The sequence below is a fragment of the Argiope bruennichi genome, chromosome 8, assembly GCF_947563725.1.
Source record: "Argiope bruennichi chromosome 8, qqArgBrue1.1, whole genome shotgun sequence".
Classification (NCBI taxonomy): Eukaryota; Metazoa; Arthropoda; class Arachnida; order Araneae; family Araneidae; genus Argiope; species Argiope bruennichi.
Genome location: NC_079158.1, coordinates 67,495,264 through 68,071,979, shown reverse-complemented (window position 1 = coordinate 68,071,979; position 576,716 = coordinate 67,495,264). Strand labels below are relative to the sequence as shown.

General features: G+C 27.8%; 6 protein-coding genes across 20 annotated transcripts; 3 read left to right on the top strand and 3 right to left on the bottom strand.

Moving 5' to 3' along the window:
• Positions 1-10,437: 10,437 nt before the first annotated feature.
• LOC129981576 (transmembrane protein 117-like) lies at positions 10,438-35,168 on the bottom strand. 2 transcript variants are annotated; one of them, XM_056092477.1, is made up of 9 exons: positions 35,022-35,168; positions 29,054-30,005; positions 26,283-26,542; positions 24,607-24,842; positions 21,988-22,248; positions 17,752-17,878; positions 16,125-16,280; positions 11,178-11,522; positions 10,438-10,530 (listed from the first exon to the last, which is right to left on the bottom strand). In XM_056092477.1, the coding sequence occupies exons 2-9, from the start codon at positions 29,833-29,835 to the stop codon at positions 10,487-10,489; spliced, it is 2,211 nt and encodes a 736-aa protein (XP_055948452.1). In that variant the 5' UTR covers positions 29,836-30,005; positions 35,022-35,168; the 3' UTR covers positions 10,438-10,486. The 2 variants fall into 2 exon arrangements, with proteins under 2 accessions (XP_055948452.1, XP_055948451.1); XM_056092476.1 differs by lacking the exon at positions 10,438-10,530 and having other exon boundaries at positions 10,854-11,522.
• A 16,431-nt stretch (positions 35,169-51,599) lies between these two features.
• LOC129981221 (endoplasmic reticulum-Golgi intermediate compartment protein 2-like) lies at positions 51,600-68,633 on the bottom strand. Of its 2 annotated transcripts, none has more exons than XM_056091970.1 (11): positions 68,572-68,633; positions 67,257-67,350; positions 65,409-65,517; positions 65,260-65,306; positions 62,229-62,445; positions 61,453-61,548; positions 59,465-59,520; positions 58,327-58,425; positions 56,961-57,058; positions 54,685-54,847; positions 51,600-51,830 (listed from the first exon to the last, which is right to left on the bottom strand). In XM_056091970.1, the coding sequence occupies exons 1-11, from the start codon at positions 68,602-68,604 to the stop codon at positions 51,670-51,672; spliced, it is 1,173 nt and encodes a 390-aa protein (XP_055947945.1). In that variant the 5' UTR covers positions 68,605-68,633; the 3' UTR covers positions 51,600-51,669. The 2 variants fall into 2 exon arrangements, with proteins under 2 accessions (XP_055947945.1, XP_055947946.1); XM_056091971.1 differs by lacking the exon at positions 68,572-68,633 and adding an exon at positions 68,341-68,556.
• A 187-nt stretch (positions 68,634-68,820) lies between these two features.
• LOC129981695 (uncharacterized) lies at positions 68,821-83,304 on the top strand. 2 transcript variants are annotated; one of them, XM_056092632.1, is made up of 6 exons: positions 68,821-68,972; positions 71,224-71,281; positions 74,280-77,718; positions 77,858-77,929; positions 80,385-80,476; positions 82,980-83,301. In XM_056092632.1, the coding sequence occupies exons 2-5, from the start codon at positions 71,241-71,243 to the stop codon at positions 80,469-80,471; spliced, it is 3,639 nt and encodes a 1,212-aa protein (XP_055948607.1). In that variant the 5' UTR covers positions 68,821-68,972; positions 71,224-71,240; the 3' UTR covers positions 80,472-80,476; positions 82,980-83,301. The 2 variants fall into 2 exon arrangements, with proteins under 2 accessions (XP_055948607.1, XP_055948608.1); XM_056092633.1 differs by lacking the exon at positions 77,858-77,929 and having other exon boundaries at positions 82,980-83,304.
• Positions 83,305-116,775: 33,471 nt separating this feature from the next.
• Positions 116,776-486,669, top strand: LOC129980900 (potassium voltage-gated channel subfamily H member 2-like). 10 transcript variants are annotated; one of them, XM_056091363.1, is made up of 21 exons: positions 116,776-116,953; positions 300,741-300,971; positions 307,997-308,140; positions 312,208-312,318; positions 315,698-315,988; positions 317,876-317,896; positions 320,734-320,811; positions 326,491-326,696; positions 454,890-455,312; positions 461,933-462,326; positions 463,465-463,664; positions 464,777-465,029; positions 468,694-468,887; positions 471,934-472,009; positions 472,710-472,988; positions 475,839-475,901; positions 479,304-479,522; positions 480,582-480,939; positions 481,870-482,178; positions 483,648-483,798; positions 484,633-486,669. In XM_056091363.1, the coding sequence occupies exons 1-21, from the start codon at positions 116,878-116,880 to the stop codon at positions 484,912-484,914; spliced, it is 4,359 nt and encodes a 1,452-aa protein (XP_055947338.1). In that variant the 5' UTR covers positions 116,776-116,877; the 3' UTR covers positions 484,915-486,669. The 10 variants fall into 10 exon arrangements, with proteins under 10 accessions (XP_055947338.1, XP_055947340.1, XP_055947337.1 ...); XM_056091365.1 differs by having other exon boundaries at positions 479,301-479,483; XM_056091362.1 differs by having other exon boundaries at positions 479,301-479,522.
• Positions 486,670-502,811: 16,142 nt separating this feature from the next.
• On the top strand, positions 502,812-527,616 carry LOC129980826 (coiled-coil domain-containing protein 93-like). 2 transcript variants are annotated; one of them, XM_056091229.1, is made up of 22 exons: positions 502,815-503,160; positions 506,313-506,426; positions 508,089-508,183; positions 509,793-509,904; positions 510,485-510,583; positions 510,685-510,741; positions 511,692-511,789; positions 514,282-514,315; positions 517,148-517,201; positions 517,367-517,417; positions 519,676-519,762; positions 519,895-520,014; positions 520,113-520,175; positions 520,284-520,357; positions 521,717-521,873; positions 522,864-522,935; positions 523,418-523,526; positions 523,840-523,922; positions 525,254-525,291; positions 525,388-525,472; positions 526,468-526,581; positions 527,378-527,616. In XM_056091229.1, exons 1-22 carry the CDS (start codon positions 503,065-503,067, stop codon positions 527,435-527,437), a joined length of 1,872 nt encoding a protein of 623 aa, XP_055947204.1. In that variant the 5' UTR covers positions 502,815-503,064; the 3' UTR covers positions 527,438-527,616. The 2 variants fall into 2 exon arrangements, with proteins under 2 accessions (XP_055947206.1, XP_055947204.1); XM_056091231.1 differs by lacking the exon at positions 517,367-517,417 and having other exon boundaries at positions 502,812-503,160.
• Positions 527,617-527,659: 43 nt separating this feature from the next.
• On the bottom strand, positions 527,660-576,309 carry LOC129980825 (uncharacterized). 2 transcript variants are annotated; one of them, XM_056091227.1, is made up of 17 exons: positions 576,005-576,309; positions 554,254-554,472; positions 541,382-541,474; positions 538,916-539,050; positions 538,698-538,811; positions 538,525-538,607; positions 538,302-538,410; positions 537,834-537,891; positions 537,352-537,446; positions 535,402-535,554; positions 534,799-534,907; positions 533,829-534,657; positions 533,086-533,306; positions 532,344-532,460; positions 530,191-531,849; positions 529,547-529,596; positions 527,660-529,144 (listed from the first exon to the last, which is right to left on the bottom strand). In XM_056091227.1, exons 2-17 carry the CDS (start codon positions 554,410-554,412, stop codon positions 528,164-528,166), a joined length of 4,965 nt encoding a protein of 1,654 aa, XP_055947202.1. In that variant the 5' UTR covers positions 554,413-554,472; positions 576,005-576,309; the 3' UTR covers positions 527,660-528,163. The 2 variants fall into 2 exon arrangements, with proteins under 2 accessions (XP_055947202.1, XP_055947203.1); XM_056091228.1 differs by lacking the exon at positions 576,005-576,309 and adding an exon at positions 561,658-561,869.
• Between the last annotated feature and the right edge of the window lie 407 nt (positions 576,310-576,716).

Sequence of the window (576,716 nt, the reverse complement as noted above, 5' to 3'; positions counted from 1 at the left end):
TAAATAAAAGATTTTTTTACTCATTATGTAATTTGACAAAAATTGCATTTGATTGTGTTAAAATTATGGAACATGAAAAATTATATTGTTATTCAGAACATTAAAAAGGTTAGCTCTTTGGGTACCCATTTATTTAAAAAAGTTTTTGCATGAAGAGCAAAGTTAATTTTGGGGGACATAAGATTTTATGCTAGTATTAATTTCATATTATTCATGATATATATTCCTACATCTATTGAAATCATTTTTTTGCTATATAATACATATTAAAAAAATGAAACAAATGAATTTAAATAAATGCATGTTGCTCTGATATTTCAAATATACCCAAAGAATTGATGACTTTCTGACTTCATTTATTTTAGAAAAATGGAAGAACAAATCTTCGATTGTTATTATAAACACATTTATTAGATATCCATTTCTTTATAAAGTCATTTATGGCAAAATTTATTCTATGTATTAAACACTTTTTCAAAAATAACTGTAGATTACTTTTTTTTTTCTTATGAAACTCAGATTATTTTAAGGTTGATTGAAAAGCCTTCAAAAGCATGTAAGTATAGTCTCACAAAAGATGAGTATCTTTTATAATGAATCATCTTTTGTTAAAGTGTATCTACTGGCCGTAGGTTAAAAATTTCTAAGTATTAATATTTAGCATAATCAATGCCACTGAACAAGAAAATACTAAGATTCTGAAGAAAGAAAAAAATTCAATTACATTAAATAAAAATATTTATTCACTTTGCACAACAATGCGAACTATAAAGCTCACAACTTACTTTAAGTAATGAACAATCAGTTATTGTGAACAATGTGAAATTCAAAGTTTATGAAACACATTTATTTTAGGCATGTTAATGTATATTATGGAGAAAATATTTAGAAAATTTTAAATTTGAATCAACAAGTGAAAATTCATTCTATGTATCAATTCACTTAGAAAAGCATGGTTGTTGATGATACAAATCTTTACATGTGTCATATATTTACAAATTCTGATTCAGAAAAATTTGCTACATTAGAAAAAAGCATGCATGCAGTTAAAAATTTAGATTTTAGTTTTTATACATTTTTATGGCAGTACAATATATAGGTGCAGATGTCAATTCTTTTTACATCCATATTCTATTTATCTAATCATCATTTGAGGAAGTTGACAATTAGTATATAATCTATATACACTTCAAGAAAATGCACAGTTTCAAAATACTGTGATAGTTGAAATACTAAAAAACTATGTTCTATAAGTAATTTCTCTATTTTGCTAAAATTCACAAAACATGTATTTGGAATAATGTTGGGTAAAAAAAACTATTCTAAAGTATATATAATTAATGATTCGCTATCATAAAACCAATGATTAAAAAAAAAACTTTGAAGCATTTCTGCTTAAACAAATGTAAAATAAAATGTTACATAAATATAATTTTTATAGTTTATTTGAAAATGCATAATATTTCTAAATATTGGAATTAAAAAGTACTTTTAATGTCTTCACCTTTGAAACAAAGATCTATATGTATATAAATAATTAACATAACAAAATTATTTTCTAGGTCACAATTTTATAAAATTTGACCACAACAAATCTGCAGTACAAAAATTTGACAAAGAGACTTTTTTCCTCCTGTCGGACCCTTAATTATTTCATATCAGCATTCAAAACATTTTAAAATGCAAGAATGATGCATAATCTACTCTTACACCTCTAAATAACAAAGTATGTGCGTTATAAATAAATTGTAAAATAATAAGGGAGAACAAGATTTTGATTAAAAAGCCACTTAATAATCTTCATTAAAACAGTTTCAACAGTCAGATATTAAAACAAATATTTACAATGAATTTCTTTACATAGTTTTAATGAATAAAAGGGTTATAATATTATATCTCAAAATGACCTAATTGTTGCAAAACTGTGATAATTGTTTGGATTTTTTTTAATATGCAAAATAAATTTTATTTAATGGCCATTCTATTTTAAAAACAAAGACATTTTATTTATATATTATATATACTACTTCAATGATATCAGACGAAGTAAAATTTCGTGTGCCATTTCTATTGATGTGGCATTTTTTCCCCATTAAACTACTTGAAGTTTTAATAAAGCTAGTAAAAAAAAAGAGGAGGGGTATTTGTAAGAAACATAACAATAAAAGAAAAGTAAAATGTAAATTTTGCTTTAATTATCAAAATATTTTCTTAATAAAAATCTCAAGCATGCTTGTTGCTCATATTAAGTTATATTTTGTCGTTTAATTTGAAAGAGAAAAGAAATATGTGTGCATTGCTCAATTTAAAGACCATTTACTGGTGCTATTATTTTTGTACATATTTTATGGTGATGTAATCAATACAAAAGATTCAAAATATTAGCTTAACACATGACAAACAATGATTCAATAAGAAAGAAAAAAAATCCTTCAAAAAATAACTGAATTAAAAAGCATAGCATTTAAAATGTCTGTAGGTATTGGAATAACAAAAAATGCATAAACTCAAAAACACAATAACAAATAAATAAACACTGACAGACAGATCATAAAAAAATTATGAACTTAAGTTTTAATTGTAACAGGGTCCACAGGAGTTTTAAGATCAAATATTAAAAATCATTGGCTATATGTATATAATCAAGATGTTTGTGGTATAATATTACAATTTTTTGTGTGAACAGAATTTCACCTAATACATAGAATTTTCAGTAATGATTTAAGAATTTCTAATGTTTAGTAGATTATCAGAGTAAATTTGTTTAAATAGTAGTTAACCTATTGCTACATATTAAATAATGTTTGCTATTTTCTAATACAATGAAAAAGTTTTTTTTTGTTTGTTTTTGTTTTGAAATGAGCCAATAATGAATTATTATTTCATTCATCAAATAAAAATGCAGAACTCATCAAATTTTTTAACTAAAAATTGATTGCATCTTTGTCTGATATTTATTCAGGCATTAAAAAAAATAACTATTGTTCAAAGAAAAATAATGAACGAATCAGACAATTCACAAAGCAATACAATATAATAAACACTAATATTAATAATGATCTGTTAGTAATTGCATTTTGACAATACTGTTTCCAGACTTAACATTTAATCATTCCAGATTTATCATTTAATCAATTAATAATTAATTTCGATTCAAGCAAAATATACTTTTGTTATAACAAAATAAATATAATTTTTTTTACCAAATGTTTTAACAAAAATTTTATTTCAGTTCTTTATGTAAACAAATTTCTTTTAACTAGTAGAATTCATTTCAATACTTACTTTTAGAATGTAAAAGGAGGCATATTAAATTATTTAATTGTTACTAAAATTAACCTTTATTAATTAATTAAATATTCCTCAAGGCAATAACAAAATAAATACAGCTTTAGGAAACAAAACAAAAAAAGACACAATACAAATATAATAATAAATATACAAATATATTTCATAAAAAATTTTAATGTTTAAGATAAGGGAGAGGGAAAAAGTACTCGTTTCTCTCTCTCTCTCTCAAAAAAAAAAAAAAAAAATCCTATTTTAGAACATTTTAATAAAAATATTATTCAACTGATTTACAATAATAATAATAATAATAATTTTTCCATGTGTAAAATATTTATAAAAAATGAACTTATTACTTAATTATGAATAAAAAAGAAAGATGTTTTAATTACTTTGACTTTATTGCAATAAACAAATGCCATTTATACTTTTAAAGCAAATGAAAATGAAATAAATAAAAATTAAGTAGTGGAAGCTCAATGGTTTGGCTAAGAATGAAATGAAATTTTAATGCTTTTACACAGATGCTTAAAAAAAACGGGAAAGTTATAACATGATTGACTCGACTAGAATAAATAAGATAAACACATATAAGTATGGCAAAATATCTCAGAGAAGACTCCATTTTACGACACTCATTATATACAATTCAGAAATGCTATGAAAATACTTTATTATAGAAACATATCAATAATGCAGGACATTTTAAAAAGTAAACCATATATCTGCAGATAAAATACATTATGTATATATTAATCATTATATGCATATCACTCTTCTTCAAAGATCACCATGATAACATTTATAGATCATATTAGCACAAAGATGTCTTTGCCATTTATAGGCTATTACCACATGGACAAAAACAGACGGCTGTTTCAAAAGAAATGGAAAAGTAATGTTCTGCTTGGGTACCAATACAAATGTCATTTGAGTCATCAAAATTCAATGATTATTTGGGGGATGGGGTTGAGAAACGAATAGAAATGAATACCAAAATAAGGATTTTTGTCAACAAAGGAGGGTAAAAAAAAAATCAAAATTTTTTTGTAATTTAAATATTTCAACCATTTTGATCTTTACAAATTAAGTAATTACTCAATTACTGATAAAGTTACTTAATTACTAGATATTACTTAAGGTATAGATATAATAGGTCCCCCATACCTATACCTTAATTTACTTAATTATAAGTATTTAAGTAATTACGAGGTTCATAATATTTTTTAAATAGTGAAAATTTTAAAATTGTTCGAATACTATATGAAGATCTTAAAATACTTCTTTTCTTGGGAATTGTTTGTGAATGAAAAAATTTCAATACAGGAATGCCAAATACCTGGTCATTTTATCATTGAATATAAATAGAATAACATAAAGATCATTTACCATTATTTGCAAATGATTCTTTAATTTACCTCTGAATTTCAAATCTAATATATAACATGTGGATACAAATAAAACATTCTATTTTCCCATTTTTAAGCAAATTGTTGATACCTTATTATGCCTAAGAAATATCAATTTTTTAAAAAAATCCTTTTTTAATGCTATCCTTACTTAATGCAGACATGACACAGGTTTGGAACAAGAAAAGAGGAGCTCCATAAAAAAAAATGAATTGTGCAAAAAATAAACAATGAAAAGTATGATTAATTGAACAATAAAATGAAGAAGTTTATAGAAAAAATGCTTAAAACATAAAAAATACTGCAGAATTATTTCATAAGAGAAAACTAATTGATCTCAAAAATGTTAAAATTCAATTCCGAAAACACTGAAATCTGCATTTCTGCAGAAATATGTCATGTCTATTAATGCATTATAATATAAATCAGTTTTTTTATATGCTTATATTTAATTAAAATGAAATGAAGTGAATTTAAAGTTTTTGCTTTTATATATTAGAATTATAAATTTAACAATCATATGTGTGTGGTTAACCGTATAGATATAGAAAAGTAAAATTACATGGATCAATGTACATTTTGATAAGAAGGACTTTTTTGAAACTGATTCTATGTGTATGTCATATGCTGAAAATAAATACAAACTTTGTTTTTGACCTCATTTATAGGATATGGTAATAATGTTACTTATGTTAGCATAATAAAATAGATTTAAAATACAAGCATTAAATACAAACCTTTTCTTACTTAAATCTTTTGAAACATTTTAATTGATAAAAACAAACTAATGTACATATACAATAGCTTAATTAAAATTAGAATTTCGAAGAAAATAAAAACAACTTTGTTGTTTGTTTGTCTTTTGAGTGAATTTTGTTTTTCAGTCTTCCTGCAGGTTTCAATTGTACTGTGTCATTACCATCAGCCAGAGTACTGCATTGTCTTTAAACCCTAGTGAAATAACTTTCTTTGTCTTTCAATAACACTGCCATTATATTTTTATGAAATGGTGTAAATAGTGTGCTAGTGATTAACCTTAATGTTCGTATTAAAAACTTAAGGTCTCTGAAGTACATGCTGTTAAACAATTCTATATAGCTTTCAGTCCTGTGGTTACCCAGAAACAAGAATAAGAGAGAAATATGAAGATAATTCAGATTTAAGTTTCTATGCAATTATTACTATTAAGAATTATAGAGATGAAGAGCTTTCATAGTTCATTTCAATAAATTAGTTTTATATGAAGTGAAGATAAAATAATAATGTCTAGTATGATTAAAGATTCATAAATGACATCACTTTCACTAATAATCATATTTTTGTGTATAATCCATTCTTTTCTTCTCCAGCGATACTTGTTGACTATTGGAAGGGCATTTTGTGCAGTCCACCACTTTCTCTTGTGTACCAAAAGAAAGTTCCTTTGTGTACTAAGATTTTTTGCATATATATTATCTGTAAAACTTAACTTTTTTCATAGTCACAGCTACAATATCTCACTTTTCTTTCATTCATTAGGTGACTTCCTGTGTAAAAATAGATGATCTTTTATATCTAATAATCTTCATTTCTCTTTTTATGTGACCTAGTTGAGATAGCTTAGTCCTTAAACTTTTGAATATTTCATAATTTTTCTACACTGAACATTAAAAAGTAGAATTACAAAGGAAAACTATCTTCATAATTGAAACCAGCCCACCAAATATAATCGAAATCAATTTTTAAAAATTCCCAGTAGTATACACAGCATTTTTTGTAGTTATTGTTAGTCTATATTATAACTGCATTATTAGAATACATACATGTGCAAGGTTAAAGTTCTGAAATGAAATAAAAATTATGCTTCTGCACCAAATTTGTCAAATTATACTCAGACAGAAAACATATCTTGGTACTATCACAAGGGAATAGCCAATACTACCAAAACGAATATATTATTTTATCTGTAACTCAGAAGGTGGTTGGAAATAGCTTTTTTCAATCCATAGGAATAATTAGTTACTCTAGTTTCATTTTCAATTTAAAACGATCGTATATATGGTTGGTATGTTCTTTAATAGACTTAGTAGAATTATGCAAAAGGACTACATCTTCATGTAATATTTCATCCATCTTATCTATATCCACCAACATAACTGAATTTTTAAAAATAAGTAGATTGTAAAAAAAAAAAAATTATTTAATACTTATTACTAATTTTTTTATAGTGTACTTATATGATTTATTTATAATATTTTTAATCTTGAATATCAGATGTATGTAATTATAACTTTATAAAAGTCTAATTTAAAAATTGATTTATACTAGAAAAAATAATATGTTCCTCTTGTGAACAACCATTATTTTTAACATGATAATGTTCATAATCTGGCAAACTATCTGTAAATTACATCATAAAACATGCATGAAACAACATGAATGCAGAGGTGTACTTACATAAAATGGCACCCCTAGCAAATACCAAAGCAGAGTCCTCCTATATTTTTAAAACTATAATCCGCATGTTGTTCCCTCACCAGATTGCCCACTAAACATTATGATAGATGGCCGGGGAGTTGAAATTAAAATTAAACAATTATATATAAAATCATTTTAAACAATATACCCTAGTAGCCAATCAAAACATAAAATTTACACAACAAATTAATTAAATAGTATAAGAATAAAATAATATAGCAATTATAAAAGTAATTGTAAAAAAAAATATAGTTAAAATAAATAAAAGCATTTGAAGTTATGTTTTCAAATATGAAATGTGCTTGATGCGAGATGATTTTCATAGAAATAACTATTCAAATTTCTCATTCAAATCCATTTTAAGTGCTTTAAAGATTTATATATCAAACTTTTCCTAAGCAAATTTAATAAAATTTATTAAAAAATTTTTGAAACAATTTTAAAAACATTTAAAATTATTATGGCAGCTTTCAGATGAAAGAGCCGCCCTATTTAATATATATTAAGCAGTTATCTTTACGAACACTAAATACAGAGATTTAAATGACTGTGATTTAAATTTCAAACCATTTGATTTAAATTTATCAACATTGATTGACATATGCTTTGGATGTTGGGAAGTTGCTTCTCAAAGTGATTTTTTGAAACTTAAATTAATTTTATTAAATCAAAAATTAAACAATATTTTACTAGTTTTAGTGATAACTTCTGAACTTACCATTATACAAAAGTACTTTTTACACCATCTTAAAATTTTAAAAAATCATCTTTTTAATGGCATATATAGATATGCAATTTTAATCTTCACTGTTGGAATTTAAATCAGACAAATTCCTCCTTTCATTATGAAATTAGTACAATTACTATAATGTGAACTAGTTGTAATTTTAAAATTTATATATACAATTTATGTTTATAAATGTTTAAGCAAATACTATAATTTATATTAGCTTACAATAGCATTGATTTATTTCATTTGAGTCATGAAAAGTCATATTATGGCTGTTCCTCTTTGCAATTTGTCTGTATTAGCTTTCTCTGAATTTTTTACAGACCATTATTAAATACTGGAAAAGTAATTACTAAACAATGATTTCTGGATGATTTCTAAAGGAACAGCGTGGCCAATCCTTAAAAAAAAAATCTAATATCATGACTATTTCTTAATCAATTTTACAAAAAATATGCCAATTTAATCCCAGAAACTTATATAAAAAAATAGATATATTTGCTGCAAACCAAAACTGAGAAAATCTTTATAATTCTTTACTTTCCAAAAAGTAAAACTAAGAATTCATTACTAAATTTTACATGAAAATATTTTGTAAAATTTGGTAAATTTATGAAATACAATTCTGCTTTGAAGTTCAATGAAATCACATCCTGAACTTATCTTACTTATCTAATTATTTCAAATATTGTGCAGTGACTTAATGATTATAGGCTATAAGAATTTGTAACACTGGATTAGTTTATGAAACAGGAATGTAATAACAATGAATAATTTGTTTTCAAGACCAGCACTATCTTATAAAACTGCTAAGACTTCTTTCATTGTTCTTTCAGCAAGTTTACAACAAGATACATTCATTCTAGCCTCAAAAATATCACAATTATTAGATTAATAGTTCGTTATTCCTTTTATGCCATTTTTCATAGTATAGTTCTTACATCTTATAATTTCTACACCCGTATACTATTATTATTAATGTAGTTTATTTCCATTCTTCTGATTAAATTTAGTTTATAGCTATTCTAGACAATCTATTAACTATTTAAAATACTAATATCTATTTTGCTGATAGATAGAAGTTTTTGGTGAATAGAAATACGATTTTTTGAGCCTATTTACAATAAATCAGATTTCATATTAATCTTATTTTATCAAATACTACTTTTACAATTCATTTATATTACAATAATATATCTGCTTTTTTTTTACATTAACAAAAAAAAAATACCTTCTACATCTGATTGTAAATGTCAGAAAAGAAATTAGTGCATGAAATTTAAGCAGTAATTTAAACTTGGGAAATTTTGAGATTATTTACTATATCAAGATATTTTTTAAAATTTTTAGGTTTGTGAAATAAAAGCAAAAAAGTGCTTTTTTTAATGCAATTAATTTACTCCACAATTTTGCACCTCTTGGTTTTGTTGCCCTGGGTACCTGCTCTATCTCTCTCATTGTTTATGCCAGTGCATGAATGGCGAAAAAATTAATCAAAATACTCTCTACCAGACAGATTTTTAGACTTATAGCTATTAAAATTTGCAGATAGTTACTAATCAGGTATACAAAAAAAATCAACATTTTAATTAGATTTACAAATAAAAAAATCATCAAAATTCTAATGCTTTTCTTCCATAATTCAGCACATATCATTACACACATTAAAAAAAGAGAAAACCCTTTTTTTAATCACTTTAATATTTAAAAACAAGCTTTTCAGATGTAAAAGTTTAATTTTTTAATAATTTTTTCTGTTTTTAAACACATTTTTATAAATACTTTAAATTTATTTCACAACAAACTTTTTATTGCTTTAATTACTGAATTTATACTGATATCTATTGTTAGGATACATTAAAACCATGTAATTTTGTATACATATATTTAGTATTATATAATTAACTGTAAATTTTTAAAATAATATAAAGATAGATAAATTCAGTCTAAAACATTATCATGTAGATATTTCAGACTAGATGTATGAATCTCCTTCAAAAAAAAAAAAAGTGTCCCTCCCCCTTTATTATTCAATTTTTTGAAATAAAGAAAACATGCAAGTTAACTGTCATGTTATCAATGTCGTAGGAATACTCTTCCCTTAAAACAATTTTTTTTTTTTTTTTCGCCAAAGGATATATTTTTAAGAACATATTTTTACTTCATTTATAAAAATGCAGCCTCAGAAATTAAGTTTCCCATACTATACTCTAGGAAAAGTAGGTTTAAAAATAACAAATGAAAGAACACAGTTAAAAAAATCTTTAAAAAGAAGTTACTTAGAGATTGCTTATTTTAATCTAAAAATTAAACAATAATCAAAAAATTAAAATAACCATAAAATTAAAAAAAGAATCTGAAGCTCACAGTAATATATTTCAACCATTGATAAATTTCTATAGTTATGAAGAATGATATAATGAATATAATGAAGAATGAGCAAAACAGATAATTTTGTTACAGATGAAAATTCATTCTAAAACTTTACATATTAATACTTAAATATGCAAAGATTTTAAAATTACTTACTCTTCCAAAATCATTTTATTGAAACGATGTAGAAGACTTTGTATGTTGGAGAATCTTTGAACTTTTCATGGATTCATGCATTATTTTGAATCATATGATTTAATGCATCATCTATTTCTAATGAAGATATTAAAAACATGACTATTTATAAAAATTAAATCAAAATCACATATGAGATACATTGTGAGACACACTGTGCAAAACAAAATAAATAAAATAATAATAAATAAATAAAATAATTCTGAGACATCAAATTAAGAGAAAATTTTTTTTAAAAAAAAGGGCATGATTTGCATGCTAAAAATATATTAATACAAGAAAAACCAGAAATGCATTACAATGTAAATAGAAGCCCATTTATATAAAAAGAGTAAATAAAATAATAAATAAATAAAAATTAAATTAGTCAAAATTTAAAAAGCATAGCACCACATAAATTTACATAAGTTATAAAAATATTGTATTTTTAAAGAATTTTATTTTGTATTCTAACATCCTAATTAAAATAATAATAAATTGGTTAATGTAAATTAATTCTTATCGTTGTCAAATAAACAATGTGTGGATTATTTTAGGGACATCTAGTTGATACCCAAGCAGCCTATCAAGGATTGAAATCCAATGATCAGACAATACTGCAGCATACTATTAAGCTAGCTAAAAGTAATAACAATTCAACTATGTATGTCATAATGGCTTTTCACATTGCTTTGTAGGGCCTACATTTTCTTCCCATGCTACAATTAACTCAGTGAGTTGATTACCTTTCTTTTTTTCTTCAGGATATTTTTCTTTATTATGAATAAGGTAATGAGTGCAACGATTTCCACGTTCACGTCTCCAACTACTACGAGGCACTTCTCTTTTCCGCTTCCTGTGGCGTCCATAAACCAATCGTTCTGTAGGTGGCGGGAAGCGTCCATATAGATACGTTAGAATTCCAAACATTGCAAAACCAATTAGGGAAGGCATGAAAGCCATTCCCTTTACAGACAGAGGATAACCTAAATATCGAGAATTCATGGAAATGTCACCTTCTAGCAGTGTTTTGTTAGTATTGGGATCAATTACAGTGCTCCGTATTTCATAAGTCCAAAGAGTTTTGTTATCTACAAAAAATAAGTAAAAAATTAAATTTATATGAACATAAAAATTGAATTTATATGTTAAAAATATGAACTTATTAGTTTAAAAACCATTGATATCGAAACAAAGAAAATGACTGTAATAAAGCATTACTCAATGCATAAAATATATTCCAAAATTCTAAAAATAAATAAATAAATTTTTAAAAAGTAGAAGATTAAATGATTCATAAATAATCAGTTAAGATAATAATAAATATTTTTGTTTTACACTGTAACATGTATCATGAATTTAGTATTACAACAATTATAGATACTTTTATATATAATATCAATTTTTATTCATAAAAAATCAGTAATATTGTAGCAATTTATATTTGTAATAAGCAAAATTTTTCCTGCTACCACACAATTTTGTAAAGAAATGAAGGTGTTAGGGTGGTGCTGAGTAAGGTCGATTTTGTCTTGCTTAGCGGTTGGTCGTTCGAAACAGCCGGCGCTTTTGAATTTTCAATAGTTTTGTACTGTTATTTTTGAAACAAAAAGAGTTTGCTCTTATTTCCTTTGTTTTATTAGAAGTTCCATTTTCAACTGGTGGTTGTCATTGAGCATTGAAATCAGGCGAGCCCTGTTCACTTTTCTCCTTTTTTTCATTACCGTTTTTGAAAATTAGTAAAGCTGAGCCATTCAAAGGTTATTGTAATGGAAGAAAATGATAGTTTCTATTCTGAAAGCATCCTGCAATCCTCAATGTCCGAAAAATTCTTCAAGTATGGATAATCCACAAACGAACTGGTTTTATGTTTTGGACAGAATGAATATAAAGAAATAGATATTGTAATGACAAATGCGGATTCTAAATCAAGAATTCCCCAAATAGACCCGTTTACGTTACTAACTTTTATAAAAGAGAAAATTTACCCGCAAGGGGAAAATCATGTTTCATGACAAGATCCTATGTTTACAACATAGGATCCTGTCTGTGCAGTCCAGCTACTTAGGAACATGCTTAACTAACTAACTAGGAACACGCTTGTCGGTGGATATTAACATTTGATTTACAAATCAAAGGTACAACTTTTCATTGATAATCCACTGCAACGTACAAATTGTTACAGTTTCATGCACCCTTCAAGGATATATGAAAGGCAAAAGATTTGTCATCTGTATGGCGACACTCATGCGGGCATCTGTCAATCACAACAAAAATGCGAACAGAAGATTAACAAAGCATCTGCTATTCCAATGTAATTGGATGCAGGTGCTTTTGGTTAGTTCTTGGACTCTCTCATTCCCCTTTTTTGTCCTCCCTCCCTCCCTCTTGTGTGTCTTTAAACTTTTTCGTTTTCCCATAACTCCATTGGGATTGGTTTTCCGTAAATTTTTGTTGGTTTCTTTTTTACAATGATCTAAATAGACCTCTACAGTGGAATTGTAGATGTCTTAAAATAAAATTTAAAAAAAATTGGCTCAAAGTTCCTCCTTTCTCTACATCCGAATTCTAGATTTTCCAAGAGACATTCTTCAAGCAAGAAGATCACTTCCTGTGTTCAACTAAAAATTTGTTTTATTTAGACAGGCAAGCACGGCCTGGAGGTGTTTAATTACCGGCATTCAGAAAAACGCGTCTGGTAGAATTATCCCAATTAGTGCTACATACAACAAAACCTTGAAATACTTGCAGTTGAATTTTCCCATAAATGTTTAAATTTTATTATCATTAACTTATATACCTCCCAAGGACTCAATATAGAAAATGTAAAGAGGGTTTTTTTTATTCTTTCTCCAACTCTTTTTTTATATTCGGTGACTTTAATCTCCATAACCCTCTTTAGGGATCAAATAAATCATCTCCTCTGAGAAATGAGTTCGTAGAATGGCTTCAAAATTCCAGTTTTGTCCTTCTTAATACTTCGAACCCTACATATGCCACTTGTACTAGATCAGCATAGCTGCTAGATCCGCTCTGCATCTATCTCTCATAGCGTTAATTGTTATGTTTCGTATTCATCTTTTGAAAGTGATCATTGCCCGGTCAAAATTACCTGGTCAAATTTAGAGCCTAGTGCAAGATATATAAAAACAATAGTTTGGAATCAGACTATGGAGCAATAGGCAAAAGTAGCGGCCACAAAAACTAATCTAAATGCATTGATACGCAGGATTTTGGAAAACAAAAAATTAATACCATTGCCGGCTAATAATTATCCTCTCTGGTAGAACCTATCTTGTCACAGATTTCAAAAATTCAAAACTCTGTTTCAAAAAAGAACCCTTCGTTTCATCTCTGAACCAGACTGGATAAAGCATACAAATTATGCAGCTAGACTTCGTTTTCATATTAAAAAGGCTAATCGGAATTATTAGGACAAAATTTGCAATATTTTTACAAGTTCTAGAATGTTTTACTAGTTACTCCACAAGTTTTACAATCATTCAAACCAAGTGTTGAATGTCTCAAATCTCATTCAACATACAATCGTTTTATCGGAAATCCATCTCAGCAAAGCAATCTTTCTGCTGACAGTAGTTTCGAGCATGAGCCAATTCCCTTTGTTTATAGCGAAGACTACACTTCTTGTCTTAATACCCCTATTCACCTACAGGAAATCAGATACACTATAAAAAAGCACGGAATTCCATACCTGGTGCTGATAGTATTACAGCTAATTTAGAAATCTTAGCATCACAAATCTAATAAACATTACATCCGTCTTTCAAGAGGCTCTTGCAACATCTTTTATTCAAGAGGACTGAAAACATTCAATCATTGTCCCATTTCCTAAACCTAATAAGGCCAAAATAAAAATCACTTCTTATAACCCAATAGCTCTCACCTCTGTTTCCTCAAAAACTTTTGAAAGAATTTTGATTCAGTGTATTATCCATCATTTAATAATTGAGAGAAAAATTCCTCCTTTTGTGAATGGTTTCCTTCCCCCCAGGGCAAGCAGATTATCGTATCCACAAATCCACACTGCCATTACAGAAGCCCACAATCTAAAGAAATATTTTGTCGGAATTAGTTTAGATTTTAAAAATGCATATGTCTCGGTTTGCATTGATGGTCTTATGCTGAAGTGCCTTCAGCTTGGTATCAAAGTCAATGTTGCAAATGTCATGCACAACTTTCTCTAAAGTCGAACTTTTCAATTTCGTTGGAGAACCGAAGTCGCACCCATTGCTTGAATGGATTGTATCAGAAAATTTAATTTCTCATTATCAGGGAATCTCACTACAAAAAACGAATCATATTTTTTAAAATAGCAAATATCAAGAAGCTATTTTCGATGTTCCTACCATATTTTCCCTAAATCCTTGCTCAAAAATAGAAGAGATAATAACTGCACGTCTTTTAACCGGGATGATTATAACTCCAGCCCTGTTGAATAGATTTGGACTACGCACTTATCCTCACAGTCAAACGTTTATTCAAAAAGCTGTTTCTAATAGCAGTATTTCTGGATTCTTCTCCAATCTCTGAATTTTTTAACATCTATTGAATGAACTCTTTTGGAATTAGAGGATAACGGTCTTTGCTGCCAAAAATCCCATTCTCATCCCATTTCAATCAATCAATCAATTTCTGACCATATTAAAGTTCATACAGAAATTTCAATGCACCAGATTCATAAAATTTAATTTTTTTTTCTTTTTCTTTTGTTTATGAGCAAGAGAATAATATAAAAAAAATATGAGTAAATGAAAAATATGGAATTCAAAAGTAAATTATTTTATAGCAAAACAGCATTAGGAGGTTTTCATTGTTTCCTTTTTATGATTGCTGGCTTTAAAAATTGTTTTAATAAAATGAACTTTTCAAATTATATACAGAAACATATATTTTATAGAGATTTATATCTCAAATTCATCTAATTTTGATTATGAAATGACTTCTACTGATTATATATATTATTTATCATAAGAAAGTTTGTCCTTTTCTTGGTTTCTACTAAAAAAATAAAATCTTTGCAAACTAACAATTACTTCTCTTTTTTTTTATCATTTCAAAAAACAAAAGGCTTAGAGTTATTTTCAATGAACTTTATTCTTACAAAAATACTAAAATTCTTGATTAATAAAAAATATGTAAAAATAAAAGAAATTCAAAATCACGATTTTTTTTTTTTACCATAGTTTATATTTTAATACTTTGTATTAGAAAAATAAATAAATAAATAAAACTTTCTTTATTGTTTTAAGGTGTTTTTTTTTTTTTTTTTTTTTTTTTGTCTATATTTAGAATAGATTCTCAATCAATCGAACGGCTTTTCGATGATAAAATAGTTGTTATGTGAAAAAAACATCAAAATTTTCTTTTTCCAATTCATGAATGTAAATTTTGTTTTATTTATACTTTAAGATATTTATACAGTATTACATAAATATTATATTAGTAATATATTTAGAAATTAATTAATTTCTTAAATTTAGAGAACTATTTATTGATCATGACTCTTAAGTAGCAACAGCTTTTTAAATTCAATTTAGTCAAATGCCAAGAATCAAGAAAAGCACCTTTATAAAAGAAATAAAGTATTTGAAAAGCATTTAGAAATAAAAGAAAAAAATTTACAAAATAAAATTATTAAAATTCAAGTTTAAAAAATTGGTTAAATAACTTACTTGCTACTACAAGGCCTGTATCTGGAATTGAAAAAACTTTATTTTTTGGTCCAGTATACTGTCCATATTCATTAGGAATGTAAAATATTTGATTTTTCCACATGTTTAAATCCAGTATCATCACAAATACAATTATGCTATAATTAAACCATTTACCTATAAGAAATTTGAGTAAAAATTAAATTGTAAATAAAACAAAATTAGCAATAAATAAATAAAGACATTAAATATTAAAAAAAATGAGTTAAAATTAAGAGAAAAATGACATTAAATATTTGCTTTGTGATTATAAATAATGACACAACAGATTTTTTTAAAAAATGAGAAAAGGCTCGATTATCTCCAAAACAAAATAATATTTATTTCATGAGGAAATATTAATCTTTTTACCAACATATTGGGAGGAAAAATGGGATTATTAAGAATAATAAAAAAAAATGAATTAGCAGTCTCTAACACATAAAGATGATTAGAGTTTGTAATATAAAGATTCTATAATATAAAATTTAAAGCCAAATGACAAATAACAATTTCAATAATTTTTTACTGTTTATTTTTCTGTCATTACAACATAACAAAAAGTCAACATTAAAACTTAGGACTTAATAAATAAAATCCCAATATTTGTGATTAATAATAATAACAAAAGATTAAGGAACAATGACCTCCTTTTAATAATATATTAAGTAAATAAAATTTTAATCATCATTTTTAAAAAAGTGGCAAGGAATTAAAAAAAAATAAAGCTGATCTCAAAATTAAACTGTGTAACACCTTCTCTACTAATCAAATCAAAGCAAATATTTTGTCATGAGAATTCATTGCCATTTTTTATTTAATTCAGACAATAACAAAGATATTCCTTTATGGATTTCACAACAATTTGCCCTGAATAAAAAAATTTATAAATGACTTTATTTTAGTTTCTAAAGTTGAATATAATAATTTGATATTCAAGTCCTGATCAATGAATTTTTCAAAGTTATTTGGAAATTTCTGACTAGCAAAGAATAATAAAATCTGAGTAGTTAAATATTTTTAATCATAATAGTTAAGTAAACAGTTTCTATTACACTTAAGCATTATAAGATATACATTTCTCAGCTAACAATTTTTTTTCGTGTGAAAAGCACTTACCAACCTTAAAATTTATGCAAATGAAAATCAATAGTCTCATGCTTTTTAGAACAGTTTTCTGACAGGAAAACGTGAGAAAGAAAATAAATAGTAATGTATAGATAACAAATTTGCCATTACATAACTTAAGTAAAATTATAACATCCCAACTCTTTTCAACTTGTCAATGCATGCCATTCTTTTTATAAAAACTATATTTTCAATGACGATTAAGAACTAGATAAATTTAAATGATTAAAATTAAATACAAAATATAAAAACAATAAACAAAACAAAGATATTTAATCAGTGGAACAGATTTATAAGAATAATCACATATAAAAATGGCATTCTTAGCATGAACTTTAACTATTAGCTAAACAACACTGGCTTTCTGACTTTTTTAAAATTTCTATTTTAATATTTGACAGATCTTGTTATCAAAAACGAAATAAGTATTTTTACTACCTAATTTATTTTTAAAAAAGGCACAAATTAAGATAACACTTACCAGTAACATGAATACTGACATCAGGTAGATTGACGTATTTCTGGAATAAATCAAATTTAAATGAAGCAGCATGCATCCCTGGAAGTTTTATGTCCAAATCACAAACAAAATGAGGAAAGTCCCAATCCTGCGTAACATAATAATAATAAAAGCAACAAAATAATCAGTAAATACTTTATCTTAAAATACCAGTAGTTTTTAATTTTAACATATTAATTTACTAATAAACTAACACATTATGCCATGTAAACATATAATTATATTTCTTCTTGTAATGCGAGATGTTTTTTCACCCAATAATTAATTCTATATGTGATATTTTAATTGAAAGGTAAGCAAAGAAAAAACATACATACATTGAAAAAAATATTTACCCAGGGTGCGTAGTGATAGACTGCTGCAAAAATTAAGTACTTTTAAGCACCTTAGCCTTAAAAATTAAGCACCTTTTATAAGTATGCATATGTAAACTGCGTATTTACTAAGCATAGTATTTTTTTTTCTTCTATTTTACAATAATGCATATTTTTTATTGAAAATTTTTTTAAAATGCTTATTTTTTAAATTTTAATATTTATTTCTGTATTTGCACATATTCTATAGTAAAATTATACCTTTTGGGATTTGCGAAAAACATAGAAATAATCATAAAAATTGAAAAAAAAAAAAAACTATAAATACCCCAAAAAAATTAAGTCAATTTTATAAGATTAACAATAAAAATCTGTGAGCTTTTTCAACATTTCTTAAAAATAAAATATCAGATAGAAACATTTCTGAAAATGCTGTTTAAGATGTAGAAGCTCAGCATGACCACAAATTTTGTATTTGATTTTTATATAAGCAACAATTAAGATCCAATATAGCTGGAATGGAATGAGTATTAAATAATCATTTTAAGTAGTACTCATTCTATTAAATAATTTTGTTTGCAATTTTATAAAGCTAAAAACTAAAGCATTTCTATGGCTATCATCATACAACCGACCAAAATGCCATGAAACTGGTGATAGAACAATGCCATGTTCTAAATAAGAGTTTTAAATAATTTTATAATAGAAAATAATGGCAGTGTTCAAAAATGATCAGACTAAAAAGAAATTGTCTTATCGCTTCTTATTTCTAAAGTGCAATGAAAGTCTTTTTTTTAACGTTTAACATTCCTAAAATTTAATGAAAGCCTGCTTTTTAATCTATAAACAAAAATTCTTACTTAAGAAAATATTGCAGAAGAAACGATATACATAGTTTTCAAAGAAATGAAACTGCTTTGACAAGTCCTAGTTTTCATAAATAACGAAAACACGTTAAAAAAAAAAATCAACTCTGTAGTTACAAGTAAAACAGAAATAAATCAGCCAGCGCATCTCTTCAAAACTTCCTCGCATATTGCCAGAAAATGCCTCGTGTGGCATTGGATAGTAGTTACGGAATGTTAACACTAGGCGTGAATTAAATTTTTTTTTACTGACTCTATCATGTGATCGTTGGCAAATGTTTTGGGATTAATCTCTGGCATGAGGTTGAAAGTATCCAAAAAGAGAATTTGTGCTCTAGACGCATTCTTCTTAATTGATTAAAAGAAAAATTTGACTCAAAACTACACTTATATTCACAAAATTACATACCAAATTTGCTATATTTAAGTCGCTATATTTTTGAGTTATCACGTTCACATATTTCTGAAAGGACAGACAGACATGTGGCAGACCCTTTGTTGGATTTGGCCCAAAATTTGACAGATGATTATACAATAGATGCTAAATCTCTATACTAAATTTTAAGTATCTAGCTCTCTTTGTTTTGTAGTTATCATGCTAACTTATATTCAAACAATCAGACGGACAAACAGAATTCCTCTAAACGAATACTGTTGAAAATTCGATCGGAATCCACAAGTCCGTATACCAAATTTCATCCATCTAGCTCAAAGTGTTTTTCTATTATTTTTATCACAGACAGAGATTTTCCAAAAATGTGTTTTCAAATGCAAAGAGGTATGAAACATGGAGATTCATTAAAATCTCGAGTTCGAATTTTTGGATGATTGCAATATTTTCTCTAAATTTTGTATAGGAGAAAGTCAAAATGCCAATTGAAGTATGTTTTAAAACAGTCATTCTTGAAGCCAAAGTGAGACAATATATCACATTGTTTCAAAATTTAACAAAACTTATCAAATGTAGAACTTTATTCAATAAACAAGCTTTACAATTTTTTTAAAGTTTAAATAAAAGCAAAGAAAGCATTTTTTTTTTTTTCTTTTTCTACAATTTTAACAGGTGCAGAATAATGTGATTCAACGATTTGAGGAAACATTATCATGTTGAATTTCATTATAATAAAAATCGTTGTTATAAACTGTGTTTAAAACTAATTTTTCAGAAATTATTTTTTAAAAATTACATTGAACCAAACAAATTTTTTTTATTCAAAAGCTATTCTATTTTAACCTTTAAAACGGCGATAATATAGTTTTAATGCGATAAAATGTTTTGATGTAATGATGAAAACACATTAAAATTCTATTTTTTTTAATTAAACTTCAAATTAAAAGTTTGAGAATTCCGTTCTTAGTGTGCCTCTAATGCCCAAAAAATAACTTCCCCAATTTCATGCTCCTAACTTTAATGGTTTAATGCTGGGCATTGCTCAGGACAAGACTTTATATACAGAGATTTTACTGGGAAAAAATTTCTATATGAGTTATAAAAAGGAAAAAAAAAATCATTATAAAATGATAAAACCTAAATTCTGAAAAAAAAATTCTAAAAAAAACATTTTTTTTTTTTTTCATTTCTTTTAAAATATTTAAGTACCAAATACAGCAGTTCCTTTTTTTTTTCCTTAGTCAAAAAAAAGTTGGCAAGATTAGCCTAACAAATAAAAATGTTCAAATGGATCAGGACATTCAAAAAATGCTGCGAAAGATATTACAATCATTGAAAATTAAAGGCTTCAAGTTAAAATTGCATTATACTAGATTTTAAGGGATTGACTAATGTAATTACATACTGCAATTAATAATAATTCAATATAGTACAGTTGAATACCTGTAGTAGGTCGTTCAAGCGAAGTATGGCATAGTATGCATTTCGCACTGCCCCTTCTGGATAATTATTCCAGCATTTTAATAAATGGCAATGCACATTGTTGAAGAAAAAGAGAGGGGAAAAAAACGAAAAAAGAGGTGGGTGAGAAAGGAAGAGGGAAAAAAGAATCTAGAAAGAATCTAGGAAAGTGCTAGAACCCTTGGAATAAATTTTAGAATTCTTCCCTTTTGTTTTTGTTTTTTTTGTTTTTTTGATACATACTGTGAACAAGTTTTTATGACCATGATTTCGAATTATCATATTCAACTTGTGGGGAAACAAAACAAAACAAAAAGCTTTCTTCACTTTACGAGAAAATTAAACAGTTTTAAAGACCTTTTTTAAAAATTAAGCACTATAAAGTGCTTAAAAATTCAAATTTAAGCACTTTTCATGATGCTACACACCCTGTACACAACAGCAGTTATTCAATGAATAATAGCAAAATAATACTCTTTAACAACTATAAAAATTAGATCAGATAACATAATAACCATAATAATTAATGCAACAAAACATTTAATCTTTAAGCAATGCACATTTACAATATCCATTATTATTTTAATATGCAGTCACAATAAGATTCTAGTTATCAAATTACAGGGATTCATTTACAGCTACCATATTTCTGCAGAGAGAAGTTTGAGACATATTTCAATAATTTGTATGGAAGGGTATTTACGAAAATGAGATTTGTAATTTCCAGAAACATATATTTTGTTATTGAGGCTCTGAATGCATGCAAGGTGTACACAAATATTTAAAGCACAAATATATCTTATAAATTTCATTTTCTTTCTCAGCCACAAACCTTTAATCAATTTAAGGAGTAAAAAAGTTTTGGTAGATGGAAAAATAATTAAGATTATGGACAAATGTACACACACTGAAATGATACATGAGCTAATTAACAAATACAATTTGTTCATCAAATTGAAAATAAAACTGAATTAAAGATTATTTAATGTTATTTTACATATATATATATTGGAAATTTTATTTTTTATTATATGTGATAAAATTCTGAAACAAAAATCTAATACTGTAAATAATATTATAACCAGAAACAATTTATAACCGTAGCTACTAATACAGTAGAAAGTAATATACATACCAATAAATACATTCACAAAAGAAATCTTACCTGCATAACTATAAGCAAGTCCATAACAAGTATAAAAGATGCCAAAAAAGCTCTAGAAAGCTCAGTTGTAGCAACAAAATCTCGATTCAAATTATCCCAACTAATCAAGTCACTGACAATAAGAGTAACAACCAAAGTAGTCATCGTAATAGAGCCCAACCAAAAGATCACAATTCGGATACGGCCATGAGAACGCCAAAATTCTCTGTATGGTCTCGCCCAATTTGGATACAAATTGTCTTGGAGCATCATGTCAGTCACCTAAAAATATAAGTAAATTTCATGCAGTATATATATATATATATATACATAAAATGAAATTTAGTTAATAGTTAATACACTAACATTTTTCAGTAAAATGATATTCATATTGATAAGCATTTAAACATAAAAGGTCAAAATAACATAAATATATGTATCCCTGAATTTGAAAAATATTTAAATACTAAAAATGTTTAAAAATTCTTCTTATTCAGAGCAAGTTTTCACAAAATATTATATATATATATATATATATATATATATATATATATATATATGTAGCACCACAAAGATTTGGCAAATTTAATTTTTTTTTTAAAGCATCATTCTGTTAATTTAATATTGGACAGATTAAATATTTGAGCAAAATAAATCATGACAAAAAAAACACATGTATTTGGAATTATTTCAGTGTTTTTCACCTAAACTGTGTTTTATGCATTAATTTTGTTTTAAAATTATATATTTTGTTAAAATTTTGACATGGATTGAAAATTAGTCATAAATTAAAATATTTAAAGTCATAAATATAAATATTAATATTTTGTTTGATTTAATCGTGCATAGACAAAAATGAATTTCTTAAATAAATCCCATTTTTTAATAATGAAAGCATTTAATGACAAAAAGAGAGGAAAAAAAATAGCATATACTTTGTAAGTACAAACTATGATTTTTTTTAATCACAAGAACAAGCATAACTTGAAATTGGGATCCACAATTCAAAATTAAAAAAATGTTTCAATGTACATATTATTACATAGCCCTCTGTGCTATGTTAGTTCTTATAATATGAAATAAATATTTTTAATGGATGACAAGGTCACAATACTCATTTTGATGACTATTTGACAATAAAAATTCATATTTTGGAAAATATAAAAATTATTGCTCTATATCTATTCAGAACCTAAATCTGAAGATTCTACTAGAGAATTCCATGTACATCATAAAACTAAATCCATTCAAGATGGTAAGATATGTTTATCTCTCCTTCTCTGAAGTTAATTTCACAGAACAAGATGTTAAGCTTTTGCACTGTACTTTTCTGCTGTTATGTAATTAGTGGTTTATTTAATTTAATTAATGCCTTTTTAATGATTATTTCATGCTTTTGTTGTTAATTTTTGTAAGTGATTTTTTTTTTTTTTTGCATATATATCATGCTTTATTACTTATGCTTCCTGTTTTCTGAATTACTTGCAAAATAAAACAGTGTTGACCAACATCCGAATCATTCGACAATATTCACTGTGCACTCATTAGATAAGTTTCATAATAATATATAGTCTATATTTTTCATTTCACTCCATTATTTATATACTTAAGATATATATAACAGGTAATTTGCTTTCTTTTCTATTCCAGTTCATAAATATTCTTCTATGAGCGTGCAATAATATGGACAGCAGTCACTATTTTTTGAAAAAATCAGATTACAACATTTTGCTCAATTCTTTTTGTGATATATACTGGTAAAAGATTTATTCACAGTGTTTTTTTTTTCTTTCAATATATCATCATGTGAATTAATTTATGACATAAGATATCAAAAGGCAGTGAATAAAAATGTCAATTTTCATTACATTTCTAGAGAATTTACATTTGCTTCACAAAAGTGAAATATCAATTCATTTGAAAGAAATAACTACACTTAGATCATAAGTTTGTTAATCAGAATATATAATGGGAAAAATACACATATTGTAGTTCTTGTGCAATAATTCTTTGTTAATGACTGAAAAGAGAAAAATATTCTATGAAATTCTTTCAATAAAATTAACCTTTTTTATATTCTTTCACTGAATTTTTTTCCTTGACAAAGCAGTTCTGCAAGTAATGAGAATGGCAAATGCTTTTATCAGAAAATCTATGAAATAGCAAAATGTTACTAAAGGAAATGGAATCTGTCAATATTAAGTATCTAATGCTAGAATATCATAAACGAATCGCCTGTAAATTCATAAAAAGAAAAAAAGAAAAAAATGTTGGACAGGCAATTAATATTCCAGATTATGTTATGCCAACATGTTTTTAGGTAATTGTACTTTTAATAATTAGAAGAAGACTCAGACTGTCCCTTTGCCACAAATAATATTGACACTTTATTTTAATAAAGTTTAATATATCTCATAAATCCAAGTGAATAAAAGGTTTTCACTTTCTTTTTCGAGTTCAGCAAGTCAAAGTCATGTCAAACTTTATTTGAAAGGTAAACAAAAAGTTGAAATTGTAAATTTTCTTTGTAATAAGCATTCTGTAATTCAATGGATCATAATGACAATTTGAATTACTGGATAAATGGTCCAGCTCACTAAAGTGTATGTTCAGAAAACAATTTGATGATAATTAACTTACCATCCAGGCAGTTACAAAATCACCAATCCAAGTTCCACAAGCCGCAGCTTTCATAAAATTTGCATTGGTGATACCCATATGAGAATTAATGTGAAATAAGTCATACTGGGGATATCCAAATTGCAGGAACCAGTTATAGACTTTAGAGAACATGAAGATGAACATCAATGATGTGAGAAACATAATCATCCAGGTGCCCTGCTCATCTCGGAACATTTTAAGACGGAAAAAGCTACCTATACGAAGTTTTAAAAAAAAAATCAGTATAAAATCATCTGAAGGGGGGAAAAAAAGATTTCACTGCAATAAAATAAAGTGAAAATTGAAACAAGTATCATGCTAATTCTATTGGCAACAGTTATGTAAATTAAAATATATAAAAACTGTTATATATTATAAATAAATTAATATATATAAAAAATTCAAAAATATATAAAAATATTATTTTTATATAGAAATACAAAATATAGTTATTTCCAAATTTTTTATATGTTAAATTCATGTTATAAAATTGAAATATATAGATTTTTATTTATAACAGACAAATCAATTGCACATTAATATTATGAGATCAATTTAAGATAAAAGGTTGAAAAACCTCCAGTAAAATTAAACAAGATGGGAGAAGATGATAATTTTAAAAGGAAGTAAATTTTAAAAATATGTTTTATTTAACTATTTTAAAATTATTTTTACTCAAAAAAATCAATTTGTGCAAAAAACTTATGCATGTTTTTCTTTAAAAAACATTTCATTAAACACATTTTCAAAATATGAAAGGCATAAAATTTCCCAGTTTCTCCTTTCAGCACAGCATTTTAATTTTACGATCAAAGACAGATAAACCCGTCTAATCTATAATGGATAAGCAGGTATTTTACAAACAATCAAGCAAAATAAATAAAAATATAAAGCCACATAAAAATAAATATATCAGATTTAGCAAAGGCTTTCAATTTTGCCATACCTTATAGCTTCTACCAGTATTGATAAAATATAAAGTCAAATTTACATATAATAAGTGAGGATCTAAAAAGCATGAAATCTATAATTAAATCAAAATTTAAAAAAATATAAAATGCATGAAAGTGAGGCTTAAAGAATAAAAAAAAAATGGAAATAGTAATTTAAAATGCAAAAAAATAAAAAATAAGATATAAAATAATAACAGTATAAATAAGAAAAATATATAAATGTAAATATAAAAAGGATCATACAATAAAAGTAAAAAATAACAGTAGAAATAAGACAATCAAAATATTATTAATTAAAATAAAAGAGAAATAATGTACATTTTATATATTTAGCAGTACATAACACAGTTCGAAATCTTAATATATTAACTATAACTGTTATCCTAATTTTAATAAATTTGAAAAAAATTAAAGCAATCTTAAACTAAAAACTTTTAAAAGAAGAAAAATACAATCAAATATGCAAAAAGCTGCTTTTTTTTTTTTTTTTTTTCCTCCAAAACACAGTTTGAAATTTTTTTAAAATTAAAAGATTGTTATACAAAAAAAAAAAAAAAAAAAAACCATATAAATTCCATGTACAGTTAAAAAAAAAACATTCCCCTTTTATAAAATTTGAAAATATTGGTTAATAAAAATATATAATTAACACTGATCAAATGCATTTACATATATATATATATTATTGCCCAAAGTACTTACTTAGTAATAAGTGATGGATCAAATATTTGCCAAAAAAACAACCACTTATGATTGCAATAACCCAAAGAATGACTTTTAAAATGCACCAACTCCACTGAGGAGGATATTTTGTAGCAACAAATGAAAACACATGACCAACAAATGGAATTTCACTTTCAGTATGGCTATGAGAAACAGGATCTTCAGCAAACACCAAGAAGTTGCAAAATATCACAAAATAAGAAACAAACAGACGAGAATATGGATGTTGGAAATAATATCTGAAAACAATTTTCAAAAATTTATTAGTCATCTAATATTTTAAAACAAAATAGTAAAATGCATAAAATAATAAATAAGTCATTGAAATTATTGAGTAATCTTTTAGAAAATTATGCAAAATTTTCTACTTTTAACATTGGAACTACCTTTTCTACTCTTAAGATTAGAACTAAAAAAATCCGTCAAAATGAATAGTTGAACTCTGGCAATTCTAATGTTAATAATATAATGAAATATGAATAATTAAATTAAATTGTTATGCAAAATATGCAATTTTATATGTCTATGACTGAAATGCATATTTTCATAAATATATCCAATCAATTATATATTTCAATAAACTTATTTTTTTAACAGATAAATTTTCACTTTTCAGCTTTTATTCAGTTTTTCTAATCAAACACGACTTTTAATCTCAAATTATTAAGCCATGCAAAAGAAATTTGGACTAAGAGAAAAAAAGCGACATTTATATCTAATAATCAACCTTCCAAGATAATTGTTTGCATTTTTAAACCTAAGAGTTTTTAAAATGTATAAACCAATTTTTTTTAAACATACAGCTAAAATTTTGTAATCTTAACATCTTATTACCAGGAGAATTGTAAGAAAATACAAATACTAATATGAGTTAGAGCTAGACAAGCTGAATGGAAAAGCAAGTTTATAGAGTTAAAGCTGCAATTAGTATTACAACAATTTTCTAGTCATAATTATCTATTTTTAATTATAAATTTTCATATGGATGTGAAGATTTCCTAAATTGAAGGCATTTAAGGACATTAATTAGCCTAAACACTATTATTTTCAAATATAAATTTTCTGATGGATATGACATTTTATAAACTGATGTACTGCATTTACTCTGTGTCATCTAACTATATAAGCTATCCAAAACTAAATAACTGCTTAGATTTATAGTCTTTAATAGGATATAAGAAGAACTTGCTTTTTCAAATATAATCAGTTAACATATTAAGTAATCAGTATGCAATTTGGAGAGCACTCTATTTCACCAAACATCATTTGATATTATTTAATTCTCATTATAATCTTCGAAGCATATTTTATACCCATAGTTAAAAAAATCAATTTTATATAATTTTTTTAAAATTTTTACTCACTGACAATTATTGATTTATAATTATGAGAAAAAAGAAATTTTACATGTAAATATTGGAAATATAACCTCCAATCATTCGTTGTCCATTTATCATCAATCTGCACTATAACTATATACATGCATATTCATTAAGAGAAAGTGATATAAAAAGAGATTACATGAAAGATTTAATATTTTCATTTCAATTAATGACTACATTTATACTTAAAAATAAAATTGCTTGTGAAAATTATTTTCATTTCCATCATACATATTTTTTAATTATATTAAAGTGTAGAAACTTGAAGCATAATTATTCCATTTACTAAAATACAAAACCGTATCAAGAGTAAATGCTGAAGTTTATTTGAATTTTCTTTATTTTAATATCTTCTATTTTTATAATATGTTTTTTTCTATTAACCAACAATACTTGCTTTCTGAGTGAAATCAATATATACAATCACTGTAAAACTAATACTTTATGTTTGCAAGTAATTCCGAAGCAGATACTTAATTTTAAAGTTTCATCATAACACTCCATGAATTTCATGTACTTCAGTTCATCATTCTAGATGACTAATAGTTAATACTTTTTTATGAAACATATCCAAAGTCCCTATTCTTCAATAATAATAATATTTCATCTGAAGAGTTTCTTAACAACTATGAAGATACAAAATTTACAAATTCGTCTCAATTTAGTGAAAAGGATTTTGATGTGCATGCAGTGTTATAATGGATAGATTAAAATGCATGGATATCCAAATGGAGGTTTAAAAATTCTTTGGAATTATAGTTAATTAAACATATTCTATTTTAAATTTTTATGACAGCAACTTTGTGACAGAGCTTGCTATTCTTAACTGTAGTCAAATGAAAAAAGTGATACCCAAGATCACTATATTCAAACATTCTACACTACATCAATGGGGAGCTTTTCAATTTAAATGGATCAAATACATAAATATATTAATATACATATATAGGAGAGAGGTATTTATGGGTGTGACAAAAAAAGAAAGATAATATTTTTTAAAGCTACTTGCATACATTTAATTAAAGAATAAGCCAATGTAGGACATAAGTATAAATTATTGAATTTATAATAGATAAATTTTTATTTCATAAAGAAATTATTATTACAATAAAATATTTAAATGAAGTAGAAATTAATGGCAAATAAAACAGAAACTTATAGATAATAACTTTGTTGATTATTTTTCAATAGGAAATTTTAAAAATGTGACAAACATAATGTAAGAACTTTTGTGTCTCAATTTTGGACGAATATTTAATTGAAGAAACTTTGACATAAAAATATGTATATCAAAATAGTACATGAAAATTTATATATTTTTATTCTCAGTAAAATAATAATAATAATAAATATTTATCTCATTCATACCTAAAATCTTTATCTATGTAAAGATTTTGAGTAATTTGATGTTCCGAATCTCCAATGGAATTTCGAGAATAATAATCAGCTTCAGAATGTCCACCATCTTTCTCTTGCTTTGATTTCTCCGATGGCAAAGGACTAACTACAAGCCTCGTTTCATGTCTGTATTTAGGAGTATATAAATGGTGATTTGGAGGAAGGCGAGGAGATGTATAATGTCTATTCCAGCTTTCTGCAAGTTGCTCATTTTTTGAGCTAATAAAAGCTTGGCAATAACGCTCTTCAAGGACAGAGGCACAAGATCGCGCCTGCTGTTGCTGGGGGGACTGAGGGCAACAAGCAATGGGTGGCTGTTGTAGCACTGGAGCTGGGGCTGGAGCAGGAGCTTCAGTTAAGCTTGTTGATAAAGAGCTTTTGGCACTGTCATCAATGTACTTAATGTCTTCTAAATGATTTTCTACTGAAGTTTCTGAAGGACCAGTCTGACCTTCCTCGGTCACAGACCCAGGTTTTCCTATATCTATTGGAGCAGTTTTGTTACCTTCACTGTCATATTTGACTTTACATCCTGCATCGGATTTAAGGTGGCATTTCTTAGAAGGTTTTTGACCAGTCCATGGTCTTGTAAATTCACTCTGGGCTCCAAATTGAGTGGCAGAGCCTTCATATTCATTTTCTTTTCTCAAACAGCGCTCTTCAATGCTTTGAATCACTTTTGCAGTGGTTTCTTCCCAAGCATTTTTATCAATGTTTAGCAAGGATTCCGACGAGTTGTCCTCTCCATCCATTGAATACAAGACACATGTTATCTGAATTCCTTACTAAATGCCTTTGTTATAAGACATATAGTTATTTTGCTTTGCTTACAAATGCATATACAGATTGGAAGTGCAATAGAGCCCATTTTCTTACTCCAAAGAGATAATGGGATTTGAAGGCCATATCTTCTTTTTACTGCCTGAAAAGAATTTGAGAAATAAACTCATAATTCAAATAAACAAAAATAGAAATCTTGAGGATACTTGAAATTCTTTTTGTGCATATTCCTAATTGCAATATACTTAATATGTAGAGATACACATAAATGTAAATTTAATCACAAGCAGTAAATTTTACTTGAAATGACAAGAATAAGTATTTTTAAGTCAAAATTTTAAGTACTTATTACCAGTGATTAAAAGTTATCTTACTTATTATCATGCTTATTAAAAAATAAAGCATAAATTCCATTAAAAAGTAATTTTTCATTTAATGAGCAACAATTCAATTTTCAAATTTCTTAGAGATCTAAGAAACCAAATACTGAATTTCAAAAAAAAAAAATGTATTAACAAACAAAACGGATAGATAAGGAAGGCATTTAATTATAATATTTAGAAAAAGTGTCACAAGGAAAAATAACCAGATACTTTTAATATTCAGCACATAAGATTTTATTATAGGAATATTTGGAAAACATAGCTAATCTAAATGGAAAAGAATGAATTTGAATGCACAAATAAATAAAAATATAAATAATTGTCAGATACTTTAATGATGGATTTAAAAGCATTGTACTGAGAATAAACCAACAAAAAATCAAAATGGATTTTTTTTTTTTTTTGTTTATTGAAAGGAATACGATATTGCCATCTTATTTTTCTAGAACCACCAAATTCTTGTATTTATTGGTGAAAAGAAATATATGTACTTATTAGGAGAAAAAGAATCAAAGAACCATAAATTTGCAAGAATTAGAGTAATGATTATTACCTTAAAACAAATATAAAGACTATTAGTTGAGCATGTCAATAAGGGAGATATCAGACTACCATAGAGTAAATAATAATAATAATAAAAATGTGTAGAAAGGAGTTAAACTATGATGCATAGTTATATTTCTGCATATTTTTACAGATCCAAAAAGTAAAATAAATAAATAAAAAAAAGCTCTTCTAAGACTGGATTGTAATAATCATAACACAATAACATGAAATAAAAAAAATGCTAAGGATACAATAATGAAATAGCTTTTGTATCAGTTTCACAACATGAAGTTTTTGAAGAGAATTATTTAATTTTTTAAGCATGCAATAATTATATGAGTTCATACAGAGGATGTTCTAAGATTTCTTAACTACAGCAATCACCTTGTGTATAGTGATCATGAGTCAATAAAGATCACTTTATTGGACTGATAAAAAAAAAAATGTGGAATACATTTTGTATATCCAAATGTACAGAAAATCTACTAATTCTAGCAATCAACATTTTATTACAAGTAATCAAATTCAATGATCAAATATAAAACCAAGGCCAGAGAAAGAGTCAAATGTCACAAAACCTATTTTCTCTTGATTATCTCTATTGAGCCCCATCTTTCTCATAACCCTCTACAGTGTTCCATTTTCCATTCAGTGATCTATTGAAAATAGTTTCACAAGAAGCAAATATCAAATATTGTGCTGGAACAAAAAAATGAAATCTTATAAAAAAAAGTATGATCAACTCCTCAGAATAAGCTAACGGGGATCAACCCACATGTTGAACCTCAATCATTGTTGAAATGTAGAGGTGATAAATCTGGTGTCCAAAAGAAGGGTAATTTAATGTTCAAATGAAATACAATAAAGGAAGGATGATAACATGGCAGGCACACTGAAGGAGTAGTTTTTCAAAGAGATAAAAAAGGGTGTTCACATTAGTGGACCATTGCTTTATCAGAAGGATGAAGATTTAATGAAACAAAATAGGCAAATATGATTTTGAAGCTTCAAAGAGATGAGTTTGCAAGTAAATTACTTTTGTGAAACCATATGCTGATCAAGGAATCCACAGAATGAAGAATGGCAAAGTTTGATTTCTGAATATTCAACATTATAAATCAAACTTTATCACAGAGTTCAACCTGACCACACATAGATTTTCAAAGCAAAAAATAAATTAATTAATTAAATAAACAAAGGACATTAAAACATGTAAAGACCACATAATTGCTTTATGCAGCATATGTAAAACTAGTGAGAAAACAAAATTGCTGATCATCAGTAAATGAGAAACTCTACTGTTTTAAAAGGATAAAGTTCTTACCAGTCAAGTACAAAGCAAATTCCAGTGCAAGGATGGCTAAAGAAAAGTTTACAGACTGGCTCACAAAATGGGGCCAACAGTTAAAAAGGGACATTTTGTTGCTTATAGACAACTGCACTGCTCATCCAATTAATATAAATTTAAAGTAAAGTCAGTTCTGACAAATTTTAAAGCAAACTTAAAAGATTAAATATGTATTAATCTTTTTTCAAATCTATATCATTTTTTGTTTTTAATTAAAATGAATAAATGAGATACTTAATGCCTTCTATGGTCTATTTTCTGTTATCTTTATATATCCATAGACTTGCACTATTATTTTGGTTTGGATCAAATGTGATCACTAAAAGCAAAATCCACTGCATTAACATATTATTCATTACTTAAATTCCTAGACAATAAAGCACTTTTCCCTACAAAAAACCACGAGGATATCCCACAGTTCTTTCACCCCACTCCCCCTTAATAGTTCATTTACTTCAGGTGATATTAATCTACAAAATGAATATGCAAATCTATGTAATCAAGTAATATACTATTTTAGTTATAGAAAAAAAGCTATAAATTAGAAATTTATTATCAAGCCATATATTAATTAATTATATTCTATAAAGTAATGAAATAAAAATCATAGTTCTATAAATGAAACATTTAACATGTTCTCCTTTTGATTTTTCACCTGTCATCTTTTGATTTTCATCTTTCATCTTAGTAAAAATCCATACATAAAAGGAAAAACAAGATTTTATGCCACAGAAATACAATACAAAACAGAAATACATACAATACAGAAATGCAATACAAAACAGAAATGCAATACAAAACAGAAATACATACAATACAGAAATACAAGTACAATAGAGCTATATTAAACACATACAAATATATACAAATAATAAGGAATGAACTAACTTATTAAAAACTTTTAAAAATGTTTAATGATTATAGTTGATTCCACAGAATTTTAATAATGAAGAGATTAAATAAAATTCAATTACCAAGAAACAAAAACAATTTCAAATTCAAAAGTATAGGGACATCTTTCTTAAATTTTTCAAAAATTAATACAACACATTATCTGGGCTAAAAAAGTTTATTTCGGTGAATACAGGATATGAATACTTCTTTTACAAAACAACTCAAGAAGATATTATACATTTATCAAATAAAAATTCTAATAATGATTATATGAGATAAATTTAATTTTTTTTTTGGATAAATACTCATACTCTGTTTTGAAACCTTCAAAGAATAAAACCTCAAAGATTAAAAGAATAACATCTAATTATATAATTGTATATATAATTCTTATATATATATATATATATATATATATATATATATATATATATATATATATATATATATATATATATATATATATATATATATATATTTACTAAAAGTGAGCCAACCTAGATGAGCTGTTATCCTATTAACAATGCCTCAGACATAAAGGGTACAGATTAATTAATGCAAATTGCAGCAGAAAATCTCATTCACATTAACAAAGTGCCTCGCATTTGTATTTACAATACACTTGCAGTTTCCTCTATTGAAGGTGGTTGATCGACCTGTACAACAATACAGCTTTAGAATAAAACTGGATTAAATAAATTAGAATAAAATTAATTTAAAATCCAGTCACTAATTTTTATTCATACTTAGATATATTTACACACAAATTAATCAGCTATTTTAGACATAAAAAAAAATTCTTTCAATTACACAAATCATAACAGAAATTGGGATTTGTACATCTGCTAATCAAGTTGACCAAAGAAATGGAGATAATTTTGACTCCACCCAGCCTTACATATTTTGATGCTTTTTTTTATCATAGATGTCTTCATAACATTTTATTTATCTTAATACAAACATGATAAAGCTTAGGATCTATAAAAAAATTGCATGAAATGTTTGCTACATTATTTATAAATACTGTGACCTATATAGATTTTGCTTATTTAAAATTAAATAATTACTATTTTTACATTAAAATTAATAATTGCAACTCCAATGAAAATTATGTAATTTTGACATATGACTTTTAATGACAATTTCTTCTTCCAAATTTGGAATACACTTTCCAGTTTGGTATTCACAGAAATTAAAAGGATAATAAATCATAAAAATGAAATAAATTATCATATTTCAGCTGTAATATATTGTTAATTGTTACTAATCAATTACTTTAATATTGTATAAACCTGGAACATTGATATAGTAACTAGATTACTATAATTATTATTACTAATAGAAACAAACTTATTTTAAATTTTACTTATATTTCTTAAAATTTTATTTTCTGTAAATTTAAATAAAGTCAAATTAATTTAACTTCAAAAAGTTTTTTTATTAAAACTTGAAAATAGTCTTCAATATAAAAACAATATTTTTAAAATATTAACTTAATAATAAATTATTTTACAAATTCGGTATATAAGAGAGTACAGTAATGAAACAGCAGCAAACTTTATACAGAAATAAAGAGAATAATATAGCTTTCAATAAATATATTATGATAATTATCTTATTTATATTTTTTGTTCGAAATTATATATTAACAAAGCATGTCATCAGATTACATTTTTATTAAAAAGACAAATTAAAAAAGTTAAAAAAGATTAAACAGTATTTTTAATAGCTTTGGTCAAATTATTGTAAAACAAATTGAATACATATCTAAAAGAATAAGACTTTAAATTATTTCAATCCAACTATTCCAAAACAAATTACTCGTTTAATTTATCATCCGAAATTTAAATTAACAGGAAAATAAACGAATAAAAATTAGGAATCGAAATGAAAAACATACTCTGCAAAACATCACATTTCGGCTTAATTTTAAAATATCAATAAAATAACTAAGAAATAAATACAAATATACAAAAAAAATAAATACCGGCATAATGACGACCTTTCTGCATTTTCAGGAAATGAAAATAGATATCTAAGGAAAATATTATGCAGTTGTAGAACGAGATGTTCCATTCCGAGTAAAACCAACATCTGCTCACCAAAAAAACATAAATACACGAATTTTTCTGCTTCTGAAAGTTTTCTTCACTGCAAAAATTCTTCGCACATTCCTCGAACTTTCACTTTCATAACAAAAGACTGCATTGCCAAATACTAAATGCTAAGCAATATCGAAAATAAATTATCAAGGCATAAGTGCAGCATAATTAAATTCAATTATTCGGCATTTTTCGAATACTTTTCATAAATTTATTTCTAATGTTGAAACTATCCATAGTTTTTTTAATTCATTTTCAACTTTATTTTCATTTTTCAACTCAGAAGTCTCTAGTCCCATTTTCAATTCAGAAGTCTCTAGATTTTGTCTATATATAGCTTGCTATCATGATTTCATCGAAGTTCTTTAGGATTTTCGAAATTGTTGTTTTTGTTTCTTATGGCACTTGCCACTGACAAGCCCGCTGTTACAAAGACAGTAATTTTAAGCCGAAGGTGGAGCGTCTCTTGTTTTTATAGTAGCTCCAACTAGGGCCAAGAGTACCACTTTGCTACTCACGCAACACTCATTCGCTTTCACAACCCCTTTTTACAGGAGGGCACATTCACACATCTCACAGATAGAACAGTGGAAGAACAACCATGCCCAAACCAGGACTCGAACCCGGGACGCCCAGATCACGGAGAAGACGCGCTACCCCTATGCCAGGACGCCGGCCAGGATTTTCGAAATAGTTACCTACATTGTTTGTATGAAATATAGATTTATTTGAGTTGTATAGATAACAAAGCTTTGAAATCACGATTTCATCCTGTCATCAGATTCCACCACTGGTCTGACACTTCGTGAATGTTCTTCAAATTCTCCATTTCTTCGAAATCGTGTATTAAATTCAGGTAATTGGACTTTCATTCACTTTGATTCCTTTCGCCCTGTGAAACTTTCGCAATGTTTTAGTCGTGGATCCACCGTTCTTATAGAAAAGTTTAACCGTTAATGCTCGATCGGGTAACTATAGTATGATGCTGGCATCGAACTGTGGATCCGTCTTGATGGTTGGGTTGACGGGGCGCCTAGCCCCGGCAGGGGCTTATCCCCGGTAAAGAGGGACTTCACAGTGCTTTGCTGTCTATACTTTGCCGTGGCCGTCTTCGACGAAATTTGGAGATGACGAGTGTCAGGACTCATTGTGATTGTCTGATATTAGGGTAGGGGGGGGGGGTACGCTGCCGTTGGGCTTAGTAAGTTTTTACTGCTTGTGAGCTAGAATTGGCTATTGAGATACAGTATAATTTGAGTTTGAAAAAATAAAAGTTAGGAAGAAAAACTAAGGGACTGAGATAAATTAAAGTAGTATATTACGGGGTCTTCTAGAGTTTGTAGATGGTTTATATTTAGGGATTTTAGCTATTGCTTCATTTTCATTCTTATCCATGTTTTTAAAGAAGTTAGTGGCTAGATTTTTAATGAATTTTTTAAGAGGGGGATAGTCTAGGCATAAGTACATATTTGTATTGGGCATGTAGTATTTCATATTGCAGAAATTTCTAATTAAGTTATTTTGCTGGCGTTCAATAAGTCTAAGATTAGTCTTGGCAGCATATCCCCACACAGGGCAGGCATAAGTTAATACTGGACGCAAGTAGGCAGAGTAAATAAGCATTTTATTTTGTCTACTCATTTTGGAGTTTCGAGAAATTAAGGGATAAAATTTACGAGTTAGGTCTCGAAACTTTTTAGCTGTGTAAATAAAGTGGGGTTTCCAAGTTAATTTACTATCTAGAATAACACCTAAATATTTGCATTCCTTAGACCACGGGACAGTTTGATTTTTAATTTTAACTGGGGAGAAATTCTTTTTACAGTTATTTTTATTAAAAACTATAGCTTCAGTTTTACTAGCATTCATTTCAATTTTCCATTCGATGAACCAATCCTCAAGAGATTTAATATGTCGGTTTAAAGCTATGGTAATGAAATTTTGATTTTTGTTTCTAGCTAGTATTGCAGTGTCATCAGCGTACATGCACAACATAGTGTTAAATTGCTTGGGGATATCATTAATAAACAAGGAAAATAAAATTGGCCCTAGTTTAGATCCTTGAGGTACACCTGCAAGAATAGGTTTTACTTCCGAAAATTCATTGTTTATCTTGATCTGTAACTGAGGTAAGAAATTATAATTTTGATAAGGTGTGGGGGTATGTTGTAATTAATTAGCTTGTATATAAGACCATCTTGCCAAACTCTGTCAAAAGCTTTCTGAATGTCAAGGAAAACCGCTGCAGTTTTTTGTTTATTTTCAAAACCTTCCTCAATGAATTCTACTGCTCTAATTAATTGGTGGATTGTAGATAGGTTACGGCGAAATCCAAATTGTTCAGGTGTTAGTATATTATGTTCTTCTAGGTAATTATTTAATCTATTGAGAATTATCTGTTCAGCAATTTTGCTGACAGAAGAGAGTAGGGATATGGGTCTATAACTGCAGGGATCAGTTGGGTCTTTTCCTGGTTTTAATATGGGGATAACTGCAGCTGTTTTCCATGACATGGGAAAATATCCTAATTTGAGAATGCTATGAATTATATTAATTAAAAATTTTAGGTAATTGTCCGGAAGTGTTTTTAACATTTTGTTGTTAATACTGTCAAGGCCAGGGGCTTTTTTGATATTAAGTTTTTTAATATGATCCTTTAATTCATCAGTTGAGGGAGGGGGAATATCAATAAATTTTTGTGGCAATGAGTCGAGAAAGCCTTTGACTGTATTATTTACATTATGTTCTGTGGTGAAATTGCTCAATTCATTAAGTTGAAATTGTTTCTCAAGGCTAGCCGCCAGGCAGTTTGCTTTTTCTTTATCAGTTATTGCAATACTAGCAGGGCCTTTAAGGGCCAGAATTTTTTGTTTTTTACTTTTAAAAGTTTTGACAAGTTTCCAGATTGATCCGTCTTCTGTGTTAACACTAATTAATTTGTGTATAAATTCATTGCTTTGGATTTTATTGTTAAGTTTTTCAATTTCCTTATTAATTTGGTTCATTAGTCTCTTGAAGACTGGGTCTCTGGTTTTTTGAAAATTTTTCCTGGCAAAGTTCCTGTCCCTGATTAGGTCTCTAATTTTAGGGTCAATAAAATTTTGACTATTTATAATGGGGGTGGAGGCTAGATTTTTTGCATTAATAATTTGCGATTCGAAGATGTTTACAAAATGGTCAAGTTTATCTAGGTTTGTAAAGTCATCAATGTTTGGGGTTTCTGATTGACTGAGGGTTAATTTAAAATTATTCCAGTTTGTTTTAAATTTATTAAGATTATTGGGCAGGCAATATTTAAAGAAAAAATTTAATAAGATGGGATTATGGTCAGAGCTAAGTTCAGGTAAGGAGTGAATTTCATATGGGTACAGGAAGTCTTTAATTAAGGTGAGGTCTATTGTATTGGCTGACTGAGGCCCAAATCTAGTGGAGGTAGACGGTGCTATAATGTCTAATCCGGCCTGAAGGGCGAATGATTTTAGGTAATTACCTTTTGTGCAGTTACGCTTACAATCCCAGCTAAAGTGGTGAGCGTTAAAGTCTCCGCAAATTATTTGATTAGGTCCTGTTTGCATCAGGTTTTCGATGTCGAAAATAAAATTGGAATTATCTGCACTAGGGGGATATAAATAGAGATTAAGGTTATTGGATCTTGATTTTTAAAATTTAATTTTACCACGCTAGCTTCTTCTACATGTTGTAGTAAAGTTGGGGGGACCTCACTGTGAGGTAAACCATTTTTAATTAAAATTGCAGTACCGCCGCCAGCCTGGTTAGCTCTGTAACTGTAATATGAGAAATAGTTTGCCAGGAAAATTTTTCTTTGTGGTCTAAGGTGGGTTTCTTGCAGTAGGATTACATCGGGGTTATACTTATTTACAAAATTACGAAGGTCAATTATTTTATTGTTAATGCCATTTGCGTTCCAATAGACTATGCGAAGGCTATTGCAGGAGAAAACTAGTTAGTGACAGGTAGACTTGGGTTATCGAATGCCTTCATGAGTATATCCAGTTTTTCCATAACAGTGTTTGCGGTTTTTAGTTTTTTAAGCTGTGAAAAGAGTAAAGGGTACTCGGTCGTTAGCTTTTTCAGTTCTTTCATTGCTTCTATAATGTCAGCGAAATCATTGCCTTCTAAAACGGTGTTGTTGGCTTGTTTGTGACCATAGGTTTGTGGCGCCAGCTCTGGTGGGCTTGTGTGGTAAGAGTGTAATGGAGGCGCTATCTCACGATGGCTTGTGTTTTTAAAAAGACCTGCAAAACTGACATTTGGCCTGATCAGAGCTTGGTTTTTGTGAAAATAGGTGTCCCTATTTTTTCTCGCAGACTGAATTTTTGGGAAGGCCTCGCAGCCGCGGTAAGATGCTATGTGCCCTTGTTTGCCGCAATTGATGCAAGTTGGCGTTTCAATTTTTTCTTTTATCACGCAAGCATTAGTTTCGTGGCTTTCGCCACACTTCAGACATCTGGGCTTTATGTTGCAGTTATTCGCTGCATGGTGAAAAAAGTTGCAACGATAACATTGCGAGACTAGGTTGCGACCTCTGTAGGGCTCTACTGTGATACTAAGGTAATCCAGATGTTCTATTTTAAAGATTTCCTCGGCTTTTTCAGTTTTATTAAGTTCAACCATATAAAATGGAAGAGGTCTCTTAGTTCTTAGCTGGGTAAGTTGAACAACCCTAGTCACTGGGAAACCACTATCAACTAGGTTTTGAGCTATTATTTTTGTGTCGTATTCATGGGGGAGCCCTTTGATGACTGCTTTTAATGGTCTTTTGTTTTGGGGGGTTATGATATAATAATCATAACCCTTCTGCCTGCAGAAATTTTGAATGGCTTTGTGTTGATCAGCCGATTCTGGGAATATTTTTATGAACCCTTTATTCAGTTTGTTGACAGTTTTGCCGCAGGTTTTGGCAATTTGGGATAAAATTTCATTAAAGTTATCTGCATATTTCAACATTATTGGTGGTATTTTATGTTCTGCAGTGTTGGGAGTTTCATTTTCAACTGGAATATTATTGAGGACTTGAAATTTATTGCTTATGTTAATTACATTTTTAGGGGGTTCCGGTTTATTTCTGGCAAGTTTCCTCTTTGTTGGAGAGACGAAATTATCATTACTCAGGTTCAGGGAGGGTTCCTTAGAGTGTTCACATTTCGAGTCCTGACAAGAACTAACAAGGTTCATCTTACCCAGAAGGGTCTCCATCTCCTGAATCGCTTGTTTTCTTCTAGACTCCATGGCTGCAAGATGCGGGTGAGCATAATCAATCTGCTCCCTCTTGGCATGCCTTGTGGCTTGGTTGATACCTTCAATTTCAAGTCTTAGGACTTTTACCGCATCGCGGATCATCAATCTTTCCTTGCAATGGATGCAAGTGTATTTCTCTTTAGTTTGAGGCAGATCACTATGATTGCCATCAATGATCATTTCTTCATTCGTCTCCGCGCATCTGCGCTTTCCACCTTCTTCGCAAACGCTACCGTTCATGACGGAAGCTAACACGAGAATGACTTCAAACAAAATCAAGTGAAAATCACAGCCTGCTTTTATGCACACAAGTGAATACACAGCAAATTCCGACTTCACGACTTCTCTTGAAGACCTCGAACTGTGGATCCATTTCAATCTCGTGCTTTTATAACTATCCGGATTTTTTCATCAACCGAATCGGTTTGTCGTGCGGGAGCAATCTATTGCCATTTTTAGAATCCTTTTTTATTCTGAAAAAAATTCAGAGATTTTTTGAACATATTCCCGCAAACCGCATTTATTTACGACCATTACTTTTTTTATTATAATTTTTTGAAGTTTTCTCGAATTTACGTATTTCTGTATTAAATTTATTTTCAGATCAGAATATTTTAATCTATAAGATTGTTCTCTTTTTTAAACAAAAATGAATGTTTTTTTTTTTTCATTCAGACGATATAAATTTGATTGCAAATCAGACTAACTGTAGGAATGTTTAATTAATTATTATTTTTTACTTGCAGTTATTTTTTCAAGTAAAAGAAATAGAGATCCAAAGAAATCCATAGCATTTCAACCATTCAGTAAATTAATTAACATGAAAATTAGTGTATTTATATACTATTATTTATACTCAATGGCTTAATGTTGAGCACTCATTCATATATTTCTTTAATTAGGTAGAGATTATTTTTAATCAGAGGCGGCATTAGCAGGGGGGAAAGGGGGCAATTGCCCCTGGAGAGGTTCGATAATGATGACGGACCTTTTTTGTATTTTAAAGACTTTATTGTTTCTCCGCTTTCGGGAGTTGGATTGAGCCTTGCCTTTCGGCGTTGCTGCTTCGTCGATGATGTTACAAAGACTGATGGTTTTTTACATATACCGCTAGAGGGCGTTACAAGTGAGAGGCGGGGCAACATGCTTACGTAACATACTCCCGCCTTGAAATTGCACAATTTCAATATTCAGACACTATATGTATTTCACACATAACAATAAATTCGACAGAATTATTACAAAAAATGAATAAATGTAAAAACAAATTTAAAAAATACTGAAATAATTCTTAAATATAAATTTACACAAAATAGTACTGAAATGATTCTTATATATACAAATTTAGACAAATGAGTTAAAGTCTCTATATATTATTTACAATCATATACACATATAAATCCAATTAATTTTTTGGAAGTAAACATATTTGACTAATGCCTCCTTTAATAACACCATTCAAAACTCTTATTACAACAACTCTGACTAAACCATCTGAACCTTTTATTAATTCTTGAATTCTACCCAGTCTCCATTTATATGGAGGCAAATCTGGATCTTTGATTACAACCATATCATTAAGATTTACATTATTCTTAGCAAACTGCCATTTGTTTCTAAGATGTAAATTATTCAAATAATCACGTTTCCAATTTTTCCAAACTTGTTGTACTAATTTAGTTAATTTTTGCCATTTTGACAAATAATTATCTGATTTTTCAATTAATTGTGGTTCAGTAATTGAAGTTATTGGACGGCCAATTAAGAAATGTCCCGGAGTCAAAGCTGTATAATCATTAGGATCCGTAGATAAAGGTACAATAGGTCTACTATTTAGAATACCTTCGATTTCTGCAGTTAATGTTAAAAATTCTTCAAATGTCAGTTTTATAGAACCTACTGCTCTCTTTAAATGAAATTTAAAAGATTTGACACCTGATTCCCACAAGCCTCCAAAGTTAGGAGACCTTGGGGGAATAAATTTCCAATCAATACTTTCTGTAGTTAGATAATTATTTAAAGTATCATCAGGATTACTCATTAATTTTTTCAATCTTTTTAATTCTGAATTTGTTCCAACAAAATTTCCTGCGTTATCCGAATATATACATGCACATTTACCGCGTCGGGCAAAGAAGCGTTTTAAAGTTGCAATTAAAGCATTAGACGTTAGATCGGTAACTAATTCCAAATGTATGGCTTTAGTTGAGAAACAAATGAAAACTGCAATATAAATCTTTTGAAAAATACCTTTTCGTTGGCCTTTATATTTAATTAAGAATGGTCCACAAAAATCGATACCACAATTTAAAAATGGTGGGCTAGGAGTTACTCTTTCCGCTGGCAGATTTACGAATAATTGATTGCAACTTACTGGTTTATTTTTGAAGCAAACAATGCATTCATTTACTATTTTTCTAGCCAAATTTCTTCCTCCAACTGGCCAAAATTCCTGTCTGACAAGATGGAGTAAGGTTTGGGGACCTACATGTAAATACCGTTTGTGAAAAGATTCCATAATTATTTTTGTAAGTCTATGATGAGCAGGAAGAAGCTTAGGATGCTTTTCATTTTGAGTTAATGTAGATTTTTGCAAACGACCACCTACACGAAGAATATTATCCTCATCTAGAAATGGTGCTAAATTTTTAATCTTACTTTGTTTAATATGAATACCCTTTGACAAATCTTTAATTTCCTCTGAAAATTCAGAAGATTGCACCTTGCTTACCATGAAGTTGGATGCTGCTTGAATTTCCTTTATTGTTATCTTACCCTTTTTGCGTTCAGCAGAACACTTCAAATTATTAATAAATCTGAAAAGATAACTTAAAATTCGGCAAATTTTAGTATAGTTGTTACTTAAATTTAAAATATCACAAATGAAATCATTTGAAATATTAGTTAGTAAAATCAATTCACAATGAGTTTTAACTTCTTTCAGAAAATCATTATTTGCATTACAATTTACAGCATCCCTTTTATGGGGAATTTCAGACTGTAGAAATTGGGGTCCATTGAACCAAATTTGACTGTTTATCAAATTTGTTGCAGACGTTCCCCTGGAGATTAAGTCTGCTGGATTGTCTATAGATTTAATATGTCTCCAGTCATAATCTGGACACAAACTGTTAATTTTTCTAACACGATTGGAAACAAATGGTTTCAATTTTTCTGGGGGAGTTTTTATCCAGGCTAAGGTGATTGTGGAATCTGACCACATATAGACGTGATTTAATGTCACTGGTAAGATCGAAATTACCTTTGATGCAAGTCGTGCCAAAAGTAGTGCTGCTGACAGCTCCAGACGAGGTATTGTTGATTCCTTGATTGGACACACTCGCGATTTGCTGCACAAAAGACTTGTTTTTACTTCACCGGATTTATTTTTTGAGCACACATAGATGACTGCACCGTAGGCCTTATTTGAGGCATCACAGAAGCAATGTAGGTCTATGGTGGTGGGATTCTCGATTATAACACATCTTTGAATTTTTAACTGGTTCACTGCCGGTAAGTCTTTTAAGAATTTTAACCAGTCATTCAAATCGTTTTGTGGAATTGTGTCATTCCAATTTAGCCTTTGTTGCCAAAGTCTCTGAAGAAATATCTTGGCGCTGGTTATAATTGGGCTGATAAGACCCAAAGGATCAAACAGTCTTGCTATGACTGAAAGGACTTCCCGCTTTGAGTAATTGTTGTTCAAACTGACAGTCACTTCAAACGTGAAAATGTCTGATGTGGGACGCCACTGCATTCCGAGCGTTTTAACTGTTAAGTCTGGAAATTCAAAATTTAAGTTTTGATTGTTCCCTAATAATTCAGGATGGTTTGAAACCCATTTGTGAAGTTGCATGCCTCCTTTACTTAAAAGTTCTATTAACTGCTGTTGTAAAGCCTTGGTTTCTGATAAGTTATTTGAACCAGTTAAAATGTCGTCAACATAAACATCAGTAAGAAGTGCTGCAGATGCTTGAGGAAATTCACTTTTTTCTTTCTCAGCTAATGCCTTGAGTGTTCTGGTGGCTAAAAATGGAGCACATTTTGTTCCATATGTCACAGTCCGTAGTCTGTATGTTTCCACAGGAGCAAATTTATTAGGTTTCCACAGAATTTTTTGCAGGTCTCTATCTGCTTCTGCGACCAAAATTTGGCGATACATTTTCTTTATATCTGCACTAAATGCAAATTGATATGTTCGGAATCTCAAGATGATGCAAAATAGCTCCTGTTGAATTGTTCCGCCGTTCAATAAAATGGAATTAAGTGAAACTCCACTGCTAGAATTTGCAGATGCATCAAAAACGACACGCAGGGGTGTTGATGTGCTTTCTGGGCGAAACACAGCATGATGAGGAATATAATATTCACTGTTGGTAATTTCAGGAGAATCTAAAATTTTTTCCATATGATTCAACTGGAAATATTCATCCATGAAAGCCTTGTATTGTATTGCCATTGTTTTATTTTTATCTAATCTTTTCCAAAGTAAATTTAAACGTCTTTCCGCCATTTCTCTTGAATCGCCTAGTGTAGAACGTTTTTCTTCAACTATTGGTAATTTAACAACATACCTTCCGGTACTATCCCTCTTATGAGTGGAAAGAAAATGTTCCTCACTGTAAGTTTGTTCATATGTTTTTGATTCGACTGAATCATCTGTATTATCACCAGGAAAAGATTCTAAGTTAAAGAAATTTTTAACAGAATTCTCCAGATTATCATTTTTAAAAATTAATCCAGAAAAGAAATGAGAATTTCTGCCGTTGATTGTTCCAGTTACTAAATATCCGAAAACACTATTTTGTAACAAGAGTGAATTATCATATGATCTAAATTTTTCTGCCTTCAATAAATCAAAGAACAACTCGCATCCGAGTAATGCATTAATTTCACTAGGAATATGAAAAGTCTCATCCGCAAGTTTTATCTCACTTGGGAAGTTAACTTTTGAGATATCAATTTCATTAGAAGGAGTTAAATGCGTTATTTTAGGCATAATTAAAAATGCTACAGTTCTGGAAAAATCATTGTCTTCATTAAAAATGGTAGTGGTTAATTTATTTTTAACGAAGAATTCTCCTCCGTTAATACCAGAGATGGATGCATTAACCTTTTCCCGCTTCAAATCTAAAGAATTGGCCAAATCTGCAGTTATTATGTTTACCGAACTCCCTGAATCCAACAGGGCTTTTATTTTTATTTTTTGACCAAATGCGTCTTCAATAAATAACTGCGCCGTGCATAGAAGGTTTGAAGATAGTTTCGAGTTACTTGCAAGCGCTGACTCCGCCTCAGGGGTCAGTTTTTGGGGGAACCTCGACGAGCCAGACGGTTCATTGTTTACATAAAGTTGCTCCCCCGCGTCTGGGGGCGTTACCTCTGCAAGGCGCGTACTTTTAGGATCCAGATGTATCAAAGAATTATGGCCTGATTTTTGACAGCTTCGGCAGCTGAATGTGGATTTGCAGGGTGGCTTATGCAATTTCAAACAGTTCTTACAAATGTTATATTTTTCTAAAAGCTCGATTCTTTTAGAAACACTCAGTTTTAAAAATTCAGAGCATCTTTGTAAAGGATGTTCAAATTTACATAAAATACATGGCTTTGCATTACTTAGTTTATTCGCATTAAGAAGAAAGTTGTTTGGCTTATTTATTGCGCCTTGAAATTCCTTGTGGAATTTGTTACTTGTGGGGTATTTCCCTAATTGATCGAGTACCATCGCTCTTGATTCTAAAAATTGCAAGAGCTCCTTCAATGAAGGTATTTGTTTTGATTGTATGGACATTTCATATGCCTTTCTACTCTCTTTGTCAAGTCTTTCTAATATTATATTTACTAATATAGCATTTGTTAAGTCATTACATTCTAAATTCAAACCTTTTAAACCTCTTAGACTTTTATTTATTGTGTCTGTGATATTTCGTAAGCCTTTTGCGGACTCAAAATTTAATTTTTCTAGTTTTAGCATATTTCGAATGTGAATATGAACAATTGCTCGCTTATTTTCAAAGCGTTCTTCGAGAGCAGCAAACAGTGACTCAAATGTATCGTCACTTATTTCTATAAATTTAGCTTCACCACGGAGGGCAGCTTTTAAATAAAATAACTTTTGATCATTCGTTAATTCGGTATTATCGTTTATTAGACACATAAATTGATTTTTGAAATTACTGAATTCTTCCATTTTTCCGTAAAATAGCGGTAAGGGAATTTCCGGAAGTTTCGTTTTTAATTGAATATGATTCATATAAGCTTTCAAATTTGAATTTTGATCATTCATATTACGCATTACATTTTCCTTAACATTACAATTAGAGAGTAAGCATTTCAAACTTACCTCTAATTCGTTTCTTTCTTCTTCGATATCTAATATTTCTTGATCGCACTTCTGGCTAAGTGTTTCATCTTCGTCGATTTCTAAATAATCCTTGAATAAAATTTCTAATTCTTGTTTTATTTCTTCCACAATTGCCAGCTTTTGTCGACAGCTTAATATGAATTTATTTTCTTCTTCAACCGTTGAACTACTTTCAACAAACTTTTTAACACTTGTTAGTTTCGCCTTTATCCTTCCACGGATTCTATTTAACTCTTTGGCTTTTTGAGTTTTATTTTTCTCCATAGTTTCGCTAATTCGTCTCCGGATCGCTAGGACCAGAATGGAGAGGTTCGATAATGATGACGGACCTTTTTTGTATTTTAAAGACTTTATTGTTTCTCCGCTTTCGGGAGTTGGATTGAGCCTTGCCTTTCGGCGTTGCTGCTTCGTCGATGATGTTACAAAGACTGATGGTTTTTTACATATACCGCTAGAGGGCGTTACAAGTGAGAGGCGGGGCAACATGCTTACGTAACAGCCCCCCTGTCGGCAACCGCTTGCTCCCCCGTCGGTGAGGGATTGAGAGATTAGTCGGCAAAAATCTTCACTATTTCAGGATGGTTGTGAAAAGCTGTATATTCTCGAATGTAATTTTTTTTTAAATTTAAAGTTAATATGTCGAAATATTCAAGTAACGTTTAAAGCAGTTTGACTATATTTAAAAAATAATCGATTGGGTGGTAGGTCAGTAAAATACCACATTTTGTGGACAATTTTTGATCGGCCGACTATGAACGCAATATGATGAATGTCGAAGAAGTTAAATCCGCAGATTTTTAGGCTTTGATTGAAATATCGTTCATCAAGCTTATGATTGGCTTTACTTTTGGCAGTATATCCGACATGGTGAATAAAATATCGCATTCTGCCGACAATTTCTGGAAGGCCGATTATGAACTAAATCCGATGTAAGTCAGCAGATTTTAGACATCTGATTCAAATATCGTTCATTCGTTTTATAATTTGTGCTATGTTTTGTAATATACCGATAAGGCGACAGATGAATGAGATATCGCATTTTGCCAAACATTTCTGATCGGTTGACTAAGAACTCAATGCGATGGATGCCGACTATATTAAATCCGCAGATATCAGATTTAAATGTTTATTATCCAGCTTATAATTTGCTCTATATTTAGCAGAATAATTAATAAGCTGACAAGTGAATGCCTACTAATCTTTGTCTTTCGGCTAAGGTATTATTATAGCTTAAGAGAAGAAAAAAAATTATTTTCATCAAGTATTTCGATTACCTGCAAGTGGAGTTATATATTATACATGGATAGGACGATAGAGTTCTTTTCCCTAATTCAGAATTCAATGTATAACCGTGTGGAAGATTGTGATGAGCGAGGATAGAACCTGGGACCTTGTAGTTTTCTGCCGGGTAATATGACTACAATACAAAAGCGTAGCTGTTAACTGGCTTATAAGCTATTCACTACAGCAGTTCTAAAATTAATCGTATTTTTTTTATCTATCTGTTACAACCTCGGAAGGAATTTGGTAAATTTATTTTATTTATTTCATTGTGAGAATTCTCCGACTAAAATCTAGCTAATGGTTAAGCTAAATTTAATAAAACTCTCGTTTCTCTAACACTGTTGTGCAATATGCATGCTAAGAAGAGTTACATTGCTGTAGCCATATTGTGTGAATTCATGTTAATCACTGGAATAAGTAAATTGTATAACTATGAATTAAATTTATTTAATGTTAAAAATCTGTTTTTAGCAATCTAATTTACAGGCTGCAATTATTATTCTATAGAAATATTACTGACTTCAATTGACGACAAAAAATAAATATGTTTGGTATAGAAGTTTTTCAGCTACACTAAAAGAACTTATCCAAGTGTGCACTAAATTTATTAAATAAATGACTACTTAAATTCTTCAGATTCTGCATTCAGTATTAAAACTATGTTATCGGAAAACGCATTTAAAAATTTTTTCTTTTTCTTTCAATTACACATCGTGGGAAAATCTATATAATTTCAGATCTTCTAAATTTTTAATAGACTTTGGATAAAAATGATGAGTAAAACAGTTATTCATAGATTGTTTACAGATTACACATTAACCTCTTCGCATACGAATTTACTTAATTTCCGAATTAGATGGCATATCTTATTTGGGACAAATCGGGAGTTCATATTTAAGATCTATTTGTATTTTTAGTAAAATGCATTGATTTTTATTTTCTCGTATTCGTATAGGAAAAGTATAGTAATCGTCAAAAATTTTGAACTCGAGATTTTGACGAATCCCTGAATTCGAAAAGCATATTTTTAAAAAATACCTGTATATCTTTTTGTGTCAAAGATAACTGAAAAACACTGAGCTAGACGGTAGAAATTTGGTATGCCGTCTTTACACCAAATTTGCAGATTTCTATCAAATTTTGAGTAAGCTTTGCTCAGAGGAAGTCCGTTTGTACAGCTGTTCGAATATAAGTTAACACGATAATTACAAAACGAAGAGTGCTAAATCGATAAAATCCGGCACACAAATTTAACATCTTTAGTATAAATTCCTGTCAAATTATGAGCCAAATCGAATTACGTATTGACGGTCTATCGGTCTATTTTCAGAAACATGCAAGCTCGAGAATTCAAATGACTTAAATATATCGAATTTACTATGTGATTTTGTGACCTCACGTGCAGTTTTGTTTCAAATTTTGTTTTCTGTTAATTGAGAAAAACGTGCCTAAAACACAAATTCGATTTTTGGATAGTATTAGCGCATACTAGGGATCAACCGCTAAATAACTCCCCAAGGATGACACAACAAATTCTGTAAAAATGGTAAATTCACGCCAAAGTAGTAAATTTCGTAACTATTGTACGCAAATACCATTTAAGGCGTTCTCTGGCGTGACAAGCTTATTAGAGAGTGTACAAGAAAGTTTAGAACGAAAACTCCAGCTGGTTTTAATCTTAAATATACATTGAAAAACAAATACATGGGGGAATATAACTATATGTTTTTCCAAAATTAGATCTTAGGGCGAATAAATCTCAAGAATCTCATTAAAAAAAGACTCAAATATTAACAATCTTTTAATGGTCAATAAAAAAACCCGTGAAAAATTGAAATTTCCAAACATATTTTTCAAATATGTTTGTAAATTTTTAAAAATGAAAGAAAGGGCCAATATATGAGTAAAAAAAGAAGCTAAATAATACTTCTTTTAATTAAATGTAAAAATTAACTATTATAAGTTATTGTGAAGCCAAATTAGAGAAATTGTGCGTGCCCCCCTGTCGGATTTGTCTTGCCACCCCCGTCGGCAAATCTCTCCCCCCCCCTGTTTTCAATATATGCGTTAAGTGATTTCCTTAGAATTACTTAATATTCTACATTTTGCACAACATTCCGTTCAGGAAAAAACATAGTTTCGAGCCTCTAGTCCGAGAAACTGTAGCATGGTAATACATTTGGCTCAATTCGTTTGCATTTATTTGCTTTGATTGTATCGCACATTGAGAAAAAACTAATCTTTTTCTTATATTTCAATGAAGCGGTTTTTGCTCATCATGCTGTTTCGTGCAGCTTTATAATCCGATGAGTGAAATTTCGTTTAGCTAATTAACTTCCATTCCGGTAATATTTTCATAATTTAAAATTTTATTAACTGGTAAATCTTTAAATATTTAACATTTGCTTAGAGCATGAAATAAATAAAGCATTGTTTAACTGTATATAAAAATCATATGTGCGCAATATTTTTACTTTCTCGTATACGAAGTTGTGGGAAAATATTTTTATAAAATATTGTATTATAAAAAAAATTCGAACTCGAGTGATTAACTCCGCATTTTAGACTTCCACAGAAAAAAAAAAAAAAACATTTTTGGAAAATATCTGTCTGTTGGCGACAAAGATTACTTAAAAATTCTTTCAGCTTGACGGATGAAATTTGGTATACCATCTTTATTCTAAATTTGTAATTTCTATCAAATTTTCATCAAAATCGGTTTAGAGGAAGTCTGTCCGAATTTCAGCAAACACGATAACTACAAAACGAAAAGAGCTAGATTAATGAAATTCGGTACACAGATTTAAGGTTTATATTATAGACACTTAAAAAGTGAGAACTAAATCTAATATGAAGCTGACCGTCTGTCGTTCTGTATTTTCAGAAACGTGTAATTGTGATAACTCAAAAACGCAATAACTTAAACATATCAAATTATGTTAATAAGTGTGGGATTTTGTGACTACAAGTGCAGTTCTGCGACAAATTTTTGTTTAATCGGGTAAAAACAACGCATCTAAAACACAAATTCAATTCTCGGATACTATTAACCGCATTCTAATCATGATATTGTTGAAACCTTCCATTTTTTAATTGGAAGTGCGAAATGAAGTGAAAAATTATCGGTGTTGAATCACTGAAATTGAAGTTTATCAGCAAACTGAAAATCAGAATTTATCATATTTATAATTTTATACTGATCATGTGATTTTTTTTAAATCATGCAAATTTTATTATACATAGCTTTGATATATTAAGAAGACAAATGTAAGATTTGAGATTTAACATAAGCAAGAATTAGAACTGAATTTGAAGGAAATAATAACAATGTTATTAATTACTTCAACAAAAATATAAAAGGAATAATTTAGAGCAATAAATAATCATAAACAAATACAAAATTAGTTACTTTAAACTAATAAATAATGGATAATTTTATTTAAGATAATACCATATCATACTGATGTAATGTGAAATGCGAACTTAAATTTCTTTAAACACATTATTAAGCTGAAATTATTTTTCTCGCTCAAAATACATAAAAACGGATAAAACAGAAACAAAATAAAAAATAATTTATTATAAAACTTAAATTACATGATATTTATAAATTATGTATAGATTTTTTATAATTGCACAGTTGTATTGGGTTCCTTAATTATGTCATCACATAGAATTTGGACTGCTGCTAGGTTTACAGATGAAAGTGAGCTTCCCTTGTTCGGTGTTCCCTTTCTCTTTTTATTGACAAAGTCTATAAGTAATTTTACAAGACCATTCACTATTCCTAAAAATAAAAAACAAAGATATTAAGCTGGTAAAAAACAACAGCCATTGTTATTATTCAAAAATAAAAAAATACTTTTTACATATTTTTAACTGTTATTGTACTTGCAATTCTAAATTTAATCATAATCAAAGTTTTCTATGATTATTATATTTTCTATAAAATTTCCTGTTTATCAAGAGCTATTTTGCAAGTTTTTAAAATAATACAAATCAAAGCTTTCTATCAAATTTTTTTCAAAGAATCCAAGTATTGAAAAGATGTATTACTGCAAATGCAAGAAGTTAATCATCAATATTTTTTGAATATTTATCATGAGATATTGCATTATCATTGCTGTTAATTAATAAGTAAATAACATTTCAACATCTTGCAGAACTGATAAATGATGATTGTCCACAACAGCAAGGTTTCTTTAAAAGATCTATGGAAAAACAAATTTCACTTGCATTTAAAAATATATCTCTTTCATCAGAAAGTTGGGCAGTGTACCATGCATACCTTATCTTATTAAAAATTGGTGATGACAATTGATGGTGTACAATTTTACACTATCTTTGCAAGAATTTATTTCTTGATCATATTCGATAAAATAAGAATTTTGTATATGCTTTGAATCATCTGCCTATGCATTCAATAAATTAACACCTGCTTTTTACTATTTCTTTTGATTACTACAGTTGGGGATGTTTGCTTAAATATTTAACAAATATCAGCTGTTCTCTTCAATTTTTGATATAAATACAGCTTCATTGAGTTAGAATTGATAATTTATTATCATTAAAATAAGAATTTGAAAGTTAATTGTTTGAAAATGATGGAAGCAGGTTCAATTATCTGTAGCCATTAATGTTATGTTTTTAATTATTTTTCCTTTAAACATTAAATTATAATTTGAGTGTAAAAAGAATAAACATTTATCCTTGCATAAAAATAAGTAGCATATTAATTAAAACTATCTGTAAATAGTTGATTAAATTTAAATAATTTTATTTTGTTTAAAAAGTGCATCTGTATTTATAATTTTTTTAAATTTAAATGTTATTATTATGTATTTCAATAATAAATATTTATTTTGGATGAAAAAAATTAAAAACATATTAATTAAGAGTATTTGTAAATTTTTTATTGAATAAAAGTTATTAAAAAAGAAAAAAAAAATTCCAGCCAGGTTCGAACCCTGACCTTCCACAAACGAGACGGTTACCTAGACAACCATGCCATCGGGATGGGAGTCAAGTTATCAGTATATAAGCTTTACCAAAAGTTTGAGGATCATTTTCTCGAAATTGACTGGCCATTGTGTTAATATTTTCATGAATGAACATTCTAAATGTATACTGTCATTATACTGTATCTCATCTCGGTCTTAGATTTTAACCCCGTGCCCTCCCCTTGTCAGAGGAGTTTCAGCAAGTGCCTATGGAGCCTTAATTGATGAGACTGTGTCTAGTCAAGATTATGAGGCTGAGGTGGACAGCAATGACATTGATGAGCAGGTGGAAGAACAAAGCCAGAACTACTAAAGAACCTATGAAACTACATTCTGTGCTACAGCAAAATCAGCAGAGAAGATGTTGTCAGGTTTAGTTTAGTTATATTAAAGTCCCGTTTTAAAGCAACACTACGGCTATTTAAGGACAGACTTCTTAATTTTGAACCGCAGTCAGATGAAGAGGACGACATCTGAGCTGGTATCCTCCTATCCACACTACACCATACAAATGGGAAAGATTTGATCAGGATAGGAGGAAATGATAGATTTAATAGTGCAACAATTTTCCAATGAAATAAGACAGATGCTAAAAGTATGGAAAATTATTGCATAGAACATTGGAGCATCAGCCTACTAAGGCAGCATACAACACATTTTTTTAAAAATTACAATGCTATCTCTCTCTCTTTTTTTTATGCCAAATTTTGAAGTGTAGCCACAGACAACCATCTAGTAAAACAACATGCATTATAAATAATAATCTATATTATTATAAATTTGTCTGAGTATTTTTCAGAATGTAACACATTTTTCTATATCATATGGTTTCTCAAAGAGAAATTGTTTCAGACAAAAAGTAAGATTTGGGAATCAATTATACCCATTAAGTGAGGTTCCACTGTAATTGCAGAGATTTGCATATCATCCTTTTTACTGTTACTATTTAATCTAAAAAAGAAAAAATAATGCCATAACTATAGGATGACAAAAAGTCTAGGACATCTGATCTAAGAAGTAATAATTATATAGGAACACAATACTCTGTCTTCTAGGACTGAAAGGTCTTTTACTGAAAAATCTAGGTCTTTTATTTAAAAATTTAACAGAAGCCTCATAATATTTGGTATGAAGCTCAGCATAACAGTGGAAATTTCAGCTATTTTGAGTAGCAGAATCAGTTCCTCTCCCATTTTCAACTCAATTTTAATATTCAACTCAAATGCATGTTATTAATGCATAAATAAATTAAAATGCATGGATAAAGTATTATTACATTTTCAGAAAAATGATTAAAAAAATTTAATACATTCTTTTTTAACCTAAAAGCTATTAAATACAAATAATTAATGCTTGGAGGGTTAAATTACTCATCTTTAAAACCAAAGTATTATCTGAATTAAAAATAGATTTTATTCAATTATCATTATTAAGCAATGGACTAAATACTTTCATTAACTCAAGAATCAATGAAGAATTTCATGGTTATAAATGCACAATATTTGACTATTATTTTAGTATCTTTAATAGTACTTGCTTTCCAGTGTATTAAAACTGTAAAATTATAGGAAGATTATACACACAATTTGATTATTAGTAATGTCAGAAAAATTACTAAATAGAATGAAGAAAGCAAATTACCAGAAGTTGCAAATACTCCTCCAATAATACCACACAAACGAACAAGAAATCTCCAAGTTGAGTGTTTATCCACAGTAACTTTTACTTTGACAAAAGACATGTCGTATTTGAAATAAATTCCAGGTACTCCATGACTTCCAGAGTGGTGATTTATAGGACGAGACTATCAATGAACAAACAATGATATAAATTAAATAACTGAAATAGGGGAGATTTGACAATTACTCATATAAACTATGAAATATAATTTTTAACACATAAAAAAATATTTTCGAAATAAACTTGCTAAGCCAAATTTTATAAAAAAACCTGCTGAGAGAAAAATCAAATACCAGGGACCCAGACTCCAAAGTGACCCAGTAATCCTTTCTTATTCTGTTGCAGAATAAGAAGGGATTACTGAGAAAGTGGTAGGAGTGAAAGGCATCCAGACTTTTGCCTACTAGCTTAGATCAGTATGGACCAGCTTATATAGCAGAAAATTTAAAATCAAAATTTACTAATATAGGGTAGGTAAGTTAATTTAATAATGTATAAATTATCTTCTAATGCAACATAGGAACAAAATTTATGCATTCATTTTTGATATTAGAATACTAGATGTGGCACATTTCAATAAAATTAATCCATTTAATTCTTATCCTTTTTACTAAAGATAAAGCAGAATACATGTCTGCTAGTGATGTACAGGATAAACTATTTGATCTAAAGCATCCAAATATGGCATAAACATATTTTGAAAGACAAAAATGTGCAACTCATGAGTAATTTTTTAGAATTTTTAATTAGAATTTAATTTCAATTAATGAAAAATTAAATATGACTTTGATGTTTTATTATGATAACTTATGAAAATATTATTTTTACAATATTTTAGAAAAAAAAATTTCTTTCTAATGCTATCAATTTTATTGATTTTCCTAAATTATGACAATTTTTTAAAACATAAGGTAATCTAAATATGCATATATTTACAACAAATATTTTACATTGTTGAAATGAATTTTAAAAGTTTTCACTGTTTCACCAAATTTTCTTCTTCTTTTGCTAAAAACTAAAGAAGAAGGATTCTATTTAATATCTGTAGATAGAAATAAGAAGATGAAATGCTAGACAGATTTATTTTTAATGACATGGGACTTAATTCGTTTGAAAGACTCATGTATGTAATAAACAGAACAGATTGAAAGTTTATTAAAATGAAATAGCTGCAATGTTTATCACAATTTGATAAGTAAAAATACTTAGTTTAAAAAATCGTGAGCATCAAGTTATGGACAAAAGTATAACTTGATATTAAATACAATCAATACTACTAGTGAATTAGCTCATCATAGGTGGCTAATAAGATATAATTAAACAAAACCAGATACTAACAAACCAAAGTTCTTTGCTCTTCTAATACTTCTACTGAAAATTTGCACAAAAATAATGGAATAAAGGTATTTCCCCCTTATTATCAATATTATATATAGTACTGTGCTTTAAAACTTTCACAACTATTTTTGAATTTGTTTACTTTAAAAAAAAATAAAAAATAACATAAATGAAGGAAAATAATCAGTAGTATTTAAAAATCATATAGCAGTGAGAAATTTTAAAACAAATGACTAATCTTGTTTGATAATATATACATAAAAAAATGTTTTTTAAATAATGAAGCAAGCTCATTTTAATATAGATTTTGACGCTGTTAATATGTTATGTAAATCTGAAGCAAAAATAACTTGAAGACAAGGAAATAAAAACCAAACAATATTTTTCAAAATTAAAAATAAATAGCTGAAAGTCCAAATATTTCAACAGATACCTCTCTCCCAAGTAAGAGCAACACATCTTATATTATCTTCAACTTGAAATTTCACAAAAATAGTTATTCCTTTTTTTATTTATGTAAACCATTACAAGGCTTATGTTTTTAAATTAATGGTCAACATTTAATTGTCATAGACTTATATCATAAATTATCACAAAATTCCTGAAAAGTTGATTGAAAATATTATATTTGGATTATGAAAATATACTCTGCTATTCAGAGTATATTAATCATAATTAATTAATATCAACTACTAATTTTATCCCATTATGTGCAAAGCACATATTTAAATTCAATAGAAATCCCTAAATCAATTATTCTGAAAAGGAGTTAGCAATGTGCCTTATATTACCCCCACAACACAATCCTCTTCCTTCTCCCCAGAAAAGATTAAGACGAATGGAAGAACTACAAACAAATGATAATAAATCATTTCAACAAATAATAAAATAATCTATACCTGTTCGGTTACTGAATACTGATAAGTACTCTGTTTCCTGTTATTGTGGATAATTTCAGTTGGAACAACTTTTAAATAGTATTGGTACATATGGAAATCTAAAATCAAACATGAGACATTAGAAAACTTTGATAAAAAAATAGATGAATATAATAAAATAATAAGCAGAACATTTTTCAGTGTAATCAAGTGCAATTTTAAAAAAGTTAATACATCTTGGGTATCTAATTAGGACAAATCTGGTGATAAGACAGATACCTTTAATAAATTCAGATGATTTTCCAATTTCAACTTCACTCCAGAAAATAATAGAAAAATATTAAAAACTTAGTCTAGTCTTTATTATGAATATGGAAAGAATTAAAATTTATTTTATAATCTAACCGTTTTTCACGACCAGCTTATTTACCCAAAGTTTTACTTTTCAGGTTGTTAATGAAAAATATGGAATGAATAATTGAAACACATCAATTCGATTAAATCAGTTTATTGCAAATTAAAATGTGAATATATTACAAAATAAAAGTGGAAGTGAAAATTCTACTATGGAGTTAAAAGTATGCAGGTGTATGTCTCAATGAATGCATTTTAATTCCAAAATAATATTTAAAGATAATGTTTAGATAGAGTAATACATTGAATTAAAAAAAAATATTATTAAGGGCAAAACTGCATGGAAATAAAATTGATATCATTAAAAAGGTAATTTTTTGAGCCTTATGATAATATTAACAGTTTTGTAAGATAATTGTCTTAGAAGATATGAATAGCAATTTCCATAAGCAAGTCATAATGATAACAAACAGACGGTGGTTAAGCCTATTTTTGTGGCCAATTAAACTTTTTGCTTGAAGCTTCTTTCTTTTACTTTTATATCTTCTTCCCTCTTGGCTAAATAGAATTTTTGATGACATGGCAAACACTTTCCAGAACATTTCTAATAATATTTTGGAGCTCCATTAAATAGCTAAGTGAAATGCTCAATTTAATGCAGTTGTAAAAACATTCAATTAAACAGTCTGAAATTTGTATGATAGTTTGTTTGCATTTGAAAATAAACAATAAAAATGACTTCTTTGCAATGTCTGTTAGAGTTATATATATATATTGATATGCACAATGATTAACAAGTTATAATGAACTGAATAACCAATTTATAGGAAAGAAATAAACATCAGTTATTTAATATAAATATACAATGATATAAGTATAAATATATATAAGTATAAATTTCAAATTAAGTAATATGGCAGAAAAAAATAAAAAAATTTTAAAAGCAAAAATTTTATTTCACAGAAATGTCAAGTTACATTAAAAATTCAAATAATGAAAATTGTAACATTATAAAAATATTGAAAAAACTCACTAGTAGGAGCAATTTTTTCATCTCCTTCTAGAGGATCAAATACTCCTGCTGTTGGTTCACCGAAGGAAAATCTTTCAATTCTATGGGAAAAATTATAATCTGAAAGTAAATTTGTAATGTAATATTCCATATGCATGCAATGAAAAAAAAAAAGAAAAAAAAAGAATAAAAATACTAAATATACAGAGCATAATAACTTGGATGTTTAAACAAATAATATCTATAAAGTCAAATTATTGTAACATATTGTTTGATATAGATAACACAATTGTATTCAATCGAGGCTTATGCGATATAAGTAGTGATTGATTATGATGCGATTGTGAGTGTGTGTATGAGTAAAGAGTTCTGTAGCTTTTAATCCTTAATAGCACAATCATCTATATTTTTTGCATCACTTTTAACCACTCAAATCATTAAAATCACATACAAAGTACTCCAATTTATAGTACACTGCAGAATATGTTTTACTCTTTTTAATTTTTAAAATAAGAGTTTAGTCATTTGTGTTGTTACAGAAATAGCCAAGATTGGGAACAATTAATTTATTATATTAAATCTATCTATAGCTGTGCTAGATATTTTTAAAATAAGAATATAATTATAGATTTTTTAGTTCAACCAGATTTTTCAACTGTAATAAATTATCAAAAAAAAAAAAATAGTATTAAATTATTAGTAAGTACAATAAAGAAGGATTTTCAATTAATTTTTATTTACCCTCAATTATCTTTCACTTCTTAATTGCAGAGGCAATTTTTTTTCCAAGGAAAAAAGTTAAAATTTTGATGTTTTTGATACTGCACTTCAATCATTTTAAAAATGTGGAGAAAGGGGAGGGGGGGGGGGGAGAGAAAGGAACTTAATTTTCTGCTTTAGTATTTTCTGGTGTTTGTCTTGAAGTTTGAAAATGTTAAATGGTAAATATGTTAAACTATTGCTGATTTAATAATTAGAGATTTCTCTATCTTACAAGCTGACATCTCTTAGCTGCAGTTTCCCAATGTCAGAATATTAGCCACCAACATTTTATAATATTCAGATAATGCATACAACAATGCTTTTTTTTTAAACATGGCTTTTGTATTTATATTTAGATTTAATTTATTAAAAAATATCAGCAATGGTATATAATTACCCGAATCTTTTAAGAAAGCTGAAATATGTGCATGTCCAGCAGGATGAGGAATATGCCTGAAATAATAAAATTACAGAAGAGCCGCATTTGAATTCTAATCACATGTAAACATATAAAACAAGAAAAATTCAAAGGAATAACAAAGAATGTTTTTAGGACAGTATTTATTATACTTTAAATATTATTAAATCTTAGTAATTTAAAGGTCATTCCTACATATTAATTTAAAGTTTTGATCATTATTTCTTCTGTTAGGAATGCAATATGATCTATCAAAATCTGAAATATCCATTTTAATTTTTATATTAATATAGATATTTCAGGATATACATTAAACAACAATATTATGGATATTATATTAAACAACTTAATAATAACTTTGGAGCATTAACCTCAGCAATTAAACATATTAATAATTACCAATTCGAAAATAAAAACAAATTTTATTTCAAAAACTAAATATATGCAAAACATAATAAATTCATAATATAAATAGTTTGATGTGGAACATTTTTTAAAAATCATTTTTTACTATTAAGAACATTTTTATGAAAATTCAAAAACTAATCTACATATTCAATAGCATGAGGAACCCAGGTAATTTTTTTGGGGGGCGGGGCTTATCAGTATTAAAAAAAAAAAGAAAAAAAAAAAAAAAAAAAGAACATATTAAATTTTTTTTAAAATTCCCATTATTACTGGAAATACAAATGGCAGCACACTGAAATGAATTTTTCATTATGATATTAATTTTATACTTAAAATAGCCAGATTTTTTTTTATTTGAATCTGAAATTTTAAAAAAATTCTCAGATAACTATTCTGACACAATCAATTGATCATATTCTACCAATATTATTAAATTCTATCATGATATTTATAATTTTACATAAAATTCAAATTCTTTTCTAAACATATCGAAATGGATGCCTGTGTGGGTGCTTCAATGGCAATACCATTTACATATTAATATCTCTGAATGAAAAGTGCAATTTAGTGCAAAAAGCATGTTTAATGAATCAAATATACAAAATCTCTTTATGTGAGAAGCACATGGTATTGTTTCGAGTTTTATGAAATTTCATTTGAAATAATGAGGTATTTTTTTTATTTGATAATCAATGTTTTAATTCTTAGTTAATATTTGCATAAAATGGTGCATATTTTTTTAAAAATTAGAAAGTATTACATTTAGTTTAGAATAATTTTAGGGCAATATATAAAATCATGTATTTTTAAAATATTTTATATTTTTTTGGAAATAAACAAAAATAATTATGCACCAAAAATATTCATATTATTGTTATTGTCGAAAGAAAAATTACATAATCATCTCCTAAAATTTTCTTAAAACTGATTGTTCCAGATAGGTAGCGTCCCTAAATGGGAGCTATTTTAATTTTTAACCTTTTCCTGTGTATGGAAAGTGTTAAAAGTCTCCACAACAAAATACTTTCTAAAATATAATTCAGATGTCAAATTAGCACTACTTAAAAATTAATGGTAACTTTGAAAAAAAAAAAAATCTAACATGTAATATATTTAGCCTTTTAAAATTATTTTTAAAAATAGATAATCGTAAATTTTTCAATTTTGATTTTAAACTATTAGTTAACTTTTTCTATTTAAACATGTAAATAAAAAAAGACTTATTTTTATTAGAAAACACACACACACACACACACACACACACACACACACACACACACACACACACACACACACACACACACACACACACACACACACACACACACACACACACACACAATTTAAACTTTTTTTGAATTTTATTAATGCAATATGAATATTAAGTTCAAAAACCATAATATAAATCATTTTATACAAACATACAAAAATTTTAAATGAAATAAAGCTAATATTTAAAAAAATTTTATAAATCATTTTTTAAACAAGAATATGTAGATTCATTTTTAAAGATTACTTTTAAAGAAATATTAGAATAAGAGAAATTAAAACTGAATTACTTTCCAGCAGTTATATGGAAGTTTCCAGAAACTTTATTTACAATTAAGGATCCACGCAGCCTGCAAGCATCAGGTTTCCCAACAGGAACATCATTTCTATATAATATTAAAATTTTTAATTTAACCTTATATTAAATTCAAATAATTCATTTTAATAATTCAAAACCAACATTTAAATGGTTAATTTTTTGAACATTTAACAAAAGAATAATTTATCATGAAAAGTATAAATAAAATATAATTTAAATCTTATTAAATTACTAATATAAATTTGTTTTTTAAATAATTTAGATCAATAATTTAAAAAAAAAAGGGAAAAGTTTAGGAATGATTTTTATCAATTAAAAGTAGTTAAATGTTTTTCGTACAAGCCAGAATTCAATGAGATATTTTAAACATTCTAGTTTAGTTACTATCTCTTTTAAATATTAACAATATATTTTCTATATTTCTCTTTTAAATGCTTACCATGTTAAATGCTAAAATTAAAAAAAAAAAAAAAAAAGTGAGTACAGTCTGTTTTTTTCTTGAAAAAGCAATCAGTGACATTAAAAAGTATTTACTGAAAATTGATAGGACATCATTTACCGATTGAAAATTATTTTCACTAAACTAAAAAAGAAAGCTGATCATTGCTGGCAGATTTAAAAAAATAATTCATATATTTATAAAATATATTTTAATACATTCAAAATAATATAAATACATACGTATTATTATTGCTTCATATGTCATAAAATTATATATATATAAAGGCATGTAAATTCAACACCTACCCTGTAGGTAAGCCTTTTAAAATATTTGAATATCCTTCTTTCCATATTAAATCTTGAATAGCATGATATTCTTCTCTGATGTACAAATTTATTTTTTGCATTGTATCCCACTGTGCTCGATGAGGTGGTGATAACTCAAAATGAGTTAATTCTTCTTCAAGTTCTCCAAAAGACTGTGTATTTTGATTAGTAACATCCAGTATATCTGCACCAATTTCTAAAATATTAAGAGCAAACAATTAATCAAACAGATATAATACAAAACTGTTCAACACAGGAAAGCAAATACGCACAATACAGGCTCACCGAAGATCTTACATTCACACATTCTTTACCATTTTCAGATGATTCCTAAGAAGTACTTAACCTATTATAATGATTGGTTCAACTTCAGAAAATTTCTTTTTCATATTTTCTGAAATCCCAATCATCCTTTGTTTAAACATTTATATACATATATAGATATGTTTATGTATGCACAGCATTTTTCATTTGCTATTTAGTAATATGCAAATTATAGTGTAAATCTAGTAAATTCATACAAGGTTGGTAGAAATTTGTATTTCCACATCAATTCTTTACAGATGAAGACAGAAAGATACTTTAAATTTAGATAAAAAATTGTCTCATTAAAATGAAAGACCTTAATATTGAAAGTTTTTCAATAACTGGAATTTTACAGAAGTCAGGAGTTTGAAAATCATTTTTCAATCCCTAATTTCTATTACTTTTTAAACACAGCCTGACACCTCTTTGAAAAGCTGTGACCAGTTGCATTTTTTCCTGTCATCATAATCCGCACCCTTTTTAAATAAGAGGAGAAAATAAATCAGAGGAATCTTTTTCTAATAACTGGAAAAAAGGAATCAACCTAAATTTCTAGCTTATTAATAGGAGCTGTTTTTAAATCACAATCTTTGTATTTTGTAATTGTATTGTATAACAACAACAAAAAATTAATGAGAAATAATATACTGTTCCTAATTTTCATCAAAAATTTATGATATAAAAAAAAAATTCTCATCAAAGCTTTTACAAGAACTTAAAAACATATATTACTTGAAATATAAACTTAAAAACATAATTCTTTTTGATAAAAAGAAAACACACACACATGATATCATAATTTCTTTTTGACATTATGAGAAAAACATTTAAAAATTTACCACAAGAGTTGTAATCTAAAAAGATCAATGCCAGGATTTGACAAGTTTAGAAATCAGAGTTTCAAATAAATGAAAAATAATTTTCTAATAAATAAAAAAAATCTTACCCTGGATTTCTTGTTAAATCTTTGAACAAAAATTATTATAAAAACATGATGAATTTAATAAGAAATTGAAAAAATGAATTATTATATTTATAATACACTACACTAAATGTTTATGTTTTATGGAATACAAATACTATTATTCACAACATTTTATAATCAATATCTCACATTACACAGTGATATAAAGGCTAAACTTGTAATTTCCAAGCTGTAGTCATTTTTTAAAAAAATCCTAAATTCCTGATAATAATTATATTGTATTACGTATTGATATGTCACAAAATCTATCCTTAGAAAGTTTAATCTAAAATTTGAAATGGATTTAAAATTTTAGAGCAAAGACTATTTGCTAAATTTCATTAATCAAACTCAATACTTTTTTAAAATTATGGTGTTAACATAAGCATGGACAAATACAAACTCATTCTAAAAATAATTTTTTTCCCACTCAGGAAAATCTACAGCATTCTAACACATTTTGCATATCAGAGTTTAAAAGTAATTTATTGTTGTCTTATAATTTTTCAATAATTCTTATAAATGAAAACACCATATATTTTAAAAACTTTTAAATGATACTTGAGTTGCAATTACAAGATAGATATAACAACAGATTTCATGCAAAAATTCATTGGACTTAGTTAATAAATCTGTAATATTTTTTTTTTTTTTTTTGCAAAGTCAGGGATTGCATAAAACTCATGTTAAAACACTGTATTGAATTTAATATATCACTCCTTTTAAAAAATTCAATTAAAGGTTAAAAAAAAAGATCTGAAAATGCAATTTGTTTACAAAATAAATTAAGATAAGAATAATTAAACAACTGCCGATTAGACTTGCAATTTTAATATTTTCATTATTTTCTTACTACAGCATTAATTTGAACACATAATTTAAACTGATGCATTTCATAAATACTTAAAACTAAAATAACATAAAATAGTTAAAAATCTAAATAGCTCCCATTCTACCGCACATGGAAGCATTCTTATAAATTTAAATAAAAAATATTTTTGATAAGAATTGAAATAAAAATCTACTGAATACTAAAGCTACATATAGTAGATGATCAGTTAATAAGCAATTCAGTGAGAAAATAAATCCATTAAATACTTTGTTAAAAAAATAATTCTGTTTTAGGTAGTGAATAATATCTTGCAGCACAAACACAAAAGAAGCAGCCCTACAAGTTAAAACTGTATTACTACTTTTTATTGTTATGATGAGAGATGAACAATGAAAATGAGATGATAAACAAGGCTGTCAGGAGAAGAAAATAAAAAGTACCAAATGGGGAAAAAAAAAAAAAAAAAAAATGCAAACAGTGAAATGAATGAATGAATAAATAAAAGATATGTGAATTTTTAATACACTATTGAATGGTTTCCTGAATAAAATATGACAAACAAGATTTTCTATAGTATTCAGTTGGTTCATGTACTCAGAAATTTTAAATGTCTTTTGTTATTCTCATAATATACACATGGATGGCAATTATTTTATATAAATAAATGCAAGTAGTTATATAATTTCAAATTTAGTTTTTAAAAATGCAATTAAGGTGATGATCAATCAATAGGCACATATATAATGAATATTGTTTATAAAATTATTTTGTTTATTAACAATTAGTTACTGAATAAAATAAAAATTTTATACATGAATCTCTTTTTTACATTTAAATTTCTTTTTTAAAAATATTCAATGTATTTGGTTTTATAAGATAAAAAATTCTTCAATTATAAACATACTTACTAGAGCAAGGCATGGCCACTGTAAGATCTACATTTATTTTCAGCTTACTAGAAAAGCAAAAAATTAAATTAGTTTATTTAGACTAAAAACACTGCAAAATTGTAAAAGATTAACATTGAATTTAATTCCTTTTTCTTTAAAACACTTACCTATCAATATCATGATCAACACTATATTCAAATTTAAGCTGACTTGAACTGTAATAACGAATTTCTGTGTAAACAAGTATTATGATGACAATAAAGCTCAAAATTGATACTGTAAAAAAAAAGATTGCAGCAATTAAATATTAATCAATATATTTTTATTCGAGGATATGACACAAAATAAATAAAACTCAAATGTTAAAAAAAAAAAAAAATTAGAAGTTAATAACATTATACAGTTACTTTTGGACTAAGGAATTTTAGGCAGCAACACACAGTATTCATACACAGAACAAAATTCTGAAGACCAACAACATATATTATAGCAACATACCTTGCTAAGTTAGATTTAAGTTCTTGAAACATATAAGAAGACTCTTTTCAATAAGTTAATAAATATTAGAATTATAAAGGAAATTATATAATGTATCATGCTCATGATTAATTTATAATCTTTCCATAACAGAAATGAACACACTGTTAATTACCAGAAAATATTAAATTTAGGAATATTCTTCTTGAAATAAAAATGGCCTATTTGGCTCCTTCATATATATATATATATATATATATATATATATATATATATATATATATATATATATATATATATATATATATATATATATATATAGTTGCTTTTCACATGAAATGAAGGGGAAAAAAATAAATAAGATTTCAATTTCTTTATTTCAGTTTCCCAGAGTTAAACATATATTTTCTTTCTGCATCTCAGCCATATTAGTCATGGTATAAAATTGTCTAAACATTACATTAAAGCAATTATTTGATTTATTTTCACATCCTGTGATAAAAATGCATAATTAATAATTAGCCATTAAATTACAAATATTTTTATCTTTTTCTTTTCGTAGGTACAGTTCTACCTGGAACCATAACAAGACTTAATCTTGTTCCATATTAACCAATATTAAATGTGCACAAATTGAATGATAGTATTCAGATCTCACACACATACAAAAAGGAAACATTTTATCTTGCAAAAACAAACAGTTGCTTGGGAACTTAGAGAGTCTTGTGCAATCATATCTTTTGTAGACCTCCCCTCACAAGTCAATTCTGATGACAAAGATAAAATTTAAGTTTGAAAGAAGGATAGTGGAGAAGAACATTGATTTAATCAGATATTAATTTTTTTATCTGAAATTTAGAATGTATTAAAAATTCTGACTGATTGAGCTGAAAGGAAAATTCAATATATATGTGTGTGTGCATGCCCCCTGTGTATTAATTTTAAAGTAGTTATGATGTAAAAATAATTCCCTAGTCACTCCATCCTCACTGAAACTTTGGAGTTGCCCAGTCTTTTAATTTTCCTATGGAATCAAAACATCGATGCTTGAACATTCTTTCTAAAACTATACAGGATCAATGCTCTTTCTTTCATTTTTTCTGCTTAACTACTAGGGTTGCCACTCTACTTCCACTATGGTTTGGTAAAAAAGTCTTGACAAAAGTTGAAAACATGAGTATATGTATAAAATTCTAAAGAATAAAAAGTGTTAAAATCAATGACTATTCCTCCAATCCACATTTTTCAAATATATATATTCCTTTCCTATGGGAATATAAAATGAATTTGCAAAACCTTATTGATGAAATGATGAAATCTCATGATAAATGAATTAAATTTATTTAAATAATTTTTTACAGCAGATACATGATTATCCTGATATCTATTTTAACATAAATTATAAGCATTTCTAATAATTTTAGCTTAATTTCTGAAGCAGAATTGGATAATTTTTGTAAGTTAAAAAAAACAGAAAATAGGTCTTTAAAACTAAATTAGTTTAATATTTTCCTTGATATTCAATTTTAAATAAATACCTGTTCCACCAGAAGTAGTTGGTTGGGTATATTCTTCTTGGACTTTAGGAAAAATATCTAGATTTTCAACATGCTTTAATCTGCGCCGCATTTTCTATCAATGAAGAAATAAATAATAGTTTTGTTTAAATGGCAAATGCTGTAAAACAAACTAAACATTTTTAGAGATTTATCAGATGATTTAGCATAAAGACATATAAACTTAAAATTACTGAAAAACTCAATTTAGATGTGAAGTAGAATATGTATTTAAAATAATAATAATAATAATAATAATAAACATTTATGAATATTCCAATCTATTAAATTAATGATTCAACTTTTTATCATAAAATTGCGTCTCTGATTCAACAATCATGAAAACATACAAACATCATTTTGATGTTTATAATCAATTTTGAAGAGATAATTACAAAGAAACAGAAAACCAATGAAGTAAATTTGGAATAACAATTAAACCTGCGTCTAAAAGCATTTTGAAAAACAAATACAAAGGGTATAAATTAACCATTATAATTAATAAAGGATAATTATTAAGTGCATAAAAATATTGTTATAAAAAATTCAATCATTATCAACATTATTGCAGAAAGATTATTAACAACATCACATATACAAAATTAGTATTACATTAGAAAACTTTGAAAATGAAAATAGAAAGTCAGCAGGGATTTTCTGAAGAAATTTTTCTAAAACCAACTAATATTACCAAAGAATCCTTCAACTGCACGTAAATTATAGCCTAAACAAATAGAGAAAAATTTTCAAACAAAGGGATGTAAGAAATTATTTTCTGTCCAAGTAATTTTATTTTTGTATTAAATATTTGCTTAATCAATTCAGTTTTCGGCAAATTAAATTAATTTTTTATAGATAAGTAATAATGCAGGTGATATTATTTAATGTTAATAATAAATAGTATTATTAACACTCGAAGTAAATATTTTCTGGAATTGTGCGTTCTTATCATTAATTATTTTTTAAACAATATTTTAAATATTATATTAGGATTGATATATTAAAGTAAAGTCAGTCAAAGTCACATTAATAAATCATAAAGAGAAAATTATGTTAAAAACTTACTTTGATTTTATTCCTTAAAAGCTCTAATTTCGAAACTAACTACTTTAAAATAAAATGACTACTTAAAATATTTCATAATTTTATTTAACAGACCAAGTTTATGCTTTTACTTTTTTAAAAGAAAAAATATTTTTCTATAAGCCACAATATTATATTTATGAAAACTCATCAAAAATTTCATCTTTCAAAACCTTTCAGTTTTGAAATGCCGATGAAACGAATACAATCTTACCTTCATTTCAATTACTTTTACGAATAAAATCATTCGCAGAAGAATTACCGCATGAGATTCCCGAAAGAATGCCAATCATAATCAGGATTTGTAAAGATTTTATATAAAGTATTTTATCAAAAAAAGAAAATAATTTCATAAAAGTTACCAAGTTAAGAGAATTTATCCATAAATACAATGATTTTAGAATAATATTTGATTTTTGTGGCAACTGACATTTTCTTTCAAATCATAACAAACGCAGTTTAAAAATAAAAAGAGCGGCAGCTATGTCGTCGTTTGTTTCTGTTTGAGCTTGTCTGTTATCTGTTGTTTGGACTTATCATTTAATTTTAATAAGAAATTTTATTTTACATAAATAAATAATTCGTCTATAAAAGTTACTGCTGGTTTTCCTAATTGTGAGTAATTCTGTGATATCATAATTTTTGATATGCAGTATTGTGAACAGATTCAACCGATATGTCTGATATGATCATCACATTTAAAAGATAAAAATATTGCTTAGGAAAATGCATCATTCGATAAAGAAAATTATATTCATATCTCAAAGTATTTGTATGATTTTTTGAAGCATTGAAATTGTCATACATACTATAACATTGATTTTATTATCTATTAAAATTAGTCACCTTTTATATTTTAATTTTTGCCATAATTTGTAATGAAAAATTAATGTATATGATTGAAGTTTGATTATAAAGTCTTTTTCATTAACTTCTTGATTTTTATGAATGTTTATTAGATGTTTTTGAAATTAATTTGATTTCTTTAGGAATAATTGTTTTGATGTCTGATCTTTCAGCTTAATGCTTTAAAAACTCAGAGACGTAGCAAATTAACCGAACGAAAATTTTATTTTTAACAATATTCATATCTTCTAACGTGTAATTTCAAAATATTTTCGATTTTTTTATTGAAAAAAACTAGTATTTTGAGATTAATATTAATTCTAGATGTAATAAAGTGGTCTGTAATATTATTTAATTAAAAGCAATCATCACAATCAGTAAATTCTGTAAACGAAAGGCAGTTAGTGTATTTTATTTATTGCCATTCATTTGTAATATGTTGACATATATATTATTATTAAATTAATGAAATTTTTTGTATTTTTTAATTAGTAGATAATCATGTTTTAAATTTTAATTAATCAAAATATTAACTATAAAATTAATATAAGTTGAGAATGTGCATTTTTTTTATTTTTTGTGATCATACAATAAAAAAAAATGAGTCATTTTCTTAAAATTTTGAAAACTTATTACATATTGAGTGCACTAAATGCTTTAAACTGCTTTGATTCCTTTAATAATGAAGTCATGAAGTTTTTAAGGTGTCTTGAATGGTTGTTGTAAAACTAAAGAACATAGCACAGCTTTTTTTTGCGTATTTGTGCAAAACAGTAGAAAACTCATCAAATATTAAGTGAATACTAGATATGATAATTAATACAATTAATTATCATATCTAGTAATCTTTTGTGTTAAAAATTAGTTTTGCATTTCTATCTTTAGTTTAGTCGAAAAATGAATAATCCTTAACAACATAAAAAAAAAGAGATTGAAAGGATGTAACACTTAGTATAAGAGAAAGCATTAAATTTATATAATTGCAGTGTGCATTTTTAAAAGTATTTCCCTAAATGTTTTTGAGCTAACTATTTTAAAAATATGTTTATTACTTTCTTTAACATACAGATGATTTATTAATTTTATTTAGCTTCCTTGTATCACAATCTTTGTTATTAATTGCTTTCTTCATATTTTATTTATAGGATATTCTAAAAATAATTTTAAATATTTTAACATTTATATGATAATTTTATTAATTATATTTTAATATCTAAAAGATAATGTTTTACAGTGAAGTGTATTTATCTAAGCATCCTATATATTATTTCTGTTATCAATATCTCTTTTAGTTGATTAATAAATCCTTATAGCAATGAATAATACGTAGTTTTTTTGGTACTTTTCCATTGTACCGGTGCAGGCGATAAAGTCGCCAATAATGATGCAACCAACACCGAATTGAATATCGCTGCTGGTAACCTTTTACTTGTGGTGTGATTTGTTCCAGAGACTGTGTGCTGTCCCAAAAAGTCTGCTTGGTGAGATTTGTGCCAGTATAATGAAAAAGTACCCTTTTTTTTCTTTTTTTTTTTAGTGACTTCTGATACAGCATACTTAGTTTACTTATAATATATTATTTAGGAAAATAAAAGCATTGTCAATTAAATTATGCCTCAATATCAATGAGTTTATCAATACAATTTTTGGAGGGAGCATATGACAATTTTACATGTATTTTCGTGTGCCATATGTATTTATCACAATTTATTATATTGCTATAACAATAAATTTTATCATTTAAATAAAGGTTCAACCAATTTATGCTTCTAATGTAATTTCTATTTTAATGTAGATGAAAGTTTGAGGTTGCTTGCTATTTAATAAAACGCAATTTCTTATTTTTACTCTATTTGAAGGAACTTTAAATTACTGTTATAAAATATTTGCTTGATTTCAGTTAATGAAACAAACCATATACTTTATACTACAAGTATCTTGTATTAAGTGTACATTTCTCTCATATAAAATTACTTTTTTTTTTTTTTTTTGCTGCTATTTATTTATTTTACTCTTTCAGTGGGAATTGTTTGCAACATGTTGGAAGATGGGCCTGTTGAAGATTCTGAGGATTTTGGGTTTGTATTTTTAATCGTTAGAATTTCTGTATTCTTGGAAAATTTATTTTTTCTTATTTCTATTGTATTTCTTTTAATCAAATTTCATAAGATATTAAAAACCCTTATCATTTTTTAAATGCAAAAATAGTTAATTTAACATAACCAGTACTTCACCATCATTCTGCATGTAGAGAAAAATAAAAGAAATGTGAAGAATACAGTAATTAGAATAGATGAAATATTCTTTATGTCGATCCAATGGTTGTGCTCAGATTTAATCATAATGTAATTGTTGATATTTTACATTGGTTGTAGAAAGTCTGCTTGATCGGGAATGTTCAGGGGCTTCCAGAACATTAGGAGAAATCAAAAAAATTTATTCTAAAATGGAATTTTAATTTTATTATTCCTACCAAGTTCAACAATTTGCTGATCTTTATATATATATATATATATATATATATATATATATATATATATATATATATATATATATATATATAATCATGTGTAGCAACATATATATATAATCATATGTAGCAATGAAAATTAGTCTTTTTTTTTTATTTAATTAGAGACACCCACATTTCTGCCTATATTTTAGATGATGAGATATTTATTTCTTTAAATTTTTTGGTTATGTAGGATTTTCAGCACTGCATTTGACAAGTTCCATCAATTTTGAAGTATAGTTGCCATGATCTAGTTAATAATATTTACTTTAAATCGACTTAATAGTTCATTTACGTGTCTTATTTTTATATTATATATGCTTATCCATATATTCTTGATTCATTGTTTTTTGATAAAGTTGTAACTGAGGTCTAGTTTAGCATTCATGCTCCTAGTCAAAATAATTTAGTTGAGGCTGTTATATTATCATTCGGAATGAGTAAAGATTAATCATCATATCTAATTTATTGCAAGTATGTGTATATAATTTTTCTTGAAAGTTTTTGCTTGCTTTTTTTTTCAGAGCATTACATCAATCAACATAATAAGTAAAATAGTTTTGAATTTGTGTCCATAGGGAAAAGACAACTTAAAATTATAAGGGCAAATTTTCATCACTATTATGATTTATTCAAAAAGAAGAAAAATGACCATTTTATTTAGTTTTTGAATGTCAAGCACCACATGTTATGAAATGAAAGTATGAATAATGTATTATTAATATTCAAAGACATTTTAAATTGGGTAATAATATTATAATCCAGGATTAATTTATTATAAATGAATATTAACTTAAATTGATTTATTTTTCCACTTCTTGTCAATATATCTTTTTGTTGAATGATAAAATATCTAACATAATTGCTATTATTTTTTAAACTTTTTTTAAATCTTGTGTATGCTTTTTTTTCTCTCTAAATTTTGGGAAACCTAATGAGTACAGATCTTTGCTAAATTATGGAATTTCCAAATGTCATATGTACAGGATTTTTTTTTTTTTTAATAAAGCAATAATATAAAGGGAAAATAAAACAGCAGAAATGACATCCACCTTGGACTGCATTAAATAACTCAGTCCTAAATTGGATCAAGATTTGAATAATGAAAAATATTGTGCAAATAAAAATTCACAAAAGGATTTTAAGTTATTTCATGTCTTATGAGTTTCCTGATCTTTTTCAGAGATTTTATAAGTTTTTGTATTTTATATATATATTTTTTACTATAATTTGTATGAAAATGCAAAATGCCTTATACTCTAATTAAATTAATAAAGTTAGTTCAGCTAGCCTAATATGATTTTTTTTTTTAAATTTTAAGCCTTAGTTTAAAAATTAGCTTCTTCCTGAAACTTAACAGAATAAGTTACTTATTCAGAAATTACATTACTTTCATGATATGCAGTGTGAACACATGCACACACACTTCAATAAAGCTTAATGACAGCATTTCATAAAATGAAATAAAGTTAACAAAGCCGTTTTATTTGGAATTGTTGAATTTTATCTTTGTTCTGAGAAATGGTAGATTTGTTTTTAACTTTAAAAATACATTTTTTTTTTTTAAATTTTGAAGTTTTTTCATATTTGAAAAGTTTTGAAGCTGTTTCTTATATATAATCATGAATAATGTTTATATATTTGTATACATATATGTAATGATATCTCTTAATTTAATTTAAATCCTAATTAATTTTTTAATTTTTATATTAAATTAGCCCATATTAGCTCATTCTAAAATTTTCTCTTAGTTCCCAACTCAAATCTTACTTTTTCATTTAATTATTTCTAAGATGCACTCTAAAAAATAGCTTACCAATTCAGTCTCACATTCAGAGTAAAAGGATAAGAGCTGCTGAAAGAATAAAAACCTTGGTACTGCCACCTTCCTTCAAAGTACCTCTCTTTCCTAAGTGAACATGTTTCAAGAAATCTCTTAGTAAAATCACTAAAGTGAAAAATTTGACACTTTGCTCTTGTCTTGTGGTATGAAGGGACACAGTACAGCTTCATCCCTATGTACAAATTATGTCTCTTATGGTTAAATAAATTGAAGTTGATTTCAATTTAATAATTATTTTAGAGTTTCGTCCTTTTGATCATGCAACTACAAAAATTATGTTACATACATACTTAAATATGCATGCATGCACATGCACACATATATATATATAAATAAAATGGAAATTTAACTTTTTTTTTTTTGCTTTTGAATTTTGGACTTGATAAATGACAAATTTAACTAGTTTAAAAGATTTTTCTTTCCTTGTGTTTCATCATGTTTTCTGTTTTTCAATTTATAAATTATATGCATGAAGTTTTTTTTTTTTTTTTTTTTTTTTTTTAAAGCATATAATGCTTGAATTTTTTAGGTGTTCTTTTGTCTTTTTTTATTTTTATTATTTTTAATGATTATTCTTTAACTTAAGAAATTTTTTTCTTCAGATATTTATTTTTCACATATAATTATAAAGCAATTTTTTTAGATGTTTGTTAAGAACTATATATATATATATATATTTTGTTAATTAACCACAAAGTAATAGATAATATTATTGTTTTAGCACAGAGGAACCAGTATGCATCGATGGTGTTATTTTCTATGGCCCTATTACAGATAGAGAAAGGATAGTCAAAGAAAGATTTGAAAGAAGACAAAAAGAAAGACTTAAGCCTCAATTTTTGCCAGCATCTTCAAATAAAGAATTTTCAGGATCAATGACAATGGCATCAGAGGAAAGCAAAAATGATATAAATGATGTTTCTATTTATGAAAGCTTTTCCATTGATGAAAGCAAATATGAAAGTTTCAATGACAGCTTAGATGAAAGAAAATTCCTTAACCCTAATGAAATAAATGTTTCCAAGTTTTCATCCGAGAACATAAATTTTAATAAACGGAAGTTTCAGGGAAAACAAATGCTTAAGGGTTCAATATGTGATAGTTTGGAAGATATACATTCTCTTGTATCAAATGTTGAGAAACTGAGTATTTCAGAAGAAATAGAGAACATTAATATCTATGAAAAGAATCATATATATGATGATTCTTTGAGAAATGATGTTTGCTTAGAAAACAAAAAAATTAATTCAGTTGATCAGAATTATGATGATGATTCTTTGGCAATTCTTGATTTTGAGAAAACTTTTGATGACAGTTTAGAAGAAGCTGACATTCTTTCATTTTCTCATATGGACAACGTTGTAATTCTGAGAAATGGAGAAAATGCTGAAATTTCTGTTGAAAATTTAGCTAAAGAAAATGCTGTTACAAAAAATCTTTTTGAAACATCTGTTGAAGTTATTTTTGAAAATGCAGGATATTTTGAAAATTCAGAAGAAGGCAATGCAGAGATTCCTAAACAGTTAAGTTTTACTGCTGATTCTCTATCATTATCTGAGAATATGTCTAAAGACAGTTTAGATGGTTTACCAGTCAATCCAAAATATTTAAAACAGAAGACTTCCAAAAAGAGTTTATCTTCATTGAATAGGGATGCATCTAGAAATTCCCTTGAATTGGAATATTGTGATAATATGCCAACTATGAATGATATGGATTCAAATTGTGTATCTAAGCAGAATTTATCTCATAATTTTAATGAACATGCCAAAGAACAATTTACTGATATTAAAAGAAATATCTTTGATTCAAATGATACAATTATTATTGAAGATTCTTTTATTAAGTCGCCTGAGGTTACAACTTCTATCAAAAAAGAAAATCCAATAAAAGATACATTTTCGGTAAATCAACAAGTGAAAGATTTTTCTTTTCAGAAAAAGGATTCTTGGTGTAAAAATGATTGTATTAAGTCCTATTCAGATTCAGCTTCAGCTTCAAATACTCATTCTGCTGTGATAAAAAATGATATAAAAATTTCTGATGAAAGCATTAACAAGATAGATATTCATCCAAATGATACTATTTGCATTGATGACTCATTTATTATGCCTCAAAATACTTCTTTAATCAAGGATGAATCACATCTTATTAATACAGAAAATCAAAAAAATAATCAAGAAAATGTCGCTACTGAGTATCCAAATGATATAATTTATGTTGCTAATTTTGTCCAACCAAGATTAAATATAAAAAGTGAAAAATGTATACCTAATGAAAAAGTTTCTAAAAAGCATATCAATTCTAAATTCTGTACACAAAACCCTATTAAACAGGAGCCTGAGAATTTGAAAATAGAAAGTCATCCAAATGATACTATCTGTATTGATGATTCCTTTAATTTGCCTCAAAATAATTCTTTGAATCAGGATGAATTATATTCCTTTGAAACTCAACAATTTGAAAACCAAAAAGATACCAAACATATACTCTCTAGTAAAATCAAAAGTCCTCCTAAACCAAAACTAAGCGATGATTCTTTTATTGCATCCTCTCCACCCATGCTAAATAAAAACAGTGGGAAGAATTCATCTAGTCTTAAGAAAAAGAAAGAAAAATTCATCCAGGGAGAAGATTTTAAAAGCTGCTTTCAGTCTCCTGTTAAACATCATTTAAGACATTTGGAAAAGAATGATGAAAGAAATTTTACAGCAAATGATACCATCTGTATCGACAATTCACCTATTGAACCCTTGAGCATAAAGATGGAAAAGAAGAATCCATCCTTAAATAATAGTTCTAAAAAGAGTAGGAAAAGTCCACACCAAGATAAAAATACTGATTCTAAAATTCATATTAAGTCGCCTATTAAGCACCATGTAAGACATGTGGAAAAGAATGACAAAATAAGAATTTCCAATTCAAATGATACTGTGTATATTGACAATTCATGTGCTGAATCCTTAAGAGTTAAAACTGAGAAAAAAAGTCTTCCTTCAAATAAAGATACTAAAGCCCCTGAATTTAAAAAGGATTTATTAAATAAAAGACAGTTTGCTGCTCATCAGATTGCTAAGGCATTTGATTCTTCCTCTGAAGAATTTACTAAGAGTAGTATTTCAAATAATACTTTAAAAGATTCAAAGAATGTGATTGATTATTTTAAAGATGCACTTGTGCTTCCCAAGGATTTACCTAAAGACAGTAACTTAAAATTACAACTTGAAGTGGTGTTTGATGAAAATCAGGGTCTTAATATAGTTTCTGTATCAACTATTGATCAGTGTGCTAGAAACATTTCACCTTCAATTACTAAGGTGGATTCTAGAAGGGAAATTGTAGGAATAACTAACCAAAGTCCAGATTTAATTGATAAAAATCAAGCTATTGCTGAGCCAAAAGTTATTGAAAAGATTAGTGAAAACAGCATTGCATCTGATAAGATTATTTGTAAAGGCTGTTCTCCTGATATACCTGAAGTGAAACCTTTTGTTACAAAAAACTGTCTGGAGAAAAACAAAACTGACAGCATATTTGCTAGTGATGCACAAAATGGAGCAAATGAGCATAATGCCCATTTATTAGAAGCTCTAGATTTGCATGACACTTCATGCAGTTTTATTGATAATGGATTTTTACAGTCCAGAGATTCAATCATGCCATTAAATTTATGCATCAGAAATAGATCAAATGAAAATATTTACCAATATATTTCAAAAAGTGAAAGCAAAGAAAACATTCCATTTTTAGATAAAGAACTAGTCGCTTCAGATCATTCTAAAAGCAAGAAAAGATCTTCAACAAAAGTTTCAAATAAAACTCCGAGTCAAATGAACTGTATTACAGATGTTAAAAAATCGGGAAGTAAAGCAAATTCTACTACGAAGATTCCTATTCGTAAAATAGATAATCCATTTTTTACTCCTGTTCATCAGAAAGTATCAAAGGATGTTAAATCTGGTTCATCGACTGAGAAAATTTTCAAAAATCCTCTTGTGAAGTCTGTATCTGCAACAGATAATTTGACTTCTGCAAAACCCCAGGAAACTCCTAGAAAGCATCATTTTTGTTCAGTACGCAATTCCATATCTAGGGTTCCTAAATCGACGCCTAGGTCAATACCAAAGAAATTTCAAAACATTGAAAGTCCTATTGCTAAGGTATGAATTTCATTTATTATATTTGTGTAATTTGATGTTTTTATTTTAATACTTTTGATTTTATGTTTTAAAATTTGCTTATAAAGCTTTTTAAATATTTTATTTAGTTATTTTATTTTATGATTTTCAAAACTTTTAGTATATTGGAAAACCACAAATCTATACGCCTCTGAAAACAACTCATCGTTTTGATGGAAACTTAATTGTGGGAGTAAGTTTATGTTTTAGTTTACCTTTTATTCAGTTTATTGGTTCTTTTATTCTTTTTTTTAGATTTTCATTATTATTTTAAAAATTATGTTTCAATAAATCATTTCCTGCATAGTATTACTGAAAAATTTTTTAAAAATATTGCATTCAGATTTTTATTTATTTGGAAAATAGAAAAAGAAAAAATACTCTTTATGATTTTAAGCACAATTAAATTCAGATTTTATATTTTAATTGGAATTGTTTCTCCTTAGAAATGACTTTATATTAAAATCTCATGAAATTGAAATTACCACTGCATCATCATAATATTTTGAAAACATTGGAAGAGCTTTTTTACGAATGCTATGCAAAAAGCTGCTGTTGGATAACTGAAATTTTTTTTTTCAGAATGGGCCAAAATTACATGAATCTTAAAAAAATACATTTTTTATGTTTCAATTTGTTTAGACTAATGACATAAAATTATATATTAATAGGAAAATAAATTTTTAACAAAAAATGTAATGTAGTGATTTTGTGAAAGAATTTTTATCATAGCAAGTATATGAGGATGGAAAGTAAAACAGGAATTTCTGAAATGTTTCATTATTTAGTTAATATTTAATTTGAAAATCTTTAATATCAGTTATATTATTACTAAAATTACCATTAACCACTATTGTTATTACTGAAATTACCACTTACAGATTAAGCTATATATATTAAAAAAATTTTTTTTTTTTTATTCTGGAAATGTTGTGATATCAAAATTTAATTATATATTCATAAATTTAAAGCTGTTTCTGATTAAAAAAGTTTCTTCAGAAACCTTTTTTTTGTGTGCGCTAAATGTAAATCATGATGTGCATCTAAAACTTATTAGAACATAAAAATTTTCTATGCAGGGAAAAAAAAAAAAAAAAAAAAAAAGGCTTAGGCTCTAAAATATCATTGTTATAATTTGAAGTTTTTACATTTACAATTGTGCAAATTCTGCCCTTGTCTTTTGATGTTTACAGTCCTAAATTATGATGATGAGTAAGGAACAGTAGGTGTATTGTAGTTTGAATGCACATTTTTTCTGATGATTCAACTTTTTCTACCGTCATAATTAAAATAGAAATTATTAATCTGTATCAATTCAGTATCAACCTTTTATTGTCGTATTACTACTATTTAACATTAGAAAACATTTGCAATGTGACATATAACATTGAAGCAAGTAATATTTTAATCTTTTTCACTTTTGTTTGAGACATTTTTTTGCGCTATTCTGTGATTTGAGTTCAGTTGCTGACCACACTATAGTTTCCTGGTGCTCAACTTCATATTATTATTATTATTTTCATTTTCTTTTGCATACATCTAGTTTCTTATTAAATGATAGCCTGTCAGTTGTTTGATAATTATTTGCTATTGACACAGTTTGTTTTGTCTATACTGGACTATTTTCTTTATGATCCAATCACTTTATACCATTTTAAAAGTTTATATGCCATTTTGGTGTAGTTACTATATTTAAAGTTTTTTAAAAATAAAATTAACCCTTTTATCTTAATGGTACTAATCTCCTCATATCCTGGATGACCAGTGAATTTTTTTCATGATTCACATATTTTGTTTGGTTGCTTTAGCCTTCTAAACAAAGGGACACTAAAAAAATGGCAGCTTAATAGTAATTTTATAATTCACAGACAATTTTCTTCTTATAAGTTCTGATATATAATGACAATAGGTTAAATAAGTCAGAACAAATTGATGCAATATTTGTTTCCTAAGTTTTCATGCTTATTGACAATATGTAAAAGAAAGGTTATTTCATGTCATCTTCAGCTAGTTGTACCTTACTTTATCAGGTTAATGAACTATGCTTTCAAATACATAGATACAGGTAACTGAATAACCTTAATGGCATTATATCTTTGAATACATTCTTTTTATATTCAAATGTAATGTTATCTTCTTAAGACAAATGTTTAGAGCCATCAAAGCTCAATAAAGCAATTTCAAAAATATATTACAATTTCAACCATTAATGTAAGTAGAAATTAATTAATATGTGTTAATTAATTTTTTTAAGTAGTATAAAATTGTGAAGGATATATGCTATACAATATCTTTAAATTTTTATATTAATTGAAAAAAAAACCCCACTTTTTTTTTAATGATATTGCCTACAATGATACAGATTCCATAATAATTGTTCAAGTAACCAGCATTTAAGAGTTAAGCATTACTTGCAATCTGTATCTTAATTTATATAATTTTACAACAAATCGACTATTTATTCATTAGGATTATTTGTTAAAATTATTTTTAGCATGATTTTTTTTACTTCAGCAATTACACATAACTGCAATTAAAGAGTATGCTAATCTTTCTGGAGTAAGAAATTTTATATTTCAGATTAAAAAAACAAATGCTAAAATTAAAAAAAATATATTTGTGCTCATAATTTTCTTTTATTATGATAGAATACAGAGAAAACAAACAAGAATGGCATAAAAACTCCCAATTCTGCATGCAAAGGATCACCTCAGTGTTCTACTGGAAAGCTGTAAAAAAGGTATTTTTTCTGTTCTTAATCTTATTTTCTATAGTTTTAAATTTTGTTCTTTTAAAGTTTTTTTAAATATAGTTCTAACCTTTTGATCGCAATTTATTTAGACTTAATGCTACCACAATTACTAATATGATATCTAAATACTGAGAAATAACCATTATATTAAATTCATCTTATATATTCGACTTGATCTTAAGTATCAAAAATATAGCAAGATATATATATATATATATATATATATATATATATATATATATATATATATATATATATATATATATATGAATATGAATATTTGTGTGTGTGTGGGGGGGGGCTAGTTATAACAATTTTTGAAAAAAAAAAGAAATGCTTTTTTTTTTAATTTATTTGTAATTCCTTGATTAACATTTTTTTTATGGCTCAACTATTCATTCATAATATGCATTAAAAAACATTCAACAATTTTGTTTATTTTAGCACCAAAAGTTTTTTTTTTTTTTTTTAATTTGAGAATTCTTATAACTTGCACCAAATATGTGGTAAGTTATAAGCATGAAAACAAAAATATTTAAAATTATTTTCTCTTTAGCATTCTTTTATTAATTAAAGTACATAAGGCATTTGACATGGTGGTATATTTTATCTTTTGATTTACAGCAAAATAAAGATAAAATTATTTAATTAATCAACACAAAAGTTAACTCTGCATCAGAATTCAATTAATGAAAGCAAATGATAGACTGTTTCCTATGGCATGCAATTCATACCCACATTTTGCAAATTAAGCACTAATCCATTCTCCTTCATCAGAATTGTGAACTATGGCTGCCAATTTATTATGTATTGGCTTTGAAACCAGAGTGTTCCTGGCTCGAAACCCACTTTTGCTGAAAAATTGCATTATAAGTAGGCTTTGTATACACTAGAATTGTATACATAGAAGATTTTAGAATTCTAATGATATAACATAATATATCATTAGTATTTCTATATTTCAGCAAGTTGGAACAAAACTATTCTTGTACAGAATCTGTTTGTTGGTTCAAAATCCTCTTCTTCACTTTTTCTCCTTTTCTAGATTTTTTCCCTCTTGAAACTTTTGCTTTTTATTCTCCTTTCTTCTTGTATTCATTTCTTGTTAATTATGTTCTCATATTCCTCCCCCCCCCCCATCTTTTCTTTATCAGTTGAAAGAGTTAGCAATTTATTAAGTGAACCTCTGTTGGACTGTTTCAGAGGGTAAGATTTAATCTTTGTGGGTGCATGTTAATATTTAAAATAGAAATTCTAGCTACAGGAATGAAATTCAAATTAAGATAAATCTTACAAATTGTAATGTTACTACATGCCCTATTACATAGTTTTGGATATTTTTGTAAATTAAAAAGAAAATTGGAATCTGTAAAAAATAATAATTAAAGCAGCTTTTTAGAACTTAACTCATAGACAAGGTGAAAAAAGCAAATATAAATTCTGCTAGCTGCATCTACCAGATGCCAGGTGCTGTTGAAAATAATTCAGTCTACAACCAATAAATTAAAGCATATTTATTCAGAACAACTGCCGAGCATACACTTGTGACTGTTTCACTCTATTTGTATGTACATAATGATGTCATGCAGCAACATCACAGTTACAGTTATATAAATGTGGTGGCATGCAGCGCCACCCATTTACAAAAAGCATTTTTCTTCTCAACAGACAAAGTAAGTAAGAAAAAACATTTTCAGCTAACTTATCTTGCAAACTAACAAAATTTAAAAAGACATTTTCAACTAACGTATCATACAAACTAACAAAATTTAAAAAGAATTTTCAATTAACAAAATCAGATGTAACAAAATCAAAAATATAAATGTACAATATATATATTTTTTCCATTTAAATCAGCATGTGCTCGCAACTTCTCCCTACCCATTTCTGTTGGGCATTGATTGTCATGATGTATTAGTGCTTGCCATAGAAGTCATGTTTAACAAAAATTCTGAACAGAAAAATCTGAAAGCACAGTGTACAATATAAACTACAACTTGTCCCTGTAGTAGTTTATATTGTATTCCGTACAGTAGTTTATATTGTCCCTCCTGGATCCCCTATGTATTAATTTATTTTTAAGTTAAGCCATGTAACCATATCTTTATTTATGATCCACTTATATTTTGTTATGCTTTTTATCAAAATCTAGATTCATCCTATATTTTAAATTAGTGTTATAAAGCAAAAATGAGAATTTTTTCATTGGGAATTATAAATCTATATGTGGTTTCAAATAAATTTCCTACTAAACTTTTTAGTTTAGAGTTTCTTTGAAGATATGTCTGTAGTTAAAAGAAAAAGAAAAATCTTATCAAATGTTTAAGTTACAGAAGTATGTCATAGTATTGGTTTTAAGTGCATGAATAAATCTTTTCTAAAGCTGGAATTAAAATTATTGAAATTTTGTGAAATATTAGAATTAACAACTGATTTAAATGTTCTACTTCTTTTATAATACTAATAGGCATATCATATGTTATTTTTATAGGCTTATACTTCTGTGCAGTTATTTGTCAGTATTCGTCCGTATGCTACTTGCAAGGTTGCATGTGCTCAAAGCTTTTTTAAAATGTATCAATTTGAAGCATGTAAAATATGCTACATAATTATATTTTTAATGTGAACTTTGTTATATCCTATTGTTTTATTTCTATTTATGTGATTTAATTATAAAATACTTAGCTGCTGTGATGTAAAAATTTTCATTCTGCAATTGTATTTATATACATCTAGATATTGTTTATGACTTTCAGTATAAATATATGCTTTTGTAGATATATGTCTATTTCCATTTAGTAGCTTTAAATATATTGACTTTAATATCAATTCTTCCATTTTGGATACATTCATGGTACAAATATGAATGTTCGTATTGTTTTAGATGTTTATAATAGTCTTTCATAAGATTATCTGTTATTCATGATAGATTCTTTCATTTTGAATGTGATGTAAATTGATGTTTATGTGTATTAAATAAACTATTTTCATGGGGAAATATTATTTCTTGAATTGTTGAATGTTTACAGAATCAGTTGTTACAAAAATTATATTTAAATTTGTCTGTTTTATAGCAGATCACAATAAAGATTTTGTAAGGAAATTTTTATTTTAAAATGTTAAGTTTTGTCTGTTCTTAACCATAATAGTTGGTTAAATCTTGAAAAGAATAATATTAAGCATATTCATGAAGGATTTAAAATAAGCCCTGTTAAATGTGCTTTATCAAAATGTTGATATCCAAGTACTTCCATGTACAGTATATAAAAGGAAAACACCCATTATTTTTATATAATCACATTATTCATTTGGTATGAATTATAATTCATTATGTGTCATTTTTTTACATTAAGTTAAAAAACAAACTATATGAAATAGCATTTGAGAGATTTTAAAATAAATCTCTGGATTCTTATATTTATATGCGAGTTCAGAGGAAAGTTTATATATTGGGAAATTATTATATAATTTTTTTAATGCAATTATTCTACAATATTTATGCTACTCAAGTATTCTCTGTATACATTTATTCATTTCATTGTTTGATTAATCTTGCTTATTTTACTTCTCAATGTTTATTTTTGGCACAATTCATTATTTTATAAAATTCAACTTTATTTAAAAGAGGGATTTTTTTTAAGAGCTTCAAAATTAATTTTTCTACAATAACATTTTCAGAAAAGGGCAAAATTCAGTTTATTAAAATATCAACGAAAAATTGCTCTGATTTGCACATTTGCTATCTCCAAGGTATATATGTGCCTAATTTGGTAGCTGTAAAGTATGGGCAGCCTTTGTTTAGATCCGACTCAAATTTTGATAATTATTTACACTATAGACATTAAACATGTCTATAGTGTAAACACATGTCTATAGTGTAAACAACAGACATGTGAACTGAATTCCATCCATTTAGCTCTCTTTGTTTTGTAGTTACCATGTTAATTTATATTCAAACACTCGGACAGATGGAATTCCTCTGAATTAATTTTGCTCAAAATTTGATAAAATCTACAAATTTGATATAGAGACTATATAGTAAATTTCCTTTGTTTAGCCGAAACGTCTTTGAGTTATTTTGTTCATAGACAAACCAATACAATAGTAGATATTTGCTTCCTTATCTCAGCGAGGTCTAAAATGTGGAGATTTGTCGAATTCTCGACTTTGAATTTTTTGACGATTACAATACTTTCTCTGTACTTCTTTTATGAGAAAGTAAAAAGCATACGTTGAAAGGGGAATAAATTCAGTATCAAAAAATTTAACCTAATTGCTTTTAAATTTATAGTAGGCTTGATGATATTATAAAGGCAACATACCATTGAATTACATTTGCATTTCATCTTACTAAAATATTGAGATTTGATATTGAACAGTAATTTTTTATTTTACATGGCATATATACTTGTCGACCACACTAAAATGCAAGTGCAGTTAAATGGTTAATAGCACTATGATAGAAGGCTGTCTCCACTAGAAAGATTCACATTAATAAACAAAGCTTAATTAATGCAATTAAATTAACAGGTTTTAATGTTGGAATTTTGGACATGAAATTATGTCTAAAAGTTTTAAATGACATCAAATATAACTATTAACTCTGACGAACCAGCAGGTTGTCACAGGTGACTAATAATAAATAATAAGTTTTATTTTTAATGAGGATGAATGCGAAGTTTGAATTTGTTTAAGCATATGCCTTTATCTTCAGTAGTTTCACTCATTTATCAGGTTCAAGTTCCAATTGTACTTTACATTATTTTTTATTAATAAGCAGTAAATCCAATTTCTCAAAGATATGATTTTTAATCTTTTTGTTGGAAATACATCCATATTTTCTTTTTTCCCCAAAAAATTACACAACTTATATTTTTTGAGTTCATTCTTGATATTTCTGTCACATGAGATACCTTAAACTGATCCTTTCATGAATTGAAACATTATCTAGCATATACTATCACAGTAAATGGCCAGCATTGCCACTGCCATTAGAAAGAAAAAAGTATATATGCATCTGAATAATGAAATAAAAACCAAAATGTTAAAAGAGTAATTCATTTTGAATATTTATCAAATTTTTTATTTGAAAATTTTACTATCAAAAATAATTTAATATAGTAATACTACTAGTAATGTAAGCAACATTAGTGTTAATACATGCATAACATAGATTGAGAATTGATACTATCAATTGTGCAAAGGGAAAAGCAAAATCATGTCTGTGTGCATGTGAAATTGAGTTACTTTGTTATAATAAAGATATAGCTTTTAGGATAAGTGTTAATCAGGCTAAGATATTAAATCAAATTCCTAGTGTAACACATATATCATTTTTTCTTTTGTATTAGAATAATGGCTTTCAGAGATATGCACATTCATAATCTGTATAAGAGAAGTTAAACTGTAATAAAATTCGAAATTAATTTAGAAGTATAATATGAATTGTTTTTGGATCTTGGCTCAGTAATCGAAAAATGTCATATTTTAATTATCGCTTAGTGACATTTTGCGAGTTGAGGCAATCAATGTGAATATAATATTTACTTTTATTTAAATTGTTACATGGACTATGTCATTTCCTGTGGAAATATGATGATATTTGCATAGAAAGTAGTTTTAGTCACTTGACTTAAATGTATCTAAATACATTTGGGGACATATGGTAGCCAAAAAGCAATTGTATTTCTTAAAATTCTTTAAAAATACATTTTTATCGTGCACTTTGAAAACATCAAATGTTGGAAGCTCATGTTTAATGAGCTTCCAATGAATTCAAACACTCAAGTTTAAATATTTTTTTAATAATGAATTTGCACCCGACTCACGGCAGAAATCAAATTAATTAAAACAATGTCAAAGAAAGCAAAAAAAAAAAAAAAAAAGAAAGTATTTTTTATAATTTTTTTGGAATATTAATTGTATTGAAATGTAAAATTAAAACCAATGGGGGTAGTCTTTTCGAAATTTTTTCTGTTACTTCCTATTAAAATGCTATTTACTCCACCCACATAAAAATTGCAAACTTTAAGCAACACCATGAGGGCTTAGTTTTTATTTCAAGAATCCCAAATATGAATGTTTTATATTTATATATATATAACTTAAATTAGGATTTTGAAAGCCTTTCTCCTCAACCAATTAAGTAACCAGTTAATTATTTTCAATGAATTCCGTAAGTTTGAGACAGAACCAGAATTTAATTACTAAGATCACATTCTAAATTTCATTAATTCTACATCTTTGCGATATTGAGTTATCGTGCTAATGCATGCAAGCATACAAATCGACAGATGGTCTATTTTTTGGAGGATGAATTCAAAATTTGATACGGAATTTCATTTCAGATGCTAAAAGTGTATCCCAAATTTTATCCATCTAATTCTTTATGTTTAGAAGTTATTATTTCATTCTTTCAGGCAGACAGATAAACTTCCTATTGAAAAATTTTTGTCCAAAATTCAATAGATACTGATTAATTTTGCGTAAAGCCATATGCCAGATTTCATCCAACTAGTTCAAAATGTTTTTGAGTAATCGAGTTCACAGATAGGCATAGTTACAAAACGTGTTTTTTGGATTCAGAAAGGTCTGAAGCGTGGAGATTCGTCTTCGTCAAATTCTCTCCGAATTTTTTGACGATTACAATACTTTTCTTTAGTGTACTTTTTATATGAGAATGTGCAACTGTAAATTATTATCAAAACAGATCAAAGTCACACTTTTTTTTTTTGTAATAGTATAAACTGAATGTTTTGTTACAACAATATAAACCGCTGATCTTAAATTAATAAGATAATTGAAAAGTGAATGATAATGAAAGAGCTTTAGGAATTAATTCTATCACAAAAATAATTAGTAATGGAAAGATGTAGATTTTTTTTTATAGTCATGTTTCAAAGATCTTTTCGAATTTATAAATATATACTTTTATATATAGATATATATTTCCATAAAACTAAAGTATATAATATTGATTTTTTACCAATCTGCCAAATCCCCCTGGTCAATAGAAAACTCGGCAAATAACTAAAGAATACAGTTAGGTTACCATGTTTAGTAATTTATCGCCTTTAAAAAATTAGTTTGGCAATTGTATCGTATTCTTTAGTTTAATTTAATTTTTAACAGAATTTTGTACTTGGCTGCATTATGATTTCTATTCAATTTTCGATCAAAGGAATTGTTTTTACTGCTTATCTCGTTCCGTAGTGTGAAATAAGAATTGAATTTATTTTAAATTTACTCGTTCAAAAATAATTTTAGCTTTAATGCTTCTTCCTCATACAGAAATTAATTAGATGCTTCGCCGGTTAAATATATTTTTAAAAAAACCCACAACAACGGAATTATTTTTATTAGCAGACAAAATTAGTAATTTTAATCGCAGTAAAAGTCTGCCTATATCATGAGAAAAAAAAATTGTATAAAATATGTCAATTATGCCTAAAATATGCATACAACTCAATATACCCATTTTGCTTTGGAGTGCTAAAGATTAATGATAGAATGTTGCAATAATATGCGTATTCTTACTAGAAGATTACGATGGAAAGTAATTTAAAGGAAATTCGAAACTTTAATCAGGAAACACCGTAGCATGATAATATCTATCATTATTTATTAAAACTAGTCACCTTAGGCGATCATCTAGTTCGCTGAGGATATTGGTCATATTTGATTTCATTTAAATCATTTAGATATAACTTCATGTCCATGAAGAAAATCCATACATCATAGCGCAATTAAAAATCTACCATCTAATTGTCGTAGTACTGTAATTTCATTTTTTGATTCTTCTCGTAAACTATACAGATATTAAACAGGGTCATTCTTCCTTAGATTTTAACTGTGGAAGAAAATCACGCGATTAAGTATTTGATGAAGCAATAAAAATGAATTGGATTTCAGGGTAACAATATAATTTATTGTAGGAAATCAAACAAAAAAATTTATTTAAAAAATTGGAGAAATTCATCAAAACTTTGCTGACTATTAAATTAGCATCGATAGTTATTAAAATTTTGAAAAGGAGAAAAATTTATTTGATCATTAAAAAGGTATTTTTTTAAAAAAAATTTGAAACAATACGAAATTTATTTCGGGAAATATTGCCCGGAACCGCCAAAATTCAGCTTAATTTTTTATTGATTAAAATTCTATTTTAACTTTTAAACGCGCGCACACACACACACAGAGAGAGAGAGACGTTCATCTTTATTATTAACTAGCTGCCTTTGGCGACCAGCCGGTTCGCCAATTTTAATGTTCGTTTAAATTTTAATAATTAAATAGGTTGAACCGGAGTTTAAACCCCTTCTTATGCAATCCCCACTTTAATAGATTCTTCAGCAAAATGTTTTAAAACTTCAAATTTTGATAATCATATAATTCACTCATAATATTATGAAGGCCTTCAGTCATAACGTGATATGTATCTCTCTCATTTTCTGTTACCCCTCGTAGAATTTATGCTTTAAATTAAAGTGTAAATGATTAATCTGCAATTAATATAATAATATTTTTTACTGAAACAAAGCATTTTTTTAAATAATATGATTACTGATAATAGAGTCACTGAGCGTTTAAACTTTATGGGCACTAAAGAATATCTTTCTTAATTTATGTAATATCTCAAGAATTTGTCAACAAAATTTTCTCATTCATCATGAACAGATCGATTCATTAACAATGTTTCATTTGAAATGCATCAAACACTAAGCAAAAAAAAAAAAAAATGAATCGTTTAAAATAATCGGTCGAAAACAGGTTTAAAAAAACTGCTTAAAAAACGATGTACTTAAAACTATAAGCATATACAAAAAATATATAACTAACATAAATACAATTTACTTACAAAAGCATGCAACTAACCTAAAAATAATTTAAATCATCCGTTGATAACCGTTGTCATGGCAACAATCAGAACACAGTGCGTATGCGTGAATTTTCTTCGCCAGTTACGTTGACGCAAATGCGTGAATTTTTCTACGACAGTTGGGGTAACGCTATGTAGATTATACATTTTTAATTTCCTTTATTCTGTGTTATTTTAATTCAAAAGTACTTCAGAATGAATCTGAAACATGGATTAATTAACAATGTTTAATTTTAAATGCATCAAACATTAAGAAAATAAACAGAATCGTTTGAAATAATCCGCCGAAACATTTAACCCTAGCCTCATTACTGTTGGGAGAAAAAAAAAAAAATTGAAGCCTTACTCATTTGGCGGTGGGGAAAATGGAAGATTATTTTGGCGGAAAAGTTGACGGTGGGGAAAATGGAAGATTTTTTTGGCGGGAAAGTTAGTTTTTAATCAATAATTAAAATTTCAAAAAAAGGAACCCCAGGTGCACATTCCCGAGCTCTAAGTTATACATGTACCAAATTTGGTAGCTGTATGTCAAATGACCTGGCCTGTAGAGCGCCAACACACACACATTGAGCTTTATTATAAGTATAGATAGAGATTTCTTCTTAATGATATAACAGCAATAACATGTGCATAAAAAATTTCATTTAAAATCTTCGAAACTCCACGTGCGTATAAATTCAGAAACAAACAAACAAAAAAAAAATGAATAAAAATATTGTAAAATATAAATTCTTTTAAAAAACTTTATTGAAATCAGAGAAAAATTGCACACAAATAAAATTAATATTATTAGAAAGCTTATTTTTTTAAATTTTAAAATGTTGTAAAAAGGAACATTTTTATACCATAAATAATTGTAACATTCCGATTAATTTTTTAATAAAATTAAAAAAAAAATCTTCCCTTAAAAACACTTATTACTCAAGAAGTAAAACTATGTATCGAATTCGGTAATTATAAATCCAAAGATCTGGCTTTAGATAATTTCAAGCCATTTTTTAAAATCAAATAGCAGTTTCTAAATTATATGCCAGCTTATAAATTTCATCATATTAAAACATGCAACAAACAGCACCTTTTTCTTTATCGGAAGAATTCTTAAATATATATTTAAAACATCCATATATTAACCAGACTGAAATAAAAAAGACGCAATGGCACCATCATCACTTTAAAATGATTGATTCATTGATTCAGCGTCAACCTTCAGGTGCAAGAAGCTGATAGCACTAATGCGTATATAATTATAATTTTTTTTTTTTTTTTTTAGATACATGAAAAGACAATAAATTTAATTATAATCATTAAAGAATATAGAATTAAAAACTATTAAATTTTTTTTATCTTTAAATGCTTAATTATTGTCTTGAATACTGAAACCTTTTTGAATACTTTCTTGGATACTGAAAATTCATTTGACTCTTTTTCTTTTTTTCATGCTTATCTTATGATTTAGTTAGTAATGTAACAATCACCGTACCAAATTTAATATCATACCAAAGTGCGAGTTACCTTTGTCGCAGACAGACAGACTGATGGATCCAAAAATGTGTTTTTCGAACTCTAATTCTAATTTCGAATTTTAAAATGTGGAGATTCATCAAAATCTCGAGTTCGAATTTTTTGGTGTTCACGATACTTTCCCTATACTAGAAAGTAAAAACTAACAACAATAGAAACATGAAGGAAGATGGGAAATAAAATAAACAAGCAGGAGAAATGCAGATCGAGGCTAATCGTCAGCAACCTACGAAAGCCCGATTAATGACCGATGCACAAACAATTAATTGACCGATTTGAAGACTACAACTAACCTTTCCTCCCTTTGAATTCAACTCCTGGAACTCCAGTTCTTCCAGATAAGGCTTAATGCGCGGGAAACTGATTCCTTTCTTTCCCTCTCATGTAAAGTTTGTTTTCGTTCGCTCTGTTTTTTTTTTCCTTTGTTCACTTTTTTTTCATGCTTTCTCTCATTGGCTGTTTATGAAAATCAGTTTCAATTCTTGTTATTTCAAAAGAAACTAATTTGGTTTATTTATCAATATTATATATATATACTAGCCGCCTTTGGCGACCAGCCGGTTCGCCAATCTTAATGTTCGTTTAAATTTTAATAATTAAATAGGTTTAACCGGAGTTTAACCCCCTTCTTCGCCAAGTTGCGATAACGCACCAAAGCTGGCAATCTTTATTATGCACTATAATTGAACATCTGCTTCTTTGCTTTTGAACATTTCGCAAGGCCGTTGTTTGCGATTTTTAAAAATTTCGCCAAGCAGGGGATAAAACTTCGGTCGTACCATTAAACATTTTACGCAATTCCAACTTTAATAGATTCTTCAGCAAAATATTTTAAAACTTCAAATTTTGATAGTCATATAATTCACTCATAATATTATAAAGGCCTTCAGTTATTGCGTGATATATATCTCTCTAATTTTCTGTTACCCCTCGTAGAAATTATGCTTTAAATTACAGTGTAAATGATTAATCTGCAATTAATATAATATTTTTTACTGAAACAAAGCATTTTTTTTAATAATATGATTACTGATAATAGAGTCACTGCGCGTTTAAACTTTATGGTCACTAAAGAATATCTTTCTTAATTTATGTAATATCTCAAGAATTTGTCAACAAAAATTTCTCAGATTCATCATGAACAGATCGATTCATTAACAATGTTTAATTTTAAATGCATCAAACACTAAGAAAATAAAATGAATCGTTTAAAATAATCGGTCGAAAACAGGTTTAAAAAAATCTACTTAAAAAACGATGTACTTAAAACTATAAGCATATACAAAAAATATATAACTAACATAAATACATTTTACTTACAAAAGCATGCAACTAACCTAAAAATAATTTAAATCGTCCGTTGGTTGTCATGCCAAGAATCAGAACAATGCGCATGCGTGGATTTTCTTCGCCAGTTACGTCAACGCAAATGCGTAAATTTTTCTACGCCAGTTCGGGTAACGCTATGCAGATTAGACATTTTTAATTTCCTTTATTCTGTGTTATTTTAATTCAAAAGTACTTCAGAATGAATGTGAAACATGGATTAATTAACAATGTTTAATTTTAAATGCATAAAACATTAAGAAAATAAACAGAATCGTTTGAAATAATCCGTCGAAAAATGTTAACCCTAGCCTAATTACTGTTGGGAGAAAAAAACAACTGATGCCTTACTTATTTGGCGATGGGGAAAATGGAAGATTTTTTTGGCGGAAAAGTTGGCGTTGGGAAAAATGAAAGATTTTTTTGGCGGGAAAGTTAGTTTTTAATTAATAATGGACTACCCCTAACATTTAGGGGGATGAAAAATAGATGTTGGCCGATTCTCATAGATACCGGATAAGCACAAAAAATTTCATCAAAATCGGTCAAGCCGTTACGGAGGAGTATGGCAACGAAAACTGTGACACGAGAATTTTATATATTAGATATATATATATATATATATATATATATATATACTGATCTATACTATATATGAATTAATTATTATATGTAGAAAACGACGAATATTGCAGAGCTCCAGAAAATTGTATTTTCGCGGTTTTCACTGAGCAAAAGAAAAGAATGTAGATAATGTAAGTCGCTCTATGCCGGATTTGAACATTGTTCAAAAGTTTCCTAGAGAAAATCTATTATGAGTGAAAATTTCGATGTCAAATTTAATCTAAACATAATTTGTTATACAATTATAATATAAGAAATGCTCTATATTGTTTTTCATGTTTTCTTTATAGTAGAGATGATGCATGGACTGTTGATGGTGTAAATGATTGACGTCATCTTCCTTAAAAAATAATGATAATAAAATACCCCACAGAATTTCTAAAAAAAAATTTGAGGAATGTCATAGATTTAGAAACATTTAGTAACCACAAATTGACTACTCCGGCCCACACTGAGGTACACGGGAAAATCTAAATAACCGGATAGCCGCAACAGCATTGGCAAGAACTAAGGTTAAGTCTTAAGGTCATCACCGGCCACGGTACAACTCCTCCTGTAGGTGGCATATCCCGTCAGCGGTAGAAGTAGCTAGCCCCACATTATTTTTGTACCACCAGGTGGTGAGAACCATCCATCATATCGGAAGCTTCTTATCTCCATGTCTGAGGTAAAGACATGATTTATTACCACTGATCTTATACTCCAGGTGGGATAGCGACGCTTGGTAAGAACAAATTTCATACCTATGATGAAATTTTAAAAAAATTGCTATTTGTAAGCGAAGTAGCCTTAAAAAAATGCAATTTCTTAACACATATTTTTTCAGCACTGTTGATTTCTAAGATGACGATCCACCATTACGAGAAAATTTCGGAGAGAACCACTTCCACTGGTTTTAGTATTTCATTAAATGACACATTCTATTTCGAAAAACACTCTCTTACAACCTTTGGAGCTATTATCTTTTTTGGGAATGTAAACTAAGAATTCATTGAATGAGAGAAGTGTTTGATGATATGTATTGTTTATATTGAATTATAACATCTTAATTGAATTATTTAATTTCAGTTTCTAAGTTTGTGATGTATGTATTCGATACCCATATGAAGCACAGGCACTATTAAAAGGTTGAAAATGACATAATACGTAGATGCAAGCAAAAATTTAAGGTGTAAGATTGTAGCTTCATTGATTAGTTTTTTATTTGAACTTTAAACTTCAATACTCAATTCAATATTCAATTAAGAACAATCAGATCATTGCACTTTCACATACTTCATTGATTTTGGATAAAAAAAAATAATAATTGTCCGGCGGTTTAATATTTTTTTTTCTTTTCTCGTATTTTCGTGTCCATTGGGGCTTAACCAAGCGGATCCTTTATTTTAATAAATAATACACTGCACACAGTTATTCAGTTGCATGCGATCGAACTGTCAAAGGTATGATGAATATTTTGCTATATATAGTTTTCAAAATCCAGACAATCAATGAGACATTTTTACACGGTATCTCTACCTTAGCAACAATGTTGCAATTTTGTACATGCATTTTATAGTATTATATGGATCCATTCTATTACTTATCTATATCTATCTATCTATATATGTATATAAAATGCCAACGTTCTTGGCACAGACTATTATTTACTATTCAGCTTCTAACAACCAGCTGGTTCGCCAGGGTTAATGGTGGCTAAATTTTTTAATTAAATATTTTATCTAACCTAATTTTAATAGCTTCTTCAGAAAAATATTTTTAAGCTTCAAATTTTAATTGATATATGAATTAAGTACTTTTGCCATTCTATTCATTTCACTATGTATTTCTCACTCTTTTTATTCCATTAAAATTAGTAAAAAATAGATATATTTTGATATTTTTCTAGCCTTTTACAAAATGATCTAATTTCTAACTTAATATAAAATTTGGCATTTTTCTTCATACTAATATTATTTTAAATATGATTTTTGCTGTTAAATCCGCCGAATTGATAAAATATATTGCTTTCTTTCTTTAAATATGCTTTGCCAAAAATTTGTGTAAAGGACTGGGCAGAAATTCGCACTGTAAAACCTAAAAGAAAAGATATCTACAAATCCAATAATTGCTGAATCTACAATAATTGCTGAAATCCAATAATTGCAATATCTACAAATTGAATAATTGCAATTTTTCCAGAATTCTTATATTCTTGTATAATGATTCGAGTGCGTTTAATATTTTTTTCATAATTCTTACGATTCTTATTGGAAAATGTGCTTTAAATATATATTTTTTAAAAAATGGATTAAACGTAGAAAAAGTATTTATACAGCAAAACACTGTTATAATTGAAAAGATAATTTTTTAAATAATAATTTGATGTAAGAAACATTTTTGTACTAGAGTAATTTTGGAAGTTATTGCGGAAAAACTACAGAAATTTGTTTAATTTTTTATTTAAAAATGAATATTTCAGAAAAATCGTTTCGAACTGCTTGCATTTCTATTCTTCAAAGTACATATGTGCCAAGTTTAGTAATTCTGTCAGACCATTTGGATTGTAAAATGGCAACAACCAGACACGTACACACACACATAAACACACCTTCATCTTTATTGTTAGAAGATATCGCCCCTGGAGACCACCAGCTGGCTCGCCGAAATTATTGATTGTATCTAATTTCAAATAAATCTTTTATATATAACCTCACGTTCATGATTTCGCCAAATTGTCAGGTATTAAATCGTGTAACTTTAGTTGTCTTACTTAAATTCTGTTTATTGTGTACCTGCATCTTTCTAATGGAGACCAGTCTCATAACAACATAAATATAAATTTATCTTTTAATCGTCTGTTATCTAATTTTCACTGTATTATAACTTCACTTTTTTATCCGTCTTGTAAACTATACAAATATTAAACAAGATCCTCCTCCTTTAGCTCTCAAAAATGGAGGAAAATCACGTGATTAATTATTTGATGAAACAATGAAAACGCTTTGAATTTCATGGTAAAAATTTATCTATTTTTGTAGGTATCTATTTTTGAAAATTAAACGAAAAATAGTTTTAAAAATTGCTAAAATTCAGGAAATATTTATAAGATAATTAAAAGGGTACCGTTTTGAATTTTAAGATGATGTAAAATTATTTTTATGCTGTGATATTTTCGAAAGTTATCGTGGAAAAACGCAAAAATTTCGCTTAATTTTTAATTGATTAAAATTTAAAAAAAAAACTCTCTTCGAGGTGCACATTTCTACCATGCCAGGAATTATATGAAAAATAATTCTTTGCATATAATAATTATATTATATATGCAAAGTAATATTAAATTAATATATTATAATAATTAAATTAATTTCATATAATAATTATATTATATATGCAATTAATTATATTAATTTTGGCATATAATAATTATATTATATGCCAAATGGGATAACTATAGATTTTACGATCTGGCCTATAGAGAACTGCACCCCCACATATATCTCCCACCCACCTAAATAAATAAATCAAATTTAAAAAGTAAGAAAATTTAATTTTTAAAAATAAATAAACTTATAAACTTTAAATGATGAAAAAAATTATTACACTATTGTTTATGGTATAAAAATTAAATTATGAACTATAGTACAATTAATATTAGACATGTTATTAAAAGAAGACGAAGTTACACTGTTAATAACTGAAATGTATGAAAAATTCATTTTCAGATTCGATTAAAATATGTACGTTAGAGGTATGATGGAAGAAAAGAAAAGGTTTCATTGAAATCGCTTACAGGAACCATCATTCAATAAGGCCGAATAAATTAACAACTTAATTAAATAATAACAATAAATTAATTAATAAGGCCAATTAAATTATTTCAAATAAAACAAATTTCGCATTGAAATACCGCATACCAACTGCTTTTTTTTTCTTAATTTCACGTATAGATCCGAGTGAAATTTCATACCATGATTCCGAAAGTTCAGCAGATTTAAGTTTTGCGAATATACGTCATAACGCATCATATTATTGAAACCATAATGCTGTGGAATGAAATCAATTCATGCTCGTATGATGCACATTAAGCATATCTAATTTTGGAATCCTTTGTTCATCTTGAAAGACGAAAAAAGATTCAACCTCGCATCACAATGTAAGGCAATAAGCAGAAAGGTATCAGATTACATTCACTGCTTCTTTTGTTGACTCTGACAAATACGAGCTCGTTAGAATGAAAGTGGTATAAGTGCTCCTATCTATGTTTTAAATAGTTAAAGGTTTTCTGATAGTAAACTGCTTCAAGTAATGGATTTATGTTTAAACTTAAACCCTATTTTTATTTTGGATTAATTTTGTTAAAAAGTATCTGTTGGTTGTTTTGAACGTTAACTATAAATGACTTATACCACTGTAATTACATCTTGATAATGGACTCACTGAAGGAGAGTCTAGGTTTATGTTGAAAATATATTATTATTATTTTTCTTAAAAATTGTTGTTATTAGATTATTGGAAAATTAAACGTTAGATTTAAACTTGATACTTCCACTAGATCTTTTCTGATTACTTTCCATTAGATACCTCCTAGAGAAATGGGAGAATATCTATGTTGCCATAAGCGTTTGTAGAGTTCAAATTATTGAAAAACTCATACTATATAGATGATATGAATCATGATAAATCTATCATGTTTTTATCTATCAACATTGATCTTAGTATGGATAAAAACATTTCCTTTCATAGATTGTTAAAGTTTTAAAGAGTTTTTTTTTCTTTGCGTTTAATACCGCAAGCGATAATTTTTTCAAGACTTATTCAATGTATTTTAAGACAATTTACTTTTAATTTCCACTAAATTCTTTCTTCCTAGCTAATATACTTATCCAAATTATTTGTAGAGTAAAAGTCTCTAGGATTTCTTTGGCAGACAATAAATCTTTTGGTGTGACGACATGTCTTCATAATATTATACCAATGGTCAAGTCGATACACAATTTTGCCTTTCATAACTATGCCACGGAGACAAAACTGAAGTCATTGGAATGAAAAGTATGGCTCGATATAAAAAAATGTTCAACGACTCCAATGTCAGTTTCTTCACTTTGAACGATTCTCATTTAGGCAAGGGCTGTGTTTATCCTACGGTTTTGCTCTGTGTCACTGTAAATAGTTATTTTTTTCAGCGAGCATTTAATTTTAAAAGCTTGATAACATAAATGTAAATCCTTACGTATCCTGTAGATTCTATTGTTTTGCCCTAAACGTATGAGTATCCGAGATCATTTCCCAAGTCATCGATACCGAACAGCAATTCCTTTTCTAATTGGAAACAAGAGAGGTTTTTGTAGATTCATCGAATAAACATAAATTTCTAGAATACTTTTTGCAGGTCTCTAAATTTACTTTTCTTAAATGCAAATCATGATTAGCTTTGAAATTAGCTTTTTCAGTATCATTTAACTCAGAATTAGAATATTTAAGCTTAAAAATGTCAAAATTGTATAAAAATGAATTTAGTCTTTAGCATTTATATTTTTGACGAGAAATCAGGAGAATCACATCTTTCTTTTTAAAGTTTATACATTCTTGTTAAATTTATGGCATCAATTTTTTGTATGGACTATTTTTCTGTGATTAATGGCTTTCGCAATATAGGAATGATCTAATAAAAATTAGTTACCATCATATTCTTACAAATCTATGATGCTGCTTCCCAGCATGGTTGGTTTAATCACTGGAAAGACCGTTTTACGATCAGCTACGTTGGATGCTGATCGGATGCAGAATCAGTAATCTCAGGGCTTGATGACAAACTTGGCGGCCATTTGGCGACTTTGGCAATAAAATAGATATTACTGGAAACTTCGAGAATTTTAGCGATTCAGCCAATTGGAACCAAGTTGCGAATGACTGGTCCAGAAACTTCTCGACCCACTTCCGGAAACTATAAAAGGCCGGTAGTCTCAAGCCGAAATCAATCGTGTAAAGAGTCTACGGTGATTAGTTGGATCAGGCCAGCGAAGAGCTCAAATGATTGCGAATTGTGCTGTGTGCCGAGTCTTGTTGTTCATTGTAGAAACATAATTGTGTCGTGTGTGGAGTAGCCAGTCGTGCAGTAATGAGACGGCAGTTGGATACAGCTAAAGTGAGGAGACAGTGGAGATTTGCAAACGTTTGGAGATTTCGTAGAGTGAAGCTATGTGAATTCCCTTCTTCTGCTGAATTCTATCTGGCCACTTTGTGTGCTGTGGTTGCTATTGCTACCGATTACTACTTGTGGACTACTGATTATTGTAATGTGCTATCCTATGTTCGTCTCGGCTGTACATAGTTGTCGTCTTTGTGTTAGTGTCTTTGCGTTCAATAAAGGTCGTCGTTGTTTTCTACTGAGGACTGTTCATTTCATCGACCAACAAATCAAAAAGAACCCCGACGGAAAAGTAAATCTGTAATAATTTTATTCTTGGTAGACAGCCTTTATTACTGATATTGCTTTTCTTCTCCCTTAATAATTTAAATAAAGAAAACGGAATATTTAACATGGAGCGGTGGTTCGTGATTATACATGTGAATATTGTGGCGAAAATTATGCACTAATTAGCGTCTCTCAGTAAAGGCAGTATTTTTTACGATAATCTAAGAATAACGGTTCAAAGCAAGCGAATAAAAATTAAAACGAATTAAATTCGCGTGCCCCATTGTGGAAACAACATGAGGACTTTTAAGGTAACACAGTTTTGGACGCAGATCAGATGATGAAGAAAAGATACCATTCAGCAACGTCATATACAACACCTTCATCAAGCTTACATAAATATTTGATGAGTTTTAATTCACAAGAGTTGACTAAGTCGATGGATTTTAAGTTAAATCGAGACATAGCCATTAGGCAGCCACGGATTTTCAAAATTTAAAGATAAAATGCAGGAAAAACTTAAAAACTATGTTTTTAGTACTTAACATTCTAATGTTTTGTTATCTTTATCTCTACTAATAATAAAGATGAATGTATGCACTCTACAGGCTAGACAATTTATCATGGAGCTTCCAAATAACCCATGTATACTTTTAAAGCTGGAAATGTACACATCAGAGCAATTTTTTTAAAAAAAATAATTGGAATTTTAATTAGTTAAAGATTAAACTAAATTTTGGAATTTTTCCACGATAACACAGAATAATATAACAAGACAAAAATGATTTTTGTGTTATTTTAAAATTTGAAAAATTATCCTTATAACGATACGAATTTTTTGCAGTTTAATAATTTTCTATTTTTAATTAATTTTAAAAACACTTTAAGCGTGTTTTTGCTACTATCTATTTAATTATTGAAGTGAAATTCAAACTATTTTTATTGTTGTTACTAATGCTTCTTCCTCAACTTTTTTCCCCATTGCTACCTATCAAGATATGATCTTTGCATGCTGAAAATGTAGGTTTTATTAGGTGTACTTTTAATAAAAAGTTTGAAATTTTATTGTACTTGCAATAGTTTTAAATTCAGAACCAAGTAATGGCGAAACAATTTCAGAATTTACTCATTTTCAAGTATTTTTTCTCGTGATATAATTGAATGTATGACGATGTAGACAAAAATTAAAGAAATGCATGTTACAATGAACAGAAAAGTATAAGAGATCTAAAATAGCATAAACCATATGTCTACAGAAATGGATTTTAACGACAAAGCCCTTAAATTCACGTTGCACAAAAATTTGCTATTAAATTTTTTTTCAGCCTCTTATCCCGGCGATTTAACTAGTCATCAAAGGCGGCCAACAATTAATATGCATATAGCGAAACATTGGCGGTTAGATATAAGAGCCCGATTTTACGAATCACGGGGAAAGATGCTATTCCCATAATAAATCTAACAAAAACACCGGAGTTATTGTACTACAGTCAAGCTAGAATTGGAAAGAGACGCTAGTGTTTCTCCTCTCTTGGAGTAGATTTATTTTGACCCAAAAGGCAATAAATATATCTAACAATTGCGCGCTCTCTATCGTAAATAACAGACAAAGTGAAACAGAGTTACGGTCCATTGATAACAATGCTTTTATAATAAAAATGTTTTTGGAGCTTTAGTTTCCAGTGTTCACTTATGGAACAGTTTCCAAAAAACAATATTTTGATTACTTTATCAATGTATTATTAATCATAAAAAAACGAAAGTTTTATTGGAAGTAAGAGCGTTTTTTTTTGTCCTGATTTTTTGGGTATATGCTTTATGGCTAAAGTAATTGTATTATTACATTTACAAGTTTTATCACGAAACCAATGTCCCACAGATATTGAAGAACTGCAGATCATAATTTTGTATATCTTTTTTTGTATGCTTTTGTTTATGTTGTAATAAACACGAGTACAGATAGAAAAAAAAAGATAATTATTTATATATTTGTAAAATGGTTGAAATATATTTATTTGTAAAATATTTAAAATCATTTGTAAACCTTAACAATCTTTTCATTTCTTAATATATTAAATATATTGTATATATGTGAAATAAATAAAATATATATTAAACGCTTTTGGAAATATATAAAAATTTATATTAATCGCTTTTGGAAATATATCAAAATACATATTTATCGCTATATATAATGAAATATATATTAAGCGCTTTTGTATGTATTAATTTTCTGTAAAATCGTTTTGAATATGCCCATGGTACTCTTGAATGGGTGAACATTAAAGTTGTGTTATTTTAACCGTTTTACATATGTTCTGTTCACTATGTACATGAACCTTTTTAATGGTAGACTAATTCCCATGACATCACAGTACTATTAAGTATATAAATATCAGGTACATCTATTTTCTAAATTTCATAATATTGTAACTTTACCTTTTTATTTGTCTTGCAAACTACTCAAATACTAAACAGAATCCTTCGTCTTTAGCTTTCAACAAGGAAAGAAAATCGATGAAAAATGATGAAATATTGAAATTTGTTTCAATTTTTGACAAAAAATATTTTTAAAAATTTTCCAAAATTCAGAAAAAGTTTGCATGAGTATTAAATTGGTATCATTAAAAAGGCATTTTTTAAAAGTTTTGAAACGTTAAAAATTTTATTTTTGTGCATTAATGCTTTTGTAAGTTATCGGGGAAAACTCAGTTTAATTTTTAATTAATTAAAAAATTAATTAAAAATTAAAAAACATCAATATCAATACACATTCCCCTCCCTTCAATACACACACACACACACACACACACACACACACACACACACACACACAGTTTCGTAACAAACGGTCTTGCCTATAAAGTGTCAATACTCATAAAATCTTTATTATTAGCAGATATGTTAAGCTCCATAACAAGCCGCATTATTTGTAAGGGGATTAATTTTCCATTTTGTACAATAATTCATTAATTTTCAAGATTTAATCCTGTTTTTTTGTCTTCTAAAAGTCAAATTCAGATTCGCAATGGAATTGAACTGAATAAAAATCCCGAAACATTGATTTGAAATCAAAATCAGGGAAAGTATTCTCTCTGAAACTTTTTAGCATATTCTTTAATAAAATTTTTATCTCCTGTCCCCGGCATAAAATTTGTAAATCTTCATTGAAGTCATGAGCACCACGAATGTTCAGATTCATGGTTATGAGTATTTTCATTTTTAACATAGGGAAGAAAACTATTTATATTTTGGATTTAAATCTGATCGATACCAAATTTTGAGACAGAATTACAATTTTAGTAACAATATCACATGGCTAATTTCAAAATATCACATGGCTAATTTCAATTATACATGTGTATTATGGATTTTAATTGTGCAATTTTGAGTTATATGCATGCAATATTGCGTTTCAGCAATATTGCGTTTATATGCATACATACAGACGGACAGAGGATCATCTATTTTACGGACTTGATCTTTTTTATATATCTTTATGACTATATCTTTTTAAGTCATAGTTTATATAAGAGAATTTACTTTAGATGCTAAATCTATTCATCAAATTTTATTCCTGTAACTCTTTATGATTTGTAGTTATCTTGTTCATTTGCATTCAAATAGAAAGACAAACATATTGTGAATAGATTTCGTTCAAAATTTATAAACACATTTAATGTTAAGACTACATGCCAAATTTCATCCTGCTTGCTCAAAATGTCTTTGGACTATCATTCTATGAACGACACATAATTCAAAAATGTATCTTTCGTTCTCAGATAGATCTGAAATCTGATCTGAAGCTCACATTTTTTGGCGATAACAATATTTTCTTTTACATTATTTTCTCTTACTAAATTTTTGTTTTCTTTCTTCTTATATAATAGGTTATAATATATAATAGATTTCTGTTTAATAGATTTCCTATAATAATATATAATAGATTCCTTCCTGTATAATAGAATTCTTCCTATATAATAGATATTTCTTACTATATAATAGATAGAAAATAATAGATTATAAATTCTGGCAGATATCTTTAATTATAAAGAATTCATTTAGATAAATTTCGTTAATTATAGATAAAATCTAGCAAAGATCTTTAATTAATTTTATTATATTTTAGCAATCTTTTGTTTTAATCATCAGATTTGTGACAAAAATCACCTTCATGTTTTTGGATATAAATAAAAACGTGCTTTTCAAAACGTTTATTTTTTCACTATTTAATAGATGTTGCATAACAGATGGACGCTTTTATTTATCTTCAAATGAGGGTTCATGTTAGAGACGGTGGCCCCTCGGGTCAATATCTAATTCAAACATTCCTCCCTCTCTAGTTGGCAAGAAGACGACAGAAACTCACAGCTTATTGACAGAGTCATTGACATGTAGTTTTAGTCTCACACTACTGGAGAAAAGCAGCTTTCCTACTAGCATAGGATCTGTAATTGGATTATCCAGTGTTGTCACTCGTTGCTTCATTCTGACAGAAAGGTTATATATATGTATTAATCTTGGGAATCCTACAACCAATAACAACTGGTATGCAGAATACATTTTCCATCTTTTCAAAATTGGTTTCATTATGGGAAGGGGAAGGAGGTGTCAAATAACATGGTGAGTGGAGTTTAGAAGTTCTCAAACTTACCAAATAGCGATAGTTTCTTTTTTTTTATGTAGAAATATTGCATTTATATAATTTTTCAGAAAATGATGCCTCATTTTTTTTTTTACGAAGGAAATATTTATTTAGTCATCCTGATGCACTTTCGTACATATTTGTTTAAAATTTATTTAATACTAGCCGCCTTTGGCGACCAGCCGGTTCGCCAATCTTAATGTTCGTTAAAATTTTAATAATTAAATATTTTATGCAATTCCAACTTTAATAGATTCTTCGGCAAAATATTTTAAAACTTCAAATTTTGATAATCATATAATTCACTCATAATATTATAAAGGCCTTCAGTCATAACGTGATATGTATCTCTCTAATTTTCTGTTACCCCTCGTAGAATTTATGCTTTAAATTAAAGTGTAAAGGATTAATCTGCAATTAATATAATAATATTTTTTACTGAAACAAAGCATTTTTTTTAATAATATGATTACTGATAATAGAGTCACTGAGGGTTTAAACTATGGGCACTAAAGAATATCTTTCTTAATTTATATAATATCTCAAGAATTTGTCAACAAAATTTTCTCAGATTCATCATGAACGGATCGATTCATTAACAATGTTTCATTTTAAATGCATCAAACACTAAGAAAATAAAGTGAATCGTTTAAAATAATCGGTCGAAAACAGGTTTAAAAAAACTACTTAAAAAACTATGTACTTAAAACTATAAGCATATATGAAAAAATATATAACTAACATAAATACAATTTACTTACAAAAGCAAACAACTAACCTAAAAGTAATTTAAATCGTCCGTTGATAATGGTTGCCATGCCAACAATCAGAACACAGTGCGCATGCGTGAATTTTCTTCGCCACTTACGGTAACGCAAATGCGTGAATTTTTCTACTCCAGTTGGGGTAACGCTATGTAGATTATACATTTTTAATTTCCTTTATTCTATGTTATTTTAATTCAAAAGTACTTCAGAATGAATCTGAAACCTGGATTAATTAACAATGTTTAATTTTAAATGCATAAAACATTAAGAAAATAAACAGAATCGTTTGAAATAATCCGCCGAAAAATCTTAACCCTAGCCTCATTACTGTTGGGAGAAAAAAAGAACTAAAGCCTAAATCATTTGGCGTTGGGGAAAATGGAAGATTATTTTGGCGGAAAAGTTGGCGGTGGGGAAAAATGGAAGATTTTTTTGGCGGGAAAGTTAGTTTTTAATTAATAATTAAAATTCTAATTAAAATTTCAAAAAAAGGGACCCCAGGTGCACATTCCCGACCTCTAAGGTATACATGTACCAAATTTGGTAGCTGTATGTCAAATGACCTGGCCTGTAGAGCGCCAACACACACACACACACACACACACACACACACACACACACACACACACACACACACACACACACACACACACACACACACACACACACACACACACATTCAGCTTTATTATAAGTATAGATATAGATTATTCTACACCGTTTAGGATAAAGAATTAATTGGTATGGTTAATATTATATTTCATTTAAAATAAGCCCAAATGAACAGGAGATTTTAGCTATAGCGCCGTTGTATCAAATCATAGTGAGTTAGTGTATTATCCGATAGATGGCCTGAGAGTATTTTCAATTGTGTAGTTAACGGCTTCGCATCAATTTCCTCATTTCTGGAGAGTTGTTTCCGCAGTTCGTTGTATAATGGATTCTTCCAGTTGAGCACAAAGAGCAGTTATCAGATTTTTTCGTTCAGAAGGGATGCATGCTTTAAAAATTCATTGCAGGATTAAAGAAATGTACGAAGAGCAGTGTCTAGCATAATTCGCAACATTCCGATGGTATGGGGGGGAAGTTAGGAAAGGGGTGAGGCCAGCTCAGGTGTCGTCCTCGTCATCTGACAACGTTTTAGAATTAAGAGATACATCCCAAAATAACCATAGTGTTGCTTTAAAACGGGGCGTTAATATAACTGAACTGAACTGAACTGAACCGGTGGTGTCAGCTTTATGAAACGTGGCGAGCGAATAGCAAGGACTTGCCATGCCCTAGCCAGGTGCTCTTCGTCATCAAGAGCGTCACAATTTCGGATGTAAAGAAGCTCATACGGTAGAGTCGTCGTATCATCAGGTATGAGATTGTTGTTGAATTGTTAATAAACAAATGAACTCTGATTCACATAATCAACAAAAAGCTTGGTTATGGCTAAGTGGAAAAAGGACACCGTGAAAAACTGGATCCATCAGCAACCTAGAAGTTTCTACACCGAAGATATTCACTTCCTTCCGATGCGCTGGTATCAATGTTTCAATGCCAATTATTTATAGTTGTACTGTCCTATAAAAATTTTCATTATGATACTGTTTTTAAAATTTTTGTAATTATAGCAGTAGTTTCCTTTTTAATTGGACATACTTTATATATATTATATATTTTAAAAGTATAATATATAGTTTGAAGTATTTTTTAAAGGATTGATGATGATGGTTCCGCGTTACCACGGGGAGGGGTTGCAGCAGCTTCTGAGGGTAAAGACCCCTGAGCACCCGAGGGCAGAAGTCTGACTTCTAGCTCATATGAAGATGACACACACACATCCGCTTGCACAATCCCTTTTTACAGGGGGGCACATTCATACACCTCACAGATAGAACACAGATGAAGAACAACCATGCCCGAACCGGGATTCGAACCCGGGACGCCCAGATCACGGGGAAGATGCGCCATCCCTATGCCAGAATTAGTTTTCCATTTTACTCTGCTGTTAATTTAGTTCCAGCAATAAATTCTGTTTTGCATCTCCTGTAACTGTATTTCAATGTTTCCTGGAAGTCAAGAAATTTTCAAATTTATTCTAATATGATGATGACATTTTAGCCCCTTTAAAAGATTTATTAGTTTTACTTTGAGGTAATTCATTCATAATCTGAGATCATTCGATAGTAATTAAATACGTTAGAATAAAAAGATTTTTATGTAGTCTAAAACATATTTCTTTTAATGATCTTTATGCGACAGTTTTTGTCTTCCATATAAAAAGGGAGGGGGGTGATGAAGGGAGGGGGAAGCAGGGCAAAGGATGACTCAGGGAATTTTCCAGATCAAATTTGTTGCCATAGCAATACTATTTTTTTATAATATTTTCTCTTTATATATGAGAAAAGATTATGATTAAATAGGATTAAAATTTTCATTTCTGTCAACGTATCATGCATTTACGATTTTGTTTTGTAAATAAAATCTTAATCACTGTATATTATATATTATAAATAAACTTTTAAAGACATGTAAAAATGATAGAATAGTTTTTTAGATACAGATATATATATTACCTAAAGCCTTTAAAGTCGCATTTAGCTACAAAATTAATACATTTTCTACATGTGAATAGAGTATGATAATGATTTTATGGATCTATTCTATACTATCATTCAAGCTTTTAATCAATTCTTCCTGCATACGATTATTAACGAAGTCATTTGGCATGCAAATTCCGCAACAGAATATCTCTGAATCCTGTTATGTTCCTGTTTTCTGGTAATAATAATAAAAAGAAATTAGTTATCGAAAATTTTTGTGAATTGTTAGAATTTTCTTCATGTTCAATTACTTTATACTATTTTCAGCAATAAGAAGAAGAAAAAAAAATGAAACCAACTGAAGCAAGTGTTTCAATATTTGCAGAAAGACCGTAAAAGGTTACTTTGCTTTCAGAAGAAAATCAGTCACAGCACATAAATTATTAAAAAGAATAATAATAGAAAATAAACGAAAATTCATTATTAAAATATAAACACATTGTTATTGAGAAATATTCATTAACATTATTTATCACACACTGACCTACAATGCTATTATGGAAATTTTAACCCGAAAATCAATAACAAATAAATAAGATTTATCACACACACACACACACACACACACACACACACACACACACACACACACACACACACACACACACACACACACACACACACACACACACACACACACACACACACACACACACACACACACACACACACATTCTAAATGTTATATGAATATACACTTCAGACGATAAATGTGTATGAAATTTTATCTATCGAGCTTTTTCAGTTTTAAAATTATCTCTTCACTTGTATTCGGACAGCCAAACAGGCAAATTGTCTGTGAATGGAATTTCGTTTAAAATTTGATATATTATAAAATAATGTAAAGCAATGGCAAATTGCAGCCATCTAGCTCAAAGCGTTTATGAGTTATCCCATTCACAGACAGACAGACATATCTAAAATGTATTTTTCCAATTGAGGAAGGTCTGAAACATGGAGATTCGTCTAAATCTCGAATTCGAATATTTAAATTATTACAATACTTTCTCTTTGTATATTTCTTGTAACGGAAAGTAAAATTTGTACGATTTCTAATGGAAGATAACTTTCCAAATGTGTGAAATTGAACGTTTTCTCTTACATTAAAAAGATACTTCCATTTCAAAGTCCCTCATGGGTTTGTTAATATGACTGAACACAAATGACTCTCGTATCATTTATCAATATCAGAAGAGTAAAACATTAGAATGCTTTTGCATCCGAATTCTTTGAATAACTAAATGAATTCATGTACTGCTTTCCACTAAATTTTTCCAACTGGTTTTCAGATCATTTTGGAAATGGTCCAGAACGACTGCATTGCAGTTCTTTCAGCTGGGTTTAACTATTTGTCAGAATTTCTGACTCGAAATTCTTCCCCAGTTTCACTGTTTCATTAATGAATCGATTTTCTCTTTGTTATTTTTCATCTCTTTGTATATGCTGGTTTTTTTTGTCAAGATTGACATATGACTTTTTTGTCAAGATTTTATAATTCATAAAGCTGTGTAGAATAACAAAATATTTTCCAGATTAATATGAAGTGAAGAAAAGTAGTATGTGAAGAAAAAGCTATCTCTAGAAATAGAAAATTCATTGAAATGAGAATATGAAAATTGTCCTATTCCTTAAAATTAAAATCGATGTGGTAATTTTGTTTCTAAATGCTGCTGTTTTAGACTATTTTAACGTGAAAAAAAAATCAAAGTAGCTTAAAAGTCGGATGTAGTTTTGTAATTTGAAGCTAATTACTCAAAATAATTTTGAAATAGAGAGATACAGATTTCCTATTTATTCCACACTCAGAATAAAACAAGATTATTTTAAAGCGGTTTTAACAAAGCAATGCTTTTGCAAAATCTGTTGTTTTATTTTTTACTAGCCACCTTTGGCGACCAGCCGGTTCACCAATCTTAATGTTAGTTAAAATTTTAATAATTAAGTATTTTATGCAATTCCTACTTTAATAACTTCTTCATCAAAATATTTTAAAACTTCAAATTTTGATAGTCATATAATTCACTCATAATATTATAAAGGCCTTCAGTCATAACGTAATATGTATCTCTCTAAGTTTCTGTTAGCTCCCGTAGAATTTATGCTTTAAATTAAAGTGGAAAGGTTGGATCTGCAATTAATATAATAATATTTTTTACTGAAACAAAGCATTTTTTTATAATATGATTACTGAAAACAGAGTCACTGAGCGTTTAAACTTTGTGGGCACTAAAGAATATATATCTTAATTTATGTAATATCTCAAGAATTTGTCAACAAAATTTTCTCAGATTCACCATGAACGGATCGATTCATTAACAATGTTTAATTTTAAAGGCATCAAACACTAAGCAAATAAAATGAATCGTTTAAAATAATCGGTCGAAAACAGGTTTAAAAAAAACTACTTAAAAAATGATGTACTTCAAACTATAAGCATATACAAAAAATATATAACTAACATAAATACAATTTAATTACAAAAGCACACAACTTACCCAAAAATTATTTAAATCAAGTCCGAATCCGTTGAAACTCCGTTGTTATTTTTTATAAACTCATTATTGCATCAGGAAAAAACTTTTGAACGATGCAAACGAGTTGTTTAAATTTTGTATAGCAAACTACATGCATCTGAATATCAATGCTGCTACGGAAAATTTAAAATCCGTTCAATAGCTGTTTGGAAAAAAGAATCCAACACGGATGGATAAAGTGGATGAAGACATTTTATTTCACACGAAAAAACGAATTTACAGTAACAAAACAAAGACGAAGCATGCACAAAACAGCATTTTCAGTAAACAGTAACATACAAGCAGAAAATTAGTAATAAATAACCGTAACAGCACAAAGTGATCAGAGGAAATTCGCTCAACTGCTAGCTTGAGCCAGCTCAATTGACTCAATATTGGCTGAATCTCAGATTTATCTCTCGATATTTTACAGTTTTCATGTCAAGGCAAATAATTTTCTCAAAAGATGTCGCAACTTCTCTCCTAATCTATATCAAATTCTACTAATTTTAGGAGCTTCTGTTTTTGGCGCCGAAGTCGCCAAATACGTCCTAAGTCACCAAATGATATCCAAGCCTGGATTTCATTGGCATCCATTCAGTATTTGTTAGAACTATCTATAAAATTTTCTTTTTTACGATGAAAGTTAATGAGTAGGAAAGCAATATTATAAATGCTTAGCAATATATTTAAAACAATCTGGAAACAAAACGCCAATTGCCCTTATCAATAACTGATCAGATTTCCTCAATTTTTATTTCACATAGAAGGGTATGAGCTCTTGATCATCAGTGATCAAGAGCTCATACCCTTCTGTTCTGGACCAGCCCCCAATTTCGAGAAAAATTGCAAAAACATTATTTCGCCGCATTTTCTCTATAGGGAAAAAATCTCATTATATAGCTCCCCCACCCTTCCAGCCATTACTCAGATTTTGTTACTTTTTATTTCATATGAAAGTCCATGACCTTTTAATTTTGAGAAGTTTTAAAATAAAACCTGAAGCTAGCCCCCAGCCCTAACAAATGGATCGATTTAGCTAATTTTATCTATAATTAATTTTACCACTTTTTATGCTTATATTTTTACGCAACTTTCTTTTGTAGTGATACTCTGTATCTCATTTATAAAAGTTGGTTTTCGTAATTATCATTATTATAATATATTGTTACAAATATGTAATTTTGCTACCCGGTACGAATAGTGTCATCCTGGGAAAAACCGTTAAAACCCTTTGTAAGATCTGTCCTGTGTGTCAATGACCTGAGAGCTTGGCGGCCATTTGGCGACGATTTTGGCGACAAAATCCATCATACTGGAAAGTTCTAGAAGTTTCACGATCCATCCAGTAGGAACGGAGATACATCCAGAGACGCCCTGATTGGTCAGAAGATTCTAGCTCCGGAACTATAAAAGACGGGCACTCTGAAGCTGCAGAGAGGTCGTGTGTATCGTCAGAAGTGGTGTGTGAGAGTAGTCGGAATCGCCGACACTTAGAGAAACTGGAGGATTAGACAACAACAAAGCTGCTGAACTAACAATTAAATGTACTGCGTCATTACGATTTATTGGCGGTATTTGTAAGAGAAAATTTTTTGTAACAATATATACATAGCGGGCGGAAAGCTTTTTCTACGACAGCTGCAAGAAATTTTTGACAGTGGACTGTAAATTCAAAAAATGTTTAAAGTTTAGATTTTTGAATGCATTATTGTGTTCTATTTGTGTGATCCTTTAAATTTCTTTACGTCAAAACTTTTATTTGAGAAAATAACGTATTTTAAAAATATTTTTTTATTTAAAAATATTTCAAAAATGAACCTTTAGAATGAGATATTTTAGAATGACCTTTTTTTTTAAGTATCTCTATTGCTATATTAAAGTTATGTTTATTATTTTTAGTCTATTTATTTCTTCTCCAGTATGTTTTTTTTGTTTGATATATTTTTCTATCTCTGCAACGTGCTATTCACGAAGCAGATAAATTTTATTTTATACAAACTGTTTGATGTTTGATAATAAATAGTCATTGATATGGATTAATGTCAGAAAAACTAAAATTTGTTCATGAAATTTTCCAAAAAGAATTCATATAAATCTTGAATTTTTAAGAAATTAGAAAATAACCCACGAAAGAATGACTGTGAGTACTCCCAGATCCATGAAAGACGACTCAGATTTTCATCTGGTTGGATTTATGAAGAAGTTCCTCGGTAGTCAGAAGTTAAGTTAGACTCTGATGCGATCTCGATTTATGAAATCCGGATTATCAACTAAAAATGTTTTTTTTTTCGTTTCATATTATTATTTATTGCATTTTTTATTACGGTGCTGAAAATTCTGTACATTAGTAATTGATATCTCCACGTAATTCAATATGATAATTTCTAAAACTATTTAATTTAATTACAAAGTAATAAAATAACTTTACGGCAAATTATTTTAAAAAATATTTTTTTTTTTTCATTTCGTCGTTCGTTTACTTGTTTTAGAAAAAAACTAAATGCTGTACTAAGCATTATATAACAATGAAATATTCAAAAACTAATAGAATATAACTTTAAACTGAAATATGTTTTAAACATTCGAAAACATTCAGTTAATTCAAATTAAATGTATCAATACAGAACTTTCGCATTGTTTCTGAGATCTTGACCACTTTTTGATAAAAAAAAAAAAAAAAAAAAAAAAAACAACAAAAAAAAAAACTGCTGGTTCAAATATTTTGGTAGAAACTGATCTATTTAAATAGATTACATGATCGACTCAATAAATCTGCTTTTTTCTGCTATTTATCTTGTGGGCTTCGAATTTTCATATGATTTGTCATCGTGCCTGCTAATGATTTCTGCTGAATTTTGCTAGTTTTTGATTATTCTGAATAATATTTTGCGCTTTAAATGACATATTTACCAATATTTAAGAAAAATAATTTATTTTCACATTAACAAAAGGCAACCTTATTTTCAACGCCTTTATAAATTATCTCTAATTTTTCTCATATTTTTGTTCAACTTTTTGTTGTTTAATGCCACATATTTAGAATCTCTTAATTTTTGTTTATAATAAACGAAGTGTCATTGAATTCCATTATATAAAAAATTGATAGACAGATTTAATCACGATAGTTTTCTTATTTATTTTAAATATTAAAATTAATAAGTCAAATGTAAAATAAACTTAATAGAAATAGTTTTTTTACAAACACAGTTTTAAAAATAGATATAAAATTATGTAACAGCTTAGATGAAGAATTTTGTATTCCAATTACTTTCATTTTCTTGTTTTTAATTTATAGTCCATTGTTAAATATAGTATGGAATCAGGAAGTCAATTCTTTATACATTTGGCTACCTGGTGGCACCACAAGCATGGAATAAAAATTTAATTATATTAATTTATAAATTGACAATTAGGATGTAAAAATATTAAAATATTGTATTGTTATTAATATTGTCATTGTCAGAATATTTATATAAATTTCTGTCTAATTAGTACTGTAAAGAAATAATGAAAAATAACAGTTTATTTCAAGCAAAGGAAATGCTGAAATAGTTTATTAAATTTTTTTCAACGTGCATCCAATGTTCTTTTGTTTTCTTTGAATTAAGACGCAATGAATAAAAAGAAAAATGAGATTTTCATAAGTTGACTTTATTTTTACTGACATCGTATTTTAAAAATGTATTATGGGAGATGAAGGGAGAATTCTCTTTAATATTCAAACACTGTGGATTTTAAGAAAAAAAAAGAAAGCTCCAAACTTAAAAATTTCAGAAATAAGTGAAATCAATAATTTTTACAAAATCAGATGCATGTGTAAATTTAAAAAACATCGTTAGGACACTTTCAATTGATAACGATAAATTAAATTCAGAATTTTTAGAATAAATAATCATGGAAACATTTTATAAATGATAAAATCTTATAATAATAATTTTATCTTTAAAGAATATTATGTTTTGTAGTTATTTAGGAATCAAAAACATTAACAAAAAAGAAAAGGTATGTAAATTTTTGCTAAATAACAACACTTTAAAATTAGAAGCATTAATTTAAAACGTAACATCAATTATTTTTTAAGACTATGCTAAAAATTACCAAGGTTAATTATCTAATTCCTCTTCAACACTATGGAACATGGACTTAAAAATCTTTATATGCGAATTCTAATTTTCGAGTATTTTTATTTTGAGCAGAATTTTTTAAAGGTTTATGTTATGAAATTAGTTTCCTGCAAAACATTTTCATAGTGTTATATTTAAAGATAATTTGTTTGTTTGATATTTCTGTCATTCAGTAAAATAAATACATCGTAAAATGAAGGCCAAATTATGGCATATCTGCAATGGGTGAAGTGAATATTCAACTTTGACTTTTTAATAAATGCCATTTCAAAAAAAAAAAAAAAAATCAATACATAAATAAATAAAAATAAAAATTGCGATATTTATTTCAAAATATTTCTATTTCAGCTATCTGATTTCATTTAAAAATTGCAATTGTCTTTGAAATAAGAAATTCTGAAACAGTTTTTGATCACTTTTCTTCTTTCACTAAACTTTTGATTTAATTAAAATTTCTATGATAAAACTGTGAAGTAATTATATAGAATACACAAAATGCTTATGAATTCCTTAGAATGTCTTAGATATATAAATGTCCAAAACTATGAGAATTTTATAGATTTACAATTTACTGCTAACTTTTCTTTTAAAAATAAATATTTGAGAATAAATTTTAATTTAAATAATTTTTAATAAAAATTTTTAATAAATTTTATATTTTATAAAAAATAAGAAATAAAAAAATTGAAATATAAGTAACTCTGGAAAAAATACCAGTGTTTATAAACATTATTATTATTAAAAGGTCATATATATATAAACACATAAAAGATATGCAATCATTTATTCTGATGTTTGTCTAAATATTAACTTGTTAACCCGTAATTAATTTATATTCAATTCATTTCTCATTGAAATAGTTCGTCATTCCTGCTTAACAGGTTAAGGTAAGTGATTACATAACAAAGCCAATTTTTTTACTTAACATTCTTTATTTCTGAATATTTTTCATTATAAAACAGTTTAAATTCCGTTTTCTACGTTCAATTTTGGGAAGTTACATTCATTTTTATACTTGCAGGACAATTTATGTTTTAATGCTATTTTATGCTTTTAAATATTTTTCTGAAATTTTAAATTTCGATAAAATTTTCTTACGAAAAATATCATAAATGAAAAGGTAATAATATTATTGATTCAAATTTGACAATAATAATTTCACAATATATTCTGAAATTTTTGAATTGTAGAATAAGAAAATTGTTCATATAAAAAGTTTTACAGTTGTTTTTATGTCAAAATGTTGTCATAAAATGTCAAAATATGTCTTTATAATGACAAGAAAGTTGAAAATTTTATATTTATAATCAATGTAACCTTGGACTTTAAAGATTGAATATAAGTAGAGTTTATTTCTTAGTTCAGGAACTAGGTTATTATATTTCTGAAGTTATTTGCATTTCATTTTGAAGAAAATATTTGATAAGCTACTAAACTAAGTCTTTGGTTTATATTTCTTTTTGGCGAAAAAATTCAAAACATAGATATTTTTTCAATCAGTTTCATGCAAAAATTTAAAAAAAATATAGGCAATTTGTAACTTTTTTTGAAAAATTCATCTTAGACGTAATCAAAAATCTTAAAAAAAAACCCAATTTTTTTTTTTTTTTTTTACAGTGGACTTAAATTTATTTATCGTCATTCAAAACATTATCTATTATTATAAAATTATTATAATGTAAAAATCCCCCGGAGGCTTTCAGAAATTGACTTAAAGCTTTCGTTTAAAATTTCTTAAATATGATAAAAAATTGTAGTTTAGGAATTAAAAAGTTAATTAAATTATTTTACTTTAAGAAAATTTTCAAATAAATATTCATAAAATGAAGTGTAATTACAGCGGAACTGGAATAGAGTTCGTTGCATATTAAAGACATTAACTTTTTTGATTCACGTTTTCAAACAGTTTTTAATCGATAAAGCAATGAATCAAGGCGCTTAATGTCAGACAAAATTAAAAAAGTAAAACTGTAATGAAAAGTTTAAAATGCTAGATGTCAAATAACATAAAAAAAATCTAAACCAATACTCACAGCAATAAGTTGTTTTTTCAACAATCTTGTTATTAGCTTCTTCTATTTTAACTTAATTTATCAATGAAAATATTTGCAACACACACACAAACAAACAAAGAAACAAACAAACAAAAACAAAAAACTTTAACTGAACTGAAACTTTATCGAACTGAACTTTAAAAATTAAATGAAGCATAAAAATGAAATTTTAAAAACAGTTTTCGACTTATTAAAATTAACAATACTTCAAAATAAAGATCCTTTGTTTAAACACATCCATACATATTGGTTGCACTAGCTATTTACATGCTGCTTATTTTGAAAAAAAAAATTACTATTATAAAACGAAATGAAAAATGTTTTAAGCAACAACATGAAACCGAAAATTCTTAAAAAAAAGAATATATTTAAAATTTTGAAAGAAAGTATCGATTTTTTAAATATTAATATTAAAATCAATATTCATAATAACGATTCATCAGTAAAGCGGAAACTGTATTAATCCATAACTCTTCATATTAATGAAGCTTACTACTTACCACCAATTATAACATTAAACCAAGCTCAAAATTTTTTAAAATAAAAGGAACAAACAAGCAAACAACTTGCGTTCGAAATTCCCCCAAACAGCTGTTAGATAATCTTTAAAACTATTCTAATCAATAATCGAAAGAACGATACTTTGATACAACGACACTTCATATTAACGGCGCCTGCCTCGCTTTTATTTGAAAGCAAGCTCATTGCACTTTGACCCATCTTTCGCGGGATCTTTCAGGCGAAGGGGGCCAATCTAATCCCCGGGCGCCCCCATAAGATGGCGCTGTCACTAGTATCAGTGGCAATGCATAGGCAGGGGCGGACCGTCAGTCCGTGGCCATCCGCAGATACCGATGGCTGTCCGCTCGAGACAGCGCCCGGGACTAAGGTTCCCGCGCCGCCCTAGGACTATGCTGGACCCCTTCTGATCGTAGGCGGCGGCACTATGCCAGTTCGGAGGGGCCATGTCGCCCCACAGACAACCTTCGTCGACAGCATCATTCGAAAGTTCGAAGGCCTCAGTAAGTACCATATCTCACTATTTTCCTCTCTCCACATAACGCCATGGATATTCGGCGGTGGTGCCAGTTTCCCATATCGATCTCTCAACATGGCGCGTGGTGTCGTTTTCCACCCTTCCTGCGTTAAAATCTCACCCCTGTAGATGTCGTGTTGCATTCCCCTTTTTTTCCATTCGTTTTTTTCCCTTCTTCGTTTCGAAGGATCCCCACTGGTGACTCCCGACAGTCAGGACACCAGCACCAGTGATGGGTTGTTCCGCGACAATTTCGTCGGTGGTTGTGACCACGTTTTCTGGTGAGGATTAGTGGTGGTGATGTGAGGCGGAGGGGGGATGGATGGAGATGATGAGGAGGGATCGGGAGGAGGGATTACGAGAGGCGGACTCCGAAAAGAACAGCAAGAGCAATGGCGGTTGGGAGCATCAGTGCCGGATGCAGCGGCGCGCATCGGGTGGAGAAAAGCGGTGGCAAGCGCATAGTTTGAGTGCACCACACAAAAATACTCCTCTAAAAATCGAAAGATGATCCATTGCGATTTGCATGCTTTTCAGTGTATTTACATAATGCAGGAGAATGTGTTATCGAGGGTATTTTTGGGGGGTTTTGTTGACAAGCAATTTTAGTGTTTTTACGTTAGATATTGGCACGCATTGGTTGAAAACAATGCCAACCATGTAAATTTCGCTGCGTCATTTGGGTATCAAGTTTTGGCATTATTCATTTGCAAATAAACAACATATTTTACAACATTATATTCGAATTACTTACAGATTGCTATCGATAACATTTTAGAATAACTCGTCTGTTACTAAACATATTCGTTAAAATCATATACATGTTGTTTACAAGAATTCTCCATGCGAATCAGAACGAGTCAATCAATATTAAGTTTTCGCGCCATTGATTTGCGAATAATTAACATATTTTACAACATTCTATTCAAATCACTAACAGGGGGGGGGGTTCTGATAAGATTTTGGATTAATTCTATGGTTACAAAATGCATTAGATGGTTACGTTGAAATTATATTCCTATTTTTGTTCTGGAGTTACATATATGGGTGATAAAGTCTGAAAAAAGGTTAGGCAAATGCAAGTTTAGTAAGGTAACCCTAAATGCCACTTTTATTGATAATTCAAAATTCTAGCTAGGATGAAAGTTATTTATTTTTTTGTAAATATGATTTTAATTTTGTTTTAATTTCTGTGTACATTGTATATACACATACGTTTCGAGTTTTTTAAAAGCTGTATTAGAAGTAAGCATTAAAATAGGAACAATCCAAAATCACAATAAAATAAATCGATGGCACTTGTTTAATACTTTACCTATACTTACATTTAATCATATATTTGTATTCGCATTATATCACATTTTGATTTTTTTAGAACATGGGAAACGGAAAATAATTTTTTGGTTATGGATAATTAATAATTTAAGAATGATCAATAATACTAAATACAACTAAGTTTATTACAGTACAATAAGTTACAATTTAATACCGTTTATATATTATTTACACTATGAAAATTTATTAAAGTGATGGCAATTATATAGTTAATATTATTTAAAGGTAGTTTAAAGAGCTTTCAATCCTGTTAAATAACCTAAATTATTCTTCCCTACCCTATGTGGAAGATTTTCCGCAATGCGCATATTAAGACATATTTGATTAAATAGTAGAAACTAAGCAGTAGTTTTTTTCTCCCTGTATTTGAAATCAGCTTGTGAAACTCCATAATTCATGCAACTAAAAATAATAAAAAGAGGTATATTAAAGTTGTGTCCATTAAATATTTCGCCATTGACATGTTAAATAATGGCCATATTCAGGATAATTTATTCATATTTTTACAATTCTGATTATTTGTTTTTTTTTTCAATTCAATTCATGATAATGAAATTTTTAGGAGGTATTTATCAAAACTGAGAGAAAGAAATAAATTTTGTAGAAATGCCTATGCCTTTAAAACAGCACGCTAAACTTTAATGAAACGTTTAAAAAATTCATGCAGACATTTATAAATCCCTTTAAACAGCGCTTAAAAAATACACACAATGATTTTATACGAAATTTTCTTTCTAAAATATCATTTAAAAGCAGAATAGAAACATTTAATTCTATTTTGAAATAAGCGTTGTATTCATTAATTAAATATATCATTATAAGAACATGTTTACTTATTCTTGAAATATTTTGGGACATACATATGATTATGATAGTTCTGAAAAAGCTTAAAATTATAAATTTTGTATTTTTCTATAGTTTTAAAGCAAAAGAAATGCCATTAACTCATCATTGATATGCATTGTACTTTTTCAATAATTTACACAGTTTTGAATTAATCGAAAATTTTTATAAATTATATCACAGATTTCACTAAGTAAAGATATATTTCTTAGAGATAGCCATGCTTTAAAAGTCTTAATATATTCAAATTAATTTATATGAATAAATATGAAGGGATTTTATGGAACATAGTGTTTATGCATTGATTTTTTTTAACAATAAAGAAAATCATTTCAAAAAGTGAAATAAATTACATTCAAGATGATTTTAAAAATAGTTCATAAAAAAATTCGAAATTATTTTATCAGAAATTAATAATATAGATTTGATAATGTATATTTTAAAAAATAAAGGTATCAGCTTTTAAATTTTTTTATTAATATGGTTAATTACAATTTTTGAAAGTTTTATTCAGCAGTTTCAAAAACCCATTCTTGTTTTAGTCGAGTTAATAATTTTTTAATTTAACTGAATTTGCTGTTAAAATATAACTCCAGAAATGGCTCAAGTCATTAAATATTTTTTCATGTGATTAGAATTTTATAATGTAAAAATTTTATTATTAAATAATTTAAACATTCTGGAGATTTTTATTTGAAATATTTCAAAAATCCTTTTACAATTTAAGTTTTCTGGTAGTAACTGAAATTTAATTTTTCAAGAATTCCAACGATAATGCAATTTTTTTTTGTTTAGAATTTTATTTATGCTCATTAGCCAGCAAAAACATTTAAATATAAATAAAAAGGCATTAACATTCACCATATATCATTAAAATAATCATAAGTGTATACAATTTTGTTCAGATTAAAATGTTTGGATTATGATTTGTATTTGGAAAATAGATTCATTATTGTGACATTTTGTTTGAAAAATCAGGAGATAAAATTTCATCCCATGTTGATTACGAGATTTTTATTTTAAATAAAAGCACTCGTTTATTATTCTTAAAATATTATAAAGAATAATTTGATAAATTCAACTTTTATTTTGATTTCTTTATTCAAATGCCTTTGGTATAAAGCTTTTTCAAAGAATCATTTCTAAATATAAAAGAAGAAATACTTCAAGATGCAATATTTTGCATTGCCTTGAGTATATTTAATGCGAATTTAAAACTGATATTGAAATGTAAAGAAATCCCGTGAAATGACCTTTAAAATTTAAAAACTCAAACATTGATTCCATTTCTATTTTGACAGATCTTTCCTCCATGTACATGAAGATTGATTTCATTTGTCCTTAAAGTTATTATCAATACATTTGATTAATTTTATGTTATTCGAGCAAAAATGTAAAATTGGTAAACTTAAAAAATTGCATTCTTGATTTACCAAATCAATGTAATTATCACACATCATATATTAATAGCTTTGTTTTCAGATATCAGGAAACTAAGAACTGAATTATTGAAAACGAAATGAAGTTTCTTTTTAAATTTGTCAACAGAACGACCAAAACAATGAAAAAAATTAAGATGATTTTAATTACTATTTGAAATCCTTCTATATAGCCGCTAATTAATTATCATTATCATCATAATATATTAAAATAGGTATGAATGGTATGAATTTGGTATGAAATTATAAAGCACATTTTATTTTATCCTGACTTAATTAAATGCATTTTATTTTATTCTAATGTAATAAAAGTCTAACAAGAGCAATAAGGATTTTATTTAAATTGAAAATCAATCTATAGTTTAAAAAAGTCTGAAAATGTAGATAAAATTAAAGTGAATTTTTATTAAACGAAATTATGAAATAAATTCTTAATTTTACCATACAGCAAAATCTACATAGATTTCAAAAGGGTATCAAAGTAGATTAGATTATTATTCATTAAAGTACTATACACAAACAGTATTTGAAAAGAAATGCGGAAACTATTTTATGCGACGATAAAACATATTTCTTTTTAATAAATAATTTTCAGAAATAGTAACTTTTATTTGAATACCTGAATACCTTTTTTTCATTAGTTTTTAATATATTTTTATCGATATTGATAGTGAAATTTAATTTTTTTTTTCGATTTGAAGTAAACATATTTGCTTTTTTTAAAAACTGTATTAATGGATTGTTCAATAATCATTAAGTATTTCTGATAGAGGAATACAATCAAAACCTCGATTATATATTGTTATTTATATGTTATAAAATAATTTTGAGAAAATCGATATATCCTATTAAAAGAGAAAATTAAATAATTTCCCTTTTATTGCAGTTATTTATAGTGCGTCTTTGATAATATTAATTTAATTATATATTTTGTTTTAAATTGAAAAAAAAATCTTTTTACAGTTTAGCAATATTTTTTTGTGAAAATATACTGACATGCTTTTTTTATTCTTTTATTTTTTTACATTAATGGTTTTGTTATATTAACTATATAATATAGATTTTATTTAATTAATTTAGCACGCTTTAAGATTACTTCATGAAGAAAACTGAATCATTATTTTTGAAATTTTGAAATATTTAAAAATCTTCCAAATATTGAAATAAAAATTATTTAATATTTAAAAATTAATATTATAAAGGAAAATCAGTAAATATAAAATATTATTGTGAATTTTTCAATGAATATTTATTGTTGATATTCATTTCATATATTGCTTTTTATATCATAAATAAAAAGTGTTTTAATCCCCAAATTTGAAAAAAAAAATGTTAGAAAAATATAAATAAGTTTTAAAGAGTTTTTGAAACAATAAAAAATGTATTGAGAAATATGGATCTTTAATAATTTTTCCTGAGTGTAAAATTTTATTATGTAAAAGCTACACAAAAAAACGTCTGTGTTAATGTTTCTTTGTGTAAAATATAAAATCAACTGTAACTCTTCTTATTTTTTTCCTTGTATATTTTGTTCAAAACTTAATTCTACGTACAAAATTATTACATAACATTATTTCTGCGGGAATTTGAAACTTCTCTGTATCTTGTTGGAAAATTGTAATTAAATATTCCATTTATTAATTTGCACGAAACATTAATAATTGTCACTTTAAGTTTACTACCGCTCGGTGAGAGTTTTGTAAGTGAAGTGTATTCAAAGAGCACTCATTAAAATTTGGAAAAATTAAAACAATTACTTTTTAATTAATTTTTAAAAATAACACAAACGAATATACTTTTTTAAAAAAATTTCTTTTATTTTCTTGATATTAGAAAAAAAAATACTTCTTAAAAATAGCGAAACCTTATTAATTATCTATAATCTGAATACTTTATTAAGTAGTTTGAACAATTTAATAAGTTGCAAAAATTGTTTTACTACTTCCAATAATATAAAAATATTTACAAATAATTAAAGAAAATATTTTTGAAAAACAAAAAAATGTTTCAGATGAGTCATGAAATTGTAATATTCATTAAATGAATTTAATGGACCAATTCCGATAGTGAGAGAAAAGAAAGGAATAAAAAATGTTATATATTTCTAATTTTGTTTATTAGATATATATTAGATGCATTAATAAAGGAAAAAAATGTTGCTTATTGCAATCTTTCGAAATTAATTAGAGCCAATCAAAGGCAAAGAATAGTTTTAAATACTAATTTCTTAAAAAATAAAAAAAGAAGTGCCATTGCCATTTTCCAAAAGGAGTTTCAACATATGTTTATATGAAAAAAGTCGTAACGAAGTTCTATTAAAATTTAAAACAATAAAAAAATTAAAAAACAATGCTTTCAATTACTGATATTAGTTTTTTGTATAATTAGTATTCATAAAAAAAACTTTATTAAGAATCTAAATAATGGAAGATAAAAAACGTTTTTAATATCTTTTTAAATACACATTTCTTAAAAAATTTATATTTCTGACTTAATAAATATACATTTAATCAAAATTAACGAAAAATTCGATACATTTTTGAGGTTTGAATTAAATAATTATAGCATTAAAATTATACACACGAACAGATTGTGTAATTAGATTTATTTATTTTTGCTTTGAGCTGCTGCTGTTATACGTAAAATAATTAAAATTCACCTTGAAAGTAACCTTTGATTGCAAACAGCCAACTCGGAAAATATTCTCTGGAAATTTTCATGGTAATATTTTTGATATCTATCTTTTATCTTAAATGCCAAAGCTAATTCAAATAAATTAATTCCTTAAAAATTTACAACTATCAACTATTAGTCCGTTAAAACATAATTGCATTAATATTGTGAAAATAATAAAGTGTACAAAATTCCAAATAAAATTTTAATGCTGGATATATGAATTATCTATAAAAAAAGAAATGTGTAAATACCTTGATTAGTATACAAATAAACTTCAACAATATATTTTAAAAATAAAATTATTAGAAATTGAGATTTCTAGTGTACTGAAAAAATATCGTGAATTCGATTGGTAAGTCAATCTGCATAAACCACAAAACCTTTGGTTTTCATAAACACTACTGTGCAAAAAATTTGATATACTTAAACAACAACAACAAAAACACCATAGACACGTCATGGTCTAATACCAAGAAAAGTCATACTTTGAGACACCGGAATTATTTTTAGATCTTAATGATAAATTTTCTGATGTTTGATAATAAATGATAAATAAAGCTGATGTTTGCGAGGCTGAAGCGTAATACTGATGATAGTTGATAGATCTTAACACGAAAAGATTCCCGGAATATTCGATGCTACCTTTTCAGAAGAAACATTGACCACCAACACATCACGAAAGTACGGTTCCTAGAAGTAAGTCGAGGCAATAGTTCTATTGGATAAAAATTATTGCATTCCATTCCATTTCTCGCTAAAAAAAATCCCGCAGCAACTACATTTGTAATTTTGTTGGTTTTATCGCTCTTGGTTCTATAGGATACTTACAAGCTTCATGATTGTTCATTAATGTTGAAAAAGGGAGCGAGTCATCCCTCGGGATTTCGTTTACAGTTTTAGAGAATGATGAATGAACTGAAAACTGTCAGATTTCAGCACAGATTACAGAAACTCGGAGTTCGAGAAGCGATAGTTTAACACATAAATTGAGCGTATACCGATACGAAATATATTTTTATCTTTTTAAAGCTTCTTTTTTTACTGAAGTGTGGAAAATTTTTCATGGGAAATATATTTCTAAAAAAAAAAAACTTTAATGGTGAATATCTTCTCTTACTGGAAAAAAATGAGAATGCCAGCATTTGTAGCATAGCTTATATTATTACAAAACTATATCATAGAAATTAAATGAAGTAGTAGTTATTCTTATTAAACATGCAATGCATGATTTTTTTTTTTGATGAAAGAAACAATTAGAGACAATCGGTATTTGAAGCAAAACTTAAATTGTTTTAAATAACTTAAATAATGACTCAATAAAGTAACATACTAAACCTACAAATAATATATTTTCTCTTATTTTTATTAAAATGATAGACATATTCTCTTAAAATGCATACTACATATCGAAGAAACAATGTAACAATATTTTTGATAAAATATTTTGGCATGTCGATTTTATGCTAAATTAGTCATTATGCTAAAAGACATTGCCTTTTTACTTTCTTGTATAAGTTGTATAGAGAAAGTATAGAAATCTCTAAAAAAATTTTAACTCGAAATTTTGAAGAATCTTGTGGTGAAAGCTTAGAGGCCAGCTAACAACTACACTACAGGAGCAATTGCTTTTGTACTGTGGTCATGTTACTGGGCTGCAAAGCACAAGATCTCAGGTTCTATCCTCGCTCATAGCACACTGCCACAATCTCCACGATTTAAAGCCCCCTGAGTTAAAAAAAAAACACATTTTTGGTAAATGTCCGTCTGTATGTGACAAAGATAACTCAAAAGCATTCAGCTAGACAGTTGAAATTTGGTATACGATCTTTACACCAAATTTGCCGATTTCTATCAAATTTTGAGTAAATCTGTTCAGAAGAAGTCCGTTCGTCGGGCTGTTCGACTATAAGTTAAAACAATAACTGCAAAACGAAGAGAACTAGATAGATAAGATTCGGTACACAGTTTTAACATCTATAGTGTAAGTACCTGTCAAATTTTGAGCGAAATCTAAGTACGGGTTGACTGTCTATCGGTATGTACTTTCAGAAACATGTAAACACGATAATTCAAGAACGTAATGATTTAAATATATCAAATTTGGTACGAGATTGTGTGACTACAAGTGCAGTTTTGTGTCGAACCTTTGCTTCAATCGGTTGAGGAAAACATGTCACAAATACACATTCGATTTTTGAATATTATTAATGTATTCCAGGGGTTAATTGCCAAACAACTCGCCAGGAATAACAAGATAGATTCAGTAAATATGCTAAATTCACGCCAAAATTTAATATTTCGTGACTATTGTACACCAATGCCATGTAAGACGTTCTATGGCATAACCAATAATTACAGAGTATACGTGAAAGTTTTGGGCAGATCACTCTCTCTAGTTTTCTGGTAATTTTTTAGAAATATCTCCATTATTAAACATTCGAAGCTCATTTCTTATTATTAAAATATGCAGAATATTAACCAAGAGTTTTTATATTCGTACTTAATTTGAAAACATATTACTATTAAAAACAACCCCATCCATCACTTTGAAAACTTGATGGCGGCTGGTAAGGTCTCAGCTTTGGTGCTTGGAGAGTTCCAAATTCACTCCATTCGTTTCTTTAAAGATTCCCTGTGTATGTGTTCTTAATTATTAATAACGTGTTGGCGTTTGGGTCAAATGGCTTCCTGCTGATGTGGCGGGTGGAAATTTAAAGAAAAGTTATTAGTTGTTAGTTATATCATCGTCGTCATCTCTAGAATCCATATAATCTTCGGGGGAAAAGTGTGATTTTTCACAAGTTAGTTCTCATGATATTTTGAAAACAGGTCTTAATATAACTACTTTAAAACATACATTATTTTAAGACCTCATTTAAGTGCTAAGCAAGAATTTAAAAGAATTTTTATCAAACATATTTCAAAGAGAATTCAAATTTATGAGCACTCTATTTAGTGTCGAATTATGCAATTCGACTCATTAAAGTTATAGTGTGCAATTGGGAGCAATAGTTATTTTCTGGATCTATTTCGTTATTGAAAATGGGTCATTATCACCCAGACTGAATATCTATTGTAATTTATGACATATATTATTAATTAAACTGCAATAATAAATTTTAGAAAAAGGCAGCATTAGATATTTTTTTTCTCTTAAAGCTTTGTGGTAGTAAATATATAACATTTTGGAATTGATTTTCCATATTATATAAATATATCTGAATAATAAGTTTCTGCCGGTTTTCAAGCTGATGTATAGTATACGAAATTTAAACAGTAAGTTATCATTGATTTGATTCAAAAATGGTTCTTTAAGGTGTTTGTTACATTATAACTTAATGAAATTGGAAATACAATTTAGAAATGTGACATAAAGAAAATAATTGCCGACAGAAATAAAAATGAAAAATTCCTAAGATGATTATTTTCTATATTTACTGCAAGACTTATTCAGACCACTATGTATACTTTTATTTACTGAGAATTACACCATTCGAAGGCAACTGGCAATTTTCCTTTAATTTCTGACAAAATGAAAAAAAATAGACTCAGTTTAATTTTAGATATAAATTTCGATACGTAGATGATGATTTTACCGGAAGTCAAATTGCAAATAATGGAAAATTAATTAAATATATGCAGCAATTTTTTTTATATTTGACGATAGCTGGATTTCATACTAAACATTCTGAATCAGGAAAGCATTTAATTATATTTCCATCTATTTCTTTTGATAAAAATGAAAATTTAATTACATTACACGAATTTGTCCAAAAAATCAATGATGCTATTAATAGAACCTATTTAAGTTAGAATGTAATTTTGTGAATAGATATCGAAATTAAATTTAAATTAATGTTCTAATTAAGAATGGATTCAAAAATGAGTTAAAAAGATGTAGTTAATAGCTTAAGAAATATTTTTATGCATTTCTAATCTAAATTTATAATTAAATTATAAAAACATTCTAATAAAATAAAATTAAGTTAAAAAAATTATATTATGGTTTAAAATCCTAAACCATCTAACTAAATCATTTTTATGTACGATATTTATCTTTAGACCCAGATTCATTAATGTTATTATTTAAATATTTCAGAAATTTTCATAAATGCTGTCCATGAATATTCATCAAAACGACAAGGATTATTTAAAAAATGTTATAGAGCAATTTGTTTTAAATGATCAATCAAATTTGAGAATTTGGAATTGTCCTTATATTATTTTTATTGCAATTGTCCTTATATTTAAACTGAAAATAATTAATATATTAATGATTTTATAAATAAAAAAGATTCAAATTTTACAGTTAAAATGTATCAGAAATTAAGTATAGGTACTATTTAGTAGTATTATATGTAATATTTAGCCTACATATGCTATTTCTGTATTTGGATAAATATATTAAAAGATTGTTTTATTGTTTTTCACAATGCTGAATTTGGAGTTTATGAGCTTATTGCGAATTTATAAAATTTATAGAAATAATTATAAACTGTTAATTTTTTTAAAAATATGGCTGAAACTTCAAAATGAAAAATTATGTATAAGATTATCGATTACTTTTATAATATGAAACAATTGATATTTTTATAAATTAAATTCTAATTTATTTTATTGGCATCCATGACATTTTTTATGTATTTTTATTTGAAACAATTTTATTAATTGTTATTTAAAAATGAAAATGAATATTTTACATTCCCCACGTAATTTTATTTAAAATCCTAGTAATCAATTATAATTTTAAAATTCATGAATATTTTTTGTTTTATTTAATATTAATCTCATGCTTAAAAACATTAATATAAATTCTTTGTAGTAATTAATTTTATTTATCAAAAAATTTCATTTCGTTGTTAAAAATACTATATGAAGTGAATTAAATAATAAAGTGAATTAAGAATAAAGTGAATAATAATGAAGTGAATATAAGTGAATTAACAGGCACAATGCTGAGCTGATATTTAATAATTTAACACTATTGATAGAGATTCTACATTTTGCTTTATTTTTTATTCGATAAAAATAACGTTTTCTTGCGGAATATGTAGTAATACAAATTAATTCGACTAGACAGTTAATTAAAGCAATAAAATTCAAATTTAAATCAAATGACTGATAAATCCCATGACTTAATTATCTTCTTATGTGGAAAACACTTTGCTAGGTAACGGAAAGGATAATTAACCAATTAATTCAAACCTTGAAAGTTAAAATTGAAATGACAATTGCGCCAGGTTTTCGCGTCATTTCGCAACTAAAAAGGTGTAAAGGTTTTCAGTGTACCTGTATCGGACAGGTACATTGAAAAACAAGTCGACCATCACATGAACTCATTAAGTGGTCCGAAAACTTCAGTTCCTAGCCCTATGCATTCCGGACTCCTATTACACAGAACGGCATGCCTTACGGTGGTTACCATAGTTACACAGTTAATTCATGGACTAGAGGACTACAGGACACTTTAACTTCTGCCTCTAGGTCACCTGATTTCGCTTTTCGACGAATTTTGATTAGTCTAAACGTATGGAATTTCTTCAGCGCGTTTTGTAAACTAAAACTAAATAAATTGGATTTACCTTTAAAAACAATCTAAGAACAATACTGAAAACTATGATATATATATATATATATATATATATATATGAATGTGTGTGTGTGTATAACCTCGTGACTGTGATTGAGTTTAGATTTTGAAATACTTTATTATTATAGAATTTTGAAATAGGAATTTTCACATTTTGTTTCACAGTTCAATTCTTTTTAAAAAGTGTCGCTCTTTCAATATAAATTTTATTTATAATCATTAACATTTAAATTTTTGGAAGTGCTTCATTGACTTTGTTGTTTTTATGGATCTGCATATGATATCCAAGATATTTACTAAAGAATCTGCTGCATGGGGCATCAAGATCTTAGTCAAAAGATGAATTCATCTAATCCAAAAGTTTTTTTTTCACAAAATTTTTTCTAAATGTTGAGAAGTTTTTTTTTAAAAAAATTGAAATATAGTTCAAAAGAATATAAAAAATTATGAATTATATGAATAATTTTTTTTTGCTTGAAATGAAACTATATAAAATTGTGCAATTGTAGGAAATTTGAAATATCTTTTGAAATCTTATTAAATCATTATTTCCGACATAATAGTTTTAATAAAACATTTTAAATTCCTTTAGCAGGCTGATAATAACAAATCATGATGACTGTCTTAAGAATTAATTGGAAAAGCACAGAACCAAATATTTTTTAATGATGGCAAAAACGATAATCTCCTACTAATCTATAACTTTTCTTATTTTATAAAAGAATATATCTTATGTTTATAATATTATAAATAAAAAATTCTTATGTTTATGATATTATATGAAAACATAGGTTAATGATGCGGTTTGTCATGAAATCAAAAAGTTTTTTCATTGAATCTACATTTATGATTATGATTAGCAATAAATAAAAAATTCAATTTTTCAGAATTGGCTGTTTGGTTCTAGCGATAATAAGTAGAAAAAATAATTTTATCGTTCTAGGAAGTAATTTATTAGAGTTCATGAAAAGAAATTAATATGATCATCAATACATTTAATTATAGTCATCTAAGTATAAGGAATACAATATCTCATTGTATCAAATACAAATAAAATAAATGTTATAAAAATAATTGAATACAACAGATTATAAGAAAGGAATAATAAAATATATCACTTTTCTTTTTTTATATCTTGATGGTGTTTATATACTAGAAATTTATCCATAATTTGCGATATATGTGAAAATTGTTCAAACCGCTTCACAGGGCATATTGTTCAATTCAAAATTGTCAATTTTCTAGCTACTTGCTAAAGAAGTAAATGTTCACGGAAAAACGATTCTTAAATTTTTAAATTAGATTTTAAATAAAAAATTAATGACAATTTTATAGTTTTCCTGAATAACTTCGGTGCATATTATCATACAAAAACCATTTTTACATTATTCAAAAATTAGACAAATAATTAATTAAATAATATGCTCTTCAGTATCTCTAGTTTTAATACGTTTCTCTCTAATTTTAATAGATTAAAAATATTTCTAAGCCTATTTTACAATAATTGTTATTCATTGCGTTATTTACTGAATTTATACTCACACGAATTACAACTATGTTAAATATAGTTTTTAGTATATGTTTTCAATGTTATATAACTAAAAATAGATTTTAAAAGTAAAATAATGATAGACGAACTAAGCCTAAAGCATTGTTATGCTACAATGCTTCAGACTAGAGATTCGATTATCGCTTAAATTGTATTCAGTAATACCGCAAATAGGAAGAATTTGCTCACAATATTGATTCCAATGTGAATTACAACTCAGTGGAATATTGCAAATTTTACGAAAATGCATGCCTCTCTTGCCATTCGCTTTAACTATTTCCACATCACTTAAAAATTTAAATAAATAAATAATTAAATTAAATGTTTTTTAAATGTCACTAGATTTAAAAAATTGTTCTCAAATTTTAATAAATAAAAAAAATAATTTCTAAGTATATTTTACAAGAATGTTTTTTTCATTGCATGATTTACTGCATTTATTTTCATGCGTGCTGAGACAATGCTAAATATAGTTTTCAGTGCACGTTATTAATGCTATATAACTATAAATAAATTTTTAAAATAATATAATGATAGACAAATCAAGCTACGATGTTTCACTTTAGGGATTCAATTTTCGTTTAAGTTATATTCAGAAGTGCCATCAGTATGAAGAATTTGTCCGTACTATTGATTCTAATGTGAATCACAGCGTAGTAAGGAAAATTTTACAAAGGTGCACGGCTCTCTAGTCATGCGCTTTAAAGCAAAGTATACATCCCACGACTTTTGTAAAGGTTAAAGCATCATAAAGTGTAAGTATTGCATAGTAATCTCCTCTTTGAATCATCGAATAATTAATTTCCTTACGTTCTTACCTTACCTAAAATATTTTCAACACCATCTATAAGCTTCTACCACTCCTTGTTTTTCCATAATGATATTACTGTGTCACAGCTTTTACTTATTTGCTAGAAATTAACTTCCGATATAATTTCCTTCCTGAGCCAGTCCTTACTTATCTTCTCTTTAATCGCAACTTTGTTAAGAAAGAAAGAAGTTATCTTTCTTATTCTCTGGTAATTTTTTCATGCACATGTGTTCATGAAAAAGGCGAACATTTTGCTCAGGAACTTTGGTAATGGCAATAATTTGGCACATATTTCGCTTATTAGGTAAATAATTATGTAGAAGTTATTTAAGTATTTTGTTTAAGTATTAACGAGAAGATTCGTAATTCTATTTTGCATTTTTTTTTGTTTTTAAGAACTCATCTCAAAATATGTGTTATCACTTGATATATTCTATGTATTAGCCTTCTTGATATAAAAAATTTGTGAATAATCAATGAATGACTAAAAGCATAGAATATTGTAATTATAATTATGAAAGGTTGTAGATAAACAGGAATGAGATTTTGATAGTTTTAATGGTACAAAAAATATAATTTCAGATTATTGTCTATTTTGAATATGAATATTTTTGATAAAAATCTGGGTAAAATATTTTAATTGCTTCTTAAAATATTTCTGTATAATCCATATTCTATATAATTTTGTATTCCAATTCGGATTCTGTATAATTCTATGAAAAATTCTTAAATAGTATAATTCATAAATCATAACGTGGGCCTTTTTGTGATGACAATGCAATTTACAGCATATTACTATCTTTTTAGCACATATTACTATACTAAAAACACATTAATTCTTTTTTAGCATTTTAGGTATATCATGATGATTGGAAGCGTTTATATGACTGCAATATAAATGCATTTATTTCTTAGCCTATTATATTTTGCATGATTTTTTAAAGAAATTATCTATCTATTAATTTTTTTGCGTTGAAAATAGAAATCATACATATTTTGTTTAAGTGTGAAAGTAATATAGAATTGATGCATGCAATTTTTTGATATATTTATTTTTTATTATTACATTTAAAATTCTTTACATTTAATAATGGGAGTAGAACAAATATTTATAGATTTTTATGTATTAATATTTTAAATAATGAAATCATGAACATCATTTATTGATGGAGGAGTTTTTTCTACTTTCTCATATGCGAAGTATAAACAGAGAAAATATTATAATTGTCAAAATCTTTGAACAGGAAATTTTGAAGAATCTCCATACTACAGACCTCTACAAGTCCGAGAAATACATTTTTGGAATTATGTCTGTCTGTGAGCATGAGTACTCAAAAACGTTTTGATCTAAACGCGTGAGATTTGGTATATGGTCCATATACAAAATTTCAAGGTTTTATCAAATTTTGAACGAAACGCATTCAAAGGAAGTTAACGTGACTAGTACAAAATGAAAATTGCTGATGGATAAAATAAGGTAAACAGATTTAACATTTAAATTACAGATTTGTATTAAACTTGGAACCAAATCCGTAAAAGTATTGATAGTCTATCAGTCTGAATGTAAACATGATAGCTCTTTTACAAGTACGTAAACATGATAACTCTAAAACTCAGTGATTTAAATATATGATATTTAGTTTAGTAAATATCCAAAATGCATATTTAGTTTTCTGTTTCTTGTTTATTAACCGCACTCCAGCAATGAATCGCTAAAAGAAAGCGTCGACGATCGCACGCTATTAAGCTTTTTCATAAAAATTGCTCGTCTATGGATGAAATTAACAATATATAAGCAGATTATATTGTTATGTACTTGTACATTAACAATATACAAATACATGAGATTACAATAGATAGTAGAAAATATTGCAGGAAATTTCGGGGAGTTCTTTCTCTCTCTGGTTTCCCTTTGATAATCATAGAAATGCCAAAATTCTTCTAACTGCAAACTGATTTCACTATGTGCCCGGGATACCAAATTTAAATATTAGCTACAGAATCTTAAATTTAGGATCCCATTTTCTTGACCCCTCCCTCTCCAAACTGTCCGATTAAGCAGGTGTCATAAATACTAAATGTATAACTTAAATGGATTCCTGAAGAGTTCTATATCTGAAATAAGAAATTACAATGCCTCCTCAAATCTCAATTCGGAGCGGCGACCCACATGTATCAAAACTGAGTATTTTGAATAGTTTTTAGGCAATATCCTAGGAATTTTTTTAAAATTTTCACACGTTTACTCCGAGTATCGAAGAAATATATGTGAACAGGTTTATATTAATATATTATTAGATGAAGTAAAAAATTCCAATCCAATCAACTTTTCAGTCACAAACACTCAAAATTGGGTTTTCTTTTCAAAAATAATTTTAGCTCGATTTTTCAGTTAGTACTAATAAAATATTGAGAAGGCAATAAAAATGTAAGTTAAAAAAGTACTTACGTTATAAGTATTTACAAATATATTATATATCAATTAGGCATTCTCTATAGTGTCACAAGAAAACATAAATATTAAAAGAGAGGATATTTCATCATTTCGAATAAGAGAGAAAAAAAAAATTTGGACGATGTAACTTTTGTGTTCAGTAATTTTAATATTAATTTTGTAATAATTAATAAATTAATTTTCAGACTCTAATATGCAGGATTATTATGATTTATTTGGATTTCTTACCTTCATGCAAGCATAGATAATCCGACCAATTTATTATTGCTAAAATTCTGCATAGTTCAATTCAGTTCAGTTATATTAACGTTCCTTTTTTAAGCAAAACTAGGACTATTTTTGGAGCAGGCCTCATGATTTTGAACTACGGTGAGATGTCGAGTAGGCACTCCTTCTCCAAAATTTAGCACCACACAAGCGGAAAAACGTTTGACCCCCACGGATTTAGAGTGCATCATGTCCTCTTATGGCCTTCTTGTCGCCAAAGGCCACCATGCTTTGGCGGTTCTCTGGGAGAAGGATTGGGTCTCGAACCTGAAACCCTCTGATTCCACTGCCAAAGCTTTATCACCAGGCCACCGCAGAATTAACGGCATATTAAGGAACTTTTGATAAGTATTTATTTTACTTCTTAAAATCGCAAATAATTAAGAACTTGAGGTTTAATCCATTATAAAAAAATTAAACTATTTTAAAGGTTAAAGTTTAAAAACTATTCTCGCAAGATCTTAAAAGAATCTCAATTAAAAAAAATCAATTTTTCGTTAAAGAACATTTTATTGATGCATTCATATTTAGAAATTATTATTAACATTTATATTTAGATTTAGAAAAAAGGAGTGATATTCAAAACATTTTATCACTTACGTTTAGATAAATGAATGAAGATAACCAAAACAATGTTAATGCCATTGAATAATTATAATACCCTCATGTTAACATTAACAAATAAATTAAGTTTTTATACTTTTTTTCTCGAAGTTATATAATACAAACGATATTCTTGGAAAAAGTATTTATTGATTTTCGGTAAAACGAAATGATAGCTTAATTTAGTGCTTAATTTCTGAATTTACAGAAGATAAATTTCTGTATTTATGTTATTCATTTTGATTTTAATAATTTAATTATGGAATTACTTGCATTCATTTAAAAGATTTCAACGCAAAGATGATATGATAATTATTGGCTTATATCTTAATCGATTAATCTATCCTTTATTCTTCAGTAAATATTAGAACTAGATTTATTTTAAGAAATAAAGAGATTTCAAGTTTCAACAACACTTTTTTTAAATTTTCAGTATTGGTAATTTATGCTTATAAGCTGATAAAATCCATTTTAAATATTAGAAAGAAAGAAGGAAAAAGGTTTTCATTAGTATTCTACGATGAATAAATCTTCAAAATGAATAAAAAGTATTTTATTAATATCTGAAATTTTCTATTATCCGTAAGCTCTTTATTTCAATCAATGATAAGATTTTCCTTAGCATTACTATTCAATATGACTGCAATATTGCAAATATCTGTGATATTTTATTTTTTAAAAATGTTTTCCATCTATAAATAATAAAAAGAAGGCTTTAATTTCTTCCCTCTTCAGATTTCCATAAAGGAAAGTAGAAACGGTTGCCAGGTTTTTCGTTATCTCAGGAAAATGATTTTATTTTGAATATTCTTTTGATAAACAGTTTTTCCGAAACATTTAGAATACGAATAATAAAAAAAGGAGCGAATATTAATTTTTGTCATTAAGTGCAAATGAGAAAAAGTCATTTCTTGTTTGAAAAAAATTAGATAGGAAATATTTCTGATAATTTCCTTCGCTTTTTTTGTTTTTTATTCCTTTTTGCTCTAGCGGGAAGAAATGAATATTTATGAATCATTTTTTTTTTGCTTAGTTAAAAGGCTTAAAAGGGAAAAAAATAAAAAAAATATCCGAGCATGATTCAGTGAATATTTAGTACTTGTGAAACAGAAAAATAAAGACATATCAAAACATTAAAAAAATAATACAGAAACCGTGGAATTGTGCATTATTTCCTTAAATGATGAGTTAAAGTTAAAAAGTAGTAAAAAATTTTTACATTGGATATAAATCCTTTTGTATTTTTTTAATAACAATTTACAAAAAAAAAAAAAAAAAAAAAAAAAAACAGTCGTGCGAAAGAGGAAGCCATTTAAAAAGACTATCTCACACTTAAATAGAAAACAGAGGTTTCAATAATATTTATGAAATCTTAGCATAAAAATGAATACAAATTCAAAATGTTTTTCTTAAAGACTATACAATTTCTCAGGATCTTTTCAAATGTCAAGTCTCTAAAATATTTCAAAAGGGTAATGGAGTTAATTGATGCATGTTAAATACACTACACCAATTTAATTTTGGAATCCACATTATTCAAAAGGGGGAAAAAAGACATTATGTCCCCTTGCAGAGTTAAATAACATGCATTTTGGACTATCAGACATGCGCAGTTAAAGTATGTGACTACGTTTGGGATGAATTTTTTTGGGAAAGGTTCGAAAATAATTATATTTTTGAACATTTGCTTACAAAAATTTGAAAAAAATTCGATGAAGCCTAAACATACCAGTTAAGGATCAAAAGTTTTTAAAAAAAGTGGAAAAAGGATTTTTTTTTTGTCAAGAAAGAGGTACAAAACAAAATGTTCTAGTTTAGAGATTTATCAAATGATTTGCTTAAAAATTTGCAGATTGCCTAAGAAATATATTATCTAGTTCCAGAACTAAAAAAATAAGCTTTGTATCTATCCATTCTTTAAATATTGGATTTGGTATTTTTTAAATATTGGTATAACACGAAATTTTCAATTTTTTGACATTCTGAAGCACTAAAACAACTATAAAATATTACTTATTCTCTAGTTCAGGAACGTCAAAACATGTTGAGAAATTGTTATATCAAATATGAACAAAAATATAAGTTATGTTTTAATTTATGATGCTTTAAGAATATTCTATCATATTCTATATTTGAGAAAATAGCATTAAACGTATGTAAATACAAATATAAAAATCAGCGTAACTTCCCAAAAAGATAGATTTAGAAATAAACTTCTAAAAATATTTTTAAGGAAAGCTATTTTAACATTAAAAATATTAAAAAAATTTTTCATAATGAATTTTTTTAAAAAAAAGTAGTTACCTATTTTAAGTTTTCATATAACTGTAACTGGATGTAAAGAGTTCTTGTTATTAATTTTAAAAGATGAAAGAAATGGAAATCTAACTGAGGAAAGGGCAAAGGTGAGAATTTTTGGAAGAACATCAAAGTTTAAATAATTTACAAAACAGTTATGAGTTTAGTACATCATAAAGACACTGAAATATACTGACTATTTCTTAAATTATTTTGATTAAAGCAATAAGAAATTTGATTTGATGTTGCTCTTTTTCCTTTTTCTTTTAATTGTCAAATTTGTCAAATTATATTTCTTGCATAATTTCACTACAAAGAAGTGAATGACCTTTAAGCGAAGTGGAAAAAATAGGCTTAGTGATCTGAGTATATTTAATTTCCTATTCACATGTAATAATAATGATTTTTTTAGCAACTTTCATATCAATCTTAGGAATCTTCAAACGTTTTCGGAATGATTTCTAGAATAATGATTTGTTCGTAGAAAATGTCCATGATGTATTATGTAATGATCGTGATCTGTTTATAAGTTACAAAGTTATACGTTTTCAGGTACTTACCTGAGAAAAAAATAATTTTAATACATAAAATATTCTGACTATTAAATATTTTATATCATAAAAGTGAAAATAATTTCATTATAATGAAATGATGACATATTATGCTCAATGCTTAACATAAAATCATATCCATTGCGCAACTGCTGCATTAAGCAACATTAAGGTAAACATTTTGATTTTTGAAAAATAAGGTTTTTTTTCTTACTTTATATTTTCTTTTATAATATAATTCTAGTTCTTGCCTAAGGTTTATAATTCGATATTTAATATATCATTAGTTTTATTTAAATTATTTATCAGATTACTTTTTATTTGTTAAAGTTAATTAAGAAATATATCCACCAGTGTATTAGAAAAATCTTTATGGTTAAAAAATTAATGAATTAATTTTACGAGATATTAATTATAAAATTAATGATATAATTTTTTAAGATGTTTTTTCAAATTCATATGTTTACAATCTATACTAGTTTTACTTTGGAATTGTTTTATAGTTATTGCTTATTGATGACCAGTAGGCTAATTTGGATCAATTCCAATAAACTCTGCTGTATGGGTTTTGAAAATGCGTTAGTGACGGGCTTAACATTTGTTGAAGTCATTAAATTTACAAATTTACTAGTCGTCATTGGCGATCAGCTGGTTCACCAGATATATTGGTCACATTTAATTTTAGATGAATCGTTTAGATATAATTTCACATCATGATTCTGTCAAATTATTAGATATTAAAGCTGGGCTATTTCGATGGTCTTACATATGCTCTCTTCCTTATGAATATGAACTTTTCTAACGGAGAACAGTGCTGTTACTTCTATATTTCGCAGTATTGTAGCTTCAATTATTAAACTTTTCTTGTAAACTATGCAGATATTAAACAGAATCTTTCTTCATTAATTTTCGACAATGGATAGAAATTCACGCCATTAAAAATTTTATAAAACAAAGAAAATATCTTGAATTTTAAAGGAACAATGTAATCTGTTGTTGGAAATTGAATAAGAAGCACTTTAAAAATGTCAAAATTCGAAAAAAGAATATTAATATCATTGGTATTATTAAAAAGACAGTTTTTTGAAGTTTTTAAATGGCGTAAAATTTACTTTTACGAAAATATTTTTGGAAGGTGTAGCGGAAAAACGTAAAAATTCAATTTAATTTTTATTTAATTACCATTCTAATCAAAATTTCAAAAAAAAAAAATCTTTCTGAGCTATACATTTTTACCCTCCAAGTTTTAGATGCTCCAAATTTGTTAGTTCTATGTTAAGCGGCTTAACTTATAGAGGCGGATTTGAGCATTTCTTATTGAAAATGAATCATCACAAAGTTAACTAATTAAAGACGAGAAGGAAAATTTTGTTTCCTTAACAATTAGAAAATTTGTTACGTATTTCTGAGTCTATAAACATATGTATATACTTTCATCTATAAACATACATCGATTTCAAAGATGATTCATCCGCAAAATATTCATAATTATATTATGTGTTAATTATATAATTGAAAATAATCCCAGAGAAAATTAAACTAGCTATCAGTATAAAGAATAGAGCTAGAAAATAGCTATCAGTATAAAGAGAAAATTTTTATTGAAAAAAAAATGTTATTTGTATCATAATCCCGTAAAAAATCCTGAAATAACAGATAACCGAAATTAATTTATTTGTCAAAGGAACCAGAAAAAAAAGCAAAATACGAAAGCTCATGTGAGTGATGATCACGTTAATCAAGTAATTATTATAATAGGTATTGCCTTTTTTATATTAATTTGGGCTGTTATACTTGACTATAAAACTAATGTAATACATGTATATTAATGTAATGCAAATTCATCGATCAATTTACTGGTGCATTTCAATAGATAATTAAATTAAATAAATCAATGTCCTATTATTAAGCAAAAAGAAAACAAGTTTCCTTTTAAATTAGATATTTATGAAAAATTACAATTTTCTTTACAGTTCTTGCACAGAACACGTTTTTATGCAATAAATGAATGAATGTATGTTTTGATTGTATGTTGCGATTGTATTTCGAATGTATGACTATAATATTATCCTACAAAAGTAAAGATTTTTTCCAGGAATGAAAAAAATTACAAATTTGAATCTTGATTTCTTTAAAAGTAGCATATAAATAAATATAAATGCTATTAAGGCCGGTTTACATAAAGTATTTTTAATAGTACACAAATTTCAATTTGGAAGTGAAAGATATTATCATAAAATCAGGTGTCATCCCTTCATGTAATAATGAATATAAAAATGTTTAGTAAATTTAATAAAAATAGCCACTTGAAAAAAAATTAAAATTGTTTGTCAAATAAATTAAACGTCCACCACTGTTCTAATCTGAGATTGACTCAATGTAAAGAAATTGGTCTTCATCCTACGTAACACAGTTTAAAATCGAAATTAACATAAAAATCTTAAATGCAAATGAAAATCTAAAATTTTTTTAAAGACAGGTATAAGTTAAGTTTGAAGTAATTTAATCTCGTTTTGAAATTTTATCGATAAAGTAAATGACACGGACTTGACATTAAATCACAAAATATATTATTCTATATAATCGCTGAAAGATATAAACTTTTCAGGAAACAGGGCTATATTTCGTCTAATTGAGAACTTAATTATAAGAAGTTCTGTGTTTTGAATGTGTTTTATTGCTCTAAATAGGACAAGTTAGAAGCTTTACTGCTTAGATAATGAATACCGTGATACAGTTTGGAAAAGAAACTTTTTCGATTAGTTCGGCAACATACATTTCTATTAGATAAAAGCACTGAAAGAAGGCAAGAACGTTTGTTGAATTCTTAAATACAACACGTACAGGGAAACTTCTAGATTGAGGTTGCATGAGGTGCAATTTTTTTTCTCACCAACTAAATAATCTAGCACATGTGTCCACGGGATTAAATATATATAAAAATGTTATAGAAAATAAAAAAATATAGTCAAAAAATAAAAAGTTATAATAAGTAGTTATTTATAAAAAGTTAATAACTATTAAAGAATATATTTCTCTTCAAACTGAGCACAGTTTAAAAAATTAAATGATACAATTATCGTTTATTTTATTTATATCATTGTAGATTTTTGAGAAACTTGAAGTTAATTTTTATTTTCTTTGGGTTGTTTCGTAAAAAAAGAAATTTTTTGAAATATTAGAAATCGAACATGTTTATTCTATAACACTTTTCCTATCAAATTAACTTATTTTTATGATTTAAAATTTGAATAGCTTTATTAAATTTTTAAACGCGAAATTTATTATCACTTTTTTTTCTTTCAGTTCATTATTTTATAACTGAGTAATTCTATTTACAACAGAAATTTTTCATTTCTAATAAAATTCATATGATGGACAAATGTTTGAGTTCGCATGTATAATTACGTTGGAATGTAAAATATTTCTCTGTTTGCAAACCACACTGAATGTGCAACAATATATAAGAAACCTTTACATCATTTTTTGAATTTAAATATTGGGCAACATACTATCTCTATAGTGTATAAGTTTCAAAATGATCTTTTTAGCCAAGAATATTGTTAAATTTTGGAAACAATCTATTTTTCAGGGTGTGTAAGGAAAAAAATAAACAGTTTTTTTTAGAATTATTATTTTAACTACAGATAAATAGTTCATAAATCTCTATTCTCTACAAATATAGAATAAAAGAATTTAGCTATGTTTGGTTTTACTGAAATATATTGCATAATTAATAATAAATGAGAATTGTTATTTTTTTTTCAGATATTTAAATTAGACTGTAATCATAATATTACCATACCAGTGTATATATGTTAATTGTTTGTATTATCGATTTTTTAAAAGATTTCTCATCTATAAGACTAAATTAGGCTGGTTTTCAAATCGAATAAATAAATCAAAAATAAAAACAAAACTACCCAATATGTCGAAATTTAATATATAAAATAAATTTAATAATTGAAATCCATTCTCCATAATAAAAATATGATTTATGGTTTGCTTTACGACAATTTGGGCAATAACTTGTTATTTTTAAAATACTAATCTATTATAATGAAGCTGTAAAATGGAGATTAAATTATTCCTATGTTATTAATATTAATTAAAACATGATTAAGTAATTTGTTGCTGGTCGCTTCAGCGAACGCAGCAGGACCAACAATTAATCACTTTTAATTTTGAATCTATTATCCAGATGCTCACTGCGAAAAAAATTATCTGATAGTAAAATTAAATCTGTTAAACAATTAAGGAAAAGCATCAATAAAATCCGGCAATGGATTAAAACAAATACAAAAGAAGATATTACGTGGCTTCTTTGTTTTAACTTACTGTTGAATTCATTTTTCTTTCAGATCGTGTTTTTTATTTTAGAGAAGCATTTAGTATTAGAGTAGTTTTTTTAAACACTTGTCTCACTGTATGTTTAGATCTATTTGCTTCTTACAAAAAGATTAAACAATATAGAGAATTATTGTCAAAATTCAAGGAATTAAGAAAAATAGAGGAAAATTCTAGAGATGAGTTTTGCTCTCAAAATTTTAATTTTTTTGCAATTTTAATTACTTGTTTTTAAAATACTGTTTCCATTTTTAAATCGAATATCAAAATAAATATAACGTATCAAAATAAATAGACGTATAGACGAATCAAAATAAATATCATAATAAATAAATTTTAAATCGAATATCAAAATAAATAGACAGTAATTTTCAGTATTCTCTAACTGGCTCCGAAATTGTTTCGTTTTTTTTATTTAGGTTTAATTTTTTTGCTCATTAGATGTTAATTATTTTATATAGATATACTGTATCTACTCTAATCGTGGCCCATAGCTGATTTCTAAATTGTTAGAGGTATGCATACGCAATTGGAAAAATATTTTACGACGTAAAGTATACATTGCTCCGATGAATAAATATATTGTTAAGGAATTACAAAATCTAAATTTTTGTACAACTTCCCTGAATTTTTAATCACATGTAGTAAATTATTCTTGATGCATTAGCATTTTAAACATAATAGGACTTCTGTGACTCAAACTGATTGAGCACTGTATATGTCTATATTGAACGATTTTAACAAATTTCATCGTTACTTAGCAGGGAAAGATTGTAAACAATTTCATCGGGGAATGTTTCACCATTACTTGACAGATTGACATTAAATTAACCTTGACATTCTGCCATTAAATGATTTAAAATAAAGAAATTTAAAAGCTTCATAAGTCAGTCTTAGAACTTCTTTTTTACTTCAAATGTTAGTGTGTCAAGAATATTTTATCAAATATTATTAATAAGGTCGTAAAACTATATAAAAATTCAGACTTCGTAATTTTTACTGGAATGCAGTTATTAAAATAGCATAAAATATAATTCTTTAAGTTACTTAATGCATCTTTATACATGGAACTATAAGCTCATGTTCTAATGATAAAGTAGATATCTTATATACGTATATCTATTATTATCTAGTATTATTCGTATACTGAAATACTTCATAATTGAAAAATACAATTGAAATCACGTGAAAAATACAAAATAAAACCAAGCAGCAATATTTAGATTTTTCGAAATATATCACATAATTCATAATAAATTAGAACTGTGATTTTTATAGATATTTAAATTAGACTGTAATCTTAATATTACCATACCAGTGTATCTATGCTAATTGTTTGTATCATTGAGTATTTATTTTTAGGTTTTTTTTTATCTATAAGGTAAAATTTGAATTTTCCGAATAGAATAAGTAAAATTGAAAATAGCAACAAAAATGCTTAATATGAGACTTAGATTATAAATTACTAATAGACGGAAATAATGTTTTATTAAAGTTTCAGATATATCGCACCAAAATGCTTTTTCTAATTCATAGAATTATTTAAATTATCTTATATAAAAACGAATAAATAAATAAATAACACTTCACTTTTTAAAGTTTAAGGCATTTGTTTAGTTTTATTAAAATCTGAAATCGAACTATTTAACAACTGCAGTATAGTTCTTTTAGCATTCAATATTCCAGATTCAATTAATGTCAGTGATATTTTATTATTTATCTAATATTTTATTCATCGGCAAAACTCCGATTAATTCTCCCATCCAAATCCAACATGGCGTCCAAACGATGCTCTGACGAGAAAAGTTTCCTTTAATTTCAGGAATGCAATGTTTGTCGTTTCTTGTCACGTTGGAGGTTGGGTCACAACCGATGCAGAGCAAATGTGACACACAGAGGTGAATGCTTGTGACGACCAACGGCATGCACATCTCAAAATCGATCGAATCCCCTACTGCTGTTGGCTGTTTTCCTCCCTTTGCAGTGTTTTTTTTTACTCTAAAAAGTGGCTTTCCATGGAAAAAAGAAGATATAAAAAAATGAAACGAAATCACATGGGAAAGTTGTCGCGGTCTTAGTGGATTAGGGTGTTTTCCCGCAGTACCTATACTTTTGTTATTTTAGAGTTTGTTTGCTGCCAAGATAAGGAAATAAATGTGCGCGAAGATTTTTCTAAGATTTATTTAGGCATTTGAGGTAGGCCATAAATCTTCCACAGTACTCATTTGCGATTTCCGCAGAAAAAAGAGTGCCATTGAGATAAGCATAATGGTGCATTATATATATGTATTCCTGGCATCAAATCTGCGTTTGAGTACAGGTTTCGTTTCACAAAATATACACTTTCTCATGTCTTTTCCCCATTTGTATATAAATAATGGTTATTTTATTGAAAATAACACGCGCTGGATCTTGAGCTGAGGATTCTTGGTTTTTAGAGCGGTTCGGTATTGTTATGATGATCTCCGAGTGAGTAATTTAAATGTTAATGTAACATATTTTTTTTTTGTTATTCTAAAATATATTTCAAGTTCTAAAATGATTTTTATTTGAAAGAAAAATGCCTTATTCATCAACATTCCTAGAAACTAGTGTTATATAGTAGGTAATGCTAACTAACTTATATTAGTAACTCATACTAGTAAATATTCTTTTCAAATAACCTTTCGTTTAATGAACATCTTCAGAGTGGTATGTATATTCAATGCGAAAAACAAATAAAAATTCAACGTATCATACAATTTACATGTGAAAGTAATAATTCAGAATTTTATTTATGTCTAGTTGCCTTTGATGACCAGCTGCTACCCAGGGGTGGTGGTTATATTTAATTTCACTTAAATCGTTATAGATATAACTTCATATCAAATTATCAGACGTAAAAACTGTGTTTTAATTGTCTTATATATGTTCCGTTATTCTGTATATGAAGCTTTCTAATGGATATTAGTCCAAAGACATCATAGCGCTATCAAAAATGTACATGTATGATTTATTTAATTTTCGAGGTATTGTAACTTCACTTTTTTATTCGTCTTGTAAACAGCACAGATATTAAAAAAATCCTTTTTTAAGTTTTCAGCAATGGAAGAAAATCATGTGATTAATATTTGATGGAATAATGAAAACAATTCGAATATCAGGGTAATAATTTAATTCTATGTTGGAAACTAGGAAAATAAATATTTTTAAAAAATTGCTTAGTTATTGAAATGGTACAGTTAAAAAATAATTTTTAAAGATTGAAACGATATAAAATTTATTTTTGTGCAATAATATTTAGGAAAGTTAACGCGGAAAATGACAAAATTAAACTTAGTTTCGAATTAATGAAAATTCTAGTCAAAATTTAAAACATTTAGCTCCGCGGTGCACATTTCTAACCTTCATGTTATACATGCGCCAAACTTGGTAGCATTAAGTCAAAAGGTCTGGCTTGTTGAGCGCAAGCACACACATTCATCTTTATGTGATATCTGAAAGATATATTAGTATTTGAATAAAAATGTTTTCTTAACAGTTATATTGCGGGAAAATTCTTTATTATTTTGACGAGCAACTTACAGAATTATCCCGATTTTTGAAATGCAATATTTGTATGTGTTTATTTTTCTATCGGAAATAATGATCAAAACACATACTTCGTCACTTCATGGCATTGAAAATTGAGGGAGAAACAAAAATGGAAAATTTCAGATGTTTTTGTTTCTTAATAGAAAAGTCATAAAGTATTTTTTATTTGTTTGTAAAAGTATATTGATTAATGTACTAAAGATGACTGTACGCATGAATATGGCAGGCATCTTTTATGTTATATTTTGAGTGAATGGACCAGAAAGAATTTATAAACAGATAAAAGAGTTCTTTTTCGGGAAGAATATCCGTTATTTTTTTGCTTGTTAATTGAAGTACTAGCCACCTTTGGGGATTAGTTGGTCTGCATTTAATAATGGCCGCTAAAATTTTCTATTAAATATCTTATATAGCTAAGACTTAATGGCTTCTACAGGAAAATACTTTTAAGATACAAATTCTGATAATTATATAACTCATAATAATATTATAGAAGTCTTACACCATTCTATTCATTGTACCATGCATATCTCTAATTTTTCGTCAGCTCCCATAAAATTTGATAATTAAATTAATGATGAGGAGAAGTAAATGCTTATGCTGAAATCAAACGTTTCTTAAAAATATAAATACAAAAAGCAGAATTGTTCAACAATGAAGTCTTATGCGCATTAAAGAATATTTTTTATAATTAATGCAATATTTCATAGAATTATTCAATAAAAATTCTCTGATTCATCAGCAATTCAGCATTAGCTTTCAAAAGGATTTAAGTGATTTAAATGATAATATTTTATCTTATTTCAACCAAAAAATGTAATTCTGGAAAAAATTATGAAGGCTAAATTTTATGCAGTCCTATGGCCCTAAAGAGCCATGCTCAGTTTAGTAATTTTGGCACTGCAACTTTTAATTCACAACAGCATTTATATATTTTATGACCAAATCGTAAGGGATTGTGAAACTTTGAATATCATCATTTTAGGACAACCAATAATTTCATTATTTAAAGCTAGTTAGATTTGAGTTAACTTCAGGCACTGATTGGTGTATCTTCTGTGAAAGGATCAGTTAAGTGATTTGAAATTGAGTGTTTCATAAAATTTTTACATTCAAATTTTCATAACTCACTGAGTATTAGTCTCAAAAGAACGGTTTTTTTACATGTTAGAATCTAAAGAATATTTTATGAAATATGATTCATAGGATTGAGTGAGAATTAACTCTATCTTTTAATTAGAACTTTTATCAACGTGTGACAATACCCTAAAAGAGTATACAGTCCAAATTTGGTAATTCTAGCTCAGATAATCTAACCCTTAGAGCATCAGTAACGCACGCGCGCGCACACACACACACACACACACACACACACACACACACACACACACACACACACACACACACACACACACACACACACACACAAAATAAAGACTACTTTGGTGACTAAACTTTCCATGGTTTTTTGTTTCTTTTTTTAGTTACTAGTTCTAGTTTTTAGTTTTTAGTTAGTTTAGTTTAGTTTAGTTTATCCAAGTATAGAAAAAGTACAGTAATCTTCAAAAAATTCGAATTCAAGGTTTCAACGGATTTCCACGTTTCAGACATTCATGTGGTTGAAAAATACTATTTTGGCATTATATCTGTCTATCTATCCGTTTGTCTGTTTGTGACAAAGTTAACTCAAAAAGGCTTTGAGCGAAAGGAATGAAATTTGATATATGGTTATTACACCAGATTTGTAGATTTCCAACAAATTTTGAGCGAAGTCCATTCTGAGGAGAGTCCGGCTGAATAAGAGTTAACGAAATATTTACAAAACAAATAGAGTTAGATGGATCAAATGTGCTACACAAATTTTATATTTAATGTGTAAATTCTGTTTGTAAATGATATTGCAAAATGTGTAAATGCGTAAATTGTGTTCGTAAATTATGTTGTAAAATGCATAAATAGGAAAATTGTGTGTTTCAAATTCTGTCAATGGGTTGACACTGTCACTCTGTGCTTTCGCAAGCATGTAAAAGTGTAAACTCAAATATGAAATTTCTTAAATATATCAATTTTGTTATATGATTTTGTGATTACAACTGTAGCTCTGTGAAAAAAATTTGGTATCAATCCTTTAAAAAAGTTTATAAAACACAAATTCGATTTTCGGATATTTAAATCACATGCCAGGGATTAATCGCAAAAAAAATCACTAAGGATTACACATAATACAAAATGTTATCATAGATTGTGTAAAAATACAAAATTAACACCAATCAATCAATAATTCCATATCAGTCTTTTTATAACTATTGTTCGCCAATACCATATAAGGCTTTGCGGTATTACCGAAAGTCCAAACTTTTATGCGGAATGAGGAGGTTAACACCTTTATTAAAAAGCATGGAAGAAAGTTTTGGCAGACAATTTTTACTGGTCCCTTTTCACTTTTGATTTCAGAAGCTTGTGAAACAGTATTTTTTCCTTGTACAAGAAGTAGTACATAAAATTGCCATCTTCATTATCAGAAATAAGTGTTATAAAAATAAATCTAGTATTGCTAATTGAATTGTTTTTGAGTTGGTTAAAATAGTTGGATTTTTCTGGGTGATTCTGACGGTAAAATTACAAATTTGAAGAGTCCCGCGAAATGCTCGCAAATTGCAAAAAATTGGCAAAAAAAAAAAAAAAAAATGTTTACAGCATTTGTCTCGCTTATTAAAAAAAAATTACAATTGTTTCTTTCAAAAATTGATTATCAGCATCATTATTGCTTGATGTGAAACTAAACTTCAATGACTTCACCAACTAAGCTTATATGATGGCAATTTTGTTGTAATTATAGAAAAAAAAACTAAAATAGTAATTTTAAAATTAAATCTATCATTTGCATATTTATTATTCGTTTCTATTATTTTATATTCTGCCCCACCCACAAAAAAAAACGAATAAATGTTTTTTTAAACAGCTCTTTCAGAGTCAAAGAAATTACTTAGAATAGAAACCTAAGAACTTTTGTCTAAAACAAATACATATTTTCAACATAGAAATAGTATCAGCAGATAGAATCATTAGCTCCCCCCCCCCCCTCCTTTTGAAATTATTAGAAGAACAGGTCTACTGCATTTTCCTTTACATTCACTATTGTATGAATTTTGTTTTCACACATTTTAAGGTAGAAAAGGATAGCGGTACAAAGTTACCGCAGAATAATTAAGGTAACTTATAATTTCTAATCAAGGACACTGAAATTTTAACATTTTCGCTGCATGCCGTTTATTTAAGCTTGCACGCAAAACCCCTTCTGGTACGATAACTGCATCATCAGTAAGGTGACCGTTAAAACCAATCGATTCTCCCAACAAAAAGAATAATTTTTAACAAAAAAAAAAAAAAAAAAAGGCATTCCACTCTGCAATGAATCCGCAGAGTTGATTATGTTGAATAATAATGCATAGATAGAACAAATCCTTAGCAATAAAGTTTACCATGGAAACGTACAACAAACGCAAATAACAACAAAAAAAGTTCTCATGTGCGACGAGCTTGTGAAGTTGGCATACAGAAAGAGGCTGTCTTCTGCAATGTATTTTTTTGATATAAAGGAAATATACGAGTCCTTGCAAAGTACTAGGTCGTGTGCAAAAACAAATCTCATGGAAGGGTATTTGAACCAATAAGGAACATAAAAAGACTAATCAATGCCACCATCAATAAATGTAAATTTTCAAAGCAACAACAAAAATTTAATTCTTAATTTGAAAATCCACCAACAATCTGCTAATGATATCTTTCAGTCACAAATAAACTTGAATCGGCCGAAGAATTTGAGGTATCTTTTTTTCTCATCGATATCGATGTTATGTGTAATGATTTGTTTACCGTGCTGATTGCTACCCCATTGTGGGAGTTTGTGAATCGTTGCTGACCGGATGCGCCATCGCTGTCTGCTGAGACGAGTGCGGCACTTATCGATCGCCTCTGGCTCGCCAACCTCATTCTTAAAAGTCCCTCGTTCTCGCACCCCAGTCCCATTCAGACAGAGGACCGGCGACTGGATAAGTGTCTAGCAGTTTCTACTGATTAGGGCAGATAGAGACCTAAAGACTGCAGAGGGAAAAAATAAATTTCTCTAAGTATATGACATATTGTTTTACAATAAATGCGCATAGAATATGTTGAGATTGTACTAAGCACTCATCAAAAACAAAATCAATGGGAGCAATCTCTAGGAAACTTTCTTGCATACTTTTTAATAAAGATGTTATCCCAGAGAATACTTTGCATGACAGTGACATACAATAGTTATGATATATTAAACTTTGGTATGAATTTAGCACTCTTTTTTGAGTGTTCCTTTCCGAGCTTTTTGTTTGGAAATGAATCTCTGGCATGTGGTTAATGGTGCAGGAAAATCGAATTCGTGTTTTAGACGCATTGTTTTTAAATTTGACATCTGACACAGAATTACATTTGTAGTCACAAAATAACATGCCAAATTGGACATACTGAAGTCAGTGCGTTTCCCAGTTATTGCTGTTACATGTTTTGGAAAGAGAAGACCGACAGATGATCAACTCCTCATTGGATTTGGTTTAAAATTTGGCTGGTGTCTACGCTACAGATGTTAAATATGAGTACGGACTTGCATCCATCCAGCTCACTTTGTTTTATAGTTATTGTGCTAATTTATATTCGAACAAGCGGACAGACAGACTTCCTCTGAATAGATTTTTTCTCAAAATTTGATAGGAATCTGAAAAAGTAGTGTAAAGACCCTATACCAAATTTGGTACTTTTCTGTTAGCCGGGCGCAAGCGAAAAATCGCCAAATAATGTAGAATTCCACCAAATTTCTTACACCAAATTTGCATTTGGCTCACAATTGACGGCGCCCGGCTAATCGAAAAATACTCCAAATTTCTTCCTTCTAGCTCACAAAGTTTTGAGTTATCTCTGTCACAGACAGACAGATAGACATTTTTTAAAATGTACTTTTCGAGGTCTGAAACGTGAAGATTTGCCACAATCTTGAGTTAGAATTTCTTGACGAGAAAAATACTTTCTTTATATTTAGTATGCGAGAAATTTAAAAGGCAGCGATTATATGTAATTATTTCAAAGCCGATGGATAGAAAATGTTGGTTTTCTGTCCTTATTTCCTGTTCTGTTATAAAATAGAAATAATTTGACCATGTCTCAATTAAATTAAATTTAGTTAGGTCAGGGTTCACCTTATTGTTCAGGTTTTTACTGAATATATCACGGGATCTTTAGCGACAAATTCCTAGCTTGCGGTTAATGCAGAAGTCCCCGAAAATCAAATATTCATTTAAATGCTTTTTTTCCTCGATATATTAAAATCAAAATTTTATATAGAATTACAATTGTAATCATAATTTCACATATCAGATTTCATATATTTAAATTATTGCATTTTTGAGTTATTAGATTTATATGCTTGATAAACAGTCAATTTTTTTGGCCGATTTGATTCAAAATTAGAAACGAATCTTCATTTTAGATTCTAAACCTGTGTAGTAATTTTTATTTATTTGGATCCTTACATATTGTTATTACCGAATTCGCTTGTACTCGGATAATCGGACAGATGGACTTCGTTCAAAATTTGAGAAATATCTAAAAATTTAGTTTAAAGATTATACATTAAATTTTATTCGTCTGGATTATATTTTTAGGTTAACCTGTTCGCAGACAAACATGATGCTAAAAATGTTTTTCGGACCAATGGAGGTCTAAAAAGTGGAGATTCATCGAAATCTCGATTTCGAATTTTTGACGATTGCAATATTTTGTCTGTATATATTTCGTATAAGAAAAAGTAAAAACACAAGGTAAAAATAATGGACAAATACAACATATGGATGAACTTTATTCAGCAAGAACCCCTCCGGTAGGGGGTGGCATCTCAGACATGGGAATGAGAAGTTCCAGAATAGTAGTAGGCTCTAGGCACTATGGTGGGCACAAAAATGGTGCGAGTATAATTATTCCCTACCAATGAAAGAACGTACCTCCTATGGGATGGGCTGTACCATGGCCGGTGATGGTCCTTAGTATTAAACCTTAATTCCTGCCACTACTGTGGCGGCAATCGGTCATTTAATTTTTCTATGAGCCTTCAAGGCTAATTGCTTATGATTATGCAGCAAAGAGAATGTAGGAAAGCGTGTGTGTAAACTATATTGCTATATTTGTTCTAGTGTTGAATCATTGCTAATAAACATTACAATGAGTGAAAGCATCTATCTAAAAGTGGAGTTTCCCATAAACTTTTCTTTTAAAAAGCTTCTTTATGGCATATAATATAACAGATACAGTTGAGGTACAATTTACTTTAAAAACACTGCTTTATTTCCTGATAAATTTCGTTGCGTTGCTGTTTTAATTACAAATGAGGAAAGTAAACAGTATTGTTGTTCAAGAACTATAGATCAGAAAATGAAAAAGAGATTTTTCTTTCTTACCGTACAAATCCTAATTTCTTGAATCTTACGCAAAAAAGAGAGGGAGAGAGAATTAATGCTTTTTTGCTATTACGAATTTTATTTAAATCTTTCTCTTAATTATTTGTCCAATAATTGTCTGTTCTTGTATTTATTATTTTTTTTATTTTTATTGAAAATCTCAAATCAACGTCTACACGACCAAAACATTCCTCTGTGCATTCTAGACTGCGTGTTTTTTTTATATATATTTCTATAAGTTGATGGGAATTCATTTTGTTTGAATGTGAATGGGTGTGAATGTGTCTCATTTTGTATAAAATGATTTACTCAGCACCAATTTCTCTGTTGTTTACGTCATTTATTTCGGTTTTGATTGCCATTGTATTTTACGACAATGGTTTTATTATTTAATTCGACAGGGCGAATGAATGCACTATTTTTTCATTTATTTCTAAATTGTTATTTTTCAGCACGTGAAAAGTTTTTCAACAAGGATTTGTTCGCGTGTTGTTAATTGCTTTCTTTCTTTTATTGTATTATTATTTTGCTTTTTACAACGTGACGATTACAATTTAAGACAACAACATTGTTGTTTGGAAACTGCAAAACAAGGAAAAAAAAACATGTTTACCCAGCATCGCAATGTGTTCTGCCTTTCCTTTTTTTTAAACTTTAACTAATTAATAGGGTGAATGGATTTTATTTAAAAACTGTTTTCAACTGTGTTAAGCATAATGCATGCATTACAGGAAAAAAAAAGAATTATTTTGAGTAATTTTAATTAGAATTTTCAAACCACAATATATTTTAATTTCAGTTTATTATGAAATAATTTTTTTTGTTTAAATTCATTAATATATTTGCTTTAAATCTACTTTTATTTGCCTCTACGCATCGCCAAAGGTGCCAGCTGTGCTAAATCGCCAAAATAGCAGGGACACAATTCAAAACAAACATTGTTAAACAAATCAGTAATAGGGCTGCCAGAAGGACTATTTCGCTTATTAGAAACAAACTGAAGAGGCACATTAAAGTTTATTTCAACCATTTATTGATATTGATTTTACTATTCGTTACATTTATTTAATTTCTAAACTTTTTTGTGATTTGTTATCTATGAAAACGTTACTATGCTTTTGAATATTGAGCAATAAACTTTAAATTTGAAAACTTTTTTCTAATAGTACTGTAGATAAGTTTAGAAAATTAATAAATCTGTATACAAATCTGATCTTAAATATATATAGCTCAGTTTGAAATCACCATATTCAGAAAGTAGACAAATCTTTCTTCATTTCTTGTACTATGAAGCATCATACCACTAAAACTACAACTATCGATCAGTTTTTCACTGAAATTATACTTAATTTGTCTTTCACCTTTCGTAATGGAACTAGAAATCGGGCAACTTAAGATATTTTTATCCGAATCTTTTCTAACTTCAAATGTATTGTTCCTAAGTTATTTTTTTCTGTGAAATATCTAATTTGGTGGCATCACAAAAGAAATTTAATTCAATCTGATCGATATCCTCTTTTGAAGTTACATCAAAACTGTTTGTAGATAAGTCTTGTAATTTCGCACCATGCTCAGATAACTAAGTTGATCCCTGAATCGAAATCCCTTCTTCAAACTTTTCCAGCACTCAAGTAGGAGGAGTTTCATAACTATGCATTTCCAGGGAATTAAGCCAGCGCATATGGTGAAATTTGTGACAGAATCAGTCTCGAACCAATATATTCGGGGGTCGTAATTCTTTATTCCAGACAACCAAGGAGTTTTTCTTACTTAATTCGAAGTTATTGGGAAAAAAATTATGTAGTATAGAATGAGCTAGGGATATAGTTTGTAACAAAGTGAGTAATTAGGAAATATGTAGATATTGGATTTCATAGTTAATATGTTCATAGACAAGATTTTTTATGGAATCAGCTCTAGAATGCCGTGAATTTTTTCAGGTAACCATGGTCTTCTTATAATATACGTAGATGATAGTTTGAGGATATGATTTAAGTTTAAACAACTGGAAAACAAATTTCAAAGCATTGGCTTTTATAATTACACGTTCACTGGCAATAGAAAGAACCCCGCTTTATGGAATCAGGCCTCGAGCATTTACCGGTGATCATGGATTTTCCGAGGTAACCCCGGTTTTCTTATTGAATTCGAAGTTATTAAAAGAGGATGCATGTAGATTAAGATGATCTCAAGATACGGTTTATAATAAGATGATTAGATGGCAAATATGTGACCACTAGATTTTATAGTTAATGCGTTCACGGCCAGAAATAAAAAAGCTGTTTTAGGCAATCAGGTTTCAAATGACTACCAAAATATCTGATAGTCGTGACTCTTTTTTTTAAGACAATCACAATCTTCTTATTGAATGCCAAGGTATTAGAGGAGGATGAATGTGGATTAAGATATCTTTAAGATGTATCTTATCACAGAGAAGCTAAATAACAAATATGAAAACATTGGCTTTTATAGTTATGGCAGTAGAAAAAATAATACTCAATGAAACAGTTGGGTATTACTTAAAAGAGCTTAATAAGCTTAAAAATTAAGACTATTAAGAATCGAATAAAGATAATATGGCTTATAAATATGAAGGTAATAGTATTCAGGCTGTTTCTTATTTCAATGAAAATGAAAATTCTTTTGCATTCTTGTCCACAAAGTGTTTAGAAACGTTTTTTTATTTCGAATTCTGTTCATTTATTTTCCTGCAAATAATATTCAGCCACTTCAATTCTCCTAAATATATAAATTACCTAAATTTGATTATGAAAGCTGAATTACCTGTGTAAATAGCTTCCTATTCAGTCGATTCTAATCACCGGCTGCCATTAAATTGCGATGTTAGATATCAATCAATACCAAGCTTTCATTTAATTTGCTTTTAATTGCCGGCAACTTGGTAGCAATTTATTTCTAAACTTTGGTGACAAGATCTAAAACAAAGATTCATTAAAAGTTAGCGACACATTTAAAGATCTAAATGACTTATAATTAGCCCAGCGTAGGCGGATGGCTTGTTAAACAAGATGTAGTGATTAAGGGCTTAAGAAGGATCTGAAGACTTCACAATAAGTCGTAATTATCTTGTCACTGATTAAAAGCAACTAAATGGTGGAAGAATAACTCGCGCCAACTTTCTCAAAAACAGAACACAATTTTTTTTGCAAGAACATTTAAAATTTCAAAACTTTTCTTCTTAAAGTACAAAATAGAAAACAATTGTTTTAGTAATTACTAAATAGACTAAGTCCTTTCGGTAAATAACGTCTATCTTTTAATGTAAGAGAGCAGTTTGGACAAAACATGACTATCGCGAAACTTAACCTCATAAATCATTTATTAAATTCAATAAAGAAAGTTTTTAATTGAAAGAATTTAACTACGAATTTCAACGTACAGTACACTCCCGATTATCCGTGGAATTGGGTGGCGCGGCCGCCGCGGATAACAAAACTCGCGGATAATCCGAAAAAAGCTAAAAACGGCTATAGCAAAAGAGAAAACAATCATTCCAACTTTGAAAAATCGTTTTATGTACAATAAAACGTAAAATAAACAGCAGGAAATGTTAAACTAACGCTTAATATTTTAGTGCATCACTCAAAACTAACCTAAAATGCATTTTGTTAAGGAAAACAGAAAAGTGCTTTGTACTTACGAGAGGCGTCAACGATACACAGAAAAATTAATACATATAATGTTTTAATACTGTAATTTATTATGTAATTACAAAAGCATAACTGTAAAACTGCATCTTTTTGAAGAAATCAGTCAAAAAAAAAAAAAAAAACTTTGTGCGGCAGGCGCGGATAATCGGGAGTCTACTGTATTAGACTGTTCTGAATGTAAAAAAAAGTTATGTTCGCATGTAAGTAAATATAACAATTAAAAAACCGCAACGATCTAAATCCAGGAAATTTGCCATGTCGCGGTTATTGCAGCAAAATTCTTGATCTACGTTCTATTTTGAAACATAAAGTTTGATAGAAAAAAGATTTTACCACAAATATTTTTGACTCTTCCTCTTTTGAACTTTGGAAATTAAACAAAAACTATTTTCAAAGATTCTTTAACATGCACATTCTTATTTTCGTTTTTTAAATGGCAATATTACATGCATTTTTATTCCCTATATTCGTTTACTTGAATATTGTCCTTCCGTACAGTAAAAAGGAATTAAATTATTTGTGTATTATAGTAGCAACAATTGAAAAATTAAAAAATGTGAAATTCATAATAAATGATCTTGGTTGACTTTATTGAAAAGTTGCTCCTGTAGCAGTTGTTTATTTTGATAATACGTTTTGATATCATTATTGATAGATATCAAGATATCAAAATGACAAACAATCAGTACATAAATAGTAATTTTTTGGACATTTCCAAAGGAATTTAATGATACCAACGAGCATGTTAGATTTCATGATGTAAAAATGAAAGTTTAATCCATAAGTAGAAAGTAAATGCCAGAATTCTTTTTCAAATTATTTGCTTTAATCGTACATTAAGGGCAAAATATTTAGCAGAGCTTTAGGATGTCGCTGCCCCTATAAATTTTGAGATATTGTTAGCAAAAGGCAAATAATTATTTCTGAAATTTAAAACTGTATTCAATATATGATTTCAGTTTTTTTTTTAATTATTTTTCAAACTCATTATTTGAAAGAAAAAGAAGTAGATTCATACTCTTTTTTTATTTATTATATATTTTTACATAATAAATATAAATTATAATTGCATATTTTTATTCGTCAATAAATGATGGTCTATAATGATTAGAATTAAACTTGTAGCGATTTTTTCATAATTTTCGAATTAATGTTAATATACATCATATTATCTACAATAATTTTCCAAACATTATATTTCAAGGTCTAAGGCAATATTGTTTAAAATACGTTCTTTTTAACATTTGTTTCGAGGGAAACACTATTATTAAATCAAAATATAGTAAAAATACTTTATAAAAGACAAATGTTTAAATTAAAATTTTTCGTCATCATTTAAATTATCGTCTGTTTATGATGTAATGTTTCTTCATTTCTGCTTTATGCTTCATAAGCAATAATAATATTTTTTAAACAGATGGCAAAAATATTTAACACGTGGTGTTTTTAATAAACGTTTTGTAATAAATTGAAACACTTCTTAGATAATTTCACATGAAGAAAAATACAATATTTAATTATTCAAATATTGAATAAAGTTTAGGCGAGAATTGAGATAAAATTTAAGACAAAAATTTTCATCCTATTTTTGAAAATTCTTAAAGTTTTTTTTCCTATTTCATTAATTTTATTAAGCACTAATATTTATTTATGAAAAGCAATTAATTTAAATAGTTCCACTTTTTACAACTAAACGAAACTCGCTAATACTTGTTTTTATATCACATGGATTTCGAAAATAATTTGTAATTTCATCTTTTCCGTAAAAAAAAAAGGTACAGCACATTTCGATGACTTTTTTTTATTAATTTTCCCAACTTTTATTGCAAATAAATTCATAAAAATTTCTAATAAAGGTGCAGCTGACTTTGAACCAAGCCTTCACTGAGATTTAGTTCAACTTGCCTTTTCCCCATTAACTTAATTGTTTGCTCGTAAGCAATTTGCTGCCATTAACATTAATTACTTCCGTTTCAGGTTTCTTACTTCAACCTTTAAATACAGTAACTGTAGGCGAGTGCGTTGCTTTCATTCCAAGAGTTTTTGCATCATCGTTTTCTTTTAGGAAATATTGTAAAGCAAATATGAAATAAAAGAGAAAGCGTTTTAGGGATACTGCATTGTAAACATATACGTAGAAGTGCATAAATGAGTAAAAATATGCACAATATAAAAAAAAAATGAAATTCATATTCAGTGCTTCGCAATTAATTTTCAAAGCGATGGATAAAAAGTATTGTTCAAACAGATTTAAGGTATTAAAAGTGATTTACAGTATCGTGTCGAAACCACTTAAAAAAAATTAAGAGGGATTTCGAACCTCTAGCTCGAAGTAATATTGCACGATAAAGTTTTAGATTTCATTTGTCTATCAATATATTATTTTTTAAATCCACTTTTAATTATATAATATTCACAACGTGCACGTAAAAAAGTACAAGTTTTAATATTGTAGCAATATTGTAAAAGGATGGAAAATGTTATAAAAATATAATTTTAAATGTTTTGAAAATTTTATTAAAAATAAAAAACAGATTGCAGCTATCATTATAAAGTTTATTATTTGAATGTTAACTTGCTGCAAAAAGGATTTTTGTGCAATAAAGTCTTCCAAAGTTATCGACGAAAAATTTAAAATTTCGATTAATTTTTATTTAAAAATATAACCAATTAAGATTTTGAAAAATTCCCTCTTAAAGAGCATTTACTATCCAAAATGTAATGACTTACCAGATTTGGTGTCTATATGTCAAGCGGCCTGTTTTGTATATCACTTTGGAAGAGCATATTTTTTCATAATGTATGTCATAGTTTATAGATAATAAGCAAGTCTATAAACATTATCGTGTTAAAATAAATATAAGTAAGAAAATACGGTGATTTTGACGGTGATAAATTTGATTCGATTTGATTAAAGGGATTGAATTTGAAAGAGAAGTGGATTAGCTAAAGATATTCATTTTTCATTTATGTGAAAATGTCAGATGTAAATTTAAAATAAAAACTGGAATAAAAATTTAAATGAAGTAAAAAGTGCGAATGTATTTTCATAATTTTTTTTTGATTTCATGATATAGAAACATTTAATTTGAGCTTCTGTATGATTAATTTTGTAAATATTTTATGTTAATTTTGTATGTTAACTTTATATTTTTTATGCTTTCGCAGCTAATGTTTTGAAAGAAAATTTTTTAACACTCTTTCTACTTGCTTATATGGGTATGATTTTAAAGTATTTTGCATATTTTTAAGCCATGGTTTTTAAAAAACTATTTTAAAAGTTATAAAAAAAAATTCCAAATTTTACTCAAGTTAGCTACATTTTAATTCAAAAATATGTCAGAGAAAATAAAATCATTTGAATGAAATAAATTCAGGGTGAAGGTAAATTTATTTAGCTAAAAATATCTTATCGTCATAAGACCTAAAATGAAACCATTAATTAGCATTTTAAAACTACGGATTTTCCTGGTTTTGGTCAGAGTTGATTTCAGTGCTCGAAGCGGAGAAATTAGATGTTAACTATTATTTGAATGTATAAAATGGAAAATCCGTTTAATTTTTTTTGCTTTTTCTACTTTTTAGCCTAATATTTATATAAAAAAATAAAATAAAAATACTTATAATAAAAACATTATTTATCCAATATTAAATTTAAAAAATTAAAATTAAAACAGTGGTATAGATTTTAAAATTTTGGAAAGTTAAAAGAAATTAAATAGGATTTTCAATTCTATTTAGTTATTAGTTTATATTTTATCAGTTTTAATTATTAGTTAGTTCTATATTTGCTAGTCTCTTACCTAGAAAGTTTTTTGCGTCTTTACAAGACATTACTTACTTTTTATAACAAGACATTGCTTTGTATCATCTAAGTTCACTATCTCATTTCTGATGTCTCTAAGCGTTTTGAAAAATTTTCATGAAACAAAATAAAGAGTTTTACTTTCAACAAGTAAGATATATTTTTACTAGTGGAAACGGAAATGCATTGGAATGAATCAGCACTTAAAAGGCCTTGGGAGAACCAAGTCGCTTGATCGGCAACAATTTTAGACAGTTGATTCCTCAAACTATTTGGAAACCACATTTTTTTAATCAAAAAATTATAATAATTGAATCATGGAGAAGATTTAATTATGCTTGGAATTAATTGTTTCAAAATTTTAAAAGTACGAAAGCAAGATTTACAAAGATTGTTGCAAGATTTACAAAAAAAAAAAAAAAAAAAAAATATTAAATAAAACTATAAACAAAAGTAGAAAGTTTTTCAGTTTTTAGAAATTAATTTATGTGAGATCAAAGTTTGTGTTACGAACCCAAAACCTTTATAAACAAGAAAAGTCACCCTACTTATAAAAAATGTGGTTTCTAAAAAATGATTTCACTTTCATTCTACGAAAAAAGGCAACCTCATTTTAAACAATATGATTAAATGCTTTTAATAAAGAGTTCGATATAAATGAACACACTTAAGCAAACAAGGAAAAAAAACATTTAACAAATTCAGTAATGCAAACTAAATATATATAAAAAAATTTCTATACAAAATTAAAGAAATTTCCTTTAGTCCTACAACTGACTGCATATAGAGCAATAATCAATCAGAATGAATTTGTGTGAAAGGGCAAATAAAGAGATATTTAAACAGAGATATGAAGAGATTAGAAGTTTTATTGAAATTTCTGAAATTAAGCATTAGCACATTTAATTCTGCTTCAGCATAACTATATAAGAATTTTGTGCTGTTAAGATATTAATATTCAGAATCATGTTATTCGTAAAAGACAGTAACTTTGATAAAAATAAAAAACTGTATCCAAAGAGATGTAAATCAGAATAATTCGAACTCTTTTGCGAATTTATTATTAGGAGGTTTAAAATGAAATTAAAGTTATATTATATCGTTGATGTTATTATCGTCATTATTGCATTTGCATAGACATATTTAGCAGTTTTTCTGAAGTTTTTTTCAATTCATGCTCATACATTTGCTGAATGCTGATGGTAATCATGGCATAAAACAAAAGGTTGTGAAAAATTTAAATATTCCATATGATAAAGTCTGAACTAGAGCCAATGAGTGCAAATAAAAATAATTTTAAGAGTTATCGTATGTTAGTAAACCATGATGCATGAGACTGAACCTTGAAATGCATTAAATTCACTTAATTATTATCTATCCCTCCAGCACCTCCATTCTCCTGCCCATTGCAGTTTTAGACAACTAAAGCGTAAGGTTATGTCGCAACAGATGGCAAACTATTAATTATCCCTACAACAACTATCAGCAAACAATTTAACAACCTCTATGGCAGGTAGTACCAGGGATCAATTTTATGATAAACAGCGCAAGTAAGTTTAATTTTACATGCATCAAATGGATTCCTTTTTGAATTCCAGTGGAACAGATTTCGATAGAAACTGAAATGTGGTTTAATATTAATTTCTGAATATTTTAACAACCTTTTATTGCTAGATTCTAAGCTTGTTGGCAAATTGTTTCAATAATGTTAAAATAAGACCAATACAGAAGGACTCATTGTATTTGTCCGCTTATAAAAGCTATTTCAGCATGAGATTGGAATAACATTTTGGTTTATTATGCGAAATTTTTTGATACATATGAATGGAATTTTCTAAATAAAGTTTGGTTTAGCAAACTTCTGAATTAAAAAAGGAACACTTAGCTGATAACTACCTTCAATTATAGGTAAAATGCGAGCTCAATTTACAAAATATTAGCAAGAATAAAAGAAAACATTCATTCAAAAGAAAAGATTATTTTTTTTAATTGAAAAATAAACACTCTGAATGCACACACTATTGCATTATTAATCTATATTATTTCTGTAGTGATTTAAAATTGTCGTATTAACAAGACATTATTTAAGTTATTTCCATTTGAGTAATTAATTTAAAATATCTCATAATTGTATAAAATTTTATGAATTTTTCACCCCCACGAGTTTAATGATTTCGTTTACATCAATAATAATGTTTATAATAAGTTAATTTAATTTTTCATATTTAAATATTACGATAGATACATGATAAATGTATACTAAAATAAATGGCAAAACGGATATTCAAGATTTTAATAAACTGTATGTTAATCACACAACTGTAATAGAAATTTCGTTATTAAAATTACAATCTGAAATTAAACAGAAAAGTACAGACATCCTATAAAGAAAAACAAAGATAGAGAAAGGAAAAACGACAGCAGGTTCAAATTATATTTAAAATAGTGCTAGTAAAAAATTTTTGAATTTCAGAATGAAAAAAAAAATAGATTTATGGAAAAATATTTTCAGTTTAGTTTACGATTAAAATTTATGTTCTAAAAATAATCAGAAATCCTCTTGATATTAATGGATTTGAAGAAATGATAGAATGCACGTGAATAATTAAAGAAAATATTTAAAGAAAAAATTACTTGATTATTGATTAAGTTAAAAAAATCTGGTTTTTAAGAGTTCATTAATTTAGACACTCAGCATTTTAAATGTGTCATTAAACAATTAAAAAAAAATATTGGATAATATCTCCATCATGAATATGGAAAATTTAAACACTTAATTTCTTCTATTCATATTTTAAAAATTCCTTAAAAGTATTCATTTAAACATAATTTTCTTTTAGTGTTTTTTAAGTATCTCTTGCACTTTAAATTAATTATTCTGACAAAAAACGTTACAATCATTTATCAGCCGTAATCTTAAAAAATAATCCTACAATGTCGGCTCTTATTTTGGATATAGAATTAAGCAGTGTATAATGGAAAACAATAAGATTGTATCTTGAATTTTTATTTGTGGTAGAAAAATTAAATTTCTGACGTCGAGTAAGGATTATATTTATTTGTTTTGAATATTTAATAAAAAGGAAAGAATATTAAAAATCGCATTCTTTAATTAGACAGATTCATCTTAAATTTTTTTTTAAATAGCTTTTTAATACATGAATTTAAAAATATCATTACAATCTTTGAATTTCTGATGGTGATAAAGGTAGTTATTCAACTAAATTAATATAGAAAACAACAAATGTGCATTGAAAGTCGAGTCGATTGTAGGAGTTAAGCTTTTCCCTTTGTATTCATAATTTAGTAAAAAGAGAAGATTTATTTTGCATGACATCTTATATATGTTTCTATTTATTAAACGCTTGCTAATATACCCGTCGTTGTTCCAGTTAATACATACAATTATTTTTATGTATTAACTCATAAAAAATATGTACAATACTTATTAACTGAATTAAAAGGGAGGATATCGTTCCGGATAATGATTCTTTTCCAGGTTAAGTCATGAATATCTATTATTATTTTATATCTCATTACAATATGTAATTCTGAACTTTTCCAGTATAAAAAGTATTTAAGATTCTCTTAGCAGGTTATACTTATGTTTTTCATCAAAACAAAAATAGCATTTTTTGTATGAATTGGTACATTAATATTGTTATTGAAAATCATTCGTGTCTGCAGGGTGAGAAGACCAACAGGTTCAATAATGCATAAACACAGACCATGGATAACACAAACACATGTAACAAAATACAGAAAAAAACGTACAGAAAACGATAATGCCGCAGACCAATAGCAATAAGTAGCAAATAGTTACTAAACAATCTTAACAGTGCAAAATGTATAGAGAGAACTCGCTGGAGATCAATACTTATTTCTCTTAGCTTTTTTTACAGTTTCCATTGATAGTACAAAGAAGATTCTAGAAGGATATCGTATCTAAACTCCTAATCAAAATATCGGTAAAATTCCAACAATTTCTGAAAATTTCCTTTTCACCATCAAAATCGAAATAATCAGCAAGGCTGCGGGTCACTGACCAGCAACTGTTAAGGCAATTTGTAAAATTATTTTCCTTATCATGAAACAAAACTGTGCAGGGAATTAATATTACAGATTCTTAAAGCAATTGAAAGATTCTTCTTTCAAAAACCTGAAGTCATCTTTTTTGTTTCTTGCTCCCTTTCCAAACTTTCCCTATAGTGCAATAGTTTCTGTCGATATTGCTACATTCAGTGGTGGCGGGGTGGTCGGTTGTACACAAGAAGAAGAAGTGCAATAGTTTATATATTTTTTGGACTTGGAATTTCAGAGGCACTTTGGATTACTGAGGTTTCAATTAATCGAATCCAGTTACTGAGTTCCTTTAATAGAGGTTTTATTGCATTTAATTTATTGTCACAATAATTTTCTTACATTTTTTCTCATTCTTTACTATTTGCAAACAAAATTTGAATTATTTACAACAAAATTAATATTTATAGTAAGGTTAAAGGTTAAAATTATCACTTAACTATTTGGTTGTTGAAACTTATGTAATCTAAATGTCATATGTGAAAAATGCAAAATTTTTTTCGTTATAATACCTCAATTTAAAATTCTTCTGTCACCCACAGCATTGTTAATTCAAATAGGAAAATCTGTTGCATCAAAGAATTTTAAAATCTTTTACATTCTCGAAAGATTATAGATTTTTAAATACGAAGAAATTTTTTTTTTCTGATTTATAAATAATTTTTGCAGAATGGTACAAAGTTTAACCAAACATTGTGAGTTGAAATTTATATATGTGTTTACAGAAAGGAATAGGAGAGCGATTATTTTTAACAGGAAATTCAAATATTGCCATTGACTAGCATGATAATTGAAATTATGGTGCATGATAGTTGAAATCAAGAATAATTTGAGCTAAAGCCCGAGTACAAGTTTCAAAAACGGTCTTCATCATCATCACAATTCACAATTAAAAGCAAGCATATAATCTTTAAATTAATTTTTAAATAACTCATAATTTCAAAAGAACTTTGAAATTAAACAGGAAAATTTTCAGTTTCAATAAAGTTGAAAAAAATCTTATATATGCCAAATTTTCATATTTTGGAAATTTTAAATTCCATTTTCTAAATTAATCTTGGATCTGGCTACGCTGTTTCCTTACACAACATTGCTCAAATGCAATGAAAAGAAATTAAAGTTTTAATTAGTGTCCTGAAATCTTCATTAAAACCTTCCTTATGCTTAGCAATATTTATTCGAAGAAACTCTAATAAGTAATTCAGAATTTCTATAGGGTGCAGAAATTGACGTTTAAGTTTTTATTTGTAAAGATTGAATGCATACATTAAATATTTTTCTATGTAAAAATATGTGATAATTTTGATCTTTGTGATCTAAAAATATGTGATAATTGTGCGCGTCTTTATTGTGTGCGTTTCTTTTAAGAATTATTAGAAAAAAAAAGCGTTTAAGCTTTATTTATATATATTTAATACATACATTCTTATAAGAATACATGCCTTAAATCTACTTACGAATTAAATAAATTGTTCTAAAAGTATGTGATAATATTGAGGATAAATCAATAAAAGTCTATTGAGAGGACAATTTTCTTTTGTGTGGGTTTCTTTAAGGAATTCTTAGAAAAAAAATAGGCATTTAAGCTTTATTTATATATATTTAATATATGTATTCTTATAAGAATACATGCATTAAATCTACTCACGGATTAAATATTTCCTCTTAAAGTATGTGATAATATTGATGTTAAATCAATAAAAGTTTATTGAAAGGAAAGTCTTTTTTGTGTGGGCGTCTTAGAGGAATTACTAGACAAAAAAAGCATTTCAGATTTATTTATACAGATTTAATATCTGTATTAAATATTTTCCACTAAAAATGCTTGATAATATTTATGTTAAATATGTAAAGGGTTCTTAAACCTGAATCATTATCGCTGGTGTTGACTTCTTAGAGAAATTATAATAAAAACATTGGAATTTTAGCTTCATTTACAAAGAATTGATACATTTGTTAAATATTTTCCTCTAAACGTATGTGATAATAGTGATGTTAAACTGATAAAAGTCATTGAGATTCGCATCGATTGGTTTTCTTAAAGGAATTATTAACAGCGATGGAATGATAAGACATGAAAATTAAGAGCAAAAAAGGAAACCGCCACAAAAGCTTCAGATTGATATTAAAAATAAGGAAAGATTAAGTTCTGAATTTAATATAAATTATAATTTCTAAAAACACTATAATCGCTTAATATACTTTTAATTCGTACTTATAGAAATGAATCCTTAATATTTCAAAGTTATTATGTCTTTCACTAAATGATAAGAAGGACTTTAATATAATTACAATAAACTCACTAAATGATAAAAAGGACTTTGATATAATTACAATAAACTCACTAAATGATAAAAATGACTTTAATGTAATATCACTAAATGATAAAGAGGACTTTAATATGATTACAGTAAATCCTTTAAATGATTTCGCAGTACTTCCTGTATAATTGATGATTCAGATATATTTTTACAACCTTTTTCATGCATTCTGCCATCATAATAGTGACTTCATTTATCGAACTTATTATGTTGAGCATAATTGAACTAATTTATAAATTTTCGTTGTAAAATACCAATTTAAAAGTTAGATCACAATTTAAATCTTATTCTTTCATATTTCTGTCAGTTAGGTGCTTAGAAAAGTATTTTATGTTTTAACCTGATGAAACAAGACAATTTATTCCCAAATAGAGAGATAATATGGCCCTAAAGATTTCCAACGCTACCAACGAGATATCTCGTCTTTCAGATACTTCCATGGACATTTGATATTTGTTTTTTCATGGAATTTTTATCTAATTCATCCTTCGAGATGAATGTGTTAAGATTCAAAAAATAATCTTTTTAATGGCACCAATTTAATTTCCAATTTTTTCCAATTTAATTGGAAGTATCTGAAAGGCGAGATATCTCGTCGGTAGCATTGAAAGTATTAAGCACTTAACGATATCTCAGAATGCAAATATATAAATATAATCCACAGAAAAAAAAGAATTCAATTCAAATCAGACACAGAATTAAATAATAACAAAATTGGCAATTAAAGAGCTGTATTGCAAGGCCCTAATTAATGAAATTCCTCTAAAAGGAAATCCTATTTAATGTCACTAATAAAAATCGAGATACTGATTAGATCTACTCATTCATTTAGAATCTAGAAATATAATTTATTTTAGCTGGCTAAACATATCATTTTGAAACAAAACGTGGACAGATTTGGGAGGTAGCTCATAATTTTGAAACTGCATTCCTATAACTTGATTTGCAAGTGAATCTACATCCCACTCTCCAAACTTTCACACCGTACGAGAGATGAAGTACATCAGAGCGAAGCATACACGTGATGAAGTGTATTTTTGGAATATGCTTAAGAAAAAAAAATACTTACAATAGAGATGCCCTTTGAAACTTCTCAAATTTCGTTGCCATTAAATTTTTAGAAAACCCATTCACGTGTTTTATGTGATACGTATATTATGTTTGCTGGTGGTTATTCCCAAAAGTTAACTTCGTGAAACTCAGAGAAGTGTAAAGAAACGGAAATTTAAAATAGAAATAAAGAAATAAGCTTTTAACTAAGCATATTATGATAGTTCTTAGTGAAAAAAATGAGTTTTACATTCCGATAACTGCCAACTTTAGTAAATACATTCCAAAATGTATTCTGTATAAGGCTATGTCTGTAGATCTCAATCAATGGACTGCGAAAATGAAAGTTCTAGGAGGTAAAAACAAGACAAAAGATAAAAAAAATATTGCAATCAAATTAAGAAAGTACATTTTCAGCTAATGTAAAAAAACTGCTTATTGGAAAAAGGGTATTTATTTTTTTAAATATTATTATATATTTTGTAAATTTAGTATGCTGAAACTCATGAGATTTAAGTACTAGAAAAAATGTTTTTCATTAATCTAAAAATATATAACAAGAAACAGAATTTGGTTGAACATTTCACATTTAAAATAAACTGAAATGATCATTGAAAAAAGAATGTCTGCATCATAAGCAATTCACTAAATGATGAGGAAATGAACTTTAATTTAGCAGTTTATTCCTTTAAAAATTTCTAAGATTTTGGGAAGTTGTTTTTTAAGATAGATATCAACTTTAAAGTAATTCAAAATATTCACAGAAAAAAAACAATGATTCTTAAGATAACTACAGGCGATAACGAAATGTCACTCTTTTCTAAAATATTTTTCTAACCATCTTTAGTGAAAAATAAGTAAATGTTTTAAAGTATTAGTATGATAAGCACTCACCAGGCTCATAATTATTTTTTTTAAAAGTGTTTTGTATCCACATTAAAATTTCAACTCATAATTCATTCTTTGCAATTAAAACATAATGATTGACACCTTGTTTGTTTCAATAAAGGAATAAGTTAATTCAAAAACATAATCGCATAAATTAAAAAAGTAAATGCACATTGTGTTATATTGTTTAGTGAGGCCAGGATTTTCATCCTATTGTAAAATAATCTACGAAATTAATTAGTTGCATCAATTTTTTTTCTATTGAGTAAAAATTAATTCTTTTGGTCTTTAATACATGAGTCGCTAGCTGTGACGTTTACTATGATAAGTGTAGATAAGGGGCTAACAATTAATGTTATTATCTTCATGATGTATGTATAATGATCTAATTAAAGATTATTCTATATTAATATCTTAATTAAATTTATTTATTAAAAACATTTTTTCATTATCTTGCATTAGACATATGGGATGTTTTTAAGTCTTGCATTAAAAGATTGTTTAAAAATTATACCATATATTAAAATTAGTCTATTTGTATAATACGTATAAAAAATACTTGTATCTATTTTTAAAAATCAAAAAACTCCCACTCTATCAAATCGTTTAATCATTTAAAAAGTCAAAATGTTGTGAATGAAGAACTTTGTGAGCAATAGAAGAGAAATGAAACTATGTATGCATTGATAATTACAAAACTAACATTCTGGTATAGAATGTGGGAAATAGGCATTGTACATGGTATAGTGAACATAGAGGTGGGTTTCTCCAAGAACAAGCTATAAGAACTTTGCTAAAAATTAAAAAAATATTTAATCAAGCGAATTTTTTTTTAACCTTTTTAAAGTTTCATTGAGTTTGCAATTTTTTCATAATTAAACCTATTAAAAATGCAATGTTTTAAATTCAATTAATTTAAGTTTTAAATTAATTCTTAACTGTGAATTGTTTGAGATGTTTATACTAGAACTTCGTAACTGTATTTTAAGAAAGAAATACTCTTTGTTGTAGATAGTATTGCTTAATGCTGCATTAGATATTAATAATTTATTATATTTCAATACTTTTAACATAATTTTAAAAATCAGATATTTTTTAAAACATACTTTTATTAATATATATTTTTTAAATCCAAAGATCAAAATGTTTGAAGTGTGAGGAAGAATAGAATTAATCTCCTTCCTTTTTTAAATAATAATTTAATTAAATTTATAATATATTATTTACTTTTATTTCATATTTAGAAATTTTCTATTTGCGGTTTTCATTGTAGGTTAATTTTTTTATAATATTCCTTTCATAGCCTCATGCTTTTTTGATCTCTTAATTTCTGATAAAATTTATTTTCTACATTTTGATATACTAATATAAATTCATTTATAACTTTATATTATTTTTTACTTTTAAATCTTAAATTTATTTCCGAATCCATTATTATAGATACTTATGATCAAAGATTTTTCGAAATTCATTACCAGATAACGCTTTAATCATAAATACAATTTTCACTAAATATTAATCGATTAACTTGGAATTAAGAAATGAGAATAATAAACAATTGCACAACATTTTAGAACTTCGTTAAATCAAAAGGGTGAAAACACGATTACAATCTTTGCAAACACGAAAAAATATAAGAAAAGTGTGTAATAACAATTAATTGAAGAATTAATTACTCAATTAATCCAACACTCTAGCATCAAGTATTCTTATAAAATGATGAAATCAATACAAATTAGCATTTTAAGAATATAGCTTGAAAGCGATAGTCATTCTGCAACAGAATATTTTGATATCTCTCCTAAATATCGGAACGAATTCGCCGTGTTATAAGAGAGCTACCTGTATCAATATTAATCTAACTTTTCATTCTTACTTTATTTTTAAATTAGTACTTAAAGTTATGTTCCATGAGAATTGGAAAATTGTTTTTATCCTTCTTATAGTATGGAATAAATTTATCGTGTTATAACAGCACTGATATATCCATTTTACCAAGGTATATCCCACTTTTTAAAAGTATCTCACTTTTCATTCATTATTTTATTCTTTAATTATTATTTAAAGTCTTGTTAAATGAGAATTGGAATCTTTCTTTTTACCATTCTTATGGCATAGAACGAATTTACCATGTTATAAGAACGCTGATGTATCAATATTACTAAGGCATCCACTTTTGTTTCTTTACTTTATTCTTTAATTAGTAATTAGCATCTCTGTCTCATACGAATAGAAAAATTGTTTTCATACCTATTACAGACAAAACGTATTCAACATGTTATAAGAAGGCTGGATATACCAATATTATCAAAGATTATCTCATTTTTCGTTCATTACTTCATTCTTTAATTAGTATTTAAAACCTCTGTCCCATACGAATAGAAAAATTGTTACTTTTCGACGGAGAGAAATACAAATAATGGAAAGAATTTTCCGTTAAATCATCCTTTCCCCGCCGGTCTAACACGTGACATCTCCCAAGATATAGCCGCGCTCTTGGAAAAGCTACTTTTCTTTAGCCCAAGAATTCCCATTACAAGCGAATGGCTCTGGAAACGTGAAGAAATCCCACCTGAAATATGAGACATATCATGCAGATGTCACATGATTTAGAATAGAAGCGATGGCACGCTCACTGCCATAGTAACCAAATTCAAAACACTTCCGTCGCCAAAAAAATAAAAAAAATCTATATCTTTCCAACCATGCTTGGTTTGCGAGGAAACCAGTGTTGCGAAGTATGGTTACATTTTGAAGCTCTTGATGAATTAAAAGAAAAGAAAGATAATAATTTGGCATGGTAGTGATGGAGTTCTGGCGCCAAATTCGAAGTGGCGTTTTGAATATCGGCCAAGAAAATTGTGGAGGGTTCATAGAAAAATGGTGCCAGAGGCTCATTAAGTTACACCAATAAAGAGAACAGGCATTTAATTATAATGAAAGATAATAATAGAATGGTTGGTTTTTGATATTGTACCAAATTAGCATCGGTTGATGGTGTTTCTGTTGGGTGTTTGTGACAAATTGACTGTCAAAATGTCGAACGTTTTTTTCAGTGCTTTATTTCGTTAAGAAGACACTGAAACTTTTGTTGAAAGTGAAATACCATTTCAATCCTAACTAATCTAAGTTTCAAGTTATTATTTCATAAAATTAAGCAGATATATTTTGAAAAAAAAAAACTGTTTATTTTCTGATTCTCCTCTTTATCGCAAACATTTAAAAATACTAATTAAATAAGAAACAAGTTCATGCTGTGACAATTAAGTTTTGTAGATATTAAAATATATATAAGGTTAAAATTCCGAAATGAAAATTTCATAATTTTGAACCCTCATAAAACTGAGGAGTGGAATGAGGATATGCGACTGACCTTTCTAGCTGCTGCACCATTGCACTGTAAGAAAGAGATAATGCTGAGGGCAAATATAATTTGCAGAGACCATACACAAGGCGGGTTATTCTGTGGTAATGGTTGTTGAGTTTGAAATTCATTTTCCAGCAGCCTAAATCTTAGTTGAGAGGTGTCGAATTATTAGTCTGAAAAGTAAAAATAAATGTATTTAAAACTTCGCAAATTTTTTTGATTACATAAAAATAGTCAGGAATATTTGAAATTAATTAATCTGATGATTTAAGTAATTGCAATGGAACAGAGTTTGACTTTTTTATGCGTTATCACGTCTTTTTATTAATGAAATATAAAGAAATTAGCTTTCTCCCTTTTTTATTCATTAATCGCGTTAAATCATTGATCCTTGAAGAATGATCAACAATAAGTATTAATATATTTATGTTCTAATTATTGGAACTGATTGAAAGATAAAAAAAAGACATTCGCTCATTTGTATTACCTTTAATAGCAGTGATTGAAAATAACTTCAGTTTATTATTTTCTTTAAAATAAAGTTATTTTTTGACAACATTTAAGAATAAAACATTTTATCTATACTTATAATAAAGCTCAATGTGTGTGTGTGTGTGTGTGTGTGTGTGTGTTGGCGCTCTACAGGCCAGGTCATTTGACATACAGCTATCAAATTTGGTACATGTATACCTTAGAGGTCGGGAATGTGCACCTGGGGTCCCTTTTTTTGAAATTTTAATTAGAATTTTAATTATTAATTAAAAACTAACTTTCCCGCCAAAAAAATCTTCCATTTTCCCCACCGCCAACTTCAATTTTTTTTTTCTTCCAACAGAAATGAGGCTAGGGTTAACATTTTTCGGCGGATTATTTCAAACGACTCTGTTTATTTTCTTAATGTTTTATGCATTTAAAATTAAACATTGTTAATTAATCCATGTTTCAGATTCATTCTGAAGTACTTTTGAATTAAAATAACACAGAATAAAGGAAAATTAAAAATGTATAATCTGCATAGCGTTAACCCAACTGGCGTAGAAAAATTCACGCATTTGCGTTACCTGAGCTGGCGAAGAAAATTCACGCATGCGCATTCTGATTGTTACCATGACAACCGTTATCAACGGTTGATTTAAATTATTTTTAGGTTAGTTGCATGCTTTTGTAAGTAAATTGTATTTATGTTAGTTATATATTTTTTTGTATATGCTTATAGTTTTAAGTACATCGTTTTTAAAGTAGTTTTTAAACCTGTTTTGGACCGATTATTTTAAACGATTCATTTTATTTTCTTAAAGTTTGATGCATTTAAAATTAAACATTGTTAATGAATCGATCTGTTCATGATGAATCTGAGAAAATTTTGTTGACAAATTCTTGAGATATTGCATAACTTAAGAAAGATATTCTTTAGTGCCCATAAAGTTTAAACGCTCAGTGACTCTATTATCAGTAATCATATTATTAAAAAAAATGCTTTGTTTCAGTAAAAAATATTATATTAATTGCAGTTTAGTCATTTCCATTTTAATTTTAAGCATAAATTCTACCGGAACTAACAGAAAATTAGAGAGATACATATTATGTTATGGCTGAAGGACTTTATATTATTATGAGTGAATTACATGACTATCAAAATTTGAAGCTTTAAAATATTTGATAAAGAAGCTATTAAAGTAGGAATTACATAAAATATTTAATTATTAAAATTTTAACGAGCATTAAGATTGGCGAACCGGCTGGTCGCCAAAGGCGGCTAGTATTAAATAAAACAAGATGTCTTTTTTATTAAATAAAAGACAACAAGATAAACAACATTTTTAACAGATAAACAGCATAAAAGAAATATTTGGAAAAGACAATTAATATAAACATTTTAATAAATAAAAGAAATATTTGAAAAATACAAAGAAATGAATAAAAATCCTGCTTCATACAGTGCTATAATCTCACTAATGGAAATAGATTGAAAAATCTAGTGCAATAATATATTGTTCTAAGGATATTCTGCTAAATAATAAGTTTGGTGATAAATATTCTTTTCGTATGAATAATTGAGAAATGAATATCAGTTTCAAAATTGAAAATGTAATTAATCAATAACAAATAAGTTTTCTTTCAATAAAATATGCGAAATAAATTTTAAGAAAAGAAGAAACTGATCGATAAAAATATATGATAGTTTAATTTAATACATTATTCAATACATTGATTTAAATTTAATATTTTCTAATAAATGCAAACAATTTATTTATTCTATTTTGACATGTTTTTTATACAATTTTGTTCTGCTGTTATGAGAATATGATAAACGTTAATTTGGTGAGCACACACATAATTTTATTATTTTTGCATTTTTGTAATCTTTGAAATTTTTAACTTTTCGGAAATAGCTATTTAAATCAAATTTTTATTACAGATTTCGTCAGCAGTATTTTTATAATATTCTGTAATCAGCTAATTTATTTTACGATTAAGTAATCATAAGATTAAATAGCAGAAAATAATCTTTTAATCCTAAGCAGAAAATAATCTTTTAATATAAAAATATTGAAATCAAAAACTAATTCGTAAAAGCACAGGATGCTGATGGAAACAACTTAAGTAAATAGACATTTTAATCACTAATATATTCATTAACAATTATAAACTTATAAAAGAATTTTCTTTTTTATAATGTTTATCGTGACCAAGTTTCTTTAAAATAATTATTTCAATGATCAAAGCTTCACGATTTGTTTTAGACTTCCATACTTTGGTAAAATATGAATACTGTTAATAAAACTGCCGGGACATCAGCAAATGGTGAGAAGAGCATTGTTATGATTTTATAATATTGCTTCCCTGTGCAATAAGTTTCCTAGTAAGGAGGAGTATTTTATAAATATTAATGACGAATGTTCTGAACGAATGTTGTGTTAATGAATACCAGCCTTAGAGAAAAACTAGATCCAAAACTTTGGTAACAAAAAGGAAGAATTCTGAATATTTAAGAATCTTGACGATAGCTCCATTAGAAGTTAACGTACGATATCCATCTAGAACATTCGATGCTCTTTGCTATAAAAAGCGAAAGTAGGCTGACAGATGGGAATCAGTCAGTAATGAGTAGAGGCAGCTGAGTTGTGCAAAAGCGAGTAGTTCAGCGAAGTTTCATCAAAGAGTTCTCTCTGCACGTTTTGTGCTGCTGTGATTATTTAACAACGATCAACTGTGCGTTGTTATTTATGGCAAATACTGCCATAATATGTAATAATAGTGTTTTGTTACCTGTGTTCCATGCTTTCTTGTAGAATAAAGCTCTGGCTGAATCTATTAACCCATTAGAAGTTTTTTCCTTCACCCAACTCAATTCCTCTTGGGGGAGGGGGATTCTGAGATTTTTCCGAAACAGTTTTTAATGAATGTGTAAGAATTTTCTTTCATTCTTCTTCATCATGGCTAAGTTACCTTAAGTAAATTTTTCAGTAACTCACGTTTCATGATTAGTTTTTAATTTTTCTGAAAAATTATTTTCTGTATTATGTACAAATAAGAACGTGCTTAAAAATATTTTTTTTTTAAATTATTTTCTACTCTTTGATCTTAAACATATTGCACAATTCATTATTATAAAAACTATAGAGTCTTGTTATTTTTTTTCATTTCAAATTCAGAACCTTTTGGTGCTTCTCGGATCAAAACTTAATTGAATTCGTAGATTGACTGATAACTTAGTTTTGAAAATATTAATATATCATATGGTCAAATCAAACATATAACTGCTCTGAATATCAGATCTCTAGTACAACAGAAAGGTAGTTGAAACAATAGTTCAAAATTGCATGTTTATAAACATAAAACATCAAGCTAACTGAAAATTTGTAAAAATTAGTGTTTTAATTTAAACCTCTCTGAATAATCCTGAAGTGTTGCCTACCTGGTAAGGATGGTAGAAAGTTATTCGTGATACTTGTTATAGATGGTCGGTGCATTTTACAGTTATTTCTTTTTGTTCTAGCCTATTCACTGAGGTTTTAATTGCTTCTTTCTTTTGTACGAAGTTATATAATGCATAATCATTGTAATCATGAAAGAAATCGATCTCCAGATTTTGACATATCTCTTTGTTCTCACCTCCACGTGTCCAAAAAGCACATTTTTGGGATTACATTCATCAAACCTAATTGTGAATACATAAGACAAAAAAAAGGTTGAGTTATGGAAATGAAATTTATCATGCAGCTTTAACATCAATTTTTTAAAAAACTTTTTATAAAATTTGAATAGAATCCGTTTAAGGGAAATCTGTCTATCTCTTCTTATGTGTATGAAAACGATAACTTAAAAACTCAAAGCGATATATAGATGAAATTTAGTAAACAAGTTCATTAACAAAATTTTGAAGATGAGAATTAAATTTTCCATCATAGCTGAAAAAATTTGTGATAAATAGTTGTTGGTCTGTCTTTTCGCATGCAGATGAACCCGACAATTCAAACTTCTTTTATAAATAAAACCTTCGGTCTTTTGTCCAAATTTGTATATCTGTGCCAAATTTTGATTCCAATCGATGGAAAGAAAGACGTCCAAAGTGCATACTCAATTTTCTTCATTACATTACGATAGGCTAAACACTTCATACTGTGCCACGAAAAATGAAAAGACTATCATTAACACTAACAGACATTTGTATTTTTAGGTGTTTTGATCATTCCTTTTTTCAATTCCAAATTGGGCAACTGATCCTTCTTTTACCGCCAATATCAAGAGGTAGATTTTTTTTAGAAATATAAAAATTCCCATTGTCCTTCAGTCATTACCAAAGAAGTACCTTTCATAACCTAATTTGCATACTCAGATTGATAAAAAAAACAGGAAACGTTAATTCCCAATGCAATTACAACAGATAAGCTCGCTTTGAAAGACTTGCTTTCATTATTATAACGAAATTAGCTGGCATGAACACTTCCAGTGTTTCCCCGGACCACTAAAATAAAATCTTTCCTTTTAAATAAGATTAACAGCTGCATTCTTTTCTCTTAAACTAAAATTTGAATAATTTATTTTAATGGTGAGGATGACCTTCAGCAGATCGCCCGAGCAGAAAGAGGGGAACGAATGGAACAAATTTGATTTGGTGATGCATAATTTAAATATCCCCTTTGAAAAGGAGGGCTCTAATGTTTATTATTTCCTCATTGTTTTTTTTTTATTCGCTCTAGTGATTAAGTTTGAAAGAAAGGGGATAAAAATAGCTGCTTCTCTTTTAAATCATTGCTTATTATGAAAAAGGTAAATGAATATGCGTTTATTCTCTTTTAAGATGCATAATTTTGCTTCCTAAATCTGAAAAAAAAAGATTCTACATCTGCTACATAGAGTGTAATCCTTTTATGTCGTCCAGATGTCGAGATGCCGTTTAAATGCTGAGAGTGTATATAATCCGAACTGACTACATTTATGCAGTTATTCGATTAGAGAATTGATTATCCGTACTTGATAGTACTGATTTGTTATGTTGCATTGCCGGCCGAAATACATTTCATATAAATGACTGAAGTTATTCGAGCGAAGCTTTGGTTTTAAAATTGTTGTCATTTAATCACACCATGAAGGAAATCGGATCATCGGATGTAATATCTACTGATTATCCGACTGTCATACGTTCGGTATATATATTAAAATTAATTGTATGATGTATTAGTCTTCGATGTAGTCTTATATCCAAAATACCAAGTATATGATGGTATTATCAATTAAAATGATACTGAATTCATGACTGTATTTCAATAACCTTGAAAATATTGATTGCAACTTTTAGTTAAAAAGATTATGTATTCTGACGACTTAATTAGTTTCATTCGTGTTGATGGTTAATAAATCGTATGAATTATCAATAATTGAATTTCTACGGATTCTTGTTTTATTTTGCCTTTTATAGTAAAGAATCATTAAAAATATTTCAAATGATAAAAGTTCATTTGTTTAGGCTATTTTTCTTGATTTAAAGTAATATTTGACTTTTCCTATCATTTTATTTTTCAAATTAGTCTTTTTGACTTTCATTCACATTTATGTTACAAATTTATTGATGACAATAAAATATTAAAAATAGAATTACAGAGAATAAAATTACATTAGAGATAAACAAAAAAAAGTGTATTTTTTTGTATTTATGACGTCATTGAAAGTCAAAGAATAAAAATAATAATACTAATGAAAACTATTTTGTTAGCATTATTCTATATATTAAAGAATTTCTGCAAAATGTATATCAATTTGATGGATTAGGATTGGTTTAAAATTATTAATCTAATTAATTCAAAAGAAAAGGACTTTGAAATTTTTGAAACTATCAAACTTTTGGGAACTCTGCTTTTTTGGTTATATTTCAAAAAGGCATTTATTTCCTTTTGCTAATAGAACTTCAAAAAGAAACATGCATATTTATTTAGAATTATGCATTAATATTATTCGGTCTTTCAAATTCATCTGAGTTTGTCTGAGAAACGCAGAAATTTAAAACAAAAACTATATCCAGAAAATTTTCACAACAAAACATATGAAATAACATTAGACGTACTAATGCAAAAAAAAAAACCCGGCAAAATAAAAATGTTATTTAGCAATATTAGGATAAATAATGGTATTCAATATTTTTCAATATTCAACTTATTGTAATTTATTTGAGCGATTAAAGCTGTAGAGCTTTAAGAGCATGGACTACCGCATTAAATTGTCTAAGTATGAAAAAATAAAAGAAATTTTTGTTATATAAATTTAAGTTATATTATTATTAATTCACTAGTTGCTTTTCATGATTGTTAAGTTCATTTCTATTCCTCTATTTACTATTATATAGAGAATAGGAAATATGAGAAATATCTCTGTCAATTAAAGGATATTTTAAAATATACTTGAGCCCTCTGTTTTTTACGATAAATCTCATGAGGCCCCCATTGTTTGTCTAAAAACTTTGAACATGCTCTTATTTCTCATTTATTAAACATAAAAATAAAAAAGAAAAATAAATGCTTTCGTTATGCAAATTAATTCTGAAACATATGTTAATAGTTATTTAACATATATTAATTTTATATTATTTTAATGTGCTTTATCATTATAAATTTAGTCAATTCCATGAAGCTAGCTACAGGACATTATCACACACAATTTAATATTCCCCTCATGGTCTCCAACAATGGTCGAATAGTAAGAATGATCAAATGGGTTTTTTACTTTTTCTGATCGCTTGAAATGCAATTACATATGAATGACAATTATATCAGCACGAAAATAATGTTCCTCCAACATGACATCTGAGAAGTTTTGCATGGAATACTAATGGCATTTTTGGCTATTGTAAACAAAATGGATTCAATTCATTTGGAATCATAATTACGTGACAACTACGCATTTTATTAAAGTGCATTTTCTTTTTGGGATTTACAGTGAGGCAACGCTACTTTATGTTTGGCAAAATGTGCGATAGATTTCAAATTTAGATTGACGCAGAGCATTTGATATGCATTACGTGTTCAAAACTAACTCCGTTAACTGTCGACTGTGGAACTTCCTTCAAGTTATCGATTCGAAAAAGATAAGTGAGAAAATGTCCTGTGTATATCAGATTCCACATAAGTAATAAAAGATAGAGTAATAAAGAATAACGGTAAGCACAAACTTCATTCGTATGCAATATCTTTGACGGTTGATAAGGGATTCGAATTTTTTTGAATAACATTTAAAAAATCGTTTGTAAAATAAAAATAAATATTGAACTCATTTTTTTAAAAATATTTTTTAGTATTTATTTCAAAGAATGAATCGTTTCTGTTTCCCAAAAGCAACCAAAACACCTCGTATGCCTTTGAGGCATTTATATAATTCTGCATCTCTTTCGCCTTTTATTTTTCCAGAAATAGAGAAATAAGGATTCAATTTTTCTAGCCATCTTTAAAGAAAAATCTTATTTTGACCCTCGTCACGAATCGTAGAGATAATGTGGGAATAATAGAACCAGAAAATCGGTCTTCTTCTCACTTCCCCTTAGAGGGCTGTCGGCAAAAGATTGACCCATATTTCGCTCGATCAATTTTCAGCTGGCAGCCCTACTCTCGGGGATTCGCGCAAGCTACTTCACAAAATCTCCGCCACCGAGGATTAGCTGAGAAGGATTCTGCGCATTTTAATCACTGAGTTTCAATTTGGAAGCTTTTGAGATGGCAGCAGATGAAAAATATTTTTAATCGTTTGCGTGCAGCATTCCAATGCCAGCAGCTATTCGCGCGGTAGATTTGTTGATTTAGAAATAGAAAGAGGCCAATTAGCGATAAAGGAGGGAGTGGGAATGAATTAATTTCATTGTCCTGATTTGTGTTTGGGATGATGTTCATGAGTAGAAGACATTTTTCAAGAGGCGTCGTTTGAGTGCAAGTAATTTTTCTTTAAGATGTTGACTATGAATGTTGAAGTTGCTTGCGTCGAATTATTGTTACATTTTAAATATTATGGATACGAATCTTAAGATTTAAATAATGGCTTGATAATAAACTAATTAATTTGGCTGTAGAATCATAGTTCAGCATAACTTATATGCATAACATCTTTATACAAAGAATTTTGAGAAGTGATAACACTAAAGATAGCGTATTTTTTTATAAAAAAGTTTTTATTTATTAAATGATTCAAAGTGCAGAAATGTAGCCATTTTAAATTATATTATTGCAGAAATTAGCACTAAAAATGCTGAAATTTATTAGAGAGTGATAATAATGAAGCAAATTTTAGTATATTGCAATTAAGTTTTTCAATCAGTAATAACATGACGGAGTTTACTTACTTTTAAGTCCGAAGGATTCTTGTTTTATGACACCTTCTTCCAAAAAATAGAATTAAATTATCATGCCATTTTCTTTTCAGTATCGGCAGTGTGAAAAATTTAAAATGAGATTTCATGTCCTTCGTTAAATCTTCAACACTCGACATGATTTGACTCCATTTTAAATCATTTATAACAGGCTAACATAAAGAAGAAAAGTAAACACATACGCACTCATAAAATTCTAAAGCAATCTGAAATTTCCCTTGGTGTTGCCAAATATTATGATATAAATTAACGATCTCGAAACAATTCTATTTATCTTGCATATTGCCAGGTGCAAAAGATGGATTGTTACAGATTGTTTAGAACTAATACTTGATTAAAAAAAAAGAATTTAGAAACAAAACAACAATAATTATTAAAAAAAAATTGCATTAGTTTTTCAAAATTTTTTTTGCAAATAATTGTTATTGTTTTGTTTCTAAATTCTTTTTTTTTTTAATCAAGTATTTGTTCTAAACAATCTGTAAAATTGCGGAAATTTTATTTAAAAATAATCTATTGTGAAAAGAAGATTTTGCCATTTGAAATAATTATTATTTCATTCCATCTTTTGCACCTGGAAATATGCAAGATAAATAGAATTGTTTCGAGATCGTTAATTTATATCATAATATTTGGCAACACCAAGGGAAATTTCAGATTGCTTTAGAATTTTATGAGTGCGTATGTGTTTACTTTTCTTCTTTATGTTAGCCTGTTATAAATGATTTAAAATGGAGTCAAATCATGTCGAGTGTTGAAGATTTAACAAAGGACATGAAATCTCATTTTAAACTTTTCACACTGCCGATACTGAAAAGAAAATGGCATGATAATTTAATTCTATTTTTTGGAAGAAGGTGTCATAAAACAAGAATCCTTCGGACTTAAAAGTAAGTAAACTCCGTCATGTTATTACTGATTGAAAAAAATTAATTGCAATATACTAAAATTTGCTTTATTATTATCACTCCCTAATAAATTTATGCATTTTTAGTACTAATTTCTGCAATAATATGATTTAAAATGGCTATAACTTGTTATGGCTATAATTTATTATAAACGTATACACGTTTTTGAAAAATGTCTGCCTATCTGTGACAGATATAACTGAAAAATGCTTTGAGCTTCTTTAGTGTAAGGCTTTTACAGCAAATTTGTAAATTTCTATGAATGTTTGAGCAAAATCCGCTCAGAGGAAGTCTGTCTGTCCATTTGTTCGAATATAAGATAATACAATACAAAACGAAGTCAATTAGATATATAAAACTCGATGCATAGAATTAATATCTGACTAGGCAGGCACCTATCAAATTTTGAACCAAATTCAAAAGGTTGAATGTCCTTTGGACTGTACATTCAGAAGGATGTAAGCGAGATAATTCAAAAACACAATAACTTAAATATATCAAATTTGGTATGTGTTTTTTCAATTATAATTGAGTTCCGCGTCAAATTTTGGTTTCAGTCGATTAGATAAAGCTCATCTAGAATACAAATTCCATTTTTGGATACTATTAACCGCATAACAGGAATTAATCACTATAAAATCCGCCAAAAATCACACAATACATATAGAAAATTTCCTGCTCAAAGTTAATATTTCGTCACTAACCATGCAAGACGGTCTCTTCCTTACCCAAGATCCACATTTTTTGAAGGGGGGAGGTAACAGTTTTATTAGAGAATACGCGAGAAAGTGTTGAGGAGACCAGTTCAACTGGTGGTGAAGATATATTGTATATTATCCTGTTACTCGAACTATTTTATATTTACATTTACGTAGTGAAATTTCTAAATATTTGACTTTTATATAAACTATTATGAAATATTTCTTTCATGCTAAAATTTCCATTTAAATACCCATGTTAAGTAATGGATTTAATGTCAAACTTAAGTACTGATAAAAAGTAACTTTTTCGCAATGTAATATAATTTCTGCGATATTTATTCTAAAATGCTAATAACTTGAATATCTCTGGTGAATTCATTGGCACTAAACTTATACAAATTTACACATATTTCAAGAAATTACCAGCATGTCGCAAATACTTCATGGAAAATGAGATAGCCTAAAGAAGGTTAGAAGTAAGGTCAAATAGAAAAAGAACTATCGAAGAACTATCATATTTTGCAATTTCTAATACATTGCGACATACATTTTTGCAAATATTTTTTTCTTTGAACAAATGTTCCATCAAATTATGCATAAAATTCATGCTACATGTTATAAAGTATGTTTTATAGACATGCACCCCAAAGTAGGTTTCGGATTATTGTCTAATTCGCCAGTGTGTTTCTGACTTATCGATAGATACATACGACAATGGAGAGCTGATTGTTATGAATTAAAATTTTGCTCATTTCTTTTCTTCCCCTGCATTTCATTTTCTCCTGATGTTTAACCCTTTGCATTTGAATGGTGCCTCTTACTCACCATTCAAGATGGTGCATCATTTTGACGTTTTATTTAGTTATTTTTCAATTTTGATTGTTAAAAACTGCCTATGGAAGGATAAAAAGATGTATATTAATTTTTCAAAGAAATTCGACTTAAAACAATTATGTATGTTTATTTTTCAGAGCAATAAACAAATTTTTGTATTAGGTGAATAATTATGCATTGAATTACTTTTCCGAGAGCAAAAGGATAATTTATTCCCTGAATATTATAGAAAGACTTCTTTTTTTCTTTATGCGGAAGACAGAAATTTTTTTCTATGTGAGAGAAAATGCCCAGGCATCAGTTTTAGACAATGGGCTTTGCGAAAAAAATTGTTAGAAAGTCAAAAGTCTGCATTTTTCTTATCTATTATGGGTTCTCCCATGCCAATAAGCTAAGCAGGAATTTTTAAAAAACATAAGATAACCAAGCAAAGTAATCATATAATTGAAAAACTGTTATTCTCTTTCAAAAAAGGGCAAATAATTTCAAAAAAATTTATTGTAAGAGTAAAAATTAATTCAAAGCTCAATAAAGATTTTCAACTAATTTGATTCATTAAGATATCAACAAAATTTTATTTTGTCCTTGTATATTTGTAGAGTATAACAATATTAACTTTTTGTGGGGCCATTTATAAGCAGGTATTTATAATTAATTCTTAATTCAATTATAATTTATTAATTTTTGAATTGATTAATTCTCATGAACTGGTTATGCACAAGACAAAAACAGAAACAAAAGATATAATAGCTTAATAAATAATTTCTTTAAAAATTAAAGATAACTAAAATATTTAAGAATAAAAAAGTTGAATAATAATAAATAAGGACATCAATTAAGCAAAAAACAAATGAAAGGAGCGAATAAATTGCAGTAAAAGGATAAGAATAAGGGGCAAATTATCATGTAAAATTCCATCAAGAATTGATGCCATCAGAATAAATTATAGAAGAAGGAATATTTCATAACATCGTATAAATAGATAAAAAGATTAAAAAATATTTTTAAAGAAAACTAATATAAATATTTGTATATAAATTATTAGAGGGGAAATAATCAACTGCCCAGTTTTAAAAAAGAAAGGAAAATATTTACAAAAAATTTTGAGGCAAGCGGTGGAAAAAAATGAGCAAAATAATTGTAAATTAAATATTGTACTTTGTTCAACATTTAGATATGGTTACAGGATTTAACATTAGAAATTTCCTTTCTATTACTATGTATGAAATAATTTTACAAATAACAAGAAAGCGGGTGAATGTACCTTTTATATTTTCATAAGTCAATTTTCGTTTTGTCCAATGAAATGCTGAATAGGGAGAAAATGCTGTTATGATATTCCTTAAAAATTTTATAACTATGCGATTTTATTGTAACAAGAAAATACTTTGAAATTGTTGTATGTCAACTTTAATAGAATAGAATTCTATATTTTAACGACAAGCAAGTCAAGAGTTTTGAAAAAATATTTGTACTAAATTTTTTTTAATGTAATCTGATTTCCAAATGCTATTGAGCATTATGGCCTCCCGATGTTATGATAAAGTATAACTAATTTTGATTTGAAAGTAAATATTATTTTTTTGTTGAAAATAAAGTTATTCTTAAATCTGGAAAAATATTCTGAAATTTCATGTCTTAGCTTTTCCAAATATCTGTTTTTATGGATAATTGTTTTATACATGAAAAATCAGTTCTAGATCTGTTTCACGATATGTTTTTCTTAGATTTAGTTTCTTCTTAGTTAAAACGTAGGTATTTTTTCCTTTGAATATTCGATGAATTATTGTTTTTTAAAAATTATTCCGTATATTGTCTGTTATTTTGTTTTGAAAATTACAACTTTTGTAAGTCTGATTTCCACACATTTTTATCCATTATAAATTTTAAATAAATTTTTAAAAAATTTAATGACGTTTATTCAAGACAAATTTGTGACTTTTAAAGTGTAAAACAACATTTTAATTTTGAAAACTTGCCTGTATTATTTGAAGTCAGTTTTCCTAAATTATCTTTATCTATTTTTTTTTCTAAAAGGTTGGTAGTTATCCATTCTTTTGCCAAGAATATGCAAGTCATTTTTCAAGATGATAGTGTCCCTACATTGATAAATGAAGATTTATTTTAAGAATAAAGCTATTTCAAAACTTCTTGATATCTTTTCTTACATATTTTTTTTTCTGAGTTAGTTCGCATTTCTTTTTTGATATCGATTTGTTTATGCTAATTGTTTACCCTGATCTTCAATCGGTACTTTTGTATTATTATTATACCAGCGTGAATGTGCCAACATCTCACGACAATAATTGACTTCGTCGATTCTACTATTTATTCCATGTTGTTTTAAATCATAGTGCCTATATTTTAACTTGGGGAAGAATGGCGCCATGTTTTCTTCCATTAACGCACCAATATGTGGCTTTTATTTACACAAAGTCATAACATTTTCGCGATATTTGATGTTGGCGTAGTGCTTAGTGAAAATGGACGTCTCAATTTAGTTTCGCGACGACTGTTTTGTGCTTGCTTGGGCCGGTGCTATAAAATTTGGTGCATTATATATATTTGGTGACAGCACCAATATTTTAACTCCATGCTAATGTAAAAGCACCCAACAATCAATCATCTCATGACGCATGCTGTGGTAGGTTTGCTACATTTTAATTTGGCGAAAGAAATATTCAATGAAAATTTCACTAAGCCCTCCCAAAATGCATTAAACGACTGATTCTCTCTCTCTCCCACCTCCAAAATAGAGTGCTCTTTTGTAATAATTTAGAGAAATATTCCATTAATTTCAGATTTAAGCAATTTTTGGTGATTATAATAATAATGGAATATCAATTTAATCAAAATAATACATTGACGTAAAAAAAATCCGAACACCAAGAAATTTTTTTTGTAGAGTAATGAAATTTAGACAATGCATTTGTCTAGTTAACATGTTTAATTGATTAAATTTTCAAGATCACAGGTTAATTTAAGCTCAAGAAAATTCATTTCAAATGTGAAATGTTGTTACATTAATAACCGGTGTATCCTCCAGAATTTGGAATGCAAGCCTGCAAAAGTTCATGCATTGTGTCATACAGGTGCCGAATGTCACTTTGTGGTATGGAATTCTATGCTTGTTGTACTTATTATGTCAATACTGGGACGGTTAGCGCTGGCTGTGGATGATGCTGGAGTTGTCGTCCAATGATATCCCATACGTGCTCAATTGGAGACAGATCTGGTGATCTTGCAGGCCAAGGTAACATGTAGACACTATGTAGAGCACGTTGCAATATAAAAGAGGTATGAGAGTGAGCGTTATCCTGTTGGAAAACTCTCCCTTGAATACTGTTCATGAATGGCAGATCAACAGATTGAATTACCAGACTGATGTACAAATTTGCATTTAGTGTGTTTGTGATAACCACGAGAGGTTTCTGCTGTCATAGTAACTTTATCTCCAGATCATGACTCCAGGTGTAGGTCCAGTGTGTCTAGGCCAGACAGTTTGATTGCAGTTTTCCCCTGCCCTCCTCCTGACCAACACACGGCCATCACTGGCGCCAACGCAAAATATGCTTTCATCAGAAAACACAACAGATCTCCACTCCGTCCTCCAATGAGCTCTGACTTGACACAGCTAGCGTTGTAAACGGCAATGGCTTGGAGTCAGTGGAATGCACGCTACAGAGTACCTGGCTCAGACCTGTCCTTGACGTAACCAATTTGTAACAGTTCGTTGTGTCACTGTGGTACCAACAGCAGCTCGAACTTCTGCCGCAGACGCAGTACGATGCGCCACAGCCGTACGGCGAATACGGCGGTCTTCCCTCTCAGTAGTGCCAATTGGCCGTTCAGAATTTGGTCTTCTTGAGGTAGTACCATCCCTTGACCACTGCTCCCAACAATCATTCACAATGGATACATTCCGGCCAAGTCTTTTTGCAATATCGCGGCAAGAAAATCCACCTTCTCGTAGCTCTATTACACGACCTCGTTCAAACTCGGAGAGCTGTTGATAATAGCTTCTTCGTCTTCTTAAAGGAATTCTTGGCTAACATCAACTCAATACGCCAGATTTCAAAGATAAATAACACTCACGGACTTTACAGCACGCATTTAAAGCAAACCTGATATGTAAATTCTGAGTGGCGCTACTAGCGTCACAGTTATGCGGAAAGCGCGAAATTTGAATCGAAGTCATCTTTCAGATGCATAAACATGCCTATCAAATTTTGTTTATCTAGGACAAGTCCTTCTTGGTGTTGAGATTTTTTTCCGCCAGTATAAGAAATTGTTAGGAACGACATTCTTTAGTATTTTAAGAAGTTTTAAAGCGTTTAGAAAATGTTTCATTCCAAATATAATGGTGACCCTTTATTTACCTATGTTTTGAGCATAATAAAATCTTTTTATTTATTTATAGCCAAATTTGGAGACCAACTAGTTTGTCGTGAATATTGATAGTGTTTTATTTCAATTAAACCTCTTATGCAAAAGCTGATATCTAATGTATATTAGATATTTCTACAAAAATATATTTAGATTAAGCGCTACTTTTTGGTATAAATCGTATTTTCATAAATTTAAGATCGCTTTGTTTAAATAGCCTAATTTTATTTATTGTACAAATGTACCTACCTAATGGAGCGAAGTCCCTTGAAATTATTTTACTATTAAATTCACAACTTTCATGTTCTTTTATATCCTAACTTCGGTATTTTAACTTCATTCTTTTATTAATCATGTAAAATGCACTGATAATAAACACAATATTTCTTCTTTTGCTTTCAATAATGCAATATTGTTGAAGAAATAAAGAGAGTTCTAATTTCTATGTTAGTATGAAATGCATTGTTATTATTAAATATAGTGCGATTTATTTAGCATAATTTTTGATAATGAATTGTATTGTTGAAAATAATAATAATAAAAAAAAAAACTTTTAAAAACTAAAACAAAATTTCACGATATTTAAATCTATATTATTAAAAAGATAACCTTCGAAGTTTTAAAATGATGCTCAATTTATTTCTGTGAAATAATATACACGGAAACTATTGTGGAAAATATCATCAATCTCGCTTAATTTTTAATTATAAAACACTCATAAGTGTGTATTTTCACTTTCCAAAATATCTCTGTGGCGAATTTTTCTCTAATTTAAAAGCCAAGAGACCCCAATAACATAATTTCCTTTATTTCGATCTCGTATATGTAGTATAGAGAAAGTATAGCAACCGGGGAAAAAATTCGAACTAGAGATTTTGCCGAATCTCAACGTTTTTGACCTCCCTATGTTAGAAAAACATTTTTAGAAAATTTCCATCTGTCTGTCTAACTGCGATAAATATAAATAAAAAACGCTTTGATCTAGTCGGATGAAATTTTGTATACTGTCTTGATAGTGAAATAGATTAGTAGTATTAGTATAATATTAGTTTAGATATTATAGTATTATAGAATTCAATCAAATTTTGAGCAAAATCCGCTCTGTTGGTCCGGCTATTCGAATATAAGTTAACACAATAACTACAAAACGAAGACAGCTAGATAGATAAAACTAGATACATAGAATTAACATCGATATACTAGACACCTATCAAATATGAGCCAAATTCATAAAAGTATTGACCATCTGTCAGTCTGTACTTTTAGAAATATGTAAGATAACTCATATGTAAGATAACTCAGAAATAAGAGATAACTCAAAGTCCAATGACGTAAGTATATAAATTTGATATGTGATTTTGTTATTACGTGTTAAATTTTTATTTCACTCGGCTAAGAAAACGCGTCTGTCACACAAATTCGATTTTTGTTTACTGTTAATCCCATGTCAAGATTAGTCGCCAAATAATTCGCCAAGGATTACACAAAAGATTCAGTCGAAATCCTAAATTCACATCAAAGGTAAATATTTTGTATCTATTGTATGCCAATGGTTTGCGAGGTGTTCTCTGGAATAACATCTTTATTAAAGTGCTTGCGAGAAAGTTTTGGGGAGACTATTTCCTCTCATATTTTAATAAAGATTTCCGTCTTCGCGAAATACTTGTCGAAAAACAGTTTTTAATGATACATAGAAGCATATCTTTGTCTGAAAGAATGATAATAATTGTGTTGCCATGCGCACGTTTATTTTATGCAAAATAATAATATCGACGAAACTCTGTGTTGAACCGTTTCATGACGATAGCCTTCACGCTTACTGAATATCGACAAAATATTTTTGTTTCATGTTTCTTAAAAGTCTGCATTGGTGCTTTGGTCTGCAGATAATAGTCTCAAAAGTAAATTTCTTGTTTTTATACTCTTTATTGTAGAGGGCTGAGTTAAATACTCACGAGTCAGTGTTATCATATAGTTAAAAATAAGGTCTAGTTAAAATGGTTACATTTTAACGACAAAGAAAAATCTATCAGCTCAATTTTTCGCACGCAGAGAGGTACCGCTTAGTTCGAATGAACCTCATGCATTCGGATATCGCGTGACAATGAGTATGCGAATTAGCAGCGTGGATAACGATCATAACTGGCAAACACTTTACAAAATGTTTGTTTTTCCAACCGCAGGGTTTCTCGATCGATGTCTCAAAAAGGAATGGTACCAAGTTAGGTTTCATTCGCTATTCCCCGAGGTTTTCATTTGAGTTCGCAACGAATCAAATATTAAGAATGTGAAATTTCAAATTTTTGTCATTGTAGTTTGCGGCTGCATTCAAATTTCATGTATGAAAGATGAAATCACTATTATTTTTATTTTTATTATTAGTTATTATTAAGTTTCATTACTAACCGGGAACATTTAGAAATATTAAAGTATATAAATAAACTTTTCAATATAAATATACATCGTTTCTCCTTTAATGGAAAAGAATCCTAAATTATTTTATATTGTTTTTTATTTAACATTATAACCAATGGGCCCTAAGTCCAATATGTTCTCGAGCTTTATGCGAATAATTCCGTGCGCGTATTAATATTTTGCATTATCAAAAGATATAGATTGTTATTTAGTGACCGCTTTATTATACAGTTTTTTATCCTAAATATATCTACCAGGTGGCACCCCGTTTTTTTTTTCTTTTAGTCTGGCTCTTTGGTGGGCAGAAATGGTTTGTATTTGGTGGGCTTGTCTCTTAAAAGAGAGGTTGTACCTTGACTTGTGATGGCCCTGAAGATTTAACTACAGTTCCCGCCAATGCTGTCGCTGTGTTATCTGAATACCTTCTGGTGAAGTGGAGAAGCCTTTGTGGTTACCACTAAATATGTATTTTTGTCATTTATTTTTTTATATCTGAAAACGTGATTCAGAGACAAATCGGTCTTTTAAAAATGTTCAATGGAAGCATATTTAAATGAAATTATTAATAATACAAATATTGCATCTATTTAACATACTTCAATTAGTTATTGTATAAATTTTTAAGGGAAAGATTAACATGAAACAAATATATTCTTTTACCTTATATTAATTTTTTAATTCTTTCATTATTCTTCTTTTGGTAGAAAGTAAAAAACTAGCAATATTACGAATTCATTATCAAAATATAATTTTTGACGTTGCTTAGTAGGAAACAGACAGTCAAGACAAATATTGATTTTTGTAATTGTTCCCTCGTTGTGATTCGTAAAATTTTTGAAGTTAATTCGCTCCTTTTTTTTCATCAGCAAGCGATCCTATATCTACATATAATTTTACATAATATGTTCAAATGATTGAGACTGTAAAATTTAAAAATGCTTCCAAATTCTTTCAGAAAAAATGTATTACTGTGCTACTCACTTTTGATTACAAAAAATTGTGAAATTTGATTGATATAAGATTATAAAATCATATAGATCTCATTCAAAGAATTCAGTTTTCTATAGTCGATTTTATTAATTTTTAAAAATTTATATTTGATAAATCAGACAAAGAAGGCGTCCTCAAACTTTCGTCCAAACTCCCTATTTAAGGTTTTTACCTATCTTCTATCAGCAGAAAACTTCATCACATTTCAAATCGAATCTTACAACCAGATGTAATTTACTTAAAGTCCTTTCATTTTATTTATCATAAAGATAATATTAAATGAATAAAATTGATCTTCCAGAAATTTTCTCGTGTGTTACTAAATAAAGATGTTATTTCACTTCCCCTCTAAAAATATAGATCATTAGCGAAGTAAGAAGGTTCAAATTTTTATATTTAGTTTTACGCATAAGCGTTTTATATTTTGCAGTATAATGAAAAAAAAAAATGTGTATTTTTGTTTGTATTTAAGTGTGTACTTTTGGACTCCTCATCTGTCAACTAATTGCAACGAAAATTTGACACATAACTACAATTTTAGAAACAAGACCATAAGCTAAATTTCATTTATCTTAATCTAGAGGTTTTTGAGTTAGTGTGTTTTCATATCTGTACATTTTCAAACAAACGGTTATTCTTTTGAAAGATTGGGTTCAAAATATGATACAATTCTATACTTGAGATATCAAAACTATATACCGAATTTTATTCATCTCGTTCGTTAAGTTTTGTTGATATTGTATTCATTTGCATTCATTCGGAGAGACAGACAAAGTTCCTTAAAACGGATTTCTTTCAAAATTCCATAGACGCCTACAGAATTGTTTTAGAATGATATACTAAATTCCATCTATCTAGCACAAAGTGTTTTTGAGCTACCGTGTTTACAACAGACAGACGGAATATCAAAAATGTTTTTTTTCTTCTTCTGAATTTAGAGAGTTTTGAAATTTGGGAGTTTGTCAAAATCTCAAGTTCGAATTTTTATTTGAAATGTTTATGATGATTTCATTATATTAATCATATATGAAAAATTGAAAGAGAAATCATAACTCGTAAATTAAATAAAATATTTTGAAATATGTAAAAAGTTTTGGATTATATAAAAGAAGCCCTCTCTTCTTTATTTCTTTGCTTGATTCACTATTCTTCGAACTTTCAAAGGCAGACTGTAGAGAATTTTATCTGTTGCCACAAAAAAATTGAATTTGATGTAATTTGCGAAAAACGCACTGTTGGCAAATCAACATTGCTAACAAGATTCGTTACAATAATTTCTGGAGGAATTTACACAACGGGTGTTGGAAACATCATTAGCAGGATGTGGTAGAAAGAATTTTAATGCTTAATAAGTCTTAGAAAATAAATTAGTTATTTAATTTTTTTATTAGATAAAACATTGCAAGAAATCAAACTTTGGTAATGATATTTTCTGAACGCAAGAAAAATGATGTCATATTCATTATTATTCTTATTTCATTGATAAAATGATTCATTTAAAGAGAAATTATTTTAAAGACAAACTAATTGTAATATAATAACTGCATATTGTTACAAACCTGTAATGTTGCTTCCCAGCATAGTTAGTTCAATCACTGGAAAAGCCGTTTTACGATCAGCTCTGTTGGATGCTGATCGGGTGCCGCATCAGTGATCTCAGAACTTGGCGACCATTTGGCGACGAATTTGGCTACTTTGGCAACAAAATAGATATTATTGGAAACCGAGAATTTTAGCATTTGAGCCAATTGGAACCGAGATACGCCTGATTGGTCCAGAAATTTCTCGGTCCACCTCCCGGGAACAATAAATAGGGAGTAGTCTCAAGCTGCTGTCAGTCGGAGTCGTAGACAAATATCGAGTCGTCAAGAGGATAACGAAGCGACGGAGGAATAGTCCGACGAAGAACCAGCGTTGTATGAAGCTCAAGCGATTGCTGAACTGAGCTTGGTGGCGAGTCCTGGTGTTTATTTTGGAAGCAGTATCGAGTCCTTTGAGGAGTAGCCAATCGTGCAGTAGTGTGTCGGTAGCAGGATACAGCTAAAGCGAGGAGACAGTGGAGAATTGCAGCCGTTTGGAGAGACCGTAGAGTGAAGTTACGAAGATCCCCTCTCCTGCTGAATTCTGTCTGGCCGCTTTCTGTGCTGTGGTTGTTATTGTTACCAATTACTACTTGTGAGCTACTTTTTGTTATAGTGTGCTGCAGTATGTTGTCTGTGTTCGTCTCGGCCTTATATATTTGTCGTCCGTGTATTCGTTGTCATTGTGTTAGCGTCTTCGTGTTTAATAAACGCCGTCGTTGTTTTCTACTGAGGCCTGCTGATTGTTTTCACACCATACATCCACTATAAACGAACCCGGTGACCTTTCGGACTTAGTGGAATGGAAGTTCCGTAACAATATGTTTGTAAAACTTAGTATAGTTTTTATCCATATCTTCAATAAGGAACCATAAAAGAAATAAAACATGAACTGCCAAAATATCTTAAATATCATTTCTCATGTAAAATACAGTTTAGTAATTTCTCTTGAATCTTAAAATAGCTGTCATATAACATTTTAAAAATGTTACTGAATAACAAATTTCTTACTCTCTTAGATAAAAGCAACCAACTTTTATATCCATATTAATTGTATCCATCTTCTACAGACTTTTTAGCTACCCTAACGAATTCTGAAATAATAAAACAATTTTGTGTACCTTTCTGCACGTATTTTATTTATTTCAATTATGAAACTATATTTCTGGATGAAAATAATTTATTTTCTTCTTGTTTTTTTTATGCTAATAAGTAGCTTTATTCCTTTCGAATCTCCTTTTTTTTATCATCTTTTCCTGTCTGTTAGTAACAAGCTATCACAAATTAAGAAATTAAGGAAAAGTCTATCCTGTTTATTTGCATTTTAGTCATTTATGACTGCATATCTGAAAGCATGATTCAGTTATACATTATCGATCGTAATAATTGATCCTGAAAAAAATCATAGAAAAAATTGATGATTTTTTTTATTACACTTAACAAGCATTTTGAACTTTTGCCTCTTGTTTAAACTGAAACCTTTGAAAGAATCTCTTCAGGTAAATAATTATAAATTAAATTGAGTGCTGAGTGGATCTTTAGAATACGAAGATATATGATGCTGATGATGACGTAGTGTTCGATTTTTATATCGAACGGACGTGATCACGAAATTTTTTTAAGTCATGACTCTTTTTCGTGAATAAGAATTCACAGGTTATTGGAATATCAAAATTCAATGAAATGATGATGACTAGACTATTAACTGCCAGATTAAAAATCACGAGATCCATTTTTCAAAAGCTTTTACATTGTTGAGGCATGTGGCATGAGGCAGTGGCAGGCAGTTGCATGAAGCAGTTAACTAAATGGAATCATTTTTTTTGTTGAAATCTACTTTAATGTGCCCCTTGAGTTTGTCGCCAATATGATAACCCAAACAAGCAAGGTAGAATAGTTTTTCTAGAAACCCTATGCATAATATTGTTTGCCTAGTCAGCCTTTGAATTTTAACTTTGGTGATTTGGCATCCTTGGCGATGTAAGATGGTACATTAAAGCAGATTTCAACCCAATAATTTCCATAACTTTCCGCATATGAAAGTGTAATCGGATCTCATTTAGTGTATAACCGAAACACTTGATTATTTAAAATATCTTTTGGAAAAATATTCCTGAGGAATCCTTTTTTTGGTAGAATGAACACATTTTAAGATTTACTTCGTGTTCAAACTCAAATAAATTAATCATTAAAAGGAGCTCATTGGTGAATAATAATCAGTCATTTTAGTCGAATGTCGATTTCTTCATACGTAGCCGACCTTCATTATCGAATTCCGTATCTAATTTCGACTTACTAATTGGCTCTGTACGATTTTTTTCCCACTCGAATCAATTTAAAGTCGTTGATTTAGACTTTGGCTAAACTGTGATTGCAATTTGAGTTTTGGAAAAAAAAAATCCAGACGAAAAAATGCATAATGACTACTATGCGCTTTAACCAAGATTATTTACTTTTTTTTTCTTTAATGAAAGTTCTTTTAGAATCAAATTCTGGGCAAATGAGGCTCTTATCGTTAAGGAGATTTTTTTATTTGTTCCTGAAACCCGTTTAGAAATTAAGAATACTTTTTTCCTGAAAGGGTGTTAAATTATTCTTAAGCTGATTTGGATTTCTTTAGAATAATAGCATGTATTTCCCTAAATTTTTCTTACATATTCGAGTGGGCTTATTGGTGATTTGTTTTGTCGTTTTTCGAATGCTGTTTTTGGATGTTGTAGTATTTGCCATAACTCTTAATGTGATAAAAATGTAATCATAGTTAATCATTTTTGTTTTTCTTATAGAGTATTTTAATTTTATGTGGGATTTTATCAGAATAGAAAAAGCGTAATAAAATAGCAGAATTAATGTCTTAATTGAAGTACGATTATTAACTGTTGGCTTTCATTCAAATAATGGACAGAGTCAATGATTGTTTTGCAAAATTTGATATAAAAACTTGGGTCGCTTTATATTATATTTAAACATTCTTTTGATGAAATCAATCTATTTTATTGAATTACATTCGATGAGTAGCTCAGGAAAACGATTTAGGATGTTGGTGATTGGGTGGCAGAATTCCCCCCCTTGAAACTGGAGCATCATTTAGTTTGAGACTCAGTTATAAAGGTAGGAATAGAAGATATAAAGTGAATCTCTCTGTATCATAGTAGTCATAAAGAAGACCTCGCAAATCCTCTAAAAGGCTGTTAATAGAAGTAAACTGTTTTAAAATTAATTAACAAGGAATTGCTTATAGAAAATTTTAACATCCCTGCCTTAAGTGACTTTAAATATCATTTATAATCACAATTTATAATGATTTTTCACTTCTCAGAAATCATGCAATCTCGTCTTTTGTGCAACTTATTTATTTTTAAAAAAAACTTTATTAAGCTATTGCTAGTCGATATTTTATTTCTTATTTTAAATATATTTAATAAAGTGTAAACTAAAGTCCTAGCAAAGCCTTGAGGAGATGATTGTCCATGTGCAATGTTTGCTCTTAGAGATCCAGTAGAGCTCGAATAATGATCACATGATCGAAACCAGTATTCAGAAAATGAAAGGAATTAAAAAGATTAAAATGAAATCTACGACCGCAAATTTCAAGTTATCATGTGAGAACATTATTATTTTTAAGTCATTATTTGTCTTAATTTATGTCATTAACCAGTTTAAACCGGTTTGAAACAATCACGAGACATCTCTATCGGTCTCTATGCCTCTCTATATAGTATATAATATATATAATGATAATTTTTTTAAACTTTCATTTTTAATTTTTCTAGCTGGTAAACAAAGTTTTGGAGCTCGACCGATTTTGAGATGAAATAACAGCTAGCCAGATAGATAAAATTTGGTACACAGATTAAGCATTTATAATTTAGACATCTTCCAAATTTGGAACGAAATCCGACAAAGAATGGATCGTCTGTCAGTCTGGACTTTCAGAAATACGTAAATGCGATAACACAAAAATGCAATGACTTAAATATATCAAATTAGATTTGTAACTACAAGTGAAGTTTTGTGGCAAATTTTTGTTTCAGTCGGTTGGTTGAGGTTTACATTTTAATGGCACAAGAACCAGAATTGGATATGCTACGCCAAGACACATGGTATGAATATATTACCATACGATTAAAAATTATATTTTCTCCAGGCTAAAAATTGATAAAAACATTGTTAAAAATATTTATAAAAAGGTACGAAACTTTAAATAAAAGAAGTCTATACCTAAAACATTTTTTAAAAATAAACAATTGTATTTATATAAAATGAGTAGTAGCCCTTAAAAAGTCAAATATTACGGTGAGGCTGTTCTCCAATCAGTTCACGAAAATCCAATGATGATGAATTAAAGAAATGCGTACGATAAAAATTAAATTTGAGACATTCAATTAAAATATGTAAAACTGTAAGATTAACGTTACAATCCGAACACATTGGTATCCTCTCGCCAAACAAAAGATGTTTGTGAGTTAGGAGGGTGTGACCAATTCTTAGTCTAGTTAATTTTACATCAGTTCATCGAACCGAAGCAGCAGGCCACACTCTAATTGTCGGCTTGATAAAATGCAGTTTGTTTTCAGTTTCATGATTCCAAGATTTTTGCCAAATTGAAAGTATATAACCACTATACATGTTAATAAGGTCAATATGTGGCAAGAGCGCTGTAGAATATGCTTAGCCTCCTTGGCAGCAATGTCAACCAATCGGTTGGCATAAACACGTTTAAAACAACAACAACAACAACAAAACGATTTTCGGATACTATTAACCGTATGCCAGGGATTAATCTCTAAAAATTCGCCAAGAATCACACGATAGATTTTATTAAAATGATGATTCATATCAAAGGTTAATATTTTGTAATTATTGTACTCCAATGTCATGCAAGATATAATCTGGAATAACACCTTTATTACAGTGTAAACGAGAAAGTTTTGTGGAGACCTCTCTAGATTTATTGTGTAAGCAATTTTTTTTAAAGTATAATATTGCTAGGATAAAAAGCAGTTCAGTAAATTTTATTGACGTTAATTAATTAATACTATTAATATGATGGTCGAACAGCTGGTCACCCAAGTTCATTGTAACAGATTAATTGGAAGAAGAACTTCTTTGTTGTTTAGAACATTTTTTGAAGCGTAAAACAAAACTTTTTCTAAAATATCCACGAAAAACATGCTAATAGTAAGCAAATGATGAGTAAATGATAGAAATTCTTGAAATCTTTTATTTTAAAATCCTTTTATGGTTTTCGCAGGTCTGTTTCATTAAAGATTAAATTTTGAAAAAACATTAACATATTATTAATAACGCTAAATATAGCTCCCATGGTAATGAAACTTAACAATTCACAATTCTTGGTGCATTCACAAATGAGAGCTCAGCAAAAACGCATAAAAAAATAACCCAAGTGGTGGATATTTTTTCTTGAATGCGTAAATACCATGCAGCCAGAATCCATCCGGCAGTGTTTAAGGGGAAATTTTGGTGCCTTTAAGACTTATTCGGTTGATAAGAGGTCATATGCAGCATTGAAGGATCTTGATGAAGGGCACTTAAGAAATCCATTCCGGATGCTCATAATAGGACGCATATGGCAGAAATGGTCTGAAATTCTCTGGAGAAAGAACTCTTTGTGGGATCTCAAGAAATTAGATGCCACTTAGAAGGATCATAGGATACGAAATTTAAAGAATAAGGCCTTTTTTATGGTGCTTCTTAATCCTCAGAATCTATGATGGCATAATGCTTATTATTATATTTACTTGGTCATACCAGAAATAGACGTTCTAAGGGTAGAGATTCTTAAAAGGCTTTCCTTCCTGTTTGGTTTATGAAATTTTGGTGATGGGTGTGAAATTGTGATGTTTTGGAAGACCTTGGAAGGGCATAGAGAACTTTATTTTTTCTATGCAGTTAGAAGAGCTTTTTATTTTTATCAACTTCATTCAATGTTTGTTTTTTCTTCATGAACTTATCTACTCACTTGATGTAAGAGTCTTTGAAATGAATTGATATTTTTAAAATTTAAGAATAGATTTCTTTGTTACTTATTTTTGTAAAAACGAACTAATTTATGTAAAAGTCTTGATAATTTTTTCATTTAAATAAAGGGCGGAATATGTATGTTAAGAAACTGAGATCTTATTAAAGAGTGGAAGATACCTGAAAAATAAGCAGATGAAAAATAAAAATGAAATTTCGAAACTTTTACGTGTAATAAACGGCAACACCATCCTATTTTTGTGAATTTAGACTTAACGCTTTAACTGGTGATTTTCTTTCATTTTAAACTCACCGAATGAAATTTAATAAATAGAAAACTAGAATATTATCATGCCAAAAATGCTCAGAAAAAAATAATAAAATAAAAAAACTGGTATTTCCTTCGATTTTCAATAGATTATTTTTGATAAGCTTTTGCATTTTATGACTGTTTTAGTCTACAAATGATTTCAATTGAATGTCACTCACCTTTCATATTAAAAAAAATTATTATTTATTGTCTGACACAATACGAAGAGAGCAGTGGTATAATGGTAATGTCTTGACTTTTAAACCAGGAGTGAGTAAGTTTGAAATTACGTTCCATAAAAGAGCCGCTATGCGCATTGGGCTTGTGTTCATACGATGTTCTCTTCCTGAGGAGTGTGTCAATCACATCTTCTGATTGGCCTACACTTATGATATTCTTTGCACAATATCCCGAGTTTTGATTCAAAACTTTTTAACAATCTAATCAGTGTTTTTATTTTTACACAAACGCTTAAAATATTCCTCTCTTAACTGAAAATATAGAGAGGCTGCAGCAGTTATTCGGTGTACATCGCGACGTTAAGTCATGGATTTACGGCTCTAGATAAGGCATAGGCATAGAATCAAATTTATGCTTGATGTTCCATATTGTCAAAATCCTCCACTGAAATACACTGAATCCAATCAGTTGTTATCAAAAGTGACTATAAAATTTTGGCCGAAATTCATCGCTCTAACAATTTTTATTTATAGTATCTGTTTTCAGATAGCTTCTTTCTTGCTTAAAAAGGGAACGGAAGTTTTCGCTCAGACCCTGAAGGCTCTCAAATTGTGTTTCGATATCTCAGGGTGGGAAAAATTTATTTTTTATGCTAAGACAACGCCGGATTCACGACAATGGATAGGGCAGAAAGGAGACTCGTAACAAATTTGCGCTTGTTGTGTCAAAATGCCAGAATTTATTCGTTGAGTATAGCAACCAAACCAATCGTCACCATAAGGAATTCTAGGAATTAGACAAAAATGTTGTTCAAAATTTGAGTCTTAGTAGTCCACACAGTCCTTTTCAAAAAAATACCATCGTGCATAAAAGCGGTATGTACTATAACATTTCTACTTGGGTACAGCCAGCAACCCCGCTACCACTGAACGAAGCAATATCGATAGGATACTGCTTCTTCAACATAACCCGTCCATAATACCGGCCGAATCACCAAACTGACATCCTCTTCGAGGTGATTGGCCCCTAGTCACAAAATGACAATCACAAAGTCCTTTCTCTACATCTTCCCGTACATCTTTCATTCTGTTAAACGAGGTGCAGACTACCACTTTAAGGAAATCTCTTCAAAATTCTTAATATTCTTCCAAATTTTTAATATAACCATTAGAGGACTTTTTTTAATAAATATAACCAATAGTGGCTTTCTTCTCACATTCACCTCATGGCTCAAGAACTAGAGGAGGAGGACATAAAATTTATTCCTTGCTGTAAGACAATGGCAAATTCAAAATATTAGATGGAAGGGAAGAAACACAGAAAAGAATTTGTGCCTGTGGCGACATATTGTCGAAATATATTACAGATTAAAACAATTCTATCAGTCGCAACGAGGCTTGCTTATAGGAATTAAGTCGGAGTTATGTCCAAAATAATAGCCATCTTAGTTTGGCAACGCTTATACAAAAATAATTTCTCCTAGAACTGAATTCTGTTCATGTTTTTAATGAATCTGAAACATTTATTTTTGCGTTAATGCCTTCCGTGAGCTGAAGGTAATTGCACATTATAAAGTTAAAAAGAAAATTCATAACCAACGCTGAATTGAAACAGAAGTATAAAACGTTCCATTGAAGGCAGACTTTATTTTATGCTCAAAAAGGAGCATTCCACTTCTTGGGATATTTCATGAACCCCAAAAGACTTCGATAGTAATCAAAGTTAAGGCATTTAGTGTTTCCAGGGAAGTATCTGTGGGCAATTGCTGTGTCGTCCCCAGACGTCGACTAGACTCCACGGCGCCGCTTTTATGCTTCGCGAATAGAAGATGCCCCTAAAAACGGATGCGCACATAACTTTTAATTTACTTCCGAAAGGCATTCAAGATCAAGTGTTTTTCGGAGAATAAGAAAGCGAAAGTATGCCTTGTAAACAAGGTTGTTATTCGTTCACTATTTTATAGAGATTTGCGATTTTGATGCAAGATTTGAAAATTGATTATCGTATGGGTAAGTCTGTTGTTGAATAAAATCTGATCTAGTGAAAATAAGATTTTATTTTCCTGATTTTGTGCAGGATTTTTAAGGAGATGAAATTGAAAGACTGCAAGACTTTAAATGAAGTCAATTAAAATTATATATTTTAATATAAATCAGTGGGATTGGTTTCCCAAAAACATTCTCGCATACTCTCTAATAAACTTGTTATGCCAGAGAACGTCGTGCATGAACTTGGCGTAGAATAGTTACGAAATGTTAACTTTTGGCATGCATTTAGCATTTTTACAGAATCTATCGTATCATTCTTGGTGTTTTATTTGGTGATTAATCTATGGCATGCGTTAATAGTATTCAAAATTTAGACACGTTTTTCACAACCATTCGAAACAAAAATGTGACACAAAACTTCATAATCTCATACCACATTTGATATATTTAAATCATAACGTTTTTGAATTCAGATTTACATGTTTTTGAAAGGACAGATCGACATTAGGTCAGTATCATGTTAGATTTAGCTCAAAATTTGGCAGATGTCTACACTATAAATGTTAAATCTGTGAACAATGTTATCTGTTTATTTTATTTGTTTTGTATTTATCGTGTTAACTTATATTCGAACAGCCGGATTTTACACAAAATTTGAAAAGAGGCCGAGACCATTTAGTGAAAAGAGACCGAATACCAAATTTCAACTTTTTATATCAAAGCGTTTTTTTACTTTTCTTTGCCACAAACAGACATATTCTAAAAAAATGTGTTTTTCGATCTCAGGAGCTTTAAACGTAGATTCGTCAAAATCTCGAGTTGGAATTTTTTTTGACGATTACTATATTTTCTCTATACTACTAATGCGAGAAAGTAAAAAAAAGAAACTTCTGTAACTTTCAAAATATTTTGCCTTGGCATTATTACTGAATTTTGACTTTTAAAATTTCTCTAAAACTAAAAAATGCATTTCAGGAACTATGGCTGACTGCTTATGAAGATAATAATTCTAAAATTTAAAATGTTGAAGGTTGAAATTTGACAATATATCTTTATACGAAATTTGTAGATTTCTGTTTAAATTTGTCTGAAATTCACCATGAGGAATTTTTTTTGTTTGTTTACCTATTGTTTGTCTGCTGATCAAATTTATATCCATCAGTCAATGCGAAAAATCCCCAAAAAAGTATATTCTATATTCTTCATTATGCTACAAATCTCAATACAGAAATGTACCATACTTTGTAATTAAACTGAAAAATTCAAAAGTTCAATTAACTACACTTGGAATAAGGGTAAAGAAGAAATAAATGCCTTTTATAATGGGATTTTGAAATTTTCTTTAAAATAAATTCACTAAACTATATCTGAAAAAGAAATTATTCGGTTTTCATTTTAAATTGAAATCGAATTTTAATTATTTTTGATCTGTAGATAGACACTGACTCTAAACGTACTGTAGAAATGACATGCAATTCCATATAATTTTCCTCATCAATGCCTTCCAAATTTATCAATATATCTTTAGTCATAACCGAGATTAATGTGAGAGAACATGTGGGGGTGCTCTAGAGAAGAATACCTTTAAACTTAGAAATACCAAATTTGGGCAGATATATTTTAGAAATGTGAGAATATTCACCTTTTAGCATGTTACAAATCGATTGATATGACTAGATTAATCTGAGTGTAATAGTCACATTCGATTCAAAATTAATTCTATTTTTATAGTGATATCCATAAGTTTTGAATAAATAAATCTTATCAAAACAAAAGAAAATATTATTTTAAATTATGATTTTATAATAATGACAGAGCATTTTGATTAGTTGGCTTTGTCTCCAAAGTGGCGAAACTAATTGGCAAATTCGACCCAATTATTAAATTTAGGACTCTTGAAAAGATAAGAAAGGGAAAGACGACTTTTGATGACAGATTTAAGGGTCATGAGATTTCAAATGCAGAAATAGTTATTTAAGATATTTCATTTCATTCAGAACGAGAGACCACTGATAATGTATTTAAGTATCATTTAGTTTATTATAAAATAAGACTGAGGAGAGGATAAACCATTTCGTTTAGCCAATTATTTTAAATATAAATATTTTGGGTGAATAGCTGATCACCAACGGCGTTTAATATCTGTTCAGTTTTAAATGGGCATTATCTGATAAGAAAGAACAAAATATTTATATTATTGCATCTGGTAAAAAACATTGCATTTATTTAAAGCTAGACGGACTTCATAGGTTTAAAAGATGGTCAGATGAATTTGTGGATGATAGACATCCATTATATTTTCAAGACACACACATACGTACACACAAAACAAGATGTAATGGAAGCTGCAATTTAGCATCAGCGGTATTAATCTCCCCCAAACTTTCTCGCATATTTTCCAGTTAAGTTTTTAAACTCTCATCTTGCAGAAAGTTATTTACCTTGGGTAAGGCCACTAATAGCTTACGTGACATTAGCGAATAATCATTACGAAATAGAAATATTTGGCACTAATCTAACACTTTTATTTAATCTATCGTGCAAATATGTATTTTAAATGACCTTTTCAGACCAAATGAAGTTAAAATTTTGTATAGAATTACAGCTGTAGTAGTAAGATAATGTATTGAATTTTATTGATTTTATTGATTCCGTTTAAGAGTTATTGTGTTTACACTTATGTGAAAGTACAGACAAATAGACCGACAACTCTGACAGATTTGGTTCAGAATTTGTTAGGAATCTATATTTTAAATATTAAACTTATGTAGCAAATTTTATTTACTTATCTCTTTGCGTTTTGGAATTATTGAGCTAACTTGTAATCAAACAATCAGACAGGCAGATTTCCAGTGAATGGATTGATTGAAAACTACAAATTGATTGAATTCGATTCAAATATACGAATCCTCTTGCTTAAAGTGTTTTTCAATCATCGTGTTCATAGAAAGGCAGAATGACAGATTCAGGAAGGCCTGAAACGTGAAGATGCTTTAAAATCTTGATTTCGAATTTTTTGTCGACTATGATACATAATATTAATATAAAAAAAAGGATGCATTTTTTCTCCCTGAATATGTTAGAAATAGTTATTATATTTATTCATTATTGCATTTTCTAATGAAATCAATTTATTTATATTATCAGATGTTTTTTTAAAATTTTATTCCCATTTCTTCTTTACTCGCAAATTTTTTTCAATGAAGCGGATTTTTTAAATGCATTTTTATATGACGTTGTGTTTCATTTTTATAACAATGGCATATTGCAGCCAGTTTATCATTTATTTTCTGACACGCAATAGTTTTGGAATTTTATATACTTCGTGCTCTCGATGATAATACACTATTTTAATATTTTCAGCAAATGAAATATAGTTTATTCAGTTACTTTAATTTATATTATCGCATCTGATATAAAACTTTACAGATTTTTAAAAAATTTAAGTTACTCAAACATTTTTTTTAATCTCTATGATAATTCTTTTGAGACGGAAGTCATAGGTTTAAATGGTGGTCAGATGATTTGAGGATGATTGGCATTCATAACATTTTGAAGATATACACACACAAAAAAAAAGAGCCAACCATTTATTTTAACATATTACTTTCATGTTATCTGATCTGCCAATTTAGTATTTATATAGATAAAATTTCGTAATCAATTTTGATGTGCATTATGAAATGTTGTGCATTTTTATTTTGCCAATTAAAATATACTACTTTAATAATTTTAAAACTTTATTATCTCTTCACCGATTATTTTTTAAAAAAAATTGATTGCATACGAGTTGAGCTATTTGAGAGTAAATTAGCTTATTTCAAAATTCTTTATTATTTATGATATTGAAGATTCCCGAAACCCCTTAAAGGTTATAAATTTTTAATAATTAAAACTGAAACTGCTCCTTCGAAATGTACCGATAAAAATGACTTTTGTTTATTATTTTATTAATATCATATCTAAAATTTGTCATAAGTGAAAGTGAAATGTATTTTAGAATTCTATAGTGTGAATGGCAATGTATTAATTAGATTAGTTAACTGTAATAACAGAAACAATTAAAGTCTCGATCTCTGATGTTTTTTCATAAGTTCAATGTTTTTTTAAATTCTCTTTCTGCAAATCAATTGAAAGTTGAAAATCCTTTCATATGTTAAGATCTTGTCTAAACTTTATAAATTACTTTTATAAAATACTTGTTATTGATTTTAACGTTCTAATACATCATTAAAATAAACAAATTTACATCACTATTTGATATTATAGCTTAAGATGGTTGATGTAGCTTTTGGGATCACAAAAAAAAAAAAAATATTTATCGAAAGTTCGAATAAGGAAAAATTTGATTAAAAGATGAATATAGCAAAAGAAAGCAAAATTCTTTTGACTAAAAATATCTGTAAAAGATTAGTTTAACAATTTTAATTAAAAATATAAGAAGAAAATGGTAATAATTAATAGTACTATTTAGAATAGCAATTATATATAAAATAAAAAATTTTATTACATGAAAGAGAATGAGTGCAGTAAAAAATTATTAAACAAAAAATAACAATATAGAACTTTGACAATCAAAATAATTCGTATCTAATACGTTGAAAGTCTTTAAAAAAAATGTGAGAATTTTTTAAAACTATTTTTATTGAATCCAGATTTCGGCAGTTATTTCCTAAAATAAATTAAGGTTTTAATAAATTATTCATTGATAATCATTAAATATACAAGACATAAACATTCTTAACACATGTAATTAATTTAAAAATAAAAGAAATGTTTTCACGGTTTTAAGTTTTGATTTTGAATGAACTGAATTGAATTCCAATTATAGACATTATTTTAGTATTGTATTGACAGGATATTCAAGGGATCAAAGAAAAAACATTAGAATTATAAGAGCTCGAAAAGCCAAACTCCATTGAAAACAAAATCTGTTTTCACTTATGAAACAGACTGCCTTTATTTTTATTTCAAGAATTTTCTTGAAATAAAAGTAATGGTAAGCGAAAGAATGAAGCTAAGATTATTTTTAGATTCAAGAAAAATAATACAAAATAAATTTTAATTTCAAGAGAAGGAAAACTATTGTTCATTTGCATTACTAAAAGAAATATTCAGATCATTTATTATTAAATCAAATTTTCAAACTTAAATAATTCAAAGTAAATTTTCACAATTTTCTCAAGGTTTAGGAAAAGTTTTATTTGTATACCTGATTACATAGTGATAAGTATTCATCGAAAGTTCATCTCCAAATTTATTTATGTGAATTTTTAAAATGGTCTTGTTTTATTAATTACTCGACCTTAAAGGTTATGGCCTCTTCTGACGTCATTACGGTATGAGAGCTATTCCCTAATTGGACAGCATATTTGCTTAATAGAAACAGACATTTTCCCGCATTTTCAGAAGTTAGGAAGACAGTTTTGTACAATAATTCAATTTAAAAAGAAGCATTCCACATTGCCCGCTACATGCAAACGATTTTTTCCACAAGAGTTCCAAACTGATTAGATTTGGAATTGAGGTTGACGTAAAAATACTCGAAGCTACTTTTTTTTCTCTTTTAGTTAAAAGGACAAGCAGAAAAATATATTCGATCGGTTTGTCCGAAAATTAAAACGAATGCAAGTAGTTAAAGCTTCAGGTTTAATGAGAGATCTTATCAGTTATTACTGTAAAAACTGAAAACTGGTCACAGAAAAAGGAATCTAATCTAAATTAAATGAAAATATCATTGATAGAATGTTTCTATTACTAAAATATAATAGAAAAAAGTAAATAATAAAATAATATCAGACAATTTTTTAGAATGGACATTTTTAGAGTAAAAATTAATATGAGTTTCAATAATTGAGCTACTTAATATATTAATGCATTAAAATATTACTTAATACTATATTAAAATGAATTAAAGTAATTAGAGTATTAGGTTTAGTGATATGTTTTATCTGCGCTTAAAGTAAAAACTGAAAATTGGTATGGAAAAAACGAATGTGTATGAAAATAAAGGAATCCAAGTAAAATGAAGATATCATTGGTAGAACGTTTTCTATTTTTAAAATATAAGATAATGATACAAATGATAAATAATATCAGATGCAAAATTGGTTACAGTTACATTTTTTACACTTTTTACATTTACATTTTTTAAAATTTAAAAGAGTTTCAATAATTGGTTTATTTAATATATTAATGCATTAAAATATTACTTAATATATTAAAATGAATGAAAGCAGTCAGAGCGTCAGGTTTAATAACAGGCCCTTTCAGTGATAATAGTAAAATCTAAAAAATTGCTGAAAATATAATGAATGTGTATCGAAGAAAAGGAATCTAATTCAAATTAAATGAAAATAACACTTGTAGAATTTTTTCTATCATTAAAATATAAGAGACAGAGATAAATAATAGTTTGTCATTCGTAAAATTGTATTTTTGCAATTGTCATTCTTTACAGTTAAAATTAATATTAGTTTTAATAATTGAATTACTTAATATATTTCTTTCGTTTTGTGCTTTTTCATATATTTAATGAAGATAATAACGACATTTGAGCAGCTAAAAATTTAAATTATATAAATTTTTTAAAAAGAAATCCTAAGTTAAGTTGACATGTATTTATTTCTTCATTGAATTCGAAGAAATAACCTATTTTGGAAAGGCTGAGTGGAAAAAAAAAGAAATAAGTTTTTACTGGGCATTAAATTTGCATTTTTATCAGCTTATTAATAATCACGCGTCTCAAGCGACCAGATGGATCGACGGGAATGTTGATAATATTTGATTTCAAATAAATCGTTTAAATATAATTTCATGTCCATCATTCTCTGAAATTTCTTAATTTAAGACCATGCTATTTTAATTGTCTTACTTAATTTCTATTTACTATGAACCTTTTTAATAGAGACAGTCGCGTAACATCAAAGCTTTATTAAAAATGAAAATATATGGTTCATCTATTTTCTAAATTTTGGGGTATTGTCACTTCACTTTTTTATTTGTTTTGTAAAGCACAGACAGTAAACAAAATCCTTTTTTTAGTTTTCATCAATAGAAGAATATTATGCCATTAAATACTTGATGAACAACAAAAACGGTTTGAATTTCAGAACAAGAATGCAAACTATTGTTGGAAATTAGGGAAAAGGTATTTTTAAAAAATTGCCAAAATTCAAAAATATTTCCCATGACCATTAATTGAAATTATTTGAATGGCATTATTTGAAAGGCGGTTCTTTAAAAAAATTTGAAATGGTATAAAATTTATTTTTGTACAAAATATTTTTAGAAGTTATAGTGGGAAAATTCCAAAGTTTCGTTTAATTTTTAATTGATTAGAATGATAGTTTAAAGGTTCAAAAAATTGCTCCGAGTTACATATTCTTACCTTCCCAAGTATATCTATGTCAAATTTGATAGTTGTAGGTCAAACGCTCTTGCCTATAGAGCGCCCCCCATGCATGCATCCATCTTTATTATTAGTAGAGATGATGATAAATTATGTAACAGTTTTTAATGCTTCAAAAATTATACGAGTATAAAATATTGTAAATGATTAAGTGTTTAAACTATTGAAATTTTACTATTTTTGGGAAACATTTTTAACGAATTAATAATACAAAAATGAAATTATATTTTAAAATATATAATACAATGCGATGTGTTTTTCTGTAAATCTAGTTTAAAATAAATTTCTGATTTAACGCCATGACTTTCAAGGCTTAATTTAGAAACATGAGATAATAGAATGAAAAAGAATACTGTCAAGCTCTTACTTTATTTAATGCATATTATATATATTTTTAAAGTATTATTTTAAATAATTACACGCACACGCACGAGCGCGGAACACAAAAGCTGTATTTTGCATGTAAGCTTTAATAAATTTGCTTTAAAATGTATGTAAATAAAATTTCATAATTTATTATTATCTTCTAATATACAGTAGACTCCCGATTATCCGTGGGTGGGTTATCCGCGCCTGCCGCACAAAGTTTTTTTTTTTTTTTTTTGACTGATTTCTTTAAAAAGGTGCAGTTTTACAATTATGCTTTTGTAATTACATAATACATTACAGTATTAAAACAGTACATATGTATTAATTTTTCTGTGTATCCTTTTCGCCTCGCGTAAGTACAAAGCACTTTTCTGTTTCCATTAACAAAACGCATTTTAGGTTAGTTTTGAGTGATATACTAAAATATTAAGCGTTAGTTAAACATTTCCTGCTGTTTATTTTACGTTTTATTGTACATAAAACGATTTTTCAAAGTTGGAATGACTGTTTTCTCTTTTGCTATACCCGTTTTTAGCTTTTTTCGGATTATCCGCAGCGGCCGCGCCCAATTCAGCGGATAATCGGGAGTGTACTGTATTTTAAATATCTTGCCTGAACGTATGAAATGAAGAAATTCGGACGTGCTTTTATTATTAATATTTATAAATTAATTACAACTTTGCAAAACCCGATAATGATAACATATAATAGTTTAGGGGAAAAAAAGCTAATTTTCCCTGCTTCTTTTAAAAAAGGGACAGCAAGTTTTTATAAGCCTTTCATATAAAGGATCAATGAATTTATGCTTTATGAAGATGCGTCATTTTTTTCGCCTTTAGTAATGAAAAACTGAGAATTTATTGCACTAGTTTATCCTCCACAGAACATCTGTTTCGCTGATAGTATAATCGATAAGATAATTACTGATATCATACTTGACATAAAACTGTATAAAAAAATTGCATGTTTTTTAGAGGGAGAATATAACTTTGTATTTATAGAATATTGATTTTTTAAAAAGTAGAAAGCTGTCGAAAATTTTATGTTCGGTAAAAGTTTGAAAATAAACTACAACAATTATACTGTCTGATAAGTTTCTGCGGTTATTATTCATTGAATGAACTTGAATAAACTATTTTGACCTTTCAAGGCACGTTAAATTATTTTCACAAACAGCGAAGGTATGTTATGACCCGTATAATTTAAAACCTCAAAAAGGGATAGTTGATTGTTAAAAAGGAGTTTATGATAACTACTTGATAGAATCGTTCATGTCATATTTTTCATTCCTAGTAATCATTGCGCCAGTCGATTTCAAATAGTTCATTTCAAATCAAGATAGGCTTACCAAGTTTTATATTTATCTATATAAATTTCCGAATTTTATGATTCTTTTGATTGTAGATAATGACCAAGAACTAAAATTTTTACAATGATGACATTGTGTTGATTTAATTATGGAACTGTCATGGTTTGAGACTACATAAATGCTAACTTGAAATATACACAGTATCCTGAATATGGACAGGTGTCGAAGTCGACATAAAGCAACACTCTACTTTTCAAACGTCCACACAAATCTGGGAGGGGGACATGAATGATGTTGCAACTTTGCAATTTCTCAGCGTCATTTAAAATGGCAGGATTTTTACAAAATCGGGTTAATTAAATAGTCTTGTACTGATCCCATGACCTTATCATTAAATTAGTGAATTTAAAGCGATCGCTGCGCAACATTTTATATAAAGCGAAGCGTTTTCTGCAATAAGACGATGGCCCATCCCATTTGTTCTTTTATTTTTTAATATCTAGCAGACAAATTACTTTAAATTTTTGAATGACGCGTCTCATAGTATGCATTCCTCAAAATCAAGGATATTTGGATACTTTTTCTGATATACTAGTCAAATTTGATTACCAGCAGGTCCATTCGGAATATCGGCTACATTTAATTTAACCCTTTAAAGAGCCATTTTTTTCCTAGTCATATTATGTTAAAATATTTTTAGGCTTGAAATTAGAATAAAAAAAGGGATTCATTTAGCTTATTAGATAAATTTAATTTGATTCATTAATTAATTTGGTTAACTAATAATTAAGTAACAAATGAAGACACATCATTTTGTGTGAGATAAAGAACTATAGCATCTAAGTTTCTGTTTTATTGAAAAATTTGCCAGAATTTATGCCAACCTACACAAATTCATACAAAGATTGATAAATTTGGTGGGAAGCATACTTCCCACGGCCCTAGAAAGGGTTAAAATAAGTCATGATAAGTCTTTTATTCATAATCTAATGTCATGATTATTTCAACAAAGAAATTGTCGTATGAAGTTCAAGTCTCATGAGATCTTATTACCTTTAAAAATTTAGGTATCTGGGTACTCGATTTCAAATTAATTGCACTTGATATTGATGATTTTGTGATTGTGTAGTGTAAATTTCTGATTCTCCATGTAAACTGCTTAGATAACGAGTAAAATCTTTTTTCCTTTACTTTTAATAATGGAAGAAATCCACGCGATTAAATATTTGATGACACAATGAAAAAAAAATGAAATTTGATTGCAATAATGAAATTTGTTGTTGAAAATCAATATTTAAGAACATATTCAAAAGATTCCAAAAATCAAGAAAAAAGTGCTTGGAATTAATCTGATCTGATGTCATAGTATTTATTAAAATTTCAAAAACATTTCCCTGAAGTGAACATTTTTCCCCTATTAAAATATATTTGTGTTGAATTGAAAGTGTTGGATCGAGTGGTCTGTCTTGTAAAGAGTCAGGGTACACAAATAAAAACATCTTTTTATTTGCGTTGACTAGAAATTTATGGACCTTTTGACTGATTTTCAAATACAATTGGCATGTAATTGAGTGTTGTGACCTTCAGTTGTTTTATAATTAAAAATCGAAAGTAATATAGTTCTTAATAGATTTAATTCATTACTCATATACATGACAAATATAATAATTTGCACAGTTACGTAGTAAATCGCATTAAATAATGTCTAATTGAGCGTAGTTTCTTCATTTTTCTTTTGCAACAAAGGCGATTTATTCTAAAATAAAACTGACTCGATGCATTTGCTATATATGACCTAAAAATTAAATAACTCGATTTGAAAATGATATTTCCTCATTAAAGCTATTTGAATATTATTCTGTTAGAATGGCAGCAATCGTCACCATGGTAAAATATTTTCGTCAATATTTGGCGACAACCTGGTATAAATACTAGCCAAAAATTAGTATGTTAATGTTTGTTTTAAGTTCTGAAGTAATCGTCTTTAAACTAAAATATTGAGAGACTAGCACTAACATTTGGCGACAAAACAGCAATATATTATATAAATTGCGGCCAAAGATAACTGCAAGTATTAGATCTTGAATATCTTAGAAATTAGTATTAGATCTTGGCGTGTTAGTACTGGTGCCATCTTAACATAAAAGAAAAACTGCATTACATTTGATTATCGACCTTTTATCGATATTTGTAAAAATCTCTGTAATTCTGTTTTGCAAATAAATGCGTGCACTCTTCAAACAACTTTTAAATTTTTTAAGCCTATAATATTATAAACCAGCCAAGCAAGAGAAACATTTATAAGGCAATGTATAACTTGGACGATAAAATCAATAGAAGGAATCTGGAATGAACTTCCAGGATAAAAATGGTTTCTTAACTACTACTAGCATTTTCGAACTGTAAAATGACCTCACGTACGTGTGCATCGGAGCACGAACTGGATAATACAAATTCCGAAACAAGATCTCTTAAAGAATAGACTTTAAGTTTGTGATTTTTTTTTATTTCAGTTGGTTTAACAATCATTTTTTGATCGATAGACCGCTTTTTTCTTTCTTTCTCGTATACGTACTATAGAGAAAATATAGTAATTGTCAAAAAATCCAAACTCGAGATTTTGACGAATTTCCATGTTTTAGATCTTTATAAGTTCGAAAACCATACTTTAGAAAATGTCCATCTGTTTATCTGTCTCTGACAAAGATAACTCAAAACCTCTTTGAGCTAAATGGTTCAAATTCGATATATAGTCTTTACATCAAATTTGTAGATTTCTTTCAAATTTTGGGTGAAATCTGATCAGAATATGATTTACACAGATTTAATATCTGTAGGGATGTAAAGAAGATGTAAAAATGCTAAATTTGCACCAAAAGTTAATATTTCGTAACCAGTGTAAGCCAATGTTATATAAGGCATTCTCAGGAATGGCACCTTTAAGAGAGAGTATGCGAGAAAGTTTTGGGGTGACCAACTCCCATTGGTTCTCACTTGCAATGAAAAATTGAAGAATTTTTGCCGAAATTCTCTGCTGTATAAATATTCTTCGAAAACGATTGAAACAATTAGAAAAAGTAAAGTATATTAATGATCGAGAAACAATTAGAAAACTTATTTTTAAATGCCATTTTTCAAAATCGTAATAGAACTATATTTGAAATTAGTTAAATCTGAATTGCTCCCACCAAATGGTCGTCAGTGGTCATTGATTTGGATGCATTCAACATCCATTAAAGATGCTTATTAAACTCTCTTCCATAATATCGGACTAATTGCGGGGAGAAGGGGAAGAAATGATATCGTAAATTCACAACAAAATGGAGACTGACTGCCTGGAAATCAATGCTAATGCATGCTTTTATTTGATATCGAATATAAAAATATAACCATACCTAGAAATGGTCTACAATCCCTTTAAGAAGCGACAAAGCTTTTGGAAACTAAAAATCTAGAAAAGGAATCTAACTAATTAGACAGACAGTGCGCATAAGTGAACTGCGTTCTACTTATAGCCACGTTTGGTTTGTTTCGGTTATATTAACGTCCCGTTTGAAGCAACACTAGGGCTATTTTGGGACGGACCTCGTCATTTTGAACCGCGGTCAGATGACGAGGACGACACCTGAGCTGGCACCCCCTCTCCACACCACATAACACCACACCAGCGGGAGGACGTTTGGTCATGACGGATTTAACGTGCAACAGACCCCCTTACAAGACGGTTCTTCGGCGGAATCGGATCACGAACCTGAAACCCTCCGGTTCCGAAGCCGAGACCTTACCACAAGGCCACCGCGGCCCCTGCTTATAGCCACATTTCGCTTGTTCTAATTCAAGATCTTGCACTAGAAATTCAAATCCAAATGACATAAAACGGAATCTTCCATTTTTTTCTGATTCCGTTTTATTGGATAATCATGATAAATGTTTAGCTCCCATTCAGGATTGGGTCCATAAGATAAACTTTACCGATTGATCACCAAGTATCATAAAATAGGACATTGCAATTGTAGAAAAAAAGTCCCACTACAATACGTTTAATGCAACTTTTCTGATCTTTTTCGGGTGGTAGAATAAGACATAAGAAGTATGTCTTAGGCATCTTTTATACCTTACAATGTCTACCGTAATACAGGTTATACTGAAATTAGAATCTAGTTTTGAAGGTTAAACCAAAACATATATTTCTTTAAAAAAAAGAAAATAATAACCATACATATAGTGCATTCCTTCTTTCCCAGGCATACAGCTAACACTAGTTATCTTTTTTATACAGCTGGTTGACCGGTAGTTCAAGTACAGGACATTCTGAACTTTCATTCTCCGTTTAACCAGAGGCCTTTCACTAGTAATAAGAACATTGCAGATACTTGGTTGAAATTTAAATAATTTTTTTTTCAATTGCATGCATTAGACATCTTTTCGATTATTTCTATTTTATATGAAGCTGACCCAATTTCTCCCCAGGGCTTTCAATCCCAAAATTCTACCGCGTTCATAAAGATACAAATAACTCATAGATTCGACTTGATTTTATTATTGATTGCATAAAAATGCGCCTGCTTTGGCATACTAAGAACCCTTCCCCCTTACATTTTTATTTCTCGACCATAAAAGAATTCCGGCAGCAATTTTAATGGTACAGATGCTTTTTTCCTCCCAAAAATCTGCTCTTGCCACGTTCATTTAGATATTTATAGCTTGTATCTCGGATGCCTCCCTTGTACCCTGGGGTAATCTGTCTATTTCTTATTTCAGTGTCGAGTTACAGAGCTGGTAATTTCCGTGAGTGGTTACTGGTAATGTGTTACCAAAATAGAATTTTTGTCCCTTTTGTCCCGTATTTCTTTTAGAAGCGCGTGCGTTTTGTGCGGCGTGTATATCGAATTAACTTGGGTGATGTTTTATCGCGAGAATTAAGTGCCTTGTGCTTTGTGATGCTTTGCTTGCTCTCTGATGAGTGGATAACAAGGGGTTATGGACAAAATACGCATCTTTAACAGAGGTCGATTCTTTCATCAGTTGAGAGCCTATTTGGTAGGCACAAAAATTAAAATAGTTCACAAATTATTCCTTCTGTAAATTAGGGTAGATGAGATGTAGGCAATTGATTTTGAATAAAATGAGGGTTTTTGAATATATTGGGGGATTATTAGCCAATGAATTTAATTTGTATATTGCTCGAGAAAATAGGAAAAATTGCAATAAAAAGATGCATTTAAATATATTTCGTCACAATACGTCTACAACTAGAATTAATAATGTTAGAATTCAAATTGAACTTGAAATTTAATATAAACATTGCGGGATTTAGCGACAAAGGCTGTTATCCTCTTGATGTCAAAAGGTTACAGTTAGTAGATACTAAAATTCTTGAGGGCTTGAATGAAGAGGCTTAAATGGTGTTTATTTTCGAAAGTTTGAGAAGAAAGAAAGGCAAAAGAACTCTCCGATTGTTTTATTTTAAATTTTTCTCTGAGCGCAGCTTTGTACACTGTGTACTTGGTGCATTTTAATAGGATGTGGGAAAGGCTGTCTTCATTGTACTTTACACGCACAGAAGGTTGAGTGAAAGATTGAAATTATGTAGAAGACTTGGAGTTATGATAATTTTACAAATGACACTATCGTTATCTTCTCGGTATTTGATGCACACAAGGTTGACTGAAAAATTGAAATTGTATAGGAGTTATGATAACTTTACAAATTACACGAATTCCAAATTATTAAGTCAGAACGAAAACGTTTCAAACAGTTAGGATTACAGTTAACATGTATTATATCGTTTACAAATAAATTCACGAGAACAGAAAAAAAAATATACATTCTTTTTTTTAATTAAATTTTAAAAAATCAGTTTTCAAAACTGATAATATTTATTTTTGTAAGCATGACCTAATTTTTAGGCATAATATTTAATTTAATTATGTGTTATTGCAATTTATATGTATATATATTACTTGGTAAATTACTTGGTCCAACATTACTTGCCTTTCAGGAACTGGATTATGATTATCCGATTTTATGCAAGAAACACTTTTGATGTTCAGTCAATATTTTTGATTAAATAATATTTCATTGTACATTTATAAAATTGTTTCTTGGCATCAACAAATATCATCAAAAGACGTGAATTATGGATAGCAGCTAAAAAGATTTCAAATATCATATTATATATGAATGTTGGACCACTATTAAATCACATTTTAAATATTACCTTAAGATGAGAATTCTGGAGGATGAATAAACATTATAAGTCAGTCAGATGCAAGACATATTCTTCCTTTTGACCTGCAACATTGTTTTCTTATTATCTACTCTAAGTATTCTCAAACTAACAGCTTTTGGCAACCAGTTTAATAGCTAGGAGCATTGATCTTTCTGTCTGATAATTATTGATATGGAATGAGTTTCTTTTTTAATTTCAACTTTTTAATTGATAAGATGAAAACTATGATTTTATGTAATCAATCAATTATGGATTATCAAGTCTAAAAATTTAAAGAAAAATGTGTATGGTATGAAATAAAAGCGAAAATGAAAATTGGACTTCGTAGCCAATGTCCAATGAAGGCAACATTTTTATCTTAATTTTAATACCGGGGAAAGCACGCGATTGAATGTTTTTTGACTAAGCAATAAAATTCATTTGAATTTTGTCATAATCCTATCAACAGAAAAAACATTGCTGTAGAATGCACAATGAACAACATGAGAAGATTAGCGGAACAGTGCCTTAACATTCTTCGAACTATCATGGGTGTTCATACTTAAAATTTATTAAATCCAAAAAAATTAAGTTATAGCAACCATTGACCGCTGCGATTCAGTTGGCAATCAAACGCGCTAGTTTTAAATATGCAGAATGTTTCAGAAATTAGCAGAAAATAAAAATAATCAATAATTTGCAGACGAGTGAAAATGGAAAAATGTCGTTTGCAAATATAGAACGAAATGAATCTGCACTTTTAAAACTTTTCTAAGTTTAATATAGCACTTAAATTATATTATACTTCGTACTTGATGTAGAAATCTTTCAAATGCCTTCCAGAGCAAGAGTATTGGGCTTACAGCCTCCATGTTTGACATGCCGTTACATTTTGGATAGTTAAAATGCAATAAGAGGGTCTCTCCAAATTTTCATTTTATCTTTAATTAAAAATAAATTAAAATTCTAACATTTCACCTCAATAACTTATCTTATTACTCACTACATAACTTACTGTTCTTAACTTATGACACATTTATAACACATTTTGTATACCATTTTAAATTTTTTAAAAATTGGATTTTCGTTGATATCTATTTTCTTGTAGTACAATTTTTCTTTAGTTTTTATAAATTATTCCAAATATTTTTACGCAGTTATTTTAAAAATATTTTTTATTACTATAGCAATTGTTTTAATACTCACTCGCAATGTAATCGTATTAAATATATTTTATTATATACTTTATCGTTGAAATAATCAAGAGTAATTTTTAAAAATAATATAAAGCAAAGGAATAAAGTTTCAAATACTTAATGCTACTATGTTTGCATTAGAGGTTTTACTCTCCTTTTAATTGTTTTATTTTGTAAGTAGAATTTATTAGTTTTATAATTAACAGTTTAACCTCTCAAATTATTCTGTAGATAATAGGATGATAAGTTACACAATGAGTTAAATGTCGGTTTAAAATATTCAGGGGTCGTCTCCCATTAAGGAACACGTCAGATGAGGAATTACTTTTTTTATTGCAGAAAAACTTCAGTTACTCGTGTCGCTTTCATATATTCAGAAATGATGATGTGAAAAGTGTGGTTTCTTATTTGATTGCTGCGTTTCTGAATGGAGGTCGACACATTGAATATTTGTAAATCGTATTTTACTCGTTATATTCTACCATTCAATTCCTCACTCTGATTTTTGTCCATTTATCTGGTGATTTAAAATGTAAAATATTCAACTGATACATCTGATTGAATGAGAAAAAACATCTGGTTGTTCACATGCTAAAAGAAGATATGCCCGTTTTCAAGCTTTCTCTGGTAATGGTATCTTTCAACAATTGAGCAGGCTCACTTAATTAGTAATGAGATAAGGGGGGGGGGGGAGACGAGAAGGCAGTGTTACCTGGGTAACTTCTACCATACTTATTGATTTTTAAAGCTGCTGTGAATTTATCAAACACATTGTAAGGTTCTGGAGATTACACTCCAGATTTCTGAAATTAATTCTGAACTCTCATTTTTTTTTTTTTTTTAGAAATTTATTTACAAAATGAACACAATTACATGCCTTTCATAATTGAAGGATGCAATGGTATATGAGAAATTTAACGTTGATCTACTGGCTTTGATTAGAAATTGAACATTTTTGACAATTTAAAGATATTTCTCTCCTTTGTTGTTGTTACTTAGGGCACTTTACAAGCCCGCTCACAGATCTGTCAGCGTTTTAAGCCTAGTGAGCGTCTCTTGTTTTTCTAGCAGTGCCAACTGGGGCCAAGAGTACGACTCAGCTAGTTCATGAGTCACATTCGCTTGCACAACTCCTTTTTACAGGAGGGGGGTGGTACATTCACACACCTCACACATAGAATACAGAAGAACAACCATGCCAGAACCGGGACTCGAAGCCGAGACGCCCAGATCACGGGGAAGACGCGCTACCGCTATGCCAGGATGCCAGCTTAGTAATGTATTTACAAAATAAATGAAATTGCACGTTTTCCATAGTTGAAGGATGCAATGGTATACGAGAAATTCAACATTAATCTTCAGACTTGACTTTGATTAGAAATTGAACATTTTTGGCAACTAAAAGATATTTCTTTTCTTTGTTATATTCTTTATGAATGATATAACAAAAAAATGAATCTCATAATTCAGGTTTTATCAAATGCAGTATTTGAGTATAATTAATTTGCTAAAACGATTATTTTGAATAGCATTTCGAAGAATAAGTTTAAATTCGAAATTCGTATTTTTACATTTTATCAATAATTGTTATCATCAATTTTCAAGTATTACTAAACCTAATTTTCAAATATTTGTAAAATTTAGAAAACGAAGATTCCTCGAATTTTGCATTTAGATTTGAATCAAAGCCAGTATTTGATTATAAAATGAAATATTTAATGATATTTTAAACTCTTAATTTAATCCAAATTAATTTCCAAGATTTTATCTTAATTTAGCCCATCGTAACTTCATTCTAAAATATTCTCTTATTTCATGATTCAATTCCACTTTCGGTTTAATTAATTCCTCTGTAAAAATAATACGCCATCAGTACTACGTATCAAGAGAAAGTGATATCTTCGGTTGCCCTTGAAAAGGTGTCAAAGGTCATCACGTGTATTGAATTGGCGTCTGGCCAGAAATCATATTTTATATAAGACTAGTGATCATTTGTTCGTCCTTTTTTGCCTTCTGCTTTTGTGCCACACTGCGCCTTCATGTAAATAATCATGTTTGCCTCCCGAGAGAGAATAAAAAGGCATTAAAAATACAGCGTCTCGTCTATGTCTTTAACCTGCACTCTGCTTCAACCAAAAATATGTTATATAATATTTTTAAGCGTAAGATTCTTTTATACAATAATTAAACTATTGATTCTATAACTATTATATAATCATAGTAATCAAATAAAATTATAATCAAAATTAATTTTAAATCATTTAAATTCCATTTACGTATCAAAAATATGATATATATGTATATAAGTATATATGCATTAAGTATCAAAAATATAAATATATTAATATACAGGTTGGTCATGTGTAACAGGCTCAAAAGGGCATGGTTCGATCAGCCAAACGAACATATTCATTAAATGACCGTGATTTCTAATCTTTATATTTAAAATAATCAAGGAAAAGGGAGAACCAGTACCCGACTCCCAATTACAGGTCCTGTTTTACGATTTTTATATGAAAGCTCATGATGTTTTTGATATATTATCAAACTGTTCCCTACTTCACACCAATTTTTAAAGCAGTTACAGAAACGTTAAACAGATACAACTTTACATTCACAATGGCAAAATAAAGATACAAAGTTCTTCAGTCATATTTACTGTAACAATATTGTAATTTTTTATTTCATGCGGAGGCTCGTGACTCCTAGATACATCGTTATTGATCGTTTGTCTCGCCCCTATCACATGTTCTAAAGTTTCGAGGAATATCGCAATTAAAACTAAACTCACAATATAAAAAAATAGACCAGTTTTGCGAATTTGTGCTCATAGCTAAACAATTAGAATTCTCTATATTAATTGTCCAAGTATAATTTAAAATAACACTTTACATTTATGAAATAAAATGCATTGTGCATGTTTTATTAATAGTATTAATTTAACCATTCAAAGTTAGTTAAATTTATTCAATTAATATTTTTAATATATTGAGCTAACAGCTAGTCGCCGATGGCAGTTAGTTATTGAAATAAATTGAACAAAGAATAAATCAAGTGCTCACATTTTTAATTATAATGTAAATTAATCAAGATTTGATACACTATTTTGTGACTTAATTTGACAGAAAAGAGTTTGAATATCTGATGACTGTGTTTGTTAGGAATTTCTACTATTTACGAAAATAAGTATTATTTGGCTATTGCGGTATTTTCAGCCGCTTGATCAAAATTTTATCTTTCATAATTGAAGTGTATGGGTCTGATATTTATTTGTACGTCAACGTACATCATTTCGTCGTATGTGAGTAATGTTCGTGAGTTGAAGCGTCATCATAATATCTAAAAATATTTTATAGATCTTATGTTCTGCAGTTATCTTTCTTTATCATCTAGTTTCCTTGTAAAACTGCCAATATAAACTCTACTGAAAATGGTTATAAAATAACAGGAATATATATTTTGGGAAATTCCATTGTCAATAAGAGGCATTAATTTTGCATTACGACTCTAAGAGCAGGCGTGTTGATCGGTTCTCGAAAAGTTCAACGGATTCATTTTATTTTAGAGTTTTCGACCTATGCAAAAAATAGTTAAGAAAATAATATTGAATTTAATAATTCAATGTTAAGTGAATAAATTGAACAATTATTTCAAATCAATTGGTTTTTATTCAGATTTTCACTCATTGACATATTTTTTAAAATCTTATTTTTGAAGTTTTAGTATAATTCTTCGAAAAAGAATTTGAATTTGTTTACGCCTAAAAAGGATTTGCGAGAAAAAGATATATATATATATATATATAATTTAAATATTTAAATTAATGGTGATGTAAAAATATACCTTCAAATCAATTTGAAGATTAGATAATAAAGATGATTTTTGGCATTGTTTATTTCTAATTTTGTTATTGAAATTTTTTAAAAAATATAATTTAATTCTTAGATTTAACACAATGATTTTCGAACACTAGGGAGTGCTGCTTTAGAAGATGTGAAGTAACAAAATGGCAGGACGAAGTTAAAATTAAAGAAAGGGAATTAAAAAAACTCCTTATTAAAATTATGTTATTGATAAAACTTTTTATGAATATATCATTTTTATAAATAGTTATAAACATATTTATATAGGTATAGATATTTTTTAATATAAAAAATTTCAAATTTTTTTTTAAAAAAAAAAGAGATTTTATTAAAACTGATATTGAAAACTGAAATCACTCTTGGGGCTTTTACGAATGAAATCTGTTATGTGACATGAAGTCGGTTGGTAAAATTACATATGTTTCATTTGTTAAAATATTTTTACTGGAACTGAATGATATGTTAACCACAATATACTATTCTGCCTCTTAACACTTATAAAAACAAAACAACGTGACTCATGGGTTTTCAGAAAAATATTCGTTATTCTGAAGCCTTTCCTTACACAGAATGAGATAAGGTCAAAGCTTTTATGATTTTTTTTCTGTGCAGAGAAATAAAAAAATACGGTTGTCATAGCAACAACAAAAAAGTCTACTACGAGATTACGTTTGTCAACTGTCTGCAGGATGTTGCTTCTCTGCGCAACTTTTCGACTGCATTCCTGGGTTGTCGCCGTGCATCTTAAACAATTGATAGTCTGCCAAATGGGCGTTCACGTTTTGCACTGTATTTTTATATGCGCTTTACGACGGAACATTCCTTCTTAAATGATAAGCACTCGTGAAAACACTCCGGCAGCATTAGACTTCGCGATATCTTCCCCCTCCCCCTGATCACGCCCTGAATGGTTCATTCCCCCACCCCTAAGCCGACGTGGGAATGGTCATCAGAAAATTGCGAACTATTCTGTTGGATTCTTAGGCGATAAATATCACGACACACACACATATATAAAAAAAAGATAATCTAATTTATTATTATTCTTTTTTTTTTCATACCCTTTTGAATCTTTAGAAATTCCATTTACAGAATAAGAGCTGGAAATAACGAAACCGTATTGATTTTTTTTTCCTTCCCTTTCGATGCCAAGAATAGAAGAATACTTACGAACGGTGAACTTTTTACGAGAGAAATATTTTTTGGCAAAAAGTGTGCCCTTCGTTTAATAGAATTTAATCTAATCAGCATTCGAAGGTTTCTGAAAAGAAACAGCCATGGCTGACGCAGTAAATTTTATATCGTTTGGCATTTTTCAAAAGCTGCGTGCAAAAGCAAAAATCTGTGTAACAAAAATGAGCAAATATAAAGATAAAATAAAAAGGTATTGCAATTCTGTTTTTAACTTTCTTTTTTCCCCAGTTTTATAGAGATAAATAGATTTTATAGACACTGTATTAGCGACAGAGAAGAAAAAAACATCAAGATTATAAAGATGTAGAGATTTTTGATCTCCATAAATCCGAAAGGCATGATTTTGGAATTACGTCTGCATGTATGTGTTTATCATCATTATTAAAAAAAACCTTAATAAACTACATATATGAAATTTGAAATTCATTTGATTCTTATATCTTAACTGCAAATATCTTTCAAATTTCTGATTGCATAAATCAACCAGGAAAAGTGATTTGCTTAAATGTTTGCTCAATTTTCTTCATTATTAAAAATAATAAATAATAAAGACTCCTAAATAAAAGTTAGTATGGTGAAAATAGCAAAGTATGAATTCTGGACACTTCTTTAGTCTCCCTATTGAAACCAAACTACGGATCTATAGTTTTAGTAACAATATCATAATCTAGATTTCATTTGACTATGTCAGCCCTTTTATGAGTAACAATATTTATAAGCAGGCAAATGCACAGTTCGAAAAAAGGCCAATCTATCGACGAATGGTTTAAAATTGATATAAATTAATAATGTAAAGCTAAAACTGAGTACTAAATTTTATATTTTTAGCTCTTAAACATTTCTTAGTTTCCATGTGAACTTATTCTCAAACAAATACATTTTTTTCCATTAATACATGTTTTTCCTTAAAACTGATATATATATACAATTTTTATGCAAAGATTATATATCAATCAATTGCTTAAATCAAAGAGTTTTTGAATTTTCTTGTTAAAAGGCAGACAGATATAATTAAGAAAATATGTTTTTTGGACCCAGGAAGATTTGAAATCTATCCGAAACCTCGATCTCGAATTTTTTGACGATTACAGTATTTTTTTATTTTTTATATCTTCGCATACGAGAAATTGCGTATTTCTAATTTCGTATTTAAAAACGTTTTTTTTTTTTTTTTTGTAAAAGCTTTTTGTCAGATATAAGGAAAAAAGTCGCTAAAAATTTTTTGATCATTGCGTTTATTTTCCTGTCTCTTACCACTGACATTTCAGAAAAATACTCTTATGCTTTTTTTATCGGTTTTTAATGGCCGTGGTGGATTAGTGGTAAAATATTGTTTTCAGGATCAGAGGGTTCAAAGTTCGCGACCCGATTGCACTAAAGATCCGTTGTGTATAGGTAGACTAGCGCATGCTAAACCTGTCGTCGTGGCTAAATTACCCTTTGTTGTGCGGATATTTGGAGAGATAAGCATCAGCTTAGTAGCCGTCCTTGTTATCTGATCATGTTTCAAAGTTCGTCCCAAATAGTCTTTATTTTGCATCCAAACAGAATGCTAATATAACTAAATTAAACAAATTATCTGATCTTAAAAAAAAGCAGAAATAATTTCCCTTCCATAATATATAAAATGGTCATTAAATCGTTCCCTGATTCCAAAAAAATTATTACAAAATAATCATTAAATATAACAGTATAAAATATTTGAAGATGTCGTGTCCTTAATTCTTTTTAATCCGCTTGATAACGCACTAATGTATAAATTCACTTTCAATTATTATCAAAATGGAAAAGTGTTTTATTTTTTATTTTCATGAATTCAAATCGAGAACTACTGCTCAATGTCGATTTTGGGATTATATTATGAACAGAGGTTTCGCAACACGTTTGCTGGGGATATTTATTCACTCAAAGTTAGGAATTACAGACTTGGCACTCAAATTGTCTAGTGTGACAGTAGAAATATTGAGCAAGATTTGGCGAGAACTGGAATATTGTTTTATCATTTTTTTATCGATCCAGGATGCTCGCACGCCGAAATTTATTGGTTTTGGTTGGTTTTATTAAGAACTTTATAAACGGTTTCACAATATATGGATTTAACCATATGCGAAATAATTTTTTATAATAATATTTTGTAAGTAAAGGATAAGAATCGGCCTGTACAGAATCTGTCATTGCCGGTCTGTTGCAAGTAAAATTTATCGGAGTCAAGTGCTATCCTGTTGGTGTAGTTCAGAAATTTGGGGAGGGAGCTATTTGCTCAGGCGTTGTCGTCGTTATCTGTTCATGACTCACAATTACCGTGGCTGTCCCAAGATGGCCATAGTGTTGCTTTATAAACGAGACGTTTTATAACGGAACTGTATCATTTTAAACAGTCAAAGAATTTATGCAAGATAAATGTTTGGCGTCTAGAAAATATTTTGAGAAATTTGACATCCGACATTTTAATTTAACAACGATGATAAAAGAAAACCGGAACTAAGAATATTATCAAGTGTCGCAGAATATTCAATTTGCTAAAGCGAATTTTTTTAAAAAAATGTCCCATTGAAATTATTTTTTAGATAGGTCATAATATATTTTAGTTATAAAAAAAATTCAAAAGATAATTATTCTCAAAATATTGGCGCATAACCATTCATTCAGAAAAAAAGACTTATAACATATTATCGAAAAAACTTCCAAAACTAATAACATGTGGGCAATTTTCAAATATTTTGATTTTTTATAGAAGAACAAAGCGACATATAAAAAAATTCACACTCAGAATTACTTTTCAGACGAATTTCTAAAAACATTCTGTCCTTGTAGTTGACTTGACCATTGTTGATTAAAAGGAAAGGGGAAAAAAAAGAATTAATTTTTTGCGTTCTAAAAATATTACCAAGCTTTCCAGAAATAAATAGAAACTATATTCGCTGTTTTCGAAATTCCGGAAAGGGTATAATTTTTCTTTCACAATGGATATGACGGTATTCACTTGACAGTCATTTCTTTCTAAGAGTAAATTCTAGTTTTGCACGCAACTGCAGTTCCGAACAGCTTTTACATTGGAATATAAGCCATGGTTGGCATAAGTAAAGAAACGCAACTCAATAGCGCTTTTGTGTGGCTTTATCAACAAAAATTTTCTTATGGTAAAGCCATCTTGAACCATTATTTCTCTTATTAATACGAAAAAAATAAATACAAAAATATATTATAACTAGCCGCCCTTGGTAACTGTCTGGTTCATTATAGATATTCTTGTGTTTAATTTAAACTAAAAGTATAACATAAAGGAGTTTACCGAATGAAGTCGAGTCCCATGACATTATAATACCATTAAAATGCTTATCTACCTACTTTTATTTATTTCTAACTGCGCGTTGTCTTTTGAAATAATGCAACTTCGCTTTCCGATTCCTAAAGAAAATTACTCAGAATATCAGCAGATTTTTTTCTCTAGTTTTCAACAATGGAAGAGATTGACACATTTAATTTTTTGATAGAATAATGAAAACGATTTGAACTTCATTATAAATAGGAAATTTATTGTTGAAAATCCTACGAAAAGTATTCCGAAAAATTTGTTAAAAACTCAAAAAAATAACCAAACAATTGAATTGATAGCATTGAAAAGATACCTTTAAAAAATTGCAAGAATGAAATAAATTAATAAATAAAAAAATCAAATCAAATAAAAAACACTTAAGGTATAGCAAAAAAAACGAAAAAATTATGCTTAATTTTTGTTCAATTAAAATTTCAAAGAGTTGTCTAAGTGAACTTTCTTACCTTCTAAAGTATATTTGTCAGATCTAGATTTAAAGAGCTGCCCAGTAGAAAGCCGGCACAAAAGTACGCAAGCATATAAACATTTCTTTTTATGATACCGGTTACAGCAATTTTCAACATCATGCCAAATAGGGTGGATAAACATGTTGCCATTAATTTACTTGTTTAAGATTTTACACGGCCCTTAAAAAGGGGAAAAAAAACAGTAAAATTTATCTTATGTGAAATCATTGCCTATTTGTTACTAATAATAAATATATAAATATAACTAATAATAAATATAACTGATAGTAAATAATAAATATAGCTAATTTATTTATTCAAATTGTTTAACATTTCGTTTTGAAGCAATACATGGTTTACTTTTTGAAAGATCTCCTTATTTTGTAGGATGATAAGATAAGGAAGTCTTGCCTTCGCTTTAATCTTTCACCTAGCATTAACATGAAGGCATTTTATTCTCAAAAGCATTTTAAACGAATGCAACCTCACATGCCCCTTCGAATTTTTGATTGGATCGTTTTTGGATACTGTGGTTATGAATATGAGACCTCAACATCAGGCCACTGTGGTTCTCTTGATCATCGTTAAGTGTACAAACAGAATTCTAATAACAGAACTTCTATGTTTCATTTTTTAAAATATTTTTTTTAAGTCATGGCAATTCAATACACACATTTTTGCCGAACCAAATCTATTTTTGAAGAATTCCGATTCTTGCTGAAAAAAAAAAATAGTGTAAGATAATCTAGATGCCAGACTACATGTTTTGTTATATTTTTCATGTTAACGTGATGTCAGACTCAATAATTTAGTATCAATGCATCAACTTATATCTGGAAAGGATTCACAAAAGATTTCATTAGACCTTTGAAATTTAATGCATTAGCTATTTTTATCAATGATATTATTTGTCCGGTATATAGACAGCATCACTAACTGTTTATTTATTAAGAAGCCATAGAAAACCTTTAGATATTTAATTTTTCGGAAGTTTTTTATGATTTCATTTGAGAGCCAAAAATCTTCTGAACATTTTTTGGTACTAATTTAACAGATATAGTCAGAAACATGAAGGTCACTGTTGACTTTTCACTCAGAAATGTTTACTTTAAAGCCCTTTTCTCAATTTCCAAAGCTTGCACGCAGGATTAAACAAAAACAGTTCATTTTATCGATATTAAATTTACCAAGTAGGTTTATACACACATAATAGAGAAAATCATGTAAAATGAAAGCATTATTACGTATATTTCTTTTTTAGTGCTTAGCAATCTGTTAAAAATGTTTTCTTAAAAAAGCGTTATGCTTCAACAGCATGAAAAGTAAAATAACTATAGAAAATCAATTAAGATATTTACACTTTACATGATTATCAAATTCTGTTTTCTGGGAGTAAATTGGTCTAATATTTGTTAATATAAGTAGCTTATTTTCTGAAAACCTTTGCGTGCAAGTAAATTCTGTTTTTGACAATATATACAAAACATATATTTTTCACATAAATTTTAATTAATGAAAATTATTTCACTGATTTAAAAATTCATAATTATAAAGTTCAATGTCTATAAAACTGTGGTAAAAATCTATTAAGTTTAAGAATTTTTTCTTACGTTAGGGAGAATCGCATTTGACCAATTTTCGAGATCTGTTTTAGTTGTTAAAGGTCCTATAGCCTCTTAATACGAAACGCATTTATTTAAGATTTCACCTTTATATTTGAAAACTGGAAATTTTTTTGTTAAATATGAATTGAATGGAATTATTCTATTATAAATTACTGCGCGTTAATGGAAAAATGTACGAAGCAAAGTTGGAAGTTAAAACTCTACGTCTGATTTAATCTCCAAAAAAAGCAAATTTTTATCTTAATTTTAACATTGTCAAAAACACATGAATTAATGGCTTGATGGGACAGACAAATTAGTTTGAATTTCATATAATAGTGTAAACATTATTACAGATTAAATATCAAATTAAATTTTTTAAATTATTAAATTTAATGAGAAAACTTGCATTAAAATGAAAGTGATATGATCAATATATATATATTTTTTTAAATTTTAAGAGGGTAAAAATCATTTTTGTGTGATAATAATTCCTGTAGGTAAAACAGAAAAACATCAAGAATCTGTTTAATTTTTAATTAACTATTAAACTTTAAAAGTTGACAATTATCTTTCTCTTGTTTTGAAAATCAAGTATGTCAAATTTCGTCAAAATTGGATAAAAAGTATATCTTTAAATCTAAGAGTACCTAAATAAAAATTCATATATAGATTTAGGTTTTTCATTTTTTTATTTAGTAAAAATATTAGAATTAGAATAGATAGTTCAAAATTAAAATATTAATTTCCAAATGATTTTTCTTAGCAACAAGATTTCGAATTAAAAATATTTGAAATAAAAACATATTTAAAAATTTTAATAAATTATTAAATTAAATAATTTAAATGTAAATGAACATAAATCTTTTGTTTTTAATGTATTTTTATTATTTTTAATTTCGAAAAATCTAAACTTATTTAACATAAGAAAAACTAGAAAGGGAATAACTTTTCAATTTAGAGTCGAGGCTTTAATTTCTTATTCAATTTTCACCTCTAAAGCAGACAGCAAAACAAATTTAAACATTCCATATTTGAATAATACAGAAGAACCTTCTAATTCTATGCTAATTAATATCGTGCTGTTTATCCAAAATTCTGCAAAGCTCGGAAAAAACTCAAAAACCAAACGAAAAATTTCTTAGTAACTGACATGGAAAAAAGATCCGGGCATCTGCGAACGGAATTGTGGGAAAGCGAGGTGAAATGATTGGCTTAAAAATTACATTTCCAACAGCAACGTCAAAGTTTTCATGAAATTAATGGTATTTCGGCATTTGTGCACTCGATGATTGTTTGTTGGCGTTCATCTCCATGGCAACGCTCCGGCAGTTCCCATCTTCTTTTTGAAAGGGGGGCAGATTTTCATGCTTTTTTGAGCTTTCCCTTTCGTTGACTGATGTGACTCTATGGTCGAATTGAGCGTTAAATCTAATTCAGTAAAAGCCTTCCTCGCTCTTCAATGGGAAAGCGTTTTATGTTTGCTCTACTTACTGGAGGGGGGAATGTTTGGAAATACACGTTCTGAAAAGTAGTTCATTTCTCAGACAGCGACTTCGATCGGAAAATTTTTCGAACGCAATTTGATGCAAAGATGTAGGGTCAGATATTTTTATTTTGATAAAAGGACTCAGTGTGAGGTGACTTCGACAGCTTTCTTTTTCCAATAAATTTTGATAACACTTTCTGTTGATTTAATATTTTGTAATATTTAGGAAAATAAATTTTTACGAGTTCAAAAATAGGTTGAAATATTTTGATGACAATATTATAGTTTTCGATGACATTGTTTTGATTCTATATATATAGTATCTGAAATCTGGATTCAGCAATATTATAAGGGAAAATTATTTTAACTTTGATATATCAACTATTTTTATTTCTATTGAATGCAAAATTTTATAAAGTATATATATGTCAATTAAGAAATTTTTCGATAACAATATTTTTAAGACATTGGGTAGATACAATAATAAGGAAATAATGTATATGCGTATTCAATATACAACAAAATAAGCATAAAAATTGATATGGAAAAGTTGTTTATAAATCTATTTGGGAAATTTTAATGAATGTTTCTAACCAAAATACCTTCTTGACGATTTTTTTGTTTTTGTTAAAATGCAATTTTCTAATCAGTAGCATCTAAGTATGATAATGTTGATTATTTTATTTTATTTTCAGGATTTATTCTTAATTAAGTAGCAATGGTAAATTGCCCACAAAAATGCATTCAACATCTTCGCATCGAGCGTGTTTACTAAAAAAAAAACTCTTAATGAAATAAAGAAAGAATTCTAGCAAAATATACTTAAAAATATTTTTCAAAATTAAATAAAATTAGAGATAAATATTTATACAGAAATAAATTCATATTACAGAAGAGATACATTTTACTTTTTTCAGTAAGAATAATACAAAACGAAAGTATTGTGATCCTTAAAAATTTCGAGCTTGAAAGCTTGACGACTCTTATCGTTTCAGACCTCTCTAAAAATACAATTTTGGTATTTTTACCGTTTATCTGTGAAAACGATAATTCAAAAATGCCTAGATCTAGACAGATGCGATTTGGTATATGGACTTTAATTTATATCAAATTTTGAAAGAAATCTATTTATAAGAAGCTTAGATGTCCGAATACAAGTGACTGCGAGAGCTATAAAATGTAAAAAGCTAGATAGATAAAATATGGCATACAAGCTTAGTTTCTAAAGTGCATATACGTATCAAATTTGAAATCGCATCTGATAAGGAGTTAATTAACTATCAATTAGTACTTTCGTAAACGTAATATTCAAAAACAAAACGACTTGATGAAATCAAATTTATTATGTTATCTTGTGAATAAAACTTACTTTTGTGTCAAATATCCGTTTCAATCGGTAGCTAAAAATATCTCTCAAAATTTATATTCGAATTTTTGGTGCTTGTTTATTAACCAGATGCCAGAAATTAGTTATCAGAAAAAAAATCCTCAATGATCGTACTTTATATTGCAGGGAAAATGCTTGATTTTTCCAATGATCTATACTTCTAAAGATTGTTTGCCAGTAGCTTGCAAAATATTCATAGTGTAATGCCTGCTCAAAAATTTAATAATACCTTTATTTGAAAATATATGAGAAAGATTTGACGATACAACTCCCATAGGATGTGTATAAAATTATTAGGTGCCGTTTTCACGTCTTCATCAAAAATCTTCAAAGTCCTCTCATTCACACGATGTAATTAGTAAAGTAGGTTATATTTATGTCAAAAATCCATATTTAGTGGCTATTATTAGCTATTGGAGCTAATGCTAGGTCCCAGGTTCTATCCTCGCGCATCACTTATCGCTAAATTGGTGACCCGGACGTGATGCCGGTCTAGTTCAAGATGAAGAATTTTATGGGGGTAAAGGGGGATAATGCCTTTATTAGAGAGTGTATCTCATCAGGGGATACCTAAAATATGAAGATGAGAAGCTTCCGATATGGTGGTTGGTTCTTGCCACCCAGGTAGTACAGTAATGGTGTGGCTTCGATTAACCCCAATCGATTACGGGATGTGCTTACTACAAAAAGGGTTTTACTGTGGCTACTGAAGACCCTTAGGACTCTATTCCCGCAAATGCTGCCTTGGTAGTCCGGTCATATAGATTTGTCCATGTGCCTCAGTTCTGGTTGGAATAGTCATTATGTGATTATTAGATAGAATGTGAATTCATTTTTCTTATATTGTTGAAAACTGAGGAGAAAAAAAAAAAGATTCTATTTAATATCTATGTAGTTTTAACAGAAAAAGAAAAAAAGTAAAATTACAGAAACATAAAATTTGGATTAACGGAACATTTATGTTCCTAAAAGAGCTATGAAGTGTTATAGGGGAGTGTCCATTAGAAAAGTTCATGTACACAAAAAATAGAACTTTAGTAAGACAATTAAAATAACATGGCGTAGATGTCAGACAATTTGTCGTAATCATGGATATGAATTTATATATTAAACAATTTATCTGAAAACAAATATAACTGATATTACTGATAAACCAACGGATCACCTAAAGCTATCAGTTCTCTAATAAAGTGTTATTCCTTATTACTTGGATAAAGTTATGGAAATTGGATTAACCCGTAAATGTCTTGTATAGCATTAGTGGCCTGGAGGTAAGGTCTTGGCTCGTGAGCCGTAGGGTTTCAGGTTCGAGACTCGATTCCACCGAAGAACCGTCGTGTAAGGGGGTCTGTTGCACGTTAAATCCGACAAGGCCAAACGTCCTCCCGCTGGTGTGGCGTGATATGGAGAGGAAGTGCCAGCTCAGGTGTCGTCCTCGTCATCTGACCGCGGTTCAAAATGACGAGATCCATCCCAAAATAGCCCTAGTGTTGCTTAAAACGGGACGTTAATATAACTAACTTGTATAGCATTAGTAAACAATAATTAAGAAATATGCATCTTTGGCTTGAATCTATCATTTCTACGGAACATAGCGTGCGATTTTGGCGATAAATCCTTGTCTTGTTATTAATGCATAAGCACCCGGAAATTGAATTTTTATTTTGGAATTTTATTTCTTCTCCCCGAGCAACTGAACCAAAAGTCTACATAGAATTACAAATGAAGTTGCATGATCACACACTAAATTTTATTTACTTAAGTTGAATGTTCGCGTTTATATGCATGTAAAAGTGCAGATCGGCAAAAGATCATTCCTTTGACGTACATAGTTCAAAATTCAACACAAATCTACATATGAGATGTTCAACATTTGTACCAGATTTTTTTTACATGTAGCATTTTTCGTTTTTTACCTATCGCATTCACTTATATTCGGATAGTCGTACAGATGACATTCCTCTGAATGTATTTCGCTCAAAATTGCCTAAAAATCTAAAACTTTATTGTAAATTCCATATACTAAATTTTAATCGTCTTGGTTAAACCGTTTTTCAGTGATCATGTTTATAAATATATGGTAACAATTCCAAAAATGTAAATTTCCTGATCCAGGGGTATGAAACAGAAAAATTCGCCAAAACATCAAGCGTGAATTTTTTGATAATTACAATACTCTTTTAGTATATTGTTTAGAGAAAGTAATAAGGAGCTTTAAAGATTTATTTAACCAGCGAGAGTAGTCTTCTCCAAACTTTGTAGTTTACTTTCAAATCAGGTTTGATCCCTCATCCCCCGCTTAAAATTGTGAGCCTTGGACTGCGAAGGCCTTGCATGGTATTGGCGAAATATAAATCTTTGGCGAGAATCGAATATTTTTATTGATTCAGTTTAGTTCAGTTACATTAACGTCCCGTTTTAAAGCAACACTAGGGCTATTTTGGGACGGAGCTCGTCATTTTGAAATACGTTCAGATGACGAGGACGATACCTGAGCTGGCACCCCCCTTTCCCCTCTACACCACACCACACCAGAAGGAGGACGTTTAACGTGCACGACGGTTCTTCGGTGGAATCGGATCTCGAACCTGAAACATTCCGGTTCCGAAGCCGAGACCTTACCACCAGGCCATCGAGGCAGAAATATTTTTATTGAATCTTGCATGAGAACATGTATTTTAGATACTTTTTTATTCCGATCGATTGTAGCTAAAATTGTACAGAAAACTATAGTTGTAGTCATATGATCACAATGGGATTTCATTGATTTAAGTCATTGCCTTTACTTACATGCAAAAATACAGACAAACAGCTAGTTAACCCTTAGACAGATTTGGTTCATAATTTGATAAGAATCTACATTTTAGATGCTAAATCTGTGTATCAAATGCTACCTAACTAGCTCTTTTCGTTTTATAGTTATCGCGTGTGGTACTAACAAGAGATAACACAAAAAACTAATTAAATTTGTTTATAAAAGAAAATTTATCGTAGATAGTTGAAAAAAGGTGACAGACATTTTAATATATCAATTTCATTCAAAAAATTTTTAAAACCACTGTTATTCACATAATATTAAAGAAACATAAACGAGAGAACCCTTTTTTTAATAAATTATGCTATATAAGGCAAACATAAAAATTAAGAGCACAAAAGGTTTTAAAGACATTACAGAAATAACCCAAAGAAGCAGGTGGTCGATGACATTTGCAAACGAGGCATGGGAATTCAAAATAAAAATGATTTGCATTTATTCGTGGAATAATTAAATTACCTGCGACGATCTTTCATGTTCAACAAAAAATTTTAGTTTGTTAATGAGTCAAAATCTTCTTTTTTTGCTGTTAAATGAGAAAGATAAACTGAAAAGACTTATTTCAGTTATTTTTATGAAGTGAACACAATTTTCTTGGCACTGCTTTCTTATCTTTCAGATTTAAACTCAGATACATTGTAATGTTTTTTTTTTTGTTTTTGACAAAAGAGTAATTTAATTAAGTAAACCAAGAATAAGACATATGAATCTAAGTGTTTAAAATATTTTTGAGATTGTTTCAGAAGCTAATGAAAATGTAGCGATTCTTCCATGCATGTAAGTTCTTTTGAATTGTATTTTTTTTTTTCAAGTATATGAATTTAGAAATACATTTTGGTAGTTCCTATAAGCTTTTATTAAAGTAAGATTTAATTATCCGAGCAGTGATTATTTAAAAAATTATTATCAAGATTTTTTTTGTATTAGCTTTGAAATATGATAGTTTTTAATTTCAGTTGGTGAAATATAGCAATTAATTAACTAATAATATTTTATATCTAATTATATATCACAACTGCAGAAAATTTAAAAATTTTTATGTTTACTTATAAGCGAAGAATTTTTAGGCAAACAATATTTTATTATTTTTTTCATGCAAACGGAACAGTTCATTTATGGATAAATTAAATATAGATCTATTTTCTTCACGAGCAGCCATATTTTTTTATTTTCTCATATATGAGGAATGAAAAAGAAAATATTATAATCGTCAAAGAAATTGAAGTCGATATTTTGACGAAGATTGGCGTTTCATATCTCCCTAGACCAGAAAAACGCATTTTTGTAATTATTTCATTCAATTTCTCTGTCCATCTGTCTTTCTGTGAAAATGATGCTTAAAAAATCGTTTGAGCTGGACGAGTGAAATTTGGCAAACAGTCTTTTCTTTCAATTTGTTCATTTCTATCAAATCTTGAACGAAAACCAATCAAAGGAAACTTATCTGTCTGGTTGTCCAAATCTAAATTAATACAATAATAAAATGAAGAGAGTTAGTTTAAAAACTTCTGAAGTATAGATATGTATTAAATTTTGAACTAAATCTATCCATCAGTCGTTACTTTTGCATGGATGTAAAAGGGATAATTAAAAAACTCAATGAATTTTCTATGGGATTTTATGATTACAGTGGTAGATATGTGTCAAATTTTGGAATTTAATCCATTTAATAAAAAGAAGTATTGCAAGAATGTATTCTGAATATATATTCCGTTGTTTTTTGTATTTTTGTGTTAACCAAGCCTTAATTGGATCTTTTGCAACTACTAGTCGCCGGTGACATACAGTTAACAGTATACAATTATATACATTAGAAAATATGCGATAAAGCTTCTAGTATACCATTTCTGCTTGTTTATTAAAGCAATTAATTAAATGAATTCCAATTTTTCTAATATTAAGAATAATAAGCAACTTAAAAATGTCTTTATAAACAGTTGTTTAAAATAATTTTTCTAGAGGATATAAATTTTTTAGTTTGAGATAAAATTTAGAATTGCCATTTAATATCTCAATACAAATAATCTTCTGTCAATTTTTATGTTTATAATTTGTAAATCTGATAAAATAATAAGTAATGAGTTATCTGTTATGACGATCTTTGACTCACGATGTGATTAAGATGCCTTCTGTGGTAAAAGTAAAAAACATTAACGAAATTGTCAGATTAGAAAAGTGATTCATATGCGTGAATAACAACAGTAGTATTATGATTATTATTTTCATGAAAAAATAATATTCTATATAAGCTAATATTATATTCTCTATAACATAATAATCGTAACAGTTGATGAATTCAATTTGCTCCACAATAATAGAAGTAAAAGAAAATAAATAATGCAACATTTATTATCGAAAATTAGACTAAACTAAACAATAATTTAAAAATACTTCGAATTTTTATTTTGCGCGTTCATATAATTTCTGGATTTTTCAATATTTTTTCTACTGCATTTAAACTTATTGGTAGGATCTCTTGCCTTTGAAGCTTTCCTTTCTTTTGCTCTACTCTGAGAAATGGCTAGATGAAGCCTGAAACTCGTTTTATAAACTTTCCCTTTTTTTTCCTTCAAAATCCGGAATAATGTAGATTTGGGAACTTTAAGGCCTTGAACTGCTAATCTTTGGGTTCTTCCGCTGTGAATATTATGCCGAAGTTATTAAGAAGTTTTCTTCTTCGTAATTTCAGGGCCTCGGTGGCCTGATAGTAAGGTCTCGGCTTCGGAATTGGAAAGTTCTGGCTTGAGACCCGATTATACCGAAGAACTGTCATGTAAGTGGGTCTGGCACAAGCTAAATCAGCCGGGGCCAACCCCCCCCCCCCCTGGTGGGACGCAGAAGATTGGAGGTGGGGGCGTCAGCTCAGGAGCGGTCCTCGTCACTTCACCGCGCCTGAAAATTACGTGGTCCATTCCAAAATAACCCCAATGTTGCATTAAAACGTGACGTTAATACAACTAAATTGTTCCTGTAAGAAAAGGGGGGGGGGGTTGCAAGCAAATGTGACGTTTGACGTAGCTAAGTCTTAGTCTTGGCCCTAGTTGGCGCTATTGAAAAAACAAGAGAAGCTCACTCGGCTTAAATAGCTGGTAGATAACTGTCAGCGGCCTTGTAAAGTCATAAGTCACAACACAACTTTTTTGCAATTTTTCTTTTTTCTTTTCGTGTATCAAGAACTGTGCAATCGCAACTAGATCTTTGCTTGAAAATTCTTTTTTTCACTTCAATTCTACAATAGATTGATGATTTCAAATGAAAGATGAAATTAGAGAAATAATTGATTCGTAATAGTCATTTTTACCTATAAGTTGAAAGATTTGTTAAAACATATTATCGATTGTGTGAAATATTTATTTGGATGGAAAGTGTCGCAATTTTGTGCTATAACGTAACATTATAATTGTATTCGTTAATAATTCTCGTTTAACGATTCACTTGCTGCTATCATTATGGGATAGAAGAAGTAATATAATGGGAACTACTAATGAACTATAATGGAAACAATCCTATTTAATTATAAACAATACCAATCATTTCCTGCCCTAAGATTTCAGGTAATCGTCTTCAGATATTCGTCTGAAGATTTCAGGTAATCGTCTTCAGATATTCGTCTGAAGATTTCAGGTAATCGTCTTCAGATAAGCGTCTGAAGATTTCAGGTAATCGTCTTCAGGTAATCGAGTCCTTGGAAAAAAACTGGTACTTAGATAAATGCATAATAGTCCCAATCACAGCGCAGCTCATGTATCCATTTCCACCTGCATTGCAACTTCCGCCATTTTTGTCCCATCAGAGGAAAAAGAACCAATTACCACGCTAAAAGTTACTCATTTCAATATCTGAGAAGCTCTTGCTGGTGGTATGCCTCTCAAAGATAAATCTATCGGGTTTAAATTTGTCTGTCTGTGCTTCCTAAGAAATCTGAATGATCATTGTTGTAAAAACATGGAAATGGCAAATGCGGCTAAGTATTAATGACCACGGTACGTACCATTCCTTCTGAAGTAGGTCCCATCAAAGAAGAGGAGGTAACTCACCTCATGCCATTAATGTAATCACCTGGGAAGCGAGAGCCATCCATCATACCGGAAGTTTTTCATCCCCATATATGTGACGTCCTCTATTGAGATGCGTAACTATAATTAGTTGAAATAAATTACACGATAAAGATATATTTTAATATATAAAATATTAAATAGATTATAAATTTCTCAATATTCAATGGATTAGCGATAGATTGTTCCTCATAATTGTTAATAATTCAAACAAAATTAGAAGTTTTAATAATTTTTGAAAGATAGTGTAATTTATTTCAATAAAACATTTGATACAAATTTTTAACATTTTCAGGCAATTGTTGAGCCTATTAGAAACAAAGTTAATGACTCAAATAATGAGTCGTTTAATATCATCGTTCCATTTGTTTTGTTTGGGGAACCTAATGAATTATCCAATATCCTCCAAAATATCAGCAGGTTTGGTAGCCTGAAAAAAATATTTCTATCGACGTTGACTTATCCAAATACACGCTGATATACTAAGAAGCGAAAAGAAGAAAAAAAAAAGGAGTAAAGGAAGTTTTCGGCTGGATAAATAAATTCTAGAGAATTTCGAGACGAATTTCTACATTTTACGAGAAGGTACAACGTATATATTTTCGGAGAAAATACCATTCAAGCTTGAAATTTGCTCCATCTACTATTTCCCAGAGAAATATTTCAACCATTTTATGTTTTATGTTTTATGTTTCTTGCAAGCCACGTGAACCTTGAGAATTCTGAAAAATATATGGAGCTTCAAGTACAATGGTGTAAATTTTGAAAATGAAGATGTTTGTGTATTAAAATGCTGCAAAAAAATGAATCCTTTGAATAGCATTAAGCTGTTAAGTACAAGTTATTTAATGCCCAAACTAGACAATATATTCTGTGATGTTATTTCCTCCTGAATATAGATGTAATGAACACTCAAGATTTTTAACATTGATTTGTACGATTGTCATTAATTTAATACAAAATATTCTAGAATTCAATGCAAAAATCGAACATATTATTATAGACGTTTAATCGCTCGAAATTTAAAAAAATGGATATATTTAGGAAACAAAGAGGATTAACCCTCTGACTTTGTAATTTTTAAAAATCACTATTTAGATGCGTTGTTTGCAAATATGTTAACATATTTTTCAAACAAAGCGAACTGATACTATATGTTACACGATAATAATGATATAATAAAAATCTGTAATCGTAAAAATAAAAACACTAAACTGAAAAAAACGCGGGATGCAACAGAAAATGGACTGATTGTCAACCCGCGGAAATTGCAGGATAAGCAGCTGGAGGGTTAACAAAATTCTAATTTTCATTGTTTCTTTTAGTGCTTTTGTAAATCCTTTTATAAATCTGAAATAATAAATTGCAACAAATATTTATTATTTTGAATAATTTTAATAAAAGCACATTCTTATAAGTGTACTTAAAGGCAGTTTTTTAATTTTAATTATTTTACACTTTTTAATATTTTATATATAATTCAATACCATGTTTATTATAGTATATTAATATCATTGTTTCTTAAATTCTCTCCTAGATGGCACCACATATATGAATTTAGAATTTAATTTAATTAATAAGTTTAATAGAATTGATAATTTCTGAAAATTTAAAATATTGTTATTAATAACACAAATTTTGACTTAAGTATTCAATAAGGAATTGATTACAAAATTCGATCTGAAAACATGACACAAGTTAAATACACAGTCCAGTCATATTAATGTGACCACCGCCTACTTTTGATGTCAACGTTAAATTACCGATCTTGGAAGGCACGTGTTAGCAGTAAATTTGGTGGATATATAAATTGGCATTAGGAAAACATTTAAGAAAACATGCAGATTTATCCGACGTTCAAAAGGGCATGATCATTGGCTTTCGGGCCAAGGGCGTAAGCATTTCCGAAACGTAAACTGTTCACGGACCGCAATGGTAAGAGTACCTATACTGTGCATGGCAAAATGGCACTATCGAAAATCAGCCAAGGGGTAAATGTGGTTGCACCACGGGCCATAAATGACAGAGGTGACCGACGTCTGTGGAGATGCGTTCAGGCGAATAGACGTGCAACCTTACATCAACTGACCGCCCAGATGAGCCAAGGGACTACTAACAGTGTCTCCACAACGACGGTTCAGTGAATATTGTTTCGTATGGGCCTTCGCTGCAGACGCCTGGCTAATGCACCAATGCTGATTCCTGCTCATCTGTGACGAAGGCTGGAATTTGCACCCCAGTACCGAAACTGGACTTCCACTGAGTGGAGACAGGTGGCTTTTTCCGATGAATCACGTTTTATGCTCCATTGGTCAGATATACGTTGGCGTATACTGTGTGAAATGTCTGAAATCAAAGATCCAGCAGCAATTGCCGGAAGGATCCAAGCTGGAGGAGGGAGCATTATGGTCTGGGGAATGTTTTCGTGGTATTCTCTGGGTGAACTCATCATTGTAGAAGGCACCATGGATCAATGCAAGTATGCATCTATCCTTACGAACCACGTTCACCCCTATATGCGAATTGTTTTTCCTCAGGATGATGGCATCTGCCAGCAGAATAATGAGCACGCAGTGTACCTGCGTGGTTCAAAGAGCACCAGGATGAATTTACCGTACTCCCTTGGCCATAAAATTCCCTGGACTTGAACTCAACCGAGAATCTGTAAGACCACCTCGAACGGGTTGTTCATGCCCTGGATCCTCACCCGCGTAACCGAGCGCAGTTGGTCTCGGCGCTGGAGTTCGCATGGCTCAAAATCCCACTGAACACCTTCAGGAACCTAGTAGTCTGTTCCTGCACGTCTCGCAGCAGTCCACTCTGCGAAAGATGGTTATTCTGGATTTTGACAGGTAGTCATATTAATGTGACTGGACGATGTGAAACAAAATTAGGGCAATAATTACTATTGGCAATTACATTATTATTCCACATGTGCATACATAGTTTTCCCCACAAAAACTATGGTATACATAGTATCCGAAACAAACAAGTGTCTCTACTTTTATCACGGATCAGTTACAAAGAAATATAATTACAGTTTACTGAAAATGTTCATACTTGAATATAAAGCTAATCTACTTTCATATAAATATTGTATTTTTATAAAAGTATTTCAATAAAACATTTTACTAATTTAAATTCTAATTTGTCATGATTGAATTTTATGCTAATAGTTTTTTAAATTGTTTTTGGAAATTATTTTCCTTTCGGTGCAATGCTTTGCAATATATCCTGATGCATAATTTTATGGTTTTTATAAATCCTGTCATAATCTCAATTTCATTTTTGCTTAGAATGAGGCTTTATAATGAAGAATACGTTTATGTAACTGCATTTATAGTGGATTGATAGGGACTTCATATCATGGTTTTACAAATTCCTGACTTTAAATATTATGACTGACTAATTTTAATATCATTAAGTGTTTCTTAAACTATAGATCACGACTCCTAATAGGTCTCATAACTGATTTCCATCGCTCGGAAATCAATGATTTGTTCTATCATATTTTTTCATGACAGTTATCAAAAATAGGTAAAATCTCTCCTTTTAGTAGAGAATGTTGTAAATTAAAATAAATATTTCAATAAACTCCTTTCCCAAAAAAATTACTTCCCTTTCAACTATTTTTATTAAATGCAACATTTCTTATTGCTTACGTATACTATATATTACAAACAGGGGTATAAGGACTAGGAAGAATTTATAATTTAACCCTCTGACTGCGCAATTTTTAAAATCACTATTTCGATGTGACGTTTTGCAAACATATTCAGATATTTTTCAAACAAAACGAACTGTTATTGTATGATACCCGTGAATAGTATAATATAATAAAATATATATACCCGATATAATAAAAATATGCAATTATAAAAGATAAATACACTAAACCGCGAAAAACGCAAGATGCAACAGAAAATGAACTGATTGCTAACCTGCGGGATAAGCAGTTGAAGGGTTAATTCAATCTAATTTAGTTAAATCAACGTCGCGTTTTGAAGATAAACATTGGATATTTTGAGAAATATCACATTTTCAACAATAGTCAGGGTACTTATATTTCCAAATGGAATTGCAGAATATTTTTACAATCGAAATATGATCATGAACGGAAGAAAGTTTAGTTGCGCGCATGTTTCCAAAAAGAATTTGTATTGAAATTAGAGGAAAAGAATTGACTTACTCTGTCTTGTCATTTTTTAAAATTGTTTTAACTATCGCAGGAACTGAATTATTCAATAAAATTGTCTCGGATCATATGGTTGGATTATTTCTTTTCTATTCCTTCCCTAAACCAGAGAAAGTGTCATCCAATTGGAAAAATGATTCGAATATAAGACCTGAACATATTAATTGGATTTTTTTTTATTTCTATAATACTAGAATTATATTACCACTTTTTAATCATTGTCGCTTACAAATCTGCACTATTGAAGTCAGAATGCACAAAAAAGTTTTTATTTATGCATATTCATTTACACTCAAAAACGAAAGTATAAATTATCAAAATTCGCATGCCTGAAGATATATAAGGTGTCTTATTTGGCAAATAAACAAAACTAAGATTTCGTGTCTTGTTGAAATGGAAAGTTATTTTTCTATCGCAGAAATCTCGATTTTCCAAAGTGTAAACGTTCTGCCCGCTCATTCAAAGCTTGAGAATATTCCCTTCCTTCAAAACTACTTCGAATTTTCAGAGTACCATTATGCAAACCTCTTTAAAACGTCAGAGCGAAACCGGTTTCCCTTGAAATTTTCTTCCAGATTTGTCCGTTTCAGAAATGGAAAGTTCGCTATGAATATTCACCGTCACCTGAAAATAACTGCGCCCACAACTTGCGAGATGTGAAATTTGTTTTCAAATCAAAATCTATTTTGATTTATTTTTATGCTGTTAATATGTTTTTATGCTTTTTATTCTTATGATTTTTTGTTGTTGTTGAAGATTTGAAATTACTATTATTTACTATTATTATTTTAAATTACTATTGATGAAGAAGCGTATACAGCATAAGAACAATTCAAATTAGCATCGTAAATGGAAATAGCATAATGTACCCTAGATGGCAGATATTAGGGGCGCAGCTTGTGGCATAATGATGAAATGGAAAGATTACATCTGAGATAATGGCTGCGAACACCGTGTTATGAAATTAATACTTATCCAATTTATTACGTTTATTTATCGAAGAAAAATATTCAAATTTAAGGAAACTTTTCTAAAGTTTTCATGGAAACTTTAGGATGCACTATTTATTTCGGGATTCAGAGGGTGAGAATTTACTTTAATTTACAAGAGATTATATTATGAATAATTTTTTTAGAAATTTTTTTGTCTTTGTTTGAATGCCATAACTCCAAAATCGTAATTTTATGCGTATTTTCTTTATATTTTTGTCATATTAATTGCAGAACTTTTTCATTATTATGATTAATAAGTAAAAATTCCCTGAAAATTAGGTATAGAGATTAGGTCAAAATTCTGGTTACATGCCAAAAAAATTAAATATTCAAGGTAATGAAATTTATTGTTCAAATCTATTAAAAATTATTACTGTTTGGTATGAAAAGAGGTGGTATTGTGGTAATCATGCATTTGTGTTTCGAGTAATAGACCTCTTACAAGTTTCCGGGGCCGCGGTGGCCTGGTGGTAAGGCCTCGGCTTTTCAGATGTAGGTTTTTAGGTTCGAGATCCCATTCCACCGAAGAACCGCCGTGTAAGGGGGGGTCTGTTGCACGATAAATCCGTCAGGGCCAAACGTCCTCCCGTTGGTGTGGTGTGGAGAGGGGGTGGTGCCAGCTCCGATATCGTCCTCGTCATCTGACCGCGGCTCAAAATTGCGAGGTCCGTCCCAAAATAGCCCTAGTGCTGCTTTAAACGGGACGTTAATATAACTAAATTAACAAGTTTCCACAACAACACAAATAAGTTGCTTTTTATGTTTAATCAAGTATGACAGAAATGCTCAGAAAATGGCAAATTAAAATTAAATTTCTCCGAAATAATTTTTCTCCCATATTGCCACAATTATAAACCAAAATCTATAATAATGAAATAAACAATTTGATTTTAAATTTAAATGCCATAAATAACGATAAATAAGATTTATAACCCCGAAACCGCCGCTTTTCAAAATAAACTTTTCCATTTTTTTCCCCCAATTCTGCAACTTAATCTTCTATCGATTTGTATTAGATGAGATTCAAATCGACCTGATTGTGGTATTGAGAAATATCTATGCTTCTACTGCCAACACTTTGATATATTTTGAACAGACATCATAGATTTCTGCTTTTATTGTGTTATGTTAACACATATAAAAAAATAGGGAATAGTGAAGAATATATATTGTTCTGTGCCATTTATTCCTGATATAATTTGTAATGAAGGATCTCGTGATTTAAATAGCATTCGAGAAATGATGATGCCACCTCAGTTTACCCACCTGTTTTTTATACCATCTTTACAAATCAGAAACTGTTATAGAGCGTAGGATACAATTTGGTTACAAATAGTACTCAAACCGAAGAACTTCCAATACCAAAACGAAAAATCTGTTATTATGTCTTCGGGACAAGTAAATCTAATAGAGCCAAAAAGCGTCTTTTACTTCTTATGTAAAATTAAGAGCAAAATTGACGTTATTTAACTCTGTCTGGATTTGCTTACTAAACATTTGTCAGCTTTGTTGATTTTGACAAATGTTTGCTGACATCTTTAAATGACTGTAAACTCAATTGCTGGAAACGTCACTAAATGGTCAAAAGATCAAGCAGACGTTTAAGAATCGATTAAACAGAAGTCCCGAGCTGCTGCGGTCGTGAAGTTTTCAAGTGACTTGAATATTTAAGTACACATTCAAAATCCACGAAGTAGCTTCCGTGCTGCAGTCCAATGCCGAAATGAGGAATGGCATCGTTAGAAAAGGGCAACCCTCTGGCAACTTTGACACCAAAATCAATGCCTCTTCTTCGCAGTTCAGATTAGACGTGTCACGCTTCTAAGACCTGGAGATCACTGCTGGTTCTCCTTTTTTCTGCCGGAAAGGGGGAAAAAAAGAAAACGAGACATGACAGTTAAATTAATCAAATGAAGACAGTAGTTTTCCTAAAAGGAGAATGGAACGCAATTAAACCGCTGAAAATGGCGCCAATTGGCTCTTTTTTTTCTTTTCAACCAGCAATCGAGAAGGTGATATTGATTGATGTTTAATTTGAATTTAAATGTTTCAATTTGTTAAAAGAAACAAAATTTGTTGTAACTGTGGCTTACTGTAGTAAATATCATTTTTAATCATGAAAATATTTCCTGGTGTGATCTGTGGTTTTAAAAAATGATTTGTTGTCGAAAATTTCTTATTTTAATTCATTATTAATAGATATAAATATAATAGAATCATTAAGCGACGAATAATCAGGATATATCTTTAATCAGATATGAGTTTTAGAATTTCTTTAATATTTGTAAACTAACATTATTTCATCTTAAACTGTTTCTTTAAAATTGAATATTAAACTCAGTTTCGGTCCAATCTGCCACCGTGCACGCAGGTTTGAATCACATTAAATGGTCCACCCTACATTTTTTGAGGAATTTGGACAGTGGGATACTGGCTTATGCGTCTCCTTTGAAAACTAAATCGAATCGAAATTTCGAATAAAGTCATAACACTAGCCGTGCGTCAATGAACCTAAAATAAATTTACAATGAATATTCTAAAGTAACAAGGTAATTTACAATGAATGTTATAATTTTTGCACTTGCATGTTTTAAACTTGAACTTTCCTCATAGGATTAATTTTTTATTTAATCACAAAAAATCAGTATTAAAATTTTCAATCCATTTCTACACTTTTTATTTACTAATATACCCGGATACAAGCTTAAAGGCCAATACTGGATATCAAACTTAAAACCAAGATTGTTATATATGTTTCCCAAGGAAAAGGTGCTATTCGACTGGAATATAAATCGTTTTAGGCTTCTGCATATTTATTAATTTTTGTTCCTCATTATCAATTAATCGAGCCACCATAAATTTTGTGACACAATAAAACAAGTTCCCCAGAATAATTTAGTTCAATAAGGGAGGAAATCTTAGTTATTCGTACAACATTTGTATCGGACATTACAGAATGGAACGAATTTATTCGTGAATCTCAATATTTTTAGTCTATACTTTTTTTTATTTAGTGTGATTTATTTTATATTTATAAATATGGAATTTTGCTATCCATTTTCTTATTTACTTTATGATGTAGTAGGGTTTTGAAATTTTCTACATCTGTGTGTTCCTGATAACAATTATTTCAAATATTTTTGAATTTAACTATCAGTTAATCGGTTAATTTAATAAATTTTATATTTCATAGCCTGGCATTATCTGGTAGTTAATTTTAAAAGAAATTGTGACAAAGATTCCATAAAACAGGGTGATCAAGAAATAACAGGAGGTGTTCGGAGCCCTGTAGCGTGTTATGTACTGGACGAAATATAACAAAATTTGGCCACCATTAAGGTATGCGGTTTTGATTTATCAAGAAAGACTTAGTACCAAAAAAAGCCGATAGGGAAAAGTCTCGCGCTGCAAGCGCATAATGTAAGAGAAAAAGAATGCATAAATGCCAATGGAAACAATAAATAATACACCAAATACCAAGGAAAAACGTTTATTATAGCGAATTGCAAATTTGACTCAAGGTGACCACCAGCCTCATGTTCCAGTAATTATTTGCATGTGATGCATTAAGTTTTCGACGGTGGCTCGCAGCATATCGGCATTTATTCATCTGACCTGTAACGTTATTTGTTCTTTTAAAGTAGAAAATCAGGATCATGTCTTTGATACACAACGCCTTTCAAGCTTTCAAGTAGCCCCGCAACCAGAAATAGTCCTCGGCCTGGTTACACACCAAGAATTCCTGTTTCAAATATTTCTACTATTCTGCGTAAGTTAGTTATGGTCATTGGTCCCATACGTAACCATTTTAACCACCGGTATTCACGCAGATCAGCACTGGCATTTTCATCTCGCTGATAAAGCAGCTTGATTAATAAGGCACGTTCACGTTGTGACAACGTAGCCTACAGACAAATTTTTGCACAATGACTTAAATTCTAGCAACCCTTCCTTTTATCCTAGACATCGTGTCATAAAATACCTGTACATGCAAATTACATAATGAAGTTTTCGATCACAGCACCAGAATTTTCGGTATTTTTTGGTACTAATTCGTATTGATAAATCGAAACCGCATACTTTATTGTGTGATGACCAAATTTTGTTATATTTCGTCCAGTACGTAACACGCTACAGGGCTCCGAACACCTCCTGTTATTTCTTGATCACCCTGTGTATGGTATAAGGATTCATAATTTAAGTACTCCAAAAATAAAAATAAACTTTAAAAAATAATTTTTTTTAATTCACTAACAAAGTCTTTTAAATAATTTATAAATACATTTCGTTTATTTTTACTTTTTAAATAAATCTATTAATTACATTTTATTGTAATAAAATTATGCTATGAAAGAAAGATTGATAAAAAAATTGAGACACTTATTTCTAGCAAATACTAACCGGAGGAATATATGTATTCTTAAGTACTATGTTCTCGTTTAAAATGTAGAAATGAAAGATTAAATAAAATTCATATAATTCAGAAATACGAAGTCTTCTTAAGTGTTTATCACACATATTTCTGCTTTCTTTCTGACATCTAGGTATTAATGTTATTTATTTTACCTCATTTTCAAAATCAAGCATTTAAGTAAAGTGTTACAACAAGACTCTAATATTTTCATAATATAATTCTTATAGAACGGCAAATATTAACATTTATTCGAACCTGTGTTTAACGAAATTTAGTTATTACACTTAAAAACGTTATAAAAAAAATTTGTTGAATAGAATCTGTTATTTTAGTTTATGAAAAAGAAAAAAAAATGAAATTAACTATCCAATTTATTGACAAAAAACCCCCTCTAAACTGTGAAAAGATCCGAAAACCTTCTTCTTACAAATTATAAAGAACACTTTTTTCAGAAGTTTTTTTTTATATATATATATTTATAAAGTTTGAAATGCATCGTCTATAACATTTTAATGAAACTCCAACCCTCTGCATATTGAATCAAATGATATTAATTCCCTTTTTGCGTTAGTTTTTAATTACTTCTTATTATAATATTCGTCATATCTTGCCATGTCTTATACAACACTTTACGATATGCCATTCTCAATAGGATATTCAACAATCATTTCTTAATCAATATGAAGAAAATAGATAACTCTTTACTTCTTCAGTAGTTTCCGCTCTTAAGATGCTGTTATTTGTTTCATAGCAGCGGATTTCGTCTGATATTAATATTTAGGTTAGGTAATTATTATATACTGGTTGGTTATAATCAAACCATAAGTGTTGAACTAGTCCAGAAGAAAAAAATATTTGAAGAATTTTAAGGATGGGTGGATTTCTATGATCATAGTGAAATGGTTTGTAAGATTTACAATATCGTGAAATTAATAATGAATTACAAAATATAAAATCGAAAAAAAAAATCAGTTCCTTTGATAGATGACTTTTTTTATTGACATTGCTTTGTAGATCGTAATTGTATATTTTTCTTTATCAAAAATATGAATTTAATTGTTATAATATGTGGTCAATATATGAGCCTTAAGTCCAATCTACAGTCGCAAGATAGCATTATCCACAGTAGCAATTAAAGATCTTTTAGGGGAATTAGCAAGGTGGCGTTTTAAATTAGCAACCGAATTATAGACGTGTTTTTAAATATACGAATATACCCACTAGAAGTTACAAAAATTCAAATCATGTGAAAGAACTGGTCAAGTATTTCAGAAACGTCTCTAATTACCTGATTCTCAGAAAACGTTTGATTAAGCAGTTTTTTAATAGATAAGAAATATAAGTTGGGGGCCTGGCCTGGTGTTGCTTTTTTCGAAGAATAAAAAGACCAATAATAAGGTCAGCAGCTACTACATCAAACTGTAACAAATCCTGAATACAAAGCATTTCCCAAAATAGCATGCGCTTGAATATACATCCTGCCATTCTCTGTGCTAAATTGTCTTGATGAAGTGAAATGCGTTTCAACAATTTACAAAGACTATCGAAACCGTGATTCTCCATTATCAATTTTGGAATGAAGTTGAAAAAAATCAATTCTTTGCTGTGGATTTCCAAGTTGTAACTGCTGCAAGATTTTAATTTTATAAGGATAATGTCATAAAATGTAGCGCAGAAATTGGCACACGAGCGTCCATGTTATTAATGAGGTCCTTCTAGTCTTTAAATAACATTGATTCATTGACTCTGAACCAATTTTTTCTCTAATTTCTTTCACAACTGTCTAATCCACAATGCTTTGTATTCTAGTTTCAAAAAGCTCCCCGAGTTCTCATATAACTTTACATTTACCAATCGGTTTCTTCAAATCATTCTCTTGCAGCTTCAAATTTCCTTTCCTTGTAGCTTTAAAAACTTTCTTGCAACTTCACAAACATCAAGCCTTTTCTCCTTTTCCCGCATCTTTAAGACGATGATCTTTCTCATATCTTTAAGACCTTCAAAGCTGCGGTATAATTGCTATTCTTTTTATAAAAACATTTTGCTAACGAAATACGTACTTTCTTTACAATTACAACATTTCAAAGATTTTATTATTATTTTTATAACCAAACTGATTTTAAAATTGAAGTGTTAGTTGTTTTGATGTAATTAAGAAATGAAAGACTTTAACAAGCTGCAATTCCACCTATTCGAAAAAAGTGAACTAAACTTTTTATTGCGTAATTATTTTTATTATGCCTTAAATGTTATAACTATTTTTTTCTATATACCTCAAAATAAATTTTCTTCTAGAGGTGTTCAAACACTTGCGCTTTAATTGGAACCACCCTGTAGTTTTTAGTATATTTTTTTGATATATTATATTAGTGCAACCTCGACAAATAAAGTGACGAAATGTTTTTAAAAAACTGACGATATAAAAAAAAACCCTTTGTTATATAGAAATTATGTTTCGTAATGTAAGGTGTTAAAAGCAAAACCAGAAATTGTCATTCAGAATCCAAGTCCTGTAAAATATTTCTTTAAATGGAGACCATATTGTGCTTTAAAAAAAATCCAAATCCTTTGAAACTACAAATGGAATTCTTTTACATTTCTGACTTTAAACTTTCTTAACTTATAAGAAATTCTATCTTTCGAAATTTTCAAATGAATTCCTAATTTATTGAGAAGTTATTACTGATCGGAAATTATATTCGAATGGGAAATTCTGTTGATAGAATTTTGTTCCACAAATAATTATGCATTCTTGATTCAGTTATGAGAAATGGCCTTCACATTTTGACTTGAATGAATAATAAATGGGAAAGCGCATTCAGTAAGTGCGGCAGTTCGGATATTTATATCTCGAAATTCTAATTTATTATGCATTGAATAAACATCACTTATCAGCCAATGTATGCTCTCGGGATATTAATTACATACGTTTAGAATTAACGAATTCTGACTTATTCTTTTAGCAAAGATTTTTATCTAAATTCTTTTAAAAAACATACAAATATGGTTATATCCGTAAATATTTAATTTGTAACTTTCGGCAATCAGTTATTCGTCAACCACATTAGTAATATTAATCTAGCCCTGTCAATCAATTTTAATGAAAATTTTCTTTTCTCAACAAAAGTATTATCCTAAATTAAATTTGAACTACAAACATAGCATTCTGATAAATTGAAAAAAAAATGGATCCTGCTGTTATGGCTAGGGTCTCAAAGTTTTATTTTTCATTATATCTCAAAACTCTGGGACATTGGGGTCAGACGGCCACTGATAATATATCTAGGTATCATGAGCTTTCAAATGAAATAAATAGCTTCGAATTCGATACTGCGGTTATGGCTGGGAAACTCTTTCGGGGTAATTCCAAATAGAGAACGTACAATGGAGAAATGTTTCTGAAACTCCTCTAAGAAACGGACAGTGAAGGAGAGAGGATGAACATTGTTAACGTATTGACGTATTGGTAATAAACTTTCATACGAAATAAAACTTGCTGAAATCATTGTATAGATTAGGGCTGGGGAATTGGCTCTCTGATTTTCCTAATTAATTAAAATATACAGATGCTGTAATTTAATACAGGAATTCTTAACATTTTAAGCATGTGAGTTTTTATATGGTTATTTACATATGGGTAAATTTTATTAAAAAATTTAAAAGGCTTTCGAATTTTTGGTCCAAAACATCATAGCATGATTATGTTTTAGGGTTAATTCGTCTATTGTTATTTCTAAGATCTACTCTAAATTAGATAACATAACATGCTCATAAAAATGCATTTATTATCATAGCTCGCGTAAAAGTTACTAAAATAATAAAAGCGTTGTTGTAAAATAACTTAAAATTATTTTTAAAGAATTATTAAAATTAGAGAAAAATCTAATGAAAATAAAACTAGAATAATTGTAAAGCCTATTTTGTGATTTTAAATGGCGTAGGAATGGAAAGAATGATAAAAAAGTGGGTTTTGTTCAATAATTGATAAGTAACTGAGTAGACATGATAAAACGGTTATTAGCGTTTTTAAATAAAGGACAATTTCAATTTTTTAAATCTCTTCATTAAAGACAGCGTAAACTTACTAAAATAACAATAATATGCTTAATTTGATAGGTCTATGACCAAAGATCTGCTCTGTAGTGTATTTTGAATATATTTTTTCACATCACATCTTACAATTTACAGAATTTATATCTGACAACACATATTATGTTAAAAAGATTATGCTATAAGACGTGCACAGTCTAAAAGAGAAAAATTAAACTGTTTATGATAATAAAATGAGTTACTATACTGTATAAAAGGAGAAAAAAAATTGTTAAGAACAAAAGAACGGAGAAAAATGCACACTGTTACTGAAAGTGCGAAAACTCGTTTATCAAAAATTCAATTTAGTTGAAATGCTATAATCAGTAACCATTCATATCCAATTCGGCTAAACCGACAATGCTAAAAAGCATATGGTTGCTAAGGTATTTAATGTAATGAAGCAATCATACAGTTGAAGCATTCGAAGTTTAGACAAATTTTATTGTTACTCTCTCCAACTCTGTCTTGTAGATTATTATAGCCTCCATAACAAGATATCGAATGCTATAGAAGAAGCATCGAAACTCAAGTCCTAATAGACTATCGCCAAAATTCAAAAATATCCCGAATCCTTGATTTGTGTTACCAAAGTCACCAAGTTTGTCGCCAAGGGCGTAAGTCATTGATTCGGAATCCATTCAACAGCCATTATATTATCTATAAAGCTATCTTCCTTATCAAGAGACTTGCCTCGCAAAGAAGCAATTTTACAAATTCGTAGCATTATATAGTAATATAATCTCGTAAGTGATACTGGAATAAAATAAGTCGAACGCTCAAAATGTGAATATTCTTCTCTAAAAATTTATTATCTGATTTTTCGTTTGAATTCAAATGTATCTTGATCCATTTCATTCATTTAATGCTGCTTCTGGACTCAACACATCTAAAAATGGGTAACTTCTCTGATAATTGATAGTTTCCAAAACATATTGAAGTTTCACATCAACTTCCAAACAGTTTTTTTCCCTCGTAGAAAGCATAAACTTTTGGAAAAAAAAAAATTCCCTTTTTATAGCTCTTCTAGGCATGCATCCATCTTCTTCAGGGCAAAATAACAATTAAGGCTCCGATTTTGGTTATCGGTCCAGTTTAGCATTTTAACGAATTCATTCATCGCCCCTGGGCAAAAATTGATAAGGACGGTCCATAAGAAATTCTTGCAGCGCTTCCGGCTGTTTTATGGGGAGCTAATGCATGTGTGCAGAGAATACTTCGTTGATAAAAAAGCACCGCATTTTTTTGCAGTATCATTTCGAGGATTGGACGTTTCTATCAAGTAGGCAGTTTTTGAATGTAGTTTCGATATCGGAATGCATAAATTGAATGGAGACTCTTTACTACACTAAGTTTTTATATCTTTTAAAGAGATATGTTTAGCGATATCTTAAAATGACCACAATTACTTATGTATCAGGAGCCCGAAGAATAATTTAAAACTAATATATGTATCTAAAAAATATGCTCCACTTGACATGTTGATATGTTCTACTTTTTTTTCTTCAACATTCTGAATGTGACCTTCAAATTGAAATATTTTCATTTCTACTAGACATTTCATTCTGTGGTATTGAGAAACCAATATATAATGTATATATATATAATAATCTCATTAAAATTTTAACTAATAATGAATTTTCCAGAAACTACTGCAATATTGATTTTTTGATTAAAAAAAAAAAGATGATTTGGTGTTAATCTTTGGCCCAAAATAAAAATAGACTTTCCGTTGCATATAAACTAACTCAATAGATGGCGCTGAGACTCCAATTATTTTTACCTTGAATGGCATTAGCATAAACAGTATAAGGCGCGGGAAACAAGAATGAACAAGATGGGGCACATTTTGTAAAAAGGCCTTTTACCTGCTGCTAGTATGTCCTTTTTTTTTTTTTAATAATTGGTTATGAGAGTTCTTATATAGTTTATTTTATGTTATTGTATTTTGCTTATTAGTGGTCGTATTCTTTTAATTTATTGTTTTTTTTCTGTAAAAAATGGTGTATCTTTTAGGCCTTAATTTCAGGGGATTTTCGGGTCACGAGGAGTCAATACTGTTGGACTAAAGTCTGACTTCTCACAGAAAAAAAAATTCCTTATTTTGAATCCCTGACTGAGGGTGACCCTTGAGAAAGTCTTCAGGCCGGATTCTTATTTTGTTTAATTTTGATTCTATTTTTCCTTTTAACTTGGTATTTATTACTAATTAGTTTATATATATATATAATGTATAATATAATATATGGTTTTCTTAGGAAAAGAGGATAAATGTGGCTAATTTCTTAATCATGAATAATAATAAAAATTGAATTTTTATTATTATTCATGATTTAGGAAGGATTTCAGTCTTTAAGAAGCGTTTGAAAAGTTATTCATTAGGACTATGTCCATTCCATAATCCGAATAGTCAGAAGATTGAAAAAGAGACATGTGAAAACAATCAGAATTTATATAGATTAAAATGAAATTTTTACAAAAGAAAGATATTAGGGCTATAGAGTTACAATGTGGAAAAATACAAGCACGCGCAGTTCGGATGTTAAATTTAACTCGAGTGATTCCTAAGAACTAGAATTCAGGATTTCAGTTAATGGTCAATATTAATTTTTTCTCCTTTAAAGTCACAATATGTAGATTTTGTAATGTTTCTATATGTTTTATATTATTAATTTGTAGTTACTGGAATTATCTCGTTTTCTCATGATACTATCGTCTACGTACTTGAAATTAAAACTATTAAATTACGATTAAGATTTAATTTTACCTGTCGATACTCTGTAAAAATTAGATACCAAATTATGCATCGTCTGAAGAATCGATATGTAGGTGTCGGAGAGCAATTCGGAAGTGAAATGATGATCACTATTCGGTCGATATCAAATTCACAGTTGAGCAAAAGAAAGTCAGTAATAATAACCATCTTTTAGCAAAGAAAACGAATTTAAGTGTTCAAACATGACTTATTTGAAAAGCCCGATTTTCTTATTTATATGACGATTTTTTTAAATAATAACATAAAAATGAAATTCAGTTTTTTTAATATTTTCAGAAAAAGCAAATTTGGGAATAAACAGACGATTCTAAATTTCAAATGCATATGTTTATTAAAAATAAATGACAGCAAGATAATGAATAACAACGTTTTAAATAAACAATATCATTCAAATAGAGATGGATTCACTGAATAAAATATTGCAGAAAAATATTTGATTTGAAAATAATTAATGTATTGAGATATTAAGTTCTATTCTTTATATGAAATTAGAAGAAGCGGTTTTTTTTAATATACACTTAATCTTCTTTAAAATATTTTTCTTTTGTGGTAGGAATGAGGGATTAAAAAAAATTCCTTAAAAGTTATCTTTTGTATGCATTAGATTTTTTACAAAGTACACATTAGTAAAACGCATTAGTAAACAATCTAGAAATGAAAAAGACGAGTATGTTTGGAATATGGAGAAGTCTGCCATTTTATTTGCTTATTTATTCAATAACAAAAAGTTACTTTGATATTATTTTAAACCATGGTAGTATCTAATTTCCTTTCTATTGTCACTATTATTATTTGTAATCTCTTTATTAAATATTTTTGCTCAACTTTAGCATTTATGCTAGTGGTTTTGACAGAAAATATTTTATTATCGAATATGTAATCATTGTATAAAGCATAGTTACTTTTCGTTTACATTAAAAATCATTCCTCAACTTGACAATGTTTATTAATAATAAAGATATTATGTAATCAAAAGTAATAAAATTATGTGGTTTTTCTTAAAGTTTATAGAAATACAACTGTTTAATTAAAAAATATAAGATTTTTGTGAAAATTGTTATGCAGATTAAGTAATAGAAATGCGAATAAATGCCAACATAGCTTTATATCGAAAAAAATCCGAGAATATCGTGATACGAACAAAAATGGTTCGTATAAAAAAATCTGTTATTTTATATAAATTTTTTATTCAAAATAAAATTGTATTCTAATCTTATTGCGATTCCTATAAATTTACATTGCATCTAATTAATTTCTAATTATGCAAGAATCATACTTTGTGGCCGGAGAAAAAAAATCAAATATACTGAATTTAAGATATTTGTTCTAAACAGTTCAGAAAATTAGAGTTCATTATTAAAGATTTAATTAATTTATCTGATAATTAATTAAATCTCTAATAATAAATTTTATTATGTTAAAATTTTTAAATCTTTAAGATGTGAATGTGTATTACAATATTTTTTCTGTAATGGATAGATTCTACTCTCCTACCGGGGAATTAAAAACATTGAAAAGTAATAAACAGCAATAATTTCTCAAACGAAGCAAATTTAAATTTTGAATAGCGAAAAACTTTAGTTAGAAACTGTCACGAAAGGTGAGCTCTTAAATGTAGTATCAGATAATTTATACTGATGACTTGATATTTTTCAGTTTATTTTATTACAAGTAATTTTAATTGTGGGCTTTAGTATTTTTTATCAACAATTATTTATTCAATTTAGTAAAGTGGACTAGTTATCAAATTTTTTGGATTGCCATCTTAATACTTTTTTATATTTATCAACCATAAATGTAGAAACATAGTCATGATGAGAGACAGAAAAGGAAAAAAATCTTGAATGTTTATCTTAAATATTGACCTTCCTTGCTTAAGATAAAAACAGCACCAGCTTTGAATTATTGTATACAAATTATTTTTGAATGAACGCATTCAGCTACTACGTCAATGCTAATTCTTTTTTTTAATAAGTAAGCATTTAATATCCAATATGTTTATTCAAATTATGTTATATGTTTATTCATTTACTTGATATGTTTATTCATTTACTCGATATGTTTATTCATTTACTCGATATGTTTATTCATTTACTTGAAAAAATATGCATAATAGTTTTTATAAACAAAAATAAATTGCCTGTAAATTATAACCCAATTATTGCAATATTATTTGGCCTGTATACAAACAATTAAAAATATTACATTAAAATAATTGATAGAATATTTATATGGATGAGTTCTCTTTAATATTTTGATAAACATATATATTAACTTCTACTCCATTCTTTATATTGATTTAATGCCATAGAGAAAAGATATTTACTCATTTTCTTACTCTTTATCTCTTTGATTTAAACTTTTTTATTAAAATAAAAGGCTAATATTAGATTAAAGAAATGGCATCTAAGATAAAATTGATTACTTATTTAAAATTTTACAATATTTCAAAGAAAAAAATATTTTATCTATAATAAATATTATAAATTTGCCTTGAAATTCATTATACAATACAAATGATACTATTTCACTGCTGGTGTGAAATAATGCATACCTAATAGTTATTTAAAAAGAATTGATATTTTTTATAAGGCTTATTCATTTTAATGAATTTTTGACATAAAAAATTTAACTGCAATCTTATAACACGTGGGTGCTAATTTTTTCACAGGCAATATTTAACTAAGTAGATTAGTAAGTTATATGCATTAATATGCTTGAATACACAAAGGTTCTTATTTGTTTTGTTTTCCTCCTTAATTGGTTGGAAATTCTATCTAATGAAGGATTAAATAAAGTTTGAGCATAAACAGTTGCTAATCCTTTAATGAAATCCATCTACGCTAAACGCAGGTTGATCAAAACCTTGAAACGGAAACCTGAAACACTTTGTTATGAGCAGAATGTTTAAGCAAATAGCTTTTAAATACTTATTAGGATACGGGGGTAATCCTCTCTTACCTTCCCAGAATGCTTTACAAAGTGTTCGTTGTTGAAGGGACAGATTCGGGCATCTAACGATTGAGGGAAGTATTCTTCTTATAACTCAAATTTTCTGCCCTTTATAAATTGTTTGGCATCATACAAAATTCCGTAAACGGGGAATTATCTATTTGATTTAGGAAGTAATTATAAAATTGATGCATTATCTGAGGAATGATGCATATTTTCCATAAATATTAATATTCATAGGTATCGTTGATGGTAATAAGTTATGTTTAGAACTTTGTACTGTATTTAATAATTTTCATTTTAACATCCTTCTCAGAAGATATTAAATGTAAGAATCGTCTTATTCTACATTTCTCCAATCAATAATCAAAGATATTTATTTTACAAGTTTTTCCCTTTGAGAAAGAAGCCATATTTAAATTCAATTGTCGAACGTCTAACTATTATTTGATCTTTATCTATAAATGCCTGATTTTTTTTCCAACTATTTGATACCAAAATTTAATGATGCCGTAATCACAAGATCACATATCAAATTCCATATATTTAAGACACTGTGCATTTACATGTTTGTGAAAATACTGAATGACAGATAACAATTATACATCTGGTTCAAAATTGGATACAAATCTACATTTGAAATGATACAATGATGTATTAAATTTTATCTATTGAGCTTTTTATGTTTCGTAGTTGGGAAGTTCACTTGTACTTGAACAGCGAGGCAAATACTTTTTCTGAATGTATTTTGTTGAAAATTTGATTAAAAAAAATTTACAAACCAGACTTGAATCCGAATAATAAATTATATCAGTTTAGTGCAAAGCTTTTTTGAGTTATGTCTGTCTCTTTATCTGTCTATTAATAACATAATGCCGAAAATATGTTTTTTGAACTTAGAAGTTTCTAAAAAGTAGATATTCATCAAAATTTCCAAATCGATTTTTTTGACAATTAAAATATTTTCTATCTACTTCTTATACGAGAAAGTAAAATGTATTTAGTACAAAATTTTTCCAATTTGCACAATAGAATTAAAAAGCCTATCACTTAAGAGAGGAAGCAGACGAGTTTCAGTTAGCTATTTGTTGATGTTGATCTTGGAAAGCAAAATTATGTTAAACTTTCCAAACCAAGTTGTCTATTTTTACAATACCACCATATATATATTTTTTTAAACATGATACAGGCCAAGGAACAATAGTATTACTCGCCCTATGTTAAATGGTGGTAAAATTTCAGAGAAAAGTAAGATATTTGAACTTATGACCAACAAATTGTAGCATGATAATGTTTTAGACTTACTTCGTCTATATTGATTGCATTAACCTTTAAATTCCGTGCGTTGGCATCCTGAAAATAACAAAAAGGATAATTGTACGAAAATCATATTTTTTTTAAAAAAATTCGTTCACTGCGTTAAAAACATTAATAACCTAAAAATTTAATATTTATTTTTCCATAATTGTACACAAGCAATTAAACCACTAAAATTGTGATCAGTCAAAAAAAAATCATCATTTCAATTAAAATAAACTTTACGATCTCTTCAGTGATAAACTAGTAAAATCCTGTATAATCATTTAAGTTTGAAAAGTTTATTTTAATTAAAGAAAATTGGTTAGCTAAAAAATTAATTTTTTTGAATTTTGAATATAGTTTTACACTATTTTTATATTTGTATACTCCAAAAAAAGTAAAGGCAAATGGTCAAAACTTTGGTTTATTTTTAATTAATAGCAATTTTGACTTTCTTTTTAAGATATTTTACCCAAAAAGAAACTATGTAATGAATGCGATAACTCTAGTTCAGATTACCTATAGATAGTTTTGAACGATTTTCTATTTATGGCGAAATTTATAGATGGTATATTGGCTTATAAGCATTATCATGTTGGAAGAAATCGACCAGCTTTGAGTTTTTCTTGTATGAGGACGAAAACTTGAAAGTTTTCTAAGTTAGACAAATTTAATTTGAAATTCTAAACATTATTATTACAGGAATATTTTTCAATTGAACAATATGCAAAAATTCGATAAATTAATTTCTATTTATCAAATTTAAGCCATCTTTATTTTCAGCTATATGCAATTATTTATAAATATAGGATGCCCTTTGAAGTCTTTATAAGTGACATTAACTTGAGAACGGCAACAAGTATTGTCACTGACTTAGAGTCAAATTTACTGTCATAAACATAGTGATCATGCGCTACACGGCGAGATCTGTTTCAGCGCCACCTGGCAACAAATAAAGGAAAAAGAGTAGAGAGTAACAAAAATTTAAATAAGAAAGAAGCAAATAAGTCGATCACAAATATGTAGAACATCTTTTTCGATTTCGTTCGAAAAGACACCTTAAGTGCATTAATGCTGATACAAAATTTACAAAACGCATTTTTTTAATGCGACTTTTAATACTCATTTGCCAGAAAAGCTTTAGAAATAAAATAAAACAATTTATAATCAGAATTTTTATTTTTTATTTTTAGTGTTCGAAAAAGCTTTTCGCCATTTGGTGAAGTTTATTATTCAAAAATGTTTTGCTCTGTTGTCGCGAGCTGTTACGTCAGAAGCGTGTTTTACACGTTTTGTTAGTATTCTTTCCATATTAAAACGAATACATTTTGTAATTGATTTCTTTTCTTATTTGTATTGTTTTCGAGAGAGAAATGCTTACTTGCTTTCCACCAAGTGGCATTGTAATCTCACTGAGCCACATAACGCATGGTCTCTTTATCTAAACACCAAGTTTGTGACACTAGTTGTCGCCCTCCTGAAATTAATATGGTATAGAAAGGCATTAATGGACACCCTACATATTTTAAATATTATATTTATCGATCACTAAAAAAACTTTGTTTATAAACAAACAAATCCTGTTATATTTAAAGAAATTATTCCAGCAACAACGATTAAATGTAAATGTCTCTCATTATATGGACCATGCGATTTTTTTTAGGGATTTTTAAGATCCACAAATTTTTATTAAACAGAAACAAATTTTCCGACGCAAGAATCAAAATGCCTTTTTTGGATACCATGTCTGGAGACCATCATTACAAAGAAACGAACAGGCAGCGAACTGATCAGAAATACCCAATTAGTGGGCTAAAACTGCTTCGTTGAGATTTTCCATAGTTTAACCCACCCTTTCTGCTAGATAATCAATAATAGCAGACCTTATCTAACCAAAATGGTAGAAAAATCACTTAAATCTGACGATGCCTTTTGATTGAATCGGCTGCGTAAGCTGGAATGAATGTTACTGAGATGCCTTGGGATACAGTGTCATATCAATGACTATCTTAGAGAGAGTCGTATTTCTTCATTTTCAAAGGTTGCAAGTATTATTATTTCTACAGCCGGCTTAATTAGGTCTCATTAAAATCTTGAAAACGGTTTAGTGACCAAATTATTTGAATCCGGATTTTTTTTTCTGAATATTCTGCATAATTAATTTAATATACATTTTTTTTTTCTTGGTGATCAGATAGTATTTGAATTCTTAGCTCTTTTTTTTTGTTTCTTGATGCAGACGTCTTGGAGAATTAAATCAGTGGGAGTATCTCCCCATATATTATCGCATACTCTATTTAAAATTGTGAACTTTGGGCAAGGCTATGAACTCCAGGAGTGCTCAGATTTTTATTTTAAGACTCGCACAACGATAATTTATTCTTCGCCGTATAACAAAGAAGATCGAATACATATTTTCGATACTTTTTTTCAATTTATAAAAACCTAACTTTTCACACAGAATTATAATTTTTAGCAAGATCATATACAAAATTTCATTTATTTAAATCATTGCGTTTGTATACCTAGTACTCATTTATTAACATTACCTTTGCATAAATGCAAAGTACCGAACAATAGGCTATTAATCCTTTCACTTATTTGATTCAAAATCTTCTAAAAATGTACCCTTTAGGTGCTAAAATTATATACTACATCATTCGTTTATAGCTTTATTTCGCACTAAAAAAATAAAAGTATTCATCCAAAAAAATATCCAATGGAAAAATATTTTAAGTGGGAAAAAAAAAAAAGATTAAAGATTAAGATTCGATGTATGGAAAATATTTCATTCATTTTAAATTCTAAATTTTAATTTATATAAAACTATATACTCAATTGAATCGAGGTACATTGAGAATCTTACTTCAAATCTATAAATTTCTATTTTGGCTTACTCTTAGAGTATGAAAAATGCATGAATAATATTTTTAAACTATTTACTTCCAAGTGACTAAAACTTAACGTTTTTGAACGAAAAATTTATAACATGGCTTTCCATTTACCTACGTTTACGTTGAAAAGCTATCGAAAACTGTCTCTGATGCAATACATTCCATTTTTTTTTTTCAATACTGCGTTTTTTCCCTTCCTTCTAAGATATATAACCGTTTTATATTCGCTGAAAATACTTCAGGTTTAGGGAATAGTTTGATATTTTATAGTTCCGAGCGTTATATTATTACATGGGTTATCTTCATATAAACCAGGGGTGGGCAGAATTTTCCAGGGTACAGGTTATTTCTAATTTTTTTCAAGGTATTGTAGTCCATCCAGTGGCATAGTGAAAAAATATATATATATATATTACAATTTAATTATAAATACAAGTTTAGTTACATTAACGTCCCGTTTTAAAGCAACACTAGGGCTATTTCGGGACGGACTTCGTCATTTTGAACCGCGGTCAGATAACGAGGACGACACCTGAGCTGGCATCCCCCTCTCCACACCACGCCACACCAGCGGGAGGACGTTTGCACAGGACGTTTAAAATGCAACAGACCCACTTACACGATGGTTCTTCGGTGGAATCGGGTCTCGAACCTGAAACCCTCCTGTTCCGAAGCCGAGACCTTACCACCAGACCACCGCGGCCCAATTATAAATACAAAGTATGTATTGTGAGACGGGAATGATATGTCGTATTAATTCTATTCATCTTTGAAAATGCCGATTCACACAGGTAGATAGAGCCAAACAACGATGTTAACAATATGCAACTTTTTTAAAATTTGGATACTTAACTTCGTCCATTAGATTCCAAAAGTTATTTTTAGGTTCTGAATAAGGGAATTTTAAATTACGTTATTTTGAAGGAGAAAAACTTCATTTTCCTCAAGAGCTAAAGAGGATATATAATTTATATTTTCAGTTATTTCTTCCACATAAACATTGCCAAATGGGTAATATCTGAATGTAAACATTTGGTTTCTGCGCGTCTTAGGTCTTAATAAAGACGGTCATCCCAAAATGTCTTGGTGGTTCCACCGGTCAATCGCAATCGATTTAATGCCCACTCCTGATAAAAAAACTACAATAATTTTCATTCGTTTTAAGTGACAGTGAAGTTTTAAGTAAATGCAGTCTGATAAATTAGTATATTTTTAATAATAATAGAAAGTCTGAGTCATTTTGAAATAATTAGTCTGTTAATAGCAGATGTAAATAACCAGTGTTGCTAGAAAAAAGAGCATATTACGCAAATAAAAATACTTAAATCCATTATTAAATTATGTTTATATTTAGAAAAGTACGAGATTCAAAAAAGCAACCTTTTCTTTTTTGACTCTAATATTATTTTAAAAGTAAACATTGTTTTCAAAATTTCATTTTAGATATTTTCTCAGACAAAATAACGATGTCTTACTCTGAGCTAAGAAAATAAATTTATCTTTTAAATCTCTATGAATTAAACTTTTGTTTTTATTATGCGACAGTCTCATTTCTTTTTTGAAAAACAAATATCCAAATTTCATTCTTATATGTATTCTGCAATAAGCTCTATGCGTTAGCGAAGTCGAAAGGCGTGAAAAATTACCATGCATTTAAATTTTTCTCATTTATTTTATTGTACTTTGATATAATAGAAATGAAAATGTTTCTTTCTTTTCTCATGCAATATGTAAAAGGCCCCGTCGCTGCTGGGAAAAAGCTATTTTCTGCTTCTTCTTCATTTTTTTCATCTGCTCCTCCCTATGGTAAAGAAAGGATTCGCGAACAAAAAAAAAAAAAAAAAAAAAAAAGTCGGTTTCCTCACTGTCCGAGCTCGTGCGTCCATGCATCCATCTGTCTATTTGTTCATTCTTTCATTCCTCCACGTTGAAGCGAGAAAAGTAAATAAAAAAGTTCCCCATTCTTTATGCACGGGAATTCTATACTTTATTTCCATGTGTTAAGTCTATATTCAGCGCCATGTTTGAACTCAAATATCACCAATATGCTTTTTGATTTTAAGAACAACACGTACCAAGATTAATATCTTTTAACTTAATATATGTTTCCTGGACATTGCGTTTAAATATATTGAAGTTAGTTGAGCACATTTTATATATATGATTTTTGATTCAGAATCTTCAGTCGATATATGTTCATACGATCAGTTAAATCAACAAAATTAAATTTATTAAGTACAATTTAATATTTTTTTTTTATCTATTCGGTATGGGAAATTTAACTGGCAGTTTTAAATGTAAAATATGTTGTCCTGCATTATTAAACTGTCGGACAATTAAAACGGAAACAAAGTTAGTGAAAAGAATTGAATGAAACAAAAGGGTTTATATATTTTATATAAATTTTTTAATTAACTCCGCTTGTTTCATGTCTGTAGTAACTTAATAATGTAGGATTTTCACTCTTTTCATCAGGACCAGGTGATAAATTTATAACTGTCATATCATGTAAAAACGTGTCGTATACCAAGACTATAAAGTAAATAGACAATTGTCAGGGAATACAGAGTGAGTTACATTTGCCAAGCATCTGTAGTAGAGAGTAAAAACTTACGTACTAAAATCCTAAACTTTTACTGTATATTCTTCCATAGTAGATTCTTAAACTTTTACTGAATATTTTTACTTCTCCATATAAAATCAACTGTCTAAATAATCACAAAGATTATAGTCGCAGGGGCATAGAGAGGCGTTATGCATATATTCTTAAGTGCTAGAATCCTAAACTTTAACTGTGTAAACTAGTTTAATATTTTTAGAATTTAACCACCAATGAATTTATTTTTAAATTAGATAATTTAAGATTAGATAATTAAGATTTAGATTTCAGTTTGGATAATTTAAGATTGAATTTAAGAAAAATTAGTTTTAAAATTCAATAATATTTCTAATTATATAATAAAATAATATTGGCTTGTAAAATACTTTGGGAAAATAAAAAGAGAAATATTAAAAAAAAATTTAAAAAATATACTTTTTCTATTAATGCATGATAAATTATAAAAATATATCGAAAGATGGACATTCAAATGCAGTTATACCTCCTAGAAATAAAGGAATTATGTTTGAAAAAGTGTTGCATTAAATTTTTTCCACGAGGTTTTGAAAAAGCAAACTATATTTATTAAAGTTCTAAATTAACTACATAAATTAAAGTTTATCATGTAATGGATTGTTGATTGAATATCTGCTTCTGTTTAGTTTAGTTTAGTCTGTCAAACGTAAGACGCATTTTTTTTTAAATTTTTTTTTCTAATATCTGTAAAAGCAAAATCATTAAATATCTTAACATATAATGATATGTAAACGTACGCATCTTACTTCATGAATTCAAAATAATTTTATGACATTCTTTTTTTGTGTTCGGTTTTTTCAATTGCATCTGAATTCCTTATTATTGTCCTGAAGTTAGATTTTGTCTGGAATATTGTAGCATTATTTTGAATGCTAATTACCATAAGAAAATTCAAATTACTGAGCGTATGCAAACGAATTTCTTGGGATATTTGCTTTACGAGAAAAATGGATTCTCTCTCAAGATATATATTCTTCTTGTCTACATGATATATTTAATTTTGTCTGTATTCGCCGAGTTCGTGTTGTAAACCATATGCTTCTTCTGTTCTTTTCTTTTATATGGTTATCAATGGTTCGATCGATTGCACTGATATACTGACCTCTATGGCCATCGCTATGCATGTAAGATTTTCAAGAAACCTTTAAACCTTTTTCTTAAGTGTTTATTCTAAATTTAATTAGCAGATTCACTCTGTATAACTTTTATAAGACTTTCAATAGGTTCTCAAAAAAACTTGACAAACATCTTATGACTCCTAGCGTTTTAAAACTGACTTGTTCTCAACTTTTTATATACATGACCTTACTTTTTTTTAATTGCCTTAACTATATTATTTTTTTAAACTTGATTACTTATTATATTTAACTAAACATAGTAACATGTTTATATTTGCTCGTACTTCTGTTTTGGTATTGTGTTTATATGTGTTTGCATCTTATCTATTTTTGGCTTTGAGCCTTATAATTCTGTTTCTCTGTTGTTACCTTTTTTTTTATGTGTTTAATTTGCTTTGTGGCTTGTGTTGCATAATGCATTCTGTAAATGGAGTCGTATCCATGGTGTTTTTTTAATAAATTTTAATTTCGTATTTTTAATTATTTAAAACTACGAAATTCATCTCCTTTCTAGAAATAATCGTGATAATTATATTTTTTGGAAAATTAAAATCAATAAAAACATTGGTAGGATCAATGGATAATTATATTTTTTGAAAAATTAAAATCAATAAAAACATTGGTAGGATCAATGGATAATTATATTTTTTGAAAAATTAAAATCAATAAAAACATTGGTAGGATCAATGGATAATTATAATTTTTGAAAAATTAAAATCAATAAAAGCATTGGTAGGATCAATGGATAATTATAATTTTTGAAAAATTAAAATCAATAAAAACATTGGTAGGATCAATGGTTAATTATATTTTTTTGAAAACTTAAAATCAATAAAAACATTGGTAGAATCTATGGATAATTATATTTTTGGAAAACTTAAAATCAATAAAAACATTGGTAGAATCAATGGATAATTATGTTTTTTGAAAACTTAAAATCAATAAAAACATTGGTAGGATCAAAGGATAATTTGTAGGAAAGTAGTTCCAAATATAAGGTTAATAAATTAGTTAATGAATAGTTATTGTATAATAACGAGTCATTGTAGTCATGCTTGTAGATAATGAACTGTGAGTTAAGAAAGCTATAATATGAATTACTCAAGAAAGATTTATAGAACTGTTATCTTTAACGGCTAAATATTGTTTTAATTATGTAACCTAAAATTTCCAGGCCCCTGATTGTTTCTGAAATTTTTATCTTATTTCTTAATAAAATTTTCATCTGTGTCAAACCATTTAGCATCACAGAGTAATCGCTTTTTAATAAATAGATGTCATAACTTACTTTATTTTGCACTTAAACGTCCCTAAAGGACTACAGCTTTTGGATAGAAATGAAACACAAATGAATAAATTCAATTAATATGTATGAAATGAATCATTTTTAACATGAAGTATTTCCTATAATTTTTATAATACGGACTGATTAAAGCTTTAATTATGTAAGTTGATATTTTCGTTGTTTTTCAGAAATTATAGTATGGTAAACGATATTTTATTATTCGAGAACAAAATAGTTGCAATGCTGTTATTATAGGACGCTTATAAATGAAAATTTAATGTAGAGTTTAATTGAACTTGGGCATCTTCCGGTTTTAAATTATCAATTTTTTTCCCTAAAAAATGACTTTTATCGTTGAAAATTTACCTGCTCTTATTGAATTCATTTTACTAGCAAGTAATATTTTGAGTTGGGGAGAGAAAAGTTTCTCTTAAAGAAAGTGTTAAGATGTTACAAAAAAAACCACAAAATATAGTTGTATATTCTATGTAATTTTGATTTGATATCCGTTTTCTTTTAATTGAGATTTGTTGCTAAAAAATTCCAATCTCAATTAGAATATTATTAATAAAATTAACAAGACTATTGTTAAGAGAATATTGTTAATGTGCTACTTATATTCTCAGATAGGACATTATATTCGTAACTCATTCTTTGAAAATAATCATTTCAGAATTCAGCTGATTTACGAAATAACTTTGTAGTTTTATTGAGAAAATAAATAAAACACTTTCCTTTTTACTCAACTCATTAGATAAATCAAATTGTTATACCTTACATAAGAATTCTATAAACTAAAAGTAAAGTCCCTTCAGTATATTTTGACATTGGAAATATTTGTTTGAAAGCATATATTTAAGGTTTAATTACTTTAAACCTTACGGCCCTTGTGTAGCACTTAACTTTTGACGATTAGCATTTGCAGCTGTTATTCATATTAATCCTTTCTTAAAAGAACATAACTTTAAAGCTAACCCTAATTTGAATGGATTATTTTAGTCATAATATTTACTTTTAAAGGATATAAAATGAAATATTTTTGATATTTCAAGTGAACCAAATGATTGTTGAATGCGATTTAATTGAAAATGAATGTGTCTCATTTGACTGTATCACGCTTCAAATGTGCTTCAGTTTACAGTGAGAAGAAAGGAGATTATTTTCAGACTCAAAAGCTCTTTGGCAGACAACTAGCTGTACGTTAAAGCAGTAAATATTGCATTTATTTTACCTGTCATTGCATATCCACAGAAAGAAATATGTGGAACTTCTAAATAAAACTTTCTCTTATACGGAATTTACAAAAATAATATTAAAATTTTCTAAGTAATTAAGAAATGAAATTTTTAAAAATCTCTTCATTTTAGATTAATTACTCTTGAGTTTGAAAAATTATTTTGGAATTATGTTCTGTGGTTGTGGTGATGAAAAAACGGATAGATCTTGGCAAATAAATTTTTGAATGTGGTCTTTATTTATGGCTATGACAAATTTTGAACAAATTTTGTTGAAAGAAATTTTATTTGTCTGTCCGCCAAATTGCATGTGAATATGATAAAAGAAAAATCTAACGAACTAGATGTATGAAACTAAATATATGAATTTTTATCACTAGAAATGTAGAGCTTTAACATATGTTGGACCATTTCTACTACGGTTTAACTGATGGCTTATTAATTATTAACTTAATTCATTTTTATTTGCTTATTTATTTGTAAGGAACTCTTAACTTACACAGCAAAATAAAAAAGTAAACTTATCAAATCTTTATACTTAATTTATCGTCCAATGTCCCCTTCTGCACTCAATCCAGCGACAAAGAATATATATCTGAATGTATATAAATACAATAATTCAAAAGTGCAGTGAGTTAGGTAAATGAAATTTGAAACCTGATTTTTTAACTAAAATTAAATAAGAAATCCATTTCTTTAATGGATAGAAGACCATAATGTGCAATCGATTATTCGCATTTCAAGACGAACCTTAGCACATAACACATCATAAATTATCGGAAAAATCAAGGTTAGAACATTCCCACTCTGTTAATTTTATAATCCAGTGAATTTGTAAAAAAATGAGGCTTAGAATAATGTAAGTATAGGGCTTTATTTAATGGTATTTAATTTTATTTGATGGATAGAATTTTGAATTTATACAAATGAGACTTTTCTTTCAGCTTAATATACGAGCCGAAATAGGAAAAGAATAGTTTATTTAAAATTATCAAATGCAGATAAATATGAGCAAATGTTTATTTTGTAAAATAACATAAAACTGAAATATCAAATAAAAAATATTACAGCAAACAAATTATCTTTTTAAAGTTGCAAAACCAGATAACGTTTGTGCATTTATTTCTATATCTTTATTTTCTATCCTCTTTCTTTCTGTTGGCAATATTTTGTCACTTTCGAAAGAATCCCTTCTGGTCCCTTTTCTTTCAGTTTTGAAGTTAAATTTCTTTTCTGAAATCTATTTCACTGCACACGCAGAGTATATACAGATGAAAAACTTGTAAATGGAAACTATATTCAACATGATCAAAATTTTCTTTAATTGAAAAAGTTCAGAAACTATAGAACTATGAAATGCAAGGAAACAATTTATTTTATTCATGTTATATTAATAAATCCCATATTTTGTGAGGTTTCTTAAGTACTTGTATACTTTAAGAAATTCTTATCTCAATAATTCTTAATAAATTGCGTGGGAAAGATTGATTAAAATTCATATTTTGTTCATTATTTTTTAGAAAGATAGAAGGAAAAAAATGTTTCATAAATCAGTTGGAACGCAAAGGAATGATAGTTTGAAACCAAAATTTTAAGCCACCCACTTCGTAATTTATTTTAACAATAATAGATTATGGGCTATATAAATCAATAGACAATTCTTTATATGTGTTTCTATAATTTTTCAAGGGGCTTCGCAGTAACCAGTCCATTTTTACTTTCTCGTATACGTATTGCTGAAAAAGTATAGTAATCATCGAAAAAATACGAACTCGAGATTCTGGCGAATCTTTACGTTTTAGATCTCCTTGAGTTCGAAAAACACATTTTTGAAACATGTCTTATATGACAAAAATGACTCAAAAATGATTTGAGTTAGATGGTTAAACTTTGGTATACGGTCTTTACACCAAATTTTCAGATTTCTGAGTAAATCTGCCCAGAGATAGTCCATCTGTCTGGCTGTTCGGATATAATTTAACATGACAATTACAAAACGAAGAGATCTAGATAAATAAAATTTGATACGCAGAATTAACATCTATGGTCTAGACATCTATCAAATTTTGAATCAAATCTAATGAAGAGTTGACCGACTTTCTGCCTGTATATAACATATAAACGCGATAACTCTAAAACGCAGTGAATTAAATATATTAAATTTATTATGGAATTTTGTAACTACAAGTGTAGTTTTTTCGCAAATTTTTATTTCAACCGGTTGAGAAAAATGCATCTAAATAGCAAATTCCCTTTACGAATGTTATTAACTCATGCCAGAATTAATCGCCAAATAACTCGCCAAGGATGACACGATAGATTCAATAAAAATGCTAAATTCAGACCAAAGATTAGTATTTCGTAACTATTGTACGTCATTGCTCAGCAAGACGTTTTCTGGGATTACAACTTTATTAGAATATATGCAACTCCCGCTGTTTTAGTGTAAATAGTACTATAATAAAATAAATTAAAAGTACTACACTAAAGTAAATAAAATATTGCTATAAGTATTACTGTACTAAATGACTTCATTTGTTTGGTGACATATTCTTATAATAATTGAACTAAGAATGACTGAAATATTTGAAATATGTATTGATTACATTTCAAGATTAACATCTACATTTTTAATATTTTTAAAATGTATAAATGTGTTGATTTTTTACAATTTAATGCATGTTTGGCGTACGAAAAGGAGGGCTAAAGGATACATGTCTCTAAGAATTCAGTTATCTATAATTTATCTCAAGATAGTTTTTACAGTTAATAATTTTGACTTGATTTTGCAATTTAGGAAAACATTTTATAGCTTACATTTCAAATCTTAAATGTTGGATGTGAACGATGAATGGATCTTAATGCATTCTACAAAAATCACATAACAATAATTTTTGCTGAATTACCTTCTAAAATATTCTTACTTCCATTTAAAATAAATGTGGTTCTGACTTGTAAAAGTTTTTAAATTCAGACATTTTTACTAATTTTTATTTGGAAGATTGCATAAACATGGAAACTGATTGTAAAAAGTGTCCCAGAATTAACGCAAGATTTGAATTTGTCAACATTCGTCCAATTAAGTGTTGGCAACTCTATTAAAAAGCTATTTGACAGGTGATAGTTTAGGGTTAGTAAAAATGGAGTGTTACACGTTAGAACAACGTGTTTTCATTGTTGAACAGTATTTCAATAATGAAGGTCTGGCGCACACAGTTCGAAAGTTTGGGAATTGGCCCCCCTAGAGCGCGTGATTTAACACCATTATATTTCTTTATATGTGGTTCTTTGAAGTCAGAGATCTATCCCAACAAGCCCACAAGCACATGTGCATTGAAGAAGGAAATTCAACGCTACGTGAAAAAAATTCAGCCACATTTAAGCAAAATAGTTATGAAAAATTTTGACAAAAGAGTGCGAATGTGCCAGCAAAACCGTGTCCTCCATTTGCTGTATGTGTTGTTATCCTTATCCTGTATACTTTACGATTCAATAAAAAATATAACGATCTAAAGAGAAAAAAATTGTGCTTTTTATTTAATTCAAATCTTGTATTAACACGTTCATCATCATCGTGTAATGCTCCATTTTTAATAACCTTAAACTATCAGTTATCAAATGCTTTTTTAATAGGATTGCCAACAATTTACTGCGCGAGTGTTGTCAAATACAAATCTTAATTTTTGGACCCCTTTATTACGAAAAAACTCTGAATTAATGAATGAAACACGTTGATGGAATCAAAACAGGGAGAATATAGTTTTTCTCAAGTCTCGGGTACATGACAAGAATCGTTTCATCGGATGTTTCTTCAGAAAAAAAATTCTTGTAGTTAATTTCCGTTGTCTCAAAAAAATCGAGAAATAGAGAACTTGTAACAAGTTTCATGATTTCTATAAAATTTAGTATCTCTACTTTTCCGCTCTCCTAATGAAAGCTTTGTAAGAAGTACTTAATTTTATAGCGCCTTATCTATTCTGACAAATTTTACAACCCTTTTCGTAATTATTGTGAAGATCCTTTTAATCGGAATGACTCAGTTTTCTCCATGTTGTCTTTCTAAGCCATCTTACACAACGATTACGCTCACTCATTATTCGACGAAGCCTTTTGTTTTCTGAGAAAATCTCAATAAGCTTTTAATTTATCAAGATTAATGACTTCTATAAAATTCAAGAAGTATTTCAAATCTGAGATCTGAATTCATTCACGTGGCATGAAGTGGATGGTTCTCGGTGAAGTGATCAGGGATTTTCAAGAAGCTTCAAAAGAATTTGCCCTTTGTTTTCAGTTTCTAAAATTTTCTGATTATGTACTCATTTTACTTAAGTAGTAATAAACTTGATTAATTATTCAGATCGTAATTCTTTCCAGACTTCGATAACTAATGTAAAGTAGGCCAAATATTTTAACCAATAGCATTTAGCTGGGAAAAAAATAGAATGATCACGTGGAATTATTGAAAGATGCGACTTACTTTTAAGTATTTAAATTAAACTGATTTGTTAAAGTTTGATTTAAGGAAATAAAAATTGATATCTGAATCGATTAGAAAAGTCCGAAATTTTTAATTAGAAATAGCCGTTTCTTACATTTGGTTTTTCTTATTCTGTACTCATTCAAATGACATAAATATGTATATAACTATAGAAAGACTAGAAAAACAATATTAGTTCGAGATTGTCAATTAGAGATAACCATTTCTTATTTTTGGTTACACTTATTTTGTATTCATTCAAATTAGATAAATGTGTAGATAGTTATAGGAATTTATTATTTCCATTTCCATAAATGCACACAATAAATTTTAATATTTTAAAGATGAGGTGATTTCGCTACATTATAAGAAATTTGAAGCGAGGACACATTGCAAGAGCAGAAAAATACAATAATACGCGATTTCTTAAATACTTTATTGTATCGAAATATTATATTTTCTTAATATTCTTCTTAAAGATAAAATTTATTTCAGAGAAATTTATTGTATTTGAGTAAAAATTTGTATTTGAATTTATTGTATGTTATTTTATGAGAATTTTGTTTATGAGAAACAATCAATTTTAGTTCAAATTTTATTTTATTAGAGAATACAGAATTGTTATGATTGCAAAGTGATAAAAATTGTTTCTGCAGCAATGGACTCTTAGATATTTGTATATTTGTTTGAGTTTAAGGTGAACAGAATTCACAAATGAATTGCAAAAATTTCTATTTTACTAAGATTTATTAAAAAAAAAGTTTTATTGTTAGTTATAAGCTTTAAATTGCAAAGAGAACATCTGCATTTTGTTTTTGCGCTAAATACTTCAAATATGCTGGAAATCGAGACACAAAAATTGAATAAATTATTTTTCACAATACTCATTTAATAAAGTAATATGAAAGGGAAATGAAAACAACTCCAGATTTCATACATTCTTTAGAAAGATATTCATTTGTTTAGTATGGAATTTATGCAACATGTGGCATAAACTCCAATAATAAAGTTGCTGTTAAAGAACAAAAAGAATAGAAATGATATCTATTTATGCGAAATATACTGTTTAAGAATTATAGTTTATTTTACGTTAGTACATTAGAAATCGATTTAAAAAAATACATTTAATAAAATTACTAAAGAAGAAAGTTATTTAGCATAAAATATATAGAAGAAATGACTTATCAGTAAATTGATTTTTAAAATGAATAATTTCATGAAAATCTCATCTATAATGCTTTATTTATTGTAAATTTTTGTTTCAATCGTTTGAGAAAAACATATCTAAAACATAAATTCAGTTTTCGGATACTATTAAGCGCATGTCAGCGATTAATCGCCAAATAACTCGCCAAGAATGACACGATAGATTCAGTACAAGTGGTAAATTCACGCCATAGCTTTATATTTCAAAACTATTGTAAGCCAGTGCCATACAAGGTGTTCTCGTATGGCATGAGAAAAAATTTTGGAGAGACTACTGCCGCTGATAAATAAGCAGGAGATAAAATATCTTTTAATCCCAATTTCCTCCTTTTCTTCATTATTATGTAAAAAGTTAGTCTTTTAACGATTACAGAAAAAAAATTTGTAATCAGCAGGAAATTCGTATGAAAGCATTAAGATTTTATATAGCTTCAAAATGGATTTTACAAAAACTTCGTCGAGCGAACTGTTATGCGCATGATTTTCTCATGATATTGCAATTTAGCGTTGGAAAGTTAAATTAAAAAATTAACTCTGAGAAATAGGAAAGGCAGAATCAGGCACAACTCAAATTTAAAGTCAAGTCTAAATTCAAAACGGTTAGAAAATAATTTAAGAATGAGTTTCATTTTTTTTTTAATTTCAGTCACATGTTACCGTTTTAAATTAATTTTTGATTATTTTCTTTGCATTTGTTCATGACGTTTTAATAATGATAATGTAAGATTAGTTGAATGAAATTTGGTTTAGGATTCGATAAAATTCCGATTGTTTAGTTCCGATTATTTACAGTTTTCTAGATTATATTACATATATGCATTTTTCACAGCTTAAGAGGTTCATTTCTATATTTAGAATTTTAAATTATTGCAGTAGAACATAAGTATGCTTTTATGACTGATGGAAGCCTAGAAAAAAGCTGGATGAAAAACTCCAATTCTCTAATGGAATATATTGAGTTATATTTTTAAATCACTGTGAAAAATTTTCTAAGTATCTTTTTTATTCCCGGTTTAGAATATTTAAAGCTCCACCAGCGCCATAAATTCAATATTTTTTTTGTTCCTTGTAAAAAATAAGTATTAAACCTATTAAAAAGTCGCATTCAAATGAATCCCTACATTTTACATAGATTAAACAATATATCGTTTGGTCGTCAAATTGACAAATTGTGTGAATACAAAGAAGATTGAAAATTATTTTGATTATATTTTTTGGTGAGTCAAAAACACAAAATAAAGTTCGTTGGTCGAAGACATAAAAAAAAAAGTATGCCAAAGTAGGACATAAAATTTTTTGTTTGTTTGAAAAAAAAGTGTTTTTGATTTTTTTTTTTTCCTTGCGTTGACATTTTTTAAGGAACATAAAAACTTGCAAAGAAACTAAATATTGAAAGAATAATAAAGATTTTTTATCCTTTACTTTAAAGAATTTATCCAGGGAAGAGAATGACATTCATTAGCAATCTTGATGCCGAAATTTTTCTCTTATTTAGTTTTTGCTCATAGAATGTCTAAATCTGTGTCAAAAGTTTTATTATTTCAATAACCTTTATGAAATCTTAATTATCATAAAGATGTATTTAACTACATCATTAATTGCGGATTTTAAACTCGCTTTTCCCACATAAAGTTTAAAGTAGTTGAAATTTATAGACTTAAAGTTTGGATACACTTTTCAACTTTTATTAATAATTTCTATGAGCTTTATAAAATGTACCAAAAAAATTTAAACCTATTAATATCTATTGAAACTCAAGCATTTATGTTTGTTAATTAAGGTTAAAGTTGGTTCATTTAATAATTTGCATAATTTATTAAAAATTGTATATTGATAATCTTTTATAATTTATTGAAATATGCAAAATATCTTTCTAAAAACATTAGACTACATAGTCCAGAACTGAACCAATCCGATTCATCTTATAATCCGGCACTATTAAAGAACACATAAAACAGAAAACGGGACACTGCATGTAAATTTTAGTGAATTTGATGCGATATGAACAATAGGATTTTGAATTATTCTTTATAATATTTATTATATAGCATTATTTTTTGCATATTTCTATTTTTATAATTATAATTTCTATTTTTTGCAATAAATAACGCGTATCTATAAAAATTTGCTGTTTGATGAATTTCTACTAATCCAACGCTTTCTTTTATCTGATAGTCCTCTGAACTAATGTTTATCAGATCGCTGACCATTTATTATTATTGCATTAGATTTTAAAGAAAATTACACTTTAGTTACTTGCCACTCAAGATGGCAGCAAATAGTTAAAGAATTAACAGATGGATATCCAATTAATCACATAATGCATATTTCTACGATTCTTGCGATTATTAAATTAGCACCTTTTTCCAAAAATTTCTGTTTGGAATGTCGATTTTTATTGTACAATTTTTCAATGTTTGTTTTTAAAACTAAATATTGTTCATTATACTAATTATTTTGAATCATATTGACCTCGTATTCAGAGCAATTTGATTAAGGGTAATTTTACACTATGCTTAATTCTATTAATCAGAATTGTCTCTATTCATTGTGTATATTTTGAAATACAGTAAAGTACTATTTACAGGTTTCTCTGATACTTTGTTGTTTCATTAAAATCATACTCAATTGTAACCATTGCAGAATATCATTGCAGAATAAAATCTTATAATTATAAATGAGCAATTCTTGTATCTACACTGGTGTGCAAAACTTGAGCACCACGTGCGTTGTTTTTGTTGTTGTTTTTGTTTTTCTTTTTTTGCTATAACTCCAAGTGAAATCATCTGAGAGACATGAAATTCAGAAATGGGAGACAGAATTTTGTACTTAAACGATGGCAAAGGCATAGTTTCCCATAAATGAATACGATGCATATAGTATGGAATCAAACAAAAAAAGTCTTTATTGAACTCATAGTACCGCTACACATGATTGTCTGTCCAAGAGGAAGAAAAAAAAAAGCAGACGTTCCTTAGTATGGAATAGGCCTTCCCCAACTACAATGGTTGTTTCGCACCGTCTCTCCATACTCAGCACCAGACTGTCCAACAATTTTTGAGGTAAGAGAGGCCATTCCTCAATCAGCATCTTTTTGGTTGTTGGGTGTTCCCCAGAGGATGTAATCGGGCCGCAAGGGGTCTCCCCAAAGCACCCTACACATGTTCTACAATATTCTAAATCAGGAGAGAATTCTGGCCAATCCAATCGAGTATTTAACTTCACTTTCCAGCTCAGCCCACCCTTTCAGCATAATGCCTCCCCGACGACAACTCCAGGACAACCCTAGCAGTCTCTTTCCATGATGTTATTGGGATGAAACCGTGTCCCGACCTCTTTCTAAATCAACTGGCGTTGAGAATCATTTGTGACACTGAAATGACTTTCATCCGTAAAGAGTACACGACTCCATTGATGAGGTTCCAGTTTTTGTGCTCCTTTAACCTAAACGGAGTCACCGATGGCCAACTTGCAAAGGGATGCAGCGTTTTGGACGGTGGGTGAATAGACCACCTTTGTGAAGGCGTTTGGCCACAATAAACCGCGACACTTGTCGCCTTGTTGTTGTACACAGTTGCTGAGCAGTGGCTCTTGCTGACTGATATCGAGCTCTTTTCGCCTAAAGAACGATATATCGGTCATCCACTGCAGTTGTTTTCCCGGGTCGGCCACCACTAACCTTTCTAACAACTGTACCTATGGTTTGGAAGGCTTTCCAAACGCACGAAACGACACTTTTGTAGATTCTGAACTCTTCAGCTACACTGGTCAAGCTGCGCCCCTCCTCCAGACTTCCACGCTTGAAGACTTCCAGGTGATTACTTCAAGCCATATTTCACGTGCCCCATTTGCATTTGCAGCAATGTCTTTAATTGCGCCTCCGTCCTTCCTTTCCTTGCAGTTTTGAGCTGCGCGAGCCGACCGTACGCGCTTTGCATATACTCACGCCACGTATGATGTTTTATTCCTGACATTTGCATACACATCACCTTTCTACTAAATTGTGTGTTCATTGTACTGATCGCAAAAAATCCTTTTCTGCAATTTCATGACTACCTGCTTAAAATTTACATTGTTGCTTAAGTTTTGCGCATCAGTGTATATAAGTTTATTTCGGGTATCTCGGAAACAGCTTCAACGATTTGGATCAAATTTTATATTTAGATAAAGTTTTGCTTCTGAAGTTTATCTCCATATATATCTTCTATTTATCTATATATCTTAGGTCTTTCCTTGAAAAAATGCAATTTTACACACAATTTTTTGTAACTATTAGAATAAATATATTTAACTTCCGCTTCGAAGTGTGGACACTGCAGTATAGTGGTCAGAACAACATGAATGATGCGTGTGTTGCGGTTCCTCGGTTCTAGTGCACTTTTTGTTTTTTTTACTTACGTATTCATATTTAATAATTTTTTAATTTATCAATATAGGTGTCTTTCCTAAAAAAATGCGATTTTTTACACAAAACATTTTTTATAACTATCTATTAGAGCCTTTTTCTATCTGCTGTGATGCTAACAATGCCATATAGCGTCATTTCGAACCCGATTTCACCATGGCAAAACTAAGAGTAATTTCAAAAATATAAATAATGATAGATAAACTGTAAAATGATTAATGTAACAGATTGTTTCGAATTACATGTTAAACTTGGTGAAATTATGATATTTTTTTTATTTCAATGTCCAGTTCATATGTAAGTAGCATTGAAAAATATTCATATGTAATCAGTAGGTCATTCGCATCTAAATATTTTCTTCGAATAAACATAATTTTACAAAAAAAAAAATATTGAGTGAAGCTGGTTTTTGAGATATTGTATATTTTATGCGAAGAAAAATTCCAGTTATGCATCATTTTCAGTGCTAAAAAACTGGAATCGCCAGAGAGCTGAAATCATTTTTGAGATGCATGTGAGCTCTGATATCCATTTCATCATTTCATATGAATCAAAATTGATGACTTAATAAGTAAGCAATTACGAAATAATAATTTGGGTAATATTGAAGAATGTGAAGAAGCTATAACATTTTCCTTTCAAGATATCTACTATTTCTCTACTAAAAACAGATGAATTATTTTATTTCTCCACACTGTAATAAAAATTATTGAATAAAATTAATTTGATTTATGATTTATTCTTAATATTAGCTAATAATCAACACGTCAGTCAGTGCTTAAAATTTTTTTAACTTTGTCCGTTTGTAAATTAATGATATGAAATAAAATATATATAATTAACAATCTAATCCTTTGCACACTACTGACACCATTAAGATGATATTGGGTTCCATGCATGTTTAAGGGTTAAAACGCATATAATTCAATGTTTTTTAATCAAACTATTAGATGGACAATTACTGAGAACCCAATTACTAGTTTTGATTGCTATTAAAATGAATTTTATTGTCTACTAGCCGCCTTTGGCGACCAGCTGGTTCACCAATCTTAATGTTCGTTTAAATTTCAATAATTAAATATTTTATGCAATTCCTACTTTAATAGATTCTTCCTCAAAATATTTTAAAACTTCAAATTTTGATTGTCATATAATTCATTCATAATATTATAAAGGCCTTCAGTTATAACGTAATATGTATCTATCTAATTTTCTGTTAGCACCCGTAGAATTTATGCTTTAAATTAAAGTGGAAAGAATTAATCTTCAATTAATATAATAATATTTTTTACTGAAACAAAGCATTTTTTTTATAATCTGATTACTGAAAATAGAGTCACTCAGCGTTTAAACTTTATGGGCACTAAAGAATATCTTTTTTAATTTATGTAATATCTCAAGAATTTGTCAACAAAATTTTCTTAGATTCATCATGAGCAGATCGGTTAATTAACAATGTTTAAATTTAAATGCATCAAACATTAAGAAAATAAAACGAATCGTTTAAAATAAACGGTTGAAAACAGGTTTTAAAAAAACTACTTAAAAAACGATGTACTTAAAACTATAAGCATATACAAAAAATATATAACTAACATAAATACATTTTAATTACAAAAGCATACAACGAACCTAAAAATAATTTAAATCCAGTCCGCATCTGTTGATAATAATTGTCAACAGAATGCGGAATTCAGAACATAATGCGCATGCATGAATTTTCAACGCCAGTTACGTAACGCAAATACGTGATTTTTTTCTACGCCAGTTGGGGTAACGCTATGCGGATTAGACATTTTTAATTTCCTTTATTCTGTTTTATTTTAATTCAAAAGTACTTCAGAATGAATCTGAAAGATCGATTAACTAACAATGTTTAATTTTAAATGCATCAAACATTAAGAAAATAAACAGAATCGCTTGAAATAATCCACCGAAAAATATTAACCCTAGCCTCATTACTGTTGGGAGAAAAAAATTTGAAGCCTTACTCATTTGGTGGTGGGGGAAATGGAAGATTTTTTTGGCGGAAAAGTTGGCGGTGGGGAAAATGGAAGATTTTTTTGGCGGAAAAGTTAGTTTTTAATTAATAATTAAAATTCGAATTAAAAATTCGAAAAAAGGAACCCCAGGTGCACATTCGCAACCTCCAAGGTATACATGTACCAAATTTGGTAGCTGTAGGTCAAACGGTCTGGCCTGTAGAGCGCCAACACACACACACACACACAAACACACACACACACATTGAGCTTTATTATAAGTATAGATTAAAAACTTTAATCGAAAAATGAGATCAACAAAACATTATAAGCATCCAGTTAGTTTTTAATCAGTAATAAAGCGTTAAGGACTAAATAAGTAATAAAAATATGATGCTCTTAATTTAATAAATGTGCAATTTAATTTTTACTCATAGTACTATTTTGTAATGTACTTATACTATCTTAAATAACTTTATAATTAGTAATTTTAAATTAACTTGCATTATTAACATTGAATTTGCAATAACCCTTGTTGTTTTATTTAAATTTTGATTATATATCTTATTTATACGTCATTTTGTATAATAGTTTTATTATCGTTAATATGTTCTTTAGTCCCTTGAAAAATGTATTAACAGTGCTTCCGGTACTTTAATTCCTCTCATTTAATGTTTAAATGGAGCCACTAATTCCCAAATTATTTGCTTTATTCATTAAAGTAGGGTAATTTTGAAATGAAATTGTATTTTCCATATATAATGTGACTATTTGTATATTTTATTCTCCGCACTTTTATTGATATGGTGGTTAATATGAATTTGATTTGTTCTATCGCTTTATCTCGAACTTTTTGTACACTGTATATAACACTTACAGGTTTGATGAAGAAAATATTAGCATCATTATGAAATCAATTTGCATTTTCATAATTTGTCATATATATGTAATATAAACATATTTTATCAGTATATGGTCGATATGATGGTACTTTTGGAATTTAACTTCAATTTATTTCACCCTGGGGGGCATAATTTATACAGAGAACAGACGGTAGGAGATGAGTCAGTCTACATCGCAACACAGGAGCAAAAAAGTAACAGATTTTTCCCTTCTGCGATTTTACAATGAGATTTTGATAAGGATTTATTTTACACGTTCCGACTTAGGAAAAGGAATCTTAGGTATCTTTAAAAGAATGTTCTAAACATTAAGGATTTTTATTTCTTAACTCGGTGGGTGAAGAAAATGCTAAAGTCTTCAGTTTTCTCGAGCGCTTGTTGAAAATAATTAAATAAAAAGTGGAATTTGGATCAAGAAATAACAGAGCATATTAGATGAATGTGTTAATATGGGCTAAATAAAGATAAAAATTAGGATATTAATTAGATTAAGGGGGATATCATTACACACACTCATTTTATATAAAGTGGTGTGTGTGTGTGTGTGTGTGTGTGTGTGTGTGTGTGTGTGTGTGTGTGTGTGTGTGTGTGTGTGTGTGTGTGTGTGTGTGTGTGTGTGTGTGTGTGTGTGTGTGTGTATAATATACATACACGCTGGATTCAAGTTGATTTCAAAATAAAAACGAAAACTTGATAAAAAAAAATTAAAAACTTCAATAAAAAAAAACATGGGCATGTGCTTTTTAAAATGCATTACTACTACTACCACCGTTAAAACCTTGAATTGATGATTATCTTGTTCATCATGCACCTTTCAAAGAGATGCAAATTCTTTGAGTGAAAAGCCATTTTTATTTTTAAACATGAATGACGGAGATCTCCTTCTGGGTGGCCTTTCACACGCAAATTTCGCATTACAAAATATAATTATAGACCTTATTTTGACTCTCAGTTTAGCTTTTGTCACAAAAGGTGACCATTTTCGTTCATTCTTTTGGGTCAGTTAAATATGTTTAGCTATAAATATGTTGTAGTTGATATTTCGAAATATACTTGAATTCATGAACAGCACGAAATGGAATGATCTCATTCGAACTGCCCAAATTTCACTAATTTACAATAATCTAAGCCTACAGTCAAATTTAATTCTTGCTAATACTATAATTCTAATCTTTTAATGTATAATATACCTTGGTTAATATGAATTTCCCTAAATTCGCTAAGTGCCAAATTCACTCTAATTTATCCGGATTGTTGATGTATAGTCTAGATGAATTCAGTCCTGAATTAATTCACATATGCTGGGGATATTAAATTTATTATCAAATTAGTCAGATAAAGCAATGATTGGTATAAACTGTGATTGTAAGCAATTCCATCAATTTATATGACGTGTACTCTCAAAATCAAAGTAATATGCCAATAACGAAATTCAGCATTTAAAAATGTCTCAGTAAAGGTTATATTATAAGTTTCAATTTAAATGACAGATTAAAGTAGAAGGTTGTTGGTAAGTTTTTTGCAGGCCGACCTGAAGCAGACGTCTCTAAGTAGTTGAGTTTTCCAAACACTCTTGTCCAGACTATGAAATCAACTTCAATCTATCTTTATCATCACTAGGAATGCCGTCCGAATTCTCACGAGATGTAAGCTATCTGCATATGATCGATGCATGTCATTAAATGAACGATGCTAAGGAGAGGAAAAATAATTCCTAAAAAGGCCATTTCCAGATGGCTAGTTGAGAAGGGCTAGTTCCTTCTTTTAACATATCGTTCTCTTCGACGTTCATTCAGTGCTCATTTTTTCAAACGCAGAACACAGACCGTTCCTAAAGAATCTTACCATTCTTGATTACGGTAAGATTCTTTACTTATGGGCTATATGAATCATTTGTAGAAAATATAATGGCCGTTTCAATCCCCCTCAAAGTAATGAGAATTCAATGATTTCAATAGATGGACAATTGTTATGTTTGGAGGAAACATGCTAACCTTTTGCGGTCTATTCATTGTTTTTAATGTTGGCAACAACGTTTGAGTTAATTTATAGAACGGAATAAATAAACTGAATAAATGGGAAAATACAATATAACATCAAATTTAGGGAGACTAAATGAGAAAATTTATGTCCAGTGGTACTGGACGTTGGACTACAGTTGGTGTTCGTGCGCCTTAACATGCCTTTGTTGCGAAAGTTTTGACCTCATAGAGTTAGCGATGAGGAATTTGTACTTCATATGAACCTTTAATGAGGGAATGTTGACGACAATTTCATAGTTATGCAAAGCAAACAAAGCAACGCATTCAGCGTGTGAATGAGTTTTTGGTCGAAGGGGGTTTCGTCAAAAGGCATCGTATAACATTCTCTCAGAACTTGTTAAGAATGCTGTAAGAAGAATCATTTCACGAAGTCAACCACCCTCCAGAAATATCCAGAACTTAAAACGGTTAAAAACTTTGATCATTTAGCTTATTTTCGACAGGGAAGTCCTCTTTAAAACTGTCCTGAATGACCTCAGTCTTTATAGATTGAGCGATTCTGGAAATATCAAATCATGTTTTGACTGTACATAATCGCATTTGAATATTTTTAATGTACTTTTTTGTTATTTTACTGTTAGGAATATGTTAGTATTTGCAAAGTTGAACAAAACATCATTGCAATAAATTTGGGTTATCACATCATTGCTACTATTTGGGTTATCACATATTTTGTGTTTGAAATTAAGGGCATCAATATATTTTGTATTATGGTGCTTTATAAATTAAATTGACTTTTAAGCTTTCTATTTCAAAATTATTTTTATTCAGTATTTTATTGCTATAATTGGTGCCATTTGTTTTAAGATTTTAAAATAGGTGCTACCAACAAATCAAAAGCTCTATTTACTCGATTATAAAAGATGTAATAATTTTACAAATCCTTAAAAAGAGGAAAAAATATTTTGTTCGTACTGCATTTGTAAAACCCGTAAGAAAACCATACAAATGGCAGTAAAAAGTTTAATTTATCTACTTAAAACACATAAAGAATTTTGACGATATTCTATTAAAACACAAAACCAAAATTTTACATCAGCTTGTTATATCTGCGTCCAATTCAAGCTGTCAATAATAACCATGCCTGTAAAAACTATCATTTTCGCTAAATCAGCGCGAGCTGGAAGAAAACACTTTACCCTTTCCACCTACTTCTGCCTTGCCACAACAATGGCAAAGTCGATACTCGGCGTCACATTACTCCCCCCCCCTAACCCTACTCCTTCCCCAATTGAAAAATGAGTGGGAACAAACGCTGCCTTTAACTCGTTCGTTCCAATTTTCGGAAGTGACACCATCAGAGTGCCACAGCGGCAATGTGATGAATGGTGGATCGAAAATGGTTCGATCGGAATTTGAACGTTTTTAAATCGAAAGGGTTGTTATTTCTTCACTCGATCGAAATTGCAGCCGGACTTTTTTAAAAAGGAGGGATTTTGAAATACTTTTTATGCTGTGTCATCGTGTTATGTATTGGGCCAGCTTTTGTAGGTTGCTGTAAAATAAACGGGTATTGCGGGGAGAAAAAAAAAAGTTATTTTTCAATTTTGTAATGGACTATATGTCCTGGAGACGAGAACTGAATTTTATTGTCATTTGAAAGGATTGATGAAAAAATGGTGATGTTTTATAAAATGATTCCATAAAGGGGATTGTTCGTGTGATTACACTGTGGAAGTTCATACGTTTAAATTTCTTTATAGACAATAAGCTCATAAATGTTTAACATCTGCCTAAAAAATGGACATCGCTGCATGATTGAGACGCTCTTCTCCTAAGTGTATAATATGCGACTGAACTGCTTTCAAAAATTCAAATAGGGCCGCGGTGGCCTGGTGGTAAAGTCTCGGCCTCGGAACCGGAGGGTTTCAGGTTCGAGACCCAATTCCACCGTAGAACCGTCGTGTAAGGGGGTCTGCTGCACGTTAAATCCGTCTTGATCAAACGTCCTCCCGCTGGTGTGGAGATGGGGGGGGTGCCAGCTCAGGTGTCGTCCTCCTCATCTGACCGTGGTTCAAAATTACGAGGCCCGCCCCAAAATATCCCTAGTGTTGCTTCAAACGGGACGTTAATATAACCAAACTAACCAAACCAAAATTCAAATATTGTGAATTGTAAGAATTATTTGTCTTCATAAGTAATCTGTTGGGTGTTAGAATAGAAATTGTGAACTTATAGCAAACTATATAACTAAATATAGTTTTCATTATACACTCGAAGTCCTTAAAGTTGAAGATAATTTCCGATTACATAATGCCTAAGTACTAAAAGCAGTATTGTTTCGAAATTTCTTTAAAATTTCTTATTACAGAAATTATGTATGGTTTATATTTTATAGTTTAAGTCAATTTAAATCAATTTATTTTCATATCAATATCTTGAAAATTTGATGAATTGATCTTTGTGTTAAATTAAATTTGCTAGATGAGGATGTCCTTTAAAAAAATTTATAAATAGAAATTAGAAAAAAAAATAAGAAAAATGAATCGTGTTTCTCGTGTCTGAAAATACATTATATTTTAATAAAGAAATATAACATTCCCTTATTTTAAATTCTTATTCGGCTTAGTCGAATTAAACTTAAATTTATTTGGCTTAGTATTTTAATAATTAACATTTTTGTTCGATTTGAGTAAATATGTTTTTTCAATGTTTTTGTCATGCTTTACATTCAGGGTTTTTTTTCGTTCTGCAAAAAATGAGTTTTTTTTTCATTTATTGTATCGATATGGATTCGTAAACAAGGATACTAAACTTAAATGAATTAATTATATACTCGAAGATATACCTAACATTCAGCATTTTCAGGCAAAATAAATAAATGTATTTCTTAAAAAATTTCACATTGATAATCGTAAATGGAAGCAATTTTAGAAGATGTACCCATAAAGTTATTAGAATTATAATTTCATTTGAGGATTTCTTATTTATTAGTTTGGGAATTTTATTCTTATAAAAATTATTATTAGTAGTAAAATTATTACTATAAGTATCAGTAAAATTATTTTAACAATTAGTTTCCCTTTAGTTAATATATTATTAATTTTTTAAACTGTTTGAAAATTTATTAAATGAATGCGAATATTTAATCTTTAATAAGATTATACTATAAATTTGAAATTAGCTGTGCGAATAACTACCAAAAATTACTATAGTTTTTAATAGTTTTTATTTAATTATTAAAAATTATATCTTAATATATGATCTAATAATTGGATTTATTTAATAAAATTAGTTTGGTAAAAATTAAATAAAGAAATGAAAAATACTAAATTTATATAAAAAAACAGCTTATATCTTAATTATCTCATTATTTTTGAGTACTTAATGTTTTCTCATGTTGCAAGAATTGAGCTAAATTTGAAACACTTGGAAATAAAATAAATTTTCATTACAAAATTATGACAAATTGAAATAGAAACAAATTAAATAAATTAATATAAAATATTGTATTGCTGCACTTTATTTATCTCAAAGAATTTTTGAATATTAAATGACTGATATTTTCTACGTAAAACAATCTTTTATCATATAAACATGAAAATTTGCAATCTATTTATCCGAAATTTCAAAAAGTCGATGCTACAATCATTCTCTTTCGAAATATTCATTAAAAAAAAATTTTTTTTTAATTCGTCGTATGTTAAAATTCTAAGTAAATTAATTTTATTAGATTATCAATGGTGGAACATGATGGTTGCGTTCTGCTTAATAATTGTACTTGTATATTAGTAACTCATTTCAGAGAAGCGATTCTATATATTGAATGTATTCTAAGAAGGATCTCATGGTCAGTGACATGCTGCTTACAGTGTTTAACACGTGTTAGATTATATTAAGGTTAAGATGGGGCAGGTAGAGGTGTATTAGTCAATCTATATAGACAAGGGTATCCTATCCATGCATTACTCCTATAAACTCCGATTCGAAAGTGGTATTATAACCGCCTTGTAATGTAAGAGTGTTATTTATTGCATTTAAATAAGGAGATGTGTAAATCTTGTATCCTATCCATGCATTACTCCTATAAACTCCGATTCGAAAGTGGTATTATAACCGCCTTGTAATGTAAGAGTTGTGACTACTTGTGACTAGTTGTTGATTTTATATTTTAAGATATATTCTTTCTCCAATCATAAATAAGCACCACTTTATTTTTTGTGAAAAGTATTAAAGGCAGAATTTTAATAAAAATGTACCGTACAATAATAGATTTTTACTGTTCGGGATCCAATAAAAATATCCTACTTTTAGTTTAAAATAATAAACCCTATTCTAATATTGTGCAAAAAAAGGAAAAGTCTGATTCAAATAAAAATTTTGCTTTGAAGTAAACTTCTGTTTTTGTATAGTTTGAGTATGGGATTTTAGGCTTATCTGTTCACATAATGTTCATGTTAAAGTGCCATTATTTCTGGCAGTTATTCTAATAAACAACTTCCTTTAAATAATAGTTATATTATCTATATAATATTATTAACTTAGAAGATAAGATTAAAAAAATTTCATGTATCTAACTTTATATTTTGAATCTAAGTAGTATATAAATTCATATTTTATAATTAAATGCAATATCAGAGACATATACAATATAGACATATACAATCATCCAAGATATATATAATGCATATGCAATATAATTCAGGTTATTTGATATGTATCTGGATACCAATATCTTGATACATAATGAAATTTTCATAATAAGATATGTGAGTGTATTGGAAAATACAATGATGTTGTTGTTCAAGAAAACAATCAATCATATTAAACATTCTTGTCGCTAATGATCTCTGCACTATTTCCTTTGTATTGGAATATAAATAAAATCAACTTAACATTAATTACTATAATAAGCCTTAATTCAATGAAGTATATTTGATTTTCATATACTGCCAGTTAAGAAGCTCAAAGTTTGTAATATTATTCTTAACAATTTCAGAAATATTTTTCACGTGTTTTTAAAAGACGAGTGGAATTTTAGAATTTATTTTTTCTTTCTAAAAGTCCATATCGTCCAGTTTTACAAATTCTTTGACTTTATTTTTGAAAAAAAATTGCACATCGTGTTGAGTATTTCAAAATCTGAAATAATATTTCTCTAAAATGTATTAAAAGTTTAAGTTTAATATACAACGTACAATTTTTTTTTAAGTTTTCTGATCGTCTTATTAGTAAAATATCATTGTAATGAAATACAGGCTATTTGAAGAGGTCTGCAGCAGTAAATGCAGTACTGATTGCAAAAATTTTAGAATATATTGCCATCCAAAGAGTTTTAAGAATTTGTAAAAATTATTTTTGTAATTGTGGGTGAAAAATAATAAAATAATGTTCCAGATGAAGGACTAAATCATTACAAGCATAATTATTTCAAACATCATTCCTCAGATCAAAACTCTCACTTGTCAATTTATGAAAATACTTAATTTTCAAACATTCTATAAATAAAATTCAATTTATGTGATTTAAAATCATTTGCATTAATTTAAAATTTTAAAAACTACATATTCTTTCGTCAATCAGAATGTCAGAAGCCATCCATTCAGTGGAATCATAACTTATCATAGTCTTAAAAATTAAATCCGGTGAAAGGAGAAATAGGAAATATTTGGCATTATCTGTTAGCATAATGAATAAATGTATTGTTTCAAAGGTTTTTTTAAATTTAAATTTTAAAAAATTGGCTTAGAATTTTAATTATGCATTACTACAATATTACCAAGCAATTTTTAAATAAAATTATTTTCATGATTTTTACTACATTTCAGTTTTTGAAAGTAAAATTTGAAATTATTTTAAAATAGCAAATATTTATTGCAAAATTTCAAGTTATCTCATATCAACTTAATATTTTTTATGCAAGAGATTCTTTTATATAAAATATTATGAAACACAAGATCTTTCTATCGTTTGCAATTTTATTTTTATTTGAAAAGAAAAAAAATTCACTCAAATAATTTTAATATATCGTAGTTCCTCGAAAATTCATAAAATTACGACTGTTCCAAAAGATTTTTAAACATTACAAAAAAACAAACCTGTATTTTCGGTAAAGTTTTAATAAATTTTTAAAAATGATTAAAAAAATTTAGTTAAAACTAATGAGGGGAAATTTAAGTGAGTACTTATAACACGGAATTCTTAAGCAGCCATTTTCAACAATCAATTCAATCTTCATCAGACGTTGAAAATCAGTAGTAAAGTTTTGTGTAAATATTTAAGTAAACGGAAAACCTCAGAACGATTATCAAGTTAAAGAAACATTCTTCGGTATTATCAAAGTAAAATAAATTATATTTAACACTTATGTTTGATTTTTCTACTTCTTTAAATTCTGTTTAATAAACAAATCTTGGAGCCGCAGTATTGCTTGCTTATGCAATACTGCGAATATACAACGGAAATATAGTTTTCGGAAATAAATATAATAAGAAAATAATTATTCAGTTACTTGTCCCGAAACTTGCCTTATAGCCTTTCACATACTTCATAGCGTTTATAATCAAAATTTTAAAAAAAAAATCATTAGTTTAATTTTTTTACGAAAAAAATTAACGTTTCAGTTTTACTTAAATACATTTAATGAAAAAGGAATTATTAAAAATAAATCTTTTGTCATTTTTCATTTAAAAATAGGCGTTGCCCTTATTATACTTTCTTTAGGGCCCAGTTGTCTCTAATTAAAATCTTCGGATAAATCTAATTTTTAATGGTCTCCGTAATATTTAAATCAGTCAGATTAAACAATATTATAAAATTATAAGTATTTTCTTTTTCCCTCAGGAATAAATACTTCAAATATTATAATGATAAAATATAAATTTATTGCAGAATATATAAAGTAATATATGTTCAAATAATATTATAAAGGAAGTCAACCGATGTTATGAGTTTCTGATGGCATAGAATTTCACTAAAAGTGTACAATTCTATTGAATATTATGAAAATAAATTCATAAATTTTCGTTGAAAAGTCTCTTAATGAAAGTGATTCCCTCAGGTCATTGTCAGGTATTTTCCTTCAATTGCATAAAAGATTCTCTTTTATGCGAATCAATTACAATAACATTTGTTATTACAATTGACTCATTTGCCTTATAGTTAATCTCGTTTTGGTTGCTTCAAATTTTTCATTTAGAAGAGTAACTAAATATTATTCTTCTATTAAAATAATTCAGACATTTACTTTGGAGATATCTTTATTTAGTTATATTGTAGAATATAAGTTTCTAGGAAATTAAAGAAATGAGAAATTCTGCAATTTATTTAAAAGATCATTTGTAAAATTATATTGTAATAGGAGCATTGTAGAATTGCTAAAACAAATGGAGGATAAATAAATCACCATAAAACAAACGAAGGAATATTTTCATTTAAAATCTAAAATTTGTTTATTTAACGAATACTTGCAGCTTTTATTTTTGAAACCGAAGAAACTTTTTTTCTGAAGTACATACTTATTTTATTTTAAGAAAAACAATTGGAAGTTAATTTGTCTGAAATTAAGAATTTTTCGAAAAACCATTTGAAGTAATGTAAATCCTTTTTGTCAATTTACTGCGTATAATAACTGTTAATATAAAAAATTTTAATGTTTGAGACAGTATTAAATAGGATAAAACAAATATATAGTAGCAATTTATTTTTGAATTGCAAGTATTTGCAATTATCTTTATTTCTATGTCCTTTTTTATACTAATTTATTTTTATCTATTTGAAAATACAAATGATTATTTTAATAGAAAATGAATAATTTTCCAGTGGCAACTAGAATGGAATATTATTTTATTTTTTCCAAAAGAAATATGTATTCTTTAAACAGCTTTGCTTATGTACTTTAAATATTAGAAAAACAGTTTTTCATCAAATAAATACAGATTTTAAATTTCTGAATTTATTTGATTTTATTAATTTGCAAATATTATTTAAAACACATTTTTTTTTCAAATAGCGAAAATATATTCATGTTTGAAACAATATTCAAAGTTGGATTTTTCAGCAAAAATAAAATAACATATAATGGCTAAATTAATTTGTTATTTATATTACGTATGGGAATTTTTTATGAATAATATTTATTAATGGCATATATTTTTATATTTCTTCCTAAAAACTCTATTTTTTTAAAAACAAAATTATTTTTAAGAAATTAATTTTTTAAAAAATTAAGTCTTTTTTTTTTATTATTGTTCTTGTTGTATTAACATTCTTTGTACTGATCTGATAACATCATAACAAATATAACAATTTAAAATTTTTCCGAATATTATTTATATTAAAACATATATCGTATTTTATTTAAACAACTATGTTTGCTGTTTTAACAAATTCTATAGAAAATAATTTATTAAATTTCAAGATAACTTTTCCATTTTTGTAGGAATATTCATTTTATATTTTTATTGACAATGATTTTTTTTATCGACTAAATTTAAATTTGCTATTCTTATTTTTGATTAATGATTGTACGGTTTTAAGAACAATTGTATATGTTTGGAAGTAAAAATGACTGTGTAATCGATTGAAATATTGTTAAAAACGCAGAAATATTTCAGAAATGTGAGAAGGTAAAATTTCAAATTTAATTACCAATACTAAGTATAGTTAAATTTTTTCCAAAAGCTCTGCCTGAAAAATTTGCTTATTTATATTATCAAGTTCGGAAAATATACATCTCTCCTGTATTAAATTTATATGTTTATTTGTAGAAAAGCATTGAATAGTTTAAGATTTTTGCTATATTTCAAACAAAAAAAAATTTTAATGTGATATTTAAAAGGATTTCACATATTAACAATATTATCATAGTGTTTTAGAAACTTTGTTTTCCTATTTAAAGTTCTAACTATTCATTTTCTTAATATCAGCAAGCAATGTTGTTGTATTTAAATAATAAGGAAACTTTAACAGCTCAAACTCCTTATGTTTATGACTGCAAAATTCTTGGAAATTATTTTTAGTAAAATATTATTTATATTGAAATTTATAAATATTCTCAGATAATGATTATTATACCCGAGTTTGTTTCACAATTTTATTTTGCAGTTCATTATTATATTTTATTTTTCTACAAAACACGCCTTAATATGTGTTAATTCGTGTAAATATCTGTATGAAAAGCGTAATTTGAAAAAATAAAGTTTGAATTTTAAACTATTTTAGCATTGATTGAAAAGTATTATTCTATATATTAATTTTTTTATAAAATTGCTTTAATCCTTAAATTGAAGGATGTTATTAGTAAATAATTTTATTTTATAATAACTAATTTCTCGAATTAAGTGAAAAATGGTAAAAAAAAATCAGGAAATCTATAAAGACTTTTCGTTTTTATTAAATGTTTTTAATTACATTAATCCATTATAAATTCCCAATGCTACTTGCATTTGATATGTTAAATAACTTCCCCATCCGCTGCATTAACTTCAACAAAATTAACTTATTGCTATTATTTTGATAGAAAATTTCAATTAACAATAAAGATGCTCTAATGTGACTGCATGAATTGTGAAACGTTTTATTTTTTATAAATTTACTCAAAATTCCTCATTCATTTTATCACAATATTATAAATTTTTATTTATTAAGCATTTTTTTATAAAAAGAAAGATTGTAACATAGGATGCTAATAAGAAATCATTACATTTACGCAGTTAATCCATTAAAATTTATTTTCTTGATGTTAAAGGCATACTTAAAATTTGTTTCAAATAATTTCATTCGTTTATCAATTCTTATGGGAAACAACCAACTCTTTATTTCAGATGAAATAAAATGTACCTAAAATTTTCGGCAAAATACCTTTCATCTTCTTACCAGATTTTATTGAACTTGTAAGCGAAAAATAATTACATTAAAGTATCATCCACACATTCCATTTTATTCACTCCTTTTCCCAGAAAAGGGAAAATGATTTTTCCATTGATTTTGCGGGGTCGCCTATTTTCCTGAGAATATTTTTTATTTATGTGATTTTGACGAATTAGGTTTCAGGAGAGATGGAAGAGGCGACAGTGTTCTTTATCCCTCATGTCAGTGTACACATCCTCTGCTGTTTACTCTTCCAAATATTTTTCTTTCGCACGCTACAAGATAGACAGTAGAATAAAAGAATGGAAAGAGGGAGTTATAAAATAACGTTCGAAATAAAATCGCTGTTATAGTCTTATTTTGGGAAAATGTATTAAATCGATTCAAGGTGCTAGAAAAAAATTCAATTCGTATTGAAATAAATTGTGTGAATTTTTTTTTAGTTCATTCTTTGATATTATGGTTTGGAGAAAATGCGATTTCTGATATGAAGGGTTATTTTGCACGCTAAATCCCAATAAAACAAAATAAGAAATATCCGAAAAAATATAAAATAGGTCTAAAATTATTGTATAATAATTATTTTTAAGATATGTAATACATTTTTTCTAAATCCATTATTTGATTATCCATTATAAATTGGTTATTAAATAATATCCATATTGAATAAATTCATAATTATCAATTTATTCAATTTATTTATTATGCATTTTATTAAAATCCATTAATAAAATACATAATTAAAATAAATTATATGCAGTTTTTTTACCTTTTATGTGCGTTTATATGAGGAATTGTGTTTCTTCAAAGATTTTTTATTTAAAAAGAGAGATATGAATGAAATTTTGAATATATAAAATAACATCAAAATCAAATTGAAACTCTTTAAAAATTATTTTTTTAATTAACCTTTTGATCACTAAGCCAGCCTAAACCGGACATGAAAGTTGCATGCCAAAAAGCCGTTTTTTGATGGGTTTCTTTTCCAAACTAAGAATTCAGAATGTAAAGTAATGACATCGTAAGCAATAACTTTCTTTAAATCTTGCACCTCTCGTTTAAAACATAAATCGACACCAAAATGAATCATTATTACAGAGCATTCATAACCTGGTAAATAGCAAAGGGGTTAAAACATAATAGAAGATAAATTTTAAGATTCAATTTGGAACATATAAAGCATATTGACATAATTTTTATTTCAATGTTACGCGAGTGTAAAAATATATTTTAGTTCATTAAAAGCTTTAAAACTCTAAAAGTTTCAGAAAATTGATATTAATAGCATATATTCAAAGAAATAGGAGAAATTCATTATGAAACATAAAAGCTTGAAATCCTACAAATTCATAAAGTGTGCAAAAATTCCCTTTAATTTGCATGATTATAAATTTTCTTTTAAAGATCTTTTATGCAAATATTAATCATTTTGAGAAACTGAATGCATACATTATGTTTTGTTTAAAAATTATAGGAATTAAAGTTATTTGATTGATTTATTAGACTAGAAAATATTTTATGCTAAGGATAATAATCTTGAACAATAGGATAAATGCAATATGTCAAAAAACTTTGTGTTTTTGCAATATGTCAAAATACTTTGAACATCTTATTAAATGTATTTTGAAAACTAGAGTTTTTCTTTTTAGCACTGCTTATGACTTTCATGAGATTCTAAATTAATGTTTTACTTTTAAATCTGTATTATTTTTTCTAACAAATTTGAACTAAGAAATGTAAACAAATATATCAACTTGAATTAATATAATTTCTTTTATTTTACGTCCATTCTTTTAGCAATTAAATTATTCATGAAGATGTTAAGTAAAGAAGATATTTTATTGTTAGAAAATATGGCAGTTTTATTTTGAAATAACATCAACGAGTTTGAGTGCCATCGGAATATTTATTTAATATGTACATTGCTTTCATTCTCTTTTATCCTAAATTTATTTATGTCAAAGATGTGATTATAAAAATATAATATCTATATATAATCAGATATATCTGCTTCCTTTATATCGATTGATTTTTTTAAAAAAACAATTCGTATTTCTCGAGATTCTTAAGATTTCACTTTATATAAATTGTTTAGGTATTATAGGTAAACTCCTTAAAAGCAAAGAGACGATTTATAAAACTGGAGGTAATTTTTTTTTCTGTACATCGTTTAATGTTTTAGAAAAAAGATTAAGAGACTATCTTTTCTGCGTTTCAGCTACCTACATATAAAGCAAGAATAAAGTTTAAACAAAACGGAAAATATTTTCCATTCCATTTATTTCACATAAAGTGGTATATTTTCGGGAAAGTAAAAGTAATAACTCTAAAATATGATATAATGGATTCCAGATCATTTAACTTAATTTTTGGATGCTTATAAACTTCGACAGGACTTAATGGGTTTGACTTTGGAAAATTCGTTTTTGTTATATTAAGCAGGATTACTCTTGACTTTTATTGGTAACTCTTTAAAACTTACTAGTAATATTTTTAGAATTGTTTCTAAAAGTTTCTATTTCTATCTAAAAGAATTTTATTTGGTTTGATTTGTTGAATGAAAGTTGCATCTTTCAAGAAGATTTGTTGGACATTTATTTCATAACTTTTAACCACGGTCAAATAAGAAAGATGTTAACTGTTTTAAAGTATCTTTTCTGAAATTTCAAAGCATATAATCATAGAAGATGTCTTGCCAGATTAGATTTCTGATAAATCAAGTAGAATCTAAGTAGAGTGAGAAATAGAATCTCCAATTCTTCTAGTATTACCAATACTTCTATTCAAATCGAGATTAATGCAAAATCGTTCTAGTCTTGCTTTTTTAGCATAAGATACTGTGCAAAAACTTTATATAAGTCCTACCAACCATACCATTATAACCACTTTCTCTGATTGTTTAAAAAATGCTTTATGTAATCTCTGTATACTGAGCTGCTATTGTTTACTTAAAATTCTTTTATTGTTCCGAAAATACATTTAATTTTATAATCTCTATAGATATATAGATCTATTTATATTGGATTGGCAGTAAAAATTATTTGAATTTTATTTTTTATACATTTAAAATATTTTTACAAGAAACATTTTTAACATACTTTAATCTTTGTATTATTCACCATCAATAGATACAATATTCGAAGATGTCAATGTCCGGAACTAACAATTTTTGAATAATTCAATCTTTCTATTTTTAAGAAAGTCTCGGGATATTTAATTTGAAACTATAAAATTTGAGCTATTGTCTTATTTGTTTTCGCGAATTCAAATAGTTCATCTGATTTAGTTACGAGTTTTGTTATTTAATTATAAATAAACTTATCAAGATATTCTGTTACATAATAAATAATTCCATTTTAGTATCCAAATCTAAAGAAATAATGAATGAAATTAAATTATACTATTCATTGAGGGTGGGAATTTTTTCAATAGAATATAAATAGATGTATTTTAGTTCGGTACTAGTAAATCGAATCTGATCCAAATTTCACATATCACTTCTCATCTCATCTTCAATCTGAAATAAATTATTAATATCAATTGCCATAAACAAATTTGGAATACGAGATTAAGAATCAACTAAATATTGATAGTATCTTATTTTAGGAACTCTAATGAAAGAAATATAATATTAATTAATTAAATTGATTGATACTTAAATATATTTTTGCATCAAATTTATTACGTTTATGAAATGTGTATAATAGATTCTTAATTTGATTAATAATAGTAGAAAAAATATTTAATGAAATTTTATTAGAAGTACAATTTTATTTACTAATATACTGATGCTAACATAACAGAATACCTGATAGAATTTTTGATTATTCAAGACACGCTATAAATTTCTACTAATATAATCTAGAAATAACAAGAAATTTTTATAAAAATTATAGGATTTAAATATGTGTTAAGAAGATAATTCTATTATTGTAATATGATACATTTAAATGAAAATACAGATTCAACTAACTAATTAAGAACAAAATTTTATAAAATGTATAATATGTTTTCGGTTGAGGGTTTGAGTATTTCTTAAAAGTATCCTCAAACAATTTTATTTTTAAAAAAACTTAAATTTTAAGCATTTAAAATGTAATTTTTTTGCTTTGATTTTGTTAAACAGATTTATTTTGTCAATTTTTAAAAGTAGCTTATAAAAAAATTAAATTATATAAACAGATCATCTATTATTATTATTCAAAATGAGAGCTTTTCTCCTGATCTTTAATGCATTTTAGAACATTTATTTATTGTTTTTGTACATTACTGAACCTTTATACCGAATTGTTTGTAGAGAAATTTTCGATATACAACTTCATAATAGTTTCATATTTTCTTTCATACTTCATAATTTCTTCATCATAGTTTTTTTCTTTTGAATCATAAAATTTAAACGGTCCTCTTTCAAAATCACTGTTTCCTTTTCTTTCAAAACATGCGTTTTCCCATTTCACAAAAAATGGAAGAGTAATTTTGGTTTCAAATTTAATAATTGCCTTTTGTAGAAAGAATTATTGACGATAAATAAATTTTAAAAAATTATATTTGGAGGAAATATTTTAATTTCGCTCTTCTTTTTTTAACCAAATAAATGTAAATATTTAAAAATACTTCTAAGAGAAGCATGTTTCCTAGAAAAACTTTTATAATAAATAAAAAGTAATTTAAATATTCTAAAAATCCCAATTTTTATTCTATTTAGCATTCCAAAGTTTGTAATAAATTACCAAGTACATCCTACACAGAAACTCCACTTTTAACTCAATATCTTCTATAATCTAACATTCTAATGCCATCAGTCAAACAATTCCATTTCTACATGAAAATATGATAAGATTTTAAGTGAAAACTAAAATGTCAGCATTTCTCATTGTACAATGAAAGATCTGACAACATCTTTGTTTCCGGCTCTTTTCGGATAATTCATCAAAATTGCTGTTAAAAGAAGAATGAATATTTCATTGTCAGCTGTACGAATTCCAATTGCTTTTTTTCACTTCACTTAATAAAATATCAAGCCTTTTCTAAAGACGCTACGTTCGCGTGATAACTAAGCCGTTTTCAAATGGAAAGAGGTAAAAGGGCTAACTTAGCGTTTTAGTTATAGAACGAAAATGTGAAAGTAGGAGGGATTTTTAAAAGTATTTTTAAATTTAGAGAAATTCTGGAATTGCTTTCTTTCAACTCATGCTTGCTGTCATCGTTAATAGAGTAAAATGCATTCGTTTTTTATGGCTTCACTAAAAACTGGAACAGCTAACGAACGCCGGATTTTTTTTAAAAAATTAAGAACGTTGCAACTGAGCTATTGATTATGACCGAAAAGAAGAATGCAGGGGTGTGCATACTGAAAAAAATCAGTTTTTTTTAAAAATTATTTAACAGTATTTTTTATTTTCTTTTAAAAAGTATTAATAAATGTACTTTTTAAACGCAGTTTAAGGCTTCGAAAGTTTGGAAATAGTATTTAATAAATAAAAACATTTTCTTATTAAAAATCACGGTTGGGCCGATTGATTTCTACATCATAGAAATCAATTTACCGTCATATTTAAGCATCTTCTAGCATATCCAGAACTTTTCAATAACGAAAGCCTTGAAGCTCCGTATTTATAGATTTGTCATTTCAGATGCTTTGATATATATTTGTAATATTCTATAAATTGCATTTGCGTCAGATTCTACCTTACACCTTACGATTTTCCTTAATAATGCTAAAATCTATCGCAGAATAAAATGGCTGCATTCATCAACTGATAATGATACATAAAAAATATTACATTACGTAATCTGATTATTATTATTTTATAACACTAAAAATTAAATCATAATATTTCTAATTAGAATTAAGTTAACGCGATTGAACTCGTGAAACTGTAAAACTTGTTTCTTTGCCAAATAACTATCTTGGCGGCGTTGCCGTATTATTGTTGGCTTACTTTTTGAAGAAAATCTTAATTTTAGTTCTTATATACATCTTAATTTTTAGTTCAGAAGATAGGTAATGCAATTCTAATGTTATCTTCAAATTTTTGAACATATTATTTGATAAATTTCTAAAGAAGGTTTTTGCTTTTATCTCTCTTTTTTTTATCTAAAAATTCCATAATTTTAACTAAATTAATTTTTAAAACACATTTGGTTTCACCAATTATAGATTTGTTTCACAGCTTTTTTGGCAATCGAAAAAATAAATATTTTATACCTATAAATATAAACATTTCATATATAAATTTTTAGTTATATAAAAATAATCGTTATAAATTGAATACAATGATAAAATCTAAATTTTTTATTTCTGTTTTAATAAATGAGTATCCAGACATATTTAAATATTTTCTTTCTTAATTATTACATATGAATATAATAAAAATAATTATCCTTTTGGTGAAAAAGATGGGGAAATTTATTGTTAAATTCTAATATCTTTCTTTTTCTTAAGAATCTAAAACAAAATAAGACATATCAACCAATATGCATGTTCATATTTTTTTATTTTATATATATATATCCAATATTTTCATTATATATATTCAATATTCTGCGAATAAAATAATTATGTCTACTTTTTATTGGTAACTTCTACTCAGAAAATTCTAAGTAGAAAAAAAAAATTCCTCTAAGTGCCAAAGCTTATATAATTATGTTCATTAATTCTATCTGACAATTTAATTAACATTTCCAAATCTCAAGAATTCAAAATATTAGGTATATAATTATATTTTTACTCAAATTCATAACATTTTTTTAATATCTACGACATACATTTAACTCCCAACCTTCTCATTCTTTCAGAAGTAAAAGATACATTATATATTTGCTAGAACCGTCTGAATATCATGTTATTCATAGCGGCGAAGCCATAAAAATCAGGAGCCGGGATAGTTCCAAAATGACCTTGGAACTAGCCACTCCTAAAATAGTTGCAACGATCTGAGGAGGAGCGACTGTGAGAAATTGGTTTTAATCAATGCGATTGGGCATTCGTCTTGATAGTTTAGCCGACGGAGGAACGAGTTAATAATAATAAAGAAGGGAAGAGCATTGCCTGCTTTCTCTTATTGGATCAAAGGGAGTGAACATTGGGAGGAGGGCCTGAATCAAAAGCAGTTTCGGCATCTTTCGATCCGAATACGAAAGTTGTTTTGCTTGCGAAGAGAATTTTAATTTCTGTCGTGTCAGCTGAGTTTTGTGCAGAAAATAATATTGCTGTGGACAGTTTTGATGTTTTCTTTTTGGACGTGATTGAAAAAAAGTTGGCTCAGCTGTGCAGTGGGAAAACAGTTTCAAAATATCAGACATTAATTTAATTGATGCTAAACTATTACAAAACTTTCAATAGGTGATCATTATCTCATTTCAATATTTTGTTGTACAGAGAAGCGAGATTATGTAAATTTTGGCGATAATAATTATAGCATTTAATACATTACACACACTAGGGTACATTAGACGATAGTGAATATAAAATCTCTGAAATCATTGTTGATTTTAGTTTTTTTTTTTTTTTCACAAAGACAAACTATTCTTGATGTATAAAAACAATTGTTAACATAATAAGTATTGTACATGAATTTTTTTATGCTAAACAAAAAAAAAATGAAAATTAATCTGTTATTGCTCTTAAAACTAATACCTTATTCCCCTCCTTATTTTGTTACTATGAAATAAGAAGTAAATTGGTATAAATTTTATGTTGTCGCTGTTAGGCAGTTTATTAAATAATGCTATCATTAGAACGTTTTCTCCCTTGCATACTTAGGAGGAGAGACTTAAAAAACATTACTCGTAAGTGAATAAGTGAAAAGAATGTACGATAATTTCTCTTTATTTAGGCAAGCATTTGTACATATGTATTTAATTGGATAATAATTAGATAAAATACGAGTAATTAGATAAAATGGTTTGCATCACTAGAATCCCATTGTCAAAAAGATACTATATTTTAATATTTAAAATTTCAAACTTCTGAAGCAAAATCTGAATATGCTAGTTAAAGTTAGCAAATATTACATCACTGGAATGCATAAAGTTTCATTAAAAAAATTCCAACTTTAAGAAAATAAGGGTAGTTGTAAAAAATAACTTTGATTAAAAATAACAGGATCATAAAAAATAATTTCAATAACCTAAAATTGTGGCCAAATTTTAATTAATATTCTATACGATAACCTTAAGTAGATTTCAGTACTTGGGTACTTTATTCCCCTCCTTATTATTGATTTTGATTCCTATGAATATGGTTACTTCTTACGTCAACAGCAATAATAAAATTATATTGAGTTTAAGTATTAAAAAGTATTTTTAAATTAAAAATATAATGTTCATTAGGAGAATTTAAAATATGTAAAGTATAAAGTGGGAAATGATCATTAAATAATTGTTATTATAAGAATAATATTTACTTGAGATGCAAGTTTTCTTTTAACGAATTAACTTACTCTAAATCAAAAATCGACACTTTCTTTATTTTCTAAATTATTTTAAACCATATCTTAACAAAATTATTACTGAATTATACTTGCTTTTATGTAAAGAAAATTATTGGTTGGAATTGCTTTTTTGAAATATTGTAATGTTTTTGCTCCTTAAATAAATATTAAACAAACAGTAAGTAACGAGTTCGATTGCTACGAAACGGGGGGGGGGGAATACAATAACGCTCTCTTTAGATTTCAGTTATCTTTTTTAATATGAGAATAAAAAAATATCTCACACTTAGTTTAAATTAACATATTATTTTCTGCTCATAATTATTTGATACAGTGAGGTAACGCCAGAGGGCAGGGTGTATTGATGCTTTGGGATTCAATCTAAGGGGATTGGAGACAAAATATTAGTAATTGCCAGTTTTTGAAAACAAATATAATAAAGGGGCGAAGAAAGAAATGCCATTTCTCGCCCATCCTTTCTGTTTACTAAAATCACTAGCATCCACTGAGGTGGGGGGGGGTGAAATAAAGACATTAAACTATGGCCCGGATACCACTAATCTTCGCTTTGATAATTGATTTGATAAAATGTGTATTGTTGCTTCTGTAATATTTCATTTAAATACTTTTCTTTGCAGTAAATATTGATTCAGCACGTTGAATTTAAAACATAAACTACCTTAATCGAATTTATTTTAAATTTTTGACTTAAGGAAACTATTTATAATCACACATCAATATTTCTACAATCTAATTTATATTTATTAAATTCGTTTTATAGTGATGTGTTTCTAATCTAACGTTCTTTTTCTTTGCAGATCGTCGTTTCTTGCTGGCGAATGCACAGGTGGAACAATTTCCTATCATCTACTGTAATGATGGCTTCTGTGATCTGGTGGGGTTTTCGCGGGCCGAACTCATGCAGAAGCCTGCGACGTGCGACTTCCTGCACGGACCCCTCACCAGCTCCCAAGCCACGGCCCAGATCAGGGAGTCCCTTACGACCTGCCTCGAGAAACAACTCGAAATTATATACTATCGGAAAGATGGTAAGCACACATTCATATAGTTCAACACTCTGTATTTGTTTTTTCCTGCAAGTATTGTGAAAAACATGAAAATCTTTACTATAAAAAACTATTTTTTTCCTACAAGTATTTTGAAAAAAAATTAAAAGCTTTACTATAACAAGCTATTTTTTTTTCTTCCTTTCTTTCCTCCTATTTTGAAAAACATGAAAAGCTTTACTGTAAAAAAATATTAAAGTATTAAAATTATAGATATAATGAAAGTAAAAGTTTTGCATTTTATTTTAAAATTAAGTAAATAAATGACTTCTGAAACTTTATAATTCTAAAACTTTCATATTTAATTCGTGCATTTTGATTCCTCTTTATGTAATCGTATTAACTTCAAACCTAATGAAATCTTAGAAAACTTAAACAATAATAGGTTTATTATTATTTTATTTATGAGAAATATTTAAACTGAAAATTTTATGTTACATTTACACTTACTGGTGAATAAACTTAATCTTTAAGATTTTTAAGTGAGTTTTAAAATATTAGAAAGGAAATCGACTGTTTTTCTAATGTTAAAAATTGATTCAATAATTCAATCTTTTGATAATAAATAAGTTTTCTTCTTTAAGTAATTGGAATCGCCTGAAAATAACAGTAAAAAATAAAAGCCGCAAACTCCATCAGTTTGAAAAGAATAAAACATGGCAAATCCAAGAAATCATTTTTTTTAAAAAAATATTTAATTATTTTCAATTTTAAGTAAAGTTTAGAGAATAACTTGCTGAATGTTCAAGATAACATTGTTTTTTGAAAATCGGTGGTATTTTTTTTGGGGGGGGGGGTTATAAATGAGAAATTTGAGCAAAGAAGCAACTGCATTGTCTTTTTTATTAAATTACAATTAATTATCGTTTCTTTAAAGCCTTTTCCAAAAAGTTGTAGTTTTATTATTAAATCTATTTTTTTTTCATATTGTGTATTCTAATAATATATGCATTCTAAAAAAAAGAAAAAAACTCCTTTTTATGAAAAAATCTTAACAGAGAAACAATGAAGAAAATTTGCAAATATTTTCAGGGAGTTGCGTTTGGAAAAACAATGTGCTTATTTGTGCTCACGCATGACATAGCATATTAAAAGTCATTCCCCATGATATTTACAGTTCTGCATTCAACACAAACAAATAAAAAATTGCTACAATCCTTATTATTATAAGAATATTTTAAGAAATTCATTTAAAGTTTTTTTTTATTTCATCTAAATCCTAACTCATATCTCAAAAAGGAAAGGATGAACTCCAAATGCAGAAAAACAAATCATTGCAGGCATGGCATCGCTTCGGTAATTAAGCCAAAAGAAGTGTTTATATTATAATTAATTTTAAAGAAATTTATTGAATATGTAATTGCATTAAAAATACACATCAGCTCTAATTCCTAGTCAAAATTTACACAAATTTGAATTTATTTAATATAAGTTCTTTTTTATTACCTAACATTTTTAATTTGAAAAAATTTTATTCAGAATAATAAAAAGGATTTTTATTGTTCTCTTTTTAACAAAAGTAATTGGTAGTATATATATTTGAACTTCATATTATGGAATTCTAAAAATAAAACATTGTAATGTAAATAAAACACTTTTATCTATCCAAAATGACCATCAAAGAATTATTTACAATTTCCTATTGAAATAACTAAGCGAGAATTGCACATTTTCACCAATAAAAATATTTAAATGAAAAAATAATAGGACGTATAATTAATAAAATGTTGAATAGAGAATAATATGCTAGAGAATCATTTATTTAAATAAGTAAAATTTGACGAAAAAAAATTCGGTAATTTTCTATTTCAAGATACATATTTTTGAAAAGATAAATAAATAAAACTACATAAAATAGTTTTTATTATGTAGCATTATTAAAGATCAAATTTACGAGAAGCATTAGGTAGATTAAGTCTGATATTTTTTTACATAACGAAGGAGATGGATTGCATCGCATATTCTGTCCAAACAAATAGGCAAATAATAAATATTACATGATGGGCTTTTCTTCTGGAATTCTCTTTCGATTCTTTTCCGTCGCAAAATATTTTACAACCTGCACCACAAATTTCTCTTGGGAATGTTTTGCTTTGGTAAAAACATTTAAAATATGTTTTATGTATGTATATGAATTCTTAAACGTTGATGTAAAAAAATTTCTCCATATAGAATAACGAATTTAAAAGTGGATATTACTATACTTCAGAATTTCAAATAAAGGAAATTCGAAAAAAGAATATAAAATTTACATTCATTGGATATTGTTTTCAAAATGATAAAATTCAGGGATTCAAGTAGTTTCTGAAATTTCCAAACGCTCTGGAGTCATCAAAAATGTATAATAATCAAATTTTAATAATTATTACATCGCTAAAATAGTTTTCATAAATAGGAAAATCGAATTAGATAGATAAGTATTATAAATAAACAACTAAACATGATGTTCTCTTCTTGCATTTAGTGGAGGAAATTGCAAAATTGATTTTTATTTCTTTGATAAATTCATTGTTGAATCTGAGTCGAAAGCATCAAAGCGCGATATCATTCTTTCTTTTTTGTTTATGCTTCTCATGGAGAAAAAAAGAGTGGAAAAGTTTCAACTTTTAACTGATTTGAGTAAAAAGTAGTTTCATTTTCAGTTTTCCAATAATAAGTTTTTAATAAAACCAGTAAGGATGCTCTCATTTTTTTTCGCAACGTGGCATATTCTATTCCTAATATAACGAATGAAAACATATATTGTTACGAAAAACATCCGGCTTAATAGGTTAGGTATAAGGTAAAAGGATTTGAATGCGCTAAATAATGAAAGATGCTGCATTAATTTAGGATTTCCGAAAATACGGAGCACAAATAACATAAACACAGCCAAAGCCATAAAAGCATTATTTGTAGGAATTGAAAACACATTTGCAAATAGCAAATCGCTACTTAAATAGTAACACAGCATAATAGCGCACAACTCATTCAGCAATCAATATACTCCAAATAAAGAATTTAATTTTCGTTTCAGCTCTTCTCCTTTTATAGTTTCGCAACAGATTATGGAATTTTCTAAAAGAATCTTCAGGTCTCGATTATTAATAGAGATGTCACCGAAATTCTTATATTTTCTAGACCTTTCTTTTTGTCACCAAATCGTCTTTAATACCAGAAGTCATTGACCTTGCATCCATTAAGAATATCTAAATCTTTTTTCAGTGATTTGAGATATACGAGAAATTAAAACAATAACGAAAATTTAATTTATTGGGAAATTCTAAACTTTTTTACAAGTGTATATTCCTTTGTTGTGCAAATTTTAGTAAACCTTAACAGTTAAGATTGGCATAAATTTGAGTATTAATCTATCACCTTCCTTTGTAATCCAAGAGGTTTATAATTTAAGGCGGTAAACAACCCGGTCAACAACGAAATTAACCGAAAACCCTTACATGGATCTTTTTTAGGTTGTATTTATTCTAATTGTTGTTAAAGATTTCATTTTATGATCAGTTATATGAAATCATTATTATTTAGCAATCCTATTAACTAATAAAATAGTTTTATCACATAGTAAAAAAGGATCATAATAAAAAAAATTATATATAACACTTATTTAAGGTAAATAACTACTTTAAAAAGTCAATTTTTTGCAAAATTATTTGAACACTTATTTAAGGTAAATGACTTCTTTAAAAAGTCGATTTTTTGCAAATTTATTTTTTTATTAATTTTCTTAATATTTGAAAAGTATTAAGAATACAAAGTAAATACAATATTTATATTCTTAATATTTTAACAGGTTCTTTTTTTTTTCATAAAATCTTTAAAATATTATTTTTATTTTTTGGGGGGAGTTTATACTGATCTTTATATTTGTATTTATATAAGTTCTAGTGCTATTTTACATCTTTAGGTGCTAATTTTTCTAATTCTAAATAGATAATTCTTAATCAAATCAAAGAATTTTCTTATGGAAAAACCTCATAAATTTATATATTTCTTATCTGCAAAATTTCAGGTAAATCATTTGAAAAATCTCAAAGCTAGAAGATTTTTGCTTTATAGCGTCTTTTTAGTCAAATAAAAAAAAAGCTTTTTTTTCTATTATTTTTAAAAACTTTTGCTGTTTAACTGGTATAATTTGTTTTCATAGATGTTTTTTTTTAATCTTTTTTATGCAAATATTCAAAAACATCACTATTTTCGAAATTCCCCCCGAAAAATTCATCCCGAAGGTAGTAACATACCTCAAAAAAATTATAGCGACCAATGCTGTTTTGTATTATATTAAATTCTTTGTCTGAAATATGATAAATTTATTCTTATAATAGAAAACTACAATGCATCGTCAAACTGCTTGTAAATCAATAGCTTAGTTTAAATCGTTTGAAATAATCAAAGTCAAAACAAAAGTCAATAAAAATAAATCAAAACAAAATGGGTGAAAATATATATATCCCATATAATCTTATCACCAAACAGCTTACTTAACATTTAATCACCATCATCTGCATCTATAAACAAGCACGTCTTGGATATTAAAAAATGTATATATTATAAGAAAAATTAAATATTTTAAAAATTAACTCGTAAGTAACATCCCTTTTTATAGAAATTTTGTCATACCCGAGCTCATTCAAAATCATCATTCAAACATCACTCTATTAAAAACATCAATCAAGAAATTCATAACACAAAATTATTACGTATAATACAAAATACAGTTCAAAATTCATCTTAGAAATAGTGGAGTAAAAAAAATTAAAGCTTCAAGATAACAAAGATAGTAAATTTATTTACTTCGAAGTTTGGTTTAAATAAAGCAGTGGCATTTTAAAAAAGAATAAACAGTAAAGATTAGTTCTTAAATTTTTTAAATGAAACGGTTGAAATCTTTCGAAACTTGAAAAAAGAAACGTCATTTATGCACAAAAAAAAATACAGTTCTTTGATATTTATGGTTTGATTTTCTTCTAGAATCTTTAAAGAAAAACAATATTTTCAGTTATAAGCCCTTGATCAAAACTATGACTTCAAGTTATATCTACTTATTTCAAATGAGAAATATGAATTCACAATAAAAATTGCTTTTGTAATTATCATCAACTTGGTATGAAACTTGATCAATTAACTTCAAGCAATTTTTTTGTTTATTGTATTCATTTTATATAAAACTATCGAGCCTTATGAGTGAAAAATTGTGCCTTTTCTAAAGATCCCAAATAGGCGTATGGAAATTAGAATTTTCGAGTTCTTGAAACCTCTGTTCAACAGCATACATTTAGATTTGAATTTATACTTGACTAAGTATTTGGAAATATGCATAAACATCAAATTTTATAAAAAAAATGCACTAATTATAGAAAGTTAAAATAGATATAAGCATTTTCAGAAGTTCTTACTTCTGTTTAAATTTCATTTTTTAATTCAAATTATAAGATAAAAAAAATAGCATCATATTTAACTGGAAAGTCTGCTGACTTATTTTCATATTTTAAATTGAAATGGTTTTTAAAATTGAATTACCTTTCTCAGATAGCCGTATTTTAAATTTAAAAAAATACCGCTAGCAAATTTGTGTGTCAAAAAATTTCAATATTTAGTAATTTCTCCTTGAATGGAAACTAAATAAATGGAAGTAGAATCCGATCTATTATCATATTTTCTTAAAGACAAACGTAAAATTACATTATTATGAACAATTATAAAGTAGAGCAAATTTTTACATGGATAATTTAGTTTTTTATTCTTTTAAATAATATTTTTCCATTTCTTATCTTTTAATTTTAAAAAAGAGATGGTTTAATTAATAAAGGTTTATCATCAATAAATACTTTTGCCATCAACAATATCTACTACAATACTTCACTTTTCTTTTTATTTTCTAATTTTTTTAAAAATTGTTATCAATGAAAGGGATTAATTCGCTTCCACATATTTTAAAATAAAGAATGGAATAATTCAGTAAATAGTAGATTTTCATGAAATTTCATTAAAATTAACATAGCAACGAAATAATTTCGAACTCTTTTTAATCAGCATAGAATTAAAATATCATTTTTCGTAAAATGTTCTCTGCTAATAAGGATATATTTTCACAGAAAATTTATCTGTTGGCGATATGTTTTAAACTTAAATTAAATTTATGAATCATAATTTCTGAAGATTTTATTTTCAGACCTCAACTTAACAATATATATTAGCAGCAGCAACAACAGTATTGTACAGTATCTACGCTATGCTATACTGTACAATATTGTTTGATAGTTCATATATATATATTGATCTTGGAAAACAAACCCAAAAATTGCTTTCACAGAAGTTATAGATAACTCTTAAATTGACATCCGGACAACATATATACATTTTATAATAATGGATATATATATTAACGGTTTTAACAGTTTTAAAAGCTCAGTCGATTCAGTGAAGAAAATACAAAGACTTTTCTTTTTTAGCATAAATGATATTTTGTATAATGCAATTAAAGTACAATTTCTTAAAATAAAATTTTTATATTCATAGTAAAAACTCTCATAATTGTTTATATCTAAAATACTTAAAGCGACATTTCATTACTAGAATAGAAGAAATCTATAGCATTAAAAAAAAATCTGAAATGATTTTTGTTTAGATTAACCATATACTGAATACGCCTGACAATTTGATACCTACAATAAAGTAAATGTAAAGAAGTGTTAAGTATTAAATTAACAATTTTTTTTATTTAAATTAAAAACTGTGCTTGAAAAACTTGTAAAACTGTGCTCCTATTATCATAAAATGGCCTACACGTTGGTGTGATATCTTCACGATATTGATTGACATTCAGAAAATCGCGAGATATCGTACGTTTTGCTAATCAAGATATGTAGTAAATTTATATAGTAAATATAGTATATATATTGTAAATTTTGTATTCCTTTCTGCTACACAGTTAATTGTTGAAATTTATCCATTTTCATATGATATGAAATATGCCTATCATAATATTAATTCTATTTTTTTTTCATGCTCAGGGACCAAATTTTTGTGCAGCCAGGTGACAGCTCCTATTAAGAATGAGGAGGGAGAGATCAGCATGTTCATTATGAACTTTGAGGACATAACGGATGCCCCGTATAGAGACGAAGTGGTGACACCTTGCACTAGCCCTTTAATGTGTAAGTATTCAGAAACAAAATGTCTTTAAGTTTTGAAACTTTAGAGAGAAAAAACTCGTATGCATTTCAGGAAATATTTAAAATTCCATTTCGAGTTTTGAAATATTATTCTCCCTGAATGAAAATTTGATTACATATTCTATATTTGTATGTAGAAAAAAAAATTCTAGGAACTCTTGTATAAATGTTATGTAGTATTTTTCATCATTAAATATTTGTCTAATAATAGTAGTAATTTGATATTTTAATACATAGATTGAAATGATATTCATTGAAAGTTTCATTTTCATTCCAAATATTTATCATTTTAAGATTACGATAATGCATCTAACAATATCGTAATATTGTATAATATATGCGCCATCATACATATATTATACGATACTGTATGATATTAAAGAATATCTGTTATATTGTGTAGTTTAATAAAATATCGCGTAATATTGTACAATATTGTGCTACATTCTGTGCTACTTGGATATATTTTTTAAGAAACACCCTTTTCGACACTATTCAAGTCAATTGATAACTTTTAGAATAATTTTACAAAATGTGTTAAAATATTAAACCAAATACTATTTAAGAATAAAAGAGTTAAAATTCTGTTCTGTTACTATCAAAAACTAAATGAAATTCAATTTCCAAAAATAACTAATTTTAAAAAAATTAGTTTTTTTAATGCAATTAGTTTTAAATTTATGCCACGCACATAACTGAAAAGAAAGGGCATTATTAATTAATTAACCTCTGAAAAGCAAAGAATCCTTTTGTACTATTATTATTGCTACAAAAATGGCAATAATATAATTGAAGTAAAAAAATAAGTAACGCAAATTTAAATAATTATTTAAATAACATTCACCATACATTTGTTGTCAGATTGTCCTCTCATATAAATATATAATTAAGAAGTCTTAAAACTAAAATATTTCGGAAATGAATCAATGTCACATATTAATCAATTTCCGAAATTATAATTAACTACTACTGTATTAAGAAAAATTTCCCGTTTGCAGGTCTTTCGTTCAGTAGATGGCGCCACGACTAAATAATCCGCAATAATCGATTGCATGTTTTGTTTTAAAATCGCGGAGCATTCGGTTTCAATGTCATAACGATTTTTAACATTCAAAAAGTCATATTAAAGCTGAGCAATACAAGAATAAATATGAGAATTCAGTATTACTTGTACTATTAATCTGTATTTTATTTTCTATTTGTGAATGCTCCATGTAATTTCAGAATAATGGAAGTTTTAATGTACTGCTCTATCACTCCAAAATTATAGATCGATGCCAAATCAGTTTTGTATTTCTACTGTATTTGCTCTTCTAAAAAGTCAAATTTCAATATTTTGTTATAGCTTCTCTCCTCGACTATTTTCGTTTAAAGAACTACATAATAATTTGTTAAAGTTATTCAATTATTTTATTCAAAAATTGGACTATATTTAACGATTCTTTTCTGTTTGTTGAATCCATTTACAAATTTATTGAGTGACAGATTTTCCACTAGGCAAACTAGTCAACTGCCAAGGACCATTAGACTAAAAAGAATCGCAGAATGATAAATAAAAATAATGCTATTAGCCTAATTGTTAAATAAATAAATACTTAAATATTACAAATTATATATATGAATTATAAATTATTAGGTTAACACTTTGTCAAGGTAATTAGCCTGTCTTCTACCTTTTTCATCACGTTTGCTTGTTATTTCAATATTTACGAACGCAAAGCATCAGCATAAATAATTTTGTGTTCAACTGTGAATGCTACACTCTTGTGAATCATAATAAATTAATGAATAAAGCCATGTTAATTTTTCATAAAGTTACAATCTTTGCATAATAAAAAAGTAACCTAAAATAAATTATTAACATGTTCATTAACTTAAAAAAATGTGTTGAAACATAAAACTGAACTTGGCAAATTCATTAAAAGATGGACTTTATAATGTGCACTATAAAGAGTTATAAAATACCTAAACTTTTCATTAGTTTTGCTCATATTCAGGTAAAACACTTAATTCTCTTTAGAAAGGCCCTATACTACACAATGGCTTGTAAATTCTGATCAAAACATGCTCTAAATTCTTAGAATATAAGATTATTTCTAGTATGTTTTTCTCCTGTATTTTTAAAATGAATCTCTTGTTATTGTACTGTATAGGAGATCAAATTATGATTACTGACAGTAAAAACATATTACAATCACTTGTGTAAAAATATTCACATATTTCACACATGTGAATATTTTTATTTGAATCACATATCGCTGTGTCTTTCTATTGGTGCAAATATGAGTTTGAACATGTATCAATGATTAATTCAATCACAAATATTAGATTAAGTTTGCATTCACTATTTTATCCAATCAGGAATAAAGGATGTGAATTTGTAATGCATATTAAGATGCCTCAGAATCTAAAAAGAATGTGGAGAAATGTAAACACCTTTAGTTTTTCACTTTAGTAATTTTTAATTAATAGTATAATTTATTTCCAGAATTTATCATGGTTAAATATTGCTTCCTTTTCAGTTATTTTAAATATTTAGTAATATTCAAATGCCGATTTTCTATTCACTTATTGTTATATATTCCTTTAAAAATATTTGATTACTGCTAAGATACTTTAATATTTGATAGAATGAATGGAGTAAAGAAACTTAAGTCATAAACGAAAAAATTATTTTGTAATGAGCCATTTATGGCAGATCTGTTTTTGCGAGTGACACTTTTGTGTTATTTTGTTATATACGAAAATAATAATTTTATTTCTTTCTATCTAATTAATTCTGAATTAAAAAAGAATGCTAAATATAAAAACAAAATAAATATTGAAATTTAACTTGATATTCTACTAAGTTTTTTTATTTGAAAATTTAATTCTTTATTCCAACTGCTCAATAATAAAATTTAAAACAAAATAAATGGTAAGAAATTCTGATAAATATAACTGCAAAATTCTAATAAAAATAAAGGCTAGCAATTTCAAAATATTTCAGCTTTATTTGATATCTGTTAGACCATATTTACAACGAAGTTTTTAGAAAAAATGAAAAATAGAAATTTAAAATATCTCATTGTGCCTTACATTAAATTTCTTCTCTCTATGAATCAAAGCGTAAATGTTTATAATTTGCATTATGTTAACAGTTATTAGTTTTATTCATAAATTGATTTTGCATATAAATTAATCCTTCAAAATTATCTAAATTTTCTCGAATTTCAAAAATTCCTCAAAGAAAATTATTTGATAAATAATTGTTGGTGAATAACTCATCATTGAGCTTTTTTCATTATGTGCAATCATATTGATTCTATATTTTTTAGGATTCCATCAGTTATTATTTGAGCATTCATAAATTCTTAAAGCATTATAAATTTTTCCCTACTGAACAGAAAACAAACATATAAAATGCATCCAAATTATTAGCTTACCAAAATTTATGTTAGAAAAATAATGAATAGTATGTAATAAAATAATTATCATTTGATTTTTTAAAGAAACTTTTAAATTTGATGAAGAACCGACTTTCATATTACTTTTATAATAATTTGAAGGATTTATTTCTTATTATCATGTTCCTGAGTTTTATTTATGCATTGGAAATATATTTAATACTATTTTTACTAATGTTGCCTGCTTTATATATGTTTTAAACATTTATTATACATTGTCCAATAATCAAATCAGTATTCTTACTTCATTTTGTCCATCTAATGTTGTATTATGTCTGTGTTTAAAATTTTATATTCAATTGTCACACAAAAATGATGATATTGATGAGTCATTTAAAGATTTTAAATTAATTGATGCACTTTTATATTTAAGAGTAATTTATTGTTTTCTCATGTAAGATTGCTTCATTGTTGTCATATATTTTTAAATTATTCCTTCTACCATATACATCAAATAATGTTATCTTATATATATAAAAAAAATATGTGCATTTATGTAACTCTCTTTTATCCCTATGAATTAGTTAGTTTCGCATCGAACTAAAAATGTAGTCTTTTATTTCAATCATCATGCCACAAATGTTGCTAAGTATTTTATTTCAGTTTTCAAGAGATTTCCCCAAATTTCCCGCCAAATCCAGCGAATGCGTCCGAGGCTACATAACAGCATCCGATCCGTCGAAGATTACCCCAATAACGAAGCCGGTCCACGAGGTGTCTTCTCTATCCTTGATGCACCTAATAGCTTTACATGCTGTCACGCTTTTGGTAGATTAGAATGAAATTGCATAGAAATAACCTTCACTCACAACCTCGAGATCTCATATCACACATCCATTTTTTTTCTACTGGTGCTTTAGGCTTAAGAATATCACGCTTCAAATGATACAATAGAATAAAAAAAAATCTTGAAATTTTTCACTTTTGCTTATAAAAAAATTAGCTTGCTTCATTGGCTTTTTTTATAAAGCAGATCACTTAATACAATTTTTATGAGAAAGATCTTAAGAAAAATATTGGTAGTCTAAAAACTATCGATTAAAATAAGTTTTATGCTATAAATTTGGAGATTAGCCATAGTATTATTAGAATTTAGGTTTTTTAGGAAATAAGTTTAATACATTGATTTTCATGGAGGTTACCGGGACTGATATCTGGTTATTTCAATAGTGCTGTAGAGATTAAAGCAAACTGACAAAGTAAACTAGTTTGAGTTATTATGCAGCGGCGCCAGTCCCATTTTATGTGTATTTCTCTTTATAAACTGACAGATGTGGCCCTTCTACTCATTACACCGATTTAGCCGGTGAATATTACTAGAAAGAAGCATAATATATGCTCATTAATGATAAAATTATTCCATTAGCATCATGGTGGGTATTGGCAACGGCGCGTCAAAAAACATTACGCTTTGGTAAAACAAATGCACGAAAAAATAAAATACTAATTGTGTTTTTATATCCTTAAAGAATAAAATTGAAAATAATTATTTTCAACCAATTTATATAAAATTATACAGCTATCAATTTATCAAATAAAGTAGCAGTGTTTTTTAATGGGGTGTGATGGTATTAATATTTATTGAAACTATCAAACATATATATAATAAACATATTCATATAAACTTTACAAATGTATAATAATAAAATATCCCTAAAAAGCTGAACACAAGAACTACAATAATATATTACACAGCCATAATTCATCTAGCAGCAAACAACAGAATGTAATGTCGCTCGTAAATGTTCATAGTCTACACTCGTTCCAAAAAGCCCAGAGATCAGCGTGAACGCGAAAAAGATGCAATGAGCATGTACTATGACAGGGTCTGACCTAATCTGCGCCTACAGTCTGACGGTTAGGTCAAACAAGAATTATTAGCTCACTTGAAAAACGCACTTTAAAAAAAAATCTCACACAAAATCTGCTGGAGAGCCAAAAATATTGAACCGCTCCGAAAAATTCGTGATCGAATAAGCGGGGAAAAGGAAATTCATTTATCTAGACAGCAGATGAGAATACAAATTCCTTATTGAAGTATTGTTTACCTTTTGGATTAAATGCACTCCACTGGTATTTCGTGATTTAATGCAATCATAATTCACAAATGTAATAATTAGGGCAAAAAATTACTTGAACTAATTAAAAGCATAAAATGCATGTTTAATTTCAACTAGTTTCTTCTAGGAAATAATCCTTTACCTACAGTACTACTTTCTCACGTCACTATTTGAGATTTTTCACTCTGCTTTAGAAATTTCCATGCTGCACATTTTTGTAGCATTTTCACTTTTTTCTTATAGAATGAATATTTTTAATACAAATTTTTTTTGCCATCCATTTTGATTTTTGATGGAACATTTTTTTAAAATGAAAATATTGCTATCATTTTGCATTTGGAATAAATATTTTAAAATATTTTTGCTTCTAATTTTGATTTTTGATGAAAATATGTGCATATTACATTTCTTTAAGATTTATCTGACAAAAAAAGTATTGTTTTAAAAAACATTAGTAGAAATAATAAATATGTTTTAATCAGATAGTTAAATAATTCAGTAAGTCATAAAAAATTATAATTCTGTAACAAATTTGGACGTTTTTTTAAAATTAAATCATTTATTTACTAATCTTGCATAATGCACCCAAATTCAAAAGAAATGAAAATTAACTAGATGGAATTATTGTAAGTTTAATTTTTCAATAAAATCAGTGCAACAAGAAATGTCTCATCAGATATGACATAAAACTACTACAGTTTTTTCATGGTAATATAACATATATTATGGATTATAAGACAAAAAGAAAAATAAATTGGATTGTTTTGCAGAATCTCTTGATGTAATTTTTATCTAAATATATTCATTATTGTAATAAATCTGATTATAAATTTCTCTGAAACTTTTTAAGCGTCTGTCATTCAGTAGTAACACGGATAATTGAATTTATCCCGATTCTCATTTTAATTTCCTTGTACAAACTACTCTTAACTTTTAATAATATTACTTGGAAAAATGCGTTTTTAGGTTATCTAATTAGCTATCTTATTTTCATATATGACTGTCTTTATTTCAATAATGACCAGTTTTTGTATCTGCAATGAAATTTTTATACGAATCTAATAATAAATATTTCTAATTCTATTTAATTTGCAAAATGTATCTAAATTTCAAATAATGCGTACGGTTACATTACGATGTTTTATCTCACTAGTTATTTCTCAGATTTATATTTTTATTTTGAAAATAAAATAAATAATTAAACTAAGAAGATAAGCGTAAAATAAACCTTATTCTGAAATGGAAAATGTCAGCAGTCACTGTTGGGAATTTCATTAAAATTCTCAAATAATTTCATTAAAAAAAAGTTCAGAATTTATATAAATTGGGTTTTAGTTTCAATGAAGAAACTGTTAAAGATATGCCTGGAAACAATCTGGCAGTGGCGTAGCGAAGTCACGTGGTTCCAGTGGTATAGTATGATTATTGTGCTTTCCGCAAATATCGATAGTTTAATAAGGTTAAATAGCCCTTATGTTAAAATTAAATAGTTTAATAAGGAACATAGAATTTTCCATAATTTTTCCCCTCATTATATTCGACTTTTAAAGCGGGCAGTTATATGTGTCGCATGTCACAGCTACGTGCAAGTTAGACGCAAGACAATATATAATAAAATTTATTTGCTACCCTTTGTTCTCTGACCGCTACGCCACAGAAGTCTTGGTGGATGTCACAAAAAAAAGTGATTATTTATGTTTAAATACCAATTATAAAAGTTAAAAAAATATTTCCCATTCCATATTACTCTTTAGAAAATATTTTATTATTTTTTGAACGTATTAGTACAATAAACCTTATAAGCATAAGTTACTCTACAATATTGTTGCGCATCTTCACCATTCAATGCATCATTAAAAATATCGCGCAACATAAAGGAGATATTGCACAATATCTTGTGCTAATAGAAAATACATTATTTATGTCCTCTGTTAACTGTCATTTCATAAGTCAAAAATCTGTGACATGATTAGAAAATAATGCATTTTTATGAACTCTCACTCTTCTTTTTGGTTTTTTTTTTCAATCCGCAGCCGCGAGGAGCAAGTCCTTGCGGTTATGGTTGCCTTCCTTGTTGCGAAGGGGGTCGGAGGTTAAAGATCAAGAGGGTATGATGCTGACCCCTGATGCTGAAACTGTGGCGCTGGACACATTCGATCCCCACATGCACCTTTTGGAGCTTCGGCGGCAGAGCCTTGTCGAAATGGACCACTACACAGCCCCTCCCCCACCATCGAAAGAAGCGGACGCATATAAAGGAGGACCACCCGATACCCTCTGGAGGACGTCCTCTTCTTTTAAAGAAAAGGGAACGCTCTCCGCAGGTACTGGCCCTTTTCATTATTTCCGCTTGTACACCTACCTCACTTGTTGCCTTATCTCCGTAATTGACGAAGCATTACATAATCACCCAATAGTTGCGTCTGTAATTCTCCGTGAAGAAGCCCTTCTGATTGAAAAATTAATTTTCTTTGGGGCAGTGGCAATTTGAAGTCCCCTAACAATGTTCAAATTTGAACCAAATTTCCGCTCGTGGAGTGTATAAGATATTATGAGTGTCTATGCAACTGAAACATCCCTCAGTGAATTTGTCCCCTTAAGACTAGAAAAGGGCCTAGAAATGTTGCTTAACTATAGGGAATCTTCTTGCCTCACTATAGTTAAGCTATTACATTGAGGACTAAATAAAATATAAGTAAAATGTAATTGGATATTCTCAGTTTAAAAGAAGGCCTTTTTGGAGTTTTTTTGCCATCATAACCTGCGCGGAATTCAACAATAATAATCTTTCTCGGTATGCAATGAGCGATAGGCTAGTAGAGAAATTAATATTGAAATAGTAAAATCAATCTTCAACAGCAACGTGATAAAAATCATTTGTATCTTCTAGAACTAACATAGGGATTGTATTTTTTTAGACGTTTAAAAATCATTCGATGTTTTTACTATAATCTTTTTGGGATCTTTTAAATAGTAAAGCTAGCAGGGTTTTTTTTTTGTGTGATGAAATTTTTTTATATAAAATAAACTTTTACTTTATTCCGAAAAAAAAATATTAAAATTCACTAATTGAATAATACTTATTACTACTTCGGCCCCTATCCTTTTTGTTACATTGCGATGGTGCTAACTTTTTGTCAATGCATGATACGAAATATGACGCAAATTGAAACAATTTAATGATATTATATTCCTATCTCTAGACGTTCTTCCAATTAAATTACTATTTTCTACATAAAAAGAATAGTACTTTGTGCTATTTATTTGTTGTTACTGTAATATCAGTCAATCATATTGTGATAGATAATGCTGTCTGTGATGATAGATAAGAAAAAGGAATATAGAATTAAAGGGATAACCTTTTTGGCCTTTAAATTGATTTCACTTCATTTATTTTTTCATTTAATCAATAATATTAGTATATTCTTTTTTACTACTGAAAAATTGCTGCTTTTTAACTTGGTTAATTCCAGTTTCACTCTGATAAATTTTAATTTATCCTCAAAATTTTACAAATTTTCCTTATTTTTTTGAATTTTACTAAATGATTTATTTATTTAAAAAACTGTATGAACAAAAATTCTTAGTTAATGATTGCTTTATTAAATGTTATTAAAAGATATAATAGTTCGGTTTCATTTAAAATCACAAATAATACGTGACGATTTTACATAGAAAATATGTCTCCTATATCATGGTTTAATTTGTTGAAAAGTTTATCTTCCGGAAAAAAAACTTAATCTTTGATTTTTAATAAATAGAAAAAATGCCTGACATCTGTATATATGCTTGAAATATACTAAATCAAAGTTACACTTAGATTCTACCTTTTTCGTAAAAATCACGTTTATTTCCTCCAATTACTTTTAAAATGACAAATAAATCTACTTAACTTCGAATGTCACTCTTTCGTAAAAAGTTGGAATTGTTCCAATTTTAAAAATTACTTCACGTCTTTAAACTGTAATAAAGAGAATGTTTCAACAGAATTTAGTTATTATATTCTGATAAAATAATCGTTTGATCTGATAGAATCGCTTTATTAAAATGTAATTTGATTCCGCGTTTCATTAAAATTTTCATTTTTAAATATTTGACTTTCATTACCTTTTTTTTTAAAAAAAATTGTCAAATATAAAACACGATGCATTTGAAATGAAAAATGTAATAAAAAAGAAATTATATAATCTTTTTTCTCTTAATTTCAACAGCATTGCAAGGACAGAAAAAAGGTAAATTTAGATAACTATATATTTGCTTCTAATATTAAATTTATTTTGAAAAATATAACGCAATATTCTGATGTAGCACGCCCTAAAATATGCTTACGAGCACACATATAAAGCGTAACTAAATTATCAAGTATTATGACATTTAATTTTCTGCCTAAAGGCACGAATTTTAAAATGAGCTTAACAATTAAATAATTGAATCAGCGTTTTCGTGTTAGAGTTTGTGCGTATGCTTACTCTCTGTCCAAGCATTTCCTTCATTTTTATTGAAGTTAGCATGTTAAGTTGTAAATTGTCTCATAGTTAGCATGTTAATATGATGTGTCAATGTTACTTTTTCTATGTTGCATCTCAAAAAATAATGTTGATGAAATGCTGCATCTTTTAAATCAATATTATTTTACGCTACTTTTATCTTATTTAATTATCTTTTGCTTTAGAAACGGTTAATTTACGATCATTATGCTTCAAATATCGAATCTGTCAATGCATTCGATTTTGTTTTTAACTGTCAAATCGATGAAGTAGTAAGCCGTACAATTGAGCAAAGGCGGATTTTTAAAATATGAAGCTGAAACTGTTTTTTAGGTAATCGCCATTCTTCTAGTATCGAAAATTTATATTTATTTTAGAAGTACGATATATGAACAAATTTTAAACAGAAAAATATATTTTGAGGAAAAATAACTTGAGACACGAGGCGAGAACCTCTAATGCCTGTGCGACCGCCACTGTTGTGGACTGAATCCAACCTCCCGTGACACATATGAAATCTGCAGCACTATTTTAATCCCTTATTCGTTTAGCGAAAGAAGAACTTGAAATCACCACACAGTATATGACAACGGGTTATTAAGTTACGTGGGTCTTGTAAATTTGTAGCTACCCGAATTAACTTATTTAAAGGTGTTCGAAAAATATATAAAAATAAAAGCAAAACGGAAGGAATTGATGATTATATAAAATTTAAAAGTGAAGAATTCGATTAACATAGGAAATTTTGTTATAATAAGTAATTCTCCGATAATTTTGTTGTTTGATTTAAAATAATTTCTCTATAGCACACACAAAGAAAAAAGCTGAAATTCATTTGTAGAAAAGTGGCGAAAAAAAGGTTATTTATTAAATTTACCTTTTTAATTCAATAATTAACTGTCTAAACAGGCGGACATTTCTTAAAGAAAGACTTCTATGAAATTAATCAAATGTTTTTGATTTATAATAATTCAAATTCGCGTTTTATCCCATCATATTTCATACTTTCAGTATCAATATTTTTCAATATCTAAAATTTCAGACAAAGATAAATAAAGGAATATACAACACTTAAATAAAAAATGAAATTATTTAAAATATTGTAAAAGGAATAGATTTGTGAAATGTATTCCATTATAAAAGATGATGCAACATTTTATCTACACTATTGCTTGTTAAATTAGGTTAACCATTACGTATTATGTTAGCCCTATTACTATCTGTAGAGTGGTGCAATATTACCGAGTATGGCCTTATCATGTGTATCCTTGATATTATATTATTTTGCATGATTGTATAGAAAAGTCATGTTTTATGTACCATAAACAAGATCCCCAAATTCTATAGGGGTCTTTCTTGTAGGTTAAGATTCACATTATTTTTTTTCTTCTCTTTTTCATGATGCGTGTTTTCACAAATAGTAACAGCAGGACATAAATATAAATCATATTTCTGCAATCTTATTCTAAATTAATACTTGGCTTTTGAGCACTAGTTAAAAAAATTTTAAAAAAACAACAAAGACAAAAAATTTCTGTTTTTGAAATTATTTTTGTCTTTAATTTTGAATAATGACTTTTATTATTTCATTGTCTTTAATTTTCAATAATAACTGTTTGTTTTATAAATCCTAATGATACCACATAAAAGAATACAGAAATGTGTTATTATTAAAATGTTCTAATCTCTCTTAGTCTCGCTAAAATAAATTAAAATCAAAAACAAATAACTGTTAAGAAAATTAGTTTTAAGAATTTTAAAATCACAAAATGTAATTAAAAGAAATCAATTCTGAGTATCTAAAAAAAGTCTGAAATTAAGTGATAAAATAAATTCGTAATGCAAATTGTCTCATGAATATCTAATTTGTTTTTATCCTTGTAAATATTTATCATCCATGTTCATATGAAAGATTCAAATTCCATCAAAACATCTCAGAATTTCAAATTTGTATTGGTCATTGTCTTTTCTTAATTATATTATTTTGTGATAAATAATGAATAATTAATTATCTAATGACTGTTTTTGAATAGATTTTTTTTAGATAGGAAGTTTTTAAAATAACACACAAAAATTAAAATTACATATTTACGTCTCATGTGAATTGGTTTTGCTGATTTTTTTAATTTAATAAGTAACATAAAAAAAACTCTTCTGTTTTTCATTAAAAATAAAATAAAATATTAATATATAACATTAATATTAATAATGAATTAATAGTACATGCAAAGAATAATTAGTTCTAAAATTAAAAATATTCCGGTAGAATCTCATTTTACATTTATCACATTTTTGCTAAATTTTCACCATAATTATATCATTCAAAATAATTTTCGCAAACTTTCACGCATGTTTAAAAATTAATTAATTAATCACGTATCGATTATGAATATTTTTACAGTCAAAAACTGTTTAGAATGCTTTTAGAGGTAGAACACAAACTACATGCACAAACCTGCCTGTAGCCGTTTTATTGTTATCGGTATCTAATTCAGAAACTTTGGGGCTTTTGCGTTGTGGTACGTTTCAGTGTTAGTTATATGTGTCTTTGCATGACCTGTATTGTATCCCTCCCCCTGCAGCGGTTAGCCAACCCGACCTCTATTGGTGTAGGAGTGAGCCTTCCAGAAGAAGGGCCTTAACCCTTGACCTCGGTAATGGTAAGTGCACCGAGCACCGCCATGCACCATTCTTCGATGATGCACCTCTTCGCGCTGCTAGAAACAGCACCCCTTTTTGACTTCTTGCATTGCGAACAGACTGTAGTTAGGGTTTTTTCAAAGTCTGTCTCTATTTGCACGATAGCGTTTAGATTTGCTCCAAAAGACAGAGTACGAGATTATTGAAAAGTAAGGAACCTTGTTTCAAGTAATCTGGAGTTCAAATGTCGTTTGAAAACTAAACCTGCTCTTTATTAATCCAAAATTATTCTGCTAACACAAGGATTTGTTTATTGCCATAAAAAATATATATATTTGTTACAGTTTTGAATTGACTTTTGCCGAAAATTTAATCTACATCTTCTTGCCATTCTCTAAGTATTCTTTAAAAATCAAAATTTAAATAAATAAATAAAACTTCAAAATGATGCTCTATGTTGAATGGTGCGTAAGAGGCACCATCCGAGTACAAAAGGTTAAAATACAATAATTCGTTGATTTGAAAAATTGGAATATGTAAAGTAAAATACGATTAGCAGGTAAATATTATGCAAAAATTCAATGTCGTAGATACAGTAAAGCTCATTAATGTAGTAAGGTCCATCAATTATATCTCTAAAAGTAGAATAAATCACTCCGAAATATTTTATTTGATGAAGCGCCATTTAGAGCTCTTTATTAAAGTAAATGAGTAAGTATAATGTAAGTATATGAATTCAGAATAGTCGTAGATTTGGCTTCCGGTTACATCAATGATTTTACTTTCTTATAATACATCCTTTCAAGATTTAATTGAAATATTTTTGTACATTCTGAGTTTCCATCTCCCCTACTTTTTTAAAAACTGAATTAAACATGTTTTTAACACAATATTGTCACGAAGAACTACGCCGTTAGTTTAAACAAACAATAAGATTTATTACAACGAAGAAACTTGCAACAGCACAATATTCAGAACTTACCCATCACAGATGGGACGCAGCATTTATACACATATAGAATGTTCAATTTAATTTGAATTTTAAGAAAGATCTGGAATCTTCCACAGCTTAAATAAAAAATGGATAAAATTTTATATATAAACATCCCAATCTTTGGATAAAACATCGTGGTTGGGATTCGGACCATGGATCAACCAATCAGAAATGAGGTGCTTGTCGATTGAGCTACGGCTGTTGCTGCTTATTCTGATTTGTGCGGCAATATGTTTGGAATAGAATGATAAAAATATAGATCTTGCACCACTAAATTCCATAAAATAAAAGAATGAATGAAGCTATAATAAATTGACTTTATTCTTTTGAAAATAAAATATTTAGTCCGATGAAGGTGAGAAACATAAAAATGCTTAATGCCAATACGTACAGAGAAAATAAACTAAAGAAAAAGACAATTAACTGTAAAAACAACTAACGGTATGATTAAAGGATTTAGTGACTTCCAAGAATTAATAATTTAATATCATATAAATTTTAAATTAAAAATGATACGCAAAACAATGTGTTGCAGTCAACAACATGAAAGATAGTACTTCGTTATTGAATTTCAAATAATTTCTCAAAGATCAATTCATTATCTTGATTTCTTTGTGTGACTTAGTTTTAAAAATAGATGTTAAAATAAGGCATTTAAAATAAACAAAAGATTTATAGAAAAGAATGATATTTTTTTTTTTTAAAAAAAAGATGTCTGTTATTTAAGGAGAAGATAATTAATAATTTAAATTTATAGTAATAAGGCACTTTCAAATTAATTTTCTCTTGTCTCAAAATATTTAACCGCCAGACTTTGAGCTCTAGATTTCTTGAAATATGGGGACTTATTTTTAGAAATTTCACACATTTTGCTACCATTTGATTATTTACGTATTATCTTTTTTTTTTATCAGTTTATGCTTCAATGTTTTTAAACTCATATATTTCAAAAACAACTTTTAAAAAAATTTGGCATGTTGAATTTTTCTCTGACACATTTATAGTTTCTATTTTTCGCACCAGTAAGTAATGGGTTTGCATTATTTTTCACACATTAATTGTTTTAAGCTTTATTAACGTATGACACTTAATAGTTTTTCAAAACAAATCTTTGATTTATTTGATCTAAAGATACATTGTTCTGCAACGTTTATCTTTTTATTCTTTTTTTTTTTCCTTTTTGATGACATTCTTTGTGATGCTGCGAAAATAAATTAAAAGCAAATAGCGTAAAGACGTAAACAACATGCAAACATATTGAAGACTTTTCTACAAAGTCATGCAAGTTGTTATTCTTCGAAAATTGTACATTATTTTTTTTTCCTTAAAAATATTTGTAATCGCTTATAAAATCTAATTTGCTAAGAGGTTTGCGTGATCTAAATATTAAATTTTATTAAAAAATTACAAAAAAAATATATTGAAAAAAATCATATGTGTATGGAAGTTTACATAACAGTGATACCTATTTTGTTTAACACCATTCATAGATTCAATATTTATTATTGTACGATTTCGTATATTATTATTTTTCTTTTAAATACAGTACCTTTATTTATAAAATAAAAAAAATCTTAAATAAAGCTGAAAAATTTGTTATAACATAAAATCGTTTATAGATCAATAACATATAATTATTTTCGCTATGCTACTTCGCTATATTACTTCGCAAATTTTTGAATATAAAAATTTTTCTGTAAAGATACACTACTTATCAGAGATTAAATTGCTTTGTAATTATTTTCAGATGGTCTGCTTCTTGTATTTTAGGATAATAATAATCTATAAAATATTTCTATTTGCGATATGCAAACATTACATTCGAATTACATCTAAGAGTACAAAAACAATTCAACAGTATCAAGCAAGAAAAAAAAAAAACTTGGAAATGTGAACTTTCCATCCTGGGTAACTGCTGATTTTGCAACAAAGTTATAGGAACACTTATATCCATTTTTCATGTTTATTACAATTTATAAAAAAAAAAGAACATATAAAATACTTTACTTTTTTTGACAAAGTAGGAACTATTACTAACTTCTATAATAGCTTGTTGGAAATTTACAATCAACGAAAAGCAATTCTAAATCTTTATCGATCAATTGTTTAATGATTCTTTAAGATAAATTGCTTGTTCAAAATCCATTATTTCCAACTGATATCATGATCAGGTTTAAAACTGCAAACCGATTCTGTATTTTATTTCCGGAGTAAAAAATATTATTTTGTTGCCTAGATATAATACTAATAATCCTTATTATTATAATACGTGGTATTGAAGGTCATTCTTTATATCCATAAGGAAAACCTCAGTTTGTAAAATTCTATTTTTTCAAAAAAGCTTACGGCAAATTTTTGTAATGTATTGACAAACATTAGATGAATAAAACAAAAACTTCGTGAACTCTCATTTAGATGATGCATTTCAAATTTAATTCACAAAATGAACAATCGCAATCTAAATACAATATGTAATCGTTACTTAAAAATGCATAAAACATTTGTACAGTCTTTTATTCTTTCAGATGTATTATCAAAATGAAACATTTAATCTTATAAGTTTTCTTTAAAATATATACCACAAACTTCTGAATTTTTTTTACTCCATATATTTATAATTAAATGCATCTCCGTTTCAATAGACTTCAAAAGCAATCTTAAGAAGTACGCATCAGTTATAAATGAAAAATAAATCCGCTCGAAAGTCAAAGAGAAGAGACTAGACTTTTATTTTTTCTTTTACTATGTATTTCTTTTCAGTGCCCGCTCTTCCCTCTAAAAAACCATTTCGTAGATTCTAGCTAAGATAAGCTCAAAGAAGAACCATTATTGGTATTGTACACACTTATTTTTTTTCCCTTTCCCACCCCAGGATTTTCTTTTGGTTTCTCTCATTTTCCCGCGAAAAAGACGCTGGAGATTTTCAGAAAGCTCCTTACGATTTTTAGCTGGTATTCTTGAGACGAAAACAGTTTGCGCTTTTCGTCTTTAGGTCGAGGAAAGTAAGTAAAGCAGAAAGGAAAAGTTTTTTTGGTCTGGGTATGATTCTGGAGTAAAAGTGTGATCTTTCAACTTCTTCAAAATGGAGGGGATTAGCATATCTTACCACAAAGAAAATTTGCGCAACAAAGGTTATAAAAAAGAATTTGAAGCAGCTTGAAAGAAGAGATAAGCCAATAGAGATGTCTTAGATCCAATCTCATTGAGAATGATAACATAAATGAATATGCAACTAAAAATACGAAATTTTGATTGAATATAAGTACATACTGACATTTTTAAATTTGAATTCTATGTATTTAAAATAATGTGTCTAGTATTAAATGATATAAACCAAATTTAGTTTAAGCTAAATATCAATTTGTGTATATTAAATTATGTTTTTATACATACAAATTTATTAAACATGCCATAAATATTAATATGCTGGTTTTACATTCCATTTTTAAAAATACAATACCAGAACATTACGACTATTTTTATGATGTTAAATCATCCAAGTAGTTTTATTAATTTAAGATTTTAATGATAATCATTATATAATATGTGAATTTGATTGTATATATTAACAATTATAATTTAGGGTTTAAAATAATATCGTCACGTTAAAACTGTCCAAAGTGTTTTTTTGAGAAATTTATTGTTACGGTTCAGATAGTCGAAAAAATGTTTACTGATTATTTTGAAGTTATATATTTCACAAATAAAGTTTCAAATTTCTTTAAAAGAAATTCCAAATTTGTTGGACATTTATTTCATATGCGTTAAGTATCTGAAATAACAAATTGGAATAAACTTAGCATTCTAATCATTAGAAGATGCTATATTCGATACAAAAATTACATATATCCATAAATATCTTAATGTTTCATGAATTCCTTATTGAATCAGTTGGACAGCAGATTCTTGAAACGTAAATTGTCATCTAATTCGATAGATAATTGCATATAATCGATCAAAACAGCTATAAATATTTATCAATCAGAATAGCATTCACTAATATAAAACAATTTAGTTCGTGAGTTATAATTGTTATTTAAAGATTTATTATTTCATTTCGAGTCAACTAATTATTTTTTTCAAAGCATGAATATTTGAGCTATAATAACATAATGTTCAATATATTTATGCAATAGCACCTTCCTATTTTTATGTGAAATATTTTATTTTACATTACTTCATTCCTAATTTCTCTTCAAATCAATTAATGAGCCATATATTCGGAAAATATTTTATGCAAAAATGTGTCTACTTAGAAAGGTTTTATACCCATTCATCACTTAAAAAATCGGTTTGTCTAAAATTTTAAGATAAAAAAAATCTCAAAAGGATGCAAATAAAGTTTTGTAAGATTTTCTTACTGGGCTTATAGACCAGAGTTTAAAAGTAATATCTGCATGAAATTCAACCTCTTCTATTTTGCAAGTTTTAACATTCTGCACTTACATAAAAGCAAAGCAAAACAAAAATAATTAATTTATATACTTCATCTAAATTAATTTAATTAAAATATTAAGTGTTTTAATCACAAAACATATACATGTTCCAATGTGTTTAATAAATATTTTTTAATTACATAATTACAATTTCAAACTTACAGTGATTTTCTGTTATTTAGAGGAAGATTGTTTTCACTTTAACTTGGTGTTTCATGCTTGTCTTGGTTTAAACCAGTTCAAGTGATGGATTGTTTTCATAATTGCAGCCATAGCAGCCAACAATCTGAGCAAATCCCTTCCGAATGCGTCCTCGGATTCGGACCTGTCACGGGTACGACAACAGAGGAAGTCCCCATCCCTTAGCAATGTTATTTCTGAATCTCACTCCCGGCAGAAGGAAAACAACTCGGCCAAGTTGCTCCTCAAAGAAATGCACTCGCACAAGCTTTACATGGGGGAGAAGGTTGCACAGGTCAGTCATTCTCTCTTTTTTTTTTTTTTCCCTAGCAAATAGCTGTCATTTAATTTTATTGGATATTTTTAAACTTACTTTTTACATCATGGATATCATACTTCATTCAGATGCTTCAATCAGCTAATAAGTATTTGTTCAGCAATTAAAACCATTATTTGATGCAAGAAAGTAACAGAAAAGCTCCTATCAATAATTTTGAAGCATTCTTACTCAGTATTTCTGAGTAAACAGAATCAAAATTTTTCATTCATTAATAGCTAAATAAAATTGAGATATGTCTATTAATTGAAAAGAAAAATTTTAAAGTTACATATAATTAATGAACCTAACAAATGAAACTATCAGTAATTCTGTCGTATAATTGTGTAATTAAGTGATTAATAACAAATCGATAATTTATTGAATAAAAAGTTAATCTAGATATAGGATAAACTTTCTCTATATCGTTACTATTTCATGATGTAGCGGTTACGTAACTCTACTACCTTCTCTTTTGATACAACAGATGGCGTTATCTTATTAACATCAAGGTATATTAACTATGATCCCTCTTGGGGGGGGGGGGTATTATTAGATTGTATTCTATGTAAGTGTCTTGCATTTTCGTATTCGTTTTATCTTGTGAAATGTGAGACCTAAAAAATAATTAAATAATTGTTCCCTCTACAACATACTCTCTCGCCCCTCTACAACATGAATATGACAAATATTATACAGGAGCATTCACTCACAGCAATAATCTCGGCTTATACTTAAAGAATTATAATTGGAATTTTCAGTATTTCTTCAATATTACAACTTCTTTGGAATATGCATACGTTTTTATCTATTCGATTCATGATATGAAAGCAAAATGGTTTTATTTTGCTGAACTTTATATAGAAAATTATTCACTCATTCTATGAATGGATGACATATTTATTGATAAGAACAACAGATAATTATCAATAAAACTCTTCTCGTTTGATAGTTCGGACTGGGTTTTATTTGTTTGGATATAATACCAAATTAATTTTTTTCTTTCTTCACTAATGAATAAGAAAAATGTGATTAACATTGAAAAAACAATTCATTTCTTATAGCATTACTTAAAAAAATGAACCTTTTTCACTTATGAAACAATTTTCTGGCTTGTAATATCACCTTAATTTCTTTCTGAAATTTTAACTCTTTTCAGAATAAAACAAATAAAGAAAAATATTCACTATTGTTCACTGCGTATATCAGAAGGATGTAACTAAAGTAAAATAAAATCATTCTTTGCTTTAAAAAAGGATAAATTAATATTTCTTGCAAATTTAATAGAAAATCTCTTATGTAAGTTATCAGAATATAATAAAAAGGAATGTTTCGAATATTTTAAATTCAATTCATTGAAAGAAATTTATATAAAACAATATTGAGTTATATAATTACTTTAGAATGCTCAATCATAGCATTCCATATTGAATGCTACTCTTAATAATGAGCTTATCATTTTTTTTATTGCTATTATTAGAAAAAAAAAGTCGAAGGATTTTTTTCTTATGTTAGCATTTCATCAAACCTACAAATGATCGTTATATTTTTTTGAAGTACTAACTCACTTTGCGAAAATGCATTTTATTTAAGAAAGCTCCTTTTTAAATAAATACTTTCATATTGAATTTTAAAACATAGATGACATTTCATAATTTATTTTTTAAATAAATTATAAAATATATTGTTTGGGATTCAATGCACTAATGCGAAGTACAATGTTTATAGAATAAGATGTAGAAAGCGTATTAAGTAATGAAATATCATAGATAAACTAAGTTACAGTTAATTTTTTTTTAAAGTAACTGAGTTGTCATGCATGCCTACTTCTGAATAATTCATGAGCAAACTGAAGTTCACGAACTCCTCACATTTGTATGATTCATGTCTAGACATAAGAAAAACATTCCAACTTGATATCTAGTTAAAGGATATGTCTGGAAAAGGAAAAGAAACATTATCGGCAACATAAAAACATTTTTTTACTCCCTATTAAAGTTGCATTATCTGAAATGTTGAATTGTTTGACGAAACAAAAATTTAACTGTTTGCTCCTTGGTTTAAATAACATTTAATTTTATAAGTTCAATACACTGATTATCATTTTAAATGTTTTTCTCCGAAAATAACAATTTTGAATAAGGATTAACAATTTTGCTATTTTTCATCGTCTAACAGAATTAAGATTAAAACTTTTCTTTTTTATTCGGCGTTATTTCTTCAGTAATAAAGTAAAATGTCTCTCAATGTATCCTTTTGAAATATTGATAGGTGTAAAAGTGTATTAATATTACAGCTTAGTTAACCTTAACTTTACATTGATTTTGTATAAAATTTTCACTCTCTAATTTATTCTGTTTATATCTTGAACAAATATAAAGAAAATGGCTAACGTTTCGTTCCATAAGTTTTTGCTCTAACGTTGTGTTTTTACTTTTAAAAAATTGATCATATTATTTAATTGTATATTTGGGGGTTCACTTTTTTTTATAATTGAAAAGAAGTAAATATAGCACGTGTACAAAATAGCGTACATTGTTCTTTTAGAAATATATTGCTGTTTTATAAAATATATTTTTAAGATTGTTCAAAATGTTCTTTCCTTATATTTTCGACATCACCATGTGCAAGAAAACGTTAAATGTTGAAGCAATTAAATTATATCTTCAATATTAATACATTAAAGATCTGTTGAAGTAAAAGTAAAGATGTTGAATATACCAAATCTCCATCTTAATCAAGGACCGCTGCTATTTTCTAAGAAATAAATGTATATTTCTAAGTAAGAAAATGCTTTAAATGACGCAAAGAATTATATTTTGTTTCTTTGTACTAATAAATATTCTAAAATAAGTAAGAAGTCTAAACTTCTATAAAATTCACAGGTCCTGTTAGTCATATCTAGTGATATATTTTTAACATGCTAGAATACGAAAAATACATTTAAATACTAAAAATCGTATTTAAAAAGCTATTTATTCTTCTACGATTAAGACAAACCGAGTTATGAAGCTTTAGTGTCATTATTAGAGGCAGATTAATAGTCATTTAGGAAACTTCATTCGTTAATTGATAGATACTCCACGAGAAAATTGCTAAAAAATCTAAAATCTTTTTAAATAATATTTGCTAAAAAGTTTATTTAAAATAATGATGCATAAAAAGGATTTAGTAAAATGTTAGTTCATTTTTTCATCAGAACATTTATTGATTCAGACGATATAAAATATGTTCTTAATTTCATTTAAAGCATTTTTCCATATGAAAATGTATCTATATCTGTAACGGTTTAGAAATTAGTTATTGAAACAAAATTAAAATGGACACCCAATTATTTGAAAGATATTTGAAGGATGGTTTAACTGTAAGTCATATAAATTTATTGACTGAGTTTTGTTTAGTTAAATTAACATCCCCTTTTTTAAAAGCAATATTGGAACTTTTTGGGGACAGATCTCGTAATTGGCTGAAAAGGTGAAAATTTTTATGCAAAATTTCCACAAATTATTCAAATTTAATTAAAAATTGTGAATGGAGTTTATATATGTGCAATAACATTTTTCATAGAGGATTTTAATCTTCATCGCCGGCTCAACGCAATGAGTCAAGTTTTTACTTCAATTTTTAAATAACAGAAAACTTAAGTTTAAAGAATCCTGTTTCATCTTCCTTTTAAGGTAAAACAAATCGTAATTATATACCTTTATTTTCCCTGCTTTGGCTATTTTAAATTCCGTTTACTAAATTTTTAAATTTTGGGCTCCACCATGTTATATATTTGAACAATACTACGCATGCGTAATGGAAGCATACTTTTTGACTGATATGAAAACGATTCATTAATGAATAATTACGAAATCTTTAATAAAACCTTTTCTATGCTTCACAACATCTATGAGTAGATTTCGATAAAAATTTAATGGATAGTTTAGATTTCTATAGGTGGAAAAATATTAGCCTTTCAGTTATATTTTTAGACTGACTTCTTTTAAAATCAGTATTTCAAAGCAAACATTTTTGCATTTACAACTTTTGAATTTGTTATTTTATTTCTAATATACTCAGATTTTCCCAGCACATTCACTGAGATATTGCTACGACTTTAATAGTATCCTTTTGAATTCAAAATAATAAATAGTTCACTCATACATTTTCATAACAGTAATTTTTCTTATTTACTGCTTTAATATTCAGATTCTTAGCTTTCAAAAATCACACCTACAAGCTCCAAAATGGTATTTCACAAAGACATTATTCCATCTATTAAGTACAACAGGTGAATTGTATCCTTCTATTAAGCATTTAAAAATCATTTTTCTATAGAAATTTGTATAATAATTCTGTACATTGTCCCTACAAACATGTAACAAATATTCACTGCAAATGAAATTTCGAATAAATTAAGGCCAACCATAATTGTTTACCCGTCTCACAAAAACACATAACTTTGCCTTTCCCACAGTTTAATCAACAATCGAATTTCTGTTGTACCTCTCACAGTTCGGCCATCGATTCGATAAGTATATAAGCAGACGTTTCTCGTGGAAGAAGGGAATAAATTGCATCATAAATGGCTCTCGTTATGGAAGAGCCTTTTTATACCCAGATCATTATATCGTTCTTCAAATGTCAACTTGATTTATAGGGTCGCTTTGTGAATTCTGCAATATCAGCTAGCAGCAGCTCTTAAAACCCTAGCAGTATCCGAGGTGAGATAATCGTGTTATGCGTTCCTAGCTTGTTATTATTTGGTCCTCTTATGCTAACTTATTAATTAATAGCGAGCGAATACTCTTTGCTTTGGATGAAACATAGACTGTGACAATCTTTTTATATTCGTTATCTGGGATTTTGCATAAAGATAATAGAAACGAATCCACTACGAAAATAAAATAACAGATGTTAATGTGTATGGATTGTAATGTATGGCCAAACAATGTTATATTGAGAAACTGAAAAATGATAAGGGAATATAAGGTATTATAGATATTACGAAGAACTCAACCAGTGCAAATTTTCATAAGAGACAAATAATGTGGTGATCTTTATTTATAACTAATTAATATACGCTGAGTTATTTTTAAATATCATTTCCATGTTTTGTATTAATGAAATATTAATTCATTATTTGACTCAAAACTTTTATAAAAAATTTGTTTGTATTTCAATGAGAGCAAAATTCAATAAATATATGATTAATACTTATAGCAAAAAATTGTTACCACATAGCAAATTACCTGCTGAAATAAACGTAATATAGACATCTGATTCGAAAAACTGAAAATGCATTTAACATTAGCAATCATTGGATTCCCAATGCAACCGTAAATAAGGGAATCATTTTTTTAATTATTATACATCAAATTATGCAAAAAAAGGCCTTTCTATTATCTTCAACCTTATTTTTAATTAAAATGAGAAAATCATACCTCCCTCAAAATTAAAGTCCATCAAAAATAACTTATAATCTGCAGAAGGCCATTTTTCCCAGTTAATAATAATTATTTTAAATGATGTAAAATTTAACAGAAGACTTTGAGTCTAAATATGTATTTACACCATATAATATGAAAAGGACCCATTTTGAATGATGGATTAAGATCTACATTGACCATTAAAAGCTAGAATTCAAATTTTGAATCAATTTTTAAAGAATAGGAAACCACAGATTCGAAGTTAAATATTTTTCAGTATCAACAGAATTAAAAAAAAATCTTTAAATATCTATTTTTCCCGTATTTCGCCAATTCTTTAAGCAAGCAGCAGTTCTCTACACAAAACATGGGCGCAGCTACAACTTTCGTTTATATCCAAACATTCGTTACGTTTCATAGTATTTGTGAGAAAAGTTGAAGCAAAGCGGTTCTATAGTATTGATTTCAATTGAGCACAAAATATTTAAGTTTAGTTTTATTAATATATATTAACTCTTGAAATCTGAAGGGCATGGATTAATGCATTCATTGTTTCGTTCGTATCAACTCCATTAACAGTGAGTTTTGCAATAAAATGTTTATGCAAGTTCAGCAGACATTCGAATTATATGCAACGAGTGAATTCAGCATACGAATAATGTGCAAATATTATGGTTCGCTTTTCTATCCCAATACGAATTTAAAGTCACTTCAGTTATTTACTAAAAGTTTTATACCAGTTTCTACAGATTATTATTAGATCGCGATAGACAAAAGGAGAAAATCTTTAGAGTTATAGTCAGATTATTATAAAAAAAAAACTTGATAAATTAAAATAAAATTGCAGTTGAGCTGTGTTTTGGTGGTGGTGGTGGGGGGGGGTTATTAAATAATGTCACATAATACTCTAGCTCTTCCCGATTTGCAGCTGTTTTGAATAGTATTTATTGAGAAATATTTCTAATATAAATTCAAGAATTTTTATTACTACACTTTAAAAAAAGAAAACAGAATTTAGTAAATATAAGAATACATCAATAAATCTGATACTGTCTAAAAGTTTGTAAAAACAAATTTTGTGATTCAGGCACTTTTGCAAAAAAGAACTTATACGCACTGTACAGTGCCATGTAAAATAATAATGATGGTTTTTTCTCTTTTTTTCTTTTTTTTAGTTAATAAAATAATTTTTTTTTTTAAAATTACTAAAAAATCTGCCGGTGATTCTCACACTAACCTTCAAAAATCGGAGTGGAGTGGGGATTTGAAGGGATGTGCAGATCAGAAATAATCTTCGCTATCTAATCGCAATAAAAAATTAAGCGAATGGAAATTACAAAACCAATAAAAAAAATGCGAGAGAATCTAAAAAAAATAGTTTTTGATGACGCATTGTTAATGCAATTAAATTATACATCATTGGCTAACTTTTAGTAATTTTTCAATGCGTTTTCATCAATCTCCTGAGTTTTTATATATTTGCAAGATTTTTAGTTCAGATGTTTCTTTGATGAATCCATTCTTATTGCTTTTCTTGAAAAAGTTACGAAATTTTCAGAAATTTTGCTTTGACTTAAATATATTTACTAAAAAATTCTTATAAATGAAAAATATCTGAAACAACATAATGCAATTCAACCACTGTATCAACAACCCAATATCGCAGCCATGACGACCAGTTCATCGCTCGGAATATAGGCTTAACCATTATTAATACTGAGTGCATTTATTTAAAATCTCGGTTTGCCACTTGATAAGATAAGGAAATATGAATTTCTTGGAATTAGTCTGTAATAAATTGCAAATTGTCTGCACGTGCAAATATTGCGCACAATACCAAATGAAAACAAAAAACATTTTGTTTTGGAGTTATTGACCTTAGAATTTAATCGCGTGATTATCTTCCGCTATCGTATACTAAGGAAGCAAGCGTCTGCCTTTTTCCGCAGTTTAAACGAAGAACGAGAAAGAAAAATTTCTATACCAGGAAAGATAATGTGGAATTAGAAAATAAATTCCACTGACAGATGTTTTTAACACCTTGACTGTCGTGGTTGGAAGGGTCACCGGTGACCGTTGGACTCTTATAAATTAAATTGTAAGAAATTCAGTGCGACAGTCAATGTTTCTAATGGCACCATGGTGTCATGGGATTATATTACATTAAAAACGTTCACGTATAAATAAAAAAAGGTATAAAAATATTAAAATATCAAGTTTTAATTATGTTACAATTTATTACTTAAAAAATTAATGAAATCATGGATATCAAGTAACATATAAAATTGCAAACCACAAGCCATATTCCCTACAAACAAGCTGGCTGCCAAAAGCATCTAGTAGCAATAAATTACTAAAGTAAATGGATTTAACATACTTTTTTCCTTAAATTTCATGATAATTAAATAATGTATTTCTCGAATTATCAAAATCGGTTTCCTAATTGATAAAAATGGTAAATCAGATACAGAAATTAGGCACAGTAATTACATATACGTAATGATAACTCTTAGTCTACTTTAAATTCTAATTAATTTTTTTATTTTTATCTTAATTTAACCTATATTAACTTTATTCTAAAATGTTCTTTTATTTCCTGATCCAATTCCAACTTTTTTTTATCTAATTCTACATGAGCGCAGTAAAACAGCTTTTATCAGCACTTTCACACTCTCCAAGTGAAAGGATAAAAGTCTGTTATGCTTAGTAATTTCTTTTAAAGATACCCAAAATTCCCTTGGCTAAATCGGCACTTGTAAAAAAACAATCCTTATCAAAATCTCATCGTAAAATGATCGAAGGGTAAAATTTTGACCTCTTTTGGTCTTCTGCTCTTATATCGCGATGTAAACGGACGTCAGTTTCCTTATCGCTCCTTGAACATTATATGCCTCACGGATAAAATAATTCGAAGTTTTAAAATTTCAAATTTTTTTTTCTTTTGAACTCAATTACTCAATATATAGGTTAACATACATAGATATATTATTAGAATCAAGTGAAATGCACTCCTGATTAGCTTTGGAGGATTTTTAGAATCATAAAAAAATTAATCAACATATAAATTACTTTAAATTCCATTGTAAAATAATAAAATTACTCTCGTTGTACCATATATTAAATCAATCGTTAACATAATGAAATGATTTATGATAAACCTTAACATTAAAATCATGTCGTACTATTCCGTAAAAACATGCTATCATGAAAACCGATAAAAATAGTACCCACATTTTTTACTATTCTGTATGAATAACCGTTCACGTCACAAACTCTGAAGCACAAAAAGAAAAGCATTTGAATTGAAAACGAATCTAAAAATACCAAATGCGTTTCTTTTCACTTTTCTGCATCTGGTAGCAGCGATATTGAATCTTCGTGACAATCATAATTACATGGAGATGTCAGCATCCTTGGCGTTCGAAACTTCCAATTCGTGCAGTCACTCTCAGCAGGACATTGTTACTCTTAAAAGCTTTTCCTCCTTCACTTTTTTTTTGTGTGTGATGATAAGATTTAACATTCACTAATACTTTTTGACAAATATTTCGGTTATTTTTATAGTCGCAGAATTAGAGTAATAGTAAATACGATTTATTATATTGCACTTGCGTTCTGAATATGCTTTTGTGCTTTTTATTCGTCATAAATAAAATTGAGTTTATGATTAAAACATTACATTTAATATTTTCAATTTATCTCTTCAGTTTGTTTACATTCAAACTTCTTATTTGAAAAAAAAAACTTTAAGGTTGGATAAAATTAGAAAGAATTATGGTATCAGTTTCTTTCAGTTACAAATCAGGAATAAATATAATTTAGTTTGCATGAGATAAATTGCATTTAAATATTCTTGTCGTATAATGGCATTTATGCTTCGGGAATATTTTTTTAGAATGTTATATATAATGTCGATATATAACATTCTAACTTTTTTTATAAAAATCATTAAATAAGAATTTTTACTACCCATATATTTAACTTAGTTGAAAATTTCCCGAATTCTAAAAAGGCTGGTTTTTCAAAATTTATACTTAATGTAGTTAAAGATTCGTAATTTCACTACCTTTTTCCTGATGTTTGATTTAACTGATTATGAGCCACAAAAATTTCCCGAGTTCTAAAACGGCTTGTTTTGCTTGTAAAAATTTATACTTTATCTAATTAAATTTTCTTGATCTTTCTACCTTTATCTAATGTTTCATTTAACTAATTATAAGCCACAACTATTTTTGATTGAACACATCATAGACTTAAAGGGTTAAATTACACATAGAAGGATTCTTATAGGATATCTTTTGATGTTTTGCACCCAGATTTAGATAGTGGCTTTAGTTTTATTATTTTATCCTAGATAAATCAATCTGAATGTTATTAAGTTTACAGATCAGCCACGAAATGTTATATCTGGATGCAGAAGTTTTGCTTTTATGATAAAAAAAATGAGCTTTATTAAATGAAATAAAGAAAGAAAGGGAATTATGAATTCGGATCTCATGATAAATACTCTTTTAAGTACCAAAAATATTTTTTCAACGAGTAAAATTGGCGCGTTTTATCATATATTTACTTCTAATATTTTTTGTGTCTAAAATCTAATAGTAGCAATAGCAAGTAATGTTGATGATATCATATAGAAAATTGATTGCATTGTACTTATTTAGACAATATTTACTACGCTTCGGAAGAAAAAAAATATTTGAATACTATTAGCTTCATGACTAATCTTTAAAGTTACTCTTTTTTTCTGATGCTAAAGGCATTAAATTACGTCGACAAAACAATGTAATAAGAAAAGAAAATATCATATTACATCTGAATTTGAATAGTACAAGAATAAGGGAAAGAATGCTTTATTTGTACTTACCCAAGAGCACAATTAAGAGCTAAATCGTGGAGAATAATATAAAATTTGAATCGTTATCTTTTATCCACTCTTTTAGGAACTAGATACTTTTTAATTCTAAGACATCAATAGTTACAATTCTCTTACCTACCTATTCAGAAAACTCAATATAAGACTTTAATTGTTTGATAAGCATTTATTAGTTTAGGCCTTTTTCTTTTAAACTGCATGAAGCAATTATTGAGTATTTTGTGCATGAATAATCAAAAATTATTCCATGCAATTCGTAAAGAAATTTTTTTTCCCTATAAATTTTTTGCATTTACTACGGCGTTTCTCCCAGTTTTTTAGAAGATTCCATCCCTTGCATCAAAATAAATAAGTAAATAAAAGATAAAAATGCTATTCAATTTAATTTCATATCTATACAAATCCGTCATGAGCGAATAATTTATCTGAGAGCTGAAATAAAGAATTTTTTTTTATCGGGATTCTATTTTAATGAGCAATAATTCCTCAAAGCTACAAAAAAATGGATTCCATTCTATTACCCTAAAACCACTTTTAATTCCATTGACCTACTTCTTTGCTAGGCCATATTTAGTAGACGGGTCGATTTTGCATTTCGAGGTTACAGTTTGGAGCGAAAACATAAAACTTCTGACAAAACAATTGATTTTATCCATGATGGTGGCTTTGTATCTGGTCTGAGGGTTTTAACAGCAGGAAAGAGCCAAGAGCCTGTTAACGCTGGCTTTCGTCCCATCTGGATAATACTGTGTTCATAATTTTTCCGGTAACGAAAATATTGCCAATATGAGTTTCTTTCAAAATGGTCAATGTTAGGGTCTAAAAATAATTGATAATATCCCTAGTTCAAAAAGTTCATTAAAACCTATCAGATATATATGCTATATTAAATTTATTATCTTAAATCAATGATTAATATAGTAATGGCATATTTTGGTTTTCTGTCTATGCGTTGATTTTAAATAATCAAATATCAACGAGTCTTAATAAATCAAAACTTCTACAGGGCTTTGATCTGAGTAAAAAAAATGATTTGTATTAATTTCAAATGAACCAATTCAACGTCAACTATGAAATCTTATTAGCTTGTAGCACTAAATTCATAATATCTAATGTTAATTACAGCATGAAGAGTTCTATGCGTTGATAATTATTACTATAGATCATTTTACTTGTTGTTTAGTCTCGCAATCACAATACATTCAAATTGGATATGATCGCATTCAAATTTGATATTTTTTATTAGTTTTACTAAATTTCACATTTTTATAACTATCGGTCTGTAATTGTTACTTTCCCTTGTACGAAGTAATTGTCGAAAAGTTCTATCTTGAGAATTGAACGAACGCCCCATTTCAGAGCTTTCTCTGAAAAACATATTTTTGGCATTATATCTGTATCTATGAACACAATTATTCAAAAATGTTTTAAGCTAAATTGATAACTTGATAAATAAAATGACGAACAAATCTGAAGATTTCTATCAAATTTTGAATGCAATCCATTCACAGGAAGTCTGATTATCTGCCTGTCCGAGTATAAGTGAACTCGATAATAACAAAATACAAAGTGTAGATAAAATTTCATAGTGACGTTTAGTATCTAAAATATAGATATAGTTCAAATTTTGAACTAACTCTGTCTTATGATTAACCGTCTGTTGGTCTATATTTTCAGATGCCTGTAAGCGTCGACTAAATTCGATATGTTATCTTGTGACTACAACTGCAGTTTCATGTCAAATTTCAAATACAATCGGGGAAAAAAAATCATCCAAAATACATATTCGCGTGATAGATTCAATAAAAGTGCTAGATTCACAACAAAGATTTATATTTCGAAACTGTCGTTCAACAATATTCACGGTCTAACCCAAAATTCCCAATGACATTTATTAGAGAGTATGCAAGAAAGTTTCAGGGAAACCATGCCCAATAATAAAAGAAAGTAATTTTGTGTTTGCATGTGTTTCTACGATTAACATCGCACTTGCAGTTGTTATATTTAGTACTTAAATAATAGTAATAATGTTTCAATACATCTCGAAGTCCGAATTTTAAAATTTGTAGGAACATTTTCTATTTAATATTTTGAGTTGTTTTGATTGATTTTTCGTACATAATATTCGTAGCATTGTTCCTAATAGTTGTAGTGAAATCTCTTTGCGCCGTCAAGAAGAAGAAAAAAGTTGTCCTTTTAAAGAAATTCGTTTAGTTCCTCTATCATAATCTACAGAATTTCAAGAAATTTTTTAAATGGTCGCTTTTCCCGAAATATTTTTAAATTTTAAATTGAAATTATTGCATCCATCATTTTAATCCCATAATTTTTTTTAATATAGCTCGTTTTCTATTGATTTCTCTCTAATTTAAAACAAGAACGATGATAATACATTTTTAATGAATGATTTGTTATTCTGATGAATTCAAAGGTGTGGGTTTTTTTTCAATGTTCTGAAATATAAAAAGCAGATTCAAGGGGGAAAGTTTATCTTCCACTCATTTGGTTAAGGGGCCAAATTAAGATACCAGAAACAATGAAAATTAGTTTATATAATTTAAATTCTATTATAGTTATTTGTAACGGACTTCCCAGTTCCATTGTTTTTCTTTTTTTATTTAAATCTTTTTCATTTTCAGTTATTTTTGTTTCGATATTTTATCGTTTGCAGTTCACCAAGCGATATCATTGTCACAAAAGAAAAAAAAATCCTGTAAAATCAGTACATTTTTTTTTTTTTTTTACTTCGTTTCCATTTATTTTAAACATTTTTTTTTTTTTTTTTTTTGCGAACATTCATCATTTTATGGATAACGCAGTGTGATTTCTACCAGAAGCGAGTAATTCCTCTATAACTTTTGAATTGATTTAAAAATTGGCTGCACGAGAACTAGATAATGAAATCAGGATGTAAAATTACTTGTGGATTTGATTCTTAAAAAAAAACAGAAAAATATGACTTATTTAATCTTTTTTATATGCTTTTGTTATTCGGAATAATTTCTATAAGTTTTAATTTTTTGTTGTTTTTACGAATTATTTTTTTTTTTCTGATAATACAGAAATAATGCTATCATCTTTTAAAACATGACATTTTTTTTTTGTTCTTTGTTATAAAATTCATCTCCTTCTCATTATAACTTAAATAATAATATAATATTTTAATAATAAATAAAATAATGAAATTCTAAAACAAAGATTTAAAGTAAAAAACCAAGTAATTAAGTAGTAAAATAATTTGACAAAGTAATATTTTCACTGTAAATCTATTTTTGATCAATATTGTATCTTTCAAAATTTTTCGTTCTTTCTACCATGATATTAAAATAGTATTTCTTAAAAAGTGTTTAACGCATTCTTCCGGACTATCGACACTTTATGAATAAGGAGGGTCCGGTCCATATCCCGAGACACAATGGTCGCTAGGGGCAACCCGAAAAGGGCGTGCTGTTGTCACGTGACCTTGTGGGTGGAGAAATGCGTTTCCATGGATACCAGGAGAAGCGACCGTCACGTGATGAGGGGCTTTCTTATTGTTTGCTAGATCTTTTTTTTTTTTATTCCTCCCTTCCACTTTCTCTCCATGAGCTTGATTCTTATTTCATACCTGGAAGTCCAGAAGTGGGAGACGCGAAGCGGATGAACAGGAAATATGGTTCGCAGAAGGATGGGACCTAGAAGGGAAGAAACGATGTGATTTGGGATTTGATTAAATCTTGCCATAAATAATAACCATTCCAAAGGGTCCTCGCGGGACATGGGCGATCCTGACCCTAACTGGTCGAATATGGGACACAGTCAGGAGTACGAAGAAGATAAGCAAGACAATTATAAAAAAGAAGTGGAAGGCACTAAAGAGCCTGAAACTGACAATTCTCAACAGCCAATTCGCAAAAACCGTTCAGAAGTTTTATTGGCAGTGCGAGATGAATTTGTAGAGCCTATTAGAAACCGGCCTAAAAGTGAAGCTTTAGTTGTTAAAAATAACAGAGTAACTTGTGTGTCAATTGAAATAGATCCAGCTACAGATGATGATGAAAGCAACAGAAATGATAATCTAAACTTGGATATCAACAAAAACAATGAAGTACCTGATATTGGAATGAAAGGACCCTTGAAGCGTCAGAGCAATGTTAAAGAAGATGTGGCAATGGAAAGCAATGGCAGCGTCTCTACTGGAATCCCCAGCAAAAAAAGAATGCTTCAAAAGCAGCCACGAGTGGAAAAAAATTCTCCAATTGATAATAAACTCGAACCAGCTCTATCTACGGATAAAAGTGACCAGTCTTCACAACCGTTGAAAGTTGTCAGGGGTCGACTTGCTGCCTTTTTGTCAGCGGGGCACAAGAAACCGCTTAAAAGCTACTCCTGTCCTCAGGATGATGATTATATTCCAAGAGGAATTAAAAGACAGTGCATGTCTTTGGATAACGATTCTAAACCTCCGTCCGTTACTAATGGAACGGAGAATCCTCCAACCATTCGACACCGGCCCATGTGTTTAAAATCGAGCTTAAAGGGCGACAGTGTTGAATCGCCCAATCTTAATCATGTTAATTCACAACAGACACCTCTTCCCAGTCCTCGCAAACCAGGAGTTAAACTTGTTATAGATGATATTGATAGTGCCTCAGCAACGGCTAAAGAACGAAAGTCAGTGGTTTACAGTAGAAAAAATAGCCTTATGCCTCAGGTAAATAATATTTTTTAAATTTTAGATTTTTATCTCCTCATTTACAAGCTTAGGTACCAATATAAAATATATATAGCAATATTTAAAAAGTTTTAGAAAGTATAAATACCTTTTAAAAATTATAAATATAATTAAGAAGACTACGAGTCTATAAAAAATTGCGTGATATAAATCATGAAATAGTATAATATGAAAAAAAAATATTTGATGCTATAATTTCTGCATAAGAATTTTTTTCCCTTGAATACTCGGTTCTCGAATTTTCTTATACGATGTAAAATGTTATTTAACATTTCATTAAGTGTGAAATAACCGTTTCCTTGTCACTTGAAATTGTGTTTTCAAACAGTTTTAATAATTTAATACTAATTATTTATTTTATGAAAAAAGTAACATGTAAGCTGACATAAGACATTTGTGTTGATTTTTTTTTTTTTTTCAATTTTTTGCATTTTATATTCACCAGACTCCGTGGAAATTGTCTTGAATTCCTTAACAAAGAATTTAAATCGTTTCCTGTGTAACTTCTTTGATTTCATATCGGGCATTTCGCACAGATTAAGTTTTCTAAAACCCTTTTAACAAAATATATTTTAAAATTTTAAAAATTTTAAAAATCAATCTCTCAAAAAGGAATACAAATTATTTTCAAAAATTAAAAAATATATATTGCTACTGCGCATTTATACAATTTTTAAAGATTTAAATTTACCATTACAATTAATTTATATTATGCTTGATTTTTCGTACTTATTCTTCGAATACTTCATGTTTTTACATTCTACTTCATAAATTAACCATATATAAACTAGGCAACGATTAGTTTTGAAAATGCAATTAATTCATTTGAATTATAGTTTTAGACGTTAATTGTTGAACAATAAAGTATTAAAGAGATTTTTAAAATGTTTGACTTCATTGAAATTTAAAAAGGGAATTTTTTCTTATATTCTCATAAAAGAAACTTAATGCATATGGAAAACATTAAGGAAATCTGACATCTTCTAATTAAACGTACAAAATTTAGCTTTATAAGAAAATGAGATTTCCAGCGGAAACTCTGATGTGAATAGCTCATGATACTATACTTTCTCAAGTCATTGCATTTAAATTTGTATAGTTTTTCATTTACTTTTATTGGAAATAATAACCTTAAAAGTTTATTAAAATTAAAAATTTCCTCATTAACAATGAAAAGTAATATTACCTCCAGACAAATCAAAGAATTTTATAAATAACTTTTTATAATATGTGGCGTTTCCGTTTGTATAGTTATCCGTTAGCATTCAGAATTGTCATTTTTGTTCAAAAATGTGTTTTGTAGAATGCATGATATAGTGAATACAATAGTAAATACAAAATTAATTCTTCTTTTGGCAATATCTTTTCACAAATGTATTAATTCAAGAATTCTGGATAAATTCTCATAAAACAATCCGCGTTGTTTCTAAAGCTAATGCAAACATTTTACGTGTATTTACTATTTTTTTGAATTTTTGATACAAGCTTTTTGATTAAATTTCACTGGTAAATGTCAATTTAGCGTGTGAATTTAAATTTGAAAAGTAAGTAAAAAGATAACTATCTGATGAGAAATTGTTTCAAATATTTTTGCTTATTTGATTCCACCCCCTCCCCCTCATTATTTTCTTATTCGTGCCACGATATTTTAAAATTTTAATAAAAATTATTCAATTTTTTTTGCTTTCTAAACAACTAGTATTATTCTGCAGGGGAAAAGAAAACTCGACTTGAAACTTTAGTTACGCTTACTCAACGCTTTTAGTTATATAAACTTTATGCTGTTGAAATTTTAAGTTTTTCAAGGTAATCCTTTATAATGTAAGAAAAATTAAACAAGAAAAACACCGTTGTAAATCATACGCTTATAAATTCCAGGTTATGTTTCAACTGTTATAATTCGTCAGATTCTGGGGTCGAATGACGCAGTAGCTAAGAAATTCAACATTACCTGGAGAAACTAAAAGCATAAAACATATAAGAATATACACTCACAAAAATCTCGATAACAAAAAAAATCATTTTTTTAATCTAGATTGCTATGTGTCCAGTTAGGAAAGAAAAACTGTTCTTCGATCGTTTCCGAATAATAAATTATGAATGAAACATTTTTGCGTGCGGAGCGGTTGCCCCGAAATTATTTATTGCATCGCAAAAAGACGTTGACATGAGGTTCGGTCCAGTTTTTTTGGAAAAGCCACGCCCTCCTTAGCTTGACAAGTTTGCGTTTCAATGTTTTAATTAATTGCAGTATTTAAATAGTGGTAGAAAATACAGCATTATTTGTAAGCAGTTATATTCAAAAATAAATAAAGTACACCAGTAGCGAACAAATGATCTTATTCCAAGAAATTCCCTCTGTAATATATGTTAAATGACATTAATAAAAGCATAATATGAGATATAATTGAAATCAAAATTTATTATTTTATATTGAGTTTTTTTGCATCTACAACCAAGATTTAAAAAAGGTTTCAAACTTGCAATTTATTGCAACGCCACTTGTTCATGAAACAGGTTTCTGTAGAGTTTTGTATATAATCTAGAAACATAATAATGCAAAGACTGTAGATTACACATGGCAAGTATCCAAAGAAACGTGCCAGTAATTAGTTTGTCCACCTCATTGAACCATGCGACTTTTCACATAAAAGATCAAACTTTGAATAAGATCAGGGAGTTTTGAGGTAACTTTTCCCAATCATTTTTTGCTACACGAATAATTAATGTTTTACTTTATTTTAATAACCACCAGTCATCTTGTTGTCACAGAACTAAGCCGTATAAACCGGGCTTATTGTGATTAGCTGTTATGCTCATTAACTGTTCAAATTTTTTCATAAGAAAACAGCGACCACAAAAGTTAAAAGCATCTTCAAACAGTTGGTAAAAGAGTAAAACTCTTTTCCATCATTTCTTTTATTATTTTAAAATTTCCAGGATATGGTAATATTGTATCTTCCTATAATTTCTTTTTCAACACATTCTGTTAGGAACGTTTTGCTTGTAGTAAACTAAAGATGAATAATAAGCTCAGACTCCGAGACATTGAATTTCCTCTTGAATTCAGATCACATAAACACGCTGGTCATATGATGGGATAAATACCTGCGCTGTCCAAATCATCTATAGCGTTAGTAAGGAGATATCTCGCGTTGTCATAAAAGAACAGAAAACTTTTACCGAATATAGCTCGAAAAAAGAGAAATATGCGGCAGCATAACGTAAACAATATATCTTACAGTAGTAATAATCTCAGACATGTAGTGGCATGCGACTATTGACAATGATAAATGTCCATACCATTATGCTATCGAAATCAAATAGACTTCTTTATTAAATATTTTTGGAAGATAATCGCTACTAACTTCTTGTTATATCAATTGCCGTTTATTACTGCAAGAAATAGTGAGCCTAATGCTATTTGTGAAAGACATTTGTAGAATCGTCCATGGTCCAGTGGCGATTAAGAGAGTCATTTTAAACAGGTGTTACAGTGTGTTGTTATAAGAAGCACAGTGAGTGTTGTAAATAAGATTTGTATATAGCGAATACATTCTCTTTGTTTTCTGTGATATCTGAGCCCCTGTGGCGGCATCACAAATTTTATTTGTATTTTCTTTATCGCTATTGCACCAATTCGATTTTTGTATTGGATCGATGTATTAATCATGTACATTCATCCATATACTGATTTTATAATGCGATTACACTTCATTCCTCCTACTGTTTTATCCGAAACGATTCGTAAAGTCTGAAATCGACGAAGTGGGTAATATCAGTTCGCTGTTACTTATAATTTTTCCTCTAACTTTATTACAATGTCAGAACTAAAAATAACATGCCTAATATTTGTCTGATATGTCTTTTCCTCTAAAAACAACATTTTTCTGACACATTCAAATTTTAATATGAATGTTTGAAAACTCCATCATATGATGCGTACATCATTATTCAAAAATTTGCATATCTACTTTTTCATTTTCAATGCATCAGACTTTTAAGCAAATTACCATAAGTATCTATCATCATTTCTGAAACGGTCATTCTGTATTGAAGTATCCGTCTATGCGAAACATTTTTTCTTCATTATGAATTGATACTTTCTTGTCCAATTACATTAAATGATATAAAAATCTACTGTAATTCTTAATTGTATTTATTATTCTAATGCAGTATTGTTATATAAAATTTTATTAGATTGACTATAAGATCACTGACCATCAAAATTTATTTATAAGTTTAAAATTAAATATTTGATTGATTGATTTAAAATGTTTAACTCCTTTGTTATAGAAATTTATTTTAAATTTCAGATTTTACATAGCTTACAGTTTTTAAAACTAACTGTAGAAATTTCCTAAATCTTTCAACTAGATTGATTTCATTATATAACCATTAAATACCCTTTTTTGTAAAATATCTTAAGATGAAAAAGTTGATGATTAAAACATCATTATTAAACGTGATAAACGTGCAAACTGTTATACATCTACTGGAATATTAGAGAATATAAATGCCCAAGTACAAAATAATTTTACAATATCAATTGTTTTCAGTTTATATCAAGTTGACTTCCTTAAAATGTATTTATAAACATGCAAAAATTTCATTTCAAATAAAACTAGAAAAAGTGTTTAACTAGGCATAGAACTAGAAATATTTTAAGGACTAAGGAACATTTTTATTAGCTGTTCTAATATTTAATAAGATCTCCTTTGTTGAAATTTTTATTTATATTTTAGATATTAGTTTTGAACAATTTCGTTAATGATTGAAAAATTGTAACAGCACAAATTAAATGTACATACATAAACTTGCATTTTTAAATTTCTATTAAACAGTTCTATTAAAAATTTCTATTGAACAATTTCTATTATTTTTAAATTTCTATTCTATTCAGTTTATGTAATGAACGATAATTTAATAAGATATGAAATATCATTTAAGTACTGTACTTCATATCGAATTGGCAGTAATTGCACCAAGATAGATCTCTTTTTTACTTGTAGAGACTAATAGGACTTTGTGCAATAAACCAATTTAAAGAATTTTCATTTAAAAGATGTGACAAAATGAGAAAATTGGCTGTTCATTGATAGTATTATGAACAATAAGATGGATATTCTCGAATCGTGCTTAAGAAAAATCTAAAGGGCTTCTTGAAATTTGGATTTGGAAGATTAACTGAATCATTCTGAGATGAGATGTCGATTTCTCTAATTATAATCCCTGTTAATATTTAGTGAGGGTTTTTTTCGGTATTCAAAATTTTATCAATTCCTCATAGGACATAGGTTCTTTGTGACCTGTCACCACAGGCACTGCTCGTGCTCTCATAATCGTTGTGTATATGGAGACAAAGGTGAATTTTACCACTACTGTCTTAAGTATAACAAAAAACTTCCTATTCACCAAACCCAAACTAAGAAAGTAGGTCTGATGGAAAGGGCCATGACATGATTGATTAAGCATATGAAGCTTTTACAAAAATGAAGGCATGGTATCATTATTTAGAGAAAAATACTTTAAATATAGTGAATAATAACACATTCATTGTGGACATTTTCAGTATAAGTAATAAAGTAAGCTTCCTTTTTCTAATTTTTTTTCATTTATATCCTAGATATTTCTCTACATTGAGAGAGAATCACTTAACTATAATTCTTATGGATACGATTCTTATAATAACGAGAAGCATAAAAATTCCTTTAATATAGCTTGATACTGTTAGAGGCCCTCTTTACTTTCTTTTATATGCAGTATAGAGAAAGTATTGTATTCGTCAAAAAAATTCGAACTCGACATTTTGACGAATCTCCATGTTTTGACCCTCCTTAGTTCAAAAAACACATTTTAGGAAAATATGTGTCTGTCTATCTGCGACAAAGAAAACTCAAAAAAAGTTTTGAGCTACACAGTTGAAATTTTGTATACGGAAGACAGTAGACACCAAATTGGCAGATTTCTATCAAATGTTGAGTAAAATCCGTTGAGAGGAAGTCTGTTTGTCCGGATGTTCGAATATAAGTTAAGACAATAACTACAAAAGAAAAATAACTATATAGATAAAATTCGGTTTAAAAATTTAAGATTTATTGAGTAGATAGACACCTATAAAATTCTGAGACAAATCCAACTAAGGTTTGACTGTCTGTTTGTCTGTAATTTCGGAAATAAGTAAATACGACAATTCAAAGGCGCAATGTCTTAAATATATTAAATTTTGTATGGGAATTTGTGATTATAAGTACAGTTTTCTGTCAGATGTTTGCTTCAATCAGTTGAAAAAAAATATCTAAAGCATAAATTAAATTTTTGGATACTATTAAAAAATGTTAAGCATTAATCACCAAATATCTCGCCAAAAATAACACGATAAATTCAGTAAAAGTGCTAAATTTGCGCCAAAAGTTAATATTTCAAAACTATTGTTCGCCAATTAAATATAAGGCGCTCTCTGGCATCTTTATTAGAGAGTATGCGAGAAAGTTTTGGGGAAACCAATTCCGCTGGTTTTATTTAGGTTTTTTTTTATATATTAGCGTGCAATTATTAAATTCGTACAAAATAAGCAATTAATAAAACATGAATTCTATCAAAATTTCCTCCTTTGAATTTAATGCCACACCAATCTCTTCCTTCTTATGACGTCATGAAATGATAAGCAGCAATTGCATCATTTCCTGATCATATTAATTCCTGTTGCCTGTCCGCCCAAAAGTCAAACGAAACCAAGTGATCATAAGCCACGAAACCACCACTCCACTCCCAACAAGAATCAGGTTTGTGTCCCCACTCCTCGTCCAACTCATTGCATCACGCATAAATACCTCCTAAATGCCATCATCAAGAGGCAAAAGCTCAGCCGCTGAATTCTCCACCTAATTCGCTCAGATCCCTGGGCGTCCTCATTAATTGCTGGAGCGCCTTAATGATGCGTCTGTTGCCTTCAGAGACGATCTAAACAAATGCGCTCCATTGTGAAGACCGTTCACCTCCATTATGAAGCTCATTATTCACCGGGAGACCACCATCGCTGATTAATGGTCTGCAAAAGATAAGGAATCTGAGAAACAACACCGGGCAGCTTTGCAAGGTGAAAGTCGTAAAAATTCACCGGGATGTAACGTTCTGCGGATCTGCCTTTTCTTAGAGAGGTAACTAATTGTTACGCCCTAGTTAAATGTTGGTTAAATAACGCGATTGTGAGTCTAGGACTTCCAATACAGTCTTGTAGAATTACAAACAGTTAGTGCTTGTTATTTTTATTGTTAACTAATTCAATGATTGGATTTCAATATATTGTAACAATTTAACTCATTTATCGAATTCATTCTTCGTATTTAATTCGTTAAATAAATCTTCATTTCAATTAGGCAGATTACACAATTAAAGGGTGTTCCAAAATTAATGCAAGATTTGAATTGGTCATCATTCGTGCAGTAAAGTGCTGGCAACTCTGTTAAAAACGCATTTGACAGCTGATAGATTAAAGTTAGTAAAAATGGAGTATTACACGATAGAACAAAGTGTTAATGCAAAATTTGAATTAAATAAAGATTTTTCTTTAAATTGTTATATTTTTATTAAATCGAAAGAACACAGGATAGGGTTATGTATGTAATAACACATTGGGCAAAAGGTCACCAGAGCTTTTCTGGCACATACGCACTATTTTGTCGAAATTTTCCCTGGTCATTTTGCATAAACATGGCTGAATTTTGTTGATGCGGGGTTGACTTTTTTCTTCAATGCAATGTGGGCTTGTTAGAAAAGATCTTTGACTTTAAATAACCCTATGAAAAGAAATTCAGTGGTGTTAAACCATACGATCTAGGGGGGGGGCAATTCTCAAAGTTTGGAATTGTGGCTGTCAAACTTTCAATATTTTTGAATTGTTGTTCAACAATGAAAACGCGTTGTTCTATTGTGTAATACTCCATTTTTACTAACCTTAAACTATCCGCTGTCAAGCGGTTTTTTAATAGGTTCACAAACACTTTACTGCGCGAATGGTGACAAATTCAAATCTTGCTTTAATTTTGGGACACCCATTAGATCCGCTGAGGTCGCAAGAAGAGTGTAGATTTAAAAAATATCATTGACCGAATAATCAAATTTCAAATAAATTGAAATTCTAGAAATATCAAAATATTAGGATAATATCCACACTTTTTTCTAGCATAATTCATATGATTTCTATACTTCATTATGCAGCCTTAATTATTACAATATTTATAAGCAGCAAGAATCTTTATAAAATAATATTTTAGACCCTAATAAATAAATAAAAACATGCATCTTTTCTCAAAATTATGAAAACAAAAAAAATTATACTATAAATTAAATTTTAAAATACGTTAAAATATGAAATAGTTGAACTATTAATAGAAGCTTTCTTAATATGCATAGCCTGGAGCTGCAAAATGCATAAATCTACCAACCATTGCCATTGTTCTGTTTAAAACGAGAAATATCTGATGTAGTTGAATAATGTTATAACAATGATCGGACAACCCCCCTCTTGTGATAGTAACTTTCTATGCTTTTGATTTGTATATAGCAGAAAGGAAGATATTGGTTAATTCATTATAAATACAGAATGATTCACTTTTTCAAGGTTCACCATAAAAATACGAAGGATTTATAGTAACATTGAAACTCTATCGCAAAGAGATCAAAGAGTCTAAGATGTCAAACCGTTTAAAGTTTATTTAAAATAACTAATAAATCAATATAAAATAGACATTAATTTCTTAAGAAAATGTAAAACTTTTTTTCATATTTTGTAAAGCAATCGAAATGCTTTCTGCAAAGCAAACAAAATTACAAAAATTTTTAATAAGATTTTATTGTCTAAAGTTTTTTAATATTGTAGTTATGCGATCTGTAAATACACAAAGTGAAACTACATAAAGTAATTAATATTTTAATTAATTTTTTTAATAAAGAGTAGAATCCACAATTATTGCCTATGAATTCATAATCAATTCATGAGTAATGCGAATTCATGATGCACATCTGATCATCAATATTTAATTACTTAAAACAGCAAAAAGTTTGCAAATTTAGTTTGGTTTTGATAATGCAAAGCTTGACATTTCCTAAATTATTGAATATGTGAAAGTTTATTTTTATATAAAATATAAATATGTGTGTGTGTAGTGTAGGCGTGATAAGGTATGCTATATTAATGTTTTAAATGTATTATATTTTCTTCATACAAATATTGGATATGAAATTCGCTTAATTTCCAATAGTGAATTGCGCAATTCCCTTAAATTTAAGAATTCTTTTCAATGTTTTTCTACATCTATGACAAAAATCGAGGGAACAAAACAGCGATTTTTTTTTTTTTTTTTTTGCATGTATATGTAATATTTATAAATGTTTATAATAAAGATATCCTCTCAAACTCTTTGACAGATTTTTGTTTGATAAAATGTACCAACTTGTTTCGTTTATTCTTTTAACTTTATTTACTGTATTTATTCATAAAAATGGGTTTAAAAGTCGTGTTTTACAGAATACTTTATTATTATTTTCTTAAAATTATCTTATATAGCTGATAGTTTTTGAAACGTTACCAAATAAAACATAATAAATATTATCAATTTAGGTAAAATTTTATATCGAATATGTCATTTAATTGTTACTAAAATAGCAAATAAATGCACCTTTTTCACATTCATGTAAAAATATTAAATATTTATTTTTTAGTTTCGTAATCTTCTATTCTCGATATAATTCTAGTTTCATAAGACAACTAAAAGACGAAAAAAAAAAAAGCGAAATGAGATTTTTGTCACAATCTATAAAGCTTTCTTTCTTTATATTATTCCAGTTCTTGATTGTGATTATCTGCCCAGCAACTCATTATAATTCCTTCAGTGCGTTCAATGTCTGATCCCTTTTCCTGGTTTTAGCGTTTTGTGTACTTCCCTAGTGACATTTCGGTTTCCAAAAATAGATCGCTAAAGGGGTAATCAAAGTTCCAGATTAGAAACAGAATCAAAAATAATATTTTCTCGGATTTCCGTGTTTTTTTCTTACTTATTGGGGGGGGGGGGGAGTGAAAGCCAATAAGAAGATACAGATGCAATAATGTTAAGAATATCCAGCTGAAAATTGTACTTCATTTTTAGTTGCCTTAAATGCAATGAATATGACAGAAATAATATATTTCCTTCTTAACTTTAATGATGTGGCCTTTTCAAATTGAAATCTCTAGCACATTTTTTGAATCTGTAATTATATATTTTATTTCAATGTTTTAATTCTAAAAAAAAAAAACTAAAATCAGAATCCCCGTTTAATCAAAATTTATAAATCTACTTTATATAGGTAGTGCAACCATATTTTTGGTATTTGTTATTCGAACATTGATTGGCAATTTCCAAAGTAACAGAACGACGATTATTTATAATGTTCCTGTTTCTTTTTACTTCTAAAACATTATTATTTAAATAATATTAAACTGAGTCAAATTAATAACTTGCTCCATTTACAAATAAGCAAAATGCAATAAAATTAAACCTGTAATTTGATTTACTGTAAAGTCATTTAGAGATTTAAGTAAACTTAGTTATATAAAATGCTCTCTTTATATTAATTTTGTATTCATACATTGAAATAACGTTGATTTACATTATATCGAATTTATCCAAATAAAATTCTGAAGAACATCAACCCATCAAAAGAATCTTATTGCGATTATGATAATCTTTATAGAATAACAATTTCTTAACATCAGATTGAAGCTTTTTTAGCTTTTTTGTGTTCGGAGAGTTAAAAAGAATCAGTGGTTTGTTTGGTAACCATTGTTTAAAATAAAATACTCATTATCTGGATTTGAAAAATTCTTGTTTAATATTATTCCATACAGCTTAATGTGGAAAAGTACATTAGTTTAATGTCCATTAGCTATTTGTTTTGGATTTACAAATTAATTTTAACTCTACAGAAAAAATGCAACATATAATATTTTAGGAATTTATATAAATGAAAAAGAAAATATGAACTCGCTCATTCTAATTGTTATCATTATCATTATTTTTTAATGTTTTTTTACTTAGTATCTCAAGGCCGTTATTAATTTACCTTGCCTCCGGATAAAAGTAAATTCTCTTCATTTATATTAGTGTATGTATTTTATTAAAATTATAAAACATAATTTTTTATAACCGTGAAATGAAATTCTTAATTTCGCTTACAAACTTTATAAAGAGATCCATTTCAGCATTCAAAACTTTTATGTTAAATAGTCAATGAGTTTTTAAAATATAGAAATTTTTGTACAGTTTGTTTTCAAATATTTTAATTTATTTTATTGTGAATTAAAGGGGCATTTAAGTCCCTTAAAATATTTTTAAATGAGCTGTCAAGTAGAGTTTTAAAGACAGTTTAAGAGTTTTCAAAAGCTCTACAGTTTTAAAATTTCAAATTGTTAAACAATCCAAACAGATTATGGACAATCTAGAATTTTTAGAATTTTAAGGAATTTCAATTTAATATGAGTAAATATTTTTTAATTAATTTGAAACTATGAGGATATATGTTTAAAATAACATACTGATTTATGCATAATTTTATCTTAATTTTTCTTTAAAATACTACCACATTCCAAAATTCCAATATATTTATTTTACATTTTTATAAAATATATTTCAATTATTGGACTAAACATATTATAAATCATAAAACAGTACTGTAAGAAAACACAATTGAAGACATACGAATTCTCTAGAGAATGCGAGAGTAAAATGACCATTTTCTCGTATTCACGAGTAGCCAAATTTTTTCTCTTTATCTTCTGTAACTCTTAAAATAAAAATATATATATTCAAACTGAAAAGGACTGAAACGAAAAATGACGTCTCCCTTTTTATTCACGACACAGCGACGCCAACCCATTGGCTTAAAGCCAATCTATTAATGCTCCAAGATCTAACAATTATCAGATTTAATATAATTCAGGCATTGAATTGCATTTCTGTGAATATCATTATGCTAAGAGATATGAAAATTCATTGCTTTTCACTAAATGAGATTTGAAAGCAGTAATATTTTAAGTTTATGAACGCCCCTTTTTTTGCATTTTTAATATGAAGGATTTTTGACATATTACATACAATTAAAGCATAATGGGACATAATTATGCTTTAAAGAAATCAATTTCTAAACATTATTTAAAAAGTTTACGTATTTGTTGAGAATTGAGCAATATTTAGACAAGTATGTTTCCACAGCGCAATAAAAAAAATCATGTTACATTTTCATAAATTTAATAATTTTTATATACTATGTCTGTATTTTGATCTGTACGTATCGTAATTTATTCAATTTTCAACTGCAAATTAGATACAACTAAGTTCAACTTTAAATTGGGAATCCAAAATCTATAAAATATTATTTGTTATTCGATTGTATAGTTGTATCCAGTTATAATGCTTTAATACGCTTAAGTATTAAATCTATGAAATTATGCTGTTTCTTATTGAATATTTCTTACTATTTCTTATTTCTTCCTTTTTTTCTTATTTACTTTCGTTAAATATGTCTTTTGAAGAATTCCAAAATACTTTTAGGCTTAATTATTGCAATTTGATTGTTATATTTCCATAATTATCTTTTTTTTTATTTAATGATAATAATTAACCGATAGATTTATTACTTTTTTCAATTTGTTATAAGTTATATTTGTTAAATGAGAATGCGAACTTTGTAAAAAATGTAGCATCCATATTAGTCCAATATATCGTATGACATCTCCGCAATATTGTTCTATATTGTGGATTCCACACAATATTTCAAAGATATTTTAATAATATTATTAGGTATTTTGTACTGATAATGGTACTTCATATACCACAAACATCTGCATCTTTTAATCTGCAATACTTTTTGAATGAAAGAATTTAAATTCCGTTAAAAACTTAAAATAAAAATAAGAAAGAAGATATGATTCATCTTCTTTAAGAATATATAAATAGAAAATTAAATTGGTCTATATATGTGTGTGTGGGGGGGGTGAACATTTTCACAGCACTCTTATTCAGTTTCAAAAGTATTTATTTCATTTTATTAACCATGAGAGGATTCAAACTTAGTTTCTGTAATGTTAAGAAAATTAAATTTCAAGTGTAAAAAAATTTAATTAAAAAACGTTCTTTCTGTATAACTTTAGCAATATTTCATCAACAAGAATTTTTTTATTCACAGAAATGCTCCTATTTAAAAAATTTGCATATAAATATTGATAATTGAGAAAGAGGTTATTATTATTTTTTAATAATTCCACAAATGAACTAGTCTGCGAGATTTCAAAATAGTGTGTTGCTCTAAAACAATAGTTTGTAAGCTTTTATTCCCAAGATGCGATTGTTGGATTTTTGTTTTGATATATGATTAGTCAAATAATAAAATTCATTTTCAAGAAAAATGCTCACACTCATTGAATTTAAATTTTAAGAAATACCTTTATAATAAAAATCACGAATTTTTTTATATCTTGAACAGTAAACAATGGAAGAAGGTGAATTTATAGCTTTACTGATAACTTTCCTGGTTTTTCTTTCTTTCTTTTAGCCCAAAGGATAACGAAAATCAATTATTCCTTAACATTCCTTCTCAAATGTCCCATGTGATGACTTAAAATAACTCACATAGTGTTTAAAAAGATTATGACAATCAAATAAGAGGTTTCTGAAGGGTTCATTAACATTTAATATAAGCTTAGATAGTTACTTCCCGTATATTTAAAAAGAAAATAAATTAATTTATTAATTGAAATTATAATGAATTAAAAACAAAACCGAAAATGAGAGATTCTCCAGGACAATCTTCGCATCTTTTCTTTTTCATTTATTTACTTGACTTTCCTTTAAGTTCGTATTTTATTCAACGCTTGGAAATTAAGAATGCTTCCATTTAAAACTTCGAAAGATGTGCTTATGATGCATATCTTTCTAAAGCATCTTGAAATGAATGATAATAAAATAAATATCTGTCTTATTTTTGAGAATTATTTTTAAAATGTTTATGTCACATTTTTATGTTTATTTGCATATTTGATTCACTTCATCTTTTAAATAATGCATTTAATTTAAGAAAGTTTAATAAAAAAAAATGATCCTGAGTAATAATAGAAATTGTAAGTCCGAGATGAGAATAACTTTCCATTAAAGCTGAGTAAAAATCCAAAAAAGCAATTTTTTAAAATTTTAAATCTGAGTTAAAATGCATTCTAGATATGCTAATATTTTATTACTTTGGTATAACTAACATTTCGTCATGTTCAATACTTGTTTTATCTTATAAAATATTGCAGAGGAAATAAAATTACGAATTGCATTAATTATTTTCTATTTTTGTTCAACAAATTAGTCGGACCAAAATAAAAATTTTCGTTTAAAAAGTTATTTTAGGTATTGCAATATTTATAACAAAGCTGGTTAATGCATGCAATATTAATTTTTAGATACTGACTGAATTCAGAATAAAGCTTACGACAGCATTTAATCACACATTTAGACGCATGTTAGTAAACCATTAACAATATTATTGTTTCAAATCCATTTACTTTCATTTTTGTTGTACTTAAAAATGATATATTAGTTATATTTTTTTCTTCCATATAAATCTCAACTGCTCTAAACTTTTTAGTGAAAAATTATCAAAAGCAAGGGCATGCGATTAAATGCCTTCGTTGCTCAAAAACTGAGAGGAAAAAATAAAATGTAACGAAGTTTCACTGAAAGAGATTTTCAAACTTTATAATACTTACTTTAACTATAAGATAATTAACTGACTTCTATGATTTTATAAAATATCATTTACAAAATAAATACAAAGCTAATTATAAAATGAAAATAATTTTAATGTATAAAAGGAAAAATCATCTAATGGCTTCTATAATTTAAACTGTGAAATGTTTAACAAAATAACTTTTTGTAGGAATATATCAAATTTTATGTATATCATAAATATTATTATGAATAATATTTGTGATATACATAACCATAAATGAAGTTTCAAAGAAATAATAAATGTTTTTCGTTTGCTTTTCACTAATACAGTTACGTTTTCCATTTTAAATTAATTCTTGAACGTAATTAAATTTTATTAAATACAGTTTTACTATACTTTATGTAATTCAATCCAATCTGCTATTTATTTCTTAAAATACATTGTTCATTTTCACTATTTTCAACACAGATAACAACATTATTTATATAAAATTTCATTATTTTTCTTAGTTATTAATCTTTCCAAAATTCCATGATAGTCCAGATATCTTTATTTTAAAATTATTTTAAAAATTAATTAATATATTTTATATCTATCATCTTATTCTAATATTTAAATAAAATAATTGTCTTTAAATAATCTCATTTGGAATAATACAATGAATTCTTGATTTTAAATCAAGTTTATCACTTGCGAAACTTCTAAGCGATATATTTAGAATACCATAAAAATGTTATATTCATCAGCACTTTGGATTATCAGGGCGTTTCACTTTGCCATATTCTTATCTTTTTCGTAGAAATGATGGAATGAAACAGGAGAATTTTCTGTCGCAGCTTTATTTTATGATTAGATTTTTAGGTTTGGTTAAGACTTATTGTTCAAAGAATTTGTTTTTCTCGGCATTTTTCTTTATCCTTACTTTGATTCAATAATAGATGCACTTAAATGATTATAATAGGTTTATTTATTACATGATATAATATAGTTTACATTTTAACATTTTGAATCCTTAATTTTTAAAAATAAAAATTCATTACATTTTTGAAAAATATTAAATTTCAAATTTTTGGACATTTATAATTTTTATCTAAATTTCTTATGTTTCATAAATGTTTTGATGGTCCTACAAAAATCAGTTTTTTAGATTCTATAAATATTAAGAAATATTTCATTCTCGAGTCTTATTTAGTCTGATTTTTCCCAAAATATTGAAAGGTAATCATGTGTCATAATATTGAAAGATAATCATTGTAAAAATTATCGTTTTATATGGTAAATTTAGTTTATTAACTAAATTTATTTATATCATTAAATTCAATTGAGAAATTAATATAGCTTTTTCCTACAACAGAATTTAATAATGTTTATTATGTTGTAAAATAAAAAGATAAATCATTGCAAAAATTGTAGTTTTATATAGTGAATTTAGTTTATTCACTAAATTACCTTATATCATTAAATTTAAATGAGAAATTAACATAGATTTCTTCTACAAAAGAATTTAATAATGTTTACTATGTTGTAAAATTAAAAGATAAATCATTTAAAAAAATTTATTATTTGATGAGTTTACTTTATTAACTAAATTAATTTATATCATTAAATTCAAATGAGAAAATAAAATAGTTTTCTTAGACAACATAATTTAATGAAGCTTTTTTAAGTTGTAAAACACAAATATCTTTCAAATATTGTCATTTTTAAAATTTAATCTTTTCTTTATAGTTAAGTTTGAACCAATAATTTTCACTTAATAACAAAATAGGGCAGAACAGCATTTTAAATTAAATAATTCTGTATAATATGCCAACTCGTTTATAAAGGAAGGCCAGCCCTACATTCTTTGGAGTGGTTGAAACGAAGAGACTAATTTCTCCAGCAGTAAATTGAACAGAACATTTCTAATCTCATTCCAGTGTCAGTAAAGCGGACATCGGACATTACAGGGCCTTTATAAATATTCGAACTCATTAAGCTGTGAGCCTCTATTATTGGAAACGAAATTTTAATGACCAAATGCATATGCATTTAAGCTCATTTTACGGGCATTGCGGGTTAATTATGCTCATTTTGAGTGGACACTGGTACCAGCGTTATTAGGCTCGTAAAGGAGGACGGATAGATATTCAGTTACGTGCAATAATTTTGTCAGTAATGTCCATTTAAGTGGATTATAAATGCATAATTTTTAATTTCGTATCGAGTTCGCTATAATAATGAAGAATTTTAACGTAAATCTTAGGTTAACTCTTAAGCTTTAGTAAGAAGTCTGATATTTTTATTTTTATTTAAATAAACTGTTTTTATTTCTCTAATTTAAAAAAAAAATATTTTATCTGTTAGAATAATATAAGCAGTAATAAAATTTTTAATTAAAAAATTATTTATTTAAAATAAATTTATTATTAAAAATTAAAATTTGTTTACGGAACGTGATTAAGAGAAAATCAAAATGAAATCATTATTAATTTAAAGCACAGCTAACAGATTTTTTGAATAATTATAAAATGAGTGATTTCTTGTATTAGAGCATGGTGCTCACAAATGATATAGCTTGTCATTTCTTTTTATATTTAGTTTTTTTTGTTGTTGTTGTGAGTTATGTCAGTAAAGGGAAAGATCAATTTTCGTGGATATATCAGATGAAAATTCATGAAATTCTTCTAAAAAACACATGTTGTTCCTTTTAGGTTATTTCATTAAATAGAAAATCCATCAATATATTTTCCTAAAAAAATATTTAATGATTTCTAAACTGAAAGGAAATTTTAGTTTGAATATGAAAATCCCATTTGTATGTATAAGATGTTAGAATTTTAAATTAAATTTTTGTTTAATTCAATAAAAATATTACGTCATTTGTGACAAACCGCGGAACATATGTCTGAATAATAACTAAAAGGTTTGAGTTTCTAATGTTTCATTTTTTCTTCTTTTAAACAATAGAGATTGATTCCAGCATATTCTAAAATTAAATATATTAAAATACAGATCTGTATTCTAGAAAAATTTATTATTTTATTATTTATTTTTATTTATTATTTATTTTTATTCATTTTATTTCATTTATTTATTTTATTATTTTTATTTATTATTTTATTAAGGGTTTAGAAAGTTATATTTTAATATAGTAAAATTTATATATATTTTAATTGATCTATTTTATTTTTATTTTAATATATTAAAACATAGATTTCTAACCCCGTAATTTAAACACAAGTTGAGGAATTCCTTACCAGCAATTTTCAATTTCAATTTACCATACAAAAATATTCATTTATTGTTCAAAAAAACTCAAAAAAAAATCTAAAAGTACACTTCTTTTGCTGGGTAAACAACTTTACGATGAAGAATCCATAATCCTTCCAAAGGTATATTACTGAATTCCTTTATTAACATCACTATAAATGTGATCACAAATTCAAGCATTTGAAATGTCGAAAATAGCCGTAAATGATGAATATGGAAGAGAGAAATCAAATTTTATGAAATAATATGGTTTAATGAAATGCATCGTCCTGCCCACAAAGCAAATCATGTTCGACTATTTTTAAAGACAAACAAGATTTCATGGTTTTTATATTAAGGATTCCCCAAATAATAGACAAACATATCGTAGATTTTACATGAAAACTCTAAAAAAATCCTTTATATGGTGAACTTAGTCATATGTTATTACTTCTCTTAAATTAACATTCATAAAATAATCTTCAAGCTTCTTTATAAATCTATTATTTAAACTTTATTACCAATATAAAACCACAAATTACACCAACATCCGATGGCATTTGATACTAAACTGAAATTAGGCGTTTTAATAAAACGCATCGTTCCATTCACAAACGCACCCTTGTTACGTTTATTTTTTCAAGGGAGGCAAAACTTTATAGCTTACAGAATAAGTAAGAACTGAAGCTATCATATCGGTTTTCACGAGCGTTGCTTACATGGGGAAGGAGAACTGAAACGTAACATTGCTCGCTGAAGAAGAGAAAACGTAACTAAAATAAAAATAAAAGAAATCACGTATCTATTAAAAGAAACAAAGTAATGAAAACCTCGGAAATTAAGATTACTGGCGTCCCAGCTTTTTCCTCATTCCGGGCCCGTTTCGGAACAACATCGCGGGTTAAAACCTTTACTACTCCCGCTGACTGAAAACGTCTTGCCTTCAGGTCAAGCGGCATCGATCCCGCGAGTCAATGATTTATTCAAACCAAGAAACCAGGTAATGGTAGGCAAGATCCTTCTAGCAAAAGCAATAAAAACACTTTACCAATTGAGTTCTATCTCTACCCCCTCTCCCGAACCTCACCTTCCACATCAAGGCACAATATAATAATGAAAAGGAAAAAAAGGCAGATGGGGGTAGGAAAGAAAAAAAAAAAAAACACGAGAGAGAGAGAGGGGGAGAGAGAACTTTGTTGTTGTTCGCAATTTACTTTTTCTCCTCTAAGGGAGAAATAAAGCTTTACTGAGAATATTATGGCTTAACCCGATGTAGAACCTAGAGGTATAAATCCCTTACTGCAATTGCCTGCAATGGCGAGGTACGTGAGTATATCGGGGGTGAGAATTTAAAGTTTTTGTACTTATCCCACATGTCTCCGTAATTTTATCTGCCCGGCCATTTCATATTTTATAAGTTAGGTGGGTATTTTATTTACTCCAACGCGTTCCATTTCAAGGTTGGAAGTAATTTCGGGACTTAACTCCCAAACTCGCCCAGGAATGCGGCCACCATTTTTTTACAGTTAAGTACTTTCGTGTTAGCCGTCCTCCCTCACTTGAAAGCAATTGAAAGGAATGCGTTTAATTACTTTAAAGGTAGGAGCGTGTGTGTTCTATGGTTTTGCTTCCGTTGAAATTTCGTCTTAATTAATAATTTAAAAAAGGGGGGAAGTTTTGAAGATAAATGGCTTTATTGTTCAACTATTTAAGATTAGTTTCTATGGAAATATATTTTTTCGGTAAAATCTGCTTTTTTTTGTAAGAATAAAATTTGTTTTGTTAAAAATATTTTGGAGTGGAATGTCATCACATTCATCACTCTTTTTTTATGAAGTTCCATAACATTTTTTTGGGAGTGGGGGGGGAATCTTACTTTTGAAAAAAAATTTTAGAAAATGAAAGATGATATAAACTGAAAAATTAACTCACGGCAACAAATTTAAAGATAAATTTATCTTTTTAGAAGACAAATTTATACAAAAATATGGGCGGAGAGCATATATATACTAAATTATTCAAATTCTAATACAAGCTTTCTTTTTTTGGTAATAATAAATTTTTCTATTGTGGAAATACTTATTAGTATTTAACATTTGATATTTTCTACAAATAATTTTCAACTTCTTAATGGTGTCTTTTTTTTTTCAGTAATCATATTTTTTAACTGAAATTAAATTATCTTAAAAAATATTTTAACTCTAAAAGTCCCATTTTTTTTCTAGTCACAATGTATTAAAATATTTATAGGATTGAAATTAGCTTAAGAAAAGTGTTAACTTATTAAATAAATTTAATTTGATTAATTTGTTAATTTGTTTAATTAATCATTAAGTAACAAATCAAGACACATCGTTTTGGGACATAAGGAACTGAAGCATCTAAGTTTCTGTCTTATTGAAAAATTTGTCAGAACTAATGTCAACCTACATAACTTCATGCAAAGATTGATTAATTTGATTTGAAGCATACTTCCCACGGCCTTAGAAAGGGTTAACAAATACATTCCCATCCCTCTTTAAAAAAAATGAAGTCGCAAATTCATTAATAAAATATTATTTGTGGTTTTTATGTTTCTGATAGCATTGATAGTTTTATTGTTTTTGATACGCTTCAATGGTAAGTTTTCGTTTGAAAACTCCAAAACTTAAATGTCAAAAGCAAAGCGAAAGTATAATTCAAACACGGAATTTAAAAAAATTAAGCGATGACAAAAAGATGCTAAGACAACAAATTTTTAGAAGGGAATACAATTGAGTAGATTTCTTTATAGTATCTGTTAGATTTATTTATTTATTTAGTATTATCATCGTTGTTTCATTGCACATAATTCATAGACATCTTAAGAATCTCATTTTAAACAATCACATTACTTCTAATAACATGATTTCAAGTTAAAGTAATGATATATCGTGACAAAATTTGTGATATGAAATTAAATAATTTAAATAATTAGGATTGCATTTTAATCCATACAAATTTCCGAAATACTTTTTATCAAATTTTAAATGTCATTATATTATACATAAAATAACAAATGAATGATATTAAACAACATTTTGAACCTTAGTAATGTTATTACACCCATTCATTTAAGCGAATTATAGGAATCCATTATTTTATAATGCCATTATTTTTATATCAATACATAACCAAAAATTATGGAAATTGTATTTTCTGTATTTTTAAAATGGAACTCTTTAGGACTTCTATGGAGATATTTGTTATCAAGGACTGAACTACTTCAATAAAACTTAATACATTTTATAATGCTGATATTTCTAACTGCAAACTTATAATAATGATATTTGTAATTGTATATTTAGTTTTCAGTTACAAATGTCCCTATTTTGATTAGTTCCCTTCAAAAACACGAAATTCATATATTGATATATATTTTTATAAGGAGATACATTTCATATATGTTTTATATATTGATTATATATATATTGATATACATTTTTTTATATTTTTATCACATGAATATGACTTGTTTCGCAATTCCATTTTTCTTTTCCTCCTTCAGAAATTTTTTTTCTTATAATTTGTGATTTTTCCCTGATAAAGGTTAAAGATTCTTCACCATTTTTTGTTTTATCTTATAAATTGCAACTGATCTCTGTCAAAATGTAAAAGATCCTTCACAATCCGTATTTCTTCTGTTTCTCTAGAATCTAATATTATTTAATTGAGCGAATGAACACTGGAACTTTTTATTCAAGTACTTGGACTGTAATTAGACTACATTTTTCTTATTTTTAATCGTCGTGAATTGTTTCATTTTTAAAAGGATAGAATTTTATTGTTAAGCTTTTATTCACACCCTAATAGATTGGACTTTTTGTACATTATACATTCTTGAAAAACTTTTGTGGACTTTGTATATTTTTGATGATAATATACTATTTTAATATTTTGGAACTTAAACGTCAATTCATAATTTTCTTAGATTAAATTTTGTTCCCATATAAGTGGTGTCAATTAGTAATGAATTTTTAAAAAAAATTGAATTCAACATTCTGCAATACTTTTATTAATATATCATGAATTAAAAATCAAATTTCAAAAAAATGAGAATTTTTTAACTTTTAGTTCACAATCATATTGTACTGTTATATATTGTTTTTATAAACTTTATTTTAAACCTGTTTTCATCTATTATTTAGGACATTTATTTCTAATAGATCTCATCAATTTCAAATTTAATCGAAATTCTATTCAAGTATTATATATCTGTATATAAAAAATACTGATTTTTATTTTAAAATTAAAATGTAATATGCTTTACCATAAATTTAATTCATAATTATTTCTCGATCAAACTATAGAAATAATAATATAAGACTTTATATACAAATCATACAAAAAATTAAATGTATATATCGATTACCTAAAACACTTGAACAGTACAAAGTAATAATATTTTAAATTATTTCCATGTTTTAAAATTACTGTGTGTGTGTGTGTGATAGTAATTATGAACAATTTTTATCAAATGATATATATATTTTCATGTATAATTCGCACGTATTGCTCTAACATTCCAGATTCATATTTAAAAACGCATAGTAAATTTTGTCTATATTTATAAGAAATAATTTATTCCCTTTTTTATCATAAATTTAATGTATTGCTATATTATAAGTTTTGAAACAATTCTAGTAGCATTTGATTCTTAAGTTAAAATTTATTTGCTTATTATTAAAACACTCTTTGCTAAAAGTTAAAAATAACCAAAGAATTATTTGATTTTCATAGCAAAATGGATTTTTTGCAAATTTACATAATATTTGCAAGATTTTTTTTGTCTTTATTTAAATATATACCTTTTATAGCTATGTAGTTTCTAGCCCTTTTCAATTTTTTTTCTGAATTTTTATATTTTACCCAGCATAAAAGTAATGTTGGGTTAAACATAATTTTTAATGTACGTGACTATCAATCCGTCGTTTATTTCAGAGCAAAGTTAATATTATAATTAAAAATTTTTATGTGGATATCTCTTTGAAAACTTTACTATGATTTGTTTTGTTATAATTATTCTCAATTCTTGTACGCAATGGATTTCTTATATTTGCTACAATTGTTCGCAAACAACATTTATACCTTTCTTAATAAATTAAATGATAATCAGTTTTTCTGTTTAACATTTAAAGATAGTAATATCACATATCCATCAGAATCATAATGGGAATATACCTAGTTTTAATGATGATATTTAAGTTTTGATTATAGTATGCAAATTTCTTTATTTTTGTTTTATAAATTAATTTTTAGAATTTGTTACTCTTAATTTCTTGAATAAAGAAGATCTGTCTACAAATTTCAAATCGTGATTTTAAACACTATCGTTATTTTTCTACCGCATTTCATGTTTCATTAACTCCTTGGACTCGTTAATTAATTTAGTTTGGATATATTCGCGTAATAATGAAGAAATTTTATTCTTGTTACAAACTTACAAACAAACATAATCAACTATTTTTGAAATAGTTTCATAAGTAGACAAAAATGATCTTATTTAAATCCTCATGTATCAGACTTTTTTAAGTATAAAAATCAAATATATAAATTCTGTAATTTTCGTATATAATTTGTGCAACTTTGGTTTATCTTTTTTGAAAATGTTCTAATATATAAATGAATTTTAAATCTTTAACTCATGCCTATTTTATGCCATGATATATATTTTATGCCATAATATTTATTATCATGCCTATTCATGCCTATGGGATGGTAATGCCATCCCATACGATCAGAATTTGCTACTTAAATTGCCATTTAATTTTATCTCCATCCCCTAACAGTCTGATCCCCTACATGAAGATTTTATTTTTATAGGATTTTTTTTACTTTAACAAACGAAGCAAATATATATAATTTTATAAATGATATGCAACCATTAGACAATGCTTTTTCTTCTTATTTTCCTTATGATTGAGATATTCATTTCCATATATCCGTTTTCAATTTATGAGTGGTAATTACATAATTTTCATACAGAAAAAAAATCAACATTTTATTTCTTATCCATTCATAAATACAATGTCTATTTACTATGCATTTCAAATTTCAATTAATATCTAGTAAATTAAACATTTTCTCCTAAATTACTGATACCTATTGTTTTAACCCTTTCTAGGGCCGTGGGAGGTATGCTTCCCACCAAATTTATCAATCTTTGTATGAAATTATGTAGGTTGGCATAAGTTCTGACAAATTTTTTTAGTAAGTCAGAAACTTAGATGCTTCAGTTTTTTATCTCAGACAAAATGATGTGTCTTGTTTTGTTACTTAATTATTAATTAACCAAATTAATTAATCAAATTAAATTTATCTTATAAGCTAAATGAATCCCTTTTCTTATTCTAATTTCAAGCCTAAAAATATGTTAACATAATATGACTAGAAAAAAATGGCCCATTAAAGGGTTAAATCTGTACTCAGACGTAGCAATGATAGCATCTCTTTATATTTTCATTAATGACTTCACATTAATATCTTGCACATATTAATGTTCCTAAATACCTAGTATTTTATTCTGTAATAGTTTAAATAATAAAAATCTTAAAAACTGCCGGTACTTGTCGGTTTTAAAGGCGACCAAAAAGCGGTAAGAAAATTTTCGTCAAATTATAAAAATATGCTTCATTATTTTAATTCACATTATATATATATATATATATATATATATATATATATATATATATATATATATATATATATATATATATATATATACATAAATGTAAAGGTTGTAAACAAAATATATGAATAAAGGAAAGCAATTATTTTTCATTCAGTTTCTTGCATACAGGCTGTTTGATACTTGTCAGTTATAACGGCGACCAACAAGCGTCAAGAAAACATTTCGCCAATTTGGCGATTTTAATCTTTAATATATATTTATGCACACTCACATTATATATATATAATATAATATAAGTTATATAAACTTTTATTTATATACATCTTATTTAATAAACTTTTAACATTAATATATGTATTTTTTTAATTATAAATATCTTGAAAATTATTGAATTTACATATAAACAGAAGTTTCAAAAAATATTTTGGATTTCACGAAGCAAAATCGAGTGACGGGAGAGAGAGAGAGAAAAAGATGCTCAGATATCGATTTATAAAATTTACGAGTCACCCTATTCTGTTCGAAAACTCGTTTTTATTCTTCTGCTTTCCATATAAAGGAACTAAAAGAGGATCTTCTTCGTTTATTGAAGCAATCAATCTAGCTGCTTTCCAGACAGTCATGTTTTCTCTGTCTCTGGCGTTAGTTTACTGCACTCTTTCATTCCTTTGTTTCATTGAACAGGAGAAATTCGCCAAACATGAAAAATAAATTGATATACGTTGTTTATTTCAGAGTAGACATAAGCTTAAAAATATTATCATATATTATTTTATACTTATTAATTTGTAATGCTTCCTAATCAAAATTTATTTTAAATCAAACTTTTAACTATTTAATTTACATGTAGTTATTTTTTGCTCATTAAAATAAATATTTATTGCTCTATTTCAAATACTAAAAATTGATGTCTTTTTTTTGAAATACTATGATTCAACCGATTATTTATGATATTAGATTGATTTCCAAGTCGGAAAATAGTAAATATCAGACATTGTAAGTAAAAATAAGAATAATTTAAACTATCTTTTTATAATTTTGTTCAAATGTTTCTATAGACTAAGGCTCCAATATTTGTTTTGGTATTTTATTGAATAATAACGTATTTTTACATTTAAAATTTTTCTTAAACTTTATTGTTTATTAACACGTTTTATTAAAGTATATAAATAAATTGTAAAGAATTACAATAATTATGTTAGTGTAATTAACTAACAAAATTATTTTATTTTCCATATTGATGTTTTATGAAAGAGAGCTCTTGTTTCCGCCATATTGCATAGAATCAAAAATTGAAATAGCAGAAAAAAAGTCATACCTGTATATTTACTACTATCTATATTTTCTTATATTGAATTGAAGGATTTAAAATAGGAAATGATCTATGAAAGGTGAAAACTTGTCTGATTTTAAACATATTTATGAAATATTTTTAATTTGCAGCTTTGAAAAATTGATTTTCACATTATGTTGATAGTCTGTTGTGTTCTAATTAAGAGTTATGTTCAGTTTAAACAAGGAATATACACTTTTGTATAGAATTCATTCTAGTTTATCCGATTCCCATAAAATAGGGTAGGTTCCTTGATTATAAAACTTTAAATTTAAATTCGTTTCAAAAGTCTTCATAATACATGATTATATGGAAAGAATTACAAAAGTTCTGCATATTGCTTATTACAGTTTAAAACCTGTGCTTTTATAAAAGGCTAATATCAAATCAGAGTATCACAAAAGCGGGCAGTTTATTAACATATTTTTTATTTTGTTATCATATATAATTGTGGCTAATTTGGAACGGTGCATTTTTAAACATGTCATATAACGATGCAATTTATAATCACAATCATAAAATTTTCAGATGCCATACGTTTACTTTCTTTTATCTGATGGACTTTGTCTTTATATTATGAAATGTCATATTTTTTAAAATAAAGAGTACCCAATATAAATTCTTGGATAATGAAATGCTAATGATATGTTTCCAATCTAATTGATTGAAATATAAGCTGTATTTGGCAATTCATTTAATATATATATTTTTCCGTTGTATGGATTTTAATCGTTCAAAGAAATAAAACATAAAAGTTTACACTAAGAATTACAAAACACTAAGAATTTTATCCTTACCAATTATTTGTTTCACCTCTGAATTAAGATTTATTTTTAATCGGCTTATACTCTGGTATTTTTTTAAGAAAATCAATTTATTAAATCTCCAGACGATTTCCTTGCGATAGATTCCACTTTTTTTCTGTCCAAAGCAGAACACGTATGTTATTGATTTTAATGCTGTTGTAGGAAAATATTTTTTGAAGGTAATCCGGAAATCGAATTTCTTAACATGTTTTTATAAACGATTTTTTAAATTGCCAAGAACAAATCTTTTTTTTTTTTTCATTTTATCAAAATATTTTTTATGCAGTCTAGATTCTTCATATTTTAAAGAATTGAATCTTGGACCGACTTTTGATTTTCAATTCGGCAAGATCTTATATTTTCCGACTTATTATTTATTCAAGACATTTTTAATTTTATTCATCAAATTAAATTGGAAATACACTTTAAATTACAATTAATCCTAAGGTAACTGCATTTTAGACAATCAGATTTAATAGTCTAAATTTTGAAAACATCTTTAATGTGGAGTAATTTAACTAAAATAATTTTGTTTATCCATTTTTATTTTTAAAATATCATGAAATTTTTTTAACAGTCTGTTACTTTCCAAAATAAAAGTCAATATTTAAAACAAGAAAACATACAATATTTCATCTGTAAATTTCTGATATTCTTTTCTCAAGACTCGAATTTATTTACTTTTGAAGAAATTTTTTATTGAATTTAAGTTTTTGCTAAAAATTTTATGATTTAGCCTTTATATATCGAATCTATTATATTACTGTTTATCCTAATTGCTATTTAATTTACTTAGTCCATTCAAAATATTACATTCCATAGTTTGCATATTTAAATATTTTTTTCTATTTATAATTTTTCAAAATTATTGCAATGTAAATGACACTCTCGTGGTTTTTTTTTTTTTTTTTTTTAACTTTTTCGTTTTGCAGTATCTTTCTCCTTCTGAACAAAATTAAAAATAAAAAAATGAATTAATTCTGTAGGTTTAATCCAGCATAATGAATATATTTTTAAAATACAAATTTTAATTTGATTTGAATTTTACAGTGAATTTAACTTCCTCAACCTTATTGAAAATAATCGGGAATTTTTTAAATTTTAATAAATTGTAATATACATTTAATTAACATATAAATTGAAATGTATTTTTTTTAAATTATTTTTAATTTTTGAAACCATTTTTATTTGAATCTATTCATTATTTAATTTCATGAAAATCAGTTCACATACTTCAGCTCTGTAAAATCAGTTCTATAAAATTCATCTGTAGAAATAAAAATAAAAAGAAATTTTCTATAAATATTATATAATAATTTTCAATGTACTATTTTTTATAATAATATATATATTGTTTTTCTGTAATAATGTATACTATTTTTCTATAAATAATTTTTTTGGAATAATTGACAAATTTCATATATTAAGAATACTTGAAAAATTATTTCTTTTTTTAGTCCAAATTTATAAAATGAGACTTTGAATTTAACAAAAATAATTAATGCTTATTTAAACTAAATAAGCTATTTTGTTATGCATAATTAAATATTACCTGTCGTAAATAAATATTTTAATTTATTTTCATCAAAACTAAAATCAACGTCTCGCGTTAAAAAGCTGTTTATCAACTGAAATAATAAATTTTTAATGATTAATTATAGCCATTTATTGTTCCATATTTTAAAATGAATAGCATTAGACTAAATTATTAAGATTAATGTACATTTTAAATTTTGATTACAATAAATAAGTAAATAATTATAGATATTATTACGATTAATGATATTAAAATTTATTAGCGCCATTTATAACTGAATAATCGAAATATTCTTTTTATATTCTTCATTTTATCCTTAATATTGAAAGTAAACTTTCAAAGCAATTAATTTTTCAAATTTTCTAAGAATTTTATTAAAATTTATTATTTATTTCTTAACTTATTGCAAACATAACTCACTTGCTTCAGTTATCTTTTAAAATGTAACTTAATTAAATCATTAGTAATTTATTATTATTAAATTTATCCTTTAAATTTGAACTTAATTTATTATGCCATTAAATAAGTAAATTAAAAAATAAGATATTAAGGAAATATATATTTTCAATTTTACCCAAAATGTAGAATAGACAATCAGATTCTGTGAATGATATTTCAATTGATAATGGAATATATTTACTTACCTGGAAATATACCATAATTGAAATTAACAATTATTAAAATATATGGATAATTTCTGTAAATATTTAATTCTGTATACCTATTCAATTTTTGACAAACAAATGATTCAGATTCATTTCTAAAACAAAACTGGAAGTGGACAATTAATTCATAAAGTATTATTACACCATAATAGTAGGAACGAGTAATTAAGCAGAATTATTAATGATAATTCTTTAAATTAAAAGATAATTATTCGCTATTTTGCATTTTTACCACCTGGAATTCTATTACATTTGATTTGTTTTTAAAAGCTTTTAATGTGATTCAATGTTTTCTCCATGAATCGCAAAGAAGGAGGTTTTTAAGTCATCATGATTTATAATTTTTTTAACCATATGAAATTCTAATTGTCAGTGCTACTTAAATAGTTGATGCGTTTTGCTTTGAAAATATTTTGCAATTTTTATCTACTATGAATTAATAGAATATATAATGTGCTTTTGTATTTTGTTTATACAGAATTACACGTATATAAAATTTTTCATTTCAGTTTATCATTTCAGAAATATGAAAGTTAAAGAGTGAGCGTAACGGGGGTTAAAAAATTTAAATAGTTAAAATAATTGTGCTTTTAAATATTTCATTCTTTGTTATTTTTAAGAGTTCATACAGGTTTTCTGTTTTTGTTTTTTTCCTAATATAATGAAAAAAAATTAACTCATTTAAAGCATTAACAAGAGCTCATTTTAAATATTTCGTATCAAAAGCATGATCTTACTTGTTTACTTAATGATTTAGAATACATTCATAATTAACACGTTTGATATTTTTATCACTATTGCATCTTCGCACATTTCTATTTCAGTAACTTCTGCTAACTTTTCAATATATCTGAAGCCCTAAAATTAAATCAAACATAACTATAAATTATCTAACAAGTCTCACTTTAATTGAATTATTGCAATCTAATCGAATACATATACATATATATAGATAGTTATAAATTAAATGGATCTTGTGATGTTTTTTTAGTAGTTGCCAACAAGAAAATTGGAAATGTGAATGTTTTTAATATTTAAATTGACACATATTTTTGAAATTTGACATATTTAACATTTAACGACACCAGAATTTGACATCGTTTTGCACTTTTGGCGTGTTTGGTTTCATAGTACTTAAACACGATAAGTATTTATATTTATAATGTCAAGAGAATTTTAATCAAACAATTTGAAAATTTTGGGCATCTTGAATACTTTCAAAAATGAAAATCTATAACAGAAAATTAATGTTTTATGTTGTAATATCCCAACTTTCAGTCTATTGCAATAATTTTTTCATGTATAAAATACATTTTTAACTCATGGAATTGATTTTTTTAAAATTTATATGCTTAAAACTTCCTTAAAATAAATCATGTAAAATACTAGATTAAAACAATCAGATATTTCAAAATTAGTTTGCGCATTCAATCATATTCACGACTAAATTTTGTATTACAAATGATTAAATCTAACAATTATATACAAATATACAAAAGTTGTAAATTTTTAAGGAACAAAGTATTCGTTATAAAGTTAAATATTGGAAAAAGTCATTTAATCCAGTGTGTTCAGTATCTTTAAATAATTTTTTTTCTATTTATAAACTTATATTTTATATGAAAAATTGTGAATGATTATTTTTAAAAAATGCGTAAAATATAAATTAAAATATTAGTCTGTTTAATTTTATATCAAAAGTTTCAAATAAAATTAGAAGATGCTGTTATAGAAAAATCTTATGCTTAAAGTAAAATTATTTCATAATATCTGAGAAAAATTTCAATTTATTTCAGTGTGATAAATCGTTATAAGAAAAAATTCACAAACATTTATCTTATTTGCTATTTAAAGCACTTCTTTGAAATATCATTTAATGTCGATAGAATTAAATTTTGATGGACAGAGAATTTTTGTTCTATGATCTGCTTAATTTTCCTGTTAAAATTATTTCTTTGCTTAAGACAATTCTCCACCTAAGTATTCTTGTTGTAGTTTTAGAAAAGAAATAATTTTGAACTGCTTCATTCATTTTGTTCGTTTGCTTTTTCAAATCCGATAAAGTGATTTTTAGAATCAGAAAGTACTTATAAACAAGAGATTTTAAAGCAAGTTATCTCTCTTTACATTTTTTTTTCATTTATCCCCTCAAGAATTTTTTGTTTGTTTTATATCGAAATAAAAGTTTGTCTTTCAAAACATATGATCTAAAAAACCATAAAACAGTTTTTTTCATTTAAAAAAATGTATTCAAAGACTGAATTATTTCTTCGGTATACTTAAAACCTAAAGTGCGCTTGAGTAATTTTAACTCAGCAAACCGTTATAATCCTTTGAAAGACACTTTAAGTATTTTTTTCTCTTAACAAGTTCTTTACATCTTTCTTCTTTATTTTTCTCCTGTTTTTCTTTTTTAATTTTATTTTATATATTCTTTTACTGATTCGCTCCTCTCATATGTTTTGGAATCTTTGCAATACTTCATTGATTTAAAAATTAAATAAAATACATTATATTTAAAATTTTTGTTCTTAATTTTAAAAAGGTTTTTTTCTCTTACTATCTTAAAATATATCAATAGTAAATTTTACATCTTTAAATACTATTTACGCAAATTCTACAGTTTATAAAGGCATGCAAAAAATCTCAGAAATTAAAATCTAATGCATTCTTTTTACTCTAATTTGGTTTCGTTCATTGAAAAAAATTTTATAGTTGTTTTAAGGCAAAAAAATGCGAAATCACTGGAAATTTCTCTTTATTTATCATTTGAAATAAAGTGTTTAGAAACTGAATCAAAATACAGCTTATTTATTAGAACAAAAGCCAGATGATATATATCTTAAATTATCTCTAAACTTACAAACCACGTGATTTTTTTTTCTTACGCCTTTTTTAAATTTAAAAATAAAAATCATATTTTTTTTTCATTTTCCAAAAGATTTTTCATTTTTGACTAATATATTTGCATATTACAGGAGGTTTTCAATCTATTTTATGCAAAATCTAAAAGACATTAAAAAAATTATATAATTTTTCAAAAACTCTATTCCGAAAATTGTTACATACCATAATGCTTGGGAATAATTTGAATACTGATTATGAATGAAATTCTTTATTGCAGTTTTAAAAAATAAACTAATAATGATCAAATTCAATTTTGTATATTCTTTTATTTAATACATAAATTTAAAATTATATATTCATTTGAAAATGTTGGGAAAATTACTTTTTCTTTAACCTACATATCTTTCCATTACTGTCCAAATTACTTTCGGGAGTTATTGGGACACAATATAACACTTTCTAAAAGTTTAAACGATAAATTGTATATTTGTAGAATGAAAAAAATTATCTATACTTGGAAGGACTTAAATAATGATAATACATAGAACATATTAAAAAATTCCTCTCGGAAAGCTGGAAGGCATCTAAGTTACTATCTGGCAATATAAATTATTGTTATTAGAAACAGTCAAGCTTGGGGCTTGAAAATCACTTTTCAACTCATAACTTCTAAGATATTGCAGTTATCAAAAAAATTTAAATACAAAAGTTGTTTGTCTTAATGAGACGCTAATTTTTCTAATTTAAATTATTTTTCTTTCTTCAGTATTAAGAAAATTATACCGAAATGAAAATGGCACCCCCCCCATCATTTCCATCCCCTTTTGAACTAGATGGGTCATGGAGAAACTTTGCATTATTTAGTCTTCCTTTAGGAATCTACCTAAAAAATATTGCAACGAAGAATTTGATGGATTCTAAGTTTGTACATCTATTTATCTAACACATGAATCAACATACAGATTTGAAAATACAAGAATGTCGCTCCTTTTTACCTTGAATCCCTTTCCATCACGATCAATATTATTCCCATAAGCAAATACTACAATGTTACCCTTCCTTGAAGATATAAGCCGTAAGTTATATATTTGTAGAAGAGGGAAAACGGTTAATGCTTGAAACCTCTTTAAACGGCGATAATACCAGAATTTATTTAAAAAAATACCTCAATGAGGAATTTGATTGTTTCTAAGTTTCCTTTTATCTAACACATATATCCAAAACTAACTCATCTAAAAATGTGTCTTTTCTTTAGCCTGCATTTCTTGTCATTACTGTCCATACTATTCCTGAGAGGTAAAGCTACACAATATCACGCTTTCTTAAAGACATAAATGATAGGCTGAAAATTTCCTTTCAATTGTCTTTCGAATACTAGACGAAATCCCTTCCCCTCTCAGTCCACAAAGGGCAGAACTAAGTCCAAGGGAAAAGTTGAGTCATCATTATTACCAAACCACCCGCCGCAGTGGGCCAGCTATTCATTCATTCTTAAATTATAAAAAAAGGAAAGTAGAAGCTGGATTCGAAATGATTCTAGTTTTAGAATCCCCACCTGCTCCAACTCGCATGAAAGGCGTGATCAAAATCTCAAGTCTGCTACACAGATGAATCCAGCAAAAGGGGAGGTGGAGGTGGAAGCGATTAAACAAAAGACATTATAAAAGTTGTGAGATGGGGGACAAGGAACGGTCATGTGACCGACTGACTCCAAATCTTTCACTCACGTTCGGATGTGCGAACCAACGACTCTGAACGCGTGCCAGATTGCTATGACAACGTCTCTATCAACAACGTGACCGATCGGATTTCGAATGAGGGACAACCCCCCTTCCCCCTTTTTTGCATGGGAGTTCGTTTTTATGGTCATGCAGACCGGGGTGGTGCGACACGAACGATGGATGGAAAGCTGGAACGATTTTTTATCTTTTCTTCAGCGAGGAGTTTCTTTTATTATATCCGTGTTACCTTTTAGTGAATGATGTTAGATGCCGTGATTTCATCGCGGTTCGTCCATCAATGGAAGGAGGATACTGAACAGATTTAGTGTTGCTCGTGTTGCAGTGACAGGAAATGCGTTCCATGAGTTCTGCTAAGTATTAATGGAAGATCCAGGTAGTGTGCTAATAGTGAGCATTTGTAAACTTGACGGTAAGGGAAAAAAATACGAAAAAAATACTTAGGATATATATATATATAAACAGAAACTTGAGCAGCTATGATTCCTAGTAAAAAGATACAACGTCTTTTAATTTAAACCAGTATTAAAATGACTGGACGTGGTATAAGTGATAAGTATATTAAACAATGGTTTGTTCGCGCTTTAAAGCAAACAAAGCTAAATTTTATAATAAATTTGTCTTAAAATTATGATAAAAATGGTAGTTACTTGAAAATTCTACAAAAATAAATCCAAAAGATACTAAATAACATTGGAACTGGAGTAACTAACTATTGATTCAAAATATTATATACATCTCCGAATTCTTTAAAGTATCAGACTTCGGATATTTTTCAATATTCAACGAAAATTCCTTCTATTCAATTCCTTCTTCTATTCCTTCTATTACATCTATTTCAAGCTTGGCCAAAGAATTAAAGTTTCTGATGATTATATCATAATATAATGAAATTATTTTCCTCGAACAAAATTTTGAAGATTACTATTAATATATTTGTAAGCTAAATGCGAAATCTCTTCTAAGAATTTTGAAGAAATTTCACTGCCAATTTTATGAATATTTTGCATATCAAAAAAGTCAAAGTAATATACTGCAGATAGAAATTCCTGGAATGTAATATTTATACATCAGTAATTCCGAATTATATGGAGCATTATATTTAATAGCAATTATATGGAACTCTTTGAAGATCGCAAAATATCAGAGTTGTGCCAAACTTAAATCCAAAAGACCTTGAAAGATAATTGTGATGAATAAATTCAACTTGTAATCGCGATGCTCGAAGCAGAGAAAACAGTTGCGAACGCAATAACCATTCTCACACCACTGGAACTAATTACACCTTTAGCGAATAGAAAGAAGGGTATAAACCAGGTAAATCAGGTGAGTTTCACGGTCTATGTATTCTCATTTTCAGTAAACCATATCGCTAATCTAGAAATTTCTGGACTTTATTCGCTTTTGCCAGTTGGACACATTTTTATCTACTTTTAAAAATGTTTCTACATTGCAAAACTGGAAAAAAATGGGTTTAATGCTGCTTTGTATAGAAAAAAACTCTATTTTTGTTTAAACAAATTGGAAACAAACATCAATCTGATAATTGTTTCAATTGTAATATATGTAGTTTATATCATATTAATGGGAATGATTATCTTTAAAAATTTCCAAAAAGTAAAAATATATATAATCAAATAATTCGAACGAAATATGTTTCATGGACCTTTTTTTATACAATTTAAGGTAAAAATAAAGTAATCATTAATGTACAAACTTTTCATACAGTGTATTTTAAAACTTTCTAATAAATAAAAATGTTGTTATAATTCCCATATAGGAACAAAAAAAAATATTTTATTCACTAGGAAATGTTATTCTTCAATTTTGCTCAAGTATCTAAATGAGAAAATGAGATAGAATCTGGTAGTCGAGAAAAGGTTTTCATTAAATCTGGCTTTATCTGAAATGAAATAAATGAAGTATTTCTTTTTCAAACAAAAAAAAAGATATCGTTTTCATTCAAAACTATGATTTACATTCAAATAATGATAAATCGTCACATTTAATATCTAAAATCTATTCTCAAAATCCTTTACATATACTAAACACAAAAACTTCTCAATTATTAAACAATAGAAACTAATAATACAAAGTGAAAGTAATGAATAAATTATGAAATGTTTCCGAAAAACCCACACAAATCCATTAGGAAATCTCTTTAAAATTTCTTAAGATTCATTTTATTTTTTTTTTCTATTTTTTACTTGTTTAACATTAAGATACATTCATTTTTAAACTTATTTATAAGCAAAATATTCTTTAAAGTTCATAAAGAATGCTTTGGGCATCTCTTTAATTTTCAGATGTTAATGCTTTCATTATCAAAAATTTCATGAATTCTCTCGAATACTTCAATTTTATTCATTCTAATGTATTACATTTTAATTTATTCGCATAATCCATGATTAATAATTGTATCAAATGATTTTAATTAATAAAAGTTTAAGTTATTTTGGCCTCTCAAAATGTTTAGATGATTTATCTGATGAAATGGTGTAATTAATAATAATCCTAAGAAATGATTTTATTTCGTACATCTGATGCAAGTAAAATAGTTATTTTACTGAAATTATTTCATATCATTATTTATGTCATGAAATATATATCTATAATTTCATTAATAATGTTTCATGTCATTTATTATGAAAAATCATAGTAAAAATATTTATTGCACTTATTCATTTTATTAATTTTATATATATATATATATATATATATATATATAATTAAATTTTCGATTTCATCTCAATATTTCTTAATGTACAAATGTGTATTTTAAAATTTCGAGTTAAAATATTGCAATAGTGCATTTAAAAATAGCACTTTCAATAATCTCATAGAATTCTTATTATTAAATGTTTGCCAAGTAATTTTATTTTATAAATTCATTCACTAAAAACAATCATCTTTGTAATTTTATGTTTTTAACATTTTTTAAACTGAATAACGAACTTTCTTTTTCATAGAAGTAAAAAAAAAAAAAAAAAAAAAATTATTTTTATTTGATATGATAGAATTCTTTTTCACACAATCTATGAAGAATAATTCAGCCCTTAGAATATCGAATTATCTCGACTTGGAATGTGTTCAGGTTATTTTGATTAAACGAAATTTCTATGTATTTTATTTGATAAAACGGAATATTTAACAGTCATTCTTAGAAAACATTTTACTCTTGGTGGTACTTTTCGGTTTTAATAGCGACCAAAAAGCGCCAAGAAAAAATTTCGCCAGTTTCGGGATTTCAATCGTCAAACATATAAAGCATATGATTCTCACGTTCAAAATTTTTCATAATAAATAATGATGCGCTTGAGTATATTTCTATAAGTTGTCGAAATTTTTATTGGCGCTTTTTGATCGCCTTTAAAACAGAATTCTATTATTTTTGCATCTAATACTGATAAACAAATTCTGATAGAAATTCTTGTATCTCAGAATAGAGTTCTTGAAAAAAAATAACTCCGATCTTTACATTTGTTTCAAATTAATTTTTAATTTTGAGTTCATATTTCGTTTCGATTGTCATGATTAAAATCTTTTATGGTATTATAAAATTCTGGTAAATATAATTTAACTGACAATCTTGTCTTTATGTTTTTCTTGAAACTTTTTGTTGATAAATGCAGTTATATATAGCTGCTTGTATTTTTTTTTATTCTGTAAATACTTTTCCAAAGCATAAGTTAAGAAATCGAGCAACTTTTCTATTTGGATGCTTTTTATGTCAAGTAAAATTCTCGAGTGGAATATATATATATCAATCTTTATATATTCTTCAACATTAAATTTTAAATATCTAACAGAATGAAAAAGATATTAATGCTCTACTTAAGTAGATATGTCTATATATATTTTTCTCTTTCTCTCTATTTATCTTCCTGTAAATATTAAGGGTTCCCATATATAACTGTAAATGCTTAACAGATTCAGCTTAAATAATATAATATTTAGCGTTCCCATATATAACTGTAAATGCTTAAGATTAAGCTTAAATAATATAATATTTAGGGTTCTCATATATAACTGTAAATGCTTAACAGATTCAGCTTAAATAATATAATATTTAGGGTTCCCATATATAACTGTAAATGCTTAACAGATTAAGCTTAAATAATATAATATTTAGGGTTCCCATATATAACTGTAAATGCTTAACTGATTAAGCTTAAATAATATAATATTTAGGGTTTCATTATATAACTGTAAATGCTTAACATTCAGCTTAAATAATATAATATTAAGTTGTTGCGTCACACAGTCTTGGTGCCGTAATGCAATAAACCGACGAAAAAAATTTCGTGATTATTCAAAAAAAAAGTTTTAACGTTTAAAATCTGTTTATCACAATTAATTCTAGCAGTTTGAAATACTATTATATCAGTATCAGAGTACTTCTTTAGAATAAATATTTTCAATACATACTATAACTTTCATAGTGTTATATTTCCTAAAATTTGCTTACATTGCATTTAAATTTTTTACATTATATTTAAATTATATTTAATTATTTACATTTTAAAGGGTGTGAAGCCATTTAAGTTTCAGGAGCAAAATTATGAATAAATATAAAATTATATTTTTACACTTTTGGATGGAAATTCAATTATTTTTCATATGAAATAAAAATTCATTCTACGTTTATTCATTAAACACTTTTAAATACTGTCTGAAGCATAAACTGAGAAATAAACCTCAACATTTATTAATTGTAAAGGTAGCATATTTTTCTGCTCTTTATTAACAGACGAAATAGAAGTTTCATCATGTATTCTGAAACATTTTGTTATTCTTCGATCTGCTGAAATCAAAAACTTCGTGTCTTACATCCACTATTTTTCAGAAACCACGGTCCATCAAAGCAATTTTGTGGCACATATCGATGTGACCCACTTCTGCCATTTTATTACTGTATTAACCATTCATTTTTAGCTTCGTTTTCCGTGTTTTTTTCTTTCCTTCCTTCCTCTCTTTTTCTTTTAATGGAGGCAAAACATTAATGGTTTCGCCTTGGTGCTATTCCAAAATCCACTTCCAGAAGACCTCTCTTAATGATGTTAAGAAGATAGCGTTGAGAAAACAAGACGAAAGTAAATGACTTTCTTACGTTGTGGTTTAGATTTTCGGCCCCAGAAAGTTTAATCTCAAGCCAGATGAAATCTACTGTTGCAAATGTCTTCTTTCACGTTATCCATTTCGTTATGTCAGATAATAGTGAGATATCTAAAAATATGAAAACGAATGAAGTCTCTTACTGTTGTGAGCATTTTATGTATTTCAACTAATAATAAAGGTGTGTGTGTGTGTGTGTGTGTGTGTGTGTGTGTGTGTGTGTGTGTGTGTGTGTGTGTGTGTGTGTGTTGTGTGTGTGTGTGTGTGTGTGTGTGTGTGTGTGTGTGTGTGTGTGCGTGCGTGTGTTATATAAGATTATCACTAAATTTCTATTAACATAATTTCATGGGAAAATTCATTTATTTGCATACGCCTTTGGCAACCAATTATTAGACAGGATTAATTATTGTTAAAAACTCCAATTAAATGTTTTATATATTTGCGCATAACAATTTCCTAAGCAAAATATTTTTAAACAAGTATTGGTAAATATGAAATTTACTTTTAAGAAATCTTACATCGTACTATCATTGTGCTAAATAAAGAATAAAATATTATCTATAGATTTTTGCCATCTTGCTTAAGATTTGACCTTCATTTAGAATGATACTCAAATTAACATTATTTGAAAATACTGTTAAATTTCAAAACTTTTATTAAAAATATGCGTTAAATAGAAATCTTCTAACATGAGGGAATAAAAACATCTTCATTAACAGAATGAAAGAAAAATCTAGGGTGAAATATTTCTAGCAATAATTACGATTTGAGATTCATTCAGTTTTGCTGTAAATTGCTAAGCATTGAGCATTAATGTAAAATTTGCTCAAGATAATTTTTAAAAATTAAAAATAAAGACTGTAGACATCAAAAATAAAGTCATTGAATTTTTTTTTTTTCAATTTTAAGAGGATATAAAAGTTATAATTGTACTAAAATATTTTCAGAAGTTGTGATGGAAAAACTTCAAGACTTCGTTTAATTTTTAATTAAAATTTCAAAATCATCGCTCCGATGATTCCTATCACCATATATATATATATATATATATATTCCTATCATCCAAAGTATATCCATGCCATATTTGGCAGCTTTAGGTCTATAGAATGCCAACACGTGCACACTGACATTTATATTTATTATTACAAAAGTCAATCAAAATTTGGCGTTAAGTAATTCTACAAATTAATATTAAACCCTGGATACATTTAGTTGTATTTACTGATAGGTAATACATTCTGAATATCCTAGAAATGCAATTTCATTCTCTATGTAGTTTTAGGTCTATAGAATGCAAACACATGCACATTCATATTTATTATTACAAAAGTCAATCAAAATTTGGCGTTAAGTAATTCTACAAATTAATATTAAACCCTGGATACATTTAGTTGTATTTACTGATAGGTAATGCATTCTGAATATCCTAGAAATGCAATTTCATTCTCTATGTAGTTTTAGGTCTATAGAATGCAAACACATGCACATTCATATTTATTATTACAAAAGTCAATCAAAATTTGGCGTTAAGTAATTCTACAAATTAATATTAAACCCTGGATACATTTAGTTGTATTTACTGATAGGTAATACATTCTGAATATCCTAGAAATGCAATTTCATTCTCTATGTAGTTTTAGGTCTATAGAATGCAAACACATGCACATTCATATTTATTATTATAAAAGTCAATCAAAATTTGGCGTTAAGTAATTCTACAAATTAATATTAAACCCTGGATACATTTAGTTGTATTTACTGATAGGTAATACATTCTGAATATCCTAGAAATGCAATTTCATTCTCTATGTAGTTTTAGGTCTATAGAATGCAAACACATGCACATTCATATTTATTATTATAAAAGTCAATCAAAATTTGGCGTTAAGTAATTCTACAAATTAATATTAAACCCTGGATACATTTAGTTGTATTTACTGATAGGTAATACATTCTGAATATCCTAGAAATGCAATTTCATTCTCTGTGTAGTTTTAGGTCTATAGAATGCAAACACATGCACATTCATATTTATTATTATAAAAGTCAATCAAAATTTGGCGTTAAGTAATTCTACAAATTAATATTAAACCCTGGATACATTTAGTTGTATTTACTGATAGGTAATACATTCTGAATATCCTAGAAATGCAATTTCATTCTCTATGTAGTTTTAGGTCTATAGAATGCAAACACATGCACATTCATATTTATTATTATAAAAGTCAATCAAAATTTGGCGTTAAGTAATTCTACAAATTAATATTAAACCCTGGATACATTTAGTTGTATTTACTGATAGGTAATACATTCTGAATATCCTATAAATGCAATTTCATTCTCTATGTAGTTTTAGGTCTATAGAATGCAAACACATGCACATTCATATTTATTATTATAAAAGTCAATCAAAATTTGGCGTTAAGTAATTCTACAAATTAATATTAAACCCTGGATACATTTAGTTGTATTGACTGATAGGTAATACATTCTGAATATCCTAGAAATGCAATTTCATTCTCTATGTAGTTTTAGGTCTATAGAATGCAAACACATGCACATTCATATTTATTATTATAAAAGTCAATCAAAATTTGGCGTTAAGTAATTCTACAAATTAATATTAAACCCTGGATACATTTAGTTGTATTTACTGATAGGTAATACATTCTGAATATCCTAGAAATGCAATTTCATTCTCTATGTAGTTTTAGGTCTATAGAATGCAAACACATGCACATTCATATTTATTATTATAAAAGTCAATCAAAATTTGGCGTTAAGTAATTCTACAAATTAATATTGAACCCTGGATACATTTAGTTGTATTTACTGATAGGTAATACATTCAGAATATCCTTGAAATGCAATTTCATTCTCTATGTAGTTTTAGGTCTATAGAATGCAAACACATGCACATTCATATTTATTATTATAAAAGTCAATCAAAATTTGGCGTTAAGTAATTCTACAAATTAATATTGAACCCTGGATACATTTAGTTGTATTTACTGATAGGTAATACATTCTGAATATCCTAGAAATGCAATTTCATTCTCTATGTAGTTTTAGGTCTATAGAATGCAAACACATGCACATTCATATTTATTATTATAAAAGTCAATCAAAATTTGGCGTTAAGTAATTCTACAAATTAATATTAAACCCTGGATACATTTAGTTGTATTTACTGATAGGTAATACATTCTGAATATCCTTGAAATGCAATTTCATTCTCTATGTAGTTTTAGGTCTATAGAATGCAAACACATGCACATTCGTATTTATTATTATAAAAGTCAATCAAAATTTGGCGTTAAGTAATTCTACAAATTAATATTGAACCCTGGATACATTTAGTTGTATTTACTGATAGGTAATACATTCTGAATATCCTTGAAATGCAATTTCATTCTCTATGTAGTTTTAGGTCTATAGAATGCAAACACATGCACATTCATATTTATTATTATAAAAGGCAATCAAAATTTGGCGTTAAGTAATTCTACAAATTAATATTGAACCCTGGATGCATTTAGTTATATTTACTAATAGGGTAGTACATTCAGAATATCCTTGAAATGCAATCTCATTCTGTACGTAATACGCTCTCGTGTAATTGAGAGAAAGTAATGAGTCCTTAATGCTTCGGGACATATTTCATTCAGTGTTTGGTCACCCTATTCCCCGAGTGAGTGAAAATGACAGTTTCGGACATCGCTTCACAAAATACTATCTGCAGTTAATCGCTAATGGAAAGAAAAATCGTGTCCGTGATCTTCTGAACTATATCTGGCAAAATTAATCTTTTAACTGTAGCATTCTGGGTGATTACAACAATAGGGGTGATAACAATTTGATTGAATGATTCTTTTTAATTATTTACCTTATATAATACCATTATTTTTGTGCTTTTTGGTGGTAAAGGGGGGTAATATAGAAACTAAACTTGTATATATTAAATATCTTGTAGAAGTTATTTTTAACGCAATTTTTTTATTATAGTTTTTCATTTTATTTATTTTGATTTACAGAAGCTTTGCATCACTAATCTAAAAAAAAAATACTCTTAACATTCCAGTTATAAATTTCAAAAGAAATAATTATAAAATTTAAATCCTTGAGGCATTTGTTTTATTCAATTCTATTTTCATAAAGATAATTTTCTCAATGATTCTGTTTCAATTCTCCGCATTCCTGTCTTAACTGTCCGTGATCTCCTGGCTTCTCTCTGATTTTTTCTTCTATGAAATTGAAAAATTTTTAGAATTTTGAAGAAAGAGCCATTTTAAGTTAAAAAGGGGGGGGAGTAAGTGAGATCTGCTTAATTTCATAGATTAAGATTTGAAAATTACTTCAAAATGTATATTAAGTTTTGAAGAAAATGATTATTTGATTTGCAATATGTAATAAAATCATAAATGTACAGTTCACATTTAAAAAACATTCTCATGTGCATTTAATAAAAATATAATAACGAACAAAATGTCGTTAACAAACAATAATAAACATACTTTTTATCAAAAAAAAGTGTTTTCAGATTTATCTAAAATATAAACTTTACTTAGTTAAAATTAATTTAAAAATGCAATAATTTACTATAAATGAAATTAATCTATAATATATAGTCAAAAACATTTAAATTGGTACTATACATTCTTTATATTGACTTATATCAAATATATACTTTATGGAAAAAAGTCTTAACAGAAATCTCCAAATAAAAATAATTCTACTTGATAATTTGTAATTATAAAGAACGCATTTTGTGAAAGAATTTGGTGTTACACTTGGCTATTTAAAATATATTTATTTTATACTATCCAATAAAAAAAGGGAATGATATGATGTTTTAAAGTAAAAGTTGCTCTTAAGAACTCATTTATTATTATTATTATTATATTCTTTTTTTTTGTTTGTTTGAATCACCGAATGTTCATTTATTTTGATCCTACAGTTTTTAGTTTTAAAAAATTAACTTTCAAAGTGAATGAACATTTTTCAATTTAATCATATCTCTCAAATTTGCAAAATAATGCATCCATGAATATGTAAGAAAATATCTATATAAATACAAATTATTTGTTTTTGTATTTATCATAACAAAAGGCGTTTCACTCTTCATAAGGTTAGTAAAATGATAAATTTTATCAAATATTACCTTGTGAAATTAAAAGCGTATAAACCCTGAAAATTTAGAGATTTATGTTAATTTGCATTTTCGGTATTCGACTTCCCTTATCGAAGAAAGCATTTATGTAAAAATTAATTTATGCATTGCCTTCTATTATTCATTATACAAAAGTAATACAGATTTTTAAAAAATAATGCATATTTTAAAGTAATAACTTGACTTTTAAAAGCTATTTTTCATACGATTCACATTTTAAACATTAGCGCATCCTTTAATCACTTAATTCATCTCAGTGATTCCAGCCTTCACTTAATCAGAAAATGTAAACATCGTAAAAGGAACTCATATTCCAAATTATTAATTTGAATTCCACAATACTCCATCACGGCTAAACAAACTTTATGGGACGCATTCAATCATCTCTCCCTTGTCCATTCCTTGAGCTCTCTCAGTATCAGAGCACTTCAACTCTCTTTTAAACACGGTGTTATTAAAAATTTAAGTGTAAAAGATGCAATCAAATATTTAATATTTCATAACACAAATGACTTGTTCTGGAGGCCCAACGGTAAATACCGAATTGTGCGTCAACAACGTTAGAGTTATGACTCCAAACCCTATTCGCATTCATGTTTAACGACTTTAATCAGTGGAAAGAGCCTTCACAAAATTCGAATCCTGTCACCCTGTGGAGAAAAGATCAGTTCTTGGCCACACCCGCAACTCAGATTCGATACTTTTTTTATTTGATTCTTTACGTGGAACTTTTTTGTTTTGTTTTCTATATATTTTTTTAAGATTTAAGGTAATGGTTTCAGCTAAAAAAAGAATGTTGGTCGTTCAAATGGATACCATATCTCATACCAGCGTGATCTTTTATTGCGGCTTCTGAAGAGAAATTAATCTTTTAAAAGTATGTGTATACACAGGATATCTCAAAAAGGTCGTGTACAAATTTTAAGAGTAGGCCAGGCATACAAAAATAAATCGGTTTTACAACAAAATATAGATTCTGAAACTCAAAGAAAGGATCGCGATATGGGATATGAATTTAGTGAAATAAAATAATAAATTGTATATTTAGATACACCAGATAAAATGATGCACTTAGTAAAATGTGTAATATAGATTTAATGAGATAAAAATGTAAAGTAGAATAGCAGTATGCGGAACGTGTATTGCTTCGAGCGGCAAATTTTTTGAACACTTGTTTTTGCTCTCTCATAAACGAAGTAATAATAACACTCTTGACGTTCACAACTTTGTCCAAGGCCTACAATTCGACGCAGGAGAAGGGGGTGTGGTAACATTTTTATTAGAGAATATTCGAGGAAGTATTGGGAAGAACCCTCCCACTGATTTATTGATATTGCGGCCAGCTTTGTTGTATCTGTCGTGTTACTTGCGATTTTTTTTATCTAAGCAACTGCGTTGTTGTGCTATTGTGAATTTGTATTTCATTATATCTATGTTTCATATTTTATCTCGTACATTCTTTAATTTTATTAGATTCATTAACAAAAAAATCCCTTTTAGCAGGTCCTCATGTTCTATTTCAAAAATGACTTATTTCAATATACTTGATGTACCCTTAAAATTTATAAAGGGTTTTTTTTTTAGATATACTGTATACGTGCATTTGAATGAAAACTGGCATAAGAATGTACTTTATTTTGTTAAAGGCAAATATAGTTATCATGTTTTCAAATGTAGTTATCTCTAAAAAATGTTGTTGAGTTTGCGCAATAAAATATGTAATGTTGACTTCCAAAAGAAAGGATCGCTAATTCCCTTTATGAATCACTGATTCCTAAATTTCATATATGTAGTGGAGGGTGGATAGCTAATACTTATTGAAATATCATACTGTGTATATGTTTTCACTTTACTGTGATGTGAGGCTTTGGAGAGAAAGTCGTATTCGGATATTGTTCTCGTTATCTGAACGTTGATAAAAAGTAGATCCATCCTGATACAACCATTATATAGCTTGTAAAATAGATAAAAATCAGGTTTACAATCATGTAAATAAAAAAAGCAAAAGCAAACAAATTTTGGTAACCGCAGTACGAAGTACTCGATCACTTATTTGTAATTTACATAAAATAAAAAATATGTAAATTAACTAATTAAGTAAAATTTAGATAAAATAATTACGTAAAATTAATTTACAAAAATTAAAATTTCCGTATAATTTACATAATTTATACTGAAATTCGAATGACACCACCTCATTTTGGCAAACATTGTTTACATTTCTTTTATTTCTCGTTACGAAATATACAAAGTGAAAGTATTGTAACTGTCAAAAAAATTCGAACTGCAGATTTTGATAGATATCCATATTTCATATTTCCCTAAAAATTTTTGTCTAAAAATACATTTCTGAAATTATATGTCTGTGTTAATTCAGAAACAAAAATTCAAAAATTCTTTGAAATAGACTTTTAAAGTAGACCTAAATTTATAGGCTTTTTTTTTTCGAACAAAACCGATTTGCAAGAGGTCTATCTATATGACTATCCACCTACAAGTAAATACGATAGCTTCAAAATATAAAAAACTACTTAGATATAATTTGGTACACAGATTCAGCATCAAAAATGTTATGTAAGTATGTTTCAAATTTTGAACTAAATTCATCAAGGATTTGACTATCTTTCTGTCTGTACTTTCGCATTCATTAAAATACTATGACTCAAAAACGACGCGTATAAGTATCTAAAGTTTAAATATATATTACATTTTAAATCAAATCTGTCAAACGATATATCATCTGCTGGTTTGTACTTTCGCATGCTTGTAAACATCATACTCAAAAACGCTTCACTTAATAAAATTACATTTGACGTGTGATCATATTATTAAAATTAAAATTTCGCGTTAAATTTTGGTTTTCAATCGGTGTAGCGGAGTTCAAAATGCATTCTTTTTACTATAATACGAAGCACAAAATACTCATGTGGAACTCTAAAAATAAAAATCTGAGTACTTGTGAAGTTCATAGTCTTGTTCAATCTGTCAACAGGAAAGAAAAAACTTTATTTAAAAATATGTGAGAATATTTTGGAAAAAACAATTGAATTTAAATTAATCATATTGTTTTAAAATTCTCGCGTGGTCAATTAAACGCTCACACTAACAATTGCAATTATAATCTTTTGTAAATAAATTGAAATAAATTTTTAAAATACGGTTGTTGTAGTTGTATGGTTGTAAATATTGTATACTTACTCACTCGAATCTTGCACTTATAGCTAATTTCTAAAATGTTAGAAATAAGCAAATACTTGCATTTAGAAAAATTATCTAAATAGTGTGAATTAATGTATTTTAAGTCGTTTGAGCCATTGCTGAAAAAAATAGCATATCTGAATTTTTATGCAGTTTCACAGTCCAAAAAATCATCTTTAATAAATTATTTTTAATATACTAATATTTTTTTTAATTCCTCTCCCTTGCTATTAATATCGATTGAATTCTGTTTACTGATTAGACTCTAACACAGATTGTGCCATTTCAACGATTGCCTCAAAGAAAATCCTTCGATCATCTCACAATGAGGCGACTGTTGATTGATCTAAAATACTGAAATTATGAGCCAACTTAATCAACCTTGATCGCAGAATAGTTTTTAAAAAATATCTTATTTAATATAATTAATAAGATAGAAGGAACTGTAAAAAAATTAAATAGCTTACTTTTTAATAATATATTTAATAACTTAAATAGCATTCAGATCAATATAAGATATAATTCTGCACTTCGCTTAAAGCATTCTTCCTATTGGAAATATAAATCTAACTTTAATTTAAGTGAAGAAATCAGCAAAGGAATCACTATTAAAATCGGTACTACCTGTATTTCTGCTTCAAACAAGCCGCTAAGTTTTTTCTTTCTTAAATCAAGTGACTGGAAAAGAGGAACTTGGCGGAAATTTCCCAACCACTGAATACAAAAAAAATTCATTTTTACCAATTTATTATTAAAATAAAATTAAAAAAAATACAGATTCAAAATGTGGAAATATCTTAATTCCGTAAATAACAGAGAAATACGATAAATATAATATTATATATGGATTTCTCTCAAATTAGGATTTTAGAACAATGTTATTGATTAATAACAAATTCACTTTTTAAACCAAACGTGCAAGGCAAATGGTACTGTGTGTTTTTGAAATTTTATAAAATGTTTTGTGTTGATTTGAAAATATCACATTTTAGTACATTGTGGAGAAAAATATGAACTTTCGCTCGTACACGCAACTGGGATTTGACGAAAGTTTCTTCCTTTCTTTTATTGCTTTTTTTTATTTTTTTTATTTTTTTATTTTTTTAAGATTTAAGGTTATGGTTCCAGCATAGCTGACCACTCATATGGACACAATAACTCACTCCAGCAATGCCCTGTAGTATAGCTTTTGAAATATTTTGAACGAAAGTTTTCAGTAAATCTTTTAAAGATGTGATTTTTTTAGAGCAGTGATATGCGCATAAAAAAGTAACCCAGTGGGTTTAAAGATGCTAGTCTAAGATTTATTTCGAAGAAATAGATATTTCGTACTCGGGTCATAAGCCAATAAATAATAAAAGCTGACATATTTATGTCATGTTGCATTTTATTTGATCGCAGCTTCATCGAAAGTTTTTCTTGGCTTATAATATATCTTTGTTGGAAAGTAAATTCAAAGAATAATAAACTTTCAGCTTCAATAATGGATTTTAAAAAATATAGCTATAAAAATGCATGAAAACTTTGACAATAATTAGTGATAAAGTATAACTCAAAAACTTTATCATCATTCAGAATTTTTTTTTTTAAGAAAACCTTGAATCTTGAAAAATGTTCTTAATCTAAGAAAAACAGAATTGAACTATATTTTAAAAATTCCTTCATCAGCCTAAAAATCAGCAGTATATTATCATTTTGTTTCAATTTTCCGTAAATTATTAAAAGTGAAAATATAACAAGAAACCCAATATCTATGTTATTAAAATCCGGTTTTTAAGTAAAGCCTCAATTCAGTCTTTCTCGGCTTTAAAATGTACCATGCAAATTCGAGGATCCAAAATAGATTTTTCAATTACAAACAATTTCTAAGAAATTCTAAAATGTATGTGATATGAAAAATATCTGATTCTTTTTTACCATTCCATCAGAAAATAAAATCTTTATATAAATTAATTACATAAAGTCTACATTTTGGAATGATATTATATTTATTTATTATGATTACACAAATGTTTCTAAAATATTTTTTGAATATTTATTTTAATCACTGTTTCAATTGAAATATTTATGTTCAAGAATTCAACGATGAAGCAAAACAATTCTTAATCAATTCTTATATAAATATATACAGAAATTTATAAAATAGTGCTTAGAATACATTATGATAAATACTGGATGCTCATTATTTAAGCACATATAATTCTATAAAAAAATGAATACATTAAATCTGACTTTCTTAAGCAATTCACATAAGATTCTGCTTATATTTTTAAATGGAATAAAATATACAATATTTGTTTTTAGAATAACATAATTAAGTCTAACAGTTATTAATTGTTCTGTACACATATTTTTTGCTGGCAATTTGATTTATTCATGTATAAGTTCTCAAATTTAAAATATAAACTTCAACTTCTATAAAAAACAAAGTTAAAAGCTTCTATGAAATTTTTGTACCTATTTCACATATATCTGCTTACTTTTTTTAAAACATTCACATTTTATTTACCAAACGATATTTAGAATTTATACTGTATTAAAGGCCATTAGAAAGCTAGTAAGGACTTTTATTCACTCTTTGGAAATTCCTTACATCTTGGGTGAAAAAAAGGAGAGTGAAATTTATTTCGATTTCGCACAGCTTGCAAACAGATTCAGCTTCTTCATAATAAATGGATTCATTTGCTAAAATGACTGCAACTTCAGTTTCATATAATTTTAAAAAGCATAATTTTACGTGGTTTTTAGACTTTTACATAAAAAAAATCTTTTATTTAAAGTTCAAACTAGGAAGTTTCAAATTCTAAGCATGTTTGTTTTAATGTTTTAAAAAAAAACGATAATTAAACAATTCAGAAGGATCTTCTACTCTTATTTTTGCTGTATGTATTACTCCATGTTATTTACTTATTCTTCCCGGGTATATTTGCTTTTAAAGTCAATAAAAAAATAATTAAAAATTAAAAATGCTTAATAATTAGATTTTGTTCCATTAGTTTTGAGTAAAATTTTTTATTAAAATAATTTCGTTAAATTCAAATAAAAAAAATGGTGTAAAGGTAAATAATTCTGAACAATACCAATACATTCCTAAATGTACTGTATTTCAAAAACATAATCGCTTATTAAAGTTAAAAGGTAGTATAATTTTTTTAATATTATATTCTGAAAATAAATATATTTTATTTATGTATACTATTTAGAAATATATTTTATGAAAAATTTCTAAGCTTTTAAAAGATTAATAATTATTTAGCTTCTGAATGACTAAAATCCATTAAAGACATTTTTTTTATTTAATCCTTTTCTTGGTTCTTTTATCTGAATTATGTAATGTTTTTTATCATTTTACTAACAAAACAAAAATAAAAAATTAAATTATTCTCGAAATAATTTATAATTAATGAAAAGAAATAAAATATATCTTTGAGTAAAAAGTCGCAGAATTACTAAGAAAGAAAAATTATTTCCTTAACTCATCTTTAACTTTGTGATTAAATTCTTAAAGTTTCCTTTTACTGAGCTGGATTTTAATGGCTATCTCATAAATTTAATCTCTAATTTTTTTTCATACAAATAATGACGAAATTCACAAAGAAATGCAGAAACGAATAAAACCTAAAATCTTCTAGAGTGTATATTTTTAAAAAAATCTAAAATTAACAAAGGGCATTAATTTTTATTTATTTTGAAAATAAAATTATAAGTTATTGTTTTTACTCGGTTGATTGATGTTTTAATTCAGACGATTCTAAATTATTAAATGACGCAACTTATTACAGTTTAATGAAATAATTATTATAAATGCGATTCACCAACATTTAAGTCATAATATTAAGCATAACGTTTATTAATTGTTTTGGAATGCGATCACACTTCATCGCATTCTAAACATTCAGTAAAAGATTTTTTTTTTTTTTTTTTTTTTGCTCTATAGAAATTTTTTTCTTATATTTTTTCCAAGCGATTTTTGGTACAATTTTAGTACTCATGTCTATTTATATTTAACCTTATTTTTTATATATATCGTGATAAAGGGGAAAAAATAAAAAAAGGGATAAAAAACACTAAATTTACTAATTTAATATTGAAATTGAAGTCAATAGACAGACTTTGTGCTACAAACTGAAATGTCATATAAATTAATATATAATCATAATATGTAAAATCTTCCTTCATATTATCATGTGAGCACATGATATTGTTTTGGTTAGGAGGTTTTGAAGCTCGAAATCACGTAGGCAATGAATAAAGCATAAATGGCAATTTTCATCATCTTTTAATCGCATATATTTTTTACCTGCTTTTACCAATATTGCATTATTATTAAGTATGCTTCTTTGAAAACAGATGCGTTTTTAAAAGGTTGACCTGCTTTTACCAGTATTGCTTTATTTTTACGTATATTTCTTTGACAGCAGATGTGTTTTTAAAAGGTTGACGTAGAACTGACATCATATCTGTTATTTCATCTCAAAATCGGTCGAGCTCCAAAACTTTGTTTGCCAGCTAGAAAAACTGAAAATGATAGTTTAAAAAAATTATTATATTATACTATACTATACTATATATAGAGAGGGATAGAGACCGATAGAGAAGTCTCGTGATTGTTTCAAACCGGTTTAAGCTGGTTAATGACTTAAATTAATTAAGACAAATAATGACTTAAAAAATAATGTCCTCATATGATAACTTGAAATTTGCGATCGTAGATTTCATTTTAATTTATTATTATCATTATTTTCTTTATTCGTAAGTTAAAAACAATTAAATGAAATCAGACGATTTAATATTTGTTGAAACAAAGAAGAAAAAAAATTTGAATTTCATTTCAGCAAAGAAATCTATTGTTGAAAATCATATAAAAATATTTTTAAACATTCAGAAAAAATTTGCACCACAAGTAAATTAATATTATTAAAAGAGTATTTATTTTTTTATATTTTTGAATAATGTAAAAATTAATTTTATGCAATAATAATTTTGTGTTAGAATCACGAAAAATGCCTAAGTTCTGCTAAGTTTGTAATTAATTAAAAATTTTAAAAAGTCCAGCTGAAGTGCATATTTTGATGTTCCAAAGTACATCTGTGCTAAAATTGGAAGCTTTAAATCCAAATGATTTGTCCATTAAAATGTCAATACTCACACATATGATTTGTTTTTATTGCTAGTAAATACTACAACTTCTTTTAGAAAAAAAATCAATAAAAATCATTATAAGGGAAGTTAATGGCAATTGCAAATCCAAATGCTAAAGATAAATAATCGATATCGTAAATAGATTCATCTATGCCTTCGAAATTTAAGTATCGCTCTAAAATACAAAAACCATCTAGATTAAATGTCGAACATTATATAGATTCAGCCTTAAATTTAATTTCAAAAACACGATTACAGTAGACCACAAAATTTTAAAACCTTTAAAATAATCTTTATTCTATGGATTTAAAATATTAGCATAGCAAGATACACAGCAAGCTATTTTTTTAAAAAATGTTAATAAATCCTATTTTCTAGTTCTTCCCAGCAAGTAATTAATTCTGATTTCCGAGTTTCAAAAGTCATATAAGTGCAGCGCGTCCGACTCCCTAACCCATAAAGTATCTTTAATTTAAGACGATTTGCGAATGTAATCTGTCCTTTAACTAAATGAAATTTAAAAAAAAAAACCAGAAGCGCGCAACACATAATAGGAATGAAAACAAGTTGCCTCTCTCGCTTAAGTTAGTAAGCATTAAACTATAACTTAGGATTACCGCGGACACATTTCTGCAAATCTCATTAGTCAAATTATGTCAATTCTCGCCAGAAACCGCTTGCAGATAACGCCATGGCGGTTATTCTCGCCAAAGCCCGGAATGATTTACTGCCCGTCGGTGTCTTGATGAATGGTGATCCCACAGCTCGTATGAATAGGTTGAATTAAATTAGACTTCCCGTCCTGCAGAAGCACCGTCATATCTTAAGATGTTAATCTGCTGTTGAGAAAAGAAGGCTGGAAATTTATTTGCATTGGAATGAATGAATATTTATTCAGCGAGAAATGTTTGCTAATAATATTGCTTGCGTTAATAAAATAATGTAAAATGTTTGTAGATCTCATATGTTGAACATTACTGTTGTAAGAATGACAGTTCGTGTTAATTTTTCTAAATCAAATGGCAAATGTGCAGTTTTGTTTAAATAATGAAAGGTTAGTTTTAAAACTACAATAAAACGCGCCTAACCTCTATTATTATTATTATTATTAAAGAAGAATGGGTGTCTGCGTTCTGTCTATCTCAATTCCAAACAAAACTATATCATATTAGTATATTTAGCAATACGATATAGTTTTACTGTGATATAGTTAGCAATAAGATATAATTTTGCTATGATTTAAGTTAACAATATGACATAGTTTGTGCAAAGCATATTTAGAATAATATGCTTCGGAGAATTATAATGTGTCGATGAGTATTTTGCTTCTTTTTTTTTTTTAACTAGTTAAAAATTAAGTAAGATTTTTTTCTCATGATTTTTTGAAAATATTGCACAGAATAGATTTTTGTATCATTTTAAATTTTTAAAAATATATCGTTTTAATGACACCTATTGATCAAACATCAAAATTTGGCCCAAAACTACACATGCCATCACAAAATCATATACCGAGTTTAATACATTTAAGTCTTTCCATTTTCCTGAAACCGCAGACTGACAGACAGTCAACCCCTTGCTCGATTTGGCTCAAGGTGTAAAATTTGTGTTCAGAATTTTATCCATTTAACCTATATTCGAACAAGTTGGACTTCCTTAGAACGTATTTTACACGTATTAAAATTTGATAAAAATCTACAAACTTGGTATAAAAACCGTACACCAAATTTCATTCGTCTAGCTCAAAGCAGTTTTGAGTTAACTTTGTTGCATATATATATTATACAAATATTTTCCAAAAATGTGTTTTCCTAACTCAGAAAGTTCAAAACGTAGAGCTCATCAAAACCTCGAATTTGAATTTTTTGACGATTGCAATACTTATTCTATACTTCGTATGCGAGAAAAGAAAAATGAATGATAAGTACTATTAAATAACATTAACAATTATTCTAAATCTGTCCTTTAGTTTTGAATATTTGATTGGATACAGAAATTTAGCTATTAATTTATATTTTACAATACTAATTATCTTATCTTGATAGCCAAGGCTCAGCAAAAAAGTCCGATGTAAGAATACAACTATATTGCACATAATTAATAAGGTTCGAAAAAAATTCTTATAAAACGTAATTAATAAAACTTAAATCCTTCGAGATAAATACCTTATATTTAATTGGTATCAACGTTATTTATTAAACAGAGATAGATATAGTTTATAAAAATCATATTTCTTTAATTTCCGGTTTCATTTCAATTAAAATCTGAAACTTTATGAAATAATGAATAATATCTTCTTGTACAGATATTTTATTTCGGTGATTAATTTATTCGCGTGAACAACTTTATTTCAGAATACTTGTCTCTTTGTTTTCTTGGAATTCTGTAATATTAAAAAAATTCTCTCCCGATTTAATGTATTGCAATAAATTCTTCTGATTATCATTAACGTATTATCATGTAATAAAATATATGTACACCACATTCACATTTCTATGCCGGTTTAATTATCTTTCAATTGAAATGATTATCAATTGCGGAACATTTCTTGAATTTCAGGATATGTAATTTGTTTAAGGCTTAAAGTTTTTATCTGAGCACGTGAAAACTTTTCAATGAATGACTTTTCTTTGCTGGTAAAACTTAATTAACATTTAAATACTCTGGTTTACATAACTTTGATATTAATTAAATTAAACAAAAGCATTTTAAAATCATATATACATAAAATCAAGTTCCTTTAAGATTGAAATAAAATAATTTAGATTAAATATAATTTATAAAGCTTCAATAACTAAATTTTTAAAAAAATCAAATTGAATTTAATAGTTCATAGATGTTATTAATCAAATTATTCAAATGTTATATCAAATAATAAAAAATTCAATAATTATAATAGAAGCTTCAATAACTAAATAAAAAAATCAAATTGAATCTATTAGTTCATAGATGTTAGTAATAAAATTATTCAAATGTTATATCAAATAATAAAAAATTCAATAATTATAATAGAAACTTCAATAACTAAATAAAAAAATCAAATTGAATCTATTAGTTCATAGATGTTAGTAATCAAATTATTCAAATGTTATATCAAATAATAAAAAATTCAATAATTATAATAGAAACTTCAATAACTAAATAAAAAAATCAAATTGAATCTATTAGTTCATAGATGTTAGTAATCAAATTATTCAAATGTTATATCAAATAATAAAAAATTCAATAATTATAATAGAAACTTCAATAACTAAATAAAAAAATCAAATTGAATCTATTAGTTCATAGATGTTAGTAATCAAATTATTCAAATGTTATATCAAATAATAAAAAATTCAATAATTATAATAGAAACTTCAATAACTAAATAAAAAAATCAAATTGAATCTATTAGTTCATAGATGTTAGTAATCAAATTATTCAAATGTTATATCAAATAATAAAAAATTCAATAATTATAATAGAAACTTCAATAACTAAATAAAAAAATCAAATTGAATCTATTAGTTCAAAAATGTTAGTAATCAAATTATTCAAATGTTATATCAAATAATAAAAAATTCAATAATTATAATAGAGACTTCAATAACTAAATAAAAAAATCAAATTGAATCTATTAGTTCATAGATGTTAGTAATCAAATTATTCAAATGTTATATCAAATAATAAAAAATTCAATAATTATAATAGAAACTTCAATAACTAAATAAAAAAATCAAATTGAATCTATTAGTTCATAGATGTTAGTAATCAAATTATTCAAATGTTATATCAAATAATAAAAAATTCAATAATTATAATAGAAACTTCAATAACTAAATAAAAAAATCAAATTGAATCTATTAGTTCATAGATGTTAGTAATCAAATTATTCAAATGTTATATCAAATAATAAAAAATTCAATAATTATAATAGAAACTTCAATAACTAAATAAAAAAATCAAATTGAATCTATTAGTTCATAGATGTTAGTAATCAAATTATTCAAATGTTATATCAAATAATAAAAAATTCAATAATTATAATAGAAACTTCAATAACTAAATAAAAAAATCAAATTGAATCTATTAGTTCATAGATGTTAGTAATCAAATTATTCAAATGTTATATCAAATAATAAAAAATTCAATAATTATAATAGAAACTTCAATAACTAAATAAAAAAATCAAATAGAATCTATTAGTTCATAGATGTTAGTAATCAAATTATTCAAATGTTATATCAAATAATAAAAAATTCAATAATTATAATAGAAACTTCAATAACTAAATAAAAAAATCAAATTGAATCTATTAGTTCATAGATGTTAGTAATCAAATTATTCTATTATATCACATGTTACACATCATAAATCTTTTTTTTTTCAATTTATTTGAGAAATTGCTATTGCGCATTACTGAAAATACTGCTTGGATACTTAAATTGAAAAAATTGTCTCTTGAAATTTGAGTATAGTATGTTTTAACATGTTTCTCATATTTTTATAACTTGAATTAATAAAAAAATCAAAATTTATAGTTGCCTAGACAAATATTTCCAAAAGATAATAAAAATGAGATACTAAATTTGATGTTGATTAAGTAAACTAATCATAAGTTGGATGACAACTAAAACAAGAAAAATTAAATTTACTCAGAAATCATTTTGTAACATTAATTTCAAGCAACCCATAGTTTAAACCATTTCTGATGAATTGTACGCTAAAAGTTATATCAAATTAATAAAAACATATCAATAAAATAAAAAATTTTAATTTTTTAAAAATTTATTTCTAAATTAAATATTTTTAAATTAAAATTTTTTAATTAAACATTAATTTCATTTTAACGTTAGAAACATCATTTTCCTTTTAACATTATTTTTAAAGAATTTTAATTTATTTCTAAATTAATTTTTAAATAAAAAATTTTTAATTAAACATTAATTTCAAAACCCATAGTTTAAAATATTTCTGATAAATCATACCCTAAAAACTGTATCAAATTAATGAAAACACCTCAATGAATGAAAAATTTTCTGTTGTAGAGCTATGAAAAAGACGGGTAATACCAATGTCTGTGCTCTAAATAATAAAAACAATCAAATTAAACATATGGAAATCGTAAAAAAAGCATTTCTTTCAAAAAACTTTGGAGTTTGAAACATTTTTACTTCTTTAAAGTAAAATTATGCCACATTCTATTTATTGTAAGTTTGTTTCTTTCCAGATTAATAAATTTCGAATTCTATCCTTAACTAAATAATTCCTATTCCAAGACGCGCCAAACAACGCTCCCAAAATTGCATAGTGAAAATTTTTAAATGAATCATAAAGGGAGTAAAATTAATTTAAGTATGTTTTGCTTAATATTTTTCCTGTAATCTTTTATTCATATTCAAAAAAAATTACCACAAAACTAACTTTAAACTCGCAATTTTTCAATTTCTCCTTTCAAATTTAATCTTGCAAGGTTCTTTACAAAAATGAAGTCAAGTTTTAACACTAATCAAGATAAATGAAAGGGAAAAAAGGAATTTTACAGTTCTAAATTTCATTAAATTAGGCTGGCAAGGCTGATTAAGCTTAGGCTTCCCCATTCTTTTGTTTTGTTTTATACAGTAAAGAATTACATTTAATTTTCTTTCAAAGTGAAACAATTTTGATTACTTCTGTTTCATAGTGAAACAAACTATTATTAGAGTGGATGACCTTAAACAGCTTTTAAAAATATTATATAAGTTATCATGTTGCTTTTTAATTGAATGAAACTACCATATCTTTTAAAATGTATTTTTTATTCACTTTCATTAATATCAAAATCATTTATATACCAGACATTTTTCCCCTCAAAGACCCCTCCCCCCCTCCCAAAAAAAAAAGTGCCAAAGTCAAAAATTTTAAAGTAGATTAAGTTACTGGTTACTATAAATAAGATGATGGAGTGGTAAATTCCCATAAAAATGGAGTGGTAAATCCATAAAATTTTTAATTTATTTTATTAATAAATTAAAATTATATTTCAGTGCTCTCAAATTTGTTATTTAGTGCCAAATTTTAATCCTACTTCAATTTTAAGATCCACTTCAATTCGACTTTCTTCTAAATGTTTATTTTTGAATAATATAATAAATTTCAGATTTTTAAATAATGAGTATCTCGATACTTTTTCCCTTATAATATCTTTTATGCATATATCCCATCACCTTCTTAAATATACCTATCATTTTACGGTTTACATTTTATGCTAAAAACCTTGATTATATAAAAATAAAGCTATATTCTTATTTTTAATTTAATAATTAATTTTTTCTCTTTATCTCCTTCCGTGTTGTATAACAGTCTATTCCAATTCATAAACATATTGATTGGAGGAGGAGGGACTTTACCGTCGTAATAATAATAATGATTATTACAGGTAATATAAAAACATTTTTATCGCACTAAAATATTACCGAATCTTAAGCAAAATCAATTTTTAACATAAGCATTGTAAAAAGAAAAACAAACACAATGCGGCGCTAAGTAACCGAACAATATCTAAAGCATCATAATGGGATGTTACCTTTCTTTTCGACAGAAAAGTAACATCGAAACACGACAATAGCGCGACAGCGAAAACACGGCGCGGGCGAAAGGCAGCAAGTAAAAGTAAGAAATCTATCGTCCAATAACCCTTTCGCCAAGTCAGATAAGGGAGGAACCCCCTTGAACCAGACTTCGGACGGGGTCGGGGATGTCACCTCTGGTCCCCCTGTCGAGCACCCAATCGATCTGAAGAAAGTAGACGAGTCACGTGACTTAGGGAAGGCGGGAAGGGATCGATGAGTGGGGCCGCATTGCAGTCTCACTTGGCAAAGGGCCCAGGGCCCTTCCGAAGAAAACCCGAAAAGATTTTCTTAATGGCTCGTTATGGAAAGGCACGGTAAATTACATCAGCACGACCTTTTGTTTCGTATACTCATTAAGAATGCCAAGGATAATTGGGATTTTCTCAAAAAAGGAGATTTACCCGGAGAAGGGATGGTCGTTTTTTTTAGGAGATTCCAGGAATTTGCATGAAAAAAAGGGGGTTATCCTCTTTTCATAGAAAAACGCAACAATTATTTTAACCTGCATGTCTTTCTATTATAGTTAAAAATATTTAATACAAATACAATTGTGTCATAGTCTGAAAACACTGCAAGATTTTTTTATTTTCCTCTTTTATACACACATATATATGAAAATACACTAGACGCTAACTTTCCCCTATATATCTGGAATATTTTTAATTATAATTATTCCAAGTGAAAAAATAAAATCTCAGAACAATGAGTTTAATTTTTCTTTTCCTAACTCGATGGAGTTTTGCTTGTATACAAAGGATTAAGTGCACCCATACAAAAAGTGAAATAATTTTTTGTACATAAAATTTGTCGCTAAGAGGATTAGCTTGAGTACAAAGCAAACATTCAAAACTCTGGTAACTTTATTTTCCTTTTCTTTGTATAAATTTAAATTTGATCAAGCATTAAAATTTAACTCCAATTCATCTATTATTTTTTATTATGTTTGTATAATGCATTGAGTCAAGGTCTTTGGAATTTGTTAATATTATTTATTTCGAATTCAAATCATTAATGTTGTTAAATAAAATTCTCCTTAAAAGGAAAATATTTATTGTCTCTTCTTTATAGTTAGGATTAAATATTAATGATATTTAATTGATAAATTATTTTTGTGAGCTTGTTTGTGTATTTATGAAGCATTTAATGAATTATTTTTAATTTATTATTTATTTTTATTTATTATATATATTTATATGTATATTTTTTTAATTTATATGCATTTTATTTATTACGTATATTTATATATATTTCTATTCAATTAAATTCATTATTTACAGTTTACGGTCGCTTTAGCTCATATCAAAAATCAACGGAAATTATGTTTTCAAACTTTCTCGCATATATTCTAATATAAGTTTGTTTGTTTTTTTCACTCATCTCGCTTAAAACTTTGGGCTTTGGGTAAAGCCGTAAATGCCTTGCATGGCACTGATGAACAATTGCTAAATATAAAAATATAATAAATTATTACTAAATATAAAAATTTAATATGAATTTATATTTTTACTATGTCTATCATGTGATCCCTGGCGATATTTTCGCAATTAATTTCTGACTTGCGAATAATAAATAGTATCCGAAAATCAAATTGGTGTTTCAGACGAGTTTTTAACAACCGATTGAAACCAAAATTTGACAAAGAACTTTTAACATAGCCCCAAAATCACTTACAAAATGCATATCTATAAGTCGGTGCGTTTTTAATTTATTGCTTTTACCTGCTTGTGAAAATACAGACAGACACTAAGTCATTCTGTGCACGGATTTGATTCCAACTTTATAAGAATCTACAGTTTATATGTTAAATCTGAGTAGCGAATTTTATTCCTTTAGCTCACTTCATTTTCAAATTATTGTATTCATTAATATTCGGACAGCCGGACAGACAAAATTACTCTGAATGCATTTCGCGAAAAATTTAATGGAAATCTACAAATTCGGTGCAAAACCTATACCAAATTTCATCCGTCTAGCTGAAAGCTTTCTAGAATTGTTTTGTCACAGACAGACAAAATAATGCCGAAAATGCGTTTTTGCTAATTTTTGGACAGTTACTATGCTGTTTCGATATTTCGTATATGAGAAAATACAAAAACAATTATGGAATACATATAATTTTAGATTTCTGCATAATTGAAATGAACATATTAAAAATCTTGTTCAGAAAATGATTTCAATAACATACCAACCGGAGATATAAAAACACATAATATAAACTAATATTTTTTTCTTTATTAAATTTTTAATATAGATCTGCTCTAAAAGGAAAACATTATTTCTCAAAAAGAACAAAAAAACTATATAAATAAGTAAAACGAGTATGAAGTGATAAGAACTGAAAGAGGTTTATTGTTTTTTATGTGTTTGATACTAAAAAATTCTAGAATAGATTTTATATATTTAATTAAAATATACAGGAAATTCCACAAAAAATAAAAACTTTCTTTTTCAGTTTCGAACATTTAGTGACAGTAAAAATTGTTCAAATTATTTGTTCACTTAATTCAAATCTCTGTGAATCACGAAATACTAATTATACTAATACATTTTTACTATACTAATAGAAATCATCCACATTTTTCTGAAATTTTTCATGATTAGATTGTATTTTCAGATGGCAACGAATTTGGCGATATTGCGCCAAATCGTCACGATTCATTTATGTAGAGGAACCCCCACGTTTTACGTACATTTTAATTGATGTGAATTACTTAATATCTAATAAATCAATAAACTTCTTTTGCCAATTAACAAAGGATTCACAAAAAAAACGCATAATAAATCAAAGATTTGTTGACTCATTTCATTCATAAATCATTTTTAAGTCTGAACACAATATATTCTCAATATACTAACGGAAACGTATCAAGATTTGTTGCATTTCTTCAAAGTGCAAACAATTTCAAATGGGAAGAATATAATTTGATTTATTTGTCTGATTCTGCGGCTGGCCGGCGTAGGCGTCAAAGGGTAGAGTTCAACTAGTAATTCACTAAAATTGTTAGGATTGTGAAGTTAAATCCTTTCTCCGCAGAAATCATTAGAACAACTCAGTTCTGTACATGAACTTTCATATTTGGAAAAGGAATGCTTCATTTTTAGGTTTAATTTATTTCTAAAACTCATCTCATTTAAAAATGCGAACTAAATAAAGAAATAACACTTAATATGATTGGAAATTAATAGACTGAGTTATTTCCTATGCATATCCAAATACAAATCAAGATTTATCAGTAAGTCGATAAGCACATGCATTATATATATATATATATATATATATATATATATATATATATATATATATATATATATATATATAATTTGATTGAGAAGATAAAGAATACAAAATTTCCAGCTTCAGTTAAAAGTAAAATAAAACTTAACTTGAGATTTGCGATAGTAGATTTCAATTTTATCATGTGAGAACATTATTTTTTTTTTTCAAACTAACATTTTTATCACCAATATTTAGAAAAGAGATGGTTTAGGATCAATCAATCGAGTTCTAAAAAATTTTCTCTATGGCAGAATTTTTTTTCCCACAGTGAAAAACCAGTTTAAACCGGTTTGAAGCAATCTCGTGACTGTCAGATTACGCATACGCCGATATTTGGAAAAACGATGGGTTTGTTTCATCTCCAAATCGTTGGAACTCCCAAACTTTTTATCGAGGCCAGATTTTTTTTATTTATTTATTTTTATTTTATTTATTTATTTATTTTTATTTTATTTATTTATTTTGGCGAAAATCCTGTTTAACTCGTTTGGAAGGGTCTCATGACTATTGCATTGCACAATCGTCAACTTTTAGAAAAGCGGTGGGGGTTTATTTTCCCCCATCTCAAAATCATTCGAGTTTCAAAATTTTTTTGCCGGCTAGAAAAATTGAGAAATGAGAATTAAGATTTATATATATACCTTTCGACCCTGCCTCTTTGTTTCGCGTTGATTCCCATTTTCTTTCTTTTTTTTTTTTTTTTTTTTTTTTTGCTTCTTTGAACGATAACTTCTAACGATCCGTGCCCTTTATTTTCTGCTTATGCACTTTGAGGCTTCAAAACCCGAAACAAAAACATCATGCGCTCACATGATAATAACGGGGAACTTGTATTTAGTTGCATCAAAGCAATAAGAACAATCAATTCTTCTGCAGTTAGGAACTGAAAATATTATATAAATCCAATTTTTGAAGGCAAACAGAAAATACTAAATTCAGATTATATTTTTTTAAGTTTAGACACTTCTGTATTAAAAATTTCGCAATAAATATGATAATTTTGTTTTATAGAGAACAAAACTTAATCAGCCATTTTTTAATCATTCAGGAACATTGTAGTATAGCGGTTACATGACTCTATTAACTTTTCTTTTGATACAACAGATGGCATTAACTTATTAACATCAAGGTATATTTCCCATTATCCTTCTAGAGGGTCACTATTAGATTGTGTTCCAAGTGAGTGTCGTGTACTTTCGTGTTCGTGTTTGTTTTGTCTTGTGAAATGTGGAGCTTAGAAAATAATTAAATAACTGTTCTTGAAACTCTTCTGTTATTTTCATCTACTTCATAATGAAGTTATAAAGAGTCCCGACCCTCTACAGTAATTTTATACTCGGTTTTACTGAGAGCACTTGTTATAAAAATGTCTATAATAAATTAGGCTTATCGCATATTTCTTGTCGTCCCAAAGAAAGTTTTAAGTTCGATAATCCTCAGATTAAAGCAAGTTTATAAAGTTATTTGCTTATTCTTTAGTTTTATGCACACCTTCCTTTAGGCAGAAGATCAAATATCTACAAAGCAGTTGTATCAAATCTCGAATACCGAGATATCTAGCCAACACAATTCTCCTTTTAATAACTCTATTTGTGCAACCTTTGATTTATAGGATAATTAAATTATTAATTAGTCGAATTCATTACTCTAATACTGAGCGTTGTCAACCGAGAGCTGATCCACAGATGGTGTTTGCATTACTATGTATGCTTTATGCTTTCATAAAGTCGAACTGACTCGCTTTGGAGAGCTAATTGGAAGTGTGATCGTATTGTAATGAATTGTGACCTTTAAGTTATAATCGAAGTATACGGCTTTTTCAATAAAAAAGAAAGTATTAAATTTTAGTTAATTTTTAAAATGTCATTTAGTTATTTTATTCTAAGTCAAACTTTTTATCTTAATTTTTGATAGGTTTGCTTGATAGAAGTATTGAGTAGAGAAAAACTGAAGTAATTATTCGATAACTCTGATACTGTAGATGCCATAGTTTTTTTCAACTGCAATTGAATATACTGAAGAAAGGATTAATAATATTGGAATGTGTCATTTATTAAATATTGCCATATTTTATTTCAAGATATTGCTTGCAATTTCCCACTCTTAAAGGAATAAAAAGTATTAAAAATGGCTTATTTCCTAATAATATCTGTACCATTTTTACTATTACCGGCCTGTGTTTTAATGGAAGTCATAGAAATAGATTTACACCATAAACTATTTTAATAAAAATTTCATAACAAAATTCCAATTTTCTTTAAATGATTACATTCAGTTTAGTAGAAATATAAAATGATACAGAAAATACGCAAAAAAAGCCATTAATCAAAGCAAAATATGATAACTGTAAAATAGTATTAAAAAAATCTATTACATTTTGGAGATCTTAAGATAAATGAGTTAAATTTATGTATTATTAAAGTATTGTTATGTATTGAAGGCAATAATGTTGTTAAGATGCATGAATTAGTTTTGCGTTTGGAATAAAATTCATAACAGTTATTATAAACAAATATATGTATTTGTACATTATAGAGCTAAATAATTTTTACAACTCGCATAAATTGATAAATTACATGATCGTTTTATATACTTTCATATGGAAAGAAACCAGCCATCAAGTATTTATATTATTGCTAAAACAAAATGACTGCTATCCTTCCCCCAGCTTGAATTCTACAAAGCATTAATCAGATACAAACAGTTATCAGATTAAAAAAAACAATTACAACATGAAATCATGAGTTTGTATGCAAAAAGTATAGAATAAAATCACTTTAAAAATACTTTTGTAATCCACCAGAAAATGTCTGGATTTATGTCTGGAGTTACCTCACTATTTATGAAATAAAAAAAGTAACAGAATTTAAAGTATTTAGTTTGGCAAGTGATATTTCTACCATAAAGAAACATTTTTGGTTTCACTGTTGTAGAGTATATATTTGAATCAAATAAAAAATACGGATTTATTTATTTTTTGATGTCACTTTTAAAAATATATTTTACTGAATTATTCATTTTTTTACATATCAAAATTTGACCATGAAATATATTGCATTTTATACGATTACTTTTATCATTTTGAATATACTGTATATTAAAGCAACAAAATTTGCTTTTTTTATCATTTTACATTTATTTGTACTTATTATTTTTGTATTTCTTCACATATCCATTGGATTAGTAATACATAATTTTTGGGAAAATATTTTGTTGAAGTTGAAGAAGGACAACGAAAATGTAAAAATCTTTCCATGAATAATTAGTTGGAGGCAAATAAAATAATCGTAATTAAAAAAAAAAGTATTTGGGAAATTTAAGAATTGATATAAAAGAGATTTTCAAAATTTTTTCCCTTTTAATTTATCCGACTAAGTTGTAAAGGTATTTTTTTTCCCCTTCAAAAATACGAATTTTTGTTATGGTCTAAAAATAAAGTCTAACTTTAAATTTTTTTAAAAAAATTTAATCTATTTTATATACAATTATGGATACAGCATTTTCAAGCACAACAGATAACAATGAAACCAGGAGCAGTGATATTTTCGACCGGAAGTGAAGGATATATTTTCTTAATACCATAAAGTATCAAACATCGACATTGTGAATTTTTTTTTTTTATCTCGCTCTCTATCCAGCCACAGTTTGCTTATTTAAGGCAATTTGAAAAGAATCAAAAACAGATCGCTTCCAGTCTATTAGTGTTCAAATATGTAAATACGTTTTTTAATATATTTTCTAAAGAATGAATATTTCGCAATGCTTTTTTCACGGGCAACGTGATATCTCGTACGCAATTTTAAAAAAAAATCGGAAAATTTTATATGCATATATTTAAACTCCTGAGGGTATAACAAACAGAAGATTTTAAAATAGTTTTTATTTAGTCATGTTTTAGAGGCATTTTCAGCTCAAGACATAGAAATTTTAACAAAAACTCATGAACGACAACTTCAAATTTTCTTAAAAATTATTCTAATAATTAAATATTTTATCTTGGAGTCTGTTATAGTCTATGTGACCCGTGTATTTTGTATACATATAGTTTTCCATGTAGTTTGTGTGCATATGTGAAATAAAATAAATATTTTTAATGATAGTTTTCCCTTAACAACGAGAATTTAGTTAAATTTCGTTAACTAATCAACTTATATTATTATATCAGCTTATTATATATATATATATATATATATATATATATATATATATATATAATATGAAATAGAGATATCTTTTATTTGGCACTACAAATACTTTTATATAACATATTTTTTAATTTTTTTAGAATTTAGTTGCGTAATTTAATCTTGAATTCGATCAAGAGACGTTAAGTTCTTTGTATTAATAACAATTCGAGACATTATGCTCGTTTCATAACAGAAATTTCAAAGGTATCATGTAAAAAAAATATTGTTTATTTTTTTTCTATCCCCACAACAAACAGATTTGGTTTTTAAATTACAAATACTTAAGAGTAAAAAAACTAAGAAACTTTGAGAATTGATCCTATTTTTCGTTTGTAAAATTATTTATTCTACTAGCATTCTGTTTTAGAAGTGTAAGAACATTTTTGTGTTTAACCCTTTCTAGGGCCGTGGGAAGTATGCTTCCCACCAAATTTATCAATCTTTGTATGAAATTTTGTAGGTTGGCATCAGTTCTGACAAATTCTTTTAGAAAGACAGAAATTTAGATGCTTCAGTTCTTTATCTCAATCAAAATGATGTGTCTTGATTTGTTACTTAATTATTAATTAACCAAATTCATTAATTAATCAAATTAAATTTATCTAATAAGCTAAATGAATCCCTTTTCTTATTCTAATTTCAAGCCTAAAAATATTTAAACATAATATGACTAGAAAAAATGGCCCTTTAAAAGGTTAACTTATGTAAATAATCTTTTATTTCTCTTTGATATTTTTCTTTAAATCGAAGGGTTAAAATAATTTTTGCTGATCATTTATGTGTATGTAATTATAAGCAGTGTTAGACAGTTAAAATTTTCACAAAACAATTATTTGCATAACTTTTATATTAGGATGATGGGTAATATCCATATTTATTTTCTTAACAAATAAGTGTCAACTTAAATTTCTATTCGTTTTCCCCTTTTACGTTTCTATCTCAACCGGTTCCTCCAACATGGTTTCAAATACTGATTAAAAAAATGCCATCAAATTTATATAGGCATAAAGTTAACTTTCGTCTATTTTTCTACTTCTTACGCATTCTAGGTTTTCTTTTAATCATGCTAAAAATATTTGGTAAAATGTTTCAAAATTCTGAAAAGTTCTTTAAATGTTGCTTTAAAATTTGTATATTTTTATATCCATATAAAGCTGTGATATCGATGCTCATTTTTGTTATCTGTGACTTTTCTTTCATTATAGAATTTAAGAAACAGATATAGATATATTTTTAGAAAATTTAAATGTATAATTATTTTGTCATGTTGTATCAACAGTGTTATTTACTGCCATTTAAAAAGTAAAATTCATAAATGCTTCAAAATATTTCATATTCTTCATCGGTTGTATAATTTATAATCCTTTTTGACCGTGAAGTGCTTTTTTTTTCATTTAAAATACCCTAAAATTGCATATGATTTATTAGAAAACTCTATTGTTAATCTAAAACATAACATTAAAGTAAAATATGTTGGACATTAAATCTAGAGATAACTATGTAAATGTACAGTCTTTAACTATTGATAAAATATTTCGTGGTTTATAATATAGATACAAAGCTTACACCTTTTATAGATATAAAACTTACAAACAAACCACTTTTACAGATATAAAACTTACAAAAAATACCGAATCTGCTATTAAGTTATAGAAAGTGTATGTTTTTGTACATGACATGCAATTACTTCTTTAGAATATTTACAAATGCTTTTGGTTAACTTCTACAAACAGAAACAAAAAAAAATTAATATGGACTATTTTTATGCTTAAATTTTATACCTTAACGATTATATGCCTCACTTTGATCAAAACACTTATTCAAATAGAAAATACTACTATATAGTCTAGAGTCTTGAAATGAAATTCGATTTTTTTTATGGAAGCTTTTGCTTGAAAATTGTAACTTTTTTTACTGTCTTTTCTTTGCACAAAATCTAACTTGCATTATTCGAGATTTGTAAAGCCATAAAATATTTTTAAAAAACCATAGATCTATCCAAACAAATTTAAAAACGATAATTTAAAGTTCAGTTTTTAAATATTTGCATTAATTTATATTATAGAATCGTAAACGGACAAATTTTCTTAAAGAAATGAAAATTCTTCTTTCTTACTTTATAGATAAATTCGGTAGAAGATTGCTTCAGTTTTATTTTAAAATTAATATTCTTAAAAACATAACATATGATATAAAATGATTAAATTTTATTTTAATAACCATAATTGACTCCTGACCTTTTAATGAGGGAATGGGAAAATAAAAATTGAATGACAAATAACGAAAAAATAGAAGTTTTAACCTGAAATTAAAGATTTATAATGTAAATATAAGACATTCTACTTACAGCGACTAAAGTAAATATTGAAAAGAAATCTGATATATTTAAACAGTACGTAAAATATTAAAATAAAAAAATTTAAAAGAAAAGTTTATTTATTAAAACTAGAAATTTTCCTCACTCTTATTGTTAAATTGCTGCTCAAAATTCCATAATATACCCAAGCTTGGTTTTCATTTGACTATCACGAAACTCACTGAATTTAACCTTTTATTTGGTACAATTGCGCAGAAGAAATGGGTTTTTATTGACTTTTGCATCGTGGTGGCATAATGGTAAGGTTTCGGAGCTGCAAAGCTCCAGGTTCGAGTCCCGATTTCACCGAAGAACCGTCATGTCAGCGGGTCTGGTGCACGTTAAATCCGATGGGGGCAGATGGCCACCTACTGGTATGGTGTGGGAATTTGGAAAGGGGGTGCCAGCTCAGGTGTTGTCCTCATCAGTTGTCCGTCGTTCAAAATTTCAAGGTCCGTCCCAAAATAGTGTTGCTTAAACCAGAACGTTGTACAATAACTTAACTACTCCAAACTTTATTTACTCTTATGAGAAATTTGCAACTCCAAATGCTTTGCATGAGTATTGCAAACAATTTTTAATACGCAGATGCCTGGGTAGTAATTTAAATAAATTAATTAACATAACTTTCTAAGAATTGATTAATTAACTAATTGATTCATAATTTAAAAATTTCAAAGAACAAATATATATGAAATACATGCCCTACTTATTTAATATATGCATCCCAAAAATTGTTTTGCAATCTTTCATTATTTGCCAGTTAATGGTTAATTTGTTGGTCATTATTTCGGACAGCATCAAAATTTTTAAACAAGATGAGGCATAATTCTTGCTTCGTTAAAAATACAATCAATCTATCATAAGAAAGAGTAGCTTATGAAAAACATTTTTAAAAAACTAGTTTTCAGCTTTTAAAATTTAAGAAATTATTTCTTTAATTCATTTTGAGTAAATAAAAGAAAATCATAACCCAAGAATCGTCACCATATCTACTGAAACATTTCTGAATTTCAAAATCATATATATATAATATCATTTCTATCCCTTTAGTTTTCTATTTCTTTATAGAAGAAAATGAATCTGATAAATAAGTAAATATAATGAGCTATTTATAGAATAATAAAAAAATCTATTCCTTAATCGAAACAGCACTAAAACTTTGAAGTCATGCTTATGTGTTATTTTAATCCTTTTTTCGAAAATAAGGGGAAAAAATCTCGCAACATCTCTGCTCTTTTTTATTTTAAAACACCCAGACGAACTTGTTTTTCGCTAGACATGAATTAATCAATAAAAAGGTTTTTGTTTGTTTTATTTTTGTAATTAATTATCTCTCTTATCTTCAAAGTTCTTTATTAAATTTTTTATTCTTGTTTATTGTTTATATAATAACTCATTCATTATTTGGATATTCCTTTTAAAAAATCTTTTATCTTATTTGAATAGGTAGAAACTGATTTTCTTTATCTTCACATGAATTTAGATATTGATGTTTTTGCATAAATATTATGATTTGGATAAAGCGATAAATTATTTTTTTCTGTTTATTTTAAACATGGATAATTCTCTCATACATTATTATTTAAACAGCATTCCCTTTACCGAACTTAATTATTGCACATTCAGATAAAAATTTGCATTATTTTCACTTATTTATATACTTTCTTTTATTTTCTCGTATACGTAATGTAAAGAAAGTATAGCAATCATAAAAAAAATCGAACTCGAGATTTTGACGAATCTCCACGTTTTAGATCTCCCTGAGTTCGAAAAACACATTTTTGATAGATGTCTGCCTCTCTGTGACAAAGATAACTCAAAAATAGTTTCAGCTAGACGATTGAAATTTGGTGTGTGGTCTTTACACCAAATTTGCAGATCTCTATCAGATTTTGAATAAAATTTGTTGAGAGAAAGTCCTGTCTGTCCGGCCGTTCGAATATAAATTAACACGATAACCACAAAACGATGAGATCTAGATAGATAAGATTCGGTACAAAAATTTAACATCTATAGAATAGAAACCTGCCAAATTTTGAGCCAAATAAACTAGAGTTGACTGCCTGTCGGTCCGTACTTTCTGAAACATGAAAACGCGATAATTCAAAAACATAGTGACTTAAATATATCAAATTTGGTATGAGAATTTGAGACTGAAAATGTTGTTTTGTATCACATTTTTGTTTCAGTCTGTTGAGAAAAGCTTGTCTAAAACACAAATTCGATTTTTTTTATATCAAGGATGAATCACCGAATAACTTGTCAAGTATCACACGATAGATTCAGTAAAAATGCTAAATTCATGCCAAAAGTTACTATTTCGTAACTATTAAGGCGTTCTCTGGCATGACAGATTTATTATTTAGAGCGTATGCGAGAAAGTTTTAAAGAGACCACTCCCACTGATGAATCATCAATAACCAAAAGAAATCCGTTAACATAACAGAAGGAAAATTATTGATCATCTTGTACACTCATTTTTTTCATTCTTGTATAATAATGAATAAGTTTTTTTTTTATCATCTTTGAAGAGGAAAAAAAATCACTTCTATTATTTTACACACTGTTTTATAAAATTAATTATAGTGTTTATTAAAATTTAACATCATAACAACCAACCGCAAAAATGCAATTCAAAATATAAATTAAAACCGACCTTATTTTAAGACAAACATTGAATAAAATGATCAATCTCTTCACGGAACCACTTGTTCAGCAAAATCATTCATCTATCAATTTATGATAAGAAAAATTATGTATTAGTGAGTGACCCCTTCGATCTCAATTTATGATAAGAAAAATTATGTATTAGTGAGTGACCCCTTCGATCAAGCATTTTCTACAAATATATCTGTTTTTCATGACTAAATTCTAACATGTAATGTTAGTTATTTTAATCCTAAACTGACTGCTGGAAAATTAGCATTATTCTATTCGTGTCAGTGTTATTTTATCTTGTACTTTAGTAATGAACAAGTCTTTATCATGTATGACATAAATTTTCCAAAATATGAAAATACTGCTCATAGTTTAGATAAGATAATTACGTGCGCCGTTTTCTAATAACAAATTATCATGTGAAATTAAAGAATTATGTTTTGAACATGATTAAACGACTAGTTATGTACATCTGGCACTTCGATGTTTTATATACTTTGCTGTATTATTATTGCAACAAAGAACAATAAACATTATCTAAACGTGTTCAACAATCACCAAGTTTTCTCTTTACTTTCTAAAATAAAATTTTACTTCTTTTCATACTAGAGATTAACTGCTTTCTCTTTCCTACCTAAGATAAAATAATAACTTAAATGCCTTGCATTTACAATAAAAGAAAAATCATTTCCCTCAGTGTGATTGATGTTGAATCTTTTATTTCATGTTTTGGTCATTTGTTGTTTAAGAAAATCACAATATTTCTTGTTGATAACGAGTCACAAATTCAATTCTTTCATTTAATTTAAATTTAATTTAGCCATTTATTTTGGTACATCTTGATTTTCATTGCGACCACTATAAAAATAACGCCAAGCTAAAATAAATCGCATTTTGTGGCTTCCATTAACTACCTTTGGCTGTTTTTTTGCATAATTTGGCGGTTTATCGCGGTTGCCATAGAAATCAAGTAGTACCTTTATTTTCAGTAATAAATGTATTTATTTATTTATTCGTATGACAAGAAGAAAGAAATGTTGGCACTGGTCGGTTACAACGGCAACTAAAAACCGCCAAGAAAAAATTTCGCCAATGTGGCAATTTTAATCGTCAAACTATATAGTATATGATTTGTGTGTTCAAAATTTTTTATAATAAATGATAATGCACTTGAGTATATTTTTATAATTTGGTGAAATTTTTTTAATGGTTTTTGGCCCCCACTAAAACCGAACTGATCGAATTTTTTTATGTTCCTTAAGTAAAAAATAATTAAATTGAGAAGTTTAATTTTGATGTTTAGATTTTTCCAAGTATAATCTGTTCCTTTTTTAAATAAATGAATAAATTTTATAATACTAATTTATCAATTGCATAAATTTCTTTTTTTTTTCAAATAAACTGATTTAAAAATAGAAAGTAAAAATTTAAAAAGAAAATTTACAGAAACAAAATATTTTCTAAACCCGGTTCTGAGTCATTATTTATTAAACATTTAGATCAGCTGGAAAAAATTGAAAAAAAAAATTCTTTAAAGATAGTTACACCAAACAGACCTTCAAAATAAAACCAAGAAAAATTGGCAGCGTTTTGAAAAAAGTAGTAACAATGTTGCCAGTCATGTCTAGTCAAAACAGAAACATCGCCATTTCGTTACCATGCTAACTCAAACGAAAATAAAGCGGCCGCTACTGCAACCTAGTCAAATAATGCATGAGCTGAAGACTTTCCTCCTCATAAAGTGCCCTACCTGAAATGCGCGTCACAATAATAAAATCCTCCCAATGTGAAATCGATCACTCAAGGCGGCTGGCATTAAGTTGAAATCGATCAAAGATTGAGACGCCTTATCTCAGAAAGAAAGAGGTGTAAGAAATGAAACCCGATGCGAACGCTGCTGCCTCAAATCGTTTCATTATGAGTCTTTTCATATTTTTTTTAATGATTGTCTTGCGGCGGTTCTTTTTTTCACGCAACTTTTGTAATGGCTTGGGATCAAGAATGAAAGTAATTGTTGGGTGATTTTCGCTGGCTTCGTGGGAAAAATTATGACTTTTTTTACTCTGTTAAAAAAGAAATATACCTTCGTTCACTTCACAAATCTTCTAAAAGTTTAGTTGTAAATTTTTGGTTTCTTAAAGTGATGGCTTTCTGAAATAGATTATTTTAAAAAAAATTTAAATGCTCTTCTATATATACATAAATCTGATATATGAAATTAAATTTGATTGTAATCTATTTATGTCTTAAATACTGATATCCAGTTATTTACATAGCCTTGAATATTCTACTGTCTTGAAAAGTAGATATTTACAAATGAATATAGATTTTATGAATGTAAATATTTACAAATGAATATAGATTTTATGAATGTAAATATTTACAAATGAATATAGATTTTATGAATGTAAATATTTACAAATGAATATAGATTTTATGAATGTAAATTGGATGAATGTAGATAATTACAGGCCAGTATAGATTTTATGAATGTAGATATTTACAAATGAATATAGATTGGATGAATGTAGACAATTACAGGCGAATGTAGATTGGATGAATGTAGATATTTGCAAATGAATGTAAATTGGATGAATGTAGATATTTACAAATGAATGTAAATTGGAGGAATGTAGATATTTCCAAAATATTTATCACCAAAAACTAATCGTAAGGGAAGAAATTAATTTCTATATGACTATAAGTCATGTAAGTACATTTTGAAATAGAAAGGAGGACGACAGTGTTGACATTATTAAGAAATACTTTTTAATCATAAAATCATTCTTCAGCAATTTATTAAAATATTTCTGAAACATTACTAATTGCAAAAGGCGGCATTTTGAACTCATAATTTTATTTCCTTAGATCCCCCAAACATTAGCAGAATTTCGTTCCCTTTCCTACAGTTTTTGAAATTTCATATAATAATAAACATTAAAAAAAAACTATTTATTCTACCTAAAACGCATGCATATATTTATTTTGGTGAGAAGGAATTTTTTGTGAGTTAGCAAAAATATATCTTCCTTTATTTTAATTTCAATAACTGTTTTTTTTTTCATAATACCACTATATCTTATATATTTATAATACCACTATATCTGTTCTAGTAGCTTGTGCTCTACAACTTAGAGACTCTAGAGCAAAGCTATCTCCCTTCAAATACAGAGCGAAAGCCTTAAAAATGACATAAAATGTATTGTCATCTATGGCACGGCCGTATAGTTGAATTTTCCTTCCTTAATTTAATAAGTAAAGCTTAAAAGTTTTATGCTATATAATAAAAGCATATCAGAAGCTTTTAAAGTGATAGTTTCCTACCAGTTGTGTTCAATTACATGATTGGAAATTATAAATATGCTCAAACAAGCATTATTTATTTGAAGAAAACCGATAAAAAAAAAACAGAGTGTAAGAAAACAATAAGTATTAATTCTGAGATATTCAATAAGCATTAATTTTAAGAGTAGTAAGTATAACTTTGGATTCAAAGGTGGGTTTACATTCGTCCAGTTATAAGACGGCCAGTAAGACAACGCATGAGCAGAAAAGGACTGATTTATGTTTGCCACAATTTCATGAGATAGACGCAGGCATTTCATGCTTGGCCATAAATTACCGTTTTGACGTCCTTGAATTTTTCACTGCATATCGTATTAAAATGATGGATATTTACACAAAGAAACATGGTAAAATAAAACAAAACAGGTCAACATGCCTAAATTTGGAAAACTATAGGGGAAAAAACATAATTTCTCATCGAAAAGGAAGGAAAAAAAAGCAAAGAATGTTGAAATTACTCTATGATAAGCGATCCATTTCTTGACTATAAATTGCCGTTTTGTCGTCCCTGAATTTTTCTTTTTCATTGCTTATCGTATTAAAATTGATATTTATACAAAAAAACATAAAAATTCAAAGTCAACATACCTAAATTTGGAAAGCTATAGAAAAGAGAGTGGCAAATAAAATGAAAAAAAAAAACACACAACCTCGCATCAGAAAGAACAAAGAGCCAAAAAATGTCAGAATTAAATGATAAAATAATCAATTTTTTCATGCCAAAAAAACTGCCAAATTCTACAAACGCATGCGCATTAAGTTAAAAATGCAATGCAGCAGCATGTTGTTATCCCACCTGGAGAATTACTTGCCATCGACCGAATAGACTTTCTACGCACGCGTTCCCTACTGGCCGAGAGTGAATCCGGCATTAAGGTGGGTTATCGTATATTAAAAGGATGGATATTTACACAAAGAAACATGGTAAAATAAAAAAAAAGGTCAACATACCTAAATTTGGAAAACAATAGAAAAGAAACGGCAAATAAAATGTAAAAAACAAAACTCGCATCAGAAAAAAAATAATAATAAAGAGCAAATAATTTTGGAAATAATCTGTGATAATCGTGTCTATTAATGAAATAGACTTTCAATAATTGGTATCAAAATATCTTCTGTTCTGCTATATATAGGGATGAAATAGGGACTGAAATATTGAGAAACTGGGACTGTGGAACTGATTCGTTGTGAAAAAATACCGTTTTTGATTAATAAAATTGCTTTATTTTTAATTCGAAAATATAATTCTTTGAATGAATCTTCTATCAATAATTCGAAATGCCAACCACGAATGAATCATAAATGAGATACTGTAATATTCAACTTGCATCAAAGTATCTGAACATGTATTTTTAATTTTAATAGTTTCGGGGACTGCAGTGGTAGGGACACATTTTCAAGATCGGAAGGCTCCATTTAGAAACCTAATTTTTCGAAACTGCAGTGTACATATATAGATCTGCCGCATGTTAAATCCGAAGTCTTGGATCAAATTCCTATCTGGTGGGATGGAATGAAAGCCTGGAAAACGAAGTGTCACCCAACGTGCTGTCCTCGTCATCTGACTACAGCTGACCACATTGAGAAATCTGTCAAAAAACAGTTCTCATGTTGATCCCAGAAGGGAAGTTTACAAAACTAGATACTTCAATAATTAAATTTATTTCTATAGTAATTGGATATGCTTAGTATGAAAGCCCTTTTCAACAGCTTCAATTCATTTTATTTCTACCGTTTTGATGTTTTCAAGCAAACTGTGCTTCTGTTTCATCCGATGCACGCCACAAGTTAAAGACCAGTGCCGCCTAACTGACCATTAACCGACAGATGGGCATTCTCACCATGCTTTTGTCTGGGATAAAATCGATTTCGTCTAAGGGTTGTTAGGTTATTTCCATTTGGCAAATCTTAAACGAATAAAACATTTCAGCATTGATTTCAGAAAGAATAGAAGCACTGTGAATAGAGTGTGAAATTTTCTATTTGATTTATGTTTTGATTTTTCATATAATTTATTTACATTTCTTACATCGCCAGATATATTTTTGCTTCAATTGATTAGTGTTTCCTTTTAAACCCTATTTTTATGAGCATAACACTTTAATAATAAGATTATTATCATTTGTTATTTATTAGAAATATTTTAAATTTTGATTCCTCTTCAGAATACATCTGCTTATTTTTTTCACTTTAAATGAAATAAAAGACATAATGCCATGTATATAATCATTTTTAAATTAGTGCTGCATTCCGAAGAATTTAAAAAAGTTTTCAATATTATATATAATAGAATGATGTATAGAATTATCAGTATACTATATAATATAGTAAATGTTATATATCTTTGATATATCTATATATCTATTTATAATATAAAATTATAATTGAAGATCAATAGTTAATCTCTTAATCAGTATAAATAGGTAACTAATTCCTATTTAAAAAACGTTTTAAATGATGTAAAGTATTATATATTATATTTTTTAATTCAATAAATACTCCACAAAAATATTAAATCGAAATATTTTAATAGATTCATGTCTTTTTAGTGATTTATATTAACAACTCTTGATGTTTTAACATATACAATATAAAAAACATTTTATGATAAAACTTATCCAGTAAATACTGTTTAAATTAAATGAAAATTATACATAAATTCATTTACGTGAACAGTTATCAACTTTTGAAGCAATAAAATATTCGAATAAAATTAAAAATTGCAACTTTTTTTACTGATTTAAATATATCGAAGAAGAAATTCAATTTGTATGCAAAAAATATTTTTAAAAAATATGACCCTTTGTATAGTAAACATAATGAAAAACACTTTATGCATTTTAACAATAGGAACTATATGCATATTTCTAGTGGTTAGAAATTGGCTATATCTTTGCAATTACAGACGAATACTGCATTAATATATCATATAAATGGCTTGATAATCTACTTATTTATACTCCATTTTAGTATTATTTAAATTTATATTGTTATTTTTAGAATTGTTTTGATTTTATTTAATTAATTATTAATAAATTTACTTGGACAGCATACATTTCCTCAATAATAATTAAGAAACAATCGTAGATGTTTTACTTTTTGGTTACATTTATTTATTAAAAATTTATTCTTAATAATTAATTTATTTAGGAAAGAAATATTTATGATTCTTCATATTTACCAGAAATAAAAAAAACAAGATGTATATTTAACTTGTTTAAGCTTTAGTCATAGCTCATAAATCATAGTCAAAACATAATGACATATTATGATTTCAGGAAAGGGCGTAATTAAATCTTTTGGCTTTTAAGCATATGTTAATGGTTACTTCAAAAGAAAAGATTTATTTTCTAAAAAAATTCGATTGTTTTACTATTGAAATATAGGTTGGTGAAATAAATTTTGCTTTCTTTTTTATCAAGGATTTATTCAGAATATAAAAGCTCTGTGTAAGAATTTTTGTTTAAAACCTCATGCTAATAAAATAATATTATGACATATCTTCAATATCACTTTGTCTAATTACATTCGTCTTTTCAATTGCTGCATCTTAACTGATAGAATGGAATATTCCATGACTGAATATAAATATGTTTGGTAAAATTATTTTAGAGGAAAATTTCAGTTTTGAAAATAAATTCTGTTAATATATCATAAGTCCAACTTTAAATTTTGATGAATTATCCTGTGAATTATATTTGATGACTTATCCTGTTAAGGCTAAACGGAATTACGAAAACCTGAAACATTCATATGCTTAAAGACGAAATAAAATAAATAAATAAGAGTTTTTACTATATTGCCAAAGCGCAATGTCGAATCCTTTTTAACATGAAAATAGTATAAATGAATATTGTTTCCTGATATTATTCTAAAAATTTATAAAAAAACAATTTTTAAAAGGCAAAGAAAGTTTTATATTAGAAAATTCGCATCTTGCAGCAATTTTAAGGTCAATAGTCAATAAATGAAGGAGGTGATTCATTCTCAAACGTTCAAGTAAAATAAAATATTGAGCTCTGAAAATATACAGGAGAGAATTTAATATGTACTTACGAATTCTTATCCTAATAAATATAATTTCAAAATGAATATTTTACAAACTCATTTGAAATCGCTAATGCAATGAAAACTGTTCTCGAAACAGTTTTCTATTCCAGCAAAAATTAACCTTTCAGGCATGTGTACAACCTATAAAAATGTAAGCTACGCTCAGAAATGATCGAAAGCTTTTTCTTGTGCCGCTTGAGCAGTATTTCTAGTTGATCAGCCTTGCGATTAAATCGAACAGCAGTGATGATACGTGATACAATTTTCCGGAATATGGTTTTGAGTATTTGAATCCGTGAACATTCCAACTCGTAAGTTTTTAATATACTAAAAACAACACTTTTTAAAAATTATGAGTTAGGAAATAAATAAGTTCAATTTCTTTACATTCTTATTAGTTAAGAAGAAGAAGAAGAAATTTACCTAGTTTCGATTTTATGAACCATATTTTAATTAAAAAAAGATTTGTAACATGAGCATTCTCTTAGGTTCAATGCAACTAACTTAAAAATAAAAATTTAGAAAACATATACATTTTAAAATTTAGGCCATTCATTACGTGTTAAATTTATTGGCACGTGTTAAGTTTATTGGCAAAATGATGCATATTGATAGACATTTTTGTGCATGAAGTTCATGCAATTTATTTTAATTTGTTAATTTTGTTAGTTTGTCTTTCTAAGATTTTGTAAATATATAAATAAATAAATACTTATGTCATTTTACTTGAAAAACTACTGGTATCATAGATGTATTAAAATAAAAAAAAAAGTGAATAAAATATTCGAAAAAACTGACTTTCCAGAGGAAAGAAGAACGTATATTTTAAAAATAACATAACATTTCGTGTCTTAATTTTTTAAAATTAACTTACTTTGTCTATAATTTTTTATAGAAAATAATTACAGATATATAGGCTACCATAAATAAGATTATTTATATTTTTCTTTATTTCTTCAATTAATGGGATGAATTTTGTACTTCATTATATCGTACCGTCATTGGATTTAGTGCCGGCGTCCTGGCCTAGGTGTAGCGCGTCTTCCCCGTGATCTATGCTTTCTGGGTTCGAGTCCTGGTTCGGGCATGGTTGTTCTCTTCCTTGTGTTCTCTCTGCGAGGTGCATGAATGAGCCCCCCTGTAAAAAGGGGGGCTCACTCAAAGGGGGGTGAGTGTGTGTGTGCTATCTTCATGTGAGCTAGAAGTCAGACTTCTGCCCTCAGGTGCTCAGGGATCTTTACCCTCAGAAGCTACTGCGCAAAAATTTGGCTTAAAATAGTCACACGACAAAAAAAATGGATTTAGTTGAAAATTTGATGGATGTTTGCACTCTAGATGTTAAATCTGTGTACCGTATCTTATTTAATGCTATCGTTTCGTAGTTATCTTTTTAAATTACATTCGAATATGAGTACAGACAGACTTCTTCTGAACGGATTTTACACAAAATTTGATAGTAATCTGCTCTAAAGATCACATACCAAATTTCATCCTTCTAGCCGAAACCGTTTTTGAGTTATCATTGCCAGATACAGAGAGATAGACGGGTATTTTACAAAAATGTGATTTTCGAACTCAGGTAGTCTAAAGCAAGGAAATTCTTCAAAATCTCGAGTTCGAATTTTTTGACGATTACTATACTTTCTCTATACTACTTACAGGAGAAAGTAAAAAACGTTATTCTTCTCTCAAATTTATCGCTTCTTGGCAAGTTTTTTTTTCTTCTTGAAACAAATGGCACATATATTATGCACATTATCTAGAAACTGCCGCCAAAAGGTTAATGGAAATAAATACACTTATCATGAAGTGACAGAAAAAGTACTTTTATTTAACAAATACTCAATGCAATCTAAGCAAAGAATTAATAGCTTGATTCACTTAATGCTTTTGAAAATAAGCTGGAATTGTTTTTATAAGCTCATGTTTTTAGGTTCGAAATAGTTTCCACTTAATCTGGATAATTAAGAAAAATCCACTACTCTAGTTTTATAAGCTTCCTTGTCTAGCTGTTTTAATTAACTGAGCACAAAAAAAGAACCCATTCAGCCTTTTGTTTCAATCGATGAAGCAAGAAAAATAAAACAAAGGGAAAGCAAATGTGGAATTTCTTTAACGATGTGCTTTTTAATTAATAGATCTAAAGCTAGATAAGAGCATTTTTAATAGAGGAATGCGTCTACCATGTTTTGTATCATGAATACTTTAATTTGAAAACTGTAATGCAAAGCATTCGGTAACAACAGCTAAATTTAATGAGAAGAATGCTTCTGCATTAAGTCGGTTACTTAAGTTGTCTATGAACAAATTCATACACACATTTCATTTTTTATTTTAAACTTCAAATTCATTTACAGCTGTTTTTGTAAACTGTGAATATATTTTGCAAAAGTAATAGTCCATTCTATTGTATTTAATCAGTAATCGTGGCTCAATATTCATTTCAAAGCTTGATTCTTTTTATTAGTTAAAAAATGATTAAATATTGCAATTGCAAAAAAATTTAACCATCATATTTTATTGAATCTCAAATTACTAAAACTATCAATCATTTATCAAATCCTCTATCAGCCTCTTATCTATTATCATCGATCAAATTATCTAAACCATTAAAAAAATAAACCATCATATTTCATTGAATCTCAAATTATCTTGTACCTTTAGGTGTACAAAAAATTTCGAAATTATATATGGTGTACATATGACGACTCAAACGAGAAATAAAAATGGGAAAGTGAAATTTTGCAAAACAATTCTTAACAATAAAATTAAAGATCCTTAAAATTTTTGGGGCGAAATTTCCTGGAGAAGTCTGTCGGTCTGTATGTATACGATCACGATAACTCAAAAATGCAGAATCTGCAAAGAATGAATTTGAATACTTGCTTATTTTTATGGTTCCATAGCTTACTTGACATAAAATATCAAGATTTCGCCAAGATGGTTGCTTTCCCGGGTTTACTTGGCGCTCCTCAGATGATTACGCTAGGATGTTGGATTTACTTGGCGATTTTTAAATTATTACATTAACTTTCCTTATTCAAAAGATGCCAAAATTTCACCAACATTGTTGACAAAGGATTGTATTTTTTGGCGATTTATCGCACAAGCCGTAAAATTAAAGTACCGGAATTTATCATATGGTTTTATCATATTATTTCAGTGCATTGAATTTTGAATATAATCCATCGTTATATTGTATTTCTGCAGGTATTTTATTCATGGGCGGGTGATAACCCAGAAATGCTACAAATTTGATGCATGAAAGCGGAATTGTAAATTAATCCAAAATTTGGTTCTAAACAATTAAAAGAAATAAAGTATCATTCCAAAATACCTCGTTTGCCGTCTTAGACAGTGTACATCTTGAAGCTATTCTTTAAAAAAAATAATTTATGTTCATATTTTATTTTAGGTAAATAATTTAATTTATAAACCTAAAAAATATATTTGTTTATTCTATAACTGTTATGATTCCAGACAGGCATCCTTGAATGTATACAAATATTATTAAAGTATATCTGTGGTATTTATAAATATTCCGATAATAAAGTGAACTTAATGAAACATAAAGAATATGACCAATTATATTTGTCAATGTAATAATATTATTCTAATATTTTATAATTTATAAAATTTGTATTGTTTACAAACTTATTTATTTGGCAACTAACAAATTATATAATATTATTCTAATATTTTATAATTTATAGAATTTGTATTGTTTACAAACTTATTTATTTGGCAACTAATAAATTATATAATATTATTCCAATATTTTATAATTTATAGAATTTGTATTGTTTACAAACTTATTATTTGGCAACTAGGAAATTGAAATTCTTCAACTGATGTATTACAATCTCTTTCAACTTAAAGGTAGTACGCAGCTGCCTTGTCTGTCTAATCATAAGTCACCACTGGTAAACCCACAGGAAGAAGAAAAAATTGTATATACAATTGTATAAAAATACCTACATATAACATTAGAAAAAGTTAAGTATAAAGGAAAAGGCACCTAAATTCATTTCCATTATCTATAATCTATCAAATAATGGGCTTGCTTTCTAAGATACGTAAAGTTTGCAGCGTGAAATCAGTGTTCAAAACAAATATAATCGACAAATAAAAGATATCTATTATAAAAACTAAATACAGTTTTTGAAAACATTATTTTACAAGCGTTCTAAACAGCAAATTGTTTATTATTTTAAATGTTTTATATTTTTTATATTCAAATAAATTGATTTAAAATTTACTATTATATAACACTAATGTAAGCAAAATGAAAAATGTAAATTGGTAATTAATTCAAAAACTTTGAAGCAGCATAATGTCACTGGTATAAAATTTGCCTCGTTCTTTCACAGCAAGAAGTCGGAAAGAAATCCATTACAAAAATTCATTTTTACAAAATATGAAACAAGTGTGTTTAGTAGAAAAAATACTCATATTATTTCAGTCAACTATACTCATATTATTTCAGTCAACTATACTCATATTCTTTCAGTCAACTATACTCATATTCTTTCAGCCAACTATACTCATATTCTTTCAGCCAACTATACTCATATTCTTTCAGCCAACTATACTCATATTCCTTCAGTCACATACGCAAAAAGACATGTTTTTAGCATTAAAACCACTTCATTCTATATTACATGTTTTTTATTTGCAGAATATATTACCGTTAGAAAAACAATAAGCAAGGGGGTAATATAAGAATGAATGAGTTACTGTAAAAATTAATAAAGGATTAACATTTTAGAGAAGTACACAAATAATAACATATTTACGAAGAAACTTTAAATTTAAATTACAGGAAATAAAATTAATCAAAAAATCGTATACGAGGTCAGTTTTGGCAAGGTAATTATTGCAAAAGTAATAAAAGAATATAATCATTTGCTTCGTGAACTATTAATGAGTGTAGAAGAAGAAAGTTTCCTGCTCAATAAAATCATTTTAATCACACTTTTAAACCGAAGTTATTGTTTATGAAAAATATTGGGCGATCAGAAAACAACTTTCCCAAACTTAACTAAGGTTTTTATAGTTGACGAATGGAATGAAACATGACTTTAATTGGTGAAAAAAATGCGGGTGGAGTGGACTGCTCAAAGTTTAATAAATGGCTTATCGCCCCTCCCCTTTTCCCCTTAAAGATGTGGACTTTGAGCAAGGACATAAAAGTTTTGCTTGGCATTGACGAACAATTTATTTGAAATATAGATCTTTGGCGTGAATCTAACATTTTTTCTGAATCTAACTTGCGATCTTTGGCGATTATTCCCTAGCATACAGTTAACATACAAATATTCGAAAATTGATTGCGTATTTTGAACGCCTTTTTTCCAACCAGTTGGAAATTTCGCCAATTCAAAAATTGTCATTGCGCTTTTCATTTATTGCGTTTATATACGGAAGTCGGAAGTCTGAACAATCGACAAAACTCTTGCGTTCAAATTTTTTTCACGATCATAGTACTTTCACTTCGTACTTAAGAATGTAAAAATTGTTCAAAAACCTTTTTGGGTTGATTTGTGCCCTTTTTTTTGTGCCCTTGCATATTTTTCTCAGAAATCGTAAAAAACACTTAGTGGTGTTCTATTTATTCCTTTCATACGGAAAAATAATAATAAACAAATAAAGTTTCAAATAATACAAAACTTTTTCCAATTCTTACCTTTTGAAAATGTTTGAAACCTCTCTTTATAATGTTGTCGTATTAGAAATCTTGTTTAGATTCACTATTCCATTTCATTTTTGTGTTTAAAATATTGCGATTGCCCTGAAACAAACCTTAAATTTAAAAAAGGAGCAAATATCTTTTAATCATTAATAAGTGCATTTCAATTTTTATTTGATTATTTTTACTGCAACATAACATCGATATGAAATAATAAGTAAATAGAAAAATAAAAATAGAAATTATTAATTTATTATAAACATCAAATGCTTAATGCTAAGTAATTTATGTAAAATTTTAATTGAAAGTTATTTATTAGTTACATTATTATGCTATCCTCGTCTTCTATTGATTTCTACTTTTAATAAACTATTAGACAATTCTTATAGACAATTTGAGAAATGTTTTAATAAACATTTGAATAAAACAGTTTTATTCCTTAATAATAAAATATTTATTAATATTACAATTAGTACAACAGTTACTTATTATTAATAATAGTTAATTAGGATGAAGTTTAGTACATACAATTAAATTTTTAATAACTTTATTGAATCCGTCTTGCAACGATTATATTTTTCAAAAGTTCATTACTTCCAATGAATTTTCAATTTAATTTAAAAGAAATTGTTGTGAGTAGCAATTAAGAGTTATACATATTTACTCTTATTTAATCTGATGTGTTTCATACTTGTAGATTGTAGAATTTAATAGCCGATTTTCATTCACTTACATAGTTCTAGAGTTTTGTAGTTTCGAATACTTATATGTTATGATTGAAAACACGCTACAATTCGTCCCAAAACCTAATTATCTATTAACCAATTAATCTAATTTTGATTCTGTATCAGTGGTGCCACCTTATGGACATTTTGAGACAAATATTATTTTAAGATTATATAGTATGTATAATAATGAATTATAAATGAAAGACAAATGGCATATCTTTTTTAAAATATCTACTTTTAAAAACATTAATGAAAATAGATTTTTAAAAATTTATTAAAGGTTTTCTTTTTTTCTTTTGAGCTGACAACTAGAAAAATTCATATGACATTGTCTTTAAAAAGCAAGTGAAAAGAAAAAGTCATTTATCTTCCGTTAAGGACATTAAGAGAGATATGATCTGTCTCTTTTTCGAACGCCCAGTAGAGTTACAAGCCGTTATCTTCCCGTGTCAGCACTAAATCAACCATTCTGATGTGCAGTGATACATTAAGGCAGGGGTGAAAAACTGTTAACTGGATCATTATAGCATTATTGGGAGATTATTATTACTATTAATGCTTCACAGGATAATGTGATAAATTATTTTTAAGCTAAATAGAATAATTGAGTTTTTTTTCCTTTTCCAATCCGAAATATATTTTTTCCATTCCTTCTGCCAAAGACAACTGGGTTTGTAAATTAATTTAGAATTTCTTTTCAATGTAAGGATTCATGAATCTATTAGAGGTACTTCTTTGTTCGCTTCAGTCGCCATGGATTTTTTCTAAGTAACAATCTCTTCTAAATATTAAAAAAAGTTTTTACTTTCTCTTGTGCAAAATATTTCAAGAGGAAATATTGTGATCATCGAAAATTTCGCTCTCGAAATTTTTACAAATCTCCATTTTCAGACTTCCTTTAGGAAGAAAAACATACTTTTGGTATTTTTTCTGTTTGTGAGCACATTAACTAAATAACGCTTTGAGCTGGATGGATGAAATTTGGCACGTGAATTTGAGATTAGATTTGTAGGTTTCTATCAAATTGTGAAAGAAATGCATTCAATGGAAGCATATCTGCTGGGCTTCCGAATAGTAATAACGTGATAACTACAAAACAAAGACAGCTAGATAGATAAAATTTGGTAAACAAATTTAACATCTGAAGTGTAGATATGTTTCGAATTTGGAACCGAATTCATCAAAGAGTTGGCCTTTGTTATCCTGTATTTTCACAAGCTAGTAAACACAATAAATCATAAGCACAATGACTTAAATATATGAAATTTGGCCTGTGATTTTGTGACTAAAAGAAAAGTCAAATTTTGGTTTCAGTTGGTGTTAGAAAAGATGCCCAAAATACATATTCGGTTTTCTGACACTTGTGTATAAATCCCATCCAAGCGATTAATCGCCAAAAAAAACCTGCCAAATATCTCGGCTTAAGAATCTTTTACTAATTATTGTTCGCCAACCGCCTGCAGTTAATAATACACATATATTAGAGAGTATGCGAGAAAGTTTTGGGAAGACCATTCTTGCTAGTCTCAAGTTGTAACTTAAAGATTATCTTCATTTATTTATTTTGTATGTGGTAGTAATTACTATCTTACTTGGTTTAAATATTGAGAAATGCCTAAGAGTCAAAGACTCGTAATGAAAAAGATGTGCAACATATTTTGTTAATATAACCCACCTTGGAGCATCTGAGTCAAGTCCAAATCAGTTCTACAAAGGAGGAAAGATAATTTTCCTTTTTGAAGGAAAAATTCTCTTCCCTAAAGTTAAGTCTTTTTCAGGAGTTTAAAACCCGCATTTAATTTCGTTTGAATGAACGCTGCCATCCGATGCTCATTGTTAAGTAACTATTTTTAATAATGATTAAGTACTCAACCAGAACAAACAATCTATAAATATTTTTCTGCAATTCATTTCATGTCTTCATCCATGGCCTATCTTCACCCACTAATCCATTAATGAGCACTTTATATACAAACCACAACCCGAAAACAGAGGAAAATAATTATTTAATACATTGTCTGTAGCATCCATAACGAAATGTATATCTGCTTACTTTAACTTCAATATTGACTTTCGATGTTTTTGTTCCTTTTTCAATATCTTCGTGTCCCCATCTGTTATTTCACACATCCCTAATGCCGTACTTCTTACAGCTTAATAATCACTTCATTAGCATCATTACTAATTAAAAGTTCCTTAATACAATAGTTATTTACATTAATGCTTTTCCCAGTGCTGCTTCGGATTGAATTACAGACTCATTTCTCCACACAATACTCACCATTTACTAATAACGGCGAAATTATGGCCATATGTATTCATTATGTAACTTTCCATGACATAATGGCCGGTTTAACCCAAATCAATAACACTTAAATGTTAGTGAAAAAAATCCCTAGGGTTAATCCGAACGCCCGTCTATTTCATTGATGTTCTGGCTGCAACAGTATTCAAGTGCTAATGACACGGGTAATGACCTCTTCCATACGGTTAATCGATTAAAGAAATAAACCATTTGAGATTCCGATTAGAATGCTCTTTGGAAAAGAAAGAATTGGGAAATGAGGTGGAAATTAAAAGAAATCTGGGCTCGTAGTTGCAATTTGTGGAGGGAAGATTTCTTCGAGGCGTATATTTTGTGTTTTGGGAAGAATGAAGATAGAAGCATGGTTTGCAGATTTATAAGCATTTTTCTTCCTTGAGGTAATTCTATGTAGCCAAAAAAAGGGAAATTATAATTAAAATAAGAAATGTAGTTTAGCTTAGTTTAGTTATATTAACGTCCCGTTTTAAAGCAACACTAGGACTATTTTGGGACGGACCTCGTAATTTTGAACCACGGTCAGATGACGAGGACGATACCTGGTTAAAATAAGAAAATACCATTCTTACATTTATTATTTTTATTTTTTATTTAATGCATATATATTTCCACAAACTTGAAAAATAAATATTTTATATGATGATTTATGATTCATTTACAGAATGATTATAATTCATGTATTCCCATTCAATACAATGTAGAATAAAAAAATTCAATAATTACAGGAATTTCCAATTTCAAGAGTCAGAATGTAAGAAAACGAATGATGAAAAAAATGGGAAAAGAATTAAAAAGAAAAAAACAATTGATTAAAATGATCATTTTTTTTTTTTTTTTTTTACTTTTTCGTGTATGAAAAATGCAAAGAGAAGATATTGTAATCGTCAAAAAATTCAACCTTGAGGTTTTGACGAATCACTTTAGACCTCTCAGGTTTTATAATGTGTTCATTCAAAAACACAATTTAAATAAATAAAAAAAATTAAGTTTAAAAAAAAGCAATTTAACTACTTAAAAGAGCAGCAACTTAAAAAATTAATACCATTCTTACATTCATTATTTTTATTTTTTATTTAATGCATATATATTTCCAAAACTTGAAAAATAAATATTTTATATGATGACTTATGATTCATGCACACAATGATTATAGTTAATTTATTCCAGTTCATTGCGCTGCAGAGGAAATAAAATCCAATAATTACAGCAATGCCCAATCTCGAGAGTCAGAATTTAAAAAAACAAATGATAGAAAAAACGGAAAAACAATCAATAAGAAAAACATCTGATTAAAATGATCATTTTTAGTGTACCGTATATGAAATATGCAAAGAGAGAGGATAGTGTAATCGCCAAAAGAATTCGACCTCGTGACTTTGACGAATTTTCACACTTCATACCTCTCTGAGTTAGAAAAATACATTTTCAAAATCGTGTTTGTCTGTCTGTGAACACATTGGGCTAGAGAAGTGAAATTTAGTATGTACTCTTAATACCAAATTTGTAGATTTCTGTTAAAATCTGGTTTATTGAAAGGAAGTGTATTTGCTTGTATGTGAAAATGATCACTTAACAGTGGAAGGACATATATATGTGAAATTTTTCATAGGATTTATCATAAGAATTATAAATGTATTAAATTTTGGAGCAAATTTGTCAAAGTCTGGACCATTGTTGATCTGCATATTCGCGAGTGTGTAAATGCGCTAATTCAAAAACAGAACGGTTCTAATAAATAAAATTTGGTATATGACCCTGTGGCCAAAACAGTACCTCTCTATCAAATTTTGTATTCAATCGTGGAAAGAATGATTCTTCGTTACATTACAAAGCACAAAATGTAAAGTAAGCAGTGCTTTCAAACCTTACAAAGCACAAAATCAAACCTCCCTGCATTAAACCAAACTTGTTATTTATTCAATGGGAGCAGAGAAATCAGATGGAGAATAGAAAAGATGCTCATTGTCTAAAGATACGGCAAGGCCGAGAGGAAATTATTCCAACTAATTTACCTTAAAACTTTTTACCCTTAATTAATTTTGTTTTGATTAATTATACTAAAATTTAGATGCTTTTAAATTGGTATTTTTAATTATACTCTTATGTAACTTATGATTTATTTGTATTATACTATTTAATATGTATTATAATTGTTTATTTAAATTAAAAAATTAATTTTTTGTATAAAAAAGACGTTTTAACTTATGTAGGGGAGTGGTGGTCTAATTGTAAAACCTCCTCCTCGGAAATAGAGGGTTGCAGGTTTGAAACCTGATTCTAACAAAGATCCGCCGTGTATGATAGACTGGTGCATTAATCTAACGATGCTGGCTAAATGTCTTTCTGTTCATGTGGTGCGGAGGTTTGGAGAAGGTGTGCCAGCTCAGGTGTTGTCCTTGTCATCTGACTGAAATTCCAAATTACAAAATATAACTCAAAATAGCTTTCGTGTTGCTTTCAAATAGGATGTTAATGTAATTAAGCTAAGCTAAATTGTATATTTTCTCAGAATTATCCTTACCTACGACTCACATTTAAAACTTCTCTTTGCGATGTTGATTTCCTCACATTTTGGAAAAAATAACAGCATTATTTGGAATTCTTATAAAGAATTTGCTTATTAAAAATTCTACTAAATAACGAATTATACTTTAAATTAAAATTAACGCTTTTATAAAACTGCATTTAAAATGTTTTCTCATATGAAATTCTATACTGTAATCAGAAAAATTAGTTACATATCAGTGTTTGAAAATTGAATTCAAAAACAAAGAATTCACATTTTTGAATTTGGAAAGAAAACTCACTTGAATGTGAGTTTTGCTAACAATTATTTATACTTTATAAGATTATCCGTTCTCATCAGTTCCATGTGTTTCGAAATAAAATAATTTGTTGAATTTTTATACTTTAAAACATAAATCAATAAGATTTTTTGATGTTGATAAAATATATCCATTCATTACAATATAATTTATAAAAGACACTGTATTATACTATATTTCAAATGATTTCTGCTTGCAATATTTAAATCAGTGAGAATCATCATTTCAATCTATCAAAACTAAAATGCAAAATAATATTATATATTTAAAATATCGATTAAATGATGGTATTATTCAGCATTTACTACAAAAATAAAAAGTTTTTCTCTATTGACACCCTGTTTGTACTGATAACTTCTTTCGTTTAAATGTATTCCATTCATAAAAATATAAAAGGTGAATCCTTAATTTATTAGATAAAAATGAGGGAATTATTATTAAATAATAAATATAGATGGCATTTTTGCTAAACTAAACGTTAATTTGAGATTATCATGCAATTCATAACCAACTGTCATTTTCTGGTTTTCACATTTACTTTTTTATATTGTATGTATTGCAAATTTAACGTTGCCAGCTCCAATTTGTCTTAGCATAAGGGAGAGGTCTGATCACCTCGCTGCTACGACAATTAAAATGAGCATTTTAGCGAAAACATAGCAGCTTCCAGTATAGTATAATACATACGGCCTCCTTTCGCTGAACTCTTTTTTTTTTTAATTATATTACCATCATCACTTTTTCAATTTAATTTTTACAACATTAGTTAGATTTCGGTGGAGAGTAAGCCCAGTAAAGAGGAATTTTTTTAATTAAAATAATTCAATTAATAAAATTAAATTTGTTTCATTTCTGCTTTTAGCTGATATCTTCTACTCTCTGTCTGAGCTATACTCTTTGTGTTCTTTTGAATACCACCAAAAAAAATAATCATATTACGAGGTATTAACCTGATTTTAACGCTACTTTTAAGTAATATCGTTAAATAAATGTTAAGAGTTGTGAACCGTTATTGGAATGAAGATATTCGGCCCCATACCATTATTGTACCCAGTAGGAAAGCAAGAATTTAACTATTTATACAGACTTTAGGGAAGGAACTGTTGCATAAAGTTGGGATGTTCCAATCCGTGCACAAAAACCTTGTTACAAGACAAGTTTGGTAAAAATGTAGAGTTAGAATCATTTGCAATGATTTGTAAATTAAAAGTTATATCACAAAAAGTAATTTTAGAAAAGGATTTTCAATTGTTCAAATGTAATCAAATTTAAAAGCAATTATTTAGTTTGCTTTCAGTAAAAGCTTTTTGAAAACATAATTAATTGTTGTCAATACAACTTCATTTGATTTATTCCTTGTAAAGTGCATTTTGAATGTCTTTACTTTAAAATAAAAAATTATTTCTTTTAGATCAGGTATTTTATATTATAATTTGAAAATACAGCTATAAACACTTAAATTCTTTAGCATTTCATGCACCAACAAAACAAAAAAAAAGTTATTATATTTTGAAAATAAAAGATACAAGGTATGGCAGAAGGTAATAAATATGCGAAATAAGGTACTAAAGAAATTTTTTCTGAGATTTTCGTAAGTGATAGGTACTGCTCCCCCCTTCAAAGGGCATTAATTAGGAAAAGGCGGAACAACCGATAAAATACGAAGAAAGAAGGGAAATATTTATCAGAACTAATTTCTGAGATCATAATAAGAAAATATTCATTCAGTTATTATTGAAGTGAGGTATAATCCTTTAGAATAATTTAACTCGAATATTGATTTTCTCCAAAAACTTTTTTTATTCTTATTTATTACAAAATTCTAAAATTAATTTGAAAGGGGAGGTTCAAATTAAAAAGTTCAAAAATGTATTGTTAAATGAGTGCGGTAAATCCGATATAGAAATTTGGATTCATTAAATTGAGATTGATAATAACAGCAGTACATCAAGACAGTATCCTAATTTCCAAGGAACTTATCGAGCTTGAAAACTTTTGTTTTAATAAACGAAAATACCTAGAAATATGACATATCATTAAAGAATAACTTAAAAGAACAAAATGATCATTTCAATTGATAAATATTTTAATTGTTCTTATTTGAAATCATAATATTCGTGATCTTTTAATACCCTTTCTCTAATTACCATAATACTTTAAATGACACACATTAAAGAAATCGCCAAATTATAATAAACCGTTTAAAGGTTACTGCTAAATGCTTTAAATTTACATCTCTCCCTTATTTGTTTGGAATAAATCAACTTTCAATCCCTCTTAATGATCACAGAGTTACTACCAGCTGCATCCCTTCTGAAAGAAAAAGCTGCAAAGAGACGATAAATCCTAGAAGGGCAATTACCAGACCGCACCTTCACAATTAGAACGGTCTCTTTTCCGGACAAATCCAGGGGTGCAAAGAAAAAGGGATAAAAAAGGGGGTGCATGAATGTTGACGGGCGTCGCCATGGTGACGATCCCATCACCCTCTGCGCACGTCTCTTCTACCCACGCCCTCTTTCCACTGCGGCGCCTCGTCCAAGAAAAACGGGATGGGTGTGAGCTCCGGGGCCCCGATGACGTCACCGGGCCTGTTGCGGTGGCGGCAGCAGTAGCGGAGATGTGCCAGGTCCGACAAGGGCCCAAGGAGTACCGTCCGTCCATCCCCGAAGAGGCCCGGGCCGACCTCGGTGCCATGTTTCATGCCGTCCACCAGAGAATAAAAGATTGGCGCTTGAGGGTCCGCAGAGCGAGCAGTAGGTCATCTAGTGCCATCAACACGGAACATGTGACCGGGGAGACGGTGAACTATTATACTCAAACTCCCACTCAGCTCCAGAGGACAGTGTCCGGCCCCACCAGTACGGTAGGCATGCCCTTTATATCTGCCTGAATGACCATGTATCGCTTAGACAAACTGTCTTGAAGCATGTCACGGCATTTCTTAGGACTGATCCTCCCTACCTTTAATGGCTGTTCTCGGATGCATTGTTTCGGTGATGCGGGTGGGAGAGTGTCCAAAACTAGGCACTGCAGCTTTTTAAATGGCGTAAAACTGCTTGAATTATAAGCCAAGAATGCTTATGGATTGAATTATAAGCCGAGAATGCTTATACTGCAGTGGAGGAAAAGGATAATTAAATGGCATTTAATAAATATCTGAAAATAAATAGCTTAGTTATAAAATGAAAAGAATAGCACAAGGAAAGGTGTAATAAATCCAGGTGTGGCTCCTTGCTTTATTTTGTTGCCAATTTTTCCTAGATTAGCGAGTGCATTAATAATTAAGATTTTGAATAATGAAAATAATAGCTAGACGGACACTGTCCCCTTAAAGCAAAAAGATAAACAGTTTCTTCAAAAATGTACAGTAAATTCAACTTTAAATACCATTTATTTATTAACAAAAATTCTATGGTTATTTATTTACATTTTCAGTATATAATATTTTTCATGCATTCCATTTTATAAAACAGAGAATTCGTATACATTTTAAGTAATTTCTATTCAAATGCTTGCTAACACAAATATCAAAATATTCAAAATTCATTAACTTTAATTATCATAAAATTACATCGTAAATTGTTACACTAACAAAGACACTGAAAGTATAGTTATTAAAACATTTATATTATTAAGAAATGTAAAATTCTATATGTTTGCATTTAGATAAACTTTTCTAATAAATTTTTGAAAACTTCAAAATTTTATACATTAAGGAAAAATTCATCTTAATTTACTTGATCAGATATCGACATTTAATTTTTTGTGCTTTCTGTTTATTAAAATTATAAATCGATAAAATTGGTATTTTCAATAAACAATTTCATAGGAATTATCATTTCCACATTCATCTTATTGCAAATGATAATAACAACGTGATTTATTCAATGAAATACTTTTACACATGCTGAAAATCTTTGAAAATTATCAACCCTTGAACATTGTAAAGAATATTTTAATTATTTTTTTATAAATTGCATGAGTAGTGATTTAAAAATCTGAAGTTAAAAATTATGATGATGGTCACTTATGTAATTAATAATTAAGAATTAGCAAAATATGCTGCTTCTTAATTACTAATTAAATCGTGTTAAACTACTAATTAATAAGATAATTAATGCCATAAAAATTAGTTATTTTAATAAAAAATAAAATTAATAGTAAATAAAATCATAAATATCCACTACCATATAAAATAAAAATTGCATTTTCATTTAAAAAAATGACATTATTTTGCATCATTATCTTTTGAAACTACTTTTTATAACTTTCGTTATTATAATTAAAATTCATAAGAAATTTTACTATTAAAATGTATTAAAAATCATTTTCTGCACTAGAATCTTAAAACTTATTCATATTTATCATCATCTTAAAATTAATTTTAAAAAAAGAAATTTTTCAAAAATTTGTTTTATTTTATGTAGTTTTGAAGCTAAAATTCTGTGATTTAATTTTAAGCATGAAAAATATGGTCAATTAAAAATTTTAATTAGAAAAATTATCTATTTCCTAAACAAGCATTTGGAAGTTAGAATCAATTTGAGATACTATTAATAAATATTATAAATGAATAAAGCATTAAAATTAAATTCAAGAAATTGATAAAAATAAATAAATATGTAATGCTATGTAAAATATTTAGATGTTATCTTTTTTTATAAAAAATGAAAGATATTAAATTTTTATCCTTCCTTAAATATAATAAAATAATAATAATTTAAAATGATCTTATTAAATTACTATTTAAGGTATCAATCGTAACAATTTCACAGATGATTTCATTAATATTTTTTATCTTTCAAATTACCTTTCAGAACCATTTTTGTTCTAAAAGGAAATTTGGAACATATCTTTTAGAAAACCTCCTCCATAAATAACTTTAGGTACCTCCTTCATATATACAAATACGCAACATTTTGTCCACAAAAACAAATAAGATTTACTAATATTTACAAAAAATGTCAAAAATAAAGAATTTTACTGTGAACTTTTATCTTGGGAAATAAAAATTTTGTTTATCAATTATATTCCAATGCTTTATAATTCATTCATGTTTTTGAATTTTTCACTGCATCCTTATAAATTCTAAATTTGCGATATTGCGTATAAGGACTTGCATATTTTTGTCTGATATGTGTCAATTTCAACTTTCTAATGAGAAATTGGGAACTCGAAATATCCATATTTTTTACAAAACAAAATATCGTAAAATGAAGCAATAATTTTTATACAATTATTGTAATCAGATTAATGTATGAGCTGTAGAATCCTTAAATTACTGTTAGAGACTAAAATTCGACTAAGTTTCGGCGATACCTACCTTTACTTTACTTACCTTTCCAATGCTTGAAGAAGCTTATTTTTTCTCAATTCATAAAAGAGATACGGCTTCTAGTTCATTTTAAAATTGATTTATTGATGATAGACAGACAATGTTGATTGATTTATTCCTATTGCGTCAGGATAGCAAATGTATCTACTCATGCAAATAAAAGTTCATTGAACAGTTTCAGGATTTAATCTGGGTAGGTACTTCTTGTGCTTGAGCATTATTCCGAAATGCTTAAACCTATATATAATTTAATACTAGAAAAATAAATAGAAACTGCAAAAACTAATTTAATACCAATTCCTGAAAATCTTGAAACTGAAGTATTTTTCTACTGCCTTAAACTTTGATTTTCTTTAAAATCGACCTTATAATTAATAATCATCATGTAGATAAAATAATCTTTTGAAAATCCAAATTTAATTCATTTTTGCCTAAAAATAAGCTGCAAGACTTTCAAGTTGTCTTAATAAAAAAAAATCAGGACAAAATCCGAAATCGATTATGCAGATGCAATGTCTAACAAGGTAAAAAACTACAAATACATCTGCCATTGTTGCCTTCTTACTTTTCTTTCGAAATTTGGAATTTCTTTCAATTTTAAAACTGAATTGAAAATGCATAAAAAGATTTAAGGTTTACTTTCTTTTACCCTGTATATTTAAAAGAAACTTCTAGATGTTGATATTTTAGGGGAATTTTTACAATGCATTAAAAGAAAAGAAAAGAAACATTTTGAGTAATTTCTTAGTAAATAATGTCCTTAAATTTTAATACAGACTACTCCTGTTTCGGTTAAAGTTATACATAGAATTATAAATATTATTTATAAATTAACGATCATGAATAAACATCAAATATGCTTGCAGGCATAATTTTTATTTCTATGATGCTATTTCATTTCAGTAAAAACATTTTTTTTTCCTCTTATTGTCAAAGAAAAAGTTCTTAGATATACAGATGTCTGGGTTAAGGATATCTACAAATAATATCTTCAATTTTGAAATTAATAATTAGCTATTCAATTATATTAAAAAGAACAACTCTTGTTACTTGTTGGATAAAAGCTCTCTCAACTGCTAGTAATTCTACAAATGGTCAAATGTTAATCGCTCTCAGGTCTCTTAGTATGAGGATGTAGTAATAAGTTATGCACATAATGTAGAACACAATAAAAAATGCAATGAATAAAAGCATGAAATGGAAATGAAAGTATTGCCAATTTACTACTTTTCAGCACAACTGCCATTCATGAGCATTTGTCCCTGCATTAAATCTGTTTGAAAATTCACTTCCTATAGAATGCATTCGGTTGTAAGTAGAGACGTTATTTCTCTGCCCATTTGAGATCATCATCAAATTTGAATTTCTAATTCAAGAATCAAATTTATTTCTTGAATCCAAACAGTAGAAAATCTGAAGATTCTATGTTGGGGCTGTATGGTGGGTACTTCAAAATTTCCCAACCGAATTTTTTCAGAAAGGAGAAAAAACTGTCCTTGTCCGAAATATGGAACATCAGATTTTCATCTGTTTGGGTCGATGGAGAGGCTCTTTAACGGTCAGAAGCTTCCTTGACCCCCACCTCAAATGGTCACGAGACAGCGGCTATACTCACAGCCGCCGACGTTAGAGATATGGATTTTCAAACGATCCAGCGCTTTGACAAATGTCACAGAATGAATCGCAGTTATGCCGAAAAGTAGTAAACTATCTACACTTTCATTTCTATTTCATATTGTTGTTTATTGCATTTTTGATTAAATGCCTTCTTAATTACGTGCATTCTTTATTGGTATTCTCTCGTAATATTTGAGATGTTATTAAATTATGAGTTATATAGTTTCAAATTAACCGAATTGAAGAATTATAGCGGTACAAAATAATTTTTAATGACGATCCGAGCAAGCAGCAAATCTTGTAAATGCTTCAGGAAAACCTACCAACAACATATGATAACACTTCCACTGCTATTAAAATTGTATGAGATTTATTACTATTTGTGTACCTATACTGTCATTAATTGGGATACATAAATGATTTTAAGAAATAATCAAATAAATAACAGATCTAATAACTGATTTTGTGTAAACTCCTCCAATATCTAATAGTGGTTTAAATGCTGTTATAATGTGATAAATTTGACACCATTTCTATATCCACACAGTCACTAATTCTGTTAAGCAATCATCTTAATGAAGGCTCAAGTAAATAAGAGATCTAGTAAGCGAATCTTTGTAAACTCCTCCAACATCTAATAGTGGCTCAAATGCTGTTATAATGTGAGAAATTTGACACCATTTCTATATCCACACAGTCACTAATTCTGTTAAACAATCATCTTAATGAAAGCCCAAGTAAATGGGAGTTCTAGTAAGCGAATCATTGTAACTCCTCCAACATCTAATGGCATCTCAAATCTCAAAAAATGGCATGATATTTGCTATTGTATGTCTACTCAATCATCAATTATGTTTATAATTATAATTTACATTTATATAAATTTCACCGATTGTCTACATTAAGTATAGATGAAAAAATCTGAAAATGTTGCTTTTAAAAGAAAATTGAATTCTCTGAAACAATTAGATTGCAAAGAACTTTGAAGAATAACTATTCTAAATACAAATGTTATTTATTACTAAACACGAATTCTTCTCTAAGCATAAACCATAATATAATAAACGCTTGCTTGAATATATTCAGTACAAAAAAAATCCGCCCCTTTCTATGAATTAAAGATAGGGAAAAAATCATAAATTTAATCAAATTTTAAAGAGCAATAACTCTATATTTCTTAAACTCATTTTGTTAATTTAACTATTAAAAGCATATTCAATGTTATTATTAAAAAGGTTATTGGTGATTTATTATAAAAGGACCTTTACGTTAAATTAAATAATTGCTCAATAAGGATGCTGTCTTTTGATCTTCATTCATATAGTAAGAACTTAAACTTTATCTGTTATAATAGCAGTATAAAATAACAAAAAATTATTATCCAGAATAAAAATAATTTCTGTTGGAATTCCTTAAAAAATAATAGAATAGAATTGGTAAATATATCTTCAAAACCTTTGAATAAGTACTTCCTAATTGCAATAAATTACAATTATCTGCACATCTTCCTAATATCTAATTACTTTTTATTAGCCCTTTATAATTATATTTCTTTGGAAGAAGATTATTATTGAGAACTTTTTCATGTATAAATTTGAGCTTTTGGAAAAAAATCTTTAAAGTTTGAAAAATTATCATTTTTCTGCAATTTTATAAATATACACGCTTCTCATAAGTATTTAGATATTAAAGTTTCTCCTTTATAAATTTTGAAGCAATTTTTATGACCAAAATAGCTTTAGAAAACAGTAAAATGCTTTATATGCAATTTATTAGTTTTATAGAAATATAATTTATTAATTCTTTTGTCTCATTCGGTTAACAAAATAACTCAAAATTCTCAAGATCTATATAATTTTCAAAATAATTTGCTTCATTTCATTTTAGAAGAACAAATGGAAAATCATTCTTTGCTCATAAGCAAATTCTTTGAAAAAACATTCTTTTCTCATAAGCTGAACTTTGCCCATCAATTATTTTACAAATATTCTCTTCAGCTCTTATTTCGCAATCAGCTAATTAAAGTGACTTACTGGTTCTCTAAAATTCCCAAGTACAAAAAAATTTCAATGAAATGTTTTATGCATAATTTTGGCTTTATAGCCTCATTGAACAAATTATTTTTAAAATTCAAATTTTGAAGTTAATGTAACTTGTTCTATTTTAGAAACTTTGCGCCTTTTTTTTTATTTTTTGTGATATTTGTCTATCATTTCTGTCACTAACCTAAAAATATATCTTTGATCTGGAATGAGAATTGGTGAAATTTTAACAAACTCGATAGCTTGCTTGTTGATTCAATATAGACTTATAATTTAAGTAAAGAGAATAAATTAAATTATTCAAAATTAATTTTTTTTTGTACAATATCGAATATATTCCAAAAATTTTATAAAATCTTAGAGAATTTTTTTAATTAATCTTTACGACAATAAGAAAAACAAAACTTCATGATTAAAGAATTAATATATTTCTTTATATAAAATTATATTACAGATAAGTATAGCTGGGCTTAGAAATGTATAAAATATAAAAAAAAAATTCACCATGACTTACGTTTGAAGGGGAAACTTATCTTTACTTTCAAGCTAAATAAACATTCTTAAACTCTAATAAAGCCATGATTTTAAAAGAGACCTATTTAGTATTAAAAAATGCATACTTCAACTGTTGGAAAAATGGAAGAAAAGGCAAATTAAAATAATTTCAATAACAATGAAAATTATTTTAATTTTATTACAACAATGAAAAATATTACTTTAAACCTAAAAAAAAAAAAAAATTTAATTTGGAAAAAATTTCTCAAAATAAAATTAATATAGTAAAAATATTTTTTTTAAATTTTCGGATAGTGTAAAAGTTATAAATGTACTATAATGTTTTCCGAAGTTATACAGGGTAAACAATGAAATTTATCTTAATTTTTCATTAATTAAAATTTCAAAGCATACTTCCGAGGTCTATATCCTCTAAGCTACCTTGTACCACACTTACCAATACAATACAAACCATCAAAGATCGAATACAAATCCAGTTGACTAAAATTGTCTTAAAACACAAGAATTAAAATGAACGCCATTTTTCTCAGGAAAAAAAAGATAGATTTTTGTCGGTATACTAAACACTGTCATGTGTTTTAGCAAAATAATAAACAAAGGGAAAAATCGGAAAATTAATTTTGAGACTTAACTATAATAAAACGGCATTAATTACTGTTCCTTATTGAATATAATATGAAAACTGAGAACATTTCTAACATTCCCCCCAATCTAATTATTAACTGAATATAAAGACGTAATTTTATTTATGAAAATTCCTTATTGTAAAAAAATTAACTTTTAAATTAGTTAAGTTCTTTAAGTATAAGAAGATAACTTTGTGCAATAGTTTTGTTTATATTAATATCTCACTTATAAATAAATCATAGAAAAAGTATTGTTATCTTTAAAAAAACTAAATTCGAAGTTTTAATGAATTTCGCATTTTAAATCTTCCAAAATATATATATATATATATATATATATATAATATAAACTTATTCCTCGAATGTACTTAATGCATGTAAGTATAACATTCAAAAAAGCGAAAAATTAAATAAATACGAGTTGCCTTTGGTCAATATAGAATTCAAATCTGCATTATGTTTTGGGTTATGTTTGGTTATCAAAAATAATACTTTTCCAAAATACATATTCGATTTTCTTAACTTCCTTATGAAACTGAAAAGAAATATTGCATTGAATTCATAAATATTTTTACAAGGCCATTACTAATTACATTGAATGTTAATATTCTGCAACTTTTGTAATTACTTTATTTGTTTTGTTCAACGCCACTCACATCTGATGAAAACATCATATACATTTTTAATTACTGCATTTATTCACACACTTATGTCCAATCCGCATATAAATATTAAATACATTCATTTAAGTGCACGCTATCCAGGTTGACATCAAAAAAGAGATTTAAAGAATAACTACACCCATAAAGAAATAACGTAGCAATAGAACAATAGTTCATCATCCGATAATTTCAAAGTTACAAATATGATAAACAACATTGACTACGAGTCAGAAGAAAAAACAATACTTACTACCATTATTAGACATTTTCTAGCATCAATTGTGAAACTTTATTTGCATAATACTTGACAAAATAATTTTTAACCACAAATAATAAAAAGCATCCTTATATAAAAGTGTAAGAAAAAGTAGAAAAATGAGCATTACTGATTTTTTAATCTCTTTTTTTACTTCAACTAAATTCAACTTAAACAGAGAGATGAAGTAAAGTAAGAATATTTTAACTCGAAATCCAAACATATATAAACTTTTAAAATGAATAAAAGCCTTTGTAAAATAAATAATATTCACCTTTCTTTTACAAAACTTATTTTTATTCATTCACCTAATTCTGAAACCATTTTTCCAATAGAAGAATTTTTTAAATTAATATTTACTTAAAATGGTTATATTTCGTTTTCTTAACAATTATTTGGTGTTTAAAAATATTTTTGTTGAATGGCATGTCTTAATTCCAATCTAATAAAAATTTTGAAATCATTTCTTTAAAAATTCACGAATATTATTAATTTAAATAACTGATTTTGCCGTGTAATCTTAATAAAAAGAAAACTTTTATTTCCCACACAGACCTCTGCTGTGGAACTGACTTAAGTTGGTGAATAGAAGCCCTTGAAAATTTATACAAAATGACATAAATGCCTCTTGGATTGAATTTCCACATATGATTAACAGATATCAAGTAAAAAAATGGCAGATATAAGATTCGCATATAGATTGGCAAATTTTTTGAGAAAAAAGTATTTTAAAGTAAATTTAAACCTTGAACTGTGCTTTCAGGATGTGGTTCGAATTATCATATTTAAATTTATATCTGAAATTATTATTCCTAGACTTTATAAACTAATTAAAAATGATAGGTGATTCATACGCATCTCAAGCATTCAAGACATAGTGATCTTACGACATTTCTTTAATCTAATCCTCTTCTAATATCATAGAATCTAACGTCATCTGTGTCATCTAATGAAACAGTAAAAACAAGGTAAACGTAGTTAACCCTTTCTAAGGCCGTGGTAAGTAAGCTTCCCACCAAATTTATCAATCTTTGTATGAAATTATGTGGGTTGGCATAAGTTCTGACAATTTTTTTTAGAAAGACAGAAACTTAGATGCTTCAGTTCTTTATCTCACACAAATGATGTGTCTTGGTTTGTCACTTAATTGTTAATTAACCAAATTAATTAATTAATCAAATTAAATTTATCTAATAAGCTAAATGAATCCCTTTTCTTATTCTAATTTTAAGCCTAAAAATATTTTAACATAATATGACTAGAAAAAAAATGGCCTTTTAAAGGGTTAAGGAGTTAAAAATTATGCTATATACTGAAATTTGAAAACTTTTGAAAATATCTAACGAACTTATGTAAGTAGCTTGAATCAATTTTTAATATCATATACCATGTATAAGGAAATGTTCACTTTAATTAAAAAATAAAAATCTCATTAAAACGTTTTGAATTAAATAGAAAAAAAAAGTACCAAACTGATTCCTACATTGCGCTTCTTTTTTGCCTTATTCAATTATGAAAAGGACAAGCGTTGACTAAACCACTGACGCATATTCAAGCTAGTATCGACTCGATAAAAACTAACACTCTAACCAAGTCAAGCAGAACTCGCTCACTTCCTAACTCTCCACACTATAACTAGTCATTTACCAAAAAAGAAATTGCCAACATAATGTCATGTCGAAGCGCCACACTTACGTCATAGCGTGAAAAAGTTCTTCAGTTGCTGCACTTTTCTAGGTTCATTAATATTTTTTTATTATTATTATTACTTTCCTCCTCCCAGAAATCGATGGGAATTTCTACAGACGGCATTTTCACACGCCAGTTTTGTCCTGGTAGCGGTAGAAAACACAGATCTTTTGAAGGTCAAACAATAATATTATGTATATGAGAGAGCTGACTCTGCCAAATCGATTTGGTAGGCTGCAGATCCATAACATGGCCATTTTATTTATTTTCTGGAAGCTGAATCTTGGAAAATAACTGTGGATATTTGCCAGAATAGTTATCGTCTTTGGATGGCATTCTTTTCGGTTGAATCGCTTCTTGCCACCCCTGCCTGGCTTCTGGAGAGCGAGGCTCTTTTCTTTTAAAGTTTCTTCCATTGACCTAGAAATGGAACAAACGATTGGAATGTCACCATGTCATTTTTAATTTTCTCTGTGATTTAGTTTTCAAAAGTTGAATGGCATCCAAAAGTAGTTTTCGCTTTTTGTGGAATAAGACAGTAATGGATAAGAAATATTTCAGGGCCTTCTATTCGTATATAAATATTAAAAATCATTGACCTGATAATAAGATTAATGGACATTTGTTTTTTGTTTTGTTTTTTTAAATCTGGCAATAACATTCTAGATATTAGATTTGAATAAAAAAAATTCTAAAATTCTGATTATCAAATAGATTTTAAAATGTTAGTTCTTTAACAAAAATCATGATTTTGCCATGATAGTAAAAAGCATAACATAGAGTTATAATTAATAAAACAATTTTTTTTAAAGAAAAAACTTTATTTTTCGTTTAATGAAACTAATTTAATGATAATCGTCTGAAATTTTGGAAGTGAGCTTTTACTCAAAATGAACATTAAAATGTGAAAATAAACATCTTATTCTAAGTTTAAAAATAATTTATTATAACGATTAGTTAATTTTCTAATTTGTACAATTGTTTGTTTTACTGACAGTTTATTAAATAAAAAAAGCACTAAAAAATAATACTAATTTAGTATATAATTGTCATTGTATCTGTTTACAAATATTTATTTTTTTCGTATTTTTAATATGTATATTAACTATAATTATTCAACCTAATGACTATCAAATGGAAAAAAAATCGTTTGCTAAACAATTAATTTTTAAGGAATTTTATTTTATCATTTTCTACTTTTAAAAGAAGTATTCATTACCGTTTTTGGAATGGCAACATTTCGGTATATTCTAAAAAATTATTTCCATGGACATATTTATTTTATATCTTAAGAATTCATCATTATTTGCAATGATGAATTTACAATGAGAGTTTTCTATGACTTGAACTGCTGTGAGTACTTTACTTTATAATACGGTATTTATTTAGTCTATTAATCATAGAACTTAAATTAATTTTCTTTTTAAATAGAATGTAATTTTTTTTAGTTTATATTCAATTTACATCTAGTTTTATACTTCTTAATATTTATGAAAGATATCTGTAATGATACATAGAGAATTTAATTTGAGGTATTACTGCTAGAACAATGAACCGACATTATTTATATTCTTTTATTAAATTATTTAATTCGATTTATTTTTTATTTTTCTTGTTCTTTATTTTTTAATTATTCGCCTTTTATGACCACTTGATTTGAAGATAATATTGTTTTTAATTGCATTAAATCCGTTTGGCATTACTTAATGTTCAATATGCTCACAAATTTTTTTAACATCAAATTTGCGACATATATTAAATTCGTATAATTTTTTTCCAGTAGCCTCATATATATTTTGTTTATTATGTGAGCCGATCCTATGACAACGTACTACGATTAAAAACGTAACCTTACAACTAATCTATCTTTTGACTGTGCAGTGTTTTTGGAGAGCTTGGAATTTTCCCTTCTTTTTCCGCTTGCAAGCTCATAAATAATAATAAAAGGAGACATTTTTTATTTTTTAGTTTTTGTTAATGGAAAAAAATTACAAGATTAAATATTTTTAAAACAATAAAAATGGTTTGAATGTAATTTCAAAAATGAAAGTTTTATTGAAATGAAAAAATTATAAAAAAGTAAATTTTTTTAAAGAATTGGCAAACTGAGAAAAAAATAGCTAAGTTTGAATGTACAGCTAAATTCATATAATTAAAAAAATAATTCTCTGAATTTTGAAACGAAGTAAAAATTATATTTGGAATGATATTTTTCGGAAGTTATCCCTGAAAAATGCCTAAATTTTGCCTAATATTAAATAGTATTTCAGAAAAAATTACTGTGCCTTCCAAAGTTCATAAATGACAATTTTGATAGATCTAGAACAAACTGCCTGTCTCAGAGAATCGAAACATTTATGTTTTCCTTTAATTTTAAGAAAGTTGAAGGTAAAGAAATTGTATTTATTAAATTAAAGACTACTAAGTATTTTTAATAGAATTCCAAAAATGAGTACAAAAAATGTGTTCAAATTATTTGTAATTTTGAAAAACAGTGTTTTGTGCATGCTTAGTTTTAAAAAAATATTTTAAATTATGTATTCACATATTGGTTTTTATAACTTCGTAAAATATACATGAAAAGTTATCTTAATGTATTAAATAGATCTCAATTTTAGGATAATAATTTAAATCTTAATTTTTAGATAACAATAGTTCGACCTTAATTTTTTTAACAATGAATAATTAGATTAATTGCAATTTACATCATTTTGAATAAAAATAAATTAATTAACGCATAGGTTCTTAAAATGTTGAAGACTTGGATGTATTTCAATTTTAAAAGTATCTAGCTTCTCTAATTTTATTTTTACTTTCTCGTATATGAAATATACAGAGAGAAAGTATTGTAATCGTCAAATAATTCGACCTCGAGATTTTGATGAATCTTCGTTTCAGATCTTCCTGAATCTAAGATACATATTTTTGGAATTATATCTGTCTGTGTGTCCATCCGTCTGTATATCTGGGAGCCCTATAACTTAAAAACGTTTTGAATTAGGAGAAAAAATTTACAATATGATCTTTATATCAAATTTATAAATTTGTGTCAAATTTTAAAATAAATCCAGTCACAGGAAGATTATTTGTGTGGCTGTGCGGATATAAGTTAGCATGATGATTACGAAACGAAGAGACAGCTAGATGGATAAAATTTAATAAAAAGAGTTTGAGAGAAAGTTTTAAATCAAATACATTCATGGATCTGTAGGTCTTTATTTTCACATATATGCAAACGCGATAACTCAAGAACGAAATTATTTCAATATATGAAATTCAGTATGTAATTTTGTGAATACAATGGTACTGTGTCAAATTTTGGATTCAATCGGTCCAGAAAAGGAGTTAAAAAAGAAACATTCGATTTTCTGTTGCTTGTATATTAAACACATCCCAATGATTAATAGCCAAAGATCGAGTTCCTATAATCTTATCGTAACTATTGTTCGCCAATAGCATACGATTCATAATGCACAAGTACATTTATTATAGAGCATATTAAAAAAAGTTTCGGAAAGACCACTCTCTCCGATTTTATATAACGGTATATGTACGATTAAATAAAAAATATCGGATGGTATAACGTTTTAAATTTACTGATAATTTTAGCGTCTTGATAATAATTGCAAGATAACGACAAAAATAATCTGTCTTTCATTTGCATGAAAATCCACTAAAATATCCACAAAAACGACGATGATTTCAAAACTTTTCTTAATGTTCTTTGATTGATTATGTTCATTGATTGGTTATGTCCTTTTAAGATAGTAACTGGACACATGGATGCACATTAAGAATAAAATTAATGTATCTGATTGTCATTTTAATTACATTACAACACATGTATGAATCTGAAATAGTTGCAACTATTTTCGGGTTACCTTTTATCACCTGATTGCAATTGATTTTTTTTCCTGTTATCGTCCATTAGCCTATTGTCAGATCATAATCTCATTCAACTTGTTTAATTTCTTGTTATGATATTATGTAATCAACTTTCTTTTCACTTTATGATGTACTTGATTTTTATTATTCTGTACTTTTTTGTATTCGCAATGACACTAATTTAATAATTTCAATAATTAGTTATCAGTTAATTGATTAATTCAATTACGTTTTTAATGCAGGCAAACACATGATAAGAATTTTTAAAAAAACGTTTCTATACCAGTTTATTTATAAATGTGGGCTCTTAAAAATTGCTTTTGTAATGAAATATTCAATATGACTCAAAAAGTGGAATGTAATTTTATTACTCGATATTTTCAAGTCCTATATAATATTTCCTATATAATTTTCAAGTACTGTTTCATAAAAAAAAAAAAGCAGTTTTGTCTTTATCCAGTTTCTGTAGATATTCATCTGATAAGTTATATTTAATCTCCAATAAGTTACTGTATCTTCGGTTTTCAAAGTCAATAGATTTTAATTAAACAGATAATTTTCTACACATTCTAGAAAGTTTTACACTATAAAATTATAAATATAACATGAAAATACTATTAAATAGTTCAACCTTAATTTGTAGCTGAATATAAAAACACTTAAAATATTTTTAGATTTTGCAATCAACTCTTAAAATTTAAACTGAAAAAAAAATCGAAATAAAAAAATATTCTACTCTATCTTGATTTGATATTTTTGCTTTCATTTCATTTTTATGGTATTTTCTCTAGGATATTTAATGAGTGAGGAAAATTTTGAAATAATTTATTCCCGTACGTAAAGTCGCTTTATATTCTTTATCATTCTCTTTATAACTGACACAAAGTACTTTTCCGGTTTTCCTGCCATTTTTCATATTCGGACACTGACATTTAATAACTGACTTAAATAGAAACGATTCAGCCCATTCTTTACTTTATCTATATTTGAACTCCTTTTCTTTACAAAGTTCTTTTTCCAGAGCTATCTTTATTTCTTTTTTTAATCTTTACGGTCTCGAACTTAGTTCGTAACTATGCCAACAAAACGAAATTCGCTCAATTCATCAGCCAAACCACTTACCATGAAAAAAGCATTGTCTCCGGAGTTTTAAAAAGAAATTTATGACTTATGCATGTTCCATCAGAGGGAACTATAAAAAGATTAAGTGGTTTTAATTCGCTTTACTATAATAAGAATAAATGTGTCACGAGCAAAGTGCATTATCAATTACTGACACACCTTTATGCATTCTAAAAAATGTAATTCTTTTTCCCTCTGATCATGCAATTTTATGATTGTGTTATAGCTTAAATTTAATAAATAAATCTTATTTCTGTTGAAATATTAAATTATAATACTTTCTTTACATTTATATAATCTTTTTAATTGTCATCAGTGGCGAATTAGGTAAGTAACTGCTAAAATTCGCTGGACTGAAGGGGGGAGGGGATTGCAAATCAATTAAAAGTATACTAATGGTCTATTTTCAAATAAATTATTTTAAAAAAATATTAATTCTATTAATTATGAAATATTAGAATAATATCATTTTTATCAACTATAATTAACCTATCTAATTCATACCTCATTTTGTAATTGCAGTATTTATAAACACAAAGCATCTGGTTAAATAACATCATTGCAAACTAAGATTCCACGCAATCATGAATCATACTAAATAAATAAATAATAGCATATAAATTCCCGCAAAGCCACTGAAATAAAATAATGGCCTAAAATATATCCTTTTCATGTTGATTAAAGTTGGATTGAAATCTTCAACTAAACCGGGCAGCGCATTTAAAAAGCGACCTTATATTTTGCAGTGCCTAGAATCTTAAAAAGACTGTATTTGTTCCTGATTGTCCTGATTCTAAAAAATAAGTAATTAGGTCTTTATAAATTAATTTATTAGTCAAATATTATCTAGAACTAAGAATTCGATGTCAAGCATTTCTTCTTAAAATCGTATTTAAAAAACATATTAACCTTATTCAAACAGTTGTTGTAATTCGTTTATACCATATTTAATGTGTTATAGTCTATGAACATAGCATCTAGCAATATATCTTAGGCGCATTTTCAAAGTAATCTATCAGAAAAGATATTAAAATCATTATTTATGTAATCTTTTAGAAAAATATATAAAATCTTATATCTTTTTTTTTTCAAAATTTTATCTGATTTTAAACTTATACCATTTAAATAAGTACTTCCATGCTACTTTATAGAATGTCAGTATTTCTGTGAGTGTTGTATACCACTATAATCAATATGCAGAATAAATATAGCACATATATCTATACTTATAATAAAGCTCAATGTGTGTGTGTGTGTGTGTGTGTGTGTGTGTGTGTGTGTGTGTGTGTGTGTGTGTGTGTGCGTGTGCGTGTGTGTGTGTGTGTGTGTTGGCGCTCTACAGGTCAGGTCATTTGACATACAGCAATCAAATTTGGTACATGTATACCTTAGAGGTCGGGAATGTGCACCTGGGGTCCCTTTTTTTTGAAATTTTAATTAGAATTTTAATTATTAGTTAAAAACTAACTTTCCAGCCAAAAAAATCTTCCATTTTCCCCACCGCCAACTTTCAGTTATTTTTTTCTCCCAACAGAATTGAGGCTAGGGTTAACATTTTTCGGCGGATTATTTCAAACGATTCTGTTTATTTTCTTAATGTTTTATGCATTTAAAATTAAACATTGTTAATTAATCCATGTTTCACATTCATTCTGAAGTACTTTTGAATTAAAATAACACAGAATAAAGGATATTAAAAATGTATAATCTGCATAGCGTTACCCCAACTGGCGTAGAAAAATTCACACACTTGCGTTAACGTAACTGGCGAAGAAAATTCACGCATGCGCATTATTTTCTGACTGTTGACATGGCAACCAACGGATGATTTAAATTATTTTTAGGTTAGTTGCATGCTTTTTTAAGTAAATTGTATTTATGATAGTTATATATTTTTTGTATATGCTTATAGTTTTAAGTACATCGTTTTTTAAGAAGTGTTTTTAAACCTGTTTTCGACCGATTATTTTAAACGATTCATTTTATTTTTTTAGTGTTTGATGCATTTAAAATTAAACATTGTTAATGAATCGATCTGTTCATGATGAATCTGAGAAATTTTTGTTGACAAATTCTTGAGATATTACATAAATGAAGAAAGATATTCTTTAGTGCCCATAAAGTCTAAACGCTCAGTGACTCTATTATCAGTAATCATAGTATTAAAAAAAGCTTTGTTTCAGTAAAAAATATTAATATATTAATTGCAGATTAATCATTTACACTTTAATTTAAAGCATAATTTCTACGAGGGGTAACAGAAAATTAGAGAGATACATATCAAGCTATGACTGAAGGCCCTTATAATATTATGAGTGAATTATATGACTATCAAAATTTGAAGTTTTAAAATATTATGCCGAAGAATCTATTAAAGTTGGAATTGCGTAAAATATTTAATGGTACGACCGGAGTTTACCCTCCTGCTTGGAGCAATTTTTAAAAATCGCCAACAACGACCTTGCGAAATGTTCAAAAGCAAAGGAGCAGATGTTCAATTATAGTGCATAATAAAGATTGCCAGCTTTGGAGCGTTATCGCAACTTGGCGAAGAAGGGGGTTAAACTCCGGTTCAACCTATTTAATTATTAAAATTTAAACGAACATTAAGATTGGCGAACCGGCTGGTCGCCAAAGGCGGCTAGTTTATTAATAAAGATTAAATAAAATAAAAATTATTGAAGTTTTAAAATTAAATAAATACACTTTTAAAAATACCATTGTTTGCATGTCTTTTTGCGAAACTTGAATAATTTGTCAGCTTTATTACGTTAATTTTACCATTATATGTAATTTTTTGAAACCATTAGTAAACATATTTTATCTCTGAATATAATTTATTTTTATTAAAACAATAACATTCTTTTATCATAATAAATAGCATAACAGTATCGAAATGTATCTGTAAACCTCTCATAAACTATTAAATATATCCATAAGGTATTATCTCTACATTCCTAGTGTTACTAAAAAAATGAATAAAAACTTTTACATCAAACGACCGTCACCTTAATACAATTATCGTATCAGTCAGAAAAGAATCCTTTCAAAAACTCATTATTCGTGCTTCTTTCTTCGTTGTGTTGTTGGGTGTGGTGAACAAGACAGGAATTCTCGATTTCAATACTGATTGGTGGAAATAATATGCATTTTGATGGATAAATGTTACGTTATTTGGGCATCCAGATTGATGTGCTGCTGGCATGCATTTTACTTTCTTCTGGCAATAAATTTCAAAGATAAGTGTTATTTTGTTTCAAAAAAATCCCCTTATTATGATTAAATTACAGGAATTCAAATCGATATCTTGTGTTATTGTTCGTAAAAAATTGCTTCTAGTACATTAGTATTTTATAATTTTTCTTGTATTAATATCTAATTGATATCGATTTTTTAGATGTAAAAAAAACATTTTGGAAAATATTAATAAAAAAATTTATATATTTGAAATATGTAGTTAAAAATAATGAATTTTCAATGCGTTAAAAACTAATAGATATTTATTTTTGATAAATAATCTCGTTAATAATAAATCATATTTAAAATCTATGTGCATTTGAGACCTATTTGAACATTGAAACATTATTTAACGAGTGAAATAAATTTTTAAAAAAATCTATAGATGGTTTTTAACATTGATTAGAAAGCTAAGCGCTGCAAATTCCATTATTTATTTCTTTTATATTTCTGCTCTCTGGAAAACTTATTAAAATACTAGAAAAATTTTGTGTTCAAAGTGGATTCTTACCTTAAGCGTTCAACCGTGGCTCAAACTAGCTCAATGTTTACTTCTTACTATATCGATAAAATATATTTAATGGAACTAATTGCAATCATGGCAGCCGCAGCATTCACAATCACTTACACCACAGCAAAAATAAACCAGAAACCTCCTAAGAAGAAGGCGAAAGTTTGTCCAGCAGAAAGTTGCAACATTGAAAAGATACGCAGTTGGCTACCAAGAAAAAAGAAACGGAATAGAAGTGCATCTACGGAAGCAATTATTCCGAAAGAAAAAGATGGACCAGCTGAGAGTGCCATTACTAAAACGGTGTGTTATGTTTCCCAACATTTTGCATATAATAATAAGGAATCAGACCCACTAATATCTTTCGATTTTTTTATCGATTGAGATAAGAAATCCTAGTCGCATTGATTGACATAAATTTTATAGATGATGAATATCTGTATTTTTTTAAGCTATTTCTCTTATTTATGAATCGGCTGACAGTTTGCGTGATCATAATCATTTATGTGTAAAGTATTAAAGTTCAGATATATCATTACGTTTTATACATAAGATTTGTAAATCGATAATTCAAATGAAACGTTGAATATACTTGTACAAAAATTACCACTTTAAGATAATTACAAAATTAAGAGTTACAGTTAAGTATACGCATTGTGGTTGGTTTTCTATTTAAAGTTATTAACTTATAGATATTCAAATTAAAATTTTAAAACCTTCGATTACATGAAGATTTTTCAGATTCTTTCAAACGTCCAGGTAAATTCTAGTGAAAAATTTATCGTCAATTTAATTTAGATTGTGTGTAAATTCTTTCAAAATTTCAATATTTTGCAAAAATATACAAATTTATGTGGCAATCTATGTCGATTATATATATATATATATAATATGCATGTAAAAAAGTCGCATTAAAAATTATATGGTTATTTTTTTTACTTTCATAATTTAAACAATATAGATTAATTAATAGATATTTTGCTTTTACTGTATGCAGTATTTGCTAGATTTGGTAACCATTCAGTTCTCCGAGGATGGAAGTCCTTTTCAATACGCAGCTTAAATATCGGAGTAGTTTTTTCAATAATATTTCTAATTTACTTGCTAGTTTTTTGTATTGATTACAGTTAATAGTTATACAAATATTTCGCATATCCGAGTATTAACTTTTCTTTGTTCCATGTTGTTGTTGATTTCATACCTATTTCCAATGTTTACGAGTATTTTATGCTGTTAATTATTTTAACTGTACAAAGAGTTACGAGATTTGAGTATTTCTAGAATATATTCTTTTCATTTTGGTAAGCTATTGTTCAATAATTGCACCACTTTACAGGTTGGGGTATGCATATATTTCTGGTTAATTTTTTATGACATTTCAATCATTTCGATTTGCATTTGATTTATATAAAATCATACTGAAATAGAGATTGTTTTTTTCTCTCCCACACAGGTGCTGTCCCTGGGAGCTGACGTGCTGCCCGAGTACAAATTAAAGAAACCAACAGTCCACAAATGGACCATCCTCCACTACTCGCCCTTCAAGGCGGTTTGGGATTGGATCATCCTGCTGCTGGTCATGTACACGGCCATCTTCACGCCTTACGTGGCCGCCTTCCTTCTCAGCGAAGAGAAGGCGGACAAGCGCAACAAAAAGTACGGCGACGACCCCATAGTGGTGATCGACCTGCTAGTCGACGTCATGTTCATCATCGACATCATCATCAACTTCCGAACCACGTACGTCAACTCCAACGACGAAGTGATTAGCCACCCCGGCAAGATTGCCGTCCATTACCTCCGGGGATGGTTCATCATCGATGTCGTGGCAGCCATACCCTTCGACCTACTCTTCCTTGGATCGGAAACGGACGAGGTTTGAACATGATGCTTACTTCATTAATTTAGCTTACTGATATCCCTAAAAATATGCTTTATTCTGTTGGATTCGTTATCGACTTTATTAAAAATTCATTTTATCTTATTTTCAACATTATTAGGAAATATTACATTACTAAGCAAATTAGTGGAGAAAGCTATTTTAGATAATAAAAATTCGTATATCGCAACCATACGAATAAGAATTTAATGAATAGGACATTTTTTTAATTAAATGTAATTGATAGCTGATTCGAAACATTTTCAAAAAGGAAATTCAATATCATATAATATATTTGTTACTTATGAACCACTGTTAAATTAATTAGAATTGTTAGAATTTAATTGTAATTGTTTTCGTTCGTAAAATTTAATTCGGAATTTAAATTTGCTTTATTCTTTTTTCTCAATGTATTTTTTTTTTTCATTCATAGCTTGAAAAACGAAGCCTTCATTCTAACATAACTCTTTTCAATTTATACACATAAATTTCAATGTAAAATTATCAAAAAATACTTTTACTAAAGAAATTGTTATTTATCCTTTGCATATAATAAAACATTTAAATGTCTAATACTATACGAAAACGGTTCTTATATTGTTTTCTTTTATTTCACTCTTGTATTATAAGGTTCTAAGATTAAATATGAAAGAAATGTAAGGGAAAGAGATTTATCTTAGCAAAATTTTATGAAAAATATATAAGAGCTTTATACTAAGTAGATTTCGAAGGATTGCTGAGATTTAAAGAAAACATATATAAATAAGTGCGAATACAAGATAAAACTCATTTTTTCATGAGTATATTTTTTTTTCTATTCTCAGAGGAGTTTTTTTTTTCCCTCATATTTCATTCTTTCCCTTGAATCTATTTTTTACTCAAATTTTCGTATTTTAGATTTCAGACTTAGAAGCATGTTAGATATCAGTATATGCAATAAATCTTTAAATAGTAGTTTTTTTACCTTTGTAAGACATATTTTCTCTTTTTATATTATATACATATGATATTATATGGTTTCTACTATTAAAAATATCATATAAACTTTAAAGAAGCAACATATTTTCAAATACATCAATAAATTTCTATGAAAATTTAATGAAATCAAAAAATGAATTCAGGTGAAATGAATTTGAAATTTATTTTAAAATCAATTGAGCAGTAGTTAATCTGACATTATTTTGGTTTTCATACTTGCAATCATTTTTAAATTACCGGTCGAAAACCATAAATAAGATATATATTGCTTCATTTCTAAAAGCAAAAGATCATAAGACATTTTTAAGATAAATTAATCTGATTTAAATATCCTGAAGTATATCACTGTAAGTACAAAAAGATTTAAATCCCATATCGAACCTTCTTAGAAGCTAGAAATATCTAAATTTCTACATACAACGATTGATTATCAGCTCATAATTGATGTGTGAGTCTACATGTTGCTTCTTAAATGTCAATCAACTTTTTCTTACCATTTTATTATTTCTGCATATTTTACGTGCAATTTCACTTAATTCTTACTGCTAGGTCCTTTCATATCACACAAACGCTGCATTGGTCTGAAGAAGGCACAGGGTACGAATTTGTCGAATCATTTCCCTATTTGGTAGGTGGGGCAGTGATTTGACAGAATTACCTTATGTCCTCCGACGATCCTGCATGTACGCCCTATTTTAAAAACCTTCAGACCCAGTAGAAGCTTCGTTATTTTCTTTAGATAAAAATTTTGAAATTTAAACAGCGTTTCAAATAAAATTACATTTTATACTCCTCGTTTCTGCTTCCGCAGCTACCTACACCACGTGCGTGCCTCTTTTCTTTTTCTTTCTGTCGTTGCATCTAGTTCTTGCATGGCATGGCATGGTATGATTTGCATGGAAATATTTTAATATGAACGGTTTTTATGATAATAATATTAAGAACATTCAGCTGATGCTTTTGCTTTTTATATATATTTGTGCTAAAAAAGAATATGAACGAAAGAACTTAACAGTTTTAAAATACAATATATTATATTAGCTGGTTTAAACTGGTCAAAGTTTAATTTAATAAAGTAAATTAAGAAACTACTATATTCGAAACATGCAATACGAATTAAATGTTTAGACAATGATCAAATTTACAAAAACATAGTTTTTAATAAATTTTAATCACCTTTTATCACTGTTTCATTGTTACGGGCTATCCATTTAAAATATTTATAGCAATAACAAAAATTCAGGTGTGTCCATTACAAGTTAGTGCAAAAACTATTACATTATTTCCGAAGTTTAGACAAAAAATTAAGTCACAGCAAAGCCAACCAAAATAAACACAATCTAAATTATAATAGTATTTCTATATTTTTCAATGAGCGAATAAATACGAATTGCCATCGAAGAAACAAAATATTTTACTGTTGGGGCTCTATTTCATACCACAAAAACTTTATAAATTCGTTTATAGATCAGTATTATCTACAATTGCCATACTGTTGCAATATGTGACTTCTTGAAAATCTTGATTGTTTTAAGAAGTGAGTGGTAACCTAGTAACTTCATTTTTGCACCACATTTTAGTATTGTTTGCAATGTGAAATGAAGCATTGTTTGTTAAAACTTTTCATGAATGACCACTTAGTAACAATTTATACAAGTAAATGGTAGCAGGTTATCCTTCAAATCCTCAGAATAACCTTATAATAATTGATAAGTAATTATCGTACAGACAAATGCAGGAAATCTATTAAGTTATTTTTTAATTTATTGCATCATTTTTAACAGTCAGTCTATGTTTTATTGAATGGATTTGAACATTCTCAGCGCGTCAAAGATTACTTTTAAAAGAAATCAATTTTGAAATTTGATAAAAACGCAATTAAGATCTTAGGTTATATTCAAGAATAATTTTGTTGATTCTCTGAATTATTTTAATACTATATTTTCTCAATATCTCCCTCATAAACATGAAAGGAATTTAATGATATAGTAATTGCAGCATCTTCAATTTCAGGAAAAAAAATTTAGCTGCATTATTGAACTTCTAAATTTTCTACTCTATTGACTTTCCACTTCAGTCAATATTTATAATATTATGAAGTCTGAAATTTTATTGCCATTTTAAAGACGACATGTGTCAAACAAAAAGATATTGTACATAATAATTAAATTACTATTCTGCGTTATTAAAAATATTTAAATAATGACATTATGTTTGGCTTTTCAGTTAAAATTAGTAATTCATAAGAACTCCGAACATTTTAAGAGTAGGACATCCATGCTAAGACAAATCATACACAGATGCATATAGACAGAAATTTCAAATGTGACTGCTGAAAAAATATCATTAATCTAAAGGAAAATGGGCAATCAAGCAATTCCAGCCATTTTATTTCAGTCTTTACCATAACGAATAGAGTGTATGAAACTGCCCAACTAAGCTAAGATGACTAACATAAATTTAGAGTACATTTAAGACAATTAATCAAAATAAAATAAGTAAGAATATAGAAAGATCTTTAGACATACTTGTGCATCGAAATTTTTATAAAACTTGGTCTTTTATAATTAATACCATAATAATTGTTCATTGTTAAGCTTTTTTGAAAAAGTATTACTTATTTTAACACACACAAGCAACTGCTTAAACTTACGTCGATTCCGATTTGGTAGTTTCTTTTCCAGTTTTATCTGGATATATTGCGCATTTTATTTATTTTTTTAAAGATGATATAATTGAATGAAGATGAATGAAGAAAAATGAAGTTTCGAAAGAAAAAGATTCTATGTTTTTATAATAACTATATTTGCTTCAAGCTTCCTTTAAATGAGTATCTCTTGTTATATTATCTACATTTTATAATTTCATAATTTTCAACGTGTTATTTGCTTATGCTGAAAATTCCTATTTTTCAATTATTTAAGGCAACTTCATTGTTCGACGACCTCCCAAAATAATTGCTTAAACCTTACCTATGAGTATTAATGTCATTTTTTTTTTAAAAAAGATATGTTGCACTCAATGTATGTTTACTCGATGTTGCTGAGAATGCGAAATTGTGTTTGAAATATGAATAGCCTTGAATGTGTTTCCAGATTAGTCGTTAAACCATATTTTTGTTCAGTGACTTTCTTAGAATCTACCACACCATAATGTACATTGCAGATGTAAATTTTATAAAATTTCAAGTATCTTAGTTCATTAGTAATGTCCAACTAAGTATTTATTTTCATCAATATTATAAAGGCTATTATTTAAAATTAAAACATCTTTCATGTATATATAGCAAATATTAATAAGGAAGGTAATAGTGTTCATATAAACATTATAAATAGATAGATTATAAATAGTAAGACAAAAACTATAGACTAATTAAGCCTTAAATGAATGTCATTAAAGAGATATCATATCGTATCATGCAATAAGAAATTATATAGAAAAATATCGTTCGAAACATTTTATCAAAATTAGTTTTCCATGAAACTATCGATTAACTACACAAAGTCTGCTCTAATGTTTAAAGACATCAAAACTAATAGGATATTCGAAACAACAATATTAAGGTATCCTTGATCCTCCTAATAGATATAAAAAAATATTGCAAATTATTCTTAATAAAAATATCTGTTAAAGTTTTAGAGAAAATGTTTAATTTTTTTTTCATTTGTGAAGTCAAATAATTAGCAGTTACTGAATTTTCAAATGATAAAATTGTGTCGAGTTTTTGGTCTTTAGATGAAAATATAAATAGAAATTCTAAACTTTTATGTATCAAGAAAAAGAAAGATCCTAATTATTAAAGTACACTTTTTATATTTAATACAGTCACTATGTATTGCCCCCCAAAGCAAAACAAAACGACTGCTTCTTTCAAAATGTTAAAATCCTGATATTTTATTTTTTTTATATTGCCTGAAACCATTTTCTTTTTCCGAAAAGAAAAATTATTTTATGCTGTTTCCATAATGGTTTAAATGTTCCTTTCTGCATGTTCATAACACATTTCCCCCCTCTCTTTGCATCTTTTATATTTCCAACTGTTATCCCTGCATGCCACTATTTTCATGTTCCTTGTATGTATATGTATGATCTCTGTGCGTTGCGATGTTGTACCAAAGAGGCTCGTGGCCAAGTGGCGTGGAGGCTGTCACGAAGAGCAAGTCGCAGTGTGTTGTTCTTTACCCCAGAGTCAGTGGATACTACCAAACGTATAGCGCCTAACACCACTCGCAATGGGGGTTTCAAATTAAATTAAATCAAAGGGTGTCGAGAAATAGCAAAAACTATATAAGTTAGTTCATTCACGACTACTGAAGTCAGATGTACTAGTGTGAAACCCATTTTACTCATTTTCAAATATTAATACGTCTTCAGTGTTATAGATGAATTGAATGCATAATTAAACTTAGTCGGTGAACAGAAATAAGACAACAAATGAATGCAGGTTTATTTGTAAATAAATTAACGTTCTCATATTAGCAAAATCAGAAATTTAGTATTTAGAAATGTTGGATATGTTTCTTGACCAATAGTTTCATTTGATGTCTTTTCTGACCATCGGCTAAGTCCTTTCTTATAAGGACCTTGTAATTTAAACCTCAAGGCTCCGACTGATTCACAAGAATGTTTAATAAATTTTTTTGTAAAATTTTAATTAAACAAATAGGTTCTGTTTACACATCTAATCTTTTTTAAAGAAGAAAACTGACAAAATCTTTACTTCAACCGAATTTTGAACAATATTATGGTTTCAGGTATATAAAATAAGCCAAAATATTAGCAATCGCTATCATCATTATTTTTTTTTTGTATGTATGTAGCAAGAACATAATTCAACAACTGGAATCAACATTACATTTTTATGTCATTTATTTGGAATATAGCCAGTACCTCTTGAGTTTTAAGCACTATTTTTTTATCGAGGAATAATGTTTTCAATGTTTCCATAGTTCCAATTGAGAAAATTTAATATAACTTGTAAGTAAAAAAGAATTTTAAAGTCATAATTCAAAATTTATAAAAATTGTATTTTTATATTTCGGTATCTAATTTACATGTAACTTTCTAAACTTTTGCCAAAATCGATAGTTATTTCAATTGAGAGCGGCTAAGACTACATTAATTTCAGCTTTTTGTATAAGCAAACTATGCAGGCAAATCAATGAACATTGGTGAATACAATAACAGTAGAACAAAGAAAAAAAAGATTATTTTTGGATGCTGTTTTAAACATCTTGAAACTTTCAGCCAATTATGATAGTTCGTTGTAACTTCAAAAACACCGATCTTTTTTTTAAGTAATTGAAATTTAGTTTTTCAAAATTTTAAAGATTATTGCCTTAAAATTCCTGTTCATTAGGAATTTCGTATGAATGAATCGAAACTCGTTAGCCGTTAAATTTTACTCATTACTCTCACAAAATGATATCAATTAAGTTAGTCACTGGGGACATCGTCCATTGGTGACCAAGTAAGTAATGTGGTGTGTGAAAATGCTAGGTAATATACCAATTTTCCTTGAGAAAAGGCACTTATTTAGTCTAAACATTCAGCTCGGAGCCTCGGGGCTTAGAAAGAGATGGGTCCATCCCCTGTACCCCTCTCTACCAGAATTACTGTCAGTTTGTAACTTCCTACAGACGACGACGTTGATCGGTCTCTTGAAGACCGCTCGCCTCCTGCGGCTGGTGAGGGTCGCCCGCAAAATCGACCGCTACTCGGAGTATGGGGCCGCAGTGCTCTTGCTTCTCGTGGCTGCTTTCGCGCTCATTGCTCATTGGTTGGCTTGCATCTGGTACGCTATCGGCAACGCCGAGCGACCTTTCCTACAGAACAAGATTGGCTGGTTGGACCACTTGGCGAAGGACACTGAACAGCCGTATAACAACAGCCACGGAGGGCCCTCCATCAAGTCCAAGTATGTGACGGCCCTCTATTTCACGTTTACCAGCCTTACTAGTGTGGGATTCGGAAATGTGGCTCCGAACACCAACATGGAGAAAGTGTTCGCCATCATAGTGATGCTTGTGGGATGTGAGTACCATTCCGATTGATTACTGCTTAAATTAGATTGAATATGCTGACTTTATTTGAAAACGATCCAGTAGTAGATAAGCAATTAAATATAACGCAATGGTAACAATAGCAACACTAGCAATCAATTTTCTCATAGCCGCAGTAATCTGTAATCTAATAAATCCTTTCCAGTACCAATGACAAAGCAAACAGTAAAATGTTAAATGAGGTCAATTCATATAATGTTTTAATCAAGTAACAAACGTAATTGCCCATGTACTCCAATATTTAACCAAATATTGTTAAGCTGTCTATTATCAAATCATGTTCTTTTTCTCCCAAGGCTTTCAAAATTAAATCAATTTGTTGCATTTGGCGTGTATCGCATAAGCATGAGTTGACTACATTTGGAGATAGAATTCGAATGAAGCTTTTGAAGTATTTCATATTTAATTAGGAAGATGAAAACTTCAGAATTAACTTTTGAGAGCATACAATTTTTTAATTTTTCGTACATCCTTAACTAGAGAACTTTTCAAATTATTTATATTTCAGAGTATTATTATTTAGTTTCTGCTCAAATGCTCATAAAAGTAAGAGAGCTTTGAAAATAAAAATCAATCTAATATTATTCTAACTCAAACAAACTTCCTATTAGTAATATACGTGAGTTTACATTCATATTCATCGATACCAATTATTTAAAAAAAATGAATAAAAATATTTTATCAAATCTGACAGAAGTCTGACATGTATATTGATTCTTGCAACTCTTCATTCATTTTGCCAACTGTCATAAATAAGAATTTAATATCGAGTTTCTTTGTTTATAAATTAGATATTTGTAGATGAGAAACTAAAATATTTTTATATTTTCTGATCGATACCTTAATAACATTGCATCCCGTTTCCTACATTATTGTTTAAATAAACAAAGATTATTCAAAATCTATGATAAAGTAACTAGAGTAAATGAAGGTGCTTTTGTCCCTTCTTTGATCTGTTGATGAAATTTTGAAATGAAGCTGAGCAATATGTGGCAGTTCTTTACTGTAAAGATTAACAAAGAAATATGTCTTAAAAATTTGACTTCCATTCAAGAAATTTTTCCAATTATAACATTCTTCCTAATTAAGGTTTCTATTTCCTCCTGCAGCTCTCATGTACGCTAGCATCTTTGGTAACGTATCGGCCATCATCCAGAGGTTGTATTCGGGCACGGCACGGTACCACACCCAATTATTAAGGGTAAAAGAATTCATCCGCTTCCATCAGATACCGAACCCTTTACGACAGCGGCTGGAAGAATATTTCCAGCATGCTTGGACGTATACGAACGGAATAGATATGAATATGGTAAGAGAAACAAACTTTTCTTTACTGTCCACTTTGCATAATTTCTACTTCTTCATATTCTCATGTGCAGTAGTATCAAGTAACTATACAGCAAATTAAGGTAAATTATATATGGGAAAGGATAAATTATTTCTTTTATGTAAATAGCTGTCAATGCATCGAAATACAATGAAAAAATATGAAGAAAGGCAACATGAACCATCTGCATAGAAGAATCTTTTAAAAAGTAATCTTAAAATTAAACCTTATAAATATTTGGAAAATATTAGCAACATTAAGACAAATTTCTCTTTACACATAAAAGCAGTAATCTAAGAGGTTTTTTTAAAGAAATCATTGACATTTCCTTTAAAAATAATTGATCCTCCCATCTATAAGAATAATTTATCTTTTGATTTCAATCCATCGAGTTTGTGTTCAAAATGAACGGCTTATTGAACTAATGTACTTAAAATATCGTTCGAACATGAAAAACAAGTCCCCTTAATGTGGTTATAGAACTATGAATAATTTCAACTTTGTAATAGCCTATCCAACAGTATAAAAATTGAGGCTCTGTTTCGAAGTTTCAGAGTTAAAGCCAATCACAAAATTACATGTATTCTTTTTTTTTTTTTTTTTTTTTTTTTTTTTTTTTATAAACATGGTTATCATGAGTCTTGACATTATCGATAAAAGCATTTTCTCTAAACGGCTAATAGATGTCGCGTGACGAAAAGTAGTGCATCTTGACGAGCATTGAACGAAACAAAGAGAGTTGAAATACAATAAATTCCAGTCTTAGCAACCACATGTATCATGCAAAATTTGATTTCATTTGTAATATGCATTATACCTATTGGTTTAATGAGTATCATTTTACATGCTTTTAATTCTTGAAGTGCGTAAACGTATCTAAACTATTATTCATAGTATTTTTTTTAAAAAAACGATTCTCGATGCTCTTAATTTATATTGAAATATAAATTCAAATGCTACTCTTAAACTAAAAACCTGATAATGGATACTTTATTGTTACTAAGATATTTAAGAAGTAAGCTGGATTTCTTAAAGCATATTCTTCATTTCTTAAAACAATGTAGTGCTTGAAATAATCGAATTTTTTTTCAAAGGTATTGAAGGGTTTTCCGGACTGTTTGCAAGCGGACATATGCCTACATCTCAACCGGAACTTGCTCAATAATTGCTCCGCTTTCAAAGGGGCCAGCCCTGGATGCCTTCGAGCTCTCTCCTTGAAGTTCAAAACTACACACGCACCCCCCGGTGATACGCTGGTCCACCGGGGGGATGTTCTAACAGCACTTTACTTCATTTCCAGGGGATCTATAGAGATCTTAAAAGATGACGTCATGATGGCCATCTTAGGTAAGCAAAGCTTCCAGTGTTCATGCCTAATAAATATTCAGGAAAAAGAACTGAAATATTTGAAAATTTAAATTAAAATCCTTATATTATGAATATATATTTTGTTTCAATAAAATATCCATCTGATGTGTTGCATATTTCTTCTTTTTTTAAAATTTTATGTTAAATTACTTATTTTGATCAACTATATTCTTCCCTCGTAAGCAAAAAATGAACTCCTATTATTAAATATCGTGTAGCTTAACAGAAATTCAAAAAAAAAAATCATCAAGCAATGCTTTTTTTGTTTTTACATTTTTTCTAAACTCGGCAAATGAATTATTCTAACCATTTTCTAGATACATTTGTCAAAGCATTTGTAAAGCATTCTAGATACATTTGTAAAGCATTCTAGAATGTTTACTATTTGTCGTTTGTATCGATGAAATGTACACTTTTTTTTTTTTCTAAATATACATAAATCGTTCGAATGAATATATAATATATTGTAAACGATTTGCCATATGCGTCATTTTTATTAGATAATAAGAAATCTGACATAGATTCAACTATAGTAGATTCAGTTTCTGTTACAGCCTTTTTGGAGTACTATTGAATTAAATAAAAATTCAGCATAAATTATTTTGTCCAAATATTTATTTGTTTATTGGCAAATTGGAATGTACAAAGATTATTATATTAAATAGACCATAAACTATGAAATGGTCATTTCTGAATAGAACTCAAAGTTTTTATATTATTGCAAAAATCCTTTCTTTTCCAATTAATTTACAAATTTTATAATCGCATAAACTTGCCTCAACCTCTAAATATCACACAATGTATACTACTCACATTCATATCGAAAGCAATAAAACGAGAAAAGTTAGCACAAACACTGTAAACGAATAATATAAACTTGCCAATATATTGCGCCAAAAAAATATGACATATTAAGAATCTTTAAAACATTTTCAAATCAAGAACTCAAAAATTTTTAATTTAATTCTTCAAAAATATTATAGTAAAAGTAATTGCTTTAAAGAAAGAATAGCAATTCTTCATCACAAAAAACTAAATCATAAAAATTATTTTAATTTACCAAATAGTATTTGTCAATTCATATTTTTCAATCAAAAAGCAGCTTAAATTTTCTATAAGATTTAGAATTTTTTCCATTCCAAAAGAAATTGGTTCTATTATTGGTTTTAATGGGTCTGCCTTAATAACTGGGTCCAATTTCCATTTTCGTCGGCAAAAAAATAATAAATAAAGCACAATAACTTAATTTGTAATCAGATTTTATTTTCACCCATTTAGCGCGATGCTTAAGATTTTTAATACACTTAAAAGGCCCCCTTTTCAACGGTAAAAAAGTATCGCGATTCGAAAAAAAAAAAAAAAATAATACCAAATCTCTTTCTGGCAATAAATATGTAGAATCCAATCATTGAGCTCGATTCTTCACAGGCTTGGTTGAAAAATATACAAATACAAATAGGCAACATTTAAGCATAATCAGTATCCAAAATGTTCCTGGTTTATTTATAAAAGCTTTACATTGTCTATTTCTGCTTTAGAAAACACCTATTAACAAACTAGTTTAAAAGTAAAATTATTCCATAAAGAATTAATCACAATACCAAACTTTCATCAATTTTATTTCAATCTCTAAAAAGATATTAAAGCGAGACGGAAATGAATCAACGTAACACCGAGCGTAACACTAGAACCCTATATTTTATGAGCTATTATTATCTAGTCTGGAAAAGATGTACTTAAGTCAACCTTATATTATGCAACCGAATCCCTTCATCATTTTCGCCCTTATCTCTGGGTGGCGTGACAAGTGACGAAGATTGGAGCTATAACTCTTTTCTCCTCAAGTTCGATATTTCAGGATAGGTGACTTTCAGAGCTTCAATTTTAGAAGAGCACTATCGATAAGCATCAGATGTTTGGAAATAGAAAATGCTGAACGGTAGCGAGAGTGAAAGGGGGGTGGCAGGTGCTTAAAATATTTGATGCACTCTTCAAAATATATATTTAAATAATAAGGGATCGATATAACTAAAGAAGGAATAATCTCAAGTAAATATTTATAAGTGCAAGACGAACATATTTATAAATTTGCTTCGTACCATTTAAAATAGCATTTGTTTGTTTCTCGAAAGGCTTCCCTAACAACAAATAAAAATTAATTTCTAAATGTGAAGATAGATTTCTAATAAAATTAGAAATAGATTTCGAATTATTTGTAAGAAAAATAATAAGTGAATATGATGTTAAAATATCAAAAACTGTTAAGCAAATATGTTAATATAAAATTCGAATTTTTTTCGCTCTCATTTTTTGTGAAAATTTACAGCACGTTGTAGGTTTAATATTTTTAAAAAATCGGAGTAAGGATGAAAAACTTTATCCATCTCTTTTAATAGTATCTCATGAATATTTTAAGAGTATGCGCTTCTTGTAATTACCTTAACTGTTTTCGAAAATTTTTGGGAATATTTTTGTGAAAAGATAAAATATTGGTTTAGAACATGATGATTATAAATAATCATGGAATTTAAACTCACTGTATTTCAGATAATATTGCAATTATGAAAATAAAGAGTTCTTCATAAAAAAAATGAAAATATTACAGGATTATTTTTTAAATGGTACGAAATTTTTATATACTTTCAATTATACTAATGGTCAAAAGTTCTATATACTTTGTTTGAAAGTTCCATATGCTTTCGTTTTTAACTCTTATCTATATCGTATTATATTTCACTAAAAGATGTTGATTCAACCTACTGTCTACGCTCATAAAAGCGTTGATAATATGATTCTGAAGCTCATTGAACGCATCTGTATTTGGTGGCACATGCATAATGTGGAATGTAACCTCAAATGACGGAATCTCCAGTCATAGCATTTGGAAACTTTCAAAACCATCTAAAATGGGTTCAGATATCAGAACCACGTCAGAAAATTCAAGTGTTTTTTTATATAACAAACCTTTTCTCTCCTTTTACTGTTCAACTCGAGAGTGCTCCTACGCTTTATTAGAGTGCTTCTGTGGAAAGATAAAACGATGTAAATAAAACGTAAAATAAATGTAAATTAAAGTTTACTTCGTTTCCACTAAATTAACACCGAAAAGTTAATTAAATTTTAAGACTACAACCGAGTTAGCAACAGCAACAACAGTTGTTGTTGCTGTTGCTTTGTAATTACTCTATATGTATAAATATTTTTAATAAAAACTTAAAATGACAAAGAAAAAAAGTAGTATGACAAAATGGCAAAAAAAGAAAAAATATTGATATTTTATTCTAGAAGAACAAATAATTTTTTATAAATATGGTACAGTATATATTAAAAAATAAAATTAATGAATATTTTAAAGAAATAGAAAATACTTAGATAAAAAAACATTTTTACAAGCTAAAACTTTCTCATTTATCAAATGTTGCAAATGAATGGAAACTGCAAAGTTAATTTTTAAAAAAAAACAATATCATTTTATATGTGAATATCGCAAAACTAAAAGACATTACTTTGTTCACTTTTTCCTTGGAATTGCTGATGATATTGTATTTTAATCTAATGTCAATCATTTCTTTTCCCTCCAAAATTCTTAAAGTCTAAAAGAAGCCATTACCATATCATAAATTAATTGATTTTTCTTTTCCAGGCAAAGACGACATCTTCGGCGAAAATCCGTGCAGCTATAGTACTGTTGGAAAGTCCAGCTGCAACGTCCGTGCCTTGACGTACTGTGATTTACACAAGATTAATCGCGAAGACCTACTGGATGTACTTGACATGTATCCAGAATTCTGGGAATCGTTCTCTTCGAACTTAGAAATTACATTCAACCTTAGAGATGTAAGCATTGTGGACGAAGTAATACAGTTATTAAATCTGAGGTGAAATAAGAAAGTAAAGTGCTGAAATCCAGTGGATTAAAAATATGGAAAAATGTTTCCCTTTTTCAACCAAATTTTTGTTTTAATTAACATATATGAAGTCTATCATTTCCTGGATTCCATATCCGCTCACTTTTTATCATAGCATCATTTTGACCTAAATTATTTTCATTAATCACCGAAAGGGATGAAAGCATGGACACTATGAAACTGCAGAATCCTCGACATTTTTAGGGATTAAATATACAGTACACATCGAGTATCCGGTTCGTGACTATCTGGCCTAGTTTTCTTTTATCATAATTAAATAAGGAAGGCAAAGTGTTCCTTTGGCAAAATTGCAAGGCATTGGAAGTGGGCATATGCTACGAGCTAAAATGCAGAAGCAGTCATCTATAAGGAATTTTTGAAAAATTAAAAACTGAAAATTTTGACTCTTATTTTAGGATTACCTTTTCATATCTGTGTCATCATTTATCAGTAAAAAATAAAATCAGTTTGAGTCAATTTTCTTATGAATTAGATCAACTATTAATGTTAATGTTTTTAATTTAACTACTAATTTAAGTTAATCACTACAGAATGTATGCTGAAATGAGAACAGTTTATATCCTTTAACCTACTTTTTCTCTAATAAATTCTTGAAACGTACAGTGCTCTGTATATAAACTACCTGCACCGAGCCTTCTATTTTAACACGACACGTTACCGGTAACTGCATCTATGATTCACCAGGCCGTGGCTGCATATGCATCTCCGAGGCTTGAGATAAATGGTGGGCTTAGTACTCAATAAGAAGCGAGAAAATATGTATTATAATCATGAATATTGATATAAAAATTTTGTATTCTGATATTGGTGCGCAAAGAAATGAGTTCAAAGAACTCCGGCCTATTCGGCTTTTTTGTTATCCGGCTTGCCCTGCGCCACATATTTCACATTCTGTGTAATATTTCAATTCATGAAAAATTTAATATATCCTTTTTTAAAGTTTCAATCTTTAGGACAATAATTGGGGGGGAAAGCATGCTTCGTTTCATATAAAGAAATAATTTCTTAAAGAATACTATTTGTAATTTTTTGAACAGTACTAATAAAAGCGCATTCATTCTGTTGTATGAAAAGTATTATTGTTGTATTTTGAAAGAAAAATTTTGCCATCATATTGTTGTTGTTGTTTATAAGGGCACTTGCCATGGACAAGCTCGCTGACTAAGTCAGTGATTTTAAGCCAAGGGAGCGTCTCTTGTTTTAGTAGCGCCAACTAGGGCCAAGAGTACGTCTTAGCTACTCACGCATTACATTCGCTTGTACAACCCCTTTTTATAGGGGGGCACATTCACACTTCTCACAGATAGAACAGGAAGAACAACCATGCCCGAATCGGGACTCGAACCCAGGACGCCCAGGTCACGGGGAAGACGCGCTACCCCTATGCCAGGACACCGGCTTGCCGTCATATAAATAATACTATTAGTACCAATGACGTTAGAAGTGACATTATAAATGTTTTTCTTTTCCAAAAATTTTTTCTGGTCTTACACTTTGAAAGAAAGAATAACTAATGATAAACAAAAATTAATTAAAAATATTATACTAGAACGTTTTCTTCGTATGGAATATGAAAACAGCATTCTAGCATGTATATTTATTTTAAATATGCTCTTTCGTAATGTTTTTATTGCTCAACCGCAATTGGATAAATTTTTTGTATGAGAGAAAAAAGAACCACAAAATAATATAAATAAGAATATTTATTTCATTTTTTAATTAAAACTCATTAAAAATTGCTAATTAATTATTATTTCTTGTTAAAACTTGCTGATACCAAAAATGTAACTCAAAATATGACAAAAATATAATTCTTATTAATAATAACTAACTATTGTATTTAACTAATTATTGAATTGTTCAAAATTAATTAAAAGAGATGAAATGTATGTTATTTAGAAAGGAGTTGCGGCATAATTTACTACAGATTACAGCTAACCAGCTATTATAATGCACAATGACAGTGGATGATTTTCACTATGCAGCCTTTTATCACAGAGGCAATTTTCTAAATTTGAACTTAAAAAAATATGTAGCTGACATTTTTTTATTAAAATAATTTATTCCCTCATTGTGAAAATATCTAAACTCGGAAAGGAAAGTTAATTGACTGGGCGATATAACTTTTTACCTACAATATACACTACTACCTTGGAAAAAAGAGACATCGGTTTTTAAACGCATGTGACAAGCTTTCAAGAATGACTTCAAACAACAAGAAGATTTAGTATGTGAATAGTGCTTATCCGTGCATACTTTCCTTGCATCTATCAAACAGAAAACTAAAATTATTAACTCAGAAAATGATGTAATTCGTCATATAGAAATCATATAGATGGTGACTGGAAAACTTTTCATGGCAGATTGAAGATCACGCAAGGAAAGCTTTTAAATTTGACAATACAATCATTCCTCTATTGATTACCTCTTATAAAATATATTGCCTAATGCAAAATCCAACGTTCAAAATCTGTTAACTTGATGTTTAAATATTACTTGGAATGAAAGATTTATTACATAAATAATTGTCATCATGAAAAAAATGGGGAAAAAAATTAGTTACGTCTCACAGCATTCGAAATTAGGAGCACTAATATTATTTTCAATTCATTATTGTCATATTATGTAGATTTTCTTTGAATTTACTTTCAGTGGGAGGGAATTATCAAGGTAACAATTAATGATGCACCTTAATTAGTTGCTGAATAAATAATTATAACAGTTATGCATCAAAGCTACTTTAAAGAAAAGTTGATAAAGTATTTCTCAAAGCAATATTATTATGACACAACGGACCAAGCAACATTTGTATGTATTCCTGAGAGAAAATGTCTTCTTGAGTAGATGAAATTTTAAAACGAAATAAATGTTATTTTGTATTCAAATTTTTAGTCAATTTTCAATTTTTTTTCTGCAATGACAAGATACTTACATTTTGTTATTTCTATTTACAGACTGAACAAGCAGGGGTAGATCCTGAACTTTTTAGACACAAACAAGTGTACAAAGAGCCGGATTCCATTGATGAATGTAAGTAAATAAACTTAAAAGTACATACCAATACCATATTGCCATACAAATTTTATTATTAACCAGAATATTTATAGAAGATAAAACAGAAATAAATATGTACAGAATTTACAAACATATAAAAAATGATAATAAAATGAAACCGTTTATTGCGGTTTTTCTACTTTGAAATAGGATAGAAATATTATCTGGAGTAATAATAGGCAAAAATATATGAATAAAAGAAAACATGCGAGTTCTGTGGTTATTCCTCTTATTAGCATAACATAGTGGATGAAGACACAGTTAAAAAAAATCTAATATAAAATAATTTGGTCAATGGTTGCAAAGAAAATATCTATTAGAAAAATATTTATGGATGCACATAGTAAACGTGAAGAAACTGTGGTGCTTTTTTTTTCTCCTTTGATCCTTGTGAGTGTTTATTTCTACCGGTGAGATTTCAAATAATTGCAGTTAATGAATATTTTAATGAGTTAACGAATATGCAGTTAATGAATGAATATTTACATATAAAAGATGAAAACCGGGTTAGAACAAAACTAAGGTTAGTAACTACTTTAATAACAAACTAATGGATTTGAATAACATTCTTACAGGTCGCAGCAAACCATTTTAGTTTATTGTATTGAAAAATTTGAATAGAATTAATGACCTATGACCATTTAGGTGTAACAATATTTTTTTTCTTTTATTTCAGGTGATGGTGGTAGCCGTACGAACTCCCTCCTGACGCCCATACTACCACCGGAAGAGGCTCGTACCACAGCTTACCAGTACCCAAGAGCTAGAAGACGAAGAAGAAGACCCAGACCACCTTCCAGCGATGAAGGAACAGGGTTCAGCGATGAGGAGGACCGCAGATATAGCGGTATGGGAATCCTCGAATTCTCTCCAACAAAAGCGGGACAGGATGTTACTCCCGCAAACCTCAATTTTGGCCAACGGCAAAGGTCTGGCACTTTGCATTCGATAGCAGGTAAATATTCTCATAATCAGAATTCTCTCTCTGCTTTTAGCACAATCGTGTCCGTAATTTTCATTTGAATATCTGTAGTCTCGTAGAAGAATTTTTAGTAGTTATTCTCTAAATATTAAATTATTTATAAATAATTGAGTTTATTTTATTTCCAGAAACAAGAAAATTGATTTCATATTAAGTACCTCAACGCATTCACGAGCAGTTTTAATATGTGGGTACAATTAGTCATGTAATATTTTTATCTTTTGGGTTAATGTAACTTTTCTTTCGAAATATTCATAGAACAATATCCTAGTAGATGCGGCAATTAAAAAACACATTTTTGAGGATTTTTTTATTGATAGATATAGACGTTATTTGTGTTTATAGCACAGTTTAAATACATATATGCAAATGACACTTGTAACCGTACTGTCCGTGAATGTGCAAATTTAATAATAAATTCTAAATCATCTTAATTTTTGTAAAGTAAGTTGTGATTTTTATTAATGATAGACCCCTATATAATGGTCCACTGATGATACTTTCAAAATGAATCATAAATCATAATATTTCTTCGTCATTAAAATGTTTGTAAGAAAAGCACACATATTATTCTAAAATATGAACGAAAGATTCTTCAGCTATATTTGTAGAAACGTATTGCAGAATAGATAGAGAGGTTAACTTTAGCAGCTATTAGTACCTCTCCAAGCACTTTTATCCTGAAAAACAAAACAGTTTTTTAAGTATAGCATTGATCAACTTCTTGTTTCAAATATTAATTACAATTTCAATGAACTGAGAAATTGTATCGTGTTTAGATCTTTTACTACATTGCAAACGATGATAATTTGAAATTGTATTTCTTTATAGTCAAAAAATTATTATGCAAAGAATTTAGTATCCTCCAAACTACATAATCCTGTAGCAAAGCCTATAAAATAGTTTTTCTAAAAAATATATCAATAATCTATAAACTGAATGTACAACATACTTAAAGTATACTTTTGAAGAATGATTTTTAAGGATATACATTACCAATGATTATTTCAAATATAGTGCGAATTAACTCTGAAATTATTTAGTAATAATATTCTTTTTTATATTCAATTTATCTTGTTTTTTATTATTTTATTACTTATTATTTTATTTAAGTTTATGATTTCTAAGCATTTATTTATTTCATTATAGCAGAATTATCCATGAATTGGGCAGATTTTGTCATGTTGTTTGATACAGATAATTAATTGGTTCCTGTTCTAAATTTTACTATATATAATAGATGCTCCATAGCTCTATTTTGACAACGTTATTTGTAATTCATTTTTGTTTTCGGTCATCATGTTTGGCAGGTTTTAAGGGGGTATGTAGTTTTTTTTAATTATTTTTAATATAACTTTTATGTTTTAGTTCTTTTCTTGTTGTTATTTGTTTTATTTTATTTCGGGTATAGAATGCATAATGATACATCTCTCTGAAAATAAAACATCAGAAGTACGAACCCTAATCATCATTTAATGATATTTGGATTTCTAAATTCATTTCCTATCTTAAATCAATAAAAATGTAATTTACGATACAAATATTATAACAATTAAGAATTAATAATCATTAATTGAGTATTATTTAATTTTATGTTGTAATTAGATTTCTTTAAGACAAGTCTTTAAAACAAAAGGTTTATAACAAATGTAACAGAAATTCCTTGTTGCGCTTTTACGAGCTTCTTGGTCCTGCTTTAAAATCTAATCACCCATCGCTGCAAAAAAAAAAAAAAGAATAGCATCATCAGTACTAAAACTGAAATTTTTGTAATGAAATTGTAGATTTAGTTTAAATTTAGATTTACTGTTATGATAAGTATTAATTTGGTGGAATGAATTGATGAAATAAATCTATATGGAACAACATAAGACTTTCCAAAATAAATATATTATGTTAATAATCTCTTTGTGGATATTATAGTTATATTAGAAAATAGATTATGGAGTTGAATAGACTCTATAAAACAAGTAACTAAAGTGTTAATGATTAGCAAACTTTTATTTGCAAATTAATTAGAAATATTTTTCTACAGAAACTTGACATTTTCAAAAAATTTATTTTAGGTCAGTGTAGGTTCCTGAAGGGCAATATAGACTGAAATAATTCTAAGAAATTCTATTCTCCAAAAATCATTTTTCAAGCAATTTATTATTTGTATTGTAAACAATTTTATTTCACTAATGAAGATTAAATTACAAAAAGGTTTAAAAGGCATCTGGGAAAAATTTTGATTCACAAATTGAGTAAAATTAATCCTAAATACATTCATTAAATATGATTTTAAGTTATAAAAAGAAATATAAATTGAAAAATAAATATTTATATAAATTTGTAAACTTTCAAATGTGTTGCTGGAAAATTTTTAAATTTAAGACTATGCTTTAAAATGTTGCGTGAGATCGAAAAGAAAATGAATTTAAAAAATTTAACTAGCATCTAAATTTAATTTCCTAATTTAAAATTATGAAATTATAACTTAGAAACATGGGCTAAAGTAAAGTCTTGTTTATATGTTGTCTTCCCAACAGATCAAATGTACATAATTTTTTTCAGAATTATTTAAATTTTTATCTGCTTTTACACTTAAAATATTAATTTAAACTTTCTATTTCATTCTTTAAAATTATCTACTTGGAGCCAAGTAGATAAACTCATTTAATCACACCAATTAATTGCAAATCCGTAAAAAATTATCCTTCCTCCTGAAGAATCAAAATTAACGTTAAAACGCCGTGATTTCATCACTTCCACAGAATTAAACTTCGTTTAAGACTGTTTTCCAGAGAAATGTCTGATTGATTTAGTTTATCGTTCCTTCAGGACTGCTCCAAGACCTGAAACGAAGTTTCACGGACGCGAAGGTGGCAAAGCCTGAAGTCTGCGGTAGGTTTTGCTTGCTATTTCATGGTTGGTGTTCGTATCGACGTATGCTGCTGCAAGTCGCATGACTCTGCTGTTGTCGCATGCCTTTTCTATACAGTTCGGAGCTGTGAAAGAACTCTATCGATGTGTGCTTTCTGTAATTTCTGGTCTGGTGCTTTGTTGTTGCTGCTCTTCAATTAGAAATTTCTCTCTGCGTTTTCACTGTAGCTAGCTGTCTGTGTTCAGTGCGTTGTCTGTAGATTTCTATATTGCTAAGTGTTGACTTTTGGGAATGTTTGTTTAATATGTTATATACATGGGCATATCAAAATATTGATGTCTTTTTATTAATTTGTAGACAAATATAAAATACTTAGTTTTTTTAACTTTCCTTTTATCAAACAAATTTAACATGACACTTTTTTTCTAAATTGTAACTGTTTAACTTACGTTATTAAGTGAAAATCACGATTTCCATTTGTATAGTAATATGAATTCATTAACATGCAAAATATATGCTTCGATCAAGTATTGTTTTGACATTTATTGATCACTTAGAAATATATATTTCATTACACTTAATTGGATTCATACTTTCGCTCCTTATACTTGCAAATTAGTATTTGAAAAATTCTAAACATCTGCAAAAAATCAGAATCTGCACTATTGACCTATTTAAAAACAGGCAAATAATTTAAGATTATTTGTTGAATATACAAATATTCATACACAATAAAGATTTTTTCTTTATAAGAAATTATTAAAAAAATCAAATTCATAAATATTCCACTTTAATTCCATTCGAATAGCTAACTTCTAATAATGGAAATATGGAAATATTTCCTGTAGGAAAAATGTTTTAACAGATAAAAAGAATTATATTTTATATTATTTGAATCAATAAATACATTCTAAAAATAATTATTGTATCCTAGATTTTATATAGTTTTATTAGTCACATTTAATAAAATATTCTTGGTGTTCTGGCTTTTAAACGAAAAAGTTTTACTTTCATGCGACTAAAACTGGCCATATCATGAAAAACGAATTTCATTATTTTAGCCACCAATCAACAATCAAATCAAGGGAGAGTCATTTATTGATTAGTACGTTTACTTCGTGAAATTGTCGAAATGGTCTAAAATGATGACATTTAAATCTATATAACTAAATCAGTTTTTGTCTAAAAAAAAGCTTTTTTGTTAAAAGTATTAGTGCGTAAAAAAATGTTTTACTAAATAATAATAATTTTAATAATAAGACTGAGACAAATTCTATAAAAATACAGAATTCGTAATTTTTTGACATATTTGATTAAAACATGCCAATAAATGATTATTTATGGCATTTAAATTATTTTCCAATTGGAAATCTCTATTACTTTAGTAGTCAGTTGACCATGATCACCATGATTAGAGTTTATATATATACACACACAACATAATAGTTAAGTACACATATACGTATAATGTGGTATATGTATGCATATACAACACAATACTATGTTGTATATATATGATACATTATACTCAAATTTGATGTATGTATTGCATTTTATCGCATGTTCTAAATATGCTATAAGTGTTGCTTTATTTTCTAACTTGCTTGATTGTGATATGTAGTTGTATGTTTAAACTATCAATGTGAACTATAATGCTTCCAAATGTGTGGTTTCTTTTAGTAACAATAATTTATCGTATTTTAGAATAGTATGTTTAAACAATATATAAAAACTGTTGGTGTTTGTGTAGCAATGTAAAAACTTTTGCTGTTGTTTTTTCAACTCAGATTCGTAACTTCTTTCTCGATTGTAGTTATTTTCTTTTAAATATGATGAATGCTTCCTTTATATAGAAGCATTCCGGTTACTACAAATCGGTTTTCTCTCTTTTATTCAACTTGTGTTCATTCACTAGTGCTGAAAGTAAACGTTATTTTTTTTTCTTAGCAACATTTTTTATCATGCATTCCCATTTTTGCTTCGAAATATTCTCTAGAAGTCAGAGATCATTTTAGAAAAAGGATTTAATTATATTTAATTCAGAAATACTTGTAGTATAACTCGAAATTATTGGAAGAACGTCAATCTAAATAATAATTTTTTACTAATAAAATTATGGGATGAAAATGTAGTATTCGAATATAAAATTGATTTAAGATGAACGCAAAATGGAAAAATATCTTTCTCTTTCATGTACATTGAAAAAAAGTATTTAGATTTCAAGGAAAGGTTTCAAAAAAAATCTTCGTAAAATTTTAACGCTCCTACACTTGAAAATTTTTAGATGTATTGTCGTTTTGTTGCTTTTAGAAAAAAAAACGGTACAAGAAACATCTATCTTATCACTAGGATAAGAACGCAAAGCAAAATGATAAAAACTAACTGGGGGAATGAGTCTTTCCTCCGTTCATTTCATTCAATGATCCAGTTTTATCGTATAATTTCATTGCATACAAGTTAAATTAATAATTTCTTTCTTAAAATCAAATACCTGTTATTGATTGAGTACTTTTTTTTAATTTTTCGACCTTTACTATAACATAAATTTTCGAGCAAAATAACAGAAAGGATACTTTTTTCTTATACGAAATATGCAAAGAAAAAGTATCGGAAAATTCTATTCCAGAATTTTAGCGAATCTATACTCTTCAAATCTCCTTGAGTCTTAAAAATTGATTTTATCCGCCTGTGCGCAGAACTTAAAAAACGCTTTAATTTAGATGAATGAAATTTGGTATGAGATCTTTGCTTCATATTTGTAGATTACTAGGAAATTTTGAGCAAAATTTATTCCAAGATAGAGCAAGAAAACACAATAGCAACAAAGGGATTAATAAATATAATTTAATATATAAGTTCCAATATATAGATGTAATATATATATATATATATATATATATATATATATATATATATATATATATATATATATATATATATATATATATATATATATATCCGCATCAACGTTTGAATCAAATTCATCAAAGAGTTGAATGACTGTCAGTCTGTGTATTCATATGCTGCAAACGCGATTCTCAAAAACACATCAATTTAAATTTCATTTCATTTCAAAAATCTGGTATGCGATCTGGATGCTGAAATTATTGCTCTATGTCTAATTTTAGCTGCTATCAGTTGGAAAAAACGCATCCAAAATGCATATTCGGTATGCTTCACTATGTTATGAAACACAAAATGATCATGCTGGGGGGGGGGGGGGGCTCTAAACATTTGTAACATTCGCTGCCGTACCTCATATCTGTAATTTTTATACGAGAGGACGATATCTTTATTTGAGAGTATGCGAGAAAGTTTCCAGGAAATCATTCCCACTGGTTTAGAGATGAAAACAATAGCAAAGTGCATATCACTATCAGTGAAACCTCTTTCGTTTGTCACCATTCGTTTTCTTTCAGCAGGCGCAATAGCTACAGTCACCAGCCTAGCAACAGGACCTTTATCGGCTGTAGTAGTCACGCAGCAAGCTCAGGAGCCTTTAGCATCTCGCCCTCCAAGTCTTACGATGGCTCGACCTGAAACTCAAGCGGAGCCACATGAGACTAAAGAAAAAACTCCACTGTTAGATGCTGTTGAACCTAGTATGGATTTCGTTTCATTACAGATTGATAAAGACAGAAGTAACTTTTTTTTATCTTTGTTATAGCTTTATATCAGTTATTGAAAAATTTGATGGACATTGAAGCGCCGATAAGTTTAGAGTTTAAAAATGCCATCAAATAATAGAAATAGAAACAAACATACATGCTTTTTTTTTCTATTTTGCAAATTTTTTTACAAAGTAATAAACACAAAAAGTTATTATTTATAACTAGCATTTTGCATATAAAAAATGAGATTTTCACAACTTCATAAAGCCTATGAATTTTAAAAATAAAAATAAAAGTTTTGAAATTCATCATAATCCATGACAGAAAAAAATATACGATAGAGCATGACTACCTAACAAAATTCAAAATGCAAAGTAAAGTTAGAAAACTTTCGTATAAATGAATAAATAGGGATTTGCTAGTTTTTTTTATTATTATTAAGGATTAAAAACAATTCTTACATTTTTAAACGTACATCAAGCGGATATAAAAATTTGATGAATTCACAAAAAAAGATTTTATATATATTCAAATGTCCAAGAAATTTGAATTGTAAGAAATCCGGCCATGAATTTATTATTTGAAACCAAAAAAGTATAGAAATGTTAAAATTGTAATCTGTGGCAGCTAGTGAAAACTGTATTTTCAGAAACAAAAATTAGTTCAAAGAAGATGAATATTTTTTACAAATTAAAATTGTAATGTTGATTCCTTTCTAATCTATTTTCTTTTTTCTCTGTCATAATTTCTACAAAGAAAAACTCTAATATGTGTCTGCAACTATTATCTTACTAAAAAAAAATTTTTTTTTTTTTTGCTCTTTTTATTTATTTATTTTTTTTTATATTTATATATGCTCAAAGCTTCTACATAATTCATATTTCCTACATAATTCATATTACAATATTTTACTGAATTTTTATAAATTCAAACAGAAAATTATTTTATCGAGAATTATTTCATCAGATAACTTTAAAATGAATTTTAGATTTTTACTTTATTTGTCAAATGTAATAATTTTTGAGTTGTAATAAAAATATTTTTTACCAAATGACTCTCAAAACCTTTGTTACATTTCTATTCCTACAGCTTCCCAGACAGCATCTGTCGATTCAACTCCTGGGTCTACAGGAAATATTCTCAGTCCACAAGCTACTTTCCAATCTTCCCAGCAGCACATTCCCTCTAGTCAAAGAAGCATCTTAGAAAATACTGTAGAAACGAGGCGACCTTGCTCTGGGCCGGGACGCCTAGGGACCATGGCTGGCGGAACGTCCAGCAGTGGAGCCCGGTCGAGTTCTAGCGTCACTATACCACTCACTGGTAGTTCTGTCAATGGAAATAGTCCTGGAGACGATCTCACGTCCCCTCACCACCAGCCTTTCCCTATAGTTAATTCGAAGCCAAACACTCACATGCTAGAAGCAAAGTTAGACAACCTTAGTAGGTCAGTGACTCTCTCATATACAAAATTTGCCACACATCACTTATTCAATTTTTCATTCATTTTTTTTATTTAATTACCTTCTCGGTCCAATCAGTTTGCCATTTTTGCCTAAAATAAAGTTTGAAAATTTACAAGTTTTATTAACAAGTATTGTTAAAAAAGTAATTAGTTGTCAGTGTTTCGAAACCACATGAAGACTTTGCCAAGGAATTTATACATCTTGAACTTTAATGATGATACTTGTGGCAAATAGAAATACTAAATTGAAACGAAAAAAATAATTTATAATTCATAATTTGTAAGTTTAAAAGCTTTTCAATTCATTCCCTTCTAATAAAGAGATCTTCCGTCTTTCATGAGCATTGAGAATTTTTAAACTCAAGCTGAACCCTGAAAAATCGGAAAGAAATAAAAGGCCTCATAGATACAGTCTAATAATGAAATTCTATTTACAGTATAATAATGAAATAAAATAAAATAAAAATATTAAAATTTACTTCAAAATTGGTATATATTTTTAAAAAAATTAAAAATATTCAAGAAAAATGTTTAAAATTGTTATAATAACTACAAATATTTCACATTACCACTCACATTTTTATTCATCTCATCTATCAGAAAATATTAAAGAGCCACGCATTGATTGCTATTTTCATTAAATTAAATAAATTCATATTTTTATATTATGTACTTCAAAATACATTGATGCATTTTCTAAACAATGTGAGTAATATATTACATAATGCTGCTATAATAGGAAACAGCCTCTAAAATTATTGGAGAATATACAAAAAAGAAAAGGAATTGTAAATAATTTTCATTTCAAATTCTCAACAAATTCTCAAGTAAAATTTATTCTTTTTGAAATATATTTAAAATATATATTCAAATTCTTATTATGAAATAAGTTAATTGTTTCATTTCTCATAGGCAAGTACGAACAATAGAAACGCGCTTGACCACAGATATTCAGACCATCATGCAGTTGCTGTCCCACATAGTTGCGCATTCCGGCGGTTCCCTCTTAGGCAATACGACGACCGTCTCTAAGGATCTGGTGTCCCTGTCCTCTGATTTAACTCCTGAAGACGGTTTGGCCCAACAACCATTCAGGCAACCTGGTGGGAAGCCCCGCGGTCGGCAGTATAGGAGAGCGGTCAGTCTTCAAGGGAGCTTATCCGCTCTGACGCCTGACGGGGTCTCGCTCAGGTACATGTGCAGGAGCCTCGATTTACCCAGGTAAGTATACAAGATACTAAATCCAAACGCAAATTAATATTTCTGTTTTTGTTGTTTAAACTTATGAATTCAGTTTTCAAACTTAGATTAGTATTAATTAAAATATATGATGAAACTTACATTGTATTTTAATGTATGTTAAACCTTAAAATGTATTTAAAAGAACAAAATCATTTACAGTCGGAGAAACGACTTTGTGTTATTCATTTATTATTAACTAGGCACCTTCGACGACCAATGGTTCGCGGGACTGAATGGTCGATGAAATTTTCAAATAAATATTTTATATAACTTGTCTTAATGGCATCTTCAACAAAATATTTTTTAAATTCAACTTTTGTTATTTATACAGTTTATATAATAAAAGAAGTTTTAAATCTTTTTGTTCATATTGCTACATATTTTCTTAATTTTTTTTTTCAATCATTTCTCGTACTATTTTAACTTAAATTTCAAATGGAAGTGATAAAACATTAGCAACACAAAAACGTTTTTGATAAAGCTAATTTTTTTTTTTTTTTACCTGAAAGCAGGATATAAAATTTTTCATAATTGAATTCTGATTCATCATAAAATGCAGAAATGAATTTTAATTTCAAAAGTATTTAAATGACATAAATAAGAAAAATTACGGACTCAAGCTGCATAAAACATTATTCTTTACTTCGTTTAGATCATTTTCCTTATTAGATAAATATGCCTTTCATAATGATTTTAAAATTTGCTTTACGCCCCGCATACAGTGGATATCATGTATATATATAACCAATTTCCTTCAATAATACAAAATTATTGAATATAGGTGGATATTTTAAAAATTATAGAAAACTTTTTGTTGCGTTTATTTTTCTGGAAGATATCATATTTTATATTTATTTTATTTTGAACAAGTATATGCTGAAAAATACGTTTCTCAAGGTTTAATTTGACTGGAGAGTTAACTCAATTTTTTTTTTTTTAATTTGAGTTTTTGTCTACGTAATGATAACACAAAAGTAAAATTTAATTTTTCTCATACACGCATAGCATCTCCATGCAGATTAAATTTTAATTTTATTTTAGGAAATATATTGTTACAAAATTTGCATTAAATATTTTTTTAATTTATTAAAAATAGAAAAATTATATGGAAAATTAATAGGTATCACTGAAAAATATATATATTTTTTTTTAATTTTAAGATGATGTGAAACTTGTTTTGTGCTGTAATATTTTCAGAAGTTACCACGGAAATATACCAAAATTTTGCTTAAAGTTTAATTAATTGGAATTCTATTCAAAAGTTTAAAAACTGCTCCGAGGTTAACATTCTGGTACTCTAAAATATATATGTGTGAAATTTGAAACCTCTAATTCAAAGGGTCAAGCCTGTAAGGCGTTGATAAACACATACAGAGAAACAGACACACACTAACTCATATTTATTATGGGTAGAGATAGAGATAAACAAAGCTAATTTATTTCTACAGGAGTCAAGATCAGGAACCTTTGTCGACTGTTCATGACTCTGAGTTAGATGAACAAATTGAAACCTCTAAACACTCCAAGACAGTGCCTGCAACACCTGCCAGCGAGAAGTCGCATGAACAGCCAACAAGGTGTGCCTCACAACCTCTGGAGGTTAGTATACTTAAAATTATTCTTCATCTGCATTTCAGATAATTTCCAAATAACATTTCAACTGTAAATATGGCGAATAAATAAAGATTATAAAAAATAGATATAACTCCGTAGAAAAAAATTTTGTGAAACAATCTTCGCTTTTAATTGTGGAGCTTCTGCAACAAACCATATCAACTTCTTTTAAGATTGACCAAGCATCTGAAATAGTTTAAATTTAATTCTCCACAAATCGTATTTAAAAAAAACTTCATGTCATAACAAATTAACACATTGTCTTTTTGTGATTCCTATGTTTCAAAACATTTATGAAGGTTGAATTTAAAATTTTACAAATTATAAATTATTTCACAAATTTTTCAAACGAGTTGATCTTTTCAATTCTCAAATTTTTTTAATGCTGATGATTTAGAAGCCATAGTTGAGTTTTAACTCAACAATTGAGCCTTATTTGGAATCTTAAATTAAGAGTGAATTTGTGGCTTTTCAGGTTTACTTAATAATTAGATACAGTTTCTGTTCAAGTTACTCAGAGTTCGAAAATTCTGCAAAATATTTCACTTGAAACTTCTTGTTAGGTTCTTGTCTACAAAACTGAAATCAATTTCAATTAAATTAGTAAATTGCTATCTCATATGTCCAAGAAAATGTATAACAGAAGATTTAATAAATTTTTTGTATGTGCATTTATTTATTTTTTCTCTTCTGGTATATTAACTAGTATAACCGCTAGCTGAGATTTTTTACCTTCTACACAACAATTCAATAAGCAAAACCAGAAATGTGAAATAGAATGCATTCATCTGAATATCTGATTTTGCATTTTCGTTGCAGCGTCCAAGGCTTCGGATGGTCCGCCTCAACAGGCACCTCTCTGCAGAGCCGGGTCATCCCTCTTCCCAGGAGTGGGACCCGCCGGGTGATGTAGTTGGCGGGACAGCAAGTGCTGCTGTGCAGCAAGGAACACTCCTGCCAACATCCTCGGCGGTCCATATCACATCCTCCACATCGGCCTTGCATTCGTCAAATGCCGGGAAGACCGCCTCAGAGAGGAAGACCACTTCGTGGGACGATGTCTCCAAAAGACCCGTGGGTTCCCAATCATCCGACGTGTAAATAGTGTAAAGTTCGAAAACAAAAAAAAATCGGGTTCGTTGGGTTTTTATTTTTCTACCGCCAGAGCCTTGTGTGTCTATTCAAAATGATGTAGACAGTGCCTGAGACTCCTTGTTTGCCAGACTGCAGGAATTAAAACACCGGTGGCGTAGCTAAATCGGGAAGGGTTCTCGGTGCTTCGACTGGTTAAGGGGCCCGAAGCCACTTCTACTATGCACATATATAAGAGTGGGCTCTGGTATTACACATGCAAAATATATGCACCGCCTGCAACCGCAATAGCTACGCCACCGAGTACAACAACAAAAAGGGACTCGAGTTGACATTCAGTTCCTCAGTACCACCCCATCCTAAACTACCCCTGTTAAGTTCCAGGTTGCCTTGACAAAATATATATATAAGAAATGAATTAAAAATATTAAAAAAATCAAGCAAAAAATAACGATATCCATGAGAGCTGGGCTGAGTGTCTCTTCTGCAAGAACAAGATGACTGGCTGTAGATCGCAAGGTGAGACTGACTCACAGCAGTGATGGTGGATTTCCACACTCAGGGAGGCGGAAAAACAACCCCATATCAGGACGAGTCACATTTCTCTCTAGTCCACGGTCTGTGATAAGTTACGTGTGGTCCTCATAGTGGGGTGCTACCGAAGGCTGGAATGCTTATATAGCTGTGATTATTCTTCCTAAGCTCCTGCTAAGCAAGAGCGAATGGACTGATTGAGACTGAACTGCTCTCGAATTGTATATAAACTATATACACACACATGAAAATATATTTATGCGTATATGTGTATCGATGTATATAGAAGAATATACACCCATACACATATATAGTCCACTATTAGGTGCTGGCCGCAGCGTGGGCGCAATACTTTTAGCTAAAAAAACAGAGGCTATAGACAAGTAGGCACAAGTAGAGCACAAGTGTTGCCCCACGCTTTTTTTTCATAAACTTTTTTTCATGGCTTCAAATTGCCTGGTGCAAAACAAACAAAATAAAATCAGACAGAAAATCCGTTTCCTCTTTGCTATCTATCCATAGCGACTCCAATGCTTTCTATCCGATTTCACCGCAAGAGAAACAAATCAGGTAATTTAGACGAAGAAATTACTATCCTCGTGCATAGAGACATCTACTTAACTCAAATTTCTTTACACTTCTAATAAACGGCCATCTTTTTTACCTGCACACTCTGAGAAATTACTAAGGAAAAAAAATTAAGAAGTGAAATCTTCATAATTTAGAATATTAGCTGACTTTATTCTCGATTTCCCCGAGAGAGTTTTCGTTCCCGTACTCGGGGGACCAACTCGCTTTGAGTGGGCCATTGCACAGGTCACACCTAGGGGCCTTCCAGTGCATGCGCTGCAACTTGATGCAAACCTTTAACTTTGCACTCCTGCCTGCTTCCTTACTTAACTAATACTATATATAATAATCTCACCCATCTTGTACATACGTTCGTTACGTATTAAGAGATAAAAAAGCTCCATTTTTATATAAATTGTTACATATTTTACAACAGAGGGTTAGACTTATGGTGCATAGAAGATAAGTCATGTATAAGCGAGCCTTGTGATGGAGAAGAGGCTGTCGCTACTATGCTAACGCCGTGGCCTTCCTTTCAATGTTAGCGGACTGTTTCTGTTGCAGACCCTACATCTATTTTGTTAATGAATCATAAAAGCTTCATCCCATTTGGTTCTCAAAAATGTTCTGTATAATAAAGAGACCTATGCAACTATTATATTCTCTGTGTCGTCTCTGTCTTTTTTTTTTTAGTTAAGTCTCTCAATTTTCTCTCGTAGCCACTTGATCAAAATTTCTTTCAACTCTCTTTTCTCTTATTCTTACACCTACTTTACTAATAAAGTTAATCAAAAATATTTCGCAAATTTTTCTCAATATTTTATACCTTTTACAAAGCGTTTATAGGTGAAATAGTTTCTCTCAGACTTTTTCAAAACCTAAATATGACATCAATTATGACATGTTTTTTTTACTACAGATATATATGAAATAGCATACTAAAGATGAAATACGGATGTAGTGGGACTTCAATTATGAAATAAAATATTGATATATTTTTTTACAACAGATATAAGTGAAGTATACAATAAGAACGTAATAAACATTTAGTCTAATTTGGGCCATATTCTTATCAAATATATCCATTAATCCATATATTTCGAACATTAGATAAATTTTAAGTCTGATATGCTATGCTGCTGAATTCTAAAATAATCAAATGATGTCAAATTAAAGTTGAGATAAATAGCTTTATAATAACAAATGGCATTATTTATTTATTAGCAATCGCGCCTTTTTGTTGATCATTATCTCGATAGTATCACAAATATTACAAAATGTTTTTCATTTATTTTATCATTTATAATTTTTGAAAAAGATTTTATATTTCAAACTGAAATTCAATATCAATATGCTATAGTTTGAACATATAATTATTTTATTGAAAAGATGAGAATAACTCATACCTTGGAGTGAGATTAAAAGAAAGAAGTTTAAATTATGCTAAAAAAGAGATAAAAAGTAAGAGACTTTAATTAATATAAAACCTTTCCTGTTACAGTAAAAATGTAAAGACACAATATAATACAACAGCAATAATACGAATAAATCTTTTGATAAAATTATAATCTGCATATTATATTAGGAAAAATTTAAAATTGTATTTTTGTAGAAGATAAGCCAACGTTGTACAAAAAAAATATATAAATTCTTAGGGTTTATATATTTTATTATGAGTAATTAAACATAAGAGATTTGTGCTGTTTGTTTTCGTTACATTGTTCTGAAGCCATTTAAATGAAGTTTATCTGATTTATAATTATTAGCGAAACCTTGACTTCGGAGATTAGAATCAGAAATATTTCTGTGTCAAAGGACAAAAGTAATCGTAAACTTGAAATTTTCATTATCGAATATCAATATCAAAATTTTAATAGAAAAACAAATAAAAAAAATTAAAAAATTAAATTGTTCGAAACCTTTTTCAAAGTTTAAACAAATATTTTAAAAGATGAAGGCTTTGTACTAATGCAATCCCTCTGCTAAACATTTATTCTGAATGAAAATATCACAAAATAGTGAAGTCTTACAAAACCTATTTCGATAAAATTGGAAGAAATTTGTTGTACAAAAGTTTCAATTAGAAATATTTGGGGAAATTTTTCTTTTATCTATGTACAGAGTTAATATTTGTCGAATATTTGACGACGAAGTTCAAGAACGCTATAACTAAAACTCTAAATTTTGAAAAATGTATTTCAAATTATAATTTTTAGGAATTTTAAATTTTATTACACAAAACAAATCCAACTTCTATCTCTGTAATTTGATGCACATAAGTTATAGAAACCAAGTTAAAGTTAAAAATTGATTTTTTTTTTCTCTTCGTAAAGCAGAAAACCGTTGTTCTTAAAATAAAAAGAGTTATTATACTTTTGAACACAGTTTGGCCCCAAACTTTCCCCCATTGCAGAATCAAACTTTTTATGGCACTGAAAGCAAGTGCAAGTCTTTAAATAATTATGAATTAATTAAAATTAATTCACATTTTAAGTGAATAACTAAAAATTATCCATAAATCCAATTAATATAAATGTAAACATTTTACAATTGATGATGATGATTTAAAAAAAATTAGTCGTTTATTCGAAGAACATAGTTCTAAGACTTTTATTTAATTTCATTCGAAAATAAAGGACATAAATGAAGGATAATAACTTATTCATGGAAATGGAATAGATTGAAAGATAATACTATAAGATGGTGCAAAAATACATATCGGTCAAATCGAAATTACCAAATTTCTTTTATATTACTGGGGTTCTGAAGAAAAATTAATTGATCACTCTCCGACATTCTAACATCCCTGGACGTCGCACTAACCATGATTCACCGAATTAATTCCACATTGGAGATGATTATGCTACATTTTAACTACAGGAAATCATTTAGCAATGTGATGTTTAGAATTAAATGATTCTAATGAAAATACTAAACCAGAAATGCCTAGTTATGACAGTATTAAAAAAAAAATTCGACAATACCACAACGATTACTATTCATTCGAAAACTGTCTTAAGATATCTAATTTTAACCATAAGTAAATGAAATTTTTGTTTTACCTCCGAAACATCCCATGCTTAAAATGGCACATGTAACCACACCCACGAATCGCCTAAAATGGAAAATCCTTAGAGGACTTTTCTGAGAACTTGGCAAAAGTTCAAAATGATTGCTCGTTAACTAACCAAATTAAAAATTATAGTTTTATCTCATTCATCGCCAAGTTCTGATATGATAGAATGATTGCAGAGAATCAATGAAAATTCTATCAAAAAAAATATCGAAAGAAAGTTCCACTTATTTGTGTGTTCCTAACGAAGACATTAATTAAGACATACTTCATATCCTCTAAATTAAAATATAGCTCTCCAAATCCCAGTTTGACATTTATATATATCGTTCTAACATCAAAATGCTGCAAGTCAAATTTTCCAAAGCATTTTATTGGTAGAAAACACTTTAATAGATTAGCTACATCTACGCTCAAGTTATATGTGATATGTAACTGTTTTATGCAGCTATGAAATGCCATAAGTCGATCGTTCGTTACCACTGCTATAATGTTACATTTTGATGTAACAGCAAAAATATGAAAAATAACAGCTGAAACGAGAAAGAAACTCAAATTCCTCAAATGTTTTTTTTTTTTTAATCATCTTGGGAAAATCATTCGAAGATTTTTTTTTTTTTTTTCATTAAAGATTTTTCTTGTGCTTCATCATAAACTTCGGATGATGAAAACCGTTGTTACTTCCTTATTTTTTTGTTGTTGTTGTTGTATAGAAGAATGGGGACAGAAAAAGAGGACCGAAAGCTAGGATACCACAATAGTGCCATGCATAAAGTATCGCTCAACGGCCGGCAACATCTCATAGTGTTAATGTTACTTAATGTGTTAGTAAAACTTGACAGTTTATAATCTCCCAATAACCTCAAAAATTGCCGGCGACAAGCGAAGTAATCTTAATTAATGCTGCCGGCGACAAGCGAAGAAATTTTTACAAGACCTGCGGACGGTAAAGTATTAATAAATTAGGAAACAGAATAAGAAATTCTTAAAAAATAAGTGGCTTCATAATCAACCACATAAGTCATTAGTTAAAATAGCTGTCATAACTATGGAAGTATACAGGAATTAACTTTTTTTATTCTTGACTACCGCAGACAGAGCTCAAACAAATAGATAAAAACATCTAAAACGGAATTTATAAACTAAGCCAAACGAAACACTTTACGGGAAATCTCCATGGCGGCAGGATGCTTCCACCATCAACATAGCAATCTAAAGTTTTTTTTTTTTTTTTTTTTTTTTTTTTTGCCAGGTTTTGCAGTCGTTACAATGCAAAGCAAAAGGCATTATTCCTCGTATTGATAATATCATGTGAACTCATTTACTTCTTAAAAATACGCGAAAGAGTATGATTTGTTTTTAAATCCTATTTTCAAATATTCTTAGTAGAAACTTAAGCTTGGAAGTGAGTTAGTAATCTCAAATATATTGAACTAGATGGTAATAAGCAATAAGTTGCAAAAAAAATTAAAGAACATCGTCGTCTTAAAAATATAAGAAAAGAGCCACTGTCCGTGAGTTGCTTGAAAATTTGATTAGTAAATTTAAAACTGCAGGGGGACGTAGGATGCTTTCTGGAACTTGAGAACAAAGCGCTGTAGAGCGAGAAGTTATGGAAGAGATTAGAAACGCGATTCAGGATCAAGGTTCTGGTGACATGTAAATATAGAGAACGTTGTCTATATTAGAAGTATAGAAAGAACGTTATCAGTACCGGGAGCAAAAAATGTAGAGCAAAATCCCGTGCTGCCTTTTACAACATTATCTGTATAAATTTATGTGCAGTATTCTTGCATTTTACAACATTATCTGTATAAATTTATGTGCAGTATTCTTGCATTTTACAACATTATCTGTATAAATTTATGTGCAGTATTCTTGCATTTTACTATTTCTTTTATTCAATTCAAAGCAGGATTTAATAAATAAAAATAAATGCACTTTAAAAATTATTTCTGAATTATATTTTCAGAGTATATTTCACATAAATAAAACTTAAATACCTTATTCTTTCTGTAAACCTTTGAAGCTATATTGCGAGGAAAAGCGAGTCATTATTGTCAAGTATGAATACTTGGTATCTCTCTTCCAAGGATATCCTTGGTGTTAACTCGTTTTACAACTGCATATTTCGTTTGAAACAAAAACAAGTTCACAAGCTTAAAACTTACACTGCCGTCTTGGGCCAGGTGAGTAATGACAGGGTTAAACACATTACATCCGATAAAAGCTGCTCCAATATTATCAATTCTGTTCTAAATGTGATAGAAGAATTAGAAATTGCTATTCTGAGTAATTATTTTATGAATTTCAAAATCTTTTTACTACTCCCATTGAATACATTGTTATATCGTTTGATCACGATTTTAGTAATACAAATAAGGGAATTTTTTTTCAGTTGCACCGGAAAAGCCTAAGGAAAATAGATAGAATAAAAGAGCATAAATAACTATTAGTTTGAAGGGGTATCTCAAAACAAAAGCATTCCACTTAAAATATTTATAACTTATTCATTAATAATAAAGTTATCTGTAATTTTAATTTTGTTATTCATCTTTTTTACTATTCTGTAAAAAAGTAATGAAATATTAAATTACTAATGTCCAAACAATGAAGAAATATAATACTTATTTAAAAAAGAATTCTTATTTCAAAAATAAGTTTACGAGAATACTAACGAAAAATATTTTGTTTTATAACATTACAAATGTAAATGAGAATATTATATTCCCTGAATTTGTGTAATTTAGATCTACCGTCTTTCCTCCAATAAATTAAGGATTTCCAGTATCTTGCTTTATTATCATGTGAGAACATGATGTTATTTTTTATCATGTGAGAACATGATGTTGTTTTGGTTAGCAGGTTTTAAAGCTCGAAATCGCGTAGGTAATGAATAAAGCAGAAATGGCAATTTTCATCATCTTTTAATAGCATATATTTTTTTACTTGCTTTTACCAGTGTTGCTGCATTATTATTATGTATGCTTCTTTGAAAGCAGATGCGTTTTCAAAAGGTTGACCTGCTTTTACGAGTATTGCTTTATTATTACGTATGCTTCTTTCACAGCAGATGCGTTTTTAAAAGGTTGACGTAGAACTATGACATCATAGATATTATTTCATCTCAAAATTGTTCAAGCTCCAAAACTTTGTTTGCCAGCTAGAAAAATTTTAAACGAAAATTTTAAAAAATTATCATTATATATATATATATATATATAGAGAGAGAGAGAGAGAGAGAAGTTTTGTGATTGTTTCAAACCAGGTTTAAACTGGTTAATGAGACTTAAATTAATTAAGACAAATAATGACTTTAAAAATAATAATGTTCTCACATAATAACTTAAAATTTGCACAATCGTAGATTTCATTTTAATTTTTATATATTTGTGTTTTTTTTCATATGTTTTTTTATTAAAAAATAAATACCTGTAGAAAATTTATGTAAAAAGATTATTACACTTTTGAATGGTACTTCGAGCATTCCTTCAGGAAGATTACCCCGTAAAAAATTTTTTGATAACTTTATTCCTTTAAAGGATAAGAATTGAAAATTGTTTTAAACCAATAACTTCGACCGCTCTTTACTTTCATGCATGTTAAGAATACAAAGAGATGGTATAATAATCGATGAAAAATTCGAACTCAAGATTCTCCGTTTCAGACTTTCCTGCGTCCGGGAAGTACATTTTGGAATTATATTTGTCTGTATGTCTGAGAACACAGTAACTCAAAAACATTGAGCTAGACGTATGAAATAATCTTTACACCAAATTCGTAGATTTCTATCAAATTTTGAATGAAATCTGTCTGGCTGGCTGTCCAAATGTAATTTAAATCGATAACTACAGCAACAAAAAGAATTGGACGGATGGATTCAAGTAAAAATTTAACTCCTGAAATATAGATATATATCAAACTAGTCGCCTTTGGCGACCAGCCGGTTCGCCAATCTTAATGTTCGTTAAAATTTTAATAATTAAATATAATGCAATTCCTACTTTAATAGCTTCTTCATCAAAATATTTTAAAACTTCAAATTTTGATAGGCATATAATTCACTCATAATATTATAAATGCCTTCAGTCATAACATGATATGTATCTCTCTAATTTTCTGTTGGCTCCCATAGAATTTATTCTTTAAATTAAAGTGGGAAGGATTAATCTGCAATTAATATAATAATATTTTTTACTGAAACAAAGCATTTTTTTTTATAATATGATTACTGAAAACAGTCACTGAGCGTTTAAACTTTATGGGCACTAAAGAATATCTTTCCTAATTTATGTAATATTTCAAGAATTTGTCAACAAAATATTCTCAGATTCATCATGACCAGAACGATTAATTAACAATGTTTAATTTTAAAAGCATCAAACACTAAGAAAATAAAACGAATCGTTTAAAATAATAGGTTGAAAACAGGTTAAAAAAAACTACTTAAAAAACGATTTACTTAAAACTATAAGCGTATACAAAAAATATATAACTAACATAAATACAATTTAATTACAAAAACATGCAACTAACCTAAAAATAATTTAAATCATCCGTTGATAATGGTTGTCATGTCAACAATCAGAACACAATGCGCATGCGTGAACTTTCAACGCCAGTTACGGCAACGCAAATGCGTGAGTTTTTCTACGCCAGTTGGGGTAACGCTATGCAGATTAAAAATTTTTAATTTCCTTTATTCTGTTTTATTTTAATTCAAAAGTACTTAAGAATGAATATGAAACATGGATTAATTAACAATGTTTAATTTTAAATGCATCAAACATTAAGAAAATAAATAGAATCGTTTCAAATAATCAGCAGAAAAATCTTAAGCCTAGCCTCATGACTGTTGGGAAAAAAACACTGAAGCCGTACTCATTTGGCGGTGAGGAAAATGAAACGATTTTTTTGGAGGGAAAGTTAGTTTTTAATTAATAATTAAAATTCTAATTAAAAATTCAAAAAAAAGGGTTATCCTATCTTTTAAGTTAGATCAAACTGTGTGCAAATTTGATTAAAATCGGTTAAGTAGTTTAGGAGTCCATCGCGGACAAACAACGTGACACGTAATTTATATATATTAAGATATTGAGCCAAAATCCGTCAACGTTGACCATTTTTCAGTCTGTACTTTCACAAGCATGTAGATGTGATAAATCAAAAATGGGGAGAAATTAATACACCAAATTTGGTATATGATTTTGTGATTACAAATGTAGCTCTTTGTCAAATTTTGATTTCAATCGGTAGTGAAAAAGAAGTCCAAAATACGCATTCGTGGTTCTGGTGCTTATGTAAAATTTGACGAATTCCAGCAATTAATCGCCAAAGATTGCAAGTTAATAGGCTTTTTCATAATTAGTGTTCACCAATGGCATGCGGTTAATTGCACATAAGTGCGTTAATTAGAGTATACGAGAAAATTTCGGAGACGCCACTGGTTAATATAAATATGTATGCATATCTTTGAATAGCTCATTTAAGTTGTATTTTCTTCCTTCTTTCATCTTCACAGTTCAAATGCTTGGAACACGTATGGAATTACAGATAAAAATGGTAAAAGGATGAAATTGATATATATATAAATACATTTCCGAGACAATACAGTGCTTTCTTCACTTTTCATCTTACAGAATACTTTTTTATTGAAATGTATGAATAATCAATACAGATATTATTTTAATTCTGATATTTATTGACTTCTACATAAATTTTAGTTTTCGGCAATGGCATATTTAAAAGCATAATACTGTAATGCTTTTTTTTTAACATTGACTGAAAGCTTATCGAAAGAGGAATATATTAAACTGAAAGTGCTTAAAAGCTAATGAAATTATTTACATAAAATAGTTTTTAGATAGGTTGGATTCTTATTTCTTAGATTTCTCAATCTCGATGTTCGATAAAAGGCATTGTTTTCTTAGCTTCAAAAACGATAAAAACGGAATATTTCTGAATAGAAAAAGAATAGTCTTTTAAAATAAAGTTAATTTATCCGTGCTTTTAGCGGTAATGCCAATATGTATGCAAGATTTATTTTTTGTGTTCCATTTCTTTACTGTTCTATTTTCTTTAAATTTCAAAAATAATTTGTTTTGATTTTCTACTGAAGTTTGCAAATAAATCCTATCAAAAGTTAAGCCTTTTATATTTAAAGAAATTATAAAATATTCAGAACGTCTATTATTGATCTTTTATATTCATCTTCGGAATCCATTCAAGTTCCAGCGAAATCAGACAAATGTATCTCACCAACCGTAGCTCTGCAATAGACCCCTCTTTCATTCACCATATCTTTACATTTAGCGGCGTTATTATTTTTCAGTTTAATCTATTACGTTTTTTTAAGTTTGATGTATATACATTCTTCAGATTTCGAAGGGAAAAATTTATAACTGAAAATAAATTCTATTGTATACTATATTTCAGAACTAATTTTATTGTTGCAATCGAACATCGATGTGTCAAGACCATTGACAACCGAGATCTCTGTTAACGGAAACGACACCAGAAAAATATAAAATGTATTCCTCATTTTTTTTTTTTATGCAATTATAGAATTCTTCAAAAAAGATTATTCAAGTCAACACTAAAGCCTGTTTTTCACGATACGGTGGCTTAAAATAACTACACAATAAATTCTATGCATTTTCATAAAAAAAAAAAAAAAAAAAAAAGCGGGGAAAACCTCAGGATAAAGAGAGAATACATAAATCAGAATGTTTGATTTTGATTTTTTTTTTTTTTCTTGACGAATGATTATGATATCAGATTACTGAATGATTTCCACAGATTTAAAGGTACAGATAATTACAATGCATACCAACGAGACTGGTCTATTCAAAACTTTCCCGTATACTTTCTAATAAACTTCCCATAGATCTTATATATTATTGGCGTACAATAGTAACAAAATATTAACTTTTGGTTTGAATTAAGCATTTGTACTGAATCTATCCTGTTATTGTTAACGAGTTTTTTGGCCATTAATCCCTAGAATGCGTTAACAGTATCCAAAAAGCGAATTTGTGTTTTAGACATGTTTTTCTCAGCCAATTCAAACAAAAATGTGACACAAAACTACACCTGTAGTCACAAAATCACATACCAAATTTGGTATATTTCAGCCATTGCGTTATCACATTTGCATATTTCTAAAAGTACAGGCAGACAGAAAATAAACTCGTCGCTGGATTTAAATGAAATTTTGTCAGGTGTCCACGCCTTAGATGTTAAATCCGTGTACCGAATTTTATCTATCTGGCTCTCCTCGTTTTGAAACTATCGTATTAACTCATATTCGAACAGACGGACAGCAGGATTTTCTCTGGATGGATTTTGCTCAAAATTTGATAAAAATCTGTACATTTGGTATAAAGATGGTATGTCAAATTTCAAAATCTAGCACACATTTTTTTTTTTTTTAGTTATCTTTGTCTCAGACAGACAGGCGGACATTTTCCAAAAATGTTTTTTTTTTTTTTTTTTTTTTTTTTTTTAACTGAGGGAAGTCTAAAACGTGTCGATTCGTCAAAGTTTCGAATTCGAGCTTTTTCACGAATACTATACTTTCTCTCTAATACGTATAGAAAGTAAAAATGACTCTGCAAATACGTAAAGAAGTTTCGAATACACTGCAAATGTATACGAAAATTAAATTGGGGTAAAATATGCTTTTATGAATATCTTGTCCTATTCGCAATCATTATGCACATACAACGCTCTGGTTAAACTAAACAGAACATTAAAATTTTAATTGCAGACGCCTATGCTTTCCCTGTTTTCAAAGCATTATTTTGCTTAGTGGAAAATAAGAAATTATTTCGATAGATTTATTTTAAACTAATTGAAAATAATACAAGGAATAATGTATATGCATCTAAAATAAAAAAAAATTAATTAGAACTTTTTTTTATTTTTTTTTTCATCTGAAATTTATATAAAAAAGGATGAGCATGGAGAATGAAATATAAATGGAGTGGTGGATTGCACAATGTATTTTTTTATAATCATTACATGATGTACAGAACCTGCATTCTATATGTTTATAAAATACATACTGAATTTTATATTAAAAAAACTACAGAATAAAATAACATTTCATCACCACTAGAAAAGACACGAAATGCTTATGAAATATTTCGATATTAATGTTTTTAATAAGCAATTGAAAATCATATCAGGTTAAATAGACTTGTATAGACCAACAAGATAAAATAATAATTTAAAAATGAAATAGCAAAAACAGTGATATTATGAAACTTCTAATAAAAATTACTTTATATTTCAAAATCGCATAAATTTGATAAATGAAAAAAGCCTTAAAGTTTAGTAGTACTAGGGTATTTCTTATGCTTTCAAGGAAATAACTTTAAAAATCCTTGTTGAAAGAAAAAATACCATGAACTCAGATTTAATCCGTATAAATTAAGTGTTCTATAATCCGAGATGATTACAGTTTCAAACGGTTAGGATATTTGATATTCATATCATATAGTGAAAATAAGCGTTAAGAAAATTGCTTAGATCATCTAAATAATTTAAAATTCATTTTTATTAAATACTTTATAATATTGAATCTAATTTAATCAATCTTAAATTTGGGGAAAAAATCTCAAAAAGTTTATTAAAATTGGCAAACATGCAGATGTATTTCTAAAATTAGAACCATCTAATTTTCATTCTTTTCAGCAAGACTGCAATTCTACTGAGTCTTTTTGAAATGTTTTCCTTAATTGATGTAATTATATTTTACCATAATTCTTATACAAAATTAAAATATAAGAAATGAAATTTTTATTTAAGAAAGAAATTAATAAAATATTTATGAAATTTCTGAAAATTTCGTTTGTTTCTCGAATTTTACGCATTTTTCTTAGAAATTTTTAATTATTTTTCAAAATTGGTATTACACAAACATAAAAAATATTCAATTAGAATATTATTAACTCTATTTCAGCATTATATTATAAACAAACAAGGAAAGATCTTTACCTTAATGATGTACCCTATTTTAATTAATTAGCACAGATGAGTGATATTTGGCTTCAACAGTCAACATTCTATATTCAAAATGCTAAATCAGAATAAATCGTTTGCAATTTAAAGTACTGCCATTTACAAAATAATATTTAAAAATACATAAGGATTAAAAATTCTCCATTATTTTTCGTGAAAATAATTTTTTTTCAATAAGGATATGAAATATTAAAAATATTTATATTAATATTATGTTATCAACTATTGTGCAGAAACCCTTCAAGAATTGCATAAAAAAAGGTCGGAAAATTTTAGTAAACATTTATTTTTAGATCATATATGGAATATAGAATCAAAATATATATTAATACAATAATCAAATCTCGTTTATTTATAAAAAAAATTAATTATACATTTATTGTCAATACTGAAATGACAAATAACAATTAGTCGTGTTTTTCGTGTTTTTTATGGTGTTGCTCTATATTTCCTCCCCACAAAAATTGAATATATAACGCACGCAGTCCGGATCTAGAACCGTGTAATTTCTATTTAGTTCTTTTTTTCTTCATTTTTAATGGTCAACTAAAAATAAAAGTAATGAAATTTTCTGTAGCTACAGAGTAATGCCAATGTTAATTTCCCTGTAGTAATTACAATATTTATCAAAAAAGAAAAAAAAAACTAGAGGAAGATTTCCTAACGTATATAATTCATGTGAGTATAATCCCAATTTCGTTATTGCTTTTCGACTCGCATTGTAGACTGGAATAATTATAAGTAACCCCGCACAGACACTGGTACCAGAAAATTGAATAACTAAACTTCCATAAACAATGGCCAGGGAACTATAGCGCACATAACATAGATTCCATTTCGAGAATTTCATGAGGAAGTACATCCCGTTACCAGCGACCGAATCGTTCACTAGCGTCACCAATATTATGGGGACATGCAACAATATGGAGTAAGGGAAGTAAGGAATTTTATCATCATTTTACCAGAATTACTCTGTTCTGGATGTATATAGTTGGTAATAAATACTTATTTCCTGATTATTTAAAATTTCCTTAGGAACATCCCTTCAGTGTGATACATACTTTACAATGAACTTTTCCGTTTAGAACATAAAAACATAAAGTCAACAAAAAAAAATCATTGCATAAAAAATTTGCAATAAATCTTTCCAGAGCTGTTCAATTCCTAGGTCAATTCACTGTTAAAATCATGGGGGAAAAAATTACTATCACAAGAGATCTTAGATAAAATCTTCATTTAGATTCTTCAATGTTTGAAAAAGGAAGTAAAAAAAATTGGAAAGCGAATTGATTTTAAGATTATAATATTTGAATTTCCGAATAATGACTAAATGCTACAAAGAATCAGAAGGAATTATCTTCTCGGAACTTTCTTGTATACTCTGCAATGAATATACTAGTATATTATTAATTGTACGCCATTCATGAGCAATATTTACGAAATTATTAAAGGTAGATCTTTGACAAAGTTTTGATTAATCGCTAGGACGCTACTAGTACACAAATACCAGAATGTGTATTTTGGCACTTTTTTCCCATTACCAAAAATTAAAAACACCACAAAAATACAATTTTAGTAACAAGATCACGCACCAAATTTCATTATCTAAGTCATTACATTTTTTAATCATCGCATTTTCGCCTGGCGATTCTGTCGTCCATTTTCATACTACCCTGTGATTATATGAAGATGTCCGTTTCCTGTATCACCTTTTAGTGACGTCCGCATATAATATGTATGTGATAGGGGGATTGTTGATCTCTGTAAACTTGATAAACCAACAACGGGCGCATTTTGTACTGCTTTTTTAACGAAATAGGCCAAATAGTTCTTGTATTCGTTCCGCATTGAAAATTTTAGGTTGCAACTTTGATTATTTTGTAATTTTCAACTTAATATGGATTTTTACTAATATTCTGATGACTATTTTTATTAATTCACTTTAAGCCTTAGAAGTGTCTTAGAATTCTTTACAGTAACACCCGCATTAACTTTCTAGTTTAAGCATTTCTCTTCTACATTTTATTTCAAATTCTGCAAAAAGCAAATTCGTGGTTATTACGTCTCCCAGATGGCGCCACAGGCAAACTACATCCTACTCCATAAATATGTACAAATATGTTTAGAGAAGAATTATGCAAGGTAGAGGTCTCTGGTGCTTAAATTCTGGAGGATCTTTTGGAAGAATCACACATATGAACATGTAAATTTCAGCTTCTCGAATATAATGTTTTGAATTAATTTTACATATTTTAATACTTAATAACTATTTTCATTAAAAATAATTTCAGTTTTTAGTTGCTCTATTATTTTATTTTAATTGTTTAGTTAATTACCTTAAATAAGCTTTATTGAGAATTAATGAATTTTAGAATCAGTGGTGGAATTTATGAAATTCAGGTCATTCATATCTACATAAAAGTATTTATGTTAAGTATTACCTAAATAACATATTATTCATTATATAAAAGAAAGGCATTTTACTGGGATTATGATTGACCATTAAGAAAATATTATGTTCAATGAGTTATGGAGTTAAAAATGAAAATTAATTTGATTACTGAAATGCAATACAATAACAATGAATTCATGGTTTGGCAGATATAACTGGGAAAAAAATTTAGCTATTAATTAATTGTTATAATTATAATGATAAATAATGTAAGTGATAAAAAAAATGAAAAGAAAAATATAAGCAAAGAAATCTATGATTTACAAATATTACTTTAAGAATTTTAATCATTTCTTTAAAAAAATTATGATATATTCTTTGCATAACTTAACGACTATTAGGTAAGTTTTTTTAATTATGTTTCCTTAATTTATATATAAATCTATAATCTTATAAATAATATTATATATAATCTATAATCTTATAAAAAATTTCTGTATAAGACTAACACAAAACATTAAACTTCGTAATGTTATATTTAATGGCACATGCATAAAGAAATGCATTATTAAAGCTCAGCAACGATAAAACATGCACCAACCAGCACAATCAATTGCATTTTTCATTTCCATCATAGACTGTGTTTATATTGTTTTAATTTAAAATTTACGCCGATTTTTCCTTATTTACAATAATTTATTAAACAATAGTTTCATGTATAATGTATAATTAATATTAAAAATCCATTCTAGAATAACATTCTAATATCATGACGCATTTTGTAAGTATTTTTGCTTACAAAATTTTTAATTTGATACCATAAACTAATATTTAAATATATATTTATCCTAAACAAAAAAAAAGAAAAAAGAAATGACTGTTTAACAAGTAAGTAAGATCACTTTTTGAGATTTTTTATAATCGGAATGTAAGAAATGCAAAAATCTAATTAAAAACCATATTCTTCAAATTCTAATTAAAATGTTCGTAATGTAGAATTGAAATTATTTTTTGCTTTAAGTTCTTTTTTTATTCAAAAATTCTTTGAAAATTATATTCCCGGTTTCATTTTAAATACATTATTTATCAAAGGAAATACACTCTATAGATTTAGAGCTTTATTACTTTCTCGTATAAATAATATTAAAAAAAGTGCAGTAAGCGTCAAAAAATTCGAGCTCGAATCCCCAAGTTTCGGACCTCTCGCAGTTCGAAAATTACATTTTTGAAAAATACCGGTTTGTCTGTCTGTGACACGTAATTCAAAAACACTTTGATCTAGAAGAATGAAATATGGTATACTCAGAAGAAATCTATCAAATTTTCAGCTGAATCCAACAAGGGATTGACAGTCTGTCGGTCTGTACTTTTAGAAACATATAAACAACTCAAAGGCGCAATGACTTAAATATATCAAATCTGGTATGTTATTCTGTGACTATAATTAAAGTTCTATGTGAAATTTTTGTTTTAATCGATTGAGAAAAGCAAGTCTATAATACAAATTCGGTTTTCGGGTACTATTAAGATTATTCACTAAATAACTCGCCAAGTATGACATAATAGATTCAGTAAAAATGTTATAATTAAGTCAAAGATTAATATTTCGTAACTCTTGTATGCCAGTGCCTGTAAAAATATAGAATAGGCATTGTACAAATATAGAAAAGAAATTCTATGAAATATTTTTGGTTAAATATTATCCAAAAAATATTCTACGCACACAGCAAACATAGAACCAAATGAAATTTAATAGAGATGAGCAAGTTTGAAAATATGGAGAGAAAAATCAGATCAATAAATTATATCAAAAACAAAGAAATTCTAAAAATTTATTAGACATAAAAATATTTTTTTTAAATATTCAGAAACGATATTATTAAATTAATAATATTGCGTAAGCCAAAAGTCGAAAACGAATTTCCATCTAAAGTAATAAATTTTGAGTAAAATCAATTACATTTATCATTTATTTTTTAGTGTTTTAGCGTAATTTTTCTTTTTTTTTTCTTTTTTTTTTTTTTTTTTTCGATAGAATCAAGATGCTGTTATTGTGGGGATTGGCTTATTGATTAAAATCGGATATGTAAATAGGACTTTAGAAAAAAAAAATTTATTTCGAGGCTCCTAGCGAATAGCCTTTAATCTGCGCCTGAGCAAGATGTATGTGTAAATAGATTGTATATATAAATAAAATTTTGGATGATCAAACCTTGAATTCTGTCTACTTGCAATACAGCTTCTTGACTTCTTTACGTCGTTGTCGGCATAAATCATATGATGCCTGCCGCCCAACTTCATAGCAGTCAGAACATTGACAAAGGACGAGCACGAGATTTCTATCTCGTTGTCAATGTCATTATTTCTTGAGCAGTTTTTTTTTTTTTTTTAATAACCACGCCAATTGCACTAAAGTTGTTAATTAATTGATCGAATGTTAACAAGTTGCTCGACTGGATGTAGAGCTGCGCATGCTAGAATTGTGCGGAAAATAACTTCGACGGTTGACAAGTAAAAGTTAATATAGAAGCAACTTTGTAAATAAATAAATGCCGGGAGTGTAAATATGGCTGCTGCAGTGGTGGGAGGACTTCGCTCAAGAAGTAATTCATCAAGACCTCCACCACTTCCAGATTTTGATACTTTTAATAAATCCTCAAAAGTAAGTTTAAATCAGCTGCTAATAAAGGCGATTTTTTTTTCCATCAAGATAATTGTATTACATTGCTGGGTAATTTTTGTTTTCGGAACAGAAAATTATGCTACAAAATTACTTTTATATGCAAAAATTCGTGTAAAATTTAAAAATATATAAATCGGCATATAATTGTTTATAAATGCAACATCTGTTATCAAAAATTGTATAATTAACTTCTGCACACTTCTTAGGCAAACCATTGTTCTGTTTAGAGTGAAACTGCTAAAAATGTAATCAGTTTAAAAAAAATGATAAGCGTAAAATCAGTTTTAAAAAATGATGATTTATGATTTTACGATATTATACTATCGCGTGAAGAAAATGCAATTCATAGAAGTCTTCCATAAGTAATTCATGATGCACATTTTATTTTTTATATCATCTATTTAAAAATTTGTTTTTATGAATAATTATAATTGTGTCATTTAATATTATAAAGCAAAGGAAAAAAATGCTTTTCATATTTGTGTCTAGATTTTGTTATGCAGTAATTTTTTTTAAAAAAAAATTGAAGTAAATTACTTTTGAGAGAACTTATAATCAGTTAGTATTTAGAATTTTGTGCATCACTTTTCCATAATTTTATTCCCACATTATTAGAACTATTTACATATTATCACAGTTAAGTTGGGACTGAAATTGCAAATGCCAGTATGATCCATTTCTGATGGTTTTGCAATGAATTCCCCACACCTGTTTCCTGTTAGTTATTTGCACAAATATAAATACATTATCCATTGTTTTTGTGTGTGTAAACAGCATACACAAAAACATTAGTATAGCAAACACTATAGACTAACATATTATTACCACTTTTATTGCAAAATCTTTCACTTAAATTTCCTTTTAATGAATATTATTACATTCTATTACTATCTTACTATTCCTTTTTTATTTAATATAACATCAATGAACAGATTTTTATATATGTTTTATGTATTTTAAAATTATTGGTGGAAGACACACACACACACAAAAAAAACCCATTCATGTAGATGTCCAATTTTCCTATGACTAAGCTTTATTATTTATGGTTACAGAAGATATATATAAAATGTATGATATTTTAATGCATATATATATAATATACATACACGCACAAGATTCTTCAGCTTAGTTTATCAAACAGCTAATATTAGCTAGTTTATCAAATAAAATTCAATGCATTTTTTTTTTGCGTGTGCAACCAGTTTGTTATTTATACAAAAAAAAAAAAAAAAAATCATAGAAGTAATATTAAATTTTTAGAACAATATAGCTGAAAGAGAAACAGTATTTATGATAGGAAGGACTTCTTCCCAAAATGGTTTTTAAATTCCTTCAGGCGTGAAAAGCATTAAATTGTATTTTTACTTTTAATAAAAAATGAACGTGTTTAGTTTTAATAGGCGAGTCCTTGTGAGATTAATATCACAATATTAATCTGTTTTTGTTTTTTATAATATCAAAAGCTTCTTAATATGGTAAAAGTGTTTCAGTTGCAATTATTATATAACAATTATTATGAAACAGTTTAATGTACATTAACTGTTAAATAACAATATATATTAGATTACTTAATGTGTGTTTTAAAGCAGAATTTTATTAATATAAAATGCTTTTAAAAAAAGAATATGCTGAGACATCCAGGTTAATAGTTTTTCATTTGAAAAAATTTATAAATTTCTTATACATTCCTTTTTTTTTTTTCCTACAAAATAATTGTAATAATAATAATTAAAGTTTTCTAGCCTATTTTTCAAATATTTATAAATTTGCTATCTATATAGGTGCTTTGAGGTTACATTCAAAAAATTGTTTTAAAGTTGTTTTTCTTATTCATTATTACATTAGCCATAGGATGATCATTGAATAAATCTTTTTATTGAGAAGAGTGGCAATGTGAAAAAATTGTCTCTACTTTTTTATCATAAAGAATTTAAATAATACTAAACATTTTAGTTTGTAAAGAAGTCATTTCTATTTAAAATGCTCTTTTGAGATGAATTCTGGTTTTAAAAAAATGTCATCTTTAAGTAGATATAGAGTTGATGAAAGTTTTTATTAGTTAGTTAAACTGACCTTAAATTTTGTGTAAATCTAATAATAGTTTTATTTTCTAAAGTTCTAATTCCATTTAGAAATATTTTCGTATTCTAGTACTTTGTTAGTACCTGATAATAAAAAAATTGATTTTGTAGTACCTTTTATTTAAATTAGTTAAAATATGTTAGTACTTGAAATTGATTTTCATGTTCAAGAATATTATAGGTAGTTAATCAATATTTTATATGACATTAAATATATTATATTTCCCGATTTGGGTGTATCTTACCCTCTCTATGAAGTTCTGTGACCCCTTCCCCCCTTAGCATAGTGACTTGCTCTATTATCCAGTCATTATGTTATCCACTTTAGTATATTCTGCTTAGAGGGAAAAGTTAGAAACTATCTTCTTAATGTAGCATCTTAAATGTTTTGTGAAATATTATCTAATTCATTTAACTTCTCTTTATGAAAAGATATATCTTATTTTGAAAATAATATAATACTTTTTTTTTAATTTATCTTTTAGAAATATTGTATATATATTTTTTGTGTATTAGATCATTGTAGAGATGAACATCCTATTTAAAAAAATATCTTTAAAAGCTTAGTTTTTATTTTCAGTGCAATATTTAGATAGTTTAATTAATTTAATTTATAATTTATATTAATTTAAACAATAAAATATCAAATTATGGTACTTTTACATTAGCCGGGCACAAATGTCGTCAATTGTGAACCAAACACGAATTTGGCGGAATTCTACATTATTTGGAGATTTTTCGCTTGCACCTGGCTAACGGAAAAGTACCCAAATTATTTAATGTCACATTATAAAATATTGAAAATAACTACTACTGTCAGACTGCTCTTTTTTATTAGTTTACCCAAATTAAAACCGAATGCATAAATTCATAAAACCATAGAAACTAAGCTTGATGTTGATATCAGAAATACGCAATTCCTTAAAAATAGATTAATGAAAAGAATTTGATTTAATGTAGAATAAAATTTTTATACATTTATCAGCTGTTTTGTGACCATTTTTTTAAAGAAAAACTTTATTTTTCAACAAAATTGCTATAATTTAGGTTGAAGTACGAGAAGATGAGGAACAAGAAAGGAAATTTCAAGAAATCATTGACCTACTCTTGGCTGCCGGATATTTTCGTGCTAGAATCAAAGGTCTTTCACCTTTCGATAAAGTAGGTGTTTTATAAGTATTAAAATAGTTATGTTTCAGTTTATTTTCAATATAAATGCTTAAATATTATGAAATTATTGAATTTTGTCCTTTTTATTAACTTGTATCCTTTAAAGGCATAAATTCATCAAGCAAAAAATTTGTGATTTAATATTAATTGAAAATTTGTTGTACTTTTTGATAGTGGAGTATGTAAGATACTTTTTTTAAGTGTAAATTTACCAAAGTTATCTACTGTGAGTGAAGTTATTCGATTTTTTAATGGTTTTTTTAAAATCAGATTTTGTTTTACGAAAATGTAAATTTTCTTTTTATATCTCATTCATGATTTAAAATTGTTATGTTTGATAAAAGTAGAACTTTTAAATTGTAATATGTGTAGCTAATTCTTCAATTGTTTTTTCTAACCCTTTTTATCACTTTGTTAATGAGCAACCAAATTAATTACTTATGAAAAATTTAGAATTGCTTAATTGAAATTTATTGTTTTATATTTTTAATGCATTAATTAAAATAGTCAAATACTTATAATATTTTGTTCTAAAAAAATTCATTAATAAGTTAGAATAAATTAACATTAAGAAATTTATTCTTATTTATAAAATATTTAGTACTTAATAATTTACACATTATATTAACAATAGTCAACTTACCTTCCCTGCCAATCATGTAGAAAATTTGCCTTTTTATTACCTTCTACAAAAATTCTTTTTGAAATTTATATAACATTTATGATGTCAAAACTTTTCACAACATTGCAGAAATTAAAATGCTCTGCTTTTTGTTAAACTATTTGTTAATTTTATAGAAACAGTTTTGTTATAGTCATATTTATTTATTAATGACTAATTTATTATAAGCAATTAAAGATATTGAATATTATAAAATTACTGTAAATGCTATATGCTGAATTTTAATACTCATTTTTTTTAATTATTATTATTATTAATTTTCCTATATCAGCAGGTTTTAAACAGAAGCTTGGATAGTATTTTAACATGATCCATGATTTGAACAAGAAATATTCCTCAAACTCATTGTGGGCTTACCTAATTTTTCAATATAAAAAAATTTGGTTTATTCAATATATTTTTTCTTCCCAGTGTTCCATCAAAATACAATCATCAGTGGCATGATTTAACTTTTTTTTTTTTTTACTGTAATCAAAATTATTGGAACAAGCAGAGATTTCCTGACATATTTTAGAATTAATGTAATTTTTTTTTATGAAACCAAAATCATTAGAAAACCTATTTTTAATTTCTCTTTTTACTATTCGCATAAATTCTATATTCAACATATGGTTTTTAAGTACCCCCTTTTTTTTTTTCTTTTAAAAACTTTGTTTGGTAACTCAAATGAGGGAAGAGGATAAAAATCTCTTGACACAGTTATTTTTTTTAATTAATATAATTTCTAAAGAAAAAAGGCATCAATAAAAAATCTTATAAATTAAATTTTACCATTTCTTCTACCTCTTTTCTTCTGGTTCTACTTTGTAGCTGTAAAATTTTTCTTTTGTTTTTGTAACTGACTTTTTATCATATGATATCATAATCTGAAATGTTTGTAATTCATAGATGTTTTATAAATTGAATGAGAAAATTATGTTCATGATCTTGATTTCATACAGTCTTATAAATCAAATATTTTGTTTTTATAGGTTGTCGGAGGAATGACTTGGTGCATAGAAGTATGCAATGTTGATATTGATGTTGACCTTCTTTTCCAAGAAAATCTTACCATTGGACAAAAAATGTAATTTTTTTTTTAAAATTGAACTATTTATCTTTATATATTTTTAAAATATTACTCTTAAAAATTTATAATTTAATTATTATTCACAAGATTTTCATGGATTTTTTTTAAGTTATTGTATATATATATATTATTTTGAAAAATTGTTTAATTTTTAAGTTACTTTTTTCATTATAATTGCAAAATTTTTATCTATATTCATGAAAAATGCAATATTATTGATTTAATTAAATCATGTACAATATTTTTCAGATTATACTTATAATAATAATTAAAATTTAATACCACTGTATACACTGAAAATCATTTTACACCTTTCAACTGGATTTGTATTGCATTAAATATTTGTATTATTTTATTGTAATTTATCAACAAAATATTGTAGAATTATTTTTTTAAGATTATATACTTATCATTTATTACATATTTCAATATTATTAATCCTCTGTTCATGATAATTACTAATTTGTTAGTTCTTTTATATGCTACCATATTGAAATAACTACTGTAAATTTCACAATTTGACATATTTTCATTTGCTAAATATTTAGTTATGATAACTGCACTATTTTACAATTTTTCATATTTTTGCAGTATTTTCTATTTAGAAAATGCAGTTGTTTTTCTTATTTATAAAAACTAGGATGAGTTAATTTTTGAAATTCTCTTTCAATCAGTTTGATTCTTTAAATAAAGTGAAATATGTTTTTTAATTAATAGTTTTTCTATACTTTATTATCATACATGATACAAAATATTTCATTATTTTTCATTAAACATCTGAAACATGAAACCAAATTTTCATTTTGTTGTAATAAAAGATTCTACATGTATTAAATTATGTGAAAGATGTGATCATTTGAAAGAGTTTTTATGTATTAAGTTTAATTTAATAAGCATAATTCCCATCCATGTGTTTATGGATGGGAACTTGGTGAGTAAACTTGAATAATGTTGAATTGTAGCGTTTCTTGAAAATGAATTTTAGCGTTTAAAAATATCTAATTTTTATTAATCAATAATGCCATATACATTGTTATAAAGATTTAATTATGTTCTCTTCAAGTGCATTTTAAAATTCTACATTCAGATTATGAAAATTATGTTATAAAAATTTAGAGAATTCTTTAATATGATTTTATTTGCCATGTTCCACAGCTAAATAATGTTAAATTGTAATTATATAAAATATTTCTGTTATAAAATACTTTATGTCAGATTTAGGTTGAGGTATTTCACATTAAAACGTCTTTTTAGGTTCCAAATATTTCTGTCAACACTCTATTGCAATTTTGGAAACTAAGCTAAATGATTCAATATTTGAATTGTATTATCAATTTAATTATTCTAATATAATGATTGTTTAACTTATATCAAATTTTGGTAAAATTAAAAAAGAATTTTCTCAAAAAAAAATTTATTTTTATTTTTTATTAAAAAAAATGTGGATAAAAAGATTTCTAAACTACTCATTTTATATTAAATGCTGATGTATCTTTTTTTTTTTTCCTTCTAATTTTAATCTTTTATTTTTATGTTAGATATTATTTTTATTTGAATTCTACTTTCATCATGAGTGGGAATTTGTTTATCATTTTTTTTTATTCAGTTCTCTGACTGAAAAAATTGTAGCTGTACTTCCTAAAATGAAGTGTCCTCATCGAATAGAGCCTCATCAAATCCAGGGCTTGGATTTCATTCATATATTTCCAGTTATTCAGGTTATTAATTTCTTTAATTTCTTGAAAACTTTAAAAGTGGATTTTTTTAATGTATGCAATACCATTTCATTATTTGCTGTGTGCACAGCCTGAAATTTCATATTGATATTGTTATTTTGATTAGTAGAAGATTAAATTTAGATTAAAATAAAAAGAATTGCTTACTTTAGTAATCATCCTTATTATTGAAGAAAAATTTCAGGAAAGTATTTTTTTTTTTTTTCCATAATGGTTACTTTTCATGATTTGATTTCATCAGATGCTTTTTGTTCAAACATTTGAAATTGGTTTTGAAAAAATATTTATTATAAAAATAATAATAGGAAACGGATTTTTTAAATTTTCTATTCCTGACTTTTATTATTATAATAATGACTTTTATAAATCTTAAATATCAAAAGAGGCTTGGATTTGTTTATATGTTGATAGATATTTTGTTAGCAGTTTTTAAAAAAAATTTAAAATCGTTAAAACTTTTAAATTACTTTGATATGCTGAATTTTTTTAACTGCTTAGCCTTTGTTAAAACTCTTTTTTTTAAAAAAAATTTTAAACTTTTTATATTTTTATCTTTTATTAGTGGCTTGTTAAAAGAGCTATTGAAACTAGAGAAGAAACTGGTGATTATATTCGAGCTTTTTCTGTATATCAGTTTCAAAAAAACTATGAAACTCTTGAAGTAAGTTTACAAGAGGTATTCAAATTTGATCATTTTCCAATGCACATTTTGTCCTCTTTTATTCAGAGTATTTTCCATTATTGAAAAATTTATCTTTACAGGATATTACATCAAAATTGCTAAAAGAAAAAATGGCTATGTCTTATGAGGAACTTAAGGTAAAAATATTTTCATTGAAGATTCTCAGAAATTAAACAGAATTAATTCTTGGAAATAATTTTTAGAAATTATTTTCAATTAACAAAAAAATCCTAATTTGATATTTTTTATAAATTTTTAATTGTTTATAAAATGTTATTTCTTAAAAATGCATAATCTTGCTCAGTTTTATCAGAGTCAAATTTATTAGACTATTTAGGGGGGAGGGGTATATATTTTTCTTTTAAATTGATATTAAATATATTCAAAATGTGGCTTTAGAATTTTTTTTTTTTTTTTTTTTTGCCTATATTTGACACATAAAAAGTTTAATTATCTTAATTAATATGTTTCCTATTTTTTTAATTTTTCGAATAGGTACATATTTTTCTCCCACAAAATTTTATCATTCATAAGCTAAAGTTGGCAAACTTTTGAAACTGGAAAGCCAAACTTGCTGTTTACACCAATAAAAACATATAATTAGATATTTAAATATATTTTTGCAGGTTATGAAAATTTAAAGGTGTAGTATAATGAATGATTGTATGAATCACATCATTATTAAATCCAAAAAAAAAAAATTCATACAAAAATTTTCTCTCAAAGTTTAGCAATTACTGAAAAAAATTCATATGTGTTTGATTTTTAAATCATTGTGTGATTATGAATTAGCATTAGTAGTTCAGCTAATACTAATTCGAAATAATTAATGTTCAGATTTCATTTAATTATTTCCATTAATGGTATTCATGTTTGAAAATCTCTTGATATTAAATTAATAAAATGAAAAAAGTTTTCCATTCATTTCAGTTTTACTTAATGCTACAGGTATGAATTGAAAAAACATAGTATGCGGCAGTTTGCTGATTCTTATTTGAGAAAAGTTTATTTAAGTTTTGAAACAAAAAAAATATTTTATGGGTTACGAATATAAATAAATTAGTACAATTTTTCATTTTGATTGTAGGATGTTTATAAACCTCAAAGACTTTTTCGTTATCATGCTCCTGAAAAATTAAAGGATGAAGAAGTGAGAGTTCAGACAACTTTATTAGAATATGGGAAGTAAGTTCATTCATTTTATTCCAGCATTCTAAATTTTAACATGAATACTTCCTCTTTGATTGCTTTTATGTCTAATGTTATAATAAAATTATCTTTGTGTTTCAAAAACTGTATGCTATTATATTTATATAAACTTGTCTGCTTCAGTGATTTTTTTAAATGCATGTTTTTCTCTTTTTATGATTTTTGTTTGTTTGCCCATACTTTTCTTTCTTTCTGGCTGAATTTGCAAGCTTAAGAATTAAAATTTCCTAATCTTAAATTTAAAAAAAAATAAAAAATCTCATGATTAGAAGATTAAAAAATTGAAGCCAGAAATGCTTAAGATCTGTTCTGTGTATGAATCTAATATGATCTTTTAATAGTGACTATAATCCATTTCATATTAGAATGATCTGAAAATATAGAGAATGACTCAAATATCAACCGCGTTATCTTGCAAGATTTCAAAATTACATAATTCATCCCAAGATAGCTTTTACCCTATGAATGCCTGAAGTAATTTAAAATTGCCTTTAAAAATTTTAGTAATTTTGAAATAAACTTTCTTTTCAAAAAACTAAATTATTAAAAAATTGTTAAAACGTCATTTCAAAAAAATATTTTTTTATAAATATAATATTTTTGTGCCCTGGGATTCAAACTTAAAAATTCTTGGGAAAAAAATAGATGTGTAAAAATTTCAGTATATAGAAATCCATATTGCAAAGTTTTCATCATATTCTTCCTAAAAAAATTACATCATATTTTATTTTTTTTAAGTTTAAAGAAGACTTAAAAAAATAAAATTGGCAATGAAATTTATAAAAAAAATTTTACAAATAGCTGTGATTTTTCAAAATTATTGATTCTATACTCTATCAAAATCTCATACATTTTTTTTGGGGGGGGCTTTATTTTTCACCCAATTTTCTATATTTTTTATTCATCTGGAATGCTTTTACACGTTTAAGAATTTCAGTTTAGGGTCCATACTAAAATTAAAAAATCTGAAGATAACTGAATTTAAAGTAACCCTCTTGCTCCAAGTCAGGAAGGAAGTTTCTAGAACAGAAATTAAAAATCTGATTCACCTACAAGTGGGTTTTTTTTTCTCCATAAATGACTGATTTGAGAATTTTTAATAAAAATCAATAAAATAGGGGGGGGGGGTCATTTTTATTCTATTTTATTAGAACAAAATCAAATATTGTTTTTTGACTGCAGTAAGTTGTTACTTTTTTAAAAAAAATTTCTATTCAATATGCAGCAAATCTATTTGAAGAAAGTTTGATTTATATATAATTTTTGATATATGAGTTATATTAAATGCATATACTGTGTGTTACAGAATTTAAATATATAGTAAAATATCAAAACAAAACAAAATTAATTTGTCACTTTGACTTCAGAATTAGAATAGTAGGCAGTTTATACCAAATGAAGATTGCTAAGAATTTTCAGAATATATATCAACTAGTTAGAAAAATATGTTTGCTATAATGTTGCAATTAGTTTAGCCATAGTCTTAAAATTTTTACTGTCCTCAAATAAGATAAAATAGTTTCAGATAATGGGTATTAATCCAAGAAATAAAATCAAATTTAAAATGAGAAATCTATAACAAACATTTTTTGATACATGCAACTAGTAATGCTTAACATGTATAATCTGCCATTATCTATCCATACATAATTCAGAATTTTTTGTGTTATGCTATATTCTTTTAAATTTCAAAATGCTTTTCTGTAATAGTAATTTAATTATTTTTATTGAGAAACAAATATGATTCTTATATTATTTGAGGTGATTTCACATTTATATTATGTATGACATTTATAATTAAATACTGCTGAATTTAGCTGCTACAAAATTGATGAGACTACATTAAGAAAAGCCGATATATTAAAAAAAAAAACTGGGTCTAAAAATGAATACAGTGAAAGAAATGGCAATTTTTTAATTAAATATGTCAAGGATTTTTTTTATATATATATTCAACAGCTTTTAATAAACAATACATAATGAATTAGCATAACAAAATAAATAACTTAGTAATTATTACTATTTTTTAAAAATAGTAAATACAATAAATAAGTTTTTTTTTTAAATAAAATAATATATAGTTCTTTAAACTCAACAATTATAGTATAAAACTTCCAGATAAATAATATAATTCATATCTCATGCTTTAAAGTTTTTCAAAAAGAAAATGCTTTAATTCTTACTGGGTTTTTAATTATTATTTTTTCATTGGAATACATTGTATAGCAGTAAAGTAGGGTGGTCATAAATTATTTACTTTATAATCTCTGAGGACATAAGACATTGATATATTAATTAACACACATAAAAATAGCTTTTGAATTTGAAAATGCCCATGATCAAAATAATTGAATTATAGAATATATTTTAAGAAATCACTACAAAAAAAAAATAGATTGAAAAGCAAAAGCCAAATTCTTCAGTATCTAATAATTAAAATAATTATGCTTATTATTATTTTTTTCTAGGAAACTTGGAAGTGCAAGAATCACTGAAAGCAAAGTAAATTGTTCCAATCTTTCTTTTATTATTGATTAAGTATTTTCAATTTTTAACAATCTTATTCATTAGTTTTAAAATCTATATTTTTTAGAATGTACAATTTTCTTGAAAAATGTTATAATTAATTAATGTGATAATTGATTAATTTGTGAATTATATCTCTGATAAAAAATTTAAAAAATTATTTTAATTCTTATAAATATCTATTAAATGATTGATGGCCACTAGCAAAAAAGAATCAAAATAATCCTAATTTTTATTATTTTTAGAAACTATAGTGGAACCTTACTTAATGAGCATAATTTATTTCCCAATCTTACTGGTATTACAAAATAGTTTTTTCCATAAGAATCTGTATAAAATAAGGACAATGAATTCCGTTCTGGAAAAAATACTCAAAAAGTAACTCTCATAAAACTCTAACAAAACATGCTCATTTGTAATGATGTAATTTATAATGCATTTTTTTACAAGAAAATTGTCAATGACATTTGTCTATGGCTATGCTTCAAAAATTGCAAAACATGAATCACTGCATTATTCTTAAATGAATTTCTTGTATTCACAGTTGCTACCCTATTAGGGCAATCCATCTCTACATATGATGTTATAATTCCCCATGTTTTGAGTATCTCTCTTATTTCACAAGAAGATTATTGCTCTGTTGCATTTATTACTTCCTCCGCTCCTGACCAAACCCCTGCAATGTTTTGCTGTGACACAGAATGCAGTTTCATAAGTTCTTCGGTAGTTCAGGTTGTGTTCTTTCACCGGCTGATCAATATCATTACTATCTAAGATTATATATAACTCTACAAATTTGGCCAGAAACATAATCTTATTGATTAAGGTTCCACATGCACTTGCTCAAATATTTCTGAGTCCTGTTCGATAATGCTATCTGGCTGAAACGTATTCCATGTAGATAGATGGGTCTCTTCAAACAAGTTCTCAATAGACTGATTTGGGCCAATACAACATGTGACTTTATAATGTCTGTTTTTCCTATTAAGCAAGTCGTTTTCTATATGTATTTTGTTTTGCTCATTATGCAAATTACTTGTTATGATAGGTGCTCATTAAGTAATGTTTGACTGCAATTAATTAATAACTTATTTCAGATTTAAAATAGTTGCATGTCTTTTGATATTCAAAAAAAAGAATTATTTTCATGCCTGAATGTTTTTAAGAATTATATTTTATCTCAAGGTTTTCTTAAATCTGAAAAGTAACAAACTTTTACTATTATGAATGATTGAATGACATTCATTTTGTATACCATACACAGCTTTAAAAAAAAGCATTTTGAAAAACTGAATAATCTTTCATATTTGTTTTCTGTTTTCAGGTAATTATATTGTTTGAGTTAATGAAATATAATTTTTTTTTTCTTGTTCATGTTAAAAAATCAGACTTATTAATTACAAATTAATTGCTGGAAATAATAGTCACTTAAAATGAAGAAATTATTTGTAACCAAAACAATATATTTTAAAACTTATCTTTTGAAGATTACTTCACAAAAAAGACAAATTGGAACAATCGAGTAGTCTTAGTTTAAGAACCAGTGGATTGCATATTTTGATTTGTTTGACCATATTGTGTGAATGGGCCATTCACAACCTAAGTAAATTCAAACTATTTATTCTTCTGTTTTCCTAAAGAAATGAATTTAGAATGTTACAGAATTCACTTAAAGTTATTAGAAATTCTTTTTGTCATGGTGAGAACAGGAAAAATTATTGATATTAAAGGTAATTAACAGATTTCTTTGCCGTGTTATCATGGAGATTTATCATTGGAATTTTATAATCTTCTGGCCAATCGATTATAGTGTTTTAATCTGATTTTATTTACCTCTAAGAAACCATCTGGGGGAATGCAACTTAAAATAAGGATGAAAAGCTTCCAGCCTGGTGGTTGATTCTCACCATCTTGGTAGATGCAGAAATGGTATGGGTGATTCTTATCAATGATGAAACTTGCCTCTTGTGGAAAGGGTTGTATCATGGTTAGTAAAGGCCTTTAGTGCTTGACCGCAGCTATCACAGTGTTCCATTCTTCTAGATTTTTCCGAAGTTCTTTGAGACAGAGCCAAGTAAACTTTTATGGTTACCTCTAAGAATTACAGATTAATAGATTGAATTTCATTTCTTCTTTAATATAGTATAAACTGAAATCTGCAGGATTTTTTATTTTAAAAATTGATTTAAAAAAAAAAAAAGAGGTGGAAGAATGAACTGAATTAGATATTACGGAGTTGGCATGAACAAAAAAGTGGGGGGGGGGCTGGTATGCAAGTAAAATTTTTGGTTAATATTTACGTATGTTTTTTTATTTGCTTGATTTGTTAAGCATGAATATTTCAATCAATGAATATCAGTCTGTGAAGTATACATTATTAATAAGCTGCAAAATGACAAAAAAAAAAGGCTGCAAAGAATTACAAATAATTGAAAATTTGTGTATCAAGGGAAAGAATGATTGAAATAAAAAGAAATTTAAGCAAATTTAAAAATTTAAAACATTAGCTTATTACATATCAATAATATTGAAGATATTTTAATTTTAATAACATTAGAGATAAAAAAAAATATTTCTAGATGATTTCAGCTAAAATTAAAAATTGTTTACAAAATTAACAGGTTGTGAATTGTTGTCATAAGTAACTCTGTACTGAAATTAATGTTGTTAAGAAAAATCAGTTCTTCTCAAAAATTCCTCCATTAATGTCATTAAAATTCATAGTCATAAGATGTCAATGAAATCAAAAAGAGTGTTTAGGTAGCAGATAATTATTTTTATAATTAAATTGTATTTTAATATTTTTAGGAAGGAGAACAGTCAAGTGAAGCAGAAAAAAATGCTCAGAAAGCAGAGGAAGAGGTATTTTACTGAGTTTGTTTTTCTTGTGAGCTCTTTGTTTGAAATGCTTTTTTATCAAACCAATTCTGTTTTAATAATTCATCTTAATATTTGCTTCTGTATTTCAATTGCCCCTGTGATTAATTTTTGCTATGGATGTTATACTTTGCATGCTGCTTTTTCTAGAATCGGATTCAGAATTTGATGAAAAGCATGTCTATTACCAATGAGCAAGAGGTTAGTAAAAAACTTTCACTACTGTTTGTATATTCTTGGGCCTTCATAATTCAGATCTCAATGAAAGATTTTTTTTCCCCCAGATATTTAAGATTTCAAAAAATTTTATCTAGATTACAGATTTTAAAGAAATTGAAATATGTATGTGCTATTTGGAATGATATTTTTCTTTAGAAATTTGAAATATGAAGGCTTTTTACATGATTGTATATTATGATTGATATAGAAATTTTGCATTAACATATACATATTAAGTATACATCTAATTGTATTTTTTTAACTTATTAGTTAAAAAAATATATATAGCATATTTAGATATAAGTACTTGTTTTTTTTTATGGATCCTCGTGATAAAATATTTTTAAAAAATGCAAACCCTTGCCAACCATCTTGGCAAAAACATTGACATCTTATGTATAGTGGGGCTAGGCAATCTTGACGTAATTTGAAAATTACCAAGTAAACCCAGGTTTGCATCAGTCTTTGCAACTTAGTGGGCTAATTTGAAAATCGCCAGGTATCATTTCTAGTTAGAAGCATGATTTATTTATTGATTGCAATAGTTTTTTCATATGCATGTTGCATTCAATTATCCTGATAATTTTAGGGATTTTTTATGAGATGCCATATTATCAGAACAACAGAAATAGTTTGTAAATTTTAACACAGCTCTATTATTGTATTATTAAAGAACGGGGCGTTTTTTGGTAAATAAAATCTGCTTTGATTTGAAATATTTACATAGCTTACATAAATTTTTAGTATCAAGAAATTTTGCATATTGCATTAAATTTTATGCTCTCCTTTTAATGTCATTGTTACATTTACTCTGTAGAATAATTTTTTTATGTTAAAATTTTTGCTCTTAAAAGCATTTATATATTTGTTTCCATAACCACTCTTATATAATTGCAAAATAAATTATTTAAAAAAATTAAAATTTGAATTAAATTTTATAAATTGCTGAGTACCAGTAGTTTTTCTATAATAATTTAATAAATACAATTTATTAATTTCAAGAATTATGAATTTCTTTAAATTCTCTTTTTAGTTTTATTCACTTACAGGTAAAAAATATAATTGTTATATGGAAATTTAGAGAAGATGAACTTGTCATAAAAATGGCTAAATTCTACTTTTTTTTTTCCTTCTAGAAATATGATAAATGTTCCTATAAGTTAATTTCTATATGGTACCAAAGTAAATATTAAAAGAATATGGTTTCTATTTGAAATTTAAATGGCATGTTAAAAATAGTTCATGTCTTTTATTTTATATTTTCGAAGTATTGTTCACGAAAACATAATTTTTTTCTTACCAAAAAAATTCAGTATTTTCTTAGCAATTTGTTTCATGTTTGTGATTTTTTTCCTCTCTTTTTTGCTTTTGCACTACTTTTTTGCATGCAGCATGATAACTCTTGTTTCATTTTCTATTTTCTACAAGTTATGTTTTATTTCAGTGTTTTATTTATTTACATTACTTTATTAAAATTTAATTATGTGAAAAAAATTTTTTAATTAACATACCAACTAAAGTGAAGGAAAAATATACTATCAATTAATTGACTAAATGGTTCAGCTGTCATTGCATAGTGCATTGTCTTTATATGTGTGTAATTAAATATATAAAAAGAAATCTACATGTAGGGAGCTTTTCTTTCTGTTTGTATTATTTTTTAAGTTATGAAATTTGTTAAAAACGTGGAACACTGGGGGTTCCATGTTAGGCTGACTACCTAACCAGGACATATGCCTCGCACCCCAGGGTCCTCGATCTAGAAAGCAGATATGGGCACTGTAGGCCTTAGCCCAAATTAGGCTGTCAGGCTACTGAGTTTAGTTTTTAAACTTTGTTTTATTTAATTATATGCAATTTTTTCTCTCAAGTTGAAAAGGGAGAAAAACTACACAAATCAAAGAATTTCAATTGAAATCCCACTTTTTAATATTCTATGGCATAAAATATTTTGCTTCAACTGAATGTAGTTATCTTAGGTTAAACTTTTCAAAATATTAATTTTTTGCCTTTTGAAAAAAACAAAAAGAGTCATTTAATAAAACTAGCAATAAATAGCAATATATATTATTTTTATTGCTATTTGAATATTAAATAACTACATTCTTTTAAATTTTTTCATGTTTTTATTTGTATATATTTCATTTAACAAAATGTTATAATTATCTTTCTATGTGGAATTGATTTGTAAAAACATAAAATTATATATTTTTTTCATTCTTAAATATCTAAAATTTCAGGGTAAACTCACTGCAAGTCAGGTTGGTTCAATTGTTGGCTTGCAATCAGGAGAAATTCAACAAGTGGCTTCTGAATTTGCTGAAAAGGTATAAAATATATACAAGCAATTGCTTTTTTCCATATTTGACTATTTTAATTTTTAATCAGATTATAAGCCAAATTGTAACTACAGAACACTATTTTAACTTTTAAACATTCTTGCAACTGTGTTCTTACAGCAAGCAGAACTTGCTAATGAAGAAATGGGTGAAAGAGGACTCAGTGGCATTCAGTATCATAAGAGAACTGTGGCTTCATTAACTAAGCAGATAACCGAAAAAGAAGGAAAAGTTGCAGAGGTTTCATTACTTTTCCATTCTCTATTATTTTTACATTTATTTATTTATTTTTCAAAACATCTGCATTTAATGCTAATTGAAACATTTTTATATTCCAGATTGAAGCCATAAATTTAAATTTGAAAAATGCTTATCAAGAATCCCAAACTAGGTTGCGAAATGTAATGTATTGTTTTAATATCACTTTTTGTAAATTCCATTCTCTTTAGAATTACATCTTTTTGTTACATTTCTTTGAATAATATTTGATTATTTTTCCCCCTGTATAGTTGCAAAATGCACACAAAGACATGATGAAGGAAATGAAAGTTTTGGAAGAAGCTGAAAATGATGATAATAAAAAGTATGTCAATGAGAGATTCATCATTCTGTTTAATATTTAGTTATGGATTTATCTATTATAATCTTTCTCAAAACTGTTTATAGTTGGGTTTTTTAAATACAGAAACTGCTTAAAATTATGTATTTCCTGAGGCTTGGCTAGAATGTTAATATTTGTTAAGAATTATGAGACAAGACCAATATTGTCCAGGCCCACACACCCATTTTTATAGCATTAACGAATACATGGGCATATTTTGATTCCAAATTGTTGGAAAATCAATTTGTATTTTAATGACTTGCTATACAAATAAAAAAAATTGTCCTTACAGGGGTGTTTGTGCTCCGGGGAAACCCCGGAATTCCGGGGATTTTGAACTTCGATACCCGGAAATTCCGGGGATCGTCGTTCAAAAGGAAGTAGGAATAATAATGAATTATTTATTTTGATCTGGGTAATTTTGTTTGCTTTGAAAGCAGAAAACGCAAGGTCAGTGTGTGTGGTGAAAACTTTTCCTTTCTTTCTCCAAAGGCAGTGATAATGCGTGGAAAGGGGGAAAAAACTTCTTTTTTGTTCTTTCCTTATGCGAGTTATGACTCATTCCCCCGGTTCTCGGACATTCTCTTCTGGATTCTTTTCGGCAAGTAGGCGCGGCAGAAAAAAAAGGGAGAGACTTCGTTCGACCAGATGTGCGATCACGTGACTTGGGTTCAAAGGTCTTAATTTTGCAAAAAAAAGTAATTCTTTGAACTTTTATAATTAGGTCATTCAATACTTCATAATCGTAATTTTTCATTTCTCCCCCCCCCCCTTCTCGAAACTCCAAAATGTCGGTAGTAAGTCCGTAAAAGTTTCAGGGGATTTTTTGGGGTCCCACAAACACCCCTGTCCTTAGCATCTGAATATTTTTTCATATATATAAACTACATTTCAAATATAAAATGATTTTCTGCTAGAATATTGAAAAATACAGCAAGACTCAATTTTTCCATAATTTTTTTGTTTATTAATATTTGAATTATTAAAAAGAATGATAAATATTCAATGAATTATTATTTTGAAATAAAGTATACATTTATTTTGGTGTAAATTTATTTTGATGAATAAAGTATAGCACATGCATAGGTAAGAATGATACTACCCCCCCCCCCCCCAGTAAAAAATGAACCCTCTCATTTTTCTTGTAACTACTGCTTGCTCTCTTCCTTCTAAATTATCCATGTATTTGCAAAAAAACTGTAACAAATGGTTTTCTGCTGTTCTTTATTAAACATAATAAGCATACTGATTTATCTTGTAGTTGCTCAATATTTTAAATTTGTATCTGAAGTCTTGTTAATATGTTAGATTTATTAATAAATATTATTTTTTTTATTTCAGCCTGTTAGAAACTCTCCGATCCCTTGTAGCAACTAATGAAACTTTAAAGAAACAAGAACAGGAATTTAGGAATCATTGTAAAGAAGAGCTTGCTAGGTTAAAGGCTCAAATTGAAGAAATAAAAGCATCATCTGATGAAGGTTCTTCTGAAGATATGGTATGATCCACTTTTCTTATTTTTATTTCTGAGCACTTAATATGATTCAATATTGATTGTAGTCCAATTATATCCAGAATTCCAGATTTATCCCATTTTCAAATCCAAAATTTCTATTATATATAGCCTAGATTCTTTAAAAATGAAAAATCTGTTTTAGCATGAAATAAAAGTTAATATGAAATTTATGAGGCTGAACATTTTAAAGACTTCTTTGGTAAAGATTTTAAGGGTAATTTATTGATTAATTGATCAGTTTATTACAAAATTCTTTACACCCACAACCAGGCAGAAAGCCACTACCTTCTTAACATCAGTTCCTCATCTTCAATCCATGTTAGAATGTATAGTTCATGTACAAATTTTTTTTGAAAGATTGAATGAGAAGCCATTTTTAACATCAAAATATTTTATTGGTCATAATGAATTTTCCCTTGTTAGCAAAGAAAGATATAAACAGTAGTACCCAGGATCAATACCTCTCAAAAATGCAAACTAGTTATATATATATATATTAAAAAACCCCAAAAAAGAATATATACTTGTAAAATGCTATTGTTAAACAAATCTTAATAAATTTAAACTTGAATGCTTTTTTGTGAAAATGTGCATGTTTGCAAACTTATTTGAATCATATTTTCTCGAAATTATATCTCCTTTTTACTGTAAGACAATTTTACAGTTATTTGAAATGGGATCATAATGATCCCTGGTGATTAAAAAATATTCTACAGTCATTAATCACTAATTTAATTAACATATTAAAAGCTTAACTCTTTATCAGTCTTTTAGGTCTAACATCTATCATCAAAAAATATTGAAATTTATACTCAGTAATATAAATGTTTAAAATTTATACTTTTTTAGTTAATTTAGATTCAATTAATTATTTTTTAATAAGAATTAATTGATATCTTTTATTTTTTTTAATTCGTTTATTATTATTATTTATTTATTTGTTTATTCATAGATTTATGTATTTATCTTTAGGAATATCGAGAAATGGTTGAGAAGCAATATAATGCTGATAAAGAAAAGCTCCAAAAGATTCGAATGCTCTTAGTAAGAAATGCTTATATAAATAATGTATTTAATTTCAAAACTGTGTTTTTATTTTATTAAATTTTGTTTCTTCTACATTGGTAAATAGCAATACTTCCATCATTTTACTTTTTCTTTAATAAATCTCATAATTTTATTAGTTATTCAAATAAATTTGATGATATAAAAACCATTCACATTTATTGCAGAAATGTTTACTATTTCAACCATTGTTATTGTTTCATTTGCTTAGGTTTTATTCAGAAATGTAAATAGCTTTATATTTATATCAGTAAACATTAATTATGGCTTACACTTGAATGTCGTGTAATATTAGCATGAGATAAAACTGGGTGAACAATCTGAAGTATGCCATGAATGGGTTAATTTATTATTTTCCATATATATTGCTTGATAATACAAATTCACTTATAATTTGTTCTTTAATATTTATTTCATAGACACAATGTTCATGAATTTTTAATTTGTATTTCTTCTTCAAGGCTCGAAAAAATAGAGAAATTGCTACATTACAAAGGAAATTTGATGAAGTGCCATCTAGAGCTGAACTTAGTCAGTATCAAAAGCGATTTGTAGAATTGTATAATCAAGGTAAGAAAATAAATTGCAATTTTACTGTAACATTATTCATTATTTTACCTTTCACTATATTTGATATTATTGCTTTTTGCTTACCAACCTGACATTTCCTTCATGATATATTTTTTTAAATTAAAATTTTTTTTTCATTGTTAAATTGCTCCTGATGTAATATTATTCTTCTGGCCAATTTAAAAAAATTTAAAAAGTATATATATATATATATATATATATATATATATATATATATATATATATATATATATTTAAGAGATTTTATTATATTTTATAATTATATCATGTGTATTACTTTTTTTTTTTGTAGTGGCTGCAAAGCATAAAGAAACATTGCAATTTTATACTTTATATAATACACTAGAAGATACAAGAATGTACATAATGAAAGAGGTACCTATTTTGCGGATTATTTATTAAGATGAAATTCTTTTCTAATCCATATTTTGAAAACAATAATTCATTTTTCTGGAATTAGTTTGTATCTGTGTCATTTATGTATTACTTCCTCCTTATTTTCACCTTAAAAAATACCACTCTTTCATATATAACTGCAAGATATAGCTTTAAAAAAATTGTAGAATCATAAAGTGGAAATTTAGATGTGCTTCTTATCTTTTTAATTTGAAGGCTACCAGTTAAGATTTATTTTTGATTTATTTTTACTATTTATTAATTTTGATAATTAATACATACTTTATAAATAAGCAGTATATAATTATTATGAATAATAATTATTATGAAAAATTATTATGTCTGTGTCTTTTTTTTAATCTTATTAAATAAAATCTATAATAAGCAGTATTTTTTTTTAATTATTAATTCAGCAAAATTATGTGGTAGTAAAATTTAAAGACATTAAAACTAATATGAAATTCTATGCTTCGTTTACTATTTACATGTTCATCAAAATTAGTTTTCTTAGTAAATTCAACTTACATTGATAGAATTTATATAATTATATTTTTTCTTAAAAGATTTCTTTAAAAAAAGGGAAAATTTCTGTCATATATATATTTCTCATTTATTGGGATTTAAACATTTTAGAAATTTCTTAACCATTTCAATTTTTTAAAAAGAATCTTCACTACTTTCAATATTGTACTTTAAGTACTTCTGTGCTTTTTTTTCCAGGGAGGGTGTCCATCTTTATTTGTGTTTACAACGGAAACTACACGATACTTAAAGTTTTTTTTTTTTCTCTCTTTTTCCTAGTGAGAAGGAAGAAAAGTACTCAATGAAAAATTGATCTATTTAAACAAAGATAAACAACATTTTAAAAATGATTTTGGATTTTCATTTAACTGGTTCTTGCTTGAATACATAATGAATTAGCTGTACATAGATATAGCAAAAGATTGGGAAAACAAAAAAAGGGGGGAAATTTATAGATAATACATGTAATATTTTAGCATTGTCATGAATTTGTGTAAAATCTATGTAAGAAAGTATCCTCAATTTATGATTATATATTAAATATTTTTTTTATATTTATTCTTATATAATGACATGACGTTTCAATTAAGAATTTAAGTTTATGTCAATTGTGTGACTATTTTAAATATTTGTTATTCTCTTATGTAATTTTACTAATACCATTTATATAATGACTCATTTTACATACCGTATAATATTGTGCTTAAAAAATAAATACTTTGCTCTGTTATATATTATCAAAATGTGTTCAGAAATATTTTTATTTTATTCATTAACATTTTTTTTAGGTTGATTTATTAAATTCTATTCAAGAAAACTTTACTGAGTAAGTTTCATGTCATTGATATTTTTTTATCTATGTGTTAATATTAGAAATATTTCTGTAATAGTTTTTTTCTTCTTTTTTCATTCTCTTCTGCAGGGCTATGGCATCACAAGCCTCTAAAGTTGAATTCCTTGCCCAGTTAGAAACAATTGTTGAAAGGATTTTACAAAATAAATCAAAAGTAAGCTCCTTTTTTTTTTTCTTGTATAGATAAAGAATGCTATATTTGTTTTGAAAATAATATCAGAAAATTATGGATTTAAAATTAAATTGCTCGTTTTGCAATTTATCCCAATACCTGTATATGCACAAAGAAAGTATAGTTCTCACCAAAGGTCCTTTATGTCTTTGCATTTGAAACCCATTAAATCTACCATTCTTGCTGAAACATCCTAAAAAAAGTATAGCATGGAAGTTGAAGTAAGAATGTCTGCTATCTATTTCTTCCTCATCATCTGAGTTCAGTTCAGAAATGTTTTTTTTTGTTTTTTTTTTTCCCCCTATAAGGGTAATTGTAAAAAAAAAAAAGTTATAATCTAAATATCTTTCCAATCTGAGTAATCAGGCACAGGGAAGAGCAAAATTAGCATTGTCAAGGTTTTAAAACCTTGGTGATCTGATCATCCAAGCTGAAACTTTGAAGTTTGAAATCGTAATTCACATCAAATGTATGTTGTTGTTGTTTTTTAAAATGACTTTATTTATGTCTTGTCTATCTAAATAAAATCATGAAGTACAATTTTTATTAAAGGTTTTAGAAATTATGATTTTTGTTTATTTATGAAATGGTTTATTAAAAAAAATCTAACTATATATTCTTAAATAAAAGTTAATAGAATAATTTATTTTAAATTATTTTGCTTTTCTCTGCTATGTACAGTCATTTTCAAGAGATGCCATAGTATGTTTTATTTTATTTAAATAATAAAATTAAATTAATTTATTGGTTTACTTATTTTTATTGATTTATTTATTTACAACTTTAAAAATGTTACATCTCTGAAAGTCTAATAACTGTATACTTGTTTAGCAGTTGACATTAAATTTAACAGTCATTTATAACGTTCAATTTATTTTTTATTATTTTAAAAGTTATCAACTTACAAACAAGATAATTATTTTTACTTAATAAATCATATATTTTTAGTAATAAAGTTTTTTTAAATACAAATATAGGTTGAAAAGAAAAGGCTTGAAGAAAAGAAACAACGAGATATGCTCAATGATCAGTTACTTGATCTAATAGAAAAACAAAGGTTATACTTTAAAACTGTGAAAGATTTCAAAGAAGTAAGTATAATTTGTTTTAAAATAAATTCTGTAAGAAAAACGTGTTGCTATTTACTATTCTAAAATTTTTGCTATATATGTCTTGATTATTTCTGATTTTTATTAATTTAGAGAATATTTATGCTTTATTAAATGCTGAGAAATAATATTAAAATTACAAAATTAAATATATTGATGTGTTCCGAAATACAATTTTATATATTGCTGTTTTTTTATTATTGTTGGATCCTGATTTAGATTCTTAGAATATTTAACCCTTTCCTAACAAGTTTGTCTCACCAGAATGGTGTCACTGAATAGTGAAAACATAATTATGTGTTATTTCTCTGCTTTTGTGCTTGTGCCAGCCCAGTATTATAAAGGTTTCTGCAAGTCAAAAATGCAGCTACAGAAATGTTAATATTTTCAATGATTAAATTCCTAGTAATCTCACAGTATGGAAAGAATTGTATAATTTATGGTTAGTCTTAATTGTAATTTAAACTTTTCATTTTTGTATAGAACAATAAGGCCCTATTCATATGGGAGAAATGTAGAGTAGTAAGTTTAAAGTGGAATCTCAGGCATTCAAGTCCTTTATCAGTATTTGCCTCAGAAATTCACTCGCAACAGTATTTGTTGCTAGGGTGTAAGCATTAGTTATCTTTTATTTAAATGCAATCAGGAAATGCAGTGTTTTTTACTTAATATTAAATTAATAAAACATTGAAATATTATGAAGTAAACTATTTTCTAAAAAATATGTTCGTTAAAATCTTGCTGTTCTCATCAAATAATTTTTTTTTTATTATTATAGGAATGTAGGAAAAATGAAATTTTGGTTGCCAAGTTAAAAGAGAAGAATAAAGGACGTTAAATACTCAGCTTTTAGAAAATGGGAAATGTAGTATTTGAAATTAGTTAATGAATTATAAAAAAAATATCTAGCTTTATTTTTTCTGAACTGCCAACTATATGAAGTAATTCAAATTTGTATATAAAGTGGAATTATATTTATTTGTTTTTCTACAAATTAATAAAGTTATATTTTTGATATTTTTACACGTGATTTTTAAATGATACAACAAAATACAATTATTTCGTTTATTGTTAACTTAAATAAGTACAAAATCATATGCAATATACATAACAAAGCAATTTAAGGCACATTTTCTGATGTAGAACATGTAAAAAAGCATGAATTTCTTTGGCACATCTTTCCAGATGATCATTGGAAGTCTATTTACATTGAAATGAATAACTTTCTGTACAGTGGAATGTAAGTATGGAATTACTTTTGGAAAAGGTACAGTTCCCTCTTCCTTAATATACATTTTTAGTGCACTCCTAATCAGTGAGATCAAAATCAGAAGTTCAACATTTGAAAATGAAATACATACTAATTATAGTAAGTTAAAATCACTTCAGATGGTAAAAAATACTTTCGCATAAAAATAATAAATAGCTTTTTTTTTCATCCATCATGGGTTTTGTTTTCCTTTTAAAATTTTATGTTGTGCGTTTTAATGCATGCCCTAATAAACTGTCTTTATCACAGCTACTGTTCAGTAATCACAGAAAAATTATTTAAGAAATTCATGTTTTATGCTTTAAACCTTGACAAATAAAACTCACAGTCTGTGCAGTAATTATTAGGAAGGAACACCTGTTTAGTATGACACAAATTGCAAAGTACAGATCCATTCGAGTTTTCAGGTGACGAGTATTCTTGGATCTGTGCATGAGCGTCTCCATTATCTGGTCCCTCAAAATTACCATAACTCTTACTTAATATGGATATTTCTCCTTTACCAGCCTCTACATGCTGTTGATACACCCTTTCAAACAGCGGATTGGAAGAAAAATCTATTTCATCATACTCTGCACAAGCAACCAATACAACTTCGTCAGAAAAGGTTACTGTCTTTTTTGAAGACTTCTTTTTTACTGGATCTGTTACACTTTGTTGGTTTATTGATTCTTGTTCCATTGGTTGAAAATGTCCATCACTGTTTGATGTCCTTATTAACTCTAATCTCTGCATCGCTGTGGCATAATCTGGTGGTTGCATAGGTCTTGGAAGATAGTTATTTGCAGTATTTGGTAACCCTGGTGGATGCAGCATAGTTGGACTGAGTGGAGTACTTTGTTTTAAAGCAGATTTTATAGGTTTTGCTACAGGCTCTGGAAGTCCTACTGTGTTTTTGGAATTTATACTTGGCATCTCAACTAAAGATTCTCTGTTGTCTGATCTTATTTTCAAAGCTGATTTTAAAGGAGGAACATTTTGATTGATACTACTATTTGAAGTTTGGCTCCGTGTTAGTCCAAACTGAGCTGGAGAATTGGTGCTTTGATTGGTTTCCATGTTTTCATTTAATTGATTAGAAGAGTTTTGATTTACTTTAATTACATTGTTTATTTGTTCCTCTTCACTTGTTATTTGAACACTTGGTTCTTTTGGCTTCAGCAATACCTTTTCAAATTTCGAAGCAAGATCTTTCACACTGTTTGAAGTTTTGCCATTGTTATTAGATACAACACTTGGAGAACTTGCTACTTCAGAAGTATTTTCCGAGTGAAGCTGAAAATATACATTAATTACTAAATGCTTTGAATTAACACATTTTTACAGTATATGCATGTTTGTTCAATGCTGCAAATGGGATATTTAAGCATAGTAAAGAATAGGAAATATCTAAATTTGACTACTTCCTAAGCATTAAAAAGATATTTAAAGTGTATTTAGTATACTCACCGTTTTTTACTAGTATACATCTGAGAAGCAGAAAAGATAGAAAATAGATATATGAATATGAAAGTTTTATTTAATGTAAATGGTTTTTAAGTACTGTTTTATTTTATTTTTTAATACATATAATTACTATTACTACAAGTTTAAAAGAGAAAAAGAAAAAACATTTATAAGATTTTTTTCTAAAAACTTGAATTACATTAAAACAAAAAATAATAAAAAGTAATTTACCTTCCAGTTCATTGTATTGGCTTTATTTTGTTCTTTCTCCATTTCAGAAACTGTAAAAGAAAGAAAAAAAAATAAGTCAGATTTATAACAAATTCTAATGATTCAACTTGTTTAGATTATTAGAATATAAGGTAGTTGCAATATTTTTTTTAAGAAAATAAATTATATTATACAGAATTTGAGGCTTAAAAGCACTCAAATGAAATGGTTAATATTGACAGAACCACTTATGATTATTTGTGAAATGCTATGCTGTTGATAACTCAAGCACTTCAATAGTTGCTTTAATCCACTTTTTGTTGCTAGTCAAATATATCTGGTTGACTTCCCAGATCTCCAGAATTAATACCAGTAGATTTCTTTTGTGGAGCATCTTCATTAAAATTATAATACACCAAATAGTTTATAAAGGATTTATTGAAACAATTGTATCAAGTGTATAATCTCAATTGATACATAAGAGGTCAATTACCATTAAAATGTTTCCACTACGAACTAGCTTCTTTCACGTAATAGACATTTTGAATTAATAATGTGCGATTCTCTCCATATAAGTCATTACTTTGGAATACTTCTATTTTAAAAATCATGTTTTTAAAATTAAATATTTACATTTTATGAAAATTTTATAAATTTATTCTTACCTTTAAAATTAGCATTCCCTTTCTCTGGAATAAAAACTGGTTTTGGCATTTCTGAATTTTCTTGTTTATTGAGAATCTTCTGTTGTTTGTTCTGTAATTCTTTCAGCCAAGAATTTCCTTCTTGAGATAATTTTGGCAGCATGGATTCTTTAGTGTCAGTAACTTGCATAGTATTATTTGATGATTTTACTCCTTCCAAAGACTCCTGCTTCTGCAGCGATTTATTCAAAACTTGCCTCCTCTTTGCTTGTATCTCAGCAAGGAAAGGATTCAAAGGTAATGGAAGGTCTTCTTTATCATTTGGCTGCTCAATTGTCGAATGTTGTGTTGGCGAGAGAGGAACTTCAGTGTTTTCATTTAGATTTTGAACTGTCTTTATGGGTGATAAAGGTGCTTGAGGAGTCAGCACAGGTATTGCAGAATTCTTTATGGACAATCCTGATTTTGGAGAACATTTTATTTCTGTAGTCCTAATAGGTGGTATGGGTGGCAAGTTAGATTCATTCTTTTGGATGCTCGTCATATGGGGTATTTTGGAAGGCTTAACACTAGGTTGATTAGTGAAATCTGATTTATTAATAGGTTCAGGAGACTTCTTGGGTATTGCTGGTAAAGTATGTATTAATTTAGGCTTAGGACTTGTTAGAGCTGGTTGTATGTTTGGAGGATTCACTTTAATCAGTAATGGTCTTTGGGTTTGTGTTAAATCCTTTTTAATGAAAGCGTGATGAGGTTGATGAAATCCTCTTGTCACACTTGCAACACCACTTTCTGTTTTCTTTGGCTTTCCATTTGGTAAAGTCATTGAAGGAACTTGAATTATGGCATCATCCAGAAAGCAATCGGCTGGATCAGTAGAGTTTTGATCTTCTCGTAAATCAGGCAAACTCCTATTTTTCCTTTTCATGAATCCCCCCATCAACTTTCGTTTTATTTTATGTGGTTTCTTATCAGGAACTGTTATGGGTGAAAGTAAATCTCTGTTGCTAAATTCAATTGCATTGTTTTTGTCACTTGGACTAGGAACCTGTGAAGAGTGCTTTTGTGACTTTTTTCTAACTTCATTATCTGTTTTGGGTGGTGAATCTTTCTTCCGTGTAGGAGATTTTGGAGCTACTGCTTCTTGATTTTTGCTGTTCTTGTCTGTATTAGTTTGGCTCTTTCTTTTAGGACTGTAATCGGGTTTGTTTTTAGGAAGATCGACATTTTTCAGCATCGTCTCATTCAGTGCATTTGAAAGACTCGTGTTTTTGCGTTGCTTGTCCAAAAAGTCTTTGTACACTTGATCATCTTTCACTTTTAATGAACCAGTTGATGTGTTTTTCTTTCGGTTTCCTTTCTTGGGCAAAGTTCCATATATTTCAATGTTTTTACCAAAGTGATCTGTATCGTCTGAATTACTTTCTTTACTTCCTGTCTTCGAATGAGTGCTATCTTTACTTCCTTGTCGACTGTGTCTGGAATGTGTACTGTCTCGACTCGATTGCCTACTGTGGTGTCCAGTGTGACTCTTCTGTTTCCGCCTTTCATCCAACTCATGATCTTTTATTCGTCGATACAGATTAGATGATCTCATAACACAAGTACTGTGTTTCATTTTTGCACTGACTAAAGAACGTGAATTGTTATAAGGAGCTTCCATTGCTGCTCTTGCTCGAGCTGAGGGAGGGGAAAAAATCCAACATTAGAAACACATAATTATTTAAAATATTTTTTTAAATATTACATTTGACTATAAATTAGGCAACAAACAATAAATAAAAAATTGTATCAATTAGTTCTACTGAAAAATGAGTCAAATGAACATATATGCATACAGATGCAATGAATTGGCATTAGATAATATTAAAAGATATCTAACGCCTTATATTCACTACAAAATAAGAACATCAAAGAGCTAAAGAATAATATATTGTAAATCTAACTTTGACTGCAGAAAAATTTATCAATCGTTTTAAAAATATATAAAAAAAATTAATCCCTATACCAGTAAATTTATACTGATTTGTATTTCATTTCCTATTCCTTTCTAATATTAATTTTTTATTAAAGTTTTAACTCAAGCATTGTTTGTATAAGGTTGCGGTATAGAAAGTTTTTCATTGCACATATTGTGGTATATTTGTGAACTGAAAATCAAAGAGAAAACCAACCTGCTGCTGAATCACTAAGTAAAGCAGCCATGACTAAATCACCGTCCTTCTCTTTTTCATGTGATTTTGCAAGTAAAAGGTCTGCTTCTGCACATAGCTTATCACAATCTGGAGGACCTGTTAGAAAAAAAAGCAGTATAAGTAAGATATGCAAACAAAACTGAACGATTTGCATTAGTACATTTGATGAAATAAGTTCTATAGTGTGCATAATATTTGTACATTTGATGAAATAATTTCTATGGTGTGCATAAAAAATATTTATAAAAAAATTGTACACTTTTATTTTGCTTATTTTGTACACCGCCTTTCCTCGTTTAAACCATTAATTTATTTCAACTATGATCAAAATAAAAAGACTGCTAAAAGAGGAGTTTGGATATTTTAAGTGATATCATTAAATTTAAAAAATATATATCAAATGTTATATTACTTCCAATACATACTAAATTTTTATCTATAGTTTCAAGTGATCTGATTTTAAAAAATTACTAGAATTAGCATTTTTATGGAATGTTTATGTCCATAAGAGAACAATGGGTATAAATATTTAATAATCAATTATGCCTTTCTTTAAATTTGTATCTTATTAAAAAACATAACTTTAAAAAAAAATGTCTTTTTATAAACTTCTGAACCTTAAATTTAACTAGTAACTCATTACATTATTTCAAATTAATATTTTTTTAAGGGATTAAAATGCTTGAAAAATAAAAATCATATGTCAGTTGCAAACAAATACCTGAAGATTCTTCTGTGATAAGTTTAAGCTTTTTGTCTAGATCCGTATCATCTTCTGGTTGCCAATCTTCTGGAATTTGTGTTAGACGAGGTTCGATCTTTATTGGGGATCCATTCACTGAGGGATAACTGTCTGAACTTGACACAGAAAAAGAATCATACCCATGATCTGAAGTATTTGAGTCAGGAAGTTGGCTTTTCTTATTTAACCCAAGAAGTAATCTAAAAATGTATATACAAATCATATATTAATTATTCTGTTGAGGTAATAATTTTTTGAAAAATGTAATTCATTTTTATTCTTTTAATTTTTTTCATGATGTTGTGCATTGAAATGAATTGAAAACACATGCATATATATTTGCTGCCATTTGATTTTTAAAAAAAATTCTACACATGATCAACTTTCAATCTTTTGATTATTTCATAAGAATTTAATTATTTATTCTCACATTTTTGCCAAAATAGCAAAACAATTTTAAATCATCATAGTATGTAGATATAAAAATTTTTATATGTGTTTTATTCTCTGTAAGTACAACTTTCAGATCAGTATTATATTATATTATATAATATTAAATCATATAAAAAATATTTCACATGCAATGAAAGGCTTGCCTTAATATCATTTTGACTTTTAAATCTATGAGGAAATACATCCATCTGAATTTTATTATTAGGGATTTTTTTTTATTTTATTCATTTTTTTTAAATTATTTTAAAGTATATCTAACTCCAACTTACCTTTTGGATGCAACAACTGTTAAAAATGGATTTTCGATGGAATTACTACTGGAAGAACTTGTTCGATCTCCACTCCACGAACCAGAATCTCTTCTAATTACAGGGTTTTCAGGTGTTGTATTCTTTAACACACCAACTTTACTGTTATTTGCATTATCAAAAGATTCCAAACTACTACTGCTGTTGCGATTACCAACCGAACTCTGACTGTATGAACGACACAAAGACATGTGATGTTTTTGTTGTTTCAACACATTCTCAACAGCTTTTCTGCTTATGTACATATCGTTAACTTCAGGATCTTCTTCCGTGTAAGCAGAATCATTGTCCTTATCCCCATCAAGCTCTGCTTTCTCCTGTTTCTGGAACTCTAAAGCACTTAAGTTGCTGTACATTTGAACCTCTGCTGCTGGAGTCTTGGGCATTTGTGTGAAGGCAGGCAAAGATATTTCACTGAATTTCGATACATCTGTAAGCTCTTCTTTACCTGCAGAAAGTGAATTCAAATACTGCAAGTTGCTGTACATAGGTTGAGTTTGATTGTGAGATGATGGGTTGGAAGGTTCTTGACCATATTGGAATTTGTAAGCATGATTATGAGAAATCATGCCAGGGTCATTTATGTGAGTATTGTATGAGTATGAATCATAAATGGCATTGTTAGGATAAACGTCTAAATGCCTCATATGCCCATAAGCGTGTTTCATGTTTGCCAATTTTTTGGAGTTTTGAAACATTAAATATTGGTTTATCACATACTGCCTTTGGTTTGCTGGTGGTGGTGGATTATTTATTGGATCATTTGCATAAATGACTGGAGAGAATGTATCTGTAAAAAACAGACAAAAATTAACAATTGCCTCAAAAAAGTACTGGATCAAATCATAGCTAATTACATTTGAAGCAATATTATCTGTAAAATAAGCTTTTATTTATATTTAAAGTTTTAGGATTCAAAATGTTTATATACCTCTATGGGAAAATCCTGTAGAAGTATCAGGGTTTGCAAATAAAAGTAAAAGAGGTTGAAATCGACCTCTTTGGCACTTTTCTACAACCTGTTCCCAGCTTGGACCAACCTACAATCAAAAAGAAAAATTCCATGTACATTTGCATTTCATTTATTTTTAGTCAAAATTAGACATATACATTTTTATACATTTTTTTATTTATTTATTTATATAATTCTAAATATTTTATCTAGAATACGAGGTTGTTTTAATTTTTTTTGTTATTATATTTGTCTATTTTGCTGGGGGAAAATTAATGCTTCTTTTGGTTAAAATATAAACTATTTCTCTTAATTTACTATATATAAGTTATTTTTGAAATCTTTAAATATCATGGCGTTTAAACCCAGGTGACAATAGAACACCATTTATAAAATTGGATTTTAATAAGAAATTTTATTAAATAAGAATATATATATGGTTTATTATTAATGCCAACTATCTTATTATGGCTTTTAGGAAGATGAAATACAGTTTAATTTATGTATATTAAAAAAGAAATCTCAGTTTATTTTTATAAAAAAAATTATGATTAATAAAAGTAATCATCAAGATTTTGTTACCTCTTGGACAGTTGCATCATCAAAATATATCCAAACTCTTAGTTTTGTATGGAAGAAGAACGTTGAATAATGTTTGCCATAGTATGTGACAACTCCTACTAACTGATGAGTTGTTGAATTAGCCCAGTTTATATCACAAACATCATGAAACATCTATTGGTAAAGAAAATATGTTTGATTGTTAGTCAATGATCATCAATCAAAAATAAATTTTTAAAAAAAGTTTTAAATAAACTAAAATTATGATTCATGGAAGCAATTTATATAACTGCTATTAATTCAATGTTCTCAAATGATGTACAAGATTTCAGTGGTTGATTACATCTGAAATGTTTACAATTACAAAGGATTTCTTAAAATATCAGTATACTCATTCTAATCAGGAAACAATAAGTAATATGTAAACTATTAGAAATAGGCATATATGTCCAGCTAAAAAAATGCTCCAAATGATGTAAAGTGATAATGATTATATTTTATGTTGTTTGATTCAATAAAATCAATTGGTGCTACTGTGGTGAAAGCTTATAAGCCAATTAACAGCTACGCTACTCGAGCAATTGCTTTTGTATCATGGTCATGTTACTGGGTTGTGAACCACAAGGTCCCAGGTTTTATCCCCATGCATCACAAACTGCCACACTACTAAAAAAAATTACAAATTCTACATTTTTTTTTTTCAATTCTCTAGTCATGCTATTTAGTTAAATATGTTTAACATACTGCAATGTATTATAAATAAAAAATGACCATGTCACTGGTGTTTGTAACTGCCTAAATTATGTCACTATTTTAGACCATTTCAATGACTGCTACAAGAAAGATCCACAAATCAATACACACATATCTTCACAAGTATCCACTGACTAGACTAAAATCATGAAATTCAGTATCCAAGCAATTTGGGTTGCAGATGGGTGGAATATTTTGTTTATAGTGTTGGTATTCTGTTTATAAAAATTTTCTTTGTTTATAATGATGGTGTGTCAAGAATATCTTACTAAATATGTCTAATAGGACTGAGAGATTGCCTCAAAATTTATATTTACTACATTTAAGAAGGACATTTACTGACTAAAATAATATAAAATATACTTATTTATATCATTTAAAGCATTTTTTAATTGGAAATTTAGGCCTGTATCTAACGATTTAGAAATAAGTAATTGGATTATGTTTAGAATGGATATCTTGTATAAAATATTCATGCTAGCCCATATAATGAAAAGCATTTCCAGGATTGGATTTACATATCAGCTAAAGCTGAAAGACATTATTTTCTTGCCCCCCCCCGTAAAAAAATCTGAGTGAGCAAATATTATATTATATATTTGTGGTGGTAACTTCATAAGCCAGATAACTTCCAGGCACAAGTGTACACTTTTGTCTAGTAGCTTTCTTATTCGGCTATGAACCCTAACGTTGCGAGGTCGAACCTCAAATTGCACATTGATGACCCTGGTTCTGAGCAACCGCATCCTTCGTTCAGCTGTCGGGGCTCCATCTACCGGCAGCAACCACTCACACACGCTCGCCGTCGCCCGCCATAACGCTTGGCGTGATAACAACGTTCGTCGCTCGCCATAACTGAGGCGATAAACTCCACCGACTCACTGCTGGGGGAGTATTGTGGTGGTAACTTCATAAGCCAGATAACAACTTCCGGACACGAGTGTACACTTTTGTCTAGTGGCTTTGTTACTCGGCTATGAACCCTAACGTTGCGAGTTCAAACCTCAACTTACACATATTATTTCAATGGACTTATAAATGATCCCAGCCTCAAACAACTTAGGGCCTCTTCAACTCTAATTATGGCACTGAACATATCTATTACAAATGATTTTTTAAATAAAAGTATCCAATAGTAGAATATCATATAAGGATAACAAGACATTTTAAAAATATATTATATATGTAACAAAATATTTTATATATAATTTTACTTACATCTTGTAATTGTAGATACATCCCAATGCTTCGAAAAACATCTGTAATGTGCTGAAGAGTTGGACATTCAGAATCCCAAACCAGACCAATACTTACTAAAATAACAAATATAATAATTTTAATATGTAAACATTAACATCAAAGAAGCGTATCTTTAGAGTAATTACATGACTCAATATTTGTTGTACATAATTTTTAGATTAGGGAATATGTCTAAACTTTTTTTATAGTTATTTATGTATTATATTAGTAGTTAGCAATTGTGTTAAATTACAAATTAACTCATTAAGTTTAATTTTCTAATATTTAAATACAATATATATTATAACATTATTAAATTAGTTTTAAGCAAGTCGAATAATAATAAGGTGCCAAACTTTTGTTTGTACTTTTAAATTTTACAAAAGTTTTGATAAAATCAGTGTTAATTGTTGATTATATTTTTTAATAACTTATGTTAAGTTGAATATTTGTCTACTTACCAACTTCAGGATGATTCATTAAAGTTTTCTTGGCTTGTACTTTCTCTCCACAGCCACTCTAATGAAATAAAGAAGAATATATTTTCCATATTTTAATATTTTTACAAAAATTTAAGTCCATTATAACCCATTTATAGCATATTAACCCATACGTATTATTAAAAAAAAAATCTTTTTTTCTTCCAGAAAACAAAATAATGGTCTACTTTTAGCAAATATTTTAATTTTAGTTTTCTTTAAAATCTATACATGCATTAATTTTGCATTTTAATTAAATAAATTATTTTGTATTAAAAAAATCTAAAGTTAGAACTATCATACAATAAAAAAAAAAGTTTTAGTAAATTTTTATTTAAAACCTGACTATTTCACTATTTAAAGTTATAAATTATAAAAATATGATGAAATATTTTATTTACTAAAAACATTGCCTATTCAAAAATGCATATGACAGAAAATGTTACTTACTGGACATTCTCTAACTTCTCCCATTTCTCCAGCTAGTCTCAATAGCTTTCCAAAAGAATTCGAAGGTATGCTCTTTGGATCTTGTTGTAACATATCCATTGCTTTAGCACTGCAAAAAAACAAAACATTTCTTAATGATTGACGTTCCTTATAAAAATGTAAGACTCAGACTATTTTAGCACCTTTATTTTTTGCAACCATCAATTTTCTCCCTCAAACTTACCATAAAGCAGATGTTGTCACATAATGCACCATTTGTGTAAATGGAAGAGGTTCAGATGAAGCAGAACAATTCTGGCACATGCGCTGTAAAAAATAAGGAAGCAAAATGAAAACCACCATCTCTTAGTATTAAAAACATCATTAATGATGCCTACAATAGACTAGAGGTTGTACCTGTTCCACAAGTGTCATGGCAAATTTCTGATGAGGTATGCAATACACATTTCCGCACATATCATCTACTTCTTGATTGGCAATGTGGACATGGATCCTTAGAAGTATGTTTTCCTAAAAAATATAATCATTTGTGAAAATGAACCAGATATTATGAATTTCAGTGATTTTTAATGATGGCAATATGAAAATTCTATCGTTTTTCATTTGTGACTTACAAAGCATTCAGCTGCATCATCCATAAAACCCAGTTGAAATCGTCTTTGATCACAGAACGTCCTTGCAAGTGCATGTCTTAAGGCATCTGGTGGAAGAGCAGATTCTTGACTGTATTGAAACTGGGTGAATAGTTCCTAAAAAACAAATTAACTTTTAATTACTCTAATTTTTTATCTGCCTTTACCGTACTTGTACTCTTCCTAAATTTCTTAGTACTTTGTTGAAACGTTAATACAAAGTACATTGACTTCTACGATATCAATTCTGTAATTTACAACAAATGTAGCATTTCATTTTTTCTTGAAAAGGTTATTAGATAGATTTTAATTGCTGCGTTATCGTTGTGAGCACAAAATGCCAAAGTATATTTCTACGACATCCTCACATACCATGTATGGCATTTACATGCCAAAGTAGAGATTTTATCGCACTTCTTCATTACATTAGCTTTTAAGAAGGGAAATAAATGTTTTCATACAGTATCTTCAAGTCCCTTACAACCCCTTTCTGCAGTTCTATATAAAATAACGTCCTTTTTTCCTTGTCACTAATTTATTATGGAGTGGTCATCCCCCTTCCCCTAGACGAAATCGTTAATTCAGTGGTAAATAACAAATAAGTAAATCAGTGTTTCTCTGATAGTAATTTCATATCTCTTTCAGTAAAATTTAAAAGGTCGAGTAAAATGCAATATCCCAAAATATATTTATTATGTTTATTTCACTTTTACTTTTATTATATGAAAAATCATTTTAATAAAAGTATATATTATTTTCTCTCATTTATTACATATGCAGAAAAAGCCATTATTTCCATTGCAGTTTTTCAGAGGATGTAAAAATAAAGTATAATGTAATGAAAAAGACTTTCATTTAAATTTGGGAATTACGCGTGATTTCGTCGAAAAATAACTCTTTATATTGGAAGTTTATGTAATTCAGAATCAAAACTGATGAGTAGTAGAAAATATTATTAATTTTTAAAAATTGAGATTAGAAAGCAGTCTGAAAAATATAATTTGATTTTTTTCCATAAATTTTTCTTATCAGTTCTCATATACATTGTCATTTAATTCTCTTAAAAACTTTTTCTTACTTTATAAACTGATTATTCTATAAGGAAATTTTTTTATTATGTTAATTACATACTCTATTCAGATAGATAAAATTAGAAAATAACAATACTAGCATATATTTTTCTGTTATTACCATTTTATTATGTGCGCATATTATACACAAATCTCTATGAATCAGCTTTTTATATAGAGCGTAACAGGTGTTGGTTAAACAATAGATGATGTATGAGAAACCGCGATGTAGAACCCCATTCACTGTCAAACTGCACACGTGTTATCGGAAGGGAAACATGAAGTTGCCATGGTAACACTTACATATGGCCTTGAACCTCTGCCACCCACATCCAAAGAATTGTATATACGTAAAAAGTGAGCAAAACGCACACGCAGATTAGCATATTTCGTGCTCGAATGAAACTCACCATTTATAATCAAAGAGATAAGAATATTTTTGGGTGGTCAAAAGTATTAAAATGTAAATAGATATTACCAGATAAATTGTACTGACTTAATTATTAACTTCTATCTGCTAGGTTTAATTTGTAGTCAAGAGAAAAAGAAACTGAAATTACTGAAGAAAAAACAAACAAAGATAATTGTACGACGGAAAAAAAAAAAACTTGTTTGATTCAACTATATTGTAATGGTAAAAAAGTCCTGCTTAGCAATATTCTCTTTTGAATATCATTTGCTTGTCTAAATTTTGAAGAATTAATAAATTAATAATTTAAATTTAAACCAGAATGAGCTCTTTAATTTTTAAATACTAAATGTGAGAATTATGAATTTAAAATTAAACAAAATTGCAAAAGTATCTAATCTACTGGTTAAAAGGGGATTTATTTAACCTCGACAGCACAAAAAATAAATACTGCACAATATTCGAACATTGTAAATATTCCAATATTGTATCACATTTGTAATATTGCAACTAATGATGATGTATACAATTTGGAATATCGTAAAATATCAATTTGAAATATTGTACAATATCATAGCTTGAAATATTGTACAATATCATAATTTGAAATATTGTGCAATATTATAATTAGGAATATTGAATAATATTGCATCAATTAGTATTTACAACATTATATGATATTTTATTCAGTATTTACAATGTTGTAGAATATCATTTTATTCAGTATTTGCAATGTTGTACAATATCATTTTATTCAATATTTGCAATATTGTACAATATCGTTTTATTCAATATTTGCAATATTGTATAATATCATTTCATTCAATATCTGCAATATTATAGAATAGTGAAGAGTGGTTACTGAAAAAGTATCCATAAAATGTTTCCATAATTGGCTTTATACAATAAGTTAATAAAATTATAGAATTTCTTAATTATTTAAAAAAAATGTTAAAAAATATTTATTACCTTTAAGGCACAGAAAATGCAAGAATCTGCCATGCAGGAATGACCGGATAGTTCTCGAAAACTTCTTCGAAATGCATCCAAGTGCCAGAGAACCTGTAAAAAACATTTTATTCTCATTAAGCATCTCCAACAGTACACATTTACAATCACGAAAGAAAAGATTTAATTAAAACAACCTTAATTTTCTTATTATATGAATAAGTAGAAAGCAGTGTTATATTGATTCTTAATGACTATCGATAAAGAATGTTTGATATCAGAAGATGCATGATCTTGTAAGCTTAAACAATAACCTTGTCATAGAATTAATTGCAAAGCATGTTAGCACGATTTTTTATATAAATAAATCTCGTAAGATGACAACATAAAATTAACTAAGTCACGATACCTATCGAAGAAACATGATTGAAAATCCGAACAACTTTTATGTAATTATAACAGTTGTAGATAATAATTGATAATAGACTGAATCTAGAAGAATAACTCGAGGTTTCGATTCCACGACTCCAGTTGATCTTGACCTAATTTATTTTAAGCCAAGAGCAATATGACTGAGTTCACGTCAACATCTGAATAAACATGAGAGAAGACGGTACATGTTCTCCGATTTAAATAAAGTACAGCTGACATATCTCTTTTAAAAGTCATAAGTTGGCTTATTTCATAAATCAGAGCTCATTTCTACACATCTACTACATGGAATTAATCAAAGAGCCTCATATTATAGAACAATCTTGTTCGTTAGGCATAAAATCTTTATAATAATAAAGACTGAAATTGTGCTTAGTTTTCGAGAACTCTCATTCACCAGTTTTCAAAGCTATCATTTATCATTAAATTATATCCTCTCCAACTAATTATCATTTAATCGATTTCCCTAGTAGCATATGTATATTATACAATATTATATGATATTAAACAGTATTCGCAATATTTTATAATATTATTGAATATTTAATAATATAATATTGAACAATATTGAGCAACGTTCTGTACTAACTGGGTTTAGTTTCTTTATTGTAAATTGTGCATACATAGGGGTAGTTTGCAACCTTATTAGCCCAAGATATTATACGATATTCTACGATTTCGCCCAATATTTTGAATGCTAGCCAATGTCACAAAGATAACGTAACAATGTTGTTGTTCAATTTGCGCTAATAGGGAATGCAAAATGGATGAATTCAATATGTCGAATAACAAATAGAATAGAATAATTTATTATGGAAAAAAACTATGGCGCTAGTATTTTTTTTTTTTTTTTCCTTTTTTGTATAATGCTTTATAAAAACAAGCATAATTCAAAAAGAACATTTTGAAGATGAATTCCTACTAAGAAATTGCGCCAAGATTAGATTGTTAAGTAGATTGCAAATGTTTTTTTTATATACAATGCTATAGTAAAAATCTACGAGTTGCTCAAAAGTCATAAAAAAAATTGGACAACAAAGATAAACTTTAAGATCACAGCATTTATTAAAATAAGTTGTTAAATAACGCAAAAGGAATTCAGTTCGAGACTGCTTTTAGATTTGATTCTCGATGTAAAAAATTTCAACCTCTTCAAGTGTCTTAAGAAATACATATCTTATATTCATCCTTAACGGTCTATTAAAATTATTAAATAATAAATATTAAATTTAAATTTACATTAATCTCCATGAAAATTTTTACGGCGATGTGAGATTTTGGCGTAAAATAGAAAATTATTTCTCTGGATTGATGTATGTTTTTAAACCAAAACAATTTTAAAACCAGTTTATTCCAAGAAATAAAGGAAATGAAATTTAAGTCGTATCATTCTAATCTGTAAAATTGGCCAATTTTACCTGACTGTGAATAAGTTCAAAAAGAGAAATTCTCCTATGTAGAAATTTCTCCTTTTTATTATATATATTGTTGTTCAATACGGTTCTTAATAGTTTCCTAGAATGTTCACTTCGGCCTGAATTCTTATCAATCTAAATAAAACCAAGCACATTGAATTATATTATTGAAGTCATAGTTCCCTTTGAGATGGCGGAGCTATTTTTTAAGATATGACCGTATCGGTTAAAAAAATCAATCAAAAACAAAAATTGCTTGCCATTTTTAAATAAAGACTACAAGTGGTTCAATCATATGGCTATTGTTCTTAACAAACGAGTTGGCGTCTAGACTCAGTGAGGCGAAATTGAAAGAAAAGATATTTTTAGACCGTTTAAGAATAATCAACATTTCTTTTTTTTATTTTAGAGTCCCGTCATGATACAATGAATATTAGGGCAAGGATAATAGAAGATAGAATCAGTATGTTTCACGCATTATAATACTGCGTGTTTCAACAACTATGATAATAATCTTTTATAAATGGTGTTAAGGTGAACATTCAGATTGATAAAATTAGCAACGACAAACTACTTTTAAACTTTGTTTATGAGCTAATAGAGAGATTAATTTACATTTAATGATGAGTTGATAGTAAGATTTAAATTGATCAAATCTAACGGGAATCTAACAGGCTTAATGCATTCGATCACTTGTTTTTAATTAAATCTCTCATCTATTGTTTGAAATTCTATTTTATTAAGAATTAGTTAAATTTCTTGATATTATATCAGCTTTGTTTGTGACTATTATTAGATTACTGAAACTTTTTATCTTAATCTTATATACATTTCTATTTTTATTTAAAATTATTTTCTATTTAAAACATTTAATAAAGATATAATGAAAGCTATTAGTGATATTGAAATCAAATACTTGAAAATTCAAATTATTTATAAGTATGTTGAATTTATTCATTATTAAATTTATTATTTGTGAGGCAAATTTAAATTTTTTTTACTGTTGCTTCAAATTGATTTATTTTTATCTTCCTGTATTCTATGAAAACTATATCTAAATTATCGTCTGCTACGAGTTACATTTGTTTGTTATTAAAATAGGGAAAACGATTAAATATGTGGCAATAAAGTAACATTGATAAAGAAATCACTTTTTTAGAGAACATGTTGAGATTATATGGCAATATGTTTCTCTTGGTTATGATTGCAAAAAAATGTAGCATCTGTCTTTTCAGCCACGTTTTAATCGAAAATGCATATTATCTATCAATGGATAGCTAAAGCAGTCATCCTTCTTCAGCATCTATATTTGTTAAAAGAAAGTAAAAATCACAAGTTAATTCGGCTTAACTCGCAACTTAACGTAATGAAAGAGAAAATGATCCGATAGAAAGCAGGATTCCTTGCCAAGGAAGTAGCATAACCATTGTTACTGAAGAATTTAGTTTAATAAAAAGCGACCACGCACAGAGTGAGCATTACTTTCTGATGGTGGTCATTGTTCTCAGTTTTAAACTAATGACATAACAATAAAAGCGTGATCAAGCGATCAAAACCGTAGAAACTTTGACCCATTTGAAAAGAGCCTAATATCAGTAAATAGAAGTTGTATCCGTTCTCAAAATGATGCAATTCTGTCAAAAATATAGGGTTATTCGACAGTGGTGGTAATAGGGAGGCAGAAAAATTCCGCTCCCAAAATGATGCAATTCTGTCAAAAATATAGGGTTATTCGACAGTGGTGGTAATAGGGAGACAGACAGAAAGGGTAACGATACCCTGAACGACAGTCACAGGGGTGACATGGAGGCAAAAACGATACTTATGTCACTTTAAGACAATTATGTAGGTCGACGCAGTGTCATAGCGACTAAGAGATAGGGAGGTTGTACCCAGACATTGTGAGAGCAAAATATTAGTGCTTCTATGACACTGATATTAAGAGAAATATCATAAAAGTCCGAATGAATCAAACCAGAAATAGAATCCAAAAATTTGCAGATAATTCTTTATTTGATGACCTTAGTTAATCGAAATTAAGACATATTAATCTGTGGATTTTGTTGATTCAACAGATTATAGCTCAATTAATGCTCGATAATCCAGAATAAATCATATAATTAAGAAATTATATAACCTTCGTTCAAAATGTAGTTTTATTATACAGAATATCGACTGATAGGATTTAAAACTAAATTCTGATCAGCTATATCAACAGCTTTAAAATATATTCGTATAAATTTTGGGAATATTTAACTTGGTGTAAAATGTATGTACTGGGGGTAATTCTAATGCTTAATTAACTTAAATTGAAGGTAACTAAAGCTATGAAGCTTAGTAACACCCCTGGTATAATAAAAGGCACAATATTGAAATATTTTGTACATCAAAACCATGAACACCCATATGAAATTGCTGAATTAATGCTATGTCCACAAAGAAAAGAGTGCATAATCTTCCACATAAGATTTATGAATCATATGATCAGTCTTTGGACAGATAACGATTTTGTGCAGTGCCTCAAACAGATTAATATAATGGAAAATAGGACAAATGGAAAATCATGCACAAATTCACCTATTGCTCGAAGAATAGAGAATCATTTGACAACGAAAAACTCACGGATTAATATGCAGCACTTTTAATCGATCGTGAGCATAGATTGCAATAACCATGCTTGCAGAAATAACCATGTCTCATGCGAATATTCATAATAACATTAAAAGATATCTTCGTGTTAAGTAAGGATGTATCGTTTCGTTACGAAAGCGAGCAAGAAAAAGCTAATTTGAAACAAATGAAATAATTTGTAAAACCACGAAGCGAATCAACAAGTGGTTCCCACAGAAGATGGGAGGAATTTTTTTCTTTTCGGGTTATGCATGGGTGCTTGCTACTTGGGACTACTTCGTCTGAGTGAAAATGAAAAGTAGGATGACTCATTCTGATTGTTGCACCTGTTGGGTCTTTTAATAGATGCTTGCTTAACAAAGTTACAACAATTGTCTTCAAACAGACTTTTCTAGTCAGTGTTCAACGTACTGAGACCACTTAGTTATGGATCTTCCTACATCACATCCAAATACTGCAAATACTACATCCAAATACTAAATGAAAATAGTGAAATTTTCAATCATTTTTTAATACTTTTCATTTAGTAGGAAAAAAAATATCAAACGCGAATATGGAAATGAGTAATTTCTTCGGATGGCAGATAAGTTTAATATTAATCTTTGATTTTACAAACTTACGGGAATATTGCCACACTTTTAAATATGTTTTTGAATTAAATCCACAATGAGTGGCCCGAAATAATTCCCACCCGAGTCAAAATTGTAACAAATCCATTTTCGATACTTGTACCTGTTGTTGTCTCTTATGGCACTTGCCACGGACAAGCCCGCTGTTACGAAGACAGCGATTTAAGCCGTAGGGGGAGCGTCTCTTGTTTTTTTAGTAGCGCCAACTAGAGCCAAGAGTACGACTTTGCTACTCACTCATCACTCATTCGCTTGCACAGCCCCTTTATACAGAAGGGCGCATTCACACATCTTACAGATAGAACAACCATGCCCAAACCGGGTCTCGAACCCGGAACGCCCAGATCACGAGGAAGACGCGCTACCCCTATGCCAGGAAGCCGGCATACTTGTACCTAAAGAGCATGAGTGCCATTCTTTGCATTAATTTTTATTATTTCAGATTTATTTGCATTGGACTTAAATCAAAAATGCGTCTTTGAATCAATGGGACAGGATCCGGATGGACTTTTTAAAACATAAATAAAATCAATATTTCATACATAACCCAAATGATTAGGGTTATATAAGAAACTTCATAATGAGGAAGACGGATTTAATTATACATTTTTTGACTAGTCGGTATTTTCCTCTACGGATACAATATATTACAGTATTAGTAGACAATCATATATGACTTACAATATAAAATCTTCGGAAGAAGAAAATTGTTATTATTGAAGAAGATTGTTAAGAAGAAGTTATGTGTTCAGATAATTTGTTTATGAAAATTTTTACGAAGTGTAAATGTTTATGAAAATGTTAACATAAACCAATGACAAGAGCGATTTTAACCCTTTACACTCGGAAGGTGCCTCTCACTCACCATTCAAGACGGGGCATCATTTTGACGTTTTCTTTATTTATTTTTAAATTTTTATTGTTAAAAACGCCAAAAGAATGGTAAAAAGATTTAGATTAATTTTTCAAAGAAATTCGACTTAAAACAATTATGTATGTTTATTTTTCAAAGCAATAAACAAATCTTTGAATTAGGTGAATAATTATGCATTGAATTATTTTTCCGAGTACGAAGGGTTAATAATCAATCAAAAAGATTTAACATTACCATAATCCTTTTAAATTTTGCATTGGAAGTTGCCATTAATTCGAATTATTTTTCGAATTCATTTATTTTTAGATATAATAAAAACAGATATCATTGTATTCAGAAGTAATTTGATTTTTTTTAAAGCTTTATTCAAAGCAATAAAAATATATCTGGTTTTGGAAGTTTAGAAGGAAAAAAGAGTATGGTTGAAAGATGCATGGCCTAAAGACATCTACAAAGCTTAATTCGACCGTGGTCATTTGATGAGGTCGTGTAGCATTATGTTTTCAAAATGTGGTCGCAAGACAAAAAAATGTTTAATTTATAAAACATAAAAACCTATCATTCAAAAAAAATTTTTGAAATAAGCATCAATTAAAAAACCATTTCACTATCGATTGTATTTTCACATCATTGATTCGATAAACTGACCATTATTCTACAATCTCATTTAGGAATATATGTCGTATGCATGAGGGGAACCCGGACCTTCTGAATTTACACAACGATCAAGAACGGAAACAGCGGTTGCCACAACACCCCTCGCGCAAAACCCTCATAAAGAAAAAAGAACTGTTAAACGTTATTGCAGAGCTCCATGCCCTGTCTATGGTTCGCTGATCTGCGTTCATTGTTCCTTGCAGGAGAGAAGGAACAATTCCCGATATATGGTCCGATTCCCTTGCCTAGCGTTTAACGTCGTCAAAATAGCATACTTCCTGTGTTTTAGATAGCCTGGACTTAATTGGAGAAATGGGTTGCGTTATGCCATATGGACCGGATAAATGAAATAAATAAATAAAAAAAAAACCACTTCAAATCACAGCGAACTTTAAACATCGGTTAAGTACTTTTTTTTTTTTTACATGAGAGTAGAATTTTATTTAAAATCAATATTTCTTAAATGGGGAGTCATACAGAAAAATATTTTGAAATTTCTCACATGATCATATCTGTGCTTCTATCTATCATATCGGTCCTTTTCAACATTACTAAGCAAAGATGATTAAGAAGAAAAAAAATCTAGTCTTAAAAAGATTTCATTGAAAATATTTTAAATAATTATTTTTTGTTAAATTCCCTCACAAATATCATTATATATACAATGATATCTCTTAATTTCAGTTAAATCTTAAATAATTTCTTATATATATTTTTTTTATCTTGAACTAAGCCATGTTACTTAATTCTAAAATTTTCTCTTATTTCCTGATCCAAATCCACTTTTTTATTTAATTATTTCTAATGCGCGCTCTAAAAAATTGCTGAGTTTGGACTTTCACACACCACACGAAGGGATAAAAACCCCTATCACCTACGGCGTTGTTTTTTTTTTAAAGATATTAAGATTCTCATTTTCTAAATTCGCTTGTCAAAGAATCACTATAAGAGTCTCACAGTAAAAAACCGTGAGGGAAAAGCTTCTCACATTTTACTCTTGGTCGCGATGTAAACAGACGTGTATCATTGTACAAATTATAACCTCCCGCGGAAAATTAAATTGACATGTATTAAAAACTGCCTTCTTTTCGGTCACGCATCTGCAAAATTATGTTATATAAGTATTATTTTCTAATTTTTAATCATGTTAAAACTTATCTACCAAATCTAGAACGGAGAAATTGTTTTGTTTTCCTTTCCAAATAGACAAAATAGGAAAAATTTAACCCCTTAATCGTCGTGTCCGTGCATGATATGGTCATCAAATCATCGCTTCTGAAATTTATATTAATCAACATTAAATTATTCTACATAAAAAATGATATTATTATATTATATTAATCATTTGACTCAAAAATTACACACAATTCCCAAACACGTCAAGTCCTAATCTTCAATGGGTTCTTTATTCAATCAATAAGACAGCATATTTCAGAAGTGGTAAGTTTTGATTAGATAATAATAAAAAAAAAGCAGTTAATAGTTCTAATCTAGGTGCTTAAAAATTTGCAATTATAATTTTCACAAAATGAAATATTTTATTTTGTTAATGTCATATTTCATATATTTTTTAAAAATGTATTTTTACCGCATTGATTGGTGTTATTTTATAAGTGAATAATTGTCTTTTTACTACCTTAAACACTTTTTTTTTTTTTTTTTTGCATAAAAACACACCATAGAACAATAAATCATTTCTTAAAGCATAATTCCATTCTAAAACAAAACAGTTCAAAGTTGTTACTACTTCATGACTAAAAAGTTAGGTTTTAATAATTTTACACCTTTCAGGAAATCAAAATCATTAAAAGGCAGATATTCTTCCACTGGAAAATATACAATTTCAACATATTATAAAGTAACAAGATATATTTAATTTGTCGAAAACAACTTGTAAGTTCATTATTGGAATCTATAGATGTTAGTAGAGTAAAAAATAAATATATGATATCTTAGAATTAGTGAGTCGATAACAAAATTTAATATTTATATTTAAAAAATAAATATGAGGCGATATTTTTTCTTTAAGATATATTATTAACATACTTTTAAAAAATTATTTGACAAAATTGTTAGTTCACGAATTAATTGGAATCTTAAATATAGAGATTCTTTTGCCAGCACAGTGCCTGAAATCCAGATTTACTTGGTTCAACCAATCTGGCATTGAAAATTCAATAAATTAGAAAGATGAATCAGAAGTTGCCACAAAAAAATTATTTATATCACCCCATATTGACTTTTTTCATAATTGTGTAAATCGAAACTGAATCTCATTTTCTGAAAATTTTTACTTATGAATGCATTTAATATTCCGTGTGGATGCTAGTACTCGGTTCGAGATGCTTGCCACTGAATCTCTATATAAAAATTGTAATTGGAAGTGATGTTACTAATGTTAAATTAATTCATTTCCTAATGAAATTAAATTATATAACATTATAACAGATTTTCATAAATTGAATGATCTTTTATTTGTTGGTTAAATAACGAAATAAAGCATTCGATGCACAATCTTAATAATTATTCTATTTCCTTGGTTCCTTCAAAAGCTGGGAAACCTTCATAAAATGTCGACTCTCTCAAGTAAACTCTTTCCGGTATTGTCAAGCTATCTTTCAAGGAAACAGATGAAAAGCCATTGTGGATTGTTGAGATTTATTTCGAGTGTCCACACAGAAGAAATCACGTGGTCAGCAGCAGCCATTCCGGGTTCTTTGCTGTTACTACCCAGTTTCACACTGAGACGCCGAAGGGACTGGTTGGGGTCACACACGGCCAACACAAGCCTCCAGAAAAAAAAGTTTTTCTTGTTTTTAGTGTTTTTTAATGGCAGGTATAGGGAACCGGTTTCTACCTTTGGCGGGTCTCTTTTCTCATCGTATTGCGGTTGTCGGGAGTCGGTACGAAAATCAACTTCTGGTTTGTCTGAGCTGCACTGAAATCTTAGATCGTCTAGCACGAGTTGCGCCGCCTGTTCCGAAACATTGATTTAAAAATAACCGGCCTGGTTGTGTTTCGGGTTTGGTGCAGTAACAAAAGAGGCAGTCGTCTGTCAAAAATCAGTTTAGGTCTGGTTTTAAATAATGCAACGCACCGATCCCATCAAATAAGCTAAAATATCAAAATCGATAATGTACAGAAGTTTAAATAAAATAAAACACATATTATCCGATGCAGGCCAATATCACAGAACCGCGATAAATTATTATGATACATCAGAGATTGGGGCATTGTAGCGACGACATCTAATTTTTGAGATTCAATTGATCCAAGATTATGTCTAATTAAAAAAAAAAACACTAAATCTATTTATGATTTTTTTCACCATTTATCATGAAAAACGATTTCTCATTTCTGAAGAGTAAAATATATGGCAGAAAAAAACTTCATATTTAGACACACAGTTTATTTGAATATTTTGCAAATATTATGTATCACAAAAAAGAAAAACAAGGAGAGCAAATTGAACAATAAAAATTTAGTGATGATTGCTAATTTTAATCCTCATCAACATGTTAAACTAAATCAAGCAATGCACCGGTACAGAACATCAAAATGGTACCAGAAATAATTTTGATAAACTGTAAAATATATTTAATATCCAGAAAAAGCCATTGGCGAAGGATTATGGAATGCAGTATGAAAAACCATTTATCTTTTTTGTTTATTTACAAAATTAAGATTTTTTTTAAAAAAATATCTGAACAACCTTGATATTTTATCATCCTCAATAGTATTTGGAATTAAGTTTCATAAATTTAAGGTTATAATTGACGTTATTGCTCAGAGTTTTACTTTAATAAGGCATTGTACTGATTTAATAGTCATTTTTTCAATTTTTAATCTAAATCACAGGTCGGTGTCAATAGGTTAGTGTCATAGATTGACTAAACATTTAAATCAGATTTACTCCTTTTGATATGGAGTGAAGGTTTAAAATGTGGAATGATGGCTGATGACCGTCTTCATTGTTATAACACATTTCAATTATACACCTCCAGTAGCCGATGTAGTGCATCAAACAGAGAAGTTATACTTAGGGATATCAGTCTTAATTTTTAAATAAATCGAAATCAAGCAGTTTTTTATAATCCATACACGTATAGATAATCTTCAATATCATATTCTATCATTCTTTTCGATCACTAAATTTTAATATATTCGCCATGAATGTTTCGGCAATTCGTGGCAAAAGGTCTCGCATTTCTCGCGAAACCGTTTCACACCGATGTTGACCTTCATTAACTGGCACCTGCTTAATATTCCAGCCACTGAGATGTGTGCCGTTCGTTATCAACCTGCTGCAAATAAAGATTCTCGTATGCAGTAATCAGAGCCGATGCAAACGAAAATAAAAAAAATGCAGCCATGAGAAAAACTAGTAGCGCGGGATTTGGAAAAGAGATGTGCGTGAGACTCTACTTCGCGGGGTTTCTTTCTTAATGATCGGTAGCAAAAAATAACAAACCCAATAAAAGGAACAATAAAAAACTGAAAGGATGAGATCTGTTTATGCCCTGAGGATCTTATAACCACCTAGTGAGTTATCACGAGGGAATAGTAACCGATGGACTGAAACGTCATGGTTGAACGACTTGGGATCTGAAGTCTTCCAATCACTGCAGTCCGTTACTTGGAACACTATAGAAAGAAAATCACAGAGGGGATAATGATTCGAAGCTCCTAACTAGTTGTCTCCTTGTTAGACTTAATTGTAATCCCCCCCAAAAAAGGATAAAAGAAAGTCTTTTGTGTTCAATCCTCACAATCCTGTGTTTAAACCTTGTCTATCTTGTATAGCAATAGAACCAAATGAATTGTGCAACTAAAGCACCTGCTGATGTTTTGAATGGCAAAGGCAGGTGGAATAATGAAGTATTGTTGCTTTCGGATCCACTTAACGTGCTATTTCAAGAGTTGGTAAAAAAATAATTAAATTGGTAAGCAAGAAATACGTTGTGTTGGTTAATTGGGTTAGACAAACTGGAAATGCTATTATGCTTTTTATTATGAAATGAAATAAATTCTAACTGCAATTTTAGTGAAAGAAAGAAAAATGGCCAAAGTGTATCAGATGTGCTTATAAAACGAATTTAATCCAATTTGCATCGAAAATGGATTCAAAACACGAACACAATAATATAAGATAGTAACAAATGTTAAACTAACATTAAATAAAAATGAATCACTCATAAATTATTATTCGAAGATAATGGAGAATTTCAGAATTATAATATATTATAAATTTGACTTGATAATATGACTTTAACCCTTTGCACGCGGTTGGTGCCTCTTACTCACTATTCAAAATGGTGCATCATTTTGAAACTTTATTTGTTTATTTTTGTTAATTTTTATTGTTAAAAATACCTACAAAATGATAAGATGTGGAAAATAATTCGGAAAAATGTAAAGTAAAACAATTATATATATATTTATTTTTTGGAGCAATGAACAAGTCTGTGTATTAAGTGAATAAATATGCATCGAATTGCTTATACGAGTGCGAAGGGTTAAATATGTCTGTTAATTCCTTAAATCTATGGTTTCATTTCTTTCTTATTATTGAAGAATATATCTTCAGTATAATTATCTTTGTAATTGTCAAAAGTTTTTTCTCGCACTATCGTTAAAAGGTCAAAAACTTCAAAAGATAGTACGTAATTCACTTTTTTGATATTTTATCGAAAAAAAATTGGTGATAAATAATTATTTTTTTCTGTTAGTCAAATTATTTTTTTCCTGTTAGTCAAGCTATTTTTTTTAATTGAATCAACTGATTCAGTTTTAAATCAACGCGATTGAGAAGCAAACTATATTTAACCCTTTGCATTTGGATGGTGCCTCTTACTCACCATTCAAGACGGTGCATCATTTTGACGTTTTATTTATTTAAATTTTGATTTTTTTTTAAATTACCTAAAGAATGGTAAGAAAATGTAAATTAATTTTTCGATAAAATTCAACTTAAAATTATAATAAATATATATATTTTTTCATAGCAATAAGCAAGTCCTTGTGTTAGCTGAATAATTTTACATCGAATCACTTTTCCGAGCGCAAAGGGTTAAATAATAGTCAACGGTAGTTTTACGGTCAATGGTAGTTTCCCGCTTACGATTGCCTACATTAAATGAGATAAAACGAAAGTAAATGAAGTATTGCTTTGAAGTGAACCTGCTTAATATTTAAATGACATTTACATATAATAATAACAAGTAACAGTTAATTTAATATAATATTGAGACTTACCTGCACAGCGCTGTTGAGAAAGCAATTGTTTTGTCCTGGCATATTAAGAAGTCCTTTAGTGCTTACAGTAGTGCTTTTTCTGGGAGTCATCATGAAATTGGCGCTTTCTGGGTCAATTTGTCCAACAGTGCCTGGGATGGGGCCAGGTGTTGGGGCCATGATTAGGGTAAAATAAAAGTCTTGCTAGATTTTTACGTTTGGACCGAGATGGCCTCACTCCTGTAAAAGAAAATAAGAGAAAAAATATACTTAAGAGAATTAAATGTTTTAAATTTGTTTATGATAAGTTCATTGGAAAACTTCGGAAGAGTTTGAGCATCTTAATAATAGCTTAAATTCAACATCATTGCCATTAGATTAATGTATCATACTTATATCTAAATTTATTTCTTTGTACTTTTTTTTATTTTATTAACTTTTTAAAATTTCACTTGTTGAATTACCGTGCAATTTAGCATAAAAAGTTATTAGTGGGGTAATCTAAACTTTAAAATTTTATATTTATTCTTAAATTATGAAGTTCGATTCAAACGTGACAACAACAACAAAAAGTGATGTTCAATTCAAATATCAAACTGTTACGAATCAAATAGAAATCCTAAAGTTAAAAATTAAGATAATAAATTTGCAAAAAAAAAAAAGTAAATAAAAATGTAAGTGCTGGAAATCTATTGCAGTAGTTTTGACATCGAGAAATCTTTACATCAGATATGATTTACATTCAAATAAATTTATAAAAATATAAATAAACTAAAAATTGCGAATAGTAGTAAATCTGTCATAATATACATAAACCCCGTGTGATCTTTCATTTCAGAATCCTAATTGTGTAAACATCAGTGCAATGCCCTATGCAAAGCCACCTGTTGCACTTTCCCAGTGGTTGCACCTACCAAATTAATGCAACGTGGGGAGCATGGTTTTTTTTTAATTAGCGATTTCTCATTTGCATATAAGTTTGTTTTATAAAATGGAATTCATAAAAAATAAATATAAGGATGTGTCATGTTCTGTAAGAATATCGAAACAGCTAGACATGAAATTTTTCCAATGAAGGTTTTCTCCATAACAATCTATTCACATATCAATTTCATCTTGTAAATTATTTCATTTCAGCCACAATTAAAAGAATTTTATATAAAATATCTCATGATACCATAAATGTTTTACTATGAACGTTTCATCAAATCAATTTTCAAATAATTTTGAAATAATAATTAGTCAAGGATATTATAATAATATTTCAAGTTTTCAGAGGATCAGTCTATTTCTTCTAAGGTCACTGGTATTTTATAGGGACATACAATCATCCGATTAACTTTAATGTAGGTAAAAATATTCAAGAAACTAAGAGAGCCACTCAGCTTATTAAAATATTTATCTAAATTCCATCGCAATACATAAGTGGTAATTCCATTGCGTATATCAATCCCTCCCCACATGACCAAAAGTACTTAGATGTAATGGAACTTTTCACTCTGGGGAATGACGGAACATTTACTCGGCTGCGAGCAATCATTAATTTGACGGCAGACAAAAGCACGTACATGAGGCTAAATATACTCACTATTCTTGGTATTAATGGGGAAATATTAAAATCGATTTCAGGCAATGGGGGAAGCTTTATTATTAGATTTTTGTTAGTCTAGTTAAATTAATGAGCTAATTTATATTTTTTTATAGTCTGGTATTAGATTTTTACATTATTTTTCTCAACGTACATTGTTAACTACGATTTTTTTTTTCATGGTAATCATAAGTTTCAGAGCTTGTCATCAGATGAGACAAGTAAATTATTGCCTGAAAATGATGGTATCTTGATAGGAAATTTTAAAAAAAAATGTTTTGTTTTCAAAAACACAAAGAATTGTCGACACAATTATAGACCTTTCATGAACTTATTGGTGATTATGTAATAAATTCACTCAAGAATTAAAAAAAGCAATATTTTATTTTCTTAAAATGGTTTCCAATAGAAAAACCTTCAGTTTTTCTACATTTAATCCTCTCCTCAAAGTCGAAATTACATATCATAATATAGTCATCTCCTCAGGTTTAGCTAACTATTATAACATTTTGTTTGCCGGCGTCCTGGCATAGGGGTAGCGCGTCTTCCCCGTGATCTTGGCGTTCCGGGTTCCAGTCCCAGTTTGGGCATGGTTGTTCTTCTGTTGTTCTATCTGTGAGATGTGTGAATGTGCCCTCCTGTAAAAAGGGGTTGTGCAAGCGAATGAATGATGCGTGAGTGGCAAAGTCGTACTCTTGGCCCTAGTTGGCGCTGCTATAAAAAATAAGAGACGTTCCCCCTCAGGCTTAAATCGCTGTCTTCGTAACAGCGGGCTTGTCAGTGGCAAGTGCCATAAGAAACAAACAAACAAACAACATTTTGTTTGGGAGCAATACAAGAGCTATTTTGGTAAATACCTCGTAATTTTGAACCTCTATCTAGAACCAACAAGGAACCTGGGCTACTTGGGGTTTCTACTCCTTGCGGAGAAAGGGCATTTACAGCGTCAGATGCGATTCGCGCCGGGTACCTCGTAATTTTGAACCTTGGTCAAGAACCAATAAGGAGCCTGGGCTTCCAGCCCTTATAGAGGAGGGGCATTTACAGCGTCGGATGCGATGTGCACAGTTTTTCGTAATTTTGAATATCAGTCTAGAACCAACAAGGAGCATGGGCTTCCAGCACTTGTGGTTGAGGGATGTTTACAGAGTCGGATGTGATCGGGCCCAAAGACGCAGCGAGTCTTTTGTGGTATCGGACTCCCGAGGTCAGGATTTTACTACCAGGTCCTTCGACCCCAATTGTCTCATCAAAGACAGTCATTCATGAGGTCATAATAATGGTGATAAAATAAGTGAAATGACGATCTACTGGTATTCAAAATTATTTGTAATTTGAAGTAAAATTTCTTGTAAGGAAATGGTTTTAAGGAGTTATATTATATTAGGCACCCTTATTTTCATATTTTTTAAAAATATTTTTATAATGAATCAAGAAGAAAAATGAAACAAAATGGTTTGAGGCAGCATTATTTCTCAACAGGAGAATATTTCGGGTTTAAATAATAAAATTAATTCTTCCAGGGTACAAAATTCGTAACTGTAATATTAAATTCATTTTGATTTGTAATATGGACATCAAAAATTTCGAAATATACTAAAACATTTATAAGGCTATAGCACAACTTCAATCTAATTATTCTGGGTCTTAACAGAAAAATGAACTTTGTGATAGACAATGTATTACAGGTCAGCATACAAAATCTAGTCACGTTTCAAAAATCTTCACGTTGAGATTATATCGTAGCTTAAATATGAAGCACCACCTCACACTATCGATATATTCACATCTCCATTATTTGATGAAATTTAAATAAAGTTATTAGCGTTGATATCAGCATTACATCAAATAAAATGTGGTTAACACACTGATACTAAGTACTGGCCTGGAATTCTAGATCTTTTCTAACAATCCACTCATCGATAAGAAGATCTTAATCTGGCAAATCGACGACAGATCTTAAATTGTCGCTGCAACCGATACCTCTTCCAATTCAGAGTCTTTAATCTGTAGCTATAAAGTTTCGATCTTTCATATCGTTTTAATGATGCCAGAAATTTTTAGATAAAAGTCTGTTTGCAACTTTATTGCAAGAATGCATATTAAAAACGATGGCGTAATAAATTACATACTCATTGCGGGTAAAGCAAATTGAGCAATAACAAAAGTCAAGGTACAGCCCCACCAATATCGGTTAATTTGTTTTCCGTGAAATGATTAATATTCAAGAGAAGTTACTAGTTTGCGAAGCGGAAAGGGAACACCTAATGGGTTTAAACAATACTCAGCTCTTGATTGAAAGAAGAAAAAAAATCGAAAAGAACAAATGGCTATAACTTTGACGCGTGGCGGATAAATTATCCACTTACAACGATTTTTTTTATGCCTCTCGGAATAGGCGTAAATTACAAAAGACCGCGGAAATTCTACCGCCAAACGAGAACTGAAGTATTGTTCCATAAATGATCAACAGGGCTGGCAGACTCAATCTAGGCCGAGTGAGTTGATGGGTTCAAAGGGTTAGTCTGGATTGACTCGATTTCGATGGAGATTATTTGAATCGCTTGGAGATATGTAATCCCTTTCCGCTTCAGAGAATTTAGTAGCTGAGAAGGCGTAATTTAATCTTATTTCAGTGTATGTGTCAGGTTAAATTTGGGTGCAATTAACTGTTTAACTAAGTAATTGGATGATGTGAGGATTATATTTCTCAGCAAACACGTAGTGAAGAATAAATCATTTTAATTATAAAGTTGGTTTATTGCACTGGGCTCTTTGCAAAAGCCATCCCATTTTCTGAGTAGCTAGATTAAGAAACCTGTTCTGAAAAATAGTAATATAAAAACCATACAGTGAATGAAAGTGTTTATGATGATATTTTAATGTTTTCTTTTAAATTGAAAGTGCCGAAGATTTCAAAACAAAAATATAGAATCAAAAATTTGCAGATCATATTTTATCGTAAAAAATCTAAATATAACCCATGATTTTTTAAAAATATTAACCACATAAAAAAAATAACTTTTCTTCCTTCGTGCAATCAGTGCTTTTTTCGATATTACACCCTTTTAGCTCCAAACTTGCTGAAATTTACCATGCAGAGTTTAAAATCTGATTAGAATCTAGATTATTTCATATATTGATGTCAATTAGAATCTAGAATTATTTCATATATTGATATCAAATATGCCTGTAGCAAGAACCAGAAGCAAGTTTGTAAAATGAAAAAATTACTGAGTCATTGTATTGGTTTTATTTTAGCAAATAATATGATTGGTTGTTCAATAAAACTGGATACCAAGTGCTTGAACTTGAAGTTAATAATTATACCGTTTTAATCAAATTTCTCTGAAAATTTGATTGCATTTTGACATGTTGTAAGAGTTTTGTAAGAGAGACATGTTGTAAGAGATTAAATAGCTTTAAAAGTAACTGAGTAACACCTAAAATGATTTTTTTTTTTAATTTTTAAAACTTGTTGTTAGGAATGAAACAATTCGCGTTTCTTCAATTGCTCAACTAAGATTTTCATTTCAGTTAATAGAAATATATTCAGTCTTAATTAATAACAATAAAAATGTCCTCAATAATTTCATGTGTAATTCAACGTGCAATGTTTAATTTATAAAATAAAAATTTTTAAAATGATAGGAAAAATTAAGAGCAATATAAAAAATTAGAACAAACTAAAAAAGCCATAGCGTGCAATTATTTAGTAATTTAGTCTTATTTTTAATTATAATGTTTGCTTTTTTAAATAAGTGAAGACATCTTTTTCAAAATAAAAACAAATAATAATCCAAAAAAAGTACTACAAAAACGATTTGATTTTGACCTCCATCGAGTATTCAAAACTTACAAGTTTTAACACTCATTTCTTCTCTTGAGCAACATTTTCTTTAATAAAATAAATCTTCAAAACTTCCGGATCAGTAACATTTAACCTTTAATTTAAAATGACGCATAGTATAAATCGAAGGAAGCAGTTTTAATGATCATATTGTATGCTGGTAAACAGTTTACAATTCCCATTTTTGATTCCAGATTGCCGAGGTCTTTACTATTCAACTGAAATACAATAGATTTTTTAAAAAGAATTTTAATTGGCTTTTCAAGCGAGCAAATTTAATTTGTAAATTTTAAATTGATGTTTTATATAGGTCATGGACATATGACACCACCCTCAAACATTTCATTGTCAGGTGCGACAAGCATGACGTTCAGTTTACGTTCGATCAATCATTCTTTTTCCGAAAAAAAAAATTACAGTTTTCATTCAAGATTATGCAGGTGAATTTGCTTTTCCAAATAAATAAATAAAGTTTGCAATTGTTTACAAAAGAACCTGCACGAAGACAAAGCGTTCCCATGTTCACCCTGACATCGCCCAAGGCCCGTCAGAAAATAAACCCTTTGCATAAATTAAGCTTCGCCATAAGATATAAGAAAATCCAGTTTGGGAAAAAGTAGCGGCGGGTAGACCTGTGCACACAGTTTGCAGATTTTAAACGTGACCTGCGACTCAAGGTGAAAGTCTGTGCGAGTAGCTGAATCCCTGGCTTGGGAACAAAAGATAAATCCACCCACAGCGCTGAGGTAACTGGGCCAATGGAGACGGGGAGTTTGAAGAAGATGAGATAAAGAAGCTCAGCGACCCTTCGAGCCGCCATCTTGAGCAGCATCTTCGGATGCGTCATCATTATACTTTTTGTGGTCAAGTAACCACAAAAGAACACGTAACGCTCCAAAGGAACCTTATCTCGAGGACTGATCAGTAGCGCATCGGCTTTTGCCTTGCTTTTATTTGTTGCAGCACCTGAGTGGGTTGGAGCGGAATGATTTCCAAACAACCATAATTTAAACAAAGGGTCATATTCAGCCAGTATCTCTGTCAGTCAAAATTCTGGACGTCTACGCAAAAGTGTTCTCGATTCATTATTGGAGGATTTTTCTAGAAAAGAAATCTAGTATTGGAATAAAAAGTAAAAAGATTAAATTAATATTCGAATTCTGAATTATTCATCTTATGAATCCTGATCACGTCATTAAACTTCATAATTAAGACTACATTCGTTATTCTAAGCAACCAATAATCAAATGTAAGCGACTTCGTTTAAACAAATGGTGAGTTATTGTTCCGTATGAGCGATCTGAATCTAACTAATCATTAAGTACATATTTAGATTTGAATCTTTACCACATAAGAAATGTTTGCATTTATTTTCCATCATTCTGCCCTACTATTTCTTTTAGATCTAAATTGCATATTAATGATTGAATAAATATATATATTACATACTGCATTAGATAAGATCAGAATTTTTTTTTTTAAAGAAATCTATTAATTTTTTATTTGACCATTAAATTTCATTCCAAATCCTAAAAAAACTACATGGGAAACTCAGAGAAAAAATAATAGACCTAAAGGAAACCTTAATCTCGTAAATAAATTTAAACGTAACAATTTTAAATAATTGAATAAGTTATGGCAAAATATGTATGAAAGCTGAAGAAATAACTAAATACAGATAAAAAGAAAAACATTAATAACTTACAAAATGATCAGGAATTGATATATAAAAAAAGAAAAATCTAATGAAATTCATTGCTAAAGGATGTTATATCACAGATGCAAAGGTAATTTTCTTTTAATAAAATATGTGAAAGTATCGAATATTATAATTCTTGAAGAAAAGCAAATTATATTAGATTTTTACCCATATATATTAACACTTACAAGACGCTTTGGTTAATAAGTAAAATTTTAAATATACATATATAAATTTTAGGAAAGGCTAAGAAATTATGGAATCGGTTAAAAATATGAAGCAACTCACATAATCCTTAAGAGAAGATGTTGTTGAATTAGTTGTCCAGCAAAACCAAATAACATTAGTTTTGTATTTAATAACAAAAATGCAAAAAATTGAAAGTATTTCATTCATTGGATTGTATTGATAGTTTAGATAATATAACACAATCAGGTTATTAAAGACAGTTACAGGCAGTGTTAAACGATTTCATCTTCTGTTTCGCGTTCAAGGAAAAGATTATTGGGCGTTCTGAATTTATGTAAGTATGTCACTTGGATCCGTCTTAGAGGCCTTCCCTTTTCATCATCGAAGTGAAATTGCGAGCATGTGAAGCAATTCTGTCAGCAATTATTACAACATAATGGTTTCGATAAATGCAAAAGTCGAATCTATAGACAAATACAACGTCCGTCTTAAGAATGATTCCCTGTCTGTAGCGGATGTAATACAATTAGTGTTATGAGTTTTCTTTATAATATTTCATAAAAAAGCATTTATTTAGAATACGATAGGCTAAAATACGAGAAATGCGAAGCAGTATTAATCATTAAAAATGAAGATAATTTTATATTACGTTTTTACTTTCTCGTATACGTAATATAGAGAAAGTATAATAATCGTCAAAAAATTCTAACTTGATATTTTGACGAATCTTACCGTTTTAGACAGTTCGAAAAAATCATTTTTAGAAAATGTCCGTCTGTCTGTGACAAAGATAACTCAAAACCGCTTTGAGCTAGAATGGTAACTATATAACGACTGTTGTTAAAATTAAAACTTCATGTATCTGTGCAATTTCCTTCATAGATAACTGTTGTTCTAAATTGATGAAACAAATATTCTAATTTTTTTAATGCAAACATTTGCTTTCAAATCAAATGTATTTATTTTTTATTAAAAATTTTCAAGTAATTAATATTTCTTCATTATATAATTTTTATTTATTAAGGCGAAATCATCTTATTGTTTCATTCCTTGAGAGAAAAGTCACATAATTGAAGTCATTTGAATACATTAAGTTACTATAAGAATAAAGTTCTAATTTAAATAGAAGGAAGAAAAAAACAACATGAGCTATTACTAAAATCACAGGAGTTTTGAAGGATCTGGAGCCATAAGTACTAAAAAAAAAAATAGGAAGAAAAGAGAGAGAGAGAGAAAAAAAAAGGAAGAAAAAAGAACATTAAAGTACAGCAGCTGTTTCTGAGCCGATGTAAGACGAAAAACTTAACTGAGAAAGATGAAAACGGTATATGAATCAGAAAAAAAATTAATTACAATTACCTCCAAAATATAGCTTCAGGACAAACAATAAACGATCCATTTACATTGGCATACGGAAGTGTAATGGGTTATTAGTTAAATACAGATTTGGAATTTTCAGAGTTCATTATGCAAGATATCCAAACAAATAAAAAAACAAAAAGAAAAGAAATGTTCTCACATTCACAAAACCTGTTTAGTCGGAGTTTTTTCTTTTTTTGCCATTAGACTTTCAATGTTTGTTCTGTTATACGATTTGCGCGGGAATCTTTATCGTCTGCTGCAGGTTAAATAACATCGCTGTTAATTCTAAGATTTCGTCTAGCAAATATAGTTAGTTATATCGTTTATTTGAAATGTGAGAGAAAATTAAAAAACAACTTTATGTCAAATTTTTTTCTTAATCAAGTAAAATAAAAAAGTTGTTTAAAAATTTTTTTAATAAAAAAAAATCTGTATGTATCCGTTGATTTTCTGTTTTAGTAAATCTTGGTGGCAATCTCAGTTAGTTAAAAACTAAATATCAAACCAATCTCTCCTTATCTGTTAGAAACTAAATATCATTAAGCTTAAATGTAATTCGATGATAAGATAAAAGAATTATTAATTACATTTTAACATGCTAAAAAACACTCTCTTAAAAAAGAATGAATAACTTTAAAGATAGAAATATTTTCTGATGATTTCGTTTGTCATAATTAAAAAAAAACTGGACAGTTTTATATACCTGCCTAATTGAATGAATAATATGTATATTGTATTTGATTATATTATTATCTAGAAAGGGAAGGGTAAAAATAAATTGCTATTCAGTTCCAAGGCAAGCTGGAAAAAAAAATAAGAAACAATCGAATGTGGAAATGTTTGTTGAATAAAAGCTTAGTTTCTACAAAATTCTGATATATGATTGTAAATAAATAAAAGAAAACAATGGGAAAAGAGTTTAATGTCTGAATCGAAGAAAATGCGTCTGTGCGATTACTTCTATAAGTTGAGGACATAAAATTCTTTATTTCCGCCAAAATTCTTATTCTTTTGTTTTCATTCATCGAAGGATACGCCACTTTTCCAAAATTTATACGGAATACACGGGCGAGGATAGGTTATACTCAAATACGTCCTTTTTGATAGTAAGTAGTTTGTGGAATCAAACACGGGTCAGTGATACTGACACCAAATTCTATGAATGAAAATCGTGACTGAAAAAGCACAGTTGTAATATAATCCTTTGAAACCCAGCGTTGTCTGAATGAAGTGGCTATAAAAAGTTTATTTTTATTTATTGTGGTCATTTTCTATTTTTTTTTTCCAGAAAAAAAGAAATTAAAAGGTGTATATACATTGTACAAAATTTGAAAGGTTTCTAATATATAAAAATAGTATCCGATTTTGCAGTAATTCATTTTTTTAATTAACTTTCAATATTGCACGCTGTACCATATAATATAAATAAATAATTAATCCAAATAAAAATAATAATTCCGATAAAAAAAATTTTGAAATTTAACATTATTCAATTTGATGTTAAAATTTTAGAATATTCTTGAATTATTTAATTTTATTCTTTAGAAAACAAATTTATTTTCTTACAAAAAATCATCAGAAAAATCAAAAGTTATTTGTTAAATTTTGAATTATTCTTAAATACATTATGAGTTAAAAGTTATCTGTTTTGATCTGATAGTTTTCATCAAAAACTATCAGATCAATTTATAATAGAATGGATTGCTTTTATGGCGTTGAGCCACATCTTCAGTTTTTAGTCAGAAAACACAAATTCAAACAATTATTAAATTTGTTTTCAAGGCAAGTATCTGGGAAAAAATATTTTTCAAAATGATATTAGACCCTAATAGTAAAAGCCAAAGTTATATAATGTTTATTAAAGATTGACATAATTAAATCAGTATTTTTATATGCAATTATTTTTTTAAATATATATTTCTTTCCACTAATATTTAAAATGTTATTCGTATTAATAAATATGTTAAAATAAAAATTTAAAAAAAAATCACTATAAAATGTCTTTAGGCACGTTAATGTCTTCATCTATCAAAAAAAGGATAATAAAAATTGAAAAGTTTATCATGGAATTTTGCCTCTACATGACAAATTCACTTTCTCCTAATCCTTTGAACATCAAGACAAACTCTTCCGTTTCGCTTCAGTTCTTCCACCCAAGCTAATCGTCCTCAGGCCATTGGACTTATACGTAATTGCGGGTACAATCAGTGACCATAAAATCTCTACGCCAAAACAATACATGCGTAACCTGAGCCGAAGAACAGTTGTAACGTCTGCCTTTCCTCGCAGCAGGAAAAAAGGCAAATTATTTGCTCAGAATAAGTTCGATAACTGGAACCGACACTGTCTTAAGTAAAGTCTGTTCGGTTTATTTGAATGATTAAAATTCAATATGTTTGCCAAAAGGCTTATCTAGGCTGTATATTGAAATGAATTCTAAGTATCTGCGTCATAACATAGCGGTAGAAATGATTCAATATTAACTTTATTTTTGTTCATTATAACGAGCAGACGTCTTCAGATCATAAATTCAAATATATATTTATATTCCTTCTTCAAAGAGCATGTATTATTTCTGAGAAAAAGAAAACCACAGAAGTTTAAAGTAAATGAAATGCTGTTTTTAACAAACGACAATTTTTCAAATTCAGAATTAGATTTGAATTCACTTAAATTAATAATAAATATATGTGTGTTTTAGCAAACGATAATTTTTCAAATTCAGAATTAGATTTGAATTCAATTAAATTAATAATAAATATATGTGTGTTTTAGCAAACAATAAATTTTCAAATTCAGAATCAGATTTGAATTCAATTAAATTAATTATAATTATATGTATATATGGATTCAATTATAAATCTATTATAATATCATTTAATCGAAAATGTTTGGTCGGTATTTTTATTTATCTTTTCGGTCATTTGTTGGTAATAAATTAATGAATAAGAAGCAAATTTGACGGCAACTGCTGGAGAAAGTTTCTTATTTGTAAACTTTTAGAATGTCCTTTCTCTTGATTAATAAATACTAAGTTCGATAATAACTTTTTTTCAGATAAACTGTAAGAAAAAGAGAATAAGTAGGGCAAAATCGTAAAGAAATAATTTTAGTATATCGTAACTTCTGATCAATCTTGATACCTATAAAAGAATTACACAAAATCAATAAAACTCTCGTGTGTAGTATTTTATTGCATGTTTACTGAAAATAAAGCAAAAAAACAAAGATGGGATTCACTTTCCGATAAGAAATAAAGATAATGAATAACTACTAAAAAATACTATGTATTTTCGCTATCGGAGAATACATTCTTTCTGTAAATTACCAACTTAAATAATGATGGTTTAGAATATATATTCTCAAAACTTTCTCTCTCCCCCCCCCTTCTTTTCTTTTACTTTCCTATTTCTAAAAATATAAAATATTTCATTTTTAAAAAATGTTTTTCTTTAAAAATCTTCAATTAATGAATTTCTTCCAATTAATAAATTTTCTTCAATTAATGAATACAGAAAGGAATACAAAAATTAGAAATAGGTTTTGGGTTTTAAAAAATGAAAAAAAAAAAAAAAAATAGTACAAGAAATATGATTGAAAAATTTGGAGGAAAGATAGTTATTTAGAATTCTATATTCTTTTTGTTATCTATGTATTTCTGAGAACTTTCTTAAATAATATTTTAAACCTAAAACAGCACTTAAAAAAAGACGTACATAAAACTCAACTTTATGTGATCTAAAGTTGTTTCTTTAATCCACCCAATAATAATAATAATAATAAAAAAAAAAAAAAACCGTTAAAGTACCGTTTTTCAAACGATCCGGCTTCTTGAAAAGAACACAAAGAACTTTGTGGTTTCTATCGGAATTTCATTCTTTCTTTCTACTACGGTAATAAATGTGGCCCTTAGGCCTCTGGTTTCCCTTCCATGGGGGATCACACATTGGTCTAAAGAGCCATTTGGGGGTGTGCCAGAGTGAGCAATTCTCAAGAATGTTAAGTATTTCCTTTACCCTCCGAAGTCTAAGCAAGCGGCCTTTTTTTTTTTTTTGCCCCATACCTGTAATATTTTTTGCTCTCTAAATCTCCAGCATTAAGAAATGTTTGAATCTATCATATCATAAAGTATTCGCTTTTACGACATGATTTACTTTTTTATAGAATACCAAGCTAGAAATTTATTACATATTTATCCTATGTTCCCTTATATACATATAATTTTTTTTATCGTAGAAAACATTGCTAGAACTATAAAAATCATTATAATAAGATATTCTATGAAATGGCAAATTAATTACTAAATAATCATTGTACTATTTCATATCTGTAAGAAATTCATTAAAAATTCGTTGAAAAGCCAAATAAGTAGCATAAAATTCGTTAAGTATTTTTATACTATTCTATACTGCCAAGAGTTACCTAATGGAAAGGTACCTCGAATATATATGGACTATGCTTTAAAATAGTGCTAAAATAATATATTATGATAGATAGATGGTCGCAAATCGCAGACAAAATATGTCTGATTTGGCTTCAATATATAAAATAAATGCATTAAAATTTGTATCCCCTTTGACCGAGACAAGAACCCTAGCATTTATAAACCTTTACTCCTTAATTACTGTTCAGAGATGCTAATTTTTTTTAAATCTCATTTCATTAAATCAAGAAAATTTGTATTTACTGAAATTACTTACTATCTTATAAATAAGCATTCTTTTATGAAGATTTCACATTATTTCGTATTTCACAGTCGCATTGTTAGGTAAAATCAAAATTAAACCTTTAGTAAGGGCTAGATTATATATATATATATATATATTAAACCATTATCAACATAGTCAGTACGGAACCTGGAATAATTTTCTTCTGTATGTATACGATATGCGAACAGGACTATACCATTCAAAAGAATGTAAGGGTGGATTCTAGAAAACGAGGAGAGTCCCCTTCTCGGCACAGGAAGTTGCTCCAATTCAGCAAGTGGGGGAATATACGAAACGAGGATGTCAAAGTAGGAGCACACACCTGCACAGTCTCTTACAAAATAGAAGGAAGTCAGTGAAGAGCAAGGGCAAAAGATAAAGGATTGACGAGAAGACCTGTAAGCACACCTGGAAGGCATTAGGCAACAAAAGAAAGTGAAGGAATACACGCCTTTTGAATCTGCCCTAAAAGGGACATTAAGACAAGATGGAAGTTGAAAAGTCAGTACTGTATTCCAAACACAGTATTAGTGGATATTAGTAACTTAAGAAACTATTTCGAAAAAGATGTTATGGGAAACATACAAAGAGAAATAATAAATAAGTTAAGTTTTACATTTAAATTAATACTCATTCTTCAAGCCTATCAAAAATTTTCTTACAAAAGATCAATAATCACAGAGAATCTAATTTAAACTTAATTTATTTCCAAAATTTTATCTGAATTTAACCCATATTAACTTAATTCGAAAATGTTTCTTATTTCCCGATCCCATTCCACCTTTTTTTATTATTATTATTATTTTATAAATGCGCCCAAAGCTCTGTAAAAATGTTTAAATCAGCGGTTTACACTCTCAGAGTGAAGGGATAAAAATGTGTCGATCTAAACAAATTCTTCTAAAAGATCTCTGTAATTCTCTTATCTAAATTGACGTGAAAAGAAATCCCTATCAGAATCTCACAGTATATAATCATAGGGATAAATATTTCGTTCACTCTTTTCTCTTTTCACTCTTGTGTTGTGATGTAGACATGCCTTGTTGCTTCTTACTTCTACATAGATTATGCCTTCCGGGATGGAATAAAGCGAAGTTTTAAATTACAAAAGTGTCTTCTCTCTTCGGCCACGAAACTGTTCAAAAATTATGTGTTTACATACATGTGTGTGTGTGTGTGTGTGTGTGTGTGTGTGTGTGTGTGTGTGTGTGTGTGTGTGTGTGTGTGTGTGTGTGTGTGTGTGTGTGTGTGTTGTTTGTTTTAAGAAACAAAATACAATTCGATATCATTAGATTTCTTGATGAAATTTTACAAATCTATAAAATTCCATGTTGTTCTTTTTCTACACTGCAACTAAATTTTGAAGATAAAAAATGTATGTTCTTAATGAATATATATTGCTTTTCGTAAATTTTATACTATTTCATTTTATAAATTTCAAAACATTATCAGTCTTCCTAGATCATAAAAATATAGGTTTCAAAACTTTATAAAGCACATTCTACATAAAATTAATATTTAATAAATAATTTTAAATTATATTTACCGAGATTTATGTTTTAAAAAACCAATTTGGTTTTTTTAAAAATTACTTAATCTTTTGTACATGATGATTTTGCAGAAAATCAATTTATGGATCAATAAAATGATTTCAATAGAATAAAACTTTCAATTTCAAACTTTCAAAAATTTATGAAAAACTTAATCAAACGACGAAGCACAACCTGTAGCAAAAATAATATATCTTAAAATTGTGAAAAAAAACATTCTTTAACGTAACTTTTCCTTATTTCAAATCGTTCAATCTATAATTCATATACACGAACAAAAACCAGCGAGCAATTTAAAGGTACTGAACTCTTGAAAGATGGCAGTGGGAGTCAGTCGATCATTTTTTTTTTTTTTTTTTTTTTTTTTTTTACTATATATATCCATTAAAAGTCACACCTCCAAAAAAAAATGTACAAGAAAAAGGCAGGACTTGATATGAAGAAAACACCACACGTAGACAAACTGGTACCTTCCTTACTCCCATATATTTCACAGCTCTTCCCAATTCAGTTAACGAAGCGTGAAAAAAGCATATTTTCTTCCATTTATAACACGGGAGAAAAGTAAGCTTTCCCTTTCTTCAATTCCAGTAATATCATCTGTTATCGCTTAAAATCACATTCTCATAAGCAACAAATGAAACTGAAAATACAAAGAAGTTCTCACAAATAAAAATATCATTCGTATCGCTTGAAAAGTAAGCTAATAGATATGTAATAAAGCTTTATTCGTTTCGCATGAGTTGGTCATGAATTTATTTTAAAACATGGGAGATTATTAAAACCGTTTTCCAAATAGCGTTCCTTTATTTCTAATGTCTCTCTAAATGTAATGCTATGTAAGATATTAATTTATTGAATAGAATTTCAGGCCATGGAGAATCAGTATATTAATTAAAAAATGAAGACATCATTATTAATATAATATTAGTTAATTATTAATTTATTATAAACTTTTTTATTAGAAAATTATTTTTTTTAACTCCATGTCTTTCATTTTTTAAGCCACTCCATATATTCCACTTTAGATAAGGTGGTGTAAAAAATTATTTAATTTACGAAACATTTTGCGACCTTCCTTTCAGATTCTTCAAAATAAAAAACAAAATTAAATTTGAAAAAGTTAAATTAAATTTTTTTAAAAATTTGATTCACTTTTCGTTGTCTAATGTTATGATTCGTTCATTTTTTTCATTCTTAATATTGCATTTTTTTTTTTTTTTTTTTTTTTTGCGGAAATATAATCGCACAATTTTTTCCGTCTAAAAAAGCGATGCGGGTGGAAAAAACTTTTAGAAGTCTTGTTACAACGAAATTATTTATAAACAATTATTTTTAAATAATTTTTTAAAAAATGAGTAATTCGTGCTAAAAAAGAAAAGAAAAAAATATTTTCTACATAAAAGCATATGCAACTTTGAACGTAGAGGTTTTAAAATAACTACTTTGCCTTAATGTCTTTTATTATAAAGATACACATCCAAATAAACACAAATTCAAATTGATACTTTCCTTCTTTGAAGCATTCGATATGTTTACCAAACAATTGTTTCTCAGAAAATTGAATTTTGGTCTTTTATCTAACAGCAATTTTAATATAACCGGAAATATTAAATTTTATTATACTTAAGAATGGTCACTCGAAATCACGATTCTTTCTTCCATCTCATTGTTGTCTAAAATCAAAATAACTGAAACAGTTATCGAACCTTACTTTCGAGTCACACTGCCACGGTGCCCTAGGAATAGAATCGAGTTCTAAGTCCACAGTCCAATTCGATTCATTGTTATATCAAAGATATGAACGAAATGTTTAATGCATATTAATTCTGAACTAAAGTCAAACGTCTTCTTAATAGAATAGCGTGGAATGATGGCTTTGAAACATTCATATATCGTACTATTCCTTAAATCAATGTCCAAAATTTATATTTTGATAAACAGAATAACTTTAGTAAGGACTTATTTTAATTTATATTAAAAGTATAGTAAAAATAAAATTATTTCATCCATTACGATGCTTTCCACTTAAGCATAGAAGGAAAATTATTTTGTCACATGAGTGTTATTGAAAGAGGGGAAAAAAAAAGTCGACCTTGAAAAGATAGCTGAAAGAAAAGAAAAATAATTATCAGCAAAAAGTAAATTTCCGTTTTTTTTAAAGCTGTATTAGATATACAAAATAAGTTCCACGTAAATAAAGTTGATTAAATGTGATTAATAAGATGCGGTTGATTACTTTTATTCCAAACTTTAGAAACAACTGACTATTTTTATCATCAATTTGCATAAATTGACAAGATGCCCTACATTGTCCAATTTTTTAAAATTATTTTTCTGTAAGCAGTTGTCATTAAAAATTTAACTTCTAATTTTTTAAAAGTTATCGTCTGAAGAATTCTCTTCCGCAATTTTTAATATACATACAAAGTACCCCTAGATCAATGTCGATAAATAATTTGAAAGAAAAATAACAAAAGTAATAGCAAAATACCTATGCGTTTTTATCATTTAATGATTTTATAGAAATTTAAAAATAACAATTTCATTGTTTCTTATATTTTTTTCACGTATTTATTCATTTATAAAATTAAATTCGATAATCTCTATACAAAAAAAACCCAGTAATGCGAGATGGGTGTTCAATCCGCTCCCCCCCCCCCTTCCTGGTCGAAATGCAAAAAATCTGATCAGTTTAATTAAACAGAACTGTAAATTCTAAGGAGTTCTTCCTTAGTTAGTCCAACAATATTTATTTATTTCCTTGGTCAAAGATCATTTTCTTAGTTAATTCAGAAATATCAATTTTTATTTCCTTAGATATTTCATTCATTTACTTATTTCCTTAATTAGTCCAGTAATGTTCATTTATTTCCTCAATTAATTTCAACCATTTATTTATTTATCCCTACTCTACTTAATGTTCCAGACTAAGTAATGGATTTTCAAACATCCCCACACGAAATTCAGAAAATATGACCAATTCAATTAAGAGACAGTATTGTAATTCTCAGGATTTCCTTAGTTAATTCAGCTATGAACAATAAAATACTTTCACGTGCTTGATATAAACCACATGCAGCAGCGAAAATAAAAGAAGAGCTCTACATCCACTTTTATGTACCAATAATTCATTTACCGTGTCATGTTTCGCTCTCTGAGTGACCACCAAAAGAAAAAAGAACGTAAAAAAATATATCCGGACATGGTGCAATGCAATAAATAAGAATTGGAGTGGTGTGTCTTCAGTGACAACTGGGTGTAACCGTTAGGACAGGAAGTGAAATAAAGGTTGAGGTTTGTTTCTAACTCGCTATATTTTTCCCCAAACGGATGGACAGCTTAAACATTCTCAGGTATATCTGAAAACCATGGGCTTAAGTTGACATGCAATAAATTGATAATTTTCAATACAATTACAGTTTAATTTAACTATAATAATTCTAGAGTATTTTGTGCCAAGGTTGAAGTTAATTAAACTAATTATTGCTACCCCCCAAAACATTAAAACGATATTTGAATTCCACTTTGAATCGATTGATTGTCTATTAAAACCATACTTAACTCTTTGCACTTGGAAAAGTAATTCGATGTATAGTTATTTATCTAATACAAAAATTTGTTTATTGCTCTGAAAAATAAATATATATAATTGTTAATTAAATAAATATATATAATTTAGTTATTAAAGTGTGCTTCCCTTTGTATTTTGTTATCTGTATTACAAACATCGGTAAGATGAAAAATGGGAACAAATTAAAAATTGTCATTTTGCTGTGATCAAATTATTCTTAGTATTTTATGAACTTTTCCGAATAAAGAAAATCATATCAACAAACCACTCATTTTCTGATATAACTTTTATGGTATAAAATTTTAAAGTTATAAATTAAGATCTTTTTTTGAAGTTATTACCGAGAAATGGAATCGCAAAATAAATTAATATGATAAAAAAATATATTATAGCGAAAAATTTATACATATTTATTTACAAATAAATCATGAAATGGAAACATCTGTTATAAAAATATAACAATTTTTCCAAGACAAATTAGACGTCAGTAACGGCGTTTGAAAAAATAGATTAAAAGAGTAGGCGAGCGCCAATGGTTCCGGTAGCAAATAAGAGAAAACAAAAACGCAAATAAAACCGAAAGGGAAGGCAGCATAAACGCTTTTCATGACTCATTCTGTCCACCTGCTATTCCCATAAAAAGCCCTTATATCCGACACGCACAGAAACACTCTCCTCTCTCGAGCAGATGATACATTAGTTGGAGAGACATGATACACCAGAGATTATTGTCCCCGCAGTGTAACTTTATTTTTTTTTATTATTATTTACCCGTTTATATTACAAGTGAAACTTTCAAAGGAGAATTCAGCAGGTTAAAAGAATTTCTGGCTATCTTTTTAAGCTCTTTTTTCAAGTGTAATATAATTATTTTCAAGTGTAATATAATTATTATTAATAAATTCTAAAAAAAATAACTATAAGAATGGGAGACCATAATAAATCTCTACATTCATAATATAATTAACAAACGAATTAGAGAAAAATATAGTTTTCTATTCTTGAAATCTTAAATAAATTAACTTCCGTATACAGATAGTATTTTAAAATTCATTAATAGGCATTCTTATGTAAAACATTCATTGGAGAAACAAACGCGGTGTTCTTTATTCTTCATGATTTTAATGACATAGACTAATTTTTATATATTATAAAGATTTCTTTATCAAAGCCATGACGAGCTCATCGCAGCGTACTAACAAAGAAGACAAAGTCAGGAAAAAAAAAGAGACTATGAAAAAGCATTTTGAACTTATATAGTTTTAGAAAAGAATCTGCCGACACAGCATTTTGGTTCTTCTAAAGCCCCGTTCCGACGGCCTGTTGCCTTTACGGATATGGTCGTAAATCTGTCAACTGACCCATTGTAAGAGCACTCCCCCCACCAGTGGACGTCGGTCGGGATCTTCCCGGAAATTGTCGATCAAATGAGCAGACATCAAAGAACCCCGGAAAAACATAAGAGAGGGGAAAGAGGGCAAAATGTGCCTGTCTGAGGATGCGCACGAGCCGTTGGAACGGGGCTTCAGGATGTCCACTTCGCGCCCTCCACTGTAATTAAAGTTACAGCAGAATCGGAGTTCGAGTGATAAGGATATTTAGGGTGTGAAAATTTGTAGAAGGGGTGCTAGCTAGTTGTCATCCTCATCATCACACCAGATTTTAAATTTATGAGATCAATTCCAAAATATCCGTTGAGTGGATTCAAAACGAAATAATAATATAAAATAAATTTAGGATTGTTATGCACAAATTTACATTCGCAATCGATCGTCTAAAAGTATAACTTTCTTGATTTAACAGAATTTTTAACTGACAAAAAACAAAGCAGGCAGATGTGAATGACCAAATCATTGAATAGTTTTTAATTAAACTTAACACAATAGTGTTTTTCAGATGATATTACTGATGTACACTGTCAGATTGCAGGAACTTATCATAAAATATTTACCATTATTGCTGCTATGGAATTTTTTATTTATATTTTCTATTCATTGTGAATGAATCCAAATAAGGAAATAAAAAAAATGATAGAATAAGTTAAAAATAACAACAAACCTTAAAAGTGCTTTATAAAAATCTATCATTTTTTGATAAAAATTCAGAAAAAATTTTAATGAAGAAGTAATTTGTCTTCATTTTAATGATGCTTCAAAAATTATATTAGCAATGATTGGATTAACTTTAAATGAAGCTACAAAAGCTTTAAAACTTTAATATTATAACTCCTGAAAACGCCATCCTTAATATTATAAATGACACAATGGTTTAAACCTTATTAAATATTAACTTTAAACCTAAAGGCAAATTATAAACTAGATTAGGTATCACAATTTAATAAAACAGTAAATTTTATGACATAAAGGTGCTTTAAAAATATATCCTAAATAAAATATTATGTAAAATCAGTGCAAAGAAAAGCCATTAAAAATTAGAAAATTTTTCTTAAAGATTCCATTCTATGATTTTTCTTAGTTATGAAACAATTAATAATTCATTAAAAAATTATACATGCCTAAAAATTTTTTAGAATTATAAATAAATAAATGATTATATTTTAAATAATAAATTATAGCTAGTATAATCATTTAATGATTTATAAGATCTTTTTTAAATGTATGTGTTTTTAGTGGATGTCCATAAAAAATAATGGAGTCAAACTATAAAAGACTTCTTAACATTTGATCATGTAAAAGCCAAAATTATATATGTTCAAACTCAAAGTCTTTTGTCAAAACAGCAATAAGAATTAAAATCCATGTAAATAAAGTTTTCTAAAGTAGAAGTTAAGTAAAGTTAATAAGTTAATAAAGGGCTTTTAATAGTTACAAAAAAAATTATTTTTCAATCATAAAGAAAATAAATTGTACCCTCTATAATATAAACATCGATATATAAGCGATAAGAAAACCTTTATACTTCTCCTTTCCAGTTCTGCCCTTAGTGTCAACTGTAAGAAATAACCTCAACACTAATAATTTATATTAATTTTCTGTGATACAATGAATTAACTATTTTTATTGATATTTATATCTGAGGGGACAGAAAAAAAACTTTAAAAAAATAAAATTCTTTTATTTTTATTTTGATTCAAAAAATTTTAACTCATTAAAAATAAATTAGTTTTAAAAGTTTCTGATGAAAAATATGAATAAAGTAATAATCAAAAAACTGTTATTCTCAAACTGGCATTGGAAATGAATACAATAGCTCCAACTTAAAGATAAGAATTTAAAGAAGTTATCTCTTACCTCGTTTTTCCAAGCATCTCTGTCGTTTTCTTATCTGTCAAATCACTTATCCGAAAAAAAAAACTTAACTTGTCAATGTTCCAAAAAGTTTCGCACAATTCCGCATGTCTCACCATCCACAAAAAAATATAAAATCCCCTTGAAAACACCAGAAAAGTGATGGAATAAGTTCGAATGCATGCACTTTCAGCTGATGTATCCAATTCGAAAACAGAGAACAAAAAACAAATAAAAATAACAATCCGAACACCGACGGAACGTAAGCTCAACCCACGAAACGAACGACCGAACTCTTACTACGAGAATCTCGGCGACAGTGTGTACACACGCGTTTACCTGAAGAAGGTTGCTATAGCGGGAACAAGTTCTGTCTGAGTTTATTGGCGACTGTTTTGGCTAAAAATGGCGAGATTCATCCGCGCCTTTTTTAAATGGAGCCACAAGTTTCGTTCGAATATGAAATATAATTGATTTCGATTTCATTGTAAGAAGATTATGGTTCCTCCTTTAACTTGGGTAATAATTTATAGATTGATGTTATCGCACTTTTTTTACGGGTAAAAAAGTGAGATAACATCAGTCAATAAATTGGTTAATAAATATCCTTTGTTTTTATCCATACTAGTAAATAGAATTGTGCTTTAGCTAAACAGAAAAACGAATAACTTTCGTTTTTTAAAGTAACTGTTGTTCTCAAAATAAAATAATAATT

Coding starts and splice junctions, on each gene's coding strand:
- LOC129981695 (XM_056092632.1), top strand. CDS start 71,241: ATGTTGGAAGATGGGCCTGTTGAAGATTCTGAGGATTTTGG. Junction 71,282..74,279: donor GAAGATTCTGAGGATTTTGG/GTTTGTATTTTT, acceptor TTATTGTTTTAG/CACAGAGGAACCAGTATGCA. Junction 77,719..77,857: donor TTGAAAGTCCTATTGCTAAG/GTATGAATTTCA, acceptor CAAAACTTTTAG/TATATTGGAAAACCACAAAT.
- LOC129980900 (XM_056091362.1), top strand. CDS start 116,878: ATGCCAGTTCGGAGGGGCCATGTCGCCCCACAGACAACCTTCGTCGAC. Junction 308,141..312,207: donor TTGCACTAGCCCTTTAATGT/GTAAGTATTCAG, acceptor ATTTTATTTCAG/TTTTCAAGAGATTTCCCCAA. Junction 455,313..461,932: donor TTGGATCGGAAACGGACGAG/GTTTGAACATGA, acceptor AACTTCCTACAG/ACGACGACGTTGATCGGTCT.
- LOC129981576 (XM_056092476.1), bottom strand. CDS start 29,835: ATGGATGGAGAGGACAACTCGTCGGAATCCTTGCTAAACATTGATAAA. Junction 22,249..24,606: donor ATTTTGTAACTGCCTGGATG/GTAAGTTAATTA, acceptor TTATATTTTTAG/GTGACTGACATGATGCTCCA. Junction 11,523..16,124: donor TACAGGCCTTGTAGTAGCAA/GTAAGTTATTTA, acceptor TATTTTTTGTAG/ATAACAAAACTCTTTGGACT.
- LOC129980825 (XM_056091227.1), bottom strand. CDS start 554,412: ATGGCCCCAACACCTGGCCCCATCCCAGGCACTGTTGGACAAATTGAC. Junction 539,051..541,381: donor GCATTTTCTGTGCCTTAAAG/GTAATAAATATT, acceptor TTTGTTTTTTAG/GAACTATTCACCCAGTTTCA. Junction 538,812..538,915: donor ATGATGCAGCTGAATGCTTT/GTAAGTCACAAA, acceptor TATATTTTTTAG/GAAAACATACTTCTAAGGAT.
- LOC129981221 (XM_056091970.1), bottom strand. CDS start 68,604: ATGATTTTATTCGTAAAAGTAATTGAAATGAAG. Junction 57,059..58,326: donor TGAAAAAATTGCTCCTACTA/GTGAGTTTTTTC, acceptor GTTTGATTTTAG/ATTTCCATATGTACCAATAC. Junction 51,831..54,684: donor AGGAGTATTTGCAACTTCTG/GTAATTTGCTTT, acceptor TTTTATTTTTAG/GAATAGTGAATGGTCTTGTA.
- LOC129980826 (XM_056091229.1), top strand. CDS start 503,065: ATGGCTGCTGCAGTGGTGGGAGGACTTCGCTCAAGAAGTAATTCATCA. Junction 520,176..520,283: donor CCCAAACTAGGTTGCGAAAT/GTAATGTATTGT, acceptor CCCCCTGTATAG/TTGCAAAATGCACACAAAGA. Junction 526,582..527,377: donor CTGTGAAAGATTTCAAAGAA/GTAAGTATAATT, acceptor TTATTATTATAG/GAATGTAGGAAAAATGAAAT.